Below are 576716 nucleotides of genomic sequence, written 5' to 3' on the forward strand. Positions count from 1 at the left end.
GGTGTAGAGCTCGTCGAAAGAACCAAAGACTTGTTGATCCAAACCAAGGCTTTTATTAGCAAAAGACCGGAGCTCTTCACAGGTGGCCGACCAGTCCGGAATGATCCGACCTGGCTAGGGACACAACCCTTTAAGGCCCAAACAATAGGTGTGGCTTAGCTCTCAGCCAATCGCTGTAAGCACAGTCTAGATACAGTAACTATATACACTATGTACATTGGTGATAGATCTGTACTATCACATTCACCCCTTCTTGGAGAATTGACCCGGGGAAAAAAAAAACAAAAACGAGGGAGAGAATGAAAAGGAAGGGGTAGGTCAAGGACTGTAGCGGTCAGGGGGTCTGACCATCCGGCGTGACCGCCGTGGTGCCGGGATTGGGGTCGCTGGAGTGGTGTCACCAGCGGGCTCATCGGGTGCGACTGCTCCGTCGCTCAATTCCCCAGTCGTTTTGTCGGCAGGGTGGCCCAAGTCATTGGGGTGCTGTTGGTCCTTCTGTTGCGGCACGGGGCCTGGAGCATAAGGAGTTGGGGGGTTTGCTGGGTCTACCGCGTCCTGAGCTAGGTCCCGCACCGAAACAGTGTCCTCCCGCCCGTCTGGGAACTCCACGTATGCGTAATGTGGGTTCGCGTGGAGTAGAGTCACTCGGTCGACCAAGGGGTCATTCTTTGAGTGCCGGACGTGGCGTCGCAAAAGGACGGGGCCAGGGACGGTGAGCCATGCCGGTACAGTGGTTCCCGATTCGGATTTCCTCGGGAAAAGGAACATCCTTTCGTGGGGGGTGGCATTTGTTGCAGTACATAGGAGGGAGCGGATGGAGTGTAAGGCACTAGTGAGAACCTCCTGCCAGTGAGAGGTGGGGAGACCTTTAGACCGGAGAGCCAGTGTAACCGCTCTCCATATGGTGGCATTCTCCCTCTCGACCTGGCCATTACCGCGTGGGTTATAGCTCGTGGTCCTGCTTGAAGCAATGCCACACTCCAGAAGGTACTGTTGCAGCTCTGAACTCATGAATGAGGACCCCCTATCACTGTGGATGGAATTGGGGTACCCGAAGATGGTGAAAATACTGTGAAGGGCCTGTATCACTGAGGTGGCAGTGGTGTCTGGGCAGGCCACAGCGAATGGGAAGCGGGAGTATTCGTCGATGGCCGTAAGGATGTAGGTATTACGGTTGGTCGACGGTAGGGGTCCCTTAAAGTCTACGCTAAGACGCTCGAAGGGGCGGGTGGCTTTGATGACGTGGGAGTTATCCGGACGGAAGAAGTGGGGCTTGCATTCGGCGCACACCGAACAGGCTCGGGTCATGGAGCGGATCTCCTCAATTGTGTAGGGTAAGTTGCGCGCCTTGACAAAGTGAGCAAACCTAGTGACCCCTGGATGACAGAGCGCCTCATGGAGTTTCCGTAGTCTGTCCATCTGTATGCTGGCGCACGTCCCCCTGGAGAGCGCGTCAGGCGGGTCGTTGAGCTTACCAGGCCGGTACAGGATGTCATAGTTAAAGGTGGAGAGTTCGATTCTCCATCTGGCGATTTTGTCGTTTTTTATCTTACCACGCTGGGTGTTGCTGAACATGAAGGAGACCGCGCGTTGATCAGTCAACAGTGTAAAGCGCCTCCCAGCGAGGTAATGTCTCCAACGACGTACCGCTTCAACTATGGCCTGGGCCTCCTTCTCGATCGAGGAGTGTCTACTCTCCGGACCCTGGAGGGTTCTGGAGAAGAAGGCTACAGGCCGACCGGCCTGGTTCAAGGTGGCTGCCAGGGCGAAGTCGGATGCATCGCTCTCGACTTGAAACGGGACAGACTCATCGATCGCGTGCAGCGTCGCAGCAGCGATGTCAGATTTGATTCGATCGAAAGCCGCTGTGGCTTCGGTCGAGAGGGGAAAAGAGGTGGTCTTGATAAGAGGACGTGCCTTGTCGGCGTAGTTTGGAACCCATTGTGCGTAATAAGAGAAAAGGCCCAGGCAGCGTTTGAGAGCTTTCTGGGTATGTGGGGGGGGTAAGTCCATTAAGGGACGCATGCGGTCAGGATCTGGCATGACTATCCCGTTTTCCACCACACAACCTAGAATAGCGAGTCGTGTGGTCCGGAAAACACACTTGTCCAAATTGTAAGTCAGGTTTAGCTGACGGGCAGTTTGAAGAAATTTGTCTAGGTTGGCGTCATGGTCCTGCATGTCGTGGCCGCAGATGGTGATATTGTCCAGATACGGGAAGGTAGCGGTTAGCCCGTTCTGGTCCACCATCCTGTCCATTTCCCGCTGGAAGACCGCGACACCATTTGTGACCCCGAATGGTACCCTGAGAAATTGATATAGCCGCCCATTCGCTTCAAAGGCCGTGAATGGTCGGTCCTCGCAGCGGATCGGGAGCTGGTGGTAGGCCGAACGTAGGTCAATAGTGGAGAAAATGCGGTACTGGGCGATCTGGTTCACCACATCCGTGATGCGTGGCAGGGGGTACGCATCCAGGAGTGTGAAGCGGTTAATGGTCTGGCTGTAGTCGACCACCATCCGTAGTTTTTCCCCATTCTTAACAACCACCACCTGGGCTCTCCAGGGGCTTGAACTGGGTTCGATGATGCCCTCATCCAGCAATCTACGCACCTCACTCCTAATGAATTGCCTGTTTTCGTAACTATATTGCCGACTTTTGGTGGCCACAGGCTTCCAGCCAGGGGTGAGGTTTGCGAAGAGTGCTGGCGGGGCAATCCGGAGTGTGGAAAGGCCGCAGGATTGGCCCCGGGGCACGGGGGCGGGTTGCTCGGGTGCTTCGGGAGTGGGGCGATGGCGATGGCAGACCGAGAGGGGGGCGTGGGGTCCCCCAAAGTGTAGGGACACCGTTTGGAACTGACACTGGAAGTCTAATCCCAGCAACACTGGGGCGCACAATTGGGGAAGGACGAATAATTTAAAGTGGGTGACCGTCACGCCCTGTACTTCCAGCGTGGCGATGCAATACCCCTTTATCCCAGTCGAGTGCGACCTCGTCGCTAATGAGATCCTCTGGGTAGTGGGGATAATGTCAAGTCCCCAACGGAGGGCCAGATCTGGCTGGATAAAACTGTCAGTTGACCCAGAGTCAAATAAGCAATTGGTGTAGTGTCCATGCACTTTAATCAGTTCCATTGCTCTGGTGAGGGGATGAGAGCATTGCTGGTTTAATGTTATTGAAGCAGTTGACAGGCGAGTTTTGCGCGATGACGTCACGCAACGGGATGACGTCACGCAACGGGATGACATAGTCAACGCTCGAGGAGCAGGTTGGAGAACCTCCCGGAAGTGCTGTTGTGGCGGGTGAATGGTAAGTAGTGGGGTTTGTAGTTGCTCGTGATCGGTGGTCGGGCCCTGGCGGTCGTCAGCGATGGACGCTAGGGTGAGCACCTGGTTGGCCGCGGGGGTGGCTGCGGCGGCGGTAGCGTCGGCCCCGGGGGTGTCTGTGGCGGCAGCAGCAGCGGCGGTAGCGTCGGCCCCGGGGGTGTCCGTGGCGGCGGCAGCAGCGGCTGTAGCGTCGGCCCCGGAGGTGTCCGTGGCGGCGGCAGCAGCGGCGGTAGCGTCGGCCCCGGGGGTGTCTGTGGCGGCGGCGGCAGCAGCGGTAGCGTCGGCCCCGGGGGTGTCTGTGGCGGCAGCAGCAGCGGCGGTAGCGTCGGCCCCGGAGGTGTCCGTGGCGGCGGCAGCAGCGGCGGTAGCGTCGGCCCCGGGGGTGTCCGTGGCGGCGGCAGCAGCGGCGGTAGCGTCGGCCCCGGGGGTGTCCGTGGCGGTGGCAGCAGCGGCGGTAGCGTCGGCCCCGGGGGTGACTGTGGCGGCGGCAGCAGCGGCGGGCGAGAGGCAGGCCATCACCATGGTTGCGACGGTGGGTTGCCCCTTCCGGGTTCGGCGTCTCCGTGACGTCAGGCGTTGCCGTGCAGGGGAGCCCTCGCTCTCATTGGACGAGAGCTCTGGGGAAGAAGAGTTTGAATGGGATAGTGGCGGTTGAGCTTCACACGAGGCACTGTGTTTGCTGGCGGCCATTTTAGACCTACAGACTGCAGCAAAGTGGCCGTTTTTAAGGCACTTCTGGCACCTGGCTTTTCTTGCTGGGCACTGGGACCTGCTGTGCTTGTTCCTCCCGCAGAAATAACATTTCGGGTTCGCACGGGGCAGGGTAGCAGCAGCCGACAGGCCGTCAGGGGTAGGGTAGAAGGGCACTTTACTCACATCAGAACGAGGGGTCCAGTCCCTAGAGAGCTCGGTGGACTTTAAGGCTGCATCCTCCATTGTGATTGCAATCCGGGCCACGTCCTCTAGTTTTTCTACCCCTTGCTCGAGCAAGCGCAGCCTCACTTCGTTCGATCGGAGCCCAGCCACATAGGCATCCCGGACGAGGTCGCTAGTGATCTCGGCAGCAGTTTTGTCCACACAGTTACAGTCCTTGCCCAATGCCTTTAGTACTTGTAAATATGCCCTGCTGGACTCACCGGGCTGTTGTTTCCTCGACGCAAGCATGAGCCGGGCATGAACTCTGTTCACCGGTTGATCATACAGTCCTTTCAGTACCTTTATGGCTGCGGTGTAAGTGGTCTCATCCTGGATGTTCTCGTAGACTCTCAAGGACACCATAGACAGCAATGCTGTTAGACGCTGGTTATCCTCCTCCACCTGAATGAATCTCAGGAAGTTTTCAAAGTTCAGCAGCCAGAAGTTAAAGGCTTTGAAGGCTGTAGCTGACTGTGGGTCGATATCAAGTTTTTCTGGCCGAGTTAAACGCTCCATCCCTTTCAAAAAAAATTCCTTTTGCTAATAAAATTGTAGAGCTCGTCGAAAGAACCAAAGACTTGTTGATCCAAACCAAGGCTTTTATTAGCAAAAGACCGGAGCTCTTCACAGGTGGCCGACCAGTCCGGAATGATCCGACCTGGCTAGGGACACAACCCTTTAAGGCCCAAACAATAGGTGTGGCTTAGCTCTCAGCCAATCGCTGTAAGCACAGTCTAGATACAGTAACTATATACACTATGTACATTGGTGATAGATCTGTACTATCACAACTGGGTTCGATGATGCCCTCATCCAGCAATCTACGCACCTCACTCCTAATGAATTGCCTGTTTTCGTAACTATATTGCCGACTTTTGGTGGCCACAGGCTTCCAGCCAGGGGTGAGGTTTGCGAAGAGTGCTGGCGGGGCAATCCGGAGTGTGGAAAGGCCGCAGGATTGGCCCCGGGGCACGGGGGCGGGTTGCTCGGGTGCTTCGGGAGTGGGGCGATGGCAGACCGAGAGGGGGGCGTGGGGTCCCCCAAAGTGTAGGGACACCGTTTGGAACTGACACTGGAAGTCTAATCCCAGCAACACTGGGGCGCACAATTGGGGAAGGACGAATAATTTAAAGTGGGTGACCGTCACGCCCTGTACTTCCAGCGTGGCGATGCAATACCCCTTTATCCCAGTCGAGTGCGACCTCGTTGCTAATGAGATCCTCTGGGTAGTGGGGATAATGTCAAGTCCCCAACGGAGGGCCAGATCTGGCTGGATAAAACTGTCAGTTGACCCAGAGTCAAATAAGCAATTGGTGTAGTGTCCATGCACTTTAATCAGTTCCATTGCTCTGGTGAGGGGATGAGAGCATTGCTGGTTTAATGTTATTGAAGCAGTTGACAGGCGAGTTTTGCGCGATGACGTCACGCAACGGGATGACGTCACGCAACGGGATGATGTAGTCAACGCTCGAGAAGCAGGTTGGAGAACCTCCCGGAAGTGCTGTTGTGGCGGGTGAATGGTAAGTAGTGGGGTTTGTAGTTGCTCGCGATCGGCGGTCGGGCCCTGGCGGTCGTCAGCGATGGACGCTAGGGTGAGCGCCTGGTTGGCCGCGGGGGTGGCTGCGGCGGCGGTAGCGTCGGCCCCGGGGGTGTCTGTGGCGGCGGCAGCAGCGGCGGTAGCATCGGCCCCGGGGGTGTCCGTGGTGGCGGCAGCAGCGGCTGTAGCGTCGGCCCCGGAGGTGTCCGTGGCGGCGGCAGCAGCGGCGGTAGCGTCGGCCCCGGGGGTGTCCGTGGCGGCGGCGGCAGCAGCGGCGGTAGCGTCGGCCCCGGGGGTGGCTGTGGCGGCGGCAGCAGCGGCGGTAGCGTCGGCCCCGGGGGTGTCCGTGGCGGCGGCAGCAGCGGCGGTAGCGTCGGCCCCGGGGGTGGCTGTGGCGGCGGCAGCAGCGGCGGTAGTGTCAAGTGTTCCGCACGGGGGCGAGAGGCAGGCCATCACCATGGTTGCGACGGTGGGTTGCCCCTTCCGGGTTCGGCGTCTCCGTGACGTCAGGCGTTGCCGTGCTGGGGAGCCCTCGCTCTCATTGGACGAGAGCTCTGGGGAAGAAGAGTTTGAATGGGATAGTGGCGGTTGAGCTTCACACGAGGCACTGTGTTTGCTGGCGGCCATTTTAGACCTACAGACTGCAGCAAAGTGGCCGTTTTTAAGGCACTTCTGGCACCTGGCTTTTCTTGCGGGGCACTGGGACCTGCTGTGCTTGTCCCTCCCGCAGAAATAACATTTCGGGTTCGCACGGGGCAGGGTAGCAGCAGCCGACGGACCGTCAGGGGTAGGGTAGAAGGGCACTCTACTCACATCAGAATGTGGGGTCCAGTCCCTAGAGAGCTCGGTGGACTTTAAGGCTGCATCCTCCATTGTGATTGCAATCCGGGCCACGTCCTCTAGTTTTTCTACCCCTTGTTCGAGCAAACGCAGCCTCACTTCATTCGATCGGAGCCCGGCCACATAGGCATCCCGGACGAGGTCGCTAGTGATCTCGGCAGCAGTTTTGTCCACACAGTTACAGTCCTTGCCCAATGCCTTTAATACTTGTAAATATGCCCTGCTGGACTCACCGGGCTGTTGCTTCCTCGACGCAAGCATGAGCCGGGCATGAACTCTGTTCACCGGTTGATCATACAGTTCCTTCAGTACCTTTATGGCTGCGGTGTAAGTGGTCTCATCCTGGATGTTCTCGTAGACTCTCAAGGACACCATAGACAGCAATGCTGTTAGACGCAGGTTATCCTCCTCTACCTGAATGAATCTCAGGAAGTTTTCAAAGTTCAGCAGCCAGAACTTAAAGGCTTTGAAGGCTGTAGCTGACTGTGGGTCGATATCAAGTTTTTCTGGCCGAGTTAAACGCTCCATCCCTTTCAAAAAAAAATTCTTTTTGCTAATAAAATTGTAGAGCTCGTCGAAAGAACCAAAGACTTGTTGATCCAAACCAAGGCTTTTATTAGCAAAAGACCGGAGCTCTTCACAGGTGGCCGACCAGTCCGGAATGATCCGACCTGGCTAGGGACACAACCCTTTAAGGCCCAAACAATAGGTGTGGCTTAGCTCTCAGCCAATCGCTGTAAGCACAGTCTAGATACAGTAACTATATACACTATGTACATTGGTGATAGATCTGTACTATCACAAACCTCCATCACTTCCTCTTCTATCACGTGTTCGCAAGTTAAAATGGGAAATCTTGATGGGATAAATTTTCATTCTCACTGTCTAAAAAAGCTTATTTGCTCTTCATAGAACTTTTTTTGTTTGATGAAATGCAATGCAGAGAGGGCATGTTTACCTCATAATGAGTCACAAGTAACACTCATATTTTGGAGGCATTGCATTTCATTGTAGGTTCTGATCAAATTTATCCCATGGTCACTATTTAAAACTAGCCTGGGAACATATCTTGTGGCTGGTCTACACGACGGCAATCAGTGGCAGATCAATACACCTTGGTAAAATGTGAACAATGGTGCAGCTTAGAATATCCTGTAGATATTGCATTGGGGAGCATTATTTACCCTCAAATACACACTGAAGAACAGAAAGAGCAGATCGCAGTATCCACACTAATTGTCTAAGTAGGGCAGAGCTCATCCAGAGGATTCTAGAGCACAGAGATATTGTTGAAGTATACCAACGGTAAAATCTATTTCAATGTAAACACAGTATGCATGATGAACACGTGTGGATTGCATCAGACAGAGTCATAAAGTCATACAGCACAGAAGCAGGCCTTTGGACCATTTAGTTTGCGCTGAACTATTTATTTTGCCTACATCGACTTGCACCTGGACCACATCCCTCCCATTCGATGTACATATCAAATCTTCTCTTGCATTTGTGCAGCATCTGTGAAACAAGAAATTGAGTTAATGAGCTGTATCATATTGGATGCAGCCTATGCCTTTTACCCTGCGATATTCATTATCATTTTATAGTTATGTACAACTGCAACTCTTTTGTTGTTCCGGAGGTTGAAATGAGTTGGATGCCTCACTGATGTGACCATCCTATAAAGATGGCCAGATTTCAGGGGCACCTTGATCCCAGGTGGCAGATCCTGATGCCCCCACTGTCCCACCCTGACAGTCTGTTGGCAGAGAGTGCTGTGAAAGGTTGCTTCAAGTTGGATGTGCCCTTTATGGATCAACGAATATGGAGAGCAAGCAATAATACGGTACTGAAGTTGCATGATCAGTCATGATTTTATTGAATGCTTTTTTTTTCTTTGGCTTGGCTTCGCGGATGAAGATTAATGGAGGGGTAATGTCCACGTCAGCTGCAGGCTCGTTTGTGGCTGACAAGTCCGATGCGGGACAGGCAGATACAGTTGCAGTGGTTGCAAGGAAAAATTGGTGGGTTGGGGTTGGGTGTTGGGTTTTTCCTCCTTTGTCTTGGGTTGGGGTTGGGTGTTGGGTTTTTCCTCCTTTGTCTTTTGTCAGTGAGGTGCGCTCTGCGGTCTTCTTCAAAGGAGGTTGCTGCCCGCCAAACTGTGAGGCGCCAAGATGCATGGTTTGAGGCGATATCAGCCCACTGGCGGTGGTCAATGTGGCAGGCACCAAGAGCAAGCTCAAAGGGCTGAATGGCCTAGAACTCCACCAGTTTTCTATGATAACTATTTCTAATTGTGTCTGATAATAGTTACTTTGAAAAACAATCAAATTAGATTTTCTAAAATATCATTTAAAACATTTCAACATGTATTTATAAAATACATTTAACTAATATATATAAATTCAAAACACTAATAAAAATAAAGGGGAGAAAAACCTTCACTTCCTTTTCCATCCAGGCCTTGTCAGTTGTTTGTGCAAAGATGAAGGGCCACATGGAGGTGTGCTCAGCCCCTCTATTCTGCACCAAGACTTGAAGTTAAGTCTAGTGGTCGAGCAAAAGGTTGGATGCAGCAATATGTCATGTTTTCAAGATTCAAAATTCAAGATTCTTTTATTGTTATGCAATAAAACAGAAATAATATTACAAAAAATTGTATTTAGTGTGCCATAAGGCAGTCAAAGATTCATCAGTAGCAGAAATAGCTTAGTGCGCCTCACAGTCAGAGAAAGAAAAGCAATAGAGTGTCCCTTAGGGGTCACTGAGTGTCCGTGGATTCACTTCCATCACTCCCGTTGCCTCTTCAGCCACACAGTCTAAACAAATGGAAACCCAATCTCCAGATCCAAACCTCTGACATGATCTGGAAGCCTTCATCACCCAAGGCCCCTCAGGAGCCCCTCGCCTGGCACCTCCTCACATCCCGGTACACATACCTGGTACCCCTTCAGCCAGCCTCGAGCTAGTCTCCAGCAGTCCGCACCCTAGTGTGAGTCCTTTGATTGCAAGTTGTCAGTAGCCAGTATCCTGCGTGGGCTCGTTGCCTTGAGTCACCAACAGACTGCTGCCTGTGTGTTCTTCAGCCGCCGAATCCCTCACTGGCCCCCACCATGGTCACCGACCCATAGGGATGTCTCCTCCTCAAAAAGGGTTGCTCTCCCCATTTTCTGGTGCCCTGTGGCAGTCCACTGCTTCTCCAGAGTCCGTAACCCCCTCAAGGTTACTAGCAGCACAGACACTGCCTGGCTTGACTCCAGACCCCAAGGTCACATGATTTTAAAATAGAACACCATTGGCTCCTTTAACCGGCCATTTAAAGCCTATTCAGTAGCAGTACAGGATGGTAGAATCCTGCAGAGGAGCTCAGTGTCTCCACTCTCTGCTCTCCCCAGGTCTGCACCAGCAGCAGTGACTTACAGTGAAATTCTGACTTCCACAGCGCAACGTGCATGTATAGATATCCAGAATTTATTGACTCACAGACTGATCCTCTGCTCTGGTGAAAGGTCAATGACCTGAAACACTAACACCATTTCCTTCTCTTCCAGTGCTGCCATTGTACCTGTGGTTTTTGGGGATTGGATCCATCCTTAAGGGTATTGTATCTACTTGCCATCCATTTTCATCTTTCAGCCAAAGTACCTTCCTCAGCCTGGCTCAGTTGTATCTGTTCTGTGGAGAAAGCTAAAGTTGTGTGATGGTGAAACTCAGCAGGTCCAGAGCACCCCATAGGAAGTAAAGAGTAACCAAAGTTTTGGGCCTGGCACTTTTGTCAGGAATAAGAAAAAAATCTGCTGACACCTAGGCCTGAAAGATTGGTTACCCTTTACATCCTATGGATGCTACGTGACCTGCTGAGTTTCTCCAGCACAATTGTGAATTGCACTTGTCCCCAGCATCAGCAGATTTTCTTGTTTAACCATGTTAAAGTTTCAGCTCATATTAATGCCTAGGCCACATATAAAATGCTATTTGTTATACTATACAGTCACCCTATTGTAAAGCATAAATAAAGATTTTGCTCTATATAGGATAAATAACACATTTATGCCGAATAACAGTTCATTGGTATTCATCAGCCCTTGGGTAAAATATAATTTGCAACATATGTTCAGAACATATGCCTTCTGGAAAAGGAACCCTTTATTATTCCCAGCACAAGCATTAGTGTCTACAATCCAGACAATCCCAAAGGTATGATGTTAAAATATTAAAACAGATGACAGAGGTACCAGGCACATTTTTATATTAGTGTTGGCTCCAGCATTACAGCAATGAACTTTGTCATAATTAAATGAACTAAGTTTCAACCCAGGATTGAAGGGTTAGGAATGAAACAGAAATCCTAGTTTTACATCAAATACATAACGATTCTCTTAACTTTGAGTTGTGTTGCAAATCAGCAGAATATGAGTGAAACACGAAAGCTTGCAGACATTGTAATTGCTCAGGTCTTGCATCGACCACAGGAGGTAAAGATATATAACTAACGTTTTGGCCTGAGCCCTTTATCAAGGTATGAGGTAAAGGAAAGCAGGTGCCTGAATAAAAAGCTGGGTCAATCTCAATCACTAAAGATTCAACAAAATTCAAGTAGAGCTGGTGATAATAAATGTCATGAGTGAATTGTCTTGACAATGTATTGTTTATACTTATATTTGAGAATATAATAAAAATTTCTGTGAACAGACTTTTGAAGAAAGAGAAAATAGAGCCATAGAACCAGAGGGACACTACAAAACTGGAACAGTCCCATTGGTCTATCTGCTCCATGCCAAATTATTTATACTGCCTCATCCTATCAACCTGCACCCAGATCATAGGCCTCCATCCCCCACCCATTCATATACTCTTAAATGTCAAAATAGAACAGCACCTCCGCAAGCACTTCGTTCCACGCTCGCCACCCTCTGAGTGAAGAAGATGCCCCTAATATTTCCGTTCATCATTTCACCTTTCATCCTTAACCCATGTCCTCTAATTATTATCTAATCCAGCCTGAGTGGAAAATTCCTGTTTGAATTGATCCTATCTATACCCTTCATAACTTTGAATATGTCTATCAAATCTCACCTCATTCTCATATAGTCTAGAGAATAAAGTCCTAACTTAGGCAATACCCAAACATGCTGGAGAAACTCAGCAGGTCATGCAGCATCCATAAGATGAAAGGGTAACCAACATTTTAGGCTTGGGCCCTTCACCAGGTACATACTTCCCTATACTGCCCTATCTAATGCCTTAATGGAAATCCAATATTTCACACTCTCTAGTTGGGACCTCTATATTTTGATTAAGAGAACTTTCCTGAACACATTTTACAAACTCTATTTCCACCCTCTTACAGTTTTGAGTCCCATTTAATATGTGGAATGGTAAAATCACCTCATATTACAAGATTATCCCTCTTAGAACTATCTGCTAACTCTACAAATTGTTGCTCCAATTCCTGCTATTGGGTGGACTATAATAAAATCCCATCATTCCCTCCATGCTCATCCTTTCTATTTTTGTCTTTGTCTGTGTGATGCGCGTCGAAAGAACCAAAGACTTGTTGATCCAAACCAAGGCTCTTATTAACTAAAAGACTGGAGCATATCACAAGTAGGTCGACCAGTCCAGAATGACCTGGTCTGGCTAGGAGCAATCCTTTAAGACCTGCCAGTAGGTGTGGCTCTCAGCCAATCACAGTCATCCTACACTACCATCTGTACATATGTACATATACACATTGGTGATAGAATCTGTACTATCACAGACTGCAGGTCTAAAAACATCTTTTTCCATAACCACTCCACTATCTGCTCAGGCAGGAGTGAAAATCAAAAGTGTGCAGAGGCTGAGATTGTTGTAAAAATGCAAAAAAAATGCTGGAGGGACTCAGCAGGCCTCACTGTGTCCTTCTACACTGGATTTCTCCACCCCCACGTGTAACAAAGGCAGGCTTCACATTGTCCTCACCTGCCATCTCACGAGCCTCTGCATCCAACATATTATCCTCCACCATTTCTACCACCTACTGTGTGAGTGAAACACAAAAGTCTGCAGATACTGTCATTGTAGTAAAAACACAGAGATGCTGGAGGAACTCAGCTGGTCTCACAGCATCCAAAGGAGGTAATGATATATTACTGACTTTTCAGGCCTGAGCCCTTCTTCAAGAAATGAATAAACAAAGAGACAGGCATCTGCATAGAAGACTGGGGTAAAAAGGGAAGAATGGGATGGGGAGGAGAACAGGAGAGGAAAGGTGAGAATTGATTTTGGCAATGTGAAAGGAGACAGAAGGAAAAAGAAAGAGAAAGAGAGAGAACACGAGCACTAGAGGAAAGGAGACATGGGGAAAGATGGGTAGAAGAATTCTAACAGAAACCACATCCAGTTAGAGGGTGCCCAGACAGAATATAAGGTGTTTTCCATCAATTTGCAGTTGATCTCGGACTGCAATGCATGATTCCATGGACAGAAATATCAGCAAGGGAATGGGGCATGGAATTGAAATTCCCACTAAGAGATTCACGTTCTTGCAGTGGACAGAGCCAAGGGGCTCAACAAATCAATCTCCCAGTTTGCGTCCAGTCTTTCTGATGTAGAGGAGACCACAATGGGAACACCAGATGCAGTGTATGACCACGGCAAATTTACAAGTGAAGTCTTGCATCACTTGGAAGGACTGTTTGGTGCCTCAAATGGTGGTGAGGGAGGCAAGGTGGCTGCAAATGGAGCACTTCCTGCAGTCACAGGGGTGATGACAAAGGGGTGATTGATGGGGAGGGAGAAGTGAATGAAGGAAACATAGAAGGATCAGTATCTGTAGATGGCAGAGAGGGGAGGCCGGTTCTCCTGTTGTGGTCTCATCTACATCAGAGAAACTGAATGCAGATGGAGAGATCACTTCATTGAGCACCTTTGCTCTGTCTGCTGCAAAAGCAGGGATCTCCTAATGGCAACACATTTCAATTCTCTATCCATTTCCATGCTGACATGTCTGTCCATGTTGTCATGCACTGCCAGACTGAGAGCACCCGCAAATTTAAAATTGGAGGAACAACATCTCCTATTCCATCTAGACACCCTCTGACCTGATGGCATTAACATCAACTTCTCTGGTTTCTGATAGCCCCTGCACCCCATTTCTTTGTCTTTCCCTGCCTCCTTGCCTCTAGCTCTATCTCTCTTTTTAATGATCATTAAAATTAAAAATTATAATTTAAGAATTATTACAGAGGGTATTCAGAGAGAAATATTTTCACATATGGAAGAATACAACTAGAGGCTAACATTATATAGTTGTCACAAATAAATTCAACAAGGAAATTCAGAGAAACACTTTCCCCAAAGTGAAGTTAAAAAATGTGGAACTCATTACCACAGGAAGTGAGCTCTAGTCTTGTAGTAAGTAGTGTTGATAGACTTAAGGACCAGCTGATCAAGTATAAGAAGAGAAGGGAATATTGCAAGATGGGGGAGGGTTGTGTGTCACCATAATCACTAACACGGGGTGAATATCATGTTGTTGTGGCATCTAGATCGGGTATCAGTACTCAGATGTTGTTACACACAAATGTTAGCCCATTCTTAATTAAATGAGTTGACACAGGTTATATAGTTCTGTTAACACAAACCAAAAGAGAGGATGATTTCTAGGGAGGCAGGGAATGGGAAGGATGGGATTTCTATCAAGAAGCATCATAGACTCAGTAGTTTGAATGGATTCTTTCAATGCCATGATAATTCTATGATTCTTAAGTTAAGTTCCGATTCTACAATTGAGGGGAAGGTGTATTGTTCAAGATGTTACCTCTCTAGTGAAACGTTGAACTGAAGCACTTCCTATCTATTTAGATGACTATAAACGACCACATGTCATTATCTAAAGTGCACCTATGAAGTCATTGGGAAAAAAAAACCTCACGGAATCCAGTCACAAAGGAAATTGATTAGCCGGTCAATGCACATAATAACACTCGTGGAATTTCAAAGCATTCCATTATTTTTAGCAATGGAAATGTGTGGTTTTAACTGCATTCATCTGTGTTTTACAAGTCTTGCCAGAGTTTACAAAAATACACAAAAGGTCCCTGTGAGGCCAGAAACACAGTAATTCACAACACTTGGTAGTTTCTGCCAGAGTATTCAATCCTCCTATGTTTACCTGTGAGGCGCATCCTACACAAGGCCCCACTGAACCTCTGTTATGTCAGGCCTAAATATCAACTCAAGTTTATTGTCATCTGACTGTAAAAGTACAACCCAACGAAACAGCGTTCTCCGGTCCTCGATGCACAACATGCAGACATACAACCAGACATAGCACACATACAGAAAAATAATACATGGGCAGGACAAGTGTTTTATCTATTAAAAAAAATAATAAATATTGTTTTGTACAACCGAGAGTCTCAGACGGTTAGTGGCAGCAGTTCCTTTGGTCGTTCAGTGTTCTTGCTGTCTATGGAAAGAAGCTGTTCCTCAGCTGATGGTACTGGCTCTGATGCTCCTGTATCTCTTCCCTGATGGGTGCAACTGAAAGATGCAGTGGACAGGATGGAAGGAGTCCTCAATGATTTTGCACACCCTCTTAAGACAACTATCGCAGAAGATTATGTTGATGGTGGGGGGGGGGGGGGGGATCCTCTCTGCCAGTCTTATGATCCTGTGGAATGATTTCCAATCTATTTCTCTGCAGCAACTGTACCACATTGTGATGCACCCAGCCAGGTCGCTCTTGATAGAGCTGCTATAAAAGGTTGACATAATGATGGCCAGTAGCCTTGCCCGCTTTTGCACCTATATGAATCTCAATCCAATTTCTATCATTTAGCCAGATTTCCAGGCTGGTGTTTTTTTTTAATAAGGTGATCATCCAAAGCGATTATGCTTGCAAGTGCCATACAAATTTCAGCACGTTCTATTGTTCCAGCCATTCTCCATGGGGGGCTCTATGACCCTCCTTGGGGACCATGCCACATTTAAGTAAAAGCTTCATTTTCATTTCCACCAATTGTCCCCTTTACCCTGTGACTGCAGGAAATCACTTACACAAACACCTCCTCCCTCACCATCACCATTCGGGGCCACAAACAGTTCTTCCAAGTGAAGCAACATTTCACTTGTGAATATTCAGAGGTCAACTACTGCACCTGGTGCTCTGGTTGTGGTCTCCTCCGCATCGGAGAGTTTGGGCACAGAATGGAAGCTCGCTTCATTGAACATCTTGGCTCTGACTACCCCAATAGCACAGATCTCCCAGTGGCCACCTATTTCAATTTCCCATTCCATTCCCTTGCTGATATGTCTGTCCATAGTCTCATGCTCTGCCAGACTGAAATCACCCGCAAAATGGAGGAACAACGCCTCATCTTCAGCCTGGGCACCCTCCAACTGGATGGCATTAACATTGACTTCTCCAGTTTCTGTTAAAATCCCTACTCACCCACCTCCCCCCCATCATCCTCTGTCTCCTTTCTTCTAGTGTTCTCTCTCTCACTCTTCCCTCTTCCCTCTGTCTCCTTTCACAGAACCAAACTCAATTCTCACCTTTTCCTCTTAACTCTTCCCCCTTTCTCTCCCCAGTCTTTATTCAGACACCTGCCCACTTTTAACTTATACCTTGAAGAAGTGCAAAGGCCCATAAAATTGGTAATATATTTTTGCCTCCTATGGATGCTGCAAACCTTCTGAGTTTCTCTAGCATTTCTGTGTGCTTTTACTACAATCACAGCATCTGCGGACTTCCATGTTTTACTCTCACAATTAATTGAGGCAAGTCTGAGGTGTAGATTTGAGCATCACAAATGTAAAAGGGAGTGACTGTAACATTTATTATGAATACAAAGATAAGTCTTACAACTACCAAAATGGAAATACAAAATAGATGCCCAGTGAAAAACAGATTATATTGGAAATCTTTGTGATGACCACTGTTCCAAGCCCAGAGGACCCCAAAACCCAACAGCAGTAGATATTCACCAAGACAAATGGTAACTTAAGCAAAAGTTTATTTTAATTATCTTTAAACATGAAAACAGAATTACACTTGAACTTATCACTATTAATTTACTTTACCTAACTTAACCCCTTTCTAATTCTAAGCGCACACGTGTGTAATGTGTGTGTAAATTCAGAAAAGTTCTTTAGTTTACAATCCAATCTCACTTCTCATTCCTCCAAGTTCACTGGCTGCAGGCAATTCTTATACTGTGCACAAAATTTAACATTGTATAAAGTTCACCAGGCTTTGGTGCTTGAAAGGTAAATGGTTACTGCTCAGGAAGGTTCTTGTTGGTTTTGAGACATCCACAACTGATGTACTTCCAACAGTCACCTCAGTATCTTGCTGATGAAACTTGTCCCATCAAGGTTCTCCAGATGCTAACCTCTTTCTTTCAGGTAACCACAGAGTTCCTTTCTGTTTCGCTTATTTCAAGTGAAACATTAGACAGCCAGTCCTCTCCTCTTGCATGAACCACAAGGTCTTTGGCCAGGCTATCTTCCAAAAGCTTACCAGCTTATCCTGTTTCAATCCCAGCAACTTCTGCTGGCTGACACTGTCAAGTGATCTCTGCTTTTCTCTCTCTCTCTTACTCGCAGAGACTGAGAGAAAGCCTGTTTTACTCTCTCTGCTTACAAAACCACATAACCCTCTTACAACAGGAAGTCTCCTGCAAACAATAGCAACTCCAGCCTGCTCTTTCATCTGTTGCCTTGATAAACAATAATCCATTAGTGACATCTTTTGAGTACTCTTCAAAGCTTTTGCAAAAAGGTGTGAGAAGTCACTATGTCTCCAGTATTTCAAATAAGATCTGTTTTGAAGTGTTTGCATGTGACCGACTCTAACAAACCTTTCCCAATTTATTTCCCCAAAACATTTCTATATATTCTGTCACATCACAAAGCATATTGAATGGATGCAGGTGCTTGTTTTAAGTGAATGACATTGTCAAAATAAGGGCCAATAGGAAAATATTCAGAATGAGGTCCTGTGTAAATGTCAGAAGATAATCCCATTGGTCATAACATGACCAGATATGGTATGTATTTCAGATTAGCAGATTTGTAGGATTATCATTGTAAAGTATGTCAAAAGTAGGAAGAGCCTTTCCTTGGTGGACAAGTGCAGTTGGATCAGCAAAATAGGAAATAAATCAACACTTTGTTGGGACAACAAGGAACAGGCTATAAACGCCAGTTTTCTCAATATACTCCATATTCTGGGAACATAAAACAAATAAATTGGCCCGACCAAGTGCTGATATGCTACTGTGCCTGATTTCCATTAAAGGGAAGAAATGCTAGCCACCCTGATATTTTTCATCTTTATCCATAACAAAAGGGGAGATCCAAGAATCACTTTTTCTCCGATTCTAAGCAAATAATTGAAAAAATGATTTACATGAGCAAGCACACCTGGCTGATCACTCAAATAAAATCATAGCTGATCTGACTTTCATTTCAACTCCATTTTCCTGCCTATCCTTTACTTTTCAAAAGTCGGTCTCCTTCTACTTTTAAAATACTTAAACACTTTTTTGACCATCATTTCAGTTCCAAAGATGCAAAGTAATTTGTCTCATCTCTGACCCCTATTTTCACACAGTGATCTTTCACAATCATTTCCACAGAAGTGAAAATATGCTTTTCACATTAACTATATGAAGACTACCACCTTTCACTTTTTTAAACTCAAGTAGATCCAAGCCCAACCTTGTCACCCTACTTCATGAGATAACTTTCCCACTCTAGTTATCTTCTCTGGACTGTTTCCAAATTGCCTCCATCCTTCCTTAAATAATAAAATCAATGCTGTAAAGAAAGCAGCCAGTACTTGCAGCGCTCACAATATCCACATATGCCAGATATTAAGTTGAATTAACACGCCAATCCATTCAATTTCCACAAAGAATTTCAAATCAGTAGGTAGTAGTAGCATTTATTGTCATTTAAAACCAGAGCACAGTACATAGTTAAAAACAAATTTACATCCTCCAGAAACCACAATGCTACCCACATAACCACGATTACACATCAGATAACACAAGACGCCATTTCTGCTCCAGATAAAACAAAAGATAAAAATTACTGTGCTGATATGTTTCCTCCATTGTATATAGCTATTCCGCAAAGCAGGACGTCAAGCGCTGAAGAGCTGGCTCTGAATGGGCAACTTTGCGGAAACTGCCAAAATGTTTGGCCTGGAAGTCAGCCTGAAGAAAACTGAGGTCCTCCATCAGCCAGCTCCCCACCATGACTACCAGCCCCTCCACATCTCCATCGGGCACACAAAACTCAAAACGGTCAACCAGTTTACCTATCTCGGCTGCACCATTTCATCAGATGCAAGGATCGACAATGAGATAGACAACAGACTCGCCAAGGCAAATAGCGCCTTTGGAAGACTACACAAAAGAGTCTGGAAAAACAACCAACTGAAAAACCTCACAAAGATAAGCGTATACAGAGCCGTTTTCATACCCACACTCCTGTTCGGCTCCGAATCATGGGTCCTCTACCGGCACCACCTACGGCTCCTAGAACGCTTCCACCAGCGTTGTCTCCGCTCCATCCTCAACATCCATTGGAGCGCTCACACCCCTAACGTCGAGGTACTCGAGATGGCAGAGGTCGACAGCATCGAGTCCACGCTGCTGAAGATCCAGCTGCGCTGGATGGGTCACGTCTCCAGAATGGAGGACCATCGCCTTCCCAAGATCGTATTATATGGCGAGCTCTCCACTGGCCACCGTGACAGAGGTGCACCAAAGAAAAGGTACAAGGACTGCCTAAAGAAATCTCTTGGTGCCTGCCACATTGACCACCGCCAGTGGGCTGATAACGCCTCAAACCGTGCATCTTGGCGCCTCACAGTTTGGCGGGCAGCAGCCTCCTTTGAAGAAGACCGCAGAGCCCACCTCACTGACAAAAGGCAAAGGAGGAAAAACCCAACACCCAACCCCAACCAACCAATTTTCCCTTGCAACCGCTGCAATCGTGTCTGCCTGTCCCGCATCGGACTGGTCAGCCACAAACGAGCCTGCAGCTGACGTGGACTTTTTACCCCCTCCATAAATCTTCGTCCGCGAAGCCAAGCCAAAGAGAAGATATAGCTATTATTGGTTAATGTATACATGGAGCTGGCCCGCCCACTGATGACTCATACCCTATGACTCCTCCCCCGTGGTCTTGGGTCATAAAAGTCGAGCCACCTCATCCTTCCCTCCATTCCTATACCTGGATCTGGGCCAGCAAGGTTCTTCTTAATATTAAAGCCTATCGTTCCCTCAGCCTAGTCTTGGTGGTTACTGATATTGCACTACAATATAATATACAGAAACTTATTCCTCCAGTAATGGAGAAGCTGCTGCGCCCCGATTGGTTTGAAGTGGACTCCCAATCTCCAAGAGCATCTGAACAGTATAAGCAGTGGATCAGCTTCGGCAATTTCCTCGAGGCCGCTGCCGAACTGGTCGACTCTAATGAAAAGAAGCTTAAAGTTCTACAAGCAAGAGTCAGCCATAGGGCTTTCCAAGCCATCAGGACCAGTGCTACTTACGCCAAGGCGATGGCTGAGCTTCAGGCCCTCTACGAACCAAGGGTCAACGATGTCTTCTCACGTTACCTCTTGGCCCCAGTGCATCGAAGACCTGGTCCGGGATGCCTGTGTGTCGGGGTTGAGATCCAACTACATAAGGCAGCGTCTGCTCAAGGAAGACCAGTTGCCACTGAAGCAGGCCATACTGCTGGTAAGGACTCTAGACTCAACCCAGCGTCATGTGGAATCGATCACAGGCAAAAGCTAGCCCTCCATGTGTGCGCCAAAAAATGCTGGCATCTTGGGATATGGCCTCGGGACAGCTGACCTGACCATGACAGCAGTGGCGATCGAACTCCAGAAGTGCTACTTCTGCGGGCAGATGGAACACCCGCAATGACTCTGCCCCGTGAGGGGTGTTAGCTGCTCCAGCAGAGGAAAGAGGGGACACTATCTGCAGGTATGTAAGGCCAGAACCCCACCACGAAGCAGTGCGGCGTGCGCAACTGATGAGTCCACACTTCTGGTGCCGATCGCGTGTGCGGTGAGAGGAGCGCCATCTTAGGTGTTGCTGCCCTCATCCTTGACATGGACTGCGCAGTCGCAGCCAGCTTGACATTATTTCTGCCTTCTTCCTCGACTCGACAGCCATGACTACGTGGTCAACATGAAGGCCGCCATCTTGTGCATCAGGCCACCCTGTTGACGACAAAGACAACAGGCCAGCCCTCATCTGATCGCCCACTCCATGATGCAGGTCAAGGTGCATGGACATAGGATTAACTGTTTCTTCAATAGTGGCAGTATGGAGAGCTTCATCCAGCCAGATGTGGTCTGCAGACTCTCGCTCCCAGTCTTGCCAAAGAGCAGCCCCATCTCATTGGCAGCAAAAGACAATAAAGCGGACATTAGTGGGTATTGTGTGGTGACTTGATGGTGGGGAGGAACGTTACAATAACTTCTCCTTACGGGTCATGCCTCAGCTCTGCGTGCTAATCTTCCAGGGCCTCGACTTCCAGAGTCAGTTTAGGAGTGTGACAATGGCGTTCAGAGGCCCTCAACCGCCCCTCATGGTAAACAACCCACAACTTACAGACCTCGGATCCCCCGACGGCAGCAGCGGAAATAGATATTGGACTCTCCAGTGGCAGCAGTGGATCTCAGCCCCCCCCCGGCGGTGGCAATAACGGACATCAGCCCACCTAGCAGCGGCGGTTGACATCGTACTGCCCCCAGCAGCAGCAGCAATGGACATCGGATGTCCCCCTGGTGGCAGCAACAACAGACATCAAGCCCCCCCGGTAGCGGCAGTGGATCCCGACCCCCACCTGGTGGCGACAGCAATGGACATCGGGATCCCCGGCGACAGCAGCAGCAGACATTGGGTGCCCCTGGCAGCAGCAATGGCCATTGGGCCATCCCCACCCCCAGCAGCAGTGGCAGACCTCGACCCTCCCAGCAGCGGAGGCAGAGTATTTTGGGAGGCAGACTTCAGTCCATGCCCCCCACCTAGTGGCACGGTGGCAACGTACATCGGGCCCCAGCACTCCGGTGGTGGCAGCGGTGGACCTCAGCCCCCTAGCAGGAGCAGAGCCTCGGTGACGAGAGGTCATTGATGGGGGACGAGCAGATCAACATGGCCGAACAGCAGTTGAACGCGGACGAAAGCAGCTTCGCAGGCGTGACAGCTGTAACTGGTGACATCTGTTGCAAATGCTTCTAAATCAGAGCAGGTACAGTCGGGAAGAGCCACACTGCGGAATGGAGGAGGTCCCCCCATAGACAAAGCCACACTGATTATGGTCCACACAGGTGACAGCATGGTGGGAACAAGAGGATTGAAAATGCCCAGTGTACCAATAACTCAAGGCCCACAGGCACCAGTAACTCCTCTGTCACCTGATCCTGACAAGGATGAAACTGAGTACAACTGGGATCCATCTGCGTATGGGGATGAGTCTCCAGTCTTTTGCCAAAATACGAGTGGATTTTTTTTCGAATACAGGCTGGAAGCAGAGAGCATTGCATAAAACAGGGAGAGAGCTGGTACACTCCCACTGAGTTGAAGGGATGGCAGGTCGTGCAAGTAAAAAAGGCTGGAAAAGAAGCATTCGCTATGCTGGCTGTCCCTTGCAGGGTCTGATTCAAGATGGCATTCTAGAATCCGCACTCAGCGTCCTGCACCTGTACTGCCTGCTCTGAAGGCATGTCCCTGACTGAACAGTCAGGCTCTTTATTCCGTGCAAAATACGCAATACAAAAATTGAATCATGTACTGTTCCAGAGAATAAGGAGTCTCTGAAGAATATCACTCTATGACCTGTTGCAAGTACACCTGTCCTTTAAATGACTCCAGGCAGGTAGATCACCTCTCTGGGACACTGGCCTTTGAGCGAACGCCTGCACCAAATGCCACAGTCATTGTTCCAGTTTCCGAGGCCTTCACCATTACCACAGGGGGTGGCACTCACCCGGCTCAGCTGTTCGGGACTGGTGGTGTTCGAAGAGGTACATCTCATTCATGGCGGACAGCCCAGAACTTATCCCATACACCCCTGATCACCCTGCATTTTCACAGACAGCACTCTCTCCAAGTAGTCAGTTGGTGGCCCCTCATCTAGACACCCATCCAGCAGAATAGCAGGCTATTCTTATCTCTGCTCCCCTGAATGTGGTGATATGTTTCCTCCATTGTATATAGTTATTGTTGGTTAATGTATATATGGAGCTGTCCTGCCCCCTGATGACTCATACCCTATGACTCCTCCCACATGGTCTTGGGCCATAAAGGTCGAGCCACCTCACCCTTCCCTCCATTTCTATACCTGGATCCGGGCCAACAAGGTTCTTCTATATATTAAAGCCCATCATTTCCTCAGCCTAGTCTTGGTGGTTACTGGTAGTGCACTACAATTACACAAGACTAAAACAGACCTACACAAAACTACATAATGTTAAAAAAAAGTGTTAACAATACAGTAAAAGATGAAAAACTAGACAATAGGCATAGTGAGGACAATCACATATCAGAGACTTAGATTTTAGAAAGTCCAGTGGCTTGAAAAGAAGAACCACCACACACTAGCTGAGAGGACTTATCTTCTCTCCCACTCTCTCTCTCTCCAACTGCCAACTGCCAGAGAGCCATGTGGCTCTCTCACTTGCAAAAAACATTGACAGTTTTTTGACAGTTGGAGAGAGAGAGTGGGAGAGAAGATAAGCCCTCTCAGCTAGTGTGTGTGTGTGACACTGAAAGAGACTGAACAGTCACGGCTGAAACAAGCCAGGAAGAGCTGGTTGGAATAGAAAGTTCCAGAGCAGTAGGTGGCTGGAAGTGCTATCTGTCTGATGTTTCTCTTGGAATCAGAGAAACAGAATGGAACTCTGTGACAGCCCAAAGAAAGAGGTTACCATCTGTAAAAACCTGATGGGGCAAGTTTCATCAGCGAGACCTTGAGGTGACTAATGGTGGTACCTCAGTTGTGGAAATCCTGGAACAACAAATCTCTCTCTGCAAACCCTACAAGAACCTTCCTGAGTGGTAAACATTTACCTTTCGAGCACCAAAGCCTGGTGAACTTTATACATGTTAAATTCTGTGCACAGTATGGTGATTGCCTGCAACCAGAGAACTTGGAAGAAGAGGTGAGATTGAACTGTGAACCAAAGAACTTTTTAAAATTTACACACAGGTGTAAATTTACATAAAGGTGCACTTAGAATTAGAAGGGGGTTAATTTGGGTTCGTTAAATATAGAGATAAGTTAAGGTTTGATTCTGTTTTCATGTTTAAAGTTGATTAAAGACAACTTTTGTTTTAAAAACCACTTTTCGTGGTGAATGTCTGTTGCTGCTGGATTGTGGGGTCCTTTGGGCTCGTAACAAAACCAAGTAAAACACAGTGCAGGATGCAGTATCACAGAAATAAATAATTTAGTACAGAGCAATGGCAACATTTTATTCATTTGAGGTCCATTTAGAGGCCCACTAATGGCAGGGAAAGAAACTTGAAACGAGCGGGGCATGATCTTACACTCGTCAATCTTCTTCCTGATGGGAAGAGAAGGTGAAGACAATTGGCCGGTAGGCTGAGTCTTTCAATATGGTTTCTTCTTTTCCAAGGCAGCAGCAGGTAGTCTAGATGGAGTCAATGGAGGGGAAGTGGTTTGTGTGATGGTCCGAGCTGCATTTACAATCCTCTGCAATTTCTTGCAATCTTGGATGCAGCAGTTCTCATATCCACTCTGGGAGGATACGTTCAGTAGTGCATCTGCATAAGTTGTTGAGTGACACAAGAGTCATGCCAAATTTCTGAGGAAGTAGTGGCGCTGGTGTGCTTTCTTGTCCATTGCATCAATATGGATGGACCAGGACAGGTCACGAGAGGTTCTTAATCTGAGGAATTTAAAGCTGTGTACTACCACCAACTGAGCACCTCAATGAGTCTAAATACAATGTGATCAAGTTATAATGAGTTAGATTTTGTCTCCAAAGGATAAATTGATGCATTTTTAAATTATGTGGAAGAATTCAGAAAATTAAGCCTGCAGACATTGACAGGTTTCCATCCCACCTTCCTCTTGGGAGAGCATCCAACAAAAGAAAAATACTTATTTTGTTCCAGTCCATTTCCCTGTCATAGTTCCATCTCTTGAGATAAATATTTCAAAAGGCCATTAATTAAGAGTCAATTAATGTACCTGCATAATTGAAGTGTAGTGTTAGTGTTTCTTATGGGCCAGAGCTTATTTGTTCAAAGCAAATCAAAATGATGAAATCCAGTGTCTCCATAAAAATGTATTACTGATAACATCCAGCACTGTAAAATTCAAAAACATTTATCTTGTTTTTTAAAAAATTTCTACATCTTTTAACTAAATTTGTCCAAGCTCCAATAATCAGCTGAGTTAGTGAACTATGAAAACTTTTGTATATTTATACAGATTAATTAAGACCTAAATGATGTTGAATTGAACATGGACCTTCCTTGGAGACAAAGAATTTAAGAATTTTTTTTTAAAGAAAACATATTTTATGCCAACATTAAATACCTTCAATACCATAGTCATACAAATACCTATGGCCTTCAATACTATTATTCCCTCAGTGCTAGTCAAGAAGCTACAAAATCTAGGCCACTGTACCCAGCTCTGCAACTGGATCCTTGGCTTCCCCTTATTGGAAGACCACAGTCAGTACTAATTGGAAAAAAACATCTCCTCCTCACTGATTACCAATACAGACGCACCCCAAGGATGCGTCTTAGCCCACTGCTCTACACATTATACACCCATGACTGTGTAGCCAGACACAATTCCAATGCTTCTACAAGTATGCCGATGACACCACAGTTGTCAGCAGAATCACAAATGGCAATGAGGAAGCGTCCAGGAGGGAGATGGATCACCTCATTGAATGGTTTATCGACAACAAACTTGTGCTCAATGTGAGCAAGACCAAGGAGATGATTGTGGACTTCAGGAGTAAGTCAGAGAAGACCACCCAGTCCTCATTGAGGGATCAGAGGTGGAGAGGATCAAGAACTTCAAATTCTTAGGTGTCAACATCTCTAAGGATTTGTTCTGGAGCCTCCATGTTGATACAATCTCAAAGAAGGCTCGCCGGCAGCTATATTTTGTGAGGTGTCTGAGGAAATTCAGCATGTCACCAAAGACTCTGGGAAACATCTACAGGTGTACCATGAAGAGCATTTTAGCTGGTTGCATCACTGCCCAGTATGGAGGTGCCAACTCTCAGGATGAGAATAAGCTCCTGAGGGTTGTTAACTCGGCCTTCAATATCACAGGCACCAGACTTCACTCCATCAAGGACATCAACATGAAATTGTGTCTTAAGAAAGCAGCCTCTATTCTCAAAGACCCCCACCACCCATGCCATGCCCTCTTCACTCTGCTACCATTGGGTAAAAGGTAAAGGAGCCTAAAGACGAGCACTCAGCGGCACAAGGACAGCTTCTTCCCCGCTGCCATCAGATTCCTGAATAATCTATGAACCAAAGACACTGCCTTACTTTTCATGCACTATTATTTTTTATGTGAATGTCGTAAGATGGTTATAATACGAATGTTTGCCCCATGACGCTGCTGCAAAACAACGAATTTCATGACTTGTTCACGACAATAAATCCTAATTCTGAATCTGATTCATGTTTTCTCGATCTCATTACCTTATGTAAAACCTGTACTTTTGCACAAGATGGCCCGGATCACATAGATTTCCAGCGTTTTTGCCAATATCTTCTTAAATTATTTGCTGGCCAACAGAACACCTATGGGAACACTGAATAAGAACATTAATCAAGGTTATTTTTAAATTTAAATTTGGCATCTCCTAGTTGTTTTGTTCTACATAGCTTCAGAGCATTTATGAACTTTAAATCCATGTTCCTACTAATTTGAAAGGCATCAATGTTTAAATGAACAATCTTAAAGTTTTGATTAGTTTTTAATCTGTCACCAAAGCCGCTTGCTCTGAATCATTTCCCAAACATTTAGTTCCATCGCATTCAATTACATAAACTGGACTCAGTTTTCAGAAAAGCCCTTTTTTTCTATTCTCACGGTAAGGTAAGCAGCCAACACATATGGTTGTAGGCAAGGTCAGCTGATACTTGTAAAACTTTTCCAGACTTCTTTAGCAGAATGATGGTTCAATACACCACAAGTCCTGACACACCTTTTCACATGAACTACAAACTTTCTTTCCAAAAGAGTTCTGTATTTTCTGAATTCTCACTGTGTCTGAGTAGCTTTTATTTTCCGAGAGATTGATAATAGATTAATATTCAATGTTTAAAATGGTAATAATCTACAGCAATAAAATTCAGACGAAGGATGCTCAACCTTGAACTTTAATCTGTGTCTCTACAAAAATGCTGCATATTTGCTGCATGTTTTCATCATGATCCGTTCCAATTATTTTTAAAAATTCAATTGACCTTTTAAGGAGTTTGGACCATTTCTTTGAAACAACCCGTTAAACCACCATGTTTCCATTTTTTAAATAATTAATGTATAATAGTTGTATAAGATTAAGCTGTATATTATAAGGATACATATTTTTTACATTACTCCATTTTGTCATGCATGTCATTGTAAAATTTGACTGCAGAATGAAACTCTCACTGCACTTCAAAGTACAATTCAAAGGCATGATCTAATTTATTAAAAACATTGTTGTCAGACTTTGAGAATGATAGACTATTTTTAAAATAGCGAGCAGTTCATGCCAATGCTCCGATTGGAAAACAAAAGTAGATTGGAGAAAGGAAAGAAAACAAAGTTAAGGAACTAAAGTTGGAAGACACCCTTGATTGAAAAAAAACCAAGTGAGATGGAAGGAGAGTTCACAGCTTTGACATTAACAGTAGAAAGAAACAGAGAAGGAGCCACAAAAGTTTTCAAATCCCACTGTTCATTGTGAATTTTTCTGAACTGGTCTTTCTGGAGAAGAGTATCACCCAGTTAGAGACAGAGCTTCATGTAATCCACTCTTTATTGGAGCAGCCAGTTTGTAAACCTGGTTCAATCAATGTCACAAGATATAACCATGTAATTTAGCCTACTAAGAAATCAGCATCTCATCAATTTTAAGGTCACAGTTACTCTCACATCTCATAGGTATATATCAGACCACTACTCCTTTAAAAGAGTCAAGTGTCATATGTCCAAGATTACCAATGTTGCACAGATAAGTGGCAGTGTGGGATGAGGAGGCAGCAGAGAGGTTTTGAGATGCAATCAAGTGAATGCAAAGACATGGCAGATGGTACATTCCCTTGCAAACATCTGAGTACAACAGGGAAAATAGCATACTGCAGTTAATCGCGACACTACACTTAGAATGTTGTGTAAAAATCCTACTGAAGAAAGGATATACTTATGACAGAGGAAGTGCAGCAATAATTTGTCATATTTGCTTCTGAGATAGAAGGCTTATTGTGTGAAAGATGATGACGAGGTTTAGCCATATAATCTTGAGCATAAGTGATGACAACACTTAACACTGGTTCTCTGCAAAGATGTGTGATCAGTCCCCTACTATACTTGTTCTACACCCACAAATGAACAGCTAAATGCCATTCCAACTCAATCTTCAACATTAGGAAGATGAAGGTGATGATTATTAACTTCATGAGACAGGACGGAATCTACAGCTCTGTCGACTTTAATGACACTGAATTAAATTGGGTAGATAGCTTCAAGTTCTTAGGAATAGGTACCTCCAATTACCTGACAAACACTTTTATGGAATCATCAAGAAAGTGTACCAACACTATTTTCTCAGAAGACTAAGGAAGTTCAGCATGCCCCTTTGGCCACCAACAAGTTCTACCAGTGCACAGTCAAAAGCATACTTGCTGGACTCATCACCGAGTGGTATGGGAGCTGCTCGGCTCAAATTCAGAAGAAGCTGCAGAAGATGAAGGTCAGAACACAACTGTAGCATGTTGAATGACTCAAAAACTTGATGACTCAAACCAAGGCTCTCAGCCAATCACTACTATTATATGTAAATATATACATTGGTGATAGTATCCTGTATGATCACATTCACCCCTTCTTTAGGAACTGACCCCGGGTGAGTAAAAAGAAATGAAAGAGAAAAAAAAGGGGGGTATAGCATGCAGTGTTCATGGGCTGTAACGGTCGGGAGGCCTGATTATCTGACATGATCGCCGTCGCGCTAAGATCGGGGTGGCTGGCGGAGTATCATCGCTGAGGTCTCCGGGTGTGGGCACAGTTTCGCTAGTCCACAGTGGTCGTTGGCCGTGGGCTGGTCCGATCTGCTGCCCTTGTCATCTGCGAGGTGCTGCTGGTCCCGTTGACCCGGCATGTAACCTAGGGGAGGATTGGGTGGAGGTTGGGGTTGGAATGTGACAATGTTAGACTGGCTTGAGCCAGGTCCCTTATTGAGACCGTGTCCTCCTGCCCATCCGGGTACTTGATATAGGCATAGTGCGGGTTCACGGGGTTAACAGCATTACCCGGTCGAGTATGGGGTCATTTTTTGAGTAGTGGACATGACTTCTCAGCAGGACAGGTCCAGGGACTGTCAGCCAAGCTGGTGTCGTCATTCCCAATTCCAACTTCCGTGGGGCAGCGTTGGTGGCAGTGCATAACAGGGACCTAATGGAGTGTAGGGTGTTTGGGAGGACGTCCTGCCAGCAAGTGGTGGGGAGGCCTTTGGACCAGAGGGAAAGCGTGAGCGCTTTCCAAACGGTGGCATTCTCCCTTTTGACCTGCCTGTTACCACACGGGTTGTAGCTAGTGGTCCTGCTCGAAGCAATACCGCGCTCCAGAAGGTACTGTTTCAGCTCTACACTCATAAACAAGGACTCCCAGTCACTATGGATTTAACTGGGGCACGTGAAAATGGTGAAGATGCTGTGCAGTGCATTTATGACTGAGGAGGCAATCATGTCCGAGCAGGGGATAGGGAAAGGGAAGCGAGAGTACTCGTCGATCACTGTGAGAATGTAGGTGTTATGGTTCGTCAATGGTAGGGGCCGTTGATGTCCACACTGAGACATTCAAAGGGCCGGGTGGCTTTAATGAGGTGGGTCCTCTCGGGCTGGAAGAAATTGGGCTTGCTCTCAGCACATACTGGGCAGGCTCGGGTCATGGAGCAGATATCTTCGACTGTATAAGGCAGGTTGTGGGCGAACTTGGTGACCCCCAGGTGACAGAGCTCCTCATGCAGTCTCTGCAGCCTGGCCAGTTGTACAATGGCACATGTCCCACGGGAAAGGGCATCGGGCAGGTCATTGAGTTTGCCAGGCTGGTACAGAATGTCATAGTTGAAGTTTGATTCTCCACCTGGCAATCTTGTCATTTTTGATCTTACCCCATTGGTTGCTGCTAAACATAAATGAGACCACACATTGGTCGGTCAGCAGTGTAAAGCACCTGCCAGCGAGGTAGTGTCTCCAAAAACGTATGGCCTCTATGATGGCCTAGGCCTCCTTCTCAACAGAGGAATGTCAGCTTTCTGGGCTCTGGAGGGTCCTAGAAAAGAAGGCAACAGACCTACCGGCCTGGTTTAAGGTGGCTGCCAGTGCAAAGTCGAATGTGTCGCTCTCCATCTGGAAGAGTATGGATTCATCGACGGCATGCAGAGTGGCCGTGGCGATGTCTAACTTGATGCGGTCGAAGGCCGCTCTGACTTTGGCTGACAAGGGGAAGGAGGTGGACTTAATTAGTGGCTGTGCCTTGTCAGCGTACTGTGGGACCCATTGGGCGTAATAGGGAAAAAAACCCAGTCAGTGTTTGAGTGCCTTCTTGGTTTGGGCCGGTGGAAGGTCCATGAGAGGGCGCATGCGGTCAGGGTCTGGCTTTACCACCCCGTTTTCCACCACACAACCTAGAATTGTGAAGCAAGTGGTCCGGAAGACACACTTCTCAAAATTGTAAGTCAGATTCAGCCGTTTCGCTGTTTGGAAGAATTTCTTAAGGTTGACGTCGTGGTCCAGATGATGACATTGTCCAGATATGGGAATGAAGCTGTTAGGCTGTTCTGGTCTACCATCCAGTCCATCTCTCGCTGAAAGACCGTGACACCATTTGTGACACCGAAGGGGACCCTGAAGAATTGATACAAACCCCCGTTCGCTTAGAAGGCCGTGAAAGGGCGGTCTTCTGTGCGGATCGGGAGCTGGCAGTAGGCTGATCAGAGGTCGATGGTGGAAAACACATGGTATTGGGCGATCTGATTCACCACATCCGTGATTTGCGGAAGCATCCAAGAGCATGAAGCAGTTGACCATTTGGCTGCACTGGTTGACCTCGATGTAATACGCTCCAGTCTTTTGCTAATAAAATTGTAGCGCGTCAAATGACTCAAAGACTTGTTGACTCGAACCAAGGCTCTCAGCCAATCACTACTACTATATGTAAATATAAACAAATATATATATTGGTGATAGTATCCTGTACTATCACAACAACACAAACTTCCCTCCCCTCCATGGACTCCATCTACTTCTCCCACTGCCAAGAAAATATAACCAAGCTGCTGAATGATCTATTACACTGTGGACGCACTCTTATTTTCCTCTTCCCATCAGGGAGAAAGCTTAAGAGTGTGAAAGCATGCACAAAAAGACTGAAAAATAATTTCTTCCCACAATCACCAGGTTCCTGAATGAACTCTATATGAGTGCTGAAACACTGCCCCTATTAAACCCTCCCTACCCTGTAACCCTTTATTTTTCTTCCATCCATGTGCCTAACAGTCTCTTAAATGCCCCTAATATTTCAGCCTGCACCACCATCCCTGGCATGGCATTCTAGACACCCACAACTCTCTGCGCAAAAAACCTACCCCTGATGTCTCCCCTAAACTTCCCTCCCTTCGCTTTGTACTCATGTCCTCTGGTGTTTGCTATTCTTGCTGTGGAAAAAGGTGCGGGCTGTCTACCCTATCTATGCTTCTTATTATCTTGTAGACCTCTATTGTCTCCTCTCATTCTTCTACACTCCAAAAAGAAGAGTCCCAGCTCTACTAAACTTGCCTCATAAGACTTATTTTCCAATCAAGGCAAAGTGAGGTAAGGCCAGGAAGTGACGAAGCTCAAACCATTGTCTACTAATTCACTTAATAAAACTATTTATAAAATTATAACACCAATCTTTTGTATATATGGAAACTAAATTCTCAAAAAAATGTTCATATTTATTCTTTAAATTATATGTAATCTTTTCCAAAGGTATACAACTTCACATTTGACCATAACACTAAATCCGTGTCCAATTTTCATGAAACTGCTACACATTATCTGGAAACAGCCAGCCCGATCTTTAAAAATTCCTTTGGAAACCAATCCAACTTTAAATCTGGATTAATCCATGAAATATCTCCCAAAAGAAATAGCTTAGGATTTCTTGGGAGTCTAACACCCATTACCTGTTGAAGAAAGTCTATTAAATTAGTCCAAAAAGAGTTCAATTTGGGACATGTCCATGTAGAATGTAAAAAAGAATGTAAACACTTATTCGATGTACACAGGATATAGGTAATTCCACATTCTTCCTATAATGACATGACCAGAACTGAACACAATACTCCAAATGTGGTCTCATTCGCGATTTGTACAGTTGCAGCATGACTTCTGAACTCAATCCTCCATTAATGAAGCCCAGCATCCCATAGGCTTTCTTGACTATCCTATCAACCTGCGCAGCAACCTTGAGGGATGGATGGATTTGGACCCCAAGGTCTCTCTATTCATCTGCACTCTTAAGTCACTAACCATTAACCGTGTATTCAGCCTTCTGGTTTGTCCTTCCAAATTACATCACCTCACACTTATCCAGATTGAATTCCATCTGCTACTTTTCCACTGTCTATTTCCTTTTGTAACCTATGACAACCTTCATCACCATCCATAACTCCTCAAACCTTTGTATCATCTGCAAACTTACTGACCCATCCTTCTGCTTCTTCATCCTGGTTGTTTATAAAAATCACAAAGAGCAAGATCCTTCTGGAACTCCAGTAGACATTGACCTCCAGACCAAATACTTACCTTCCACTATTATTCTCTGCTTTCTAAATGCAAGCCAATTTTTATCCGCACAGCCAAAGTTCCATGGATCCCATGCCTCATGATTTTCTGAACAAGTATCTCATGGGGGATCTTGTCAAATGCCTGACTAAAATTCATGTAGACCATATCTACCATTCTACTCTCATAAATTTCCTTTGTTACTTCCTCAAAAAAATCAATTAGACTCATGAGGCATGACCTTCCCTTCTCAAAGCCATGCTGACTATTCTTGAGTAGACTGTACAAAGTGACCAAAAAGGAGGCAGATGTCTGAATAAAATAGTGGGGGAGGGGGAAGGGAAGGAGAGGAGGGAGGAGGGGCAGGGGGCAGAACACAGGTGAACAGGTAAGAAGAGATCATGTGGGAGGGTAGAAGAGAATAAAAGCTGATGTGATGATGGAGAGGGCAGAGGGTAGGTCTCTGAATAGGGATGGAAGGGAAGGAGTCAGCGGGAAAGGGAAAGAGGGAGACTCATGAAGAGGTTTGATAGAAAATGGAGAAGTCGATGTTAATGCCATCTGGTTGGAGAGTGCCCAGACATAATATTAGGTGCTGTTCCGCCAATTTGTGGGTAGTCTCAGTTTGGCAGGGCACGAGGCCATGGATAGACACATCAGTGTGGGAATGGTGTGTGGATTTAAATTGTTGGCCACTAATAGATGTAATTCTCATTGCCAAAATGTAATGTCTTGGTAGATAAGGATTTTGGCCTTAGTATATCATCACATAACCCGCAGATTAATCTGTTCTCAGCATTGTGGTCCAGAATGACACTGTATAATGCTATTTTACTAATTTCCTCAAAATAACAATGTAATCTCCAAATGACATCTGTAACATACACAACTCTAAAATATTTTAAATTGTGCTGGTTTGAAGTGAGATATTAGCTTCATAAGGATCTTTTCAATGACATGTTTACTGAATCCAATGTTGCCAAAACATTTGCTTGAAACACATCAGTGTCAGAATTCACCTACACAAATAAATATTTTCCACTTTGGGAACACTGAATCATGCAAAAATGTCACCCATATCCTCAACAATGTTGCTCACCATAAATGAAAAGCATGCAATCTTTACAATCAATCTATTATATATAAAAAGGTAAGAACATAACAATTAAGAGCAATTGTAGACTATTTGGCCTGCTGATTTGCAAAATTCAATATTCATTTATTAACATGTAATAAAATCAGTTTAATATTACACAGAATTTGCTTTTGTCATTGGCTGAAATTGTCTGAAGCACCTCTTGCAATCAAAGAAAGAAAGCAAATGAGAGCCCCCCAGAGTCATCGAGTGCCAATGGATTTGCCACCAGCACTGCTGCAGCCCCCGCAGCCCCACAGTGCCAAGTCCAAACCAGAGAACAATAGAACAATTACACCACAGAAACAGGCCACTTTGGCCCCTCCTTTGCCTAGTCCCATTGATCTGCTCTCAGTCCATAACCCTATATACCTCTCCCATCCATATACCAGTCCAAATTTCCCTTAAGTGTTAAGATCGAACCCGCATCTACCACTTCAGCGGGAAGCTCATTCAACACACCCACCACTCTCTGAGTGAAGAAGTTCCCCTCATGTTCTCCCTAAACTTTTCCCCTTTCATCCTTTCAAACCATCAGCAGTCTGTCTGAGCTCCAGATCCGAACCTCTGACACAATCAGGAATCCTTCAATGCCCTTGGCATCCTGGTTCTAATACCTGGTACCTCTTCAGCCAGTTTCAAGCCAGTCTCCAGTCGTCATCTGCCTGGTGTGAATCCCTTAACTGCAATTGCCAGCAGACTGCAGCCTGTGTGGGTTCCTCGCTTCATCGCCAACAGCCCACAGAATCTTTCATCGGTCCGCCACCATGGTCACCATCCTATGGGTCGTCTCCTTTGCTTCTTCTGCTCAAAGGGAAGGTGCGGGGTGTTCCCCCATTTTCTAGTGCCCTCTGCCAGTCCTCTGTTTTGCTACAGTCTGCAACCCCTTGTGGCTATTGCCGATCATAGTTCACTGCCATCTTGGGCACAAACCCAGAGGTCAGAGAATTTTTAAATGAAATCACTGTCGGCTATAAAATAAATATGGACAAAAGTGAGATAAAGCCATTAACACATTTAGAATGTGAAAGGTATCAAAAAGGAAGTAAACTTAAATGGAAGACAGATGGAATAAAATATCTTGGACTAGCAACTGACAATAATCTACAGAATCTGTATAACGTGACAGATTAAAGATACATTTTAAAGAAGATAAATTGGGGAAGGTTTTTTTTAGTGTAGGTCACATACAAACACATCAAACATATCTCATTTAAAATACTGGTGCTCTGCTCAAGCCAGACAGTTCGGCTCCAAGAGCCTTTGCAAAAGCTTTGGAGATTGCCCAAGAGACTTCACAAATGGATTGTTGTTTTAAAAACCAGCAGATGAAAGAACTCGGAGGAGTAGGTTCAGAGCTGCAGGCTGTCTGGGAGAGCTGCTTGCTGTTCTAAGAGGAAGGTCATACGGTCATGTGGTTTTGCAAGCAGAGAGGGAGTCAAACAGGCTTTTCTCTGAGAGCGAGAGAGAGAGAGAGAGAGAGAGAGAGAGAGAGAGAGAGAGAGAGCGAGAGAGAGAGAGAGAGAAAGAGAGATCAGTCCTGCAGTTTTACAGTCAGCAACAACAGCTGGGACTGGAACAGGACAAGCTGGCAAGCTTATATCATTTTAAATTGCAGCCTATTCCATTACCTAAAAAAAAAATTATTTAAATTATTAAATAATTATATTAGACAGTTCCTATGGAATAACAAGGGTCCAAGAATTGCATTAGAAAAACTGACATGGGACTACGGGCTTGGAGGACTTTTACTTCTGGAATTTAAAAAAAATGCTACCTAGCTGCACAGGCTAGATTTCTTGCAGCCTTCTTTGTTGAATACATTCCCTGCCCCCCAACCTTGTTGGATTCAAATGGGAATGTATAAGATCTCCAAGATGGGAGTCAGACTTGGGTGTGGTAATCTCAAATAGAAGCTGATCAGATTGGTGTACGGACAGCATGGCATCAATTATAAATGCAACTGAATCCTTACCTTCCTCCTCAGAAGACCACAGTCAGTGTGAATTGGAAAAAAATGTCTCCTCCTTACTGACAATCAACACAGGTGCACCTCAAAGATGTGTGCTTAGCCCACTGCTCTATTCACTCTATACCCATGATTGTGTGGCCAGGCAAATTTCCAAAGCTATTTACAAATTTTACAATGACACCATGGCTGTCAGCAGAATCACATACGACAATGAGGACATGTATAGGAGGGAGTTGTTGTCACAACAACAACAATCTTGCATTCAATGTTAAAAAACAAGGAGATAATTGTGGACTTTAAGAGGAAATCAGGAGAGCATGAAGCAGTCCTCATCAAGGGGTCAGTAGTGAGGAGGGTCAAGAACTTTAAGTTCCTGGCAATCGTCGTCTACAAGGATCTGTCCTGGAGCCTCCATGATGATGCAATAATGAAGAAGGCCCGCCAGCAGCTATACTTTGTGAGGTGTTTGAGGAGATTTGGTAGGTCATCGAAGACTCTCAAAAGCTTCTACATGTGTACCATGGAGAGCATTCTGGATGGTTGCATCACTGTCTGGTTCAGAGGTGACAATGCTCAGGACAGGAAAAAACCCTAGAGAGTTGTTAACTCAGCCTGTGAAATCACAGGCTCCAGTCACTCCCTCGAGGACATCTGAAAAGATAACTTAAAAAAGCAGCCTCAAGGACCCCCACCACCCAGATTGCACCCTCTTCACTCTACTACCATTGGGAAAAAAATACAAGAGCATGAAGAAGGGAACTCAGCAGCACAAGGACAAGTTCTTCTCTGTTGCTGTCAGATTCCTGAATCATCGACCATAACAAAGATACTGCCTTACTTTGACTTTTCATGCAATGTTCTTAATTTATTTTTGTAAGAGGGTTTATATAAATGTTTACACTGTGATGCTGCTTCATGACCTGTTCGTGACAATCAATGGTAATTTGATCCTGATTCTGGAAACCCCTGAAATGTCTGCTATGCAATGCAGTTCATTCGATTCAAGTGCACTTTTTTTCTGTGCTCTCTACTTGGCTCGATTTACAAGGCAGCGAGTTTCTACATCACAATAATTGACAAGAAATTCACCACTACGAATCAAAACTGCACAAATAAAACATAACTATAAGATCTAAAATATTGCTAACTTTGTAAATGCATACATTGGATAGCAAACCAAAGATTAAAAATGGCAGACTTTAGAAATGACGTCAAATGATCATTTGTAACTATTTTCTTCAAAATAAAATTTTAAAACTGTATCATTTTAGACTTGAATAAAGTTTAGGCTTGATCATTTTGTAAAATTCTTGGATGATTGCTGAGTTGGGAAGGGCTACAGGCTCAGACCATTAATGCTAAGGGGCTACATCGGCATCATTTTTAGATATTTGTTCCTGCTGAGGTGCTACACACGGGTTGAATTTAGATAACATAATTTCAATTCACTTGCCTATAGCTGGATGAAAGAAAACTGTTTGCAATAAGTTTCACTTCTCGACACTAAAACTTGCATTATTTTCTCAATTTGGCGAATTGATTATCAGTCTAACCCCAGCTCTAATTTTACACTTTAATCGCTTAAAAAAAGAACCTTATGAACAGCTTTCTGAATGTACAAACACACCATATTCACTGATTCTCCACTGATGTAACTCTACCAGTTACAGCTTCACAACACTCCAGTAATTTGTTCAGAATGATTCTCTTTTGGAATAAAAAGACTCAGGAAGGTGGCAGCAGAGGGACAGTAGGTGGAACTTGGAGCTCCCCAGTGAAGAGAAAGTAAAAGATAGAAAATGGAAAATTCCCCTGAGAAAAAAAATCTAGAAATGAAGAAGAAATCGGCAAAACAAGAAAGAGAGGGGGGGGGAAAATTGGGCAGAAAGCGAAAGAGAGTGAATTCAGAAATGATGGAAAAGTTAGAGCATGGAAGAAGCTTGCTTCGTGGCAGCTGAGACAGAGAGGCTGACCTCGGACCTACACTGAAATTGGTGGCAGCTTGGCTTTCCCTCTACCACCATCAACTTGGCCCTCACCTAGAATTCCTCCATTACCCACACATCAGCCATGGTTGGCTCCATCCCACGCACAATAAGGACAGTATTCCCCTTGTCCGCCAGCCTCCATATTCAACATATCCTCCTCCACTATTTCCACTAGCTACAATGTGATCTCACTACTAGACACACATTCCTCTCCCCTGTTTCCCCAGGACCTGCTCCTTCCATGACTCCCTTGTCCACTTGTCCCTCCTCACCAACAGTCCCCTTGGCACCTACCCGTGACTGCAGGAGATGCTCCACTTGCACTCACACATCCTTCCTCACCATCATTCGGGGCCCCAAATAGACCTTTTAAGTTAAGCAACATTTCATCAGAGAGTCTGGGCTTTGTTGAGCACCTTGACTCTGTCCACCACAATAGCGTGGATCTCCCAGTGGCCATTCATTTCAATTCCCCATCCCATTCCCTTGCTATCCATGGCCTCATGCACTACTAGACTGAGATCAAATTGGAGAAGCAATACCTCAACATCCCTAATATTGACTGGCACCTCATGACTGCAAGAGGGATAGATGGGGCTAAGTTTGTCAGGTGCATTCTGGAAGGATTTCTGACACAGTATATGGACTGGACAATGAGAGGAAAGAAAAGAACTAGATGCTACTGAATCTAGTTCTGGGTAATGAACCTGGTCTGGTGATGGACCTCTCGGTTGGGGAGCATTTTGGTGAGACTGATCACAACTTCCTGAGCTTCACCATAGTATTGGAAAAAGATAAAAACAAAAAAAATGGGAAAGGCTAATTATGATGAGATGAGACAGGAACTAGCAAGAATAAACTGGAAACAGATGTTCAAATGTTAAAACACAGAAATAATGTGAAGAAAGTTTAGGGACCAACTCGTACTGTGTTCAGGGTAGGTTTTGTACCACTGGGACAAGAAAAAGATGGGAGAAAAAGAGAACCTTGGTTGACAAAATGGGTGAGGCAACTAATCAAAAGGAAGAAGGAAGCATATATTAGATATAGGAAGCAGAAAACAGGAAGGGCTCATGAGAAGTATATAGTCGCCAAGAAGGAGCTTAAGAAAGGACCTAGGAGAACTCGAAGGCCTTGGCATGTAGGATTAAAGAGAATCCCAAAGATATTCTACGCGCATGTGAAGAACAAAAGGATGGTGAGAATGAAGGTGGGGTCGCTAAAGGAGATTCCTTTTCCAGGACATCCGAAACTGATTGGGGAGATTGGGGAGGGGGTTCTAAATGAATACTAAATAAATGAATTCTTTGCTTCAGTATTCACAAGAGAAAAGGACTTTGATCAGGGTGAGATCGGAATAGAACAGGTCTGCATACTGGACACTGTGGAGAATAAGGAACAGGAAGTGTTGAATCTTCTTAAAAATATGAAGATTGATAAGTTCCTTGGGCTGGATGCGCTATACCCCAGCAAGTGAGAGAAGAGATACGTGGGGCAGTAGCTGTGATCTTTGAATCCTCTTTGGCCACAGGGGAGATGCCGGAGGATTGGAGAATGGCAAATGTAGTCCCCTTGTTTAAAAAAGGTAATAGGGAGACCAGAGTCTTATGTCAGTAGTGTCTTATGTCAGGATGCAGAGTTGGGCAGATGGAGTTCAATCTGGATAAATGTGAGGTGATGCAGTTTGGAAGGACAAACCAAAAGGCTGAGTACAGGGTTAATGGTTAATGACTTAAGTGTGTGGATGAACAGAGGAACCTTGGGTTTTAAATCCATCCATCCCTCAAGGTCACCGCAGAGGTTGATAGGATAGTTAAGAAGGTCTATAGAATGCTGGGCTTCATTAATAGGAGGGTTGAGTTCAAGAGTAGAGAGATCATGTTGAAACTCTACAAATCTCTGTTAAGACTTAGAGTATTTTGTTCAGTTTTGGACACCTCATTAGAGTGTGACAGAGTATTTAGAGGTGGCTTGGGAGGAATTGTTTGAGCAGTTTGCACACATTTTAAAACACAGAATCTTTGCAGGACTTATGCAGAATGCTTTTTGTAGAAAGCAACAAAGTTGCAAAATACAGCTTGCCTGGGAGAGCATGTGATTTTTGCAGGCAGGCAGAGAACAGTTTTTTTCTCAGAGAGGGAGAGAGTGAGAGTGAAGGAGTCACAGAAATCAGTTCCAGAGGGACAAAGCTGGCAAACTTTGGAAGGCTGTCTGGTCAAAGGAGAAGACTGGTGGTGTGAAAGGTGACAAGGACAATGTTCATCTGGAGAACCCGAAAGGGGGCAAGTTTCATCAGCAAGACTGATTGAGAAGGAATCAGTTGCCGATGTCCTGGAAAAGGAATCTCTCTCTGAAAGCCAGCAAGAACCCTCCTGAGTGGTAACCATTTGCTTGTTAAGCACCAAAGACTGGTGAACTTTGTTAATGCTAACTTCTGTACACAGAACAAGTGCCTGCAACTAGTGAGATTGGACTGTGATCCAAAGAATTTTTCTAATCTTAAATATTCATTACACACACACGCGCTTAGTATTAGAGGGGGAATTGAGTAAGTTAGGTAGGTTAAGTAAGAAGGTTAAGTAATAAGTTAAAGCTCAATTTTGTTTTCTTGTTCAAATATAATTAAAAACTACTTCTGTTTAAGTAAATCTCTGACGTAGTGCATATCTATTGTTGCTGGCTTTTGGGGTCCTCTGGACTCCGTAACAATAGGAAGGACATGGAAGCTACGGAGAGGGTGCAGAGGAGATTCACCAGATTAGAAAACAATTTTTTTGAGGCAAGTTTAGTAGAACTGGGTCTTTTCATTTTCTTCGTATCCAGGTTGTAGATTATCAGCCTCTGACAGAACCAATGAATGTGTTTTATTCTATTGCCACTTTATCATTCCCAACTGCTGGAGAAATTCAGTAGGTCATGGAGCACTTTTGTGTATCACTCAATCCCAGCGTCTGCAGAACTTCCTGTTTAAACCATTGTAATTTCCACAGTAAATGTCTAGAGAAACAATATTTATTTTCACTACCTATGTCGGTTCACATATTTATAGAAGCTCATATAAATTAATGTTATATTGTCTGTAACCTTTGTCTTTTACTCTGACTTCTGCTTCCTAATATATATTTTTGTCCCCTTTTGTGGAATTCTAAGATGCTCCCAAACCTCAGGTCTTCCATAATTTTATGTTTTTATAAGATCGTCTCTCATTCTTCTAATTTCCAGTAAATACAGTCCCAGATGACTCAGTCTCTCCTCATAGGCAACCCCCTCACCTCTGGAATCTCTTCTGCACTGCTTCCAAAGCCAGTACATCCTTTCTCAAGTAAGGAGACCAGAACTGCAGAACTCCAGATGCAGACTCACCAGTACATGGTACAGTTGCACCATAACCTCCTTGCTCCTAAACTCAATCCCTCCAGCAAAGAAGGCCAGCATTCTATTTGCCTTCTTGATAGCCTGCTGCATCTGCAAACCAACCTTTTGCGATTCATGCACAGGCACTCCCAGGTCCTTCTGCACAGCAGCATGCTGCAAGCTCTTGCCATTTAAATAATATGCTGATATTCCATTTTTTTCTTCCAAAGTAAATAACCTCACATTTACCAACATTGTTTTCCATCAGGCAGATCCTTGTCCACTCACGTTACCTCTCTATATCTCTCTGCAGACTCTCCATAACCTCTGCATAATATGCATTTCCTCTCAATATAGTAACATCAGGGACCTTAAATACACTACACTCTGTCCTCTCTTCCAGATTATTTATGCACCAGAACGTCTGCTTCAGGAGTCTGGTGTTAGGTATGCAAATAATGTGCTCAATCAATGTGGCAGAATGAGAGAGTTGGGTGTCAGTAAATGACATGTTAGCCCAGGAGATGGCAATGACATTGGTTTGCATATCCTTCCAGAGATTTTATGGAAATAGTGCGGGTGAACAAGTCCCATGCCTTAAAGGACCTTCTGCATGTCACAGTAGTATATAGGCTGGCAGGGATTACTGCTGCTGGCTAGACCATTGTCAAAAGGTTTTGATCTTCATGTACACTTTTTCTCAATCATCCAAAGTTGTGTTGATGCACAAAGATACTGGCACACTTCATTATCAATAGCTGCCATTGCTGAGTGTTAGCTCCTGAGATCTGGGAAGTGGTTCATGTTTTTGAGAGTTTTGTAATGAACTTTTATTGACTATTTTGAAAAGGCATAGCCAATTTATGCCTCACTCTTCTGGAATTTCCTTTTTGGAGGTTCAGAATTCCACTGATTCTATAATTTCATTCAGCTGTCATATCTTCACCTCCAGCTGAGCACAATGTTCTCTTCATTGTTAGAGCAAGATCACATGTTCCAAACATTGCCACAACAGTGCCTATCATAAGGTTAAGGAACATCTACTGTCCAAGTAGATGACAGGCCTCAGGGCTCAATATTTAGATACCTTTAGATAACCCACATAACATGAACTTCAACCCTGCCTTGCTCCAGTCCAACAACCCTTTGAGATTGTTATGTTTCTCCAATTCTCCCATACATCACTGATTTTATTTACCCCACCAAGGCTTTCAGGCTCCCAGTTTTAAACTCTGAAGATTCTAGCTTAACTTTTTAGCTGTTCTCTTTCACTTCATTTCAGGTCCAGATTACAATTAACTTCCCAATCCAAATTTTTATTTGGCAGTATTGGTATCTTTTTATAAACTCAGTAAAGCTTTGTTTGATAGTGAGATACTTTTAAATATTAGTGTGCTATTTAAATTCAGGTTGTTTTTGTGGTAACTGGTGAAAATGAATGTTGAAGTGCATATCTTACCAACAAGATATGAAACATTCTTCTGTATTATTTTATGAATTACCATTTTGTGGCCATTTCAGAGACTCGGCTCTGTGATTTTTATAAATGACCTAGAAGAAGAGGAGGAAGGATGGGTCACTAAGTTTTCTTTCTTTTTCAATATTTTTAGAATCACAGAAATTCCACATCGAAAAATATAGAGTACATATGTTAAAAGTCAAAAAGATACATTGCACTTAAATTATATCATTTCATCCAAGGTACCCCACATTCTCAATCAAACAAATTACATTGTATTAATATTTTATTATTTCATTATATAAAGAAAGATCTAAATCCACTACCAAACAAGAAGCGGTTTGGCAAAAAAAAAGACAGAATTCTTATCAGTATAATAAATTACCTTATTAGTCAACACTTCTACCTTCATATCAAATCAGAGATTATGAATGTATGTCAAGAAGAGTCCCCACAATGTTTGAACATTTGAATTCAAATCAGAAATTGAACATCCAATCTTCTTTAAATTTAAACACGACATGACGTCACATAACCATAGAGCGTGAATAGGCGGAGTAAAGTCTCTCCATCTGAGCAACACTGCCTGCCGAGCCATAATAGAAATAAAACATAATATATGCAAATCAGATGTTGTTAAAGTTATGCCATTCTCTCCAATACCAAATAAGGCAGTTAAAGGATTCAGTTTAAAATTAACTTTAAAAAGTACAGAGAAAGTTTTAAATAATTTGTTCTTCTATTCCTCAAGACTCTGACATGTCCAAAACATATGAATCCATTGTTGCTTTTACCACAATGAGCAGATGCATCCACATAAAAACAAGATAATTTGACTTTGGACATGTAAGCCCTATGAACTATTTTAAATTGTAGAAGGGAGTGGTGGGCACATAAAGATGAGGTATTAACCAATTTGAAAATTACATTCCAAGTTCCTACAGAAATTATAGATGTAGGTCCTGTTCCCAGGCTTTTTTAAATTTATCTGAGGAAGCCTCTTTTATTCTCAACAACATATCATAAATCTTAGATATTAAACCATTATAGAAAGGTTGTAAATTAAAAATTACATCAATTAAATTCTTATTAGTCCTCAAGAAATGTATGTAATTGAGATTGCAAAAAGTTCTGCAAGTTTTCAGATGACATTAAGGTTGGAGATGTTGTGGATAGTGTAGAAGGTTGTCAGAGGTTGCAAGAGAATAGAGACAGAATGCAGAGTTGGGTGGAGAAGTGGAAGATGGAGTTCAATTTGGATAAGTGTGAAATGATGTATTTTGGTTGGTTGAACTTGAAGGTGGAGTTAATGGCAAGATTGTGAGCAGTGTGAAAGAATTGAGGGTCCTTGGGGTTCAAATCCACAGATTTCTCAAGGCTGTCATGTAGGTTAATAAGGTAATGTTGCAACTCTGTAAAATTCTGATTAGACTACATTTGGAATATTGTGTTCAGTTCTGATTGCCTCTGTGGTGAAACCACTATTGTACATATTCCTTAAATGTAAATTACATGACCTTTCCTAGTTGACCCTGCTCTCACTGACAAACTCGTGACTCCTTCCCTTTCTTTCCCATAAATGTTGTTATTCCACAAGCCTGCCCCCAGTTCGAGTCAGGGTCAGTGTGAGAGACCAACACAGAGACGCAGTCCAGCTCTTGCAAATAAAAGCCTTCAGTTTCAGTAACTTCAGTCATTGTGCAATTGTGCAAGTTGGATTGCCTAGAAATCGATCCGAGAGAACCCAAGGCAGCTGACAAGTTCTCACTCTGGCACCACAGTTTCAAAAAGTTCCTCACAGCCTCTGCAGCAGCTATCTATGATTATGAGGACAAGCTCTACCTGCTATTCTCATACATCGGGCACTGAGTCTACCGGATGGTTTGAGATTGCCAGACATACGGAACTGCAATGGACACCCTAAAGGACCAGTATAAAGTCCAGGTGAATGAGGTCTATGCACAGCATGTACTCCACTCATGCAGGTAGAGACCCGGGAAACCTTCAATGACTTCAACAGGGGTCTGCAGGAGCTCGCAAGGGACTGCAATCTGCAAACTGTGAGTGCAGAACAGCACACACAACTGCTGATCAGAGATGCCTGCATAACAGGCGTCCGCTCTGAATCCGTGAGGCAGAGGCTACTTGAACAGAGATAACTGAGCCTACCTCAAACCATCGAACACTCTGGAGATAGCCATCCACAATGCAGAATGGTCCTCCAGTGAACATGCGGCCGCCTCGTGGGGAACACAGGCGCTGCCATCTTGGGAGGCAGGATCACAAGCCCTCTCCAATCCTGAGTTGACCACCACTGCTGTTAGTGACCACCTGATGTGCTACTTCTGCAGGCAGGCTAAAAACCCAAGGAAATGCTGCCCTGCCAGGGACACCATCTGCTCCACTGCGGGAAGAAAGGACACTTGGTGAAAGTCTATAAGTCCAAACAAACCCCAAAGTCCAGCAGTGCCACGTGTGATTGGGGGCAGCCATCTTCAATCCTATAATTGCCGCTGTCACTTTCAGAGACCTGGGTCAGCTGCACATGTGCACCACTAAGACTGTCGACCACAATGACGTTGCTTCCACCTTCTGCCCTTTCACTTCCAGCGATCAACAATGGGACTGCATGCATGCCATGTAGGCCACCATCTTGGCCGCCATATTATCGGACTGCCGGCAGCCAATGGAACTCCTCAGCTGATGAGCTGATGCTCACATCGGTAACCCTGGATCAGGATAGACCCCATCAACACTCCAGGTCCATGATGGACATTCAGGTAAATGTCCACCCCAGCGTTTGCCATTTGACAGAGGAAGCACTGAAAGCATCATTCACCCAGACACGACACAGCACTACTCGCTTAGGATGAATCCCATGAGCCACAGTATCTCTATGGTGTCCAATTCCTACCCAGCAAAGATTTGTGGCAGTTGCACAGTTACACTGACTGTCTGGGGCATGGCATATCTGGACTTTAAACTCCTTCCACTGCAACAGCTCTGTGATTAGACTTCCAGTGCTGCTGGAAGAGTGTACCATGGAGTACGATGGGCCCCACCCTCCTCTCATGGTCTGCAATGAGCAGTTTTTAAACCGTGTCTCCCCCCACCCCCCTACTGCATGGTCGACCATCAGCTCCAAATCAAATCACCGCATCAGATATGCAGCCTCTCCACACTCCAGATCTCTCCCCAGCCCCGTTCGCCAATCTCACCCCCTGACTGTAAGCCCGACACCACTAAAAATCAGTGATATAGCGCCGAGGACAGGGCATATATTAAGTCAGAGGTGAGATGCCTTCTCAATGAGGGGGTGATAGAACAGAGTATGAGCCCCTGGAGAGCCCAGGTATTGGTGAGAAGAGTGGAGAGAAACACCAGATGGGGTCATTAATTACTCTCAGACCATCAATGTTTACCCATATACCCCCTTGCCCTGCATAGTGAACCTGATTGCACAATAAAAGATACTCTCCTCCATAGAACTTAAATTTGCATAACACCAGCTCCCCATTCACCCCGAAGACTGCCAGTATAGAGCATTCAAGGCAGTTGACCAGCTTTACCATTTCCTGAGGGTCTCCTTTGAAGTCACGAATGAAGTCTCAGTCTTTCAGAGGGAGATGGATCGGATGGTGGACAAACACTGAGGGCTGCGAGCCACTTTCCCATACCTCGACAATGTCAACATCTAAGGCCATGATCAGTAGGACCATGATAGGAACCTCCAGAAATTCCACCACACCATGAAACACCTCAATTTGACATTTCAAACAGGGAAGTGTGTCTTGAGCGCAAGTCACCTGGCTGTACTAGGCTGCGTTGTGGAGAAAGGACTGCATGCACCCCCTGTTAGAACTCTCACTTCCCCACTGCCTCAAGATCCTAAAAAGGTGCCTGGGATTTTTTTCTCTTATTATGTTCAATGAGTTCCCAGCTATGTGGAGAAGGCATGACCCCTCATGCAGGGATTACCTGTTTTTTTAATTTAATCAAGGCCCGTAACCATCAAGGACATCAGGACACTAACCAAAAATTGCTGGGTCTGCACAGAGTGCAATCTGTGCTTCTACCAGCCTGACCAATCACACCTGATCAAGGCCACTCACCCCTTTGAATATCTAAACCTGGACTTCAAAGGATCCCTACCCTCCACAAACCACAATGTGTACTCACGGTTGCCCTTTGCCAAACCCTGCCTGGACATGACTGCAGCTCTGAATAATCTGTTCACCATTTTCGTATACCCCTGCTATGTCCACAGCGACAGGGGTTAATCCATCTTGAGCAATGAGCTGTGTTAATATTTGCTGTCCAAGGGCAGCGCCCCTAGCTGGACTACAATTCCCAAAGGGAATGGCCAGATACCGTGTCCTTGCGCCCATCTGGGAATGCCACGTAGATGTATTATGGGTTCGTGTAGAGCCACTGGACCATCTCAACCAGAAGGTCTGACTTGTGTGTCCTCATGTGCTTACACAGTCTCCCATAAGGTGTCTCATTAGTGGCCCTTGGACTTTAAGGCCAAGAGTACTGCCTTCCAGAACATGTCATTCTCCCACTCCACCTGGCCATTCCCTTTGGGGTTATAGCTGGTGGTCCAGCTAGGGGCAATGCCCTTGGGCAGCAAATATTGATGCAGCTCATCCAAGGGCCTCCCCATTCCCCACTGGCAAAAGGTCCTCCTAGAGGCACTCCATACTATCCGGTCCCTCCTGTGTACAGCCACCAATGAGACACCTTATGGGAGACTGTTTATATTCCCCAGGAAATCAACATCAGGAACCACCTTATCTACCTGGCTGACATTTCCTGGGCCGGTCGTACTCCGTATGCACATGAGGACACACAAGTCTGACCTTCTGGTTGAGAGGGTCCAGCGGCTCTACACTAAACCACAATGCATCTACATGGCATTCCCAGATGGGCGCAAGGTCATGGTATCTATCCAGGACCTGGCACGCATGGAAGCATCTGGACACCCCCCAACCAGCTGACAGGTACACCACCCCCAGCTCTCCAGGGCCCAACTTCCCAGCATCTACCACTCCTGCCAACCTGGCAGTCGACATACCCCCACCTCATCCCCCCCAGTCCAGCCAAGTATCCTCGCCGCACCAATTGGGATGGATCAGCTGAAACCAATGGAGATGCTAAGGATCCCCGGACGGGGAATCACTGGTCACAATGCCAAAGGAGACCATCAGACTGACTGAACTTATGAGAGCTGGCTAACCACACCACACACCTGGGACTTTCTTTTAAAAGATGGGTGAATGTGGTGAAACCACTATTTTACATATTTGTCATATGTAAATTACATAAACTTTCATGGTTGACCTTGGTCTCACTGGCCATCTTGTGACACCTCACCTTTCTTCCCCATAAAGGCTGTCATGCCAAAAGCCTGCCCCAGTTCGAATCTGGGTCAGTGTGAGTTACCAACATGGGGATGCTGTCCATCTCTTACAAATAAAAGCCTTCAGTTTCAGTAACTTCAGTCTTTGTGCAATTGATGGTGCATCAGCCTCATTACAGGAAGGATGTGGAAGCTTTGTCGAGGGTGCAGAGGAGCTTTACCAGGATGTTGCCTAGATTGGAGATGGTGTCCTATGAGGCAATGGTGACAGAGCTAGAGCTTTTCTCTTTGGAGTGAAGAAGGATGAGAAATGACTTAACAGAGGTCTACAAGTTTATGAGAGTTATAGATTTGGTGGACAGCCAGAACTTTCTTATTAGGGTAACAATAGCAAACACCAGAGAACATCTGTATCAGGTGAGGGGAGGAAGTTTAAACCAGAAGTCAGCAGTACATTTTTTTACACAGAGAGTAGTGAGTACCTGGAATGCATTACCAGGAGTGTTGGTGTAGGCATGTACAATAGGGATATTTAAAAGACTCTTAGACAAACACATGGTTCCAAGAAAAATAGAGGGTTATGGGTGTAAGTAGAGATGGTTTAGATCATTGAGTAGGTTTATTTAGATCACACAACATTGGGGGCCGAATGGCCTGTACAGTGCTGTAATGCTCTATGATACATTATGAAAGTTTAACATGGTTTGAAAGACTGTACCTATTGAAGCTATGGTCTTGTTTTGTTCCATAATACTAAACAGCATAACAAAGTTTTAAATTTACTACAAAATTTAAAAAAAACTTCATATTGAATTGAAATGCTCAAGTAAAATTGTGCTGATTCACTGAGAGTTTAAACATGACTCAGTGGGATTGCATTCCAAGTTCTGATAAAATAACAAATGTTTGATATCTCTCAAATAGACAAATTTCAAAACTGTGGTCATGCAAAGAAATATGCAGTAGGTATTTTGATAAGAGAAATACAGTAAAAAAAATGTTTTAAAGTATTTCCGTATTTGGCAGTACATCTGAAATATTAGTTTTACTTTTGGCATTGTACATAGCAAATGCTAATAACAACATTTCTGTGTAAACAGGAAACTCTGAGAGTCAGGAGACTTGCTATTGAAATGTTGAAAATCTAATTTTTAAATTAAATTTAAATTTAGACATGCAGCATGTTAACAGGCCATTTCGGCCCACGAACCTGTGCCGCCTAATTTATACCCCACTAAACCTACAGTCCTGGTACGTTTTGAACAGTGGAAGGAAACCAGTGCCCCCGGAGAAAACCTACGTAGATATGGGCAGAACGTTCAAACTTCTTATAGACAGCGTGGGATTTGAACCCTGGTCTGGTCCCAATTACTGGTGCCACCCTTCCAGATCTTCCAGATTCAAGATGGTTTCTTTCCTGTTCTTATCAGACTCTTGAATACATCTCCCATTAGTATAAGATGATGCCTTGCACTGTTTAACTGTACACTTTTTAATACTATACCTTGCATTTTTATTTTAATTCTTCTACTTCTTATTGTACTGTTTAAGGTTGACTTGCCTGGATATCTATCAGGCACAACAATTTTTTCACTGTAGTGTAACAAGACAATTCAAATGGCATTGTTGAATTAGGCAAGAATTTTCAGGAAGAACCACAGAAGTTTGTTTTGAAACCTTCATCATGATGTCCTGAGTTTGAAATGTGACCTTTGTAACACACTTTCTAACTTTTGGTTTAGATTTTATTTTACCTTCTCTTCAAAAAATTAAAGTAGCAGTTGCAATCTGTAATTTGATATAATTATAAAATTGTATGCATAATTCCATGTTCCTTCTTCTTCTTTGGCTTGGCTTCGCGGACGAAGATTTATGGAGGGGGTAAAAAGTCCACGTCAGCTGCAGGCTCGTTTGTGGCTGACCAGTCCGATGCGGGACAGGCAGACACGATTGCAGCGGTTGCAAGGGAAAATTGGTTGGTTGGGGTTGGGTGTTGGGTTTTTCCTCCTTTGCCTTTTGTCAGTGAGGTGGGCTCTGCGGTCTTCTTCAAAGGAGGCTGCTGCCCGCCAAACTGTGAGGCGCCAAGATGCACGGTTTGAGGCGTTATCAGCCCACTGGCGGTGGTCAATGTGGCAGGCACCAAGAGATTTCTTTAGGCAGTCCTTGTACCTTTTCTTTGGTGCACCTCTGTCACGGTGGCCAGTGGAGAGCTCGCCATATAATACGATCTTGGGAAGGCGATGGTCCTCCATTCTGGAGACGTGACCCATCCAGCGCAGCTGGATCTTCAGCAGCGTGGACTCGATGCTGTCGACCTCTGCCATCTCGAGTACCTCGACGTTAGGGGTGTGAGCGCTCCAATGGATGTTGAGGATGGAGCGGAGACAACGCTGGTGGAAGCGTTCTAGGAGCCGTAGGTGGTGCCGGTAGAGGACCCATGATTCGGAGCCGAACAGGAGTGTGGGTATGACAACGGCTCTGTATACGCTTATCTTTGTGAGGTTTTTCAGTTGGTTGTTTTTCCAGACTCTTTTGTGTAGTCTTCCAAAGGCGCTATTTGCCTTGGCGAGTCTGTTGTCTATCTCATTGTCGATCCTTGTATCTGATGAAATGGTGCAGCCGAGATAGGTAAACTGGTTGACCGTTTTGAGTTTTGTGTGCCCGATGGAGATGTGGGGGGGCTGGTAGTCATGGTGGGGAGCTGGCTGATGGAGGACCTCAGTTTTTTTCAGGCTGACTTCCAGGCCAAACATTTTGGCAGTTTCCGCAAAGCAGGACGTCAAGCGCTGAAGAGCTGGCTCTGAATGGGCAACTAAAGCGGCATCATCTGCAAAGAGTAGTTCACGGACAAGTTTCTCTTGTGTCTTGGTGTGAGCTTGCAGGCGCCTCAGATTGAAGAGACTGCCATCCGTGCGGTACCGGATGTAAACAGCGTCTTCATTGTTGGGGTCTTTCATGGCTTGGTTCAGCATCATGCTGAAGAAGATTGAAAAGAGGGTTGGTGCGAGAACACAGCCTTGCTTCACGCCATTGTTAATGGAGAAGGGTTCAGAGAGCTCATTGCTGTATCTGACCCGACCTTGTTGGTTTTCGTGCAGTTGGATAATCATGTTGAGGAACTTTGGGGGACATCCGATGCGCTCTAGTATTTGCCAAAGCCCTTTCCTGCTCACGGTGTCGAAGGCTTTGGTGAGGTCAACAAAGGTGATGTAGAGTCCTTTGTTTTGTTCTCTGCACTTTTCTTGGAGCTGTCTGAGGGCAAAGACCATGTCAGTGGTTCCTCTGTTTGCGCGAAAGCCGCACTGTGATTCTGGGAGAATATTCTCAGCGACACTAGGTATTATTCTATTTAGTAGAATCCTAGCGAAGATTTTGCCTGCAATGGAGAGCAACGTGATTCCCCTGTAGGGGAATCATGTTCCTGTTTAGACAGCTACTAAAGGATGAACTTTATTTTTTAAAACATGTCACCAGGGTATTCTGGTGACGCATGAAGCACTTAAAAATACCCACACCCAAAGTTACTTGGCAATGAAATTATTATATCCTACCAGCTAATATTTGTTCATGTAAACTGTTGCATCAACCTTAACAAATTAAAGAGTTGTGCAATTACAGAATTAGTCATTTGGTTCCTATCAGATCCATGATGGGCAATTCCCAGCTCTTAGTGTGCAGCCTTATAATTATGGTCAGTTGCACATCCAGGTTACAATTGCATGAAACAAGATTCTCCCAGTCTCATCCTCACATGCAGTGAGTTTCAGTATACAACCCCCCCCCCTTTCTCTCTTACAAGGATGTAATTAGTAATATTATCCTGTTTCTATGAGGAAACAATGAACTTGATAGGTATCTTCACTTTTTGAGTAAAGGTGGCCAAAAGATAACATAAAAGAGTTCTTTAAAATTGTACAAAGATTGATGGAGTAGATGCAGAGAAATCTTTCTGCGGGGGAAAGAGCATAATCAGAACCATCAAGATAAGTTTGTTACCAAGAAAATTTCAACTCACATATCTTGTGACAGATCCTGGATTAGTATCTGATGTGGACTAACTATCTAGATCAAATCCCTCCACAGCAATTCAGGAAGATTAATAAAGTCTGAATGAAAGAAATAAATGAGCAATGGTAATAATTGTCACATTTGTGGCCCGAAATGTGAAATTAATAACACCATCACCATATGCTTTACCAGTTGAACATCTCAGTGTCTTTATTTCATCATCCTGCACCTTTCACCTCCAGTGCATTCCATCTGACTTCCGGTCAGGTTCATACATATAATGCATATTCATTATCATGACAATAATGTCTATGAAATACAACATTTCCCTAATGTTCATTTCCAGTTTACTCCTAATCTTTTTGGGGTGGAAATCTCTCATCCTGTCTCATCACAAAGTCTGCACTGTATGCAAATCTAGACATACCAATATATTTCCTAACTTCCTTCTGAAATGACTCCTTAAATCGCTCAGTTCAGGGAAAATTTGAGAATGACAATAAAAGCTGGTCTTGCCAGTGACACTCATATCCTATGAATAAATAAGTTAAAATCACATTTTTGAATTCCTTCCATTAAGTGTATCTCCCCTTCCTTTAAGCTCCTTCTGAAGCATACTTCTTTTACCAAATGCATGTCAAGGTAGGCCCTTTTCAGCATCTATTTTTTGTTCTATTTTAACCTCTATTATAAACTTTGGTGTAATGTTCTATGAAAAAAATTCTTTATCGACATGGCTATTGTTGGTTTAACATACTGCAATTAGAAGACAGGAATGAATGACTGAAAATTTCCTGAGACTTAAAAGAGCCAGACAACCTGGCATTGTTCTTTGAACAGGAACACCAGGGAAAAGGATGTTGTCCAAGTCTTAAATATGCTTATCATGCAGTACTTAATGGGTTCATGGCGAGGTTTGCACGGATAAGAAAACCTTTTCAGCCTGTGGATAAATGAATTTACAAAACCAAATTGCATTTATATCGTACTGTTAATATTACAAAAGTCAAGAGCCGATGGTATCTTTAGACAATCAACAGTTCAACCAACACTACCTCACCATTATGTATGTCATAGAGGTCAAGCACATTACAACACAGTAAGAGTTAGGAGGCTTGTGTCATGTTTGTTTCTGGAAAAAAATAAAGTACTGCTACGTCGGCAGAGATCGTGGGAGAAGGATCATGGAATATTCGCCATTTGGCCAAACAAGTCCATCTGCAGAAACAGTCAAGAAGCTTAATACTTATTCAGAATAATGCCCTCAGCCTTAGAGCCCTGCCACGACCCAAAATACAACCCAATAAACATATCCAAAGCAATGACTCATTGTCTGCCTCATGGACTCCTCAAAGCTCCACAGCAATAATCAACAAGAAAGCTAAAAGCATCACAGAAATCATCATATTAATATTTTGCTCGTAGACATTTTGAAACCTTCCAGTTGCCTGTGTTGGATGACATTGTTAAATGTTCTCACTCCTCTTGTACAGACTCCATAGCCTCCATCACCCTTCACCTCAACTATTCTTGGTCCCTCAAACTTCCTTTTATTTTCAAATTCACCTCTGGTCTTGCATCAACTGTCTCAGTATATTAGCCTTAAAACTCTCTTGGATGATACTGATCCTCAAATTCCAATTGTGGATTTGTTCCCAAAATATTCAGAGTTTCTGATGCATCATCAATTACACAAAGAGAGGCTGAGAAACCAATAGGCTTTTGTTCACTAAAGAACAGAGGCATATCCACACTGTTGCCTTGTCCTGCACTGAGGAGGGGGCTGTGGAACAGTCACTTTTATCCAGGAGCTGTGGGAAGAGCCACAGGTACAGCCAGTCAATGGGATGCCTAATCAGACAAACATATACAACAGTGGTTTATCACATACACCCCTTGTTTTTAAAAAGAGTCTAGCAGGGTGAAGTGGTGCTTACAAAGTCACAAATTAATTCTCTCAAACAGTCTGGTCATTCGTTGGAACCATTGTAGTACAAGTTGTGACTGCGGTGTAGTAATGAGTTCCTGGTCGGACTCAGGCACCTATATGTGCTCATCGGTGCTGTGTCTATGGGTAAGCAACAAATCTTGTGTATCCTCTGTTGGGGAAGAGGCAGGGTACCATGGTTCAGGTACATCGTGTGTGGTCAGGGGTGAGGGGGGTGTGGAGATCTCCAGGGCCCCTGAAGGACCCAGATCCCTAACAGAGAGAGTGCCTCGTGTACATGGTGTCTGAAGGCTTCATTAAGTTTCCCCAGCCGGTACAAGGTATCATAATTGTAGGTGAACAGTTCAATTCTCCACCTCAGTATCTTGACGGTTTTGATTTTACCCCACTGCTAGTCGTTAAACATGAACGCAACTGCACATTGGTCAGTTAGCAGGGTAAATCGTTTATCAGCCAGGTAATGGCACTGTACTGCCTTGACAATGGCTTTGGCCTCTCTCTACCAAGAAGGGTTAAATTTCAGGGGCCTGTAGGGTATGGAAAAGGAATAAAAACTGGTCTGCTTGCCTGGTTGAGGGTTGCAGACAGGGTGAAGACTGACACATCGCTTTCCACAGCATGTATTGTGGCCTTTGCAATGTCTGCCTTGATGCGGTTGAAGACTGCATGAGCCTCTGCCGTCAGAGGTAAGGATGTGGATTTGTAAAGGGGGTGGACCTTGCCTGCATAATTAGGGACCCATTGGGCATAATAAGAGAAGAACCCAAGATACCTTTTCAGGGCCTTAAGACTGTGGGGGAGGGGAAGTTCCAGGAGCGGCTCCATGTGGTCAGTGTCTGGCCCAATGACTCTGTTCTCAATAACACAGCTAAGGATGGAAAGGCGGGTTGTGCAAAATACGCACTTGGCCTTATTATGTGTGAGGTTGAGGAGCATGGCCACTTTGAGAAGACCGAGGAGCTGTTGGTAACACCAAAGGGGACCCGTAGTAATTGGTACAGGTAGCCATCTGCCTTGAACCCAGTGTATTGGCAGTCCTCCAGATGGATAGAGAGCTGGTGATATGCCAACTTCAGATTGATGGTAGAAAAGACCCAATACTGCACAATTTGGTTCACTGTGTTGTCTATGCAGGGAAGGGGATACACATTTAATTGTGTGTGCCTGTTAATGGTCTGACTGTAGTCAATGACCATCTTGTTATTCTCCTCATTCCTTACTACCATTACCTGGACTTTCCAAGGGCTGGTGCTGGCTTTGTGACCCTTTCCTTAAGTAAACGCCGTACTGCCTGAATGAAAGTCCTGTCCCCAGCACTGTATCAGCTACTTTTAATAGTGACAGGTTTACAGTTGGGGAGGAGGTTGGTAAACAATGGTGGAGGGGTGATTTTAAGTGTGGAGAACCCACAGGTTGTGCGTGGTGGGCGACTGGGTTGTTGGCCATGTATGATGGGAGGGGGAGGCTAAGGGATGGGTGAATGGAGTGCAGTGGTCGGTTTGAAAATTCCCGGTTAGAGACAGTGAGGGATTGATGGGTCCCGTTGAACTCTATCGTCATGCTTTTAAGGTGACATTGAAGATCAAGTCCCAATACCACGGCAGCATAGAGCTGCAGCATTACCAAAAGTTTAAAGTCTTTATAGTCTGTACCTCACGTGGTTAGAGTCACTACACAGTAGACCCAGACATCCGCCGTATGTGATCTGGAGGCCAAGGAGACCATCTAGTTCACCGGCATTACTGCAAGGAAGAGGCACTACACCGTGTCAGGGTGTATAAAGCTGTCTATTCTCCCACTGTCCAATAGGAAACTCATCACATGGCTGTTCACCCTAATGTTCATCATTGACCTGACGAGCTGATGCAGGCTGTCCTGGTTGAGGCCAGTCACTGATTATCATTGCTATGGAGGCCAACGGTGTCCAGGATCGTGGCCCCCAGGGCCAACACACCACGCTGCTGGATCCCAAAGATGGCACGCAAGATGGCAGCATGCATGTGGTGCTGCTGGATCCCAAAGATGGTGCCCAAGATGGTGGCACCCCCATGGTTTGCACATGGCGACGCTGGCTTCCGGCGATGGCGGTGTCCAGCACGGCAGCCCCCACAATCCATAAGTGACGCTACTAGGAAGGGGTTTAGACTTACACACCTTGGTGTAGTGTCCCTTCAGCTGGAGCAAGTTGAATCCTCTGCTGGGCGGCGTTTCCACTGATACTTGCTGGAACTGCATTAGTAGCTCTTCAGGTGCTCTCAGAGCCACTGCGGCTGTAGTCAGGTAGCCGATGGAACCAGGCAAGAGTGGTGGGAGGTGTTCGCAGACCACTGCTGCTGTGGTCTACTTGTTAGCGGAGTGAAGGGGTGGTAGCATGCCCCAAGATGGCGGCACCTGTGGTAACCACAAGGTGGCCACATTATCTGTCAAGTAGGCCTCCATATCCTGGAGGGTCACATCCAGCATTCCTGCCTCCTCAACTGCTTTCCATAGACTGAGCACCCCTTGTTCCAAAAGTCTCTGGTGGATGTAGTTCGACCTGATCCCGGTGACATAGGCATCCTTTATCAGGTCCTCAGAGTTCTCAGCAGCAGTCACAGGCCCTTCCAAGGGTTCACAGGGCCCAAAGTTACTCGGCGTTCAACTCAGCTGGTCACCAGAAGGTGCCTGGTGTAGATAACATTGATATTCCGTAAGTACTAGCCTTTAAGAATGTCCATGGCCTCCTGGTACAATGTGACATCCTTGATCATGGAGTACACCAGGGTGCCAACTTGGGAGTGCAATCTGAATGCACGATGACTGAAGAAGCCTGCAGGAATGCTTCAAAGCAGTGTAGCCAAAGTTCGAAGTTGGTAGATGCCTCAGGTGATTGACAGTTGATTTGCAGCTCTTTTGGCTTCAGGATCTGCTCCATTGCAAAAAACTTCTAGTGAATAATATTGATGCACCATCAATTACTCAAAAACTGAGGTTGAGAAACCAATAGGCTTTTATTCAATAAAGAACAAAGGCATATCCATGCTGTTCAATTGTTCTGCACTGAGGAAGGGGCCGTGGGACAGTCACCTTTATTCAGGAGCCTGTGGGAGGAGTCACAGGTACAGTCAGCCAAGGGGAGTGACTGACCAGACAAATAAGTGCAACAGTGGTTTATCACAGGTTATAAGCCCTGAATTCCCCATCCTATCTTCTCTTGCCTTTAAGATACTCCCTAAGTCCGTACTGTATACAGTGTATGAAGGTCTCTGTAGTAAACACTCACTGCTCTTCAGATATAGAGTGCTTAATGGTGAAGTGCAGACAGTTCTATTTACCCAGGGAATTCACAGCCACTCTAATTAGAGCAATTTATGTTCCTGCTTCTTTAAATGATGGGGGAGCATTGAAATAACTTTTTAGGGCCATCTGTGAAGCCCAGGCAACTCACCCTGATGGTTGTATGATTGTGGCCAGTGACTTCAATCATGTCAACTTAAAATCGGTCCTGCATAAGATCCAGCAACATACCAACTTTGTAAGGAGAGGATATAATATTTTAGACCTGGTCAACACCAATGTCCTGCATGGGAAGCCCATAAGGCCTTCAAGGGCATTAAGGATGTGATTGTCAAGGTGGTGATGCACACTGTTGATGCCTCCAACTTCACCCAGGCTGCCACGCTGAACCAGCAGGTAGGTCCATGGCATTCTTTACCTGGACCCTCCAAGGCCATGAACTCAGGCACTCAGCCATTGAGAAGGAGGCATAGACTATAGTGGAGGCTCTGCATCACAGGCATTATCTGGCTGGCAGGCCATTCACCCTAATGACAGGCCAGAGAGCCATCACATTTATGTTTAACAATAAACAGCGTGGGAAGATTAGAAATGACAAGATTATAAAGTGGAGAATTGAACTGTCCACCTACAATTATGAGATATTGAACCGGCCTGGGAAGCTCAATGAGCCACTCAATGCCCTGTCCTGAGCACAGGTAGATCACCTCCAGGGCCTCCATGATACGATTTACCCTGCTAACTGACCAATGTGCAGTTGCGTTCATGTTTAACGACTAGCAGTGGGGTAAAATCAAAAACGTCAAGATACTGAGGTGGAGAATTGTTTTATATGGATAACTTCTAATTTTCAGATGATGACCCCTTGTTCTCGATTCACCCACCAAGGGAAGCATCTTACCTGCATCTACCCTATCTAAACCTTTCAAAATACGTAATGCCTCTATGAGATCTCCTATCATTCTCCTATACTCCAATGAATACAACCCAAGAGCTGCCAAATGCTCCTCGTATGTTAGCCCTTGCATTCTGGGAATCATCCTAGTAAATCTCTTCTGCACCCTCTCCAACAACATCACATCCTTCTAAGATAGGGGGCCCAAAACTGCACACAGTACTCCAAATGGGGTCTCACCAGTGCCCCATAGAGCCCCATCAACACCTCTTTACTCTTATACACTATTCCTCTTGAAATGAATGCCAACATAGTATTTGCTTTCTTCACTACCAATTTCATCTGGTCATTAACTTTTAGGTTTCCCTGCACTAGGACACCCAGGCCCTTTTGCACATCTGACGTCTGATTTTTCACCCCATCCAAATAGTATTCTGCCTGATTATTTCCACTTTCAAAATATACAACTGTACATTTCTCTATGTTAAATCTCATCTGCCATAATTTTGCCTCCTTCTGCAACTTTACGGTTTCTACTACACTTCCTACTCCACCATTTATCTTGATGTCATCCACAAATTTGACCTCAAAACCATTTATACCACAATCCAAATCATTAATATAAATAGTTAACAGCAGCGGCCCCAATACCGACCCCTGCGGAACACCACTAGTTACAGGCAGCCACCCAGAACGGGATCCCTTTATTTCAACCCTTTGCATCCTGCCTATCAGCCACTTTTCTCTCCAGTTTAATAACTTCCATGTAATTCCATGGGCTCTCATCTTATTTAGCAGCTTAATATGTGGCACCTTATCGAAAGCCTATCAGGCATCTCTAGATATTTTATCACCCTATCCTTGAGGATCAACTCTAATATCTTCCTGACCACCGACATCAGACTAATCGGCCTATAGTTTCCTTTTCTCTGTCTCCCACCTTTCTTAGATAGCGGACCACATTTGTGATCTTTTAATCCTCTGGAATCTCTCCAGAGTCTATCGATTTCTGGAAGTTCGTCGCCAATGGATCTACAATCTCCAAAGCCTCCTCTTTCAAAACTCGCAGATACACCTCATCCAGCCCAGGAGATTTATCAATCTTTAATCCATTTAGTTTGCCTAGCACAATTTCTCGAGTAACCCTAACTGTATCTAACTCTACTCCTTGAAGCCTCTGATTGTCCGGGATATTACTAATGTCTTCCACAGTGAGGACAGACGCAAAATATTGATTAAGTTCCTCTGCCATCTCTTTATAACCCATTACAATTTCCCCAGCGTCATTTTCTATCGGTCCTATGTCAACACGTGTCTCTCTTTTATTTCTTATATATTTGAAAAAAACTCAGTATTATTTTAAATATTGTTAGTTAATCTCCTTTCATAGCTCATCTTTCCATATGACTTTCTTTGTCTCTTTCTGTAAATGTCGAAAGGAATCCCAGTCCTCTGAATTCCCACTAATTTTAGCTTCCTTGTATGCCCTCACCTTTGCTTTTATCTTAGCCTTCACCTCTTGTTAGCTACAATGGTACCATCTTTCCTTGGACAAATTTCTTTTTCCTTGGAATAAATCTATCCTGAATGCCTTTTATTACTTCTTGCAGTCCTGTTCTGATTCTCCAATTAGTTTGCTTTCCCAGTTTACTTGAGCCAGTTCCTTTTTCATACCACAGTAATTTCTTTTATTCCACTGAAAAATTGATACATCCGATAAATTTTTTTCTTTTTCAAATTTTAAATTAAATTAAACCATGTTATGATTGCTGCTTCCTAGAGGTTCTATGACTTTTATCTCCCAAACGACCTCGGGTTCATTGTACATGACCCAATCCAGAATTGCATATCCCCTGGAGGGCTTCCCAACAAGCTGTTCAAAAAAGCTATCTCTTAGGTTTTCTACAAACTCTCTCTCTCCTGGCTTCTAGTATTTTCCTGTCTTTCCCAATCCCCTGTCATGTTAAAATCCCCCATAATTATTTTGATATTATCCTTGTGGCATGCCCTCTGTATTTCCTGCTGTATCCCATTATCCACTTCCTGGCTACTGTTTGGGTGCCTATATATAACTGCTAATATGGTCTTTTTACGCTTGATATTTCTTAATTCAGCCCATAATTATTCTATCTCTTTTGACCCTATGTCCCTTCTTTCTATTGATTTAATGTCATTACTTGTCATCAGAGCCACCCCTCCTGCCTATCTTTCCTATAGACTGTGTAACCTTGGATATTGAGCTCCCAATCACACCCCTCAATGAGCCACATTTCAGTAATGGCTACAATGTCATACTTATTCAGTTGAATCTGAGCAACCAGGTCATCCACTTTGTTTTTAATGCTACATGCATTTAAATATAGTGCCCTTAAACCCAATACCGATAGTTTGTTCCGTATTCTTTTAGTACAGCATTTTTTCCTGCCTGCTCACCTGTCTTTTCTTTCTCTTATTATTGAGTAACTCTTCACTATTTATTTCTCTCCCTGTTATAATTCCGTCTCCCTACTGTCCTATCCTCTGCACTCTCATTTTGAATTCCCTCCCCCTGCCAAACTAGTTTAAACTCTCCCAACAGCTCTAGCAAACCCTCCTGCCAGGATATTGGTCACCTTCCAATTTAAGTGCAGCCCATCCTTGTTATAGAGGCCTGTCCTTCCCCAGAACCGATCCCAATGATCTAAGAATTTAAAGCCCTGCCCCCTGCACCAACTCCTTAGCCATGTATTCATCAGCCATATCTTCCTATTAGTACACTGTCTAGCATGTGGCACAGGCAGTAATCTGAAGATTACCACCCTCGAGGTCCTATCTTTTAACGTTCTACCTGACTCCCTATATTCCCTATTTAGGACCTCATCTCTACCTCTTTCTATGTCATTGGTCCCCACATGGACCACGACATCGGGCTGCTCCCCTTCCCCTTTCAAGATGCTGGGAAGATGATTTGAGACATCCCTGACACTGGCACCTGGGAGGCAACACACCAACCTGGAGTCACGATGCTTTCCAGCAAACTTCCTGTCTGTCCTCCTAACCAATGAGTCCCCTATCACTAATGCTGTCCTCTCAGCCCTTCCCTTCTGAGCTGAGGCGCCATTCTCTCTGTGCCAGAGACTTGACCGCCTTGACTCGTCCCTGGTAGATAGTCCCCACAAGCAGTATCCAAAATGACATACCTATTGCTAGTGGGAATGTCCACAGGGGTGCTCTGCATCACTGGTCCCTTCCTTTTGCCCCTGATGTCTATTTGGGGGTGACTATATCCCTGTAGTTTCTCTCACTTACCTCCTCAGCCACCTGAATAACCCACAGTTCATCCATCTCCAGCTCCAGTTGCCAAACTCTGTCTGTAAGGAGCTGGAGCTGAGTGCACTTCCTGTAGGTGTGGTTATCTGGGACAAGCATATAATCCCAGATCTCCCACATCCCACAGTTGGAGCAATCTGCAGCCCTAGCTGACTGCATTAGCTTGTAGATTAACACCCTTGACTAGTCTTACTTTCTCTTCTTACCTTGGTTTCTGCAGCAGTTCTCCTCAGCCCTGCTCGATATAGGCGCTTTCTCCTCATCTGCTTTCTCCTCACCTGCTTTCTCCAAAGCCTGATGAGCCAAAGCCTGGAAGTCCCACTCCTTCGCTGCACCACTCTCTCGCCTGGGCAGCTCTCTCGCTGGCCGCTCCTTGTCCCTCTCCTCCTATTTATTGGCCTATTAACCAATTACCCAATTAATTAATTAACCTGCCCCCTGTAAATGCCCTTAGTAAACATTTCTTCTTACCTTTTGGCCTCTTCTTTCCTCTGCCGCCTCCTCTCCCATCTGTTTGACCAGGCCCCAGTAAGTGCCCTTTTATATGCCTTATCTACCTGACAGCCTCTCCTCCTCACTCTTTCAATGGTCACCTCTGATTCCTTTCCCCTCCCGATTTAATCAACAGGTAAGGGCCTTAAAAAAGACTCCTTACCTTATCTTCCCTCCTCTTTACTTCTCTCCCAACTTTTACACTAGGCCCCCATAAGTGCCCTTAGTAAACACTTCTTCTTACCTTTTGGCCTCTTCTTTTCTCTGCTGCCTCCTCTCCACCAAGAATCATTGTAACAAATAATTGTATGAAAAGTCAATATCAGTAAGGGTGTTGTAGGGGGTTATTAAATCTCGTGATGGAATAAAGAATAAATGAGCAAGATACATTGTGTCCTTAGTTGCAGTCCAAACTGCTTAAATCCCGCACCACGTCGCCCGTTGGCTGCAGCCCACATGTGACTCTGAAGCTGTCCCTGCTCTCGACCAGCTGGCCCACGCAGGCCAGTCTGGACTTCTGAGCACAGCTTCCATTGAGTCACCAGTGGAAATAGGCTCCACACAAAACACAAGTAGGTGTGGCCCACGACAGTAGCCCCACTAAGCCTCCAAATCATGTGAGATAGCGACTGTCTGTCTTTTTTCTGCCTCATATCAGCCTGAAGGGTTAATTGTTCAGCCTGATCTTGTTTAGTACTGAAATGTGGGTGGTTGTCAACAGGAAGGGCTAGGGACTTGTGACTTCTCTTGTTCAGTTGGTGGCCTAATCAGCTGGTCTTAAACAGTCAACAGATATGATGTCAGTCTTTCCATTCCGATTGATTACGGAACTTTTGAGTTGGCATTGGATGACTTAGTAAAGGCCATCAGTTGCTTTCTGGAGAGGTCGCTGAATGGTGTCATGTTGAACTGACACGTGTGCAGTGTTGTAAGTTAGCTGGCATGTAGTCCATTGTAGCTGCTTGCCACTACATTGTTTGCCATAGTTGGTCAGCGTAATTGGCAGAATCATGTGGTCTGGCCATAAGAGCCAGTTTGATAAATTCCCCGGAAGTGATAAAATGGTGGCATAGACCATTTCCACCACTGAACATCCTAGGTTTGCTTTTATCACTGTATGAATGCTGAGCATGACCATGGGCTCCACTGTGAGCATCTCCCCAGCTGTCAATGCTGAATTTAGTTGACACTGGAAACACTTGAAGGCCATTCTCTTGTGGTAAACCATCCTCCAAATCCAGTTGGTGCCCAAAAGGTCAGTAAGTGCTCAGAAGAGCATAGACTCAAATTGTGGTCCTCGGTCAGTTGTAATCGTACCTGGGACACTGATCCATCAGTCAATGAAATCACAGGCTACTATCTCCATTGAGATATTGGTGATTAGAAATGCATCTGGCTGTCTAGAAGTCTGATCTTTGCAGGTGAGCAAATAAGTGTAACCTCTCAATGGTGGGAATGGACGATCCAAATCAAGGTGGACATGTTCAAAGCGTGAATCTGAGAAAGGGAAATCTCCGAGTGAGGTATGATGTATCCGCAGACCTTGGAATGATGTGTGGCCAAGTGAAATGTTCAGTAACCAGCTTCATCACTGCTTCTTTGTCCAGATGGGAGAGATTGTGGAGTGTGCAGAAGACTTCTTGATGCATCGCTATGGGCACAAAGGCACTTGGCTTGTCACACACTATCGTCTCACATATGCCGCTGATGCACATATCTTCATGTTTGAGAGCTGTATCATTTTGGCAGTGCTGGATGAGTTCTAGGATCAAGCCATTGCATTAAAATTAATAGTTGTTACTGCACGAAGAACATCCATTTCTAGTCTTGATAGGGCATCGGCTATAGGATTTTCTTTTCTCTGGATGTGTTTGATGTCACTGGACAAAGTTCATTTGGCAGATTTCCTGTTGTGAATTGCCCTGCAAATTTTTGCAAGAGGTATACATGTCCTTGTAAATTGTGAAGAGGAGGCCTTCCAACAGGTAGTGGAAATGCTTGATAATGAGGTAGATAGCCAGCATTTATCATCCGAACATACTGAGCTTCATCTGAGTGAGTGATAATTTTGCTGATATAAAATACCAGAGGCTCCAATCTGCCATTGACTTGTTGCTCCAAAATGGCACCCACGGTATTGATGGAGACATCCAAGGTGAGTGAAAGTAAGGGATTGGGCTTCTGATGGACAAGCATATAGTATCAGTGAGAGTTTTCTTCATCGTGTGGAAGGTGTCAACCACATTCTTAGTTAAACATAATAGTTTCTTGGAAGTCAATTTGTCAGAAATTTTGAGTAGGTTGGTCAGTTGTAAGAGGGACCTAGCAGCATTCTGTAGGAAGCGGTGATAGAAATTCATCATCCTCAAATATGATCATAATTGGGCAAACAAAATTGGCATGGCATAGTTTCAAATTTCCTGCACCCTTTACTCTTTCAGCAAAAAGTCATTCTTCTCCACTCAATGTCCCAAAAAGGTGAGTTTGCTTGCCTCAAATATGCAATTGCTTGGGCTGATTCCAAGACACTGTAACAGCATCATGAAATGGTTCTTGTGCTCTGCTTCATTGCCACTCACTACTAGAACATCATTGATGTATGTAGAGATGAAATCGAGCTTTGAGCGATCATGGTCCATGAATTGCTGGAATGATTGGGCTGTGTTCCGGAAGCCAAACAGCAACCATAGAAATTCAATTGTACAGAACAGATTTATTACAACCTAAACCAGCAGCAATAGAAATTCACCAAGACAATTGGTATCTTCAAAACAATAATTTTTATTAGTAATATAAAATTGTACTTAACTCTAAACTTAACCCTACTATGCGCAAATGTGTGTGTGTGTGTGTGTGTGTGTTGGGGGGGGGGGGGGGCACAAAATCCATACCATCACAGTTCAGCCTTATTTCTGAAGAGATTATTTTAAAGTTCAATCTCAGAAATCTTTTGTGTTGAAAACTCAGAATCTTTAAAACTGTCATTCAAAAGTTTTCAAACTCATGATTTCTTTGTAGATATTTTTTCAGAGAAATGTTTATTTATATGAATGATTTTCCACAAATCCCCCCTCTCTTGCATGGATATTTTAGAATCTGCGTTTCACATAATAATTTCTCAAACCCAGGCAAGGGTTAAGTAAAATCACCATTACAAATAGACACAATAGACAAAGAGACAGTGAAGTGGCTCTTCTTCATTGCCACTGATTCTGTGTATCTCCCATGATAAGGAGAACACCACAACAGGACCTTTCTCATTGAAGGCTATGGCATTTCTCTGACTTCAGGTGAAACTGGTACAATAGTAAAGATGTCTCCCTGAAGTGTCTTTAATCATATGACATAACATAATTGCTGATTTTGTTTGAAGTTCCTCTCTTCCAAAAGTTAATGAGCAAATGCATCCAGGCTGCCTGCTCAGCTAACCAACAGATTTTTCTCTGTGTAAATGTCATTGTCTTTAGTTTCAATGGAGAATCACTTCAGTTTTATGGCTGTTTACACAGCTTCCATTGAACAATGGATTAGCAGACATTTTGACTTACAAAAAGGTGTTCTGTGTGTAAGTATCTTTATGTGTGCCCTTGTTTAACCCACAAAGCATTTCTAAGAAATATATATAATTTTCCCAAACATTAATAATAAAACAACTCCGTCACAGAGTAATCACAGCTGTTTTAGGAATATCTTCCAGCTCGACCGGGATTTGGTAATAAGCGTACACAGAGTCAATCTTTGCAAACACTCGATTGCTGTATTGGTTTGTCAAGAAATCCTGCAAATGCGGGATGCTGTATCAATCTGGGATAGTGACGTTATTTAGGGTGCAGTAATCTCCACAAGGTCTTCAATCTCCTGGAGAGTTCTTCAGGACCATATGTAGCACTGATGCCCAGCAGTTGTCAGATTGCCAAACTATCCCCAACACCTCTATGTGAAAAAACTCAGCTTTTGTATCTTCAGGCAATCCATAGGTAACCTATGCACTCGTGCCGAAAAAGGAGATTATAATGTGATGTGTCACTTTATATTTGACATCGTTGTGCCAGTATGAAGGAGTTATGAGGAAACAGAACTTTGGAGCAATTCCCAGCATGGGTAGGAGCTGGGCTGGAGGCTGGTTAAATGAATAACAGTCATTGTGAGGTGATGAATACAGCTCAACTGTGCACATGTGTGGCATTTTATTAAATGACAAATCTTTAAATATACAAGCAGATTATGTGTTTTGAAATGTTCACAATTGTGAAAATCCACTTAAAAAATTTCTGGAGGCTGAAATCAAGTAGAACTAACCTCTGGCTGAATGTCTAGTGCTTGAAATATTTGTTGCGGCAAGAACATGGCCAGGGTTAGGGATATGGCTTTCTTGGGGAGCGGGCAGAACAACAGATACCTCTGCAGCTGAATCAATGAGATATTGTTTATCAGAGAGATAATCATTAAGGAAAAGGCGATGGCTGGTTTGCCCATGGGCAGCAGTCGCCTCTACAGCCAGGCTTCGTTGTTTCCTGGGTGCTGTTTGTAGAAGGAGAAAGGAGGCTGGCATTACCAGTTTTCTGTGCCAAACTTACTGTGCTTCCAGCAAATGTGTTGGGTGCCACTTCTGCCCCGTCCCTGACCCACAGGATTTGCATTGAACTGGAAATGGGATTATTCTGTTGCACTGTCAAAACCTCAAGTTGCACAGTGAGCGCTGCAGTTTGTTGTTCCAGCTCTGTCTTCTCTGGCTTAATGATCGTTGCATTTACTTGCCATGCAAAAGTTGACTCATGACAAATATCAGCCTATTTTGTGAGTTTGTCAATGCTGGCCATTGAAAGATGCCTATCAGAGGCCCCTGAATCTGTATCGTCTTGCAGCGAAGGAACTTCTATTTCTTCTCCTATCGCTGAGGTTATCATCTCCCAGCAGCTCCACAATGCAGACTTGATTGAAGGGTTGTGTTCACTCGAAGATACTGCTTTAAGGATTAAGCAGCACGTCTTCTACTTCACAGGTGATATACTCTGGGAGACAAGCTGCAAGAAGGTTGAACTTCATTCTCTGGCTAGTGACATTGAGCAAATGGTTATAAAAAGGCTGGGGATGCCGAGTTTGACTTCATCAACTGCCAACGTGTCATTTTTATTGTCAGCCATTTCCATATGTGAAAGGAAGGTTTTGTGCAGTAACGAGGACACCAGATGTGGAGGTTACAAAATCTCGTAAAGGAATAAAGAACAAATGGTATTCAGCTGAGCAAGACATGCTGTGTGTCCTTAATTTATTAGGCACGGCTCTGTTACTGTCCAAACTGCTTAAATCTTGGCCCGCGTTGCCCGTTGGCTGCATATCGCACAGGACCCTGAAGCTGCCCTGTTCTCAACTGGCTGGCCCATGCAGGACTGTCTGGACCCCTGAGAGTAGCTTCCAGTGGGCATTTTCATACTGCAGGTAAGCAGTGACCCTACTTTATCGTGGAGAAATTCCAAGGAATTCAGGACCTCCCAGGCCTTTCACAGGAATTTGCCCTCCCCAGCAATTTAGGCGAGTCCCACCCCGAACCAGTGATGCATCACGCACTCACAGGAGTAAGAGTAAGTTCACCCCCTATCTGTTGATTGCCCGCCCGCTCCCTTTCTGCTAGTCTGTTGGTCACTCGCCCATCCACTCCCTCCCTCCCGGTCACTCACCCACCCGGTCCCTCCCAACCGTCGGTAGCTCACTCTCCCACTCTCTCTCTCTCCTAGCCGTCCGTCAGTCACTCGCTCGCTTTCCTGCCCGCTCCCTCACCCTCCCTCCCCCAGCTGACCATCAATTGCTCGCCTACTCGCTCCTTCCCTCCCGTTGCTCAGTCTGTAGCTCACCTGCCATTCGTCTGTCAGTTGCCCACCCACCCCACTACCGCACCCAGCCCCTACGATTCATGACAACTTTGACAAGTCACGACAATGGCACAATGCAGGGTGAATGGCCAACTTCGTTTTCCATAATCTCTTACACAGCTGGAACTGCTCTGGGAAATACAGCTGAGTGAGGGATTATGGATAACGAGGATGACTATTCACCGAACATTGTGTTGCCATCATGACGTGCTGAACAGGCCCACTGTTGTCAGGAGGTAAGTATATTTTCATTTTAATCACCTACATGATGCAGCAAACAAGCATTGATGTCACAAGGCTTCCCTTCTTGGCCATTTGGCTCTTCACTCCGCAGGGAGAGGGCGGTCTGGGAAAATTTCCCTGGCTGCGGCTCTAAGACCCATTTAAAATTCCGACCTTTTCACACCTCAGATTCACGGAAGGGTTCCCAGGGAAATTTCCAGGGAATTTCCATTTTACAATGCGATGTGAAAAGGCCTAAACTGAGTCACCAGCGGTGACAGACCCCACAATAAACATATCTAAGTGTGAGGCCATGACCAGGGGTGGCCAAATTTGCTTAACATAAGAGCCGCATACCATAAACTTCAGATGTTTGAGAGCCGTAGCAATCACGTGATCACAAGCCACACTCACTAACACTATCGTTAGCCCCTTTCAGGTGGCCATAATACCTGAATGTAAAGCTGCCCAAAATACCCAAATGCGGCTGTTGGGAGGCCACCTGAAAGCTGTCCCCAAGGTGTACTTAGTCAACTCACCTCGGGGAGGTAGGTATATTCTCCACTTCTGAGAGTTCCCCCTAGGCACCAGAAAGCAGCAGCCTGAAAGCAGCGGGCTGATGACAATCAGCCAGGACCCAACTCCCCATGCTTGATAGCCCACCTCCCCGCTGCCCAGCCACCAAACGCCCTGCTGCCTGACACTCCCCGGCACGAGACATCAGGGCTGGGACAGCCGATGCTGGCTGCCCCTGCCCCGACATCCTTCACCAGTCACCTCTGCCCTGACGTCTCCCACTGGCCGCCCCTGCCCTAATGACCTGCGCCAGCTACCCCAGCACCAGGAGCCGGAATTTGGTCCACAGCACCTCTCTGCTCTGCGGACCGTTCAGGTGGCAGAACAGCACCTTCAGCGCTGCCACCTGAAAGGTCCGCACCCACACCCGCAGCCAGCTCCGGAGCTGCATTTCACAGGCAGAATCACCTGAAAGGGGCTCTGTTCAATGGCATGTAAGGTTTTGGCGCGAGCCACACACGTCAAAGAGCCACATGTGGCTCACGAACCGTGGTTGGGCCATGACAGTGACAATGAAACTGAAAGAATGTTTAAAAATACTTAGTTACTGATGTTGTTTGGGAAAATAAATTTGCTATACTTACTAGGTCTGACTTTAGAACCACCAATGAGGATTACTTTAAGTTCAGTGGTTAAAAAAAACAGATAAATGTTAAATATTTATATAGTCAGTTACAAATACGGTTGGTGAATTAAAATGTGCTGGGAACATTTAGCAGACATGTTAGAGTCTGCAGTCAAAGCTAATGTTTCCAATTTGGTGATATTTCATCATAAGGCAAAATCGTTACACGTAACATATTTAAGAAAGTGTTGATCCTGGAAAACAGAGCAAGTTAGAACAAAAGGGAATGTGAGAGGATAAAAGGCACAGGAGAGTAAATGACAGAAGAAATTATAGTGACAGGCAAAGGGAATGGTTGTGGTACAAGGAAAGACATGAGATGTGGAACTAGAGTAGTCTAGTCTGAAATTATTGCGAGTAATGAATCAGAATCAGGATTTATTGTCATGAACAAGTCATGAAATTCGATGTTTTGCTGCAGCATTCATAGGGCAAACATACATATTATAACCATCTTACAACAATTAATTTAAATAACAGTGCATGAAAAGTAAGGCAGTGTCTTTGGTTCATTGATTATTCAGGAATCTGATGGCAGCAGGGAAGAAGCTGTCCTTGTGTCTTGAATGCTCGTCTTTAGGCTCCTGTACCTTTTTCTTGATGGTAGCAGAGTGAAGAGGGCATGGCCTGAGTGGTGGGGGTCTTTGAGTTTAGAGGCTGCTTTTTTTAAGACACCGCCCGTTGCAGATGTCCTCGATGGAGTGAAGTCTGGTGCCTGTGATGTCACAGTCTGAATTAACAACCCTCTGGAGTTTATTCTTTTCCTGAGCATTGGCACCTCCATACCAGACAGAGATGCAACTGGCCAGAATGCTCTCCACAGTACACCTGCAGAAGTTTACGAGAGTCTTCGGTGACATATAAAATCTCCTCAAACACCTCACAAAGTATAGCCGCTGGCAAGCCTTCTTCATGATTGCATTCATATGGAGGCTCCAGGACAGATTGACACTCGGGAATTTGAAGTTCTTGACCCTCTCCACTATGGAGCCCTCAATGAGGACTGGGTTGTGTTCTCCTAACTTCCTCCTGAAGTCCACAATCATCTCCTTGGTTTTACTAACGTTGAGCACAAGGTTGTTGTCGTTACACCATTCAAGGAGCTGATGTATTTTCCTCCTGTATGCTTCCTTATTGCCATTTTTGATTCTGCTGACAACTGTGGTGTCATCGGCAAACTTGTAGATAGCATTGGAATTGTGCCTGTTATGGGCGTATAATAATGATAGGAATCATTTGTAGTTTGGACAGCAACTGTGAGGAGCATAATTCTTATCTCTTCCACTTTTATTTCATGCTCTTAAGGAGGAACATGAAGTGTTCAAGGAACATGGAATTTCTGTGCCCACAAAGCAAACATCAAAATGTAACAGTGGCACAAACTAGGCTATTAGAAGTATTTGATATGTCAGCAGAACAATGACAAGTTCCAGAATTTGAATGATCAGAATTGTTGAGTAGGCTGCAAGTTAATGGACAGCAAGAAAGTAATCACTATACTTGATGTAATATTGGTATTTACAAGCAAGGTCTAAGTCCTACAGGAATGATGCTTATTCATCTGCCACGTAGACAGTAAACAAATGGCTCATATTTTCTAACATTATGGAACAAAATATGATCTGGGAATTACCTCACAACTGGTACCTGTTTTCAACTGTAACCTCACCTGAACAGGGCAGCACTACCATCAGGCCAATCAGGCAACTGCCTATGGTACAGACCTAGGAGGGGCGCTGTTGAAGCGAGCAAATTGTGCTACACAGTTCAGGTAGGCCGAAGGAGGGTTTGCAGTCAGTGTTGAGAGATCCAGTGTGCGCGTGTTAGCTGACTGCCAAGGGGAGTCTTATGTAAACATAAATATGTATTTGGCTGTTTGAATAAGTGATATATTTTCATTTACTGTTTCAATAATTCTAACATTGGTTTGAGCAATTTATTAACACTTCATCAAGGAAAGTCGGTCGCTCCATGACCAGCCCCTTTTTAGAGGATAATAATTGATGAGAAGAGGAACCAAGCAGATTTGAGACCAGGATAACTTGTTAAGGATGGCTCAAGATAGGTACCAGCTGGTATTTAAAAGCAGAATAACTATCAATAATCATAGATGAGAAATAAAAATATATAAATTCTTAAAAGAAATCTCTCATCCTGCAAATTTTTGTCATTATATTAATGATTTTGTTTATCCTAATTGTCAAAGTTTTATAAAACATGAGAACTTCAAAAGGCAGACAAACAGAAAAGCATTCTTTAAATTCTGTGTGTAGAGGCATGCTGAAATTATATATTTATATTTTGCTCAGGGTTCTCTCTCAATGTATTGCAAGTTCGCACAGTTGTATAATATGGAGGTACTGTGGTGACCCACTTGCCAACTAGCCAACTGGCTTCCAAAATGGCGCAAGTGCTGTGCAAAACGTGGGAAATTGACCTACATCCACAACATGGGTTTTTATCTGGACTGTAACATCACTGATGACATCACTTCCTGTCCATGTGATAGAAGTAGTGATGTATATAACCCAGCGTGCAAGCCTGCAGATGTCAATCTTGCATTAGACTCCATAGTGTGTACATTGACTTCCCTACATATACATCAAGTCAATAACGTGTACAGCAGTTCCACAATGTGTACACTAATGTCTATAGTAGCTCAGTATAGAAATTTTTGTCACATTGGTGACCCTGATGGTCTAAATGATATTTGGACCCCAACATGGAAAATTTTTCTTAGATGCTTGCTGTGGCTCTGAAACTGCCAACTGTCTGATTCTGGCTAACAGAATCAGACACACACAAGGTAAAGACTGTACAACAGGCTTTAATCCACAAAGACTTTCATGGAGCCAGGCTGCCTGTCACTGCAGTAACTCTGAGTGAGGCTTCGGGAGGCCGTCGCAGGCTTATATCGCGGAGGGTGATTGACACCCGACCGGGTGGGGCTTGATCCCTTCAGGCCAACTGATTGACAGCCGGCCAGATGTTGTCCTGTCCCCTTACACTCCTGCAGGTACAGATGTTGCCCCCTGTAGTAGGCCGGTGGTGTACCATGACATTCACCCCCTTCTTTAAAATTGTCCCGGGGTTGGCAGGGGGCAGTAACAAGGAATCGTATCCAGTATACAACATATAATATTTACAGATTGAGACACTCTGGTGGCCACCGGGGTCTCTGTGATCGTCATAGGACTGGCTCTTGGTCACTGGTTGGAGGGGAAGTGGGGGGGCTGGCGGCAGGGGTCTGTGTGACTGGTGTGGTGCCGCGCAGAGGAGTGGCTGAGGGGGCAAGCTCGATGTATTAGAGTCGTATTGGATGGTTGGGGGGGCAAGTTCGTCCCCCAGGGCTGAAGCATGCCCTTGGTGTACAAGGAGGTCCTGCTCGCCCCATAGCTGCCTGGGGACGGGGATGTATGCCCGGTCGGCGTCGTCCTGGGCTGAAGGATGTCGTGGGGTGCTCCTGCTGGTAACAGGTCCCTAGTTGAGACGGTGTCCTCCCTGCCACTGCCAAACCTAAAGTAGGCGTAGTTGTGGTTCGCAGTAGGAGAAAGACCTGCTTGACCAGGGCGTTGGCCTTGTGTGTCCATATGTGCTTACGCAGGTGCACCAGTCCTGGGAACGTGAGCCATGCTGGGAGGGATATTCCAGTCGCCGACTTACTGGGGAATGAGAACAAACATTCATGAAGGGTCTCGTTGGTAGCTGTACACAGCAGCGACCGAATGGCATGGAGCACCTCGGGCAGGGTATCCTGCCAGTACTCAAAGGCCCACCCTTTCGATTTGAGAGCCAGGAAGACTGCTTTCCAAACCACCAGGTTTTCATGTTCTACTTGCCCATTGCCTCTTGGGTTATAACTCGTCGTGCAACTGGTCGCGATGCCCCTCGCTGTCAGGTACTGGCACAGCTCATCACTCATGAAACTAGACCCCCGGACATTGTGGATGAAAGCTGGGTAGCCAAACATGGTGAAGATGTTCCCCAGGGCCCTGATGACGGTGGCTGTGGAGTTGTCCGGGCAAGGGATGGCAAAAGGGAAGCGTGAGTATTCGTCCACTACCGTGAGGAAGTAGATGTTTTGGTTCATGGAAGGCAGGGGCCCTTTGAAATCCATGCCAAGACGCATAAAGGGCCGGGTGGCATTTACGACATGGACCTGGGACGGGCGGAAGAAACAGGGTTTACACTCTGCGCAGACCCGTCAGGCCTTGGTTTTGTCCCTGACATTCCTGATGGTATACGGCAGATTCCAGGACTTAATGAAGTGGTACAAGGTACAACCTGATTACACCCTGATTGCAGAGGGACTCATGCAATGCCTGCATCCTGTTGTCGTGTATAGACACGCAGGTCTGAGAGAGGGCATCGGGAGAGTCATTAAACTTCCCAGGCGGTACTGGATGTTGTAGCTGTAGGTTGCCAGCTCGACTCTCCAGAGCAGGATCTTGTCGTTCTTGATCTTGCTCTTGTGGGTAGTGTTAAACATGAATGCCATGGCCCGCTGGTCCGTGAGGAGGGTGAATCTCCTGCCGGCCAGGTAGTGGCTCCAGTGGCGGACTGCTTCCACAATTGCCTGGGCCTCCTTTTCAAAGGCGGAATGCCCTAGCTCGGAGCCGTGGAGGGTCCTAGAGAAGAAAGTGACAGGGCGCCCCCTTTGGTTGAGGATAGTGGTGAAGGCCACCTCAGAGGCATTGCTCTCCACCTGGAAGGGGGAGTCTTCATCCACGGCCTGCATCGTGGCATCCGCAATGTCCTGCCTGATGCGGATGAAGCCTGCCTGTGCCTCGGGTGGGAGGGAAAAAGTTGTAGCTTGGGCCAGTGGGCGGACCTTTTCTGAGAACCGAGGGACCCACTGCGTGTAATAGGAGAATAGGCCAAGGCACCTGCGGAGGGCCTTTAGTGTGTGGGGGGGGGGGGGGGGGGGGAGAGGTAGCTGCATGGAAGCATGGGCTCATCCTTTCTGGATCTGGGCTGACGACCTCATGGGCCAAGATGTACCCCAGGATGGCGAGGCGGGTAGTGCTAAACACAGACTTCTCCTTGTTGTAAGTGAGGTTCAGCTCCACAGCCGTCTGGAGGATTTTTTTCAGGTTAGCATCATGGTCCTGTTGGTCACGGCTGCAGATAGTGACGTTATCCAGATACGGGAACGTCGCCTTTAGCTTCTGCCGCTCTACCATGCGATCCATCTCCAAAGTTCCAAAGGGAACTCGGCGGAACTGGTACAGACGCCCGTCTGCCTCGAAGACGGTGTAGGGCTTGTCCTTCGGGTGGATGGGGATTTGGTGATACACCAACTTCAGGTCAATCATGGAGAAAACCCAGTAGCGGGCTATCTCATTGACCATGTCGGCGATCCTCGGCAGGGGGTAGGCGTCCAGTTGGGTGTACCGGTTAATGGTCTGGCAGTAATCCATGACCATCCTCAACTTACTTCCCCCTTTGACCACCAGGACTTGGGCTCTCCAAGGGCTGTTACTGGGCTCTATGACACCTTCCGCCAGGAGTCACTGCACCTCTGCCTTAATGAAGTCTCTGTCTGTGGCGCAATAACACCTACTTCTGGTGGTGATCGGCTTGCAACCAGCATAAGATGTGGGAAGAGCGCCGGTGGGGTGATGCGTAATGTGGAGAGACCGCAAGTTGGCCGGGGTTGGTAGGTTGGCGTGCTGTGTAACGTGAATGGAGGTTGGCCCCCCCCCCCACCCGAAGGCAAGGGTGACACTCTGCAGTGGCACTGGAAATCTAGACCCAGGAGGACTGGGGCGCAGAGTTTGGGCATAACCAGGAGCCTGAACCCTGTGTATGTCTCCCCTCCCACAGTTATATCGGTCGAGCTGTGCCCGAGGGTACCAACAGTCTTATCCTTGGTGGTAAGGGCGATGGAGCATGTGGTGGGCTGGACTTTTAATCTCAGGGAGTGGGCCACGCTGGGGTGAATGAAGCTCTTGGTGCTGCCACTGTTGAACAGGCACTTTGTTACCTGCCCATTGACTTGCATGTCCATCATAGAGCACCCAAAGTTGTGAGGGATGTCCCTGGTCAGTGTAGTGGCAGCCAGGACCGTATCGAGGTTGGAGTCGTTCCTCTCCAGTTGTGGGTGGTGATTTATGGCATATGGAGATGTGGGGAGTGGCGTTGGTAGGGCGGCCTGGTCATCGCCCGTGTTGACCACATCGACGTCGGTTGTGGGATCTGGCGTGTGGCAGCCAAAGGCATCTGGAGGCATGCGGAGCATCAGTAGGGCAGCCTGGTCATCGCCCGTGTTGACTACATCATTCTCATCATCATCGGGGGCCCTCCATGTCAGCCGCTGCCTGGGCCAAGATGGCGGCAGCACGTGGGGGCCCGCTGCATGGCTGGCCTCCTTCCCCAGCCGTGTTCATTGTGCCGGTAGAAGTGATATCATCGCGGCTGATGGCAGTGATGTCAATACTTCAGCCGGAAGTGATGTCACGCTGTGAGCCGGAAGTGATGTTGCTGTAGTTCTCAGCAAGCGGCGCTGATCCAGGTGCTCGGGCCACACTCTGCGATCGTCGCTGGCAGAGCCAGATGCTGCACCATCGGAGTCAGGGAAGGCGGAAATCATCACAGAGACAATGGCGCCGCCCGGCACACGCACATGGAGGGGTCTGCGGGGGAGGAGGGAAGGTCATAGAGGGCTGCTGAGCTGCCAACTATTTTAAGAGACACACTAGCAAAGTGGCCTTTCTTGCCACATTGTAAACAGTACTGATTCCCAGCCAAGCAGTTTCAGCGCAATCGTCGGTCTGACCCACACCAGGACCCACAGTACTTACAGGGATGCTGGGCACCTGCCGCAGCGACATTCTCCTCCACAGCTCGGCCTGGGGCTGCAGCTGTAGTGTGAGAGGGCCATGAGGGAGCGTACAGGGCTTCAGCCTCCAGGGTTCGGACCACTTCCACTGTCTTGGTCAGGTCGTAGATATTATCTTCCAGCAACTTCTACCGGATGGCCTTCAAGTGTAGCCCTCGGAAGAAGGTGTCCCGGATCAGCCTCTCGACCTCAGCCAGACACGGTCGGGCCAACTCTTGCAGGTGTCCCAGCTAAGACTCAGCCATCTCCCCAGGTTGCTGGGCTTGGGTGTTGAGGAGGTACCTTGCACAGACCGCATTCATGGGGGGGTTTGTACAACTTCTCAAGAGTGTCCATTGCACTCTTGTATGTGGAGCAGCCTTTGGTTGCCTGGAAGGCATGGGGACCCAGCTTTGACCGGAGTCGGACCAACCTCTTCCGATCTGAGTCCAGGATTCTGCCTGCATGCCCCTCGATAATTGCCTCAACTGCGTGCTGCCAGATCTCAAAGCGTATCTGGGCTTCCGGGTGGCATGTGTCGACTTTGAGACTCCCTGCGCTCAGGAATTTTTCCATGGCAGCCGAGGGAAAAAATGTGTGGATTAAATTGTCATGCGCTGTTAGCCAGAATCAGACACACACAAGGTAAGGACTGTACAACAGGCTTTAATCCACAAAGACTTCTACAGAGCCAGGCTGGCTGTAGCTGCAGTAACTCTGTGTGAGGCTTCGGGAGGCCGGCGCAGGCTTATATCTTGGAGAGTGATTGACACCCGATCGGGTGAGGCTTGATCCCTTCAGGCCGACTGATTGACAGCTGGCCAGGTGTTGTCCTGTCCCCTTACACTCATGCAGGTACAGATGTTTGCCCCCTGCAGTAGGCCGGTGGTATACCACCACAGCCAACATTTTAGACTTCACAACCATGTGTATGGTTTGACCAAACAGAAGCCCAATTCCATTTGAGACAGATAACATATGATTCCTCATGATACTACTATGTAATAAGTGCCCTGGATCAAGAGACGGCATGCAGAGTTTCCAATTTTTGCAGCAGGCTCTGGAGGAGGGCAAGTACATAGCACTCAAGAGTCTGCTCATCCATACCTTTGGCCTCTCACGATGTGAGCAAGCGGCCCGCTTACTTTACTTAGATGTCTTGGGAGACAAGACCCCTTCTGTGCTCATGAATGAAATACTGGCACTAGTGGAAGGACATAGGCCCTGCCTCATGTTTGAGCAGGCTTTCTTGGAGCAGTTGCCATAAGTCATGCATGTGCTGCTGGTCGATGAGGATTTCAGTGACCCATGGAGAGTTGTGGCCCATGATGAGATTCTTTGGGGGGGGGCGAAACAAGAAAGGGTGACATCCTAGGTTAGGTTACCAGATCCCATTCACAACAGCTGGACTGTACAACTCCAACATTAGACTGGCAGCAGGATCGATCAAATTCATTCAGACTGCCAGTCAGCCAGGAGACATTGCGATGAAGATGGCACCCATCAACAATGGGGCACAGAAACTCGCCTCTGCCAACCTCCCTGTGCATTTTAGGGAAAAAACTGGGTCAACTGGCGCTAATGGCTGCGGCGATTGGCCATCCAGACAGCTTTTTATATGTCTAAGATAGACATTTCTGCCAGCGTTTCTTGGTGGATTTAGGGGCTGAGATCAGCGTGCTTCCCCCTTAGGGTTGTGACACATGTAACAGAAAACCCAGACCATAATTGAAAGACATAACCTGCAGTACTATCCAGACATTTGGCACACATAGGGTCCCGCTTCTGTTTGGCGATACTAAATTCACATGGATGTTCACATTCACCATGGTCACACAACTGCTACTGGGAGCTGATTTTCTCAGAGCACATGACCTGTTGATTGATCCAAAGGGACGAAGGCTCGGTCATATAAGCCCAGCATACAAGCCTGGAGGTGTCAATCTCACACTAGACTCCTCAACGTGAACATCAACTTCCCCGTGTATACATCAACTCAATCACGTGTACAGCGATTCCACAACATGTACACCAACATCTATAGTAGCTCAGTATAGAATACTTCACTACAGAACTTCCAAGCAGTTCTTAAAGAGACATGTTATCAGCTTTATTATGCTATAGTTGGCACTGTCTCAATGGTGCAATTACTAGAGGTACTACCTCACAACTCCAGCTCTACCCTGAATGCTGACATTGTCTGTAGAGAATGTACATTCTCCCTGTTACCACTTGAGCTTCCTCTGGATGCTTCAATTTCCTTTCGCATCTCAAAGATGTAGGCAGGTAGATTATTGGCCATTGCTATAGTGTGTCAGTGAGTTGTAGAATCTGGGGGGGGGGGGGGTGGTGGGGGGGGGAAATGTAGGAACATAAAAAAGGGAATAGCATAGGTTTGTAAAAATAGTTTCAGGTAAGTCAGAGCAAACTTGATGGACCTAAGGGGCATTTTCATACTGCATTCTTGTGGAAAAAAATGGACATTGGAAGGTATATAGACTTAAAGGTGTGTGAGGTATTGCTGTGTTGCCCTTGGTGGAGGTATGTATTCTACTGAGTGCCCTTTAATTCAAAATGATTTGTGTGCCAAAATATTTTCTTTTGTATTTGAAAAAGATGATCAAAGATTGATGTATTGCTTATTCTTGCAATTTAAGTTTCAAGTTTTAAGCTTTTCATTTTTTCCACAAAATATCTGTTTTTGAAAATCAAAGTTGGCAATTTCTTTTGCGGCCTTGCCTAGGGTGCAAAATAGTCTGTTACTGGCCCTGCACCTGAATGAGATATCTAATGTTTTTTTCCAGTATAATATGTTATGAGCTAACTAACCTAAGAAAGGAGCAGAAATGGTAAATTCACCAGGCAATGGTAAATTCAAAATAATACTTTTTATTAAACTATTAATAACATAACATTTCTTACTTATCTCTAAATTTAACCCCACTATGCTCAAATGTAAATGAGTATGTGTGTTGAAGTCCAAAACTATTTTAGGTTAAACTTGAGTCTGAAAAGCTCATTTTAAAATCCAGTTTCAAACTTCTTGTTGAGCTTCAGGATTTTTTAAAATTGTGGTTCAGAATTAATTATAAAGCATTTTTAAATATTATATCTTCAGATCTCTTGATGAGCTGTCTTTCAGAGAGATTTTTTTCACGAGTGTTTTCATAAGTTTTCCCCAATCTTATTAAGGTTGTGGAACTGTGATCTTCATGATGAGATATTTCTTAAACAGGAGTGACCATCTTCGGGGCACACGAGGCTGCCTCTCTTTTCAAAAGAGCAGTCAGAAGTGGTCTTACTTATTTAAAAGCCATTTATGTTGTGTATCTCTGATGATAAGGATAGTACAATAGTCCAGTCTTTCCAGGATGTCAAATGTTTCTTCAGTCTTCTTCTGATTCAAAATGTCTCTCTGTATATAGTTCTCCGACATTATGTGATGTGACATCACCACAATTGTAGTTTCATTTCTGCAAAAACTCTTTGCCTTTTCCAAACCAATTACATCTATAACAACATTTGACCTCACCCCTTTTTGAAGAGGCTTAAGTAGTTTTATGATTCCACAAAGTCTAGCATGTCATCCAAATGTTACATATACCAACAAAAAAATGCTTTTAAGAAACCACACAGAGTCCCTGAGTTTCAATTAGAACACTTCAGTTCCATTATGGCTCTGCTTTCCAGACGCGTTGACTCTGGGAACAATGGTTTACAGAGTACAACGTTTCTCTGTAAATGTTTTGTGACCTGAATGACCCAGCTCACAACTAACTTGATAAAAATATATAAACAATATTTTAACTCTATAACTTACTTTACTAAGAAATATATATTTTATAACTAAAGATTTTAACTTTAAAGATTAGCACAAATCCGTTACAAGTTATAGTAGCAGAACAAAGGAACTTCCCCCTAAAGGATCACTGTAATTGTTCGAAAACTCTTTGGTGTGATGTCAAAGTAATGGATAAGGAAGTGTCTTCAAACCAATTTTCAGTCACCACAGGGGAGAAATAAAAGCTGTGTGCTTGCCCTCACACTGTTGTGTGATGTTCTCTCCAATACTGTCTGGTGTTTACCTTGTTAGAGAAAATCAGCAGTTGAAACAGGGAAACAACTAACTAAATTGTAAAGTTTTGAAAATTATAAATAGTAAATCATCTATACCTGTATTTTAAAAATCAATATCATAGCAGACCTCCTTTCTGCAGGAAAGTGCAAGAAAGGGCGGCACGGTTACCATAGCAGTTAGCACAAAGCTATTACAACACCAACAACTTGGTTTTGAAACCAGCACTATCTGTAAGGAGTTTGCATGTTTCTCGGATGCTCGAAAGATGTACGGGTTTATAGATTAATTGGTCATATGGATGTATTTGAGCGCATAGGGACATGGGCCAGAAAGGCCTGTTTTCATGCAGTATCTCTACAATGGGTTTGCCAGAATTGGAAGTCCCTCATTTAAGACAATGTCTCGTTACCCTGCCTTGAGAAGTAGATAAAAAATTGTAAATTTTATTTCAGATTGTCACATTTAGTTTTATTTTCATTGCTCTGTTTATATTTTTCATCATGGGTTATTATGTTGTTTTACCAAAAATAATATATTTTAACAGCATAGCTAAAATTAAAATAAGAAATAACAGCAATACAATATTTTTCAAATTTATCTTAGGATATTGTAGCTTTATGTTTCAGCAAAGTTAGATAAAGTATTTCCACAAAGTTCTACAGTAAATATTTAAGAAATGGAGATTAACGATGAAAAAGAAACTAAATCATTGTTATGCACTCAATTCAATACAAGTGGTCAATTCTCTTCACTAACTGTCAAAAAAAAACAAACACAGAGTAAACTCAATAAACAAATTAGTCATCAATATCAATGTGAAACTGTGCACGTTAGTAAGAGATAAATATTAGTTTTATTGTTTTGTGGCTACTAGCTCAAAAAATCAATCACTTCTTGTCCAAAAACACATTTATCTGGATAGATTGTCAGTCCAAATTCTTGAAGTCAGATAAAAAGTGCACAAAGATCTTCTAAATGTTCCTCCTTGGTCCCACTGGCCACTAAAATGTCATCAAGGAAAATGAAGATATTGGTCATACCACATCCTAATGTGTCCATCACCCATTGAAATGATTGAGCAGCATTCTTTAATCCAAAGGGCATTCTAAAAAATTAGAATAAACCAAACAGGTAATTATTGCTGTTTTTGGAATGTCTTCTGTCTCCACTAGTACTTGGTGATAGCCATGCACCAAGTCTTTCTTGGAAAAGATTTTTGCTCCATGCAAATTAGCCAAGAAATCGTGAATATGAGGTATTGGATAACAATCCAGAATTGTGGCTACATTAAGCCACCTGTAATCTCCACATGGTCGCCAACCTCCTTTGTGTTTAGGGACCATATATAATGGGGATGACTAGGGGCTGTCAGACCTACAAATTATGCCTAGTTCCTCCATCTTGGCAAACTCGTCCTTAGCTAAACACAGTTTCTCTGGCGGCAAGCACTTTCACATGGATAGGTGGGCCCTTAATAAAAATGCGTGAGTAACCCTATGCTTTGCAGTAGAGGTGGAAAATTGTAGAGTAGTATTTTCAGGGAAATCTTCCAACAGCTTGGAGAATTCATCCACTGTGTGACAGAGTATATAGATAAGTTTTGGGGAGATAAATTGGGAAAGGTTTGTTAGAATAAGTCACATACAAACACTTTAAAATAGATCTTATTTAAAATACTGGAGCTCTGCTAATGCTAGACATATCAGCTCCACAGCTTTTGCAAGAGCTTTGAAGAGTGCTCAAGAGACTTCACTAATGGACTGTTATTTACAAAAGGCATGAGATGAAAGATCTTGTTGGAGCCGCAGATTGTCTCAAAGATAACTTATTGTTCTAAGAGGGTCATGTGGTTTTGCAAGCAGAGAAAGTCAAACAGGTTTTCTCTCTAAGAGAGAAAGAGAGACAGAGAGACAGAGACCATTCTACAGTGTTACAGCCAGCAGACAGCAGCTGGGACTGGAACAGGACAAACTGGCAAGCTTATGGAAAGCCTTTTTGGAAGACAGCCTGGTCAAAACCCTTGTGGATCATTCAAGAGGAGAGGACTGGCTGCCTAATGTTTCACTTGAAATAAGAGAAACAAGAAGGAACTCTATGGTGACCTGAAAGAAAGAAGTTATCATCTGGAGAACCTTGAGTTTCTTTGGCAAGACACTGAAGTGGCTGATGGAAGTAAAAGGAACAACAAATCTCTCTTCAAAAACCAACCAGAACCTTCCTGAATGGTAACCATTTACCTTTGAAGCACCACAACCTGGTGAACTTCATAAATTCTGTGCACAGTATAAGAATTGCCTGCAAACAGTGAACTTGGAGGAATGAAAAGTGAGATTGGGCTGTGAATTAAAGAACTTTTCTGAACTTACACACACATTACATACATATGCATTTAGAATTAGAAGGGGGGGCTAAGTTAGGTTAAGTAAGTTAATAATGATAAGTTAAAGTTTGATTCTATTTTCATGTTTAAAGATAATTAAAAGCAACTTTTGTTTAAGTAACTATTTGTCTTGGTGAATATCTGTTGCTGCTGGGTTTTTGGGGTTAGGGTTATGGTTAGGGACTAGGCTCATAACAACTAGTCGACTTAATGTTTGGAGGCACAGAGCAGGGTTATAGGCATCTGCCTGAGGAATGGTCTGAAAAGTAGTTCCGTCTATTAGCCGACACCCTTTTAAGTTGATGAGGAATGAATGAGCCCGAAGAAAACCTGCACCAAGCAAAGATTGGGATACTGCTGCTACGATGAATGGCCAAGTGTAAAGATGATTCTTGAATTTTACATTCATCTTCCTGGTTCCGAAGGTTGGAATGTTGGAATTGTTAACTGCTTGTAGTTGCAGGTCTGGGTTAGGATGCCGTGTGTCAAAACTGGTGGGTGGAAGTACACTAACTTCTGAACCCATGTCCACCAGAAATTTTTGCTGGGACAGTTGTCCCATACATACAATAGGCTTGCAGGTTTTTCACTAACCGCTGCAGTCCTTATTGGCAGTTGACCTGAGCATTTCCTTCAAACGAGCAGAGTGGAAGGCACTTGTGGGTATTTACTCCCCAATGCCTGTGATAATAACACCAAAACGAGGTGTCCACAGGCTGCTTGCCCATTTTGGGGTGTTGTTTGTTTGTAGGGAGTGCTGTGTTAAGAGCACAAGATTGTGACACAGAGTCAAGAGTGGAGGGGTTGGTTGCACAGATTTGTTTTTCCTTGCTGTCTTTTTTAGCCTGTCATAGAATGTCTGCCTCTACTGCTACATCTCTTGGGTCTTCAAATGAACACTTGGATAACAAGAGCCTAATATCATCTGGCATTCATTCTAAAAGGAGCTGCTCGAACAACAGATTGGAACATTTGCCAGATGCCAGGAAAATCCATTTGCTCTGAAGGGGTGTGTTCTCCCACCCCATCAAGGTGTAGTAGTTTGGCTGCTCTTTCCCTACGGGACATATCATATACCCAAAATAAAAGAGCTTTTAAAGCATCATACTTGCTGGAACATGGTGGATCCCTTAAGAAGTCGCTGACCCTCTTAGCGACGGCCTGGTCCAGGGCACTGACAGGATATTAATTATGAATGGTGTCCAACTCGACTTTGTGAAAGTGAAATTGTGCTTCAGCCTGTTGGAACCACAGTTAAAGCTCAGCTGTCCAGAAGGGTGACAGCTTCACAGTGATGGCTGCAGAGTCCATGTTTGTCCAAAATATGTTTTTGGACTCATCGGGGTAACCAATTATGGCCACTGGAATTGTAGTGGACATGATGAAATAACCACACAATTTGTTTCTTCAGTGAATCAAATGGATTTGCTGTTCAGAACGTGTGTAACATTTTAAAAGCCCGAATCACGTGCCCAACACGCGATGATGTCATCATGCACTGATGTCACATAGCCAGTTTGATGCCTTCTGGGAGTTGTAGTGCCGCAATAGCACTGCTACAGTTTCACATTTTAATGGTATTTTCTATTTAGACAATTGTGTTTCTGGTAATGGTGTGAGATAAAGAATGAATTTATAATTGAATGCTGCCGATGGATAGAAATCAATGAACAGTGGCACGGTTAGTGTCGGGGCAGCCCAGTTATTGTAGTGGTGACCACAATGCTATTAGAGTGCCAGTGACCCTGTTCAAATCTGGCATGGTCTGTAAGGAGTTTGTACTTTCTCCCCACGTCTGTGTGGGTTGTAGGTTAACTCTGATATTTGGGTGACATGAACTCATGGACAGGAAGGGCCTGTTACTGTGCTGTATGTCTAAATTTTTTAAAAATTAAATCTAAATATGACAGCTGATTTTGCATATGGACTGCAGAATAACACTTGTGCACGTGCTTTAAATTTCTATGAGCTTTTCAGCTGGTTAGAAGTATACTAACATTTTAGAAGAATGACTAACTGGAAATTTGAAATCAAAGAAGAAAATGCTGTAAAGGTTTAGCTAGTCTGGCAGCATATGTGGAAAGAGAAATAGTGAACATTTAGATCACTTTCTCATGATTGAAATAAATGATTCTATAGTTAAGGTGAAGGATCCTGGACCTGAAAATTTATCTTTTTCTCCTTCCACAGACGGTGACAATTTTTCTGCTTTTATTTCAGATTTCCAACATGTGTTAGTTCGAGTTCCAGTTTTATTTTCATAGAGTATCTAGGAAGTCTTCTACAAGAAAGGTGTGGGATCAGAATGGCGTTGGGAATCAGGTGAGATAGGCAATGAGGAACTATTGGAACAATTTAACAATCTGCATGGACATAACAATGAAAATTGCTGGTAAAACCAATGCAAATGCTTATCCTGACACCCTAGAATGATAAGCAAACAATAAGATCCTGGAGGGTATCAGCAAATCAGGCAGCATCCTTTTAAATATTGCTATTATATCCGTTTTGTGGCAGAGTATTTAGAGATGGTTTGGGAGGAATTGCTAGAGAAGATTGCACACAAACATTTTAAAACACAGAATTTTTGCAGGACTTTTGCAGGATGCTTTTTTGCAGAGGAGCAACAAAGTAGCAACATTCAGCAGCTTACCTGGGAGAGCATGTGATCTTTGCAGGCAGGCCAGAAGAGTTTTGATCTCAGAGAAGGAGGGTGTGAAACAGAGAGACAGAAGGAGGCACAGAAATCAGTTCCAGAAGGACAAACTGACAGACTCTGGAAGGCTGCCTGGTCAAAGGAGAAGACTGGTGATCTGAAAGGTGACCTGAAAGAAAGAGGATCATCTGGAGAATCCTGAAGGGGACATGTTTCGTCGGCAAGACTGATTGAGAAGGAATCAGTTGCAGATGTCCTGGAAAAGGAATCTCTCTCTGAAAACCAGCAAGAACCCACCTGAGTGGTAACCATTTGCCTGTTAAGCACCAAAGACAGGTGAACTTTGTTAATGCTAATGTCTGTGCACAGTATAAGAATTGCCTGAAACCAGTGAAATTGGACTGTGATGCAAATAATTTTTCTAATCTTAAATATACATTACACACACCTGCACTTAGTATTAGAGAGTGGATTAAGTAGGTTAGGTAGATTAAGTAAGTAGGTTAAGAAATAAGTTAAAGTTCAATTTTGTTTTCTTGTTCAAATATAATTAAAAACTACTTTTGTTTAAATAACCCGATGTTGTGGTACATATCTATTGCTGTGGGTTTTTGGGGTCCTCTGGACTCTATAACATTTTATTGGGGGGGGCTTGTCCTTTAGGATATGAACATTGATTTATTAATTGATGGGTTTTTTTTTGCAAGCTATTGTGTCTGGAATTTTTGCAAGCTAAATTAAAGCTGGTGCCTGGATAAACAGCAGCAATGGATGTTGATACATTTTTTGTTACAACCATCACCTGCAGAGCTGCAGAACATGAGAAAAGAGGAACTGATAGTTATTTCTAAGGCATTAAAGCTGACTGAAGTTAAACATTGAATGAGGAAAGTACAAATTCAGAGGATTATAGTGAAATATCATATAGGTGAGAGTAAATTTGTTCAGAAGGACTTAGAAGATTTTCCAGAGGATAGATTGCTTGAGTTGCAATTGGAATTGGAGAAATTGAGGGTGCAAGAGGAAAGAGAGAGACATAATTATGAGTTGCAAAGACAACAATATGAGGCTGACCAAGCTGAAAGGCAAAAAGAGGCTGAGAAACAGAGGAAATTTCAGGCTGAGGAAACTAAAAAACAGAGGAGATATGAGTTACAGTTGGCTGAAAGACAGGTTGAAAATTGAGATGGAGCAAAGTAAGAGAGCTGAGGCTGTAACTCGTGGGGAGAGGTTTTTGGCTAGTAGAGAGGTAAATCTAGTGCCTCCTTTTGATGAGGGAGATATAGATACCTATTTGCAGCCTTTTGAAAAGGTTGATGAGCTCAAAATGACGAAAAGAAAAATGTTCTTTAATGCTCCAAAGTGTATTGAAGGGAAAAGCAGAAATTGCATACTCTAGCTTGACTGGACAGCAGGTGGCAAATTATGATACTGTTAAACAAGCAGTATTGAAAGCTTATGAGTTGGTTCCAGAAGCATATAGACAAAAATTTAGGAATTTGGTGAAAACATGGAATTAATCTTATATGGATTTTGCTCTGAAGAAATCTGTGTGTTTTGACCATTGGTGTGCCTCAAAAGGAATAAAGAATGATTTTGATAGATTGAGAGAATTAATGTTAATGGAGGAAATTAAAAGGTGTGTCCCAAAGGAGATTAAATTATACCTAGAGGAGAGAGATGTGGCAACAGGTGGCTAGATTAGCAAGCGAATTTGCTCTGATTCACAAAAGTACATTTCAGAATAGTACACATTTTTAGAGAAAATGAACATATTAATAAACCTGTTCATAAGATTAGTATGGAGTAAGATAGTAGGACTGAAATAAAGACTGGAGAAAATGTTAAAAGATGAAGGAAAGGTAGGAAGGGACAGAACTTCTGGATTTGTATGTCATTTTTGTAAGAAATCTGGTCATGTGATTACAAAATGTCTAGTCTTGGAAAAAAAGAGAAAAACAGGTTTTACCAGAAGCATGTATTCAAACAGTGGAATTTAAGGAGAGCAGAGGTGCCAAACCTGGTAAGGAGATCATGGATGTTTTCAAGCTTTTTGTGTCAGAGGGCTTTGTCTCAATAAAGGAGGGAGAGCCACAGATTCCAGTTAAAATTCTTAGAGATACTGGGACTGCTCAGTCATTGTTGTTAGAGTATTTTAATTGTAGATCAAAGGACTGACACAGGGGAGACAACTTTGATTAAAGGTGTTGGAGGTGAGGTAGAGTCAATATCGCTTCACAAGGTTGTGCTGAATTCAGAATTAGTCAAAGGACCTGTTGTAGTAGGAGTAATTCCAAAGTTACCCATGCAGGATGTCTCATTTTTGTTGGGGAATGATTTGGCAGAGGATAAAGTTGGGTCAGTTTTAAGACTGACAAATCAGCCTAGTAAGGATGTGATTAGAGAGGATGGTGAGATATATCCTGCATGTGTGGTAACTAGGTCTGTGACTAAGAAAATGATGACAGCTGAAAAAAATCCAGTTGATAGACTTGCCCAGTATTTCTGAAGTACTTTTGAAAGAACTGGGTCATTGTGAGAGTGAGGATTTCTCTTTGTCAAGGAAAGAGTTAATTCAACAACAGAAAATAGATGCAGATCTTGTTAGCTGAAGGGAGAAAACAGTTACTGAACAGAAGAGTAAAGAAATGGCTTGTGGATATTACTTAAAATGTGAAATGTTGATGAGAAAATGGAGACCTCTTGATATTCCTGCTAATGAGGAGTGGGGAGTGATTCATCCTAGAAAATACCGGAAGGAAATATTCGATCTCACCCACACTACACCTTTGGGTGGTCATCGTGGAGTAAAGAAAACCATGAATAAGATTTTGAAACAATTTTTCTGGCCTGGTTTGAGGAAGGATGTTGTAAATTGGTGCCAGACATGTCATGTTTGTTAGGTTGTGGGGAAACCTAAACAGGGTCCTCCAGTGGCTCCATTACAACCTATTCCTGTAGTTGGGGAACCTTTCACTAGGGTTATTTGTAGATTATGTAGGACAAAAACTAAGTCTGGTAACCAGTACTTATTAACAATTATGTGTGCAGCGTTGAGATTTCCAGAGGCTAAACCACTGAGAAATATTAAAGCCAAAACAGTGGTAAAAGATCTGTTTGGACTACCTAAAGAGATCCAGAGTGATCAAGGATCTAACTTTATGTCTGGATTGCTTCAACAGTTAGTTTATGAGTTGGGAATAAAACAGATCACTTTATCTGTGTACCATCCTGAAACTCAGGGAGCTTTTGAAAGATTTCATTCTACTCTTAAAACTATGATGAGAGTTTACTGTACAGAAAATGGAAAAGATTGGGATGAAGGTATTCATTTACTGTTATTTGCAGCAAGGGAGGCTGTGCAGGAGTCATTAGGTTTCAGCCCTTTTGAAATTGTGTTTGGACATCAAGTTAGAGGACCTTTAATGTTGATAAAAGAACAGTGGGTTAATGAGGATGTACAGTTGAATTTGCTAGATTATGTTTCTAAAGTTAAGGATAGGCTATATATATATATAAAGTGCAGACTTTGGTTCAAGAGAATTTAGAAATGGCTCAGGGTAAAAATGAAGCATTTATTTGACAGGAAAGCTCAGGTGAGAAATTTTAAGACAGGAAGTAAAGTTTTGATTTTGTTTCCAACACTTGAAAATCCTTTGAAAGCTAGATTTTCTGGACCATACACAGTTAAATCAAAACTAAATGATGTTAACTATGTTGTTAACACTCCAGACAGAAGGAATAAAACTAAGGTTTGTCACATAAATATGTTGAAACCTTATTAGGAGAATAAAGGTAGTGGAGAACAATCTGTATGTGTTAGTTGTTGACAGGGTTGAGGAAGTTATGGATCATAAGATTATAGAAACAGAATCTTGTGAGGGTAACCTTAAAGAAACCATGGTTCCTGTGTGCCTGTCTAACTCAGCAATTTTGGAAAATTTGGAAGAAAAGTTAGGCCATCTTAAGTTTCAAGAGCAGATGCAGTTGAAAAAATTACTTTTGAAATACACAAATTTGTTCCCTGATGTTCCAAAAAGACATCAGTGATTTACCATGATGTAGATGTTGGAGAAGCAAATCCCATAAAACAGCACCTATATAGAATAAACATTCAGAAGAGTAAAATTATGGATTAGGAGGTGGAATATATGTTGAGAAATGACATTATTAGACCTTCAAACTCAGATTGAAGTTCTTCTGATATTCTGGTACCAAAACCAGATGGAACTGTTAGGTTCTGTACAGGTTATAGGAAAGTTAATTCAGTAACTAAAACAGATGCTTATCCTATTACAAGAATAGATGACTTTATTGATAAAGTTGGAAAAGCTAAATTTCTCACTAAGTTGGATTTTTTGAAGGGTTACTTGTGTGTCCCTTTAACTGAGAGAGGAAAGAATATTTTGGCTTTTGTAACTCCATGTGGTTTATACGAGTATAATTTGTTAACTTTTGGCATGAAAAATGCCCCTGCAACATTCCAAAGGATGATTAATTCTGTTATCCAAGGGTTAACACATACAGATGCTTATATTGACGACTTGGTCACAAAAAGTGGCACATGGGAAGAACATCTAAGGGAATTGGACAAATTGTTTGCAAGATTATCCAAAGCAAACTTAACTGTTGATTTAGCAAAAAGTCACCACAGTATCATACTTGGGTTATGTAGTTGGCCACAGCGAAGTTGCACCTATTCAAGCTAAGGTGAATGTAATTTCTGCATTTCCTATTCCCAATGGCAAGAAAGCAGTGAGAAGGTTTTTAGGAATGGCAGGATATTATAGGAAGTTTTGCTGAGGTTACTCTTCATTTAACCAACCTTTTGAAGTAAGGGGAGAAATTTGTGTGGACTAAAGTTTGTCAGACAGCTTTAGAAAATTTAATGGAGATGCTATACCATTGCCCTGTGTTAAAATCTCCTGATTTTGACAGACAATTTTCTGTAGCAGTGGATGCCAGAGAGGGAGCAGCAGGTGCAGTTTTATTGCAAAAACATAATGAAATTGATCATCCAATTGCCAACTTTTCAAAAAAAATTCAATGTTCATCAAAAGAACTATTTCACTATGGAAAAAGAATTGTTGGCTATCATATTTGCTCTGCAGAATTTTGAGGTATATCTTGGTGCCTCTCATGAACCAATTGTTACTTTCACTGACACAATCCTCTGGTGTTTTTGAATAAAATGAATAATAAAAACAGGAGATTGTTAAACTGGAGTTTGATATTACAAGAATATGATCTGCAAATTAACCATATCAGAGGTATAAATAATGTGATTGTCAATTGTTTGTCAGGATGTTAAAATTGATTGTGTATAAAAATTACTCTATTATAACATGTTATATTGTGTATTATTATCTCTTTAGTAATTTTAAGACAGTTTAGTTATAACTGAATTTTATCTCAAGAATTAAAATTCCTTTTAAAGGGGGAAGGTGTGACCGAGTATTTTGAGGTGGCTTGGGAGGAATTGCTAGAGCAGCTTGCACACACACATTTAAGAATTTCTGCAGGATGCTTTTTGCAGAGGAGCAACAAAGTAGCAACATTCAGCAGCTTACCTGGGAGAGCATGTGATCTTTGCAGGCAGGCCAGAAGAGTTTTGATCTCAGAGAAGGAGGGTGTGAAACAGAGAGACAGAAGGAGGCACAGAAATCAGTTCCAGAAGAACAAGCTGGCAAACTTTGGAAAGCTGCCTGGTCAAAAGAGAAGGCTGGTGGTCTGAAAGGTGACCTGAAAGAAAGAGGATCATCTGGAGAATCCTGAAGGGGACATGTTTCGTCGGCAAGACTGATTGAGAAGGAATCAGTTGCAGATGTCCTGGAAAAGGAATCTCTCTCTGAAAACCAGCAAGAACCCACCTGAGTGGTAACCATTTGCCTGTTAAGCACCAAAGACAGGTGAACTTTGTTAATGCTAATGTCTGTGCACAGTACAAGAATTACCTCAAACCAGTGAGATTGGACTGTGATCCAAATAACTTTTCTAATCTTAAATATACATTATACACACCTGCACTTAGTATTAGAGGGTGGATTAAGTAGGTTAGGTAGGTTAAGTAAGCAGGTTAAGAAATAAGTTAAAGTTCAATTTTGTTTTCTTGTTCAAATATAATTAAAAACTACTTTTGTTTAAGTAACCCTGTGTTGTGGTGCAGATCTATTGCTGCTGGTTTTGACTCCGTAACAGTTTCCACCACCTCTCCTGTCAGTCTATTCCAGGCACCTACCACATTCTGTGTAAAATATTTCCCCTGCATATCTCCCTTAAACTACCCCCCCCCCACCTTAAACTCATGTCTTCTAGTGTGTGAGACTTTTACCCTGGGAAAAAGATTCTGACTCCCACCCTATGAATGCCTCTCATGATGTATAAATTTCTATCAGGCCTCGCCTTAGCACCGGAGAAAACAACCTAAATTTCTTCAACCTCTAGTACCCTCTATTCTGGACAATGGCCTGGCAACCCTCTTCTGTACCCTATCCAAAGCCTCCACATCTTCCTGTAAAAGGCTAACCAGAATTGCACCCAGTATTCCATAACAAAGTTTTATGTAGCACAACATGACTTCTTCACTTTTATACTCAATGCCCCCTTCTCCCCATGAAGCCAAGTATATCATTCAAATATACCACATGCATAAACTATACCATACCAAATGATACTTGACTGGCAGAATTCTTTTAATGACAATGAATTTATTGCTATATACTTTGCATATTGTACACATGAACCACAATCCTTACTTGCTGAAGCCGAAGATATTTTGTTTAAAAAAAATCAAACTAAAATTAACGACATGCTAGCTAAATAATTAATTGAATGACAGGGACTAATAAATAAACAAAAAGTTAGATAATAAATATTCACAATTATCACAGTGGAAACAAAAACTAGCATTACAGCTTTTATTACAGATTTGGCTCCTTGTAACTCAAGGCAGCACTTCTGTTCCATATTTCCATCCTCCCTGCCTTCATTCTTTCTACCCCAACCATCTCATTTCCTCTCTTCTATCTCCACCCCCTCTCACAAGACTGCTCCATTAGAAATATTGTGCCCTATTGCTGTTGAATAATGTGATTATAACCATAATCCCAGTATTTAAGATTTTCTGGGATAAATTTTGGAGTTTTGCTTGTGTAGAGGTTGCTACTGCTGGAGAGGTCATGCTCTAGGAAGAGACACACACAACCGGTGTGAATTCAACACTGATTTAATGCGCTGGCAGCTCTGCTTATAAAGGGCTCAGAAGTCCATCTCTTGACATTATTATGCCACTCAACTGGTGGCATTACAATCTGCTTCCTGGGATTGGTCGTTTAGTGTTACCCGGGGAGCAGCCAATCGGTGAGCCCCTCTCATCTCTGGGTATGGCTGTTTCCCTAGCTCCATCCAATTGGCTGCCATTGGCCAGCCCATCAGAGTGGGGCGCTGCAGCCATGTGCTGCTGAGTCGAGTGCCGACTTCAAAGTATGTAGCCCGTCTAGGCCGGCTTTGTAGGCCGCGGGCTCCTGGCGTTGGGTCGCTGCTTCAGGCATGGTGTGTTTGGCGGCCCACTACACTAGAAAGAAATACTCTGCTTTTTTTACATGACACACATATAAGGAATAAAATTAAAGAAAAATAAGTTTTAACATGCATTGTTTTAAATGTGCTATATAAATAAACTACTGTTACTACTTCTCAATTCATTGTTGAGGTAGCATCGTCGCCATTACAAAGACATGTCTTCTGAATGATGAAATAGCAATGGAAGACATCAAGGCAGTATCATTAAATGTGACATATCTCTTCCAGATGAGTCAATGTCTGCAACGTTCACTTTGAATAGGAAAACAATGAAACCCCTCACAAGCCATCGCAGCTGCAAGTGACTCCTTGAAAAGCATCCACTATACACAGTGTACTTAACTGTGTCCTGAAAACCTGTGTGAACCAATTGGCTAGAGTTTTTGTGGACATTTTTGACTTCCTGCTACAATCATCAGATATCCTCACCTGCTTCAAAAGGTTATCTATTATTTTGGTGCTCAAGAAGAGCGGGGCGACCTGCCTCAATGACTATTGGCAAGTGGCACTTACATTTATTTTGATGAAGTGTGTTGAGAGATTGGTTATAGAGCAGATCAACTCCTACCTGGTCCCACTTCAATTTGCCTATCGCAAGTGGTCAATAGCAGACACAATCTTTCTGCTCTTCACTGTGCATGAGATCTCGTAGACCACAAGAACACCTAGATCAGGCTGTTGTTCATTGACTGTACCATCATACCAGCCAAATAACCAAACTAAGGGATCTGGGATCTGTTCATTCCTTTGTACTGTAACTGTATCCTCGACTTTCTCATCAGTAGTCCCTAATCAGTGTGGATCAGCAACATCACCTTCTCATGTCTGAACATCAATACAGGGGCATCCCACAGTGATGTCCTCGGTCCCCTATGTTCACTGTACACTCATGACTGCATAGCTAAGTTTGGCTCCAATATAATCTACAAATTCGCTGACAACACGACAGTTGTTGGCCAAAAACTGGAAATGATGCAGCAGAATACAAAAAGGATATTGAAAATCTGGTTTGGTTGTAGTGTTACCTGTGTTACAAACCCAGAGGACCCTAAAACATAGCAGCAATAGAAATTCACCAAGACAAATGGTTACTTAAATAAAAGTTGATTTTAATTTTCTTTAAACATAAAACAAGATCAAACTTTAACTTAATACTATTAACTTAACCTAACTTAAACCTTTCTAATTTTAAGCACACGTGTATGTAATGTATATATGGCCTGGAAGTCAGCCTGAAGAAAACGGAGGTCCTCCATCAGCCAGCTCCCCACCATGACTACCAGCCCCCCCACATCTCCATCGGGCACACAAAACTCAAAACGGTCAACCAGTTTACCTATCTCGGCTGCACCATTTCATCAGATGTAAGGATCGACAACGAGATAGACAACAGATTCGCCAAGGCAAAGAGCGCCTTTGGAAGACTACACAAAAGAGTCTGGAAAAACAACCAACTGAAAAACCTCACAAAGATAAGTGTATACAGAGCCGTTGTCATACCCACACTCCTGTTCGGCTCCGAATCATGGGTCCTTTACCGGCATCACTTACGGCTCCTAGAACGCTTCCACCAGCGTTGTCTCCGCTCCATCCTCAACATTCATTGGAGCGCTTTCATCCCTAACGTCGAAATACTCGAGATGGCAGAGGTCGACAGCATCGAGTCCATGCTGCTGAAGATCCAGCTGCGCTGGGTGGGTCACATCTCCAGAATGGAGGACCATCGCCTTCCCAAGATCGTGTTATATGGCGAGCTCTCCACTGGCCACCGTGACAGAGGTGCACCAAAGAAAAGGTACAAGGACTGCCTAAAGAAATCTCTTGGTGCCTGCCACATTGACCACCGCCAGTGGGCTGATAACGCCTCAAACCGTGCATCTTGGCGCCTCACAGTTTGGCGGGCAGCAACCTCCTTTGAAGAAGACTGCAGAGCCCACCTCACTGACAAAAGGCAAAGGAGGAAAAACCCAACACCCAACCCCAACCAACCAATTTTCCCCTGCAACCGCTGCAACCGTGTCTGCCTGTCCCGCATCGGACTTGTCAGCCACAAACGAGCCTGCAGCTGATGTGGACATTTAGCCCCTCCATAAATCTTCGTCCGCGAAGCCAAGCCAAAGAAGATGTTCATGAAAGTTCTTTGCTTTAATAGTCCAAGTTCACCGGTATCAGGGAATTCTTATACTGTGCACGAAATTTAACATTTATGAATTTTCACCAGGCTTTGGTACTTAAAGGTAAATGGTTACTGCTCAGGAAGGTTCTCATTGATTTCAGGGAGAGATTTATTGCTCGTTGGATACACACACACAAACTGATTCCCTCCGATCAGCCACTTCAGTGTCTTGCTAAAGAAACTTGTCCCATCATGAGTTTTCCAATTGATAACCTCTTCTTCCAGGTCACCACAGAGTTCCAGCCAGACATTTCCTCTTGTAACAGGCTGAACTCAGAACTCACAGACCATCTTCAAAATGGGATTTTCAACAAACCTTCCAGCTTGCCATGTGGTAATGTCAAAAAGTAACTGCAGAACTCTTGTCTCTCTGTCCCTCTGAGAGAAGAATCTTTATTATTTTTTCCTCTCTCTGTTTGTAAAAACAGAACTCTTCTCAAGGCTCCAAACCCAATCCTTGAAAGATCTTTATCAGCACTTGAGCCCGGATTTTCTATTTGCACCTGCTTTCCAAAGTAGTTCCATTGTCTCTACAAAATCACTGGTGACACAATGTCTCACTTCAGCAAAGCTCTTGCATTTTAAGTGAGAGGTGAAGTGTAGGTATCTGTTTGTGAAGTGAAGTGAACCCCCACAATCTATCACTTTTAAAGACATATTTATATATCAAATATAATATAACCTGTACACCTCTAAGATGTGTGTCCATGCACAAAACAGACTGTGTGCGTGCAAATGTGCACACACACAAACACACTCAGCTTAGAGAGTACACTGTTGGGTGGTGTGAGAACACAATTTTTCTCTCAACCTTACCAAGACCAAGAAGCTTATTTATGATTTTGGAGGAGAGGCCAAGGGACCATGCAACTGTCTACAGTGATGGAAAGTAAGTGGCGAGAGCTCGTACCTTCAAGTTTCTGTGGGACAATATTTCAGAAAACCTATCCTAGAGCCAGCACATCATGGCAGCGATGAAGAAGCTACACAAACCCAGCAATGAGAACAGTGCTGTGTGGTATGGACCCTTGATAATTGCTGCTACTCTCCAATAGCAGATTTCTACATGGATCTTCTCGATGATGGGGAGAGTTTTGCCTGTGATTTACTGGTCTGCGTCCACATTTTACAGAGCTTTCCACGCAGTTGGTCCACAAACACATCTGTAGAAGTCTGCCAAGGTTTTTTTAAAATTCCCCACTTTTCACACCATAAACCACACCAACAATGATACACACTTCTTCCTTTTCAAACATATATAGTGCCATTTTCTCCCCCCCCCCCCTCCCATCCCACCCTCCCTACCTCCCCCCTCCCGTCCATTTAAAGTACAAAATCTAGGACACATTAAACCAGTCAAACAATGTTGTCATTCAACAAAAATAAACAAGAAATTCCACTGAGTCAATTCTTTTCATTTCCTTCTCCTTTCGTTAATTTAGGTAGTGAATGTCCCCGGTAGGTTTTCGCTGTTATGTTTCATGTAAGGCTCCCATATTTGTTCAAATATTTCAATATTATTTCTTAAACTATATGTTGTTTTTTCTAATGGAATACATTTATTCATTTCTATATACCATTGTTGTATTTTCAAATTATCTTCCGATTTCCAGGTTGGCATAATACATTTTTTTGCTACGGCTAGAGCTATCTTAACAAATCTTTTTTGTGCATCATCCAAATCAATTCCAAATTCTTTGTTTTTTATGTTACTTAGGAGGAAGAGCTCTGGATTCTTTGGTATATTGTTTTCTGTAATTTTATTTAATATTTGGTTTAGATCTTCCCAAAATTTTTCTACTTTCTCACATGTCCAGATTGCATGAATTGTTGTTCCCATTTCTTTTTTACATCGAAAACATCTATCAGATACTGTTGGGTCCCATTTATTTAACTTTTGAGGTGTAATGTATAGCCTGTGTATCCAGTTATATTGTATCATACGTAACCTCGTATTTATTGTATTTCTCATCGTTCCAGAACATAACTTCTCCCATGTTTCCTTTTTTATCTTTATATTTAAATCTTGTTCCCATTTTTGTTTAGTTTTACCATTTGTTTCCTCATTCTCCTTTTCTTGCAGTTTAATATACATATTTGTTATAAATCTTTTGATTATCATTGTATCTGTAATCACATATTCAAAGTTACTTCCCTCTGGTAAACCAAGACTGCTTCCTAATTTGTCCTTCAAGTAGGATCTCAATTGGTAATATGCCAGCACTGTATCTTGAGTTATATTGTATTTATCTTACATTTGTTCAAAGGATAATAATCTATTTCCTGAAAAACAATTTTCTATTCTTTTGATCCCTTTTTTCTCCCATTCTCTAAAGGAAAGGTTATCTATTGTAAAAGGGAGTAACTTATTTTGCGTCAATATTAGTTTTGGTAATTGATAATTTGTTTTATTTTTTTCTACATGAATCTTCTTCCAAATATTGAGTAGATGATGTAATACTGGAGAACTTCTATGTTGTACCAATTTTTCATCCCATTTATATAATATGTGTTCAGGTATCTTTTCCCCTATTTTATCTAATTCTAATCTAGTCCAATCTGGCTTTTCCCTTGTTTGATAAAAATCTGATAGGTACCTTAATTGTGCGGCTCTATAATAATTTTTAAAGTTTGGCAGTTGTAAGCCTCCTTGTTTATACCATTCTGTTAATTTATCTAGTGCTATCCTCGGTTTCCCCCCTTTCCATAAAAATTTCCTTATTATTTTCTTTAACTCCTTGAAGAATTTCTCTGTCAGGTGTATTGGCAATGCCTGAAATAGGTATAATATCCTTGGAAAAATGTTCATTTTAATACAGTTTATCCTTCCTATTAGTGTTAGTGGTAAATCTTTCCAATGCTCTAAATCGTCCTGTAATTTTTTCATTAGTGGATAATAATTGAGTTTATATAGTTGGCCGAGATTTTTATTTATTTGTATACCTAGGTATCTTATTGCTTGCATTTGCCATCTGAATGGTGATTCCTTCTTAAATTTTGAGAAATCCGCATTATTCACAGGCATTGCTTCACTTTTATTTACGTTAATCTTGTAACCCGACACTTCTCCATATTCCTTCAATTTCTTATATAATTCTTTTATTGATAGTTCTGGTTCTGTTAAGTATACTATAACATCATCCGCAAATAAACTGATTTTATATTCCTTGTCTTTTATTTTTATCCCTTTTATATTATTTTCTGTTCTTATCAATTCTGCTAGTGGTTCTATAGCTAATGCGAACAATAAAGGTGATAGTGGGCATCCCTGCCGTGTTGACCTGCTTAAGTTAAATTGCTTTGATATATATCCATTTACTGTCACTGTCGCCAATGGTCCCTTATATAATGCTTTAATCCAATTAATATTCTTCTCTGGTAAACTGAATTTTTGCAATACTTTGAATAAATAATTCCATTCTACTCTGTCAAAGGCCTTCTCTGCGTCTAAAGCAACTGCTACTGTTGGCGCTTTACTCCCTTCTACTGCATGAATTAAGTTAATAAATTTACAAATATTGTCTGTTGTGCGTCTTTTTTTAATAAATCCAGTTTGGTCTAGATTTACCATTTTTGGTACATACTCTGCTAATCTGTTTGCTAATAGTTTAGCTATTATCTTATAATCTGTGTAAGTAAAGATATTGGTCTATATGACGCTAGTGCGAGTGGATCTTTCCCTTGCTTTAGTATTACTGTAATTATTGCTGTTTTACATGAATCTGGTAAGCTTTGTGTTTTATCAATCTGGTTGATTACTTCCAGGAGGGGAGGAATTAATAAATCTTTAAATGTTTTATAGAATTCTATTGGGAATCCATCCTCTCCTGGTGTTTTATTATTTGGTAATTTTTTTATTATCTCTTGTATTTCTACTATTCCAAATGGTTCTGTTAATTTATTTTGTTCCTATATTTGTAGTTTTGGTAGTTCAATTTTAGTTAGAAATTCATCTATTTTCCCTTCTTTCCCTTTGTTTTCAGTTTGGTATAATTGTTCATAGAATTCTCTAAAGTTTTCCTTGATCTCCTTTGGATTATATGTGATTTGTTTGTCTTTTTTCCTTGATGCCAATGCCATTTTCTTAGCTTGTTCTGTCTTAAGCTTCCATGCTAGAATTTTGTGCGTTTTTCCCCCTAGTTCATAATATTTCTGTTTTGTCTTCATTATATTCTTCTCCACCTTATATGTTTGTAGTGTTTCATATTTTATTTTTTTTATCTGCCAATTCTCTTCTTTTAGTTGTATCTTCCTTCATTACTAATTCTTTTTCTATATTTACTATTTCCCTTTCCAACTGCTCTGTTTCCTGATTATAGTCCTTCTTCATCTTGGTTACATAACTTATTATTTGCCCTCTAATGAATGCTTTCATTGCATAGTATAAACTTATCTTTCACTGATTCCGTATTTATTTCAAAATACATTTTAATTTGTCTTTCAATAAATTCTCTAAAATCCTGCCTTTTGAGTAACATGGAGTTTAATCTCCATCTATACATTCTTGGAGGGATGTCCTCTAACTTTATTGTCAATATTAAGGGTGAATGGTCCGATAATATTCTAGCTTTATATTCTGTTTTTCTTACTCTATCTTGCATACGAGCTGATAACAAAAATAGGTCTATTCTTGAGTATGTTTTATGTCTAGCCGAGTAATATAAATATTCCTTTTCCTTTGGGTGTTGTTTCCTCCATATATCCAAAAGTTGCATTTCTTCCACGATTTAATTATAAATTTGGTTACTTTGTTCTTTCTGTTAATTTTTTTCCCAGTTTTGTCCATATTTGAATCCAAATTCAGGTTGAAATCCCCTCCTATTAATATGTTCCCTTATATCTTCAAAAAAATATCTTGCATAAACTTTTGATCTTCTTCGTTAGGTGAATATACATTGAGTAGATTCCAAAACTCCGAATATATCTGACATTTTATCATTACATATCTCCCTGCTGGATCTATTATTTCCTCTTCTATTTTAATTGGCACATTTTTACTAATTAATATAGCTACTCCTCTTGCTTTTGAATTATACGACGCTGCTGTTACGTGTCCTACCCAATCTCTCTTTAATTTCTTGTGCTCCAATTCAGTTAAATGTGTTTCTTGCACAATTTTTTATTTTTTCAGTAAATTTAGCAGTTTCTTCCTTTTAATTTGGTTATGTATTCCGTTAATATTTAAAGTCATATAGTTCAGCGTAGCCATTTATACTTTGTTTATCTTCCCTTTCCGTTTCTCCATCATTATCTTTCCTTCTTATCCATTTCTGCTTTCTTGTTTTGAACACTTTATAAGACAACATTTCTAAAACATCAAACATTTTCCCTATTCTCCTATTTAAAACTTCTTTAACCCCATTCTCCCCTCCCCCTCCTGAGTTGTCCTTTATCCCTTGTCGGACAACCACATCCCCCCTCTCCATTTGGATTTGTGAATTCACTCGTAAACGTCAGCTGATTTTGCAGTGACCGTAACTCCTCCCCACCCAGCCCCCCCCAGAAAAGATTTCAATTTTCATATGTAACAAAGGTCACTCTTTTAATTCCCTCCTTATTCCCTCTATTCCATTTCCCTCCCTTATTAATTCTTGTCTATACTCTATATATTTTCCTCTAAATACGGATACATTCATGTATGCACACTATATATATATACACACACATATACCCCTTTACACACATACATATAGATCGTGGTCATTTTTACTCTTATTACATGTCTTCATCTCTCTGCTTGTTTTGTAGTTGTTCTGCAAATTTCCTTGCTTCCTCTGGATCCGAGAATAGTCTGTTTTGTTGCCCTGGAATAATTATTTTAAGTACCGCTGGGTACCTTAACATAAATTTATATCCTTTTTTCCATAAGATCGTTTTCGCTGTATTGAACTCCTTCCTCTTCTTCAGGAGTTCAAAACTTATGTCTGGATAGAAAAAAAAATTTTGACCTTTATATTCCAGTGGCTTTTTGTCCTCTCTTACTTTCTTCATTGCTTTCTCCAATATATTTTCTCTTGTTGTATATCTTAAGAATTTTACTAAAATGGATCTTGGTTTTTGGTGCGGTTGTGGTTTCGGGGCTAAAGTTCTATGTGCCCTCTCTATTTCCATTTCTTCCTGTAATTCTGGTCTTCCCAGGACCCTGGGGATCCAATCTTTTATAAATTCTCTCATATTCTTGCCTTCTTCATCTTCCTTAAGGCCCACTATCTTTATATTATTTTTTCTATTATAGTTTTCTATTATATCTATCTTCTGAGCTAACAGCTCCTGTGCTTCTTTAGCTTTTTTATTAGATTCTTCTACTTTCTCTTTTAAGTCTTTTACTTCCATATCTACAAATGTTTCTTGTTTTTCCATATTTTCCACTCTTTTTGCCAATTCTGATATGGCCACTTCCATTTTATTCATTCTTTCTTCTGCATTCTTAATTCTTCTTTTTATCTCATCAAATTCTTGTAATTGCCATTCTTTCACTGATTCCATATATTCTTAAAAAAAGATACATCCATTGTCTTCTTCCACTTCTTTCTGTTCTTCTTCTTCCTCTGGATTGACCATCTGTTGTTTCCTTGTTTTCTTTTTACCCTCTTCTTTCTTGTTGTCGTTATTGTCTGTGTTCTGCACCTGCTGCTGTGCTGCAGGTGTCTCTCTCAGCTGTGGAGATCGACTCCGCAGCTGTTCCCCCCCTCCCGTCAGTGTGTTTTTTTTCATGCGCATGCGCGGTTGCGCACTTTTACTCGGCTCTGCAAGCCATTTTTGTAGTCCCAAGCCCGGGACCTCCACTGACCTGTGGGAGCGGGCCTCTCTCTCCGCGGCGGGCCTCTTCGGACAGGTAAGGCCTTCACCTTCTTCTTCCGATGTCTTTCCTTCTTCTTTTCTTCCTGTTGTTTTTGGTTTTTCTTTCTTCGCTGCCATTTTCTTCACACTTTTACTTCCACTTTGTTTTGGTTTTTAAGTTTGTGCCTTTGCTTTTTCTGTATCTTTTTTAAACTTTTCTGGAGAGGGCTGGAGTTCCCCTACCGGCCACTACTCCATCACGTGACTCCTTTTCTGCCAAGGTTTTTGATGTCATATTAAACATCCACAATCTCTTGAGAAAGTAGAGGTGTTGTTTGTGTGTTGGGTCCAGGACAGACCCTCTGAAATAATGACTACCAGGATCTTATATTTCCTCACCCTCTCTACCTCTGATCTCCCAATGATCACTGGATTGTACACCTCTGGTTTTCCCTTCTGAAAGTCCGCAATGGTCTTGGTGACATTGAGTGCGAGTTTATTGTTAGTACACCATTCAACCAAGTTTGCAATCTCCCTCGTGAATGCTGACTCATTGCCCCATCGATTCAAGTAAAAACACAATGCTGGAGAAACTCAGCAGGTCAAACAGTGTACTTTATACATTTCGGGCTAGAGCCCTTCGTCAAGGTGTCGTTTGGCCTGCTGAGTTTCTTCAACCACGGTGTTTGCAGACTTTCATGTTTTGCCCCACTGATTCAAGCCTCCCAGTCCTTGTAACAGTGTTGCTCTGTCCTATTTTCCTATTCAGGGTGATCAGGACTTATGCACCATACGCTGAGGCTGGGTCTCATCAGTGCCTTGTCCAGTTGCCAAGCTTCTATACTTAATGCTCTGACCCATGAAGGCAAGCATGTCCAGCATTTATCAAGCAAATTAAAATATTGCTTGCTCACAACTGCTGTGCCCAACAGATTCATGACAGATTCCCAAACCTGACAGCTTTTGCATTTCCTATTCAATTGTCGTTAGTGTCAATCAAGTCAGCCCTCAAAAAAAAGAAGCGAACTTCCCTAACTTTGTGGAAGTTTTATTGTTAAAAAGAGTGCAAGAGAACTGCAAAAATAAGGAATTTGCTGGGTGATCCTTTCGTCCTTTCAAAGAGTTGCCCTTCCTGCTGGGGACCAAATACCCTGTATTGACATGATTGTAGAAATTCCATGGAATCTGCCCAATGGCCAGAAACAGGGACGCGGGATGGGTTTGACCGTCGCTTAACCCGATTCGACAGCCATAAATAACCGCAACGGAGAGAAAGGGACGAGAAGTGCATCCAAAACATGCCCCCCCGCCCCTCCCCTCACCTCCCAAGTAACTTTGCAAGCGACGTCCCCGCAAGCGATCCCGAAAGTGCCGCCAAAGTGACCAGCGCCGCTCCAACCACTTGGTCACGTCAGCAACAAAGGCGGTGGAACGCGGCGCCCGCCTCTCGCCAGTGCGCGTTCGGGACGAATGACGTGAACACGCTGGGGGAGTGGGGGGCGGGGGCGAGACAATGGCACGCGCTGCCGTCGCCTTTTCCGCCGCGAGGCACTCGGAGCGGCGTTCCAGGCGGCACTGGCAGCAGGGGGTGGGAAAGTGCGTGCGACTCGGTCCGGTGCAACTCCACACGGATTCCGTTCCCGCGCCGGGATGGGGTGAGTTCCCTTCGCCAATTCACGAACGAGGCGAGGAAGAACTTTTTTTTGTTTGGGGGGGTGGGGGGCATGTTTCGGATGCACTTCTCGTCCCTTTCTCTCCGCTCGTCAATAGAGCGGGCGAGCGAATGAATGGGTTTATTGTTTGGAGCGGCGAAAGTTTCAGTGTCTGCATCGGAGGGGGGTGGGCTGGAGACAGATGGGAGGGGGGATTGGGCTGGAGACAGATGGGAGGGGGGGTGGGCTGGAGACAGATGGAGGGGGGGTGGGCTGGAGACAGATGGAGGGGGGGTGGGCTGGAGACAGATGGAGGGGGGGTGGGCTGGAGACAGATGGAGGGGGGGTGGGCTGGAGACAGATGGGAGGGGGGATTGGGCTGGAGACAGATGGGAGGGGGGGTGTGGGCTGGAGACAGATGGGAGGGGGGATTGGACTGGAGACAGATGGGAGGGGGGGTGGGCTGGAGACAGATGGGAAGGGGGGGTGGGCTGGAGACAGATGGAGGGGGGGTGGGCTGGAGACAGATGGGAGGGGGGGTGGGCTGGAGACAGATGGAGGGGGGGTGGGCTGGAGACAGATGGAGGGGGGGTGGGCTGGAGACAGATGGGAGGGGGGATTGGGCTGGAGACAGATGGGAGGGGGGATTGGGCTGGAGACAGATGGGGGGGTGGGCTGGAGACAGATGGGGGGGTGGGCTGGAGACAGATGGGAAGGGGGGGTGGGCTGGAGACAGATGGGAGGGGGGGTGGGCTGGAGACCGATGGGAGGGGTGTTGAGGACGAGAGAATGAATGGGAGAACTGCACTCCGACTTGCCCGGGACGGGACTTAGTGAAAACTTTATGAACACGGGCCAAAAGTTGCTGGATGAAAAGTTTGAACAAGAAGCGTAAATATGAGCATCTCCACTTGCTTCTTACACGCTGCTTTCTCCTAATGATGTGGATTAATGAGCATCCAAACACCGGTGGGGACAGGAGTCCCTTCTCGAGCAGCGCTGGCCGTCAGAGTGACGGGCATGAGTAGAGAACATCTCTGGGTTGCGGGCGACTTGTGGAAACAAGCGGCATGTTGAAGTTCACTGCCCGATACTGTTGTTCTTTGTATTTGCTTAGACTGGGCTGAGACTTGATTGCTCTGCCGTGACATCGGACGAAAATGAAAAGCTTAAAAGCCAAGTTCAGAAAAAGTGATGTGAGTACTTCTGGGCATCTCCATGACCTCTCTCAAAAAGAACAATAGTTTTGAATTTGTTCAGAAATCTGGGGGAGTTTGACTCCTGAATCCTCTAAGTGAAAACATGCGTTTGCTTCAAATTATTTTTCAGTTATTAACTGAATATATTAAAAGGGGCAAATACAGAAAATGCTCCAGTCGTATCAGTGGGGAGAGAAGCCTTAAGAATTTTGACATGGAGAAAAAATAACTTCTAGTTGGGGGGGGGTCATTGATTCAACTCTTCTCCCTGCTGATCTGCTCTGCACTTCTGGTTTTGTTTCACATTTCCAAGTTTCTTCCATTCTACACCAAAACATTTTATTTTAAAGCTTTTTTTGCACCTTTCTCATCCCTGCAGAACCAAGCCAGTTTTGGGTTTCATACTCCTTCCAGCCATGAAATGGCAGTACCAATCAGATAAGATGTTTCCTCCTCACTGGCCACCCACGCAGGTTGCTTGCACAGCCCACTGCTCCACGTGCTCTACGCCTGTGAGTTAAATGCCATCTACAAATTTGCTGATGACGCTATTGTCGCCAGAATCGTAGATGGCAACAAGGAAGGGCACAGGCTTGAGATAGAGCAGTTGGTTGAGTGGTGTCACAATAAGAACCTTCCATTCAAGGTTAGCAGAACTGATTGTGGACTTCAAGAGGGGGAAATCGGGAGAACACAAACTAGTCTTCATTGAGGGAGTAGTGGAAAGGGTTAAGATCTTCAAATTCTTGGATGTCAACAGTTCTGAAGATCTACCCTGGGGCATTCACGTCGATGCAATCATGAAGGCTCCCCAGCAGCTCTACTTTATTAAGAGTTTGGGGAGGTTTGGTATGTCACCAAAGACTCTTACAACTTTCCACAGATGCACTGTGGAGAGCATCATGCTTAATGTAGAGATGCAGGAAAAGATGACATAGTTGTGAACTCAGCCAGTGGCATCATGGCCATTGGTCTTCACACTATCTAGGACATCTACAAAAGGCAGTGTCTTAAGAAAGCTGCCTCTATCATCAAGGACTCTCCCACAGGCCATGCCTTCTCACTGTTACCATCAGGAAGGAGGTACACAAACCTGAAGATGAACACCCAATGGTACAATAACAGCTTCTTCCCCTCTGCCATCAGGTTTATGAATGGACAATCAACCACAGACCCTACCTCACTTTTCTTTTGTACCTATTTATTTCTATAAAAATGTAATTTATGGCAACTTTGCATCTGTAATGCTGCTGTACAGCAACTTATTTTGTGACAAATGTTTATGATAAATTCTGATTCCGATGGTTTGGGGCACTTAAATTGACTGAGTCTCTCATGTAACTGACTTGTTACTAGCTTGCACAAAGCTATTGATGTAAAAGTTTTCTGTCTCCATATAAATGTCCTTGGCATCTTTATTTTCACCACACTTCAATATTTATTACACTTTTTTATTGTTTTAGAAGTATTGGATCCAATTAACAAGACAATTTGTTGGAGTTGCAGTTAAGAAGCAAGAAATCCTCTTCACTGATTTAAAACTGCCTCAACTTGGGGAATATTTTAGAGGATTAATACATTTCTTAAAATAAAGAATTCTGAGAAAAACATTTTGTCTTGCATAATCTTGCACTTTTTTTTAATGAACGATTATCTGCTTTTTTTTTGCATCTTATTGAAATATTGCCTTTGATACAAATTATTTTCTTGTTATGATTAGCTTAATGGATGTTTTCCTGAGAATCAAAAAATTGTACCTTAGCTTTGTGGTAGAAACTCCTGTCATTGGGGGGGGAAAAAAACAACTCATGCTAACATGATCGAAGCAGAGTTCCTTGTGTATAACAGTTTAAAAACAAATTATTTATCATATTGTCATGACCATTTTGTCACCTTTCCAAAATCTGTTGTGGCTTATTTTAAATGAAAGGGGACAAATCAGAATTCTAAATCCCAAAGTAATTACTGACTCTTGCATGTTACTTCCAGTCCTTGAAAATTGTTGGGCTGAGATTGCACATATGGTCATTCTGATTTCATTTTCCAAAGCAATGTCAATATTTTATATTACTTCATATCCGTTATAAAAGCCGAACCAGAATTTGTCTCGATCTAGAGTTTGTTTTGAATATGTTCACTTTTGTTCTGTTCAAAATAGGCAAGAAATTTGTATTTTTAAATGGTGGGAAGAATGAGGTGGGGAGACTTATTTCACTCAAATAAAGCAAAACTTTGTGTTCTCCACCTGACAGAGGATGACCTCAGTCCTCCACTAGGATGGTCCCTGACTGACTTCACCTCCCTATTGTTATATCAGTGCAGGTGATTGAAAGTTGGCTTAACCCAGAGCATAGCAATCTTGTGCACATTGAACATCTTGCAGGAAATCTAACTCCTGACTTTTTGGCAGGATTTTCATCACAATAGCTTGCACTAAGTATAAAGCTTCCCCAAAAGACTTTTTCAGTAGAGCAGTGGGTTCATTCTGGCTGCTGCTCTTGTTTTCTACTACTTTCATTGCTAACTGCTCATTGCTCTATTGAGGTGGTCCTCCAAAGTGCATACTTGATTAACATTTCTCTTAGCTCATAAAACAGGCATGGGGAATTGATGCATTGCAAGCTGCTTCAATGCAGCCACCCGCTGGCTGTACTAGTGCTGTATTACTCCTTGCAAAGACAGCCTGCCAGGGGTACCTGGCTGCACTTCTGCTGCGTCTCAGTGGTCTTTGGCCCCTATAATATGTGGGGACATCCTCCAGATCCTCTTGGTGTCTTTTGACCCCTGTGATCATCATTCCAACCCCCCCGCCGGCTTCATTGCAGCAAAAACATTCTACTCTCTCTGGAAGTCTATCCTTTAAATATCATGGTTGCAGCTGCTGGAACTTGCAATAGAACAAAATACATCCACTGACCTACTAGGGTGTAATACAGTGAAGGCCAACAAAGCTATAAAGGGACACTTGCAATTGAAGTTCGTGATATTTAGGAGACGGTGACAGATCAGCACCATGTCAATGTTGTCAAATTTTGAAGCTTTCCTGAATATTACAATAGATGGGTTTGTAGTTGATTACTCATTGTTTCTGTATTTTTGAGCCCTTTCAAAGGAAATACAAGTTTTAAATCAAGATGTAAAATTTTTTTTTGTTTACATCATTTTAATTTCTAGATTCATATTTTATTAAAATTATACAATTTGTAAGTGAATTTATACACTGTAGTCCTGTGCATGGCCGCACTTGGGAGTTATTATCTCTGTTCCAATTTATTTGGTATGAAAACAAAGATTGGCAATAGGACAGAGAAATTCAAAGCTTGGCATACACAAATGTAGATCCTTGAATATAGCCAACAGGTAGAGTGGAGTTTTTTCCAAACCTTGAAGAATTGAAAGGGCATACTACAATTTGAGAAAAAGCAAGTTACTCTACAGATTAATGTGCACAATTCTCACCATGTTAAAGCAAGAGCCCTAGTATTACAGAGAGCATAGAGGACATTTAAGGGACTGGGATAGTTTATTTTACCAATGAAGAAAGATTAGAATAACCTGGGATTGCTTTTTTTTAAATGGAGATGGCCAAGTGGAAAATTTTTGTTGAGGTCTTTACAATTGAGAAGTCTAAATAGATGATGTACAAGAGGTATAGTTTAGAAAAGTCAATAGCCAAAGGATAATTTTAAAAAAAAAGATAGAATGATTAAAAATAGGATCTGGTATTCACTGGCTATAAAGTTGGTAAAAGCAGAAACTTTGTATCATCTTTAGAGAGAACCTAACCGACAAGGCTACAGGCAAAGAGTTGCAAGGTGGAAGTAGGCGATAACACTTCAGTCTGTATGTCCACATTTGGGTTAAAAGGTTAACAAAGGCTCCCAAGTTGACTGACCATTCCTCACTGATGCTGCCTGAGCCACTGAGTCCCTCCAGCTTGTATAGAAGGCTGTGGATCAAGTGGTATACTTGATCGATCATGTGGACAAAGACCACAATGGTTGTTTTTGTGTTCTATGGCTGTATGCATTTAGAGGTAAGTGCCATTCAGGAAACAAACATTTTGATTTAGCTGACTTGCTTTTTGTGCCTAACCTTTATGCCTAATTTTTTTAAATTCTGGTTTGGTATTTTTTGGTAATATTTCTTATCCTTTTAACTGGACATCCTCTCACAAATGAAAACTGTTTTATGCCCCATTGCTTAGTGAGTATTTACCCTTTATACCATAATTGCACACACACTAGCCTCCATAGAATAGTTGGCATTTAGTGGCATGTTTACATGTTTCAGTAAAATGTATGGGAAAAGCGAACCCTACATAATGCACTTGTGCAACATGATGAATTTATTCCTTATTAAAATTTGGTTAATTTTCTTGTGAAAGAAAGTATTCACTGGCCATTGATTATGTGTATTGTGCTATTTATTTAATTTACTGAAATATATCTTTGGAATCTTGAGTTGATTTTAAATTTAAAAAATTGAACTATTATCTTTGGACATCGCTAGAACAGGTACAGCTATTTATTTTAGAGTATTAATAATTGTTTGGCAAACTGGGACACATCTGGAGTGGATGATGAAGGAAAAAAAAATTGTGATCCAAGCTGCTACATTGCTTTAATTGTTTTTTTAAATATATAATTGGCAAAGTGATGTTTTGATGCTTTTTCTCCTTTATAAGAAACCAATTTGACTGTTCTGCATCCTTTTATAGTATTTGTGGAGATGATTCCTGTGGCTGGAATATCCAGAACTGGAAAATGATGATAAGGGTTCAGCCATTTATGGCAGAAGTGAGCTTCACCCAGAGGGTAGTGAACCTTTGGAATTTTCCACCCAGGATGGCGATGGAAATTAACTGTTCATTTTGGGGGACTGATAGCTTTAAAGATATTCAGGGAGGTGAGGGATAGTGAGAAAGATAGCACTTGGGGAAAATCAGCCACAGACCTCCAATGGAGCAGTTACGGTGGGAATGACAGAATGGCCTACTCTTGTTTTTACTTGAACTCTGATTTTTCTGACTGGAAGTTAATTTTTTTCGTTGCAGTGATGAGAATAGTTTGCAACCGTCATAGGATCGACGTGAAATAATGCTAGCGATGGTGTGTAAATGAAGCAGGATGACATTGTTTAATAATTTCTATCATTTTTCACTCCCCGATTGACTTGGCTACAGTGACGTAATATTAGTGGTAGAATTAGTCCATTATATTGTTCCATGACCAGATCGCATGTTCAAATCAGCTAAACTTGTGATATTGTTTTGCAACTCTTCCCTTCTTCCTATGGCCTTGCACGCTTGCAGATGTAGCATTTTCTGTGTGAACTCCACCTGGCAGGTCACATGTGGATCAATAAAAGTTGGAGAATGCTTAGATCAGCCTTTCTTCCTTATCACTCCAGCATGTTGGCTCACTCACACAAAGATTTTACTTATTTATTTACCACAATGGCTCCAGCAGTACAATCCTATTTGTCTTCAGTTTATTATATCTGCACATGAACTCCAAAATAAAGCTCTTTAGTTTATTTGCCACTTCACTACACAAAGAAGTTTAGAGTTCATTTAACCTAACACCACATCTCTGGTGCAGCTCCCAGTGAAAACTTGCAAAGACATTTTTGCAAAATGAACAGACAGCACTTGAGGTGCAGTCTGAATCCAAGTTTCTTGAACTGTCAGGCAGCAAAACTAACAGCTGCACTTCTGCTATCCTTTTGATATTCAAACCATAACAGAAGAAGGTTGGCTTTTGGGTTCAATAAAAGTACCCAGGAATGATTTCCATCCAATTACCATATTTATTATAATGCTCTTATTATTATTGGTGCTGCCTCTTCTGTATTTTTCTCCAGCACCATTAAACATTTAATTTGCCTCTGTTCTCTCTCTCTTAAAATCTTGTTGCTTAAACACAATGTTAATCTCTTCAAAGTGACATCCTGACTTCCTCTTCCCTTCTGCACTTTGACTTGTAATCCACTGATTGCACTTGCATCTCAACCTCCCGAAGTGAAGTAGATCATTGATAAGAGACTGCGCAGACCAAATGGAACAATCCCACAATATTGGTGGGGTGGGGGGTGGGGGGGGGGGGGGGGGTAGGCATAAGAGAACATTGGTTATGTATCTTTATCTTTGCTATATAAAGTACACAGTTTGACCTGAGTTTCTCCAGCAGTTTTTAGTCCCACAATACTGTTTCGTTTTAAAACTTGTGCTTGATATTTACCCATGCTCCATGATTGTCATGGGGTGTGGGTCAAAATGACTGATGTTAAACTGTTAATATTGAGGAATGATCTTTGGTTAATGAATAAACTGCTGCACTTTAAAATATGGTTGGAGAATTTAGCCGTGTGTGGCATAAGTAAAACTTGAGTAAATTTGGATAAAGTTATCTGATTGCTTTACCATTGTGTTTTCGATTATTGTATGATAAGGCAGCAATATAAAACTGAGATTTTTGGCATTGCCTAACTTTGTTCTCATTATTCTGTGCATATCTGAGTAATTTTCTTGTGAAGTTGTATTTTCTAAAATTATATGGACAAGGAAATTTGATTTTTTTTCTTGCATATCTAACTTTGCTTCCAAGAGTGATGCTTTTTTGCTGTTTACAACATTCACACCAAATTAATCTTGTTTTAATTACAGGTAGCTTTTCTCTCAACTTGCTTATCTGATTGTGACAGATTGATTATTTTGTGCTGTGTCATTTAATTTAAACATTATTGCTTTAAATTAAAGCCATGGATTTCAAATCAAGAACATTAGAAATGGGTTCTGAGGGAGGTCATCTGGCTCTGTTGAGACTGCCCTCTCTCTTATCAAGATTCTGGCTATCTTTTACTTGAGTGCCATTTTCCCGAACTATTCCAGCACTGCACTCTTCGCTTAATCTTTGCAGATTCAGGATCTTCATCTCATTCCTAACCTGGCTCAACCCTAGTCTCATTTTCTTGCCATTTTATTGCAGGTTTTTAAAATTCCATTCTGAATGTTTTTTGCTGTCCTTGAAGTTTTACTAAATGCGTCATTAGCCCCTTTTACACAGAGATCCTGCTGTAAAGAAGACCTATTATTAAGACTGCTTTGCTTTTTTTTTTAAATACACGGAACCAAACAATTCCGGCATAATGCTGCCCCGGTGTGTCATTTTATGAAGCATGCCAGCATTCTGGAAGCAAAAGAGGCACGACGAGTAGCACAATAAGCATCGGTGTCTAGTGTGACAGTTTGCCCTTTTTACACAGACGTTGATTCAGCGCTGTGACTACCTCCACTGCCGGCTTAAAAGCGGGACTACAATGACACCCCCCCCCCCTCGCCATTCCGTGTTTGTACTTTTTACACAGAAAGGTGTGGCGCAGTATTCTTACCTTGAATAGGCTGTGTAAAAGGGGCTATAATCTCTTGTTCATCACCCAAATCTTTGCAACTGCCTAAAGTATTCAGTAGCAAAATTATTTCATTTTTAGAAGTGCTTGATGTTTACCCACTCAGTGGCACTAAAATTTGCAAAGCAAACATAAAAAGAGGCAAAACCATGAATGATCAGTTTTCTCTGTCCATGGATGCTACATGACTGACTGAGCTTCTCAAGCACTTTTGTGTCATACCTGCTGCAGGATTTTTGTCTTTGACCTGCTATTGTGGACATAATGTGTGTACGGCTACTCTAATTTAGTCACATTCCCAGGCTATTGATAATAGCATTGAATGTCTTGGGGTAATAACTGGGTTTTATCTTGTTGGATATGGCTATTGCCTGGCACTTGAGTGATCCAAACATTACTTGACATCTCTCAGACCAGGCCTGGATATTGTCAAGGTTGTGAACTGCTTCACTATCTCAGGAATCCCAAATAGTGTCAAGCATTGGGCAATCATCAGAAAACATTACTACTTCTCACCTTGCAATTGAAAGAAGGCTGTGGATGAAGTGGCTGAGGATGGTTAGGTCTGGGACATTTTCCTGAGGAAACTTTCCAGAGATGTCTTTTCGTTGAGATGATTAGTCTCTAACCTCCACAATCATTTTTCTTTTTGTCAAGCATGATTCGAACCAGTCAGTGGTTTTTTTTCTTTTATTCTCCTGACTCCAGTTTATTTGGGGTTCCTTGATGGTCTACTTGATCAAATGCTGCCTTAATGTCAAAGGCAATTATTCTCACTTCATCTCTAGAATTCAACTCTTTTGTCTATGTTTGGACCAAGGCTTTATTGAGGTCAGAAAATAATTGATTTTTGGCAGAACCCAAACTGAACTTTTGTGAACAGGTTGTACACATCTAGACTGAGAACCAACCAAAAATGGATCTTTACTATCTGTAGTGTATCACATGGCACAACTTGGTTATCTTTGCCTTTAGTTGGCTGCATGCTTTTTAAATTTTTTAAAAATTAGACATGCAGCACGGTGACAGGCCCTTTCGGCCCTCATGTCCCTGCTGCCTAATTATGCCCAATTAACCTACAACCCCCTGTACGTTTTGAGAGGTGGGTGGAAACTGGAGCCCCTGGGGAAAACCCATGCAGATACAGGGAGAACATACAAACACCTTGCAGTGCGGAAATCAAGATTCGCTCCCGATTGCTCAAGCTATAACAGTTTTGCATTAACTGGGCTACCCCATATAGAAACATGGAATATGAGCCAAAAATTAATTTAACCAGGCAATGAATGTGGAAAGCAGTACTTGCAATCTTTGCCTCAGACCTTGCTTTTGTGGTGGCAGGTTTTGTTGGCTTTTATTTTTTGTGATCCTAGTTACCTACAAAGAGCAAGTTTTGCTAGGCTGACATATTTCTCTACAGTACTGAGCCCAAAATGAGATTTGCTGTGTTGTTGGATGTGGGCTTCATGTGTATAGCAATATTATGTTTATTACTGACTGTTTCTTCCTATTTTGAGAAAGTTAAGTCCTTAACCTAAGGTGATTTTTTTTTTTAATCCCCCTGGCATTAATTTTCCAATGTAATGTACTCCAACATGCAAAATTTATCTCAGTCTTGATTTTCAACCTCTTATCTAAAAAAAAATAACAGTATGTGGAAATTGGACCCTGTTGTGTTTGAGTTCATTGTGGAGTTTGCATGTGAATACCATTTTGGGTAAGTTAGATCATGTTAGCTATCACTTCTCGGTTGATTAATGAGCATTGCAAAATTGGCCTGGGTACTTCTTGGCAAGATTCATCTTGGTATAGCTGACTTGTAATGGAGCCAATAACCTGACAGGATTGTGCAGCACATTCCCTTCACTGCCAGTTTGAAAATGAAACTTTTAGAGCAATCTTTTGACTATTGCCAATAGCTTATTATAAACATCCAAAAGTAGATCACACTAATAAAGATTCCACTCATACTGATAGCCTGCACACAGCATGCTCACTTTTCAATGGCTGGCTCCCTTCACTATGCCTTTTTCTTTAAAATAATTTGTGAATGGGATTGTGTGACATTGTTTTCTGGGAGTACTTTGCCACACACATTTGGAATGTTATCAGACACCATGGGCTTCTCCTTGCCACCATGGTAGCCTTGAATGCTCTTGCACTATGGAAAATTATAATTTGAGAGCTAAATCATTTACCAGCAGTCAGCATGACAGTTCCAAGGCAGCTTATGTTGAGATATGCACAAGTAATATTTTCGACATAAAAAATACAAAGGCACCTTTTTAAATTGGCACCTTCACTGTATTTGAACTTTTTTCATGGTTGCCTATTTGGTTGCAGGGCTTGGAGGCCTGATGTATGAAAGAAGAGTGAACTTTAGTTTTTTGGTAAAAGTCTTTTGTAACCTGATTCCTCTTAAAAATGATACTGTGCAGCTAACACTCAGGCCATCCTCGCCTTGTGACCTGTGATCTCAAAGACAGCTTTGTATTCCTGAACTACTCTGGATGTGAAGGTTTAGGTATTTGGGACCATTCAAGGCTATGGATGCTGCCCAACTTTGTCACAATTGAAGTACTTCTTTTGACTGCACTAAGGAAGATAAAGTCTAGACAAAAACAGGAAATATTTAAAAAAAAAACATTAGATGTACTGCACAGTAACAGGCCCTTCCATCCCAAGAGCCTGTGCAGCCCAAATTCCCCAATTAACTTACACTGTACGTTTTGAAAGGTGGGAAGAAACTGAAGCATCAAGGAAACCCAAGCAGATACAGGGAGAACCTACAGTCTGTGCTGGATTCTAATCTGGGTCACTGAAGCTTAAATAGCATTGCACTAACCACTATCTTGTGGCCCATTGCTGTTCCAATGGGCTACCAGGCAGAATAGGTAATATCAATTGCCTGCAATTCAGGTTTTCCGAAAGTGCAAGAGTTTATTTCTTGTAGCGACCTCCCTGAAAATCACCAGCTAGCACTGGAGTGCTTCTGTGCCCTTTGTACTAAGAACATGCCTTCCACAGACGACCTTCTTTCTTGTACTCATCCAAATCTCTCTGACACTTGGGAACATGCTTGATTTACCTCACAGTATTAGTGCACATTCATGTATTAAGTAGCAACATTTTCCTACAACTGAAAGAGTGATGCTCGTTCTGTGGTATGTAATATTAACTGCAGAGATGAGCCTTTTGCAAAGCTAAATTCCAGTAGTTGTCAGAACTTGCAGCAGATCAAAACAATAGTATATCCTGTTGAGGTTTCATACAGAAGTCCTGACCATGGAAAACTTGTATTATCATATCCCATAGTGGAAAGCAGTTTGATTACTTCTAAGTTTAGGGTTTTCTGTTAATTTTATCATCAACAAGAATTTAATTCCTGTAAGATTCTTTAGATTGCTGAAAGATTTGGAATGATGAAGGAAGTACGTGATTTAAAAAAAAAATTTCAAAGTTGTAATTAATATTGTGGGGCACATTTGTGGCATTAGGGAGAATAAGATAAGGTGACAGAAATTAGATACTTGGGTGTTTTTTGTGTGACTATAGTTTAGGATAAATAAAGCTGCATGTATTATGCTCGTGCTTCATTGCTATTCTGATCTGTCAAAATGTGTGTTGTAAGAAGAGAGTCTAAGGAAGCTGGAATTTTCTGGTTCATTCTCTAGTGTAAGAATTAAATGTATTAATCCAGCTAAATAACAGAGCAAATGCTCATCATTTACCAATACAGCACAGGTAAATCTTTCTACTTTGTAAATGGTTTTGGAGACAAATAATAAGGATTAGGTGTTTGAATTTTGAAAGTTGGGAAGGTAACTTAGTTTTAATTCATTTTGGGGATCTGAAAATTGTTGAAAGACCAACATTTATTTTCCATCCTGAATTGACCTTCATAAGGAGGTGGTGGTGAGGCATCTTCTTGAATGGCTTGCAGCCCTTCAAGTGAAGATACTTCCATAAAGCAGTTGGATATGTAGTTCCAGAATTTAAACCAAGCAACAATGGTTAAAAAAAAACAAAACGATATTTCTAAATTAGGATGCTGTGACTTTAAAGGAACATAAAACTGATGAGGTTCTCAGCTGCCACCTTTCTTTGTGGTAGGTTGTGGGTTTAGGTGGTGCTTATTTTGTAAATGGTGTAGCAATTTATTTGGTTGTGAAAGGAATCATTGTTATGGGCTTTGGATGGAGTACCATTTGAATGTGCTACTTTGTCCTGGTTGATGTGGAACTTGAGTGTTGTTGGAGCTGGATCATCGAAGCAAAATGGAAAGTATTCCATTATTTCCCCCACATACTTTGCAAAGATGTTGAAAGGCTTTGGGTTGGTAGGAGGGAAGTTGCTCACTTTAAGATTCTGTATTGAAATTGCTTTTGTGGCCATGGTATAAATGTCACTAACTCATTTGTTTTTGGTCATTGATGATTGAGGTTTGGTTCTGGGGACTTGTGATGGTAATGATATTGTATGTCAGGGATAGGTGGTGAAACACATTTACTTCCACTTGTCAGCCTATGGCTGAATATTTTCCTGGTCTTGGTGCACGCAGGTGCGAACTGCTTCATCTGCTGAGGGACTGTGAATAGTACTGAATAGTCTTCAGGGTCATCGAATATCGACATTGCTGACTTTTGGTTGGAAGGTAATTGAGGCAGCTGGAGAACGCTGAGCCTAGGCCACTGCTCTTGTAGTTATGTTTCTGAGTAGGATGATTAACCTCGAATAAACAATGTCAAAAGATATTTCTGATCATAAAATGCATCTTCTTTCTGGCTTTTTGTTGTATACTGTCCAAACTAGTTCCCAGAAGACGTCCCATTAGTTCTACCACCCCTCCTCCTTTCTTGGCTGTATCCCTGGAACTTAAACAAAGCAGTTCTCTTAAACATGCTTCTCAACTTCCCATTCATTCTTTTTGTTTTTGCTGTACTCCTAGGGGTAATTTATAGAATGGAATTAATGTACGTCTTTGGGATATGGGAGGAAATCAATGTAGGCTCTTATCATCACAAAGGCAGCACTTCAGCTCAAAATTAAAACTGAGTCCCTGGAGCAGGCAGTAACATTAATTACTGCTGTTTAAAAAAAAATCGATTTTATTATGCCATAGTTGCATTTGACTTCAAAACCTTCTAAATTGCTGGTTAATGAACTCACCCTGACAATATTTTATAATTTTGATGATAGATTGCACTTCATTTTAGGAGCTACTATTTTGTGTATAGTTTAGTCATTTTGGGCATATTTAGTACAAACCTCAGCGCTTGACGTCCTGTTTTGCGGAAACTGCCAAAATGTTTAGCCTGGAAGTCAGCCTGAAGAAAACGGAGGTCCTCCATCAGCCAGCTCCCCCACCATGACTACCAGACCCCCACATCTCCATCGGGGACACAAAACTCAAAACGGTCAACCAGTTTACCTATCTTGGCTGCACCATTTCATCGGATGCAAGGATCGACAACGAGATAGACAACAGACTCGCCAAGGCAAATAGCGCCTTTGGAAGACTACACAAAAGAGTCTGGAAAAACAACCAACTGAAAAACCTCACAAAGATAAGCGTATACAGAGCCGTTGTCATACCCACACTCCTGTTTGGCTCCGAATCATGGGTCCTCTACCGGCATCACCTACGGCTCCTAGAACGCTTCCACCAGCGTTGTCTCCGCTCCATCCTCAACATCCATTGGAGCGCCTTCATCCCTAACATCGAAGTACTCGATGGCAGAGGCCGACAGCATCGAGTCCACACTGCTGAAGATCCAGCTGCGCTGGATGGGTCACGTATCCAGAATGGAGGACCATCGCCTTCCCAAGATCGTGTTATATGGCGAGCTCTCCACTGGCCACCGTGACAGAGGTGCACCAAAGAAGAGGTACAAGGTCTGCGTAAAGAAATCTCTTGGTGCCTGCCACCTCGACCACCGCCGGTGGGCTGATATCGCCTCAAACCGTACATCTTGGCGCCTCACAGTTCGGCGGACAGCAACCTCCTTTGAAGAAGACCACAGAGCCCACCTCACTGACAAAAGACAAAGGATGAAAAACCCAACACCCAACCCCAACCAACCAATTTTCCGCTGCAACCGTGTCTGCCTGTCCCGCATCGGACTTGTCAGCCACAAACGAGCCTGCAGCTGATGTGGACATTTACCTCTCCATAAATCTTCGTCCGCGAAGCCAAGCCAAAGAAGAGTACAAACCTATAAGTGAAGCATAGAAGGTAAACTTGGATAGGGTGGTGTATGATTTTTTTTTTTCTTCTACTCTTCATTTTTCAACATTTGGTCAGGTCCTGATGAGATTCTGACTACATTTGTATTATTCAGTGCACAAGAATACTGTAGATAATCAGCCCTTCGAGACTGTTCTGACCTTTAGTATGATCGATGCTGCCCCAGTACCTCTCCTCTTCTATGTAAACTTGTTGGGGTGGATTTTATCATAACTCTAAAATGGAAATTGAGTTAATGTTGGTTACATAAGCAGATTGAGTTGTCTTCTGTCATGAATGTTGTTATGAGCGCAGAGGACCCCAAATCTTCATCAAGACAAATGGCTACTTAAACAAAAGTTGCTTTTAATTATCTTTAAACATGAAAACAGGTTGAAACTCTAGCTTATTACTATTAACTTAACTGACCTAACTTAACCCCCTTCTAATTCTAAGTCCACGTGTATGTAATGTGCATATAAGTTCAAAAATGTTCTTTGATTCACAGTCCAATCTCACTTCTCACTCCTCCAAGTTCACTGGTTGTAGGCAATTCTTATACTGTGTGCAGAATTTAACATTTATGAAGTTGACCAGGCTTTGTTGCTTGAAAGGTAAATGGTTACCACTCAGGAAGGTTCTTGTTGGTTTTCACAGAGAAATTTTTTGTTTGCTGGACACCCACAACTGATTCTTTTTTAATCAGCCACTTCAGTGTCTTGCCAAAGAAAATTGCCCCATCAAGGTTTTTCAGATGATAACCTCTTTCTTTCAAGTCACCACAGAGATCCGTTTTGTTTCTCTTATTTCAAGTGAAACAATAGGCAGCTAAGTCCTCTCCTCTTGTATGAACCACAAGGGCTTTGACCAGGCTGAACTAAGCATAAGACAACCTGTCTTCCAAATGGGGTTTTCCACAAGCTTCCCAGCTTGTCCTGTTCCAGACCGAGCTGCTGCTGCTGACTTCAAAACTGAATTCTCTCTCCTCTCTCTCAGAGAAAGCCTGTTATACTCTCTCTGCTTGCAAAACCACCTGACCCTGTTAGAACAGCAAGTTCCACTCCAGACAGCCTGCGGCTCTGAGTTCTTTCATCTGTTGCCTTTTTGTAAACAACAATCCATTAGTGAAGTCTCTTGGGCACTCTCCAAAGCTTTTGCAAAGACTCTTGGAGCCAGACTGTCTAGTACAGGGGTGTCAAACTCAAATTCACAGAGGGCCAAAATTTAAAAACTTGGACTAAGTCGAGGGCCGAACTAAATATTTATTGAAAATTTTCAACAACATCTGCATGTTTTCTCTTCTTTCAACATATGTAATGTTAAACTTTTTCTTATTAAAATAAATGTTTAATAATAGTTTTGGATAAACTCTTTCCAGAAGCATTAACAAATGAGAAATAAAATATTCAATAAATAATATTTCTCTATAGAGGATTTGTCAAATGTTGCTAGTGTGCTGTCGAATAGTAAAAATCTGAGGGCTATTGAGAATGTGAGATAATAACATGATTCCTGAAACAATCAAATGGGTGACTGATTGTGGGCATGAAGTCTAGCAGGGTTATTTGCCATGCCCTTTTTCCATTGGTACAGATATCCTTTGATTGACACACTTTTCAAGTTTTATGCCCAATGAGCTTGTATCCAGGTGCAGGACCATTTTTAACCAGGAATATATTTATCACTGTGACATGAAACTATTGGAAGATCGTTTTATCCTGAGATTAAAGTTCATAATACTTACTCAGGTCTGTGTGCGGGAGGGCGGGGTTTGCGGGCGATCGGGTTGGACAACGACAGTGCGGGGGCATCGGCTCTCACTGCAGGGCAGCATCTCGGCGGATCAGCGGCTCCGTCACCGTGAGTCGTGGGTCGGCCTGCGGCAGGGAGGGGGAGTGGGCAACGGTCCTGGCGAGGTCAGGCCCCCCCTGAGTTTCTGCCAGACCCCCCTTGACCTGCTGAGTTTCTGCCGGACCCCCCTTGACCTGCTGAGTTTCTCCCGGATCCCCCTTGACCTGCTGAGTTTCTTCCGGACCCCCCTTGACCTGCTGAGTTTCTCCCGGACCCCCCTTGACCTGCTGAGTTTCTCCCGGACCTCCCTTGACCTGCTGAGTTTCTCCCAGATCCCCCTTTGACCTGCTGAGTTTCTCCCGGACCCCCTTTGACCTGCTGAGTTTCTCCCTTCTGGTGTTTTTACAAGAACCACAGACTTTCGCTCATACATTGATGAGGGGGATCAAGGGCCAAACATTGTCAGGTACCTCTCTGCTGGATAAAGGATACAGTTTAACCCGCTGAGTTTCTCCAGTGTTGGGTTTTCACGAGGTAGAGTCAAAGGGCCGAAGGGCCTGTTTCTGATCTGTAATGTTCTACGGACCCTGCTCTTTCCGTACCAGTGTCCCAGGACCTTTCCAGGGCAGTCTCCGCGCTCAGGACCGCGCTGGGATCCCGGTCAGTGGTGGAGGAGCAGGTGAACGCGGCTAATCCCAATCCAGCCCACGCCACTCCCGAGATTGGCGGGGGGTTCCACCCTACCTGCCCGACCAGCCTCGTTCTCCACGTGTACTTCGGGCACCCGCCGCTGGTCTGGTGGGAAGGCGCAGGGCGGCCGGCGCCCCCATCGCCTGGCGGGGATCCCCAATCTTCCCTCTGGCGTCCCGACTCCATCTGCAGCTCCAAGAAACGCTGTGCCACTGGGGTTGCGGGCGCTGTGAAGCGGCCTTGGCTTCCCCTGATACCGGCCATGCTGCGCTGCGGTGGTGGGGTGGGCGGGGGGACACAACAGCGTGTTTATAAAACCACCCACCACTACTTTTCAAGGACCAGGATTTTTCTCTCTCTCTCTCACCCTGGGACACAGCGGTTACTGTTCATGCGCTATACTGGCACGGCAGCCAGCGGGCCACCTCTAATACATTTTTGATATGATCTTGCGGGCCAAATATAATTATATCGCGGGCCAAATTTGGCCCGCAGGCCAGAGTTTGACATGTGTGGTCTAGTATGAACAGAGCTCCAGCACTCCAAATAAGATCCATTTTAAAGTGTCTGTATGTGACGCACACCAAAAAACCTGTCCCAATTCATCTAAAATACACATCCATAATCTGTCACAGTTGTATGAAATTTGCATCAAGTTTTGATACTTTAATTACAGGTCAACATTAACAAATTAGCAGTATTTTAAGGATTTGATTTCTTCCTTCCCAGAAGTAGTTCTGTATTTATGTAACATTAACCCTTTTGTAAGACTAGTGAAATTATTTTTATTTTGACGATCTTCTCTGACTAGTGGGATTGCCAAAAACAATAATGGATCAAATGCTATCGTTCTGCCTATTCTGGTAGTCAGTTTTCTTGACAGTTGATTATTAAAAAGTTAGGCCATTGGCCTTTTAATTTTGCTCTTTAAATGAAAATATTCTTGCCTTTTGTAATGGAAAATTGGATTTTATTGGCTAGCTTGAGTAATTAAAAAAAAATCTTTGTTCATATGCCCACATCTGTTCACCATGTTGATACTTTGCATATAAAGAGAAACCTTTAAATATTTTGGAAATTTAGAATTAGTTATTAAAAGAAACTTGAAATTTTTAGCAGTTGGGCAGGAAATTTATCGCTTACAAATTTGTCCTCTTGCGTTGATAACCGTGGTTATCAAAGTATTAAGAAAGTGGCATTCATTACCTGTGTTCAGTGTTTCATTGCCATTTGTCACTTCCTGCTTTTGATTTGTGAATCTATTTACTATTTGTATAGATCTTGATGAATATTCTGAAATGGGAGCACTTGGAATGTAAATACATTGAATATTTTATAAAATTAAACATTTGGTGGAAAATTAATCTGTTGTAGACACTGATTTTAAACGATGACCGTTGCTTTAATAAAGTCTAGAATGTACTAGTGACAAGTTTATTCTTAGCCTGCTCTTTGAGGTTATTAGTGCTTGCAAATCGTAGAGAGAGACAAAGAAATGCAGTGCAGCCATGATGTGGCTCGGTCTCTGACCTCATCCCATGAGGAATAAAAATGTCTCAAAAGAATGGAAATGAAATTATCATCGAGTCAAAAAGGAAACAGAAATGTGTGGGGCCTTCAATTTATGGTTATTTATAATGACATTCCTTTCGATTTATTCATAACATCATTCCATTTGATACTCTTAAATATATAATTGTCTTTCAGTATCTGATGCAATCTACAGGGGGTTGGTTGGAAATTGACCAACTGCCAAATATCCGTGTCTAGATTTTAGCCAACTTCAGTATATGACTATGCCTCAATATTACCTCGTATGCATTTTTTGGCAGTCTGGTATTTTGCAGCAGCTGAAGTTTTAAATAACTTTTGATCAAGAAAGGAGTTGGTTCTATTTTGGACATCTTGTGTGTATTTTTTTTTCCTGGTGAAGGTCATAAATGAACTGAAATTTCTGAGTGGAAAAATATGAAAACAAAATGGGAAATCCATTTTGTTGTAGAAAATACAAACTTCTAATTCTATTACTGCTGTTAAATTACTATGCAGTTCCAGTATTGCTAGGTTTACAAATAAGGAGACAAATGCCAAGTTTATGGGGCTGGGGATAATTGATGGCCTGTCAGTTGAAGGAATTGCTCAAGTTAACTTTGACTTATACTCCCTTTTCTCAACATATGAGGAGTCAATTTCACATGTAAAACTGTGGCATTCCCTTTGTACAGCACTGAGTTGGAGTATACATCCAGTGTGGCACATGGGAACATGTTCATCAAATTAACCATGCCAGGGAATGCTATCGAGCGGTCCAAGCTATCTGAGTTCACTCCTGATCTCCAATAGTGTCTCTGAGAAGTTTGCACATTCTTCCTACAAAGGTGTGGGTATCCCTTGGGTCCTTTAATTTCTTCCCACATTCAAATTGTGTGCTGGTTGATAGATTAACTATTGTAAATTACCCCAGGCTGATGGATGGTGAGAGAGAAGCAGGGTGAGTTAATGAGTAAGTGGGAGTGAATTGGGAAACAAGTGGGGGAATGGGATTGATGAAATTGCTATGATTTAACAGGTGGAATGGCAACCGACATCACAAGAAAAATAGAAAGAAAGTGTGACTGAAGCAAGAATATTCAAATTGGCTCAAATAGGCACAAAAGCCAATGTCTGCTTTTATGTGACAATATAAGAATATGAAGAGAAATAATTTTCAGAATTCAGCCTAATGCACACTATGTAGAGCATGGATCTGTCAAAATCTTGATGTTATAATATACTTAGTCAAAACTTGTCCTTTCGTATTTTGTGTTCACTTGTAAGAACATAAGGAAGTGCATCCATTTCTGCTATTTTTACAGTGGGAGAGCAGAGGAACTAGGCAATTACTGTTCCTGTTTCTTTCTACAGGCAAGAACTTTCCTTCATAATATTCAAACAGTTCACTCTAAATTTCTTATCTAACCAAGTGAGATTTTACCTGCCCTCAGTTTGTGTTTGTGGCAGGTTGTAGCGCATGGTAAATTTTTGCCTTTAATTAAACCTATATGCATTAAGGAGAAAAACGAGATAGCTTGATGCCTCAAGTAACCATTTGCTTATCACTTTGTATTTCGTATTCATTTCTGAGTGTAATGATTCAGTAAGAATTAAACTATTAATTACATAATAGCAGCATACACCTTAAAGCAATAAGGTGATTATATTCACAGTCACATCTGAATGGGCTGAGTCTTGTTTGGACAGTGAGAATATTTACCTGACTGTCCCACATTAATGTATGATTTTTATCATGTGTATATTGTTTTCTGTATTTCCACTCATTTGGGGTAAAGATGTTATTTTTGCATAAACCTTTGCCATTTATTAGTTGCTAAATAAAGCAGATGGGAAACTTCCATTGCAAAGAAAATACTGACAGATGGTGTTACGGAATGGGTTAATAAAATTATGATAAAAATATATATCTTTAAAAGCTATAGATTGTGGGGGTTTAGTTTAGATTATAGGTACACGTCACAAAAAGACATAAACATTTCATAAAAAGACATCTCATTTGAAATGCAAAAGCTCTACCTTAGTAGAGACTGCACATCTACAGTGACTTTGAAGAATGCCTATGACAACTTCACAAGTAGGTGTTAATTGAACTGATGGTGTGGAATCAAAATGAACTGTTGTCTTTTAAGGATCAGATGTCCAGGTCCAGAAACTAATTCATCTTTTGCCAGTGATCTAAAACTGGTTAATTAAAAGCTGATCTAAGAAGGGTCATATGGTTTTGCAAACAGAGGGAAAAAAAACATGCTATTCTCTTTGAAAAGAGACAGACAGTCAATTTACAGCAGGAGCTGGTGTTGGAAACTGCAAGTTTTGCAGACCTGCTATAAGACTCCCATTTGAAGATGGGTTTTAAGTTTGCAGTTCAGCCTATTCTAAACCTTTGCAGTCAATTACAAGAGGATGTGGCTAGTTAAGGTGTTTCTCCTGAAATAGGGGAAAAAGAACTCTCTGTGGTAACCTGGAAGAAGAGGTTATCTTTTGGAAAATGCATGAGGGGGGGAGTTTATTTGGCAAGACACTGAAGTGGCTGATTGGAGGAGATCAGTTTGTGTGTGTGTATGTGTGTCCAATGAACAATGATTATCTCTCTCTGAAACCAACAAAGGCCTTTTGGAGTAACAACTTAAGTTAAAGCACCAGAGGCTGGTGATGATCCAAAAAGTTAAATTCTGTACAAAGTATGGAAATTGTCTGATGCCAGTGAACTTGGAGAAATGAAAAGTGTTGTGGCGACCCACTTACCAGCAAGTGAACCAGCTCCCAAAATGGCTGACTTGATGTGGAAAACGCGTGAAATTAACCTGCATCCAACACAGGTTTTTATCTGAGCTGATGACATCACTGATGTTACTTCCTGTCCATGTGACAGAAGCAGAGATGTATATAAGCCTAGCATGCAAGCCTGGAGGTATCAGTCTCGTACTAGACTCCACAGCGTGTACATCAACTTCCCTGCATATCCATCAACTCCACAACGTGTACACCGTCTATAGTAGCTCAGTAAAGAATACTTCGCTACATAGGTGACCCTGACAGTCCAAATGATATTTGGACCCCAACATGGAAAATATTTCCTCAATCCATACCTTGACTCTGAAACTGCCAACATTTTGGACTTCACAACCATGTGTATGGTTTGACCAAGCAGAAGCCCAATTTCACTTGGGGCAAATAACATATGATTCTACGCATTACTACTATGTAGAAAGTGTCCTGGATCAAGAGACGGCATGCCAAGTTTCTGTTTTTTCTTTTGCAGCAGCCTTTGGAGGAGGGCAAGTATATGGATCTCAGAGTCTGCTCATCCATACCTTTGGCCTCTCATGACGTGTGAGTGGCCCGTTTACTTCACTTGGATGGCTTGGGAGACAGGACCACTTCTGTGCTAATGAATGAAATGCTGGCATGAATGGAAGGACATAGGCCCTGCCTCATGTTCGAGTAGACTTTCTTGCAGCAGTTGCCAGAAGTCATGCATGTGCTGCTGGCCGATGAGGATTTCAGTGACCCATGGAGAGTTGTGGCCTGTGCTGACATTCTATGGTAGGCTAAGCAAGAAATGGTGACATCAGTAGGACAGGTCGCCAGATCCTGCTCACAGCGCAGGACCATGCAACTCCAATTTTAGTCCGGCAGAAGGGTTGATCAAATCTGCAGTCAATCAGCCAGCAGATGATAGGATGAAGATGGCACTCATTGGTGTTTCTACCATCAACAATGGGGCACAGAAACTCACCTCTGCCAACCTCCCTGTGCATTTCAGGGAAAAACTGGGTCAACTGTCGCTAATGGCTGCGGCGATTGGCCATCCAGACAGCCTTTTATAGGTCTAGGATAGACATTCCTGCCAGCGTTTCTTGGTGGATTTAGGGGCTGAGATCAGCGTGCTTCCCGAGGCCAGCTGTCACTATCAAGATGGTCTTTTATATGTCTGGGTTAGACATTCCAGTCATTGTTTCTTGGTGGATACAGGGCATGACATATAAAACAGGAAAATGGGTTATAATTGAAAGCCACAAATTGGAGTACCATCCAGATATTTGGCACGCACAAGATCCTGCTTCAGTATGGCAATACTAAGTTTATGTGGAAGTTCACATTGGCCACAGTCACACAACTACTGGGAGCTCATTTTCTCAGAGCACGTGGCCTGCTTTTTGATCTGGAGGGATGAAAGCTTAATCATACCAACACTTTCCAGACCTTGCCCTAGGTGAGGTCAAGCTGACAGCCCCGCAATTAGACTCCCATACTCTTTCAGAGAATGAATTTGTCAAGTTCTTGGCAGAATTCCCCGCAATAAATATGCTGTAATTCACCTCAACGATGCCAAAACATGGGGTGCAGCACTTTTTTCTTTGGCTTGGGTTCGCGGACGAAGATTTATGGAGGGGGTAAAAAGTCCACGTCAGCTGCAGGCTCGTTTGTGGCTGACAAGTCCGATGCGGGACAGGCAGACACGGTTGCAGCGGTTGCAGGGGAAAATTGGTTGGTTGGGGTTGGGTGTTGGGTTTTTCCTCCTTTGCCTTTTGTCAGTGAGGTGGGCTCTGCGGTCTTCTTCAAAGGAGGTTGCTGCCCGCCAAACTGTGAGGCGCCAAGATGCACGGTTTGAGGCGTTATCAGCCCACTGGCGGTGGTCAATGTGGCAGGCACCAAGAGATTTCTTTAGGCAGTCCTTGTAAGGTAACAGACCTCCAAAATGGCAGACATGCAGTAGAATATGTGGGAAATTGACCTCCATCCAACACAGGTTTTTGTCTGAGCTGATGACATCACTGATGTCACTTCCTGTCCATGTGACAGAGCAGTGATGCTGATGACATCACTGATGTCACTTCCTGTCCATGTGACAGAGCAGTGATGTATATAATCCCAACACTCAAGCCTGGAGATGTCAGTCTTGCACTAGACTCCACAGTGTGTTCGTCGACATCCCCGCGTGTGCACCCATGTCTGTAGTAGCTCAGTATAGAATACTTTGCTACAAGTGAATGTTGGACGGTGGTGGGGGGGGGAGAAGAACTTTCCTGAACACATGCATATTACATACACATGTGCTTAGAATTTGAAGGGCGTTAAGTTGATAGTAATAAGTTAAATATTGATCTTATTATTATATTTGAAGAATATTAAAACATTTTTTAAGTAACTATCACCTTGATGAAGTTCTGTTGCTGTTGGTTTCTCGAGTTGACTGGGCTCGTAACAATGGATGCAAAGGTTGGATGTTATGCAGTTTCCAATGTCGCAGAGGGTGAACTAGAAAAAAGATGTTGGTGGGTGTGAGTTCCGTCGCACATTTTTGCAGACATGAGTGAGAGATTCAGGCTTAATTTTTCAGAACTTGCATCCTGTTCTTTGCATCACAAAAGAATAAAGGTGTGGTAAACAACTGTATATTTAACTGTCAGGCACACTCATTGGCTGACTGTACCTGTGGCTCCTCCCACAGACTCCTGAATAAAGGTGACTATTCCACAGCCCCCCTCCCCAGTTCAGGACAGTTGACCAGCATGGACGTGACTCCATTCTATTGTGAATAAAAGCCTGTCAGTTTTACATAACTTCCAGTCTTTTGGAGTTATTGACAGTGCATCAGAGGGCATTTCCAATTTGTCCTTTATGTGAGGATAGATTCAACCAGTTTACATTATATTTTGCTGGATTCTTTATGCCACCTAAAGAACATTATGCAAGGACTGGAATGGGGAGTTAAGGAACAATCCAGTTTAGCAGAGAAAAAGCTGTTTATGAATTTGTAGCATGGATAAGAATAATTCAACTAATGAAACATCCTTTTAATTTTGACTGCACTTGAAATTAAAATTGGATGGATGAATATCAGGCAGCTGGATCAATATTGCACATTTTGCGCTTTTATTTACTGTACAAATTCTCCTAATTGTGTCAAAATACTTGCTGTATTGTACTATTAGTGCACTGAATGGGTGAGTGGTACTATTTAATCTTTTAAAAATCTACACTGCTCAATAACATTACATTATTTCTCTTTTTTTCATTTCCATGCAAGTGTAATACTGTATTCATTTTCCATTGCTAGTTATCCTATGAGGTTCTGACGACCAGTTTTTATTTTAAATTTAACTGCTAAATGTACTCCAACAGTTCTGTTATATGGGAGTTCTAGGCCTGGTGTTTTGATTCTTTAACAATGACAAGGATAGCTATATCTTCAAATTAGGAATAGTACTCCAATAAGTCTACTGTCATTAATGTCTGTTAGATGGCTGGGCTTAAAATGTGACAAGAAAGTTGTTGTAATACAATTGAAAATTGTATTTTTTAAAATCATAATATCCAAATGGATAAAGTTGAAGTTTATTTGTCGCATTATACCTGGTATGGTGAGACGGCCTCTTCTGCAAACGGTTGAAAATTGACTTTAATTCTGCTGTATAAAGTAAAAGAACAAAAGTGCAATTACAGTGTATAGAGTGATAATGGAAAAAAAATAATTGAATACAAAGCAAGAGTAGCATGAGATCACTGTTGTGGGGTTCATTCAGGAGCTTGATGGCTGCAGGGAAAAAAATAGTCTTGAAGCCAGAGGGTGTGCAATTTCCCACTTTATTTTCCCTGATGGGAGGAGAGAGAAGAGTGCGTATTTTGGACGTGATGGCTCCCTTGGCTTGTTAGCTCCGTTTTCTAGGCAGCAAAAAATGGAGTCCATGAAGGAGTGCAATTTGTGTGATGTTCTGAGTTGCTTTCTCTTCCGTAGTTTCTTCTGATCTTTAATCGAGCAGCTACCGTGCCATATTGTTATGCATCCAGCAAGTATGCTTTCGATGGTCAATCTGTGGAAATTGAGGGGCATGTCAAATATACTTTATCTTCTTAGTCCAAATAAGTTATTGGAACTTTTTACTCCCAAGAGCTTAAAGCTATCTATAGTTTTCTCTCCACTTGGGTGACTTGGTTGCATTATCTTGCTTGATTGTTGGATGTGTAACTAACATGCTCTGAGCTTCAGCAGAAATCGTTTTCTTAAGGTCCTTTCAGGTGGACTCTCCGCCTTGAGACGGGTGACAAGAGTGGATTTAAAAATGCAAACTCACCTTTCAGGTGGCAGCCTAAAAGGCTGCTGCAGTTTTAACTGGTCCACCTGAAAGGGCCTATTCATATCCAGAGATGCCTCGCAGCGCCTCTGAATCTGATGGAGGCGGGGCGACTGGTGCTGCAGTGCTACTCATTATAAATATGCGGCATAGCAATGGCTGTCTTCCCTACCCATAATCCCCCATGCAGGTGGAACCGCTCTGTTTCCCACAACAGTTCCATTTGCATGGGAGATTACAGGTAGGGAAGACAGCCATTGCTAAGCCGCGTTTTGAGCGATAGAGAGTGGCCCTGATGCGGGAGCGGCCAGCTGGGCTGTCACAGCCCCTGCCGGCCCCGACGGCCCCTGCCGACCTCCCATACCCATTGGAGCAAGGGGCTGTCAGGCAGTGGGGAGTTGGGTTGTGGGCTGATGGAGTCATCAGCCTGCCCCTCAGCACCCGTTTAAAGTGGCTGCACATTCAGGTGTGTTGGTGGAGCGTCGCGCTCCGCCGATTATTTCTCCCTGAGGAGGGTTAGCATTGGCACCTTGGAGGCACTTATGAAGGTATTATAATGGATAAGGGACAGAAAGTAACATTTCAAAAAAATTCAACCCAGCTGAAATAAAACTGAAAGTAATTTTAGAAAGAATTTGGATTACAAAGTTGCATTTGCAACCAAACTGGAGAGTAAATTTTGGGCTAGGGTAAAATAACATTTGATGGAGAGATGCATTAATAATGCTGAATCATTTGGAGGTTTGGAACTTATTATCTTGTCAATTAGAAGAATTGATTTTTGGGTCTCATTTCAAGCCATCTAGGGAATCTATGACCTATATCCAGTTCAGTCTGATATCCAGAGAGCCAAAAAGTCCTTTACTGATTCAAATCAAGTATAACTGTCATTTATTGAAAATGTGCATTTAGCATCTTCAAAAGGAAGCATTTACTATTTCTTTCTGTCAATTTAATTTTTGACCCAAACTTGTTTAGATAGGAAGAGGTAATCTGTAAAAGTGTAAACTGCTATTATTATGAATGTACACAGGATGTTGATCCTCGATTTACTTTCACCCATTTAGATTTGTTGCTATTCAGAAGTGAGGGAAGGGGCCCAAATTTTCAGTTCTGGAGTCAGGAGACTAATTATGATATCCTTATGGCTTTCTTAGCTATTATTAACTAACATATGTTATGAATCTCTGCAGGCTGGAGGAACATTCCATGTCATAGTTTAACTAATATCTTCCAGAGTAGTTATTTTTACTTGTAACGCAGAGGTTTTTTTGTTTGCTGTGATGTTCCTTTTAATTAATGAATCAATTATTTTTATACAATATTTACAGCTGTGAAACTGACTATCATTTGAAAGCTTCTGATTATCCTCCAAACACCTTAAGTTACAGATGCAAACTTGAGTCCAAATATTTCTGTTATTAGATTATTTCTACAGTGAATGCCTGTAAATGTTCAGTCTTATTCATGGGGTGAATAATTTCAAAAATTAAACCCATTAGTACTGGACTAAGGAGACCGTTAAACACTAATACCAGAAAAATTATTTCTTAACAACCTTAATTAAAATCATGTTAGCAGTCTGCATTAGAGCACTTTAACATGGATGAAGACAAAAGAAGCTGCAGATGCAGGAAGTTGGAACAAAAATAACTGAAGGCTGAACAACCCATTAGGCATTTTTATGGTGCAACACCGCCTTGAAGGCGGATCCAGAGTTGTTTTCTTACTGAGCAGCGTAGGGAGTCGTCTTCCAAAGCCGAGGAAGGTGGGGCGAATGATGCATTTGCACTATGATGTCATCCATTAGTGCTGGTAAGTTTACCGAAAAATTAGTATAGACATTCCCTCCCACCCAAAAGAGAAAAAAATTCTTATTTACTGCTGTCAAACAGGTACTTTTTTTTTAAGCAAAAAATAAATCTACAATAACATACATTAAATTTAGTATCTAACTACACTGAGTGCTTTAAAATTCACGCTCCTGGGTTGTGAGCTGACAGTGTCATCAGCCTGCCCCCCTTCACAGCCACTTTCAGTGGAGAGAGTCGCTACCCCCACTAGGCGGGTCAGAGATCGCCTCCTGAATCTGCCCTTGGAGCTTTCAACAAGGTAAATGAAGTGATACAAAGACAGAGAATATCCATCTTTACATTAGTCTTTTTTCACTATAAAAAGGCCTAGTTAGTCAGGTAGTGCTTGTGGAGGCAAAAGGTTTCGGTTGACGTTTCAGGTCCAGGCCCTGCATCAAAATGAAGAGGAAAGATTGTCATCTGAAAATTACAGCGTTTTAAAGTATTCTGGAATAATTTGGTTCCAATATTATCTCTGGGCTTGTATTTCTGTTCATTGGTTTCACTAATGAAGAGGAGGCTACCATGAGCACTGAATCCAGGAGACCAGGTTGGAAAAAATGGGACCAAATGAGGTGAATCTTTGTTTGACATGTGCTGTTGAGATATCTGGTTGGTAGCGAGTGAGGTGGTGAAGGACAGATGTTTCATCTCCTATAGTTTCAGGGGAAAGTGTAAAGGAATGGGGTGAATGGGAGGGCTTGAGCAAACCAGGGAGTTACAAAAAGGGTGGTCCCTATGAAAAGCAGAAAGGAGTCAGGGATCATGAGGGAGAGATGGTGGTTGAGTCAGTAGTTGGGCTGCAAATATTAACCTGCCACTTTTTAAATGAAGAATTAATATCCATGACTTACTGGATATAGGTTCAGAGTCTTTTGAGGAGTTGTGAATGGAACTTTATGCAATCATCAAGGAGCATTCCCACTTCCTAGTTCATGATAGATGCAAGTTCATTGAAGGGTCATTGAAGGGTCATTGAATTGATATTCCAAGGCTCGGGTGAATCAAAATAATTCATTGTTTTGAAGGTGTCCTATGGCGTCACTTTAATTGAATTAGTTCTAAAATCTAAGGTTTCTTCTGATTACCCTGAATGGTTTAGCGTTAATAAACTGAATCACAAAATAGAGTTCAAGGATGGCAGGAGAGAATTGATTGCACATTTTAAGACGGGCACAATGGAGGTCAGATTAATAAATAACTATAAGAAAATCTTATCATGAAGTGGAGCATGGGAACAGAAGTATGTCATTGGAATGGGAGGACACATGCTCACATAGTAAAGCCTCCTACATCCACCAAGTCAACGTTTGTGCAATCTAATATGAAATACAAAATGTGTAAATAGATTTAAATAAACTAGTTGTTAGTGCTGTGATGAATGTTGGCTTTTTTCCTTGAATCCAAACACCCAATGGCAAGATCGCAGAGTACAAACTAAAGGCTTTTTGTTTAAACAAAATGTCAGAATCAAAGTTCCTCCTCGGGCATCTTTATAGAAAAAGAGTTTTGTAATATCAGAATTTTCTAAGAACATTGGTGCAAAATTTGTACTTCAAGAGGAAACTGGTCCACTTGTGAATATTGGATATGGTCCACTTGTGATATTGGATATTATTATAGCTTTGGTCATGAGCGGTTTATATCCCGATCCAAGGACTACATTCATTCACAGGCTCCAGCCAAACATGAAGCACCTGTTATTTTCTGTTGACAAGTACTTTTATTTTTAGTTTGAATTTCTGAAACTTCCAGAAAATTGTTATCAGATTTTGATGTATGAGGTGGTTATCAAATGGTTTCTTTGAGAATAAATTTTTCAAAGGTGCTTAATATTTATAAGATCAATAGCCCATGTTAATTGTTGTATGTATATCAGACTCCGAGATGGCAATACGTGATGTTTATTGTAGTTGACTAACTTGATTTATTATCAGGTTTGTATAAATTAAAAGTTGTTAGTTGTGTAATTTATGTGCAGTTTGTGTTGCTTTTGCAAGTATTTTTTGAAAATTTTATTTATAATTTTAGACTCGTACTTTACAAACATTATAGAGGAATCAATCCTCCCCTTTTACAAATCATTTTAAATTGTCCTTTTTTTTTCCCTCATTTCTCCCCTCACCCTTCATCCTCTCTCCCACCCCAACATTAACAAAGACAAATGTATATCAATTCTATGAATAACACGACAAATACGTTTTTTTTAATAAAAGGTCTGATTGGGGGGGGATGTGTCTGCTAGGCCTCCAAATTTCTCAACATTTCAGGAGTTGTGTGAGCCTGTTGTCCACTGTTTCCTTTTGAGAAAGGCCTTGGGAAAGTTAATCACACTTGCATTTCAATGTATTGCAAGTATGGCTGTCACACCTTAACAAACGTGTTGTATCTCCCTCTTAAATTATGTAATTTTCTTCAGGGGAACTCAGCTCTGCATCTCCTTATTCCATATTGCTCTACTTAGCTGGGAGTCATATTTCTAGGTAACCGTTAGACATTTCCTGGCCATCGCCAAGGCAACTTTTAAAAATTGAATTTGGTATTTGGACATCCTCTGACTTGTCTATAATATCCTTCAATAGGAACAGTGCTGGATTCTGTGGATATTCCACCCCTGTAATTTGGTCCAAAATGACCCCTAACTCTACCAGAAGGGTTTCACCTTGGTGCATAGCCAGGTTGAGTACATAAAGGTTCCTGTCTCTGTCGCCTCTAAAACACAATTTTGAGATTTCTGATTTTATCTTGTTTAATTTTTGTGGGGCAAGATACAGCTGGTGGAAGAAATATCTGGCATTAATAACTGCTTTCATGCTGTCCCGACATAGGTTGGACCAGGATCATTCTTGAATTTTTGATCCAAAGTCTAATCCCCATACTTGCCTCGATTTATGGAGACTTTGTTTTGGACATTCATTTTGGAACAGGAGATGCATAGTAGAGATGAATTTATGTGTGATCCCCTTTCGGTCTAGAGCCTCCATGTCATTACACAGCGGCAGGACCATAGCTGGGCCTAATTTATCCCTCAAAAAAAGATCTTAATTGAAGATAGCAGAAGAAGGTCTTGATAAATCAATTTTTAAAAAATCACTCGAATGATGTGAACTGCCCCTTCTCATAACAGTCCTCGAAACAGCTGTTCCCGTTCTGGCACTCAGGTGTCCAGGATCTTGTTACCTATGGTCATAGGAATTCATTTATATTGGGTTAAGGGTTTTGGAGGACAACCCTACTTTTGACCCAATAATCTAGTTTATCTTATGCCACATTTGAATGATGTGCTTTAGTATAGGACTATCTGCTTTTTGGATTATTGATTTAGTATCCCATTTATCCTGCTATCTTTGCTACTGTGTTTAGATTAACTTATGTCCAGGTCGGTATACCATCCCCTCAAATAATGAGGTGATAAACCTCGATTGGGCCATGCATTAGTATTTTTTTTAAAGTCTGGGAGCCTCAAGTCAATTTCTCCATGGAGACTCTGGCTACCTTTTTTCTCCAAAGAAAATGGCTGACACATCTGTTTAAGTGTCTTTTTAAAAAAAAACTCTGGGGCAATGGCATGGGCAAAGATAGAAAAAGATAGTGTAGCCTTGGCATCACATCCATTTTAATGCAGTTAACCCTGCCCATCAATGTTATGGGCAGGTTTGTCTATCTGTGTAGGTTTCCCTAAGCAGGGGGAGATAATTCAGTTTGTATAAATTTTCTAGGTTCTTGTCCACCCTTAACCCTTTTGTGGCCACCTAAACTTACTTTCTTGTTGATATTCCTCATAATCCACTTTTGTTAGTGGTATTATTTCACTCTTACCATAATTGATTTTGTATCATGAGATTTTACCATAGTCCTCCAATATAGTCAATGACCCTTCTGGTTCTGCAGTAGCTAATATGAATAGAGTGGGGGATAACAGACAACCCTATCTACTAGATCTGGTCAGTGGAAAGGCTGAAGATATTTGCCCATTAATGACAATTTTGGCCCAGGGTTTATGGTATAATGCCTTGACCTAATTTCTGAATGATTGTCCAAACTCAAATTTTTCTAGCACTTTAACCAAGAAATCCCACTCCAAGCTTTTTCAGTGTCCAGTACCACAGTTATGCTTAGGTCCACCCTTGACTGTGCCAGGTGTATTATATTAAATAGCCTACTTGTGTTGTTTGTTGATTGCCTTTTTTTTGCATGATCCTTACCTGATCTGGATTTGTTAATTTTTGTAAATACCGAGCCAATCTGTTTGCTAGAGGTTTGGCTATTATTTCATAATCTGTGTTCAGAAGTGAAATTGGTCTGTAGGAAGATGGCTGTAGTGGATCCTTATCCTTTTTGGGAATTACTGTAATTATTGCCATTGAGGAAGTCTCTAGGAGAGTACAAGTCCCAGTCGCCTGTTGCACCATTTCCGTGAACAGTGGTATAAAAAGGTCCTTGAATTCTGCGTAAGACCTGTTAGTTTGCAGTGAGTTCAGTGCTATAACTATTTCTTACTCTGATAAGGGAGTATCTAATCTTTCCTGCTCCTCGGGCTCTAATTTGATAATTCCAAATTAGACAAGAATTTCTCCATTTTGTCGAAGTCTTCTGTTGATCAGATTTATTTAATTGCTTATAAAACTGCCTAAATGTTTTGTTTGTTTCTGTTGGTTTATAAGAAATTCTCTCTGCCTCTTTTTGGATTGCATTAATTGTCCTTGAGGTTTTCTCTGCCCTCATCTCCCACGACAGTACCTTATGGGCACTTTCTCCCAGCTTGTAGTACCTTTGTTAGGATCTTAATACTGCTTTTCCGTCTTGTATGTTTGCATGGTAATTGTATTTTAGCTTTTTATTTATTAACATTCTATATTTTTCCTCAGAGCCTGTTTTTCTTTTTGGTCGTCCTTTTCCAATTGAATTATCTCTTGTTCCAGTTTGTTGATCTTCCTCATGTATTTTTTAAATGTCTTTAGTATATCCAATTATTTGATATCTCAGAGTGGCAGTAGATGTACCGTTTGTCTCGCAAAAAAAGTTCTAATTGAGCTCTAATGTAAGTACAAAATTCGATTTTTCAAGAGTGATAGGTTAAGGCACCACCTGTAAGCCGTAGCTTGTTTGGCGTGACAATGGATAAAGTCAAAAGCGAATGATCTGATAATAGCCTTGCCATGTACTCAGTTTCTACAATTCTGCCCACTTGCTGGGCTGAGGCTAGAAACAAGTTAATTCTGATGTAAGAATCATGTTTCAAGTAGAAGGAGTAATCTTCTCCCTTGGATGCCATCATCTCCAAGCATCCACCAAATTTAACTCTTTCACGAGGGCAAGAGTTGTTTTTGCTGCCCTGGCTCTCGTCACTTTCTTTGCTGATTTATCCAATACCGGATCCAGGCAAAAGTTAAAATCTTGTCCATTTAAGACATTTTCCCTTTTGACTCTGCTAAACATACTCAAAATAAATTCTGGAAAACTAAAACAAGAAGCAAGAAACAAACAAATAACATATAACCTTTACACTTTTCCCCCCAACACCTCTTCTTCCCTTTCCCCAGCGCCAGCTCCAGAACTTTTGGTGCCACCTTCCTTCTTGTCCTGGAGCGTGCTCATTGCACCCATCTTCCCATCTTGCCACCTTCTCAGTCACTCCAGAGTTCACAACAAACATTTTCTTTATTTTAACATTTTTAATTTTTTTAAAAAGTGTAATACTTATTACTTTTATATATACATTATTTACAACCAATTATTTACAACCAATTATTTACAACCAATTATTTACAACCAATTATTTACAACCAATTATTTACAACCAATTATTTACAACCAATTATTTACAACCAATTATTTACAACCAATTATTTACAACCAATTATTTACAACCAATTATTTACAACCAATTATTTACAAGGTCTTTTGCCTTTAATCCTTTCTCTCCCTTAGAGATTTTTTGGGGCGGCAACCAGAGTATTTGCATATTTTAGTACTTCTTTGTCCTCCGTAAAGAATTTCCTTCCACCCCTGGATAAAAATACCTTCAGGGTTGCTGGATACAATAAAGTAGATCCAATTCCCTTATTTCTTAAGATTTTTTAAAAACTGGGTCAAACTCTGCTTTTTTCTTAAAGAGCACCGTGCTTTTATCTGGGTAAAAGAGGATTTTTCCCCCTTCAAATTCTGCAGGGCCACCCCTCTCTCTTTCCCCCAAAGCTGCTGCATGTAGGATTTTTTTCCCTATCCTGTTACTTCATGAGTCTAATCAAGACAGCAAGGTCTCTGTCCCAGACCTGGCTTTGGAAGGGGAGATAGACGAGCCCTTTCTATCTGAAGGTCCCCACCCCCTATTCTTTCTTTCCCCAATTCACCTGATTCATTCCCTGAAGAATGTTATTGGGTCTCTCCCTTCTACCTCCTCTTTTACCCTTATAAAAAAATATTTCTTTTACTTAGATTTTCAAGTATGTCCAGTTTTTCCCCTTTTTTTTTCTATCTCCATTACACAGGTGTCCCTGTCACTTTCCAATCTTTCCATATTGTCTTCTATCCTTTCAATCCTTCCTTTTACCATAGTCATCCTCCCTGACAATTCTCCTACAGGTTTCCTGACTTCTCCCATTTCCATTAATAGGTCTTTTAAAACTATTTATTCTGCTTTCTGAAGCCTTCACCAGTCTCCATTTCTTCAGTCGTCCACACTACTGCTGCACCATCACTGCTGTTTATGGGATTTGCCCCATTTTTACAGGTAGGGTCACTTCTGTGGTGCTGCCTGCACCTTTTCTCTGCTCCCTTTGGTCTTTCAGTGCAGGGCCATTGTCTTCCTTTGCTCCTGGTGCTGCCTTTGGCCTTCTTTTCCTTCACACATAGGGCTCATCTTGCAGTGCAGATATAATTTCCTCTCTGGCTCTTTCCTGGGCCTGTCAGTCTGCATAACCCAGCACCTTCGGGATTTTGGGCAGATGATCTAGGTGGCCCGTTTGCTTGCGGGTGTGTTGCGACTCTGTCCTTTTCTTCTCCAGCCCCAGTTAAGTTGGGTGGGCTCCGTCATCTTCACTGCCATGTACCTTCTCCCTGTGTTTGCGTGGGTTTCCTCTGGGTGCTCTGGCTTTTTCTACCCTTCAAAACGTACTAGAGGTGTAGGTTATTTGGGTGGCTTGGGCTGAAAGGGCCTGTTACTACCACGCTGTATGTCTAATTTTTAAAATTTTTAAAAAAGTGTTTGTTTATTTCCTACCATTATGCGTCACCTGGAATTTATCTTCATTTGTCACTTATCTGGTGAGTCAAAGTTTTCTCATATCCTGTTTGGGAGTGTAACTTGTGATGTTTCAGCACATAACCTTTTTGGAATTTTGCTTCCTATCTTCCTCTGAATCATTATCGGTTGTCTGTTTTTTTAGCAAACTTGTTATTAGATTCAGAATCAGAATTTACTGTCTTGAACAAGTCATGAAATTTGGTGTGTTGTGGAGCATCATAATGCAAACATTCCTATAACCACTTTTACAACAATAAATATAAAAGCAAAATAGTGCATGAAATAGTATGGCAATGTCTTTGGTTCATTGATTAGTCAGGATTCTGATAGGAGTGGGGAAGAAGCTGTCCTTGTGCTGTTGAGTACTTGTTTTTAGGCACCTGTACCTTTTTCCCAATGGTACAGTGAAGAGGACCTGGCCTGGGTTGTGAGGGTCTTTGAGGATAGAGGCAGCTATTTTAAGATACTGCCTTGTAGATGTCCTGGATGAAGTGAAGTCTGGTGCCTGTGATGTTGCAGGCCACGTTACCAAACCTCTGGAATTTTTTCTTGTCCTGAGAGTTGGCGCCTCCATTACCAGACAGTGATGCAGCTAGGCAGAATGCTCTCCATGGTACATCTATGGAAGTTTCCGAGAGTCTTCAGTGACATACTGAATCTCCTCAAGCACCTCACCAAGTATAGTTGCTGGCAAGTCTTCATGGTGATTGCATCAACATGGAGGCTCCAGGACAGATCCTCGGAAATGTTAACACCCAGGAATTTGAAGTTCTTGATCCTCTCTACTACTGAGTCCTCATTGAGGACTGGGTTGCGTTTATTTGGTTATTCCAGCTATTGGCGTACACATGGCTGCCATTTTTAGGAAGACATACAAAATTAAGCATTTTTACACCATACAAAACTCAAGTCCGAGGGTAATTGAAAAATCATGCATGGCCTTAAATGTGTTGCTATAAAAGCCAAGGAATAGACTAGCATTATGATCTAAATTTAAAAAAAGTCAGAATTTTACATTAACCATGGAACTTTTTATTGTGCTTTCTTCGCTGTGTTTCCTGCTTATATAAACCCAAATAGTCTGGAAATATTGACTTCTAGACAATATTTGAATTTGACTAATTTCCTTTAGACTTTACTTTAGTGTTATTTCCTTTTCTGATATCTTGTACAATATACTTTCTGAATTTCTCTGCAAAATTTCCTGTTACCTGCAGGAAATAGATAAACTGCTTGCTCTTTCCTGTATAATCAAAAATAATAGAACTCCATCTCACAGCAGATGGGCATTGAGGAAAATTGTATTAAGTTGCACATTAAAGCTCCAAGTGCAAATGTCAAACCATCGTCGTAGTTCTTCCTTGAGTCAGCGGATTGGACGGTGTTCAAGGACTTTGCTGAAGATCTGAATGATTACACCAGGGCTGTCAGACTTTGTCAAAACAGCTGTGGACGGGTGTATCCCCACCAAGAAGCTCTGGATGAAGAATGAAATCGGGAAACTGCTGAGAACCAGATCACAGCCACTTAAGTCCAGAGGTCCAGATCAACGAAGAAGGGACAGTTATGACCTTTGGAAAACCATCTCCCAGGTGAAGTAGAATTTCTAGATGAAAATGGAAACAGCTGTGACAGGGCCTAGATGATTTAACCTACTACAAAACTAAATCTGGTGCAGTAAGAGAACATGAAGCTTCACTCCCAAATTAACTCAGTGCCTTTCATGTCTGATTCAACCACCAAAATAAGAAAGAACCACCACTGTATACCCCCATACCCCTGATGGTCCTCTCCTTTCTGTATGTGAAGATGACTCTTGGGCTTTTTTTAGGAGAGTGAATCTGAGGAAAACATCAGGTCTGGACAGAGTATTAAAAATCTGGTGACCAATTTATTCATGGATATCTCAATATTTCATTCTGACAGGGTGTGGTACTCGTCTCTTTTAAAGAGGTGTCAATCATACTGGTGACCAAGAAGAGCATAATAACCTGCCTAAATGACTATCCATTCAACAGTGAATGGCTGGTGTTAAAGCATATCAGCTCCTATCTGAGCGGTGATATTCCAATTCGGCTATTGTACCAATAGGTCTATGGTGGATGCCATCTCACTAGCTCTACACAAAGCCCTGGAACCAGAAAGCGATGCTCTTTATTGACTACAATTTAGCATTTAACACCATCTGCTCAGAATTGATCAGTAAACTCCCAAGGATGTTGTAATTGGACCCTGGAGGAGTGGAAAGAACGTGTCCTCCTCAATCTCCATCAGAACCGGAGCACCATAGGGCTGCATTCTTAGCCCAGAGCTCTACTCACTGTGCACCTATGACTGTGGCTTGGCGTAATGGCAATACCATCTACAAATTTGCCGATGATACTAGGTTGATATAAAAAAGGCAATGAGTCTGCATATAGAGAAGGGAGATTGAAAACCTGGTTGAATCGTGCACCAACAACAACCTTGCACTCAATGCAGTTCAGTTTGGTAAGTAAATAACTGGGAAATGTATTTGCAATCTTTCATCCATTAAAAAAAAACTGGAAAGAGGGCAAGAAACATTGGCAGAAATCTGCAGTAGTGTAGAGTAGATTTGTAGTTTTTAACTAATGCCCCATGTATTAGCCAAGTATTTTCAAAGAATTACCAAGTTATTCTTGGTGGTCATGGTTATGAAGGTGACATGATCCTTCTCCAATTCATCTGATGGCTATGAAACAGAGGAAGATGATTCCTTGTCCTCAATATTGCACTGGTGGCCAATTTGAACCAGGACAGGAACATTAAGTTTGTAAGACTACTGACTTGCGACTTGATTCTCTTTGCATCAAAGGTGGTTTGCAAGAGGTTATTTAAAATGAAAATGTGGGGAAATGAGATTGTGGAAGAGATCAGCAATGCTGAGTAGTAGTGGATTGGTTCAACAAGCTGAATTGCTACCATGGAAATTATTTGGAATTTATGCTCAAGTATTTTATTCCAATAAGATGGTGGTTTTTGTAATTTAAAATTGCAAAGCTACAAAGGTGAAAATGGAATTTCTCTGGTCCTAATTTCAGCAGTAATTTAGCTTTTAGGCTTGATTTATATTAAATAGTTAACCTCTATACAGTTTTGTCTTGCTGGGTGTTGGTGCTTACATTCAGTGGGGATATTTTAGGGAGAAATAACTTGGTTTCAGTAAAAAGTACTTTGGGCATATTTTCCACATAGAAGAAAACTTCCAGTACAAAATTTCTAACTTATTATTTTTTTGTTTCACAGTATAGCCATTCTTCAAATGAAGGAATCTCTTTTAAAAAAAAAATGCAAGTTTTTGTTATCTTTCAACTTTTAGTGCCGAACATGGGGATTAAAAAAAAACCCAAAACCTCAGGAATGAAATGGATTTATTTTTGAACTGTTAGTATAGAAACTGGAGTTTGCCAACTAAAACATTTTAACATCTTCTGCGATGTTTTACCATTCAGAAGAGAACTAAAATTTTTTTATTTCATTTAACCAACCTATAGATGATGCATTTAATTATCATGGAGTATAGCAATGTAGTAGAAAATTGTAAACTATAAAAATAAAAAGCTCATCTTGGTAATTGGCTAACATTCTTTGCATTACAGATATCCCAAAAATGTGAAACCTTTGAACTTTTGACATTGGTTCAAATTAGGACATTCTTGTATACATCTTATTTGAGTTTTCTACACTGAAATGTTTGAAAGGTTTGTTTTTTCAATTTGCTAATCAGGAATCTAGTCTCTATACTTGACATTCATTTAGTGTACTGGATGTTTAGTGTTGTTTGAATGCAGATATGGTACAAATATGAAATGCAGTTATAATTAAAATTAATGCTTTTTAGTGCATGATATGTGCATGTTGGGGCTAAGGGTACATGTGAACACAAGGTACACAAAATTTTGGAAGTATTTGCAGATTTAATAAGATTGTACAAAATAGGGTTATTTTTAACATGGGCTGCTCAGTCTTTAGAAGCATAGAAATGATTTAAAAAAAAACAAATAGTAGACTATTCAAGCCCCTCTGCCTTTCAATACATGCTTGGCCAATCATCTATTTCAGAGCCACACTCCTGCTCTCATCCTACGACTTTTGATCCCTTGTGCATCTAGAAATATCCTGTTAAATCTGTTCAATGACGTTATCAATGTGCACCAACAACAACCTTTATTGACCTCCACTCTGTGAACGAAGAAACTGCTTATATCAAGCCTCATATAACTATGACCCCCATATTTTAGACCCTCCAGGACAAAACATCCTAGATCCTGTCACCTTACTAAAATCCATAAACCCACATCCATTGATTTCCTTCATCAGTCAGTTTTGCCACCTCCTCAAAAAAAATTGGTGAGGTTTGTTAGGCTCGACCTAGCTCTCCCAAAGCCAGGCTGACTATCCCTGGAAAGATGATGTTTCTCCAAATACTCAAATCCTATCCCAAAGAATTTTCTTCAACAGTAAGACTCAGTGATCTGTATTTCCCAGATTCTCCCTATTACCTTTCTTGTACAATGAAATTATATTTGACATCCTCTAATTCAGTTGTAACCAGCCACATTGATGGCATAACCACTGTATTTTGAAACTTAATAATGGTGTTCATCCTCTGAACTGCAGTGCTTTTTGCCCATTACTTTGTTGAGGATGAAATTTGAATTTTCAAAGATTTATCTCTCAATTTCCAATGACTAATCTGAGAGTTTTTCATGATCTGGTGTAATTTGCATTATTTTAGTGCCTCAGTCATTAGGGTCACTATGATCTGAAGCTAATACACATTCCCAAAGTCCCACTCTACATATAATTGTCAGTAGTAGTATGGAATAATATTTCTGAATTAAAATGTATAAACTGTACATGACTAACGAGAAAATGAGGTAAATTATCATTTGCAGTTTTAGTAACAATAATCTCTTGTAGATAGAAAAGTAATTGGAGGTTGGGTGTATTCTCTGATATCAGATTTGTTGTCAGAGTATATACATGATATCACATACAGCCCTATTTTTTTTTTAGGCAGAATTACCTCTTATTAGCACTGCAAACAAAAACTGACTCCATGTATACCTGTAAACAAACAAAGAAATGTAAGCAAACTACAATACATAAATAGAAAATAATAAAGTGGAAAGTAAGAGTCCTTAAAATAAGTCCAATTGAGTTTGTTGTTGAGGCGTTTGATGCAGGGGTAGCAGTTGTTCCTGAACCTGGTGGTATATTCTTGTGGCACCTACACCTCTTTCCTGATGGTAGAGAGAATAGAGCACGTGCTGGGTGGTGTGGATCCTTGAAGATTGCTATTCTCTCTGATGGCAGTGTTCCCTGTCGATCTTCTTGATAGTGGGGAGGGTTTTTACCCATTACCTTTTGCAAGACTTTATGCCATACCATACCATGATGCAGTTGGTCAGCACACTTTCCTCCACGAATCTGTAGAAATTTGCCAGGGTTCCAATGTCATGCCAAACCTCCAAACTCCTGAGGAATTAGAGGCACTGACGTACTTTCTTCATTTGTGTGTAGGGTCCAGGAAAGATCTTCTGAGATATTGACTCCCAAGAACTTAAAGTTGATCACCCTCTTCACCTCTGATCCCACAATAATCACTGGATCTAGCTTTCCCTTCCTGAAGTCAACATTTAGCTCCTTGGTTTTGGTGACATTGAAAATTTAGCTGAATGATACACTAACAACAACTTTGCATTCAATCTCTCTACTATATGCTGGCTCTGCCCCTTTAATTTTCAACCCATTACCGTGTTATCATCAGCTAATATGTAGATGGTGTTGTTGTACCGAGCCACACGGTCATGGGTGTAAACCGAGTAGAGCAAGGGACTATGAACATAGCCCTGTGGTACTCTGGTACTGATGGAGATTGTGAAAGGGATGTTCTTGCCAATCCTCATTGTGGTCTGGAGGTGAGGAAATCCAGGATCCAGTTACACAGCAGGGTGTGGAAACCCAGATTTTGGAGTTTGCTGATCAGTTTTGAAGGGTTGATGGTGTTAAATGCCAAATTGTAGTTGGTAGAGCATTCTGATATACGCATCTTTGGAGTCCAGTTGTTCCAGGGCCAGTGAGATGGCATCTGCCATAGACCTGTAGCTATGATAGGCAGATTGGAATGGATCCATGTCGCTGCTCAGACTGGAGCTGGTATGCTTCAACACCAGCCTTTCAAAATCACTGTTGATGTAAGTGTCATTTTGCCAGGTTACTTCATTCTCTGTGGGCACCTATATGATTGATGACTGATTGAAACAGGTAGGTACCATGCCCTGATGGAGTGAGATGTTGAAGATGCCTGTGAATACATTAACATTGAATAATCTCCTTGATAAAGTAATTAACTTTTAAATGTCCTGCACAAGGATACATGTTTCCATGTGTGTGAAATATCTCCAATATCAATGTTTGGATGGAGGTAAATCTCAAGGCTGAGAACTTTAAGGTGAAATGGTTACTGGTACTTAAAATCATTGAATTTGATGCTCTTAATTTCCTGAAGTGCAATAAGAGTTAAAACAGTTTTTCAGTTTTAAAATCCTTGCATTCCAAAAGTTCCAATCTGCCTTCACGATGATGGAGTACTGATTGATTGTTTTCTAAATCTTGTACTCAAACAAGTTCTAATGTGTTTATTTTTGAAGCTGATTTATTCTCCTAATCTTGAGGAAGGAAATGCTTATCCATCTAAGATGTTAACAATAAACCATGTACAGTTATAAAACTAAATCCAAAGCTTTGGATAAAATAGTCAATGTATAAACAGGAGTTTTAGTAATGGAAGCATAGTTAACTTGGTATGCAATTCTTTTTCTGAACTGTCACTTAACTATGTTGTGATGATCATAAATCACAGACTCCAGTCTGGCTGAAATTTAAGGTTCCAGATTTGACCAAACTTTTGATACATTGAAAAAAATATTTTTAAAAGCTCAGGATAATCTAATTGTAATGATAGATGTGCTTATTATTCATTAATTTTTATCCTAATTAACTATAGGCATTAAGATGTGCATGCTCTAAATTTCAGAATAAATTGTATATAATGCAAGCAATAGCTGTTTTACACACAGCTTGTGTGTTGCTGTATAATGATCTTCAGCTCACTTACACTACAAAATACAACGAGTGATGTCCAGAATACATAGTCAAAGGTAGTGAGAGAATTGGAAGATTATTTTCCAAGTTGAAAGGGTTCTGATCCACAGTTTCAGATTAACTTTTGTTCTTCCAGTTTTTATTATCGTAACTAAATTTTCTCTGTTGCTCTCTGAAATTTTCTAAATCAATCCTATTAACTTTTGCTTTCTTTGGAACAGACTTTTTTTAATTGGAACCAGTGACAATGTATAGAGATAAATCTGTGCGCAGGGGCTCATGTGCTGGGTTACTGAAGTTATGTTCCCTCTTTTCTAGCAGTTACTAAGAAATAAAGGACTCTTGCTTGACAAGGGATTAAGTTATGTGATAATTTATTTGACTTTGAACTTTTGAAGTAACAGATTAAAAAAAACAAAAGATTTTTCTCCATGACTATAAAAAAAAGACTTCTATTTCTTAACAATTGCTGTTCAATTGGATAAGTTGATAGTAGATCAAATTTACCTTTAGGTTCAACTCTTTTATTTAAAAAAAATAGGACTTTTGTTTTGAGCTAATTGTAGGTCAATTTGTCTAATCTGATTAATTAAATCTAGCCTTAAATGTCTTTATTATAGTCATGGGGAAAATAATCTAATAAGTTGCTAGCTGGTCAATTAAAAGGAATAATTGCTAATAAACAAGATTCGTATGAGTGATAGTCCAATGTCATATCGCCAATCTAAAATTACTGAGACCTTCAGAGAATTTTATGCTAACCTTTATACTTCTGAATTTATGAATGATTGTTTCAATGTCAGATTTCTTGGATTGATTGAATTTGCCTACAACTTTTCCAAGAGCAATGGGCTAGTTTGGAGAAACCTATTTCACAGGAGGATATAGCTGTGGTCATTTCCTCACTTCAATCAGATAAAACTCCTGGACCAGATGGATTTTCTGCAGAATTGTATAAATCCTTCTCTTAAACAGCTTGTTCCTCAATTTTCCTTGGCACTGGATGACTCGTTTAAAGAAGAGAAATTATTTTTATAACTTAATGAGGCATGTATTCCTCTTATTTTTAAAAAAGGGAAAGAGCCAACAGAATGTACTACTTAATGTTGATATAAAGATTTCATCAAATATTTTAGCACATAGATTTGAAAAAAAAGTGCCAACTATTGTAGATTTAGACCTATATATTATTTAAAATAATTACTCTTATTATAAATATACATTAATTATTGAAGTAACAGATCCATTTAAAATGCATTTCAGAAGATTTTCCAGAAAGGAGCTCAAATTTTAAATAGAACCTTGTATTATTGGGCTGCACATAGGGAAGGGTTGGTTATGGGAGTCAGTGGACTTTTGTAAAAAAAAATAAACAAATCAATTCAGACTATTTATTTTGCTTCAGAAGCTTCATTTTATGATGTAGTAGTTTGAGCAGGAAAGGGCTTTGGCAAATACTAGAGCGCATCGGATGTCCCCCAAAGTTCCTCAACATGATTATCCAACTGCACGAAAACCAACAAGGTCGGGTCAGATACAGCAATGAGCTCTCTGAACCCTTCTCCATTAACAATGGCGTGAAGCAAGGCTGTGTTCTCGCACCAACCCTCTTTTCAATCTTCTTCAGCATGATGCTGAACCAAGCCATGAAAGACCCCAACAATGAAGACGCTGTTTACATCCGGTACCGCACGGATGGCAGTCTCTTCAATCTGAGGCGCCTGCAAGCTCACACCAAGACACAAGAGAAACTTGTCCGTGAACTACTCTTTGCAGATGATGCCGCTTTAGTTGCCCATTCAGAGCCAGCTCTTCAGCGCTTGACGTCCTGCTTTGCGGAAACTGCCAAAATGTTTGGCCTGGAAGTCAGCCTGAAGAAAACTGAGGTCCTCCATCAGCCAGCTCCCCACCATGACTACCAGCCCCCCCACATCTCCATCGGGCACACAAAACTCAAAACGGTCAACCAGTTTACCTATCTCGGCTGCACCATTTCATCAGATGCAAGGATCGACAATGAGATAGACAACAGACTCGCCAAGGCAAATAGCGCCTTTGGAAGATTACACAAAAGAGTCTGGAAAAACAACCAACTGAAAAACCTCACAAAGATAAGCGTATACAGAGCCGTTGTCATACCCACACTCCTGTTCGGCTCCGAATCATGGGTCCTCTACCGGCACCACCTACGGCTCCTAGAACGCTTCCACCAGCGTTGTCTCCGCTCCATCCTCAACATCCATTGGAGCGCTCACACCCCTAACGTCGAGGTACTCGAGATGGCAGAGGTCGACAGCATCGAGTCCACGCTGCTGAAGATCCAGCTGCGCTGGATGGGTCACGTCTCCAGAATGGAGGACCATCGCCTTCCCAAGATCGTATTATATGGCGAGCTCTCCACTGGCCACCGTGACAGAGGTGCACCAAAGAAAAGGTACAAGGACTGCCTAAAGAAATCTCTTGGTGCCTGCCACATTGACCACCGCCAGTGGGCTGATAACGCCTCAAACCGTGCATCTTGGCGCCTCACAGTTTGGCGGGCAGCAGCCTCCTTTGAAGAAGACCGCAGAGCCCACCTCACTGACAAAAGGCAAAGGAGGAAAAACCCAACACCCAACCCCAACCAACCAATTTTCCCTTGCAACCGCTGCAATCGTGTCTGCCTGTCCCGCATCGGACTGGTCAGCCACAAACGAGCCTGCAGCTGACGTGGACTTTTTACCCCCTCCATAAATCTTCGTCCGCGAAGCCAAGCCAAAGAAGAGTTTAAGATGATTTATGGTGGCACCAATTACTGTATAAGTCGACCCCTACTTTTTCAATATAATTTTAAGGGTTTTATCATACATCGGGCATATAAGTCTACCCCCAAAAATCACATTGCCTGGGATGTTGGGCATTAATTGCCATACAGGCCGACCCCCAAAAACCACAGTGATTGATCTGCATGAAGTGATTGTTATCATGGAGGTCCTATCAAAATGACAAAAATATGAAGTGAGTTTTACAGTAAAAGTGATAGAAATGACCAAGAAAACCAACAAATACTGCTGCAAGAAAATCTGATATGAGAATTTGGTAAGAGATTGGAGGAAGAAAGAAGAGACTTTAAGAAAAATACCAAAAAGGCAATGTTCGATGAGGAATTATTTATTGGCCAGAGTTGAAAAATCACATTGCAGAATGGGTACGTGAACAGAGGCAAGATTGCTACATAGTCACCCAAAAAAAAATAAGAACATTTGCACTGCAGTGGGCCAAGTCACACCCAGACCTCAGTGATGATTTTGAGTCTATAGTAGGTGGTGCAATCATTTCATGAACAGGAAAAATCTGGTATTATGAAAAAAACAAGTTTCACAGAAACTACCAAAAGATCTTGATCATAAAGTTATAAATTTTCACCAGTTTATTATAAGTAACTGACAAAAACAAGTTTGCATTGGCAAATATTGGAAACATGGAAGAAAGCCCCATGATTTTTGACATGATAGGCAATAGAACAGTGGAATGGAAACGTGCTAAAACTGCAAACCAGAAGTACAGGCCATGAATGGACCAGGTTTTCCATGGTGTTATTGAGCAGAGCTGACTGGATGAAGTAGACTTGTGGTCATTTTCAAACATAAAATAAAACCTAAAATAAAATTCCCTGCAGGTATTTTTATAGATTTTCATGAAAAAGGATGGATGGATGAAAATGGCATAGAACTATGAATAGAAAATGTGTGGAACAGGTGGCCAGGGGTTTACGTAAAGAACGGAGTATGCTGGTATGGGATATGTTTTGTAGCCACTTAACTGAGAAAACCAAAAGTAGATTAGCACTGATAATACCTACAATGGCACCTTTCAATGTCTCCTTGAACAAACCATTCAAAGACCATGTGCATGAAGAATAGAATACATGGACGTCAAGTGCAGAAAAATCGTTCACAAATGATGGGGTAATGTTTGCTGTATCGCTTGATGTGCTGTGTGTCTTTGTAATCGGGGCATGGGATAAAGTTGGAGACTATAATAAAATCATGTAAAAAGTATGGTATCTCTTGTGCAATTGATGATACGGAAGATGATTTATTGTGCAACACTGAAGACGAAACTGAAGCTGCCTCACCAGACACAGACTGGGACCCATATGATGACTGTTTAAGCAGCGAGAGAATGGATGTGCTGGCCTTGATCTTTGCCTCAGATGATGACAGTGATTTTGAAGGATTTCAAATGTGTTATGCACATGAAAATCTGTTGTAGTTGGTGGTTTTTTGTACACAGAATTGGTTTTTCAAGGGTCGACTTGCATGCCAATTGGCGTGGGGCAGTTTTTAAAAAAAATATTTTTAATGATTTGATAGAGAGAAAAGTTGCATGTTATATATTGTCTACATATTAGTTACGTAAGTTGTGTAATGCAATACAGAATATGAGTCATAAGTGATTATTGTCTTGTACACAATGCTTGAATAAAGTAGAGATTCCCTTATAAAAACTTCACCTCAATGAATCTCTTCTACTTAAAATGAAAAAAAATGTATGATGCCCCTCCCACTAAGCACGGCCAGCAGCAAATAATATGTAGAGAACTGAGTCTCGGACATCGGACAGGAAACCCCCAGAGAAGCAGTTTTTGAGCTGATTTTAAGATGTCAAAAGTATATCTGGCATAAAGTCGATCCCCACCCCCCCCCCCTCCTTTTTGAGAGTTTTTTTTAGGGTTTTATGACTAGACTTGTTATGGTAACTGCGTCCAACCTTGTTTGACCAGTTTTAGGTGAACCTCTACTTTTTGGTGTTTAACAGTTGTAGTAGAAAAAAAAATGGAATGCACTTTCCAAGTTTCTCTATAGCTGATTCTCCAAGTAAATCTTGGTGTTGCAGAGGGAAAGATGTATGACTTGCATCAATTATCTTTACAAAGGATATTATTTACCAAAGAACACGTGCTTCAAATATGGTGAGGTTAACTCAGAACAGAGAGTGAACATTTGGAAAGAGAGTGAAGAGGAAACCGAAGACGTTATGGAAGACATTTGAGAAAAGAACATCTTTGGAAAATAATTTGTGATGCTGAGTTGCAAGTAAAACAAAATGACGATAAGTGTGACGGAGAAGCTGAAGATGCAGACTGCCTCTGCCTGGACAAGCTTTCCCAATTAGAGTAGAAAGGATCCTGAACTTGGGAAAATTATTGGTGCTTAAGCCAGTGGCTGTATGTGCTTTGGATGAGCTGAAACTTTTAAATTGTAGTGCAGGGCAGTTAATGGGAGTATACTTGAAAAATCTATTTTCATAAGGTACTAATTGAAGGTACAATAAGGTACAATGAAGAAGTCAGAATTCATTTAAATGCAACATTTTGTTGAGGGTGTAAGTATCTCTGGCTATCATCTGCAAAGAAATAGCTACATTAAAACATCAAGACAATCTCATAATGAACTATTTATTAATCCTAGAACTTGATCTCTGTTGGTTAGTGTACTGTTGACTCAAACATTATGCAGGATGGAAGTGGTATGCTGCTATGAGAACTGCAGATGTCTTGGGATTCTCCTTGACAAGGATATTTCATGATTGTTAAATAAATAAATGTCCATTGAAAATAAAGAAAAATTGAAAATGCTCAGAAGGCCAGCCTGGGTTTGTGAGAAGAGAAACAGAGTTAAAATTATAGGCTGAAGATCCCTCGTCAAATCTGGCAAGGAGGCAAAGCTGCTAGAAAGAGAGTGGGGGAGGTAGGATGTCCCTGATACGATGAAATCAAGGTTACAATGGTGGGGGATGGGGGTGAAGTAAGAGTAAGATGAGCTGTAACAAGGTGTGTGCTGTTAGACAGAATCAGACACACACAAGGTAAAGACTGAACAACGGGCTTTACCACAAAAACCTACACAGAGCCAGGCTGGCTGTGGCTGCAGCAACTTGGGGTAAGGCCTCGGGAGGCCGGCCAGGTGTTCTCCTGTCCCCTACACTCCTGCAGGTACAGAGGTTCCCACCTGCAGTAGGCCGGTGGTGTACCACCACACAAGGTCATCTGATTAATGAAAAAATGGTGATAGTTGGTAAGTGACAATATACAGTAGATAAAAGATTATTGGAGCTTCAACTTACAAAACAGACATGTTTATCAGGCTAGGCCGAGCATGTCCTCCTTTTTCAGACAAACAGAGAAGGGACACAAAATGAGCTGACCCAATATCACAGGCGAGGAACTGATAAAGACAGGTTATAGAATTCAATGGAGGGTCTAGTGGACAGTAACATGCTCAAGTGGAAAATGAGATGCTGCTTTTCCAGTTCTTGGTGCAGGAGGCCACAGACCAATAGTTCAGAGTGGGAGGGAGAATTAGTGTCAGATAGCTTGGAGTCACCCTCTTAGACTAAATATAAATGTTTCACAAAATGGCACAAGGTCTGTTCCCATTCATTTGTTGACGAGGTAAACATGTTCTGTTTTGTCCCCATGGTCAACTCAGTTTAACCCAATTTGTGGCATCCATCCTTCCCAACTCTCCAATAGTTCAGAGTGGGAGGGAGAATTAGTGTCAGATAGCTTGGAGTCACCCTCTTAGACTAAATATAAATGTTTCACAAAATGGCACTCAGTCTGTTCCCATTCATTTGTTGACGAGGTAAACATGTTCTGTTTTGTCCCCATGGTCAACTCAGTTTAACCCAATCTGTGGCATCCATCCTTCCCAACTCTCCTTGCAATTAACAAACATTTTTTCCTTCCCAGCTGGCCATCAAATGTATTTAGTTCAGTGCTTGAATTTGAATGCACTTTCCAAAGTTTAACAAACTTGCATTATACTGCTTGCCACTGCATTCCACAAATAATCCAATTTCTGATGGACTTATTATTCAAACTACAAAATTGCAATTATCTATTGATTACTTGAGCCCCAAAAAAATCAAAGGATTTTCTCTGCCCCTCATGTATAAGTCAACTATTTCATTTTCAGGTTGATTACAATGTACTTGTAAATGCTTTAGAGATGGTACAGTTTTCTCGTAATGAAAAATTTGAAATAGTATTTGAAATGTACTTGACAACAGCACCATTTACAAATTTGCTTTATAAAAAGGGGAGATGAGTCGTCATACCAGAGAGAGATTGAAAACATTAGCTGAAAGGTGTACTAACAACAACCTTTTATTCAATCTCACAAATACCAAATAGCTGATTGTAGGCTTTACAATGGAACAAAACAAGATGGTGTATGGTACAGTGATAATTGGGGTAATTAGAAGTGGAGGAGGTGAGCAGATTTAAATTCCCAGGATTCTCTATTTCAGAGGAGTTTTTCTGATCCCAAAGCACAAATGTCAACATGAAGAAAGCACGTCAGCGCCTCTACTTTCTCAGGAATTTAGAGATTTGGTATGACAGAAAATCTTGGCAAAGTTGTAGAGTTCTATAGTGTAAAATGTGCTGACTGGCTGCATCATGGCTTGGTATGGGGGTTACCAATACCTCTGAGCAGAAAGCCCTGCAAAAGTAGTGGACATAGCCCAGTATATCACAGGCAAATCTCTACCCACCATTGAGAAAATCTACATGGAACACTACCATTGGAGAGCAGCAGCAATTAAAAGGATCCACACCACATACTACTAAATGCTACCATTCTAGACTTCAGCAGTTTGTGGATCTTGATTCATCCCTGGCTTCTGACTTGGATAGAGGTAGATAGTCTTGGTAGGAACACACTAATTCATGCATATTCTGATAAAGTTGTTTACTTCTGTAGCATATTCATTCCGATCTGCCACTGATTCCATATGATCGTGAAGCCGCTCTTCTGACTCTCCAAGTCATCTATTTACAGTCTTCACTGCTGGTTCTTCTGTCTGTATTCAGGATGGAGGACCACATCCAGGTGGTTCAACTTTCCAAAGTGTGGCCGTGGAATGGAACAGTTAAGTGGAGCAGTAACTGGTGTTCCAGGAAACTTAATGATTGTAGTAGGGAGAACCTGCTTTAAGTTGGCTCGGTGTAATCCCCAACAACAAGAGGGCATTGGGATACACAGTATGATGTTCATCACTAGTGTGTAGACCTGTAGTGCTAGTTTAACATTTGCTTGTGGATGGGTGTAGACAGCAGTCAAGAGCAAGGGTGGCTTCCCTTAGAATGTACCAGATTACGGGAGGACAGAATTGTCACATCTGAGCATCGCAAAGAATTAATCATGAAGTAGGTACTGGCTCCTCTTCCTTACCCAAAGACAGGGACCTTTCCATGTGACGTGGGGAGAAACCTTTGACCTACAGAGCCAAGTCCAGAGAGTTGAGAGTGAGCCATGTCTCTGTGAAGCAAAGATTGCAGCAATCTTTACCCTCAGAGCCTCAGTTTTATTCTCCAGAGACTATATTGGCTAAAAGTATTCAAGGAAAGATTTTTTGGGTTGGGGGGGCGGGTGGGTGTGAGGTGTGGAGGAGAGGAGAAGCTCAGCTCCCTCCTTTTTTAATCTTGGAGCCGATTGCAGCAACTTTTCTGAAACTTCCTGCTGCTGTGTTTACTGGCCTTTTATGATGGAAGCTGAATTACTTATTCCTACTCCAGGTTTCGATGTTTTTAATTCTGATTTATTTGTCCACTAACATCTTCGTCATTAATGTTGCAGCTCGTTTATTTTAACTGGTTTATCGACTTATTTTTTCATTCATGTCTTCCAACTTTGCTCATCTAATTCCATATGTTTTTTAAATATTACATAACTGAAGAAACATTTCTTGGGATATAAATAGAGTAGAAAAGGCTTGTGTCTCATTAACATTGTAGTGAATAGACTTCTGACAGAAGCACATAGTACGGGGACTTTTGGAATGTGCTACGAGGATATTGTTATCCCTGCCAATGCAAATGTTGAAACATTGAAAACTTCTGGCGAAACTTCACGCACAGACAAACTTGTTTTAAGTATTGCATGGAATTTTTTTCAGAATCAGAATTTATTGTCGTGGACAAGTCATGAAATTTGTTTTGCGGCAGCACTGCAGTGCAAACATTCATATAAACAACTTTGCAAAATAATAAAAAGTGATTGAAAAGTCAAAGAAAGGTTCATTGATCATTCAGGAATCTGATGGCAACGGGGAAGAAGTGGTCCTTGTGCTGTTGAGTGCTCGACTTTAGGGTCCTGTACCTTTTTCCCCAATGGTAGCAGAGTGAAGAGGGCATGGCCTGGGTGGTGGGGGTCCTTGAGGATAGAGGCTGCTTTCTTAGGACTCCGTCTCTTGTAGATATTCTCGATGAAGTGGTCTGCTGCCCATGATGTTGCAGGCTGCATTAACATCCTTCTGGAAGTAAATCACAAATCTGTAGACACCATAGTTGAAGTAAAAACACAATGCTGGAGAAACTCATCTGGTCAAACAGTGTCCTTTATGTAGTAAAGTTTAAAAATACATAGCTGATGTTTTGGGCTTGAGCCCTTCATCAAGGTATGGAATAATGTCAGCAGATGTCTGAACAATAGGGTGGGCAAAGGCAGGAGATGATAGGTGGAGAAGGGAGGAGGGGATAACAGCTATCAGTGGGGGGGTGGAATGGAAGGGGAATGGAAAGAGGAGAACTGGAAAGGAAGTTGGGGGGGGGGGGATGGGAAAGCGAGCAGCTTAGCAGAAACCAGAGAAGTTGATGTTAATGCCATCTGGTTAGTGAGTGCCCAGACGAAAAACAACCAACTGAAAAACCTCACAAAGATAAGCGTATACAGAGCCGTTGTCATACCCACACTCCTGTTCGGCTCCGAATCATGGGTCCTCTACCGGCACCACCTACGGCTCCTAGAACGCTTCCACCAGCGTTGTCTCCGCTCCATCCTCAACATCCATTGGAGCGCTCACACCCCTAACGTCGAGGTACTCGAGATGGCAGAGGTCGACAGCATCGAGTCCACGCTGCTGAAGATCCAGCTGCGCTGGATGGGTCACGTCTCCAGAATGGAGGACCATCGCCTTCCCAAGATCGTATTATATGGCGAGCTCTCCACTGGCCACCGTGACAGAGGTGCACCAAAGAAAAGGTACAAGGACTGCCTAAAGAAATCTCTTGGTGCCTGCCACATTGACCACCGCCAGTGGGCTGATAACGCCTCAAACCGTGCATCTTGGCGCCTCACAGTTTGGCGGGCAGCAGCCTCCTTTGAAGAAGACCGCAGAGCCCACCTCACTGACAAAAGGCAAAGGAGGAAAAACCCAACACCCAACCCCAACCAACCAATTTTCCCTTGCAACCGCTGCAATCGTGTCTGCCTGTCCCGCATCGGACTGGTCAGCCACAAACGAGCCTGCAGCTGACGTGGACTTTTTACCCCCTCCATAAATCTTCGTCCGCGAAGCCAAGCCAAAGAAAGAGACGAAAAATAAGGTGTTATTCCTCCAATCTGTGGGTGTTTTGGGTGAGATAGTACATAAGGCCATCCACAGACATGAGCGTGGAAGTATGACCCAGAATTGAAATGGTTGGCTACTTGTTGGGGGGGGGGGGGAGTTTGGGTGGGGGTCTCTGCTACTGGAGTGGAGGTGCTCAGCGAAGTGATCTCCCAATTTGCGACTGGTCTCTCTGATGTAGAGAAGGCCACAAAGGGAGCACCCTTCTGGAGTTTTATTTCTTGTCTTAAATTTTTGTACTCCTTCCCAGATAGTAATGCAACCAGCCAGAATGCTCTCCACAGGACACCAGTAGAAGTTTTCAAGAGTCTTGGGTGAATCTTCTCAAACACCACAAAGTATCACTGCTGGTAATCTTTCCTCATGACTGCATCGACATTGAGGCTCCAGGACAAATCCTCTGAGAGGTTGACACCAGGAATTTGAAGTTCTTGATCCTATCCACAACTGAGTCCTTGATTAGGACTGGATCATGTTCTCCTGAAGTCCACAATCAGCTCCTTGGTTTTGCTAATGTTGAGTGTAAGGTTGTTGTGACACCACTCAAAGAGCTGATCTGCCTCCCTCCTGGACGCTTCCTCATTACCATTTGCGATTCTGCCGACAACCGTGGTGTCATCAACAAACTTGTAGATAGCATTGAAATTGTACCTGGCCACACAGGTCATGTGTGTAGAGTGAGTAGAGCACTGAGCAAAGCACTCATCCTTGAGGTGTGCCTGTGTTGATGGTCAGTGAGGAGGAGATGTTTCCAATTCGTATTTACTGTAGTTTTCCAATGAGCATGTCAGGGATCCAGTTACAGCGGCCCAGGGGTTGGAGCTTGTTAACTAGCACTAAGGGAATAATGTGTTGATGTCTGAGCTGTAATCTCCGAAGAGCTGCCATATTGTATGAGTTGTTATTTTCGAGGTGATCCAGAGCTGAGTGGGGAGCCAGTGATATTGCATCTGCTGTGGAGCGATTGTGATGATAGGTGAATTGTAGTGGGTCCAGACCTTTGCTTAGGTGCGTGTTAATTCTGGCCATGACCAAACTCTCAAAGCATTTTCTCATGGTAGTGCTACTGGGGCCGCTCACTCTGGTCTTGGCCACCAGAATGATTGATGCACTGGGATGATTGATGTATCATTACTTGTAAATAACAGGAAAAAAAATCACAATGAATTATTTAAATACAAAAGGAATGAGATATGATGTATACAAAAGAAATTAATCTCTGTTTGACAGCAATTAACAATATTTCTAAATCAGCACATTGTACTCTGCTTTGAAATTGATTCTGTTTAAGTAGTCCTAAGGTTTAGCAGATGGGATAAATTGTTTAGCATTTGAAGCTTTACAATACAAACATCAAACGTCTAGGTATATATGAGTATGGGTGGGACTTCTAGGCCTTTAAGTCTACCTGTAATTTTAATACAATCTTGATAAATTAAGGAAGAGGGATCTTAAGAACGTATAACTGAAATCAAGCCAGTTGGTTACAACATTAACATAAGTGGCTGTCAGTAAAATGTTTGTTTAAAAATAACTATTTCTTCTTGATATTACTTTAATCACTTTTCCTTGATTAAACTCTTGCTCTACATATTTCAAATTTTCTGTAGAAACCAAGTTCAAAGTGACATGATCAGTGGTGTCACCCAGTGCAATAACTCTTGGTGTCACCCACCTCTCTCCTCACCACCCACCCCCCCCCCCACCCCTTCCATACCAGACCATACAGAATCCTTGGTAAAGTTTTTTGTACGAATGTTACTCGTAACTCCCCTATACATAACAACAGTAATGGCAATAGTAGTGAGCTAAAAAATGAGCAAAATTAAAATTACACCTTTAAATTACAATATCATACACACAGCCTAAATGTATTTGCATGTACATATTTTCACTTTAACCACATGAAATTTAGGTAAGGAAACATTAGAATTCAAAATAATGTTATGTTATATATATATATGTTAAATAAAAACATATAAGAACTACATCAAAATTATGATGATTTTAATGCTAAACTTTATTGTTACATGAGATAAATTAATGGATTAGGTTTGCTTAATCAATAATAGCCCAAATAATGTAGAACTTGTTGACAAATTCATATGGAAATATACTCATAAATGAAATAATAGCATAAAGCATTATTTTGATTTTTCTCCTTCTTTTCCTTTTAAATACTACTTCATTCTCAAAATGTTATTGATAGTGTAGCTAAAATACCAGAAATATTTGACAAAAACAGTGACTATAAAAACACCAGAAGCAACTAAAACAGCAGCGTGTGCTTGTAGTGAATGCAGATAAAATCATGCGATTCAAAACGTTGTTGTTGGGTAATATTGACAGCTCTGACTGAGTCGCATTGGAAGGTTCAAAATGTATATCAGCATAGAGTTTTACCCTTGTAGTTACAGTATATTGTTACATGTAAGATGGGTTTACAAAAAATGTTAGTTGTTATAACTAACTACAGGGATTTTTTATATTAAAAAATGTTCTGCTGAAATACCGCAAAAAAAAAATGTTATAGACAGTCATTTGGTGTCACCCAGTGTAGTCTGCACCCCTCCTGTGGGCATGATTTAATCTGATGATTCTTACTTAATATAAACTTTGGCAGAGCACAGAAGATTATCTGTGTTCTGCTGATTGCCATGGTTCTTGTTTTCTCTGTGTGGCAAATACGAGGAGTAAATTTGGGAAAAAAAAGAGACATTTGTGAACAAAAAGTGAGTTGCTGAAGAAACTCAGCGGGTCAGATGGCCATCTATGGAGGGAACTAGAGAGTCAGTGTTACAGGTTAACACCCTTCATCAAGACTGACTGTTGCAAGGGAAGATGGTCACTAGAAAGAGGGAGAGATGTGAAGCAGAAGAATGATGGACAGAAAGATTATTGACCCATATTTTGTCAAAATCCATAGTGGATGTTGCCTGATCTGGTGCATATTTCCAGCATTATACAGAAGTAATAAATTGCCTTTAAATGAATTGTTCTTTATTGACACAAATCAATCCGCTGTTGACTCCAACTTCTTTGCTGATGAACCTGATACACTAATTTTTCCACCTTCTGATGAAAAGTATGTCATTTAGAACATTTGCTTCCTTGTGTTTGGGTACAAGTGATTTGCTGTTGCTACTGGGCTGCTTTTTGTTAGAAAAAAAATGACCAGTTCTCTGAAAAAAAGGTTATCCAACATAGGCCCGGTCTCGACCATTTCGGATAATTGGAGTTGTACTAATCTTGTACCTCAGTTAAGTAAGATTGATGAAATATGGGCAGCTGATTTTAAATGATATGCAATCAGACCATTTTTTATTTTTATTTTTCACACTATGAACCATACTGACCAAAATACATACAGACATTTTTTCTCTTGAATATATAGTGTCATTTTCTCCCCTTCCCCCCCCTCCCTTCCCTCCTTCCCTCACCCCCCTCCCATTTATTTAAAGTTCAATCTATAAGATACATTAAACCCGTTAAACAATGTCATCACTTAATAAAAATAAACAAGAAATTTTTGTCTTTTACTTTTATATACTGAGTCAGTTCATTTCCAAGCATTATTTTTGCATCCAATAGTTCATGAAGATGCCAGTGGGTGCTGTTTTCTCCAGAATAGTTGTATCCTTTCATTTAAAAAAACCCATCTATTTAGTAATGTCATGTCGTTAGCATTGATGTGGTTGTGTGCCAAATATTTTTAATGTGATTGGAACTGTCATCAGCACAGTTGCCTTACTCTTGTCTGGCCCAGTCAGATATGAGCATTCAAGGCTTCCATTTGATTTACTTTGATAAATGATAAATGACCATAACAATGATTAATTTCACTGTCACTTAAAAACAGCTGCACATATTTCATCAATCTTACTTAATTGAGGTACGAGAACAGTACAACTCCGATTATCCAAAAGGGTCGGGACTGGGCCTATGTTGGATAAGCATTTTTTTTCAGAGAACTGGTCATTTAAAAAGAAAATCCCAGTAGCAACTGTAAGTCACTTGTATCAATTGTTACGAGCCCAGAGGACCCCAAAACCCAAAAGCAAATGGTTACTTAAACAAAAGTTGCTTTTAATTATCTTTAAACATGAAAACAAAATCACACTTTAACTTATCACTATTGACTTAACTAACCTAACTTAAACCCTTTCTAATTCTAAGCAAACGTGTATGTAATGTTTGTGTAACTTCAGAAAGGATTTTTGATTCACAGTCCAAGTTCACTGGTTGCAGGCAATTCTTATACTGTGAACAGAATTTAACATTTTTAAAGTTCACCAGGCCTTGGTGCCTGAAAGGCAAATGGTTACCACTCAGGAAAGGTCTTGTTGGTTTTCAGAGAGAGATTTGTTGTTCCAGGACACCCACAACTGATTTAATTTTAATAGCCACTTCAGTGTCTTGCTGACGAAAACTGGCCCCTCAGGGTTCTCTTTCTTTCAGGTCACCACAGAGTGCCTTTTAGTTTCTCCTATTTCAAGTGAAACATTAGACAACTGGTCCTCTCCTCTTGCATGAACCACAAGGTCTTTGACCAGGCTGAACTAAATGATGTAATAGTCAGAGACCATCTGGGAAATAGCGATCATAGTATGATTGAATTTCTCATTCAGATGGAAGGGGAAATAGTTAGATCTAAAACTAAAATATTATGCTTAAACAGGGGTGACTACCATAGGATGAGGGAGGAATTGGGCAGAGTGGACTGGGAGCACAGGCTAATTGATGAAACAGTTGAGGAACAGTGGAAGATTTTCAAAGAAATATTTTGTAATGCTCAACAAAAATATATTCCGGTCAGGAAAAAGGGCAGCAAGGGAGGGAAAAATCAACTGTGGTTAACAAAGGAAATAAAGGAGAGTATAAAATTGAAGGCGCAGGTGTACAAAGCTGCAAAGAGCAGTGGGAAACTGGAAGAGTGGGAAAACTTTAAGAGACAACAAGGGGTTATAAAGCGGGTAATAAGAAATGGGAAAAAGGATTATGAAAGTAAATTGGCACAAAATATAAAAACAGAAAGCAAAAAATTTTGTAAATATATAAAACGGAAGAGGTTGGCCAGAGTTAACATAGGACCCTTGGAGGATGAGAAAGGAAAACTGGTAGCAAAAAAAGAGGAAATGGCCGAGGCATTAAACAAATATTTTATGTCAGTCTTCACGGTGGAAGACACATCCAGCATGCCCAGGTGCAGAGTTAAGGATGCGAATGTTGGGGAGGGCCTTGATAAAATAGTTTCTCCATCACTACTTCCTTTGTAACAACTAATGGGACTAAAGCCAGAGAAATCACCTGGTCCTGATGATATACATCCAAGGGTTCTGAAGGAAATGGCAGAAGTTATAGTTGATGCATTGGTGGTCATATACCAAAATTTCTTGGATTCTGGACAGGTCCCGGCAGACTGGAAGACAGCAAATGTCACGCCACTTTTTAAGAAGGGATGTAGGCAGAAGACTGGAAATTATCGGCCAATTAGCTTGACGTCTGTAGTTGGAAAAATGCTTGAAGCCTTCATTAAAGATGAAATAGTGAAACTTTTGGAACATAAGGGTTCAATCAGGCAGACGCAGCATGGTTTTAGAAAGGGAAGATCTTGTTTGACAAACTTGTTAGGATTCTTTGAGGATATAATGGGTGCGGTGGATAGAGGGGAACAGGTTGATGTTGTATATTTGGATTTCCAGAAAGCGTTTGATAAGGTGCCGCACAAGAGACTTATCAGTAAGTTACAGGAAAGTGGAGTCCAGGGAAGTATATTGGCTTGGATTGAAAATTGGTTGTCTGACAGGAGGCAGAGAGTCGGAATAAATGGGAGTTTTTCAGGTTGGCAGAGAGTGGTAAGTGGGGTGCCGCAGGGGTCAGTGTTAGGCCCACAACTGTTCATCATTTACATTGATGACTTGGAGGAGGGGACAAAATGTGGTGTAGCCAAGTTTGCGGATGACACCAAATTGAGTGGAAGAGCAAATTGTAATGAGGATGTGGAGAGTCTGCAGTCTGGATGAATGGGCAAAGGTCTGACAGATGGAGTACAATGTTAGTAAGTGTGAGGTTATCCACTTTGGCAAGAAAAATAAAAGAGCTGAATATTATTTAAAGGGTGGAAAACTACAGCATGCTGTTGTGCAGAGGGACTTGGGAGTGCTTGTGCATGAATCGCAAAAAGTTAGGTTGCAGGTGCAGCAGGTTATTAAGAAGGCAAATGGAATGTTGGCCTTCATCGCTAGAGGAATTGAATTCAGGAGTAGGGAGGTAATGTTGCAACTGTATAAGGTACTGGTGAGGCCACACCTGGAGTACTGTGTCCAGTTCTGGTCTCCATATTTGAGGAAGGATATACTGGCTTTGGAGACGGTCCAGAGGAGGTTTACTAGGTTGATCCCTGGGATAAAGAGGTTGACTTATGAGGAAAGATTAAATCATCTAGGATTGTATTTGCTCGAGTTCAGAAGAATGAGAGGAGATCTTATAGAAACATATAGGATTATGAAGGGTATGGATAGGATAGATGTAGGAAGGTTTTTTGAGCTGGCCGAGGAAACTAAAATGAGAGGACAATCTCAAGATTCGGGGGAGTAGATTTAGGACAGAGATGAGGAAAAATAGTTTTTCCTAGAGAGTAGTGAATGTTTGGAATTCTCTAACGAGGGAAGTGGTTGAGGCTGCCTCATTAAACATATTTAAAATTCGGTTAGATAAATTTTTACATGATAGAGGAATTAAGGGATGTGGGGAGAAGGCAGGTAGGTGGAGTTAGGTCATAAATTAGATCAGCCATGATCGTATTGAATGGTGGAGCAGGCTCGATGGGCCATTTTTGGCTCACTCCTGTTCCTACTTCCTATGTTCCTATGAACTAAGCACTCACAACCCATCTTCCAAATGGGGGTTTTCCACAAACTTGCCAGCTTGTCTTGTTCCAGTCCAAGTTGCTGCTGCTGGTTGTAAAACTGTAGAACTGGTCTGTTTGTGTATGTGTGTGTCTCTCTCTTGCTCGCTCTCTCGCACACACAGAGAGAAAGCCTGTTTTACTCTCTCTGCTTGAAAAACCACGACTCTCCTAGAACTGCAAGTTCCCCTCAAGAATATCTGCAGCTGGGGGGCATGGCAAGATGGCGTAAGGATCAGACGTGCCTTCCAGTCCTCTCCTGACTCTATCTTATTGTTTTGTCTAGAAATGCCCGTTAAAATTCTTTAAAAGTTTAGATAATTTCAGTGCTGTTAATTTAACTTATGATGGTACAATTGGTGAAAAAGAGCAAAAAAAAACGACAACAGATCATCAAAAAACTACATTTTCCAAAAGTTCAAGTTCTGGAGCCTACCTGCAGGAAAGACACCGGGACTCAGCGTGAAATGGATCCCAGGAGAGAGGTACAGTGTTCGGATATAGAGCTCTATGTTACATCGGTAGAGCCCCCTAAAGAGGGCGCCAAACAGTCTTTAGAACAAAGAGTTACTCAAAGGCATTTGTCAACTGTAGAGGTGGCGCTGCAAACTTCACCTCTTGAGATAGAAGAACCTATACAACTTGATGTACTGGGAGAACTTAATACATTATGGACTGGGGAAAACCCCGGCCAGTGTCCTCCAGTCACTGCTGGAGAGGCTGTGGCTGGAGTTTCCACATGCAGTCATACTACAAGGAAGGCAACCAGAATGAAGGAAGGAACAGAAGATCCTTTGGTTATGCAGAAGAAGCAGGAATCTGTTGAGCCAAAATCTCTTCCAATTGAAAAGATTTTTGTCAATCTTGAATCTAAATTATCTTATACAATGCAGGGATTATCCAAGATTATGACTGAACTTGGTACTAGGTTTAATACTCTGGTGAAAATACATTCTCAACAGATGGCTGAGTTTGGAGCTTTTAAGCTTGAAGTGAGAAATAAATTTAATTCGTGTGAAGAAGATGTAGACGAAATACGGGATCAAGTTTTTGATGTGACCAAAATGGTCGAAGACTTACAAATTAAAAAAAAATTGGTGAAAAAGATTGATTATTTGGAAAACCAATCCAGACGGAACAATATAAAGATTATTGGTTTGCCGGAAGGTATGGAGGGACCAGACCCAAGAAAATTTTTTACTGAATGGATTCCGCAGGTGCTAGGTCAAGAACATTTCCCGGAAGGTATAATACTGGAACGTGCTCACAGAGCCTGACGTAGAAGACCTATTTCAGGTCAAAGTCCAAGACCTGTTTTGGTTCGTTGCTTGAATTATTACGACAGAGAAATAATTTTACGAGTGGCTATTAGAAATGCACAACAGAGAAAATCACCCTTGATGATTCAAAATAATCCAGTTTTCTTCTATGTGGATTTGAGTCAAGAAGTTATGTTCCAATGACGGGAATTCAATCCTGCTAAAGAGTTGTTGTGGAAGAAAGGTTACAAGGCAACCTTTAGATATCCAGCTGTTTTGAAGGTTTTTCAAGATGGTTACCAACCAAAGTTCTTTGATTCTCCAAAGGAATCTATAGTATTTGCTCAAGAGCTGCCAATTACTCAGTTTCAACAGAGACATAGTCCGCCGCGATCTCTAAGGAGACAAGAGATGGAAGAAAAGAGCCATGCTCCAAGAAGGAATGGTTGTAATGGTGACTCGGCAGTTGGAGCTGATTAAAAGAAGAGTTGTCCTTTTTTTTTCTAATGTTTTTTTTTAAAAAGGGATATTAAATAATGATGATGTTAGTTTAAGATGAAGTGAGAGTTGGGGGAGAGAACTGGATAGGCACTATTTCCTGAAAGTCATCTGCTACGTGTGAGTTATCTCACACCCATTTTTTTTTGGGAGTTACCGCATTGCGCGGTTTAGACGGGAGGGGGTATTTTTAACCTCCTACCCGTTTTTTTTCCCTTTTTTTTGTATTATTAGATTAAAGGGTGAAGGGTTCTTTTTTTGTTTAAATATAAAAAAAAGCATAAGAAAGTATTTGATTGCTTAAAAAACTAAAAATTGATGTGGTTTTTTTTGTCAAGTTTATTCAGTAGATAAGAAATATCTGAAATTTATATGTGAATGGGATGGATAAGTTTTTTTTTAATTTTTTTCTTTAACTTTAAGGTGAAAGGAGTGGTAATTCTGGTGTATATTATTTTGCTATTTTAGTTATAGAACGAAGGGAATAATGGTGAAAGTTATAAATTGAATTGTACAATTCTTAATGAGGCTTGAATTTTATTTGTGGTTTATGCTCCATTTGTTGAAGATATAGATTTCGTTGTAGATGTGTTTTTATTATTTGGATATCTGAATTTTAACGTAATGGTTGGGGATATTAAAATGTGGTATTGGAGCTTTTATTGGATAACTATTCAAGAGTAAAAGGGAAAAATGGTGGTAGAGTACTAAAATTGAATTGTACAATGCTTAATGAGGTTTGAATTTTGTTTTAAGATGGTGGTTTATATGACTAATATGATGATAGATGTGAAGTTAGTTGATATTTGGTGAAGGTTTATCTCTATAGAGAAAGTTTTTTTTTCATTTTTTTTCATGCTACAATTTTTTTAAGAATTGATTATTGTTTAAGAATTTTTGATAGATAATGTTACTAACTTTACTAATTTTTTATATTAAGTTTAAGTTAAATATATGTTTCATCTTAACTCCGTTTGTTAAATATATGCATTTAAGTTTGATTTAAAAATGTTTTTTTAAGTCTGATATCTTAGTATTAATTACTTTTCTTTTTGTTAGTATTTTAATCGGTTATGTTTTTGTTTTTTTTGTAAGTGGGTTTTTTTTCTCATATATTATTAACTTTATTAATTTTTCACTCTTTATTTTGGAGGGGGAAGGGGGGGTTGGACTAATTTGAGTTGGGTTATTAATGTGTAATAATTATTGGGGAGGGTATAGTTTATTTAGATTACTGATACTGTATTGTAATTTTATTATTTCATTCTTAATTTTTTTTAAATGTAATCCTATATGTTATTCATGTTATAAAATCTTAAATAAAGTTTAAAAAAAAGAATATCTGCAGCTCTGACAAGCTCTTTCATCTGTTGCCTTTTTGTAAACAACAATCACTTGGGCACTCTCCAAAGCTTTTGCATCTGTTGGCCCCAACATATCTAGCACGAGCAGAGCTCAGTTTTAAATAAGATCTGTTTTCAAGTGTTTGTATGTGACCCACACTAACAAACCTGCCCAATTTCCCAAAAACATATCTATATTCTGTCACACAAAATGTTTAAACAACAACAAGCAAGAAGGAAAGGCTTTTTTAGTATTAAAACAATGTTTAATTCTCACTTTAAAAAAAATTGCTGGCCGCTTCCGATCACCAATAACCTCCCAACTGCAGCCAATCCCTGACACATATGCACTGCTGCCGCTGATCCCTGGGGAGGCTTCCCAGGCTGGTGGAACACTCACTGGTGAGTTAGTGGGCTCCTGTCTCCCCGATCACTGGAGCTCCTGACTAGATACCTGATCTGATTCCCAACTCTGAATACTCTTTCCTCCCGCCCCCCCCGCCCCCCATGCCTACTGCACACTGGAGAGTCTGGAGTGCTGTAGTAGGCCAAGGGGAGGGTATGGAGTTGGGGAGCTCTGCAGTGTCAAGGAGGGGAGGGAAGGCCACTAAGCCCGACGTCTCTGCACCCGCCAGGGAGGCTGCTCATCTTGATGATTCCTGGACAAGGGATTATACCAACTGCTTGCAGCTCGGAGACAGTGGCACGTAGTTTGAGAGGGAGAATTGGAGAGAAAAGTCGATAGGGGAGGTAAAAAGAAATGGAATGGGGGAGGGAGTTAACTGAAACAAGGACAATCGTCATTCTGCTTTCATGTTGGGTGAATTTTTTTTATCAACCTTTGAGGTCAGTTTGGTTCTGAAAAATTTTCAGATAAATGAGAATTTCTGACTTGCAGAAGTTAGGTTTTTAAATTGGATAAATGATGATTTTGAGGAATCCGGTTTTAGATAATCGGCATTGTACAGTACTGGGTTCCCATTAAGATTAATGGTGTACAAATGAAATTTTCATTCAGTGCTTACCTGAAAAGTTTTGGAGGGGAAAAGATTGGCCATTTAATTCTTTTGAATTAAACACGAGAACCTATTGTACTGTGTAACTTGTAGGTACTGGGAGTAATTATAAGCAATAAATTAATTATTGAAGTTATTGCAACTTGTTTTATTGTCACCAATACACCAAACCAATTTGCTATGCAGCGAGTCTGGGTAGAGCCCTGAAACACTTTGAGAAGCATATTAGACACATCTATCCTTGATGTGTTTCATAATTATTGTATGCTTCCACTGTGAGTCATGAATGCTGATTTTTAAAATATCAGATGAGGGGGTTGTGGAGGGAAGTGTAGCAGGGTGAAAACAGGTTAAATTTCAGAAGTTTTATCCTCCAGGCTGATGTTTTTTTTCGCTGAATGAAAGTTCTTTCTCCTGCTGAAATCACTTCAGGCCTACATGATTGACTCTCTTACAGAATGAGAGAAATTCTTGTTCCCAACAGCATTTGAGAAACAGTTCAATCAAAATTATTTTTAAGCTGAACAGGAAATGGGAAAGCTATTCAGACAACACTGCTTTATGCCTATCACTTGGACTAGATGGTTGATTCAGGAACCAAGATTAAGCCTATCACTTGGACTACATGGTTGATTCAGGAACCAAGATTAATATTAACCAGAAATGAAGCCAAATCCTTGAAGCAGAAGTTTATCTCCAAGAAGAAATGACACATCAAGCAAAGGTACTCTGGAAATAAAGACATGGCTATAGTAATCATATGATGGAAATGTTACTAGTCCCGAGGACCCCAAAACCCAGCAGCAATGGATATGTACCATGACAAAGGGTTACTTAAACACCTCTATAGACTCTGTCACACAAATATCAGATGAACATTTGAAGCTGAAGATGCTTGTGATAGCTGGAAAGAGGAAGCAAGAGTGACTGAAAATCTAAACAAAAACATTGACATTATTAATGGGAACAATTTACTCAAGATGATAAAGTATAGTGGACAAATTGATCTCATCTTCAAATAATTAATTTCTGAAAAACTGTGCACTTTGGTGAGTAGCTAATAAACGGATTATATTTGGATGTCTTCTCCATCAAAGGATGGGAAGTGTCGGTCATGGCATTAATTTACAAAAATTAACACAAAACCCAAGCATCATTAGCGAGTTTTGCTTTGTCCTGACCATTGAAGGCAGATGGGCTTTTACATCTGTTCCCTGATAATGTATCTCCCAGCATGTTCTCCTGAGACACAGGAGACTTCAAATATACATGCCAGGAGTGCCTCTTATTGAGATGGGCTGTAATGGCATCATTTGAATGAACTTATTCAATAGTCTTTTGCATGATATATTGACATGAATATTTATTTCCATTAATAATAATTTTGTAACAGTGATCATTTCTGTAAGTTTCAAATATTGTTTTAGATATAGTTAAATTTAAATTTATTTCATAAATTAATACCATAAAAAGATCAGAGGAATAACAGTGGAAAATAATGGTACATACTATATTTATAGCTTTTTGCGACAAATGCATTTATGTGTGGTTTTAATAATACAGAATTGATAAACATTAGTGAGCAATTGTTTTAAGAAAATATTATTACGAACTGGGAATTTACTGGTTTAAAAAAAAAGGAAAGAATGTTTGCATCTGCAACATCCTGTGTAATTAGGTGAATTATATATGATAGTAAATCTGATGCAGAATGGGACCCAAAGAAATGAAGATACTTCTGTAAAATTCTATTCCAGAAGCATTCTTTATATATTGTTAGATGCTAAGGAAAGAACAGGACACATGAATCAACTGCATTGCCATTAATATTTCATTGGATTGCCATTTTACAGCTCAAGGTCACATCTGTGTCAGCTTTCTCCCTTCCACCCTCCCCATTCTTATTTCTACACTAAATGCAGCATTTACACAAATTTTAGGGATTAGGGATCACTACAAAAGAAATCATGCTTACAAACCTAATTTGTCAGTGTTTCTTTGAATTAAATATGGATTTTATTGAAGTTTTGTTTACCATTGATTAAGGAAAGTAACCTCGAGATTGAATATGAATTGGTGTTTCGAACATGTACTTTAACATTTGTACTTGTTTTAATTTTAGAAATTTTCATCTTGTAGCTGCTTGGGTATTTTTAAAAAAAACATTGTGTGTCTAACTTTTTTTTGATTTTGATCTTTGATTAATCGTATGTCAGTAGAAATTACCTATCCTTTCCTTAGGTCTACCTATTTCACTAATCTCTTCAATATTATCAGAGTAAATATAAGCTTTTCTGAGTTTTTCAGAATCTTAGGATCTCCAATGGAGTATTATTTGAGAATTCCTTCTGAAGATGGATTTGTCTCTCAACTAGGCAGGTCAAGGAATCTGGGTGTATCCTGGTGAATGTCATACATTCAAATGATAGGTTGCAAAGACATCAAAACGACTTAATATTCCATCTTGGCACTCTCCAACTGGATGGAATTAACATGACCTTCTCCAGTTTCAGAAAGGCCCTTTCCCTGATGTGTGCTCTCTTCCTCCCACATCCCATTCCCCCATCTGCTTTGCCCTTCCCATCACCTGAGCTTTTTCGTTCATCTGCCTTCCACCCATATCCACCTCTGACCTCTTGCCTGTTGGCCTGTGCTCGTCCCCTACCCCTTATTTCTTCTTCTCCTCTCCTCATGCCCATCTTTTTATTGCCTGCCTGTTCTTTGCTTATACCCGTCTCTGACAAAGGGCTCAGGCCTGAAATATTAGTTATATCTCTTTGGTTCCTATAGATCTTGCCTGATCTGCTGAGTTGCCCAGGCACTTTGTGTCTTGCACTACAATCACAGTGACTGCAAACTTTCCTGTTTTACTAACATCAGATGTCACATTGTGAGCATTCCTTCGTAGCATTAATTTATCATTTGTAGAGTTACTAGTTCGGTCTTATTTAAAACACTAACAATATGAAGGGGAGATAGTTTTAAAGGAGAATACAAACCAAAGTTGAGAAAGCAGTGAAGGAGAATGATTATGAACAAACCGACTTCAATAATATGTACACAAAGTAATTAAATAAAGCTATTTGAGACCCAAGTAAAGATAAAGGTATTAAAGACATGAATGTATTGAAGACCCTTTCCAGAATGGATTTAGGATGAACATTTGATGACCTGAATATACCAAAGAATCAATAGTTTCTTTTGCCACAGAGCAGACAGAGGTGTTAAACCACTGAAGGTTTAAAGTCAAATGAAGCTACAAAGGCTGACAGGTCAGTAAAGAGAGCAAATTTAATTGGCAGAGAGATGATATTTGGTACGTATTAATGCAGCATTTTGGATTTGAAACCTAGCCAGAATGTGAGACAAATACAGATTTGATACCACCTTTAAAGGGAAATGGATAAATGCTATTGCAGAATAAACTTGAATGATTAGAAGGAATAGGCAGAGTTGCTAGATTGCTCTTTGAAAGAATCAGTGCATGGTCCATTGACCAAATGTCCTTGCATTTTGAACTGTTCTTGAATGTTTTTCCAATATATGACTGTCAGCAAAATAAGTAGGGCCTATTTCCCTGTAGTACTGAGGTAGAGTTAGTGGACAGCTTTAAGTCAATAAATAACATTAATGAATTTGTCAAATACAATGTACTTGTGCATTAAAATTCTGGCTGCAGCTGAACAGGTACATTGTTTTGTAGTTGCTTTTTTTTAAGCAATTTAAAAAAAACTACATATGTTCTACTTAGTTCAATTTTTAAAAAAATATTCAGTTATCCCAGCGCAAAAACAAACTGGCATTTGTGCATACAGTCTTTTGTAGCATGTTAGTGTAACAAGGGAAAGTTTAAGAATCTGATAACTATTGGAAAGAAACTGGTCTTGAATGTCGAGATGCAAGTCTTCAGGTTTCTGTACCTTCTGCCTGAGGGTAGCTGTGGCAAGAGGTTGTGACCAGGGTGATGGGAGTCCTTTATGATTTTGGCTGCCCTCAATTACATAGATGCATTTAGTGAATGGGAAGACAAGGCCTATGATTGTGTGTTCTGGAGCCCTTGAGTTTATTTTCCACAGTGAACCTGTAGAAGTTTGATAGTATCCAGTGTCATGCTCAATCTCCTCAGACTCCGATTTTTAAAAAAAAGAGAGACATTGGTGTACCTTCTTCACAGTGCCTCAATGTACTGGCTCCAGGAAAGGTGTTCAGAAATATGTACTCAGGAACTTCCACCCCATGAATGTCCATGGTCCCTCAGCTTCTCCTTCCCAAAATCAATAATAAGCTCCTTGGTCTTGATGAAACCGAAACAAAGGTTACAGTTCCAGCACCACTGAACCAGATTCCCAATCTCCATCCTGTATTCTGACTCATTTCCACTTATTCAGCCAACAACAGACTTGCAGATACTCCTAATCTGGCCACACCATGTGTACACTGGGAGTTGAGTAGTTCAGAGTAAATCAAGATCCCTTTATCATGTAATCAAATGCTCAAAATTTGTCAACTTTTGATTGCAATAAAAGCAAAAAGGTACCACCTACCCAACACCCCCACCAATAAGGGAGAGAAACAAATGAGAGTCCCTTCAGACATTGAGTGTCTGTGAATTCACCTCCTGTGCTCCCACAACCTCTGCAGCTTCATGGCCTCCGGTGTTTTCTAGTGGTTAAACTAAGCTCTTAAGTCAGAACCTCCAGTGCAATCATGAAGCTGCTAACGCCAGAAGCCCTTTTCGCCATTGGTGCCCTCACAAATAATGATCCTGATACCTGGTTCTCTCAAGCCACTTTCCTAGTGTGAGTCCTTGAACCACAAAGCTGGTCTGTTACCATAGTCACCGTCTAATCTCTAATATTACGTCCAGGACCAAACACACTGATGTGATGGCCAAGGAGGCGCATCAAACACTTTTACTTTATCAGTAGCCTGAGGAAATGTAGCATGTGTCCATCTTTTCACAACTTCTACACATACACTATGGATAGTATCCTCCTGTCAGGGTGCATCACTCTATGGTTTGGGAGCTATAGAGAATTTTGAACAAACTTCCATTGAGCTATCTCCACCTTGTGATACCCCTAAAAGCAGCCAGAGTATCCCACCCAGTCCTCATTTTAGGAAGAAGATTCAAGAGTGTGAAATTGATTAAAGGACAAATTTTTACCTGCTCCTATCGGACTACCGAACAAACTTCACGAGTAAAGTAACATTGCCCTAACTTCAAACAGATCTTTCACTGTAACTCTATTCTGCACTTTTTTCTGCATGGATAGACTTGCTGGAAATCATTTCACTGTTCAGTACATGGACAATAAACACGAACTTGAAGAAACCTAAAGGATGTCTGAATAGTGGCCAATATTTGAGCTTCCAATGTGCATGTTATAACTCTTGGTATTTCCAAATTAGTTCTGTGAAAATGTTATGATAGTAACTCAATGATTCCTTTTCATTCGAATACAAACAATGGAACATAACACTTTTAGGGATATTTTCCATCTTGTTTACGTTTAATACTAGATTTGGATTAGATATAAAGTTTAAAGCTATAATGAGTAAATATTGCCTCTTCTCTGATAATGATACATAAATGTGTTATACAAAAAATATTGTGACTATTCTGAGAGTTTAGGATGGCTGAAAAATAAAGCATTTCTAGCATTTTGAGGGAGAGAGAAATTGCAGTAGCCCATTTGCAGTAACCCATTTCAGTGTCTATATTTGTCACAGTTATGATTGAAGGAAAAAATGAATGCTAACTATGTGCAATTTAAGATTTAAAAATGGAATTGACATTTCATCATATAAATTTGTGTTGTCCCATTATGTGAATCTAGAGGAGTAAAAAAATTACAATAGACGATTGTTGGAAATTAATCAAAATCCTTATTTTGGTCTGTTTCTGTACACCGTTCATTAAAAAATTGGTAGTTGCCATGTACAATTTATGACAAATAAAGATTAGTCGTGTCGTTTCGACAAATGGGAGAAAGATAACTTTTAAAACTTGCACATGCCATTCAATATAATAATGCATGCAATATAATAATGAGCAGATGCTCTGTTTTTCTGATGTTAACAGGGAAGAAAATTTTCCCTGCTGCCCTTTACAGCAAAGAAAGAAGTCAAGTATCTCACAAGCTTTGTCAAGGGCCTTGTGTTTGAAAAATGTTGGAAAACTCACATGTGGGTATAGAGGTGTGTCGGATCATGGCTTTGAGGTGGGAAAGGACTGCAATCTTCAAAACTGCAAGACAGCAGTCATGGGGCAGGTGATCGCTGTGCAGTGAGCCTGGCCAATTTATCTCACTTGAGTAGTATTTTTAACTTGCAGGCTGTGAGTCTTGTTATATAGAGATGTTAGAATAGTAAATCAAAAATTAGGTTGTTACTAGTTGGCTGTATGCTTAAATAATCTGAGTGCTAATTAAGATCAAGTTGGTTTAAACTTAGTTCTAAAGTATTTTATTTGACATGTCAGTTAATAGCCTCTGGAGGTAGAGTCCACAGCAATCAAAGTCATTCTTGGGATCTTTTGCATTCATTTGAGAGAGCTAGATTTAATATCCCATCTGAAGCTGAAATTTTCCCTCAAGAGTGCTACTCACTCCAAGGTTATTTGGAATGGTGGTTTCACCTGCATTGGTAAAATGAGGGCTGCTTCATAGGAAAATAACAATCCCATTCTCAAGTAGTCCCCAAGTCATTTAATGATTCAGTGATTCACCACTTCTAATGGTCTGTCCCACTGTAGGTACATAGAAACCCCTACTATGGGCAGTGGTTGCTCAATCTGCCTGTAAGATTGAAGAATATCACAGTTGTATTCTGTAAAATGTGACTGTCTTTGTGATACAAAGTTGCTCTTTAATATTCACCACAAAAGACATAGTTATTACAAATGTATATACCCTCTTCCGTTATTGTGTTTTAAATTTTACAAGAGTGGGAGAGGATTGTTGAAAATGTTTGTCAGCCTGTGATTGTAAATTAGATCTAAGCTTGCTCCAGGGCTAATCTTATAAGTTTTTTTTTAAATGCAGACATGGGAGTTTGCTTGTATATATTTAATGTAAATGTTCAAATTTTGTAGATATATTTTGCATTAAAATCAAAAATCATGATTTGGGGGGAAAAAAAAGAGTGCTACTCGATTGGCAGTTGACAGTGTAAAGCCACTGTACTGATGCTTATTTGATAGAGGAGAGGAGACTATTTTCTTGTGATATTGAGTTTTCTAAAACTCAAATGTGAGAAATGAAGTAAATTGGGAAGATATGCAACAATCAGTAATATGTAGATTATCTTTTAGTTTCAGATTTATTGTCAGAGTACATACATGACATCATATACAACCCTAAGATTCTTTTTTCATGCAGTCAAGGCAGAATTACCACTTATTGGCAGTACAAAAAAAACCTGATCAACGAATACATTAAAACAAACTGAAATGCAGAGAGAGAAAAAAAAATCCATAAACTGCAAAAGTAAGAGTCCTTAAATAACTCCTTGATTGAGTTTGTCGTTGAGGAGTCTGATGGTGGAGGGTAGCAACTTTTCCTGAATCTTAGCAGTGTTGCCTGTAGATGATGTTAATTGTGGGGAGAAGTTTACCTGTGATGTCCTGGGCTGTGTCCACTACCCTTTGTAGGGCTTCACACTCAGGGGCATTAGTATACCCATACCAGACCATGATGCAGCCGGTCACACTTTCCACCACGCACCTGTAGAAATTTGCCAGGGTTACTGATGTAATGTCAAACCTCTGCAAACTCTTGAGGAAGTAGAGGTGCCGGCGGGCTTTCTTCATAATGCTATTTGTGTGTTGGGTCCAGGAATGCTCCTTTGAGATGGTGACTTCCAAGAACTTAAATTTGTTCACCCTCTCCACCTCTGATCCCCAATGATCATTGGATTATACACTCTAATATTCCCTTCCTCAAGCCAACAATCAGCTCCGTGGTTTTGGTGACTTTGAGTGAATCTTGGTGCACCATTCAGCCAAGTTTTCAATCTCCCTTGTGTATGCTGACTCATTGTCCCTTTTTATCCAATTCACTACCATGGTTAGACATGTTGCCTACAGTTGAAAAATTATAGTTATTTGTATACTGTATTGTTAATATGGTACATAAGTATTCATTGATTATGCACAAATATTCAAGAACCAAAAATTAATTTCATTCTGACCACCACATGGGAATAATTTATTTTATTAAAAAAAATCTTTGCATTATCTTTAATTTTGTATACTCTGCCGAGTGTAGCACCATGAAGATTCTAATTTGACAGGGGGATGCATTTAAATTTATTTCTAGAATATTTTGCACTCCAAATTGAGGGTCCAAAACCAGGATTACTCTGGTCGAGGGAGAAATAGGAGTCAGACTTGGGTACAATGATTAATGAAAATTGGTGGGAAGACTTGTGTCCATTCTGTCATTTAAGAGAAGGTTGGATGTGTATGTGGAGGTGAGGGGTTGGAGGGTTATTAGCAGAGAGCGGGAGATTTGAGCTAGTGGAGTTGTTCTAGTGAACCAGTGCAGACTCGAAAGACCAACATGGCCTGTTTCCACTCCGAAAATGGTTATATGGAATGCATTTATTTAGGACAACTAGTTCCAAATCCTTGCTTTTCTGCCCCAGTCTACTTTAAAGTGTTCTGGGGCATGATAGTTGGTTGTCAAAATATGTGTATATATGGTGTCCTAATGCAGTCTTGTCTATGCTACCTTTCCTCATTGATGATGTGGATAATGAGTGGAAGTTTGGTAAGTCTAAATTAAACTTCTTCTCCGTTACTCTTCTGTTGAGTGGTAATGCTTTGATGCTTGGTTTTGCTTCTTAATTTTTTAAAAAATTAATTGAATATCTAAGTTTTTAGGTGTTGATTTAATGGCCTAAATAACTGTCACAATGTTATTTAATCAAGGCTTTCAAATACAGTGCAGTTTGACCCTTTTCCAACATTTTGAAATTTAAAATAAAAATTTGCCTCCAGTCTTCCTTGGTTCTTGTAGGCAGCTAATATGCTTAATAGAGGTATTTGAGCCCTGTTGAACCCTGATTTCTGATTATTCCAGGCCATCAATTTCAGTTTTCTTTTTGGCAGAGATTTTGCTTTCTTAAAGATTTTTATATTTGCACTTTAAAAGTGCACTATCATGTAAAAGTTTGAATATAGTGATCATTTTTTTTAACCATTGGCTGAAGTGTAGAAAATTGTTGAAGTTCTAATCGATAAAATTGGTTATTGGTTAGTATTTGATTAAAATTCAACAAAATTAATTAATTATTTGTATCTTTACACATTCTTGTGCATTATATTTTTGTTTCAACAAGAGACTGGTACCAATTTGTGTTTTTTTTGGAAAGTTATGTGTTTAAAAATTGCACAATTGTTGCTGAAGTTACTGTGGTCCATTTGAGAAATTCCAAATTCAACTTGCATTGATTTTGGGAAGAAGAATAGTTTAAATTTCTCTTTCATCCATTTTTGGTGAGACAATTTCATCTGTGGCTAGGCAGGCTTTATTGTAAAGGTTAAACCTAATATTGCATTATTTTAACAAATTTGATGTTGGATGATAATTTCCATAAAAAGAATGCTGTAATTGAATGCTGAGCAACATATGATGCAATCCCTTGTTTTATTAGAACACTATTATGGGAAGACTCAATATAACAGATTAACGGGAGAACGCTAAAGTCAATGAATGTAATAAACACAGAGGCCGTTAGGTCTCTTGTATCTACACTTGCCCCCATTGGAGTTGTCCAACAAGCTTATTCATTTGCTCTCTTTGAGACCTGCTATTTTTATTTCCCTTTAGATATTTATCCATTTATTTTAAAATGCAACTAATACATTTGCTTCCACTACCCTGTTGAGCAGACATTGTCAAAATATTCTTGATTTTAGAAACTTTAGGGTACAAAATCAACGGAAATAAAAGTGAAGTGATGCCAATGAGTAATGCGGATTATACAGAATTTAAAAAAGAATCACCATTTAAATGGCAAACACAAGCAATTCGATACCTATGTATTAGGTTAGATAATAATTTAAGGAACATAGGAAGTAGGAGCAGGACTAGGCCAAAAATGGCCCATCGAGCCAGCTCCACCGTTCAATACGATTATGGCTGATCTAATTTATGACCTAACTCCATCTACCTGCCTTCTCCCCATATCCCTTATTAACCTTACTTTGCAAAAATCTAAACAAACCTTGTCTGAAATATATTCACTGAGGAAGCCTCCAATGGAACATAGGAACATAGGAAGTAGGAACAGGAGTAGGCCAAAAATGGCCCATCGAGCCTGCTCCGCCATTCAATACGATCATGGCTGATCTAATTTATGACCTAACTCCATCTACCTGCCTTCTCCCCATATCCCCTAATTCCTTTATCATGTAAAAATTTATCTAACCAAATTTTAAATATGTTTAATGAGGCAGCCTCAACCACTTCCCTCGTTAGAGAATTCCAAACATTCACTACTCTCTGGGAAAAACTATTTTTCCTCATCTCTGTCCTAAATCTACTCCCCCGAATCTTGAGACTGTGTCCTCTCGTTTTAGTTTCCCCGGCCAGCTCAAAAAACCTTCCTACATCTATGTTATACAAATTAAAATTTGTCCTGTACAAATTAAATTATCAGCCACTAATAGAGAAATTGCAGGAAGACTTAGAACATTGGAAAAAATTACCGCTAATGTTGATAGGGAGGGTAAATTGCATTAAAATGAATGTCTTCCCAAGGATACAGTACTTTATTTCAATCGTTACCAATTCCCTTAACAGAGAAATTCTTTAATGGACTAAAAAGAATAATAAGGAAATTCTGGTGGAAAAGGGGGAAACCGAGGATAGCGTTAGACAAATTGACAGAGAGGTACGACCAAGGTGGTTTGCAGTTACCAAACTTTAAAAATTATTATAGAGCAGCACAATTAAGATATTTATCAGATTTTTACCAGACAAGGGGAAAACCAGACTGGATTAAGATAGAGCTAGATAAAATAGGGGAGAAGGTACCGGAACATATACTTTATAAGTGAGATGAAAAGCTGGTACAATATAAAAGTTCACCAGTACTGCATCATTTACTCAATATATGGAAGAAGATTTACTTAGGAAAAAAAACAAATGACCAAATACCAAAATTACTATTGACGATAAATCAATAGATAACCTTTCCTTTAGAGAATGGGAGAGAAAAGGAATTAAAAGAATAGAAAATTGTTTTTTGGGAAATAATTTATTAACATTTGAACAATTGAAGTACAAATAAGGAATAACTCGTGGTACAATGTTTGCATATCATCAACTGAAAGCTTATTTAAAGGATAAATTGGGAAACAGACTGAGATTACCAGAAGGAAGCGACTTTGAATATGTGATTACAGACACAATGATAATTAAAAGATTTATAACGAACATGTACATCAAGATGCAAGATAAGGAAAATGATGAAATAAGCTATAAACCCAAACAAAAGTGGGAAAAGGGTTTAAACATAAAGATAAAAAATGAAACATGGGAAAAGTTATGTTCTGGAACTATGAAGAATATAATAAACATCAGGTTACGCATGATGCAATATAATTGGTTACACATGTTATATATCACACCCCAAAAGTTTAAATAAAAATGGGATCCAACATTATCAGATAGATGTTTTCACTGTAAGAAGGAAATGGGAACAACAGTACATGCAATTTGGGCATGTGAGAAAGTGAAAAAGTTTTGGGAAGATCTAAATCAGATATTAAATAAAATCACAAAAAATAACATACCAACAAATCCAGAGATCTTTCTTCTAAGTAATATAAAAAGTAAAGAATTAGGCCTCAAATTGGATAAAGCGCAAAAAAGATTTATTATGATAGCCTTTGCTGTAGCAAAAAAATGTATAATGTCAACTTGGAAAATGGAAGATTGCCTGAGAATACAGAAATGGTACATGGAAATGAATAAATGTATTCCATTGGAAAGAATAATATATAATTTTTAAAAAAGTCACATTATTTGAACAAATTTGGGAACCGTACATGGAACATAACAGAAAGGGCCTACTGCGGACCTCCACCCCCTAAAATGATAAGAAGACAAAATGACTTGATCCAGTGTGTAAAAGTAGATGACACATTTTTCTTGTTTATTTTTCATTGTGTGATGACATTGTTTAATGGTTTTATTGTATTGTATATGTTGAATGTTTATTGGTTTTGGAGGGGGGAGGGAAGGTGGTGGGGGGGGGGAAGGGAGAAAATGCCACTGTGTATATTTAAAAGAGAAATGTTTGTATATGTTTTGGTTGATAGGGTTCACAGTATGAAAAATAAAAAAAAATTATAAAAAAGATGTGCAATTAACTGCCTTTCCTCAATCATTGATTGAAATGCCATTGTTACTGTTATCGTTATAACAAAGCCATTGATGTCACAAATAGGTTTCTATCTTATTATGGCCCTCAATATTAAACAGATAATGATTTTGCCAATGTGTATCAGTCACCTTAGTGGGACACTTATTTTTCAAGTTGTAATTAAAAAAATACTGATTTTTATCTCTCGCTGACTGTTATAAAACCAGGATCCACAAAAAAAGACAAGGGTTTATTGGTTAGCTGATTAAGAGCCTCAACAGTTTATTTTACAGTTAATCAGGTTCACAGCATACAACTTTGATGTTTGATGGATTGTTATATTTTATATTGTAAATGGATATGTTTTAAAGGAGATAAATTGTGGGGTTTTTTTTAGTGTAGGTCACAAACAAACACTTCACAACACAGATCTCATTTAAAGTGCCAGAGCTCTGCTCAACCCAGACAGTCTAGGCTCTGGGGCTCTTTGGAAAAAGGTTGAAGAATACCTATAGAGACTTCAGAAGTAGGTGTTAATTGGACATGCTGTCCAGTAATGGATTATTGTTTTGGAAAGCAATAGATGAACGGACTCGGAAGATTGGGTCTGGTGCCGCAGTCTGTGTGAATGCCGTTTGCTGTTCTAAGAATGTCATGTGGTTTTCTCAGTGAGAGAGAGAGGGAGAATTCAGTTCTACAGTTCAGCAGTACCAGTTGTGAGCTCTTAGATCAGTCTGTTCAAAGCGCTTGTGGTCCATACAAGAGGTGAGGACTGGCTGTATAATGTTTCAGCTGAGATAAGGGAAACAGAAAAGGAACTCTGTAGTGACCTGAAAGAAAGAGGTTATCATCTGGAAAATCCTGATGGGGCAAGGTCCTTTGGCAAGACACTGAAGTGGCTGATTGGAAGGAATCAGTTTGTGTCCAATGAGCAACAAATCTCTCTCTGAAAACCGACAAGAACCTTCCTGAGTGGTAACTATTTACCTTTAAAGCACCAAGACTGGTGAAGATTCATAAATGTTAAATTCTGTGCACAGTATAAGAATTGCCTAAAACCAGTGAATTTGGAGGAGTGTGAAGATAGTGAATCAAAGAACTTTTCCGAACTTACACATTACATACACATGCACTTAGAATTAGAACCAGGTTGTTAGATTGAGTTAATAGTGATAAGTTAAAGTTTGATCATGTTTTCATGTTTAAAGATAATTAAAAGCAACTTTTGTTTAAGTAACTATTTGTCTTGGTGAATTTCTATTGCTGCTGGGTTTTGAGGTCCTCTGGGGCCCATAACAGATGTCATTGCAAGCAAGGGTTCAATGCTTGAAATAATTCATGCAATAAGGTGCCAAAAACAGCAGGTATAGTGAAACATGTTTTAATAAGACCACAGGTTAATTGTAAAGGTCAGACCAATGCAGAAGCAGTTGTTGTGAAGTTTGGACACTTTTTTGTTCTGTCTTTTCATATTCTTCTTGTGATTCTGTGGATTTTCTCCAAGTGCTTGTTTCCTCACACAACCCAAAAACGTGTGGAATGGTAGGTTAATGACCACAGTAAATGACCCCTGCTATAAATTATTATGGTGGAATTTGTGATTGAAGGGTTGGGAGTTGCTGAGGAAGTGGGGAGAATAAAAATGGGATTTGTGTAAATATGTGGCAGATGGTTGGTAGGGATTTAGTGAGCCACAGTGCTGGTTTTCATGCTTTATTTCTTTCCGGCTCTATTGTGGAAAAGTGTGAGGTTATGCACTTCAATAAGTGAAATCTAAATTGAAAAAGATTACAAGTAAGTGAAGAGCAGAGGAATCTAAATGTTGCATATGAATTGCAAAATTTTGCAAGAAGATGGGAAGTAATATGACATTGGCACTTCTTGCCAAGATAATTGGAACAGAGAAATCAGGAAATATTGTTACAATTGCGCAATGTACTGGTGTAACCATTCGTGGATTACCGTGCATAATCTTCGACCCATATTTCAAAAGATAAGGTCTTTGGTTGCAGTCCAAAAGAGATTCATTGGGGTAATTCGAGGGATCAGAGGATTATTGTACAAGGAGCTAATAAAATTAAATTTGTGTTCTTTGGAGTTTAAAAGAATGAAGGGAGATCCATTGAAAAATGCAAGATGCTTGAAAGACATAACAGGATGGATGGCAGGCTGGTTTCACAAGTGGGCCAATATCAAATGAGGAGACATAGTTAGAAATTTAATAAAATAATATTTAAAACTGAGGTATGTGGGAACAATATCTTAGTGAGTAGTGAATCTCTGCTATTCTCTATCCAATAGGTTGTGGAGGCTATGTATTTAGAGGTATGTAAATAGATACATTTTTGAAAGAATGAGGGCTATGCAGAAATGCTGAAAAAGAGTAGAAGCCTTGGATAGATCAACCATGATCATATTAATGCCAAGTCAGGCCCAAGGAACTCTGGCTTACTCCAATTTACTCATGTTCTTGTATTGAATGCACCACCCTCATTGACATGCATTATTACCTGCTGCCCCTCATTTGTTCAGTCATATGTAAATAGTTAATTACTCCTCTGATGAAAGGACTGGTATTAAAAGTAAACTCTGACTGCAAGGCCTGGTTCAATTAATTTTTACTGTCACAACAGTTCTATCTGAAGTGCAACGCACAACACACAGCAGCTTTAGGTAGTGGAGAGAGCAATGTAGGTACTGGAAATCCTTGTGGTTCCAAACTGGGAGGCCTGGAAAGAGCTAGAACCCATGTGGCACTCACAAGGATCTCGGATAACTATGCTGCATTAGCTGTTGCTCTCTTCAAAGTGTACAGATGCTGTGTGACCTGCTGAGTTTTTCTAGCAGTTCTGTCTATTGTACTACTGTGGTGCGCTGTTAGCCAGAATCAGACACACACAAGGTAAAGACTGTACAACAGGCTTTAATCCACAAAGACTTCCAGAGAGCCAGGCTGGCTGTAGCTGCAGCAACTCAGAGTGAGGCTTCGGGAGGCCGGCGCAGGCTTATATCCCGGAGGGTGATTGACACCCGACCGGGTGGGGCTTGATTCCTTCAGGCTAACTGATTGACAGCCGGCCAGGTGTTGCCCTGTCCTCTTACACTCCTGCAGGTACAGAGGTTGTCCCCTGCAGTAGGCTGATGGTGTACCACCACCACAACTACAAACCAAGAATCTGCAGGCATTCCTGTTTAACAGTTTCATTTGAATTAGTCCTTGGTCTTATTCTCAATTTGAAACAATTCAACATGTTGACTATTACAATGGGAGTCTTCAAATTTATCACTACATGATGACTTTTGTATGATGCATTTGTGTTAACATGGAAGTCATAACCTAACATTTATTATGGGAAGATCCTGTGTTGATCTTTGCTGGTCATGCATTAATTGTTTCTTGTCAATTGCTGGATCTGCCCTTCACTCAGCCATTTTGGGCTGCCCAGCCTCAGCAGTGTTTATTTCTCTTGGCATTCTTCATTTGTTGGAATAATGTACGATTCCTGCTGCATTACACCTGATTTCTGGTGCTCCTATCCAACATAAAATATTATAGCTCAGTACAGGCCTTTCAGTCCATGATGTTGTGTCGACCTATCTAGACCTACTCTATAATAATCTAAAGTTTCCCCATCTTGCACCCATAGCTCTGTATTTTTCTTGCATCCATTTGCCTATAAAGCCTTTTGAATGCCCATGTTGTACCAGCATCCAGCCATGCATTCTAGGCACCCACCACTCTCTGTGTGGAGGGGGTGGGGGGGGAAATACTTAACTCTGATATCTCCCCTAAACTTTCCTCCATTCACCAAAAGCAGATGTCCTCTGGGATTTGTTGTTGTCTCCCCAGGGAAAAAAGGTATTCATTTTACATCCTATCCAAGACTCTCATAATCTTATATATCTCTACATTAATTCTTGTCCTTTGTTGCTCTAAAGAGAAACACCCCAGCTCCGTCAACCATGCTTCATAAAACATGTTCTCCAATGCAGATAACTCCTGATAAATCACCTCTGCACCCTCTCTAAAGCATCTACATCTTGCAACAAAAGCTTGTAACTTTGATCCACTCCCGATATCACAGCCAATTTAACTTATTATGGGGATGTGAATTTTGCCCGTGCTTTCTGCTTTTTTTTAAAAAATCTTCTCTTCAAAAACCCCTTTGCACAGCTTAAGTTTCATAAAATCTCTTAAATCTAGATTTCAAAAATTTCAGCAGGTAGTTGAGGGCAAGCTCTAAGAAAAGAAAGGTCTTCGAACAAGGAAAGGATGGTAATACTGTGGATTAAGTCATTGATGTATTCTGTTGAAGAGAATGAGTTGAGTCCTTCTCTCTAACCCAAGATTAAGAGTTAGGCAAGGAGATAATCATAGGGATGGAAATTATGGATAAAACATGCCATGGTTTGAAGAAAATAAATCATATAAAATGCATCTTTGAAGGTATGGAGGCTTGCGTTTATCCAGTTTATCTGACTGAAGTTGCATCTTGCTGTCCTTCACACAAACAGCACATTTGCCATCAAGCAAGATGGTTTAGCAGATGTCTCTGAAGCTTGATAATGTTCTGAAGCATTTTAGAGAATAGGGAGATGGAACAGCACAAATGTCCAGGTAAAGAGTTGTGGGCAATAGTTCTCAGGTTGCTGAAGGCCTCAATGCCAGGAGTATAATTGGGAAACAAAGATGTGTTAAAGGTATACTGAGGTATACTAAAGGATTGGGTTGATGAAAAAGGAGGATGCTCAGATTTTGCATACATATACATGTAAATAACTGTTCAGGGGACACCTGTTCCAAAGGGAGTGGGTGGATTAAAGGAGTGTTGGATTCTTAGAAAATAATCTGTATCACAATTTTCCGTAATGTGAGACCACATCATTTATGAACATGTCAAGAAATGTGTCAGGGGAAAGTGCTTTTACTTTTTTTCCACTAATTTTGTGAGTGAATGTTAGTATTTTTGGGTAGTGTTTTGTGAATTTTCAATACCAGATCAGCTACAACATGAGTAAAATATGAAAGTCTGCAGACACCGTGGTTGAAGTAAAAACACAATGCTGGAAAAGCTTGGTAAGTCAAACAGTGTACTTTATATAGCAAAGATAAAGATACATAACCAATGTTTCAGGCTTGAGCCCTTCATCAGGGTATGAAAAAATGTAGACAGGCACCCGAACAGAATGGTTGGGGAGGGGGAAAGAGCACGGTCCCAAAGTTGGGAAGTAATTGATTGATGGATCAGGGAGGGAGGGCACACTAGCAAGCAAAAGGAGGAGGGATGGAGAGCAAGAGTAAAGGGAAGGGAGTGAGGCTAGCAGAAACCCAGAGAAGTCGATGTTAATGCTATCCAGTTGGAGATTGCCCAGACAGAAAATCAAGTGTTATTCCTCCAGTTTACAGGTGGTCTTAGTGGGATAGTACATTAGGCCATGGACAGACATGCTTGTATTTCATTCATATTGTCGTCATTTCAGTGTATTCAACATTGTCCTTTAATAAATGTGCTATACTTTCAATGCTTTGCAGAATTGGAGTTGATGTGAGGGAATATTTTTTGATTTAACATTAATGTGAGCCAAATTTGCCATCAGCTTTAATTATTATGATGCTCGAGAATATATCTACCAATGTCTGTGCACGTGCACATAAACTTTGGAGAATGCTGATGTTAACTTTCCTAATGTGTGTAGAATAACGAAATGAGTATTTTACTTTATAAAGTAATAGTCAAGTGCTGACCAGTTGGTGTGGAAAAATGCACCTTTTTGGCAAGAAAGGTCACAAGCAAGAAAAAATGGACATATTTCTTTGGCTCCAAGCGGACCAGAATTCAGAAAATACTTCAGCTTTTCAATATTTATTGCTCCAGTGCTGCATTATATGGAGCAAACAAAGTGTACATTTGCTCATGAAATACATATAAATCAAAAATGTTTGAAAACTTTATAATCACAGCATGTCCTTTTTTTTAAAATCCTCATGGAGTTCTAGGCATGACTTTGGTTTTCAAAACGTAGCTTTTACTATTATCCTACTGTAACCTCTAGTTGCATGTGCTCTACAAATAAACATGAAGCTAATGTGTATCTTGAACATTTTCCCAACTGTATTTATTGGTCTAGCTGGCTGATAAAACTAATCCATTTTTTTTTAGTTTTTGAATTATTTCCTGTCCTTGGGTGGAGGCTTTAAGGGCAATCTGCTAAAAATATTATGTAGAGTTATCAAAGATTGCCTAAAAATTGTTGCAGTTTCTTCATTGCTGGAAATAGGGTGAACAAACACCACATTTCAGAACTCTGATGGAGAATAAGTGCTGACTTTGCTATTGACATAATAATCTTGAAAATTAAACAAACAAAAAAAAATTACTGCGATATTAAAAATATCAGGAGTGTGAAACTAAAGGAGATGATAAATCCTTTAATCCATTTCCATGGCTTGCCCTGTTATGACAACTGTTCTCTGAATGTTCCTCCATGAACATGGACATTCTTTGACCAACCTTGTGCCTATAATTCTGCGATACCACCTTCTATGTTGGACCTGGAACAGACTCGTGGCAGATCTCTGCCTTTAGCATTATTGACTTCCTATTGTATGTTAAAATAAACAAATGGCTTTTTTCATGCATCATTTAATGTCATGTTCCGAAATGCACAAAATTTGTTGACTTTCATTTGTTCATAAAGAGGTACCACGAGTCCAGTGCCCCTACCAAAAAGGAAATCAGAACAAAGGAACCCCTGCAGAGATGTCCATGAATCCCGCCACCACTTCTGATACCACCACCTCCTGCACTCGGTTCCCCTCCGTAGCTGCACAGCAGTGAATCTGAGCTCCAGGTATCCAAACCACACTCTGGGCCAAGCTCCTGGATTAGGAATTGTAATGTATTTACAAAATTATTCACCTATATCCTTTCCACTATCTATTGGCTTATAGAGTGAATCTACTAGTATCATAGTAATTGTGCTGTTACTAGCCAAGTCAAACATATTCTGACCTTGAACCTAATGTTTAGTTCTGCAACATTCTCTGAACAATTCTGTTCCTTTGTTTGCTTTCATGAACACCTTGGCTTTCAAATTAATCTACAATTTTTCTACTGTTAAAACAACCTGAACAAATACCTGGAATTTGTTTCAAAAACACTTTTAAAAGTTAAATGTCTAATTCCTTGGCACCAGTTCCAAAATAACAATACTCTGAGGAACAGCAGATGAAGGGTTATTTTCTGCTTTAATAACACCCTTCTTCACAGCTCTTAATTTGGGATGATGCCATTAAAATAAAAATCATGCCACATGTTCTTTTTAAACTACTCGGAGATAGGTAAGGGGTGAGTGAATACTGCAATGATGGGAAAGCTGACATTTTTTTCCAGGAACTCCAGCAGGCTTTTTAAAAACAATGCATGAAGGAGGCATCTTCCTTATACCAAGACACTTGTGGCATCAAGTTTCCAAGGACTTGTGGTAAGGACATGATTATCCTTTATAAGTGCTTACACTTCTGGGATCTTTGCTCTTCCTATAATGGGTGTGAATACATTTATCAAAAAATTTTGCTGGAATACTTTTTCTTGACTTTTGCAATGTAGCAGTGTGTCATATCTCAGCAGAAGAAACTACCAGGATCCTGAGACAAGTTTTCTGATGTTGAGGTTGACCTAGCCTTTTGTGTTGAGAGCACTGCAATGAATTTTGTGCTGAAGAATCCTCAAATGGTAAATAAACTTGAGTACCTGCACTGCTGCATTCAAGAAAGCTCATCTTGAAGCAGTACTGGACTAGATTGCAGAGTTCCCAAAAGTGCAAGCATTTATTGATGACAATCACATGCTTGCTGTCACCTCAGTGCAATATCCTAACCATCTTGGGTCAGCCTACTTGAGTTTTGTTTGGCAAAGGCTGTGTAGCTAATCTACCTCTAACCATAGACAAAGTGTCCAAACCTTTTAAATAATATACTTTTTGAGTCACATTGTTAATTAAAGCTGTTTCTGCTGTTTATACAGCACCAGTTACAATTTAATATATGGTTAAAACTCTCTTCAGAAGTAATTTTGAGTAAAAAATAGAAAACACTGAGCAGATCGGACAGCATTTGTAGAAGGAGAAGCATAATTCGGGTTCAGGTACAAGACCCTTCAGAGCTTGATCTGCCTTTTATTGGCATTTCTATGGGAATTTACCAGTGTTATTGTTATTTGATGCACATATTTTTTCCCAATGCTTTTTCACCCATCTTTATCTGTAAGACTCTGTTCTTCACACCTTCTTTGTCCCATTATGTTTTGACATGACTCAGTGATTTCTTTGACAATTTTCATACTTGTGTGGTTGTTCAGTATTAAAAGACTCAGCAAAACCTCACTGCCAAACCAATGAGGAACAAAGTAACTTCATAGTAAGAAGAATATGCAGTGTCAAACTTAAATGGAAATGTTAGACATTTATTCACTGACTGGCAGAATTGATTTTAAATAAAGTGGGATATAATTGATATTTAATGAGGAAAATATTCTGATAACATGTAATAGGCACCCTAGCATGTAATAAAGTGCATCCCATCAACTGTTTTTCTTCATTGCGTTTTATTTTCCCCCAAAAGTCATTAGTTCTTAGAACAAGAAAGTGTGCATCCCCTTAAAAATGCAAGAACAAGTCTGGCATTTCAATGCTGTGTTGTTATAACTTGATCATTGTGGGTGGAAAAGTTCTGTCAATAGTAAGGGTGAGGTAGATGCAGGTTTAACTGCACATACTTAGCAGCTTTACTGGAAATGTTCCAAGCTGTGAAATGTGCCCTTTTAGTGTGTTTGTTTTAAATTGCAACAAGACGTGCATGGCATCAGTACTCAAGGTCATGATTTAAAATGCATAACATTTTATTTTCATGATTAATATCTGTGGATAAAACCACTCTTGAAGGATGGATGGAATATGGATAATAACCTGAGTATTATCTTGTATTGCTTAAATATTGCATGCTTTTGTAAAACTATTAACATTCAATATTTTAAGAGATTTTTTTTTAACCAGCATGTTTTTTTTTTGGTTTAACATTCAGTTTCTTCAAATGATGCCACCACTGAAAATAAACTTATACAAACATAATCTGATAGCCACTGATCTTCATTTTTAAGAAGTTTTATTAAAATCCACATTTTAACCATGTCGTTTAAAATAGCCAATATATAACTGCACCATTCAGGCTGTTATGATTTACACAATGGAGTAAAGCTGTTTTTCTTTTCTAACTGTGCCAACATGATGTCGTCGTTCTCCTTGTCTTGTTTGCTCAATATGAATAGTCTGTCATTACAGTTTGGTATCTCAGTAACGCACAAATGGCTGGCTTTAGATATCCTCTTGTACCATTAGACAATAGAAATTCTGTATTGTGTGAAATTGAATGGCATTGGCCTCTGAAACATAGCAGAGGTCTGTTGAATAGGGTCTAGTGTGCACATCCTCAATGGATGCTTTGATTTGACAGTATAGAGAAAATTTGTTTCTGTAGAAATTTTAAAACAACATATACTTTTTAGCAGATTTTGATCAGTGACAAGGAGAAAAGCAGCTCAGATCCACAGCAATATGATGAAACGTATGTTTCTCTGCTCGTTTCTATCTCCAGGTGTAAGTACTCCAGATGAAATTGGAGTTGATCTTTTTGTATTTTGATGGTAATATTAGTAATTTCATCTGATTCCAAATTGCATGTGTGATTGGGTAACATGGTCTTACATTTCTGAAGTGTGGTAAAATGTAGAGTTGAGAAATGTGGATGGCCTTCAAAAGGCATGGAAAGAACGTGAAATGTTTAAAATGTATATCATAGCTATTTTTAGTGCATCTGAAATAATTTTATGGTTAGACTTTCTAGAATTTTAAACGTTTCTTACATTTCTTATATTTGCAATGCAGCAGATTGTTAGACCAGTGCAACAGTCAGACTCAAAATTTCAATGATGTAAATAATTATTGTGAAATTTGGAGAGGGGATGATGAAAGTTTGAAATTCAGACACAAGGGGTTTTTGAAATTCAGACACTAGGGTCTTTTGAAATTCAGACACAAGGGGTTTTTGAAATTCAGACACTAGGGTTTTTTTTACTGAAAGATGAAAGTAAATGGCTCATTATAATCCATTCTAGCTAAAGATTTTAGATAGAGGAGAGGAATATCAATGATGAGCTCAGTGAAATGTGCAGTATATAATAAAGGCAGAACTTAATTGATATGCTCATGTTTTAAAGTACTTAATCATAAGATTACAATCCAAGAGATCAAAATTGTTCCAAATCTAAGTATTTTCAGCAAAATGGTCTGTCAAACTGATACCTGAGAAGTGAGACACACTGAATGAAGTTTAAAAAGGAATATTTGAGGTGAAAATAAAGTGTAATTAAATTTGAACAACTAATTGAAAGTATTAATTTTAGTGCATGGAATTTGTGTACATTTTTTTTTCAGGTGACTATCTGGAGAATTGTTTTCATTTGAATTGTTTATTGTTGCATGTACAGAGGTATTAGCCCTTCTCAAACTGACTGCCACCCTATCTTAGTAATTAGTTAAAGGCCAATATACCAGTTAAAGGGCTAGTGTGAATCTTCACGAATTGGCACTCAGGCATCAAATCACTCCAGGGATGGATGGCCGAGGTTGGGTGTATCATCCCCAGGGACATCTGATGCCTGCATGATGAATAGCCTAGTGTGAAAGGGACGGGGACTATCCAGGGACAAACATCGATTACGTTTTTGTTTGAGTGCAGGAACGTGAAGGAAACAAAAGATTAAAAAGAAGGTATAAACTTTGTATTCAATTTACTAAATTCTGATATTGTATTTAAACAAAATTAATCATGTCTAATTATAACATAATTAAGCATTATGCACATCACAGTAACCCCTTCAGCCCCTGTTGCTGTGCTGACCTCTCTAAACATTTATAAATTTAAAAAAAGATGTGGGAAACTGGTAGCAGAAATAAAACATGTAGGCAGACAATTTATGAAGACTGTGGGAACATTTCAGAGAGAGAGGAGTGGTGTCCTCCCAGAATTCTTGTGTCAGAGAAATGGCTGTATGCATGGAGCACTCGTGGAGGGGTTTCTCTGCTATACAGAATTCTGGGAGGGCAGGTCCGCCATCGCTCAATGTGCACTCAGATGTCACCAGTGGAGAACAGGAACCCCTCTCCCTGGGGATGCCTGGTAGTGAGTTTGAAAGGACAAAGAGAACTGGTTAACATTGGTCTAGTGTGAACAGCAAAAATGGCTTCTTTAACTGGTTCATTTACAGGTTAGCCAGTGTGAAAAAGGCTAAACTGAAACACTTAGTGTGTGTGCCATACAGGCAGCTCTCAAAAAATGTCCCCACTCTCAACCTTTCTTGCTCTGAACCCTCGAGCAATAAATCTACTCCCCTGAACCTTGAGGCAATATCCCAAGTCCAGTCTCACCTTCGAGTCGAAAGAGCTTTCCTTCTTTTATCTTGTCTGTCCGGTTCATAATTTTATGTTTATATAAGATTTCCACTTCATTCTGAATTTTTTTTAAATTTAGAGATACAGCAGAGTAAAAGGCCTTTCCAGTCTACAAGCTGTGCCACCCAATTAACTTACTAATCATGTATGTCTTTTGAATTGGGAGGGAAGTCAGAGCAAAAATTGGAAAACCACACAGACACTGGCAGAATGTATCAACTCCTTGCAGACAGTGGCAGATTCAAACCCAGGTTGTTGGTGCTGTGATAAAAGTTACTGTGCCACACAGACAGTATTGTCAGAGTAGACTCAATCTCTCCTCAAAAGCCAATGTTCCTGTCGAGCCTCCTCTGCATTGTCTTGAAAGAGATTACATGTGGATCCATTCCAGTTCTTCTATTGTCACAACAGGTGTAACATCATCTAGACTACTGGAACACCTACATCAGGCTGTTATTCATTGACTACAGCTCAGTGTTAAACACTATCACATCAGGAAGCTAAAGCACTTGCGAATTTGTCTGCAACTGGATTCTCGATTTCCTCATCAACAGACACCATCTCCTTCTCTCTGACCATCAAACTGGACACCCCAAGACTAGGTGCTTTGTCCCCTATTCTATTTCTTGTATACCCGTGACTGAGCAGCCAAGTTCAGTTCCGAAAATCTACAAATCTGATGACGACCTCACCATTGTTGGCTGATGAGTCAGAATACAGGATGGAGATCGAGAAGCTGGTGGGATGGTGCTAGAACAACAATCTTGCTCTCAGTCACCAAAACAGTGGAGCTTATTGTTGATTTTTGGAAGGAGAGGCTGAGGGACCATTCATCTGTCTGCATGGGCAATTTGGTTGACATAGCAGTTGGTGCAACACTGATACAATGCCAGCGACCAGAGTTCAAATCTGGCACTGTCTGTAAGGAATTTAAGTTTTCCCTGTGTCTGCGTGGATTTTCTGTGAGTGCTTTGGTTTCCTCCCACCCTTCAAAACATGCTGGGTTGTAGGTCATTTTGGTGTAATTGGGCAGCGTGGGCTCGAGGGCTGAAAGAGCCCATTACTGTGCTGAATGTCTAAATGTAAAATTTAAAAATTGATGGGAAAGAGGTGGAGAGACGGAATCTTCTATGACATTTTCCTCAAGACTACCTCGATCAATTTGATTTACCCAATCTACATGCAAGTTGAAATCCCCCATGACAACTGCTATTCCATTCTTGCAGGCATCAGATATTTCTTTGTTGCTAATATCACTATTGTGTCATTATTTGGTAACCTATAGATAACTCCCACCAATTATCTTTTCCCTTTACTCTTTCTAATTTCTATCCTGATGGATTCAACATTCTGCTCTTTAGATCTTATCACTCACTATTGTCCTGATCAGATCTTTAAATGAGAGCACTACCCACCTTCCTTCCTATCCTTTTGTATTACCTGATATCCTTGGATATTTAATTTCCAATGACCTCCACCCTACTAACATGCTTCTATAATGGCCACTCAACCATACCGCTGAGAGGTCGGGAGAGTCCACATTTTCTAGAAATTTTATTGTTTCTAATTTTAACATTCAAATCTCAAGTCATCATGCTTTGAAGGTAGATTCAAGAATTGTCATTTGTGAGGCTGATGGTATATTGGACTATTTCACTACAGTAGTAAGATTTCAGTAGTAACCCTTTGGCTGTAGCTTACACATTCTGAGGATGTGAAAAGCGCTTGATAAATGTAAGCTGGAATGATTAACATTTGTGCCTTTCCAAAAACAGCCCGAGTTGAATGGCTTGTCAGGTAAAAAGAATTTTAAAGTTTCAACCATGTTGGTGATCTGGAGTTGATGAATGGAGGACCATCGCCTTCCCAAGATCGTGTTATATGGCGAGCTCTCCACTGGCCACCGTGACAGAGGTGCACCAAAGAAAAGGTACAAGGACTGCCTAAAGAAATCTCTTGGTGCCTGCCACATTGACCACCGCCAGTGGGCTGATAACGCCTCAAACCGTGCATCTTGGCGCCTCACAGTTTGGCGGGCAGCAACCTCCTTTGAAGAAGACCGCAGAGCCCATCTCACTGACAAAAGGCAAAGGAGGAAAAACCCAACACCCAACCCCAACCAACCAATCTTCCCCTGCAGCCGCTGCAACCGTGTCTGCCTGTCCCGCATCGGACTTGTCAGCCACAAACGAGCCTGCAGCTGACGTGGACTTTTACCCCCTCCATAAATCTTCGTCCGCGAAGCCAAGCCAAAGAAGAAGAAAGAAAGATGGCAGATTTCTCCAATCCATGTATCAGATGAGGTTTTGCAGCAAACTACAACTACTTATTAATTATTCCTATATGTTATTGAAATTCCATAAAACACTACAAACAGGAAATAAACAGGCACTTTTGCCCATCTCGTCAGCCTAGTCCCATTGATCTGCATCTGGAACATAGCTCTCCATACCCCCTTCAACCACTTACTGATCCAAATTTTTCTTGAATGTCAAATTTTATGCTGAGTTCACCACTGTGATTGGCAGCTTCTGCCAAGAAGTTTCCCTTTAAATGCTACAATTTTCACCCTTAACCCATGTACTCTTTTTCTTGTCTCACCTAACCTCAGTAGAAAAAGCCTACTTGAAATTGCTCTATTTATGACTCACGTATACTTTTTTTTCCAAATCTCCCCTCATTCTCCAAAGTTCTAACCTGTTTAACCTTTCCCTGTAATTTGACTCCTCAAGTCCTGGCAATGTCCTTGTAAATTTTCTTTGCACTCTCTTAATCTTGTTGATATCTTTTCTGTAGTTAGGTGACCAAAACTACACACAGTACTTCAAATCTGGTGTCACCAATGCCTTGTGCAACTTGGTCACAACATCCCAACTCCTGTACTTCATTTTATGAAGACCAGCGTGCCAAAAGCTGAGGTCTGTTAATAACGGAGTTTTTACTTCTATAGCTACTATAGTAGGAAATAACTACAGTATCTGGTTGTTAATCCAGAATTTTGGATTAGTAATACACTAAACCACTTTCCTTCCATTTTATAATTGGAAAGTATAGATAAGTTATTAAGTAATGTGGAATGGTTGATATTGCACCATATGAAAATTTGATTTCTTGATGAATTATAATTATAAATTCTGTTAAGTTAAATACACCATACTTTTATAGATTGTTACTTCAGTTGTGGTGTCTATGTCCCACTTGCAATGTTAGGTTATGTTGAAAACATCCTAATATAGTAGTAATACTCCTCGATGCTATAAATACTGTGGCTCTTCATTTTGAAAACTAATCCCTTTCTCTGTGCCAACTTGGCTCGTTGATAGCATTCTCTGCTCTAAATGGATAGTTTAACATTCAGGCTCCTTGAACACATTCTAAGCTGACTTTCCAGCACATCAAAGAGAGTGGTACGATGTTGATTGCACGACTTTTCAGCTTCAAATATTTAACCAAATTTTGGTCAGGCTGTTCTGTGGACTTAAAATATAAATGGATTTAATCAAAGAGGAGGGAAAACTCTAGTTCTCTGGCCAGAAATTCAGCAGCGTTTAACACCATTGTTTTTAATTTAAAAAAAACCTAGTTTTTGGTCCCATTTGAAATTAAAAAAAACATTTTGGTGGGGGTGGGAGGGAGTGGAGAAGGAGGAGCATCAGATTGTTTTACCTGTATTTCTTTCTAAATCAATTAATTATGCCTGGAACCACTGTGGTATGCTTCTGTGGATTTCGGCAACCTTTGGTATTTGTTTTAGAATTTACTTATGTAATCTTAGCAGTTGAATGGAGAAGGGTAGGTGATGAGCACAGGAAGCACTCATTACAATTTAAAACAAAACAAAAATCTGAGAAAATTAAATATAATTTGATCCCCACATTTGCTGCAAATTTTCATTTTGCTGCTTGCAGTTTTTTTTGTCCAGAATAGATTAATGTTCTGCCATTTCCTAACAAGTAAATCTGTTATGTACAGTCCTGAACAGTTTCATATTTCTTGGTTCAAGTCAACTCCTCTTTACCATGAATTTTCAATGTTTTTATTCCCCCAATCCTGCTGGCATTCTGTTTCTTCCTTGAGCAGAGGCCCAACCATTTTCCACCTCCAACAAACTAATTTGTATTGCAGAACTTGTTTTTGAAATGAACAGCTTCAACTCCGGTTGCTTTAAATTTAGACACACAGCACGGTAACAGGCCATTTCAGCCCATGAGTCCATGCTGCCCAATTTATACCCAATTAGCCTACACCCCTGATGTGTTTCGAATGGTGGGAGGAAACCGGAGCCCCTGGGGAAAACTCACTCAGACACAGGGAGAACGTATGAACTCCTTACAGCGCATAATTTGAACCTCGGTCTGGATTGCTGGAGCTAACTGCTGAACCAACTGTGCCTTTCCTCCAGATCTAATATGTAACCACACATACGTACGTGCATGAGCCCAGGCTGTGCCTACCTTTTTTGTAGAGTACATGGGAAGATACTTTACCCTGCAATGTCAAGAGGTGCAATTCTTGCCCTTGCACTTCCTCCCTCACCACCATTCAAGGACTTAAACAGCCCATCTACGTGAGGCAAATCTTGGCGTGCACTTTTTTCAACTTCATCCACTACATTTGGTGCTCCCAATGTGGCTCCCTCTATATTTGATGCCAAGAACAGACTTTGGGACCATTTTACAGAGCATTTGCACTCTGCTATATAGCCACCTGAGATTAAAACAAAAAATGTAAAAACACAATGCTGAAGAAACTCAGCAGGTCAAACAGTGTCAAAAAGGTAAAAATACACAACATATGTTTCGGGCTTGAGCCCTTTATCAAGGTAGCCATCCTAAGTTCTTGGTTGTATGCCATTTCAACTCCCTTTTCATCCTTGGTCTGCTTCACTGCCAGAGAGAGACCCAACATAAACTAGAGGAACAAAATATTGTATTCCACATGAATTTTCCAATCTCAGGTAACCTATCCTCTCTCTTTTTTGAGTGACTTCTGTTATTCTGCCTCCCTTGCTTACTTTGTCTCTTTCTGGTTCTATGCACATTGACCCACAGGATTCCCTCCACCCTCTTTCAGTTCCATCTGGTCCAATTTGTATTTTGCCTCTCCCTTAATAGCTTCCAGTATTACTGTCTCCACTTATCAGCCATCTTCAACCCCATCTTGTGTGACTCTTGTATCTCCAGCTGACCCCCGTTTTTAAAAATCTCATCTCTCTCCTTGTCTGGTACTTGGCAATCAACTGCCTCTGCCTCCCTATCTCTCTGTCATCCTTCACTCCTACCTGATTCACTAATCTCCAACTGGCCACTGTTAAAACCCTCCCAATCTTTCCTCATTATACTGGTTGTCTCCCCTCCACAGTCTTGATGAAGGGACATGCCTGAAACTTTGACAATTCTTTTTCTCCCTCTCAGCTTGACCTGCTGAGTTCATCCAGCAGCTTGATTTATGCTCTAGGTTCTAGAGTCTGCAGACTTTCATGTGTCTCCATGAAGTTTTGAGAATTCTTCATTGGAATTGTGTTTAAACTTTCTTTTCTGTTCCATGTTTTTTCAATGACATTAATCTATTTATAAACTCAGCAAACAGGGCTATTGGATCAAAATTTTGTCTGATTGTTCACAGACCTTTTTTTATTAATGATTCTACTGTTGCATAGTCCTCGACCCATCCCAACAGTACCAAAGTCCTTCTCAACAATTCTCAATGGAACATGAGCTAAAAGTTATAGAGTTCTTCTTTGGCTATGATTGTGTTAATGAATGTCAGATAATATGATCAGAGCTAATTTGCACCCTGTCCTTCCAAAATGCTTTTACTTGGATGCCATTGAATAATGGAAGAAGACACCCTGGTGCCTCTTCTTCATATCCTCATAGCTCAGCATCTCGTGGTTAATTACAGTGGGCCATATTACATTTGTTCTTTGAACGTGTTTATTGCAAGCAGTGGAATTATCTGAATCCTTATTTGATGTTAGAATGTCATTGTACTATTAATGAGGAATAGAAAAAATCAACAGATAAAAAAGAAAATATATTTTGATTGACTGGAAATCTTTCACTAATCTGCCAGGATTGGTTGAGGAGAAAAGATAACCTGTAGTTTGGATGACCCTGTTAGTAGTCCAAAGATGATGCCATATATAAAGGCTGATCAACCTGAAATTAACATGGTCAGAAAATGCTTACAAATATAATGATTTTTTTGAAATCTCAACTTACAAGCGTGTAGTTCTCTCTTGGGTGCAGCACAGTCACAAGTCCTTTTAACCTACCACCTTAGTACATTTTTTTAATGGTAGGAGGAAACTGGAGTACCTAGAGGAAATCCATGCCGATGTGGGGAGAACATACAAACTCCTTATAGACTGCACCAGATTCAAACCCCTATTCTAACCTACCAATGTCATATTATATCATGTATATTGTTGTACAGGAATTGAATAATGCATTTCACAAAATACAAAGTGTTTGGCACAAATCACAAGAGGAAATTGTGTTGAAAATAACTCTGTTATCTGCCTTTGTGTTTTATGAGTCCCCTTATGTAAAAATTCATAATGCTACTCCCACAGGATTAGTTTGGGCAAAGAGCCAGTCAGTTGCTTAGGTAGCTGATGTCAGCAGTTTTCAGTGGCATTCGTGGTGCAGTATATGCAACCTGATGGATCTCTGAATCCAGCAGCTAAATGTTGTTATGGAGAATGCTTTGCAAGAACTGAAATTCTTTTGTCTAGATATGTGTGCCAACTGTAAGGTCTTTTCATTCAGCTTCCTTTTCAGATATTTGGGGCCTGGGAGGGAAAATCTATCATAGATGAGCATCAGTCTTCAAATTGGGTTTCTGTTTAATGTGTTGCTTGTGTCAAAGCAGTTTAAGTGCCTGTACACACAATCCTATAGCTCCGTGCTCATTTTGTTTCTCTTTCTGCATTGCAGGCACATGAGTGGAACAAAAATGACGAACGACTACTGCAAGCTGTGGAGCATGGCGACGCAGAGAAAGTGGCAGCTCTCTTGGGCAAAAAAGGGATCAGTCCCATCAAACTGGACAACGAGGGGAAATCTGCGTAAGTGAATCGAATCCTTGACTCTTGCTATTAAACAGCTGTTTGTGGGGGGGGGGGGGAGATATATTTTTATAATTATTAACTAGCTTTGTGAAAATTCCTCTCAAAATTCTTCCATCTATTTTTAATGGTTCCTTTTTTTTGTTGGAATCTTGTAGATATTAGTACAAATTTTAAAGTAGAAAACAAGCCTAGAGTTGCTACATTGAATGCTGTCTAAAATGTACTGTTTTTTACTTTGCAGTTAAATATTTATTAGATTCAATAAATATGTGGCTTCTATCATTCCTTGTCTTAGAAATCCAACCTAATTTACCCTAATCTTCAGACTTTGGAAAAAGCTATGTTAGTGCTACATTATTATGATAAATTGTTTTAATCATATATTGAAATTATTGATTTCAACACAAATTCTATTGACGTTGATGGCTGGCATGCTATTTTAATGCAGAATAGGAATTGACCAGAATGTCAGTAATAATGTAACAATGTGCAGCATTTTGCAAAATAATAATGTTGAATTTTGTATATTTTGCAGAAGCCTCACTTTAAACTTAATACGTCTTTATAATGTGATTTATTGCAGTGACCATTAAATATTAAATTCATTGTGGTTGATATGCCCCTATCCTATCTTTTTAGAATAAATTGGCAGCTTTAGATAAAGAGCAGCTGCCTTTTAATAAAAAGACTTCACTTTGTGACTGGTACTGCACAGTCTCAAGTTATAAAAATGACATTTCAGGTCAGGGTTCAATCTCGTGTTTGCATCTTGATTTTTTTTGCAGAAATTAGTTAATCTTGTTTGGTTCTCTGGAGATCACCACTTCAATGTCGGTCTTAAAATGTAATGAATACATACAATGTTTGGAACATTCCCATCATCAATGAGATCACATTAAATTTGAAATGTAGTGATAGGCCATTTGAAAGAGTGAAAAAGAATGGTTTGATTAAAGCTATGCCATTGAAAATAGATACCATACCTCACCTTGGATTTAATGGGATTTTGTTAAAGTAGCCAGTTCTACCGTGTTAAAGACCATACTTAACAAGGGCCAGCTGGCATATGTAACTTGGTGATGGTATTTTAATTCGATTAAGGGTGTAGGTGAAAGAACATTTGCTCTGTTAAGTATCATCCAGTATTTCCTGCTAAAAAATATGTTCATATAGATATCAATTAGAGAGGTAGAAGTGTATCCCAGGAGCAGAACCAGCATAACATAAATTCAAGATGCCAACTTGTGAAGCTGCACCATAGGGATTACCTGAGTGTTGCAGATGGAGGTCACAATGATTCTGGATCTAATTGAACTAATTGAAACTCAGTCCAACATGACCTGGTCCTGAACAGTTGAGGAGAATTAAACAGACAATGGGAGGAAAAAGCTTCAAGATTAGTCCCATCTACAGAAATGGCAGAGGCCAGTATGTGAATTTTATTGACAAGACTGAACGTTCAGTCAGAATGCCAAATTACCGTACTTGGACTGGATATCCCCATCATCTTCTAAGCTAGGATCCAGCTAATATGATTTTTTTTTTCTGTGATACCAGGAATAGGTGAGTGCAAAGGACAAGGGGCCAGATGATTTATCAGCTGTAGAATTAAAGATGTGTATTTCAGAACGAGCTGTGTTGCTAGTCAGGCTGTCCAGTGTATTTACAGCACTGGGATCTGCCGAATAAAGTGGAGTTAGGGGAGGGGGGGGGGAAGGGGTGTGGGGGGAGAAGCATTTTTGGTTGAAGTCGCAAAGGAAGCTGTTTTTGTATGTTTTTACCAGCTGTGGGACATCAGTGCAGGATTTGAGGTCCAACCATCTTCAACTATTTCAGCAATGACTTTCTGTCCATTTTAAAAAAAAAAACATAAATGCAAATTTTTGAAAATTGCATGATTTTCAATTCCATTTGCAGCTGTTCAGCAAAGGTTGCTTGCTTGCAATGTCCTAAATGGGATTCAGGTGTTGGCGCTAAATGGCCAGTAAACATTGTGTCACAAAAGTGCTTTGTATTGACCATCAACAGTCCAACGACTCATCCTGGTCAGTTTAATGGTGTGGCTACTGTTGAGTCTCTACTATTAACATCTGGTCACCAATGATTGAAAACATAACCTGATCATCTACAGAAATGACGTAGCTGTATGTGCAGGTGAGACAGGGAATCCTGCAGTAAGGAATTCGCCCTAATGCTTTTTCACCATCTGCAAGGTTCAAGAACAGGATGGAATTCTCTTTGCCTGTAAGAATGCAAGTTGAACATTGTTCTAGAAGACCATTGTCATGAAGACTAAATATTCTAAACAATTGTTAATTAAAAGTGAAATCCAGCTTTTGTGTACTGGAGAAACTAAGTATAGTTTGAAGTTACAGTAGTTAACATACACAGTCAAAAGAACAGAGACAAGGCATGGATGACTTGATAGAGTGAGATCTAAAACACAGTGCTTTATTTACATAGCACATGGACTAAGAGGTGGTCAAGTCACATTCCAAGGCAGTACAGTCATAGTTGTAGAGCTTACATTTTTACCATAAATGGATATAGTGGACATTTCTAATTATGCAACAGATTATTGACAGATAACAAAGAGGTTAATGACTTAGCATAATTGCTTAGCCACTAGATGGCTCACCAAAGCCTTCGACACTGTGAGCAGGAAAGAGCTTTGGCAAATACTAGAGGGCATCGGATGTCCCCCAAAGTTCCTCAACATGATTATCCAACTGCACGAAAACCAACAAGGTCGGGTCGGATACAGCAATGAGCTCTCTGAACCCTTCTCCATTAACAATGGCGTGAAGCAAGGCTGTGTTCTCGCACCAACCCTCTTTTCAATCTTCTTCAGCATGATGCTGAACCAAGCCATGAAAGACCTCAACAATGAAGACGCTGTTTACATCCGGTACCGCACGGATGGCAGTCTCTTCAATCTGAGGCGCCTGCAAGCTCACACCAAGACACAAGAGAAACTTGTCCGTGAACTACTCTTTGCAGACGATGCCGCTTTAGTTGCCCATTCAGAGCCAGCTCTTCAGCGCTTGACGTCCTGCTTTGCAGAAACTGCCAAAATATTTGGCCTGGAAGTCAGCCTGAAGAAAACTGAGGTCCTCCATCAGCCAGCTCCCCACCATGACTACCAGCCCCCCCACATCTCCATCGGGCACACAAAACTCAAAACGGTCAACCAGTTTACCTATCTCGGCTGCACCATTTCATCAGATGCAAGGATCGACAATGAGATAGACAACAGACTCGCCAAGGCAAATAGCGCCTTTGGAAGACTACACAAAAGAGTCTGGAAAAACAACCAACTGAAAAACCTCACAAAGATAAGCGTATACAGAGCCGTTGTCATACCCACACTTCTGTTCGGCTCCGAATCATGGGTCCTCTACTGGCACCACCTACGGCTCCTAGAATGCTTCCACCAGCGTTGTCTCCGCTCCATCCTCAACATCCATTGGAGCGCTTTCATCCCTAGCGTCGAGGTGCTCGAGATGGCAGAGGTCGACAGCATCGAGTCCACGCTGCTGAAGATCCAGCTGCGCTGGATGGGTCACGTCTCCAGAATGGAGGACCATCGCCTTCCCAAGATTGTGTTATATGGCGAGCTCTCCACTGGCCACCGTGACAGAGGTGCACCAAAGAAAAGGTACAAGGACTGCCTAAAGAAATCTCTTGGTGCCTGCCACATTGACCACCGCCAGTGGGCTGATAACGCCTCAAACCGTGCATCTTGGCGCCTCACAGTTTGGCGGGCAGCAACCTCCTTTGAAGAAGACCGCAGAGCCCACCTCACTGACAAAAGGCAAAGGAGGAAAAACCCAACACCCAACCCCAACCAACCAATTTTCCCCTGCAACCGCTGCAACCGTGTCTGCCTGTCCCGCATCGGACTTGTCAGCCACAAACGAGCCTGCAGCTGACGTGGACTTTTTACCCCCTCCATAAATCTTCGTCCGCGAAGCCAAGCCAAAGAGATGGCTATAATATATCAGCATGAATCCTGACTTATAGGATACACATTTCTCCCTTTGAGATCATGACTTCTATAAATTCTTAAGTCATGCATCTTCAAGAAAACATGTGATCTAATTTTTCAACTTGGTACAAGTGCCCACAATAGATCGTGTACCTTATCCTTTTAACAATATCAAAGATTTAGTTTCAATTGTAAATCAATTATTCAATGATCATGTATTATTATTACAGTACATTTTTATTTTATGAGGGAATGTATCAGATCATTTCAGATCTTACTTTAATCTAAAATTATGACATAACAGAACATGCATAAGCCAATCATTACACAGATTTGTACAATACCATAAACTTAATGTTCATAATCTTTTGGAGGTCGGATGACTCTGCCTGTTGTGTAACTATGAGAGGTATTTCTTTGTCGATTTGAGCTGGGAGTGATTGGTCACTAAGATCAGAGTTAGGAGTTGAGTGTGAACCGATTGACGAGACTGCATCATCATCCATTCCAACTCAACAAGTGTGTATGGTTCAGATGGTCATCTACAGATTCATTACTCCTAGAGTCATTGGGATCTGATGATCTGCATGAACAACTCTTCTGTTGTTTCCTGGTACTCCAACCAAACAGGTGAGCAGCCCCTTTATTGATGCTATAGTACCCGGTAGCCATTCCTTCCATTGCCTCATGTTTCTGACTGATTGATAAAGATCAATTGATCCTCTATTTGTTTGAGACTGGGCTTCACTAAAGAAAGTCGAGCTCACGGAGCACACTTGAGGAATAACTCCGGTGGTTGTGTGAGGTGTATTTCTGTAATAAAACAATGTGTTTTCTACCTTGTATTGGATGGGTAGTTTCTTGTCAAATTTTTCAAGCAGGAACATGCCTTTTGCTAAACCATTTGGTATGGTGGGAAAAGGGTGTGTTGATGCCATTACCTTTGAGGAATGATGCAAACTGCAGGCCATTATCACTTACTACCTGTAAGGGCGATCCAAAACGGGCAAATGGGGATTGCAGTGCAGTGATGGTTGCAGCTGATGTAGTGCTTCCACCCACTTCAAATGGCTGTCTACGACAAGTAGAAATTGCTGACCCTTGACTTTGGCAAAGTCATTGTGAATTCTCTGCCATGGATCTGTGCCCCAAGGCAAGAGTAGCAATGGAATGTTATAACTTCAACACACAAAGAACAAGTGCGCTCTGTGTCTTCGATATCCTGGTTGATACCAGACCACTAAATGAATGATTGTGCGAGGGCCTTCATTCAGACTAACATTCATGTTTGAAACCAGAAAAAATGAAGGTATCAGTATTCTGGACAACTCAGCGACTAGTATGTTTTCAGCAGGAAATGGCCCAATTCTGGATCAGGAACATTCTTGCAGATGAATCCAAGTATTACTATGTGGTGGCTGCGCTCGACCAAGAATCTGGACCGAATGGTCGATTTTTCTACAGCAGCCTCCAGAAAACAGCAGGTATGAAGCACTTAAGGTGGCCAACAGCGTCACCATCCAGTCCTATGGTACACGAACCATCCTGTTACAATTCAGGGCCAGCCATTTCAAATGGACATTTACCATGGCTGTGGTATTGTAACCATGTTGAGCACAATGTGTGAGTTTCATGAACAAATCTTGCGCGTTGGGCAGCTCATAGCCATCATCCTCGATGACCCCTTGTAGTCAGTGCAAACATGAATATTCCCTTGGGTCTTGGGAACATGAACTCCACTCATTGTGTATAACAGGGGTCAGTCAGTATGTCATCATTTATGAGCTGCTCATACTCTTTATTTATGGTTTCCACCAGTGCATAGGACACGGGTCGCGATTTCTGAAACGTCGGTTTTGCACCTGGCTTGTGTTTAATTGAAGCAGTAAACCCTTTTATGCCTGAATCTTCATTCCCGAACAATTTGTCGTGCTTTCTTAGAACTGAGTCTAACTCCGACTGGGCAGAAGATGTGGCAACCAGTTTATGGTATGATTTAGGGGTTGGCTTGGAGTGAGATTGGTCTCATTACTCCAATCCCTAATCTGTAAAAGTTCTCCCAATTCAATCTGATTTCGGTAAGCCAGTCTCTCCCAAAGAGAGCTGAGCTATTCCCTTTCACAATCAACATTTCCACCATGAATGTTTCATAATTTTCATACCGTACTAGGACAGTTATCTTACCAAGGAGTGGTACTATCTCCCTACAGTAGCTCCTATGGATGATATTTGCTTTCTCTAATGGAAAATCTGCATAGTACACAGAGTCCTGCATCTATCTCCATCTCAGTACATGCATTGCCTACATTTATGTTAACCTTGTATGGTAAAAATGTATGGTAGCACTCACTCTCAAGCTGAAACAAACCAAATGTTTTATCCTTTTGTACACTCTCAGTCTTAGTCATTATCAGAATCAGTTTCAACAAATTTTGTCTTCTCATTGCATACTTTGAGGAGAAACACACTGAGCAAGTATGTCCTTGCTTCTTGCATCTTGCAGACACACATAGTGTCTTTGAATCAGCAGGTGTCAGCCCGATGTTTTCCTCCACAGCACTTGCACTGCATCCCGTTGTTGAATGAGCTAAAAGGTCCGCGTTCACCATGTAGTCTTGGTTTAGCACCCCACTGTCTCACCAGCGATGTCTTTAGCCCTTGCTTTGTCGAACGTCAAATCACGATCCGAAAGATGTTGCTGAATATGGGACATTTTGGGATGTAGTCCCAAAACAAATCTGGCTCATAGCGCCTCCTGCAAAAAGGAGCCAAAGGAGCAAGTTGAAGCCAACTGCGTCAGTCTGATGACAAAGTGTGCCACGGACTCTCTATCTTCCTGTCGTGCCATCCAAAACTTGTTCCTCTCTGCAATGACTATAGGTGCTAGCTTAAAATGTTCCATAAGCAGGTTCTTCAAGTGTGAATATTCCTTTCTGCTGGGCTGATCCAGACTGCACAGATTTTTCAGCAACTTGTATGCCACTGGCTCCGCATTTGCAAGAAATAAACTCATTTTCTTGCCCTTAGCAATGGTATCAGCATTGAAAAAGACATCCATGCAATCAGCATAGTCCTCAAAAGACTCTACAGTCTCCTCAAAATAGTATGTATTTTGATTGATATGGTTCACAATGTGAAAAATAAATAAAAAAAACGCCAACGTTACCAAAAGCTGACATCGTGTGTACTTTAAAAGTCCTCGTCTCCAATTTTGTGTTCTGGGGTAACTGAGTACAGTTTGACGTTCCAGTAGTTAACGCACACAGTCAAAAGAACAGAGACAAGGCATGGATAACTTGATAGAGTGAGATCTAAAGCTCAAGTACTTTATTCACATAGCATGTGGACCAAGCAGTGATCATGTCACATTCCAAGGCAGTTCAGTCATAACTGTACAGAGCTTACATTTTACCATAGAGGACATTCCTTCGGAACTAATTAATGCAACAGATCATTGGCAGGTAACAAAGATATTAATGACTTGGCATAATTGCTTAGTCACGAGATAGTTATATATCAGCATGGATCCTGACTTATAGGATACTACACCTGGAAACACCCAGCAGAGTAGAAGTATCTATGGAAAGAGAGAGCAGGTGAGCGAGAATTAATTCATCATGTTGAGAAATTCTGTTCTTAGACTTCTGGCATCTGTTGTCTTTTGATTTTTCATTTGCATTTTTTTTTTTGGTAATCCATCAATTACTCTGCATGTTCACCTTTTCCATTACCAGCACACAAGGGCTGAAGTGTACCATAGAAAACACAAAGGTTCTTTTTATTTTCACATAATAATACATTAAAAATGTAATATATATGATGCATTTCAAACACTGGTTTGGTGTTTAACAAAGTCATTATGAGCATTGTTAACAGTAGGAGGAAGAAGCAAAAGAGAGTCCCTTCAGAGACACTGAGTGTCGGTGGATTCACCATCAGCGCTTACGCAGCCTCTGCAGCTTCATGGACTGTTCAAGCTATCAGCAACTCAAGCTTCAGATCCAAACTTCTATTATGATCAGGAAGCCTTCAATGCCCAAAACCCTTCAGGAACTCTTGTCCTCAGCACCCTCTCAAATTCAGGTTCCAATACCTGGCTCCCATGAGCCAGTCTCCCACAGCCTGCTGCCTGGGTGAGTCCTTCAACTGCAAGTGGTCAAAAGCCTGCTGCCTGTATGTCCGTCACCTGCTGAGCCCCTCATTACTGTTATGCACGGTTATCTCCTTCTCAGTGGTGGGGGGGTGGGCCGCTATGTTCTCCCCGTTTCTGGTGCCCTGAGCTGGTCTGCTGCTCCTCCAGTGTCTGCAGTCCCTCATAGAACTCTCCCCAACACAGGCGCCATGTTGGGCACATACCCCGAGGTTGTAGGATTTAAAAAAAAATGCCTATGGTGCTGTCGGGCATCGTGAATGGAAGTAGGACCCTGTGCTATCCCAGGTCTGAACCAGCAGTAGCACTGCCGATATAGCGGCTCTGGCAGTGCTATTATTAGTTTTTCAAAGCCTGCACTAGTGTACTTATCTGCACTAATTTGACAGCAGTTTCTGAATCTGCAACTTTTACCACCAGGAGGGACATGGGCAGTAGGAGCACACCACCAGCAAGTCGCGCACCATCTTGTCTTTGGAAATGTATTGCTAATCTATCATTTTTTTATGAGTTTAAAATCCTGGAATGACTGATCTAGCATCACCATGTGATTCACCTTAAAGACAGCAATAATTCACAAAGGTAGGCATCTTTACATGGGCATTTAGAGATGTGCTATAGATAGTGGTCTTTCTGTGATACCCAGTTCCCAGAAAATTAATAAATAAATCTAGCATTGAAATTCTTCAGGACAGCACAGTTCCTCAGGCACTGTGATGGTAGTGTAATACACAAAAGTGCTGGAGAAATTCAGTAGGTCACGCAGCATGTATTGAAAGTAAAGGTATGACCAAGAAGCAGGCAGCTGAATAAAAAGTGGGGGGGGGAGGAGAGGATGGGAAAGGGGGAGGATAATGGGTAACAGGTGGAACCAGGTAGGAGGGAAGAAGAGAAAAGCTGAGATGAGAGCAGAGGGGTCGTTCTTTGAATGGAGAGGGAAAGAGGAAGGAGCTGGAACACAGGAGACAAGAATGGAGAACTAGAGAGATGGGGAAGGGGTTTAACAGAAATTGAAGAAGACTGTTTTAATACTATCTGGTGGGAAAGAGCCCAGAAGGAATATTAGGTGTTGTTCCTCAGTCTGGCAGTGCATGAGATGTGGATAAACAGGTCGTATAAAATTAAAATGGTTGGCCTCTGGAGGAGTCACAATTAGCTTCATCTGTCATCAAGAACCCTCAACACCAAGGCCATGCTCTCCTTTCACTGCTACCATCTAGGAAGTGGAACAGGAGCCTGAAGACTAACACCCCACATTACAAAAACCACTTCTTCCCTTCTGCTTTTAGCTTTCTGAATTGTCAATGAACCACAGAATTTTTATCTATTCTTTTGAACTAATTATTTATTTTTAAATGTAATTTATAGAAATTTTTACATCTGTAATACACAATGCTACCGCAAAACAGATTTCATGATGATACATCTGATTCTGATTATTGCAGTGGGCAGAGCGAAGGTGCTCAGTGAAACTCTCTCTCAATGTAGAGGAGGCCAGAACGGGAGTACAGTTTGCAGTGGATGACCCCTGAAGATTCACGTGAAGTGTTGCGTTACTTAGAAGGATTGTTTGGGTGCCCAAATGGTGGTGAGGGAGGAGATATGGGTGCAAGTGTAGCAATTCTTGTGGAAACAGGAGTAGGAACCAATGGTCAGTAGTGGTAAGGGAAAAATGGATAAGGGAATCCTGGAGGGAGCAATCCCTGCAGAAAGTGGAGAGGAGTTGATATGTCTGGTGATGGAAATTGCAGAGAAAAAAATACCGAGGCTGATGGTGTGGTAGGTGAAGACAAGGGGCCAGGGCAGATGTGGGTAAATGGCAGTAGAGGGGAAATCGCATTTTTTTTTGTTGAGGAAGGAACTCTCTGATAATTTGGAATGCAAGACCTAATCCTGGGAATAGATGTGAGCAAGCTGGAAGAATAGAATCTTTGCAGGGACTATTACTGTGAGAAAGGTGCAGTTGCGGTGACTGTAGGAGACGTTCTGATCCAAGCTTTTTACTCTGTCTACTACTGGAACATTATGGTTGCAATGTGTACTGACAATAAAATGTCATTTTGCCAAGGTTTCTTTAATATTCACATATCAAAATTATATCATCCATCATCTAGAAAGGCAACACAGACTTGGAAATGTCACTTCTCAATATTTGTTCAAGCTGCATTCTGCCCTAATTTGGAAATCCATTATCACTGCATCCATCTTGTAGGATCCAAATCACAAATCCAGTTTTCAAAAGCACAATAGAAGTATTTTTTAGCCAGATATATTCTGGGCAATCAAGAAAAGGACTTGTATTGTCTGAAGGGTAATTAAAAAGGAGAAATAATTGATTGCTCTGAATAGTGTTTTCTATATCACATTAATGTACAACTTTGGACTATTGATACCTGCAAGAACAACAAGAATAACTTGGTCAAGGACTAAACAGATTAAGACTTGTGCAGAGCCAGTGCTGCAGCTGCCATACAGGCTTGGTCCTGAAATAGACTAGTTCTGAAATGGGTGTAGGCATGGGGCTGAGCCAGTGATAGAACCACAATAAGCCCTTGGTCAAGAATTAAGCAGATTAAGACATTACAGAGCCAGTGCTACAGTCACAATTCGGACTTGATCTTGAACCAGGAAGAGGAGGGCCTGAGTCATTGGCATGGATGCAAGATGAGCAAGATCCCAAATTAACAAAGTGGCTACAAGGAGTCCGAGATCAAACCCCAATGATGGCCATATTGGACAAAGATGGGAGCCAATTGACATCTCTTATAGGGTCATACCAGGCACTCCTGGTTAGAAGCAGAAATCTGGGTGAACAAAGTAATGTAAACCTAGCATGACAAGACAGAATGAAATGGCTTCATTGTTAATTCAGTTACAGACACTCTTCTCTACCCAAGGTAAAAAAAAAATCAATTTTTGACAGTGACCCACTTCAATTTCAAGAGTTTATGAAAAGTTTTGAATGTAGTATTGAAATTGAAAGTTACAGCTCAGAGGATTGTTTTGAGTATTTGCTTCAGTTCATGAATGGACGACCAAGAGTTACCAGCATATGGCTGCGATTCAAGGATTCACAATAGCTTTAGAGAAATATTTTGCTGACAAGCATAGAATTTCTAGAGCTTATATAAATAAGGCTCTTTTATGGTCCTCATTAAGACCAGAGGACACGAGTGGTTTACAAACTTACACTCTCTTTCTAAGAGGATGTTGCAATGTTATGACGAATATTGGATATTGTCAAGAGGACGACATAGCTCAGAATATGGTAAACATTGTAGATAAATTACCTAACTGAATGAGAGAATTATGGAGAAGACAGGTAATTGAATATCAAAGAACACATAATGTGGCAGCTACTTTTAAGGATTTGATGGATTTCATTGAAAGACAAGTGGATGTTGTTACAGATCCAGTGTACGGAATTAAGGATATTCAAACCATGGGTAAAGAAATTGAAAAATCCAAATCCTATCCTCAACCAAAATTGAATAAAGCACATTTGCCAACTCTCTGACAGTGGTGGATAAAGAAACTAAGGAAAATGAAAGTTCGCCTGATAAGGAAAAAAAATGTTAGTTATGTAATGATAAACATGACTTGGAAAAATCTGCACAGATGGAAAAAAATAATGCATTGTGAGAGAATTGCTTTCTTGAAGGAAAATGGAGTGTGTTTTGGCTGCCTGTGTGAAGGAGACATCAGCAAAGACTGTAAGAAGCGACACAGCTGTGATGTATGTAATCAAAATCCCCCCAAAATGCTACACGTCTTCAAGGAAAAGAAGGATACAGAAAAGGAAACCGCACTGAAGCTTCGGTATCGACAAGTGGGCTTACTAGGGCTGTTGCAAGTAACTGCAAACTCTCAATAGTACCTGTACAAGGATGGAAATGCAACCGTTTATACTTATCCATTTCTAGACCCACGAGGCACTGCATAATTCTGCACTGTAGGGCTTATGGAAAGCCTTACTCTTGAAGGAAAAAAGACAAAGATTCTATTGAAAGCCATGGGACAAAGAAAGGTCATTGAAACTAACATGGTTTCAGGATTAGACATTGCTGGAAAATGCAGTGATTTTTGAGATCTTCCAGGAGTATATACACAGAGGACTCTGTCTGTGCATAAAGATAACATCCCACGTCAAAGCGATGAGTATCAGTGGAAATATCTGAGAAACTTTTTTATACTGGGAGCTCATAACTCTGACATAGAAATGCTAATTGGTTTGAATGTACCAAAGGCTCTGGAACCAATAGAAATAATCTCTGTGAGGAAGATGGACATTATGCTATTAAAACTATTCTTGGGTGGACAATCAATGGACTATTAAGAAGGAAAGAATAATATTGCTCAGAAGCAATCAGCAACAAAAGTCAATAAAATATCTGTTCTGAAACTCAAGGAACCTTCAGAAGAAAACAGACAGTTCTTAAAATCTTACTCGTGAAAATAAATCAAGAGCAGGGACGAAACAAATATCTGGAAGCAAATCTGACAATATGGTGCAACGAACGTCACTGTGCAAAATGGTCCAGAAAACAGTGACCAAAAGTATTTGGAAGCAAAACTGAATCTGATGATTCTTCAGTTTTGAAAGTAACCAAAAGAGAAGCTCAGAGAGCAGTTGACAAAAATGGAGAAGTAAGTGGACATAGAATTTGTAAAACCAAGAGGAAGAGAAGAATAACTGCTAAAGAAAGGAATTCAGCATTATCAAGATGCATAAGGTTGGAGGAGATTCATTTCTTGAAAGAGAACAAGTCATTGTTTAATGACGCCAGACAACTGACACTGGAAAACAGTGATAACCAGTTTAAGATGCAAAAGGAAAGAAATATTACATTCTTGAAGACCCAGTTGATAAATAAAGAGAGAATCTGATTTTAAAAAAACTTTAAGATAAATATCAATAAATGAGACTGAATTGAAGGTTGTAAAATTGAATCTGGAATTACAGGAAAAGACAATAAAAGCTAGAGTGGCTATTAATGAGTTTGAGGGACCAATGTTGTTTGAGTCCTACTCTTTCGATAAGAGAAGAAAAAGAGAAAAGACTTATGACATCAAGAAAGTGAATACCTTGGAAATTGAAATTGACTTTCAATACAGAACAAATTCTAAAATCTGACTTTTACAAGAAGCAGAAAGCTTTGATAATTGACTTTCATTTTCTTTTGAATATTTACCCTATGTATTATTATATTTGATTTGCTTGGAAGTAGTAATTATTATTGGTAGATATAATAATTAGGGGCCAGTATTGTAGGGGTTAAAATCACTTGTATAACCAAGGGCTGCCAGACTGGAGCAAGCTGCAGTTTGTCCTGCATTCCTTTGAGGTTGTAGCCAGTGAGACTAAAGTCTTTTTTCTGTGTGTTTTTGGGATAAAAGAGCCAGTTCTGAATTGTTCTGAGTTCTGTGAAGGTGGAGGTTCTTGAAATAGACCTGAAACTCTATTGATCATATTAAGTATTGCTTCAAATAACATTTCAAGTAATGTGTTAAGTATCTATTAAGCATCATGTTAATTGTGTATCAAAGTTGATGAGTAACCTACATAAGGTCTAATAAACTTTGGAAAACTGTATTTGACTTTATCATGGATCTTTTATGAAAAGTGAGTCATAAACAAGGAAATTCCAGGATCTTCAGGCGACTATATAGGAAGATAGTCGCTACATTCATCAAGTTAAACCTAAAGACTGTCCTATTACACAATTGTAATGCCTTCCTTTCAGTACCATTGGCAGTGCAGAAGCCCACGATAACATGGAACTGTAATTAAAACATATACAGTGTAAGTACTACTGGAGCATCTGGGCTGATCTAAAAGTATTCGCTCTGCTAGTAGGAAAGCAATTCAGATATGCCAAATACTTTGTTTCATTTGTGAATGGGATAGCCGTGCTAAAGAGTCACATTATGTTAAAAAGAACTGGCTGCTCTGGAACCATTTGCTTCCAGGTCAGAAAAGTGTGGGACGTATACCACTGTTGGCCCAACAAAGATGCTTCTTCCTCAGATTAATGAAAAATTTTGTAAAAGCAATGAACAAGTAGGGTGATGGATTTTGCCATTTGAGACAGATGTTTCCAAGAATAACTGATGCCAAGATTAAGGAAGGCATATTTGTTAGTCCACAAATCAGACATATTATCAATGATGGGCAGTTCGAAGATCTGCTAGTGAGGCCGGAGAAAATAGCATGGAAAGCACAAGAATGAACTATTTCCCCCAAAAGGTATCCTAATTTCCTGTTCAAAATAGTGGAAGACCAATTCCAATATCTGGGAATTACAATTACGAAAAGTTATAAAGAAACATATTGAAAGAAAAGTTATTGGTAATAAATTAAAATGAACATTTTACCTAAATTTCTGTACATTTTTTTCAAGCCTTAACAATTTTCAATCCTAAATCTTTCTTTTTGACTCATTAGATTTGGTTATTTCTTCATACAAATGGCAGGAAAAAAAACCACACAAAAATAAAGACCATCTTCAAAAGACTGAATGGAATGGGGGATTATCACTTCCAAATTTTTGATTTTATTATTGGGCAATTAAGATACCTTATCTACCTTTATTATTACACTTTGGATAAATTAGTAAATCACCCTTTTTGCATAGAAATGGAACTGAAGTTTTCTTAATAAAAAAGCATCTATGTTGGTAATTTTAGATTCCTTCTTACTCTTTTCCTTTTCTCTTGCTAGTCCCATTATAGATAACCATTTTTTTTAGCTATGTTAGACGCAGGCTTTAAGAAATGGTACATATTAGGTATCAAAAATTATAAAGATCTTTTTATTCGACATAACTTTGCCTCTTTTGAACAATTGTCAGCTAATTCAATCTTTCTAATACATTTTCTTAGATATTTAAAAGTTAGCCATTTTGTTAAGTCCAAACTTTGATTTTCCTTGAATCTCAAATTCAAATATTCTTGATTTTTAATTGATAGTTTGTTCATGGTTGATTAATATCATGTATTTATAACAAGTTACTGGATTTCAGATCAGCCTCAATGTCTGGGATTAAGGACAATTGGGAGCAAGATTCGAATATAGCATTTTCAGATGAAGATTGGTACTCATAGCTTAATTAAGCATTTTGTGCAAGGTATTGTTTATTACAATTTAAGATGGTCCATAGAATACACGTCCAAACTCAAATTATCTCATTTTTTTGCAGATATTGATCCATTATGTGAGAAGTGTAAAATTTTTGAAGCGTGGCAGTACGCCATTAGGCAGGTGAACCGGCCCCGCTTGTCACGCACGTGGCAGGGCAGCCGGCCAAAATGGCGTCGACGGGGGTTTCCTCCCGACCTTGGCACCAGGCTCTGAAGCCTGCGCTGGGGGACCCACGTGATGCCCCGGTGATCTCGGGGTCCCCCAGCACGGTTTTCAGCCAGGTCTGGGCTGGGAGTATAAGACCAGCCAGGCAGCCTGCAATATATCAGTTTTTGCTCACTGAACTCAACCCGTCTGGTTGTGCGATCCTTCAGTTAGCAGTGTAGCCCCCACTACAATTGGTGACCCCGACAAGTTCAAATGTCTTTGAATCCAACATGAATGACCATTCGATCAACGCTATAGCCATCAAGCTTCTTGACTTCTGGGTTCAGGAGCCGGAGACCTGGTTCAGCCACGCAGAGGCTCAGTTTCACCTCTGCCGGATTTCATCGGATTCGACCAAGTTTTACCATGTGGTTGCCACCTTGAACCAGGCCACCGCCAAACGAGTGCTGCACCTCGTTCTGCACCCACCCGCGGAAGATAAGTATGGGACCATCAAGTGGATGCTCACCAGCTCCCTTGGTCTCTCCAGGCACCAGCATGCCACTCAGATGCTGCCCCTCGACGCCCTAGGGGACAGAACTCCAATCGAGTTGATGGATGAGATGCTCGTGCTCATGTGCGATCACACCAACTGCCCACTCTTTGAGCGCATCTTCCTCGACCATCTGCTTGAAGACATCTGGCCGTTACTGTCCCAGGAGAGCTTTGTCGACCCTAGGAAGGTCGCTCAAAAGGCTCAGGAGCTATGGCTCGAATGATTCCCGGAGGGCTCAGCAGTCCAGCAGGTTACGAGTCATGGGCATGACCTCGCCAAACCTTCCCCTAGCACTGTGGTGGAACATCCGGTCCCTTCAGAGGCCTCAGAGCATAGCCAGAAGCAAGTTATCCATTTCAGGCCTCTGCTTCTTCCACCAGTGCTGGGGAGCCAAGGGTCGGAAATGTCATCAGGCCTGCTCGTTTCCCTGGAACATCCTCTACCTGTGGGATTCGGTCAGTGGCTGACACTTCCTCGTCGACACCGGGGCCCAGATCAGCGTCGTCCCGGAACTGGCCTCGAGGACCTCCCCGCCGTGCAGCCAATTCGACAGAGATCCAGACGTATGGAGACAAGACCGTCCACTTCTAGATAGGCCAGTGGAAGTTCTCGTGGAGCTTCACCATTTCGTCCCTTCCAACCGCCATCCTGGGTGCCAATTTCCTCCTCGCCCACGGATTCCTGGTCAACATTTGAAGTAGGCAACTGGTAGATACCCATACCGTACCCAATCCGTTCGCCTCAACGCCTCCCTCACAGAACAGCCGCAGATGGCCACGGTCAGCACGCCCAAGGATGAGTTTCAGAGTATCCTGTATGAGTTCCCGTCCCTCTTCAAGTCGTTGTTCTCCACCGCCTCACCACGCAACGGTGTATCATTACATACCCACCCAAGGCCCGCCGGTCCACGCCAAGGCACGTCGGCTCCCGCTGGACAAGCTCCAGATAGCAAAGGAAGAGTTCTCGCATCTGCAGGAGCTGGGGATCATTCGATGCTCTGACAGTCCTTGGGCCTCACCACTCCACCTGGTCCTGAAAGCCTCCGGCGGCTGGTGCCCCTGTGGAGATTATCGACGGCTTAATGACATGACGGTACCTGACCATTACCTGATCCCTCACATCCAGGACTTTACGGCCAACCTGCATGGTGCGAGGGTATTCTCCAAGGTTGACCAGGTGCACGGGTATTACCAAATCCCGGTGCAGCCCGAGGACATACCCAAAACAGCCATCATCAGCCCCTTCGGCTTGTTTGCATTTCTACGCATGCCGTTCAGGCTCAAGAACACTGCCCAGACCTTCCAGCGCCTTATGGACACAGTGGGCAGGGATTTGAATTTCGTATTCATTTACCTGGACGACATCCGTGTCGCCAGCAGAAACCGGGCACAACACAAGTCTCACCTGCACACCCTCTTCTCCCGACGGGCCGACTTCGGCCTAACAATCAAGCCGGCCAAGTGCCAGTTCGGGAAAGAGTCCATGTAGTTCCAGGGCCATACCATCATGGCCGAAGGAGCCACACCTGCCTCTATGAAGGTCGCTGCAATCAGGGAGTTCCCACACCTGGCAACCTCCAGGGGCTTCAGGAGTTTGCGGGTATGGTCAATTTCTATAACTTCTTTATTCCAGGCACTGTGTGCATTATGCAGCTCCTCTTTGCCCTCATCGTGACCAAAGACAAGACACTTGCCTGGACTCCAGAGGCCAGCAGGGCATTCGAAGCCACAAAAGATGCCCTCGCGAAGGCTACCCTGCTCGCCCACCCACGCACCAACCTGTATATGTCGCTCTCCATTGATGCCTCTGCCACAGCCGTTGGTGCTGTCCTGGAGCAGCAGGTGAACGGATAGTGGTAGTGGCAACTACTGGCATTCTTTAGCCAACTTCTTCGCCCGCTAGAGCACAAGTATAGCGCTTTCGATTGTGAGTTGCTGGGCATGTTCCTGGCAGTGCTTCATTTCTGCTATTTCTTGGAGGTGGGGGCCTTTCACCATTTTTACTGACCACAAACCCCTCACTCAGGCGCTCGCTATGCCAAGAGATCCCTGATTGGCCCGTCAACAGCACCACGTCTCCTTCGTGTCGGAGTTTACTACTGATATTCAGCAGAAGGTGGGGAAAGAGAACGTGGTCGCTGACACAATCTCACGACCGACCATTTGCGTGCTGACACCCGGCCTCGACTTCGACCAGCTCTTCCGGGGCCAGAAGTCTGACGAGGAGACGCGGGCCTTCAGGACTGCTATCACGGGCCTGCGGTTCCAAGACTTCCCTACTCCTCACGGTGAGGGCACCGTCCTGTGCGATGTCTCCATGGGCACCCCGCAACCAGTGGTTCCCCAGCAGTGGCGCAGGCAAGTCTTCCACCATATCCATGACCTTTCCCACCCTTCCATCAGGTCCACAGTCCGTATGGTGGCAGAACGTTTTGTTTGGCACGGGCTTTGGAAGCAGATTGTGGACTGGGCCAGAACCTGCAACCATTGCCAGCTTTCCAAGGTACACACCCACACCAGAGCACCCGTACAAGATTTCGAACACGTCTGGGAATGGTTCAGCCACGTACATATGGACATCATCGGACCCTTGCCTGTTTCCCGAGGTAATCGTTACCTTTTAACAGTGGTAGGCCGCACCATTCATTGGCCTGAGGCAATCCAGATGCCTCCACGGACACCTGCTCCCGAGCACTTTTGAACGGATGGGTTGCCCGGTTCGGCGTCCCGAACCACCTCACCAGTGATCGGGGCGCCCATTTCACCTCTGTGCTCTGGGCACAACTCGCCAACAGGCTTGGGATCAAACTACATCACACCATGGCCTATCACTCACAAGCCAAAGGGGTAGTCGAGTGATTGCACCGCCACCTTAAGTCGGCCCTTATGACTGGGTGGACAAGCTGCCTTAGTTGCTCCTGGGCATCTGCTCGACACCGAAAGAACTGCAGGCGTCATCAGACGAGCTGGTCTACGGTTCACCACTAGCCCCTATCCAGTTAGTTAATGCACCTCACAACCCCCAGCAGTCACCGCACGGTCTGCTTCCCTGCCTCCGGGCCCAGTTGGACACCTTCACACCCCCACCGCCGCCCAGACATGGCACACAGGCCTCTTATGTCCCCAGCGAGCTGTACTTCGCAGAGTATGTTTTTGTCAGGTGTGGCCCATCCACAGCACCTCTACAAAGTCCATACGAAGGGCCGTACAAAGTCATCCAGCATTCAGGATCCACTTTCACACTGGACATTGGTGGTAAGAGGGAACTATTTATGGTGGACAGGTTAAAGCCAGCCCACGTCGACCCCACCGAACCAGTAGTTGTGGCCAAACCAAGAAGCAAGGCCGCCCAGCAAAAAAGGACATTGGTACCGGTTCTGGGGGGGGGGGGGGGTGGTGGGGCTGTGTGGCGGTACCCCATTAGGCAGGCGAACCAGCCCCGCTTGTCATGCACGCGGTGGGACAGCTGGCCAAAATAGTGCCATCGGGGTTTTCCTCCCAACCTCGGCACCGGGCTTAGAAGTGTGCGCTTGGGGACCCATGTGACACCCCGGTGACGTCGGGGCCCTCCAGCGCGGTTCTCAGCCAGGTCCAGGCTGAGAGTATAAGACCAGCCAGGCAGCCTGCAATAAATCAGTTTTTGCTCACTGAACTCAACCCGTCTGGTTGTGCGATTCCTCAGTTAGTGGTGTAACGCCACTACAGAAGTATCATTGATTCGAATGTTTTGGGAGTGCCACAATTTAGGAAGTCTTTGGGAAAACATTTTTCAAACATTATTAACAGTTTTTAAGATCATAATAGAAATGTGCTCTTTAAGAGCCTTGTGTCGTTTTTTTTTTGAACTGGATATACCTCTGTCTGTATCCCAGAATAAAGTTTTAGCTTTTATTATGTTGAAAACCAGATGAACAATTTTAATGTAATGGAAAGATGACTCTTCACCAACTCATACACAGTGGTTACATGATGCAATGTCCTATTTAAGCTTAGAGAAAATTAGATACAACATTAGAGATAGAAAGTTTCCATTTGAAAAGATGTGAGGCCCATTCATACAATACTATAATGATTGGAAGATTTAAGAAGTGTGGATGGTCCGGTGATTTTTGGTCTAGTTTCTGAAGGTCACTATTTGATCCATCCATGTCTTTGCATCCTTTACTACAAGGTAAACCTTGAATAGAGTGTGGGGATAGATTAGATTTAGTTTTTTTTAGATTAACTTGTTAATATATGTTTAATTATGTTTGTCATAGATCATATCATTAAATTAGATAGAATTTATCCTTTGTTTTGACCAAGGGATTGAAATGTTGCTTTTTTGGTTTCTATCCAGAATTATTTTTAAGAAATATTGTTAAATAAACAAATATGGTTTTTTTTTGATTTACATTTATATTAATGTGTTATGTATATGATATGATGTGATATTTGTTATATTAGGAGACTTTGTATATAGGATTTTTATGTTAAACTCTAAAAATATTGTGACAACGATGTGACACAGCCTTGGGTGAAGTGCTTTGGAGGATATCTAATGTGGTGCTGTTATTTACAAAAGTGAAGGACAGGCCAGTGAGCTTGATGGCAGAAGTGGGAAAATTGCTGGAGGGAATTCTGAAGGACGGGATCTACATTTGGATAGGAGAAACAGATTGAGGTAGTCAGCATGGATTCATGCATGGCAGATGGTGTCTCACAAGAACTGACCAAGAGGTATGATGAGGGCAGTGCAGTAGACATTGTATATATGGACTTCAGAAATGTCTTTGACAAGGACGTGCATGGCAGGTTAGTCTGGAAAAGGTTAAATTACATGGGATCAAAGGTTAGCTACTTCATTGAATTTAAAATGGTTCAATGGGTGGAAAGAGTCAGAGAGATGATCTTATAGAGGTTTACAAAATTATGAGGGACATGGCTGAATTGAATGCTCAGTCTTTTTCTCATAGATGATTCCAGAACTAGAGGACATAGGTTTAAGATGAGAGGAGAAAGATTTTGGTGGGAATTTTAGCCCCCCATTGTGTGGTCCATATCTGGGCTGAGCTGCCAGAGGAAACTGTGGAACCAGACATAACAACATTCAAAAGACATTTAGACAAATTTATGGATAAGAGGGTCTTGGAGGAATACTAACCAAATGCATGCAAATAAGATATAGTTGGAATACCAATGGTTAGCAAAGCCTAGTTAGGCTGAAGGGCCTGTTCTAAGATGTATGACTTAGTGTACTCATTTCAGGAGAAGGACAGAGAAGTTGGAGAATTCAGTGAGGGGAAACAGTGAACTTTTAAGCAAGCTGTTATTAAAATGAAAGGTATTAGATATTTTTGTGGGCTTAAAGATGGATAAATCCCTGGGGCTTGTTGAGATCTATCCCATGCTGCTTTAGGAGGCAGGGGAGGAGATTGGAGGGGCCCTGACAGATTTTTAATTGGAATATGGTAAACTGCCTCAAAATTGAGGTTGAAGTTGAAATATTTTTTTCACTTAAATTGTGAAGATTAAGAAACCTAATGATGATTATAAAAGAGTATAAAAGGTTGTGATTGTTTTCACTGACAGACAACATGGTACATTAAGGTGATCCTGTTAATCCTCGGGTAATGCAGAATTCCATGGTATGATCAACTATAGTTCACAAGTTTTAAATTAATATTTCTTTTTAAGGAAGAAGAACCTTAAAAGGAATGATGAATGTCTGAGTTGACCTAGATGTGTTGAAATAGGGGAAAAAATCTGGAGTTACTTAAGAGACCAAATGATCTATTTGCTGTAATATTCTGTGTACAGATGAGCAATGCAACACTTTCTGTACTTGAATTGTGCTAAATTAAAACATCTGCCAGTAATATAATGATTGTTAAAACAGCCAATGTTTTGTAAACCAGAAAAATAGATATCATAATTTAAATAAAATGATAACAGCAATGTTTCCAGCTAAATAATATTTGTTTTTTTTTAAATGTATATTTCCATGGGAAATGTGGGAGCTTACAGAAGTATTTAAAATATTTAAAAAAATACAAAATGGCAGCCATGAAGTATTACTTATAGATAGTCAAAAATGTTTACCATTGTAATATTAATTTGGACAAATGATGAAAACTTGTTATATAAAGAAAAATTGATGTTTGTATTTGAGAATATTGCAATAAAATGTGTAGAATATCTATGCTTTCCATTTGTAATATTCAATTTACTGTCAGAATCTTTTTCCCGAGATAAAAATGTCACAAACTGGAGTATATGCATTTAAGGTGGGGTTATGAGGCGAGGGGGGGGCGGGGGGAGGGGGTTGAGTTGAAAGCAGATGTGCTAAGCAAGTGATTTTTTTTAAAGATAGCAATGAGAATTTGCTATTTATGATTTAACTGCCACATTTCCTACATTGCAAAAGTTATCACACTTAGAAAGTACTTCAGTGGCTGTAAATAACTTTTAACTTCATAAGGTCAGAAATGCTACTATATTAATAGTTGTCTTTTTCCTTTTCAAGAATGCTTTCAGATATTGTGTTTTTTTTTTAAAAAAGGTAGGTCAGTGTAATTATGGGCATGCATTCCAGATTTGTTCAAAGTATGCCCTGGATTTCTTGAACTTCTCAAAAATATAATCCTGTTCATTTAATTCGTTTTGTGAATGCCATGCAACTGAAAACTTTTCAAATGGCACTCAGTGCTGTGCAACATCAGTGCAAGATGACACTTCACATATTTAGAAGATCTCATAATTTGCATTTTGTGTTCCTATACAAATATAGTGCTATTTTTATAAAGTGCATTTGTATCTAATAGTACAGTTTTTTAATATTGGTGAATAAGTGCAAGCAGTGAACACGAAGTTCCATTTTCAAGAGTTCTAAATAGGTTTCTCCATAGATATTGGGGATTTCAATTTGTAATCAGGAGTGACTTTTTGTACCCAAATAATCCAAGGGATTACGTCACTGCAAATTTAATTATACTCAAGCAAAACGTGCCTCCAAGCACTTCATAATTTGACCAGAGAGAGAGGGAGAAAGAGAAAACCTGGAACATGTTAGAGTGGAGAATTGTTGCTTTGAAAACTGGAGGTACTTGGACATTAAATGATCTTGAGAAGGATAAGTGATGGAGAGATAGAGCACTGATATAGGTCCATCAGTTTACCACATGCACACCGGCCATAAAGTATCCAAATTTTTTTTTAGACTAATCCATTTTATTCGCCCACTTATCTATCAATTTTCCTTCCAGATTCTACCACTCATTGACACACTAGAGGCAATTTATAATGGTGCTCTAATCTACTAACCTTCACATTTTGGGGGAAGAAACTGGGGTACCTGAATGAATTCCATGTGTTCACAGGGAAAAGAAATTCTACACAGACGGGATCAGAGGCGGGTATTTACGCTGGTTTTCTCAAGCTGTCAGGCACCATTACTTTATTAGAGCCACATAGTGACACAGCAAAGAAAGTAGATTGGAGACTTGCAATGTAGAAGGGACAGGAACTGTCCCAGCAAGATAAAATTGGAAAGAAGGGTAATAATTGAGATAACAATTCATTCAAAGTCTGTTGAGAAAAGAAAAAATGGTACTGAAACAAAAAAAAACATGTTTTGAAAATGCATCTGAGAAGATTTTAAAAAAGTCAATATTTCAGATCAATTAATTTATTTAACTTTATTTTTAATCAATGCTAATTAGTACCTTAAGATGCATCTTCAGTGAGTGGGCAATGGATAGTGTGGACAAAATCTTCAGCACTGTTCTTTTTGATAAGAGCAGTAAAGGTGATTTTCCTCAATACCTGACAGTGGGATCCATAGTTGGGATTAGGATGAGAAGAAAAATTAGGTAGTTAGAAATATAATGAGATGGATAAAGAAATATTGAGTTAAATTAGCTCAGGATAAAATTTCACACTTGTACTGGAAAGTGAATTCAAGCAAAATTAATTTCACACTTGTACTGGAAAGTGAATTTAAGCAAAATTAAAGCACCTGTCATTTTGTTTGAATGTGGGCTGAGAGTCTAGCCAACAGTGTGGTGTTGAGGAGAGATGTAAAAACAGCTGAAACAATGTCTGGGAGTTGAACCAGAAAGAAAATGGGCAGCCTATAATCAATAACTGTCCAAAAATATTTTAAAAGGATTAAACTATTTTATGCATACTTGCGAAGAAACGCTTGTCTGCGCCTTCAACCAAAGTAACATTCAAATTATATTTTCCTTCACTTTTAATGTTTTTACAGAAGGATCACAATGTTAAACATGACTAAATTTGGTCATGAGAACTTTAAATGTCTCAAGAGCAAAATAAAATTAAAATTAAATGTAAAAATGTGGGAACATTTCATTTATTCTTTCTTTTTTAGTTTTCACTTGGCTGCCATCAAGGGACAGGTGGACTGTTTGGGAGCGATGCTCACTCACGGTATTGATCTAACTGTACTGGATGGCTCAGGTAATCGGTTTACTACTAACATTGTACATGTTTTGGAAAACATTTATTGGATTATGTATTTTTTATAATCTTAAGAAATTATAACACTAAACCAATTGTTTTCTTGATTAAAATCAATGTCTCTCCTTTTCACCTTTAATCTCTGATATTTCATTGACCTGATTACTCCTTATCTGCATACAACTGTTTCATGACTACTGTTCCCTTTATCAGAACAAACTAGTATAACTCCAGTAATGGCTCTTTATTAAGCCACCATTGGATCAATTCATGAGATAAAGCCTTTGGATCTATGTTCTTTCCTTGTCTACATTCAGAGCCTGAATGTTATCTCCCTTATCCACGATTTCGCTTTCCATGGTTTCAGCTACCCATGGTCAACCACGGTCCGAAACTGATCTGATTGCCCTGTGCTCTGCCCACAGCCCCATGTTGGATCCCCCACTGATCCCTACTTACAAACAAAATGTTTACAGGTACACTACAGTATCCCATATATGTTTGCTAAGTATATAATGAGTTTCTCTTATAATATAATGAGAAATATAATGAGAAACTTGTCCGTGAACTACTCTTTGCAGACGATGCCGCTTTAGTTGCCCATTCAGAGCCAGCTCTTCAGCGCTTGACGTCCTGCTTTGCGGAAACTGCCAAAATGTTTGGCCTGGAAGTCAGCCTGAAGAAAACTGAGCTCCTCCATCAGCCAGCTCCCCACCATGATTACCAGCCCCCCCACATCTCCATCGGGCACACAAAACTCAAAACGGTCAACCAGTTTACCTATCTCGGCTGCACCATTTCATCAGATGCAAGGATCGACAATGAGATAGACAACAGACTCGCCAAGGCAAATAGCGCCTTTGGAAGACTACACAAAAGAGTCTGGAAAAACAACCAACTGAAAAACCTCACAAAGATAAGCGTATACAGAGCCGTTGTCATACCCACACTCCTGTTCGGCTCCGAATCATGGGTCCTCTACCGGCACCACCTACGGCTCCTAGAACGCTTCCACCAGCGTTGTCTCCGCTCCATCCTCAACATCCATTGGAGCGCTTACATCCCTAACGTCGAAGTACTCGAGATGGCAGAGGTCGACAGCATCGAGTCCACGCTGCTGAAGATCCAGCTGTGCTGGATGGGTCACGTCTCCAGAATGGAGGACCACCGCCTTCCCAAGATCGTGTTATATGGCGAGCTCTCCACTGGCCACCGTGACAGAAGTGCACCAAAGAAAAGGTACAAGGACTGCCTAAAGAAATCTCTTGGTGCCTGCCACATTGACCACCGCCAGTGGGCTGATAACGCCTCAAACCGTGCATCTTGGCGCCTCACAGTTTGGCGGGCAGCAACCTCCTTTGAAGAAGACCGCAGAGCCCACCTCACTGACAAAAGGCAAAGGAGGAAAAACCCAACACCCAACCCCAACCAACCAACTTTCCCCTGCAACCGCTGCAATCGTGTCTGCCTGTCCCGCATCGGACTTGTCAGCCACAAACGAGCCTGCAGCTGACGTGGACTTTTTACCCCCTCCATAAATCTTCGTCCGCGAAGCCAAGCCAAAGAAGATATAATGAGTTCACGCAATGTCCACATCGCATAACGCCCAATTTCACAGAGCGTATCTTGGATGTTAAGCAGCGCATACCCTGTATAGGGTTCAATACTATCTGCAATTTTAAGCATCCACTGGGTGTCTTGGAAGATACCCCCGGGGATAAGGGTGGACTATTGTATTTATCATTTCTGTATGCAAACTGACAAAATGAATCTGCTACTTCAATTTGGAGATCTAATAAATGAAAGCTATATTTATTACAGTTATTGTCCCTTGGGGAGGGTAGAAAAGACTACAGTTTCCATTGATTCCAAGACCCTGAACTGGCTTCCAATAATGATTGAAAATGATTGATGAAAGGGTGGTCAAAGTGGATTTAACCATTGAACTTGAGCATCAAAGCAGACGTTTGGGTTGAAGGGCCTGTTCCTGCATTGTACTGTTTTATGAAGGAAAATCTATTGCTAAGCTGTGGGAAAAGAATTGGGAAAGAAATTGATAAGATTGTTCTTGCCGAGAAGTGGCATTCTTTGTTGTAATGCTTAAGTGAAGACCTTTGAGAAGTAAAAGATTTTTTTTTATATAAGGCCATAGAAGTTGATTTTTTTTTTAAAAAGGCCAAGTTGAGTTGTGAAAAAGGGGAATGAGGAAGGAAATGGATCAAAGTGGAACACTTATCCAAGATGTTTGCTGGGGGAGCACAGCCCCATTTTATGCCGTTTGAGTTAATAATCTAATCTCTCCATTCTGCTTGACGGAGATTAGATCAAACTCCGAGCCATGTCCTCAATTAAGGTCACCGTTTAAAACATAAGAAATAAATGCAGAACTCTGTCATTTGAAAAGCCCTCTGCCTTTTTAAATCTCCAGGCCACATTCCTGTACTCATTACGTGTCTGTTAATTCTCTTGATATCTCAAGATCTCTCCCTTAATATATTTTAATAGTTGTCTGTAGGGGAGAGAATTCCAAAGATTCATGAAACTCTGGGTAAAGAATATTTCAATGGAATTTTTAATGGCTGACCCCACTTTTAAAATTGTTACATTTGGTTCTACATGTAACAGAGAACCCGTGAATTCTCGTTAGGATTTTGTACACTTTAATGTGATCACCTCACATTCTTCTAATCTCGGGGATAAAGGCCTAGTCTGTTTAATCTCTCCTCACTCTTCCTGCATCTACCTGCCATTTTTCCACCTAGTTTTGTATCATCATCAAAATTAGATACATTATACTTGATCCACTCATTCAAATCTTTGAACCATGGAGCACAGAAACAGGCCCTTTATGCCCATATAACAGTTTGCAGCGCGGAAACAGGCCATATCGGCCCTTCGAGTCCGCGCCGGATCACTTGAACAACTCCACTAGTTCCCCCCTCCCAGTCTCCACCCATAACCCTCACATCCTGTTCCCCTATCACCTCCGTTTTTTTTTCTCATGCCCTCCCACTCATATCCACTTATGGCCTGTGGCCCTCCCCTTCCCCTTACCATTTTGTTCATGCACCTGCCCCCATTTTCTTCATACCTTGATGAAGGGCTCAAGCCCGAATTGTTGGCTATGTTATCTTTATCTTTACTACCTAAAGAACACTGCAGGACCTTCTGAGTTTCTCCAGCACTTCTGTGTGAACTTAAACTCTCTTAAAACATTTGATATGTGACAAACTAATTTCACTTAATTGAATTGTCTCATCACATGTACTGAGATACAGTGATCTTGACCAAAAGTCGAATAAATTAACAACTGGATCCAGAGCTCCATTTACAGTTGCATTCCAGTAGTCACATTTTCCTTGTCAAAAAAAAAATTGTTTCAACTCTGTTCACTATCTAAACCAATCCCTAATCCATGCCAGGACACAACTCCAATACTCTGTTAATTTTTGTGTGACACATTATTGAAGTCCCTCTGAAAGTCCAAATATACTACATCAAATCCTAATGAAAGGGGAATATTAGGGGGATTTCTTCACACAGAGAGTAGTGGGAGTGTTGAACGAGCTGCCAGCTGAAGTGGTAAGTGCAAACTCAATTTAAAAAAAAAGTTGGACAGGTACATGGATGGGAGAGGGATGGACTGGATGTAAATCAGAATGAAATAGTTTGGCAAAAAACTAGAAGGGCCTTTTTTCAGTGCTGAAATGCTCTATGGTCTAAATCATTTGCCCTTATGTTTTCAAAAATGATTTCCTAAGTTTTGTCATACATGACCTTCCTTTAATAAATTTGGTAACTTGGCTCAGTCCAGTTACTGATGTCTTGTTGTCCCTTCTCTTTGTGTTAAGCTGAAATCCAGGTGCCATTGTTACCTCAATGCTTCCAAAGTTCCTATTTAATCTCCTCTCACTTAAATATAGGATTTATGCGATTTTCCATTTCTGTAACAGTTTCTGCATCTAAAAGATTTTGAAAAATAAAAATCTCCAATATTTGATTTAAAAAAAATATTTTGAATGAGTTTATCTAAATCCCCATTATTAAAGCCTTGCTTTTTTCATTTAATATTAAGCAATCTGAATAAAGTTAGAACCATCAAGTAAATTTTGGCTTTTTTACACTTCCTTCTCTGTAGAAATGGATGCTGAGCAATCATCATTAACTACCTGACCAGCACCGCACATTTCCTTTATGTACATCTCATTACTTGATTTGTATTATTTTATTTCTTTCAATAACTTAACTAATTTACAACAACATTTTCTTTTTTCCTTCTGTTCATGAAAATAAAATGATTTTCCACTCAAGCCATATTGCTCTTAGGGAGTCGGTTCAATTAATTTCTGAACTCTTCAGTGTTTCCCTTTAAATTTAAAACATGGTTCTGAAATCCATGTATTTCTTTTCACCTAAACTGCAATTCAGTCATCAATATAATCCATATTTATTGGATGATGGTTTATTTATTCCTATAATGTGATGTACTGTGGTGTCACACCGATCGAGCCAGAACTCTGGGCAACAAGCACAACCACCAAGGTCTGCAGCCTGCGCAGCAGCGCTGGCCCCAACAAGTGAACCGACGGGTGAACGACAAGGGCAGCTTAAATTTTGGACCCCCAAAATGGCGCTGGCCATTCGACAAGGAGAGCGCATGGGAAAGAAGGGTATTGTTATGCAGGAAAGTACCTGCACGCAGGAAACCCGCTTTTGTTATACATGTTGCGACATCAGCCAAGCGAGAGACATGGCAGGAGCAGTGCAAGTATAAAAGTCAGGCCTGAGTCCTGTTAAAACTCAGACCTTATCCTGACTACACTACACGTGTGTGTGTGTGTGTGTGTGTGTGTGTGTGTGTGTGTGTGTGTGTGTGTGTGTGTGTGTTCTTTCAAGTAGCACGTGGCTACAATTGGTGACCCTGATGGTTTAGACGGCATCTAAACCCAGTGATGAGTGAACAGGCAGCAGTCAACGTGGTCGCTCTCAAGCTGCTGATCTTCTGGATTCGACCATGCGCGTGGTTTGACCAGGCTGAGGCACAGTTTCAAATCTGGCAGATCACAGTAAAATCCACCCGGTACTACCACATGGTGAGCGCCCTGGACCAGGACACAGCAGGTCGGGTGGCCAATTTCATCCGGGAGCCCCCATCGGAAGGCGTGTACAAGGCCAAGGATGTGCAGATCAAGACCTTGGGGCTCTCACGGTGTGAAAGAGGGGCATATCTGCTCCACCTGGATGGGCTAGGGGACAGGCCCTCCTCAGCCCCCATGAACGAGATGCTGGGCCTCCTGGGTAATCGCGAGCCCTGCATCGTGTTTGAGGAGGCATTCCTGGAGCATCTGCCCGAGGACATCCAGCTGCTCCTGGTTAATGCGCATTTCAGTGACCCCTCCCTGGAAAGTTGCAGCATGAGTGGACATTCTGTGGAAACATAAGAGAAAGTGCTCAGTGTTCGTGGAGCTCGTCACTAACCCCCATAGCCAGACTCGTGCAGAGCCACTGAGAGAGCAGCAGCGCCCCAGAGGAGGTGATCCAGATGACCAGTGGTGTTTCTACCACCAGAGATGTGGCGCCGGAGCCCGCACATTTCAGGGAAACACCAAGGGCCAGCCATTGCTAATGGCCACAATGGCTAGCTACCAAGATAGCTTCCTGTATGTTTGGGACTGCTAGTCCAAATGGCGCTTCCTTGTGGACACAGGAGCAGAGGTCAGCAGGACACCAGGAACAGACAGTCAAGCCCCACGCTGAGGGCTGCCAACAACAGTATAATTCAGATCTACGATACCTACAAGATCCAACTGCAATTGGGAGGTAGCCTATTCTCATGGATGTTCACCCTGGCTGCAGTGGAACAGCAGCTCCTCGGGGCAGACTTGCTGTGCACCCACAGCCTGATAGTGGACCTCAAGGAAAGGAGATTAGTCCATGTCAAGACTTTTCAAATCTTCCCACTCAAAGACACGAGGCTCCCAGCACTCCACCTGGACTCTGTACAGAGATTGAACAACAAGTATGCCAGGGTCCTGGCAGAGTTCCCTGCAGGGCTTACCCCCCCAATTCACCATGGAGATACAACCACATGCTAACACAGGGCCTACTGCTTTACGCAAGGGCAAGACACCTTCCTCTGGAGAAGCTCCAACTGGCAAAGGAGGAATTCAGGAAGCTGGAGGAGCTCAGTATCATATGGCGGTCGGACAGCCCATGGGCTTCTCCCTGCACATGGTACCCAAAGCAACTGGGGGCTGGAGACCATGTGATGACTACTGTCAGCTCAATGAGGCTACAACACCGGATCAGTACCCTGTGCCAGACATCCAGGACTTTGCGGCTAACCTGCAAGGATCTTCTCCAAGGTGGACCTCATGCGGGGATATTATCAGATCCCGATCCATCCAGAAGATATCCCCAAGACTACCATCATCACCATGTTCAGCCTCTTCGATTTCCTCCAAATGCCATTTGGGCTAAAGAATGCCGCACAAACTTTCCAGCAATTCATGGACGCAGTGGGCCAAGACCTGGATGGCACCTTCGTGTACTTGGACGACATCCTGGTAGTGAGCAGGAACCAACAGAAGCATATGGTGCACTTCTGCAACCTCTACACCTGACTGAACGAGTTCGGCCTGATGATCAACCCAACCAAATGCCAGTTTAGATTGGAGGCCATTGACTTCTGGGCCACAGGATAACCAGGGAAGGAGCCAGACCGCTATCCAGTAAAGTGGAGGCCATCCAGAAGTTCCCCAGACTCAACATGACCAAAGGACCACAGGAATTTGTGGGGATGATCAATTTCTATCACAGGTTCATCCTCTCAGCTGCCCGGATCATGCAGCCCTTGTTCACTCGGATGGCAGGCAAGGCGAAGGACATCACCTGGGTCAAGTTGTCATCAGAAGCCTTTGTGAAAACCAAGGAAGCCCTGGCAGATGCCGCTCTCCTGGCACATCCCAGGTCAAATGCTCCAAAGGCCCTGACAATGGATGCCTCTAGAACTCTGGAGTTCTAGAGCAGCAGATCAAAGGAAGTTGGCAGCCACTGGTTTTCTTCAGCAAATGTCTACAGCCTCTAGAACTGAAGTACTGCAATTTCAATAGAAAGCTATAGGCGCTATACTTAGCCATCCGCCACTTCAGGTACTTCCTAGAGGGAAGGTCTTTCACTGATCACAAGCCCCTAACTTTCACCTTGGCTAAGATATCTGACCCCTGGTTGGCCCACCAGCAATGATACCTGTCTTCCATCTTGGAGTACACCACAGTTGTAAGCCACATATCCAGCAAGGACAACTTGGTGGCTGACACACTGTCCAGGCGAAGTATCCACGCTCAATCAAGGGGAGTGGACTTTGTGGCACTGGCAGAAGCGCAGCAGAAAGATGGCGAGATGGCCCAATACACAATTTTCATATAGGGACTGCAGCTCCAGGACATCCCAGTCGCCACAGGTAACACCACCCTCCTGTGCGTCGTGGCTACCAGTCAGGTCAGACTCATCATCCCGGCAGCTTGGAGACCACCAGCTTTTGACTCGATCCACGGACTGGCTCACAGACCGGCTGGTGGCCAACAAATACGTGTGGCATGGATTGTAGAAACAGGTTAGTGAGTGGGTGAAGGCATGCATGCAATGCCAAGCAACCAAGGTAGAGCAGTACGCCAAGACCCCACCTCAGCATGAGTCCACAGAACGAAGGTTCAACCACATCCATTTGGACATAGTAGGACACTTGGCGGTATCCCAGGGTTTCCGATCTTTGTTCACGATGATCGATTGCTTCACGAGGTGGCCAGAAGCAGTTCCACTAGAAGACCGTCCACAACCGCGTGTGCCAGGGCCCTCAACTTGTCCTGGGTGGCATGGTTTGGGTTACCATCCCACATCACATCCAACAGAGGGGCCCAGTTCATCTCCAGTCTGTGATCTGACCTGCTGTGGGGTGCCCAGCTGCATCAGAAAACATTTTACCACCCACAGTCCAATGGGTTGGTGGAGCTCTTCTACAGGCACCTCTAAACTATGCTTATGACCAGACTCCAAGGACCTAACTGGGTAGACAAGCTACCATGGGCGCTGTTGGGCATCTGCATGGCACCCAAGGAGGACTTCAATATCTCTTCAGCCGAACTCATCTAGGGAGCTTCACTGGTGGTCCTGGGAGAATTCCCAGGACCATGAGAAGACAGCAGGATGACTCTGCAGCGTTCTGCAGTAGGCTAAAGGAAAAGGTCAGCAACCTGGCCCCTTTCCACCTTCCAGGCATGGACATGCGAGGTTCAACATATCAAAATATCTGCAGGACTCTGAGTATGTTTTCATTTGCAGGGCCCACATCGTCCACCACTTCAGAAGCCATACGAGGATCCATTCCAGGTCATCTGCAGTGATGGGGCCATGTTTGAGTTGGAGGCAAGATGGAGGTCTTCACCACAGACTGGCTGAAGCAGGCATACCTGGACCCGGTGCAACCAGTTGAGACACCAGCATCACACAGAAGAGGCAGGCCACATAAGGCTGCAGAGACTTTGCCTCCAGGGACCAAGGACAATAACAAAGACAATACCACCAGTTCTAGCGGGGGAGTGGGGGGTTCATGTGGTGGCCCGCCACAGTGGTGATTGAGCCTGCGCTCCGGGCAGTGAGCACAACCAAAGACCAGCAGCCCGCGCAGCAGCACTGACCCCAACAAGCAAACCGGCGAGTGAATGGCAAGGGCAGCCTAAAGGCCAACAACCCTAACATGGCACTGACCTTGCTGCGCAGCCAGAAGACGGGGACAGCGCGTGGGGAAGGAGGGCATTGTTATGTAGGAAAGTAACCGCTGGCGGGAAACCCACTTTTGTTAATGCATGTTGTGACATCAGCTAAGGGGGGCCATGGTGGGAACAGTGCAAGTATAAAAGTTGGACCTGAACCCTAATAAAACTCAGAGCTTAACCTGACTACACTACATGTGTGTGTCTGCTTTCAAGTAGCACACAGCTACAATACCATCAAGATCAAGACTAAGATGAACAAGCTTTGGGTACCATGTGTGACCTTAACAAGCAGCTCATCAAATAACTTTTAATTTTCCTTGGAGAATCTATTTGCTTTTCTCTTGATACCAGCCCGTAGCAAGGTGATAAATGTTGAGAGTTCTATCACCTGGGGTAAGTGTCAGTGCAATCTCCAAGATTTTTGTATTCCAACACCAGTTGGTTTAATTTTATTTTAAAAGATCTAGATATTGTTATGTCTGAGGGGAAGCAACTCATTATTAATCAGGTTAAGTTGAAAAAGTTGATCATCGGATTACTGGAGGAAAATGGCTGGGTTACACAATTTTCAAGGTTGACTGTATCAGAACTGGGAAAATTAAATGGTTAGCCTCAGGCCTGGGTATTTCCTGATTTTACTGGCAGTTCAAAAGGGAATATTTGTAACAAGCATGATTTTTATCTCAGCTGAATATTTTGATAAAGCTTTGATAAGCTTTTTTACACTAAATCTGCCTTTGTATTTCTGTTGTTGGTGATGCACAAGTTTCCAGTTTTCTCACTTTCACTGAATTTCTATTCCAGCAGTACTATTTAATCACAGTAGTAAATCCCATTTAGGTTAAAAGTTACATTGCAAGAACTTTTTTCTGTTACTGATCATATTGCTGAAAGTTGGTTAATCGGAGAAAAAAAATGTTGTCTTTTAGATTTCTTTACTGTTCCAATGATTTATTACCGTATTTCCGATAAAAATGATTCTTTGGAGTGTAAATCTAACTCGAACTTGTGCATTTAAAGTTCAGAAACTAATAGTTTATTGGCATTTTTATATTCTGCAGTTTCAAATATGGCCATGGGTTTAAAGATGCTAACTTTTCTTGCTCGTGTTTGAATTACAGGCTGCAATGCATTACATCTTGCCTCAAAATACAGTCATCAAGAATGTGTGAAAAAGATCCTTCAGGTAATGAATACTTGAATATTTGTTGTCAATAATTTATTCTTAGACCTATCATTCTAATTTCATGTGGCCCAGAGTATAGAATACCAGCATGAGAGAACAAGCTTGCAAAATGCATTAGAATACATCATGGAAACAGGCTTCCTCTACTGGGTTCATATCACAGGGCAAATTTCTCATCATATCTTATTGGAGCCATCAACTAGTTACTTTAAATTCTTGTCCTCTGTACTAGCATTGTAGCTGAGGAAATTCTGCCCTCCCCACTCTTTTTTTAAAAAAAATCTTCCCTAGCCTTCTATGCCACCCAAATGGTCATGGGGGGGGGGGGGGGGGGGGGGTGGAAACAGCACATTTAAGGCCATGGACTGAAATCATAAAATATTTTGATGCAACTAACTAAACAGCTGCTCTAGAAGGAAGGGAGCCCCAGACCAGAGTCCTAAGGGGAGAATGGCAGCTCAATACCCAAGAAAATAAATATAGTCCAGCCATCAGTGATTGAACAATGCAAAACATTAGTTCCAATTCTCTTTCAACAAATCTTGCCTGACATTGAGTTTCTTGAGGACTTTGTTTTTATTAGAGTCCAATTCTCAATTCCCTGCAACATTCTCCTGTACCTTCTCTCCAGCCCCTCTGGTTTTAAAAGGTGGCGGATGGACTGAACCTTACTTTTGAGATGTGACATGATAATTGCTTCAACTTCAACCTCCAGTCTCCATCAGATGGCATTAACATTGACCTCCAGTTTCTGTTAACCCCTCCCCCTTGCCTCTCTCTTTTCATATCCCTCAGTCTCCTTTCCTCGACCTCCTCACCCCATTTCCTTCCTTCTCCTCTCACAGAACTGCCCTCTTCCTCTTATCACCTACCCTTCCACCTGTATCTACCTATTACCTCTTACCTGTTAGCCTATGCTCTCTTTCCTCCCCACCTTTCTACTCAAGCATCTTTGGCAGCTTATTCCATACAGCCCTTACCCTTTGTGGGTAAAACCTGCCCCTCAGGTCTCCTCTCATCTTAAACATCTGCTCTTGTATACTTGCATACAAACCAGTAATATAAAAGAATATAGGATCAAAAGGAAAGAGGCATATTGGATGGAAAATTAGTTTAGTGGCAGGAAGGAAAATCAAAGGCCCTTGAGAGTTCTGAAAATATGCTGAAAAACCTCTGCAGGTCATGCAACATCCATAGGAAGTAAAGGGTATCCAAAATTTCAACCTCGGTCTTTCTTCAGGTATGTTGAAAATCAGGCAGTTAGCCAGATAAGAAGGCGGGTGTGGGCGGGTGGAGAGAAAGAGAGAGGAGCACTGGCTAGCAGGTGATGGGTGGATAGAGGTGGGAGGGGGAAGAAAAAAAAGGAGTTGAGGTGATGGGGAGGTAGAAAAAGGCTGAGAAAGATGTGCTCTGATTGGGAAAGGAAGGGTAGGGGCTGGGAATCATAAAAAAGGGAGAGGGTGTAATGGCACTGATTTACTATAGCTTACAAACAAATAAAGAATACGCTCACTTGTTTCTTCCAGCACACCATGAAGTCGACTTTCTTTATTCTCCTTAAGACACAACATTGCATTCTCACCAAACACCACCCAGCCAAACCCCTCTGACCTTCTCATTGGCTCACTGCTACACCTGTATATTGATGATGAACACACCAACGCATGCGCGCTATTACTTCCGTGCTTCACTTACATCATTAGCGCCTCTCCCGATGCAGATAAATGTTTGACTGCAACAGCCCCGCTTCCATTCTCCCCTCTCCAGCCTCCACGCCATGCAAGGAAGCGAGTGATTGGAACTGTCTCGCTACATAGGGCTGACAGATCGGCCCAACCTTGTACAATACTGCAAGATTGCAAGACCGGTGATCTGCGGTCCAACACGATCCTCTGATTCTGGCCTCCAATGCAGAACATAGACCATTGATATGCACCAGCTTCAACCTGTCAATGAAAACCTTGTCAACTTTTCCATTCCTGTCAATCGGGTATTGTCGTAAAAAGGACCACGGTAAAAAGGCTGATGAGGTTTGAGAACTGAAGGAACACATGAGAACAGCATTGTAAATCATTTGGTTCATACGCTGCAGGTGATGCCTGTTGCATAAGAGTAGGTCGGAATAATGTCAGGTTTCCTGAAGATGATCAACGTAACTAACCGTTAGACTTGGATTCACAAACTCGCCTGCAAGGTTAATGTAGTGCCGTATCCTAGCTCTGCCAGTGAATGTCCAAGATCTGCCTGAACAGCAGTGCGCACTCCAAGGAGAACCATGGATAAATGTCCAGTTAACGTAGATACATCACCACCTGCTGTCAATCCTGCCTTAAATTGTCAATGGAAACACTCAATGAAGCAGTTGGCCTGTGGATGGTAAGCCGTAGCGAGAATATGGGTAGTGCCCAGAAGATCAGTGAGAGCCTACCCAGACTTAAACCATTGATCCATTGTAATAGTGACCAGAACATTGAAAGATGGAATCCACTGATCCACAAAAGCCCGAGCGACAGTCTCCGCAGAGATGTCAATGACAGGAATGGCCTCCTCCTACCTGGTAATCCGGTCTTTATACAAATAAGAATATCCCTGAGGTTGCAGAAGTGGGCCTACCAAGTCTGGAGACTTTAGACATTGACATGGCAAGCAGATCCTAGCCCATTATCTAACATGCCATTTAACGTGAGACCAGGTAAAATGTTCTGTAATTAGTTTGACTGATGCTCTTACGCTAGAATGCAATAGACTGTGAGAGGCTCAAAAATCTCCCACCTTGTAACTGCTGGTGCAAAAGGCCTCGATCTTCCTGTTGAAAAATCGCAAACTAATATTTCACCTGATTCATCCGGGGCCACAACTTGAAAATGGAGTCTAGAGTTGATCCGGCGATACCAGATTAGGATCGGTGCGCTGTACACAGTGGCATATCTAGGTAAAGTGGTTCTCTAGGGCAAGCACTGACATTGTGGCCACCCCCGGCTTTTAAAAAAAAAACCAACTACACACCAACCATGCTGCCTGACATATGATATGAGTCGATCAGGTACTGCCACAGGGTGGCCATCAGGGGCCGGCTGGCGGGGCTGTTGGAGCAACCAGCAGGGCCGTCAGAGCGCACCTGGGGCGAGCTGTGACAGACCCGCTGACTGAGTCACTTGTTGGCGCCAGCGGCTCAATGCGGGATCAATGGGAAAAATGGCCTTCTTCCCTACCCATAATCCCCCATGCAGCTGGAACCGCTCTGCGTTTCCCTGGCTGGCACTGGCAGAGTGATTCCTGCTGCATAGGGGATTACGGCTATTTGGTTTATTGATCCCGCATTAAGCCCCCGCCAAGTGCTGCTTGCATTCTGGAACTGCCCCAAAGCAGCCTGATGAGATTCCAGCCAGGAGCGCTGCTCTAGGTCGCTCAAGTAAGAGGGATGGAATCTGATTTGGGGTAGCCTGGCTAGGGACTCAGATATTGGGCAGGCAAGCCAAGGACAGTGGCGCCCCCTGCAAGTGGCACCCAGGGTATGTGCCCTAGTTGCCATACCCTAGATACGCCTAAGGCTGTGCACTAGCAATGGCAATGAAATCGATGGAGGTATTCAGTTGCTGCAACTTTATTTACTCCTGCTGCCGAGGGGAAATAGCCAATCCTTTCATCTTCAATGCAGAGGTTGTGGGCGTAACAAGGTCATCGTGATCCACCAACAATATTGAGGGTGGACATTCGAAAGCACTCACCAAATGCACTTGAACATGACGAGGTAAATGTCGAAGGAACCTCCGTTTCCAAAAATGGCCATAGTTAGGGTCAGTTCCAGCTAGCCTGTCCCATCTCCTCAACCTTTGATGGTTGCCTATCACCTTGGTTTCCATCAGTTAATAATTGGGCAATATGAACATCCCTAGATGCCTGAGTGCACTGCAGAATAGTCACCTTAAGCATGTCGTATGGGAGATTACCATCCGAATTCACTAACACAACCTCCACTTCACAGGCAATCTGCTCTGGAAGACACACCAGAAGTAAACGCTATTTCATCTTCTGACTTGTCACACTGAGGGCAGAGAAGCATGCTTCAAGGATCGTGAGCCACACTGGTGCATTATTAATTTTTAAAAAGGGGAGGAATCTCGAGTTTGACCTCCTCAACTGCTCCCTGTAAGGGGTTTATCCTCATCCCTCTCCATTTTAAATTAGATGGTACTGTGAACTCACAGGGTCACCACTTGTAACAACATTGTTTTACCCCATCTTACAAACAAAGAGTACACATTCGTTTCTTCCAGCATACCATGAAGTTGACTTTCTTTATTTTCCTGCAGACACAACATTGCATTCCTCACCAAACTCCACCCAGCCAACCCCTCTGATTTTCTCATTGGCTCACTGCCACACAGGTGATCCTGATGCTCTCACTCTCCTCCTCCTGCATCAGAGATCCATCACCGCTTAACAAACCTGCACATGCGAGCTATTACTCCATTTTGCTTGCGTCCTCAGCGTCGGCAGGCACCACTCCTGTATGTGACCGCAATGAGGGATGAAGGAAAGTGAACGAAGGGTTAACAGAAATCGGTGAAGTTAATATTTTTGATCTTGCCTGTTTGGAGACTGCTAAGATAGAATACAAGGCATTGTTCATCTAATTTATGACTGGCCTCAACCTGGCAGTACACAAGGCAATGGGCTGTCAGGTACAATTGTAACATTTTTAGGTACTTGTACAGATTAGTGGATAGAAAAGGTTGAGGGATAAGTGTTCAATGCAGGTAAATGGGATTAGCTCAGAAAGGCCTCTAGATCAGCATGGACAAGTTGGGCTGATGGGTCTGTTTCTGTGTTGTATGACTAATTGACTCTGTGATCATGCCAAATGCCTTTCTAACATGCACATAGAGCACACCACATGTGCAAACCCAAACTCTCTTTTGGATTACCATGTATATATGTCATTTGTGAGTAGGATGTTCTGTGTGTTTGGGTGTGTGCAGCATGATCCAGAGATCTGCTGTTATGTTGAGTTGTATATGTACAATCAGATGACAATACACTTGAACTTTAAAATAGTCAAGCCACTAATTCCAATTTATGAAAAGTTGGGTCTGCTTTTAAGTTAACATTTTGTTAGTAGTGCATTGACTTCAGCAAACTTGTAATCCTAACCATAACATTGTGTGTGATGAAATGCTTTGAGAGGCTGGTCAGAATTAACATGTACCTAAGTAAAGGTCTGGACCTTCTGCAATTCGTCTATCAACACAATCGTTTCCAAGAGACACAATATCGCTGGCTCTGCACTCAGCTCTGGATCACCTCGAAAAAGGCAACTCATGCATATGACTGCTCTTCATCAACAACAGCTCGGCCTTCAACACCATTATTCCCTGAGTGCTGGTCAAGAAGCTACAAACTCTGGACCTCTGCATCCCCCTCTGCAACTGGATCCTTGACTTCCTCATCGGAATACCACTATACAAATTGGAAACAGCATCTCCTCACTGATTATCAATACAGGCACACCTCAAAGATGCATGCTTACCCACTGCTCTACTCATTATATATCCATGACTGTGGCCAGGCACAATCCCAATGCAATCTACAAGTTTGCCAATGGCACCACAGTTGTAGGCAAAATCATAAACTGCATCGAGGAAGTTACAGGAGGGAGATAGATCAGCTTGTTGAGTCGTGTCACGCCAACAACCTTGTGCTCAACATAAGCAAAACCAAGGAGTTGATTGTGGACTTCAGGAAGAAGTCAGGGGAACATGACCCAGTCCTCATTGAGGCCTGAGTAGTAGAAAGGGTCAAGAACTTCAAATTTTTGGATGTCAATGTCTCTGAGGATCTGCCCTGGAACCTCCATGTTGATGCAAGCACAAAGAAGGCTCACCAGCTGCTATACTCTGTGAGGTGTTTGAGGAGATTCAGTATGCCACCTACGGCTCTCAAAAATTTCTACAAGTGAAGAGAGAGAGCATTCTGGCTGGTTGCATCACTGTCTGGCTTGGAGGTCCTAACTCTCAGGACGAGAATAAACTCCAGAGGGTTGTTAACTTGGCCTGCGACATCACAAGCATCAGACTTTACTCCATCGAGGACATCTACAAGAGGCGGTGTCTTAAAAAAGCAGCCTCTATCCACAAGGACCCCCAGCATCATTGGAAAAATATACTTGAGCACTCAGCAGCACAAGGACAGGTTCTTCCCCGCTGCCATCAAATTATTAGTATTTTTAAATTTATTGTAGTAAGGTGGTTTGTATGAATATTGGACTATGATTGCTGCCGCAAAACATTGTGACTTGTTCATGACAACAAATTATGATTATGAAATTGTCCAGGACCACAAAAGTATCTTTCTGCACTCTTAAAATGTTATTTTGTTTCTTATACTAGCTGTATGAGTGCATATTTATCAATCTATCCTTTTGTATTAACCACTTTTTTTGTCTTGGCTCATTGTGGTAATTTAATGAATGCTATTATAGCTGGAGTATTTTATGAACCTGTTTAGCTGCAGAAAGTAACCACTTTGGTGCATCTGTACATTGTACATGACAATAAACTTTAATTACTCATTCATTCTCAATCCAGCCATCACAGATTAGTGTATAATGGAAGTTTAGAATGTACAATATATGTCTTCTTGTTTTAATAAAAATTCTCAGACATTGACCCATACCAGTATTTGTATAGTATATTCATAGAGCCATACTAATACAGATAGACTCCTTCTTGTGATGTCCCAACACACGATATTTCAAAGTTATGATGGTTCTGTTCTCAAGTTTTTTGGCAAAAGCTCATGTTTTTTTTTCTCTGTGAAATCTCATGTTCTTTCTTCAGTGAAATCTTGCACTTTTTGCCGTGATCTCACGTTTTTCGGCAAATCTTGTGTTTTATTGCCTGATTTCAATTTACGATAATTTTGACGTACGATGTCAGTTCTGGACACTAATCCCATTGTGTCAGGGTCTACTGTATAGTAAATTTCATCCCCTTTTTTTTTTAATCAAAAATCCACTTTGCTCTTTTTTTAAAAATCTGTATTCGATGATTGTTTTGAGGAAGAGATTTCCAAAGACTCACTATCTTCTGAGAGGAAAAAAAAATCACCTCATAAATTTATTTTTCACGGTAGTGCATGGTTCTACATTCTCCTATAGTTTGAAACATCCTCCCCACATCCTGTCAAGGAACTTGTGTTTGGGTCAATTCTCTTCTCTTTTGGTTCTAACAGATAAAAGATCAATGTGTCAAACCTTTCCTCATAATGCAGCTGCCCATTCTCAGGCATTCACCTAACTTGAAACTGCATTCACATTTTTTCATGGATACAGAATACACAGATCTCCAGTCAGAGTCAAACCAAATGCTGGTTTGATTGCACCATTATCTGAAATTATCCATTTACCTGTCCCAAAATGACTACATTTACCTATCTGTAGAAGAGTCTGTTGTTCCCTCATCAACCCCTCAACTGCCATCTCAGAATCAAAAAAAAAACACAAACGAGGCTTATTTTCCTTGATTCTCAGTGAATGGTTAACCAAAACCAAAAGATACAAGCTAAGCAAAGACTCCCCACTGTGAATGATCTCACCTTGCTCCCTGACCTTCTTTCCCCCCTCACCTTGGACAAAAGAGGTAGATTTCTCTTGGTTCTTGCCTTTCACCAGCCTTTGCATTCAGCACATTCAATGTTTTAGCTGGCGATAATGCAATCCCATTACTGGTCACATCTTCCCCTCCCCACTCCTTTCTGCTTTACCCAGAGACCAGTCTATAACAGTGACTTCCACATCCACTTAGCTCTCCCCCCTTCCCCAGACACTTTCTCCTGGAACAACAGCTGTCCCAACACCGTCCCCACATAATCTTCCCTCTGTCAGTTCTTTGCTCTCTCCTAATTTCCCCAGGTCCTCTCATAAACATTTTTTTTCCAAACCCAGCCTTGTCACCCAGTTTCCCTACCTCCTTCCATTTGCTGATCACCCACACACTCCTCCCACTTGTTCCCTTATTCCCTCCCACTTCAGTTCCCACCATCCTTCCCCTATCTGGTTCCACTTATCACCCTTTCTTATTAGGTTCCATGATTTGCAGCCTTTGTTTTCTCCACTTAGCACTTTCTGGCATTTGTCTCTATCTCCATCCTTCCCTCTCCCATCTGACTCCATCTTATCTCCTCACCTGGATTCACTCATCACTTGGCAGCTTCTGTGAAAAATACTCCCCCCCCCCCCCCCCCCCCTCCACATATCTATACTCTGCCTCCCCTTTACACTCTGTCTTGGGTCACAATCTGAAATGTCAACCATCTGATGCTGACTGACCTACCAAACTCCTTCAGCAGTTTGTTTCGCTAGAGATTCTAGCATCTGCTTTCTCTTGTATCTCCCTTTGTATTTGGTTCCCTTTTGTAATTAATGATTGTTAGCCTTCTTAATGTCATCATGTATCCCTTTGCTTTCTGCTCCAGTCCTCCCCTTGCTTCTTGCTGCTCCTTTCTGCCCACCTCCAGTTCCACACTTTCTTTGATTTAATCCTTGTCAGAGGCAATCCATCCCTTATTGAAAAACCTCTGTGCCTTAAATGTTGTCACTGGTTGGAAGTGTTTTCAACCTGAAATTCTGTTGCTTTAACTTTAGAGAATGAACTTTAGAATAGAGTACTGCCTTCCATTATTTCTGTATGTTCCCTTCAGTACTGAAGGATGAATTTCTTGGTCGGTGGTCTTGATGCAGAGACTCCACCTGATAAGTTGACAATCTGTTTCCCTGAATGGAAGCTATCTGACTTGCTGAATTTCTCCAGCAGTTTTTTGAAACTCTAGGTATTCATCTTTTTACTTTAGTCCCATTCTTTTTATCATTAGATGAATCTCGAAGAATAAGACCAAAGCAGATGTCAATGGAACTTAGCATCTATATTATAAGTAAAACTGTCATTGGAATCAAAGCTCTTTCTAGTATAGATGCTTTGTGATGAACCCCTCTTTCATCATTATTAATATACATAAATTGAAGTAAACATTGAAAATGTGATCAAACTTAAAAGGCCAGTGCTGAATAAATTTTAAACATGTTAAATTATTTCTGACAAGATTTTCTTATCCTGCATAAGGCAAGAAAACTGAAAATGTTACTTTATAATTGTGCATAATTAGAATTGTGAAAATGAATCTCTGTAGTTTGTTCTTTCAAAATGGATTGTTACTATTCAAAACTATTGGTAACTTGATAAATGTGAGTTGATTGACCAAAGTGTAATAATATTTGCACGAATACCCATTGAAATGTTTTGTTTTTGATGTGTAGTTTCACCATCCCTCACATCTGTGGTATAAAAGCATCAGAATATTCATTATAAGGACATTCCTATAGTGTACGTCAGACTGATATTGACAGGAATTTCTGTTATGGATACAACTACAGAGTAGTAACTAAATGTTGTCTTTTTACTTTCTCTTGTTAATAGTACAAATGTCCAGTGGAAAGTACTGATAATAATGGGAAGACAGCATTGCACCATGCAGGTAATATCATTTGTCTAATCTTTTAAACATGTAATTAGTCATTTACAGCATTGAATGAAAGTGGCAGTTGGCCAGCAGTGATGATGGATAAATATTGTAATGGCCTCCTGGTTTACAAGAGAAAGGAAAGGCAGCAATAATTCATTTTCCTTTGCAGAGAGAGGAGGTGCTTTCATCAGTTGTGTTTTTTTCTCAAAACTTTATGGAACTTCAGCCTAGTAACAGTTTACCTAAGTCTTGGACCAGGTGCCAATGTCAGACAGGATGATGCTAATGGAATTTAATTAGCTTCCTGCTTCATTGATGATGAGCTTCTTGCTTCATTTTAAGTGCTCTTTTGCTCTATTTGCATTGTCCTGAAAATGTTATAATTATTTTCCTCAAAGAGTACATTTGATTACAGCAATGATATTCAAAATAGCATATTGCTCCATGTACATGTGTCTGCGTAAATGGTTATTAAATGCTAAGTTAAAATCAGATTTAAATAAATTCAAAGTAGTTATTAACAAACCCTTTAGACCAATTTATTAATCTGCCTAAAAAATTGTGCAGATGAAAATCCAAGAAGTCTCAAGTTTAAATTCTACCAATGTAAATTGTATAAATACTGAAGTAAAATTAATCATCATGTTTGAGCCTGCTGAAAGCAACCTCATACAAAACAGATCACTAATATATGACTAGTTATTCCCATACCATAAAACTGACTTTATGAGCTCTTATGGAAAAACCCAACACCCAACCCCAACCCACCAATTTTCCCCTGCAACCGCTGCAACCGTGTCTGCCTGTCCCGCATCGGACTTGTCAGCCACAAACGAGCCTGCAGCTGACGTGGACTTTTACCCCCTCCATAAATCTTCGTCTGCGAAGCCAAGCCAAAGAATAGCTAGGAATGGGATCAAGTGTTGTTTTACAAACAACTCCATATCTCAAAAATAATTAATTAGATAAAAACATTCAAATTTAAGAGATAGCTGATAAATTTACAAGAAGTCCAGCAAGGATGGGGGGATTTTTCTTTGTGTGTAGAATGTTATTGCTAAAGGTAGTAGGGAAACTGAAAATGGAACAAAGGCCCCATGGAGCAAAAAATGAAAATAAACCAACTTGCTGGAAGATTTCAACAGGCCAAGCAGCATTTATGGAGTTAAAGGGATGGTTGATTAACCCGGTCAAGACCTAGCATGTGGTCTGAGTGTGTAAAGCAGGGGTCCCCAAAGTTTAATTGACCTCCTGGCTTTTATCAACCCCCTTGGATAGTCCTATTGACCCCCAGGGGTAAATATCGACCATTTTGGAGACTCCAGCATAAAGGGAAGATGGCCAGTATGTAGATGCACGAGGAGGGGTTACCTTCAAGGACTCCTCTATCCCCAAAGATCAGAGCGGAAAAACCTATTCAAAAATTTTGGAATGAATCTAGCTTGAATGTTAATTTTATAATCTTTTGTGCTGAAAAACTGAAATAACTGGGTTAAAATCATTTTCTGATGTTGGAGTGAATTATTCTAAATGTGGTAATTTTTCAGTTAAGAATTTATCTTTTTAATTTTATAGTGCACTACAAAAAAATTGATTTTTAAATGCAAATTATGTACATATGAAAATATGAATTAATTATGCTTATTTCTAGCTGCAAGTGGCTCTATTTTTATTGTTCAACTGCTGTGTGAACACAAGTGCCCTATCAATGGAAAAGACACCGTATGTATCTTTTTTCAAAGGCCAATAGAAATATAGAATCCATCTCTTCAGTTTTTGAATACTTAATCTTGCAACAGTAAAATTTAATCTATGTCTATGTAATATCAAAAGTTGTGTAAAATTGTGCCCTTGCTTCAACTTTCATCCCAATTAGATATGCTTTTTATGGTTTGCTGAAGGGCATTCATTTCACTTATCTCTGCAGCTTTGGTTTGTGAGGAATATACTGAAGAATCCTAACTTGTATCAACTCAGTGGGTGGTTCGATGTGGGTGTACTCTAATCTCAAAAGCTAAGCAGGCTTGGGCTGGTCAGTACTTGGAAGGGAGACTGCTTAGGAATACCAGGTGCTGTAGGTTTCTGTGAGGGGTGCTGGTCAAAGTGGCGATTCTCTGTCTGCCTTACAGTAGACAAAAGTCGAAGAATTTCATGCATGTTACATTCTAAGTATAGTATTACGCGACAACAATGGAACCTTTACCTTTACTCTCAGTACTGATTGACTCATTGACTCCCCTGAATGTACAAATACAAATTGGCTTCTGGACTTTTATATTCGATCCTCCAACTGAAAAAAGAAATCATGTTTCTCATCTTATCACCCTGTCCACTTAGGTTGCCACTTTCAGGGAGCAATGAACTTACACACAATGATCCCCCTACACATCAATGCTCCTAAGTGTTCTGCTATTTACTGTATAATTTTGTCTTTCATTTGGCTTCCCAAAGTGCACCAGCTCTCATTTGTCTGAATTAGACTCCATCTGCCATTTCTTCACCCGAATTTTCAATAGATTACTTTGGCTTGGCTTCGCGGACGAAGATTTATGGAGGGGGTAAAAAGTCCACGTCAGCTGCAGGCTCGTTTGTGGCTGACAAGTCCGATGCGGGACAGGCAGACACGGTTGCAGCGGTTGCAGGGGAAAATTGGTTGGTTGGGGTTGGGTGTTGGGTTTTTCCTCCTTTGCCTTTTGTCAGTGAGGTGGGCTCTGCGGTCTTTTTCAAAGGAGGTTGCTGCCCGCCAAACTGTGAGGCGCCAAGATGCACGGTTTGAGGCGTTATCAGCCCACTGGCGGTGGTCAATGTGGCAGGCACCAAGAGATTTCTTTAGGCAGTCCTTGTACCTTTTCTTTGGTGCACCTCTGTCACGGTGGCCAGTGGAGAGCTCGCCATATAACACGATCTTGGCAAAGCGATGGTCCTCCATTCTGGAGACGTGACCCATCCAGCGCAGCTGGATCTTCAGCAGCGTGGACTCAATGCTGTCAACCTCTGCCATCTCGAGTACTTCGACGTTAGGGATGAAAGCGCTCCAATGGATGTTGAGGATGGAGCGGAGACAACACTGGTGGAAGCGTTCTAGGAGCCGTAGGTGGTGCCGGTAGAGGACCCATGATTCGGAGCCGAACAGGAGTGTGGGTATGACAACGGCTCTGTATACGCTTATCTTTGTGAGGTTTTTCAGTTGGTTGTTTTTCCAGACTCTTTTGTGTAGTCTTCCAAAGGCGCTATTTGCCTTGGCGAGTCTGTTGTCTATCTCATTGTCGATCCTTGCATCTGATGAATTGGTGCAGCCAACTGAGGTCATCAGCCAGCTCCCCACCATGACTACCAGCCCCCCCACATCTCCATCGGGCACACAAAACTCAAAACGGTCAACCAGTTTACCTATCTCGGCTGCACCAATAGATTAGTATCCTGTTCTTAAATCTCCTTCATTATCCAGAACTCCACCAATTTTTGTGTTACCTGGAAAATTACTAGTTAGACCACTGTATTAATGTATATTACAAACAAGAGATACCAGCACTAATTGTTATAGAACACCACTGGTGTTCATACCCCTCTTTCACTATGCTCCATCTTCTATCACCAGCCCAATTTTGGATCTAATGTATCAACTCACCATGAATCCCATGCAAATTAATCATTTGGACCAGATATCATGAGGGACTGTGTCAAATACTCTGCCAAAATTAATGTAGGAACAGCCAGAACCTTACCCTCACCAATCATCAGCTTTGTTTTGTGAAAAAACCTCAAATTTGTGAGAAATTTCCTGTATCATCAAATCCTAATAAATCCAAATGTAAGTAAATCTGGTCCCTTAGAATATTCTCCAATAACTTCACAAGCACTAATGTAAGGCTCTGTGGCATAAAATGTCCTGATCTGTTCCTGTTGTGATTTATTACTCCCCAGTCTTCTGGCACCTCACCCATGGCTACAAAGGATACAATGCTCTCAGCAAGACAGCAGTTTCCTTCCTTACTTCACTTAGTATCCTAGGATGGGGGACATTAACCACTGTGATGTTCATCAAGGCACCCACCCCATCTCCTCAATATTGATGATCCTACAGTTTATCAACATTCCCCTCCCTATTCTCGCCATCATCCCTGTCTTTGGTTAATACCAATGCACTCAAAGGACCTCACCAATTTCCTCTGGCTCTACATGTTAATGTCATCCCTTGTCCTTGAGTGAATCTACTCTTCCTCTTCCTTTTCCATCTAATAGACATACAAAATGTCTTTATCCTTCTTGCCAAATACATTTCATGGCCCCTTTTAGTCCCTAATTTCGTGCTTCCTTTGTATTTCTCATGGGCCATGTCCGATTTCAGCTTCCTAAACCTGGCATTTGTTCTTTTTCTTTTTGACAAAACTTATAATAATCTCTTCCAAACCTTGCCATCCATATTTTTTCATCTTCACACGAACATGCTGGTCCTGAACCAGTTGCCCTTTAAAAGACTTGTACGTGTCAGATATGGATTTACCATCAAGAACCTGCTCCCAATCTAATTTCTTGAGTCCGTGCCTAATATTTTTAAATTAACTTAATGCCAATTAGGCACTTTCACTTTCATCCTTGTCCATATCCATCTTAAAACTCGGTGAGTTATGGTTACTGTTCCCAAAATTCTTCCCACTGGGCAGACCATTACAAGGTCTGGGATTAGGTGCATGTTGTTTCATAAAACAGGCCCTATCCCCAACTCATCTCTGCAAACTCTCTAAATCTTTCCTATCCAGGTACTCGTCTAAATTACTTTTAAACATAGTAATTGTATTTGCCTTTACCACTCATTCTGGTAGCTCCTTCCTGAAATCCACCACCCTCTGTGTGGGAAAAATAATCACCTTTCAGATCCCCTTCTTCTCTCACCTTAATCCTGTGCTCTTTAGTTTTAGAATCCTTTACCCTTGAAAAAAGACTGAATACCATTTCAATCCAATTTGTAATTTTTACCCTTCAGTGTGCTTTACTCCAGGGAAAACACCAGCAGCCTATCCAAACTCTGTGTCATTTGTGACTTCAGACCAAGCAACGTACTTGTGAATTTTTTTCTGCACCCTCTTTATTTTAATTATCTCCTTTCTGTTTGTACGGTGACCAGAACTACACACAGTACTCAACTGCAGCCTGACCAATGATTTCTAACATGGCATTCCATCTCCTGAATGCAATGGCTCAGCTCATGAAGGCAAATGTACCAACTGCCTTCTTAACCACTCTATTTTCCCATGTCACTGCTTTAGGGAACTATTTATTTGTACCTGTAAGATTTCACCATTTAGTAACACTCCCCATGATCCTACAATTCTGTGTTTAATTTCCTCCCCGGTTTAATTTCCCACAATATATCAATTTGCACTTGTCTGAGATAAATTCCATTTTCCATTCCCTTGTGCACTTCCCTGGTTGCTCTAGCTTCTGTTGTCCTCAGTTGAGATACAGTTTGGCTCACTGAGCTCTATATTTCACAGGGCAGTCATCAGGTCTCAGACAGTTCTTCATACCTAACCCTAGACCAAGAACTTGCTAGAGATATAATCTCTCAGACTAACATGGACCACATTGCTTCAGGTGAGCCCACCACTAACCTGATCATTCCCCAACCCACACTGCCCACTTCTATCTCCTGCTGCTGTCCCACTGAACCTATCTTTTCATATCTCGGCAACATCCTGTTTCTCCTCTTATCCAGTCTTTTCCCACCTACATCAGGAACATAATTCACTGCTTCCACCTCTTTGAATTCTTTAGTCCTCACTGCCTCATCTTCACCATGGATGTGGAATCCCTTTCCATATCTATTCCTCAATAGGAAGGCCTCATGCCTCTGTTTTCCTGAACACAGAGGCATACAGTCCCCATCTATTATTTACTCTCCTTGGTGGAACGTGCCCTTCCCTTTAATAAATTTTCCTTTGACTCCTCCCATTTTGTCTAAATACATGAATGGACCCCCAGCTATGCCTGCCTATTTGTTGGGTGTGTGAAAAAGTCCTTGATCTAATTGGGTATCACTGCCTCTGCTCCATCCTTGACTGTTTTGGCCTGCCTGTTGTACCTATTCAGAACTCAACAATTTCATAAACTTCACTTTTAGTTTCCACCCTGCCCTTAAATTTACCTGGACACATCTGTCCCCTTCCTGCACCCTCTGTCTCCTTTTCAGGAGATAAACTATTACAAACTCATGGACTCCTGCAGCTACCCAGATTATTGTAAGAATGCAACTTCTTTATCCACTTCCTCCACTGCATATGTTCCCAGGAAGAGGCCTTGCATTTCAGGACATCTGAAATATTTTATTTCTATACCAAATCTGAACATCTCCTTGCTGATAGTGATAAAGTCCATGCACCTATCTCCTCAATTTCTCGTATTACTGCCAGATCTGCCTCAATATTTGGCATATGCCAACTTCAGCATGATCCTACCACTGGGCACATCTTCCCCTCTCCACCTGCATTAGCTTTTTCCGGGAATCAGTTTTTCTGAGACTCTTGGATCTGTACTTCCCTCCTCACTGACACAACTTGTAAGTTTACCTTTAGAGTATCAAGCATGAGGTCACCCAGATCCCTTTGCATCTGGTATTTTCAACTTTTTTTCCATTTTAAAAAGTAGTCTGCTCATTTATTTTTTTCTACCGAAGTGCATATCTGTACACTTTCTGATATTGTATTTCATTTTCCACTCCTCTACCCATTCTCCTCATCTAAGTCCTACTGCAGCCTCCCTGTTTCCTCAATACTACCTGCTCCTCAGAAGTTCAGGAGAAATATGATGTTGTTCCTCAAGTTTACATTTAGCCTCACCCTGGCAATGGATGAAGCCAAATTCAGATATTTCAATAGAGAAATCATGAAGGGAATTGAAAGTGGAAAGGCGAGGCAGAGCTTTACATGCCCATCATGTAACCTACTCTACATCATTCAGTGTACTCAATGTGGCCTCCTCTACAACAGTGAGACCAAATGCAGATTGTGTTAATGCTTCACCAAATGTCTACACACTGTCTGTAGGTCTGTGCTTTAACTCTCAGTAGCCAACCATTTCAATTCCCTTCATGATTTCTCTATTGAAATATCTGAATTTGGCCTCATCTATTGCCAGGGTGAGGCTAAATGTAAACCTGAGGAACAACATCATATTTCTCCTGAACTTCTGAGGAGCAGGTAGTATTGAGGAAACAGGGAGGCTGCAGTAGGACTTAGATGAGGAGAATGGGCAGAGGAGAGGAAAATGAAATACAATATCAGAAAGTGTACAGACATGCACTTCGGTAGAAAAAAAATAAATGAGCAGACTACTTTTTAAATGGGAAAAAAAATTGAAAGTACCAGATGCAAAGGGATCTGGGAGACCTCATGCATGGTACTCTGAAGGTAAACTTGCATGTTGAGTCGGTGGTGAAGAAGCCAAATGTAATGCTGGCATTCATTTCTAGATGAATGTAATACAAGAGCAGGAATGTGACATTGAGGCTTTATAAGGCACTCGTGAGACCTCACTTGGAGTACTGTGAGCAGTTTTGGGTTCTAATTTAAGAAAGGATATGCTGATATTGGAGAGGATTCAGATGAGGTTTACAAGGATGATTCTGGGAATGAAAGGGTTATCATATGAGGTGCATTTGTCAGCTCTTTGCCTGTACTCATTGGAATTAGAATGAGGGGGGCTCTCATTGAAACATTTTGATTGTTGAAAGGTGTGGACAGAGTGGATGTTGAAGGGTTGTTTCTCATGGTGGGAGAGTCTAGGACAAGAGAGCACAACTTCAGGACTGAAGGTCGTCCACTTAAAACATGCATAGGAATTTCTTCAGCCAAAGGGTGGTAAACTTGTGGAGCTCAGTGGGAAAATAGATCAGCTCATGATTAAATGGCAGGGCAGTCTCGATGGGTTGAACAGTCTATTCCTGCTCCTATGTCTTATAGTCTAAACTCAATAGCATGAACACTGTCCTAGTTGTACAATTAGTGTTGTGGTTAGTGCAATGCTGTTACAGCGCCAGCTACCTAAGTTCGAAACCTGTGCTGTCTATAAGGAATTTGTACATTCTCCCTATGTCTACAAGGATTTTCTTCAGGCACTCCAGTTTCCTTCCACCCTTCAAAGCGTACAGGGATTGTAGATTAACTGGGTGTATTTGGCTGGCCACGGGCTTGCAGGCGAGAAGAGCCTGCTACAGTGCTGTCTGTCTCAAATTAGATTCTGTCCAATACCCTTTTAGCACATCCCCAGCTTCTTCCATCCCTTCTCACTTGGGTCTCAATAAAGAGTCTTGTTTTGAAATGTTGACTAACTATTTCTACTCAGAGATGATGCCTCACCTCCTGAGTTCCTTTTGCAGTATGTTGTTTGCTAAATACATACAAGATATTTATTTTAGACCTATCCCATCTCTTGTGGAGTTGCACACAAATTACCACACTGATCCTTAAGGGGACCTATTATCTCCCTGGTTGTCCTTTTGCTTTCAACATATAATACTTAAAATATTTTCGGAAACTCTCATGGATGCACCTAGACAAAATTCTCGCCATCTAAGCAGGACAAGTTAATATTGGGGAAGTTAAAATCTTCCTATTGTTTTTGTGTCTTTCCATGATCTGCATGCAAATCTGTACTTCTTGCTCCTGTTGGCTATTGGGAGACCTATATTATATTCCCATCATAGTGATTGACCCTTTCATATACCTGAGGTCCAGAAGGAAGAGCCCCCAAGATATGTTCTCTTAGTGCAGCCATGACATTCTCCCCAATCAGTAATTCACCTGTGTTAAACCCCTCCCCCGAGACTTTCACTTTCCTCCAGCTTCCCATCCCCTTCCATCACCATTCAGAGAGCTACCTCTTCACTTTTCATCTTTTTCCTCTTCTATCCTCCCATCTATATCCACCTAAGACCTCCTACCTATTAGCCTGAGGTCCTGCCCTTCCTCACTCCTCTCTTCCCCTTCTTCCCCCTCCCAACTTTTTTTCCTTTGTTTTTGAGGCACCTGCCTGCTTGTTGTTCATGTCATAACAAAAGACTCAGGCCGAAAACTTTGGTTTCCACCCAGTTAGACTATGAGCAATCTTCCTATAGATGCTGCATGACCTGCTGAGTTTTTCCAATGCTTTGGTGTACTACACAACATTCACAGCATCTGCAGAGTTTCCTGTTTAACTCCAGACAACTCCCCCACCTCTTTTACAGCCACTGTTATGTCTAAAATATCCCCTGGGAAGTTGAGCTGCCAGTCTTGCCTTCTCACAACCAAGTTTTCATAGTGGCTTCACTATCCATGTCCTAAATGAGGCTCTAAGCTCATCTGCCTTTCCCATTATCGTCCTTGCATTAAAATAAAAAACTCTACACCATAATCCCTGCTGTTCTCGTTATCCTGACCCAGAATGTTTTTGCTATTAGACTTATATGAATTGATCCATGGTCAGCAAGTCTAGTCCTATGCTGTTTCCATTGATGTAAGATAAAGTCAAAATTCTTTTATAGTATTTTCCAAAGCTTATTTAGACTTTATTAGTCAAAAGTTGTGACTAAAATATTCTACTTGTATAATACATAGAACTGATTAATAATTGAACATTTACTCTTCTGGTACTGTCAGACTAAATAACTGAGACCTATTTGCAAAAATGCCACATATGTTTATGTAAAGATTCCAAAAAATCCACAAAACCCATGGAATGTTCAAATGAAAGGGAATTTCTCTTCAGCTTAAAGGTTTTTTTTATCCCTGTGGCTAGAATGAGAATTTTGTTCTTTTCAGTCTCTGCTTCCTGTTCAGGAATAATGTGGGAATTCATGGAACTATATTTTTTAGCTGGATTATTCAAGACTTCTATTTCAGATCCTTTGAAAACCAATATCAGACAATTTTTAAATCCCTAATTACCCTTGAAAAAGTGGTTGTGAGCTGCTTTCCTGAAATGTAGACCTTGTAATGTACATACACCTTGCTTTTATGGAGAGAGTTTTGAATTTTGATCCAGTAATGGCAAAAAAACATTGCAGTTGATTGTTTATTGATAGACAATATCATATTTTAAAATCATGTAAGCAAAATATTCTTGTCTGTAATGCACATGTTTTAATTTGAAGTTGGCAGAATTGTTTTGATTTTTTCCAATTAAAAGTTTACTTTTGTTGCCATTCAAACGTAAATGCTAATCATGTTTTTCAATGGAAGTGGGTAAGACTGTGCCAAATGTGACTAAATATTCTAAACATGTGTTTAAACAAGGATCAACTTTTAATTCTTTAGTAAAACTTCCATTCCGTAGAAACCTTTTGTAACTTCTATAACTTTTCAACATTGAACTGATGATTTCATAATCAAGTGAAGCTTTATACTTCTCAAACAGAACTCGGGACCCTGAATTTAAATCATCAATGGAGTGAATATGTAAGCTTTCATATTAGCATAGGCAATTAGAACAATTCAAAATTGAGATTGATGAATTCTTGGTCTCGATTTGCCCTTATTTCAAATGGTTAATTGCCGTGTAGTTGCTTTGTTTTTTTTGGGGTTTTTTAAAAAATTGCCATGTAGTTGCTTCGTTTATAAAAATAACACCGTGCTCATGGATATGATTGAAACTTTAAGGTGAAATAAACTGTTTTATAGCCCTTTAAACCAAATTCTTAATGCCAGAAGACCATTGAGAATAGTTGCCTTTGAATCTAACTTGCATTTTTTTGACTGAACAAGTGCTGCACAAAGTCCTAGAAAATCATCCAGCTAAATAAACCTGGTATATCCAAACCATTAGGGTTCAATGACTGACACAAGGTCGCATTAAATTGTAAATCAATTTTTTAATTAAAGCATTGGAATTTCTTAAATTTCAGTTCCATTTTAGAGACAGATTCATTTGCTCTGAGGTGGAAAGTTGTGAGTGCAAAATCTTAGCTGTGCAATATTGATATGCAAAGTTTTTTTATTCTGAAATCGTGCATTTATTTGGAATTTTAGGAAGGTTTTACACCACTGATCCAGGCTGCACAGAACAACCATGGCGAGGTGTGTCTTTACCTCGTAGATCAAGGAGCGGACATTGATGCACGAGACAAGAATGGGAGGTAAAAGTGGTGCTATCTCAAGATTTAAATCATAGTTGCATTGTATTGGAGATTGAATAATTTTATTGTATCATTTCTACTTTCCTCCATGACCTCCTCTTCAAACTAGTTAATTATATCTTTGTAGCAGGTTAAAATTGTAACTTAAAGCAATGTGAGAATGACTACACGAAAACGGAGTTGAATACAATCTGCGATAAATGTGTTAGAGTGTTTGTAATAAAAAAAGTGAATGTTGTGATAATGATCATTTGTTTATTGTCATACACAAAGGACAATGTACATATGCAATGAAATTCTTTCATGCTGCAGCCAAGTACTTTATTAAAAATAGAACTCCAATAGTATACACCAATACAGAAAGATATTATAAGTATAAAGCATAGATAATAAATATTCAGTAGTGCAAAAAAAAGTGGAATTTTAATACTGGAGAAAGGCTTTCTTCAAGTTCAAGGTTATTATCATCTGACTGTATGTAACCAGATGAAAGTGTTTCTCCAAACCATTGTGCACATACATGCACACATAATACACAGGAAATTATATTTTTATGCATAAATCTGATTATAATATAAAATAAATGTTTTTAAATATTTTGGAATAATTTACTCATTTCATTTATAAGAGACCCAAGGTTATAGGATATTGTTCATCAATCTAATTAAATCAATGTTCCTGGTGAATGTCATCAATAGAGGAAAGGGAAACCCCAGGGATGTTTTGTGGTGCTGGACAGGGTTGGTGCCAGAACAAATGCTGGAGGGGGTCATTAGCGTATTACAGTGGAAGCGGGGGGACGGTTTGCTATTGGATGCTGGGACCTACCTGTTGACGGGGGGGCGGGGAAGGGGTTTGCTACCTGGAACCTACCTGCCAACGAATGTTAGACTTAAGGTTTCTGTACCTTTTGCTGGAAGATAGCAGTGACAGGGGCCCTTTATGATGTTGGCTGCATTGAACCAGTGCCTCACATAGATGTCTTCAATGCATAGGAGGTTAACGTGAGGCTCTTCAGTTGGGAACAATCTATTCAAAAGTTGGCTGTAGCAGATTGAAACAGAATACTGTATTACTTCATTATGTAATGCTAGCTTCATTAAAAGTATCAACTATCCCACTATTTAGCAAAATTCAGCAAACTATTTGCCCTTGTAGTATACTGTAATTGTTTTAATACTTTGAAATATTCCCTTGAAACAAGTTATTTCAAAGAAATATATAATGGTTTTAAAGTTAACTCTACCCATTTGATCCCTGTTCTAAGATGTTATCTCTTGTAATGTATTTCTGATTTACTCTCTGCCTTGATCTGTTTGCTCTATAGTTTATCATCTACCAAAGGAATATGATACATGTCTAAAATAGACTATTATGTTTCTTTTCATTAATGCTGAAATTATAGCAGAGAGGAAGCAAAGAGAATGTAAACTAGCTACTATGAAATTACAATCAATGTTTTGCATAAAAATATAACCAAAAATAGCCACAATCAGGAAAGACACAAAGGAGTCTGCAGATGAAGGAACCCAAAGCTAAGGACAATCTGCTGGAGGAACTCGTTGGGTCAAACAACATCAGTGAGAGATTTTTTTAAAAAGTTGACATTTCGAGCCAAAACCCTTCCTAGATTCTGGTTAAATGTACTAGAAGAGCCAGTAGTGAAGAGGACAGGCTGGGAGGGGTGGGCCAGGGTTTGGAAAAGCATGACAGTCATAGGCAGAGGATTGGTAGATGCCATCCAAAGGAAGAGAGAGGCAAGAAAAACCAAGGGGTCAGGTGGAGAAAGAAGAACTACAGGAGTAGGTGATCAGAAAACAAAGGCTGATCGTGTGGAATCTGTTAAGAGAAGGTAAGAATGGTGGTATAAAAAGAGACCAGATGGATTCAAAATGCAGGGGAAGAGGAGCAAGTGGAGGAATCCAGTGGGGAGTGGGGTGGAGAGGGATGGAACCAGAGGAGGGAGGACGAAAATGGATGGGAAAGGGGCCAAATAAGGTGAAGGATTAGTATAGAAAAGTGGAGAGGGGAATTCGTTACCTGAAATGAGACAATTTTATGTTCATATCATTGAGCTGTAGACTGCCCAGGTGGAATACGAAGTGTTATTTCTCTAGTATACATTGGACATGACTCTGGAAGTGGAGAAAGTCCAGGACAGAGAGGATGGTTGAAGAAGGGCTGTTTTGCTCTCTGTATGGTAGAGAGCATGAAAGTGTGAGAACAAGTGTTACACTTCTGCAGTTATTGGAAAAGGTTCCAGGGATAATGGAGAGGGGGTGGGGAAGGATGAGGGGACAAGAGGATCACAGAGAGCACAATCTGTATAGAAGGTAATAAAGATGTGTCTGGTGGTGGGGTCTAGTTGCAGCTGGTGAAAATGATGGAGGATGATGTAGTGAATCCAGAGGCTAATGGGGTGAGAGGTGAGAATGAGGGGACCCTATCAGATTGTGTTTGAACCTGTTTAAGGTTAACACCAATTAGATTCAAGATATAAAATGTAGCTATATTTATTCCAGTGGATGTTGAAGGTAGGAAGCAGAGTGAGAAAGTGAATATTTTGAGAGGTGGATCTATACTCAGAACATTAAATATCCCACCTTGTTTCATATAATGTATTAGAATCATTTTGACTGGACTCCAGTTTGTCTTCCATCATAAAGTTATGAACAGATGCTTTTAACATCATACAGACCTGCTGATTTTTTTTTGTACACTTTATCTTGTTTCCAGGTGGCATATAAAAAATTTATTCTGGAAATTTGGACACAATATGGTGCACCATCATAAAAATCAGCTTCTATTGTAATTTCTACTAACTTTATCAAAGGCATACTTTTTTTTAACCTTCTTTCTTCTTTGGCTTGGCTTCGCGGACGAAGATTTATGGAGGGGGGTAAAAGTCCACGTCAGCTGCAGGCTCGTTTGTGGCTGACAAGTCCGATGTGGGACAGGCAGACACGGTTGCAGCGGCTGCAGGGGAAAAATGGTTGGTTGGGGTTGGGTGTTGGGTTTTTAACCTTAACTACAGCATAACAGCAGAAGCATTGACACGTGATAATCATTTACTGATTTTTTAAAAATATCGTGCATAGGACTTCATAATGAAAGAGGGGCCAATCACACAAACAAAACTTTGACTAATTAAGTTGCAGGGTCATTAGTAACGTAGCGTGTGATGTAAAAAAAACTTTCAAATGAGCATTCCCTTTGAAACAATCTGGCATATTATCAGTGTCGAGGAATAGAATGCTGCATTTAGCTGCTTCTCTGTCCAGTTACAATTCAGTTTAGTCTTTAGCAGATAACAAATGCAGCAAATGCAATGTTGACATTAGGTAACTTTTTGTACTGAATTTCCTGAGCTTAGTTTGCTAAGAGAGTTTGGAACATGATTATACAAGTTTCTTTACTTTATCATCGGTAAGTATTTCTGTTTCAAGAATAACATAAATTTTAAATTGGTTTTTCGTTACCATATAAACATCACAAATTGCTCAAATAAATCTTGGTGATCTAATTTTAATTGTATTCACCAAATACAAAGCTATGTTCTGGGCAGGCTTTTTCAAACCTTCCAGAATGCTCACAATAAAAACAAATAGGTCAGTTTCTTGGAATTCAAGAATTTAAGCCACCATTAAGTTTTAACCATGTTTTTGTATAGCAATGCTAGTTAAAGGTGGGTGCCATGGAAACAGCACTGCAAATAGCATAATAAAGCAAGTTTATAGCAGCCCAGAAGGTTAATCATGGGATATTGTTGAATGTATTGGATGTCTCTTGTTAATTGATTTGGGGACATGAATTGGAATCTCACTACAGCAGGTTAGTGCTTTAAATTCAATTACATTACCTTGGAATTAGTAATGCTGAAGGGTTTGCTGTTTGCACCCATCTGGTTCACTAATGTCTCTTAGATGATACCTGGTCTGACATTTATAGATTCCAGATCTCCCAATGTGGGTGACTAACCTCTGGTCCAGCAAGCCAGTCAGCTGTAGGGGCAACAAGGGATGAACATTGAACCCTGGCTTTGGCTGCAGTGTCTGCATCTTGTGAATTAATTTTTTTTTTTAAATGAATGGAATGTTATGATGTGATTTTTAAAAACTTGGATAGTTGCTGATGAAGTTCTTGAACATAAATGATGTCATGCATACAAAGTGAAGGGAGCAAAGTTCAGGGGAGACATCAGGATTTTTTTACACAAGAATTGTGGGAGCCTGGAATGCCTTGCCAGGGGTGGTGGTGGAGTCTGAAACATTAGGGGCATTTAAGAGACTCTTAGACAAGCACATGAATGAAAGAAAAGTCAAAGGTTATGAGGTAGAAAGGGATTTTTACTTTTTGTATTGTGCTGACCACTGCATTAGTTCAATTGAAGGCTGTGTTGTAATGTTTTATGTAAGAAAGGTTACATTGAAATCAGAGAGGGTTGAATGATTGTGCAAAAGGTTTGGCAAGAGAAAAGTAACCACAGGTTTAAACAAGAAGGAGTTGATTACTTTAAAACCAGTTTTTGCATCCCCAAAACTTTCCATTGCTTGGGCTTGAAAGAAAGGAGCTGGAGTGGAAAGGTGCACAACCAGGATGCAGGATGAAAAGTAAACAGGAGTTAGAGAAGGCATGTAAAAAAAGGTAATTTTACAGAGGTCATGTTGGCCTTCAATATGCATGTAGACTGGGAAAATCAGGTTGGTATTAGACCTCAAGAGAAATAATTTGTGGAATGCTTTCAAGATGGCTTTTTAAAGCCGTTTGTGGTTGAGGGAAAAGTCATTTCTAAGCAATGAACCAGATTTGATGGAGACGTTGAGGTAAAAGAAACATTAAGAGTTAGTGATCACAATATAATAGAATTCACTTTGTCATTTGAGAGGGAAAAGCTAAAATCGGATGTGTCAGTGCAATAGTGAAGTAAAGATAACAACAAAGGCATAAGGATGAAATATGATTTTGTGATGTGTATATTTCTGAATTTTAACAAATATTCATATGTACTCTGTATTTTTGGATGTGAAATTTTAATGTTAAAAATATTGAGAAAAAGTTGTATGAAAGTGAAAGAGAGGCGAGAGAGGACATCAATCTGACTGCTGGAAAATGATGCTGGAGAACTAGTAATGGGGAACTGTAGCAGCTCACTGGAAGCTTGATTGGAGTTAATAACATGGTGGCACTGGCAGATGGCCATAGGCCTTGCTTGCTCTTTGAACAATTGTTTTTGAAGCATATGCCAGAAGATAATTGCCTCATGTTGGCTGACAAGGACTTTGATAACCCTCAAACAGTGATTGCCCATGTAGACATTCTGTGGCACGTGAGAAAGCAAGGCGCAAGGCCCACAATAACTAGTGCTGCATCACACCAAAAGGCCCAGGCTCCACGAATACTAGCGACAAGGGCACACGTTCCCTCAGACAAACATTACTCCATGACAATGGCTAAGGTGGCTGGCCACCGTAACAACTTACTCTACGTCCTGGATGAACTCTCCTACCTTTGACACAGGTGTGGAGGTTATTGTCCTTCCTCCTTTGTGCTTTGACACCTGTACCAGGAGTGCAGGTCCGGCGCTCACTGTGGTAAATAACAGTTCGATTCATACGTACGACTAATTTTCATGGGGCCAGGATATTTTCTAAAATTGACTTGATGTGTGGGTACTACCAAATACCTATAAACCCAGAGGATGTGGCCAAAACTGACATCATAACACCATTTGGCCTCTTCGAATTTTTGAGAATCCCTTTTGGGCTCAAAAATGCTGCACAAACATTCCAACGACTGATAAACGTAGTGGAGCGTGGTATGGACTTCCTTTTTGTATACTTGGACGACATACTCGTCACCAGCCACTCCCACAAAAAGCACCTGTAGCATCTGCATTTACTCTGCCGCTGCCTACAGGAGTTCAGGCTAACTGTGAACCCTGCCATGTGCAAATTCGGGCAGTCCTCTGTTGCATTTTTGGGACATCAGATCAGTAGCCGGGGTGTCATTCCATTGCCTAGCAAGGTAGAAGTCATCCTAATTTGTGAGACCTGATACCATCAAAGAACTCCAGGAATTCGTGGGGATGGTCAATTTCTATTGTTGCTTTCTACCCTCTGCAGCTCATGTTATGAAACCTCTCTTCAACCTCATGTCCAGTGATGCCAAAGAACTTGAGTGGACAAAGGAGATGTCTTTGGTAGCATTCCAGCAGACCAAAGACGTGCTAGTGAAAGCAACATTGCTGGTCCATCCATAAATGGGTGCACCAACTGCCTTGACGACAGATGTGTCTAACAGGGTAGAAGGCAGATTCTTGGAACAGTACACCAAAGGACAATGGAAACCTCTAGCGTTTTTTAGTAGGCGCTTCTACCCTCTGGAAATGAAATACAGCACATTCGATGGGGAACTGCTGGTGCTGTACCTAGCGGTCAAACACTTTTGCTATTTTTTGGAAAGCAGGGACTTCACAGTTATTTTAGTGACCACAAACTGCTAATGTTTGCCTTCATGAAGGCATCAGATCCCTGGTCAGCCCGCCAGTAATGCCACCTACCTTGCATATCTGAATTTTCAACCAGGATTAAAAATATCTCCAGTAAGAGTAATGTGGTGGCTGACGCCCTGTCCCACTCCTTCATTCAACCAGTAAGTGCCCTCTCTCCAGGTGTCGACTGCATGGTGCTTGCCAAAGCTCAGTGCCAGGACAACAAACTCCCAGCTTATAGAACTGCTGTCACGAGCCTGCAACTTGAGGATGTAGCCTTTGGGCTGCAAGGTACCACTCTCCTGTGTGACATTTCCATAGGTCAGCCTTGCCCTATCTTACGTGCTGATGCCATTCACAGACTGTCCCGCCCCCTGATTCGAGCGATGGTCCGCCTGAGAGCCGACAAGTTTGTATGGCATGGACTCATAAAGCAGGTCACATAGTGGGCAAAGACATGCATGGACTGCCAATCTGCAAAAGTGCAAAGGCACGCGAAGGTGCTGCTTTAGCTTTACCGTAGTGCAGATTCGACCATGCGCATGTCATGCACAAGGGTCTAGATACTTGTTAACTCTCATATATGGATTCATTAGGTGGACAGAGGCTGTTCCTATGATGGACTCATCGACCGATTCATCTGTCAGAGCTTTTATTTCTGCCTGGGTATCTCGGTTCAGCCTACCCACACATATTATCTCCGACAGAGGCCCACAGTTTACCTCCAGGCATTTTGTCATGATTGCTGGTAATGCAGCTTCACCACCCAACAGCCTACCACCGGCAGTCGAATGGCCTGGTGGAGCATTTCCTTAGGCACATGAAGGCTGCACTGATGGCCCACTTCCAGGGTCCCAGGATCCTCCTGGGAATAAGAACGGCACCCAAGGAGGATCTCAATTCCTCATTGGCAGAGTTAGTTTATGGAGCCCTGCTCATTGTACCTGGGGAGTTCATGCCCTCAGCACAAGGACAGGAAGTGCCACCAACTGAAATCTTATGTAGATTGTGGGAGTAGCTTGGAAAATTGGCCCCAGTTCCCCATTGCTAGGCAATGGAACAACGAGACCCTTCATCCCAAAGGAACTCCAGGACTGTGAGTTTGTTGTGTGCATAAAGGTGCACACGGGCCACCTTTACAAAGGCCGTATGAGGGCCCCTTCATAGTGCTACAAAATAATTGTACAACTTGTGAACTGGACATTGGGGAGCATCCAGAGACATTTACGATTGACCAACTAAAGCCCGTTCATCTCAACCTTGATCAGCCCTTACCACGGCACCCGATGCAAAGGCACGGACAACTGCACAAGAGTGGTGGACAGTAATGGCATCAGAGGTTTAGCCTCCTATTGCCAGCTCTTGGGGTGGTGGGGAGGTGGGCATGTAGCAACTCACTGGAGGCTTAATTGACCTGGCTCGGGAGGTTCCAAGTGATGCCATGATGACACAATGTGATGACATCATTTGGAACGCATGGGGTTTTCAAAAGTTACGTGTGACTGTTTGATTAAATGACTTTTACTGAACTTCAACTCGACTACATCTGATCATTTTCTCGTTCTTCATTTTGCACTGCAACACAGTTGCTACAGAACAAAGAAATTGGAGTAGTAAATCTGTTGATAGATGGTTGACTTCTGTTGAGGAGAAATTTTACCTCATACTTGTCAGACCACATTTGGAAAATGCAGTAGTTACATGGGACACATACACAAACAAAAACACTACCATCATCGAACAAGTCCAGAGACGGGCAGCCCGATTTGTCAGTTTAGTGGATGGCAGAAATCTCGAATCCATTAGGGCAGCACAGTTAGTGGAGCAGTTAGCGCAACTCTTTTACAGTGCCAGTAATAAGGACCAGGATTCAAATGCTGCCCCATCTGTAAGGAATTTGTATGTTCTTCCCGTGCCTGCTTGGGTTTTCCCCAGGGGCTCCAATTTCCTCCCACCTTTCAAAACTTATTGGGGTACACAAAAGAGTCTGGAAAAACAACCACCTAAAGAAACACACAAAGATCAGCGTGTACAAAGCCGTTGTCATACCCACGCTCCTGTTCGGCTCCAAATCATGGGTTCTCTACTGGCATCACCTACGGCTCCTAGAACGCTTCCATCAGTGCTGTCTCCGCTCCATCCTCAACATTTATTGGAATGACTTCATCACCAACATCGAAGTACTCGAGCTGGCAGAGTCCGCAAGTATCGAATCCATGCTGCTGAAGACCCAACTGCGCTGGGTGGGTCACATCTCCAGAATGGAGGACCATCGCCTTCTCAAGATCGTGTTCTATGGCGAGCTCTCCACTGGCCACCGAGACAGAGTTGCACCAAAGAAGAGGTACAAGGACTGCTTAAAGAAATCTCTTGGTGCCTGCCACATTGACCACCGCCAGTGGGCTGATATCGCCTCCAACCGTGCATCTTGGCACCTCACAGTTCGGCGGGCAGCAACTTCCTTTGAAGAAGACCGCAGAGCCAACCTCACTGACAAAAGACAAAGGAGGAAAAACTCAACACCCAACCCACCAATTTTCCCTTGCAACCGTGCCTGCCTGTCCCGCATCGGACTTGTCAGTCACCAACGAGCCTGCAGCAGACATGGACATACCCCTCCATAAATCTTCGTCCGCGAAGCCAAGCCAAAGAAAGAAAAGAAAGAAGAAATTGGGAGGCATGGGCCGAAATGGCCTGTTACCTTGCTGTATGTCTAAAATAAATAAAAAATGTTAAGAATGAGGTTTCAGAGTACTTGAAAGTTCAAGATAAAATAGACTGAAATTAGCATGGATTCCTTCAAGGGAGATCTTGCCTGACTAATCTGTTGGAGTTACTTGAGGAGTAACAAGTAGGGCAGACAAAGAGTTGTTCATTTGGATTTTCAGAAGGCATTTGACAAGGTGCCATACATGAGGCTGCTAAACGACATAGTAGCCCATAGTGTTATGAGAAAGGTGCTGGTGAGAATAAAAGATCAGCTGACTGGTAGAAGGCAAAAAGTGGGAATAAAGGTGGCCTTTTCTGGCTGGCTGCCAGTGACTACTGGTGTTTTGCAGGGGTTGGGCTGGCTGTTAGTGACCAGTAGTGATCTGCAGGGGTTGGTGTTGGGTCTGCTATTTTTTATGCTGTATGTGAATGATTTGGATTCATGGAATCTTGGCTTTGTAGCCAAGATTTCAAATAATATGAAGAAAGGAGAATGGGTGGGTAGCATTGAGGAAGGAAGTAGGGTGTCTGGAGAGGTTAGGATAATTGCAAAGTGGCAGATGCATGAGAGCATCAGGAAGTTTATGTGCAGTGTTCTCCATAATATTTGGAACAAATACACTCTTCCTTTATTTTGAACCAAACAATTCAAATGTCATTAAAATGAACATTTCCATTTTTATTCAAGGTTATTTGTATACGTTTTGGTTTGACTATGTAGAAATGACATTATTTTGTATACATAGTTCCCCCATTTCAGGGCACTATAATGCTTGGGACATTTGGCTTCACAGGTGTTTGAGTACTTTGGTATATTTAATTACTTCATTGGTGCAGGTTTCAGAGAGCTAGGCTTGCTTACAAGTTTTTGATCACCTTGGGAGTCTGTAGTTGCCATTTTTCAACAGGAACACCGGAGTTGTACCAAAGAAGGTCAAAGAAGCCATTATGAAGCTGAAAAACAAGACTAAAGCAGTGAGGGATATCACCCAAACCTTAGGATTACTAAAGTCAATTGTTTGGAACATCATTAAGAAGAAAGAGCAAACTGGTGAGCTCAGTAATTGCCAAAGAACTGATAGGCCAAGAAACCCCTCCCCACTGATGACAAAAGAATTCTCGTCATAATGAAGAGAAATCCCCAAGCGCCTGTCCGATGGATCAGAAACATTCTTCAGGAGGCAGATGCGGACGTGTCAATGACTACTGTCTACAGACAACTTCATGAACAGGAATACAGAGGCGACACTGCAAGATGCAAGCCACTAGTTAGCCACAGAAACAGGATGGCCAGATTACAGTTTGCCAAGAAGCATTCAAGAGCTTGCAGAATTATGGAAAAAGGTCTTGTGGACAGATGAGACCAAAATTATCAGAGTGATGGCAAGAGAAAAGTGTGCAGGCATAAAGTAACTCCCCAAGATTCAAAGCGTACAACCTCATCTGTGAATTGTGGTGGTGGGGCTGCCATGGCCTGGGCATATATAGCTGCCAAAGGTACGAGTGTACTGGAGGTATATAGAAAAATCTTACCTACTCAATTTCTAGCAAATGCCTCCAATCTCATTGGATTGTGCTTCATCCTTCAGCAAAACAATGATCCCTAATATACTGCTCAATCAACAAAGGAGATTTTAAAGCTAAAAACTGGAAAATTCTTGAATGGCCAAGTCAGTCACCCAATCTAAATCCAATTAAGAATGCTTTCCATATGTTGAAGAGAAATCTTAAGGGGACAAGCCCCTGAAACAAACAGGAACTAAAGATGGCTGCAGCAGAGGCCTGGCAGAGCATAATCAGAAAAGATATGCAATACCTGGTGGTCTGTGAATCACAAACTTCAAGCGGTCATTGCGTACGAGGGATATGAAACAAAGTACGAAACATGACTGCTTTAATATATATACCATTGCTATGTCCCAAATAATATGGTCCCCTGAAATGAGGGGACAAAATATAAAAAGTGCTGTAATTTCTAAAATGTCAAACCAAAATGTATACAAATAACCTTGAATTTGGAATGTGCACTTTAATCACACTTCACCATTATGTCAGCCTTCTATAGGAGTTTTATCAAGACCGTCCTGGCCGTCTGTATCTCAGTGTGGTACAGTTGCTGCAGAGAAATGGCTCGGAGGTAAATCCATAGGTTGATAAGAATGGCAGAGAGGATCACTGGAGTCTCCCTCACCCCCCCCCCCCCCCCCCCACCATTGATGTGATCTACTGGGATCATTGTCTGAAGAAGGCATGCAAAACCATTGAGGACCCCTTCCACCCTGCACAACATCTCTCAGCAACTCCTGTTGGGGAAGAGAAACAGGAATATCAGAGCCAGCACTAGATTCAAAACTATAAAGGAAGGCACCAAAACCAATGATAACAGCTAGATTTTTATCATTGCTTCTGCTGTAAAAATATTGTCATTATCTTTTGCATAAACCTGCAGTTTTCCATCATTCTTATTGCAAAGGCAGCATTACAACACCCTGATAGTCACAGAACTAATTTATCCAGTTCTTTGCTCCACTCCTTTTAGCCTGTAGTCTCCCAATTTTATCTACTCAAGAGGCACAAGAACTTCCATTCAATGCATCTCGACCTACCATAGTCAAGTCCAAGTTCAACTTTACTGTCATCTGATTGGACATGTACACAAACAACCGTCAGGAAATAGCACATCTCCAGACCATAGTGCACACATGTAGTACACTGTGGACACAGACTGCATATATACATACCAATCTAAAATAAATATACAAAGTAACTTCTGGAGCCTGGATGACGAGCCCAGAGGTAGTAGAGTATAGAAGGTGTGAGAGGTGGAGAGAATGATGGGGGGAGAGGCTGGAAAGAAGAATTAGAGAAGGAAATTAGAAAATTCTAAAGGCATAGAATTTGGTAAATAAGACTAGGAAAGAGTGAAATCCGATGTGTGGGCATTACCTAAATGTAGAATAAATTATGTTCATGCCATTAGGTTTAAGGCCTCACCCCTAATAATGGATGGAACTGAGGACAGACCATCACTGTATGAATGATTTGAAAGAGTTGAAATGGTTGCTTCTAAATTGTCTTCCCAAAATCATATATATTCCCTATATCTCTTTTTCCCATAATTTTGCTCTCATTCATTTTCCTGTTGGATAAAGTAAGGATAAGATTCTACTGGTCCTTATTTTCCACCTAAACAGCTTCTACCATTGAATCTTCACAATTTATTCCAGCTTCAGCAGGATCCCACCAAACACAATCCCCCACCTCTTTCTTTTTCATAATTTGAGCTATTCTCTTTCAAATTCCCTGATCCCTTCTGTCACCAGAGCCTCTAACAATTTTCCAAGCAACAAGAGATGAAACACTCACCCTCTCACCAATTCCTTTCTCAATATCCAGAGAACCAGTCTATCCAGGTGAAGTAGTGATTTATTAGCATCTTGTGTACTGTAGTTGATGATAACATTGTAGACAGAGCACTTTGAGGAAGCCAAATGAAGACCAAGTGACTGTTTTAACAGAGCACCTGCCTTCTCTGTCCTTTGCCTGTTACTTTGCATTTTAATTCCCCATCTCACCTCCTGCAATGAACCAATCTGTCTGTAGCTTCCTGAACAATAAGAATGAAAGCCCAAGGCAAGGTTGAGGACAACACCCAAACTTCTGTCTGTTCAAGTCACTAATTTTCTACTGCAAGTGATCCACTGATATTGGGTCAGTGCAGTGTTCATCTTTTCATTGGTACAGTCTGACCTGCTGGGCATTATCCTTGACCTGGTATCACTCATGTTTTTTTTATCAATTCTCTTTGTCTTCCCTGCACCACCCCCACTTTTCTTTCCCTCTCTGCCTCTCTCCTATAAGACTCAGGAGCAGAATTTGGCCATTCAGCCCCTCAGTATTTGGCCATTCAGCTCTGTCATTTAAATCATGGCTGATATATTTCTCTTTTCAATCACATTCTCCTGCCTTCTCCCTATAGCCTTTCAAGCCTTGACAAAACTAGAATCTATCAACTTCTGCTTTAATCATATCCAGTGACCTGGTCTCTCCATCCATCTGCAACAAATTCCACATATTCACCACCCTCTGGCTGAAGAAACCTCATCTCTATCCTAAAGGGAAGTCATTTTATTCTGAAACTGTACTTGCTGGTCCTAGACTTTCCCACAACTATCACATTTTCTTCATGTCCATTCTATCCAGCCCTTTAATTTTTTGATATGTTTCAATGAGACTTTCCTTTGTTCTTTCATACTATAGCAATCTAAGGCCCAGAGCCATCAAACGCTGCTCAATTATTAACCCTCTCATCCCTGGGATCATTCTCATAAATATCATCTGGGCCCTCTCTTAACACCAGCCCATCCTTCCTTCGATATGGTAGATATGCAATAATCCAAATGTGGTCTGACCAATGCCTTGAAAATCCTCAGCATTACATCTTTATCTTTATATTCTTGTCCTCTCAAAATGAATTTGCATTTGCCTTCCTTACTACTGACTCAACCTGCAAGTTAACATTGAGGGAATCCTGCACTGGGACTCCTAGGACCCCTGCCTTCTAAAATCTCTCCCTATTTTAGTCTAGTTTCTTTATAATGTTTGAGACAACAATTTCCTTTATTTGCCACTGTGCTCCAGTTTTAAATCCGTAATCAAATAATTCACATCCAATCAAGTTTACAACTTGATGAAACAGTGTTCTCTGGTCCTTGGTGTAAAACTCGCAGACACCCAACCAGACCTAATTCACATACAAACAATAGATCTGTACAAATAAATGTTGTTTCATGAATATGAGAGTCTCGGATAGTCACTGTGAGCATTCTTTTGTCATTCAGCATTCTCACTGCTCGTGGGAAGAAGCTGTTCCTCAGCTTGGCCAAAATTTTGGTGTTGCAGCAGTGCACTGATGTTGTTCACACACAAGACCAGAAGGATACAAGATGGAATGGGAGTAGAAATACTCATCCAGTGTTGTGTTGGAAAGATTTTGTCACCCCAGAATTGATTAACAAACTTTGAACTCAAACCAAATTGGTCTAGATCTCTTAGTGGTGCTCCAAATGGAATAACCCCTAAAGTTGTGTCAGCTTCCAAGGGTGTCTCATTCCAGGAAATTTCTGGTACATTTCTGGAGGGTTCTAAATCTGGAAAAGGACCATTTTGTGTTTCATTCTAGGATAAGCTGGAAAGTTGAAGTGGGGGAGAGGGAGGAGAAATTTGACACGTACAGTGCTAGAAAGGTAAACCTATTTCTCAGCCACTGTCCTTGAAATGTGTTTCAATTGCACTGTAGCTGAATGTACCAATGAAACTGCAGTTAGGGTCCTTTAGCAGCTGTTTATGTGATACAGTTGGTTGTTTTTCCAGATTCTTTTGTGTAGTCTTCCAAAGGCGCTATTTGCGTATACAGAGCCGTTGTCATACCCACACTCCTGTTCGGCTCTGAATCATGGGTCCTCTACCGGCATCACCTATGGCTCCTAGAATGCTTCCACCAGCGTTATCTCCGCTCCATCCTCAACATTCACTGGAGCGACTTCATCCCTAACATCGAAGTACTCGAGATGGCAGAGGCCGACAGCATCGAATCCACGCTGCTGAAGATCCAACTGTGCTGGGTAGGTCACATCTCCAGAATGGAGGACCATCACCTTCCCAAGATCGTGTTATATGGCGAGCTCTCCACTGGCCACCTTGACAGAGGTGCACCAAAGAAGAGGTACAAGGACTGCTTAAAGAAATCTCTTGGTGCCTGCCAGATTGACCACCGCCGGTGGGCTGATATCGCCTCAAACCGTGCATCTTGGTTCCTCACAATTTGGCGGGCAGCAACCTCCTTTGAAGAAGACCACAGAGCCCACCTCACTGACAAAAGACAAAGGAGGAAAAACCGAACACCCAACCCCAACCAACCAATTTTCCCTTGCAACCGCTGCAACCGTGTCTGCCTGTCCCGCATTGGACTTATCAGCCACAAACGAGCCTGCAGCTGACGTGGACATTACCCCTTCATAAATCTTCGTCCGCCAAGCCAAGCCAAAGAAAGAGAATGTGATACAGATGCCATTTACTTCAGATTACTTCCACTGTGTGTTTGCATATTTCAGCCATGATTTGTACTGTTAGTATTCAGACTCAAAACAAATGTATATCAACAATCCTCATCAGACAGTACTGATTTGACTATGTAGCTGAATTTTACTGCAGCCATCCAGCTAAAGCTAAATGTTGAATTGTTTTTGTTACATTTACTGAAAAACAATAAGAAGATTAGTTTTGCATACTATTCAGGAAACCCAACTCCTACAGCAGGCATTGAAATTATAACAAATCAATAAATAGACAAACAAGTATAGATGGGGAGTGCTGTAATAATAGCCAAATAGTGAAGGGGAAAGAGAAATTTAGTTATAAATGACTGGAAGAACATCATCTTTTTCTAGTGTGGAAAGAGCAGGAGGAACTGCTTTTTAATGGATTTTCAGTTATTTATGCTTCTAGTGTCTGCAATGATTTATTTTTGAGGCTTTCAAAACTGGGGAATGGAATCAGTGTTTAATTACATCCAGATTTACCTTGTCTGCACTTGCATCATTTCACTTCCCTGTTTCAGTAACAACTGTGTAATGTACAGGAATCATGTTGAATATATGCAAGAGATTTGAGTGAATCACGTTTTGTTCCTCTTACCCCCTTAGGACTGCTGTAATGTTGGCCTGTGAGCACGGCAGTGGAAACGCTGCCGAAATCTTCGTCAAGAAGGGTGCCAGCTTGAAGTTGGTGGATGCATTGGGTCATGATGCACTTCATTACTGCAAGCTCTCAGGAAATGCTGCTATCCTAAAGTTTCTGCAAGCTACACTTAAAAAGGTCTCTGAGGATCCTGGTACGTGCCCTATCTGTTTATAATTGAGGAAGTCTTTGAAATTAGTTTAAAGCTATTCAGTTGCAGATCAATTTTCGAGAAATATGAAGCACCAATTTGGATATCCAGCTTCCTGCACTTAACATAATTGCCTGTCATTAAAAAATTCTTATTGTGAGTGTAAGTTGAGCAGATTTTTGAAGGAAAACACACATCTGTATATGTCTAGCCACTTTATTATGTTCTAGATTTCACAAATAATTTACAGCCTATGAAGCACTTCTGTAGTTACTACTGTACTGAAAGCAAACATGGACTGGATTTGCATGCAATGAGATCCCAAAAATGACAGGTTTATAAGTTACTAACAACTGCCACAGCCACCTATTCTTGCTTCAGGTCACAAGGCATTAGGACTCCCCTTTCCCCATGCCACTCCTCAGTTTCTGATACTGACGAAAAGATCTGAGGCCACCATATGAAGTTGGGGCTGAGCTCAAAAATTGGGGCGTTTTTAAAAATATTTTACAGGTACATGATCCTTTATCCAGACATCTAAAATCCGGAAAGCTCCAAAATCCAGCAAGTGGGGAGAGAGGCGGCAGCGCAAGTCGAGCAGAGGAGAGACCAGCAGGGAGAGACCGATGGCACGAGTTGGGCAGGCGAGAGACTGGCGGTGCGAGAAGGGCAGGCGAGAGACTGGCGGTGCGAGAAGGGCAGGCGAGAGACCGGCAGCGCGACTTGGGCAGGCGAGAGACCGGCAGTGCGAGTCGGGCGGGCAAGAGATCTACGAGTTGGGCGGGCGAGGCGGGAGATCAGCAACGTGAGTTGGGAAGGGGGGAGACCGGCAGCGCGAGTCGGGCAGGTGAGGGTGGGAGACCGGCAGCTCGAGTCGGGCAGGTGAGAGGGGGAGACCGACAGCGCGAGTCGAGCGGGCGGGAGACCAGCAAAGCAAGTCGGGCAGGCGAGGGGGGTGTTTGGGGGAGACGGCAGAGCAACTGGAAGGGGGTGGATACGGCAGCAGGTGGGCTTTCCGAAATCTGGAAAAATCTGAAATTCGGAACACAATGTCTCCCAAGAGTTCTGGATAAAGGATTGCATATTTATAATAAACACATGCAAAAATACAGTTTTCATATATCACAATGTTATAAAATTAATTAGATACGTGTTAATATAGAGAGAAAAGGAGAAGAAAAAAAAACAAGCTAACACCCTCCCAACTCCCTACCCCTCGAAACCACCCTCCATCAGCCCAAAAATCTAAACTAAAACTACAAGAATGTGGGTGGGTGGGGGGGGGGGGGGGGGACTAAAAATACTAAAGAAAAAAAAATATATATATATATATATATAATGAGTTGGATTAAGTTGGATTGCTTTTGGAAACACCCGAAGATCAAAAAACATTTTCACAAAAATACCCATAATTTATTGAGGGAAAACTTCATGGAACCGAAGGAATCAAAGGAATTATTCATAATTTCAATCCTAATGTTTGAGCATACAAGCTCTAAATCTGCAAAAAAAAAAGGATATTTGCCTCTCAAATTATGTGATTTTTTTTTCTCTCTTTCGTGGAATACAGCTTTGAATTTCTGTTTGCCACATTCCTAATATTAAAGAAACATCTGACTTCCAAGTAATAGCAATACACTTCCTTGCTATCACCAGGGCTAATTTAACAAATTTCAATTGGGAATCTGATAAATATAATTTAGGAATTATATTCTCAAAATTTCCCATCAAAAATAGGGGATTGCTATGAGAGTGGTGGATTGATGTCATTTGATCAATTGAGAACTAAATATGATATTCCGTGTAATACTCTTTTTTTTGTTATTTTCGATTGAGAGCCTATTTGAGAGATAAATTAGGACCAGGAATAGTATTAATAAATTGTACTGATTGGTTACTGATGGAATTGTTAAGAAATTTATTTCATTGGTATATTTGAAATTACAGGAAAAAATGCCTAAATTAGGTGAGTTTACGTCTAAGGAACGATGGAAAAATGATTTAAATATATCAATAGATCAGCAGATTTGGGAAAACTTGTGTAAGGATGCAATGGCTAATACAATTAATATAAGATATAGATTATTTCAGTATAATTTTTTTTACATCAATTATAGCTTGCTCCTCAAAGATTGAACGGATGGAAATTGGATAGATCAGATCAATATTTTAGATATGGTGAAGAAATTGGAACTTTCCTTCATTCTACTCGGTCTTGTTTAACAGTTGAACCTTTTTGGATTTCTATTAGTAAATTTTTGCAACAAGTAACAGGTGTTGTTTTTCCATTGAATTCTGAGCTATAATTGGGGTGTTTTAAGCCTTGCCATTCATGAACTCCATAATTAGCACAACGCCTTTTCACACAACCCATGATGGGGACCAGGGTTTGAATCCCACGCTGTCTGTAAGGAGTTTGTACATTCTCCGTGTGTCTGTGGGTTTTCTCCTGGGGTTCTGGTTTCCTCCACCATTCAAAACGTACCAGGAGTGGAGGTTTAATGGGGTGTAAATTGGGCAGCATGAACTCATGGGCCAAAATTGCTTCTAATCATCTTTTAAAGGTGAGTTGCATACAATTCTAACTTTATTGTAACAACATCCAAATTTTGATAACAGAAGTCCCTTACTTTTAAATTAGAAACTTTTGTATTTTAAAATTTGTAAAGGAATTAATTATTGAAATTAAATTTGTGCTTTGCTGCCATCTGGTGATGAGAGTTTGTATATTAGCTTTTTTGTGTGGTTGTAAACATCCATAGAAAATAATATTGTCCCCATCAACAGAGAAAAGGTAGTTGTATCCATTTATAAATTATTTTTAAGTACATTCTCAGATAATGGTCTTTGCTGTTTAGATCGGCCTTGCAATTGTGATTAGCCATCTTTTTTAGTTTGTGACAAAAGTGGGTCAGATCAGAATCAGAATTTATTGTCATGAACATGTCATGGAATTTGTTGTCTGGTGGCAGCATTACGGGTGCAAATATTGCTATAAATTATATTTTAAAATAAATAAATCAGTCTAAAATGCTATAAGTAGAGGGGAATCAGACTTCCAAGTGATCGTGATGCATTTTTTCACTACCACCAGTGCCATTTTTATAAATGAAATTTGATATTAGATCTATTTGTGGTTATTTCCATGAAATTACCTAATAGATACAGCTCCAGGTCACCCGTGATTCCACTCTTGTTATCTTGGTTAATTTTTCTGCAATTTCTTGCTGAAATGGCCTCACTTTCACACAAGACCATGTGTCATGTGAAAAAGTTTCTGTCTCAGTCCCACATCTGAAACACATCTCTGAAATTTCGGCTTTTGTTCTGTGTAACTTTGGTGAGGTAAGAAATAATTGGCATTTTAAAAATAATATATACTGAACCAGCCCATATCTAGCATTTATAATTGACATCATGCTGTCCTTACACCAATCTGACCAGCTTCTTTTGGAAATCACTACACCCAAATCCGACTCCCATCTTTCCCTTGACCTCGGCAACCCTAGTTTTGCACTTTCGCTCTTTTGTTGTAACATTTTTGTTATAAATTTGGATGTATTCCCCATCAAAACTGTTTGTTCATTTTCACTAATTTAGTTGGGGTCATTGTTGGTCCCCATCTTTCTCTGAAAAATTATCTAAGCTGGAGAAAATTGAAGGTCCCATTGGACATTCCATATTTGTGTTTTAATTGTTCAAAGGACATAAGATTCTGTCCGTGTAACAGCCCTTAATATATCTTTGTCATACCACAAATTTAATATTCTATTGCCCATGTTCATAGAGAATAACACATTTTAACAATGGTGCTCTTATTTTATCACTCCTTTTTTTCCTATACATTCATTAATTTCTTGCCACATTCAGTTATCAGTCTTATTCTTTAGTGATTTGAAACTCCATTTATAGATAAAATCTTTTGCTTCCCCTTCCTCTATTGAGTACATTCCAATTTGAACCCAAGAAGGGGGTTGGGGGTTTGGGGGGGGGGGGGGGGTTGTCTTCAGTGAAGAAGGCTGCAAGAAATCTAGCATGTGCAGCTAGGTAATTTTTTTTTTTGAAATTTGGAAGTCTAAGTCCTCACAGGCATGTCAGTTTTTCCATTGAAATTCTTGGTCCCTTATTATACATAGGAACTATGTAATGTAGTTATTTAGTTGTTTAAAAAAAAAGTTTCTAAGGTAACGGAATAGACAATGATTGAAAAAGGTATTGCAGTCTTGGCATCACTTTCATTTTGAAGCAGTTAACCCTTCCCACCAAAGTAATCGGAAAGTCTCTCCATTTCTGTCGGCCTCTTTCTATCTTCTCAAGAAGAGGAAGATAATTTAGTTTGTACAGATTTTGCAAGTTGTTGTCAGTTGCTATTCCACAATATTTTATTGCATCCATCTTCCCTTTAAATTTGCTTACTTTTTGGTATTTTTCATATTCAAAATGTGTAAATGACATTATCTCACTTTTAGCCATATTTATTTTGTAGACTGATGTTCTTCCACATTTTTCTCGTGTTACTTTAAATTTTTCCAAAAGATTTAACGGGTTCTGATAAGTACAATAGCATATCATCGCCAAATGGATTGATTTTGTGTTCTTCTTGTCTGACTTTGAATCCCTTTATATCTGGATCCCTACTTATTATCTCTGCCAGTGGTTCAATCACTAAAATAAAAAGCGATGGGGATAGGGGGCATCCTTGTCTACTCAATCTAATCAAGGAGAACACCGCCAACATCTGATTATTTGTTATTATTTTAGCTTGTGATTTATGGTATAATGTTCTGCCTATACCAAATTTTTGCAGGGTTTTAAATAAAAAGGGCCATTCCAAACAGTTGAATGCATTTTTTGCATCTAAGGAGACTGTAATACTTGGATTTTATTCACATTTAGGCATGTGTATTATATTAAATAATCTTCCGAGACTATTTGAGAAATGCCTTCCTTTAACAAATCCTACTCTGTCTGTATGTATCAATTTTGGCAAGAATTGTCCTAAACTATTAGCTAATGCTTTCACTTGTATCTTATAATCAGCATTTAACAGGGATATTGGTCTGTATGACAATTGTTTTTTTGTGGGTCACTATTTTTTGGTAACACTAATAATCATGGTTGAGAATGGCTTGGTCCAGGATATCCATTAAAAGAGGCATTAATAATTCTTTGAATTGTCTATAAAACTTGGGTGGAAATCCATCCTCTATTGGTGATTTATTAGCCTGCAGGGTGCCCAGGGCCTTTTCTATTTCTTCCCTTGTGAAGGGAATATCTAATTCTATCCTTTCGCTCTCTTCCAGCCTTGGAAATTCAACATTTAGCAAAAATTCTTCCATTTTGTTCTCATCTACTAGTAATTCTGATTTGTATGGTTTTGTGTAATATTGTTTAAAAGTGTCGTTAATTTCTTTTTGCTTATATACTTGAGGTCTTTAACGCTTCCACCAGCGTTGTCTCCGCTCCATCCTCAACATTCATTGGAGCGCTTTCATCCCTAACGTCGAAGTACTCGAGATGGCAGAGGTCGACAGCATCAAGTCCACGCTGCTGAAGATCCAGCTGCGCTGGGTGGGTCACGTCTCCAGAATGGAGGACCATCGCCTTCCCAAGATCGTGTTATATGGCGAGCTCTCCACTGGCCACCGTGACAGAGGTGCACCAAAGAAAAGGTACAAGGACTGCCTAAAGAAATCTCTTGGTGCCTGCCACATTGACCACCGCCAGTGGGCTGATATCGCCTCAAACCGTGCATCTTGGCGCCTCACAGTTTGGCGGGCAGCAACCTCCTTTGAAGAAGACCGCAGAGCCCACCTCACTGACAAAAGGCAAAGGAGGAAAAACCCAACACCCAACCCCAACCAACCAATTTTCCCCTGCAACCGCTGCAACCGTGTCTGCCTGTCCCGCATCGGACTTGTCAGCCACAAACGAGCCTGCAGCTGACGTGGACATTTACCCCCTCCATAAATCTTCGTCTGCGAAGCCAAGCCAAAGAAGAAAAGAAAAGAAGATATACTTGAGTGTCTGTTTCTGTTTTTATAGCATTTATCATTCTTGATGACTCCTCTGTTTTAATCTGCTAAGCTAAAACTTTGTGTGCCCATTCACCCAACTCATAGTATTGCTTAGTTTTTAATATAGCTTTTTTGTCCTATATGTTTGTATTTTATTATATCTTAGCTTTTTATTCTCCAGTAATCTGTATTCTTCTTGTAGTCCTGTTCTTTGATTTTTTTTCTAATTCTTTAATATCCTCCTCCAAACTGTTTACATCTGCCATATGATCCCTTTTAAGATTCTTCATATAGGATGTAATTTGTCCGTTTAAATATGCTTTAAGTGTGTTCGGCTCCGAATCATGGGTCCTCTACCGGCATCACCTACGGCTCCTAGAACGCTTCCACCAGCATTGTCTCCGCTCCATCCTCAACATTCATTGGAGCGACTTCATCCCTAACATTGAAGTACTCGAGATAGCAGAGGCCGACAGCATCGAATCCACGCTGCTGAAGATCCAACTGCGCTGGGTAGGTCACGTCTCCAGAATGGAGGACCATCGCCTTCCCAAGATCGTGTTATATGCCGAGCTCTCCACTGGCCACCGTGACAGAGGTGAACCAAAGAAGAGGTACAAGGACTACCTAAAGAAATCTCTTGGTGCCTGCCACATTGACCACCGCCAGTGGGCTGATATCGCCTCAAACCGTGCATCTTGGCGCCTCACAGTTCGGCGTGCAGCAACCTCCTTTGAAGAAGACCGCAGAGCCCACCTCACTGACAAAAGACAAAGGAGGAAAAACCCAACACCCAACCCCAACCAACCAATTTTCCCTTGCAACCGCTGCAACCGTGTCTGCCTGTCCCGCATCGAACTTGTCAGCCACAAACGAGCCTGCAGTTGACATGGACATTACCCCTCCATAAATCTTCGTCCGCGAAGCCAAGCCAAAGAAAGAAAGAAAGAAGCTGTCCCATATCAGAAAACTGATTAGTAGATGGCAGATTTATTTCACAAAATATTTCTATCTGTCTCTTTATAAATTTGCAGAAGTCTACTCTTTTAAGCAGTGTGGCATTGAGACACCATCTGTATACATTATCTTGCTTTTCCATTGTTGCTATACCTAATATTAATGGTGAGTGGTCTGACTAGATATTCTGTTTTTAATCACTCTACTTTTTAACTGGGCAGACATTAAAAATAAGTCAATCCTTGTGTGTGAGTGGTGCACCCTTGAGTAAAAAGCGTAGTCTCTATGGGATTTAATTCCCTCCATACATTAATAAGATCTTTTGTACATGAAATTGTGGTTTTTGCTGCTTTCTCCCTTGTTATTGCTGATTTATCTAGGATTGGGTCCAAACAGAAATTGAAGTCTCCTCCAACCAATATATTTTGTCTTCCCTCTGCTGTTTTTAAAAAGATATTCTTCATAAAGGTTTCATCGTCGTAATTTGGGGCATAAATATTCATAAATGTCCATGCTTCTCCATAAATTTTACGGAGTGCCATTACATACCTTCTGGCTTGATCAATCGAGGCATCTTCTATTAACACTGGTGAATTTTTATTTATTAGAATAGCCACCCTCTTGACTTTGAACTAAAGGAAGACAATATTATTTGTCCCACCCATCCTCTTTTTAATTTATAATGTTCCAATTTGGTAAGATGTGTTTCCTGGGAAAAGATTATATCCATTTTTAACTTCTTTAAGAATGCCAAGACCCTCTTCCTCTTCACCCTTCCATTTCTCCTATTAATATTAAGACTAATAAACTAATAATAAAACACTAATAATAGTGTTTTATCTCTACTATTTTTCACACAAATATTGTATAGCACTATCTTCCCAATTTTCTAAATACTGTCGTAACATTTCCCTATTAAAAGACATTTCCAACACATACATTTCCCCTTTAAGAAATACAGAAACATCCCTACTTCTGACAGTGACATTGACAATAGTACCCGGAAGCCCGCAAAAAATGCCTGCGGGTTCTTCCAAAGAAGAAACCCTCCCTTTGGCGCCATCTTTTAAAATCGCTCTTCCCCAACCCCCACAAATCGGAGTTCCCACCTTGCTGCTTTCCTTACCACCTTAGTCTTTTCAGAGCATGTTTTGTTTCTTTTAACAGTGAAAACAAGACAGCTCAGTACTATTAGTATAAATAAAAAGATAAATCTTTCAGTTAGTCCTGTTTTGAAATGGTCTTTTAAGTCCTTTCAGCTGCCAACTTTAATCTTTTCATAACTTTCTTTAAAATCCTTCCACTTCTTTATTCTTGAAAATTCGTCTATTACCTTCTGAGACATCCACCCTTCGCATTGCTGGATATATCATTAAATATTTAAAGTTTTTAGATTTCAGTTGTCTCTCCACCTCATCAAATTCCTTTCTTTGTTTGACCAAGGCAAGGCTGAAGTCCTGGAAAAACATTACTTTTGCAATGTCCACCACTAATGGGCCATTATTATTTTTTGGATATTCATATGCTGCTCCCACGATTCCATCTCTTTCCCAGTAACTTAAAAAGTCTTACCAGGAATGGACTGGTTGTGGTCACTATTCGCCAGTTCTTGTGGGTTGGAGGTTCCAGTGTGCACTTTCACTTCGCAGCTTTGCATTGAACTTATTTTGTTCCAGCATTTGTGGGATTCTTGTTTCAAAGAAACTCACCCTCTAATCCTTCTCTCAGTCCAATAATTCTTACATTGTTACGTCTGCTAAATTTTTCCAAATGGTCAATCTTGTCCATCAAGTCCTTTCTTTTCTGGGTCCCAATTTTGCTTTATCCTGTCTTGTTTTGTCCAGCTCAGCCTCTGAATGAGTCATTCATTCACTTATGTCTTCCACAACTTTTTAAATTTCCATTACCTTCTCTGATGTATCTCTCATCGCTGATTCCATATTTGTAAAATAACTGCATTAAGTTTCCAACATGTTCAGGGTGGAGGGCCAACTCTCCAGCTCTGCTGGCTTCAGCTGGTCCCAAGACCCCTGCTGGTTCACTCCTCATCAGGCTTTCATTCGATGTTCCTGGCTGAGCTGTCATTTCAGTTTTTGTTCTCGGTCGGTCATTTAATACTTACTTTATCCATTTTTGACAATAAAATTCTGGTTTTTGAGCTTTTAAACTGTCTTTTTAATACTTTTTTGTGGAGAGCTCTTTCAAAACACCTACTCAGCTCAATAACATGGCCACACCCCAGTCTGTTTCCTTATCTGACTAGTAATTAGACATAATACATGCTGCTGGAGATGACATGAAGATTTGATGACTTGCTCTGTAAACTATGGATCCTATAGGTAACAGACTTGATATGCAGATGGTGGTGTAAGATGGGGATGGATTGCTGATTTGTCTGATTGTTTTGGCCTTGATGGTATTGAGCTTCATAATTATTTTTCCACTTGCAGTGATAGAGCAAGTAGAGAGCAGTCCACTGTGTCTTGCAAATGCTGGAAAGACTTTGCAGAGCTACTTGCCACAGATGCCCAGACTTTGATCTAGCCTAGTGGCCATAACATTTTTTGAGGCAGGCCTAGCTGAGTTTCCTGACAAAAACATAAGAGTATGAACATTTATGGAGTGTGGGATTTAACAATACAGCCAAGAAGTGATTAGGATAAGCAATCTCCACTGTATTTGGACCACTATGATGTTTTGTGAGGTTATGAAGGAAATTAAAGTGGACAAGAGGATCCAAGAATGGTCATCTGCTCAACACTGGGCTGAAGATTACAAACACTGCCCTTTGTTTTTTTTAAATCACTGTCATTGGCCTCATTTTTGAGGATGGGAATGTTTATGAAGCCCTTGTTTATTATTTTGTTGTCCACCATCACTAATTATTATGCCTAAGTGTTTGATCTCACAATAAAGAGATCAGATCACTTAGTTTCCACCATACCATGATGGTTCCCCAGTTTACCAAGCACAAAATCCTTTGTTGTAATTTCTTCAGAACATTGGTCAAAAGTCCCCATCTCCACCTGCATCTCTGGGATCTAAAATTGCCATTGTTTAATTTCTTCATCTTCTTTCCCCACAATGTCTTCTTTGGTGCCACAAATATTAAATAATCAAAGTTCTTATTTTGTCCATGGAGAGATTAAATTCTGCTCTTTTCCTCTTTGTTCTGTTGTCTATTCCCTGCCATTCCCATCCCTTAGAAAATGTTCATATCCCCTTTCATGCTCTCTGCCTGGCTTAATAATTTGTTCTCAATCTAAAACTCCCTTCCTCTAAAAATTCGCCAATTCAGTTCCAAAGCATAGATCTTAGGTGGGCAATCCTAATGATCTTTGAGGAGATGACGAACCATTACCTAGAAAAAGGTTCAATATAGGGATGATACTTCTGTGTAATGTGCGCCACAGAGAGGCCCTGATGGGTGATAATGTTCTGGACATACCTGTACTTGTGAATGGTGGAGATCATGGGTTTGGAAGACCCTGGTAAGTTGTTTCCAATGAGCACTACAGGAATAATCTTGTGATCATGGAGAAAGGCAGAGGATGAGGTGATTATTATTATTATTAAACAAACAATGGTGCTGCCAGAGCTACAATAATGATAGAGCTGGTGCAGGCTCAGGAGCGCAAGGGGCATAAGACGCAGCACAGCTCAGCAGGGACCTACTACCTAGACCTGAAGCCAACAGCTCCATACAGATTTTAAATGGCCTGTTAATGTACCTGCCAGAGTTTGTTTAAAATCCTTCAACCATGGAGGAGTTTGCCCAAGACACTGGTGCCAGTTTTGGGCAGCCTACTTCAAATGGTTGCAGACTCTAAGGGAGCAGCAGACCAGAGCAGGGCACTAGAAATAGAAAGAACATCCCCTGTGGAGAAGGAGAAGCACTTTCAGAGAAGGCAACCATGGCAGTGGACCAGTGAGGGGCTCAGCGGCTGCAGAACCCTCACGGGATGCGGGCTTTTGGCAAACTTGTGGTCGAACGGTTCACACAGGCTGAGAGCTGCTGACGACGTGTGCTTGAAGTATCCACACCGACTGTGGGCTGCTGGAGATTAGCTTATGGAACCAGGACTTGAGAGAGTACTTGGGGCAAGAAGGGCTCCTGAAGGGCCTCGAGTGCTCAAGGCTTCCAGATTATGTGGACCTGAACCTCTGGTTACCAATGGTTAGAAATGGAGTCTGTGTGGCTGCAGGAGTGCTGGAGATGAATTCATGAACGTTCAGTGTCTCTCTTTTTCTCCTATTGTTAGGGGCACAGGGTAATGCTCATTGTGACTCTTTGTTTGCCTACGGTAGACAAAAGAAGTACATCATGCATATTACATTTTTAAGTATTATTACATTACGAAGGAACCTTGAACCTTGATTATTAAACAAGCATCTACGATGGATGGTATTAACTTGCTGGTTGTACTTGTCTGTCAAATAGAAAATAGAACATCATCTTGCTGATGGTGCACAGGTAAAATAATCTTCAAATCTGCTATTGTGATCCTAATATGGTGGATGGTGGTTATCTGGCAATGGTAATTTCATTAACTGTCCGGCGAGATGGTTAGATCTTCCTTTTTGGCCATGACTATTGTCTAGTATGTCTGTGGGGTGACGGCTACTTCCACTTGCCTGTCATAGACTGAATGTTTTGTGGACCTTGCTACAGGCAAATGGATGGACTGCTTTGCTATCTGAGGTGACAAGGCTGGAGCTGTGTCATTATACACAAACTTTCTCATTCCTGACATTTGATGCAGTGAAGATTATTGAAATAGTTAGGGCAGAGATACTGCTTGCTGATAGACCTTCAGCAAAAGCATTTTCTTCATTTGTTTCCTTTTCCTTTTTTTGGGTAGAGGCATTAAAGTATAAATGGAAAGGAAGATTAACCCAAGTCTGTGAGTGAATTGAATGCTAAGTTCGTCATGATATTTAGCAGAATGATCAGAAATGAATGAGTGCCATTGTCAGGATGGGGTGGATGGAGATATTGAACAAACTGTTGTAATTGTGCTGACTGCAATAATACAAATAGCTCAATGATGAAAAAGAAAACTATACTTAGGAATTTAACACAAAATCACTGACCACATTTGTTTGATCAGACATCCATTTAGCATCTATTGCTGAATAGAAACATGTTTATTTTTTGACCTATTGATTTGCAGTGCCCTCCATAATGTTTGGGACAAAAACACTCTTGTACTTTTTTTAAATTTGTAATCAATCAATTCACATGTGATTAAAGTGGACATTCCAGATTTTATTCAAAGGTATTTGTATACATTTTGGTTTGACTATGTAAAAACAACAGCACTTTTTATACATAGACCCCTCATTTCAGGGCACCGTAATGTTTGGGACATTTGGTTTCACGGGAGGTTTGTGATTACTCTCGTATGTTTAATTGCTTCAGATTTCAGAGAGTTAAGCTTGCTTCTAAACTTCTGATCACCTTTGGAGTGTGTTGTTGCCATTTTTCAACATCAGGACCAGAGTTGTGCCAAACAAAATCAAAGAAGCCATTGCAAGGCTGATAAACAAGAATAAAACAGTAAGAGGTATCGCCCAAACCTTAGGATTACCAAAATCAACTGTTTGGAACATCACTAAGAAGAGAGCATATACTGGTGAGCTCAGTAATTACAAAGGGACGAGTAGGCCAAGGAAGGCCTCCACTGCCGATGACAGAAGAATTCTCATCATAATGAAGAGAAAAAAAATCCCCAAACATCAGTCTGACCGATCAGAAACATTCATCAGTAGGCAGGTGTGGATGTGTCAATGACTACTGCCCATTGAAGACTTCATGAACGGAAATAGAGGCTATACTGCAAGATGCAAACCATTAATTAGCCACAGAAGCAGGATGGCCAAATTGCAGTTTGCCAAGAAGTATTTAAAAGAGCCTGCAGAATTCTGGAAAAAGGTCCTGTGGAAAGATGAGATCAAGGTTAACCTGTATCAGAGTGATGGCAAGAATAAAGAATGGAGATGCAAAGGAACTGGCCAAGATCCAAAGCATCCTACCTCATCTGTGAAACATGGAGGTGGGGATGTCATGGCCTGGCTATGCATGGCTGCCACAGGTACTGGCACATTTGTCTTCATTGATGAGGTAACTGCAGGTGGCAGTAGCAAAATGAATTTTGAGGTGTACGGAAATATCTACTCAAGTTCAATCAAATGCCTCCAAAATTATTGGATGGCGCTTCATGTTACAGAAAATACTGCTAAGCAACAAAGGAGTTTTTCAATGCTTAAACCTGGAAAATTCTTGAATGGCCAAGTCAGTCACCTGATCTAAATCCAATTGAGCATTCCTTCCCTGTGCTGAAAAGAAAACCTAAGGGGACAGGCCCTCAAAACAAGCAGGAGCTGAAGATGACTGCAATAGAGGCCTGGTAGACCATCATCAGAAAAAGAACTCAACAGCTGGTGATATGTATGAATCACAGACTTCAAACAGTCATTGCATGTAAGGGATGTGCAGCAAAGTATTAAACGTGACTACCATACTGAATATGCTTTTGTATTGGATGATCCCTAAAACTTAAAAATTTCACCTTAAAAAGACGTTGTATCCATAATCCAGCCCTTGATGGCAAGTTTCAACATTGCTGATATCTTCCTGCCATCTTCAAAGCAATCTCACACATGACCTCAGTCTCAGCAATCCTCCTCAGGGTCCATGTACAGCTCTGTACAGGCTTTGGATGGCCTGTCACAAGAGCCCACAGTAGTTTAGTTTAAAAGTTCCAATTAAATTTGGAACTTTTACATAGTAATTTGTTATTAAAATATTGTGATTTGCTTTTAACAGCATCCATTGGTCGGTGGTTAGTGCCAGAATTGGGTCACCTTATACAAAGGGTATTGCTCAAAACCAACATTTTAGGTGGAAATTCCTAGGTCGTCCTCTACGACAGCATATATGATACTTTAATATACATACTATTGCTATGTCCTAAATATTATAATGCCCTGAAATGAGGGGACTGCGTGTATGTATAAAAAATGCTGCAATTTCTACATGGTCAAACCAAAATATATCTAAATAACCTTAAATAATACCTGGAATGTGTTCTTTAATCACATGTGAAGTGTTTGATTACAAATTTAAAACTGTAGAGCACAGGCAAATAAAGGAAACAAAATCTCTGTCCCAAACATTATGGAGGGCACTGTAGACCATTATTTCCTTTTGATCACTTTGTCCTTTTAATTATTTTTCTCGATCTACTGTTTTTGGTCGATGGTAATTCTTACTTATCAAAAAATAATGCATAGCACCATATTTTGTCTCTTCATTTATACTACAGATTTGCATCATATTTGTTGAAAGAGACATTGTTTCAATTTAAAACCTAATGAATTAATATCCCAAGGTAGGTTTAATCTTGCACGATTGCAAAGATGAAATCATATTTTGAACTTGATTTGTATATCTTCATTGCACCCTGTGATATTGTTCAAAGACTTCAAACCAGAAAAATCCCTTTAATTTGTACTCCAGGAAAGATTTCACAGCATCAGAACCATAAGAAATAAATGCAACTTCAGTAGTTGTCATGCAAAAGAACTTAAAATTAAACTTATTCACTACAGTTTCTCTGATGTGTTAGGCACAACAGTCGATGTTGATGTGCAAACCTTTATTGCATTCCCATTTAGATAGCTTGTGATACAAGAACACATGAAAATAGGAGCAGGAGTAGGCTGCCAGGTCCCTCAAGACTACCCTGTCATTTGATTTGATCACGACTAATCAATACTGGCCTCACCTCCTCGTCTTGCCAGTTCCCCATAACCATCAATCCCACAGTCTTTCAAAAATTTATCTTTCTCTATGTCATTGGTACCTAATAATCTGTCCTCACCATCCTCAGAGGCAATGAATACCAGAGGTTTGCCACCCTCTGAGACAAAAAATACCAATGATTTGCCTCCTCTGAGGTGGAAAATACGAGAGATTTCCACTCCCCCCCACCCCCCTCCCGGCCCTTCCCCCACCACTAGGGCAGAGAATGTTAGAAATTACCACTCCACCACCCCTCTCCCCAGAAAAGTCAGACTTGAATCGGCACATTTAGAAAGGACCCTGCAGCATTCCTGCAAGTACTCCACTTGCCTGCACAGAAAAACCAAGTTTACCTCGGACCCAACAATGGAGATTGTGTGGAATAGGTGGAGATTGTAGTGATTGGCTGCTCTCGTTTGAATTCTCGCTTGGTCACTTACTCGGCGGAAGAACCTGAAAAGATGACAGCACTACTGCAGCTGTTGTAGCGGCAGTGTTGTGGCTGGTGCAGACCCCAGGAGGAGTGGGGAGCAGGGAGAACAGTCTTCCCGACCATCTAGTCCTGTGGTTTTCAAACTTTTTCTTTCCACTCACATTCCACTTTAAGCAATCCCTATGCAATAGGTGCTCTGTGATTAGTAAAGGATTACTTAAGGCGGTATGTGAGTGGAAAGAAAATGTTTGAAAACCACTGGTCTAGCCCCATGCAGGTTTTAACTGCCTGTTGATCAGCAGAGATCTACAAGGTAAGAAGCTGTATGTTGTCTGTGTGTGCTTTTAACACATAATTTGGTCAACCTGGTAGGTGGACAGTGGAACAAATAGTGCTTGAAATATAAATCAGTTTATTTCCATGGCAACACAAGAGTCTAGTATGACACGTATAGAGTAACAATGGGTCATACAGGGTTAACTGGAAATGATCATCATTCAAAACTAAGGTAAGAATTAAATCTATAGTTGCTCAGATGACTTAAAATCATCATTTATGGACTGGAAAAATAATTACTAACTTGCTTTGATTGTATTGGATTTGGTTACAATGCATTCATTTTATTTTTTCTTGTCTTTTTTAAACCAGATATGAAATCTGCACAAATATCCAAACAGGTAAAACTTTTAATGTCTGATCTAACACAAAAGCTTGTTTAAAAGTGACAATAACAATCGCAAAACTGTATTGTTTCAAGATTTATTCCTTTATAAGTGATCTTTTGTGCCATTTTTATTCTAATCATAATTCTGAATTTTTAACATTTTAATACTTGTGTCGTGGGCTGTTTAAAATAATAATTCTGGTACTCAGTTCTTTAATTTGGTGTTGATCAAGGCTATAAATTAATTTTCAAACTAATTCTTGCAGTGAATTAAGCTTTGCACATTTTGCTAAAAATCCAATTGATTAAACCATTTCTATTCAAAGTTAAATATGATTTTTTTCTGTGCATGATTCTGATCCACATTGTCTTTTGGTCTCCTGGGAGTAACAAAACAAATAATTCAAACCTTTCTAGACTTAGGGTTCAGGCTTGTAACTTTAACTGTCTTTTACTTCCTGTGGATGTTGTGTAACCTGCTAAGTTTCTCCAGCAATTTTTGTGTACTGGAAATAAAACCTAATTACGCGTTGAGCTGAATTGAGTTTTTGAGGAGGTAACAAATTAAAATGATGGAGATAGGCATGGTGCATATGGATTTCAGTAAGGGATTTGACATGAGAGACTCGTTCAGAAAGTTCTGCGGCACAGGATGCATGGAACCTTGGCTGTGCGGATTTAGAATTGGCTTGCCTGTAAAAAGCAGAAAGTAGTAGTGGATGGAAAGTATTCTGCCTGGAGGTCAGTGACTACTGGAGTTCCTAAAGAAATGGAGAGATGGGTCAGTAAGTTTGCAGATGATTCAGAGGTTGGAGGAGTTGTGGATAATGTTGAAGGTTATTGTAGGATACAGCTAGATATAGGCAGGATACATAGTTGGGTGGAAAAGTGGCAGATGGAATTCAATCTGGGTAAGTGTGAGGTGATGCATTTTGGAAGATCAAACCTGAAGGCTGAGTACAGGGTTAATGGTCAGATACTTAACAATGTGGAAGAACAGAGGGACCTTGGGATCCAAATCTATACATCTTTCAAGATTTCTGTGCAGGTTGATAGGATAGTTAAGAAGCCCTACGGGATGCTGGGCTTCATTAATAGGGGGATTGAGTTGCAGCTCTGCAAATCTCTGGTGAGACCACACTTAGAATATTGTGTTCAATTCTGATCACTTCATTATTAGGAAAGATGTGGAAGCTATGCAGAGGGTGCTAAAGAGATTTACCAGGATGTTGCCAGGATTGGAAAGTATATCTTGTACGGTAAAGTTACCAGACCTTGAGCTTTTGTCGTTGGGAGTGCAGAAGGATGAGAGTTGATTTAATAGAGGTCTACAAGATTCTGAGAGGCAGAGATAAGATAGATAGCCAGCACCTTTCTCCCAGGGCGGGAATATCGCTACCCCATTCTTCCACTAAGTTTCCACCAAAATTGTACACAATATTTCAAATTCAGTCTAACATGATTTGTACAATTGCAACATGCCATCTGAATTCTATATTCAATGCCTTGGGTATAAAAGCAAGCATTTCAAATGTTTTTTAATTGCCCTATCCACATGTTCACTATTTTTGAGGGAACTATGGATTTGAATCCCAAGGTTGCTCAGTACATCAGTGTCAGATTCCTTCCCATTACTCCATATGTTCCATCAGAATTTTACTTCCTAAAATGCATTAACTCACCTGTTTAAATTCCATCTGCTCCTATTCCACCCAACTTTCCAGATAATCAATGTAACACTGTATCCTCAGGCAACCTTCTTCGCTACCTATAATTCTAATATTTGTGAAGTCTGCAGACTTATTAATGATATTGTGCCCATGCACACACTTTGACAACACACGTACTTTAGAAACAACAAAGATTTCCAGTTCCAGTCCCTGCAATATATCACACATTACAGATTTCAAGTCAGGAAATACCCATCCATCATTATCCTCTGTACCCTCTCACCACACTGCAGTTTTGTCATGTAGGTCCTTCTGTGCTCTGTAGGTACAATTGTGCCCTTCATTAGAAAGAAGTGTGAGGAGATGTTCAACTCCAGAACCTTGATGGCAACAATCTGAACTCTAGCAGAAGTTCTTTGAATTCTTGTTGTGAACTCTCCACTTATAGACTTGTCCATTTCCTCTCCTGACTGCATTGCATTAACATCCTGCAGAAACTGGAGTTGGACTCCATTATGTACTGCAGCACTGGACTCAACCACTGGTTTGGATGGAAATGAGATTTCCATATACATGAACAAAGAATTTAAGATAGTGCAGTTTAACAAATTGGAATATCCAAAAGTAATTCACAGCCAATTGACCAGTTTTGGAGCAAAATTATTTTGCTTAAACATAGGAAATGTAGTATAGAAATACAAGACAATGAGTTTTAGAATTTGGACTATAAAATAAACTGTTGGAAGTACTCAGCAGGTCAAACAGCATCCGTGGAGGTAAAGGAGTGATGACATTTTAGATTAACACTCTGCATCAGGACTGAGGTATAAAGGGAGGAAAGCCCGTTTATAGAAGTGAGATTGCAAGATGCAATAGAGGCTAGAAGGTAATGGGTGAAACCAAATGAAGAGAGGATGATAGTCAGGTAGGGAAGTGTTGAGAAGGCTTATGGGTAGTATGTGGTACCACCTATCATCTACCAGTTTCTGTCTCAGCATATCCCCCCCTTCCTATTCAAGGTCAATGTTTTAAAATAATAATTCCCAAATGTCACCTGAAATAAGAAATGAATAAAGTGCTACAATGCTTATCCATCCCGCTAAACTTCTTTGCATCCCAGCTTTGTCTAATATTTCAACTACAAACTTAAACTCTTGATCCTTCTGATTCTTAAGTCCAGATTTCTTTTGCAACTACAATAATTTGGATTTTTCTATTTATTAAAGATCACAGAATAGTCATCTCAAATGATAAGACAAGCTAAGCATGACTCTCTCACAGTCAAGCTTATCAGTCCAGAGAAGCTCTCTCATCTGGTTGTACAATCAGATGATAATAAACTAACCAAAAAAAACACTTCATTTTAAAGTTTAAGCAGATATAGTGTATATAAAGCACGTACATCCATCATTTTAGTACAGATTGCAACTGACTACAAAACCAAAATATATACCCCCTCCCCTTAAAAACTAAATCCCCACAATCATTACCTATGCATGTTAATAACATACTAAAGAAAAGAAGAGAAAGAATGATTAAAAATTCTGGATTGAACTAAGGCAGGTCAGGGAACACAGAGGACTCAACTATCAAAAATTGTCTGTGCCATCTGGCGAGGTCATAGGGAATGAGAAAAGAATAAAACTAACCCACAGTACCTATCGTGTGTGTGTGTGTGTGTGTGTGTGTGTATATATATATCTCTTATATGAGCTCCATATTTGTAGGTATGTATTATATTTATTTCTCAAATTATAAGTAACTTTTTCCAATGGAAAAGATTTTTGTATTTCCCCATGCAATCTGTCTATGCCCAAATAAGAATCCAACTTCTAAGTCAGTGCAATACATTTTCTTGCCACTGCCAATACTATTTTCACAAACTTTTGTTGAGTAGGTGTAAGAACCAATTTAGGATTGGTTCCCTTGTAGCGTTCATGCTACGTGGGCATGGAGAAGAACAACACGCACAACAAAACCTTGAAGTTGAGACTGATTTATTGCACTGCCGTCACGTTTATATGGGCCCCAGGCGCTGACATCGGGGCCTTGCCTCGTCAGATCGCCGGCCTGGAATTGGCCGATGCTCCAGCTATGGTTCCTGTCTTCCTGCCATGTTGAAGGTCACCTGGGATGATGGCCGGTGTCACCCCCAGATCTGCGCAGTTGCCACATTCGTCGGCCATTGTGGGCCGCTCTGCATCTCCCTGTGCAGGCCGCTATATGACCCTCCCCCTCCAGAACCTGCGATCGGGCTGTTGTCCATTGACTTAGGCGGTCTGCCCTTGTGTCGCAGGGGAGCAGTGGAGACCGGCTGGACACAGTCCAGATATACTGATTTCAGGCAGTTGATTGTAAAAGTCTCCTCCTTACCACCTATGTCGAGGATGAAAGTGGAGCCGTTGTCCCTCATGACCCTGTAGGGTGCCTTATAGGGTTGTCGTTGCGGCGACCGGTGTGTGCCTCTTCTCATGAACACATAGTGACAAATTTAAGTCCCTGTGGATGTTACGTTGGGGCTGGCTGTGTGGTGGGGTTGTTGCGGGACCAGGGACCCCAGTTTTCACTGCAAGTTCTCAAGGGTAGCCGTGCGGTCTTCTGGGTGTTTACCGGGAGCCAGAAACTCCCCCATAAAGTTTAAGGGTGCACCGTAGACTACCTCCGCTGCTGAGGCATTGAAGTCTTCCTTCATTCCGTGCGAAACCCCAGAAGGGCCCAAGGCAGTTCATCCACCCAGTTGGGACCCTTGAGCCAGGCCATCAAGGCTGCCTTCAGATGCCTATGAAACCATTCCACCAACCCATTGGCCTGAGGATGGCATGTTGTGGTGTGGTGGAGCTGTGTCCCCAGAAGTTAGCCATTGCTGCCCAGAGATAAACTGTGCCCATCTGTCTGAGGTTAGGTGTTCTGGGACCCCAAATCTGGACATCCATGAGTCGAAAAATGCCCTGGTGTAGTTTTCTGTGGTGGAATCAGCCAGAGGGGCTGCCTCAGGTCACTTTGTGGAGCGACAACCATGTTCACCAGGTATCTTGCTCCATGGGTAACTGGTAGTGGTCCCACTATGTCAATGTATGCATGGCTGAACCTGAGCTGTACTGGTTTAACAGTCTGTGTGGGCACCATGAGTGTGTCTGCATTTTTAAGGACTGGCAGTTTGTGCAGGTCTTGGCCCACTAGCTGACCTACTTATGGAGGCCATGCCAAACAAACCTGTTAGCCACCATCTTGACCGAGTCCTGGATTGCAGGATGCACCAGGTTGCATATGGCTTTGAAAACCTGGCACCTCCGTGTGGCCGGGATGAACAGGGCAAGTGCTGCCGGTGGAGATGTGGCACAGCAGTGTGAGGGGACATCTTCCCCCCGAGACTGGAGGTGGCTGTCCTATATGCGGGGATCTCAGGGACTTGTTTTTGTGCTTTTATGAGGACCACGTGGACAGAGCGTGTACTGACTCGATCGTGTGGTGTGATAGAGCATTGGATACCATATTGCATACCCACGATGTGCTGTATGTTCATGGTAAATTGGGACATGTAGAACAAATGTCTTGATTGTTGGTCCGACCACGGGTCCAATAACTTTTTAAAAAAACTTTATTTATTCGTTCAAAAAACAAATAATATGACATATACAGCAATTAAACATGAACATATTTTTTATATATATAAAAAAAAAGAAAAAGAAAAGAAAAGATCCCCCCTTCAGCCAACTCTCCTAAGGAGAGCCATAAAAAAGAAAAAAGAATATTGAAAAAAAGTTAAATATACATATTAAAATCTAATCAATATAAATTGAAATGTAAATATTCTGAGTATAACAACCACTTATTAATAAAAAAATATAATTATCATGCGAAACATATGTAATTTTTCCATTATTAAACAATATTTCATCTCATTATGCCATCTATTAATATCAATCATATTTGTATCTTTCCACATACTAGCAATACATTTTTTCGCTATGGATAAAGCTAAATATACAAAACCAAGCTGAAACTTGTCTAATGCCAACCCTTTCAGAGGTTGCAAACTACCCAATAAAAATACTGTTGGATCTAAAACTATTTAAATCTTATACAGATATTTTAAAAACTATTGAATTTTCTTCCAAAAAGATTGCATATGTATACATGACCAAACAGCATGAAAAAAAGTTCCAACCATATCACTACATCTAAAACACAAATCTAATTCATTAAAACCATATTTTTTTATTTTTTCAGGTGTCAAATATAATTGATGTTAAAAATTGTAATTAATCATTGCATAACGTGCATTTATCAATCTAATTACACTATCATTAACAAATATCTAACCAATCCTCTTCAGAAAAAGTAAAACCAATATCCGCTTCCCATTTAATTTTAGATCTATCCCAACCCTTTTTATCCATACCATCCTGTAATATTTGCTGTTTCTTGTAAAAAGGCAATATCAATTTTCATTTTCTTAATATGCACCCAGACTCGCTTACGTTTAATCGGACTATTTAATCCTTGAACATTAAAAGTAGCAAACCTCAACTTCGACATATCTACTATTATTACTAAATACCAATAATATCTTTATATAAAAACTCAAGTATATAGCCCTCCAATTAAAAAAAATCACAAATTAAAAACTAAGAAAAAGTTAAATAAATAAATAAATAGATAGATCCCTCCCCAAAAAAAACTACCAAAAGGTAGTAATCCCCAAAACAAAAATTAGGTGTGGATCACCCACCAGTGGCTGATCTCTAGTAAAGAACTTAGTGCAAATCTCCCCCTCCCCAGCCAAACAATCAGTAACATCCGAGTATCATAATAACAAAAGAAAAAATAAAATAAGAAAATTCTTCTTTTCACTTTGAGACTCCAGTCTCAAAGATCCCATTTCTGAAGGAGATGGACTCTTTCCATTTCCATTTTTCCCATTTCTGTCATTTCTTCCGTTTCCAGAACTACCAAATTTTTCTTTAGGAGATAATGGTGAGCTACGTCTTTGTCCTCTTATATCCGGCAATGAGTCAGCAAAAATCATTGTTTCACAATCAGTTTCAAAAACCGAAATTGATAGTCTCCGTAAAAAACCTTCAACACTGCAGGGTAACGAAAAGTAGACTTATAACCTTTACGCCACAAAACTTCTTTAACTGGATTAAATCGTCGTCGACGTTCAATGACATCTTGACTCAGATCAGGATAATAAAAGACTCTACTATTCTGAATCCATAATGGGGTTTGTCGTTGTCTCGCATTTTGTACTCCAAGTCGAAGTATTGCTTCTCTATCCAAATAACTCAGACATCGAACGAAGAGGATCTTGTCCTTCTATACCTTCTGGCAAACCAACAATTTTCACATTATTCCTTCTGCTTTGATTTTCCAAATAATCTATTTTTCTTTCTAGCTCCTTCTCACGATCTCCTAATTCTATGACTGATTTTTCCACCATCAACATTTTTTCTGTGTTAGAAGTCACTTGTTGTTTAGAGTCCAAAAAAGCAGTCAGATTTTTTTTAAATTCTTCAAAAGATGCATCCACACGTGTCTTAACCATATTTAATTCTGAACTTATACCAGCTTTCATTTGAACCATCTCATTCATTAGAGATGTCAACATAGGTTGAATAACTGCATTCAATTGCATACATTATGAATCCGTAAATCTCAGCTCTGTTCTCTCTGACATGGTGGCAGAACAAGGTAACTGCAGCTCCTGCTGCAATTCAACAAAAGGCATTTTAAAAGATTTACTGCGGGTCTGGACTCCCAGCGACGGCATCCCAACTCCTTCAAGGTCTTCCCTCACATCTTGTTGTCTTCTCATCCATTCGCGAAGAAAAATGACTTCTTCAGATTGTAATGCTATCTGATGCATTTCCTTTTCAGCCTCCACAGGCGATCCTTGTGATCTAGGCAATGAAGAATTTGAGCCTGGCGCTGCTTTCAAGTCGTCTAGGCCCCAAATCTTCAGCACTTCAAAAATGTATTTTCTTTTGAACTTGAGATTTAGTCTTTTTACCATTAGTGGCATAATAATTCCTTAATACTTTAAACTAAAATTTAAAAAATTTAAACTTGGGTATTTAAAAGTCTGGCCAGAGAGGTCGAGATTGCACATCTAGACTCTACGTCATCTTGCCACGCCCCAATAACTTGTAGAGGGTGAAGACCTTGAATTACTGACCCTCCAAAATGTAACGGAAATGTCTTACTGCCAGATACAGCGCCAATAGCTCTCAGTTGAAAGCGCTGTATTTGAGCTCTGGGATGGAGATGCCTGCTGAAAAAGGCCAGGGGTTTCTATAGGCCTTCAGTGAGCTGTTCCAATACGCCTCCTACCACTGTGGTAGAGGTGTTGACTGTCAGAGCGGTAGGTGGACATGATTATCCAACTGCACGAAAACCAAGAAGGTCGGGTCAGATACAGCAATGAGCTCTCTGAACCCTTCTCCATTAACAATGGCGTGAAGCAAGGCTGTGTTCTCGCACCAACAATCTTTTCAATCTTCTTCAGCATGATGCTGAACCAAGCCACGAAAGACCTCAACAATGAAGTCGCTGTTTACATCCGGCACCACACGGATGGCAGTCTCTTCAATCTCACACCAAGACACAAGAGAAACTTGTCCGTGAACTACTCTTTGCAGACGATGCCGCTTTAGTTGCCCATTCAGAGCCAGCTCTTCAGCGCTTGACGTCCTGTTTTGCGGAAACTGCCAAAATGTTTGGCCTGGAAGTCAGCCTGAAGAAAACTGAGGTCCTCCATCAGCCAGCTCCCCACCATGACTACCAGCCCCCCCACATCTCCATCGGGCACACAAAACTCAAAACGGTCAACCAGTTTACCTATCTCGGCTGCACCATTTCATCAGATGCAAGGATCGACAACGAGATAGACAACAGACTCGCCAAGGCAAATAGCGCCTTTGGAAGACTACACAAAAGAGTCTGAAAAAACAACCAACTGAAAAACCTCACAAAGATAAGCGTATATAGAGCCGTTGTCATACCCACACTCCTGTTCGGCTCCGAATCATGGGTCCTCTACCGGCATCACCTACGGCTCCTAGAACGCTTCCACCAGCGTTGTCTCCGCTCCATCCTCAACATTCATTGGAGCGCTTTCATCCCTAACGTCGAAGTACTAGAGATGGCAGAGGTCGACAGCATCGAGTCCACGCTGCTGAAGATCCAGCTGCGCTGGGTGGGTCACGTCTCCAGAATGGAGGACCATCGCCTTCCCAAGATAGTGTTATATGGCGAGCTCTCCACTGGCCACCGTGACAGAGGTGCACCAAAGAAAAGGTACAAGGACTGCCTAAAGAAATCTCTTGGTGCCTGCCACATTGACCACCGCCAGTGGGCTGATATCGCCTCAAACCGTGCATCTTGGCGCCTCACAGTTTGGCGGACAGCAACCTCCTTTGAAGAAGACCACAGAGCCCACTTCACTGACAAAAGGCAAAGGAGGAAAAACCCAACACCCAACCCCAACCAACCAAATTTCCCCTGCAACCGCTGCAACTGTGTCTGCCTGTCCCGCATCGGACTTGTCAGCCACAAACGAGCCTGCAGCTGACGTGGACATTTACTCCCTCCATAAATCTTCGTCCGCGAAGCCAAGCCAAAGAGGTGCCTCTGGTCTGGGGTGTACCAGGACAGTGGCGTTGACCAACATGTCTTTGGCATTTTGGAACGCCCTCTAAGACTCATCATCCCAGGTAATGTCATTTGACTTTCCTGCCATCAGCGCTAAGAGGGGACGCATGTGGGTTGCTGTGGTATGAATCTGTGGTAAAACTTTATCATACCGGTGAATTCCTGTAGCCCTTTCCTACATGGCTTGGTGAAGTGCCAGATCATCTTGACCTTTTTGGGAAAGGGTGTTGCCCCGTGTTTGTTTATTTTGTGCCCCAGGAAGTCAATAGTGTCCAGGATGAATTGGCACTTCACGGGGTTAATTGTCAGCTTGAACTCACTCAACCCCGTGTGCACAGTTATCTCAGGTGGGGGGTGTGGTCTTTGTGGCTGGTGATGAGGATATCGCCCAATTAGATGAATACAAATGGGAAGTCCCAGCCCACTGTGTTCATCAGCCGCTGGAAAGTTTGTGCCGCGTTTTTCAGACTGAACGGTATGTGGAGGAATTTGAATAAGCAAAAGGGGGTTATAATCACATTCTTGGGACATCCTGGGGATGAACTGGGATTTGTTGGTACCCCCAGATGAGGTCCACCTTGAAAAACACCCATGCATGTTGGCAGCGAATAGTGAAGACTTGGATTTGGCGTACGGGATATCTGTTGGGTGTGGTAGCCTCCTTGAGGTGGCGGTAGTCGCCATATGGTCTCCACCCCCCCCCACTGTTTTTGGCATTATATGGAGGGGGGAGGTCCAGGACTCTCAGAGCACCACACAATCCCTAGCTCCTTTATTTTCTTGAACTCCTCCTTTGCTAGGCTGAGCTTATAGGGAGCGAGTCGGAATGCCCTGGCGTGGAACGGGGGTGGGGGGGGGGCCCTTGGTCTGAATGTGGTGCTTTACTCCATGCTTTTGCTCAGCTGCGCAAACTGTGGTGCCACCATTGAGAGGAACTCCGCCAGGATGTGCGCAAATTCATTATCTGAAAGCATTATAGAGTCAAGGTGGGAGCAGGTCGTTTAAATTCCCCCAGGGGTAGAGTCGGAAAAGTGCTGGCATGCACCAAGCACCATCCCTTGAGGTCTACAAGCAGGCAGTGGGCATGAAAGAAGTTGGCTCCTTGGACCAGTTGCACCAGTGCCGTGAAAGTAAAGGTCCATGTAAATCAGCTGTTGCTTAATTGGAGGCAGTTGGTACGAGCACCAAGAGTCCGGATGGAGGAGCTGTTAACTGCCCTCAGAGCTGGGCCATGCTTGCCATTGTGGGTGTCGAGGCCTGCAGGGAGTAGGATGGTTATCTCAGCACCAGTGTTGACCAGGAAATACATGCCTGATAAGGAGTCCCAAACATAGTGGAGGCTATCATATAGGCCAACCGCCACCGCCATCAATGAAGGTTGGCCAGGGCATTTCCCACACCCCATCACTGATGTTAGTAGTAGAATTGTCCCAGGGTATTAACTTGCCTCTCCGCTGATCTTGGTCTTACAGTTAGCTGTTCATGGAGCTTGCTGATGTGGTCTATAATGGCACAGGTATCCTTCACTCTCCAGAGCGTGTCTGACTGGGCTGTGACCTTCCAAGGTTTGCTGAAGTCCTCGTCCATTATCAAGAGTGTGATATCCTCGGGCAGCTGCTCCAGAAAGATCTGGTCAAAGAGCAGGCAAGGCTTGTAGGCTTCAGTTAAAACGAGCATCTTACTCATTATGGCGGACAGGCAGCACGCTCACGCCAGGAGAGCCTGAAAGTGTGGATTAACAGCTCTTTGAGGGCCTTGCTCCGAAGGCTGCCGTAGGAAGTCTACGACCCTCGTAGCTGTGTCTTAAATGAGTGCGCTCACGATGTAGCAGTAGCGGGTGTCGTTGATGGCTGGAACTGAGCCTCAGCCTGCTTGAATCGTGTGTGGCTGTGACATCCAAAACGTTGCGAGTCTGAGTGAGATTACATGGATGGTTGCTGGCTCTGCCTGGTCTGTCATTTTCGGATCTAACTGCCAGTTGGACCTGTTGGGTTCACCACTGTAGTGTTTGCACTACGCGGGTGTGGAGAAGAACAGCATGCACACTAAAGCCTTCAAGTCGAGACTTGTTTATTGCACTGGCTGTCGCATTTATATGGGCCCCAGGTGCTGATGTCAGGGTCCCACATCATCAGAGCTTCATCTTGGGATTTGCTGTCGTTCCTGCCACAGTTCCCATCTTTCTGTCATGTGGGAGGTCACCTGGGACGATGGCACCCCCCAAGGTCTGCGCAGTTGCCGCATTTGTCGGCCATTTCGTGGGCTGGTTACACCCTCAATGTTCCCTAACAAAAATAAATCAGGATTTTGTGGATATGAAATATTAGCAATTTTTTTCCAATAATTCCCCTGCTTTTACTCAAAATAGTCTTGCTTTTGCATACATCCATGTGGAATGCAAAGAGGTACCGTCCTCTGTACCACACCTAAAACACTTATTTGATAAGTCTGATTTTATTTTATGCAACTTACACAGTGTGATATATAATTGATGTAAAAAATTATACTATACTAATCTGTATCACACATTGATCGTGTTCTACATAGAATCTCTACACAAATCCATCCATAATTGCTTATCAATTATAATAGTCAGATCCTGTTCCCATTCCTGTTTTGATTTATACAGTCCAGATTAACATGTTGCTTTCTGTAGTTCGATACATTGCTGAGGAAAATTTCAGTTTAAACTTTATTTTGATGTTCCAATGGATAATGGATCTGGAGTGCCCAAATCCCTTCCAAACCAATTCATCTTTGGGATGTGGGAGGAAACTAGAGCAGCCTGGGAAATCCCCGGTCATGGGGAGAATTTGAAAACTTCCCACAAGCCGTACTAGAGATAAGGATTAGAGATGTGAGGCAGCATTGTTAAATGCTGAATCATTATGCTCCCATTGCATCTAAATCTACAAAATTACTTGAAACTTCAACTTTATATTGAGTATCAAAACTACATCTATTGTTGAAGACCAACCCCTGCTGAGGGATTTGAGAAATAATTTCTGTTGATTCTGCCACTGAACTCCATTTGAAGTTATGAGGTTCTCTTGCAGTGTTCTGGGAATTGCCTCTCCAGCTGCTCTCCATTCCATTCAACTTGGGAGTCTTCGATCGTGGGGCATGTGGAATTTGTCTCTATTCTTGCCAGCTGCTTCAGCAAATCAGAAGCCTATTCACAGCAGCAATCTTGGAGCCTTGTAAATGATCTTCATATTGTGACTTTTTCAACTCTGTTCGAAGGGGTATTTAAGAAGCCCCTTTTCCACTGGCACCCTGTCCCAGGAATTAACTGGGAATTTACGCGGACAAGGTCCAGTGGAAAAGGAACACTGTCCAAACGTCAGCGTCAAAATATGTCATTTCACGCTGGGGATTAACCACCCCCTCAACCCCGACTCACATCCTCAGCATTTGCTGACGCTGGTGGGCTGATAAAACCAGTGGAAAAGGGACAGCAGAAAGTCATCCATTTCCAGTTGAAGATGGAACACTTCCACTCAGTGGAAAAGCAATTAGTGTCCCAGTTAAGGGTGGCCCAGTGGAAGCGGCACAAAGGACTTCCTATCCCGGGACACTGCACAGCCAATTAATTGATGCCAGTGGAAAAGAGGCTACATATAGGTGCTTCAAATTTGTATGAATTCGGGTCTATTGCCAATTTTAAATTTAGATTTTTCTAATGCATGATAAACTTGCAACTGAATGAACACTCACAAGACTGAATAAATAACAGAAGAAGGCGTGTATTAACTCATCATTTCATTTTAACATTCACAATCTTTACTAACAGAATTAATTCCTCTACATTTCTGATGTGTAAAATTTTCAGCTGGATCCTGGCATTAAATTCAATGCAGATAGAAGTGGAACCCCCAAAAAAAGAAAAGCACCACCACCACCACCCAGTAATACACAGGTAAAAGAAAAGCATCAAACTGATGGACTTCTGCTTAACAATAAAAAAAATAATTACAGAAAGAAAATCAGTTTACATGAAGTCTATGAAAAATGGTTTGTTACTAACTTTGTCAAAGTTCTTATCAATGCACAAAGATTTGATTTTTCAGTTACTGATTAGGTCTTATTTCTGCAATCAATTATCAATAATTGTGATATTTTTAATTTTAGGGTCTCCTGTCTAATGAAGTATCTTCTCCAGAGATCTATAATTCTCGTTCGTTAAAACCTGAGCCATCTGAAGAGGGAAAAACATATGCTAAAGTGGGTTTTTGTTAGAACTAATGTACAATATTATTTCTGTAATCCAAAGGAAAATTATGTACTTCTCCACAGAGATTTGTGTTACAGGATCCTGAAATAGACTGCATGGAGGGGTGGTGAAAGCAAATACAGTCGCAGTAGACAATAGCATTTAAGAGGCTTTAGGTAGACATGCTTACGAAGGGTGTGAGGGGAATGGATCATGTTCCAGCAGAAGAAATTTGGTTTACCTTGACGTTAATCCTAACGTTATTCAAGTTTATCATCCTCTGACTATAGATATGCAAGCAGATGAAACAGCATTTCTCCGGGCCATGATGCACACACTTTACGCAGCCTAAAATAATCATATACCGATATAATAAAAAATAAATATATCTAAAAATTTTTGAATTGTGGGCTTGTATCTGAGCTGTACTGTTCTGTTCTACATTTTAATTTGTTCCAATAATCAGTGTATCATTTGGAAGAAAAAAAAACTATTATGGACATTATATTTATGAAAAATTGCCACCTAGTATATTTGACTGTTTATTACTGATGCTGAACTTAGTTCAGATGACAGCTAATGTATCTTGCTGCACTTTTAAAATCATATTTGAAGGAAGAAGATTTTGATTTGAGTTTAAAAATTATTTGTATGGAAGGGGAAGAAGATTTGTAGTGCTTGAATCTTATTCAAAATATGTTTTTTTCTGCTTTACCTAGAGTTTAAAGAAATATATCTAATATAATCTTTGTAAAGCAGTAAGTAACATGATCTAATAGGGATCCAAGGAATGGTCAATATATTGTTTGAAACAAATAAAATTAGTTAGAAAATTAGTTAGAAAACTACAGCACTTAGAAAATAATGCATGAAACAAAACTGTTCATGACAAGCAAGCACTGCCTTTGGTAGTGACCAAATGTCACCTAATGCCATTGAACATGTACCACAGGTACCTAACCTTTTATTTGGGATCATCAGGATTGGACACTTGCCATTGTTCAGAATCTTCCAGATTTCAGAATCATTTTTAAATGATGGTCCCTTTAAGCAAATACAATGTTTCAAAATTGCACAAAACTTTGTGGGGGGGGGGGGTGCACGTGGTGTGTTAAATTAACTTAGATTTTAAAAAAACATAAAAGACCATAATATCACTAGCTTATTTTCTTTATTTTTTTAAAAAAAAGTAAAGCTGGCTCCGGCCCACTGACCCCATCCCCACCCTCCAAATTTCACTTGTGGAGACAGCTGGCTTAATGCGGGAGCAATGACTGTCTTCCTTACCCATAATCCTAGCAGAGTGATGTCAGCTGTGTGGGGAATTGTGGGTAATAAGGACATCCATTGCTCCCACATTGAGGCATCACCAGCCGCCACCATGAGTGAACTCCGTGCTTGGCAGCACTGCACCCTTACTGCCGTGTCAAAAGTTAGATGGGAGGTTGGGTGACGGACGGACAGACGGCAGGGGGGAGAGATGGATAGACATTTGGGGGCGAAGGACCGACGGACGGCTGGGGGTGACCGATATGCGGGCAATGGGCAACTGAAGGACAGTTGGGGACAGGGGTGCTAGGAGCGAAGTGGTCAGGCGTTTTCATTACTGAAAAAGTGCCTGTTTTTGGAGGTTGCTGATGTTCGGAATCCTGGATAAAAGGTTAGGAACCTGTACTTAGAAACAATATAACATTTTGTTCCCATCCTGAGATGTCTTTGCTCATTCTGATTGTGGTATAGGAAGAAGAAAATAGTAATGAAATGAAAAAACTTCAAGCAGAGAAGGCAAATCTATTGGAGGTGATACAAAACTTAAATCAACAACTACAGAAAAAAAACCTGCAAGAGGTAATTATGTTTTAATATTAGGAGCCTTAGAGCCTGCTCTGCAATTTAATATGTTTGTGGCTGATCTAAGCTCGGCCTATGCTCCACTGTCCTGCCAGTTTCCCATAACCCTTAGTACCTGCAAACCTTTCGTCAAATATGTATTTATCTCGGTCTTGAATATATTAATTTCCTAGGGTTCTCTAAGGTAGGTTCATGATCAATTGGGAAGAACTTGTCCTTCTCTCTTTCTTAAACTTGGAAACTACGCATGTAGTTCTAAATTCCCCACAGGGAAAACCTCCTTTTAGCATCTACACAATCAAATTTCCTTTGAATCTTGAGTTTCAATAGAATTCTGTTTCATTCATCATAACTGCAATGAGCAGATATTCAACTTTTCCTCTTAAGACAACTTCTTCATTTTCAGATATCAACTAAGTGTATCTTCTCTAAATTTCCTTCAATTTAGAGTCATAGAACACAACAAAATAGAAGCACGACCTTCTAGTCCATGCAGAACAATTATTCAGCCTTGTTCCACTTACCTGCATCCAAACCATATCTCTCCATACCCCCTCTCTATCTATGTACCTGTCCAAAGTTTTATTAAATAAAGGTAAAGGTTCCATTATTGTCACGATTTACTACATTTAGAATGTAGTAACATGGCATGAAATTCTTTAACTTTTGTCTACCGTAAGGTAGACATAGTGTCACCACTCTGTCTAGCAGCCCACTCCAAATAGGACCAGACCTGAGCCTGCTTAGCTTTTGAGATCAGACAATTTTAGGTGTATTCAGTCTATTAGGTGCTGTAATCTCATGTGTATTCAGCCTTAAATGTCAGAATTGAGCCTGCATTTACCAATTTGGCTAGCAACTTGTTCATACTCCCACCACTCTCTGCATGAAGTTCCCAATAATGTTTCCTATCACCCTCAACCCTTCATCCTTTAATTTTTATCATAACCTAATTTCAAAAAGCTTTGTATTTACTCCATCAAATCCAATAAAGTCCAAACCTGTTTAACCTTTCCCTGTAAATCAGTTCTAAAAGTTCAGGCAACATCTCTATAAATCTCCTCTGTGTTCTATTAAACTTCCTATAGTTTGGTGACCAAAATTGTACATAATACCCCAAATTTGGCCTCACCAATATTTCGTACAACTTCAACATAGCACTCTGATACTCAATACTTTAATTTCTGCAGGCCAATGTGCCAAAATCTCTCTTTACACCCTATCTACCTGTATTCCTAGATCCCTCTTTCTACTGCACTCCTCAGTGCCCAACTATTTATCATGCATATCCTACCTGCCAAAATGCAACATCTAACATTTGTCTGCATAAATTCCACCTGCCATTTTTCAGCCCATTTTCTGGCTGATAAGCTGGAAGCTTTGAAACCCTTTCTTACTGTCCACAATACCTTCAATCTTTGTGTCATCTGCAAACTTGACGTTTCAATTTACCACATTATCATCCAGAGCATTGATATACATGTCAAACAACAATGGACCCCTCACCGATCCTTGTGGCACATCACTAGTCACTGGCCTCCAGTCAGAGAGGCAATCATTCATTACTACTCTGGCTTCTGTAAAGTCAATGTCTAATCAAGTTTTCTACCTCATCATGAATATCTAGACTCTGAACCTTTCTGATTAACCTCCCATGTGGGACCTTGTCAAAGGCCTTACTAAAGGCCATGTAGACAACATTCCTGGTAACCTCATCAAAAATTTATAAGATTTGTTATAAGTCCAGAGGACCCCAAAACCCAGCAGCAATAGAAATTCAGCAAGACAAAGGTTAAACAAAAGTTGCTTTTAATTATGTATTAAAATACATGTATTACATGTATGTAATGTGTGTCTGTGAGTTCAGAAAAGTACTTTGATTCACAGTCCAATCTCATTTCTCACTCCTCCAAGTTCACTGGTTGCAGGCGCAAATCTTATACTGTGCACAGAATTTAACATTTATGAAGTTCACCAGGCTTTGGTGCTTGAAAGGCAAAATGATTACTGCTCAGGAAGGTTCTTGTTGGTTTTCAGAGAGAGATTTGTTGCTTATTGGACACCCACAACTGACTCCTTCTGAAAAGCCATTTGAGTGTCTTGACGAAGAAACTTGCTCCATCAGGGTTTTCAAGATGATACCTCTTTCTTTCAGATCACCACAGAGTTCCTTTTTGTTTCCATCATTTCAAGTGAAACATTATGCAGCCAGTCCTCTCCTCTTGTATGGACCACAAAGGCTTTGACCAGGCTGGAACTAAGGACTCACAACCCATCTTCAAAATGGTTTTTTTCCACAAGCTTGCCAGCTTGTCCTGTTCCAGTCCCAGCTGCTCCTGCTGAACTAGAATGGAATTCTCTCTCTCTCTCTCTCTCTCTCTCTCTCTCTCTCTCTCTCTCTCTCTCTCTCTCTCCCCCTCTCTCTCTCTCCCTCTGAGAGAGAAAAACCACTGACCTTCTTGGAACAGACAACTACACTCAAACAGACTGCGGCTCCAGACCTCATCTTCTGAGTTTGTTCATCTGTTGCTTTCCAAAACAATAATCTATTACTCCACAGCATGTCCAATTAACACCTTCTTGTGAAGTCCTTATAGGCATTATTCAAAGGTTATGGAAATGCACTCGAGCTTGGACTGTCAGGCTTGACCAGAGCTCTGGTATTTTAAATGAGATCTGTTTTGAAGTGTTAGTATGTGACCTACACTAAAAACCCTGCCACAATTTATCTCCTTTTAAAACATATCTATATACTGTTGCCCAAAGGACCCCAAAACCTAGCAGCAATAGCCATTCACCAAGACAAGTATTTACTTAAACAAAAATTGTTTTTAATCAACTTTAAACATGAAAACAGAATCAAACCTTAACTTATCTCTATACTTAACTAACCCAAATTAACCCCCTTCTAATTCTAAGCGCACGTGTATGTAATGTGTGTGTAAATTTAAGAAAAGTTCTCTGGTTCGCAGTTCAATCTCACTTCTCCTTCTTCCAAGTCCTCTGGATGCAGGCAATTCTCATACTGTGCACAGAATTTAACATGTATAAAGTTCACCAGGCTTTGGTGCTCGAAAGATAAATGTTTACCGCTTTGTAGCGTTTGCAGAGAGAGATTTGTTGTTCCAGGATTTCCACAACTGAGATACCACCATTAGTTACCTCAGTGTCTCACTGATTAAACTTGCCCCATCAGGGTTCTCCAGATGGTAACCTCTTTCTTTCAGATTATCACAGAGTTCCTTTCCGTTCCACTTATTCCAAGAGAATCTGTCAATAGCACTTCTAGCCATCTGCCGCTCTGGAACTTTTCTTCAGTTTCAACCAGCTTCCTGGCTTGCCCTGTTCAGCTGCTTTCAGTGTCACACACACTAGCTGAGAGAGCTTGTTGAACTTGTCTTATTTCGCTCTCTTTCCAACTGAGACTGCCAGAAAGCCCATGTGACACTCTCTCTTGCAAAACCTCCCACCTTCTTCAGCAAACAACAGGAGTTCTCTCCCTTGGTCAAGCTGTTGTCATAGGTAAACAAAACCAGGAGTGACCTTTCTGTGAGCACTTTGCAGAAAGGTCAGAATCCTTGGAGATATCCAACCATCCAGCCTGTCTCCAATTCCAAACAATGGTCTATTCATTTCATGACGTCATTTCAATTAGCACCTACTTGTGAAATTAAAAGTCTCCAAAGATCCTGCAATGTTACTGAATATGAATTCTTCAGTCTTTCAAATAAGTTCTGTTTTAAAATGTGTGTATGTTTGTAACCTACTCTAATTTCACCAAATTCCTCCCAATATTTATCCATTAAAATACAATATAAAATATAACATAAACTGTCACAGATTGGTTAAACAGGAAAATAGCCATGTTGACTATCCCTAATCAGTGTCTGTCTATTCAAATACTTGTATATCAGATCTCTTACCCATTATTGATGTTAATTTCACTGGCCTATAATTTCCCAGATTATTTTTGAAGCCTTTTTTATACAACAAAACAATCTGAGGAATCTCCAGCATATCACCCGTGGGTAAGAACATTTTAAATATGTCTGCCAGGGCCCCTGCAATTTTGACACTAATTTGTCTCAAGTTTCAAAGGAATACCTTGTCATGCCCTGGGTATTTACCCACCCTCATTTGCCATAAGACAGCAAGCACCCCCTCCTCTTTAATCTGTAAAGGTTCGCTGCTTGTTTGTCTCACTTCCATAAATTCTGTGCCAGTATCCTGAGTAAATATAGATGCAAAAGCACCATTTACGATCTTCCCCATCTCATTTGTCTCCATACATAACTAACTACTCTCATTTTCAAGAGGACCAATATTCTCTCTTACTAATCATTTACAATTAATTTACCTGTAGAAGCCCCTAAGGTTTTTTCTTGCATTTTTTATGCTCAAATACTGCATTTGCTCCTTGTTGCCTAAACCTGCCATACACCTCCCTATTCTTCTTATCCAGATCCCCAATATCCCTTGAAAATCAAGATTCCCTATGCCTGTTAACTTTTCTGTCACCCTGACAGGGACATACAAACTCAGCACTCTTAAAATTTCACCTTTGATGCTCTCACACTTACCAAGTACATCCTTGCCAGAGAACAACCTATCCCATTCCACACTTTCTAGATCATTTCTTGTTCATTCAAATTTGGCTTTATTTCAATTTAGAATCTCAACCCAAGGACCAGATCTATCCTTATCCATAATTATCTTGAATCTAATGGCATTATGATCACTGGACCCCGACACACACTTTAACCATATCCCTTTAACATACGCTGAGAATTTTACTGATTTCAAGATTTCTTCATTTCAGACCTTGGGAAAAACATTTTTTTAAGAAATGCATTTTTGTCTGAGTCATTAAGCACTGTCCTCGGGCCTTTGAAATGGGCCTGTGGAATCAATTGCCACTTTCTTGCCAGTTCCCTATAACATGACTCTGTCTATCATCCTTTCGTGTCCATAACCCTTTCCTTTATGAACGTGAGTGGCAAAAATAATGGGGGCATATTGACATCCCAGATGTCCAACTTCAGAATATCTCTGCCATGGAGCCTTTTCTCACTGACTTTGTACTATTTAATGTTTTCCTTAAAAGGTTCAGATAGACTAAAGGGTTCATGTGATGTAGTGGATACTGTGGAAGTTGGTGAGTCCATACTTGTATGTGATTCTGGTTTTACAGCTATGGGAAGGATGTCAATGAGTTGGAAAGGGTGCAGACTTGTAAAGCTTGATTTGGAGAGGTTTTATGCAGGTAAAGGGACACTTAGTAAGTGGGGGTATTTAAAAAAAAGAGAAATGCAGAAAGTTCAGGAACAGCACATTTCGTGTTAGAGTGAAGGGCAAGGCTTACAACATTGTGGAATCCTGGATGACCAGAGGTATGAAGCTCTGATCAAGACAAGAAAAAGGAGCTGGCATACTTCAGTCAGTGAACATTGAGATCAAGTGAGGATGTTGGTTTCACTTAAGCAGGTAATAAGGACGGCAAAGAGATTTGACAAGGATATTAAAGGCAAAAGGGTTTATCAGGGTGAGGTGGAGCCACAGCAATTGTGTGAGGTCCTAAATGAGTTGCTCTCATCTGTATTTTCTCTGGAGAAAGACAAAGTCTAGGGAACATGAAAGGAAATAGTGATCTCTTGAGGAAAGTCCACATATTAAAGAGCAATTGCTGGAGGTCTTCAAACACAAAGGTATATAAATCTCTGATTAAGTGTATCCTGAGACATTATGGGAAGTTAAAGAAAAGAATTATAGGAGACTTGGCAAGAATAGTTGCACCATCAATGGTGCAGGTAAACTGGAGGGTGGCTAATGTTTATTTCAAGAAGGCTGTAGGAGCAAACCATGTCAGTTTTGCATCAGTTATGGATAAGTTAGTGGAGGAAATTCTAACAGTATTTACAAGTATTTGGAAAGGCTAGGACTGATTTGGGATAGGTAGCATGGCTTCATGCATGGGAAATTGTGTATCCAAAATTTTATTTTATTTTATAGTGACCAAGAAGATTGATGAGGGCAGGACACAAGATATTGTCTGCATTAAGCTTAGCAAGGATTTTGTCAAAGTCACACATGGAAGTCTGGTCTGGAAGGTCAGATGGCATGATCTGGCCAATTGGCTACGGAATTGGCTTGATTGGAGGGGATGGAAACGTTGGTGAAGGGTTGCCACTCCAACTGTAGGTGTGGGACCAATATTGCATCACAGGACTTGGTGATGGGTCCACTTGTTTGTCATATGTATTCATGACTTGGATGACTTGGTTGTTAAGTTGGCAGATGACACTAATTTATGTCATGATTGACAGTAAATAAGGTAATTGAAGGTAACAAGAGGATGTAGATGAACTGGCAAAGTGGGCAAAGCAATGGCAAATGGAAATTTAGCCTGGACAAGTGTAAGGTGTTGCACTTTGGTAGATTAAATAAGGCCAGGACTTGCACAGTGAATGGTAAGGCCCTGTTGAGTGTTGCAGAACAGAAACTTGAAGGCACAGGTGCATTGTTCCATGTAAGTGGCAATACCGATAAATGATAGTAAAAGTGTTGAACATACTGCCATTCATCAGTCATGGCACTGAGTATCGGAGCATAAACATCATGTGACAACTGCACAAGACGTTAATGAAACCACACTAGGAGTATTGTTCACAATTTTGGTCATCCAATTGGAGGAAAGATATCATTAAGCTGGATAGGGTGCAGAAAAGATTCATGAAAATGATATTGGGGTGGAGGCTTGAATTTTAAGGAAAAGCTGAAGATTCTTTGCTACTCTTGAATGGTTTGGGCCCAAAACATTGACGATCTCTTGCTTTCCATAGTTGCTGCCTGACCCCATGAGTTCCTCCAGCATTTTGTGTGTTGCTCAGGTTTACCAGTATTGCAGTCTTGTTTACCTGCTTTTGAAGACTTCTTGTACTCATCTTATCACTCATGTTAATGTTTTTTCTTCATTTTTAGCAAAATGACCTCAAAGAAAAAGTGTGTAGGAATAATGAAGACATGCCAGTTGATATAATAGGTATGATGAGTTTTGTTAACATATTTAAAGAGTTGCTAATCTGATTATTTGTGTGTAAGGGGCCATTCCCAACTCAGCTCTGTTATAGAAACAGGTCAATTTCAGCAAAACTTTTTAACTTCAAATATAATATATAAATTCAGTAAAAGATCTGTTTCTAAAGAAGTTGAGCTGGACTTTATTACTCCTGGCAATGTTGGATAGATTTATGAAAAACAAAGTGGAATTGTTGAAGGTAACATTGGCGTCTTTTATAAAATACGTATTCTGCCACTGTATACTTCGGACAATATTTCTCCAAGTCTTCTTTCAAACTCTGAAGACCCATCAACAGTTGTTAACCTAACTGTTTTAAATAAAAAAAGGCCTATTTTTATCAAATCATCTGAGAGGTTGCTCGATTTAAATACTGCAGATGAGGGGAAACTGCAGAAGGGTATCTGCAGCATACAGTTTTTCAGTGTTATACTGTGATCTGCAAAGCATACAACTGTTTCTGACTTTTGGAAGTACTTGAATTTTACAGCATGATATTCAGTCTATTGGACTTCAGGAGTTCTGTAAGTTACCAAATAGTCCTTTCTCTTCCATTTCTTTATAATTCACATCCCTGTTAAAATGTATGATAAATTCTGCGTTGACTACTATATGCGAATGGATGCATGATCTAGAAATATTCTTCTTAAGTTAAAGACCAATTACTCCTTTAAAAAAAATCTAGACCCTCTGGCTACTAGCTCATTAATCACAAGATCACACACAAGATACAAGAGCAGAAGTAGGCCCATCAGGTCTGCTCTGCCATTTAATCATGAGGTGAATCTTATCACTCAGCCCCACTTCCCTGCCTTCTCTCTGTAACCCTTGATGCCCTGACTAATCAAATACCTGTCAATTTTTGTCTTAAGTAAATCCAGTGACCTTTCTTCCACTGCTACCTATGGCAACAAGTTCCACAGACTCACAGTCCTCTGGCAAAAGAAATTTCTCTGCATTGACACTCTTTTATCCTGATATTGTGGCCTCTTGTCCTGGACTCCCCTACCATGGATTAGAACTTTATCATATCTATTCTGTCCAGGACTCAGCATTTAAAACGTCTCCATGAGGTTCCCCCTCATTGTTCTGTACTCCAAGGAGTACAGTCCAAGAGCCAACAATCATTCTTCATATGCTAACCCTTTCATTCCTGGTATTCTAGTAAATCTTCTTTGAACCTTCTCCAATGCTAGCACATCCTTTCTCAAATAAGGCACCCAAAACTGTACACAGTACTCCAAGAGAGGCCTCACCAGTGCCCTATAGATTCTAATCATTATATCCCTGTTCTTGCATGCTATTCCTCTAGAAATGAATACCAACATTGCATTTGCTTTCTTCACTGTCAACTCAACCTGGGATTAACCTTTGGGGCATCCTTCATGAGGACTCCCAAGTCCCTTTGTATCTCCAAAGTTTGAATTTTCTCCCAATCTAAATAATAGTCTGGCTGTCTAATTTTGTACCAAAGTGTATGACTTACACTTCCCAACATTGTATTTCATCTGCCATCTGCTAATCTATCCAAGTCTCTCTGCATCCTTTCCGTGTCCTCAGCATCATCAGCTCTACCACCTATTTTGGCATCATCTACAAATTTAGCCATAAAGCTATCAATTCCTTTATCCAAATTATATACAAAGTAAAAATAAGTGGTCCCAACAGTGACCCCGCATAACAGGCAACCAACTTGAATAGAATCACTTATTCCCACTCTCTGTTTCCTGCCTAATAACCAATGCTGTACCCATGCGAGTATCCTTACTGTAGTTCATTGAACTCTCATCTTGTTAAGCAGCCTCATGTCTGACACTTTGTTGAAGGCAATTTGAAAGTCCAAGTACACACCATCCACTGCTTCTCCCTTGTCTTTCCTGTTTGTTATTTGCTCAAAAAATTGCAGAAGGTTTGTCAGGCACAATTTTCCTTTAAGGAGACCATGATGACTTGGACTTGTGATGCTCTTCTAGATGCTCCATAACCTCATCTTTAACAATTGATTCCAAGATCTTCCTAACTACTGACATCAGACTAATAGGTGTATAATTTCCTTTCTGCTGCCTCCTTCCCTTCTTAAACAGTGGAGTGACACTTGCAATTGATTCCTGAAAGATAATTAGCATGCCTCCACAATCTCTACAGCAACTTCATTCAGAACTCAAGGATGCATTCCATTTGGTCCGGGAGACTTAATCTACCCTTGCACCATTTAACTTCACAAGTACTTTCTTTCTTGTGATATTGACGGCACTCACTTCACTTCCCAGAGACCCTTGAGAGTCCAGTAAGTTACTAATATCCAAAATATTCATTCATTTTCTCTGCCAGCACCTTGTCTCCTATTACAATCTCTCCAGCGTAATTTTCTAATGGTCCTATATCTACTCTTGTCTCTTTTGCTCTTTATATACTTAAAAAAAAGCTTTTAGTAACCTCTTTGACATTACAGTACAACTCCGATTATCTGAAATGGTCAGGACCTGACCTATTTCGGATGACTGAATTTTTTGGATAACCAGTCACTTTTTTAAAAATTGGTCAGTAGCAACAGAAAATCACTTGTATTGGTGCTTAAACAGCAACAAACAAAAAGGGAAGGTTTTTAAGCATTAAAATGTTTAATTCTCACCAAAATAAATGCTGGCTGCCACCGATCCCTGACACGTCCTCATGCTGCTGCTGATCACCGAGACCCCTCCCAACCGCCATCGGTGGGCTCCTGTCTCCCCATGGGCTTGTTCTGGCAGGGGCTGTTCCGCTTTACATCCTGGTTCTTGATGTTGGAACCTGACACAGACCCAGTCTTCACCTCCACACACTCCCCCTCCCAACCGCCGCTGATAATCAACGGCACCTCCCCACCAAGGTTGCCATCCTGCCTGGGGCGGCCACTCTCCTTGATGATGCTGGGACAAGGGATTCTTCTGACTACTTGTGGCTGGGAGACAGTGGCATGCAATTTGAGAGGGAGAGATGGAGAGAAAAGTCAATAGAAAAAATGGAAAATGAGAGGAGAGGGAGTTAACTGAAACGAGGACAATTGTTCTAATTTCATGTCAGGTAGAATTATTTTTTCACCCTATTTGGTCAGATCAGCTGCATAAAAAATTTTGGGTAACTGAGGATTTCTGATTCCTTCAGATATCCTCAATTATCTAAAATTTGTTGGAGGCAAACAGACGTTACTTCCAGGTCCAAAGATTTTCAGATAAATGCGGATTTTGGATAATCTGATTTCAGATAATCAAAGTTGTATTGTATTTACTAATTTCCTTTCATAATTTCTCTTTTCCTTCCTAATCACCTTAGTTGCCTTCTCCAAGTTTTTGTTTCCCAGTCCTCTCTCTTCCCACTATATTTTGCTCTCTCTTTTGCTTTTACTTTGGCTTTAACTTCCCTCGTCAGCCATAATTGTCTCATTTTTCCATTCACAACTTCCTTTTCTTTTGGTATGTTACTTTCCTCATTTTTTTGTAGAAACTCCAGCCATTGCTTATCTGCTGTCTTCCCTAATATTGCACTTTTTCAGTTGACTTTGGACAGATCCTCTCTCCTGCAACTGTAATTTCCTCTAGTCTACTGAAATAAAGACACATTGGACTTGGGCCTTCCTTTTCAAATTTTGCAGTGAATTCAATCATGTTGTGATCACTGCCTCCTCAGGGGCCTTTTACTTTAAGCTCACTAATCATCTCTGGTTTATTTGATAGCACCCAATCCAAAACAGCCAATCCCCTGGTGGGATCATCAATGAGCTGCTCCAAAAAGCTATCTCATAGGCATTCCACAAACTCTCCCTTCTGGGATCCTGTATCAACCTGACTTTCCCTATCTCATCTCATACTAAATCCCCTATGATTATTGTAATGTTGTTCTTCTGACGTGGCTTTTTTAAAAATAATTTCCTGTTGTGTTTTGTAGTCCACATCCTGGCAGTTGTTTGGAGGCCTGTATATTTACCTTTACCATTCCTGAACTCAGCCCATAAGGATTCTACCTCTTCTGATCCTACATCCCTTCTTTCCAATGATTTGATATTGTCTGCTAGCAGAGCCACACCACCCCAAATGCCTTCCTGCCTATCCTTCTGGTACACAGTGTATCTTTGGATGTTAGCTCCCAAATGACACCCATCCTTTATCCATGACTCAGTGATAGCCACATTGTATCCTCCAATCTGTAACTGTACTGCAAGATCATCCACCTTGTTTCTAATGTGTGCATTTAAGTATAATACCTTTAGACCAGTTTTCGTATGTACTATGTTTCTGTCATATCTCTAGTTGCAATTTTGTCCCATCACTTTCTTGTTATCCTTCTGCATACGAACCTTGATTTATTTCTATCTCATCTGTCATCAGCCCTGACCCTCTGGTTCCTATCTCCCTGCAAAATTAGTTTAAATCTTCCTTAATAGCCAAATTAAACCTGCCAGGATACTGGACCCCTTTGGATGTATTCCATCCTTTTTGAATAGGTTGTACCTTCCCCAAAAAAGATCCCAGTGATCCAAGAATCTAAAACCCTGCCCCCTGCACCAGTTTCTCAGTGATGCATTTATTTGCCTGATCTCGCTGCTTTTATCCTCACCAGCACGTGGCTCAGGCAGTAATCCTGAGATTACCATTTTGGGAAGTCCTGCTTCTCAGCTTCCTCCCTAATTCCTTGTATTCCCTCTTACGGACATCTACATTTCTTTCCTATGTCATTGGTACCAAGACTTCTGGCTGGTCACCCTCTCGCCTCAGAATGTTTTGGAGTCAAGTGGAGACATCCTGTACCTTGGCACCTGGGAGCGAACACACCATCTGGGTGCCTTTTATCAGACCTGCAGAATCTCTTTCCTGTTCTCCTCACTATAGAATTGCCAAGCACAACTGCATGCTTCTTACCTTCTGCATCTCAGTGCTAAATTTGTTGTTGGAGATCTGGTCCTCTGTCAGGTCATCCTCAGCAGTACTATTGAGGATGATATACCATTTGCTCAGGAAGATGGCCACAGAGGTGCTCTCTACTAACTCCAGGTAGCTTCTCTCTATTATCCCTTCATTCTTCATAATGAGCAGTAAGTAGGTCATCAAGCCGCAGCTCCAGTTCCTTAACATATTCCCTAAGAAGATGTGTCTCGGTGTACCTGGGACAGATGTAGAGATTGGGGATGCTTGGAGTTTCCCAGGGACCCCACATCTGACACTCATCACAGAGCACTAGCCCTACAGACATACTGCCCAGTCTATGAACAGTTTAATAAGTAATACACAATTAATTTATCCACACTATAACCCTAATCTCTTGCCTGTTCCTGCCTAAACCTGTTGAGTCAGACCACTTCCATGCTGAAGGCTCTCTTGATGACCAATGTACCTCAAGAATTATTTTTTACCTTAAAACTATTCATAATTTGAAACACCTGTATTAGATCATTTCCCTCTAATTAATTTATTTTGTATCTTAAATCTATGCCACCTGTTTGAACAGTAATGAGCGGAGACTTTATTGATGTATAAATAAATACATTGTACACATGCACTGAAATTCTTATTTGGTGCAGCTAAACAAGTATCTGAGATACATCAACAATAGTGTACATTAAGTTGCCAAAATATACTAAGACAAAAAAAATGATAACTATGAAATAGACAGATAGTATTCATAGGTGACATGTGGAAGAGAAAAATGAGCATTTGGAGAAGTACAATCTATTGAAGGATAGTTAGCATGGCTTTGTGAAGGGAAGGTTGTGCCTCATGAGTCTAATTAAATTTTTTGAGGGGGAAACAAAATAAATTGATGAGGGTAGAATGGTAGATGTGATCTACATGGATTTTAGCAAGGCATTTGACAAGGTCCCTCATGAAGAGCCTCATCCAGAAAGTCATGAGGCGCGGGATCCATGGAACTTAAGCTGTGGGTATTTTTTTTTAAATGGTTTGCATTTAGAAAGCAGAGAATAGTAGTGGAAGAAAAGTATTCTGCCAGGAGGTCGGTGACTAGTGAATCTGTTCTGGGACCCCTGTTCTTTAGAATTTTTATAAATGATGTGGATGAAGAGGCAGAAGGATATGTCAGTAAGTTTGCGGATGACATGAAGGTTGGAGGAGTTGTGGATGGAGCTGAAGGTTGTCGAAGGTTACAAGAGGATATGGACAGGATGCAGAGTTGGGCAAAAAGTGGCAGATAGAGTTCAATCCAGATAAGTGGGAGTTGATGCATTTGGGAAGGACAAACCAGAAGCTGCGTACAGGGTTAATGGTCAGTTACTTAAGAGTGTGGATGAACAAAGGGACCTTGGGTTCAAATCCATACATCTCTCAAGGTCACTGCACAGATTGACAGGATAGTTAAGAAGCCTATGAGATGCTGGGCTTCATTAATAGGGGAATTGAGTTCAGGAGTAGAGAGGTCATGTTGCAACTCTACAAATCATTGGTAAGTCCACACTTGTGTTCTGTTCTGGTCACCTCATTATAGGAAGGATGTGGAAGCTATGAAGCAGGTACAGAGAAGATTTACCAGGATGTGGTCTGGATTGGGAAATAAGTCTTATGAGGCAAGGTTAGCAGAGATAGGACTTTTCTCTTTGGAGCATAGAAAGATGAGAGGAGACTTAATAGAAGTCTCCAAGATTATGAGAGACATAGATAGAGAGCACAGCCAGCATCTGTTTCCCAGGGCAGGAGCAGCAAACACCAGAGGACACATGTACAAAGTTAAGGGAAGGAAGTTCAGGGGAGACATCTGGGGTAAATTTTTTTTACACCGAGTCGTGGAATGTCTTGCCAGGAATGGTAGTGGAGGCTGAAACATTAGGGGCATTTAAGAGACTCTTAGGTAGGCACATGGATGAAACAAAAATAGAAGGTTACGGGGTAGGGAGGGTTTAGTACTTAAAGGAATATACGAGTTGGCACAATATCAAGGGTCAAAGGCCCTGTACTGTGCTGTAGTTTTCAATGTTTTTAATGGATGGGAGGTCAGTGCCCATGATGGATTTTGCTAGGTTTGCCACTTTCTGCAGTTCCTAGGCACTCAAGATATCAAATCACACTGTAATGCAACCCATTTTAATGCTACCACAGTATATCTGGAGAAGTTTTATAGAGTTTCAAAGGCATGTGAATTCTCCTTTGACTTCTTTAAGATAGAGGCATTGATGTGCCTTTTTCACAGTTGCTCCATGTGCTGGGTCCAGAAGTCATTGAATACGTGGACTCAAGAACTTGAAGGAATTATCCCAATTCACTCCCTTCCAATCAACAAAGACAGGTGCATGGTCCCTTAACTTCCCCTTCCGAAAGCTCCCATATAAGATACTTTATTGGCAAGAGAAAGGAGTCCTTTGTTTACCCTATCTCATTTTTAGCACTGCAATTAAATGTCCCCTGTCTCCATTATGTCAAAAGGAAATAAACCCAGCCTGTACAGTCACTCTTTGTAACTATAATTCTCCAGCCTTTGCCACATTCTTGTTAATCTCAAATCCTCCTCTTCCCTTTGTAGTGCCATCATGACTCTCTTGCAGTGAGCTAAACAGAACAATACCAAAGTTTCAGCCCCAACAAATGTTGGAGGAGGGGAGGAAATAGAGCCTAGTCTTCCTGGTTTTGTAGTTTTGAGTTGGCCAATAAAAACAAGTAAATCATGTTTATCTCTTCAATTGGCTGACCTATTAACTTTCAGGAAAAATTCCTCTGCACTCCTACATGACTCTGGAATCATCGCTTGTCATCCTTCTTCAAGTATGCAAAATTGACATTTTAGCTACAGTCTACTAATCTTAGGGGCGACACAGTTAGCGCAGTGCTGTTACAGCGCCAGCAATTGGGACCAGGGTTCGAATCCCATGCTGTCTGTAATGAGTTTGTACGTTCTCTCAGTGTCTGCGTGGGTTTCCTCTGGGAACTCTGCTTTCATACCAGCATTCAAAAGTTCTGGGGGGGGGGGGGGGGTCTTGGTCAATTGGGTGTGGCTCAAAAGGGCCTGTTGCCATGCTGTATGTCCTAATTTAGCAATGGGTAGACCATGGTCTTTTACACATTGAGGGTTGGATTGCTTTGCAAAGGAGGGTAACAGAGACAGATGTTCAAAAGGGAATTGGATACATAGCTACGAGGAAATAATTGCAGGGATACAGGAACACAGCAGGAAAGTGGGATTAACCAGATTTTCCTAACATGGAATTTGTTACAGACTTGATGAGTTATTGGTGTTTTTTTATGTTGTAATTTTCTAGCAGTTGATTGTGAATCATTCCTGGTTTAATTTAATATGACCTTTTCCACATCCCTAACTATCTCTGTATAGTAGAGTTCCATCAGTCTCCCATTTAAAATTAACTTGGTCTTACTCCAAAAACTGAGTATAAAAATATAGGCAGACAATGCACAGTAGTACTCTTTTCTCCTCCTTCAAGTGGACATAAAAGTTATCTTGTTACATCTCTGGTGTCCTGACAATTATTTACCAATCAAGCATGTTGCAGAAATACATGATTTAGTTAATTTTTATATTGCTTTTGACTGGAGCTTGTGCATAGAAACTGATCACAGTTTAAGATGTTGACTTCACTGCCACCTTCTTAAGGTGATGAGAGATGGACAATATATGTCAGCCCATGTCCCAGAAATTAATGGGGAGATGTTTACTTTTCAGATGGTGTCTTCTCGGTTTTTTTGTTGTGCTGTTTTAAGTTCATAAGTCAATTTGCATGAAAATGTCTTGTAATTGCCAACAGCTTTTTGTATCTATGAATAAATGTTAAGTATTTAACTTGACATTCAATTGAAATATATATTTCTAAACCGTTCTCATTTAATTGCCTTCAGGTAGTGGAAGTGAAGAAGTGGTCAAATCTGGTAGAGAAGGACCTGACCAGATAATGGCATTGCAATCACAAATTGCTTCTCTGGCAGTACAAAATAAAGAGCTATGGGATATACTGCAGGTATTTTAGCTTTTTCTCAATAATTTACCTCCATTTATTGTACTTGACAAACTTGAAAAGATGCTTTTACATGATAAAAATATTTGTTTAATGTATGAATATCACAATTTTTATGCTACACAGTATGAACATCTCTCTTGGTTCTGTGTATGGCCAAGGATAATCCCAAGAATTTTGTAAATATAGAGGCTTTGGAGCAAAGGAATGTAGCAATAATTCTAGGGATGATGTGATTGCCAGTTGAGGGAAGACCAAGTTAACAGGAACAAATCTTTAAAAAAAAATTTAGAAGAAAGCGATCTCATCAAAACATACAAAATTCTGAAAGGGCTTGACAGGCTGATTGAGTGATGTTTCTTGTGCAGACAAGGACTAGGGGACACTGCTCTAGTTTGAGATGGTGAGAACTTTGTTCACTCAGCATTTGGTGAACCTTTAAAATTCTAATTAACACCTTTTGATGGTCTGGACCACAAGGCAATGGAAATTTGGTCTTTGTTCAATGAAAGCACATCAAAAGATTTCAGGAGTGGAAAGAAGATCATGGGATATTGCACTGTGTCAGAACAGCCATGATTTTTTTGAATACTTTATTTAAAATATTCTATCTAGATAATTATATATTATACAGAGTCAATACTTAGTTAAATTTAAAATTGCAATGATTACATGATATTACCCCATTTCCCCCCCCCACCCCCCCCAATCAATCACTGATCTTGATGCCTCGTATATGAAACAGGCCCAAAGAAACAAATGACTTTTTCCTGCTGCTATTTCTTGAAATTTTTAATAGCAGTAGTGGTGTCTCGAGGGAAAATAGCACCTATGACAAGCACTGAGATTGTGCGCCCCCTGTTAAAACTTACTTACTTCAACCCTGCAACCATCCCTCGCTGCTGCCACATCATCACTTCGCCTTCCCTACCTGTTCTTGTCGCTGTAATACCCTAAAATAGTCAAATCCAATGTTGTGTTGGATATACTGAGATATTGGAAAATAGGGCCAGAGCAGAGCGGCCAAAGTTAAAGGTATTGAGAGGTTGTCACTGTTCCTGCAGGTGTCCTCTCTTAGCTTTGGTGGAAAGTGACTCTCGGCACCGAGCACCCAGTGGAAGAGAAGCAGAAAGTGCCGAAGCCCATGCTCAAACTCATCCTTAAGCGCACACCCTCCTTAGCCCTGGCTCCAACAAAGGACTGGAGCACCCGATGCCTGATTCCGAACCCTCCCCTCCGCCTACCACACACCGGAGCTCCCGACATCCAACTCCAAACCCTCCCCTCAGCTTATCACACACCAGAGCTCCTGAAGCCTGACTCTGAACCCTCCCCTTGGCAGTTGACCTGCAGGCTCACACTAGAGCTCCTGATGCCCCGACTCCAAACTCTCCCCTCGGCAGTTGGCCTCCAGGTGCACACCTGAGCTCCCGACGCTAATTCTGAACCCTCCCCTCAGCCTACTATCGCACGCACACACTGGACGTCAATGTAAACCAACGCTCGCTCATCAAATAAACATGATAAAAGACACGTAGTGACAACATTTATATTTTCATTGTGCTCTGAACTGTCTGTCACCTATCAGGAGTTGAGGGTGAGCTTTCACTAACAATGCAAACAGCTGGTATTTCTGATCTGCAAACCAATTCAAACCAATGCTGCACATCCACCTCTGCCACTTTGAAAATTAGATGGGGGGGTGGTGGTGATGGACGGACGGCCAGGACTAGAAGCAAGGTGGTCAGGTGAGGACTATGGCAACCCCCTTCAAGTGGCACTCAGGGCATGTACCTCCGTACCCTGGATATTCCTTGGAATAGCAGCAATTTGATTTATATAAACTAATGTCAGGTAAAATTGGCCACCATTCCAAGAATTTTTTTTCATAACTAGAACAACTGATGCATTAAAACCATGGGGGGAAAAAACTTCACGTGTTAGAATCTGTTCCAATCGTCAAGCTCAGTATCACTAGAAACTAAAACTTAAATAGCTGGTGAAAATACATAACTTTGATGAAAGGCTCTGGCCCAAAATGCCAGCTATGTTTTTTTACCTTTGCTATATAAAGGACACAGCTTGACCTGCTGAATTTATCCAGCTTTGTGTTTTTACTTGAACCATGGTGTTTGCAGATTTTTGTATTTTCCACTTGAATGCCTGGTATATTTCCATAGAAAATAATTGATTCAATTTTCCCACTTGATAAAAATGGATGTTCCTTTATGGGAGTGTGAGGAAGGATGGGGAGAAGAAGGTGGATAGCATTCCCACTACCACTATAGTTGTTACTTCCTTTCCCCACTGTACACTTATAATAACTGCTTCCTTTCAAAGAATTCCTGTGGTTATCACTCGAGTCTAACTACGTACATACAGATCTATAAATTGAAGCCCCATTTATAAATGGCAGTTGATCACCACTTTTAGTTTTCCAAAATCCTACATTGAGAATGCTACCAGTGCTACTTGTAGAGTGATTGAGTTACATAGCATGGAAGAGGCTCATTGGTCTAACTTATCCATGCTGATTTTAACTAGATTCAGTCCATATCCCTTAAAACCAACAATGCTCAATTTATTTTTTTGGCTATGGCCCCTTTAGGACTCTGCTCAAACTTTATGGGCCCCCTTCCCCGTGAAGAAATCAAGTTTTGATTTCTGCCATTCTTCTCTCCTACCAATTACATTAAAAATATGGAAAAAAATATCTGTTATGCAAGGTGAAAAGAAAACCAGGCTTTTACTTAAACGTGCTCTGGCCCTCATTGACAATGGGTGCTCTAAACTTTTGTATTCATGGCCCTGTCTGTGTTTTAAAATCATTATAATTGTTCTGCCTCTACCACTTGCTGTGGCAGCTCATTCCATATTCCCTCTGCCTTCTGTATGGGAGAAGGTACCCCTGGGATTCCTCTCACCTTGTGTCCTCCAGTTTTAGAATTTCCTCCCTGGGAAAAAGACTATGACTGTTTATCTTATCTATGCCCCTCATGATTTTATAAATCACTGTAATGTCCCCCTCAACCTCCTTTGCTCCAGGGAGATGTCTCAGCCTCTCCTTACAATTTAAGACCACCAGTCCTGGTAACATTCTCGTAAATCTTTTCTGCACACTTTTCAGCTCAATGTTATCTTTCCTAACTGCGTGACCAATATTGTGTGATTAATCACACAATATCACAGCAACCTCCTTTGAAGAAGACCGCAGAGCCCACCTCACTGACAAAAGGCAAAGGAGGAAAAACCCAACACCCAACCCCAACCAACCAATTTTCCCCTGCAACCGTGTCTGCCTGTCCCGCATCGGACTTGTCAGCCACAAACGAGCCTGCAGCTGACGTGGACTTTTTACCCCCTCCATAAATCTTCGTCCACGAAGCCAAGCCAACGAAAGAAAGAAAGTCTCACTAATGCCTTGTGCATCATGTAACAATGCCCTAAACCAATAAAGTAATTAATTTTCTTGCCACGTTCCACCTTCTATTTTGCTTCCAGGAATTATTTTTTTAACATTTGAATCAAAAGTCTAATATTTCTTCTTACACAACTATAAATTTGATATTCCTTTTTTGTTCTTTTATTCATATTTATTCCAGAAACCTTCCACTGCCTGGTTGCTGCCTCCTAACCAATACATTTTAATTTTGAATCTTTACAAAGGAAAGTATGAGAATGTGTAATCAGTAATGTGGTTTTTTTTAATTTAGACATACAACACAGTAACAGGCCATTTCAGCTCACAAGTCCGTGCCACCCAATTTACCTACATCGCCCAGTAAATTTTGAATGATGGGAGGAAACTTGAGCCCCCAGGGAAAACCCACACAGACATGGGGAGAACGTACAAACATTCTTACTGACAGCACAAGATTCGAATCCCGCTCCCAAATGCTAGTGCTGTAAAGGTGTTGTGCCCATACGGTTGTTTGAGTTTTGGGGGTAAAAACTGGGTGAGATTCTCGGAAGAAGAGTGAATGAGAAAGAACAGATGTTGTAATCACTAATGGAAAAAAAAATGAATACAGCAGAATAAACTGGAAAACAGAAGTTAATTTTGGAAACTGATCATAACTTCACGCATTTTTAGATAAGGATATGACTGGATGACGTGCAAGGGTGGGGGCGGGGGTGAATAGTTATATTGGGGAATGCTCATTGGAACAGTATGAGGCAGGAACTGGGAAGAATAGATTGGGAGCAGCTGTTATTGGGCAAGTTCAGGTCTGATGTTTGCAAGTCATGCAAAGGCCTATTGGGCAGAATTTGGGACCAACATCCTCCAGTAAAGAAAGACAAGGTTTTGAGAACTTGGGATAATGAGAGGTGTATTAAATTTAGTTAAAAGGGAAAAGGAAGCATATGTAAGGTTTAGAAAGCTAAAATAAATCAAACTTTGAGGAATATAAAGGAAATAGAGGAGAACTTGAATAGGAAATTGGAAGTTAAAATAAAAAAGCCTTGAAATGTCATTGGTGAGTAAGATTAAAGAGAATCCTAAGGCAATTTTATACATTTAAAAACAAGAGGGTGGAACAACTCAAGGGCAAAGGAGGGAATTTGTGCCTGGCACCAGATGATGTGGTCAAGGTATTAATTGAGTACCTTACTTTGGTATTTACCAAGGAGAAGGACATGGAGGATGGTGAGATCAGGGAGGAATGTGCTGATATTCTAGGGAATGCCAACATCAAAGAGGAGGGGGTGGAGGTGCTCTTGAGGTACATGAAGGAGGAAAGTCCCCAAAGCTTGATAGGATTAATCCCAGGTTATTGGGAGAGGCAAGAGGAAATTGCTGGGGCCTTGACAGGTCCTTGTATTCTTTCTCACCACAGGTGCAGTCCCAGAGGCTTGGAAAAGAGCCAATATGTTCTTCTTTTTAAGAAGACAATAGAGGCAAACCAATAAATTACAGACTAGTGAACTTTACATCAGTGGTAGAGAAATTATTGGAGATTATTTGCAATAGAATCTACTCGCAAGAATAGCCTTGATGAGGATAGTCAGTATGGTTTGTGTGGGGGAGATCATGTTTTACAAACTTGATTCAACACTTTCAGGAGGTGGCAAAGATGATTGAGAGAGGGCAGTGGATTCTATTTCTGTAGATTTAGTAAAACTTTGGACAAAGGTTCCTCTTGGTTTACTGGTCCAGAAGTTGGAGGTGTATGATATCCATGGATGCTCCGTAGAATGGATTCAAAATTTGCTTGGTCATTAAACACGGAGGGTAGTAATGAGTGTCTCAAACAATTACCAACATGAAGTTTGTTAAAGAAACTTTAATGAAATGGTGGCTTTTTAAAATCTGAATATTGTGCTTTCAATGTGAATTTGATTTCCTTTATAGGGTAAGGAAAAAGTAACAGACATGCCGTCTCAGTATGAACAATTGAGACCGAATCCAGAAATCCCATTTGACCAAAATCTAAATTCACCAGATGCCCATTGTATTCTTGACACTAATTACATCCAATTAAAAGAATTGTATAAACATTCTGAAGCTGAAATTACTAACTTTAAAGCAGAGATGCTTCCAAACAGGTCTAATCCTCCAGTAAATACTGAGATTTATAAAAATAGTAGCTCAAATACAGAGGTGAAAGATTTGGATGAACAAGAATCTCAGCATGCGTTGGCAATGGAATTGTTGGCTGAATTATCAGAGGACAGGATGCAAACATTGGGAGAAATTAATGAAAATGGTTATTGCCTTGAACAAAAGCTCCAAGAAACGCAAAATAAACATGAAGAGACATTGAAGGAACTTTCAAATCTGCGGGCACAGGTACAAGACTTGCACCTTAGGGAAGAGCATTTATCGTTCCCAAATTTAGAAGATTTAACACAGTCCTATGAAGATGAACTAGAGGAAATGAAGCAAAAACTTAAAAGGGCTCTGGAAAATGAAGAAAGAGCAAATAATAACGCGAGAGAAATCGAGGAGCTCCTGGAGATAAAAGATAAAATGTTATCTAATTGCATCTCTCTGGAAGAGTATGAGGAGATAAAAAAGTCTCATGCCCTACTTATTGAGAACATCAATCAAGAGAAAGCATTGCTAATTGAGAAATATAAGGAATCACAAGAAGAAATTAAAAAGTTACAAGAAAAGCTGAACCATCAGGCCCACTCTCAAGCAAAGGAAAGGGGCTTTGAAGAAATGCTGACTACATTGAACAAGAAAAGAGATGAACTGAATAATCAATTAACTGCAGTGACTCAACAGTACTGTGCAGCAGTAAGTGAATTAAAAGAGCTGAAAAATAAAAAGGCTGAAGTGGCATTTGATCATGTTAATTCAAACTATATCCACAGAGAGCAACATGAACAATTAGTTCAAGTTTTGAATGAGTCCATTGATGAACTGAAAGAAAAGTTATCTAACTTGGAGATAAAGCTTAAGGGATCTGAACAAGACAATGTTAAAATGCAGAGGGACCTTGAAATTCATAAACAGACTTCGGTGCCACTGTCAGAGCATACAGAAATAATGATGTCTCTGGAAAATACAATGAAGAATTTTGAAGGCAAGATAGAGCAGATAGAGCATGAGCTTGAACAGAAGGAAATACAACTGAATGTGTTAAAAGGAAATTTGGCCACAGAGAAGGCTGCTGTTCAAGAGGCCATGGTTCCAAGATCAGAGTGCGAGAAGATAAAAGCTTTACTAGAAATGGAATCGAAACGATTGACTAGTAAAGTAAATGATTTATTAAAAGAGCAAGAAAAACTATCTGTAGAAACTGCACAGGCCAAAAAGGAGAATCTGATAGCAAAAAATGAGCGAGATGCAGCTCAGGCTCAGCTTCTGAGCAAGGAACAAGAAATCAAGAGGCTTCGCATCAGGAGCCATGATATGCAGCAAGCTATGGATGAATTGCAAAGGCGGGTTAAAGATTCCTTGAAAGTAGAAGAAGATAAAGACAGGAAGGTAAGAATTGTCTATCAATTTAAACTGAAATCTAGAGTTTCAGACTGAATTTTCCAGCTGAAAAATGTAACTTTGGAAAGTTGATTTGTGAAATATTGGGCATAATACCAAAAGTTCCTGAAATAAAACTCAGTGTCCTTCTAAATTTAAAATGGCTACATTTTTCTGCATTTCAACCCTGCAAAGCCTTTTGTTCCCAAAGTCAAGCAATTCCCAAGTCAAGAAAAGCCTGCTTTCTTAGGAGAAAAAAAAATGAAAAATTAAATCTCTGTTCAAGATGAAATTAAGAAGTAAAAAATACAAGGAAACAATCAGTAGAGGAAGGATGTTCATCAATTGTAGAAGTATTTGAAGAAGTATCACAAAGTTAATCAGACCTTAGCCTCTGGGGATTTTATGCATTGAGATAAAAAGTTAGGAACCCATTAATCCTTGTAATTTTTCTCTGCATTCTTTCATTCTTGTTTCTTTCCTATGGGTAGGTCAGTGGTTCTCAATATTTTTTTTCCCATTCACATACCGCCTTAATGAATCCCTTACCTACCACAAGGCACCTATTGGCATCCTTTGCCATAGGTCCTCTGTGATTAGTAAGGGATTACTGTTAGTGTTTGGTAAGAGTTTGTGAGTGGGGTTAAAAAAAGGTTGAGAACGCCTGAGATAGGTAATCAAAACTGCACGCAATACTCCAAATTTAGCCTAACCAATGTCTTATACAACTTCAACATAATATTCAAGCTCCTGTATTCAATATTTTGATTTCTGAAGTCCAATGTAATAAAAGTTCTCTTTATGGTCTTGTACAACTGTGATACTGCCTCTTTCTGTATTCCCAGATCCCTCTGTTCTAACTCAGTGCCCATTTATCATTCAAGTTCTGTCTGGTTTATCATCACAATGTGCAACACCTCACACTTGCCTGCATTAAATTTTACCTGCTATTTTGCAGCCTATTTTTCTACATGGTCCAAATTCCACTGCAAGCTTGAAAGCCTTCCTCACTGACCACTAACCCCAAATCTTCATGTCATCTGCAAATTTGCCGATCCAACTTACAACATTATCATCAAAATCATTGATATTGATTAAAAAAACAATAATAGATCCAGCAGTGATCTCTAAGGTACACCATTTGTCACAGGCCTCCATTTCAAGAGGCAATCATCTACTACAACTCTTTGGCTTCTTTTACTACCTTATCTTCAATGCCGAATGAATGAACTTTGTTGGCCAATCTCCTAAGTAAAATATCTTACTAAAGTCCATGTGAACAGCAGCCATTACCTTTCCTTCATCAACTTTCCTGGTAACCTCAATATTCTAAGATTGGTTAGACATGACTTACCATGCAAAAAGCCATGTTAATTCTCCCTATTAAGTATTATATCTATCTATATATATATATATATTGTTACAAGATCAAACCAGCAACCACAAAGAAGGCATATCACACAGGGGTCAAGATGAACAATTACTTTATTAACAAAAAAAATTCATCATCAAACTTTAATTCAAAATCCCCCCTTTGTAACAATGCCCACTGGTTACAATGCAAATTTCTATAACAGTGTAAAACTAATAAATTTCCCAGCCTAAATATAATATATGTAATTAAAGTCTAAGTTATATTTCCAACCAGTCTACAGAAAAACACACAAGACTCACAAAACTTCGATCTTAACTGAAGCAAAGATCATAAACAAAATTCAGTTTGTTTGGTAAACTGAAGCCGAAAGATCTTTGAGAGAGAGAAAGAGAGCACAAAATTATAATTTGTCTTGTGTTGCTTGCAGAGAGAGGAACTACTGGCTTAGTCCGGATCCTTCTGGCTACTTTCAGAATGTTCATCCTTTTTGAAATCCCAACATTCTAAACTGTCCTCCAGACCATGACTCATGCTATGGGGTTTCTTCCACTCCACAGCACCCGCAGTGGTGGTTTATTGTCCAAGTCCAGAAATCTTTCGATCACTTTCTGGACATGCTCAGTCCGTCTCCCACTCTCTCAGCAGTCCACCTTCACCTTGGCTCTCTAAGGAAAATTGTCACTTTTTAAACATAAAACCACGCAACACATAGGCCATTACACAACACAGCAACTCTGTAACACCTCCACTGCTAAAAAAAATTTGGTCCTTAAGAACAAATTTTTAACAATTAATGGAATTATTACATAAATAAAATAAACACTCCATTTCTTTACAATAAGTATGTGATTAGATTCATATCTACCCAGCTTAACATCTTGACAAACAATCTGCTATTACATTACCCATACCCTTTATGTGTGTAATAATTAAATCATAGTAAGCTCCAATTCAATAACCGTCATCTTATTTTTCATTTTAGACAGAAAAACTAATGGATTATGATCAGTATATATTATTAATTGTTTTTGAGCAGTACAAATATACACATCAAAATGTTGCAATGCTAAAGCCAGGGCTAATAACTCCTTCTCAATGGTCGAGTAATTTCGTTGATGGTTGTTAAACGTTTTTGAGAAGAATGGAAGAGGATGTTCTGCTCCATCACCATCCTTCTTCTGTAACAGTACAGCACCAACTGCTTCATCACTGGCGTCCATAGCTAAAAAGAATGGATTTTCAAAGTTAGGGGACAAAAGTACAGGCTGATGGCATAAAATGGTCTTTAACTTCAGAAACACTTTCTGGCATGCATCTGACCAGATAAATTTTTCTTTCCAAGTAGTTTTGTTAATGGGAGTGAAATTTCTGCAAAGTTTTTACAAAATCTAAGATAGTAGCCAATCATACCTAGAAATCTCCGAAGAGCTTTCTTATTACCAGGGAGAGGGATAGCCGATACTTTTGCTCCAACTGGTGCCATTTGTCCCTGTCCTACCACATGACCCAGATAAATTACAGTGGCATGTCCAAACTCACTCTTGTGCAAATTCACTGTGAGATGTGCTTCTACCAGTTTCTGAAATAACTGCTCTAATTCAAGCATGTGTTCTTCCCATGTATCCATACTAATTTACTAAATCATCGATATAGGCTCCTGTGGGCTCTAAACCTGAATTACTGCATTAATCATTCTCTGAAATGTGCCAGGTGCATTTTTCATCCCGAAAGGCATAACATTATACTCATACAATCCCGAAGGTGTAACAAATGCAGAAATCTCCCTGCCTCTCTCTGTCAAAGGAACACACCAGTATCCTTTTAAGGGATCAATCTTTGTAAGAAACTTAGTCTTCCCCACCTTATCTATACAATCATCTATTCTGGAAATAGGGAATGCATCAGTCTTTGTCACCATGTTTACCTTTAGATAATCTGTACAAAACCTAATTGAGCCATCTGTCTTAGGCTCAGAACACAGGGTGAACTCCAATTTGAACTTGATTTTTGGATGATGTCATTTTTGAGCATATAATCCACCTCTTGATCCAACAATTTCCTTTTTTCCTGATAAGCTTGGTAAGGATGCTGCTTAATAGGCTTAGCATCACTGACCTCCACATCATGACAAGCCATAGTAGTTCATCTGGGAATATATCCTTAAATTTCATAAGTAATGTCTTCATTTCTTCCCTTTCTGATTTAGGCAAATGTATTAACTTGGTGTCTAAGTTTTGCAAAACTATAGAATTTTCCAGCCTGAGGAAAATTCACACACTTCTCCTTCCATGAAACTTATATCTTCCTTACTTTCCTCTATAACTAGCATCTTGGTTGGAATTCTAGTTATTTTCTCAAAGTAAGTTTTAAGCATGTTCACGTGACAGACCTGTGTCTTTCTTCGATGATAAAGCGTCTCAATGACATAGGTGACCTGGTTAATTTTTGGTTTCACCTTGTATGGTCCTGAAAACTGAGCTCTCAAAGGGTTTGACTGCATTGGAAACAAAACCAATAATTTGTCGCCAGGTTTAATGTCCCTAATTTTTGCTTTTTGATCATACCAAATTTTCATTTTTCCCTGAGCAGTTTTTAGATTTTTTCTTGCCATCTCGCAAGCCAGATGTAATCTGCTTTTAAGTTTGAAAACATAATCCAACAGATTTGATTGTATATCATTATGTATCCACTGTTCCTTCAACAGTAGTAATGGACCCTGACTTCATGACCAAACACCAACTCAAATGGACTAAAGCCAAGAGACTCCTGAGTTGCCTCTCTTTAACAGCAAATAATAAGAAATGGATTCCTTCATCCCAATCCTTATTATTTTCCACGCATTAAGCCCTCATCATATTTTTCACAGTTAAACGGAACCTTTCCAAGGCCCCTTGACTTTCAGGATGATAGGCAGACGACCCAATTTGATGGGCTCCCAATTCATACACCACCTATTGAAATATACCAGACATAAAATTACTCCCTTGGTCCAAATGAATTTCCCTTCGTAGGCCAAATGGTGTGAAAAATTTTAGCATAGCCTTCACAATCATCTTCACTTTAATGTTTCTCACTGGAATAGCCTCTGGAAGCCTTGAAGCAGTGCACGAGTGTTAAAAAATATTCATTTCCTGCTTTAGTTTTTTGGAATGGCCAACATAATCCACTATCAAATTTGAGAAGGGCTCCCCAAAAGCAGGGATGGGTTGTAAATGTGCCACTGGTGGTCTTTGATTAGGCTTGCCCACCAGTTGACAAATGTGACAGGTTCTACAAAAGTTCACAACATCCTTTCTTAATTTCGGCCAATAAAACTGTTTCCTTATCTTTTCTACCATCTTCTTCACTCCAAGATGACCTCCTAAAGGTGTACTATGAGCCAACTTTGATATTTCATTTCTGTAAGTTTTGGGAATTACAGCTTGCCTTATTACCAACCAGTTTTCACTGGCAGGTATCACTTGTGGTCTCCACTTTCTCATCAATATTCCATCCTGAACGAAGTAACCTACTGGCACAGTTTAAATTTCCTGGTTAGACAGAATCTTATCTCTTATCCCAGCAAGATCAGGATCATCCTTTTGTCTCGCTATTAATTCTTCTCTTGACAACAGCAAAGCTGGATCCTTAGGTTTGTCCTCAATGCTTGCCTCCACTACAAGATCATCACAGACTTTCTCTACCTCTACCTTTTTTTCTAGACATGAATCTAGTAATGGCACACACAGGGTAGATTTCCAAATCCTTTTCAGACTCATAAACCAATGGCTTACTTGTGAGTTTCACCGCAGGTATGACTTTACCCTCTGCTATATCACTTCCTAACAAAACAGAAACTCCATCCACCGGCAGACTTGATCTTATCCCTATCGTAACCAGGCCATTAACTAAGTCTGATTTCATCACTACTCTATGCAAAAGTATAGGCTCTGCTTCATCACCAATGCCTTTAATTAAATTCTCATCTCCAGTATCGGTCTCCTCACCAAAATTCAAAGCGTTGCTTAATACAAGCAAATGGGCTGCTCCAGTATCCCGCAGTATTTTAACTGGCACTTGATTGGATCCTTCTTTAACCGAAATGAAACCTTCAGTTATGAATGGTTTAAAAATATCCCTAACTTTCTCACTCTGAACACAGGCAGTTGATACCACCCTTTTCTCTTTCTTCCTTACCAAATACAATTTGGTATTATGTGCACTGACTTCTTGCAATAGTGGGAAATAACACTCAAAAATTGTTCCTTCACCCATTTCTCTTCCTCTCTTCCTTTAACCTCACTTCTAGATTTTCTTTCTACTATACTTGGATTATCTGCAGTATTCCTTTGAAAGGTTTTCCCTGGTGTTCACTTAGGCTTGTGGATTGTAGCATATTCCCCTGCGAATTTAGCCAATTCTTGCCAAGTTTTTATATTTTTCTCTGCCAAATACACTTGAATATCATCAGGAACACAATTTTTAATCTCCTTAATCAGAATGATTTCCCTCAATAAATCAAAGTTATTTTCTACTTTCATTGTGGCACACCACCAATCAAAACACACAACCTTCCTTTAAGCAGAATCCAGGTAAGTTTGGGTTGCTACTTTTTTTAAACTCCTGAACTTTTGTCTATAAGTCTCTGGGACGAGTTCATAAGATCGGAATATAGACTGCTTTACAAATTCATAATCAGCTGCTTGTTGTACAGTGAGACACAAGTGCACCTGTTGGGCTTTCCCTTTAAAAACACTTTGTAGCAGGAGTGACCACTGGCCTGGTGGCCATTTTAAATTTACAGCTACTTTCTCAAATGCTGAAAATACTGGTCTATTTCAGCTTCCTCAAATGGAGGAACTAACCTCACTTCTCTACTGTTCAGAAACCTCTCCTCCTGACCAGCATGTGGATTTTGGGATTCTCCCTCTCCTTGCATTAGGGTCAGCTTTAATTTAGCTTGTTGTAACTCATGCATCCATTCTTTTTCTCTCTCTCTCTCTCCTCCATTTCTGCTGGCCTTACTGCTTCCCGTTTGGCTTTCCTTTCTGCCTCTTTTTTTCCACTCTCTTCCATTTCTGCCTGCCTTATTGCTTCCCGTTCAGATTTCCTTTCTGCCTCCATTATTTCCTCTAACTCTAGTTTTCTCAAAGCCAACTTTACTTCCTCTGAAGTTTTCTCCTTTGGAAACTGATCTAATGCAGCTTCTTCAAATACCCCCTTTCCTACATAGTGCTTAACAATCTTTCGGGCAATTTCCTTTTTTTTCATTCCAGTTCTTACTGTAAGAAATTTTAACTTGCCAACTAGTATTGACTTTTTAGCCATTTTTTAATTAACCACTGAAGGGTTCGCTATGAACTGGTCAATATCCATAGTTGCTGGTTTTTCTGCTGGTGATTTATAAACTCACTGTTTATTTTTAACTTCAGGCTGGAGGTTGAGTCAAACTCAGATGATTGATAACTAAGCACAAGTCAATTGCCCCTAAAGCTTCCAAATTGGTTTGATCCTGGATGAATCCCCCAAATTATGTTACAAGATCAAACCAGCAACCACAAAGAAGGCAGATCACACAGAGGTAAAGATGAACAATTACTCTATTAACAAAAAATTCACCTTCAAACTTTAATTCAAAAATTCCCCCTCTTTTATAACAATGCCCACTGGTTACTATGCAAATTTCTATAACAGTGTAGATCTAATAAATTCCCCAGCCTAAATATAACATATGTAATTAAAGTCTAAGTTATATTTCCAACTTGCCCACAGAAAAACTTAGACACAAAACAAACACAAAACACACAAGACTCACAAAACTTTGATCTCAACTTAAGCAAAGATCATAACCAAAATTCAGTTTGTTTGGTAAATTGAAGCCAAAAATTCTCTGTGTGAGAGAGAGAGAGAGAGTGCGAGCACAAAATTCGAAGTAGTCTTGTGTTGCTTGCAGAGAGAGGAACTACCGGCTTAGTCCGGATCCTTCTTGCTGCCTTTGGAATGTTCATCCTTTTTGAGATCCCAACATTCTAAACTGTCCTCCAGACCATGACTCATGCTCTGGGCCTTCTTCCACTCCACAGCACCACCCAGTGGTGGTTTATCGTCCAAGTCCTGAATTTTTTTAAATTTTCTGCACATGTTCAGTCTGTCTCCCACACTCTCAGCAGTCCACCTTCACCTTGGCTCTCTTAGGTAAACTGTCACTTTTTAACATAAAATCACACAACACTTAGGCCAATACACAACACAGAACTCTGTAACAATATCTATCTATTTGTCTCTATCTCTCTATATCTCTATATCTATCTATCTAATCTCTTCAGATACCTTCCAATAACTTGCCCATAATGATGCCAGGCTCACCAACCTACAAATTACATGGATTATTTTTAACTTTCATCACTCAATCACATCTCAAACAAAGGAACCCCAGAATACAGAGCTGCCAATCCTGTCCTCCTGCAACCAAGTCTCACAAATAGGTTACAATGACATAATTTCAGGTGTTGATCCATTCGTCAAGCTCATCTACCTTGCTTTAAAATAGAGCAACTCAGAACATTATTTTCACCATGCTCAACCTATTCTGTCATTGTCCTCAGGTTTCACAACCACTATCTGCTCAGGCAATCTGTGTGAAAGAAAAATCAGTTTTTATGAATGTTAGTTTTGGTTGTTTTGCAAGTTACCTTCATTCAATGTTTCCTTGTTCTTGATCCTTCTCCCAATAGGAACAGAGAACACTACAGCACAGTACAGGCCATTCGGCCCTCAATGTGGTGCTGACCCATATATTCCTTTTTTAACCCATCCTACCAGTAACTCTCTATGGTTCTTCCATCCATGTCCCTGTCTAAGAGTCTCTCAAATGTCCCTAATGTTTCAGCCTTCATCACCATCCCTGGCAAGGCATTCCAGGCACCCACAACTATCTGCATTTTTTTTTTTTAAAACACCCCTGATGTCTCCCCTTCACTTTGTACATATGATCTCTGATGTTTGCTGATCCTGCCCTGCTGGCTGACCACCAAATCTATGCCTCTTATAATCTTGTAGACCTCTATCAAGTCTCCTCTCATCCTTCTGCGCTCCAAAAGGTGTCAGTTCTACTGACCTTGCTTCATAAGACTTGTTTTCCACATCCAGGCCACATCCTGGTAAATCCCCTCTCCACCCTCTTCATAGCTTCCACATCCTTCCTATGATGAGGTGAACAAAACTGAAGACAATACTCTAAGTGTGGTCTTAGCAGAAATATTTGGATTTGCAACGTGACCTCTCCCAAACTCAATACCACTATGAATGAATCCCAGCATCCCATTGGCCTTCTTAACTATCCAATCAATCTGTGGTAACCTTGAGGGATGCATGGATTATAACCCCAAGGTCTCTCTGTTCATTCACACTCGTAAGTAACTGACCATTAACCATGTGCTCAGCCTTCTGATTTGTCCTTCCAAAATGCATCACCTCACACTTATCCGGATTGAACTCCATCTGCCACTTTTCGGCCCAACTATGCATCCTGTCTATATTCTCTTGCAACCTTCAGCAACTTTCAGTTCCATCTACAACTCCTCCAACCTTACTGACCCATCCTTTCACCTCTTCATCCAGGTCATTTATGAAAATCACAAAGAGCAGGGGTCCCAGAACAGATCCCTGCAGCCCTCCTCTAGGTACTGACCTCCAGGCAGAATACTTTCCTTCCATTACTACTCTCTGCTTTCTTCTTGCAAGCCAATTTTTTTAAATCCACACAGCCAAGGTTGCACTGATGCCTCATGACTTTCTGGATGAGTCTCTCATGGGAAACCTTGTCAAATGTCTTGATAAAATCCATGTAGACATAGAAACATAGAAAATAGGAGCAGGAGTAAGTCATTCGGCCCTTTGTGCCTGCTCCGCCATTCAGGCTGATCTTAAAGTTCAGTACCCCGTCCCCGCCTTCTCTCCGTAACCCCTAATTCCCTTATACTGAAGAAATGTATCTAATTCCCTCTTAAATATATTCAATGAGCCTGCCTCTACTGCTCTCTGTGGCAATGAATTCCACAGATTCACCACCCTCTGGGTAAAGAAATTCCTCCTCATCTTGGTCCTAAAGGGTTTGCCTATTATCTTCGAACCATGGCCCCGGGTTCTGGACTCCCCCGCCATTGGAAACGTCCCTTCCGCATCCATTCTGTCCAGTCCTGCCAGAATTTTATGTCTCTATGAAATCCCCTCTCGATCTTCTAAACTCCAGCGAGTACAATCCCAAATTGTGCAATCTTTCCTCATAAGTTATTCCTGCCATTCCAGGTATCAGCCTGGTGAATCGCCTTTGCACTCCCTCCATTGCAAGAACATCCTTCCTCAGATAAGGCGACCAAAACTGTACACAATACTCCAGGTGTGGTCTCACCAAGGGTCGTACAGCTGCAGTAAGGTATCCTTATTCCTATACTCAAACCCTCTTGATATGAAGGCCAACATACCATTTGCCTTTTTAACCACCTGCTGTACCTGCATGGTTGCCTTCAGTGACTGGTGCACAAGAACCCCTAGGTCTCTCTGCACTTCCCCATCTCCCAATCTATTGCCATTCAAATAGTAATCTGCCCTCCGGTTTGTATTACCAAAGTGGATAACCTCACATTTATCCACATTGTAGTGCATTTGCCAAGTATCTGCCCAGTCCCCCAATTTATCCAAATCACACTGGAGCTCCCTGACCCCCTCTTCAGTGCACACAACCCCTCCTAGCTAAGTGTTGTCTGCAAATTTGGAGATATTACATCCAATCCCCCTCATCTAGATCATTAATGTAAATTGTGAACAGCTGGGATCCCAGTACAGATCCCTGTGGCACCCCACTGGTCACCGCCTGCCACTCAAAAAACGAGCCGTTTATCCCAACTCTCTGTCTTCTATCTGCCAGCCAGTTCTCAATCCACATCAATACCTTGCCCCCAATCCCATGAGCCTTGATTTTGCATGCCAGTCGTTTATGTAGGACCTTATTGAAGGCCTTTTGGAAATCCAGGTACACCACATCCACTGGCTCTCCCCCATCTATTTTACCTGTCACCATCTCAAAGAATTCCAATAGATTTGTCAAACACGATTTATCTTTTGTAAATCCATGTTGACTCTGTCCGATCCCTTCTCTGCTAGTCATATGCTCCGCTATTACATCCTTAATAAGGGATTCCATCATTTTGCCCACTACTGATGTAAGGCTCACCGGCCTATAATTCCCTGCTTTTTCTCTACCCCCCTTTTTAAATAGTGGGGTAACATTAGCTACCCTCCAATCCATGGGTACTGATCCTGAGTCTATCGAGTTCTGGAAAATAATTCTTAAAGCATCTGCTATCTGAATGGCCACTTCTTTAAGTACCCTAGGTTGTAGATTATCAGGCCCTTGGGATTTATCGGCCTTCAATCCCTTCAATTTCCCCAAGACCATGTCCTTAGAGACACTGATTTCTTTTAGCTCCTCCCTTGCATTAGTCTCTATGTTTCCCAACATCTTTGGGAGGTTATTTGTATCTTCTCTTGTGAAAACAGAACTAAAGTAAGAATTTAATTGGTCTGCCATTTCTTTATTCCCCATTATATATTCCCCTGATTCTGACTGCAAGGGTCCTACTCTGGATTTCACCAATCTTTTCCTCTTGACATATCTATAAAAGCTTTTGCAGTTGGTTTTTATGTTTGCCGGAAGCTTACTTTCGTAATTTATTTTTTCCCTCTTGATTAATCCCTTTGTCCTCCTTTGCTGCATCTTGAACTGTTCCCAGTCTTCGGATTTGGTACTTTTTTTGTCAAATTGATATGCTCTCTCTTTGGACCTAATGCTGTCTCTAACTTCCCTTGTTATCCACGGTTGAGTCACCTTTTTTGGTTTATTTTTATGCCAAACTTGTATAAATGATTTCTGCAATTCTTCCATTAGATCTTTGAATGCTTTCCATTGTCTATCCACCGTCAACCCCCCCATAAACACCACCCAATCAATCTTACTCAACTCCTGTCTCATACCATCATAATTCCCTTTATTTAAATTCAGGACCTTAGTCTCGGTTTTAATTTCTTCACTTTCCATGTCGAGTGAGAATTCAATCATATTGTGATCGCTCCTACCCAAAGGACCTCGTACAACAAGATTGCTGATTAGCCACTTTTCATTGCATAATACCCAGTCTAAAATAGCCTGCTCCCAAGTTGGTTCCTCAACATATTGGTCTTGGTAACCGTCCCGTAAACATTCAAGGAATTCCTCCTCCTCAGTATTTTTACTAATTTGGCTAGTCCAATCTATATGTAAATTAAAGTCTCCCTTATTGCACGCTTCTCTAATTTCTCTTTTTATGCCTTCCCTCACCTCTACATTACTATTTGGAGGCCTATATACCACCCCCACTAGCGTTTTCCGCCCCTTGCTATTCCTCAGTTCTACCCATATAGATTCCACATCTTCTGAGTTAATATCCTTCCTGTCAATCGTGTTGGTCCCTTCTCTCACCATCAATGCTACCCCACCCCCTTTTCTTCCTTGCCGATCCCTCCTCAATATTGTATACCCTGGGATGTTAAGTTCCCAGGCTTGCCCCACCTTGCAGCCATGTTTCTGTAATCCCAATCAAATCGTATTTGTTTGTCTCAATTTCCACAGCCAATTCATCTACCTTGTTCCGAATGCTTCTTGCATTAAGATACAAAGCCTTTAGATTTGTTTTTTTCACCCTCCTTGCTCTTTCTGATTTTTTAAACTTTTGCTGCCTAACCTAACTTTTCCTATTTTATCTTTCCTGTCCTTTGCCCTATCATACAGGTTCCCATCCCCCTGCTAAATTAGTTTAAACTGCATCTGACGACTATACCAAACCTAGCTGCCAATATATTGACCCCTTTTGGGTTTAGGTGTAACCCATCCTTCTTGTAAAGGTCATGCCTTCCCCAAAAGAGATCCCAATGGTCCAAGAAGCCAAAACGCTGTCCTTTACACCAGCCCCTCAGCCACACATTCATTTGTCTTAACCTTCCATTTTTGTCCTCAGTTGCACTTGACACAGGTAGCAATCCAGAGATCACCACCCTGGCGGTCCTGTTTCTTAGCTTCTGTCCTAGCTCGCTGTAATCCTCTTTTAGTACCTCCTCCCTCTTTTTATCTATGTCATTGGTACCCACATGTACCAAGACATCAGGCTGCTCGCCCTCTCCTTTCAGAATACTCTGGACCCGATTTGAGATATTCCTTACCCTTGCACTGGGGAAGCAGCACACCATGCGGGTATACCTATCTGGCTCACAGAATCTCTTGTCTGTACCTCTGACAATGGAGTCCCCAATGACCACTGCATTCCTCCTTACCTTTTGTACCACCGTGCCAGGCTCAGTGCCAGCGACCTGATCACTGCGGCCAGCTTCTGTCAGGTCATCTCCCTCAACAGCATCCATCACAATATACCTGTTGGTGAGAGGTGTAGTCACAGGTGTGCTCTCCATTTTCCAGGCATTTTTCTACCCTCCCCTGACAATTATCCACTTACCTGACACATCTGGTCTCGGGGTAACTATCTCCCTGAAAGTTTAACTTTTAAGTTTAACTATTAAACTTAAGTTAAACTTTAAGTTTAACTATTAACTCCTCACTCTCCCTTTCCAGCCACAGGTCCTCAAGCTGCAGCTCCAGATCCCCAACTCGCTCCTTAAGGAACTGCATCTCGGTGCACCTGACGCAGATATGGCTATCTGGAAGGGTGGAACTCACCCATGGTTCCCACATCTGACACCCAGTACAAAGCACTAAGCCCATAGGCATGACTGAGTTAAAATAATGCCGTTTACCTTTCTCCTCGCCTGCTTTCACCTAAGCCTGTTGAGCCAAAGCCTGAAAGTCCCACTCCTTCGCCGCGTCGCTCGCCGGGCCGCTCACCTCTACCATCTACCATCCTACTCTCATCAATTTCTTTTGTTACCTCCTCAAAAAACTCAATTAGGCTCATAGATCTTATCCTTAAGAATCCTCTCCAATAGTTTTCGCACCACTGATGCAAGACTCATTGGTCTATAATTTCCAGGACTCTCTCTATTACCTTTTATAAACAAGGGGATTATGTCTGCCATTTTCCAATCCTCCGGCACCTCCCCTGAGGCCAAAGAGGATTCAAAGATCATAGCTACTGCCTCAGCTATCTCTTCTCTCACTTCTCACAGCAACCTGGGGTATATGATGTCCGTCCTTGGGAACTTATCAATCTTGATGTTTTTAAGAAAATCCAACACTTTCACTTCCGTAATCACCACATTGTCCAGTACACAGACTGGTTCGTTTTTGACCTTACCATGATCAAGGTCTTTTTCTGTTGTGAATACTGACACAAAGTATTCATTTAGGACCTCCCCAACCTCCTCTGCCTCCAGGCACTTATTGCCTCCTTTATCTTTTTGTGGCCCCGCTTTCATTCTCATAATCTTTTTGTTCTTAACATACTCATAGAACACCTTGGGGTTCTCCTTCTACATGTCAAGGCCTTCTCATGTCCGCTTTGAGCTCTACTCAGTCCTTTCTTAAGCTCCTTCCTGGCTACCATATATTTCTCAGGAGCCTTTTCTATTTTATGCTTCCTGTATCTAGCATGTGCTTCCTTCTTCCTCTTGACTAGTTGCCTCACCTGTTTCGTCAGCCACAGTTCTCTTTTCCTTGTCAAAGTGGGCCAAACCTATCCTGAACCCAGTATAAGTGGTTCCTAATCTTCCTCCACATAACCTCTGTGCTTTCACCCTTGAACATCTCTTTCCAATTTATTCTCGCTTGTTCCTGCCTCATTCCTTCATAATTTGCCCTTCACCAGTTAAGCACTTTCCCATTTTGTATGTTTTAATCCTTTTTCTTAGCTATATTGAAGTTAAGGGAGTTGTCACTCTCACCAAAATGCTCCCACACCAAGAGGTCCGCCACCTGATCAGGTTCAGTACCTAGAACTAGATCCAGTATGGCCTCTCCTCTCGTCAGCAGGTCCACATACTGTGCCAGGAATTCCTCCTGAACTCACCTGACCATCTCAGCCCTATCCATCCTTCTTGCATTCATGAGGTGCGAGTCAATATTAAGGAACTTGAAGTCACCTATAACTACAACGCTGTATTTTCTGCACTGTTCCAAAATCTGCCTGCTTATCTGCTCTTCAGTGTCCCATGGACTATATTCCCAGTACAGTGATAGCTCCTTCCTTATTCTGACTTCCACCCACACTGATTTATTGGGCACTCCCTCTGCAGCGTCCTCCCTTTCTACAGCTGTGTTACTGTCCCTGACCAGTAATGCTACTCCCCTATCCCACCACCTCTTTTCTACCTCCCATCTAAACTTTGGTACCTTCATCAGCCAATCCTGCCCTTGTTCCACTCAGGTTTCTGTAACAGCCACTACATCATAGTTCCACATACTGATCCATGCTCTAAGATCATCCCTTTTATACCTAATACTCCTGAAATAGACACATTTCAACCCCGCTAACTAGCTACATTTATGTGTTGTCCCCTGCCTATTCTTCCTCACCAACTTAGAACACATACTATGAGCCCAGAGGAACCCAAACCCCAGCAGCAATAGAAATTCACCAAGACAAATGGTTATTTAAACAAAAGTTGCTTTTAATTTTCTTTAAACATAAAAAAAGATCAAACTTTAACTTATTACTATTAACTTAACTTGACCACCTTCTAATTCTAAGTGCACATGTATGTAATGATATAAGTTCAGGAAAGTTCTTTGATTCACTGTCCAATCATTCATTTCTCACTTCTCCAAGTTCACCAGTATCGAGCAATTCTTATATTGTGCATAGGATTTAACATTTATGAATTTTCACCAGGCTCTGGTGGTTAAAGGTAAATGGTTTCCACTCAGGAAGGTTTTTGTTGGTTTCAGAAAGAGATTTGTTGCTCGTTGGACACACACAAACTGATTCCCTCTGATCAGCCACTTCAGTGTCTTGCTGAAGAAACTTGCCCCATCATGGGTTTCTCCAATGATGACCTCTTCTTCCAGGTCACCACAGAGTTCTTCTTGTTTCCCTTATTTCAAGAGAAACACTGTAACCAGTCATTTCCTCTTTTAAAGACTCCAAGGGTTTTAAACAGGATGAACTCAGAACTCACAACCCGTATTCAAAATGGGGTTTTCAACAAGCTTGCCATGTTGCTGCCTCAAAAGGGACTGTAGAACTGACTTCTCACTCAAAAGAGAAATGCCCTGTTTGTTTTTTTTCCCTCTCTCTGCTTGTAAAAAACAATTCCTCCCAAGGCTCCAAATCCAATCCTTGAAAGATCTCTATCAGCACTTAAGCCTGAATTTTGTTCCATTTGCAACAGTTTTTGAAATTCTTTCCAAACCAGTTCCATTGTCTCTGCAAAGTCACGAAGACTGAACATTTAGCTTCAGCAAAGCTCTTGCATTTTAAATGAGATGTGAAGTGTATCTGTTTGTGAAGTGACCTACACTAAACCCCCCACAATCTATCCCTTTTAAAAATATATTTATAAATAATATAACCCATAATACATAGCATTGTGCTTTTGTCCTTCTACTCTAATCTCTACACTCACATTCTGATTCCCTCCCCCCTGCCAAACTAGTTTAAGCCCACCCAACAACTCTAGCAAACCTGCCTGCCAAGATATTTTTCCATTTCCAGATTAGGTGCAGCATAGCCTTTTTGCATAGGTCAGACCTTCCCATATGACCATATATCAATTACAGCTCAGAAACAGGCCAGTTCAGCCCTTTTGGATCCATGTCGAACACCTTCTCCCACCTAGTCCCAATGACCCGCACCCACCCATAACCTCCCTCTCGTCCATATACCTATCCAACCTTTCCTTAAATATTAAAATCGAGCCCACATCTACCACTTTGGCTGGAAGCTCATACCTCTGGAGAAATTACCCCTCATGTTTCCCCTATACTTTTCCCCCTTCAATCTCAATCCATGTCCTCTTGTTTGAATCTCCTCCACTCTCAATGGAAACAGCCTATCCATATTTACTCTATCTGACCACCTCGTAATTTGAAATACTTCTTTCATATCACCCCTCAACTTTCCACGCTCAAGGGAGTAAAATCCTAGCCTGTTTAACCTTTCCCTGTAACTCAAACCTTGAAACCCAGGTAACATTCTTGTAAATCTCCTCTGCATTCTCTCCATTTTGTTGATATCCTTCCTATAATTTGGCAACCAAAACTGCACACAATATTCCAAATTTGACCTTACCAATGACTTATGAACTTTAACATGACATCCCAACTCCTGTCCTCAATACTCTGATTTATGAAGCGCAAAATACCAAAGGCTTTCTTCACCACCCAATGTGATTCCACTTTCAGGGAATTATGTACCAGAATTCCTAAATCCCTTTAACTCCTCAATTTTCTACCATTCAACATATTTCACCTTTGCTGACTATTCCCACCAAAATGTAGCATCATACACTTATCAGTATTAAACTCTATGTAATTTTTCACCCGACTCTTCTAACTAGCCTATATCCCAGTGCAAGCTTTGAAAACTTTCCTCTGTCAACAACACTCCTAATCTTAGTATCATCTGCATACTTACTAATCCAAATTACAACACTATTATCTAGATCATTAATATATATGACAAACAACAATGGACCCAGTACTGATCCTGAGGCACTCCACTGGTCACCAGCCTAAACAATTTTCCACCACTACTCTCTGGCTTCCATTTCACTACTTCAACATTAATACCTAATGATTGAACCTTCCTAACTAACTTCTTATGTGGAACCTTGTCAAAGGTCTTACTAAAGTCCATATAGAGAACTCCACAGCCTTCCCTTCATTGAACTTCTTCGTAATCTAAAAAAAATTTGATAAGATTTGTTAAATATGATCTACCATGCACAGAACCATGTTGACTACTCCTTATCAGTCCCTGGTTATCCAAATAATTGTATATTCCATCCCTAAGAACACTCTCCATTAATTTACCTACTACCAACATAAAACTCACAGGCCTATAATTACCAAGTTTACTTTTGGAACCCTTTTTAAACAGTGGAACAACATGAGCTACCTTCCAATCCTCCGGCACCTCCCCCATGGATAATGACATTTTAAATATTTCTGTCAGATCCCCCCCCACCGGCCCCTCCCCCACCCCCGCAATTTCACACTAACCTCAATGTCCTAGGGAATATCTTGTCAGGACCCAGAGATTTCTTCAGCTTGATTCTCTTTAAAATAGCCAACCTCCTCATTAATCTGTACATTATCCATGACATCACTACTAACTTTTCTTATTTCACCTGACTCAATATTCCTTTCCTTAGAGAATACTGAAGAAATCATTTAAAATTTCCCCCATTTCTTCTGACTCCTCCACATAACCTTGAAATTGGCCTTGTTCCAATCAAGAATCTCAACCTTAGACCTAGCCTTATCTTTCTCCATTATTAACCTAAAACTAAGTTTTATGATCACTAGACCCAAAGTGTTCCCCAACACAGACCTCTATCACCTGACCTATCTCATTCCTTAATAGGAGTTCTAACGCTGGTCCCTCTCTAGTTGGTTCTTCTATGTACTGATTTAGAAAACTTTCCTGAACACATTTGACAAACTCCAACCCATCCACCCCTTTTACAATATGGGTGTCCCAGTCAATGTGTGGAAAGTTAAAATCTCCTACAATCACCACCGTATGTTTACTACACATATATGCTATCTCCTTACAGATTTTCTAATTTAATTTGTCAATAATACACCCCCATTAGTGTTCTCATTGCCTTTCCCATTCCTCACTTCCACCCAAATAACCTCACTGGACGAATCCTCCAATCTATCTTGCCATAGCACCGCTGTAATATTTTCTCCAATAAGCACTCCTTTTCTTCTTTGGCTTGGCTTCGCGGACGAAGATTTATGGAGGGGGTAAAAAGTCCACGTCAGCTGCAGGCTCGTTTGTGGCTGACAAGTCCGATGCGGGACAGGCAGACACGATTGCAGCGGTTGCAAGGGAAAATTGGTTGGTTGGGGTTGGGTGTTGGGTTTTTCCTCCTTTGCCTTTTGTCAGTGAGGTGGGCTCTGCGGTCTTCTTCAAAGGAGGTTGCTGCCCGCCAAACTGTGAGGCGCCAAGATGCACGGTTTGAGGCGTTATCAGCCCACTGGCGGTGGTCAATGTGGCAGGCACCAAGAGATTTCTTTAGGCAGTCCTTGTACCTTTTCTTTGGTGCACCTCTGTCACGGTGGCCAGTGGAGAGCTCGCCATATAACACGATCTTGGGAAGGCGATGGTCCTCCATTCTGGAGACGTGACCCATCCAGCGCAGCTGGATCTTCAGCAGCGTGGACTCGATGCTGTCGACCTCTGCCATCTCGAGTACTTCGACGTTAGGGGTGTAAGCGCTCCAATGGATGTTGAGGATGGAGCGGAGACAACGCTGGTGGAAGCGTTCTAGGAGCCGTAGGTGGTGCCAGTAGAGGACCCATGATTCGGAGCCGAACAGGAGTGTGGGTATGACAACGGCTCTGTATACGCTTATCTTTGTGAGGTTTTTCAGTTGGTTGTTTTTCCAAACTCTTTTGTGTAGTCTTCCAAAGGCGCTATTTGCCTTGGCGAGTCTGTTGTCTATCTCATTGTCGATCCTTGCATCTGATGAAATGGTGCAGCCGAGATAGGTAAACTGGTTGACCGTTTTGAGTTTTGTGTGCCCGATGGAGATGTGGGGGGGCTGGTAGACATGGTGGGGAGCTGGCTGATGGAGGACCTCAGTTTTCTTCAGGCTGACTTCCTCCTTTTATGCACCTTTTATTCCTCCCTGTTCTATCATGCCTAAAACAACAGAATCCTGGAATACCTAGCTGCCAATCATGCCTCTCCTGCAACCAAGTTTCACCTCAGGCAACAATATCATATTTTCATGTTTCAATCCATGCTCTAAGCTCATCCATCTTTCTTACCATAATCCTTGCATTGAAATATACACATTTGAGAGAATGTACACCACATTCCCTCCCTTAATTGCCATCTACTTTTACCACCCCCCCCTCCTTCATTAATTTTAAATTAATTTTAACGATCTCCATAGTTTAAGGATAAGGGGGAATTTTTTTAGGACTGAGATGAGGAAAAATTTCTTCTCTCAGAGAGTGGTAAATGTGTGGAATTCTTTGCCACAGGAAGTAGTTGAGGTCAGTTCCCTGTCAATATTTAAGTGTAGGTTAGATTTGGCCCTTGTAGCCAAGGGGATTAGGGGGTATGGGGAGAAGGCAGGAACTGGGTGCTGATCAGCCATGATCATAATGAATGGTGGTGTAGGCTTGAAAGGCCAAATGGCCTACTCCTACACCTATTTTCCATGTTTCTGTGTTTCATTCCTATCTCCCTTCAAATCTAGTTGTCCTTCTACCCTAATCTCTGCTCTCTCATTGTGATTCCCACCCACACTGCCAAACTAGTTTAAACCTTCTCCAAGAGATCTAGCAAATCTGCCTGCCTGGATATTGGTCCCCCTCCAGTTCATGTGCAGGCCATCACTTTTGTAGAGGTCAGACCTTCCCCAGAAGAGTTCCCAATGATCAACAAATCTGAACCCCTGCACCAACTCTTTAGCCACTCAATCATCCACCACATCTTCGTATTCCTACCCTCTCTAGCGTGTGGCACAAACAGAATCACAAGATTACCATCCTTGAGGTCCTGCTTTTTAATATCTTCCATAATTCACTATATTCTTCCTTCAGGACTTCATCCCCACTTCTGTTTATATCATTGGTCCCCACATGGACCACGACCTCTGGCTGGTCACACTCCCCCGCCAGAATGCTGTGTGCTCAGAGACGTCTCTGATCCTGGGACCTGGGAGGCAACGTAACACCCAGGAGCCTCTATCTCATCCAGCAAACCTCCTATCCACTCATCTAACCAATGAGTCCCCAGTCACTATTGTTCTCCTCTTCTCCCCCCTTCCTTTCTCCACTGGAGGCATTACCACCTCAACATTCCTTGTAGGTCTCTACAAACAGTATCTAAAACAGTATACCTGTTGTTGATGGAGACAGCCACAGGGTACTCTGCACTGACTGCATCTTACCCTTCCCTCTCCTGACAGTCACCCAGCTACCTGCTTAAATTATAGGGGTGACCGTCTCCCTGACACTCCTATCTACCACAACCTCTGCCTCCCTCAAGATTCGCAATTCATCCAACTCTTGCTCCATTTTCCTAATGCATATTGTAAGGAGCTGCAGCTGAATGCGCCTTTTGCAGATGTAGCCATCAGGGACAAGCATGCTGTCCAAAATTTCTCACATGCCACAACCGGAGCAACCCACTGCCATAGGTGAATTCATTATCTAACTTTAATTAAAGAAGAGATCCCAATGATCCAGAAACCTGAACCCCTGCACCAACTCTTTAGCCACGCATTCACTGCCACAGCTTTCCGTTCCCATCCTCTCTGGTGCGTGGCACAGGCAAAGATCCTGAGATTACCATCCTTAAGATCCTGCTTTTTAATTTCCCTAACTCCCATAGTCCTCTTCAGGACCTCATTCCTACTCCTATCAATGTCTTTGGTCCCCACATGGACGACGGCATCTGACTGATCACCCTCCTCTTCCAGAATGCTAGGAACCTGATCAGAGACATCCCTGACCTTGGCACCTGGACGGCAACATACCAAACCTCCTATCTGCCCTCCTAATTGATGAGTCCACAATTACCATAGCTCTCCTCTTCTATCCAAAACAGTATATTTGTTGAGGGGAATGGCCACAGGGGTGCTCTGCTCTATCTGCCTCTTCCCCTTCCCTCTCCTAACAGTCACCCAGTTACCGGTTTCCTGACTTTTGGGGGTGATTCTCTCTGAAGCTCCTCTCCTCTGCCTCCCAAATGATCTGGAGTTCATCCAGCTCCAGTTCCTTAACATGGTCCTCCCAGGATGCAGGTGTAGTCATCAGGGGTTTCCTGCATCCTGCAATCAGAGTATTTGACTGGCCTAGCTGCTAATTCCATTAAATCTTCCTAATTAAATTCAAAGATCTTGTCACTACCCCTTATCTTAATTACTCCTCCCACCAATCACTGTTCCATTTAACACTAACTTGTGCCTTCTGGCTCCCAACAGTCCCAACTCTCTAGAGTCCCACACTCCTCATAATGGTCCCGAGATGTCTATCAACAGTTTCTCTCTATATATTTTACAATTTTTAAACACTTTTGCCAAATCCTCTCTCACTCTCTGACAACCATCCCAACTTCTTCAATCTGTCAACACAAACTAAAGTCCTTCATCACTGGCATAATTAATAAATCTTTACCCTTCTAAAACCTATTCTAAAGTGTAATCCATCTGAAATTTCTGTATTCACACTGATTACAACTTGTGTTTTGTCAGGATCTATATTTTTTTCTGTTTTATTTCACTTTGTATCTTTTTGGTCATCCAGAGAACTTGGATTTTAATTTGCCTTTCCATCTATGTGCATTACTGCAAATGTACTTCGACTGAATTATCTCTTACCATTGACAGCCTCCTTTTCAAATTGTAGATTTGTCTGTAAGCTTCGATTCCAGGCCAAATCTATTCATATTTCATTGAAATTTACCTTTTCCGAACACACCATCTTTAATTTGGAGTGCTCAATACCAATTTTCCATAGCTATTCTAAACCTTGTATTACAGGCAGTCCCCAGGTTAGAAACGTCCGATTTACAAATAACTCATACTTGCAAACCAACAAGCCGGTTCAAGTGTGGATGAGTCAACATCACAAGAGAGAATGTTGTACGATACTCTCACATGATGCTGCCATCACCCAGCATCGCAAGAGTAGCGTACCGCAAATCGCAAGCAGGGGAACAGATGCGAAATTAAAAAGTACAAATTTGAATATCACACATGTAGAGTACTGTATACTCTTATTTCATCTGGTTTACAAGTGACTTGTGAACCAACAGTTTGGTGATTCTTTACTGCCTCCTTTGGTTAAAGGCAGCTCAAAATGAACAAATGTTTTTTTTTGCAGCTGATTCCACCTCCAAATTTCTTGTGGCAAAAATCCTAGTAGACTTGTACTGTATATGTACTGTACCAAATCTACCAGGGGATTTAAGGCCATTTATGATGAAAAAAAGAAAACCTCTGTTTAAACTTCCCTTGATGTCTACTTCAAAAAATTGACTCCAGTTGTAAGCCCTACCCCCTCCAGCGGCAGAATCAAATCCTGGCTCTCCAGAATCAGGTCCATCCTCTCCAAAATAGCCATCTCTTCACCTTCTCCTACATCATCCAATTATGTACTGTATTATTATGTTTAAGATGTTCTTGTGTATTTGGAAGTGTTTCTTGTGTTTTACATGCATAGAAAAATATATACTAAGATAAACATTTGAATAACTGACGCTAAATAAGCACCATATGTACTTGTTCTGACTTAAATACAAATTTGAGTTAAAGACAGACCTAGGTAATGGAACTCGTTTTTAATCCGGGGATTGCCTGTATTACAATTTGTCATTTGGACGCTTCATGACTTACATTTGATCTACATGGTCTGATATATTTCCCAGAATCAAGTCTACCAATGTTATCTTCTCCTGGGCTAGAAACAAAGAGATGTATATTTTTTACATAATATTTTGCATGATTTTTCCATTCTGAAGTGCGTCCCTACTTTCCGGGAATGGCCATTCATACGTGATCGACCAAATCTCCAAATATGCATAATCACATCACGAATTTAGACAGAATACCTGAAGTGCGATATTTAAGGAAGGTGGATGTCCTATTCATTAGCCAGTTGTTAGCGGATCACCTGTAGTTTAGTTTAGATTGCAGATGATCCGTGAAAATAACCAAGGGTTGAAGAGGTAAATGTTGGAAAGGAAATGAGTCCATATTCCCATTCCGATCTTATTACACAGACTGCATTCTGGGAAATTGGGAATAATTTCCTGGAACACAGCAACTATATTAAAAAAATAACTGAGGATACATTTCAGGGTTTCCTCCACCTCTTAATCTTTCAGTTATTACTATCCATCTCTCTCTTTGGGATGCCCCTACCTGGCAATTTTTACAATCTGTCTCTCAAACATAAAATTAAGAAAATTGAAGGAAAAAAGGAATGTTTTGGGGAATGCAGGAGAGATTGCAAGTCAAAATTAATTGGTAATAGAATTTAAAAAAAAAACAAAAGCTGTGTTGATTAATGCAGATTGGCCTGAGGTCATAATCTGTTTGTTATTACTAATTTAGGAGAGATGCATCATGAATTGAAAGAAGCTAGAATAATTTGATATTTCACTGGGAAATATGGGGATTTTGATGGAGAAGACAACAGGGCATGGATTTAAGGCAAGGGTTATTGGTAATAATTAAGAGTACAGGGAACATAAAATGGCAGGGGTTCCTGAGTGCTTTGAGGGGTGGTCAGAAAAATCTTGACAGAAATGGTTAAGGATGTTCGAATAACATGTAAGATGGTGGGAAAGATTGTAAGATTAGGTAAAGGAGAGAGATGGAAAGTTCTGAGAATGTTTGCAAGAAATTGTGGTGAGCTGCAGTGCAAACAAACAGGCACAAACAACAAAAGGCTGTACTACAGACTTTAATTAGCTTAAAACTTAAAGGTTCTGTATCCTTTCTTGCTCTGTGTGCTCTGCTCCTGCCCAGGGGGTGGTGTGAGCCTTTATGTGGGGCCAATAATTGGCAGGGAGTAGGTGGAGCCAGTCTCCCAGGTTACCTCTCTGCAGGTACAATGGGTTGTCCCCTGCAGTAGGCTGTGCAGGAGTGCAGACAGGCACAGGCAGTCACCAACAGTCCGATTTTGTTTTTACACAGCCGCTGCGTTCCAGGAAATTATTGCCATTTTCCCAGAACACATGCTGTGTAAGATGGTCTGAACGGGATTGAAGTTAACTGCAGGTATTCTGTGAACAACAGGCTAATGAATAGCACGTATCAATGAAGTGTGTTGGAAGTCCACACTCTTTAATTCCCGCACTTCCAGTATGCTGTCTAAAATCACGTAAGGAAATGAAGATTTTGAGTTTTGGTCGTGAGTGAAACAACCAATGCCAAGACTTCGGACATTCTTCAAATCAGTAAAATCACGCAAATTCTATCTTAAACAAAAACATAAGTGAGGGTTGACGAGTGGAATCTTTAATTCAGCATAAGACATCAGAAAGAACTTGAGTAGAGCATAGCATAGAATAAAAATGGTGGGGGGGGGAGGGAACTGGAAGAGAATTCTTACAGAAAACGGTCTAGACCAGCCAACCTCTGGCCCCTTAGGACTCTCCAAAGTTTACAGGCCCTCTTCCCTGAGAAGTCGTCACATTTTGGTTTCTTCCATACCTCTCTCCTACTGACTACATTTTTTTAAAAATTATGTAATGTGAGGTGAAAAAAAACATTTTATATAAATGTGCTGTAACTCAGGGCCCCTATTGAGAATGGCTGATCTAGACTACTTTGAATAATAATTCAAGTATTGTGTGTATTTCTGGTCTACATATTGTGAAGAGGCTGGGAGCATTGAAAAAAGTTGTAGAATAACTTAGGTTTATTATTAGAACTATGTTTTAACTTTTAATTTTGACCTCAGGGACTCAACAAAGAGATCTTTAAAATATAATGCGCAAATTTCTGGAATTGATGCAGAAATAGCGTCTTTGATGTAGTTTCAGTTAAAGCACTTCACAGGAATATTATCAAAGAAAATTTAACATGGAGCTTTAAAGGGGCAGGTGAGGAAATTCTTATTGGAACAAGACAAATATGCATGCTGGAAATTTGAAATACATACAAAATTCTGAGAGCATTTAGTAGGTGAAGCAGTAATAGTCAGAAATAACAGTGACATTTTGGATTAAGGATCTTATGTTGCAAAGAGAAAGGGTTGAGGGAAAAGATGGATGTCTGTGATGGGTCACAAATAATTACTTTAAAAACAAGCAGTTAGAAAATTTAAAAAAAAATGCAGACACAGTCGTATCTGGAGAGAGGAAGAGAGAGAAACTGGAAAGCAAGTAGTTATGTGGGATTATTAAACTTGATATTTAAATTCTGAACACTGCAAATTGCTGTTCCTTGATCTTTCATTGGGCCTCAATGGAGCTGCGAAATGTAGCTGGTAGAGATGGAAGAATGTAAATTTTAAAATTTAAATTTTGACACAGTAACAGGCACCTCTGGTCCACAAGCCTGTGCCCCCCCCCCCCAACAAAAAAAACAAAACACCAATTAACTGCAGCTTCCATATGTTTTGAAGGGTGGGAGGAAACCTACACAGACACGGGGAGATCATAGAAACTCCTTACAGCACCGATTTGAACCCAGGTCGCTGGCACAATAATAGTGTTGTGCCAACTGCTAGGCTAACTGTGGCACCCAATTGTGGAGAAAACAGTCCCTTGGAATACTGAAGTGGAGAAAATTATAGTGGATAACCTGTGGTGAGGACAAGGGAAATGTATGCTTGTTCTGGTTGGAAATGGGTAAGAAGAGGTACAAGAAATTGAGTTGAGAACCTCGTCCACTATTACAGAGGATTACCCTGAGTTAAGAGGAAAACATCTTAAAGGAGATGGTGTGGAAAACCTTGTGGGCAAAAATGAAAGAAATGGGAGAATAGAAAGGGGTCCTTGAATGTAGCATGGTAGGACTATGTGTAGTTGAGTAGGAGTCTGGGCTTTTCATGGATATCAGTATCTAACCAGTGCTCCTGGAATTTTGAGAGATCTCTAAAATGGGAAGTGCCAGATATGGGCTATGTGAGAGTGAGAGCAGGATGGAAATTGGCAGAAAAGGAAATGAGGTTTTCAAGTTCTTTGTGATTGCAGAAGGCAGCAGCAGTGTAATGCTTACATTTGTGAGTGTGGCGTGAACAAGGCTGAAATAACAATTGTTTCAACCATCCAAGAAGTGATGGGTATATCTTGGGCCTGTGTGAGTTTTAACAGTTACACATTTGACCTGGAGAAAGTGAGTAGATTTCAGTATAGGAATTCAGCTCAATCAGGTAAGAAAAGAGTGGGGGCTGAAAGAAACAAGTTAAGCCTTCATTGAAAGAAGAAGTGAAGGTCCCTCAAACAATCCCAGTTGTGGGATGATGTAGGATCGCACACCAATGGTAAAGATGAGCCAGATGGGACAAAAAAACTGGAAACTGATAAAAATGACATAGATGATAATGGGAAGGGACTTAAAAGAAAGAATTGGCAAAAGTGTTTAGGAAGGAAAATCTTGGTTGTTATGTGTCATTGTTTTTCTCTCTACTGATGTTACTTCAATCATTTTTCACAATTTGTTTGTGACCAAAATCTTTATATAAAGAAGTAGGTTTAATGGAAAGAGAAATCGAGAGGGCTTTGAGAGATATAGAACTTGGGTCCAAGGCAAAGTGAAGGCAGGACAGTCACTTGAGGCAGTGATTAACCCAAAAAAGGTCACAGGCCAAGTGTCCAACTGAAAATGATTCTCTCTGGACCTTTTTTGCTCCACAGCTGAGTATTTCCAGCATGTGCAATTTTCTTCTGCTTGTTTTCTAAACCATATTCATCTGTGTCAGTTTTATACTGTACTAAGCTACTAAATTCTGAAAAGAGCTTCATTTTATCTATTCACATTTTTGTGATCTGGATGTGGATGATAAACTTACAATTATTGTGCATCTTGAATTGCATTTGATAAGATGGTACTGAGCCACCTTGAAATGCTTAGTCCTTCTGGTGTAAGTATTCCCTAAGTGCCAATGAATGGGAAATCCTAGGATTTCAACCGAACAAAGATGGAGCAGTGATATACTTTCCAGTCAGGATGGAGGGGAGCCTGTGGGTTGTGGTGTTCTATGCTGCCCTTAGTAATGGATGTTGCAAGTTTGGGTAGTTCATTTGGAGTCACTAACCTGCTGAGTGTGAGATTCTTTTCTGTTATTTTTGTTCTTTGATGGACCATTGAGATTTTTTCCCCCTCAAAGATGTTCTCGCTAATTTTTTTTAAAAAACCAGATCCAAATATTTAATTTTAAATTCTCGTCCTCATTTTCATTTCTCTCCATGGACTTAGAACTCTAACCTCTTGCAGGCACAGGCTATTCTTTTTCTGGCTCTAAATTTTAATTAATAAATCTGCTGCCTCATCTGTAATTATCTTTTATTCTTCAACAGAACAACGAATTATCCAAGGAAGTAAGCAAATTGAAGGAGGCACTGAACAGTCTTTCTCAGCTTTCTTATACTGCAAACACTGTCAAAAGACAAAACCAGCATCTTGAGATCCTTCAGCAGCAAGTGAAGCAGTTACAGCACCAGCTATCCGTAAGTACATAAATTTCTCTCATATTCCAGTTTATTGGTCAATTATAGAGTTTGAAAAGGTAAATTCTGTCACTTGCCTAAGACAACCAAATATAAATTTAAAAAATTCAATTACAACTCAAGCTATTTTTTTTTAAATATTAACAGCTTGCATTTATTTATAAAATAATTTCAAGACAGTAAAAGCTCCTAAGCTGCTTCACAGGATGATTATCAAACAAAATCTGACATCAATGGATATTGGAAAATGTTGGAGCAGATGAATATCTTAATTAAGAGTAACCTTGATGAAATTCTTTTCAGAAACTTTTTTCAGTCAATGTGTTTCGAGTAGTTCTAATTGCTTCAATTACTGAGATGTAATATTTTATTCATAGGAAGTGAATCAACGACACCATGAAGTGGTATCAGTGTACCGAATGCATCTTCTGTATGCTGTCCAGGTAAGTTTCCTTGTATACTTTAAAAGGCTGTAGAAGGTGAATTCTGAAATGGCTGGTTACTTTATTTCTCAATTGTTTTTACATTTTATATTATTTAAATCAAACTGCTCTCCAAACTCACATTCTACTTCAAGTAATCCCTATGCCATCAGTGCTCAGTGATTAGTAAGGGATTGCTTAAGGTGGTATGTGAGTGGGAAAGGAAGATTGAGAATCACTGCTCTAGGCCCAAATGTTACTGAAATAATTTGCTTGAGAAAAATTGTCATTTGGCCCATTTCCTTTGGAGTTCACGAGTCAATTCAGTACAATTAAAACAGTGGTTTTCAAACTTTTTTCTTTCCATTCACATACCACCTTACTAATCACAGAGCACATGGCATAGGGATTGCTTAACATGATATGGGAGTTTGGGGGGCGATTTGAAAACCACTGATTTAAATGTTACATATTTAAATTTGAACAGAAGGAGGTCCACTGATGCCAGTCCCCATTTATTCTCCTGGAACTTGTTCTCTCACACATAAATTTAATTTTGTTTACAATTTAATTTTTTTTAAATTTTGACATCAGCACGGCCCACGCCACCCAATTTACCTACACCACCAATACGTTTTGACGTGGGAGGAAAACGGATCACCCAGAGGAAGCCCACATAGACATAGGGAGAATGTACAAACTCCTTACAGGCAGCCCAGGATTCAAACCCTATCGCTGAAAGTGTTACACTAACCTTACCATACCATCTCCATTAACAGCATTATGATTCTACCATTATTCATTTAGAGCCCAAATAACTTAGCAACTAGCAAATTTCTGTAATGTGTGAGGAAACCCACAGCGTAACAGGAAGAACATGCATCTAGTATCTGTGTTGATGGAGATGTGATACAGCCTTAGCGTCATTGCACCATGCACTTCTAAAATACAAACTTCTGCCCATCTTAATAAAATGTGCTATGCAGAATAAGAATGTTTTTAGACACAAATATGCAACAGAAAATGTGACTCATATGTAGCTGTCAAGACCAAGCATTATCAGAAGCTTATAATGTTTCCAGACAGAGAATTGTAAACATTTTAGAACTTAATGAAGAATTAGAAGTTGATAAAATAAGCAAAATTAAATGACAAAAAACTGGTGCAAAGCCTAAAAAATAGATGATAAACATTTTATAAAACACAAAAAATACACGATAAATGTAATGATCATAATACAGCATTTAATCAAGCAGAAAATGCAATGATATAATCTATAATATACAAAGAAACATAAGTGCGTTTTATAAATAGGTAAAAGCCAAAAATGGCTGAAGTGCATTAGTCATTTTGTTAAGCAGGTTCTTGATTAGCCAGGGCATCAAAGGTTATGGGGAGAAGGCTAGGCAGTGGGGCTGATTGGGGAAAATGGATCGGCTCATGATTAAATGGCTATTTCTGCCCCAATGTTTTATAGTCTTATTATTGCTAATGTACTAAGTGGTAATGTAGTGTGTCACAAATTTCAGTGATCTGGAGCCCTGCTTGACAGTCATTAGGGAATCAAGGAGGAATTTTCCAAAGTTTGCTAATTGGCCAAAAGAGGTTTTTTTTTCCTTTGGTTTCTCCCCCAGGAGCAACACCACCAGTATATTAGGGCAGAGAGTCGTAGAAAATTTGTAAGGAACAGTTGTGTCAGAGAGAAATAGAGATAGAAGGAGATGGAGAGTGTATGTTAATGAGAGAGCAAGTTAGAGTTGGATAGGGCAACCAAGACAGGGGAATGCTCCTCTTGCAGGATGAGGGTTGTGAGGGAAACCAGCAGTATCCCTGATGACTTCATCTGTGAGAAATGCATCCAGCTGCAGCTCCTGAAGAACCAAATTAAGGAATTAGAGCTGGAATTGGTTAAAATTCAGAACTTTTGGAAGGCAGAGGGAGTGATTGATAGAGGTTATAGTGACATTATCATACCTGTTCGGCAGGAGGATGGTAGATGGGTAACAGTAAGGAGAGGGAAAGGGAACAGTCTGGCAGTACAAGAACCCTTGTGGTGTTCCCCTGAAAAACAAGTAAACCATTTTGGATACTGTTGAGGGGGAAACGACCTACCAGGGACAAGCTACGGCGATCAGGCCTCTGACACCAAGTCTGGTTTTGTGGCTAAGAAGGGAAGGGAATGAGCAAAGGTGAGCTGTAGTGATAGGGGATTCCATGGTTAGGGGGATAGATGAGAGGTTCTGGGGAAGAGATTGATTATCCCAAATGGTATGTTGGCTCCCTGGTGCCAGAGTTCAAGATATCTCAGATAGAGTTCGCGGCATTCTCAGAAAGGAGAGTGAGCAGCCAGATGTCATAGTCCATATAGGGATCAACAATGTGGGTAGGAAAGGTGAGGAGGTCCTGAAAGGAGAGTTCAGGGAGTTAGGCACAAGGTTGAAGGAGAGGACCTCCACGGTAGTGATCTCAAGACTGCTTCCTGTGCCAAGTGCTAGTGAGTTTAGAAATAGGAGGATAATGCAGTTGAACACGTGGCTAGAAACGTGGTGTAAGTGGGAGGGGTTCAGGCTTCCAGATCATTGGACTCTCTTCCAGGGAAGTTGGGACCTGTTTCAATGGGACAGTTTCCATCTGAACTGGAGGTGGTCAAATATCCTTGCAGGCAGGTTTGCTAATGCTGCTCTGGTGGGTACTAGATTTGCAGGGGGAGGGAAACCAAAGTTAGTCTAGAGAGTGAGGTGGAAAAGGATAAAGGTCATGTGAAAACTTCATGTATAGACAGAAATCAAAGTTTTGTGAGTGACAGAAATATTCTCAGCTGTATTTATTTCAAGGCAAGGAATTTTGTAGGAAAGGCAGACAAGTTTAGGGCGTGGATTAGAATGAGGGATTATGACATTATTCCTACTGGTGAATTTTGGGTGCAGGAGGGGCAGGATTGGCAGCTCAATGTTCTGGGTTCCACTGTTTCAGATGAGATAGAGGGGAAGGGATGAAAGGTGGAAGAGTGGCATTGCTAGTCAGGGAATATATCACAGATGTGCTTAGGGAGGATAGCACAGAGGGCCTGTCTACAGAGGCCATATGGGTAGAGATGAGAAATGGGAAAGGTGTGACCACACTTATAGAGGTGTATTATAGAACACCCAATAGAGAGAATTGGAGTAGCAAATCTATAAAGAAATAGCACACCGATGTAAGAACCAGAAAGTTGTGATAGTCGGAGCTTTTAATTTTCCATATATTGACCAAGCCTCCCATACTGTAAAAGGGCTGGATGGCTTGGAGTTTGTGAAATGTGATCAAGAAATATTTCTAAATCAATTTATTAGAGGTACCAACGAGAGAGGGTGCAATACTTGATCTCTTATTAGGGAACCAAATAGGTCAGGTGACAGAAGATGTGTGTGGGGTGGGGGGGGGGGTCGTAGCCATGTGACAAGACTGAGCAGATGAGCTTTGCTTTGGCTGAGTTCTCCGTGAAGAGTTTTTTAAAAGATGGCTCAGAAGTACTTTTTTGAGTTTTTCTTTTACCAAAGTTTACTTACATTGATAACTAACAAAGATGACTGGAGCCAAAATCAAAACCAAAGTCAGAAAAAGCTCCGAGTTTGCCTGTGACATCAACTGATAGTCTGAAAGGAGTTGCCTCAACTTCCATAACTTCAGGAACTTCTGCTTAAGAATTACAGGCAACCCTATCAGAGATTGAAGCCTTAGGTATGTGGTTTGCAAAATTTGAAGGATGAAAAAGTTAGTGGACTCGATCAAAACCATAGGTGAGTCAGTCACCGATTTAATGGAACGAATGAACAGTGCTGAAAGAAACTTAAGAAAGCATGATCAGAAAATGGAAGAACTGAATGACCAAGCAAAACAGTGGGCGATTGATAAACAAATATTCCTTGATAAGATTGGTCATATGGAGAACTTGAGCAGATGAAATAATGTACGAATAATTGGTTTAAAAGAAGGTGCAGAAAGAAGAGATGCGGTTAAATTCTTTGAATCCTGGATTCCTGATGTACTTCATGCTGAGTCACTTGGCAGAGAAGTATGGATTGATAGAGCCCATCAAATCTTCCGACCTAGAAGAAATGAGGATATGCATCCTCAGTCGGTCCTTGTGAGGCTGTTGAACTTCAAAGATCGGAAAGCAATCTTAAGAGCAGCATTTGAATACTCTAAAATGAATAATGCCCCACTGAAATGGGTTGGACAAGAGGTCATCTTTTTCGTTATGAAAAAAAGAATTCGAGGTCAAATGGCAGCTCCAGGTGAAGAATCTCAGGTACTCCAAGTTTACCTGGTGATTTTATGGGTGGAGGAGTCGGAAGGCAACTGGTGGTTTTTCAAGTCAAAGCAAGAGGCAAAAGAATTTGTGGACTTTAAGAAGAAAAAATATCTTTGGAAGAGAAGTTTATTAAGATTGTACTTTTGTGGACCAAGTTTTTTTTTTAAACTTGTCCGATATTTATTAGGAAAAGTGAATCTTATTGATACTTCATAGGGAAATGTTGACTGTTGAATAAAGTAATCGCAAAATGTGGACTCGGGGGGGGGAGGGGAAGAGAGGGGTAATGGCATCAGGAGCAAAATCTGTTTCAAAGATGGCGCTTTAGGGTGGGTTTCTTCTTCGTCCCTGGAGGATTCCATGAGCATTTTTCCCGGGATTTCTTGTTTACATCACTGTCAGACCAGGGGCTTTGCACTTTTTTCAAAAGGGAAGAGATCACGAGATTGTTTAATTATTTACTGCGACTGTATTACTGTGGAATATTTGTCTAAAAGTCAATATGGATAAGACGTCAAAGTTTATCAGTTTTAACGATAATGGTTTAAATGGGTTGATCAAGACAAAGAAGGTTTTGGCTCACTTGAAAAAGTTAAAGGCAGATGTGGTCTTTTTACAGGAAACTTACTAAGATGGAACATGACAAGTTAAAAAGAGGATGGGTCGGGCAAATTTTCTCTTCGTTGTTCAATTCTAAGGCAAGAGGGGATGCGATTTTAATAAATAAAGATGTTCTGGTTATTGTAGAAAATATATCAAAAGGCCAAGCAGGTAGAAATTTGATGGTAAATTTTAAAAAATTATTCAGAATCATGGACATTTATGAATATTTATGCATCAAACTAAGATGATGAAGCCTTTATTAAGGATATATTTTTGAAAATTGCTGAGGGGAGTGCGACAGAATATATTGTGGTTTATATTATATATAGATACGATTTTGGGAGATAAATTGGAGCAGGCTTTTTAGTGTAGGTCACATACAAACACTTCAAAACAGATCTCATTTAAAATACTGGTGCTCTGCTCAAGCTAGACAGGGCAGCTCCAAGGGCCTTTGCAAAACTTTTAGGGAGGGCATATAGAGACTTCACTTATGGATTGTTGTTTTGAAATGCAACAGATGAAAGAACTCGTTGGAGCTGCGGGCTGTCTGAGTGCTGCTTGCTGTTCTAAGGGGGTCATGTGGTTTTGCAAGCAGAGAGTCAAACAGGCTTTTCTGATTGAGAGAGAGAGAGAGAGAGAATTCAGTTCTGCAATTTTACCGTTCGACAGCAGCAGCTGGGACTGAAAAGGACAAGCTAGCAAGCTTGTGGAAAAACCCCATTTTGAAGATGAGTTGTGAGTGCTTAGTTCAGCCTGGTCAAAGCCCTTGTGGTCCATACAAGAGGAGAGAACTTGGTGATCTTAAAGAGGTTATCATCTGGAAAATCCTGATGGAGCAAGTTTCTTCGGCAAGACACTGACGTGGCTGATTAAAAGGGATAATTTTGTGTCCAGGAACAACAAGAACCAACGGCACCGATGGCTTTGTTTCAGTATCTAGAATTCACTAACCCTGTTAAAGATAATGAATATGGAGATCGCTGGGAACCAACCATTTACATGTGCCAAGAGCCAGGCTAACAGTTCTGTGCTGTCTTAAAGCACCCTTTTGAACTACTGTTATCAAGGTTGCCACGAATCCTCATCTTTTAATTATGTCATGTACATATAGAAAGCCAACCATTTACCTGCCTTTAGAAATGATCAATGACTGTAACACCTCAGCTTGTAACAATACCTTCAAAGGAATGGTTACTTAACCATATGCAGCAAAAATGCCTTAAATATTGTACTCTGTAACCTTGTACTTTGAATGAGGTTCAACAGTATTAGGGAGGTGACCTTGTCTTCCCAACCCTAATTACTGCTCATTTCCGCTAGCGTGACTCTAATAAATTCTCTGTGTGTTGTACTTTGTGGTTTGGTTGTACTTCTTGTACCTTGACAGGGCTAAACTATTACAGGTGCAGGTCAATGGGACTAGTGGTATGATGTTTTCAGCACAGACTAGAAGGGCTGAATGGCCTGTTTCCTATGTTGTAGTGTTCTATGATTACTTTGTATTTGTCTTCACAAAAGAAAAGAATGTTGTTCCATATTAAAATAGAAATAGGAAAAAAAAAGAGGCACTTATATAATTGGCATCTCTGAGTGGAGAAGTATTGTCATGTAGATTGCTGAGGAAAATGTGTGCAAATTCATGCTCTGACCATGATTTTGTAACCCTCCTTGGACATCAGAAGATGTCTGGGCTCCTCCAAATGCTAATCTCTTTTTTTTTAAAACAGACAGCAAAAGACTAGAGGTCTTTAAAATTTTAACTTCCCATCTGACTAAAACCTGCAGTTTTGAGGGGGTGGGAAAGGGATGGTTAGAATTATCCCCATAAAATTATAATTGACCTTTTGTGATTTGTTACTTGGCCTCAGCTAGGATATTATCTGATTCTGGAAAGCATATCTTTAGAAATTTTAAAGGCTTAAAAATTTATAGGGTTTTTGGAGATTTTTCTGAACAATGTTTTCCTAAGGAGAGAAAATCCAGAATCATTCAAAAGAATTCAAAATTATTTTGGGTTTTGATAATGAACGGTTTCCCCTCTTAACGTTTATGCAAGATGCTTCCTTCTCTGTTTCTCCAGTTACAACTTTTCTCCAATACCTTGCTCGTTCTCTACTGCATAGCAAATGGCATCAAGCCTTTTGGGTAAGATCAAGTGTAGTATCTGTTCTTATCAGTTTAATATCTGATACGTCTCTTATCTAGGGACCATATATTAAATTGATTTTTGGAACAGGGAGATGGAATAGGGGCTTGCTCTGTCCACTCCACACATCGATCCAGTATTGCAGTGCCTCTGGGAATGGTGCACTAAAAAAAATAAAAATTAAAAAAAAAAGTAGTGTCTTAAGACTTCTACTCTTGCGATTCTTAAACCTGAAGAATCTCCATTCTATTTTGGGGTAAAAGTTTTAATATCGGCACATAGTTTCAAGGCTGTTCTAATGTTATTTTCAATATATTTACAGGGTCAAATGGATGAAGATGTTCAGAAAGCTCTGAAACAGATTTTGACAATGTGCAAATCTCCAACACAAATGAAGTGAAATATTTAACATTATCTAAATGTACTACTTGTCTAATCTTCATTTGTCACTACTGTTAAAACAATTATTGTGGGATAATGGACCATTAAAATTGCAAAGAAAAGGAATTTTCTGATGCTTTCTTTGTTCTACATACTAATTGTGTGTTCCTTATTATCCTATGCCAAAGTATATAGTCAGTTTCTTCAAATATGGCCATGCTATGTTTGATTTGTTAGATTTGTTCATGCTTATTTAGTTTGTTAAACATGTCATTGGGAATGTAAAATCATGGTATTTCAGGTTAGGATAATAATAACAACCAGTAGCAAAAAAACATTTAGGATCAAATATTTACCAGTCCAGTTGGATGATAAATGAATGCATGTGCTATTTTGAGATTCATAGCAGACACTGAATACAGTGAAGAACCATATGGCCATATTATCAACCCAAACACTGCCTCTAGTTCAAGAAAACAGTGCCAAATGATGAGAAAAACATAGAAATTAGTTGAAAGATTTGAATTGGAGTTATTGACCGAGGTTGGAGTGCAAGGGAAGTATGAAGATGGGTCACATGAAAATCTCTGCTATTATAAAATTCTGTATATGCATTTTTGATTAGTGCTACCCCAGGCATCATCTCAACATTCAGCAATTTGTCTTTGTCAGCTTAGTTTGTGGAATCGTGTTATTCTCCTATACCAAGTAGCATTCCAGTTAAAAATTGACTGTTTTGCCAGATTTATATTCCCCAAGGAATAATGTATTTGTTGCTGTTTGCCTCTACTCTCCACCCTGTTACCTCAACATGATTAGAACCTAAAATACAATTTCTTTTGCTGTTTTTTTGTAAAACTTTATTTATTTGGTTTAAGTAAATTAAATATTACCTTGCATTTAACCAATAAGACTACTTTATATAATTTGACAAATAGTTAGTTGATACTAATCACTTTTCAGTAGTTAATAGCTTAGCTGCCTTGCCTAAGTTTGAGAAAATTGAATGGTAGACCTGTTGAAGGTTTGAAACCAAGTACCTGAAGTCCAGCATAATTCAGATAATTATGTAATACAATTTGCTGCAATAAGGGTGTACAGTAAATTTTGGTAGATCTTGGCAAAACTGCAATTGTAACTTGTTAATTATACAATTTGTATAGTTAATTAATGGTTTTGTAAATTAAATGATTATTGACAAGACTTTACTTCCATAATGTCTTGTGTGGTGATCTACTCAAGCCTGTAACAACTAACAAATTACAGTAGTTTTAACAAAATGGTCTCACTCTTCACAGCATTTATAATTCTTCATAAAACATTTGATCTGACAGTACCTATATCGGTAATCTAAACATTGAACAGATGTATATGTATGTCAGATTAATGTCTTTAACTAAATTTTCACATCTTGATATTGAGAAAATAAAATCACGTCTGAATTTAAAAAAAAATACAAATTTGAATCTCAATATTATGAAGGATTTACAAAATAAAATGAAATATTACATGAATTGCATTTTACTACGTAAAGTGATCACCCAGTCTCTGCCTGTTAAAATTACTCGTTACTACAATCCTTTCAGTTCAAATTCTAGATGTACCTGTATCTCATTAAAATTTACAAGATTGAAAATTTAGAAGATCAATCTTGGAAGAACACTTGTTTTGTATGTAATTAAAATTAGGGAAAACAACTGAATTTGGGTTTATTGAAGGTTTCTTGGCAGATAGGATCCCTGATTAATGAAAAGCTAAATACAAAATGATCTTTGAATAATCGTGTAATGACAAGAAAGTGCATTTGAAGTTGTCAACTCGCCTAGTAGTTTATATTAAGATGATGTTTATTTAAATTAATTATTCCAAATTAAAGCATTGGAAAACTAGTGGTCTGCATTTATATTATACATTTCCCAATGGAATTGTTTGAAGATCAATTTCAAAGTATTTATGAACTAATGTTTGTTTTGAAGAATGATTTAATCTATTCCTCTAAAATAGATGGAATTTGCAGTTTAAAAAGAAATTGGCTAGTTAAGGATTTTTTAAACAATTTACAGTGGATTTTTTTTGTTATATTAAACTGCTACAAAACATATTCACGCCACACCTTGCATAATATTTAAGGTACAAATTAACATAAAATTTAGATTTATTGCAGTGCACTATAGATTTTTCTTCATGAGTGTTTTATTTGATATTCTTGAAGTTCAATGTATAATGGATAATATGAATATTCAAGATAACGCAACAATTGAATTGAATGCTGTGATTATTTGGGATACAATGTTCACAACATTGTGAAGCTAAATGAAAATGACAAACATTAGATGGAAAAGAGCTATAGTTTTAGATCAAACAATAAAAAGTCTGGAGGGGCTCAGCAAGTCAGACAGCAATCATGGGTAGCAATGGTCAGTCAATTATCCTGGTTGAAGTCAGACAGGGTCATAACAAGTATATCAAGGAGAGGGAAAAAGGTGGGGAGTGGCTAAAGAGAAAGGGTATTGGACAGTTGAGAGAAACCACTGGGATAGGAGGCAAAGTTGATAGAAAAGTAAGTATAATAGGTAAGAGGAAGGGATTTTAAAGGGCATTTTTTTAACATGGAAAATGGTTAATATCAAGAAAGTGCTGACAGATAAGGTGATGGGATCAGATATGGTTTCCACATTTTGGGTGTTCAGACAGACGATCAGGAAAAACGTGGAAGGGTCAGTCTTGATGTGGGCAAATTGGATTAGTTATGATAGGGAAAAAGGACTGATTTATACGCTTTAAAAGATTATCAACCTTCAATATTGGCTCTTTTTTCTTTCCCTCTCTCTGCCTATGCCACCAAACCTAATGAGTATTATTTTATTTCAGATCCACAGGATCTGCAATATTCCGCTTTTTGGTTCTTTTTTGTAAATTCATCTGCTCTTGTTTCCAGCTGTGAATGCCTTCAGCACAGTCTTACTTCTGGAACCACTTTCACTTGTGTTGTTTGGTCTCCCTCCACTGGACATTTCTGGTCTCTCTATCACTTCCCCTTCTCTTCAAACTAAAGTTTAGAAATCATTTTTTCTCTCAGTTCTCATACCACAGTACTTCATCGACATGAAACATTAACCCCATTTCTCTCTTCAGAGATGCTTCCTTATTCACTGATTATTTCTAACATTTTATTAAAAAGTCATGTGAATATCTATCTAATGCAGTAGTTTTCAAACTTTTTCCTTCCACCTTAAATAATCTATGCCATGGGTGCTCTGTGAAAAGTAAGGGATTACTTGTGGTATGTGAATGGAAAGAAAAAGTTTGAATAACACTGATTTAATGGTTGCCACAGCTAAAGTTTTAATTTTTTAAATGATGAGGATTAAAACACACTTAGGCTGATTGATGATTGATTGCATTCTCAGGGCTTCTTCACCTATTAACCAAATTAAATGTTTATCTGAATTTTAAAGTTTTTCAGTTTGCAAGCCATCTTCCTGCACTTGTTTTTTTTTAAAGTAAAGCCGATAGTTTTTTTTGTGCAGAACATACTACTGGAACCTTTGAATTTTGCCACCTCTAATAGAAACACATTCAAAATGATTAGAGTATACATAATGCCCACTATTACACCAGGAACAGCCAGACATCCAAAATGTTGTATAATGCCTAATTAGGACAAGTTGCCCTGAATTGGGACACATCTCTATAGTCTGCCAAATATTGGCTTGTAAATTCTGGTCCTGAAATTATAAAATATGGCACTTCAGAAATAAAGTTTTATGACAATCTTGACACAGTAAAAGCAATAAGCCATGACTTTGAAGATATTTATTGTTGCTGTCTGAATTACAAAAAAAAATGAAATCAGTATTGTGTATTTTTTTGGAAAAATAAATAGTTTTTGTTATTCACTGTTGCTTGGTTGTGTCCTAATTTTTCATATTTTAGCAACTAAGCAGTGGGTCAGCCTAAACTAAAATTACAACTGCTATTTATTTTTAGTCAAAAAAGGCTTATTGGCCCTTGATACAGAAGTGTTGATTTCTCTCCTGTATATGTATTTTTTTTGAGACCAAGCCAATCATCCTCCAGGCACTTTCAATCAATCAACCACACTGCTTTAGATAGGTTCAAGGTTGTGTTTGAACAGCAGTTTGAAATTATTCCAGTGATTGGGAAGTTTAGATCCATGTAGAAGCTGAGGTTCTGCTTAAACAGAGATTGCAAGTGAATCTGATGTAGGCCCTTGAAGTCCTCGAGTGGATAGAGACCAGACCAGAACTGTGCATCTTGGCAGAAGAGTCCACAACTATGGGACATGGAATGAAGGTCTTGGGCAAAAGACAGAGGCGAGGAGTATAGTTTACACATGGTCTTTGGGATTCCTCTCATTTGCAGGGACTTCCCAGGAGCCAACTATTTCAATTATGCGCCTGTCGGACTCTGGCTTTACCCTACCCTCAATTTAGTCTATGTGTCGTCTGAGTCCAGCGAGCTCGTTGAATGAAGTGATAGGAGAAGGTATTCGGTTCAACAATCAGTTTATTACTGTTAGGTCTGCTTTGTTCGCGAACGAGTGAGTCAGACACCAGACTGAGTCGAAATCAAGGTTCTTTATTACCAGATTGTAACACTTGCAACTAACAGTGTTAGTTGGAGAAGGCGCATTCTAACGATATCAGCAAGTGGTGTTTTTTTTTATACCCCAGGACATGCACTTAGTAAATTATCATACCATTACATTGTCCAATGAATAAGCTGTTGCTACCCTTCTCTGTTAGTCTGCTGCACATCATTCTTGTTATTGCCACACTTATCTTGAGCGTACAAGGTCACACCTGCATCCTGTTACTCCTTAGTACTGGGTGACTCCTTCTCCGGTCCCAACTCATGATGTTTTTACCTTACATTACACAGCACAAGAATAAAGCTTAACAGAGCTCAGGTTCAGTCGTTAGTTCATAGGTCACCTGCTCAGTGAGCTATTCCCCAAGACTGACTCCTACTGTCCAGTCTCTTCTGTTTATATAGATCAACATTATTACACTTTCTTTACTAGATTCCTTGCATAAGATTTATCTCAAGCAATTTCCTGCTCTGCAGTTATCTAGGGTGTAGACCTCCCATCTTAATCCCCAAGGCCAGAACATCCTGTTGGCTTGGATCAGAAATCAATTCATACCCCATATATTTCTAATTATTTCTTTGTACTCATCTGTTCTACTCAACACCTCCTTATGCCTTAACCTTCCTACTGAATTGGTCTATACATTTTCTTTGTCTCCGACATTCTCAGTCTGGCCATAGTCTACTCAACACCTCCTCATGTGTTAGCATTCCTCCTAGATTGGTTCATACACTCTCTCTTTTGGGTTTGGAGACTCAGCCAACTTTGCTGTTCCTTAATTGCATTCCTATTTCCCTTAAAGAGTACAATTGACGTAAATTGTTACACAGTACTGGATTAATGAATACATAATCATATTTTCTATGATTACTTCACCCCTTGGTTCCAACACGCCCCACGCCAACCGGTCTGTCCATTGCTTGATGCACTGTCATGTTCTGGGCAACCCCCAACCAGGTGGCATGAACAACCCCTCCTCTCCATTCTCTGACCGTCTCCTCCAGCTCCCCACGCCATCGCATCCCTTCTGCCCTCCCACCCATAGCCACCTGTGGGAGGCCTTTGCTCTGCCCATCCCCCCCCCCCCCCCACCTCTTCCGTTCGGCGGCTGCCCGGTTAGTCCTGTGCCTTTGCCCGAAGTTTGGGCGCTCGCGGGCCGACACTGCGCAGGCTCGCGCGTACACGTGATTGACCCAATCGAGTCAAGGCCGTCTACCAATCAGCTTCGAGCTGAGTCAAGGGGGCGGGTGTCATGATGCCCGCCGTGACGCCGAGCGGTGGAGTCGGTTTGGGTGAGTGCCATTGTGAGGAGCTGGAGCGAAGCTCGCTGCCGTGGCCCGGGGGCCCTTTCATTGAGTGGAACCGTGCCTGCGACTCACTTCAGGTCAGTCGTGTCTGGGGTTTTCGGTGAGGATGGGAAGATGCTGTGGAAACGGGGGGTTGGCGGGGGGCCATCCTTCGCAAAGCCTTTTCCCACTGGAGCTTCCCAACTCCTCGCTGAGTTTTATGCCTTCACGAACGGATTCGAGGCACCATTATGTGGGGGATAAAAAGGTGCAGTGGCTGTACAAAGGCCGGATTCAATCAATGCATTTCCATCATCGACTTGGAGGTGAGCTGCAAAAGCAATACAGCCTTGGTACTCGCATCAGTAATATTAATTGGAAAGGGGAGTCGTGTGCTCTCCTATTTATAGGGCGTGGAAACAGACCCTTTGGCCCCACTCGCCTAGGCTCAATACTACAACCTTCTCTACTTCTCAGTCCATGAGGACTGCTCCCTCTAGCAGTTGGGCCAATAAGGAAATGCCCATTGGTGTCTAACTCCTTTTTTTCCTCCCACCTTAAATCTGTGTCCTCTAGTTTGAGACTCCCCTTGCCTTGGAAAACACTGTTTACCTTCATGATTTTGAATACCTGTATAAGATCCCTCTCAGCCTCCTGGGCTCCAGAGAGAAAAGTTCCCAGTCTCGATATTGAAGCCTGCTACTCATGATAATATTCTCATGACTTCACTGCATTCTTTCCCCTTCACTGGTATTTTTACCCACAAGAATGGTCCAATGTCTTGAGCAGTTGTCACATTACAACTTGTAGCATCAGAGGGAGATTAAGAAGGGGCAAAAATATTTTTTTTATCGAGACTGAGGATATGAAGAAGAGAAGCTGGTGTGAAAAAGACACTGTGGGAGGAGTAGGACGGGGGGTGGGGGGGGACCTATGTGAGATTGGTGAACCGGGAAGAGGCAAAGCATGACTGAGCCTGTAGATTGGCAGATCTCAGACAGAGGGGGAGAGAGAGGCCAGAAAAAAAAGTGGAGAAAGATGAGTTGCACAGGATGAAGTGATTTCAAGATTCCTTCATTATTTTGTAATATTACATGTAATGTTCAATGAAATTGCCTTCTGCCTTCCGTAAGGCAAAAAAAAGAGTCACCGTTAAAGTAGTTTGGCACTCCTCACAATTCAAGAGGAAGTGAAACACAAGAGATTCCCTTCAGAGTCACTGAGTGTCCATGGATTCACCTCCAGTGCTCCTGTCAGCCTCGGCAGATGCACAGACTCCTGTTTGATCCATTGGCAACCTGAGATACAGATGCCAACCTCAAACATGATTAAGCAGCCTCCAGGAGCCCTTCTTGCCCTCAGCGTCTCTCAAATCCTGGCTCCGTTAACTCGCTCCCATAAGCCATTGTCGAGCAGCCAGCATTGCGTGCTGGTCTCCCGACCGTAAGTCGTCTGCAGTTTAGTGGGTCCCTCAGCCTCCAAGCCCCTCACCAATCCACCACCATGAACACCTCCCTGTAGGGTTATTTTCTCTGCTTCTCCTTCTCACTGGGGGTTGTTCTCCAATTTCTAGTCCCCTGCACCTATCCACTGCTCCCCAAAGTCTGCAACCCCTCATGGCTGCTGCCAAGTACAGGTGCTGCCATCTTAGGCACAGACCCTGCTGTTGCAGGATTTTAGTTTAAAATCACAGTCAGCTCCTCTAACAGACAGTTTAACATCTCTACGGAGCAGCTGGCATTGGGACCAGTCGATTGAACGCTGTGTTTTTGCTCTCCACTCTTGGGACCACACCAGCAATAGATGAAGGCTAACAGTTCTGGAATCTAATAAGGGAAACTCAGAATGCTAACCAATCCCACACGGCTTTACATCTCCCTGATTCACCAATCCCAAATGGCCCCTGTACTCCTCTCCGACATAGTGGACTCTGTTAAATGGCATACAAAGAATGTCTTCTGTTCTGTCCTTGTCAATCTTATTGGTCTCTGCCTCAAATAAAAGTCATGAGTCAATTTCCCATGCATAAAGCTGTGCTGACCAACCAAATCGGCCTTTGCCTTTCCAAATGCATATGCATCTCCCTCAAAATCCCGTCACTTACCTCCACTGACATTTAGCTCACTTTCCTTCATCCCTGGCTTGATGTTGCACCCTTTTTTAAAGCCAAACTCTAGTCTTCTGACACCTCATGGGTGCCAAATGATGCTTCTGCAATGCTTTTCCAGATTTATTGTCAGAGTACATGACATCACATACAACCCTGAGATTCTTTTTCCTGCAGTTAAGGCAGAATTGCTACTTACTGGTGGTGGGGAAAAAAACCTGTACTCAACGTACACATGCAAGTAAATAAATATAAGGAAACTGTGTACTACAGAGAGAAAAGAAAAGCGAAGTCCAAATGTAAGAGTCCTTAAATGAGTCCCTAATTGAGTTTGTTGTTGACTAGTCCGATGGTGAAGGGGTAGCAGCTATTCCTGAACTTGGTGTTGCGAGTCTTATGGCATCTATACCTCTTTCCTGATAGTAGCAGCGAGTACAGAACGTACGCTGGGTGGTGTGTATGCTTGATGATTGCTGCTGCTCTCCAACAGCAGCATTCCCTGTAGGTGTGGGGAGGGTTTTACCTGTGATGTGCTGTGTCCACTACCTTTTGCAGGGCTTGAAGCTCAGGTTTATTGATGTCCTCATACCAGTCCGTGATGCAGCTGGTCAGCACACTTTACACCACTATAGAAATTTTTCAAGGTTTTCGCAAACTCTCAGGGAAGTTGAGGCACTGCCATGTTTTCTTCATGACACCATTAGTGTTGGATCCAGGAAAGATCCTCCAAGATAGTGATTCCCAAGAACTTAAATATGCTCACCCTCTCCACCTCTGATTCTAATGATCACTGGATCATACACCTCTGGTTTTCCCTTCCTGGTTAGACTTTGATGATTTATCCACCTTTATGTATTTTAAGACATCCAGGACCTGTACTTCTGTAATGCAAATTCTCCTCAAGACTTGACTATTACAGAGGGAGTCACGTGATGGAGTAGTGGCTGGTCAGGTGGAACCAGCCCTCTCCAGAGAAAAGAAAAGTGTGAAAAAACAGAGCTCAATAAACATAAAACACAGGAAGCGAAAGATAAAGTTACAGAGAAGAGACAGAAGATGGCACCCAAAAGAGAAAAAGTAAGAATAACAGTGGAAAGGGAAGAAGGAAAATTACTGGAGAAGAAAGAAGAAGGTCTTCCCTGCATGTCGGAGCAGAGAGCCACCGTGGAGAGGAGCGGCCGATCTCTGGTGTTGGAGAGTTCCCAGAGGAGCGGTGTCCTCCTGACCGGCGGACTTCAAAAATACTCTCAGAGCCAAGAAAAGGTGCACAACTGCGCATGTGCAGAGAGTTGCGCATGCACAGTGCGCAAGTAAAAGAAAAGGTTAATGCCGCCGGTGGGAGGGGGACTCCTCTGCGGAGCGGCCAGCTGAGAGACGCCCAGTATCAGGGCGTTCAGCTGGGGAAAGTAAGCAAGAAAGAAGAAAAGAAAAGTGGTGAGAAAGAGAATGAAGGGCTGGAAGAGGGTGAGCGGCAATGGGGCGACCAGCAGGGGGACAACCTGCGGCGGGAGGCCCAGCGGCGGGTCGGCCAACCTGCGGCGGGAGGCCCAGCGGCTGGTCGGCCAACCTGCGGCGGGAGGCCCAGCGGCGGGTCGGCCAACCTGCGGCGGGAGGCCCAGCGGCGGGTCGGCCAACCTGCGGCGGGAGGCCCAGCGGCGGGACGGCCAACCTGCGGCGGGAGGCCCAGCGGCGGGTCGGCCAACCTGCGGCGGGAGGCCCAGCGGCGGGTCGGCCAACCTGCGGCGGGAGGCCCAGCGGCGGGTCGGCCAACCTGCGGCGGGAGGCCCAGCGGCGGGTCGGCCAACCTGCGGCGGGAGGCCCAGCGGCGGGTCGGCCAACCTGCGGCGGGAGGCCCAGCGGCGGGTCGGCCAACCTGCGGCGGGAGGCCCAGCGGCGGGTCGGCCAACCTGCGGCGGGAGGCCCAGCGGCGGGTCGGCCAACCTGCGGCGGGAGGCCCAGCGGCGGGTCGGCCAACCTGCGGCGGGAGGCCCAGCGGCGGGTCGGCCAACCTGCGGCGGGAGGCCCAGCGGCGGGAGGCCCAGCGGCGGGTCGGCCAACCTGCGGCGGGAGGCCCAGCGGCGGGAGGCCCAGCGGCGGGTCGGCCAACCTGCGGCGGGAGGCCCAGCGGCGGGAGGCCCAGCGGCGGGTCGGCCAACCTGCGGCGGGAGGCCCAGCGGCGGGTCGGCCAACCTGCGGCGGGAGGCCCAGCGGCGGGTCGGCCAACCTGCGGCGGGAGGCCCAGCGGCGGGTCGGCCAACCTGCGGCCGGAGGCCCAGCGGCGGGTCGGCCAACCTGCGGCGGGAGGCCCAGCGGCGGGTCGGCCAACCTGCGGCGGGAGGCCCAGCGGCGGGTCGGCCAACCTGCGGCGGGAGGCCCAGCGGCGGGTCGGCCAACCTGCGGCGGGAGGCCCAGCGGCGGGTCGGCCAACCTGCGGCGGGAGGCCCAGCGGCGGGTCGGCCAACCTGCGGCGGGAGGCCCAGCGGCGGGTCGGCCAACCTGCGGCGGGAGGCCCAGCGGCGGGTCGGCCAACCTGCGGCGGGAGGCCCAGCGGCGGGTCGGCCAACCTGCGGCGGGAGGCCCAGCGGCGGGTCGGCCAACCTGCGGCGGGAGGCCCAGCGGCGGGTCGGCCAACCTGCGGCGGGAGGCCCAGCGGCGGGTCGGCCAACCTGCGGCGGGAGGCCCAGCGGCGGGTCGGCCAACCTGCGGCGGGAGGCCCAGCGGCGGGTCGGCCAACCTGCGGCGGGAGGCCCAGCGGCGGGTCGGCCAACCTGCGGCGGGAGGCCCAGCGGCGGGTCGGCCAACCTGCGGCGGGAGGCCCAGCGGCGGGTCGGCCAACCTGCGGCGGGAGGCCCAGCGGCGGGTCGGCCAACCTGCGGCGGGAGGCCCAGCGGCGGGTCGGCCAACCTGCGGCGGGAGGCCCAGCGGCGGGTCGGCCAACCTGCGGCGGGAGGCCCAGCGGCGGGTCGGCCAACCTGCGGCGGGAGGCCCAGCGGCGGGTCGGCCAACCTGCGGCGGGTGGCCCAGCGGCGGGTCGGCCAACCTGCGGCGGGTCGGCCAACCTGCGGCGGGTCGGCCAACCTGCGGCGGGAGGCCCAGCGGCGGGTCGGCCAACCTGCGGCGGGAGGCCCAGCGGCGGGTCGGCCAACCTGCGGCGGGAGGCCCAGCGGCGGGTCGGCCAACCTGCGGCGGGAGGCCCAGCGGCGGGTCGGCCAACCTGCGGCGGGAGGCCCAGCGGCGGGTCGGCCAACCTGCGGCGGGAGGCCCAGCGGCGGGTCGGCCAACCTGCGGCGGGAGGCCCAGCGGCGGGTCGGCCAACCTGCGGCGGGAGGCCCAGCGGCGGGTCGGCCAACCTGCGGCGGGAGGCCCAACCACAGGAGATACAGCAGCTCACCAGAGAAGGATGAAGATACACAGATACAGAGAAGAAGGTGACACAGACATAGATACAGATACAGAAGAAGAGGAAGAAGAAGACCAAGAATTTCAAAGGAAAGAAGAAGGTAAAATAGAAGGACAAAGTTTAGATCAAGCCTTTTTCAAAGAACAAATGAGGTCAATAAAAGAATGGCTATCATTAGAATTTAGTTCAATCAAAAGATAAATGAAAAGAGCTGAAGACAGAATGCAAAGCTTAGAGTTGGTCATGACTGAAATAGGGAAAAGAGTAGAAGAGGTGGAGGATCGAGAAACTGCTGTAGAAATGGAGATAAATTATTTAAGAGGGAAGTTAGAAGAGAGCAAAAAACAATTAAAGAGACACAAGATTTATTGTCACAAAAAAATGACGTATTGGAAAACTACAGTAGGCAAAACAACATAAAAATAGTGGGCCTGAAAGAAGGCAAAGAAGGGTCAGATATGAAGGAATTTATAAAAAGGATGGATCCCGAAGGTGCTGGGAATGACAGATTCACATGAAGAAATAGAAATCGAAAGGACGCATAGAGCGCTAGTACCGAAACTGCCACCACATCAAAAATCAGATCCATATTGGTAAAATTTCTAAGAGAAAACCTACTGGAACAGGCAAGAAAGAAGGTTTAGAGAAGACAATAAGCCATTGGAATATAAGGGACAAAAAATATTTTTTTACCCGGACATAAGCTTCGAATTTTTAAAGAGGAAGGAATTCAACATGGCGAAAACAATCTTATGGAAGAAAGGGTATAACTTTATATTAAGACATCCAGCAGTACTCAAAGTATTTATTCCTGGGGAATGGAATAGACTGTTCTTGGACCCAAAGAATGCCCAAGAATTTGCTGAACATTTGCAGGACAGAAGAGAGGAGGTGGAGTGACAAGAAGGATGACCGGCAAGAAAATATACAAAAATATGTAAAAATGTAAAGATAATGTATATATAAAGATTTAAAGATGGATAAAAGAAAGGGGGAAAAAAAGAGAGAGCTTTGTTATAAGTATCGGAAAATAGTGTTCTCTAGGGTGGGGGGGGGAGAATAATAGTCATTGTGAAATTGGTTGACGCTTGCGAGTAAGTTTGCAAACCAAATGGAAAGGGGAGTTGTAGTTTCCGTCAAGGGGCAATCCAAGGAGGGGAGGTTCATTTGGGGTTAAAGGCTTATTGCTTATGGGGATTGTTGGGGTATTTCATGTCTTTGCGTTGTCATATATTGAGATTAAAAAGAAAAACTTAAAAGGCAGTAATAGGAAAAAAGGGATGGAGGTGGTGAAGAGGTGGAAAAGAAGTGAAAATAAAGACATAAGATGGCCATGTTGGACTATATGACTATAAACATTAACGGAATATCTTTCTTCTTTGGCTTGGCTTCGCGGACGAAGATTTATGGAGGGGGTAAAAAGTCCACGTCAGCTGCAGGCTCGTTTGTGGCTGACAAGTCCGATGCGGGACAGGCAGACACGATTGCAGCGGTTGCAGGGGAAAATTGGTTGGTTGGGGTTGGGTGTTGGGTTTTTCCTCCTTTGCCTTTTGTCAGTGAGGTGGGCTCTGCGGTCTTCTTCAAAGGAGGTTGCTGCCCGCCAAACTGTGAGGCGCCAAGATGCACGGTTTGAGGCGATATCAGCCCACTGGCGGTGGTCAATGTGGCAGGCACCAAGAGATTTCTTTAGGCAGTCCTTGTACCTTTTCTTTGGTGCACCTCTGTCACGGTGGCCAGTGGAGAGCTCGCCATATAACGGAATATATAACCAAGTTTAACTGTATCCCATTGGGGAAAAAAAAGACATAATTTAAAAGACAAAGTTACAATCTTTGAAAAAACCTGGGAACCATATATGGAACATAACAGAAAGAGCAGGCTTCGGACCACCACCACTTAAAATTATAAGAAGATAAACACGATCAGATTTAATGTGAATAAGTAGAAGATACGTCTTTTTTGTTTGTATTCCTTTTGTATAAAGATGTTGTTGTATTGTTTTTATATGTTCAATATTTACTGTTTTGGAGGGGGTGGGAAGGGAAAAAAGAGAAAATGTCACTGAATATTTAAAGAGATGCATCTGTAAATATATTGGTGGATATGGTTCATAGTGTGCTAAATAAAGAATTACAAAAGACTTGACTATTACCTTCTGAGTTCCTTCGACTTGATGTCTTTCTCTAGTGGTAACTATGGCGTGAAGCAAGGCTGTGTTCTGGCACCAACCCTCTTTTCAATCTTCTTCAGCATGATGCTGAACCAAGCCATGAAAGACCCCAACAATGAAGACGCTGTTTACATCCGGTACCGCACGGATGGCAGTCTCTTCAATCTGAGGCGCCTGCAAGCTCACACCAAGACACAAGAGAAACTTGTCCGTGAACTACTCTTTGCAGACGATGCCGCTTTAGTTGCCCATTCAGAGCCAGCTCTTCAGCGCTTGACGTCCTGCTTTGCGGAAACTGCCAAAATGTTTGGCCTGGAAGTCAGCCTGAAGAAAACTGAGGTCCTCCATCAGCCAGCTCCCCACCATGATTACCAGCCCCCCCACATCTCCATCGGGCACACAAAACTCAAAACGGTCAACCAGTTTACCTATCTCGGCTGCACCATTTCATCAGATGCAAGGATCGACAATGAGATAGACAACAGACTCGCCAAGGCAAATAGCGCCTTTGGAAGACTACACAAAAGAGTCTGGAAAAACAACCAACTGAAAAACCTCACAAAGATAAGCGTATACAGAGCCGTTGTCATACCCACACTCCTGTTCGGCTCCGAATCATGGGTCCTCTACCGGCACCACCTACGGCTCCTAGAACGCTTCCACCAGCGTTGTCTCCGCTCCATCCTCAACATCCATTGGAGCGCTTACATCCCTAACGTCGAAGTACTCGAGATGGCAGAGGTCGACAGCATCGAGTCCACGCTGCTGAAGATCCAGCTGCGCTGGATGGGTCACGTCTCCAGAATGGAGGACCATCGCCTTCCCAAGATCGAGTTATATGGCGAGCTCTCCACTGGCCACCGTGACAGAGGTGCACCAAAGAAAAGGTACAAGGACTGCCTAAAGAAATCTCTTGGTGCCTGCCACATTGACCACCGCCAGTGGGCTGATAACGCCTCAAACCGTGCATCTTGGCGCCTCACAGTTTGGCGGGCAGCAACCTCCTTTGAAGAAGACCGCAGAGCCTACCTCACTGACAAAAGGCAAAGGAGGAAAAACCCAACACCCATCCCCAACCAACCAATTTTCCCCTGCAACCGCTGCAATCGTGTCTGCCTGTCCCGCATCGGACTTGTCAGCCACAAACGAGTCTGCAGCTGACGTGGACTTTTTACCCCCTCCATAAATCTTCGTCCGTGAAGCCAAGCCAAAGAAAAAGAGACTATAAGATGAGAAATATTTGCTTAGGACCTCATCCATCTCTTCCAGTGCACATAGATGGCCTTATCGATACTTAAGGAACCCTATTCTCTCCCTTGAATATACACATCAAGCTTTTTTTGAATTCTCCTTGCCTTCCAGAACGATCTTCTACCCCCTCCTTGTCCTCCTGATTTCCCTTTTATGTGAGCTCCTACATCCTCTGTAGTCTTCAAGGAATCACTTGATCCCTCTGGACCTGACATACACCTTTTTTGTGAGGAATTTCTGGCAATCAGGATTTCATAATCTTTCCACTGTTGCTCTTCACTTGATTCTAGCTTTGTATTTCTTTCCATTTCTTGTCATTTTACCTCTTTAAGTTTGTGTTAACTTGGAAATCTGCAGGTGGAATTCCAACAGTTGATAATGAAAATGTTCAAATAGATAGAGAAAATAAATAAATAATGCAAACTCCTGTCTCTCATTTGATATTTTTCCCCAGAATCAACAGCATGAATTAGAAGAAAAATGTAATTTTTTTTTTTAACTGGCCTAATAGGTACATTCTATATTATTTTCTCAGACCTCTTATTTACAATTTGAAGGTAACTTGTTAATTTCTCTGCATGGATGAAAATGTCATTGTGCTGCAACCTATCTGAAATAATTTCCTTTTGCATGATAAGATCTCTGATAAACTAAAATGTCTGCAAAAACAGCTCCACTGCTATTGATATTTTAGATAAACAATGTTAATAAATATTTAACATATCAAGAGGAGTTTACTTTTGTAATGTACACATCAGTTATGCTTCCTTGTCCAGGCAAAAGTACAATGGAAGATCAGTACAGCAACCAAGGTATGATCCTCTGACAACTTGCACATTTCTTGCATTGATGTGGGGTTCTCTGGATCCTCTGGTTTCCACCCAAAGATATGCTGGTAGGTGAACTAGTCACTGTATAATTGCCCCTTCATCTGGGCAAGGCAAAGGAGAATAGATCATAAGGAAATAAGAGGGGTGATGGAACATGGCTATGCTCTGCTAGTAATGACCTGGACACAATAAGCTGCATGACCTCTCTTTGTGACATAATAGGCAAGTAATTAAGAAGGGGCCACTTTTTCACTAAGATCAAGGGAACAGTCATCTCCAGAGTGGACCAAGTCAGAATGGTAAGGATTTTGCTCAACAGACTACGGCAAGAACAGGTAAGAGGTGAGGGATAGTAGGAGTTGAAGTAAGAAACACTATTCGAGGAACTAAAAAGATTCAGCCAGTAGGCCCAGGTAAGGGGAGTTATAGATATTTTTTTCCAATAGTCTAACAGTGGAAATGGCAGACAAGGCAGGGGAAGGCTCCTCTCGCAGAATGTAGGTTGACATGGGAGCCAGCAGTATCCCTGACAACTTCATCTGTGTGAAGTGCATCCAGCGGCAGCTCCTGACAAACTGATTAAAGAATTGGAGCTGGAGTTGAATGAACTCCAGATCATTCAGGAGGCAGAGGGAGTGCTAGACAGGAGTTACAGGAACAATATCACAGCTAGGAGACCGGAGGAGAGTAGATGGGTGACAGTCGGGAGAGGAAAAGGGAACAAGCAGGGAAAGCAGGGCATCCCTATGGCTGTTCCCTCAATAATAAGTATGGGGGGGGGGGGGGGGTGGAGACCTACCAGGGACAAATCATGGTGATCAGGGCTCTGGCATAGTCTGGTCCTGTGGCTAAGAAGGGAAGAGAGAAGAGGTGAGCTGTAGTGATAGGGGATTCCATAGATGGGGGATTGATAAAAGCTTCCTTTGGTGCCAGGATCTGAGATATCTCAGATTGAGTTTATGGCATTTTCTGGAGAGAGGGTGAGCAGCCAGATGTTGTGGTCTATATACAGACCAATTGCATGGGTAGAAAAGATGAGGAGGTCCTACAAGGAGAGTTCAGGGAATTAGGAGGACAGGACCTCAGGATTTCTACCTGTGCATGCGCTAGTGTGGTTATAAATAGGAGGATAATGCATGGCTAAAGACATGGTACAGGAGGGAGGGCTTCAGGTGTCTGGGTCATTGGGCTCTCTTCCAGGGAAGTTGGGACCTGTTTTGAGAGGACAGTTTGCATCTGAACTGGAGGGGAACTAATATTCCTTGTGGGAATTTGCAGGGAACCAGAGTGCCAGAGCAGGTGGAGGAGTGGAAGAGGGAAAAGATGATGTGAAAATTGCATGCACCATTAGAAGTCAATGGGTTGTACATGGTGGAAATTTTCTAAAGTGCATCTATTTCAATGCAAGGTGTATTGTAGGAAAGGCAGATCAGCTTAGAATTATAACATTATGGCAATTAGTGAAACTTGGTTGCAGGAGGGGCAGGAATGTTCCAGGCTTTTGTTGCTTTTGACGTGATAGAATGGGAGGGAGAGGAGTGGATTGTTTGTCAGGGAAAATATCACAGCTGTCCTCAGGCAGGACCGACCATGGGGTTTGACTACTGAGGTTATATGGGTGGAGCTGAGGAAAGGGAAAGGTATGACCACACTATGATTCACAATGTGCAGATGCCCATAGAGTAACTGAGCTAATCTCAAATAAAGTCTAAAGGCCTTCCATTTACCAGAGCATTGGATGCAAGAAGACATTCAACTCTGGACACATCATGGAGCTTGCTTACATTTCCAAGCTCTCATTTAAGGAAAACCACCAGCCAAATCCTCACAAGATTAGTTTGACAGGTTATGCAAGCCTGATTAAATGAGTGAGAGAAATTGGCTGTTGAGAGTAAAATAAATTAAAAGGCAATTGACATTTCAGGCCTGAAACCTTCTTCAGAAGTGCCCAGAATCAGTCTGACTCCTGAATTATAAAGTGGGGTTGGTGGAGGAGGGCAAGGGGCAGCAACACAGGTAAGACATAATAGGTGAATACAGGTGGGAGGGTAAAGAGAAAGAAACTGAGAAGTGAAAAGGGGAGAGGGCAGTGAATTTAAGAAAGATAGTTCTCTGATAAGAAACTGAAGGGAAGGAAATGGTGAGTTTGAGGAATGGAGAGGGATGAGAGAGAAAGAGACGGGGAAGGGGGGAGGTGGAGGCAAGGAGAATTGGTGAAATCTGTTGAGGTTCTCTGGTTGGAACCTGCCGAGATGGGAAAAAGGTGTTGTTCCTCCAATTGGTGCATGACCTCAAATTGGCAGTACGAGGCTATGGACCTACATGTTGGCGTGGTAATGGTGTGTGGAATTGAAATGGTTGACCACTGAGAGGTCCTTGCTGTTGTACTGGACAGAGGGAAGATGCTCAATGAAGCGATTTCCTAATCTGCTATCAGTCTCCCTGATGTCAAGGAGGCCACATGAGGAGCACAGGATGCAGTAAATGACACCTGCAAATTCACAACTGAGCCATTGCTTCACTTGAAAGGATTATTTGAGGCTTTGAGTAGTGGTGAGGGAGATATATGATTAATGGAAAGGGATGTGTGGTTGAGGGAATTGCAGAGATAAAGATCCCTATGGAAAGTGGAGAGGGGAAGTGTGTCTGGTTATGGACCCCATAATGAATGTCAGAAATTGTGGAGAATAATATGTTGGATATAAAGCCTGGTGGGATGTTGCATCTGGGGATTTGTGGGGAGGAAAGGGTCAGGGCATACGATATGTACAGGGAATAAAGGAGATGCAGGTGAGGGCTGAGTTAATGGCAGTAGAGGGAAAGCCACTTTTTCTGAGGAGGGAAGACATCAGATATTTTGGAATGGGAAGCCTCATCCTGAGAGCAGATGCAGTTGAGATAGAGGAAATGAGAGAAATGAATAGAATCCTTACAGGAGACAGTGAGAAGAGATGTAGTCAAGGTAACTGTGGGAGTTAGTGAATTTCTAAAAAGATATCTGTTGATCATTTGTCTCCTGAAATGGAGACTTAGAGACTGAAAGGGGAGAGAGCTTCCAGAGATGCTCAAAGAGAATTTGATGCAGGGGTGGAAGCTGGCAGCAAAGCGGATAAAATTGATGAGTTCATTTTGGGTTCAGAAAGCAGCACCATCGTGGTTATCTATGTAATGGAGAAAGAGTTGAGGAACTTTATGTATCTTGTGGCATGGATCTGATACACACACATGATGAATAGACAGGTATAGTTGGGCCCATGTAAATACCCATGGCTACACATTGATTTGGAAATGTTTCTGGTGGTATAGTTAAGAGTATAGGTTTCCCCCAGTATCTGAAAGTAGAGCATTTCTATGAAACCTTTCATCAGCCAAAATGGTGTAAAGCAAAGAAGCAATTACCAGCAGCAATAGATATTCACCAAGACAAATGGTTACTTAAGCAAAGTTGCTTTTAATTATCTTTAAACATGAAAACAGAATCACACTTTAACTTACCACTATTGACTGAACAAAAAAAACCTAACTTAACCCCCTTCTAATTCTAAGTGCATGTGTATGTAATGTGTATGTAAATTCAGAAAAGTTCTTTGATTCATAGTCCAATCTCACTTCTCATACGGTTTTCAGAGAGAGATTTGTTGTTCACTGGACTCCCACAACTGATTCCTTTTAATCAGCCACTTCAGTGTCTTGCCAAAGGAACTTGCCCCTCGGTTCTCCAGATGATGACTTTTTTTTAGGTCACCACAGAGTTCCTTTGTTTCTCTTATTTCAAGTGAAACATTAGGCAGCCAGTCCTCTCCTCTTCCATGAACCACAAGGGCTTTGACCAGGCTGAACTAACCACTCACAACCCATCTTCCTCTTGGCGCCAGACTGTGTAGCATGATAAGGCTCCAGTATTTTAAATGAGATATGTTTTGAAGTGTTTGTATGTGACCTACATTAAAAAAAAACCTGCCCCAATTTATCTCCCAAAAACATATCTATATACAAAACAAACACAACATAAATCTAGACCCAAAAAAAAACCTACCAAATAATACAAAGTTCAATGCACGCGCATTGTCTTTATTTCATTCACCACAATCAAAACATTTAATTACGTCCAGTTTTACACTAAGCATAAAACCCTTACAAGCTCTCTTAGGCTTTTATGATACCTTAGGATGCATCTTGCGGAAGGATACACAAAATAAATCGAGATAAAGCACAGATGCTCTCAGACACAGTTCAAAGCTATGGCAGCTTGATGCTGAGTGTAGTTCCCAGGGAAGGAGCTTGGCGGCTCCGCTCTCACTGCTTGGGTTATGCACTGCCTCTATAACAGCTCATTGCAAAACAAACGTTGAATGCTATTTTCGCTTTTTGCCTTTTTTCGTAAAAGCGAAATCCTCTTCGGATTCTTTCAGTTAGCGAAAACAGGTAGTAATGTAGGTCTTTCATAAAAGCAAAGTGGCATAAAACAAACTTTGGAAAAAGTGGGGGATACCTCTATTTATTTGTATCACATGATATTAAATGCAACTTTCAAAAATAGAAATAATTTAGACTTGCTCAAGCATATTTGTTTTATCAGTAGTAGTTATCACATTGAAATCTGTAACAACTTCACTATATTCTCTGGTGCTTAACTGAGAAAAAGCAAATTTTATGGATTGTAAGGTATGTTGCTGTTCACTAATCAAAATTTTGCTAAGACCTAGGCAACACAACTGTCTCACAGCACCAGTGCCTCTGGATTCAATTCTGACCTTGAGTACTATCTATCTAGAGTTTGCATGTCATCCTCTTGACTTAGTAGGTTTCATTTTGATGCTCTATTTTCCTCCTGAACCCTCAAAATGTGCTGGTGTTAATTTAAGTTAGTTGACTGATGAATATTACCTCAACTGTGGAAGTGGTGGGAGAATCGGTGTACACCAATGAGGATGAGTGAGAGAACCACTTGCCAAGCAAATGTTCTGAGAGTTGGTATAGAGGTATTGGATCAAATGGCCTCCTCTGCTGTGAGGAAATATACAAATTAATGTATGAAAATGTATAACATTTGAAAAATACACCACAATCAAATTTTCTTTTGGAAATTTTTCAGTAGACTGTGGTGATGTCTACAAGACCTGGGTCCAAGCATTTTCGTCCAACGATCTCCAGAAGATAACCAATCATAGTAAGTTCGGGTGACCCCATCCAAAAGCCAGATAACATAAGAGAAAGCCTTTATGGATCCAAATCAACTGCTTCTATGAAGCATAAAACACAATGTTTTCTGCATAATAAATTCTTAAAGAAATCTATGTAATTTGTATCTTCACAAATCAGTGTGAAACATTTTGTAAATATATTGCACAGATTAGGCCATCGATCTGTTAGATTTTGAAATGCCAACTTCAATAGTTACTTCATGCTTCAGTGTTCCTATAATGTGATTGGTTCAGATTGGGCTTTTTTTTTTAATTGCTGCTATACCTAGAATTAAAATAAAATATTAGTAGCTAGTCACAAAGCTGAGTATTTGAAAATCAGAGGAAATTCCTAACTCGTGTATAAAATAACAATAGAAAACCATGGAACTTCATTTTTGAGAAATGATCTTGAAACTAAAATGTTAACTGTTTCTGAATTTTTTCTGTTTTTATTTCAAATTTCCAGCATAGAACCATAGAACATTACAGCATAGAAACAGAATTGCTGTATGTCCAAATATGATTTTTTTAAAATGACCTGCACCCTGTCCATAGCCTTCCATTCCTCTCCCATTCATGTACCTGTCCAAAGTCATCTTAAATGTTAAAATTAACCATGCATTCACCACCTCAGCTGGCAGCTCATTCCACACTCCCACCACTCTCTATATGAAGAAGTTCCCCCTCACATTCCCCCTAAATTTTTCCCCTTTCACTCTTAACCCATGTCCTCTTGTTTGTATCTCACCTACCCTCATTGGAAAAAGCCTATCTATCTATATTTACTCTGTCTATCCCCTCATAATTTTAAATACCTCTATCAAATCTCCCCTCATTCTTCTACAATCCAGGGAGTAAAGTCCGAACCTGTTTAACCTTTCCCTGCAACTCAGTTCCTGAAGTCCGGACAACATCATAGTAAATCTCTGCATTCTATCTTACTGATATCTTTCTTCCAGATAGGTGACTAAAACTGCACACAAAACTCCATATTTGGCCTCACCAATGTCTTAAACAACTTTACCATAACATCCCAGCTCTTATACTCAATACTTTAATTTATGAAGGCCAATATGCCAAAAGCTCTCTTTACAACCCTATCTACCTGTGATGACACTTGCATGGAATTATGCATGTGAGTTCCCAGGTCTCTCTGTTCTATCACACTCCTCAGTGTATGTCCCTTATTGGTTTGTCCCTACAAAATGCAATACCTCACACTTGTCTGTTGGTCAATATCCCTCTGCAAGCTTTGAAAACCTTATTTGCTGTCCTCAACACCACCAGTCTTAGTGTCATCTGAAAACTTGCTGATCCAATTTACCACATTATCATCCAGATCATTGATATAGATGGTCCCAGCACCGATCCCTGAGGCACACCCATCAGTCACAGGCCTCCAGTCTGAGAAGCAATCATCCACCACTACTCTCGGGCTTCTCCCATTCAGCCATTGTCGAATCCAGATTGGTTAAACATAACCTACCATTCACAAAGCCATAATCTGTTTCTGGCTATCCAAATAATTTTGTATCCGATCTCTTAGAACATATTCCAATAATTACCTGCAATCATGCATTGCATAACATCTGTTTGGACAATTTCCAACCGCATACATGTCAGTCCAGAAATCCCGATCAGAGAATGGGATGTTGTGGATGTATCTCTCATAAAAGAACCTGCTCAGTTCACTCAGTGACCCTCTCTGTCACAGCCACTGTTTGTCATTACTGCAAAATGCCTCTTGTCACATACACTGACAGAACTGCTGTCACAAGACTGAAGTACTCTGGGCATCCAGCAGAACAATTGCAGAAAATGAGCGCAAGTCCATTTCTCCAGGCACCATGTTCCAGTACAAAATGAATGATGATTGAAGCTGTGGCCGAGCAGGTGAAAATGCCCTGCAAGAATACCACATTTTAAATATTTCTGCCAGAGCTCCTGCAAATTTTTACACTAGCCTCCCTCAAGCTCCGAGGGAATACCTCGTCAGGCCTTGGGAATTTACCTGCCCTTATTTGCTTTAAGGCAGCAAGCACTTCCTCCTCTTTAATCTGTATAGGTTCCATGACCTTACTGCTTGTGTTCCTTACTTCCCACAATTCTGTGCCTGTTTCCTGAGTGAATACTGATGGGGGGGATAAAAAAGCATTTGAGATCTCCCCCATCTCTTTTGGCTCCATACAAAGCCAACCACTCTTATCTTCAAGGGGGCCAATTTTGTCCCATCTAATCCTTTTGCTCTTAATATACCTGTTGAAACCCTAAGGATTTTCCTTCACATTTTCTGCCAAAGCAACCTCATGTCCTTTTTTTTTTGCCTTCTTGATTTATTTCTTGAGGTTTTTCTTGCATTTTTGTATGCTCCTCCGTACCTCATTTGATTCATGTTGCCTATTCCTGCTATACGCCTCTCTCTTCATCTGAACTAGATCCCTAATATTGCTCAAACCCCAAGGTTCTCTGTGCCTGCTAACCTTGCCTTTAATCCTGACAGGAACATACAGACGCTGTACTCTCAAAATTTTACCTTTGAAGGTCTTTCACTTGCCTTGCACATCCTTGCCCCAAAAAAACTCCCAATCCACCCATTCTAGATCCTTTCTCATTTCCTCAAAATTGGCCTTACTCCAATTAGAATCTCAACCTGAGATCCAAGCCTATCCTTCTCCAAAATCAACTTGAAGCTAACGACATCATGATCGCTGGATCCAGTGTCTTCCCCTGCATATCCAGTGCCTTCCCCTGCATATCCGGCGCCTTCCCCTGCATATCCGGCGCCTTCCCCTGCATATCCGGCGCCTTCCCCTGCATATCCGGCGCCTTCCCCTGCATATCCGGCGCCTTCCCCTGCATATCCGGCGCCTTCCCCTGCATATCCGGCGCCTTCCCCTGCATATCCGGCGCCTTCCCCTGCATATCCGGCGCCTTCCCCTGCATATCCGGCGCCTTCCCCTGCATATCCGGCGCCTTCCCCTGCATATCCGGCGCCTTCCCCTGCATATCCGGCGCCTTCCCCTGCATATCCGGCGCCTTCCCCTGCATATCCGGCGCCTTCCCCTGCATATCCGGCGCCTTCCCCTGCATATCCGGCGCCTTCCCCTGCATATCCGGCGCCTTCCCCTGCATATCCGGCGCCTTCCCCTGCATATCCGGCGCCTTCCCCTGCATATCCGGCGCCTTCCCCTGCATATCCGGCGCCTTCCCCTGCATATCCGGCGCCTTCCCCTGCATATCCGGCGCCTTCCCCTGCATATCCGGCGCCTTCCCCTGCATATCCGGCGCCTTCCCCTGCATATCCGGCGCCTTCCCCTGCATATCCGGCGCCTTCCCCTGCATATCCGGCGCCTTCCCCTGCATATCCGGCGCCTTCCCCTGCATATCCGGCGCCTTCCCCTGCATATCCGGCGCCTTCCCCTGCATATCCGGCGCCTTCCCCTGCATATCCGGCGCCTTCCCCTGCATATCCGGCGCCTTCCCCTGCATATCCGGCGCCTTCCCCTGCATATACTTATGTCATCTGTTCTGTTCCCTAATAGGAGATTAGTATTGCACTCTCTCTAGTTGGTACATCTATATTGTTTAGAAAACTTTCCTATTTTGGAATATTTTTTCAAAAAATATACATAGTAACATTTTAAGAATACACCAAAATATTAAACTTTTTCTCACAAGCACAATAAACAAAAACAAAACAGTTCCTCCCTCTCTCCCCCCTTTCCATATATACAGATCCATTCACTGTCAGTGCTTACATATATTTTAAGTATATAGAGTATAGTTGGGGAAACTACAATTTAGTATATATAATAGTTACTGTTACACCCTTTATTCCTTTTTATTACTGTATCTGGGCCCTATTTGGTCCAGGTATGGTTGCCAGATCTTTACAAAAGTGTCATATTTGTTCTTTAAGTTGTATGTGATTTTTGTTTAGAAAACATTCCTGAACATATTTGACAAACTCTAAGCCATCAGCCCTTTCAGAGTATGGGAGTCCCAGACAATAAGTCTAAAGTTAAAATCTCTTATCATTACAGCTATCTCTGCAGATTTTCTCTTCCAATTCTCTCTGAATATTGGGTGGTCTATAATACAACCCCAATAATGTGGTAATACCTTTCCCATTTGCTAAAAAGCAATGCCACTCCTCTTCATTCCCTACTCCTCACCCTCCCAGTTCTATCACATCTGAAGCAACAGAACTTCGAATTGCCAGCCCCGCCCCTCCTGCAACCAAATTTCACTAATGGCCACAATAACATAATTCCATGTGCCAATGCACACTCTAAGATTATCTGCCTTTCTTACAATACACCTTGTGTTGAAATAGATGCACCTGGAGAATATCATTTCCACCAGTCACAACCTTTTGATTTCTGTCTTTATATGCAGTCTTAATCTCATCATCTTTTGCCTCCTCTTCTCCAGTATCTACTCTGGCACTCTTGTTCTCATTCCCCTGTAAATCTATTTTAAACTCCATGGAGCAAAACTAGCAAATTTTCCCTCGTGGATATTAATCCCCCTTCAGTTCAGATCCCACTGTTACAGATCCCAGCTTCCCTGGAAGAGAGTCCAATGATCCAGAAATCTGAAGCCCTCCTTCCTGCACCATCTCTTGAGCCATGTATTAAGCTGCATTATCCTCCTATCTCTAACCTCACTAGCATGTGGCTCAGGCAGCAACCTTAAGATGACCACCCTGGAGGTCCTGACCTTCTTTGCACTTAACTCCCTGAACTCTCCTTGCAGGACCTCCACAGAGTCCTGACCGCTGTGGCGTGTTCCTGGTTGGTTGTTCCCCTCAACAGACTCAACAATGGTTATTGAGGGGAACAACCACAGGGGTGGCCTGTATTGACTGCCTATTTTCTTTCTTCCACCTGCCTCTTTGGGGTGATTGCATCCCTTTAACTTCTATCTCCTATCTATCACCCCCTCAGCCTCCTGAATGATCTGGAGTTCATCGAACTCCAGCTCCAATTCCCTAACACAGTTTGTAAGGAGCTACAGCTGGATTCATTTTCTCAGATGACATCATCAGGGATACTGTTGGCTTTCTTAACTTTCCACATTCTGTTTTGGCTTCCATTCCCACTGTCTATGAAATAGAAAAACAGAAAAAAAAATGCTATTAGCTGTGCCTTCTTGTGAATCCTTTTTGTTTCTCAATAGAGTTCTCCTTGTCTTACCTCAACTCCCACACAACTGCCTCTGCTGGCCAAAGACTTAAAGTCCAGCTCCCTCACTCACTGCTCCCTCACTCGCAGAATTGGCTACAGCTAATTCGCTAATGAATTAGTGCTTTTTAAACACTCATCATCTCATTGAAGGTCCTGTTCTCACAGCTCCTAAGGGGAAAATAACAAGCACCTATCTTTCCTGTGCTTTTTAAACACTCATCTTGTTCAGTCCCACTTTCTCAGTTCTCTCAATAATTTGGATTTAAATTGATTTTCCCCTCCCCTCAAATAAATATTGTTGACGATCTCCATGGTTAATTAACATAGTTATTTAGGCAAATGTCTGAGATATTTATAGAATCATAACAATATAGGAAAAAGGCCTTTCAGCCCAACACCCATGCCAACCAACATGTCCCATCTTCACGCATCCCACCTGCCTGCATTTGGCCTATATCCCACAAAGCACATCCTATCCATGTAACTATTATTTTTCCTTAAATATTGCAATTTTACCTGCCTCAACTACTTCCTCCAGCAGCCCAGTCCATAAACCCACCGTACTTTGTTGTTTAAAAAAGACCCTCAGGTACCTGTAAATCTCTCACCCTTGTTACTGATTACCCCACTTGTCCCGGCAACATTTTCATAAATCTTCTCTGCTCCCTCTCCAGCTTGATGACGTATTTCCTGCAGCGCGGTAACCAAAGCTGAACACAATATTGAAGAATGATATTTTGAATATTCTTTCCAGGTACTTTACTGAAGAAATCACTTATAAGGTTGGTTACAAAGAGTTTCCCTCTCTGATCTACAGTTACAGAATATTCACTGCACTCAAATAAATCTCACTCAACCAATAGAATAAATGTGTTTTAATTGAATTTTGAGGTTGGCAATAACAAGATCTCTTGCTTTCTTGGTTTAGAATGAGGATCATGGATGTAAAATATGGATGACACATTGTACGATGTTCAAGTCAAAACAGTCAACGATTGCAATGGCAACAGAGACAGAAAATGCACAAGCATTATTGAAAACGTTCAGCACAGCATCAGTCATTTCAAGCATTGGATTAGGGGTTTTCTGCTTTCTCTCTGATCAGTGTTTACAATTTTCATTAATACAGAGCAACTACTGGCTTAGGGCTCTTTCAGACAATGCACTACATGGTGCCATTGGACTGTGGTCTTGGGCTATTGTGATTGGATTGAGAAAGAAGAGTGATTTTTATGAAGTAATTTTAGCTGGGCTTCTATCTTCTGTCATTGATGCTGACCACTTTCTTGCAGCTGGATCATTTTCTCTGAAGGTAAGGACAACATAAAATTAGATCAATTGACTTAAATTAGTTAATGTCTAATTTACTACAAGCTTTGCCACAAATTACCATAAATATTTGTATATAATGCGAAAAATTTTGTTCCGAAATTCAAGCTCAAATTGGGGGGCGTTTGCATTATACGCAAGGTTATTATTTTAACAATTTTTTCTGCCAGGTTTAACAATAAGTAAGATTATCAGCAGCTGCCTACGTTGACGGCAGTGTGACTAGGTTGGGCAGCGGGGAGAGACGACAGCGCAACTCGGGCGGGCGAGGGGGGAGAGAGACGGCAGCGCAACTCGGGCGGGCGAGGGGGGAGAGAGACGGCAGCGCAACTCGGGCGGGCGAGGGGGGAGAGAGACGGCAGCGCAACTCGGGCGGGCGAGGGGGAGAGAGACGGCAGCGCAACTTGGACGGGCGAGGGGGAGAGAGACGGCAGCGCAACTTGGACGGGCGAGGGGGGAGAGACATCAGCGCAACTCGGGTGGGCGAGAAGGGAGAGAGATGGCAGCGCAACTCGGGTGGGCAAGAGACAGCGCAACTCGGGCGGGCGAGGGGTGAATGAGACGGCAGCGCAACTCGGGCGGGCGAGGGGTGAATGAGACGGCAGCGCAACTCGGGCGGGCGAGGGGTGAATGAGACGGCAGCGCAACTCGGGCGGGCGAGGGGTGAATGAGACGGCAGCGCAACTCGGGCGGGCGAAGGGGGAGAGAGATGGCAGCGTGAATCGGGCCCTTTAGCCTGCTTCACCATTCAATAAAATCTGATCAATAACTCAGCTCCACTTACCCATCTTTTCCTCAGAAACTGCAATTTCCCCTACTATACAAAAAAGGGGGCATTTGTTATTCTATTTCTAGACTTGGTAGAAAATCTCACATTTTGAACAAAACTGTATGTATGTGCATTACAATGGTAACTATTTGCCTTAAATAATAAAATAGATTAAGTGCATCACATTCCAGTCAAACTTCATTGTAAGTGTAGGTAGAGATTTTATAAAATGTTAAGTTTAAAACAGGAAACATTGACAATAGCTCTAACATTCTGAAGCCTCAACAATGTTTTAAATTAAACCAAATGCTCCAGTCCTACAATATTATGCATCATTCATATGTTCTTCATGGTTAAAAAAAAATCAGAAAACAAATGTGTTCTCTTGCATATTCTCATAACTGCTTCCATGTGCCCTATCCATTTGGGCATATTAAGAACAAGATACATAGACCTAGGTAGCAGGAGATGTAGATGGATACAATGGAGAAATAGTTTTCATTGCATTCATTATCTCTGAAGCTTCTTTCAATCTTGAACCGAGCAGCTCCCATATACAGTGCATCCAGCAAGAATGCTTTCTTGGTCAGCGCGTCGATGTGCTTGTCCTAGAATCAAGATGCAAGATTCCTTTATTGTCGTGCCAAACAAGTAATATTACACGAAATTGCCTTCTGCCTGCCGTAAGTCAGACAAAGAGTTGCTAATTGTGTCGCCTAATGCCCCTTTCAGTATGAAAGACAGAGAAGCAAAAGAGACTCCCTTCAGAGTCATCGAGAGTCTGTGGATTCACCCCCAGCAAACCCGCAGCCTCTGCAGCCACACAGACTCATGTTCGATCTATTGGCAACCCAAACTCCTGATACAATTCAGAAGCCTTCAGTGCCCGAGGCCCTTTGGAAGCCCTTCTTGCCCTCAGCATCCTCATGAATTCCAGTTCAGATAATTTTCCCTTGAGCCAGTCCCCAATAGCCTTGGTCGGCAACGGCTTGTGTGTTTACTCAGCCACTGAGCCCATCGCTGGTCTGCCACCTTGGTCACCGTCCTGTTGAGTCTTCAGTTCTGCTTCTCCTTCTCAATGTGTGTGTGGGGGGAGGGGGGTGTTCTCCCCATTTCTGGTGCTCTGCAACCCCTCATAGCCACTGCCTAGCACTGCTGCCATCTTGCGCACAGAACTGTGATTGCAGTATTTTATTTCAAAACACCATCGGCTCCTTAACAGGCCATTTAACACCTGTATGGAGCTACCAAGCATTGGGTCTGGGCTGTTGAATCCTTTAGAACGGTGCTGCATCTCCATTCTCCCAGGTCTACACCAGTGGCAGTGCTGCCATTACAGCAACTCCAGCAGCAGTACCATTTTTCTTGTCATTGAAGATATTTATTCCTAAGAACTTGAGGCTATCTACTCTTTGACTTCAACACCATTTATGTGGACAGAGATCTGGACTATGCCCTCTCTCCTGAAGTCATTAATCATCTTATTTGTCAAATTGATGTTGAGCGAGATGTTGTTAACTTGGTGCAGTGCCAATACTTTCATGCTCTCCTTTATTCCATCTCATCGTTATTTGATACCCACCCCGTTACTGTAGTGTTGTCAACAAATTTTTAGCTATACAGTCATGTATGGAGCGATTATAATTGAGAGCAGAGTACACATTCTTGAGGAGAAGCGATCGTGGAGGAAATCATTACAGTCTGTTAGACAGGAAGTCAAGAATCCAATTGCAGAGGAGTGAAGGGGGAGGCATACCGGGACCTAGATCCTGAAGTTTGGCATTGAGTTGCTAGGGAGCTGTGATTTATAAACTGTAGTCTAATATTCATATCCTTGGCCTCCAGGTATGAAAGGCTGGGTGGAAAGCTAGGGAGATGGCATCAGCTGTGCATCTGTTTGGCTGGTAGGCAGAGTGAAGTGGGTCAAGGTTGATTGGTAGGCCAGTGTTGAAGTGAATCACGACCAGCCTCTCAAAGCTCTGGTCAGTCGTCACTTTTACCTGTTGTTATGATTTTATTTGGTACTGGTATGATGGTGGCCTTGAAGCAAATGGAACTTTGGCCTATTGTAGGGAAAAATTAAAGATGCCTGTATATGCATCAGCCAGTTGATCTGCACAGGCTGTAAGAACACAACCCAGATCCTCACCTGGGCTAGTCACTTTCTGCTGGAATGCTGTCCTGACTTTAGCAACAATGACTTTGGGTGCAACATAGATTGTTAACATAGTTGGTATAGATGTCACCTCCTTGCTGGCTCCCTGTTGAACTCATCAGGAAGTGTTAAGGTATTGCATTCTGTGCTGCTGGCTTTTGCTTTGTATCATAATGGCATGCATCCCTGCTGTAGTTGCCTTGGGACTGGAATTTGGTGCAGTCCTGGCATTTTGGAGCTTCTACTTGGATTTCTTGTAGAGTCCTGACTTGAATATCACTAATGTGGCCTTCAGCAGAGAGTTGACTTCCTGACTCATTCATGGTTTCTGATTGGGGAATATCTTTATCATCTTCCTGATTGATCACAGTCTTTGACATACTTGAAACAAGTGATTGTGGTGGTGTGGGTGTGCATATCAAGGCTGTTTGCTGAATACAGAACTGTCTAATGAACCAAAGCAGTCCATAGGATGTAATTTTTATTCTTGGACCATTGCTGAATGGTTTCCATCACTGGGCCCTTCCTCCCTCAGCTTCTTTTTGTAAATTGGAAGCATCAGCACATTCCGATGATCTGACTTGCCAAAGTGAATGTATGGGATAGCAGTCATTGTGGATACGTTGCAGTAGTCTAGGGCGTTGGGACCTCTGGGAGGACAGGAGATGTGCTTGTGTAGATTAGGGAGGAGGTTGAAGTACCCAACAATTATGAATGTGGTTTCTGAAACATTGCCAAGCATCATGCGGTATTAATGAGAAAGCATTAAATACTTTCACCCCTTGCTTTTGCTGAGGTCACTGTGCAGTCCATCAAGAGAGTGGAGAAGCCCTCGAGTTGTACTGTGCAATCAGGATTGAGGGTGTAAGTTGTGCCTCTGTGAAGCAGAACACACAGCAATCTCTCAACTCTCTTAAAAATAATTGTAGCTTTATGTTTATCCAGGTTATTCGTTTGGCTTGGACATTTGCAAAGAGAAGGTGGGGTGGGGGGTGTGTGAGGTCTTTGTAAGAACCTAAAAATGGAGCAGAAGTAGACTATTCGGCTCTTCTAATCTGCCCTGTCATTCATTCTTTCTTTGGCTTGGCTTCGCGGACGAAGATTTATGGAGGGGTAATGTCCACATCAGCTGCAGGCTCGTTTGTGGCTGACAAGTCCGATGCGGGTCAGGCAGACACGGTTGCAGCTGTTGCAAGAGAAAATTGGTTGGTTGGGTGTTGGGTTTTTCCTCCTTTGTCTTTTGACAGTGAGGTGGGCTCTGCGGTCTTTTTCAAAGGAGGTTGCTGCCCACCGAACTGTGAGGCGCCAAGATGCACGGTTTGAGGCGATATCAGCCCACTGGCGATGGTCAATGTGGCATTAAGAGTGAGCCAAACCTCTGCTCCATTTTACAGACTCATCTCTGCACGGTTTGCTTGATTTGAGAATCCAAAGTCCATGGAAAGACTTGAAAATACTCAGCAAATTATACCTGCAGCACTCCAAAGAATCATAACATTCTGTACGATGAAAACCTTCCCCTCGTTATATAAATAGGCCACTCTTTTCCTGAGGATTTGCTTTCTAATCTTGACTTACCAGTCTGGGAAAACATCCTCTAAGGATCTATCATTTCAGTATATCATGTTATTTATATATTATACTATAAATATATATTTGATTATCCACTTGTCTAAATTCTTGGTGTCAGATATGCCTTTAGCTGGGCAACCAGAACTTCACACAAGCACAGTCTCACCAACACTTTACCCCAGCTCAATCATGAGGCTCCAACTTTTGAGTTTTATGAACTGGTGCACCTGTAACCCTCAGTCTCTCTGTTATAACACTCTCCAGAACTCTTTCCGAGTTTGACAGACCAAAATGCAATACTTCTTGATCCTACTTTGATTTTTACTCATTGGGTTCCCCTCCCGCATCCCAGGACTCATTGGTATCCTCTTCTGTTGTATGCAAGATTTAATTAGTCAAACAGGAAAGCCTGCAGACTCCATGATTGTGGTGAAATACATACAAGTGTCGGAGAAACTCAGCAGGTCATGCAGCATCTATTGGAAGAAAAGGGATATTAGCAATGTTTCGGGCCAGAGCCCTTCGGATTATAATTCATTTTGGTGTACAAAATGGAAATTAGCTTCAACAATATAATTTTTCAAATAGTTTCTAGTGATGGACCTGTCAAACTTCTTAAGTTGTGGACATTTTGTTCAAATCAAATTCTGATGGAATATTGCAAAGATTTATTTTGCTTTTCCATAATTGCACTTTTCTGTCTCTTAGGCTGCACTGCATCTCCCACAAAGGCCTCCTCTACATTGTTCAACAGTGATACCTGTAGTTGCGTTTTCAGTGAAACTTGCCATGTGGATATTTAAACTCAAAGATTCTTGGTGTTTTCTCCCATGGATGGTTACCATTTCTTGGGTTTCACATCATATCCGTGATGGTGTCCGCCATGGTCTTTGGTTCTGTCCCTTTGGAAGTACAGCTGCTGTGCCATATTGGACCTACATAGCAACTACAGCCTCATTCCCACACCTTTGTTCTGTACTTATGTATGTGACTGGTACTAGAGAAACAATGTCTATGTCCCATGGAATTGCAATTGATGTATAACATGTAATGGTTTCCTTTTTAAGGTAAAACTCTGAACTGAACTTTGTTCATTTGGAAAAGCCAATGAGTGGCATCGTTTTTGTGAAACTTCTGTAGAATGGGGAAATGCATTCTCAGACAGCCTCATTCCAATCACTGAAGTTGCTTAAAGTTTGAGTATTCCAGTAGCTGTAACATTTTAAATTTGTATTCTCTGTTGCTTCTATTGTGAATGTGGTCAAATCTTCACACCTTGTTTTCAATTGATCAAATTTAAATGTACTGTGATTTAGTTGTTATTTATATAAAGATGTTAGTTTGTTGAAAATAGTTGCTATGTTGTAATAGAATTGGGATTATCTAATGTAATATAAATGTTGTGGTAATTTATGATTAACAATCTTTTGTAAGCAGTGAACAACTTTGTTTATATTGACCTGAAATGTCTAATAATTTCAAATTAAAGTAGTCTGTATTCAGTTATGTTATAACCGCCGCCTTGTTTTAAAAATGTGCATTTACTTTATTCTACATTTATTGTTTAAATTTTAAAAATAACAAACTTTTGCTTGACAGGAAATATCGACCATAGTTGGGGGGGGGGTGGTGGTGCCAGAACAACAATTTTGCTTTCACCGTCACCAAGACCAGGAACTTGCTGTTGATTTTAGGAAAGTGTGGCTGAGGACCTCACATCTGTCTGCATTGATGGGAAAGCAGTGTAGAGAGTCACAGCCTTCAACTTCCTGGGAATCCATATTTCAGAAAGTCTTTCCTAGTGCCAGTCCATTCATGGCCACTGTTCATTTTTTTTAAAAAAGGCACACCAGTGCCTCAAATTTCTAAGGTGTCTGAAGAGATCTAGCATCATTTCTGCTGGTGCCCTGTGGAAAGCTATCTTACATGGATATATAAAGGGTCACTCTGGTCACAACCTCTTCTCGTTACTATTTTTGAGCACTCCAGGTTCATGAACAGTTTCCAACAGCTATCAGACTCTTGCAATTCTATTTGGTGGACTGATCATAAAGTGTTCTGACAGAAAAAAAAGGACTGCACTATTAGAATCATTCCACATTGTTCCATTGACCTTCACCCAGATTCTACCTCTCCCATCCATATACTTATAAAAATTTTTTATTAAATATCAAAATCAAACCTGCACCCACAATGTTCACTGGTAGCTCATTCCACACTCACTACCCTCCGAATGAAGAAGTTCCCCTTAATGTTTACCTTAAACATTTTACCTTTCACTTTCAACCATCCCTTTTTTTTGAAAATTTTATTGATCATAATAAATCATACAACAAAAGTATGAGTAAATACATAGTATTTTACCCCATATAACCGCTCAAACACCCTTTAAACTACCCCAAAAGAATAAAAAAGGAGATCAAATAACATAACAGCCTTAAATTATTGCCATAGTTTAGGGCAACACCATCAATTATGGGGGAAAAAACTATTACAAATTGAACCTTATATATTTCATATACGGGCTCCAGGCCACAGCTAAGGCCAATCTCAAAAAAGCAATTTGAAACATCTAATTTTATATCATCCAACCATCCTGAGAAATAGATACGGACAGATCTTTCTCCAATTTTAATTTAGATTTATAAACATCTGTCTTAAGCATTTGAGTCTGCAGATATAAATCCTTTCTTACCACCATCAGTAAGTAAAATTTCAAATTTAGATCACCTAGGTAACTAACGTACCTAGGTAATTAACTTGATAATAAAACAAAGTATTCAAAAATATTTCCTATTTCTCTTTCATTCTTTGAAACAAAATATCAAGCTTTATAACAATCTTCTATCAATCTAATTCCTTTCTGTTCCCACAGTTTCAAAAGTCGATCATTAAATGTAAAAGGAAAAAGCTTATTTTGAAACAAAGGAACTTTAGCCTAAAGTTTACTTTCAGCACCGATAATTTCATTCTTCTTAGTCCATAATTCCATTAAATGTTTCAACACTGGAAAATTATAACTGTAATAGCTGAGAATTCCATTTATAAATAAGATGAACCATCCTCTTCTCATCAATCTGAGATAATTCAATATTAGCCCACATCAAAGATTTATCCACTTCAAACATCCTATTAATAAATTTCAACTGCACTGATTCATAATAAATCTGAAAATGATGAAGTTGCAATCCTCCTAAAGCATATTTCGAAGTTAATTTCTCTAATGACACCCTCACCATTTTACCTTTCCATAAAAATGTCCTCATCGAAGCATTCAAATCTTTTAATTTTTTTTGAAGAATCTTACAAGGAATAGACTGGAAGAGGTATTGAAGACATGGAAAGATATTCATTTTAACACAATTAACACGGCCTATTAACATTATAGGTAAACCCACCGATTTAAATCATGTTTAATTTTAGACAACAAAGGTAAGTAGTTAAATTCATATAAATAAATGGTTTTAATTTCTATATTATCATACCTAAATATTAATCAACTTCACAATATTATCTGCTGAATACCAATTTTAATAAAATCTGTCTGATATTCATGAATCAAATCTGGTAAATAGCTAATCTATTAGCCAGAACCTTGGCATCAGTCTAATGATCTACATTTAATGGAGAAATAGGTCTATAATAAGATCCTACTATTAATGGGTCTCTATCCTTCTTAAGAATAACTAATAATTGCTCTAGAAAAAGAATCTGGGAAAGAACCAATCTCTGTCGCCTGTTTCAATACATTTGTCAATAAAGGAATTAATAAATCCTGAAATTCTTTGTGAAATCCTCTCCTGGAGACTTCCCACTAGACATAGATTGAAGTGCTTCCCTCACTTCTGTAACAGTAAAGAAAGCATCTAAATCGTTAATATCTGTATTCTTCAAAGGTAAAGCTAAATCGGGCAAAAAATTATCAATTTTAGCTTTATCTTCTAATACTTCAGAAGTATCATTAATTTCCTGAGGTTTATAGGTAATCATTGAATCATGACTATTGTTCTAAAAGCCATGCTAACACTTTATTGGCTCTGACACCTAACTCATAATAATGCTGTTTAGTTCTCTGCAATAATTTCTCAAATTTATAAGTTTGTAGTGAATTATACCGTAATTTTAATTTAGTTAAACGAGCTTTCTTAACTTTCGTAGAACCTCACTGCAAATCTTTTTCCAAAATCTCTGTCTCCAATTTACTATTCTCAACTGTATGTTGTGTTTTTTTTAATTTTAGCTGTGTAACTAATCTGTCCCCGCAAATAAGCTTTCAAAGCATCCCATAAAACAAATTTACTATCAACTGAATCTACATTTATTTTCAAAAACAACTATTTGATCCCTCATAAATTTAATAAATTCAGGATTTCTCAACAACATCTCCAACGATAATCATTCTCAACTCTCTCTGAACCAGTACAGGTAATTAACAACAAAGAATGATCAGACAAAATCCTACTCTTATATTCAGCTTTAAAAACTCGCCCTTGTAATTGTGCTGATACTAAAAATAATCTATTCTAGAATAAGAATCAAGTTGAAATGAGTAAAATGAAAAATCTTTCTCCGTAAGATTTAAATTCCTCCAAATCTCTAATAAATTCATATCTTTCATTAATATCATTAACTGTTTAGCCATTTTTGTTCTAGGTATTGATTTTGGATATTTTTCTAACAATGGATCTAAGTAACAATTAAAATCAGCCCCTACCAAAATTTTATCATAAATTAAATTTAAAAAGAGTCTACCATAAATTGCTCATCATCTATATTAGGGGCATAAACATTCATTAAAGACCAAGATTCAGAAAATTTTTTACAATTAACAATCAAAAGCCTATCAACTGCTTCAAAACATGAATCCAATTTAAAAGATAACTTCTTATGAATTAAAATAGCAACACCTCTTGCTTTAGAATTAAAAGAAGATGCTATAACTTATCCAACCCAATCTCTTTAATTTCTGATGTTCCTTTTCAGTCAAATGTTTATTTTGTAAAAAAACAATATCAACTTGCAACTTTTTAATATACCCTCTTTCTCTTAATTGAGTTATTAAGCCTGTTAACATTAAAATTAGCAAAATTTAAATTAACCATAAAACATCACATATATATCCCACATAAGTAGCAAAGTGCCTCATGGCTCTATTACAAACAAGTTTAAGGGCGTGGCGTAATGGAGTAGGGAGAAGATGCAAGATGACACCCCCCCGGCAGAACTATTCAAAACCTGTTTAAAAGTTTTTAATTTTAAAAAAAACTATTGTAGAAGTTCTCTACAAATAGCTATGAGGAAGACTAAAGCTCAAACAGCAAAGAAAACAGCTACTAAATAGTTAACAATTACTGAAGAAACTCGGCCTACCTCGCAAACGGAGCCTCCAGAGTCAATTTCAACTCAGCCCCAACAGCAGCGTCAATCTACTGGTAAAGTCTATACTACACTGGCGCCAACTTTGTGTACCGCTACCGTACCGCCGGTTGCGCATGCGTGAAACTTCACGTATGTGTGCTACATTTGAAATGGCCCAGGCTGCAGGGGGGACCCGACCTCCCTCAGTCCAGTGACTAAACTGATGGGAGTGGGGGTCCGCACCCGTAGTCGACCTTCGTATCGACGGAGGAGGATGAGGACATAGCTGGATTGGAAGAAGAAGAGCAAATTATGGAAGAAGAAACAGTGATATTTAAGGGTAGGCCTGTGATGAGGCAGACTTTTAAATTTAAGTCTGATCCTCATCATTCAGATTCAACCTTATGTGATTTATGTAAACAAATGGAGAAATTGGCTATCCAAGTGAGCCAAGGGTTTTCAGTTGTGAAGGAACAATTGGCTGAAATGAAGGGAGAAATGTCTTCTATTAAAATGGATGTGGCAAAGTGCCACATCAGTGGATAAGGTTCAATATAAATTTAAGATTGTAAAGATGATGTGGACCAATGTAAAAAAAAGGATGGGACAGATGGAGGATTTGTTTACTGGTTGGGAGATTCAGATAAGTGATTTGTTAAAGATGATTGATATTTTGAAAAATCAGAGTTGGAATAATGTTAAAATGGTTGGAAGGTCTTTGAAGGTCTGGATCCGATTCAGTTTTATCAGAAGTGGATTCCTGAAGTCTTGGGAACAGTTTACTTCCTGAATGGTTTGGAATTAGATAGAGCTCATTGAGCAATAAGAAGGAAGCCACTTCCTGGTCAAGCTCCATATTCTGTTCTGATTCGATGTTTGCGCTACCATGATAGAGAACTGATTTTAAGACTTGCTGTACAGAATGCCAGAAATGTAGCAGCGCCATGTGCGGACAGTCGCTGTTCCAGGCAGCGCAATCAGTGGCAACTTCCCTGCACTCCAGCGACACCATGTGCAAATCATATAGGCCGCCATTTTGGACTGCACACCAAACGCCATCCTCCCAGGCATACGATACTACTACTGTTTCTTCTTCCATAATTTGCTCTTCTTCTTCCAATCCAGCGATGTCCTCATCCTAATCATGGCCCTTTACTTGTTAAGAATAATAGAGTATTGTTCTATGCTGATTTGAGTCAAGCTGTAATAAAGAATTTCATTCAGCTAAAGCTGTTCTGTGGAAGAAGGGTTATAAGTTTGCTTTTCCTTATCCTGCTGTGCTCAAAGTTTGTTTTTAGGGGGATTACCAAACTCAGTTTTTTAATGATGATGTCGAAGCTCTCACTTTTGCTAATTCTCTACCTGATGATAAGCAGGGGCAAGATCAAAAGAAGTTCCCTCACCAGCTTGTTCTGGTTCTGAAAGAGAAGAATGGGAAGCGAGAGATGGAAACTCAACAGTTGATTGATATTGGAATTGATGATGATCAGGTTCATCGAGATTTGGAAGAAGCTTACCATTCTTGAATTGATTATGTTTTATTTTTGATTGTTCTGTTCAGGGGGGGGGAGGGTGGTTCGACTACCAATCCTTCTGAAGTTGTCAGCCACTTTGTGGCATTTGTCACTTCCATACAATTGAGGGGGGTGAAACTCGTCTATTGCATGCATGGTTGGTTGGCGATGTCGTCTTTGATATTGCTGAAAGCAGCTTGGGCTTCTGCTCACAGGGGAAACATGGTAGCTTTGACTAATGGGTGAATCTTTTCCATATAGTTGGAGACCCATTGAGCGTAGTACAAGAAGAACCCGAGGCATCTCTATAGAGTTTTGAGGGTATATGAGAGGGGTAGCTCCATCAGCGGATGCATGCAGTCCAAGCAAGGGCTAATGATGCCATTCTTGATGAAGCAGCCAAAAATGGCTAGCCATGCTGTCCAGAATACATATTTATCCTCATTATAAGCAAGTTTCATGCATTTTGCTGTCCGGAGGAACTTGTGGAGGTTCATATCATGTTCCTACAGGTCATGGCAGTAGATAGTAATGTTATCCAGATATGGGAAGGTGGCCTGTAGATCAGGAGGTCTATCTCCCGCTGGAAGACAGAGACCCCATTTATAACGCTAAAAGAGATGCAGTGATAACTCCTTCCCTTGTGACCCTGGAATAAATCGGGCCAGCTACGTCTAAAGTATAAAAAAACCTATAATTCCTCACACTACGGCTTTGGAGGTATTGATTGAACCTATCACGACTTCAGGTCTATCATAGAGAATATCCGATATTGTGCAATCTGGTTGACCATATCGGATATGCGGGGAAGGGGGTAAACATCGAGTGGCATATACCAGTGATGGTCTGGTTGTAGTGTATGAGCATCCTATTCTTATTCCCATTCTTTACCATGACCACCTGGGCCCTGCAAGAGTTGTTACTGGCCTCAATGATGCCCTCACCCAATAAGCTTTGAACCTCCGCCTTAATGAACACCCTGTCAGTTGCACAGTACCGTTTACTTCTGGTGGCCACTAGCTTGCAATTGGGGGTGAGGTTGGCAAACAGTGGAGGGGGGGTTGACTCTATGTCGCCTGCAGGGGGGCATCTGTGAACTGTTCTTTGTAGACGGTGCGGGGAGGGGAAGGGGCCCATCAAAGTGCAGAGTTGGCACTGGAACTCCATCCCCAGTAGCGAGTGGACGGTCTGAAGTGCTTGTACACTATACCTTCAAATTTGAGGGTCACTATGCAGGACCCCAGGGTGACTGCCAAATATGATTTCAACACGAGTGATATTCTGTGTTTGGCAGGCTGTACTTTAAGGGACAGTCATTTAGCGGTATCAGGGTGGATAAAGCTTTCTGTACTCCCAATATCGAATAAACAGTTGATATTGTGCCTATTTACCTGGCTGTCCATCACAGGCCTGGCGAATTTGTGCAGGGCCATCTGGATCAGGGTGATGGAGGCCAGTATGGATTCATTGTCCAGTCTGATAGCTGCCTTCAGCCCCCAGATGGCTGGCCTCGACCCCTCGTAGCATCGTATGCCTGGGAAGATGGCGTTTGGTGTACAGTCCAAAATGGCGGCCTATATGATTTGCACATGGTGTCGCTGGAGTGCAAGGAAGTTGCCACTGATTGCGCTGCCTGGAGCGGCGACTGTCCGCACATGGCGCTGCTACATTTCGCGGATTGTTTGGACAGGCAAACTTTGGTGTAATTACTTTTTTACAGCACCTGGAGCACACTGTATCCTTGGCAGGGTAGTGTTTCCTCAGATGCTGACCCCTACCTGCAAAAGTAGCACTTAGAAAGATCTCCCACAATGGCTGCCAAGGTCAGATCACTAGGGTAGTGGGATAGAGTAGAAGACCAGCCTCTCATGGGGTGGGACAATGCCCTGTCCCAGGATAATGGCACCCGGAGTGCCCTAGTGGCCGAGTAGTCATCTGAGTTCTTGAGGGTCACCTCCAGTGTCTCTGTAAGTTCAACTGCCCTTTGCAGATTGAGAACTCTTTACTCCAATAGCCACTGACATATGTATCCAGAGCAGATACTTGCCTTGTACACATCTCTGATGAGATCCTCTGCGTTCTGGGTGGCCGACACAGCTTTACAGTTGCACGCTCTACACAGGATCCAGAGGGCCTGCATGTACTCGGCACTCGGTGCACCAGGTCATTATTTTCTGGTGGCCAGGAGATGCCTGGCTTAGACCTCATTAACCTTCCTGTGATACTGGGCCTTGAGGATCTCCATAGCTGCTTGCTACGAGCTGGCGTCACTGATCATCAGGAACACTTGGGGCCTGACACATGAGAGGAGTTAGCATCTGTGGGGATGGCATCTGCGGCCGCCACGAGGAAGCATAGCCAAAGTTCGAACATGTTCGTGGCATCAGGTGGTCGATGTCAAGCTTCTCAGGTTTGTGGTCACATGATGGAGTAGCGACTGGTCAGGTGATACCAGCGCTCTGCCGAGAATAACTTAAAAAATGGAAAAAAAAGCCAAAGTCATAACAAAAAAATATAGTACATAAACATTGGAAGAAAATGGCTCCGAAGAAGGAAAGAGTCGCAACGAACAGCAAAGAAGAACCGAAGAATTCACCAGAAAAAAAGAAAGCTTTACCTACCAAGGAGCTCTCCTAGGTAGCATAGCCTGTGCTGCAAAGCTGGCAGGTGAGCAGCGATGGGGCAAGAGGGTGTAGGGCGGCTTTCGGCGATGGCTGACTGAAAAAGAAAGGGAAATGCTGATGTCGCGCATGTGCAGAACGCATTCCAGTCAAGACACTGATGTCATCAGCAGCAAGTACCTGAAAGCTCAAGGACAAGCAAAGCAGGAAAAATGGCCTTGGAAACAGACTCTATATCAAGTGAAGATACGGAGCATGAGATGGAAGATTTGCAAGTGACAAGGAAGATACAGAAGAAAATTAAAGGTAAAAGCCAAAAAACAAACAGTAGAGTAATGATCGAAACATTAATGTCGGAAATCAGAGTTAATAAAGAATGTGTGCTAGAAGCAGATTTTAAAATTCACCATATGGAAAATGTAATAAGGGATATGAAAAAGCAATGTGAAGAAGTAAAAGAGAGAGTAGAGTGAAAGGTGTGGAAATGGACATGACTATTTTAAATGAAAAAAAAGCAGAAGGAGTAAATGAAGAAGTAAAAGAGAGAGTAGAGTGAAAGATGTGGAAATGGACATGACTATTTTAAAGGAAAAAAAAAAGCAGAAGGAGTAAATGAAGAAGTAAAAGAGAGAGTAGAGTGAAAGGTGTCGAAATGGACATGACTATTTTAAAGGGAAAAAAAAGCAGAAGGAGTAAATGAAGAAGTAAAAGAGAGAGTAGAGTGAAAGGTGTTGAAATGGACATGACTATTTTAAAGGAAAAAAAAAGCAGAAGGAGTAAATGAAGAAGTAAAAGAGAGACTAGAGTGAAAGGTGTGGAAATGGACATGACTATTTTAAAGGAAAAAAAAAGCAGGAGGAGTAAATAGGTCGCAAATACAGGATTTATTGGCTCAGAAAATTGACATTCTTGAAAATGTTAGTAGGCTTAATAACATTAAAATAGTGGACCTGAAAGAAGGTGTGGAAGGTACGGACATAAAAGGATTTCTAAAACAATGGATTCCACAAATTCTGGAGATGAAAGAACTCCAGGAAGAAATAGAAATTGAAAGAGCTCACAGAGCTTTGGCACAGAAGCCGCAGGCGCAGCAAAGGCTTATGTTCCATCCTGATCAAGTCAATAAGGTATCCGACAAGGGAAAAAATGTTAGGGCTGGCAGCCTGAAGAACAAAAGAAATTAAAGGTCCATTGGAACATAGTGTGAATAAGATATTTTTCTACCTCGATATAAGTTTTGAACTTTTAAAGAAATGCAAGGAATTTAAACTAATAAAAGATACATTATGGAGAAAATGTTATAATATTGTCTTGCGACACCCAGCAATATTAAAAAAATATTTATCCCGTGTGGACCAAACAGACTGTTTGATGACCCAAGAAATGCTTAAGACTTCACTGAACAACTGACAAATATTCACAAGGAAGAGAATGATCGACAGAAATAAGAGACAGTTAAAGACAATACATATATATATATTTAAATATGTTTGGAGGTTAACCGGTTAATTAATAGTTGGATTATATAATAACTTTTTAAAGTCTTTAGAAAATATACTATAAATTCTCTGGGGGGGCGGCTGGGTCGGGGGGGCGGCTGGGTCGGGGGGAGGCTGGGTCGGGGGGCGGCTGGGTCGGGGGGCGGCTGGGTCGGGGGCGGCTGGGTCGGGGGGCGGCTGGGTCGGGGGGCGGCTGGGTCGGGGGGCGGCTGGGTCGGGGGGCGGCTGGGTCGGGGGGCGGCTGGGTCGGGGGGCGGCTGGGTCGGGGGGCGGCTGGGTCGGTCTGCTGCAAAATCAGTTCATAATTGTGGTTTATTCCGCAGCCCATAATGTTAAGGGTGGGTTTTCTCTATGTTTTCTTTTTTTGCAGTTTCTTAGTCTTTTTTTTGGTTTTTAACTTTTTCAGGGTGTTTGTGTCAACATGTATAGAAAGATGTGTTTAATTTCAAAATGTGGTGAGAGAAAAGGAGTTGGAAAGTCTGAGAGGGCGGTATGTAAAAACGTGGGCTAACAGGAGGAAAACATTGAAGTTTATGACTATTAATATTAATGAAATGCATAACCAAATCAAGAGAAAAAGGTTATTGACATCATTAAGAAAAGAAAAAAAAAATAGATATTGCATTTGTACAGGAAATTCATTTAACAGAAGAAGAACATCTTAAATTGAAGAAAGATTGGGTGGGTCAGATGGTAATGTCATCTTACAACTCAAAGACTAGGGGGGTGGCTATCTTAGTTAATATAAAAAGTACTTACACACCCAGCTGGCAGGTATGTTGATAGTATGCCAGATCTACTCGGAATCCTGGAATTTATTCAATCTATATGCACCTAATGAGGACGATCAGAAATTTATGCAGGATATTTTTTTACAATTAGCAGATACATGAGGACATATCTTATTGGGGAGAATTTAATTTTAGATAAAACTAGGAAGAAAAACCAAAAAAAATTAAAGCAGCTGAATTTACATCAAGTTCCATGCAAGACATGAAGATAATAGGCACATGGAGAAAACAACACCCAAAAGATAGAGATTACTCATATTATTCTAACAGACATAAGACTTACTCTAGGATTGATATGTTTTTACTTTTTGCCCAAATACAAGATGTTCAATATGAAGCAAGATTGTTACCAGATCACACACCCTTACGGCTAACAAGTGCTCTGGGGGATACTCCAAGTAAAGGATGTAGATGGTGACTTAACCCCATCTTGCTAAAAAAAACCAAGATTTTAGGCAATTTATAGAACAACAAATTAAAATATATTTTGATACGAATACAAATACTGAAACAGATAAATTTATATTATGGAATGCAATGAAAGCCTTTATTAGAGGAGAAATAATAAGTTATACAACTAAAATAAAAAAAAATTACCAAGAAATAGAAAAAGATATATTAAGTGTAGAGAAAGATTTAATGAAAGGAGAAGATAGAGAAAAAAAGACAATTAACTGAGAAAAAACTGAAGTATATGTTACAAACATACCAAGTAAAAAAAAATAATGAAAACAAAACAAAGATTAGGAGAGAAAACCCACAAAATTTGGATTGGCAGTTGAAGACAGCAAGTAACAAGAAATATTATAGCAACAAGGAAAGGAAATAATCAGATTTCATTTAAACCACAAGAGATTAATGAAAATTTCAGGAGATTTTAAGCAATTATACCAATCTGAGGTCCTAGAGAAGAATAAGGAAATAAATAAATTTTTGATAAATATGGTGTTACCCCAGTTAGATACAGAAGAACAAGGTAAATTAACAAATCACCCGACAGTTACAGAAGAATGCAATACATTAATGAATATACCAAATAATAAAGCAGCAGGTAAGGATGGATTCCCTACGGAATTTTACAAAATATTTAAAAACTTATTAATTCCACCCTTTTTAGATGTAAGAAAACAGGTGGAAGAAACTCAGAATTTACCTGAATCTTGTAAGATGGCAATAGTCACAGTAATTCTGAAAACAGGGAAAGACCCGTTGTCACCATCTTCATACAGACCAATTTCCTTATTAAATATTGGATTATAAATTAATCACAAAATTATTAGCAAATTGTTTACCTCAGTTGGTGAAATCAGATCAATCAGTATTATGAATCAAAGGGCAACAGATAATTAATGTAAATTCATCAATCTGATATACATGGCACAAGAAAGTAAAGAGCCAACAGAGGCAGTAGCTCTAGATGAGGAGAAGGACTTTGATAGGCTGGAATGGAGCTTTCCCTTTAAAGTACTACAGAAATTTAAATTACCAGAAAAAATGTATTAATTGGAACAAAGCCCTATATAATAGTCCTAAAGCAAGACTGCATACTAATGGTTATATTCAGATTATTTTAAATTGAGTAGGTCAACAAGACAGGGATGGCCATTATCACCTTCCCTTTTTGCTTTGGCAATAGAACCATTGGCAGAAATGAGAAGAACAGATAGAATAATAAAGGGAATATGAATTAAAGAGGAAGAATTTAAAATTGGTTCATTTGCAGATGACATTATAGTACTTTTAAAACATCCTGAAGAACCAATAAAAAGGTTACATATCAAATTGAAAGAATATGGGGCAATTTCAGGGTACAAAGTTAACACTGATGAATACAGCAAACTATCTTCTTGGCTTGGCTTCGCGGACGAAGATTTATGGAGGGGGTAAATGTCCACGTCAGCTGCAGGCTCGTTTGTGGCTGACAAGTGCGATGCGGGACAGGCAGACACGGTTGCAGCGGTTGCAGGGGAAAATTGGTTGGTTGGGGTTGGGTGTTGGGTTTTTCCTCCTTTGCCTTTTGTCAGTGAGGTGGGCTCTGCGGTCTTCTTCAAAGGAGGTTGCTGCCCGCCAAACTGTGAGGCGCCAAGATGCACGGTTTGAGGCGATATCAGCCCACTGGCGGTGGTCAATGTGGCAGGCACCAAGAGATTTCTTTAGGCAGTCCTTGTACCTTTTCTTTGGTGCACCTCTGTCACAGTGGCCAGTGGAGAGCTCACCATATAACACGATCTTGGGAAGGCGATGGTCCTCCATTCTGGAGACGTGACCCACCCAGCGCAGCTGGATCTTCAGCAGCGTGGATTCGATGCTGTCGGCCTCTGCCATCTCGAGTACTTCGACGTTAGGGATGAAAGCGCTCCAATGAATGTTGAAGATGAAGCGGAGACAATGCTGGTGGAAGTGTTCTAGGAGCCGTAGGTGATGCCGGTAGAGGACCCATGATTCGGAGCCGAACAGGAGTGTGGGTATGACAACGGCTCTGTATACGCTTATCTTTGTGAGGTTTTTCAGTTGGTTGTTTTTCCAGACTCTTTTGTGTAGTCTTCCAAAGGCGCTATTTGCCTTGGCGAGTCTGTTGTCTATCTCATTGTCGATCCTTGCATCTGATGAAATGATGCAGCCGAGATAGGTAAACTGGTTGACCGTTTTGAGTTTTGTGTGCCCGATGGAGATGTGGGGGGGGGGCTGGTAGTCATGGTGGGGAGCTGGCTGATGAAGGATTTCAGTTTTCTTCAGGCTGACTTCCAGGCCAAACATTTTGGCAGTTTCCGCAAAACAGGACGTCAAGCGCTGAAGAGCTGGCTCTGAATGGGCAACTAAAGCAGCATCGTCTGCAAAGAGTAGTTCACGGACAAGTTTCTCTTGTGTCTTGTGTCACAACAGCAAACTATACACAATGTAAAAAAGTATCCCCTTTTAAATGGCAGGTACAGGCAATACATTATTTAGGTATCAGAATAAATAACAATTTAAATAATTTGTTTAAATTAAACTATCATCCGTTAATGAAAAAGATGCAAGAGGACTTAGAGAAAATGGAAAGTCTTGCCAATAAATCTAATAGGGAGAATAAGCTGTATCAAAATGAATATATTTCCATGGTTGCAATATTTATTTCAATCGCTACCTATTCCTGTAACAGGGGAATTTTTAAAAAAATTGAATAAATTGATAAGAACATTTCTGTGGAAAGGTAAGAAACCAAGAATAGCCTTGAAAAAACTGATAGGGGCATATAAACAAGGGGGATTGCAGATGCCAAATTTTAAAAGCTACTGTAGGGCTGCCCAATTAAGATTCTTGTCAGATTTTTATAAGGTTGGAGAAAAGCCAGCCTGACTTAGGATGGAACTATATAAACCAGGGGAAAATATTTCAGAACATGTACTTTATAAGTGGAATGAGAAGTTAATGCAACATAACAGTCTGCCAATACTACACTATATATTAAAAATAAGGAGTAGGATACATTTAGAGCGAAAGTTAATAAACTATCAAATACCAAATATGTTGCTAAAACAAAACCAATTAATACCTTTTACAAATCAATAACATATTTTAAGGAATGGTCAAGAAAAGGAATTACAAGAATAAAAATCTGTTTTCCGGGTAATAACCTACTGACATTTGAACAGCTAAAATATAAATGTGGTTCAATATATTCATACTATCAATTAAAAACATATTTAAAAGAAAAGCTGGGGAATGATCTAAGGTTGCCAGAGGGAAGTAGCTTTGAATATATAATCACAGACAGTATGATAGTTTAAAAATTTATTACAAATATGTATATTAAATTACAAGACAAAGGAAAAGATGAGGCAATGTACGGACCCAAACGTCGTTGGGAAAATGATTTAAATATACAAATAAATACTGAAACTTGGAAGGAATTGTGTATGGGCGCCATGGCAAAGGAATGATACAATATAAATGGCTTCACAGACTATAGGTTATACCTCAAAAATTAAAAGAATGGAACCCGACATTATCTGACAAATGTTTTCAACTTGGACATGTACAAAAGTGAAACCATTTTGGGAGGATTTAAATTCAATACTAGATCAGATCACAAAAAAACAAGATACCAAAAGACCCAGAAATTTTTCTGTTAAGCAATATAAAAGACAAAGTGTAACAATTACATTTAAACAGATGCCAATTTATCAAGATTGCATTACTGGCAGCTAAACAATGCATAATTATAACTTGGAAAATGGAAACGACGCTGAAAATAGAGCGGTGACTCACAAAAATGAACATATATTCCATTAGATAAAATTACTTATAATTTAAGAGACAATTATGCATAGTATGAACAAATCTGGGACACATACATAAGCTTTAATGGTAACCTTAACCTCAGGCCTCCAGCTCTTAACAAGAAATAGTGTACATAAGGAAAAAGTTGTTTTTTTCTTTTCTTTTCTTTTTTGGTTCTGTTTTTTCTTCTCTATAGCTATTGAAGGGGTGGACGGAAGGGGGGTTCGGGAGAAAATGGAAAAAGTCACTATGTATATATGAACAAAGTTTGTGTAAATATTGTTAGAGATTGGTTATATTGTGATGTATTAAATATTTTTTTTACAAAATGCTTCTCAGGTTTCAGGTACTGTTCCATGTGTCACAGAGTATGTTTTGGGGATATAAATTGGGAAAGGCTTGTTAGAGTAGGTCACATACAAACACTTTAAAATAGATCTAATTTGAAATACTGGAGCTCTGCTAATGCTAGACATATCAGCACACAGCCTTTGCAAGAGCTTTGGAAAGTGCCCAAGAGACTCCACCAATGAATTGTTATTTACAAAAAGGCAACAGATGAAAGATCTTGGAGGAGCCGCAGATTATCTTGACCTGTTCTAAGAGGGTCATGTGGTTTGGCAAGCAATGAGTCAAACAGGCTTTTTCTCTGTATGTGTGTGTGTGTGTGTGAGAGAGAGAGAGAGACAGACAGACAGACAGACAAACAGACAGACAGACAGACAGAGACACACACACAGATCAGTTCTACAGTGTTACAGCTAGCAACAGCAGCTGAGACTGGAACAGGCCAAGCTGGCAAACTTATGGAAAACCCCATTTGGAAGACAGGTTGTAAGTGCTTTTGTTCAGCCTGGTCAAAGCCCTTGTGGTTCATGCAAAAGAAGAGGACTGGCTGTCTAATGTTTCACTTGAAATAAGAGAAACAAAAAGGAATTCTGTGGTGACCTGAAAGAAAGAGGTTATCATCTGGAGAACCCTGATGGCGGATGTTTCATCAGCAAGACACTGAAGTGGCTGATAGAAGTAAATCAGTCGTGGATGTCCTGGAACAACAAATCTCTCTGAAGACTGACAAGAATCTTCCTGAATGGTAACTGTCACATTTGTGGCCCGAAATGTGAAGTTAATAAAACATTAAACACAAGTTTTATCAGGTAAACTTCGGTAAACTTCTCAGTGGCTTTATTTTCCCGTTTTCTTTGTTCTCCTGCTTGTGTTCTTATCTCTCTCTCATACCATGTGACTTCCAGTATATATCATACATATTCATTATCATGACATCCCTCCTTTAATCAAAATAAACTTTACCTTCACTTACCAATATCTCTCGGAAACATACAAACATCGTAACTAATGGTAATACTATAACTCAACTACATAAAATTTACTTCCTACAGCACTCATACATGCGCTTTATGATATGATTAAAATACTGTCCCAAAGTTCTTATTAAAACTATGACACAAAGTCTTTGTATCGTTTGGGCACTTTCCGGTTTCGTTTCGGCCTGCCTGCGATATTGTCGTCGCTTCTCAGTTGTTCACTTTCAGCGTCGAACATACTGCTTGCCACGGCTTCGGGTGTTTCTGGCGCTCTAGTCACTTCATCAGGAGTGCTGGTAACTGCCTCTGGAACATCAGCAGGTCTCTCAGTTTCAGCATCTCGTATTGGCCTTTCAACCTCTTCGCTCGATGTATCTCTGGACTGGTACCTTTTTACACCTGATACATTTCTCTTATACAGGACTCCAGTCGGAGACTTGACTGTCACCATACTGCCACTTCTGGATAAGACAGTATAGGGTTGATGGTAATAAGGTGTGTCTAGCTTACCACCAGTTTCATGCCTCACTAGAACATTATCTCCTGGCATGATGTCTGAGTACTTGGCTCCATATTTCGAATCTGTGTACAGCTTTGCTGCGCCTTTCTTTCCAGGATACTTTCCTTTTCCCCAGGCTTTGCCTTTGGAAGTTGTACTCTTCCTCTTCTGGTCTGCATTGGACTTGCTTTTGCACTTCTTTGCAAAGTGGTCTGTGTACAGCTTTGCTGCACCTTTCTTTTCAGCATCGTGGTCCCTCATCTCCTGGTCGTCTCGGATTTCCTTTATTTCTGGCATTTTTGTGCAGATTTTTCTCCCAAAAAATGCTTCTGCAGGACTTTTTCCAGTGGTTGCATGAGGCGTTGCTCGATAGACAGCCACATAAGATAGCAATGCTTCTCGCCAATTTTGTCCTTCAGCATGTGCAATCCTCAATCGTATTTCAATGGACTGATTTTGTCTCTCTACTTCTCCGTTGGCTTGCGGCCATTTCGGGGTTACTTTATGATGGTGGATACCTGTGGTCCTCATGTATTCCGCAAATGTCTCTGAAATGAATTGTGGACCATTGTCAGTGTATAATGCAACAGGTAATCCATATCTTGCTAACGCTTGTATTGTTTTTTCAGTGGTTGTGGACTTCAACACCACGTACTCATAGTATCTGCTGTAGTAATCTATCACTACCATAATTGATTCACCCGTCGGTAAAGGTCCAAGGAAATCAACAGCTATGTTGATCCATGGTCCTGTCGGAAGTTGCGTACTCCGGATCGGTTCTGGCGGATTACTCCTACTTGTGATTTGACATCCGTGACAAGTTTTAACAAATTTCTCTGCGTCTTTATCACAACCTGGCCACCATACCTTGGTCCTGAGGTTTTGCTTGGTACCAACAATACCTAGGTGTCCTTCATGCGCTAAGGATACGATCTTCGGTCTCAATCTTTGTGGTATCACCAATCTGCAACCTCTCAATACACACTGTCCGATGCAACAAAGTTCGTCTCTAATGGGAATGTAAGCCTTGTGAGTACACTTGTCCCATTGTCCACTCTGTATGCATTCTCTTACTTCCATGAGTTCTGGATCACGTTCGGATTCTCTCTCGACTTCCTTCGTAGTCACAGCTTTCAGTGTCGACTGAATAGCTACGAAGCGTACAAAGCTCTCTGTTTCTGTTCCCAATTCTGACTTGGATTGTGGACCTCCATCCTTCACCAATCTGGACAGCGGATCAGCAATGTTTGCTTTCCCTGCAATGTGGATTACTTTATATTTGTAGGGTTGTAGTCTGAGTACCCATCTCTCTATTCTGGCACATGGTTTGTATCTAGGTGCATAGATCATCTCTAATGGCTTATGATCTGTGATGAGTTCAAATTCAATGCCATATAGATATGCATGGAACCTCTCACAGGCCCATACAAGTCCGAGTGCTTCTTTCTCTGTCTGAGAGTATCTTCTTTCCACATCTGATAACGATCTGCTGGCATAGGCAATGATTCTTGGTCCTCCATCATGCATCTGGACCAACACGGCTCCTAAACCAACCGGGCTGGCATCTGCTATGACTTTGGTTGATGCCGCGGGATCGTAATATCCAAGAGTTTTTGCATCTGTCAGGCTTTGCTTCAGCGCTGTGAACGCTTTCTTCTGCTCAGATCCAAAATGAAATGGTACACCTTTCCTGGTTAGTTTCCTTAGTGGTTCTGCCACTGTAGCAAAATTAGGAATGAACTTTGCACAAAAATTAACCAATCCCAGGAAACTCCTCACCTCTGTTGCGTTCTGAGGTGCACGTGCCTCTGCAATAGCTTTCACCTTGGCCTCTGCAGGGTTTAGTCCTTTCCGTGTAAGTCTGTGTCCCATGAAGTCCATTTCTGACACACCGAACTGGCACTTGTTTCCATTCACGGTAAGGCCTGCCTCCTGTAGTCTAGATAGTACACGCCTCAACCGTTTGTCATGCTCTTCCTTCGTTGGTGCATGGACTATGATGTCGTCAGAAATGTTGGCAACTCCAGGAATGCCTTGAATCACTCGATGGATTTCATACTGGTAGATTTCTGAAGCTGCATTAATTCCAAATGATAGTCTCTTGTAACGATACAATCCACAGTGAGTCACAAATGTTGTTACATCTCGGGAACCTGGATCCAGCTCTAATTGATGATAGCCCCATTTCAGATCAATTTTTGAGAATACCTTACTGGCAGTTAGTTCTTGAACTATTTCCTCCACTGTTGGTATAGGGTGTCGTTCTCTAATTATAGCTTCATTGGCCATTCTCATGTCAACACATAGTCTTATGTCACCCTTTGGTTTGGGCACAATCACTACGGGACTGACCCATTGTGTCGAATGTTCCACCGGTTCAATAATGTCTTGTTTGATCAATTCTTTAATTTTGGCTTCGACTTTCCCACGAAGTCCAAACGGAGTTCGGCGCATTGGTTGTGCTTTGGGTTTGACCGTTTCATCTACCGCTAGCTTCAATTGTCGATCTTTCAGCTTTCCTACTCCTTGGAAGACTGCGGGGAATTCTTGCTTCATATCCTCGTATGACTGAATTGAATTGACACAAGCTCCAATATGAAGTATTGCCAGGTCTTGCGCTGTGCTTCTACTCAGCAATGGTTCTCCCCTCTCTTCTATGACCATAAACTCTGCTTCGGTGTACTTATCTCCAGCTTCAACAGTTGCAGTAAAACATCCAATGGTCTGCAATGGCTTGGTTGCTGTGTATGGATACAGTTTCTTGGAACACTTCTTTGAGGTACAGATGATCTTTTTCCTTTTCAACTTCTCCCATAAATGTCGATCAATCACATTACTGTAACTGCCTGAGTCTACAATGACCTGCACAGTCACTCCACCAATGATCACTGGGACCTTCTCATGATGTACTTCGTTCAACGTAAATTGGTAACAACTCTGTTCCTCCTGGGTATCATCACCGTCACCGTCTATCTGGCGAATGGTATCTTTCTTTCCAGGATACTTTCCCTTCCCCCAGGCTTTGCCTTTGGAAGTTGTACTCTTCCTCTTCTGGTCTGCATTGGACTTGCTTTTGCACTTCTTTGCAAAGTGGTCCTTACCTCCACACTTTCTGCAAACTTTGCCTTTGGCCGGGCAATATGGGTCTTTTCCAAAGTGACCTCGGTTTCCACATCGATAACACTCCACGTCCTGTGTCGGCGTATATCTTGGCTGTTTATGGCGATGTGAGAGCCTCTTAATTTGCTGGCTTGAGTTGTCTTTCAGGGTCATGGTATGAAATTGCCCTTCAACAGCCTCTAATGCAGCAGCAATGGTTAAAGCATCGGTGAGTTCCAACTCACTCCCTCTTTCCAGTAGACGTCTTCTGAGTTTATCTGATCTACAGTGCTGTACGACTTGATCCAATAATTGGTTGTCCAAATCAGCTGGCATGTAATTGCATCCAACAGCTAGCTGGCGTAGTCTCGTCACGTACTGAGCAATTGTCTGGCCATCTTCTTGTCTCGTTCTCCAAAACAAATGGCGTTGAAATGTAGCATTCGGTGTCACTACATAGTGTGCATTTAATGCATCTACCGCTTTCTGGTACTCATCCAGTATTCAAAAGTGTCTTAAATGTTTCTCGAACTGAGGGTCCTGCAGTGAAAAGAAGTAACGCCTTTCTCTGCGCTTTTTGGTCAACTGTACCGGTATCTAGAAATAGGTCACGACTGTCGGCATAGGATTCAAATTCTTCCAGCCATGCCTTCCACTTCACACTTACAGTGCTTGCATCACCCGTTGGGTCAAAATGAGCAATTCCACTATGTGTTAGAAAGTCACCGTCTGCCCCAGCCATGAGGAAATATTCCAGCCCCAAAAGTACTGAGACAAAGAGAAAATTCTTATCACCTTGAAGTTGTCTGTAATCCTCTGTAATCTTGTTTAGTCTTTAATTTTCTTCAAGCTTCTTTCATCCTCGTCGCCAATGTCACATTTGTGGCCCGAAATGTGAAGTTAATAAAACATTAAACACAAGTTTTATCAGGTAAACTTCGGTAAACTTCTCAGTGGCTTTATTTTCCCGTTTTCTTTGTTCTCCTGCTTGTGTTCTTATCTCTCTCTCATACCACGTGACTTCCGATATATCTCATACATATTCATGATCATGACAGTAACCATTTACCTTTCAAGCACAAAAGCCTGGTGAACTTTATAAATGTTAAATTCTGTGCAGAGTATAAGAATTGCCTGCAACCAGTAAACTTGGAGGAATGAGAAGTGAGATTGGACTGTGAACCAAATAACTTTTTCTGAACTTACACACACATTACATACACGTGCGCTTAGAATTAGAAGGGGGTTAAGTTAGGTTAGTTAAGTCAATAGTGATAAGTTAAAGTAAGATTCTGTTTTCATGTTTAAAGATAATTAAAAGCAACTTTTGTTTAAGTAACCATTTGTCTTGGTGAATATCTATTGCTGCTGGGTTTGGGGGTCCTCTGGGCTCATAATACATGCTTTTTTATTTTTTAGTTAATAAAATTGAAGTACCATCAATAATCACAAAAGGCTGATATCGTGAAACTATCAGGTTTTTACTAACTAAAGACTGGAACAGAGAAAGGCGAACATGGTAGGATCAGTCTCAGGAGGCGTGTCCAGCTGGCAGCAGCCAATCATGGCATAACAGTGGTTTACCACAATCTGTATCTCAATTTGCATTTGGTTTCCCCAATAGGGAAGAGGCAAATAACACTGACTACGATTGGAAGATTGCAAATGAGCTGCTTCATGTGAGAGAACTGTTCAGATCTCTGGATGGTGAGAGGGAATGACGTAAAACAGCATATGTGGTCTCTCCCACAGTTGCTTTCGGAAATTGCTTGAGAAGACTAGAGATGGTGGAAGAATGAACCATGGAGCCAGAAGGGCAGAGTTCCCTTCACGGATAAAGCGCTCACTTGCATCTTCTGCATTTCCCCTAGTTCCCTCTCACTCCACCTCTAACCACACCTACCTTTCCTCCGAGACAGTTCCCTTTGTCCTCACCTTTCACATCACCGGCCTCTGCATCAAGCACACCATTCTTTGACACTTCCACTAGCCACAAAGTCCCCTCCTCGCCCCTTTCAGCAATGCACTTCTATTTACGTTATTTTAAACCCGTCAGAATCTCGAACATATCTTCCAACTCTCTTTGCTTTAGCCCTTTGAACTTCAGCCATTTTTTTTAACCTTTTATAATATACTGTTTACTCCACACTAGGCCCATGGCTAAACTACAGTACAAACGAGCTGTTGGTTAGGGATAAAACCAGTCCCAGAAAACAGAGACAGGAAATATATGTGTATGTTGGTAGTCCCTGAAAAAGGACATGAGGACCAAAGGATTAAAGAAATTAACATCCCTTTTTCATATTTAGCCTTGTAATTTCAATATCAGCCTTAGAACCTATTTTCTGTCAAATGTTTAATTTGTTTGTTAATTATTATACCCATTTTAACACTACTTGTTTGGACATTTGACAAATAAACAATCTCAAATATTTATAATATACTCCACTTCTGATGGAAAAAACAGTAACAAGTTGAAATGGAGAATGGGAATTTCAGGAGTTGGATTGAAATGCTAGTACTGAATTGACTTACTTCGCACTTGGTGAACTTAAAAATCAATGCAGCAGCACCCTATCAAGGACCGTCAGGGATGGGCAATAAATGCTAGCCTTGTCAATGATAGTTGTGCCCTGGACAAGAGCAAGGGGTTTTCTCCATGGAGCGACAAAGTTTGAGAGGTGATTTAATAGAACACGAGGGGTCGGCAGCTCGCACCTTTTTCCTAAGGCAACAACAGCAAACACCTGTTTAAGGTGAGTAGAGGAAAATCAGAGGCAGGTATTTAAAAAAAAAGCCTGGAATGCGTGGCCACGAGTGTTGGTGGAGGCTGGTATAATAGGGGGATTTAAAAGACTATTTTAAGGGAACAAGCTATGAGCTTGTTATGGAATAGATTTAAATCGATCGGCGCAACCTTGTTGTGGGCGGCACAGTGACCGCAACACTCACTTGAAGAGCGCCAGCAACAAGGGTTCCAATCCGGCGCTGTCAGTCAGGAGTTTGCATGTCTCCCCATATTTGAGAGGGTTTCCTCCCACGTTCACAAGGTTAGGGGGCTGTAAGTGGAGTGGCCCGGGTTTTGTGGGCAGGAAGGGCCTGTTACTGTCTCATTTTTTTTTAAATGTAATATCACTTGGGGCTGCAAGCCTGTTGTGGTGAAACCATGATGGGACAGATTTGTGATATGTCAATAACATGACCTTTTATGGTTGACCCTGCTCTCACTTGGCTGGCTCGTCACTCCTCCTCTTTCTTCCCCAGCAAGGTTGTCATGCCACAAGCCCAGTTTGAGTCCAGGTCAGTGTGAGTGAGTAACGCCAGGTTCTGGAGTCCGGGTCAGTGTGAGAGAGTAACTCCAGGTACTGGAGTCCGGGTCAGTGTGAGTGAGTAACTCCAGGTACTGGAGTCCGGGTCAGTGTGAGTGAGTAACTCCAGGTACTGGAGTCCGGGTCAGTGTGAGTGAGTAACTCTGGGTACTGGAGTCCGGGTGAGTGTGAATGAGTAACTCCAGGTACTGGAGTCCGGGTGAGTGTGAGTGAGTAACTCCAGGTACTGGAGTCCGGGTGAGTGTGAGTGAGTAACTCCAGGTACTGGAGTCCGGGTGAGTGTGAGTGAGTAACTCCAGGTACTGGAGTCCGGGTGAGTGTGAGTGAGTAACTCCTGGTACTGGAGTCCGGGTCAGTGTGAGTGAGTAACTCCAGGTACTGGAGTCCGGGTGAGTGTGAGTGAGTAACTCCGGGTACTGGAGTCTGGGTCAGTGTGAGTGAGTAACTGCGGGTACTGGAGTCCGGGTCAGTGTGAGTGAGTAACTGCAGGTACTGGAGTCCGGGTCAGTGTGAGTGAGTAACTCCGGGTACTGGAGTCCGGGTCAGTGTGAGTGAGTAACTGCAGGTACTGGAGTCCGGGTCAGTGTGAGTGAGTAACTCCAGGTACTGGAGTCCGGGTCAGTGTGAGTGAGTAACTCCAGGTACTGGAGTCCGGGTGAGTGTGAGTGAGTAACTCCAGGTACTGGAGTCCGGGTGAGTGTGAGTGAGTAACTCCAGGTACTGGAGTCCGGGTGAGTGTGAGTGAGTAACTCCAGGTACTGGAGTCCGGGTGAGTGTGAGTGAGTAACTCCAGGTACTGGAGTCCGGGTGAGTGTGAGTGAGTAACTCCTGGTACTGGAGTCCGGGTCAGTGTGAGTGAGTAACTCCAGGTACTGGAGTCCGGGTGAGTGTGAGTGAGTAACTCCAGGTACTGGAGTCCGGGTCAGTGTGAGTGAGTAACTCCAGGTACTGGAGTCCGTGTCAGTGTGAGTGAGTAACTCCGGGTACTGGAGTCCAGGTCAGTGTGAGTGAGTAACTGCGGGTACTGGAGTCCGGGTCAGTGTGAGTAAGTAACTGCGGGTACTGGAGTCCGGGTCAGTGTGAGTGAGCAACTGCAGGTACTGGAGTCCGGGTCAGTGTGAGTGAGTAACTCCAGGTACTGGAGTCCGGGTCAATGTGAGTGAGTAACTCCGGGTACTGGAGTCCGGGTCAGTGTGAGTGAGTAACTCCAGGTACTGGAGTCCGGGTCAGTGTGAGTGAGTAACTCCAGGTACTGGAGTCCAGGTCAGTGTGAGTGAGTAACTCCAGGTACTGGAGTCCGGGTCAGTGTGAGTGAGTAACTCCAGGTACTGGAGTCCGGGTGAGTGTGAGTGAGTAACTCCAGGTACTGGAGTCCGGGTGAGTGTGAGTGAGTAACTCCAGGTACTGGAGTCCGGGTGAGTGTGAGTGAGTAACTCCAGGTACTGGAGTCCGGGTGAGTGTGAGTGAGTAACTCCAGGTACTGGAGTCCGGGTCAGTGTGAGTGAGTAACTGTGGGTACTGGAGTCCGGGTGAGTGTGAGTGAATGTCAGGTCTGGTGAGTACGAGCTCATTTCTCATTGCAAAAGGAAAACTCACAGCTCCTTTCCGAGAACATGGACTGGTCGCGAGGATTTACCCTGTACGTTCCATGAGGGGGGGGGAGGGTCTCGGCCTTGACGGCGTTACTACTTTTGACCGCGGAAGTAGCCTGCGACGTTCGTGGCGTCGGGGTGCGGGCGGACGGGCGGACGACCGGAACTAGATGCTAAGTCCGCGTCCGAGGCGACGGGAGCTCGAATGGGCGGCCGTGAGGCCGGCCGGGAGCGGGAGGTAAGTCTGCGTTCCGGGCCTGGGGAGCTCCGGCGGGTGGGCGGCAGTTCCACTGGGAGAGCGGCCGGGGCCTAGGTCGAGGCGTCGGGTGTTTTCGATGGGCGGGCGGGCGGAGTTTCCGACAGATACTGAAAGCCATGGTATTCTTGAACGAGTTGAGCCTCCTGCTCCATTGTGTTGTCAGGATCAGTCCTCGCCAATGGTTCCAGTTCATTAAACGTATCGGTGTTTCCATTTTTCCTGCTCGATGTCAATTATCCACAGCAAGTGTTGGTTGGGGTGGGATAGGGGGTGGGGGGGGGATTAGGGGGTGGGGGGGATTAGGGGGTGGGGGGGATAGGGGTGGAGGGGGATAGAGGGTGGGGGGGATAGAGGGTGGGGGGGATAGAGGGTGGGGGGGATAGGGGGTGGAGGGGGATAGAGGGTGGGGGGGATAGGGGGTGGGGGGGGATTAGGGGGTGGGGGGATAGAGGGTGGGGGGGATAGGGGGTGGGGGGAAGGTTTGCAAGGGGCATCAGAGGTTCACACAACATTTAGGACTCGATGGAAAATCCGTTTTGTTTCCTCGCACTGAAAAAAAATCCCATTTATTATCAGTTGGAATTGGTTATTGTCAGCTCTTAATAAAACTGTTAATTATTAAGTACTCAAGCCAGATTTGTTTGAAGTGTCTGGATGATGTTGCATGCCATATGGTGCTTCTGTTTCAATGAATCGAATTTGGAAGAGTAACCAACATTTTAGGATTATTTTCCAACGACCTTTGACCTGAAACTTTTCCTTTAGGGTTTAAAAAAAACTGCAGATGCTGGAAATCTGCAATAAAATGCCAGAGGCAATCAGCAGATCAAATATCGCCTCTGGAAGGAGAAACCGGTGGTGCTCTGGTTGCTGGTCAGAAGACCGGTTCTCCTACCTCAGATGCTGCCTGAGCTGCTGAGTATTTTCCAAACATTTTCTGTTTTATTTCACGTTGAATTGTTGACCTGCTGAGCTTTTCCAGCATTTTCTGCTTTTTAAAGATACATTTTTAAAATAAAGCTGACTTTAAAGATGGTAAAGAAAGGCCTTACCATCAATGGAAGGAAACCACAGTACGATCTGTTAGAAGATAGAATAATATGGCACAGAAGATCATTGCAATTAATGGTAGCCCCTTATATTTTGTCAAATCTTTATAGTTTTCTTTAAAATATTACTATTGAATTTGTTTAATCCCCTCCCCCCCCCCAAGTGAAGCAGATCAGATAGAATTATCCATTGCACTTTCAAAGGTGCTACAAATCACTCTTTCTGCTTTGCATCTTAAATTTGTGTTCTATTTTAGCTTCTAATGTTGGATAGGATTTCTCTCACTTTACATTAAAGCTTTTCAAGAAAATGTACATCAGTATCAAGTCTCTTTTTAACCTTTCCTGTGCCAAGGAAAACATGGAGTTTCTCCATTCTCACAAGATATGAAAACCCTCTTACCATTCTAGCAAATCCGCTGCAACCTCCTACCCAAAGCATTATGCCGATGACCATGTGCCAAATTCCAGGAGAGGCTTAACCAGCTTTATATAAAAGTTGGAATAAATTTGCATCTGTTGAGTTATGTTGCACCAAAACCAGCTCCATCACATAGCACATCTGTACTACTCAAGTCCCTGTCTACAAGTTCCATGCAGAACTTGGCTAACAGCTTTTTATGCCTTGGCAGTTCCAATTTGATATTATGCATGGGGGCAATGCATCATAAATGCTGAGCATACCCGACTCAACCACCCATTCAGGCAGTGTGTGTCAGATTTCAGCAATCCTCTGTGTGATAAAGGTCTTCAAATCCTCTCTAACCCCTTCCTTGACTTTTGGTTATGGACACCTCCACTGCAAGGAAAGTGTTTCCAACCATCTGTCATATTTTTCAATTTTGTATCTTTCAAGTTACACTCACCTTCCTCTAATCCATTTAAAACTAGTGTCTCCAGTCTTTCCCGACATCTAAAACACCATCCCACATTATATGCAAAATATTTTCTGCCCCTCGAGTGCATATTCTTCATGCATAGAATCATACAGACCCTTTGACCCAACTCGTCCATGCTAAATAGCCTATCTGAGCTAGTCTTATTTTCCTGCATTTGTCCCAGATCCTTTTAAACCTTTCTAATCCATTTGCCAGTCAAAATGTCTTCCAAATGTTGTATCCATATGTACCACTTTGGGATCTTGGTCTTTGCATCAACCACGCAGCTTTGGAAAAGCTTGACCTTCAGGTCTCCTTTAAATCTTTCCCCTCTCATTTATGTCCTCTCATTTTGGACTTTCCTGCCCTAGGGGAAGGACTGCCACCATCTATCTTAACCTTTTCCCTATGCAAATGCTCCTGGTATTGATTACCTTTATGCACCAAGGGGGAAAAAATATCCTAGTTTGTCCAGTCTCTCATTGTAAGGCAAGCATTCCAGTCCTTAAAATCCTTTTGAATCTTGACTGCACTATTTCTAGCTTCATGACAACCTTTCTATTGGTAGTCAAGGAGAACTATACACAGTACTAGAAATGCAATCTCACCAATGTCATGTACAGTCAGTGATTTCTCAACTCCTGAACATAGTGCCCTAAACACCTTCATGGTCCTGGTCACCAGTATTGTCATTTTCAGGAAACTATAAGGGAGGCAGAGACAGTGATAGATAGGAGTTATGGGGAGGCAGTCACCCCCAACATTCAGGAAAATGAGTGACTGAGGAAAGGGAAAAGGGGAGACAGGCAGTGCAGAGTACCCCTATGGCGTATACTGCTTTGGATACTGTTGGAGGTTGGGGGGGGGGTGGAACAATCAAAAGTGGTCAAGTCATGAAGGTCGGGTCTCTGGCACAGGGGCTGGACTCTTAGCTCAGAAGGGAAGTGGGGGGGGGAAGAGTAGGGCTCGTAGTTGGGGACTCGCTGGTTAGGGGAGCAGATAGAAGGTTTGCTGGATGAGATCGGGGATTCCAGTTGGTATGTTGCCTCCCAGGTGCCAGGGTCAGGGATGTCTCTGATTGAGTCCACAGCATTCTGGAGAGGGAGGGGAAGCAGCCAGAAGTCATGGTCCACGTGGAAACCAATGACAGTTAGAAGTGGGGATAAGGTCCTGAAAAGGGATTACTTAGAGTTAGGGAAGAATTTTAAAAGCAGGACCTCAAGGGTGGCAATCTCAGGATTGCTGCCTGTGCCACGCGCTACTGAGGGTAGAAATAGGAAGTTGTGAAGGATGGTTCAGGAGCTGGTGCAGGAGGCAGGGGTATAGATTTATGGATCATTGGGATCTCTTCTAGGGCAAGTCTGACCTGTACAAAAGGGGTGGGCTGCACTTGAACTGGAGGAAGGCCAATATCCTGGCAGGCAGGTTTGCTAGAGATGTTGGGTAGGGTTTAAGCTAGTTTGTCAGGGGGGTGGGTATCAGAATGAGTGTACAGAGAGTATGGAAGAAGAACACCTAGATTGGAAGGAATGGAGGGAACAGAACATAAAAATAAATGAAGGAGAGAGGAAGGTAAAGGTGGTTGGCAACAAAAAGAGTTCATGTGGAGGACAGTCTCTCAACTGCATATATTTTAATGTAAGGAACATTGTAAATAAGGAGGATGAGCTTAAGGCCTGAATGGCCACATGGAAATGTGATATTGTGGCCATCAGTCAAGCTTGGTTGCAGGAAGGGCGTTTTTGGCAATTAAATATTCCAGGATTCTGTTTTAGGCATGATAGAATGGAGGGGGGAGGGGTGGTTAAAAGGTGGAGGAGTTGCATTGCTTATTAGAGAGAACATTACAGCACTGGTGTGGCAGGATGGTTTGGTGGGATCATCCAGCGAGGCTATTTGGGTAGAATTGAGGAATGGCAGAGCCATGAATACATTAATGGGAGTGTATTATAGACCACCAAATGGGCTGAGGGAATTAGAGGAGCAAATTTGTAAGGAGATTGCGTATATGTGTAATAAACACAAGATGGTAGTTGTGGGACATTTCAACTTTCCAAACATTCAACTTCCAAACATTAACTTGGACACCCATACAGTAAGAGGGCTGGATGCGGTCGAGTTTGTTAAGTGTGTTCAAGAAAATTTTCTTAATCCATACATAGAAGAACCAACTCAAGATGAGGCAGTATTGGATCTCCTATGAAGGAACGAGATAGGTCAGGTAACAGAGGTTTGTGTTGGGGAACACTGGGTCTAGTGATCACAATACTATTAGTTTTAGGCTAGGTATGGAAAAGAAAGGTTGAGATTCTTGATTGGAAGAAAACAAATTTCGAGGGGAGGAGAAAAGATTTGGAGGGTGTGGATTGGGATAAGATATTTTCAGGGAAGAATGTACCAGATAAATGGAGGATATTCAAAGGAGAAGTTCTGAGAGTGCAGAGTTGGTCTGTCCCCATGAGGATAAAAGGAAAGGTTAGAAACTGTAGGGAGCTTGGTATTGGGAACTTGGTTCAGAGGAAGTGGGATGTGTACAACAGGTATAAACAGCAGGGAATGGATGAACTGCTTGAGGAATACAAGGAGTGTAAAAAAAATCTTAAGGAAGAAATTAGAAAGGCTAAAAGGAGATATAAAGCTGCTTTGGCAGGCAAAGTAAAAATAAATCCAAAGGGTTTCTATAGGTACATTAAAAGTAAAAGAATAGTGAGGGATTAAATTAGACCCCTTGAAGATGGGGGAGGGGGTGTTGGTAGGCTTCGTGAGAAGCCAGAGGAGATGGAAGCATTAGGTATTAATGATGAAGTAGTGAAATGGATTCAACAATGGTTGGATGGGAGATACCAGAGAATAGTGGTGGAAATGTGTTTGTCGAATTGGAGGCCAGTGACAATTGGAGTGCCTAGAGAACGGTACTGAGTCTGCGGCTGTTTGTCATATATATTAAAGATCTAGATGATAGGGTGGCAAATTAGTAAATTTGCAGATGATGCAAAGGTTGGCGGTGTTGTGGACAATGAGGAAAATTATCAAATCTTACAGGGTGATACAGGACAGTTAGAAGAGTGGGCTGGAAGACGGGAGAAGTTTAATACTGGTAAATGTGAGGTGCTACATTTTGGTAGGACTAATCAAAATAGGACATACATGTTAAATGGTAGCCAATTGAGAAGTGGAGTTGAACAAAGGGATTTATTAATCTGTTCCACATTTGCTCTCTGAAAATGCCTTCTATTCTGGAATGTACTTTTGTGAATCAGAGCAAATTCGTCTGCTAAACTAGCTGCCTATTGCCATGTCTCCACATTTCTCTCATCCAGGTATAATTTAATCTCCTTTGGGACACACCTTTTAATATTAATTCTCTCAATCTGTCAAAATCATTGTTTATTCCTTTTGAGATGCACCAATGGTCAAAACATACAGATTTCTTCAGAGCAAAATCCATATAAGATTGATTCCATGTTTTCATAATTCTTTTAGTTTTAAGTAGTTTTAAGGAAGAGCAAGGAGGGGCCTAAAGTTGAGGTTCTGGATTGGAAAAGAGCAAATTTCGAAGGAATAAGAAGGGATTTGGGGAGTATTGAGTGGGACAGGATATTTTCAGGTAAGGATGTTAATGAAAAATGGAGGATATTCAAAAAAGAAATTTTGAGGGTACAGAGTAGTTATGTCCCAGTCTGGATCAAAGGAAAGGCTGGAAGTCATAGGGAGGCTTGGTTTTCGAGGAATATTGGAAATTTGGTTAGGAGAAAAAGGGAGGTGTACAAGAGGTATAAAGAGCAGGGAGCTGAGAAGTTGAAGGAGGACTACAAGGAGTGTAGAAGGAATCTTAAGAAAGAAATTAGAAAGGCCAAAAAAAGGCATGAAGAGGCTTTGGCTGACAGAGTAAAAATAAATCCAAAGGGTTTCTATAAGTACATTAAAAGTAAAAGATTAGTGAGAGATAAAATTGGACCCCTTGTAGATAGCGAGGGTAGGCTGAGTGAGAAGTCTGAGGAAATGGGGGAAATTTTGAATGATTTCTTTGCCTCGGTATTCACTAGGGAAAAAAATGTTGAACCAGTTGAAGTAAAGAAAAATAGTGGGGAGGTCATGAAGCATATAAGGATAACCGAGGAGGTAGTGATGGCTGTGTTAAAAAAGATAAAGGTGGATAAATCTCCCGGACTGGACAAAATATTCCCTAGGACACTCAGGGAGGCTAGTGGACAGTTAGTGGGGCCATTAACAGAGATATTTAGGATGTCATTGGCCACGGGAGTGGTACCAAGGATTGGAGGGTGGCGCATGTGGTTCCTCTGTTTAAGAAAGGGTCCAAATGCAAACCTGGGAATTATAGGCCTTTAAGTCTGACGTCTGTGGTGGGCAAGTTGATGGAAAGTGTTCTGAGGGATGGTATTTACAAATTTTTGGAGGTACAGGGATTGATAGGGAGTAATCAGCATGGTTTTGTCAGGGGTAGATCATGCTTGACAAACCTGATTGAGTTCTTCGAGGGGGTTACAAAAAGGTTGATGAAGGGAAAGCTGTGGATGTTGTCTATTTGGACTTTAGTTAAGCTTTTGACAAAGTTCCCCACAGGAGGTTAGGAAAAAAGGTGGAGGCATTAGGTATAAATAAGGAGGTAGTGAAATGCATTCAGCAGTGGTTGGATGGGAGGTGTCAGAGAGAAGTGGTAGAAAATTGTTTGTCCAATTGGAGGCCGGTGACTAGTGGAGTTCCTCAGGGTTCGGTCCTGGGTCCACTATTATTTGTTATATATATTAACGATCTGGATGTAGGGGTAGAGAATTGGATAAGCAAGTTTGCGGATGACACAAAGATTGGTGGTGTTGTGGACAGTGAGGTAGATTACCGTAGATTAAAAGGTGATTTAGGAAGGCTGGAGGTGTGGGCTGAGAAATGGCTGATGGAATTTAATACAGATAAATGTGAGGTGCTACATTTTGGAAAGGCAAATTTAAATGGGTCATATACATTGAATGGTAGACAATTGAGGAGTGCAGAGCAACAAAGGGATTTAGGAGTTATGGTAAATAGTACCCTCAAGGCTGATACTCAGGTAGATGGTGTGGTGAAGAAGGCATTTGGAATGTTGGCCTTCATAAATCGGAGTATTGAATTCAAGAGTAGGGAGGTTATGATGAAATTGTACAAGGCATCGGTGAGGTCAAATTTGGAGTACTGTGTACAGTTTTGGTCACCAAATTATAGGAAAGATATAAACAAAATAGAGAGAGTGCAGAGAAGGTTCACGAGAATGTTGACAGGATTTCAGGGTCTGAGTTACAGGGAAAGGTTGTGCAGACTGGGTCTTTTTTCTCTGGAGCGTAGAAGATTGAGAGGGGACTTGATAGAGGTGTTTAAGATTTTAAAAGGGACAGACAGAGTAAATGTGGATAGGCTTTTTCAATTAAGAAAGGGGGAGATTCAAACTAGAGGACATGGTTTAAGATTGAAGGGGGGAAATTATAAGGGGAACGTGAGGGGAAATTTCTTTATGCAGAGGGTGGTGGGGATGTGGAATGAGCTTCCGGCAGACGTGGTCGAGGCGGGATCATTGGTTACATTTAAGGAAAGACTGGATCGTTACATGGATAGGAGGGGACTAGAGGGGTATGGACCAGGTGCTGGTCAGTGGGACTAGGAGGGTGGGGATTTGCTACGGCATGGACTAGTAGGGCCGAACTGGCCTGTTCTGTGCTGTAACTGGTTATATGGTTATGTTTTCACTAAATTAAATTTTTGCTTTTATGTCTCCAGGACCAACTCAAAAGTTTTCAATACTGCTTGTTTAACAGTATAATAATCTGCCACTTGCTCTGCAGTCAAGCTACAGTATGCAATTTGTGCTTTTCCCTTCAATACATTTTGAAGCATAAGAGGCCACTTTTCTGTCGGCCATCTTGAGCTCTCAGCAACCTGTTCAAAAAGCTGAAAATATGTATCTATATCTCCCTCATCAAAAGGAGGCACTAGATTTACCTCTCTACCTCTCCCTAGGAGTTACAGCCTCAATCCTCTTACTTCTCTCCACCTCACCTACCTCTAACTCATATTTCCTCTGTTTTTCTGCTTCATCTGCCTCATATATCCTGTCTCTCAGCCTCTGCTCTTTACTTTTTGGCTTCATATTGTTGACTCTACAACTCAAAATTACTTTTCTCCCTTTCTTCTTGCACCCTCAATTTCTCCAATTCCAATTGCAATTCAAAAGATCTTTTCTCTAGAAATTTTTCAAAGGCTTTCTCAACAAATTTTCCCTTACTTATATAATATTTCACTATAATCCTCTGTATTTTTACTTTTCTCCTCCAGTGTTTAACTTCAATTTTCAATGCCTTAGAAATAGCCATCAGTTTCCCTTTTCTCATGTTCTGCAGCTCTGCAGGTGATGGTTGTAACAAAAATGTATCAACATCCATTGCTGCTGTTTTTCCAGGCACCAGCTTTAATTTAGCTTGCAAAAATTCCAGACACAATAGCTTGCAAAAAAAAACTCAATCAACTAATAAAATCGTAAAACAGCAATGTTCAAATCCTAAAGGACGATCCCCCATAAAATGTTACGGAGTCCAGAGGACCCCCAAAACCCGCAGCAATAGATATGCACCACAACATAGGGTTACTTAAACAAAAGTAGTTTTTAATTATATTTGAACAAGAAAACAGAATAAACTTTAACTTATTACTTAACCTACTTACTAACCTACCTAACCTAATTAATCCCCCCTCTAATAAGAAGTGCAGGTGTGTGTGTAATGCATATTTAAGATTAGAAAAGTTCTTTGGATCATAGTCCAATCTCACTAGTTGCAGGCAATTCTTGTACTGTGCACAGAAGTTAGCATTAACAAAGTTCACCAGGCTTTGGTGTTTAACAGACAAATGGCTGCCACTCAGGAGGGTTCTTGCTGGTTTTCAGAGAGAGATTTCTTTTCCAGGACATCGGCAACTGATTCCTTCTCAATCAGTCTTGCTGACGAACCTTGTCCCCTTCAGGGTTCTCCAGATGATCCTCTTTCTTTCAGGTCACCTTTCAGACAGCTAGTCTTCTCCTTTGACCAGGCCATCTTCCAAAATTTGCCAGCTTTGTCCTTCTGGAACTGATTTCTGTCTCCTTTCTCTCTGTTTCACACCTGAGAGCAAAACTGTTCTGTCTCTGTCTGGAAAAATCACAAGGCACTTTCAGGTGACCAATTGCCCCACATGTTTAGGCAATATGTGGCTGTTTTGAGGCCACCTGAATGTGCAGGAGGTGCTCTTGAGACGAGCTACATAACCCTCCTCTGAGAGGGATAATCAGCTCAGCTCAGTGGCTCCACCAGCCATCTGAATTCAGCTGGCTGAAAGCAGATGTTAAAGGGTCAGGCTGCTGATCACAGCTGACACTGGGCAGGAGCCGGAGTGTGCTCAGAGGCGCATCCTGTGGAGCTGTCCTGCAGGTGGCCAGCGTTGCGCTTTAAACGCTGCCACCTGAACACCAATTTAAAGGGCCGCTTCCGCTTCTTCAGGCGCATTCTTAGCGTAGAATGGACCTGAAAAAGCCTACATGCTCTCCCAGGCCAGCTGGATTCTGCAACGTTGTTGCTCTTTCTGTAAAAAGCACCCTGTAAAAGTCCTGCAAATATTCTGTGTTTTAAAATGTGTGTGTGCAAGCTGCTCTAGCAATTCCCCCCAAGCCACCTCGAAATACTCTGTCACAGGAGTCAAGGTACATAATTCTCTGAAAGTAGGATCCCATGGATAGGGTGGTGAAGAAGGCATTTGGTACGTTGGCTTTCATAAATATAGAATACAGGAGTTGGGATGTTGAAATTATATAAGGCATTGGTGAGGCCAAATTTGGAATATTATGTGCAGTTTTGGTCGCCGAATTACAGGAAGGATTTAAACAGTATAGAGTGAGTGCAGAGGAGGTTTACGAGAATGTTGCCTGGGTTTCAGGGTTTGAGTTACAGGGAAAGGTTGAGCAGGCTGGGACTTTATTCCCTGCAGTGTGGAAGGTTGAGGGATGATTTGATAGAGTTATTCAAAATTATAAGGGGGATGGATAGAGTCAATGTGGATCGGCTTTTTCCACTGAGAATGGGGGAGATGCAAACAAGAGGGCATGGATTGAGAGTAAAAGGGGATAAGTTTAAGGGAAACATAAAGGGGTATGGAATGAACTTGCGGCAGTGGTGGTAAAAAGCGACATCGATGTTAATATTCAAGGAAAGGTATATGAATGGGAAAGGTGTAAGGTTATGGACCAAATGCAGGTCAGTGGGACTAGGTGGGAGAAAACGTTCAGCACTGGCCTGTTTCTGTACTGTAAATGGTTATATGTACCCGCACCCCTACGTTTCTCTCTTTTCAATACACTCCTGGGCCCAATCTTTTGCAATCAAGTTCTGCCCTGATTTAACGTTCCAAATGTGATCATGGCCCAAAACCTGAAGTATGTGATTGTGTTTCTCTCTCACTCCAATCCCCAATTTCCTCTTATCCAACTCCTACTTCCCCCTGCCTTGAATCCCTTTCCTACATGACCTCACTTCCAGAATCCTGGGAAAAGCCTTGAGCCTTATGCATAATGGAACTGCAGCTTCATCGCTTGTATAGTGTGGAGGAACAGCAGTACGTGAGTCCCAAATCCATACATCCCTCCAGGTTACCGCACAGGATAGTTAAGAAGCCCGATGGGATGCTGGGCTTCATTAGTCGAGCAATTGAGTTCAAGAGTTGAGAGGTTGCATTGCAATTGTACAAATCTCTGGTGAGACCACACTTAGAGTTTTCAGTTTTAGTCATCTTATTGTACAAAGGATGTTGAACCTATGGAGAGGGTGCAGAGGAGATTTACTAGGATATTGCCTGAATTGGAAAATAAGGCTTCTGAATCAATGTTAGCAGAGCTAGGACTTTTCGCTTTGGAGCAAAGAAGGATGAGGGATGACTTAATAGAGGTCCACAAGATTCAAAGAGGCATAGATAAGGTCAACAGTCAGTACCTTTTTCCCAAGGTGGGAATAACAAACACCAGAAGATATCTGTACAAAGTGAAGGGAGGAAAATTTAGGGGAGACATCAGGGATTTCTTTTTTAAACCACAGAGTTTTGGGTGCCTGGAATGCCTGGCAGGGATGGTGGAGGAGGCTGAAATATTAGGGGCATTTAAGAGCCTCTTAGGCACAAGGATGAAAGAAAAATAGAGGGTTACGAGATAAAAAGGATTTAGTTTTTTTTTGGAAGGAATATATAGATCGGCACAACTTTGACGGCTGAAGGGCCTGTATTTTCATAATTCTATGAAAATGCAACACTTTGCAGAGTTATCTTGTACCTGTCATTCCTTGGCCCATTTTCCTGTTACAATCTCAGATAAACACCACAAATTTTGGAGAATTCAGCAAATTTACTAACAAATATATCTCATCCGAATTATTAATAAGCATTAGTATTTGGGTGTACTAAACTGTTTGCTTGGCTGCTATTATTTTCTTGAATGCCAGTGGTAACCCCCATGTATATAAATCATCAATATGCATGGCTAATCCAATACACACACATAAGAGTGTCAGGTTTTGGGAAGGTTATATTCCCAGAGTGGAAGTTGCAGCACCATCTAATGGTACATGCAAGGGAGCATGTCAAATATTTAAGTAATTACGGAAAAAAATCTAAACTCAGTAATACTTGTTTATTTTAAAAAGACAGTAGTTATGAGGTAATTCAAATGACATTGTGACTAAAATAGATATTTTGACAGTTTAAGTAAAATTGCAACTACAATTAAACCAGTCATATTTTCCATAATGAACAATTTGAAAAGTTTTTCCTCAAATCAGATGCTAAAAAATATACTCTGCATTTTTTCCATTATTGAAAATCACATTTAATAAACAGAAAATAGATTTCTGGAGCCAACAAAATTTATTAAAATTTTAGATTTAACAAAGCATTCAATAAATTGTGCACTAATTTTGATGGGTGAATTAATATATTTTACCATCAAAATTAATTTTTCTTACATAAGAAAAAACAACCTCCAGAACTCACCAAAACTTTGATGCAAAAAAATTGTTTATTTATTGTTTAAAATTGAATTACAAACTCTTCTCAGAAGGTAGCTAGAGAAATGTTTTTGAATGAAATCAAATTCTATTTTACTCTCTGAAAATGATTTTTTTTCTCTTATTTACCAAATAATTTGAGGAATCCAACATTGGTACTTTATATTCTGTGCATTAAAATTTCAATTCTCAAATAGTTCAAATCCCAGATTATCCTTTGCCAGTTTATTTTACAGATACAATGGTGCAGTCACCCAACTATGAAAAATTAACAGTGATACATCCAGAAGAAAGCTCAGTTGACAGTTAAACATGATACTGAAATGGCAAGTACAGTATTGTTCACATTACAAAAAAAGTTTAACACTGAAAAAGTAAATTATATTAATATACATGGAGGAACTTGTGCATTTTCCTAATCAACATCAAAATATTTTATCATAAACTTTACCTCATTTGCATGGCTAAAGCTGGATACTCCTGCATGTAGCTTGACATGCTAAATCTACTTGAGTGGGATCTACCTGTAATCCAGTGACTCAGAATCAGTTTGTCAACATTCAACATACCCATAAATCTTCAGTGCATCTCAAACAGAAATTATTAATCCTCCTACAATTTTCCATCAAAGCACAATTTTACCAATACAATTCTACCACATACCACCAAAATTCTTTCCATGATACTTAAATGATAGTAAAAACACATTCACCACAGGGAGAAATTCAACCATTAAAATCCATAAGTAGAAAGAAAATGCCTCAACACCTGACATCAGATTGAAAATTTCTCTAAGCTTCCCAATTTTATTTCCCTTTTTTCAGTTGACATTTGTTTAAACAAATTAAGATGGGGAAAAAGGCTTTCTGGTTAATTAAAACATATCCAACTTGTTCTCCACTTCCTCCATAGAGGATTCAGCGATACATCTATAATAAGCATTTCACAATCAGCAAAACCTTGTTTTGAGAACCTCTAGTTTTCACTCTGCAGATTATTGCTCAAGGAGACCCTAAATCCCCTTTATTTCAGTATAGTTGGGCCATGTTTTAATGCACAATTTTTAAAAATTTTAAGCAATTCTATAGTGAACTTCAGAACCTTCCATGAACTGCGAAGAAGAATTTTAAATAGAGAAATCAAATTATGTAGAAGCAAATATAAAAGATTGACAAATAAACAAATCCAAACTTTTGAAAATATTGATACTCTTGTGTGCAGGGGAGCTTGTTTAAATTTAAGCTGCTTGAAAGGACCTGTGAAATAAGTGGAAACTCCCAAACTATATTTACGCAACTGAAAAACTTGGCCACCTTAATGGGTGGATCCATCTAATTGAACTGTGTATTTTTGTTTTCCAAGTAGCACAAAAGCTTGTGTAAAGTGGGCTTACACTGAGGGCTCCAGATTCTTTTGCATAAGTTACAACTATTTTGGATGATTGACTCAATAAAATAATGTGCAGAGTGGAAAGTCTATTCCTAAATACTTACAGGTGTATTCTTTCCTAGATTATTTTTTCTGAAAGGTAAACTTCCAATAATAAATTTCTAATACAGCACACAAAAAAGTTGGTGGACAGTCCAAGGGTAAAAGCAACTGTATAATATTACTCCCATAGAACCATAATACATTACAACACAAACAGGCCCTTCTGCCCTTCTAACATTGCCATACTATTCAGCTACATCCCACTGACCTGCACCCAGTCCACAGCCCTCCCATCTAAGTACCTGTTCAAATTCTTCTTAATTATTAAGATCGAGCCCACATTTATCACTTCAGCTGGCAACTCATTCCACATTCCCACCTCTTTATGTGTGAAGAAGTCTCCCCCCCACTAAAAAAAAATTCACCTTTAGCCCACGTCCTCTGGCTTGTATCTCCTAACATTTACCCTATCTCTACCCCTCATTCTTCTGCACTCCAGGGAATAAAATCCGAACCTGTTTAACATTTCCCTGTAACTCAGTTCCTATGTAGTAGTAATTCATAATTCAAATAATGGGTAGTATTGGGCATCACGATTGAAGGATTAAAGAGGAGGCAGACAGAGTTCTGGTAGTTCATGCTGGGCTAAACAAGAAAGTAAAGAGTAGGCATGAGGTCCTGGTTGAATAATAACTAGAGCACATTACTAAGAGTAAAGAACAGAATCCCCAAATTACCATCAAGTTGGCTGCTGAAACCACATCATCACCCTCTTCTTCAAACAGAAGGGGTAGGAGGAGGATATCAGGAATTGGAGACCCATCTGATTGTTAAATGTTGACTATGAGATCCTGTCCAAAACCAGTGCCAAATGGGTCACATCTGCTCTGGAACAGGTGATCCACACACACCAAAGCTGTACTGTTCCAGGCAGGAAAATCACTGACAGCTTCGCGCTGCTTAGAGATACCATAGCCAATGTGCAGGGGTTGGGGGGTGGGCGGGGGGATTGCACACCTGTCCTGTCAGCTTGGGCCAGGATAAAGCTTTCAATATACATAGTAATGGGTCCTTCCAGTCCACAGGCCAATGCCACCCAAATACCACAATTAACCCTTATGTATTTGAAAGGTGGGAGGAAACGAGAACCAGAGGAAACCCATGCAGACATTGGGAGAACACAGACACCCCAAGACTCAAACCCAGGTCACTGGGACCATAATAGAATAATGCTAACCAAGTTGCTCTCCGAAATGGGCTTTGGGGATGGAATCAGTAATTGAATTAAACTACTCTAAACAGGCATCCATAGTACAGCTCAAAACAATGAATGGGAAACAGATAACTTCCTCATCAATCTGGACTCAGGTAGGTTGCTTTCTTTCTCTTGTCTTGTTTGCGTGCTGCACAGCACCCTATTCTGAATCCATCAAGAAGTGCACACGCATAAGAGGCAGTGGAGGCATCCAGGTTCATTCCGCAGACTGATCAGCATCTACAGTCGTTTTGAGTCTGCGTCGGGCACCAGTATAAACTGAAGAAAGAGGCAATGCTCTTTGATAACTGGTCTGACCAGTTCACCATCCCCTTCACAGTCAGATCTGTCTACCTGAAGGTGCTGGGGATCTGGTTTGGAGGAGCTGAGGCATACAACAAAAAACAGTGAAAATTGGGTGATTAGGCCCTCTCAATAATGGGGAAGTATTTGGTCATCAAGAGTGAGGAGTTTTCTCTACTGTTGTGCAGGTTGCAGGTATGGTACATCCCCGCACCTTTGCCCTAGTGGTCACCAGAGCAGTTTTCCGGTTCACATGAGGATCTGAAGGGTCACCATGTACAAGTTGCCAGACAGCAGAGGCAAGGGCATTCCCAATGCCGCCCACATCCTGATGACTACCTTCATGTTTAGCTGCATCAGGCTGTGCACTGAACTAAAGTACAAGGGCACCGTACCACTGTGTGTTGAGGTTCTACCTGTCCTAGGTGTTGCAAAGGATGGGCCTGGGCCCGTTGCTGTGTAATATCCTTTGTGGAAAAAAATTTCCAGATACCTTTGACCACAAGTCAATTAGGCAGTGGTCAGCAGTGAATATCCTCCAGATCAGGATACTATGGACTGTCCATGTCATCTGGCAGAATGCTTAACCATCAGTGCTCACGAACAAGCACCAGGACTCCGACTGGTCGACGATGAGAGCCCTGCTGGTCAGATCCTTCCTATGTGACAGAAATATCACCCACAACTCACATTGACCCCGAAACAACTGCGGTGGCATAGAGACAGTCACCCACCTCTTTGCAAAATGCAGATTTGCTAAGAGTGTGTGGAAAAGGATGCAAGGTTACAGTTCACCCCAGCAGCATTGTGACAAAGGACTCTCTGGTTTATGGGGTGGATGCAGAGACAGACATCCAGAGCTGCTGGAAGATAGCCAACCCACCCTTTAGTCTGCTCGAAACTTATTAGTGTCCCACCACAACGACTGGCACATTCCAGGCTGCCACGAGTATGTCTGAAGGACACACTGAGGCAGTTAATGCATGGGCATTGTGGGGAAGGACCACAGTCTAGAGTCTATATATTACCAACCATTGAGGTGCTGAGATCGGGGTGACTCCCCTCAAACAACAGAAAGAGGAATAAAGACAAGGTATCACAGTGGTCTATGGTGCTAAGCAGAGAGTTAATGTAACTGTACATTGATGGAAATATATGGATATGACTCTAACGATGTGAAAAGACATTAAACCGTTTTCTATTTTGCGGGAAGGGAATGTCTGCTGAAACCAACTCAAACTATGTGCTGGGACGAGGGCTCTCACAGAAGAATGAAAATGTAGGGAGGGATTAATGAAAAAAGTAAAATTGCAACTGGATTTTTTTCATTGGAATTAACAAGTTACACGGTGATTTTTATAAATGAACATTTTTAGCATTCAAGGATATTGTAACAGGTTTCGTACGCACAAAAGGAACATCAGCCACAGCACCTTGTATGCTACAAATCAAGGCAAAGAGTGAATTTTTAAATATTGAATATTTTTCAGATACAGTGTCCTGGCTCAGGAAGAAGAGGTTGATGAATGTTCATATATAGAGCCTTTGAACATCACAGCCCTTCTAGTCTGTGCTGAACCATTTTTTTCTGCCTAGTCCCACTGACCTGCACCCAGTCCATTGCCCTCCATATTGCTCCCATCCATGTACCTGTCCAAATTCTTCTTATAAGATTTTTTTTGAATATTTTTGATTTTTAAAGACTCATACCAACAATCTCATTCAACAATAGTACATAATATTCAGAATCTATTTTTTCCCCTACCCCTCTCCCATCCCTCCCATACCCTAACACAACAAAGAAAAGAATTATATAAATTAAATGAATTATCACTAAAGCCACAAACCCTTAAGGGAACTTAAGAAAAACCCAAAGAAACCTAAAATAAAAAAGATACGCAACAAAATACAAGAGCATGTCATCTGTGCCACAATCCACCTCATTGATCTCAATTATTTCACTACTGGCACAGATTGTTGAACTTCCTTTATTCAGAAGGGGTATAATTATATTTGCATACCAATGTATTGCAGATAGGGTTGCCACACCCTAACAAATGTGCCATATTTCCTCCTTAAATTGTATGTGATTTCCTCCAGGGGAATACAGATCTGCATTTCCGTATTCCATTGTGTAAATATTTAGTTGGGAGTCGAACTTCCACATGACTGTTATACACTTGTTGGCTACCGACAAGGCAATCTTCACAAACTGAATTTGGTATCTGGACAGTTTAAAACTCATGTCCATAATGTTTCCCAGAAGGTACAATTCCAGATCCTGTGGAAAATCCACCTTTGTAATTTTTTTTCAGAATGTCCTCCAGGTCCTCACAGACGAATCTCACCTTTGTATACAGGCAGGTTGAATGGATAATGGTTCCAATCTCTACACCACATTTTTCCAAAATTTCTGATTTAGATTTATGTAATTTTTGTGGTGTGAGGTATAGTTGATTCAGGAAATTGTATTGCAGCAATCTGTGCCTGGCATTGATCATGCTGGCCAAAGTCAGACCAGTGCCCATGTTTGTTACCCATCTTTCCCTAAACTTTAAGTCTGGCTTCGGACCCTCACTTTGGAATAGGAGATACAAATTAGAGATCAATTTGCGCATATTCCCCTTTTGAATTAGAATCTCCATGTCACTACACACGGGCAAGGCCATAGACGGTCCCAAATTATCCCTTAAGAAAGATCTTAGCTGAAGATAGCAGAATAAAGTTTTATTAGACAAATTATATTTATTCCTTAGCTGTTCGAGTGATATAAGATGCCCTTGGTCTTAACAATGCTCAATGTATCTGATCACCTTCCGCCCCAGGATCTTATTATCCAGAGTCAGGGGTATTAATTTGTTCTGAGTCAGGGGTGCTTTAGGAAATATCTCCACCTTTATTAGATGCATTGATTTATTTTTTTGCTATGACTGAATTACATGTTTTAATATGGGGTTATCTGTTTTCTTTGATATCAATTTAGTGTCCCATTTATATACCATTCCTGGTATCTTCTCCACTGTGTGTCGTCCAATTTGTGCCCAGGAGAGGGTACAACCTCCCTCAAAGGTTGAGGTGATAAACCTTCACTGGGCCACCCATAATATTTTTTTTAATTGGCAAGTTCAGACCTCTCAATTTATAATCCCAAATCAACTTTTCCATGGAGACTCTAGCCACTTTAACATTCCACAAAAACTTTCTGACACATTCATTGAGCATCTTAAAGAAGCCCTGGGGCAACAGAAAGGGCAAGGACTGAAATAAATATTGTAGTCTTGGCATCACCTTCATTTTAATGCAATTAACTCTGCCCACTAAAGTTATGGGCAGGGTTCTCCATCTACCAAGTTCCCCCTCAATTCTTCTTAAATGTTAAAATTGAGCTCTCTTTCACCACTTCAGCTGGCAGCTCATTCCACTCTCTGTGAAGACCTTCTCCCTCAAGTTCCCCCTAAACTTTTCCCCTTTCATCCTTAACCCCCTGTCCTCTGATTTGTATCTCACCTACCCTCAGTGGAAAAAGCTTATCTACATTTACTCTGTATCTCCCTCATAATTTTAACTATCACATCATCCCAGGGAATAAAGTCCTAACCTGTTTAACCTTTCCCTGTAACTCAGTTCCTGAAGTCTGGGCAACATTTAAGTAAATATTCTCTGCACTCTTTCTATCTTATTGATATTGTTCCTGTAGTTAGGTGACCAAAACTGCACTCCAAATTTAGCCTCACCGACATCTTATACAACTTTTCCTTAACATCCCAACTCCTGTACTCAATACTTTGAAGAAGGCCATTATGCCAAAAGCTCTTTACAAGTGACACACTTTCAGGGAATTATGTATCTGTATTCCCAGATTCCTCTGTACCTTCGCACTCCTCAGTGCCCTACCATTTACCGTGAATGTCCTTTTTTTTTTGTTGTCCTTCAAAAATCAACACCTCATACTTGTCTGCATTAAATTCCATCGCCATTTTTTCCAGCTGATCCCTCTGCAAGGTAATTTTTAAAAATTAAATTTAGACATACAGGCCCTTCTAGCCCACAAGCCTGCGTCACCCAATTGGCCTACAGCACCTGTACATTTTGAAGGGTGGGAGGAAACTCGCGCAGACATGGGGAGTACATACAAACTCTTTACAGACAGGGCTGACTTTAAACCCCCGGTCGCCGCACTGTAAGAGCAGTGCACTAACCATGATGTTTATCGAGCATAAATCTTTACTGAAAATTAAGAATAGTGTCTACTGATATTTAAAAGTTATTTTATCCTTGGGGATCTATATTTTTCAAATCTCTCAATAGAATTAAACAGGTTATTTGTAAGGGATTCACAACATGGTAATGAGAACTGCTCAATATCTTCCAAGAAGATGGAGGGTTATGGGCATTGTGCAGGGAGGTGGGACTAGAAAGGGGTGTTTGGTTCGGTGCGGACTCGAAGGGCCTAATGGCCTGTTTCCGTGCTGTAATTGTTATGTTATGTTATGTTATATCAAAGGTAGCATTTTTTTAAATAATATTTGATAGTAAAACAAATCTCTTTGTTACCAAGTGTAAAGCTGTCAGTGTTTGCCATGTTTCTGGTGTCCATTGTGAAACAAGGAAGAAGACTGTAGAGCTACTAGAGAACATAAGTAGACAGCATTGAAGCATAAATCCAATCTGTTCCTAATTGCACTGCAGATTAGGCACTGACTAGGCTGGGAGATGGTTACAGATATACTTTTGAGCATCAGGACTTGGATCCTGATTAAAACAGAGCTAAATACTTGTAGGTGTCTGCATTTACCACTCTGCTGGAGACCTTGGCTTCAAAGTGAGCAAATGCATTATTATGCATAGCGGATCACCTATGAACAGGCCATTTCGCCCATTATGTCCATTTCAATCCTGGTGCCAGTTCAAATTAATCCTATCTTACAAGTGCATAGTCCAAATACTGCCACCCCACTCCACCCATGCCTACTTGTGCCTATTTAAATGCCTCAAACTTTGCTATTATATTGGCTTCCACCACATCACCTTTAAGCACACTCCAGGTACCTTCCTCCCAAAAAAAACCTAGACTTCTAAATCTGCTTTCAGCCTTCTGCCTTGCAGCTAAGTCAGTGCTGTCTAGGATTTATTTGACACTTCCATTCTTTGAAAAAGTCATGGCTCCCACAATTTTATACATCATCAGGTCACCCCTTGGCCTCCGACACTCCAGAGAAAACAATCTAGGATTATCCAAAACTCTTTATAGTTAATACTCTCTAATCTCAGCCACATCTTCTGCACCTTTGCCAAATTGTCCACATTTTTTGACAATATGGTAATGAGAACTGCTCAATATCTTCCAAATGTGGCCTAACCGAGTTTTATATAGCCCTAGCAGAGGCAACCAATTACCGATTTATCTCAACAGTACAATGCTAGAAGAAATTTTGCAAAACTGCCAGCTTTTTCCAGCCTACAAATTTACATTCGGTACTAATTCTCTCTAATACCACGACTATTTCATTTTAAAAATCATGTCATCATTTCAAATCCTGTTCAAATCACTACCATTTGGGCTTTTATATCATAATCTTCAAAATAGCGGTTTCCTTATTCTGAGTTTTTGCAGTACTTTTTTAATCAGTAACAAATGTTCAACGATAACATCTACAGTACAACTTAAATTATCGAAAATGGTCAGGTCAGATAAACATTTTTTTCAGATAACTGGTCATTTTTTAAAAAACAGCCCAGTAGCAACAGCAAATCACTTATATCAAAGTTGAAACAACAACAAACAACAAGGGAAGGCTTTATAAGCATTATAATAATGTTTAATTCTCACCAAAAATTGTTGGCCACAATGCCACCGCCAATCCTTGACAAGTCCCCACCACTGCTGCTGAATGCCAGGGAGGCTTCCCGGGCCAGTGGAACATTCACTGGTGAGTCAGCAGGCTCCTGCCTCCCCAGTCACTGGAGCTCCCAACTCAACAGTGTGCCCAGTGTTCATGTGTGGTAGTAGGCCCAGGGAAGGGTTTGAAGTCAGTATTGGGAGTTCTGGTGTGTTGAGGGGAGATGGGAGGGAATGCCACTGAGCCTGAGGTCCCATTCCTGCCCAGGAGGCTGCTCTCCTTGATGATCCCAGGACGAGGGATTCTTCCGACAGCTTGCGGCTGGGCAATAGTGGCACACAGTTTGAGATGGAGAGAAAGGTCAATAGGGGAAGGGAAAGAAGAAATGGAGAGGGAAGGAAGTTACCTGAAACGAGGACACTAGTTTGAATTTCATGTTGAGTGAATTTTTTTTCAATGTGTGAGGTTAGTTCGGCTCCAAAAAATTTCGTATAAATGAGGATTTCTGATTTGTTTCAGATATCCTTATTTACTTGAAATTTGTTTTAAAAATTGGATAAATGAGGAATTTGGAGAATCCAATTTCAGATAATCAAAGTTCTACTGTATATCAGTAATTTCTGAAAAGGACAGAGAAATAGAATTGTGGATAACTCTTCCGGAAAATCGGTTCCACTTCCATGTTCAAATTGAATGACAATTATCTTTGTAGCACAAAGCATTCACTCCTACTGTTTCAAACCAAACCATTCTTGTGATTATACTTCTGGCAGAAGTATGCTGACTACTTGGTAAATACAACAATTTAATTGAACCTGCTTTTACAGATAGAATCCTGCTCTTCATCCAATCAAATCTGTAATTGGTGTAGTTGACAAAAGGCCTTTTCATGGGAATCCTCCTGTGAACCAGCGGTGTGAAAATCTTGGCCCGGGAAAATTACCCCGGTCCAGGGCCGCGGACCGAGGTAATTCCCCCACGCCGTCCTCTTTCTGCAATCTGAATAGGCAAATGGCCGAGCAGGGGAAGCATTATGATGTCAGCGCTTGTGTGCTGCGTCACTGTGTCGTCATTTCAGTAGGAACTGATAGTGCAGAGAGAGGGGAAGAAGTGCAGGTCTGTGTAATAATGAATCCCAGCAAATGCACAATTAATTGTTAAAGGCTGTGGAGATGCAATTATAAGGAACAAGTAGTATATGGGAGAGGTTTTTGTGCAATGGGATTGTGGATTGAATTAATCAGTTTACTTAAGCATATAGGCATTAATTTTATTGATTTTTGGAAAAGCCTAGTCTGCCATTACTGTGCAATCTGACTTCCAGAAGGACTTCCTGTGAGTGCGTAATGCTACATGATTACTGGGGGTGGAACACACCCCCCCCCCCCCACCATTGCTGGGAAAACAAATTACAGGGAATTTGGATTGTGGAGTGAAAGGCCCGGGAGGTCTTGCCTTCCTGCGAATTTAACCTGGGTCCAAGTATGGTCAATGCTGGCCTGCAGTGTAAAAAGGCCGAGGTGTTAACCAATTTAAATTACATTCTTCCATACAAGTTGCTTCACAATGGAAGGACTGGTTGTAAATCTTAATCTGTTCTTAGAGAAGCATCTTTTCTCCTTGCACCAACTGCTCAGCAGCAGTTTCTTTCTTTTTGTACATCAGTGTTAAGTGATTGGTAGCTGAGACAATGTGCATTGTGTTGCTTTCTTCTGGAAACTGCTTTTCTTGGCTGATATCCCGGACTTTACATTTACATTCTCCTTCCAGTAGTAAATCCTCCTATTATGGGAAGACTGAAACCACCATCTTTGATTTCCCCATCATTCTGATCCATACTTTTGATAACTCTGGACTATTCCAATTCACATCTAGTTTCCCTTGCTTTCTCAAACTTGAAATCACTGAATAATGTCTCCACTGCAGGCAGCTGTAACTTCTGTTGTTAAGGTTTCCCACTCTTAATATTTCTATGTGACACTCCTCCAAACACAACTCTTAGATTAAGAGTAAGGTTAACATCAGAGGTTTCCAAACTTTTTTCTTTCCACTCACATACCACCTCAAATAATCCCTTTGCCATAGGTGCTCTGTGATTAGGAAGGGATTATTCAAGGTGGTGTGTGAGTGGAAGGAAAAGTTGGAAAACCACTGGGTTAGATTAAGGTTTTGAACATGAACCTTCCATTTAATTATGACTTGACATTTTTTTGGTTTATCACCATCGTGCCGTTTGCTAAAACAAAGATACCATATAAATGTTTGTCTCAAGTTACAAAGAGTGGAGAGTGTCTGGAATACATTCCTAGGACTGGTGGAGGAGGCTGGTACGATTGGGGCCTTTTAAAGATTCTTGGATAGGCACATGGATGAAAGAAAAAGAAAGATTGTTATGGACAGTGAGGGAGAAAATGATCTAATTGTGGAGTAGGTTTAGATAGGTAAGCACAACATCATGGTTTAAGGCCCTGCACTGTGATGTTCTATACAAGTGAGATTTCACATTTTTGGATTATAATCAGAATCAGAAGATGGGAGAAAGCGGAGCATCTGAAGCAGTTTTCAAAGCTTTGATACAGTACAACCAGGCTGTACGTCAATCAATGTTTTTTTTCAGAGAACTGGTCATTTTTAAAAAAAACTGCCTAGTAGCAACAGCAAATCACTTGTATCAATGTTTAAACAACAAGAGAAGGCTTTTCAAGCATTAATTCACACCGACACCTCCCCACCGAGGCTCCTGCTAGGAGCCCGAGGTCCCCGCTGCTGAAGGCCATTCTCCTTTGATGATGCAGGGCCAAGGGATCTTCCGACCATTTGTGAGACAGTGGCACATGGTTTGAGAGGGAGAGCTAGAGTGAAAAGTCAATAGAGGAAGGTTTAAAAAAAAGAAATGGAAAGAGTGAATGGAGGGAATTACCTGAAACGAGGACAATCGTCGTTCTAATTTCATGTCGAGTGATTTTTTTTTTTAACCTGTGAGATCAGTTCGGCTCCGGAAAAAATTTGGATAAATGAGGATTTCTGATGTTTCAGATATTCTCATTTATCCAAATTTTTTTAAAAAAATCAGATAAATGAGGATTTTGGAGAATCCAATTTTGGATAATTAAAGTTGTACTGTACATAAAGCCCATTCACGCCAATAACTACCATTCTCTGCAAATTTAATTTTGCTTACTATAACACTCTTCTTACAACTTTGTGTATCAGTGAAACTTCCCACCTCTAATAAATACAAAAAGACAAATAAAGACAGATGTGGATGCATGAACAAAATTGCAATTCTACTATAACAGCTGGTATCACTTAAATACAACATTAACCATGCTTGATTTTTTTTTAATTCAATGCAAGAATGAATGTCATGCATTACATAAAATGATTAATACTTTAGGACTCAGCAAGCCACTTTACCCATTTGTTCTGCTCAATATTTTCTACTCATAAATGCATTAACTAAAAATATGAAACATGTATCTGATCTATTGTAATTAAACTTAGTGTGCAGAAGTAAAACATTTTCCCTACATTTAGTCCAGCATCAGTACAGTATCAATAAGAACTAATGTATTTTCCATCAGATAAAGTTCTCAGATTTCAAATACCTGACCGTAACATGCTGAAATGCAGTGACAACTGTTGTAGTCTTGCCAGAAGCATCAGAGCAAGCTTTTGTACAAGGACAAACAAAAAAATTTCCCACGATAAAATCTGATTCTTCAGTAGTCAGTGTTGAAGCAAGAACTGTTAACAGATCTCCATATTCCTCAGAAAAATCAAAACAAACCACAAATAGCAACCTCAAACCACTGAACTTACCAGAGACCAGAATTATTTTGCTGAAGTTAGTATTCCAGGATAAATTTTAATTCAATGTATGGACTCCCATGTTGACTGATAATTCCATTGAACTTTTATTCTTCCAGGAGATCCAAAAGCAGGCTCAGCTTTTACATTTGAGAGAGGATCAAGCTGAACTGAAACAACTCAAAGCAGAAAATAATGACTGAACTGTCAGAAATGTTGTAACAGAGACATAGAACAATACAGCACAGTACTGGCCCTTTGGCCCCCATATATTCCTTGCTTAAAAAAAAACTACACAGTCCCTACCCTATATCCCTCTATTTTTCTTTCATCCATGTGTCTGTCTCAGAGTGTCTTAAATTCTCCCAATGTTTCAGCCCACACCATCCCCAGCAAGGCATTCCAGGCACCCACAACTCTATGGGTAAAAAAAAACTTGCCCATGATGTCTCCCCTAAACTTCCCTCCCTTAACTTTGTACATATGTCCTCTGTGGTGTTTGCTGATCCTGCCCGGGGAAACGGGTGCTGGGTCTCCACCCTGTCTATGCCCCTCATCCTTCTATAATCCAAAGATAAAAGTCCCAGATCTGCTAACCTTGCTTGCTTCCCAATCCAGGCAACATCCTGGTAAATCTCTTCTATACCCTCTCCATAGCTTCCATACCCTTCCTATAATGAGGTGACCAGAACGGAACACAATAACTCCAAGTGTGGTCTTATCCTAGATTTGTAGAGTTGCAACATGACGTCTCCTGAACTCAATCCCCCTATTAATGAAGCCCAGCATCCCATAGGCCTTCTTAAATATCTGATGACCTTGAGGGATGTATGGATTTGAACCCCAAGGTCCCTCTGTTCATCTGCTGATAATACAGTAGGCTTTTATGCTGACAGTAGATCTGTAGAGAGCTCTAGATAATGTTCTTTTTCTCATTAAAAAAACACCAACTTTTAGAAATCCATATCCATTTAAAAAGTACCTAGGTGCATATTAAATATCCCTTAATCTTCAAGGATTTGGACCAGAAGATGAAAATTGGGATTAACCCAGAGGGTTTTTTTTTCATTAGATAGTATGGGCTGTTTGGCCTTCCTTTCTTGTCAGAAACCAATAATCTATCATCATGAGTGTGGGTTTTGGACAAATAGAAAATAATATTTCCCCACCACACTGCAGGAGGTTACTTGACCCACTGTGTATGTCAGCTCACAGAACAATTCCATTCCCCCCACAAATTTTCCCTGTATTTCATTCTCCTGCATTTCCTTTAATTCTTCAATCCACATAACAGTGGCTAATTAACATATCAACCTGCATGCAAGTACCTGAAGGAAACCCACGTGGAAGAACACACAAACTCCAAACCCGCCCTTCCATTATGTCTTTAAGATAACTACTAGCTGTTCCACTGTACTGCTCCATAATTAACTCAATGTCTGAAAATGAAAGTCAAACTAACCCCCATCCAGATCTGGATTAAACAGAGATGGCAGATGAACCGCCTAACCAACGCACTCCCAAGGTGGAGAAGCCTGCTCTTTAGAGCAGTTCAACAGTTAACTAACATTTACTAGAAAACAAAATTGTTTTACTTTTATACTTCACCCATTTCAAATGAAACACTATCAGCCTGATACATTAACACTCTCCACAAATGCTTCCAGACCCATTCAGTATCACTTGTTTACTACTTTCATTTTTGAATTTTAAAAATCTTTTTAAGTATTCTAAATCAATGTGCAGTGGATGTTAGTATACTGAAGCTTTAAAATTAAAACATCTAATGGTGTCAAAGTGCCATTCTTGGGAATTCCTCTCCTCACAAATGATAGCAACCAATAATAATATTCACTCTCATTTCTTTCTGCATGGTTTAACAAATAGTTTGAAATGTAATTTACAAAGGTTCTATTTTAATATTACTGTATGATTGTATTCGCATTAGCCGACCAGCCACTTTGTTGGACATTGAATTATTTTAACAATTTAAGCATCCATTTCACATTTCAGCTAAACGAATAAAAATACAGTACTCACCAATGTCTGGTGCAACAATTTCTAATGGCGTAGTTCTGTGGCCAACTGGATTGCCAGCTGTTATATTTATTACCTACGGCATGGGTGATTACCAGGTAATTGTGTACTGTAGTACAATTCCAAACTTTGTTTCTTTGATCCCTAAAAGCAGAACAATATAATTCTGAACTCAAATTCCTCAAAAATTGAAAATGAAAATTTTTAAGCAAGGGGATGGTTTTTATTTGAATAGTGCAGTGAATAATGCCTACATTTTCCCATTTGGTTTATGGCAGGCCTTACGAATTCAAGAAAAATAAATTCTACAACATCTGAAAAAGAATAATAAATGTTGCAATATTGGAATCACACAAATAATGCAAAGAACTGGATCTAAAAGGGATCAGCAACAAGCAATTCATAGACTGCAATACAAATAACGGAACAAACATAATGAGAACTGACACAAAGTACTTTGCACAATCACCAAATTTAGAAAGTAAAGATGAAAAAATACAAAATAAAGACAGACAGTGCGACAGAGATATGTATGCAGTCTTGATAGAAGCTAAGGTCTAAACACTAGATTCAAATTGCCTTTACACTATAATGTACACAGAAATTATTTCAGTCCGATATTACATGGATGTAATGATGGACCTTTAAATGCATTTCTCAATACTTCACCCTGGAATAGAACCATAGAATGATACAGTACAGAAAACAGTCCATTTGGCCCTTCGAGTCTGTACCAACCATCATTCCATTAGTTCCATTGACCTGCACCTATTCCATAACCCTCCAGACCTCTCCCATCCATGTATTTATCCAATCCATTCTTAAAACTGAAGATTGAGTCTGCATTCACCATATCAGATGGCAGCTCATTCCGCACTCCCACCACTCTTGGAGTGAAGAACTTACCCCTACCTTTCCCCTTTCAGCTTAAAACTATGATCTCTCTTATTCATCTCTCCCAATTTAACTGGAAAAAGCTTACTTTCATGAACTCTGTTGATACCTCTCATAATCTTGTAAACCTCTATCAAATCTCCCCTCATTCTTCTTTGCTCCAAGGAATAAAGTCCTAAAGACTTTATTCTTTTCGTGTAACTCAAACGAAGACCTGGAAACACCCTAGTAAATCTTCTCTGCACTCTTTCAATCTTATTCATGTCCTTCCTGTAGTTAGGCAACTAGAAATGCACACAATTTTCCAAATTTGGCCTCACCAATGTCTTAGGCAACTTCAACATAACATCCCAACTTCTATATTCAATATGATTTATAAAGTTAAGATGCCAAAAGCTTTCTTTATAACCCTATTCACCTCTGATGCCACCTTCGGGAAATTATGTATCTGTATTCCCAGATCGCTTTGCTCCTCCGCACTCTTCAGTGTCCTCCCATTTACTGTGTATGCCCTACCATAGTTTGCCCTTCCAAAATGCAACATCTAACACTTGTCTACATTAAACTCCATCTGCCATTTTTTGGCCCATTCTGCCAGTTGGTCCAGATCCTTCTGCAAACTTTAAAAATCTTCCTCACTGTCCATAACGCCTCCTGTCTTTGTGTCATCAGCAAACTTGCTGATCCAATTTACCACATTATCATCCAGAATATTGATATAAATGACAAACAACAATGGTCCCATCGCAGATCCCTGAGGCACACCACAGGGCTCCAGTCTGAGAAGCAGTCATCCACGACCATTCTCTGTTTTCTCCCACACAGCCAATTTCAAATCCAGCTTACAACCTTCCTTGGATACCTGATGCCTTAACCTTCTGATCTCATCTGCCATGTGGGACCTTGTCAAAGGGTTTACTAAAGTTCATGTAGACAACATTCACAGCCTTTGCTTCAACTGCCTTCTTGGTAAGCTCCTCCAAAAACTTTACAAGATTCGTTAAGCGTGACCTACCACGTACAAAGCCATGCTGACTGTCCTTAATCAGCATGTTGATGTCCAAATATCTGTATATCCTATCTCTAAGAACTTCTTCCATTAATTTACTTACTACTGACGACAGGCTCACTGGCCTATAATTTCCTGGTTTAATTTTGGATCTTTTTTTAAACAATGGGACAACATGAGCTATCCTCCAGTCCTCTGGCACCTTACCCTAAAGACATTTTGAATGTATCTGCCAGGGCCCCTGTAATTTCTACACTAGGAGAAGGTCTGAGGGAATATCATATCTGGCCTGCAGGATTTATCTACTTGTATTCGCTGTAAGGCAGCAAGCACCTCTTCCTCTTTAATCTCCATATGTTCCATGACCCTTGTTTGTTTCCCTTTCTTCTTTATGTACTCTGCCAGTTTCCTGAGTATATACTGACACAAAAAAACTGTTTAAGATCTTCCCCCATTACGTGAGGCTCCTCACATTGGTAACCACTCTGATCCTCTGGGGACCAATTTTATCCCTTACTATCCTTTTACTCTTAATATACTTATAGAAATCCTTTGGATTTGCCTCACATTATCTGCCAAAGCAACCTCATGTCTTATGTTTGTCTTCCTTATTTCCTTCTTGAATTTTCTTGCATTTTCTGTACTCTTCAAGTACCTCATTAGCTCCTTGTTGCCTATTCTTGCTATACACCTCCCTCTTCTTCTTAACCAGATCGCCAATATCCCTTGAAAACCATGGTTCCCTGTGTCTGTTAACTTAGCAATCCTAACAGGAACATGCATACTCTGCACTTTTAAAATTTTGCTTAAATTTCTCAAAATCTTGCCAGAAAACAACATATCCCAATCCACTCTTCCTAGATCCTTTCTCATTTCCACAAAATTTGTCTTCCTCCAATTTAGAATCACAACTTAAGGAACAGACTTATCCTTTTCCATAATTAACTTGAAGCTAATGACATCTTGGTCACTGGTTGCAAAATGTTCGTCTACACATACATCTGTCACCTGACCTGTTTGGTTCCTTAATAGAAGATCAAGTATTGCATCTTCTCTCATTGGTACCTCAACATATTGATTTAGAAAACTTTCCTGAACACTTTTCACAAACTCCAAGCCATCCAGCCCTTTCACAGTATGGGAGTCGCAGTCAGTATTTGGAAAGTTAAAATCTCCTATTATCACAATGTTCTGCTTCTTGCATTGTTCCCCCATTCCTTTCTCGCAATTCCTTTATCTCCATCGCATCTTCCCCCAGGACTACGGTTTCCATGCAAGATCATCTGAGATAACCTCCATCAAAAAAAAACTTGGCTTTCCCTCTATCACCATCAACTCTGCCTTCACTCATTTATGCTCCATTACCCACACATCTGACCTGGCCCTCTCAGCCCCTGCATGCAACAAAGACAGAATTCCCCTTGTCCTCATCTGCCACCCAATTAGCATCCACATCCAAAATGTCAACCTTTGCAATTTCTGCAACCTACTATATATGATCCCACCACCAGATACATCTTCTGCTCTCCAGGTTCCGCAGAAACTGCTCCCTCTGTGATGCCCTCGCCCATTCCTCTCTTACCAATCACCTCCTTGGCACCTATCCTGTGACTGCATTCATGATCCTGTGTGGTCTCTACATCAAGGAGACTGGATACAGACTGGGAGATCGCTTAGTTCAGCACCTTCCCTCTGTCTGCATCAAGAGCAAAGATCTCCCATTTCAATTCCCAGCCCTATTCCCATGCCCAGATATTCCAGTCTTGAGTCCTCCTGCATATTGGACTGGACGTCCTCCAACCAGATGACAGTAACATTGACTTATTTCTCCATTTTCTGTTAGCCTCCACCCCCCAGTCTCTCTTTGTTCCCCATCCCTCTGTCGCCTTTCCTCCATTCACAGAGCCACCCCCTCCACGATCAATTCTCACCTTTCCTCTTCTGTCCAATTATCACCTTTTGTCTGTTGACCTGTGGTAACCCCCCCCTTCCCCCCAACTGCTGTTTACTCCCTTCTCCCCCAGTCTTTTTATTCAGATGCTTGCCTACTTTTTACTCATATTTTGAAAAACCAAACTGTAATTTATATACAGTTACTTTACCTCCAATGGACGCTGCAGGACCTGCTGAGTTCCTCCAGCATTTCTGCGTTTTTACTTCCAATACATAAACTGATCTTTTTTCAGTTTTTCTCCAAATATTTCTTGGTGTCCAATCTGCAAATTAAGCTTCATTAGAATATGCTGGCACTCTAGTATCTCATCTCTGTATCCATTTGCTCATGGTTTGTAGGGTAAAAGTTATTCTTTTCTTTAATTAGCAAAATAAACTTGCTCCAGAAATATTTCACCTTTTTAAAACTGTATTTACACCTCCAAAAAAAAAGTTTGCTGAGATAAACCAATGAGAATAAAAACAGAGCAGTATAAATCTTATCTCAAAGTTTATCTCAAATGCAGATTCTTGTACTAACATTTTGGCAAGCTTTCTAGTTTTCTCCAAAATTTCATTATTGGTATCCGAAACAGGCAATGGGCTTTGATTGACTCATTTGGTCAGCACTCATCTTGAGTGGGTTGGAAACATAATATAAAACTCATACACTGACAAGTGCTCTTTTAACATTCTTCCTCCATATGCTGACAGAAGAAGTGTTTTTGAATTGCTATAATTCTTGAGGTGATGCTTCTCACAAAGATGGTTTTAGCAGCCAATTCTGGAAGTGGCACCTAAATAATGACTTAAACATGTAGATAGATGTCAAACATTTCACACAATACAAAGTGCAAGTCCGTGAAGGTATCTTACCTGTAGGTTGCAATGTAATGGGTTGGATAGGATTCCACAAAGTTCCTTTCCCAAAAACAGTAAATTCTTACATGGAGGATCTGCTATGAAAATCTGCCATTCACATTTTTTCCAAAATCCCGAGTGAAGCAGTTACAGAAGTCTGGATTTATGAAAGCAATACATGATCATCTGAAATGTAATATTTTAAATTATGCCCCTGAAATAATTTTATTTTTAATTTAAATGAACTGACCCTTCCTGCACCTCCCAAATATATTCATGTGACCAATTAACCTTCTAACTATAGAATGTAATTACAGTATATAAAAAAAAATGAAGTGAGTTTTGACAAGGTTTCAATTATATTAATGCTTAAAATACTAAGAAATAATTTTAAAAAACTGTATACCAAGTTGATATACAGTTGTAGATTCCTCTCAGCTCTTAATCCTTTATCACCGGAAAACAGGGATATGCTATCAAGTTCTTCATAAAGTCAAACTAGACTACTACCAGACAGATAATGAACAATGTTCCAATTTTCTGAAGCAGAACCCATGCACTGGGTTCTGCTGGACATCTCGCTTGCTTTAATAGGAATGTATGCATTTACAATCACTGGAATTCTCCAGTATGTGTCAACATATCATTATTTTGTTATTTGAGTTTAAGTACTTGGTTTATTTGTATCAACCATTAAAAGAATTGAAATGAAACTCGCAAGGTGTGAAAGTGTCATGCCACACCACAAGGGTTGCAAAATCATCTCTTGGCACTCTTGCTCAGATTTAAATTACTCAAAATCTCTCTATATTAAAGAATTGTCACTAATTGATTCCTCACATTCATCACCTGCCTCTTTCTGGCTGATAGCATTAATTGTGGGCCGCAGATCAAGTAATGAGGCAGAATACAGAAGAGATTGAAAGTCTAGTGGCATGGTGCTAAACTAGCAACCCTCTCTCAACATCAATAAGACCAGGTACATGATCATGACTTCAGTAAAGAGGACAAGACCACATTCCTGACCATGTCAATGGTGCTGAACTGCAAAGAATAAATAGCTTCAAGTTCATTGGAATAAATGTCACAAATAACCTGACCTGTGACAAGCACATTGATACAAGGGTTAAGAAAGTGCACCAAGGACTCCATTTTGTCAGAAGACTGAGGAAGTTTGGCATGCCCCCCCCACCCCCGTCTCTCAACAATTTCTACAGGTACACCTTTGAAAGCATACCTGCTGGGTGCATCACAGTGTGATATTAGAAGCTACTAAGATTAGAATTTATATTCTTCCTCACCTCCCCATCATGATCTCCCACTGCCTCTACTGAAAAGGCACCCAACATACTAAACATACCATCACGCTTTGGATACTCTTTCTCCCACCGTGTCCTTTCTTTACTGCAATCATTGGACTTTGAAATGAACCCCACAGCAGTACTCTCCTGCTGCTCTTGCTTGCGACTGGCCTTTTAATTGAAACTATGTAAATTGTGCTCAAAGGTTGCATGAATTTTAGAGATAACCTGTTAAGACTGATCACAGAAAAACTTCTCAGTACACTTGGTGTAATGTAACCGATAAACTTAAACATTAGTCTATTTTTGACAAGATCAAAATTTCTCAATACATGTCGTTTAGGTAAACACGCATTTCAGACCAGTAATTAGTACCCTATAGCTTGAGCCAATTTCCATTCATTCTTAAACACTTCAGTATTCTGCATTTGATAATACTAGCATGTCTATATTCAAGAACATTGGTGCAAAAACTGATTTTTCCTATTTCAGGCAAAAGAATGGATTGTGAAACAAAATTTAAAAAAAATACATTTATTTGAGACCAGAGATTGCAGATGCTGGAATGCGAAGCATAAAGCAAACTGATAGAGGTACTCAACGGGTCTCAGCATTTGTGGGGGCAAAGGGACATTTGTTATTTTGGGTGGATGCCCTGCAATAATAGCAGATATGTCAACTTTCCTTTTGCCTACAACCCCCCTCCTCCCCAAATGAAGCTAAAGGAGGAAAACTGCAGAGGATAGGGTGTACTGTATTTTCAAAATAATTCTAAATGAAATTCAAATTTCAATTTCAATTACAGAGATCAATCCTGATAGAGCTGTTTTATCGTGCCTTTAGGAGTGAAAGAAGAAAATCTGCAGATGCTATAATTGTCATTAATACACAAAAGTGTTAGAGAAACTCCCGCAGCGTCCACAGGAGGCAAAGATATACAGTATCCAATATCCAGAATTCAAGCAACAGACAAAAAAAAATTGAGGAAATAAATAAATAAAATCCCTCGTACGCCAGGCAACACCTGCAACCAGTTCCTGCCTTGTGGCAATTATTTTGGCCAACCGTTACCATGCCGAAAGAAAAACAACCTGGCAGGCGTAAGCGCGTGGTGCTTACCCTTAAGCAGAAGATGGAGATATGCAAGAGACTGGAAAAAGGTGAAAGACGTACAGTCCTTATGGAGGAATTTAACGTGGGCTCATCAACCATTTACGAAATTAAGGCCCAGTCTCAGAAAATTAAGCAGTTTTACATGAAGTCCGACACTGAAGAAAGTGTAGAGCGACGTCACACTCTTCATAGATCCAGGCTGGACTTACTAGACCAGGCTCTTTTTGAATGGTTTAGTTTGAAAAGGTCAGAAGGTGGTTGCATATCAGGACCCATGTTGCAAGAAAAAGGAAAGGAGTTCTATGAGAAGATGAACATTGATGCACACTGTTCTTTTTCAAGTGGCTGGCTTAGCAGATTCAAGATTCGTCACGGTATCCGTACATTAGGCTTGTCTAGTGAGCAGAAATCAGTGGATCATGAGGCAGCGGATAAGTTTTGTGGTGTTTTTAGTGAGCTAGTTGCTGAAAATGGCTTAACCCCAGACCAAATTTACAATGCTGCCGAGACAGGGTTAATGTGGAAGTGTCTGCCTAACACTACTCTGGGTAGCACCGATGAAAAAGTTGCTCGAGCGTTAAAGCAGAATAAAGAAAGAATAACTGTGCTTGTTTGTGCAAATGCTTCTGGCAGCCACAGAGTGAAACTGACTGTGGTTGGAAAATATGCTAAACCAAGGTGCTTTAAAGGCATCACTCACCTTCCTGTTCGTTATCAGTCACAGACCAATGCTTTGATGGATGCTGACATCTTTACCAGGTGGTTTCATAACATCTTTGTCCCCAGTGTCAAAGGGAATTTACGCAAAAAGGGGATGTCCGAAAACAGTGACGTTATATTGCTTTTAGATCACAGCCGTGCTCATCCTCCTGCTGAGAAACTTAGGAATGGTAACATTTTTGTATGCTACCTCCCTCCAAATGTGACAAGCCTGATTCAACCCATGAATCAAGGGGTTATCCAAAATGTGAAAATATTGTACAGACGTGATTTCATGTGGAGAATGACAAACTTTGATGGCACAATACTGGAATTTCAGAAGAAATATTCACTCAAGGATGCTATTTACAATGTTAGTTGTGCTTGGAATTCTGTGAAGAGCGAAACATTAAGGAGATGCTGGCAAAAGTTGTGGCCAATTATAATATTTGAAGAAGGATCTGATGAGGAAGATGAGATTAAGGGGTTTTCAACTTACGGAATGAGCAAGAAAGTTTATGATGAAGTGTCTGAGTTGGTTAACTCTGCTCGTGAAAAGATGCCTTTGTCACAAATTGACCTTGATGAATGGCTTAATGTGGATCAAGATGCTCCCGTTACTCACACATTGAATACAGAAGAGATAATACAAGCTGTTAAGAATCGTGGAAAAGAAAATCAAGCAGAGGAGGAAAGTGATGAAGAAGTGGAAGAGGTTGAAGAAGTCTCCTGGAAAAGTGCTATTGCAGCATTTGAGACTGTCATTGCCTTTGCAGAACAGCAGTCTTTCTTAACTTCCCAACACGTTATGCAGCTGTATGTCATGCAAAACCTGACTCTGCATGAAAGGAGAAGGGCCTTCAAACAAGCTAATGTTCGTACAGTATTCAAGAAAGCAGCCCAAAAGGCACCCAGTACATCCACTGCTCTAGAACCACAGCCATCCATACCAACTGCTCCAGAACCACGGCCATCCACATCAACTGCTCCAGAACCACGGCCATCCGCACCAACTGCTCCAGAACCACGGCCATCCGCACCAACTGCTCCAGAACCACGGCCATCTGCACCAACTGCTCCAGAACCACAGCCACCCTCACCAATCGCTCCAGAACCACGGCCATCCACACCAACTGCTCCAGAACCACAGCCATCCACATCGTCAGCTTACCTTGCTGATCTTTTGCTTCATGATCCTGATGAAATCTCAGGAACACTCTGCCCTAGTATAACCTTGATTTTAAGTTAACTTTTGAAAAGAAGTTCAAGTAGCAAGTGAAGTTTGTTCAGTGTAAACTGAAAATGGCCCATGTAGTTTATTTTGAAAAAAAAAGTTCCCTAAATTACGGGAATCACCTGATTAAAGTGAACTTTACCTAATTAAAGACCACAATACTGAATTTTTTAGTTACTTTACATTTTGCACTGACTTTTGTCTTTTAAACTGTTTATTTTTGATGCTGGTGTATTAGTTAGGCATTGTAGGAGTAGTCAAGTTTATTGTCATCTGATTGCACAAGTGCAAACCAACAAAACAACGTTCTCCCATCTTTGGTGCAAAACAGGCAAAAATAAAACAACCAACTAGATATAACACACATACAGACAAACAATAGACATACAGGACAAGTATTCATACTATGCACTCCATAATGTTTGGGACAAAGACACATTTTCCTTCATCTGACCCTATGCTCCATAGTTTTTGTAATCAAACAATTCACATGCAATTAAAGTGTACATTCCAGAATTTATTCGAGGAAATTTATATACATTTTGGTTTGACCAAGTAGAAACTACAGCACCTTTTTTTATATATGATATGTATATTATATGGTCCCCTCATTTCAGGGCACCATAATATATGGGACATTTGACTTCACAGGTGCATGTAAGTACTTAGGTATGTTTAATTGCTTCCTTGGTGCAAGTATAAGAGACCGTGGCTTGCTTCAAAGCTTTTGAAAGCTTAGGCATCTGTAGTTGCCATTTTTCAACATCAGGACCATAGTTACGCCAATGAAAGTCAAAGAAGCCATGATGAAGCTGAAAAACAAGAATAAAATACTAAGAGATATCACCCAAACCTTAGGATTACCAAAACCAACAGTTTTTAAACATCATTAAGAAGAAAGAGCTGACTGATGACCTCAGTAATCGCAAAGGGTCTGGTATTCCAAGGAAGATTTCTGGTGTTGACTGAAGAATTTTCGTCATCATGAAGACAAATCTCCAAACGTACGTCTGACAGATCACAAACACTCTTCCGGAGGCAGGTGTGGACGTGTCAATGACTACTGTCCGCAGAAGACTTCATGAAAAGAAATACAAAGGCCACAATGCAAGATGCAAACCACTAGTTAGCCCCAGAAAGGCTGGTCAGCTTATATTTTGCTACAAAATATTTAAAAGAGTCTTCAGAATTCTGGAAAAAGGTCTTGTGGACAGATGAGACCAAGATGAACCTGTATCAGAGTGATGGCAAGAGCAAAGTGTGGAACTGCCCAAGATCCAAAGCATACCACCTTTGCCATCATCTGCATCTTGTAGTGTCGCCTCTCTATTTCTATTCATGAAGTCTTCTACAGTCATCGCTTGCCTCCTGAAGAATGTCGGACATAGAGTTGAGGATTTTTCTATGTTATGATGAGAACTCTTCTGTCATCAGCAAGTGGGGGTCTTCAGATTTATTGTCAGAGTACATACATGATGGGTGTGGCAGAATTGGTAGTGCAACTAAAAACTACATGTAAACAAAGAACTCTATAAACAGATTACAAAGGCAAACAACTGACTGTGCAATACAGAGAGAACAAGAAAATCAACAAAAGGAATTCTCTTCCTTGAAATCCCAGTTCCATTGAGATTACTGATCTCACCACTACACTCTTTCTTCTTAATGATGTTCCAGACTTGATTGTGGTCATCCTGAGGATTGGGCAAAGTCTCTTACTGTTTTATTCCTGTTTTCCAACTGCATAATGACTTCTTTGACTTTCATTGGCACAACTCTGATCCTCGTGTTGAAAAATGGCAAGTACGGACTTCAGAGGTGATCAAAAGATTAAAAGCAAGCCTAGCTCTCTTATACCTGCACCAATGAAGCAATTAAACATACCTGAGTAGTCACAAACACCTGTGAAGCCAAATGTCCCATCATTATGGTGCTCTGAAATGTATTAAAAAAAATGTAATTTCTAAATGGTCAAACCAAAATGTGTACAGTACAAATAACCTTGAATACAATCTGGAATGTGCACTTTAATTACATGTGGATTATTTGATTACAAATTTAAAACTGTGGAGTACAGGGGAAAATAAAGGGAAAAAAGTGTCTTTGTCCTAAACATTATGGAGGGCACTGTATATATATAAATAAATATTGTTTCAAGAATGTGAGAGTCTTGGATGGTTAATGTGAGTAGTAACTCTGAAGTAACCACAAATTGCATATATCCAGCATCTACCAATCCCCACTGGTGCCAAATACTGAGGGTTTTACTGTACAACCAACTTTAAAGAATGGAGTCAAGGTTTGGGCAAAAACTAGACAGGTGCATAAATAATAAGGTGGTGTAAGCAGGGAAGAAGGGAGAGAGGCACAGGCCAAAGATGGGCAAGGATAGGAAGATGAGGGAAAAGCTGAGAAATTTTAGGGGCAGGGAAGAAAACTGAAGTCAATGTTAATGCCATTTGGTTGGAGAGTGCCCAGACAGAATTCGGGGTATAGTTCCTCCAATTTATGGGTGGTCTCAATTTGACAATGAACAAGAGAGACAATGGACAGACTTGTCGGCATGGGAATAGGGAGAGGAATTGAAACAAGTTGCTGCTGGGAGATCGCTGCTATTACAGCAGACAGAGCAAAGGTACCCATCTAAGCAATTTCACAGACTGCTTCCAGTCTCTCCAGTGCTGAGAAGGCCACAATGGGAGCACTGGATACAGTTGATTACCCCTGTAGATTCATGTGTTGCTCCACTTGGAAGGCCTCTTTAAGGCCTGAAATGACAGTGAGGGAAGAGTTGTGGGCACGTGTAGCATTTCCTGCATTCACAAGAGTAGGTACTTATGGGGTGATTGGTGGGAAGGAAGGAGTGGATGAGGGAGTCACGGAAGGTGCAGTCCCTGCAGAAGGCAGAGAGGGGAAGATGTGTGGCAGGATCGTGTAGGTGGCAGAAATTGCAGAGGATAATATGTTCAATATGGAGGCTGGTGGGGGGAGGGGTTGATGAGGACAAGGGGAAATCCTGTCATTGCATCTGGGGCAGAGGGGCTAGGGCAGATGTGTGGGAAATGGAGGCCCAAGTGGATGGTACTGGAGGGGAAACCATGTTTTTTGAAGGAGTACATCTCTGATAATTTCACATGAAAGATTTCTTCCTGAGAGATGGACAAATTTCAAGAAAGGAATGGAATTCACAAAGGGCTCAGAAAGTGAAGAGTGGGAGTCGGTGGATTTGTAGAAAATGTTGGTCAAGTGTTTGTTTCCAGAAATGGAAACAGATCGAGAAAGGGGAGAGGGAATTTGAGGTCAGGTTGGAAGATGGCAGGCTTTACATTGTAATGTGATCATTTTGATTTTTCAAGAAGCCTTCAAATAATCATTTCAGTTTGAAAATTCTGAGATTCAACTTGGAAATTTTACTACTCCGAAAATTTTCAAAACAACTTAGAAATTTTTTTTAATTACCAGTAAAATCAAAACCAAGTTATTCTTGAACTTAAATTACTGCAGAAACTGATGGAAAATCTAAAGCTAAAGGAAATTCAATATACACACAGACGTTAAAGGTAAAGGTTCAATTGTTGTCACAAAATACTAAATTTAGAAGGTAACATACATGAATTTTTAAAAAAAAACTTGTCTCCTGTAAGGCAGACATTTGTCCATTTGTCCAGCACCCCTCACAGAAACCTACAGCACCTGGTGTTCCTAGGTGGTCTCCCCTCCAAGTACTGACTATGCCTGAGCCTGCTTAGCTTCTGAGATTAGACAATCTCAGGCGTATTCAGGCTATTAGGCTTCTTAAGTGAAACTTTGTGAATTCAATAGTATTATCCATAATTCAAAAGGTTATCACCTGCAGATAAAAATTAACGTGCATTTTCTAGTCAACAAATTAATTTTAATATGTACTCCAAGTTACTGATGTCATCAACTCTTATAGACATTGGTGAAATTAGAAACTTGATTTACAACCAAGTTTTAATTGAGTGCGCTGCAACATTTCTCCAGTATCATCTTGACAATTATGGTTTCCTTCTATGGACAATCCTGTCATTAACAGCACAAGGTTTCCATTTTGTACTTTGGTATTGATTGCTTGGGCCACTAGGGATCCATTAACTTTGCACTGAATGATCCTTTTGATGAAGTTACAAACTGTAAGAGTAATTTAGAACATACAATAAAATCTCAAGAAAGGAGCTAATCATAATATTAAGGGTGTTGTTAAAGTTTGCAATTTAACTTGCTTCAATGGTTGAGTTTCTACTGAATATAGATACAGTATTTACCTTGAACTTTTGTCAACTGTAAACATTTCTTCCTTTTCCTTTATCTTTACAAACATTTATCCCATGTTAATATTTACCCATGTGGTCAATGGTTGTCTACCAATTTTATTTATTTGAGTAATTTTAGATTTTGGATTATCATCAATCTCTAACTTTTGAAATTTTTTTTGCTGCTTTTATCTACTTTTCATTATATTTGCCCCTCCTACCTTTGCAGGTGAAAAGATGAAAGGTTTATATATCTGCTGTAGCACTGATGATGAAGAACTGCTCATTCTGAGACTATATCTAAAGGCTATCCATTTTCTCATGAAGGAGTAATGGGATAAATAAAGTCAAGAGACAAATGTGGTTACTTGCAATCCAACGGAATTTGGTATATAACAAGCAACCAGAGGGAAATCTGGAAATTTAATGGTATTATTTCCAGAGGAAACCAAGTAGAGATTGAATAATTGTGGTCCAACCAATGCCTGAGAATATTCTTAATATCACGTTCTTGCTTTTATATTTATTAAACATGTATAAACTTAAAATCTTACTGTCTACAAAAGGTCTGACATTCTTCAGTTAAAAAAACAAAAAAAAATGGCATGTTTACTGTTTTTATATCTTGAAACTGATGCCTTGTTTTTTGAAGACCAAAACAAGCCACCACTAGGACCTCGAGCAAATTCAAATGCACAATATCCATATTCATCAAATTCACTTTAGCTGCAAGCTGAATTCATGAAAATAAATATGATTTATTGTTACATCGCGAAAATGATGCTTTGTTTCTTGAAGACCCATTTATCCACAAATTTATCCCACCATTTAACATAACGGGGTTGTAGGTCAATTGCATCCAATTGGGCAGCTTGGGCTGTATGTCTACATTTAAATTTCAATTACAGTGTTTATAGGCAAGAGGGCAATGTTGGCAATACACTGGATTTTAACTTGGAAGAGGTGGAGGAATGGTGCGTTAAATATTGGGGCCATCATCAACCATCTCATCCTCTTAGTACTCTTTTCCCATTTCAATATTTTTATAGAATAATACATACAGAAAAAAGATAGATGCATATCACTGATACGGCTGAAACAAAGTAAGCAAATTCCTTAAGTTTTTTTTTAACCTATAAAACATTATTAATTCAATGATATTGTAGTTTGTGAGTTGTACAAACACTAAATTTAATTGTTTAACAGTTCGGTACAAACACTAAATTTAATAACTCGACAGTTCAGTTCAGAAGTCGTCGCCAGTCAAAATAACTGCCGCCCAGCCTTGCTTTCATTCTCCCTTCTCAATGATGTCTTAAGCACTGAAATCCAGCTCGTCGGTGTTCCGGCTCTTCCCTCACAAGAGCCTGAACCTCAGAACAATAGTGTGAGAACTAAGTGGCACAATCTTCCACATAACATGCCCCCTCCCCTGAACCGGAGTATTGGAGGTGGTTAGGTTGTTGAGGTGAGGATGGGTTTGTTCATAGAGCTGGGAGCCTTCTGCAGCAGGGTTGTGCTACCTGCACTGGTTGGTCAATGTTCAAGAGTGCCAACTAGAGACGGTCCATAGATTCAGTCATGTCTGAAAACTAAGGCATCATTTTGTAGTACTCTGAAGGTCTCCTCGTATGGCTTTTGCAGAGGTGTACGGTAGGAATCTTGGCGAAGGAAAATGTACTGGCAGTCCTGGAGGAGGGGTGGGATATACATGGTTGTGAGACCGTGTTGGGACTGGAGAAAGTGTTCCCACCTTTTCACAGAGGCACATCAGCATGGTGGTGGGTGATTCTTGATTTCCATGCACTGCTGGGATGAAGTCCCCTGGGACCATAAGCGGGGTGCCGTACATCAGCTTTGCTGAGGAAGTTGTCAGGTCCTCCTTTGGGGCAGTGCATACTGTCTAGGATGACCCACAGCAATTCATCCATCCGGTCTGGGCCTGTGAGCCATGCCTTAAGGAATGCCTTCATGTGCCAGTGAAAACGTTCCAACATGCTTGAGGGTGGTAGGCCATTGTGTGGTGCAGCTTTGTGCCAAGCAGCTAGGCTATTGTTCATCACAACCCAGAGGTGAACTGCACACCTCTGTTGGAAGAGATATCTGCCAGCAAGCCAAAACAGGCTATCCAGTGGGTGTTGAGGGCACATGCACAGGTCACAGTGGAGGTGTCTGAGAGTGGAACGGCTTCTGGACATCTCGTGAATCTGTCCACGATGGTGAAAAGGTGGGTGACGCCTCTGGATGCAGGCAGTAGTCCCACAATGTTGATGTGAATGTGGTCGAAACATCAGTGTGTCAGGGCAAAGTTCTGAAGCAGTGCCTTGATGTGACACTGGATCTTGGAGCTTTGACAGAGGATGCATGCTCTGGCCCAGTGGCCGACCTGTTTGCGGAACCCATGCCACATAAATTTGGCTGCAATAAGTTCTTTTATTACCTGAATGGAAAGGTGAACTAGGCTGTGAACCATATCGAAGATCCAGCAGTGGTGATGATGGGTCTTGGCTGTCCAGTAGACACATCGCAGAGGAGTGTAGTGTCAGTGGGCCCAAATCTCACATTCTCTAACTAGGTTTGAGATAGCAGTGTGGTAGATGAGCATCTCCTCATCCTCTCACTGGGTGGCTGCCACAGCCATGTAGTCGACACCTGGGGCCAAAACATGGATGGCATTGATGGCCATGCAGGATAATGCATCTGCGACCTGGTTACTCTTGCCTGCAATGTGCTGGACAGAAGTCCTGCCTTCCGAGATGTAGGTCAGGTGGTGCTGCTGTTGGGCTGACCAAGAATCAGACACCAGCAAAAGCAAACATGAGTGGTTTGTGGACCGTGAAAGCCATGAAATTCCTACCTTTGAGAAAGTAGCGGAAATGCTGGATGGAGAGGTAGAGAGTGAGGAGCTCCCGGTCGAAAGCACTGTATTTCTAGGGAGTCTCAGGTGATGACTGAAAAAGGCAAGGGGCTGCTAGCTACCATTGATCAGTTGCTCTAGCATTCTGTCCACGGCCGTGCCAGATGCATCAACTTTAAGAGCAGTCGGTGCATTGGCCCATGGATGTACCAGCATTGTTGCCTTTGCCAGCGTTTCCTTGGCATTGCTGAAAGCGATCATGGCTGTATCACCACAAATTAGCTCTTTTGGCTTGTTGGCCAGGGCCTTGAAAAGCACTTGCATTATCCTGGCACGAAACGGAGATAGAAGTTGACCATGCCAACAAAATCTTAGAACCCCTTGACAGTAGAAGGTTTGGGAAACTTGTGAGTTGCCTTGACCTTGGACGGGAGTGGGACTGCTCCATGCTGGTCGATGTAGCGGCCGAGGGAGTTGATGGAATTGAGGCTAAACTGACAGTTGGCAAGTTTGATCGCCAAGCTATGCTCTTCGAGCCTCCAGCAGAGCTGTCGGAGGTGTGCGTGGTGTACCTGGCCAGAGCTGCTGGAGATGAAGATGTCATTGAGGTAGATGAACATGAAGTTGAGGCTGCGGCCTACCGTGTCCATAGCCTTTAGAAAGCTTGGGCAGCATTCTTGAGGCCGAATGGCATGTGCAGGGACTCAAAGAGCCCGAATGGGATGATGAGAGCTGCTTTGGGGATGTCATCTAAGTGAACCAGAATCTGATGGTAACCAAATACCAGGTTAATTTTAGAAAATACCTTGGCACTGTCCAAGTTTGCAGTGAAGTTCTGGATGTGAGGGTCAAGGTACTGGTCGGCTGTTGTGACCTCATTAAGTTGGCAGTGGTCCCCACAGGGTCTCCAACTCTGACATTTTGGGTACCATGTGAAGTAGGGATGCCCATGGGCTGTCTGAGTGGAGCACTATGCCCATTTTCTCCATCCTGCAGAACTCATCTTTGGCTAGATGGAGCTTGTCAGGGGAGGGGGCAGCCTGCGTGCACGTGCATGGAATGGTGGTCCAATGGTGGGGATATGGTGCTGCACCCCATGCTTGAGGTTGGCAGTTATGAACTGGGGAGTTATGATGTCCGGGAAATTGGCTAGGATCCTGGCATACTCGTCGGAGAAGGTCACTGAGCCGAGATGCAGTGTAGTCAATTCAGTCGGGTGCAAGGTAATCAATTCAAATGTCTTGGAATTGATGAGACATTGATTTTTCAAATCGACCAGCAGTGAATGACCCCAGAGCAAGTCAGTGCCTAGCAACGGTTGTGCGACATTAGTAGTTGTAAAGGTTCACTTAAAATGGCAGAAGTTGAAATTGAGGGGGGATCCCATTTGTTCTGATGCTGCTGCTATTGGCGATAGTCAATGGAGACCCCTTCTTTCCGGAACGAGTGTCAATGCTCGAGGGGGGCAACACACTGACCTCCGCACCCATGTCAATGAGAAAGCAACCCCCCCCCCCCCCTCCAAATGACGATCTCAGGTGTAGAGGAGATGATCTTTTTAGGCAGCCCTCGTTGCCACTACCGATGGCTTGCTGGGGCATTTCCCCGGATGCACGAAGGGTGGTCGGAATTGGTGGGCCGTGGAGCTCCATCTTGTCCTTACTGGCACTGTTTGGAGCTGACGTCGCTGTTGCCCTTTCCATGGAGGCTGGGGCTATCTATCGCCTGGCAAGGCACTGCGGCCACCCGGTCGATGGTTGTTTCCCCCTGCTGTTTGGCTTGCCATATTATATCCGCACGGGCTGCCAGCCATCGGGGATTGGTGAAATCATCGTCCAAGAGGAGCAGCAGACGTCCTTAGGTATTTGATCAAGGAAAACCTGTTCATACCTGTCCTATCAGGTTGAGCATTTTGTTCATGAGCATGGACAGATTGCAGTCCACTAGGCTATCCATGTGCTGTAGTTTTGCCACCATGTCATGGCAGGAGAGATCAAATGTATGCTTGAGGAATGTTTTGATGCCTTCATACTTGTTGTCGGCTGGTGCTAGGTGAAAGTAATTAATGAAGTGCCTGGTGGTTTCCTTGTCCAGCACACTGACCACGTGGTAGTATTTTGTGGTGTCAGCAGTTAACCTGACGCGTGTGGAATTGGGCTTCAACTTGTTCAAACCATACTTGCAGTTGTGATGTCCAGAAGGTGGGAGGTTTGAGTGAAACTGTTCTGTAGATTTGAATGATCTCCTTCCAGCATTTTGCAATCCAAAACAGGCCATTTTGGATCATCAGGGTCACCACTGCAGTCGTTTCTGAGTTGTACAAACACTACATTTAATTGTTTAACAGTTGGTATAAACATTATATTTAATAAACTGAAAGTTCAGTTCAGAAGTCGTCATCAGCCAAAATAACTGCTGCCCCGCCTCGGTTTCATCTCCCTTCTCAATAATGTCAGAAACGCTGGTGTCCAACTCGTCAGTGTTCTGGCTCCCCTCTCGCAAGAGCCTGAACCTCTGAATGACGGTTCGAGAACTAAGAGGCACGATATGGAAAAAAAGGGGGGAAAATGAAAAAGAGAGAAAAAGGATTAAAATATGATTATATAATCCAAGCCCTAAACCATTCCAAAGTACACTGCTAGTATAAATAAGAAGAAACTCAAATCTACGAGAATCGCAAGTTACCTAATTATCAATCCAATTAAAGGTTATGAAAGTAATTCAAAAAGGAGCCCAAAAGATTAGAAAAATTTAAATCTAAAATATCTGCTGAACATCTCATTTTTCTCCAAAGTTAGATATGACATGATATCATGTAATCATTGATTATGAGTGGGCAGGACAGCATCTTTCCATCTGATCAAAATTACTTGTCTTGCAGTAGAAGTGAAAGCTAATACATGAGGTGAAGACAATTACACCACCTTTTGTTCAGCCATCCTGAATAAGACTATTAACAGATCTGGTGTTAAGTTTGAATTAGTTATTATTGATAAAAGTATGGAAAACTTTTTCCCAATATTTGATAGGGTCAGCCAAGACTAGACCATATGAATTAGTGAACAGTCCTCAATCTTAAATCTGTCACAAAGAGAGCTTATATTAGGGTAAGTACAGCTAATTTAACTTTTGACATACAAGCTCTATACACAACTTTAAATTGTAGCAGTGAATGATGTATTAATCAACTTAAAAATGGAATTCCAAGAATTTTTAGAAATTGAAATATTGTGGTCTTGCTTCCATGTCTTATTAATTTTATCCAATGATGTTAGCCTTTATGTCAACAAAGTGTCATATATAGCAGATATTAACCTTTTCTGAGACGGTTGAAGATTGTTACTTGTTTCTATCAAATTCATAATAGGAGCCTGGGAAAGGTTTGATAATTGAGAATAAAGAAAGTCCCTAATTTGCAAATATCTAAAAAAATGAAGATTTGGTAAATTAAATGTAGTAGAAAGTTGCTCAAATGTAGCAAGATTATTATCAAAAACTAAATAAAAAATGTTTAATACCTAATCTAAACCATTCCTGAAAAGGAGAGTCCATCAAAGAAGGTTGAAAAGTAGTTTGATAGAATAGGGGTAACCTATAGATGAAACCTATGGAGTCCAAAATGTTTTCGAAGCTAAAACCAAATCCAAATTGTGTGTTTGACCATTGGATTATCAATCGTTTTAACAGTAGGAAAAGGCATGACTGTTCCAAGTAAAAGAAAATAGAAAATTTCTTAGTCAAATTCCACTCCAAATCTACCCGTTTTGTTATCTAAATTGGGTAGAGCCAATCCTCCATTCTTTTGGAGATTTTGGAGATTAATTTTATTTAAATGAGGACATTTATTTTTTCAAAATATGTGCTTATATTATGCAATCAAGTGAGTCAAAAAAATTTAGAAACAAAAATTGGAATAGCTTGAAAAATATATAGAAAACTGGGTAAAATATTCATCTTAATAACATTAATTCATCCATTTAGGGACATTGAAAGAGACCACTGAGATAAAGATTTATTCACTTGATTTAATAGAGCAAGAAAATTTTCCATAAATATACCAAGGTATGTAAATCGACTGAGCAGTCTTGAAAGGAAAAGCGGTGTGTAAAAGTTCTAAAGTGTTAAAAAAAAAGCTCTTTAGTAAATTTAATTTGAGTCCAGAAAACTGATCAAATTGATGGAGCAATATTAATACAGCAGGAAGTGAAGAGAAACTTTGTGGACCAAAATCCTCCCATAATAATTCCAGAAATATCCTGAGATTCTCTATGGGCTATTGCCAAGGATTCGAAAATGAAATTAAACAACAAAGGGCTAAGAAGGCAACCCTGTCTGGTCCATCATTAAAGTTTAAAAGGTTTAGATTGCAAAGAGTTAGTAAAAATAGAAGCAAGAGGAGATAAGTATAGCAACTTAATCCACAAAATAAATGTGGGACCAAAATTAAACCTTTCTAATATTGCAAATAAATATTCCATTCAACTCTATCAAAGGACTTTTCAACATCTAAAGAGATAACATTCTGAGGAAGAGATGGAGGGGAATATATAATATTCCATAACCAGCATATATTAAAATGTGAATAACTTTTTAATAAAGCTCATCTGGTCCTCTGAAATAATAAGGGACAAAATATCTTCCAATGTACTGGCCAAGATTTTAGATATTTTTTAAAAAATCAACATTTAGAAGAGAAATTGGCCTGTAGGCGGCTCAACAGATAAATCTTTATTCTTTTTCGTGAAATTGTTGCATCATAAAAAATGATTAGCAAGTTCCTGTATTTAAAAGAGTCAGAAAATAGGGTACCAGCAGGTGGGAAAAAGTTTTATAAAACTTGACAGGAAAGCCGTCAGGGCCTAGTGCTTTGCCAACTTGTAATGATTTGATAATCATTGTTAACTCTTGTCAAACAGGCTTTTCTTTTTAAAAAAATCTTTATTTATAGGATATAAAATACAGATAAAAAATAAAACTAAAACCCTACAAAATACATAATATTCCCCCCCTTCTACTTACCCCCCTCCCACTCTCCCCCTACATCTCACCCCTAACTACCTCTACAAAAAGAGCAAAAACGTATATTGTTTAATTATCGATCGCTGTTGAGTGTGTCAAACCCTTAACATCTTTTAAAAAAAAACTTCAAAGATTTATCCAAACACATACATTTCAAATATGGAGTCCACATTTTAATAAAAAAAGGATTAATTATTATGTAAATTATATGTTATCTTTTAAAAATAAATACAAGATCTCAACTCATTGTGCCATCTATGTACATTCAATTCAATATCATTCTTCCATGTAATAGCAATACATTTCCGAGCTACAGCCAAAGCCAGGCGAATAAATGCAATTTGAAATTTGTCCAATCTTAAATCTGCTATTAAGGTTGTAGTATGACCCATTAAAAAAAGTTATGGATCAAGTGTTAATTCGAACTTGAATAAATCTTCCAAAAACACCATAATTCTTCCCCAAGAGGGTTTAACTTTTTCACAGGTCCAAATTGAATGTAGAAAAGTACCGATCTGTTTTCCATAATGAAAGCACAAATCTGAAGAACTAAAGCCATATCTTTTGAACTTCTCAGGAGATAAATACAACTGATGTAAGAAATTATAATTGACTAAACTATATCTCACATTAATCAATTTAGTTTCACTATCTTCACACAAAGTCATCCATTCTTCCTGAGAGAATAAAATAGATAAATCCTCCCATTTACTCTTTGTTTTATATGAATCTGGCTTAATTATCTTCTCTTGTAACAAAGCATACATTTCAGAGATAAACCATTCTTTTTACACCATCAACAATTAAAATTTCAAATTTAGTGTGTCTAGGTAATATCAAATCATGTCCAAAATTATCCATTAATAAAGGATAATATGCAAATAAAGAATTTGACAATATCCCAAATGTTTCCTTAAGTCCATTAAAAGAAAGAAACATACCCGCCTCAAAACAATCCTCCATAAGTTTAATACCCTTCAGGTCCCATGTTTTCAAATAGTAATTATTCACTGAAAAAGGAATGGAGTCTTAGCTGAAATTTTACCTTTAGTTCCTATAATTTAATCTCTTTTATATCAAATCTCCATCAAACGTCTTAGTACTCATAACTTATAATTTTGTAAAAGATGGGGATTCCATTTATATATAAATTGATGTACATTAGATTCAGAAATCTGTGCTAATTCAACTTTAGCCCATATAGGTTGATTAATATCAAACATCCTATTAATAAATTTTAATTGAGCAGCTTCATAATAATTCTGGAAATGTGGTAATTGGAATCCTCCTAATGCATATTTCCATGTCAGTTTTTGTAATGATACTCTAGATAATTTACTTTTCCATAAAAATAGCCACACTGACACATTTAAATCTTTAAAAAAAAACTATTTTGAAGTAAACAAGGAATAGATTGAAAAAGTTATTGAATACGTGGAAAAATATTCATTTTAATACAACTCACTCGTCCTATTAAAGTTAAAGGTAAATACTTCCATCTATTCAGATCAAATTTTATTTTATTTAGTACATAGTTTAATTTTTGTAAGCTTTGATAATCAACATTGACAATTACACCTAAATATTTAATTTTTATTAGACCACTGGAATTGAATAGTCCTCACCTAAAATTGGTAATATTTCACTTTTATCCCAATTAACTTTATAACCTGACATTTCTCCGTAATGTTCCAAATGATTTTTGAAGTTTCCCCAAAGATTCTTTAGGATGTGTTAGATATATTAACATATAATCTGCAAACTTATAAATATGAGAAATTAATACAAAGGTCTAAGCAATATTATTATGAATTAGGGGAACGAGCTTATAAAGTATTTGCATGGCATTTGAAGGCTGAACAAGTCTCTAGGACAATAAATGCAATAAGGAAAAATTTGGTGGTTACCTATAAACCCTAAGAGATTAATGATGAATTTTGTTCATTTTATCAAGAATTATATACTTCTGGGGTGCTTCAGGATAATAATCGGATTGAGTCTTTTTTGGCTAATTTAGATTTACTGTTTTTGAATGAAAGGGATATGAAGGAATTAGATTTTTTTTTAACCGATTTAGAAATTAAAGCATTACAAACTATGTCAAGTGGGAAATTGCCAGGAGAAGATGGATTTACTCTAGAGTTTTATAAAGAATTTCATAATTTATTGCTCCCTATATTTATGGATGAACTGAAGCAAGCCATAGAAACAGGTTCGTTAATTACAGGAACATTAATTACTATTATTCCAAAAACGACAGAGATCCTTTGAAAGTGGCTTCTTATAGACCGATTTCTTTATTAAATGTAGATTACAAAATAGTATCTAAGGATTTAGCTAATAGACTTGCTAAATGTTTACAACAATTAATACATGTGGATTATGTATTAAGAATAGATATTCTGCTGATAATATTGTTAAATTATTACATTAATCAATGCATCAAGAAAGCAACCCAACCAAACAATGATACTGAAAAAGCCTTTGATCAAATGGAGTGGAATTTTTTTTTATTTAAAGTGCTGGAGAGATTTAAATTTGGACCAGTCTTTACTGGTTGGGTGAAGGCTTTATATAAAAAAATGTTAGCTAGGGTGGTGACAAATGGACAAATATCATCTTCATTTAATTTGACTAGATCAACTAGACAAGGTTGTCCTCTGTCACCAGCCTTATTTGCATTGGAACCATTGGCTCAAGCTATTAGACAAGATGTTAATATTAAAGTAGGTGAGGATGAATATAAAATTAATTTGTTTGCAGATGAAATATTTTTTTTTTAAACGCAATTGTGCTCCTAAAGAGTAGGTATTGTCAAATGGTCCCGAAAATTTATCATAGGAGTTCTATCAATGGGAAAATCAGATTAATAAAGATTAATATTAAAAATATTAATATTTTTTGAATATTTTATTTAACAATTTTAACCATATATGCATTCAAATATATTTCATAATACAGATGTAATAAAGTATTTAATAGAAAATATATAATGATAATACCAACACCCCCATCCCTCCAACTCCCTACTGTCCCAAGAAAAGACAGAAGAAAAAAAGTATAGAATTAAGTGTTTAGAGAAAAAAAAGAATAAGAATGAAAATGAGAATGGACTCCTGAAAGTTAAATTTGATCTGGTCTAAAATTCATATCTATTTCATCGATAATGGGGTTTCATGCAGGTCTTAAATACTAATAATAAAATTTATTAATTTTAAAACTTACTAGTTTAATCCTTTTTTTGTAGATATGGGTACCAAATTTGTAAAATATATTTTTCCTTAAATTATATATTATTTTAGTATTAGTATAATATTGTCTGAATGTATCATTAATTTCTACATGGTCTGTGATAACACTACCATCTTACTTTTTGAATCTTTGTAATAAGATGTTTAGCAGCCAAGTCTTTTAGTTGATTTGCCAAAATTTTACCCGACTTTTCACCATGAATATAAAATTGACTCTTACTTTTCAAAAATTGTGTTTCGATAGGATAAGTAAAAAACAAATCATATTTTATGCTCAACGTGTTCTTTAAATATATCAAATTTTGGAGTAAGGGCAATCCTCGCAGCATTAGCCTCTTTTTTTTTTCATTTTTGCTGTATACAGTTTTTTTTTCCTTTAATATAAGCTTTAAAAGAATCCCATATAATTAAGCTAGAACGCTCCAAAGAATTGTTATCAAAGAAAAATGCAATCTGTTCCTTCATAAATTTCAAAAACTCTGAATCGGAAAGTAAAATTAAATTAAAGCACCAGTGTCTAACAGATTGAGATAAATCAGGAAAGTTCAGTGATAAAACCACCAGATCATGGTCTGAAATTACAATAGACTGATACTTACATGCACTAATTAATGGAATCAGTTATATATCAGTAAAAAAGTAATCAATCCATGAATACATATGATGGACACTAGCAAAAAGTAGTATTCCTTATCATGAGGTTGGAGAAAATGCCGTACATCTAAAGTGCCACATTTTAGCAAGAAAGAATGAACATGGTAGACTTGTTTAGCTGTTTTAGAAGATGAATGGTCTAAGACAGGGTCTAACCAACAGTTGAATTCTCCACCCATTACTAGAGAATAAAAGTTTAAGGAACAAAAGAAACATAAAATAAACCCCTGGACCATCAACGTTAGGACCATAAGCATCAGCAAAAGAAATCCTTCTATTATAGAGTTTTATATAAGTAATAAGAAAATGACCATTAGTGTCAGAGGCAACGTTATGATGAACAAAAGGAATAAAGTGGTCAATTAAATTCAAAACCCCTTTGACATTGAAGATGCATGAAAGTGCTGCCACTTCCACCATCGAAAAAGACATGATGTCATTCAAATGAATATGCATTTTTTGTAAAAATATAATGTCAGCCTTTAATTTTTTAACGTGCATAAATATTTTCTTCAACTTAATAGATGATTTAAACCACGGGTATTCCAATTCACAATGTTAGTAACTTTACTCGTATTAACTAAACTAAAAGCAAAGATATTTGAAAAGAAAATTCATAAACCAAATAACTATTTGGCCATGAAATTGGAAAAGATCGACACAAGAAAGAATGAAAGCAATCGTAAATCACCATAGCGACTTCGAAAAGGAATCCAAAAGCAAATTCTCCCTCCCCTCTCCCTTAAAACTACCCCAAGAGATCGCAAACTAAAAACAATCCATCCCCTCCCCCCAAATTCTTCTTTGAAGGCAACACTCCTTATTTAAATGTAAACTTCATTAAATCTTCCAGCTAAACTGAACTTGTGACTATTGTCTAAATAGCAAGGTCAGATTTAGACAGCTCAACAGAAAATGGCCATTAGATGTAACAGGCCAATTAAATTTAAAATATCTTAAAAATAATTGCAGAAGAGCAAGTCAAAGTACTAAATAATTTTTTTTAAAATCAAACTCATGTAAGAATATCAAACCTTAACACTAAGAGAGATTAAAAAAAACATAAAAAAGCAAAATATATAGATTTTAAAAATAACTGGGACAACCTTATTATTCATACACAGTAGCCTTAAGTAATCAGAGTCTCATACATTTTGTAAGTTCAAAAAACACACAGAATCAAATAAGTCATTACTGATACAAAGAAGTAGTAGAAGGGAGTTCATCGAAAAATTTTGACCATCCAATGGTGAACATTGCCAATGTTTCAAATTGTTCGGGAATATAATCTGAAGATGTGTCGGGAAATGAAGGGAGGGTTTGTAGCTTCCCTTATACAGCTGGACATAACTTTTTACATTCTGCATATTCTTTCATCACCACCATGGGATAATCTTCAACTATTCTAATTTTCTATTGATGGCATGTTCACATGCCTCTTCAGTGAGATTCATGTATTAGTAAGTCTTTTACTGGGGGTGGTGTGGTGGAGTAGTGGGTGGTTAGGGAAAACCAGCCCTCCACAGAGAAAGTTGAAAAAAAAGTAGAAAAACAAGGCAGAGAAGTAAAACATAAAAAAGTTGCAAGTATAAAAATAACCTGAGGATGGCTCAAAAGAAGGAAAAGACTACAATGTCAAGCAAAGAGATGAAGAAATCATCGGGGGAAAAAAAGAGGAAGGCCTTACTGACTGGAGTCCATGAGCAGGGATTGCCCAAGCTATGAAACCGGTTAGCGGGCAGCTTGGCGGCGATGTCCTCCAGGGCGGTCTTGAACACTGGCTTGTGGAGCCAGTAAAAGAAAAAGAAGGCGCTGAAGGAAATGGACACCGACAGCAAGACGTTGACTCGGTAACGGGAGAATCCATGGAGAAGACACCTATAGAAGCAGGATCAACACAGAGCCAAGAAATACTTTGACAGTCAAATAACGATTCTAATGGAAACAATAATGGCTGAGTTCAGTACTATTAAAAAAAAACCATGCAAGAGACAGATGTAAAAATACAAAGAATGGAGAATGCAATGGCAGACATTAGAAAGCGAAGTGATGAAGTGGAAGACAGAGTGATAGGTGTGGAAATGGAGGTGAATGAGTTAAGAGAAAAATTGGAAGATAGAGATAAGGAGATTAAGAAGGCACATGACTTATTAGCCAAAAAAATTGACATTTTAGAGAATTTAAGCAGATGTAATATTACAAAAATAGTGGGCCTGAAAGAAGGTGAAGAAGGGGAGGATATAAAAGGATTTATAAAAAGATGGATCCCACATATCTTGGGAGTAGAAGAATTCCAAGAAGAAATAGAAATTGAAAGATCCCACAGAGCATTGGCGCCAAAGCTGCACCCACAGCAGAAACCGCGATCCATACTAATAAAACTACTTTGATATACAAGAGAGAAAATATTGGAACTGGCAATGAAAAGAGTGAAAGAGAATAAGGAACCATTGGAGTACAATTGGAAAAAATATTTTTTTATCCAGATATAAGCTTTGAATTTTTAAAGAAGTGAAAGGAGTTTAATTTAACAAAAACTGTACTATGGAAAAAGGTTATAACTTTGTGTTATGGCATCCAGCAGTGTTGAAGATACTCATCTCTGGTGGGCAAAATGGACTGTTTTCAGATCCAGAAGAAGCTTGTCGCTTTGCCGATCAATTACCAAATAAGCAACAAGAAGAGGAGTGAAAGGACTGTTAAGATATGTATATAAGTTGGAATATTAATTGTTTGATTGCAGACATTTAAGAAAAAAATAGGTTTTTTTTAAAAAAAAGGCTTTGTTATATTTTTAAGAATAATATATAGTGATTCTCTGGAGGGGGTGGGGGGAGTTGTCCTCTGTGAAATCTGTTGACATTTGTGGTTATTTTCCTACTAGCTGTGTTGTCACATATAATAAAGAGTAAGAACAATCCAAAGAGTGATTTTGGAAGAAGGGAGATGGAAGGGTTGAAGAGGTGGTATAGAAGGGAAAATGGATGGGTAAAATGAATACATTGAACTAAATGACTATTAATATTAATGGAATTCACAATCAAATTAAGAGAAAAAAGTTACTGACTCTACTTAAAAAGGCGAAAATAGACATAGCATTTATACAAGAAACACATTTAACTGAGTTAGAACATTGCAAACTGAAGAGAGACTGGGTAGGTCACGTAGTGGCATCATTGTACAATTCAAAAGCCAGGGGAGTTGCTATATTAGTTAATAAGAATCTGCCAATTAAGATAAAGAAAGTAATAACAGACCCAGTGGGTAGATACGTAATGATGATGTTCCAGATTTATGCACCTAATGAAGATGTCCAGGAATTTATGCAGGACATTTTTTTTTAAAAACATAGCAGATACACAGGGACACATTTTTACTAGAGGGCGATTTTAATTTTAACTTTGACCCATCAATAGATAAAACCAAGAAGACTGTTATAAAAACCAAAGCAGCTAAATTTACAATGAACTCAGTGCATGATATGAAGATAGTTGATATATGGATTTAAATAATCCAAAAGAAAGAGATTATTCATGTTATTCAAACAGAGATAAAACTTATTCAAGGATTGATATGTTCTTGTTGTCAGCTAAGATTCAAGGGAGAGTTTGAAAGACCGAATATAAGGCAAGACTTTTATCAGACCACTCACCCTTGTCATTGACAATTGCTTAAGAGGATATTCCACTGAAAACATATAGATGGAGGCTAAACCCGATACTGTTAAAACGGCAAGACTTTCAGGAATACAAATTAAAATATATTTCAAGACAAACACAAATTCGGTAAAAGACAAATTGATATTATGGGAAACAAGGCTTTTATTAGGGGACAAATAATTAGTTACACGATCAAGATAAAAAAAATATGATCGGGAAATATAACTGTTAGAAAAAGAGATAGTAACTATAGAGAAAAATTTAATGAGAAGGGAAGATATAGAGAAAAAGAGAGAATTGACAGAGAAAAAAAATTAAAATATGATACATTGCAAACATACAAAGTGGAGAAAAACATGAAAACAAAGCAAAGATATTATGAATTAGGAGAGAAAACCCACAAAATATTGGCTTGGCAACTCAAAACACCAAGCAGCAAGAACTATCATAGCAACAAGGAAGGAGGATAAACAGATCTCATATAGCCCATTAGAGATTAATGGAAATTTTTAAAAAATTTATAAGCAATTGTATCAAACTGCAAACCCAGGGAAGAATGACAAAATAGATGAGTTTTTGTCAAACATTGAATTGCCCCAATTACAAATGGAAGATCAAAATAAATTACTAAACCCCCCTGACAAGAACAAAAATATATGATACACTAAAGACATTACTAAATAATAAAGTGCCAGGCAAAGATGGATTCCCTACAGAGTTTTATAAGATAGTCAATAATCTATTAATGCTGCCCTTCTTAGAGTTAATGAAACATGTGGAAGAGACCTAGAATTTGCCTGACTCATGTAAAACAGCAATAATTATATCAATTCCAAAAATGGGAAAAGACCCATTGTCACCTACTTCATATAGACCAATATCTTTACTAAATACAGATTACAAATTAATAGCAAAATTACTAGTGAACAGATTAACAGACTGTGTACTGAAATTAGTGACGCTAGATCAGACAGGATTTGTTAAAAAATAGAAGAGCGGCAGATAATATCTGTAAATTTATTAATTTAATCCATACAGCACAAATAAATAAAACACCAGCTGTGGCAGTAGCTCTAGATGCAGAGAAAGCTTTTGATAAGGTGGAATAGAATTATCTGTTATAAAGTACTACAGAAATTGAAATTACCAGAAAAATTTATTAATTGGATTAGAATACTGTCCTTTGTCAAAAGTGGTAACAAATGGATTTGTTTCAGACCACTGTAAATTGAGTAGGTCAACAAGACAGGGATACCCATAATCACCATCCCTGCTTGATTTGGCTATAGAACCATTGGCAGAGCTGATAAGGAAAGAACCTACGATAAAGGGAATAAAAGTAAGAGGAAGAATTTAAAATTATTTATTAGCTTATTTGGGGATGATATTATAGTATATTTAATGGACACAGATAAATCAATAAAAAGATTATATACAAAATTGAAAGAATATGGGGCGATGTCAGGATACAAGGTTAATATTGATAAAAGTGAAGTGATATCACTGAACAAAGTCGATTATACAAAATGTAAAAGGGAATCCCCTTTTAACTGGCAATCACAGGCCATATGTTACCTAGGTATCAGGATAGATAATAATTCGGGTCATTTGTAGAAGTTAAATTACCAACTGTTAATGGGAAAAATACAGGAAGACTTAGAGAAATGGAAAGATTTACCATTAACTTTAATAGGGAGAGTAAACTGCATCAAGATTAATGTATTTCCATGGCTACAATATCTGTTCCAAACGCTACTGATTCCCTTGACGGGAATTTTTTAATGAAATTAAATAAATTAATAAGAATGTTTTTAATGGAAGGGTAAAAAATCAAGAGTGGCTTTGGAAAAGTTAACATGGGTGTATAAACAAGGAGGATTGCAGCTACCAAATTTCAAAAACTATTACGGGGCAGCACAGTTAAGATATCTATCAGATTTTTATCAGACGGACAAAAAATCGGATTGGCTCAAGATAGAACTGTATAAATTAGGAGAAAAATGTCCCTCTATAAATAGGATGAGAAACTGGTGCAACATAACAATCTACCAAGACTACATCATATACTAAAAATATGGAAGAGAATACATCTGGAGCGAAAGATGATAAATTATCAAATACCAAAAGTGTTACTAACGCAAAATCCATTAATTTCTTTTACAATAGACCATTTATTTTTTAAAGAATGGACAAGAAAAGGAATTAAAAGAATAAAAGATTGCTTTTTTGGAAATAATTTATTGACATTCGAATAGTTTAAAAAAATAAATATGGAATATCACATGGTACAATATTTTCATACTGTCGGTTGAAAACTTGTTTAAAAGAAAAGTTGGGAACTAGTCTAAGATTACCTGAGAGTAGCTGCTATGAATACTTAATTAACAGACTCTGAGAGTAAAGAAAAATCATTAGAAACGTGTACAACAAATTGCAATACAAGGAAAATGATGAAGCAATATATAAACCCAAACCAGGATGGGAAAAAGATTTAAATATATGAATAATGAATGAAACATGGAAGGAAATATGTGCATGAACCATGATTAATATAATAAATACTCAGTTTTGTATAATACAATATAATTGACTACATCGACTTTATGTTACACCTCAAAAGTTAAAAGAATGGAATCCAACACTATCGGACAAATGCTTCCATTGTAAACAAGAAATTGGAACAACAGTACATGCAATTTGGACATGTACAAAAGTGAAAACCTTTTGAGAGGATTTAAACCTAATATTAAATAGAATTACAAAATGTAGGATACAAAAGACCCAAAAATCTTCCAGTCAAACAACATAAAAGATAAAAAATTAGATCTAAAATTAGACAACGTCCAAAAATGATTTATTATGATTGAACTTGCAGTAGCAAAAAATGCATAATGATAACTTGGAAAATGGAAGAGCCCTTAAAAATACAACAGTGGTACATAGAAATGAAAAGGTGTATTCCATTACAAAAAAATTACCTACAATCTAAAAGACAAATGTGCTTTATTTGAACAAATTTGAGAACCATTACATAGAGTATATTAGAAACAGCCAATTTCCGACCTCCATCTCTTGACATGGATGTTACAATTATGAAAATAGTTAAATGTGAAATATTCGACAAAACTTTATTTTTCTTTTCTTTCTCTTTTTTTTCTATTCTTCTATTGTTTCTTTATTTCTTACTTTTTTTCTTTCATTTCTTGCTTTGTTATAGGGGTTGTGGAAGGAAGGGGAAAAAAGGAAAATGTCATTTTGTATATTTTAATGCTGAATATTTGTACTAACATGGTTCACAGTGAAGTATTAAATAAAAATTTATAATAATAGTAAGTCTTTTACTTGGAAATAATGTAAATGGAGAATCACTGAACGAGTGAGATTGGCTACTTTCTCTTTGCCCTCCAATCCCACTCCACCACAGCCACCACCAATGACAATTTTGTTCCCAGAGTACAGATTTCATCTCACTACCTTGCCACTTTTAGACTGGATGTGATCTATAGCACCACCCTTGGTCACAGCTTGTCAAATTCCAGTTCAACAAGAAAGTTTTAATTTCTGGCTGCTTATCCAGTCCCTTGCAAACCCCATTACTTCTTCTGCATCACCATACATTGTAACTGATCCAGACCTAATGACCCTGAAATCATGGTACCTCGTTTTTCATCTCCACATTTGCATCTATCACACTCCTCAATGCCAAGATATAAATCTATAAGCTCCTTTCACACTTGCATTCAACTAAATTGGCCGTTCATTGTCCCGGGATAGGAATGGGGATTTGGCCTTTCATACTAGATCACTCCTAACTGGGACACTGAATGCTTTCACACTTGCAAGGGTTTATCCCTGGGATTTGGTCTGTTCTACCTTTAATCGGAAGTTACTGCATGATGTGGCACGCAAAAAACTGAATTGATGTCATCTCAGACAGATCGTCTCGGATGTCCAGAAGATACATCACCACACAATCAGGTCTTACCAGCCTCCTTATCTGCAAGTTGGTGCAAAGAGCAACTGGTCTTAAAGGCCAATGAACTCCTGATCTCATGTGGCATAATTTCAATAATCTCTTGCGTATAACCCTGAAGTGTTTGAGGAGGAAAGATTGGATGAGCTGAGAGTCTGCCATAAAAAGTGCTTGTATCTTGAATGGGTGCATAATAGCAGAAGGATGTGGAAGAGGGAGAGACCTCAGGGACCTGTATTCTTGGATCAAGTTTTTGAAAAATATGATGATGCCCAGTGGTGTAAGAATCCACAAATGTCTTGTGCTACATTTGATTTCACGGTTGGGATACTGGGGCCACACCTGAAGTGCAAGAACAAAACGTTGAAGCCCTCTCTGGATCCTCGGGTCAGACTTGCCCTGGCATTGTGGTGGCATGCCACTCCTGGAAAGTATCATTCCATCAGTGTGCTTTTTGGTGTTGGTATCTCCACTGTATTCATGGTGGTGGTGAGGCAGGTAACCGCAGCGGTGAAAACGTACCTCATGCCACGTTTCATAGGGCTGCCGACTGGGGAGCATCTTCCATACACTATTGAGGCATTTGAAAGAAGGGGTGGTTATCCAATGTGTGCTGGAGCCATAGATGGCACACATATTTCCAGCATTACCCCACAAGATGATCCAGCATCCTACTACAATTGAAGAGGATGGCACTCCATTGTTCTGCAAGCCGTTGTTGATCACAACTCCTGGTAAGGTTGATCTTTCTAGTATTAGCATTTATGTTCACTTGAAAATATAACCATTAGTTGGTTTGAGCTGGCACCCTCTGTGTTTGCAGCTTCACAGATGTCTACGCGAGCTGGCCAGGTTACACCCATGATTCTTGCATTCTTGTCCGATTTACATAATTGCTGAAGATGCTGGTGGTCAGATATTCCCCAGTGACGTAAGTGATTCTGACAGTGCCTTATGATGCCTTAACAAGTGTATGCGACCCTGTGAAGTTCATAATAAACCTCAGCTTTGCCACTGTTCCCTTCTGCTCCTTCTCACCCACACACTCTATTTGATTGTATCACAGATCTCCAGAAATGTGAATGGTGTGGAAATACCTGCACATTTGATTGGGGATCCTGCCTACCCACTGCGAAAATGGCTGATGAAGGGGTTCACGCAACATCACATCATTGATCACCACAAGAGCACATTCTACTTCAGATTAAGCTCTGCTAGAATGGTTGTAGAGAATGAGTTTGGTTGTCTCAAAGGTCACTGGGGGTACCTGTCCAAACAAATAGATATTAATACCGCCTTTGTGTCAGATGTAGCTGTTGCCTGCTGTGTCTTGCATAATATCTGAGCTTAACAAGGAGCACTTCCTGGGAGAGTGGAGGGCTGAAGTCTCCAATTTCCCTCCTCCAGGTCGTGGTTCACAAGCCATATGTGAGGCTATAATGTCAGTCCTGTGAGGAAATGAGGGTAATGACTGAGTTTAATCCTATAGAAGTCTATAAAACTTTATTGCTCATCCTTGAACATAGTGCAACTGTTCAATCTGAACTTTAAAATAAAAACTGTATACCTGTAATAACCATTGGTATTTTATGTACAACATCAATGTAAATATGTACAATAATTTTCAATAAAGACAGTGCAAAAACTTTCTTGAATAAAACATTAAGATCTTTAAAACACATATTTGGCAACTTTTCATTCATGTTGACCTTCAACTTGACTTCAACATACTACAGAATTGTAAACTTTGACTTTGGTGAACAACAAAGGATGTAAACTGATAATTCGACATTCTCATCCTCATCCTCCAGCAGGTGAATGTAGGAGCCTCGATAATGGCCAATAAGGACTTGATCAGCTGAACCCTCAACACCTACCAGTGACAAGTGTGTCCCACCCGAGGGGTTGATAAGGGTTGGGATGTAGGCTGGGTGCACCACTGGAGACAGATGGCCATGGGAAGGGGAAGGCTGTTTAGGTTGGCAAGAGGGAGGAGAATGGAATTGTGGGGGCTTGATGGCGGTGCATGGCTGGAGAGGTATGCAACGAGGCACATAGCATCGTGGGGGTAGAGATTGGTTGGAATGATCAGGAGGTTGGTGGGAAGGGGGCTGAAGGAGGCTAGCCAAGGGTGGAAGGAAACTGAATGATTGAGGGCCAAGGTTGGACCCGCCCAATCACATCAATTGATGAGGTCAGTCTGCTTATCACTGCTGTCTAGGCCTGCATCTCCTATCAAATCTCAGTTCTCAGGCGTGCCAATCCTTCATTTTCAGCTTGGCATGCCAGTTGCAGTGCCATCTGTTGCTCTTGCATCAGCCTCTGCAATGTCTCAGCCTGCCTCTCCCTTTTGTCTCGTTCTCTTTCATGGTCCATCTGGTCTATTTTGGCTAAGAGCACACACATCTCATTTGTTGCCTCCGGCCCCTTCATGGGCTTCTTATGTCTCAGCCCCCTTCTCGCACCTACATAATCAGTGAGACAAGTATGTGAATTAAATGCCACGCCATCACCTTTAATTCAAATAACTCATTTCTTTGAACAGATTAATTACAAATCTCCCAGCTCCTAGTACAGGAGGAGGTGTAATCTCTGTATTATCACCAGTTGCCATCTGCTGCTCAGCCAAGGTTGTGACAGGAGATGAGGCAGTGGTAGAGGTCAAGCCTTCCGTCGCGCATGCAGCCATCTTCAGCGCAAACTCCGGGAGATCCAAAATGAGTGGTGGACTAGCCTCGCCAAGCGAACCCAGCTCAGCACGGACATTGGCGACTTCAGGGGTTTCTACGAGGCTCTAAAGGCTGTGTACGGCCCCTCACCCCAAGTCCAAAGCCCGCTGCGCAGCTCAGACGGCAAAGTCCTCCTCAGCGACAAGATCTCCATCCTCAATCGATGGTCAGAACACTTCCAATCTCTTTTCAGTGCCAACCGCTCAGTCCAAGATTCCGCCCTGCTCCAGCTCCCTCAACAGCCCCTAAGGCTAGAGCTGGATGAGGTCCTCACCCTGGATGAGACATATAAGGCAATCGAACAACTGAAAAGTGGCAAAGCAGCAGGTATGGATGGAATCCCCCCAGAGGTCTGGAAGGCTGGCGGCAAAACTCTGCATGTCAAACTGCATGAGTTTTTCAAGCTTTGTTGGGACCAAGGAAAACTGCCTCAGGACCTTCGTGATGCTACCATCATCACCCTGTACAAAAACAAAGGCGAGAAATCAGACTGCTCAAACTACAGGTGAATCACGCTGCTCTCCATTGCAGGCAAAATCTTCGCTAGGATCCTCCTAAATAGAATAATACCTAGTGTCGCCGAGAATATTCTCCCAGAATCACAGTGTGGCTTTCGCGCAAACAGAGGAACTACTGACATGGTCTTTGCCCTCAGACAGCAGTGAACAAAACAAAGGACTCTACATCACCTTTGTTGACCTCACCAAAGCCTTTGACACCGTGAGCAGGAAAGGGCTTTGGCAAATACTAGAGTGCATCAGATGCCCCCCAAAGTTCCTCAACATGATTATGCAACTGCACAAAAACCAACAAGGTCGGGTCAGATACAGCAATGAGCTCTCTGAACCCTTCTCCATTAACAATGGCGTGAAGCAAGGCTGTCTTCTCGCACCAACCCTCTTTTCAATCTTCTTCAGCATGATGCTGAAACAAGCCATGAAAGACCTCAACAATGAAGACGCTGTTTACATCCGGTACCGCACGGATGGCAGTCTCTTCAATCTGAGGCGCCTGCAAGCTCACACCAAGACACAAGAGAAACTTGTCCGTGAACTACTCTTTGCAGATGATGCCGCTTTAGTTGCCCATTCAGAGCCAGCTCTTCATCGCTTGACGTCCTGTTTTGCGGAAACTGCCAAAATGTTTGGCCTGGAAGTCAGCCTGAAGAAAACTGAGGTCCTCCATCAGCCAGCTCCCCACCATGACTACCAGCCCCCCCACATCTCCATCGGGCACACAAAACTCAAAACGGTCAACCAGTTTACCTATCTCGGCTGCACCATTTCATCAGATGCAAGGATCGACAACGAGATAGTCAACAGACTCGCCAAGGCAAATAGCGCCTTTGGAAGACTACACAAAAGAGTCTGGAAAAACAACCAACCGAAAAACCTCACAAAGATAAGCATATACAGAGCCGTTGTCATACCCACACTCCTGTTCGGCTCCGAATCATGGGTCCTCTACCGGCATCACCTACGGCTCCTAGAACGCTTCCACCAGCGTTGTCTCCACTCCATCCTCAACATTCATTGGAGCGCTTTCATCCCTAACGTCGAAATACTCGAGATGGCAGAGGTCGACAGCATCGAGTCCACGCTGCTGAAGATCCAGCTGCGCTGGGTGGGTCACGTCTCCAGAATGGAGGACCATCGCTTTCCCAAGATCGTGTTATATGGCGAGCTCTCCACTGGCCACCATGACAGAGGTGCACCAAAGAAAAGGTACAAGGACTGCCTAAAGAAATCTCTTGGTGCCTGCCACATTGACCACTGCCAGTGGTCTGATATCGCCTCAAACCGTGCATCTTGGCGCCTCACAGTTTGGCGGGCAGCAACCTCCTTGGAAGAAGACCGCAGAGCCCACCTCACTGACAAAAGGCAAAGGAGGAAAAACCCAACACCCAACCCCAACCCACCAATTTTCCCCTGCAACCGCTGCAATCGTGTCTGCCTGTCCCGCATCGGACTTGTCAGCCACAAACGAGCCTGCAGCTGACGTGGACATTTACCCCCTCCATAAATCTTCGTCCGCGAAGCCAAGCCAAAGAAGAAAGAAGAGGTCAACGTACTGTGGGAGGGGGAAGGCACCAGAAGCAGATGAGGGACCGGGCGTGGTTGATGGGTCTGTTGGAGATGAGGCACAGGGGCATACTGATTGTGCACCTCACCCTCCTCAGGTTGCAAACTGGGTTGAGGGGATTGTTCATCAGCCCTACCCCTCTCCCAAGCCTGAAGGTTGCCCACAAGTGTGAGTGGTGTCGCCTGCCTGCTTGAACCCCAGATGTCATAAGCAAGATTAAAATAAGGCCAGTCCCAGCGGTCTGTGCCACTCCTCCCATTATTGTCCATGACATGGTGCAGCCGCGAGAGTTTTTAATTTGTTGATAACCCTTCTCTTGTCCCTTTTATACCCAAGTTTCCCTGAGCTTTACTGCAATTCCCTCATAAAATCAGCCATCCTTAATTGTGGCCACCAACTCATAAACTGATGGCTCCTTCAACCTTCGTGTTAGAAGCTGCTGCACCTCCCTGTCACCCCAGTTTGCATAAGCCATTATTTTTGTTCTATTTTAATTTTTTTTTTGCTGATTTGAACTTCTTTAAAGTCAAGCCAAATAAACTCTGATCTTGTGAATCACAGCACTTAACAAGCTCAGCCAATGTGCCTGCTAACTTCAGAGGAGAGATGGAGGAGGAGGGTCTGGATTATCTTCACTCCAGCACGTCGGCAGCACACTCTCAATCCCCATCTGACACTGGCGTTGAGCTGATTTTGCTTTCACATTTGCCACTTTAAAGGCAAATTGGCATTTGATTCCTGGGATCACTTGCAAGTGTGAAAGGGACTTGTGGGAAATGCAGCTCTCCCACAATAAGACTCTTTAGTGTGACAGATTATGTTATATTTTATATTGTATATAGATATGTTTTTGGAAGATAAATTGTGGGGTTATCACACACAGATACAAACACCTCAACACAGATCTCATTTAAAATGCCAGAGCTCTGCTCAGGCCAGACAGTCCAGGCTCCGGATACCTTTGCAAAAACTTTGAAGAATGCCTACAAGGACTTCACAAGTAGGTGTTAATTAGACATGCTGTGGAGTAATAGATTATAGTTTTGAGAGTAACAGATGAATGAACTCAGAAGAGTGGGTCTGGTGCCACAGTCTGAGTGCAGTTTGCTGTTCTAAGAGGGTCATATGGTTTTCTCAGAGAGAGAGAGAATTCAGTTCTACAGTCAGCAGCAGCAGCTGGGATTGGAACAAGACAAGTTGGCAAGCTTGTGAAAAAAACCCATTTTGAAGACGGGTTGTGAGTTCTTAGTTCAGCCTGTTCAACGCCCTTGTGGTCCATACGGGAAGAGATGGCTGGCTGTATAAATTTTCACTTGCAATAAGGGAAACAAAAAGGAACTCTGTGATGACCTGAAAGAAAAAGAGACCCAGCGTTTCCTAGGGTTATTGGGATACTGGCGACGCCATATTCCACACTTGGCGTTGCTTTTACGTCCTCTATACAAGGTTACCCGAAAAAAAACAGACTTATTATGGGGTAACAATCAGGAAAGGCATTCCAGTCCGCCAAGCAGGCTATTCTTCAGGCCCTGCCCATTTCTCCCCGCATTGCAAATACCCACTATGAACTACAGGTCTCCGTTACTGATTATGTGGCCTCCTGGAGCCTCTGGCAGAAACAAGAGGGCCGCCAAGTCCCGCTGGGATTCTGGTCATGAACCATGCCTGAAGCTGCCACTCATTATTCTGCTTTTGAACAACAAGTTACTGGCCTGTTACTGGGCTCTGCTGGAGACAGAAAGAATGACAGGCAATGCAGATGTTCAGTTGTGACCTGCACTTCCAATAATGAACTGGGTCCTGGCTAATGACACTAATCTAAAGATGGGGCCGGCTCAGCAGTCTTCTATTGTTAAATGGAAGTGGTATATTCAGAGTCGCGCGACCAAAGGGTCTGAAGGGGTGGGCCACATACACGAACAGGTGGCTGATCTTCCATCTCGTCATGAGGAAGTTGAACCCGCCTTGTCCCCTCCCCTACCCCTTTCACCAGTTCAGTGGGTTAAACCATATGTTTCGCTCACTCCAGCAGAACAAGAGGACACCTGGTTTATTGATGGTAGCAGCCAGTAGGTGCAAGGAAAGCAGAAGTGGAAGGAGGTGGCTTACCATCCCAGGTCGGGAACTCATTTATTGGAGGAGGGGGATGGAGGCTCCAGCTAGTATGCTGAGTTGAGGGCGGTCACTTTACCACTAGACCCCCATGATCACCCTCTTCGCCTGTTTACCGATTCCTGGGGTGTGGCTAATGGACTAGTGGTATGGATGCCTGATTGGCAAAAGAACGACTGGCTGATACATGACTGCCCAGTATGGGGGAAACAGTTGTGGCAGCTGTTGTGGGATGCTTCCTACCATTATGAGATAACCATATATGACGTTTCCGCCCGTACCAATGCGATGACGAACATGGCACAATATTATGCAGTAGCAGATTAGCTTGCCACTATCAGCTGCGCCGATACTGCCCCCTGGCTCGATGGGCACATGAATAGAGTGGCCATTTGGGGGAGAAGGGATCAGCTATGTGGGCCTGTACACATGCCTTACCCGTCCATCAGGATGATGTCCGCATGGTCGTGCATACATGCCCAGCATGCCAGCTTGTGAACTCCTGCACCATTCCTCCTGGTCCTCATGGCGGTATAAGATGGGGAGCTCGCGGCTGCGGTCTGGCAAATTGATTACATAGGTCCCATGCCATTATGTCCTAGTAATGGTTGACACCTTTTCGGGCCTGGTTTTTGCTTTTCCCACCATGATGGCTGACCAAGCTAGCACTATCCAAGGACTAAACCATTTAATTTCTTGTTATGATGTACCAGAGGAAATTCAGTCTGGTAATGGCTCTCACTTCTCCGGAAAGGCAATCTGTGATGGGTAACTGACAACAGTATCTTGTGTGTCCATCATATTCCTTATTACCCGCAGGCTGCCGGGTTAGTTGAACGATTGAAAGGCTTACTGAAGGAACAAATTCATTTATTAACACCACTAGGGACCCTGAAGGGGTGGTGCCATGTGCTGCAGCAGGCAGTCGACAATTTGAATCATCGCCCTTTAAAGGGAGGTACACCTTTCCACCGACTTCTTCACGCTTCTGAACTACAGCCTATTCCAGAGGGAAGACAGTCATTGCCCCCCATTCCCGAGTTAGAGAATGCCAGACAAAAGGAATGGGTGGCACCACCAGGTAGTGGCCCTCTTGTAAAAGGCGAAATAGTGACACCTGCCCAGGGTAACACTCAGTGGGTAGCTATTGAGGGACAGGATGGTTTAGTTTGTTTAAATACTGAACGCTTACGGCATCGTGAGTGACATATGTCAGGCTTCTTTGTTCCAGGTCCTCCGTCTTGCACTCATGCTGATCTGGCTTCAGCTGCTTTGGTGCCAGCAATTGGATTTGTAATGTCGAGGACTTTCCGAGGGAACCTCGGCATGTTCAGCATGTTTCAAAATCTGTTCGTGAGCTTCAGAGTCTGGGTATTGTGGCCCAGAAGGATAGTTTGAGCCTTGGTTGGAATCCTTTTTCATGGTTAACTGGTACATTTGGGGGATTGGGCCACACTATTCTCAATTGGTTGCTCACATTATTGCTCATTTTTGTGATTATTGTAGTTTTGGTTTCTCTTTTTCACTCCTGTACTTGGATGCTTGTTAGGTCTCACAAGTGACAGACTGCGACCAAGGGGTGGAATGTAATGGAGGATTTAGACCATGTGTTTGCTTATGCAAGGCTGAGTATCAGTAACCTACTTTGAGAATAATGTATGCATAATCTAAATTTCACCATGGGGCCCAGAGATGCAGTTATCTGACAAAAAAGACATCTGGTACCAAGAACGATTAATCTTCCTGTTTGTTAGCCGGTTGCTGTTTGAGATTGATGGGAATGTTGGTCGCAGACTGTCAGGCGAGGCCTTGAAGCTAAGTAAACCATTGTATTCAAAGTGATAAGCTAGAATGGGTAATATAAGCCGTGGTACCACTGCTGAAGTTTGAGACTCACTGAGGGGTGGTAACATCTCTCAGCAAGAAGAACTTCTAGAGTCCAAGCAACGTCCTGGTCGGGGGAGGTGGAGAAGCTGCTACCGGCGCCCCGGCAACCTACTACAAGTGTGCAGTTGTTGTCTCGCTTTGGTAGTTGAGACCAGTCCAGGCATTGATAAGTATAATTGGGAAGGGCTTGCATATTGTAGTTTGAAATCAGCCTAAGATTTTGTAATAAAGATTTGTATAAATTGAAGTGCTCTCGGCGTGTGTGTCTGTTTTCTTTCGGTAGCTCAAACACTGTGACCAATTTAAAACGAACAAAGTGAGAGGTATAAGTTTACCCAGGGCAATCCCCAGGAAAATTATTTTCTGCATTTACAGCATGAAGACCACAACAATACTGGCTTGCCCTCAGTTTTTCTTCGGCATTGTTTCCTTATCCAAAATTTAATCTAAATTTTAACATACAAATTTGATTGATTGTCTTTACTCAAAAGACACATCACATAGAATTTTTGCAAATACTAGTCTACATTAAATTACTCCAGTGACTTTAACAGAAAATGAAGTTACTTAAGATATGAACATGGAAGACTTAAATGCCACATAATTAGACAAAGCAATGGCAATAATAATGTTTTTTATAATAATGGGCCAGATCACGTTGATGTTAAACTTGCAGTTCTGACCACAGTGGAAGTGCAGAACACATTGGAAGGTAACATGGGCATATCTGACCCCTTGCTTGTTCACTTAACCTCTCCTAGTCCAGTCACAAGTTAGTTGAATACAATTTACATCTGCCCTACCCCTTCCCACCTCAAATTTGAACTAAGCTCAAAAGATTAAAAAAATCATAATTCCTATGGCACATCAAAACCCAATGACACTTTTTCCAACCAATCTATTGTAGATCACCAAATAAGAATCAAAAACTTTCAGGTTTATTCTGCAATATTCTGCCTTAATAAATGGTGACACCTTTACTGTTCTAGTCCTGAATGTTGCCTGATTTGATGACTTGTTTATTACCTGATAAAGGGTAGAGGTTCCATTATTTTCATGTAATACTACATTTAGAATATAACATACATGAAATTCTTTAACTTTGTCTACCGTAAGGCAGAGAGAGAGAGTCGCCACTTTGTCCAGCGCCCCTCATAGAAACCTGTTCCTAGGCCATCTTCCCTCCAAGTACTGACCAGTCCTGTGCCTGCTTAGCTTCTGAGATCAGACCATCCCAGGTGCATTCAAGCGATTAGGTGCTGTAATTAGATTATTCGACATTATCAGTTTGCTGCCTTGAATATGTCATGCCACAGATTTGATTTTACCCATTTTTTTTCCCAAAAAAGGAAGCTGCAGTACAATATGGCTAGAAGTGAACAATTATTATTTCTGGATTGGAAGGTAGCAAGAGACTCCATTGTTTTAAGAAAGGAGTAAGATAGAATGTTGGAAACTATGGTCCTATTACCCAACATTGATATTTGAGAAAATAATAAACACACTTGGAATGAAAGGCAAATAATATTGTTAGAAATGGAAAAAAACGAAGAACCAAAAAAAATTAAATGTTTTTTTTTAAGTCAACCAGCTCAATCAATGAGGGTTTATTGCCATAGATAACAGTACAATCTATAGATCCAATGAAAATCTTACTTTGAAAGCAAAATAAAAATAATATGTTCACACATGGTTTGCATACTAATTAAGTGCACTTACAAGGCATGCAAACACTGGAATTCATCTCATGTGTTGCATGTTAAAGTTGAGATGAGATTCAGTCTCAGGTTGAGATGGGTCCAGGATTAATACAGATCAAATGCACACAGAGAACACAGGAAAGAGGAAAAAAGGGAAATAAAAAGTGGGAACAACAAAAACCAGTCGCTAAAATATAGAAATGAAGCACCTTGTGCAGCAACAAAAACAACAAACAATTTCTTTATAAATAGAAAAAAAAGTCAATTTAAACTACTGAATATAATTGGAAGTAAAGAAAGAATTGCTGTAGGAACTCAGCAGGTCAGACAGCATACACAAGTACAAATCATCAATAAATACTTCGGGTGTGAAGCCTTTACTGACATTTTCTACATTTGGATACTGACTGACCTGCTGAGTTCCTCCATTTTATTTTAGATTTGCTCAAGATCACGTCTGCAGATTTTGTGTACTTCTGAAATATAACTGGAATGCAGGTTTATACAGTAGAACTCTTAATGCAACTTGCTTGCATTTTTTCAGATCTTTTTTTTGTCATGTAATAAAGCAGAAAAGTAATATTACATGAAATTGCCATTCGTCTGCAAATATTTGCCATTAAAATCAGCATTTTCCTGTGCCCTTTACAGTCAGAGAAAGAGAAGCAAAAGAGATTCCTAAGAGTTACAGTGTGTCCATGGATTGACCTCCAGTGCTCCCGAGCCTCTGCAGCTGCACAAGACTCCAGTTCAGTTCAAATTAACAGCAACCTGAGCCTAGATGCAAATCTCCGACATGATGAGGAAGCCTTCACCACCCAAGAGCTCTCCTTGCCTTCAGCATCTTCTCGAATCCCAGTTCCGATACCCGGTTCCCAGGAGCCAGTCTCCAGCAGCCCGCAGCCCGTGTGAATCCTTTTACCTCCAGAAGCTCGAATACTGTGCAAGTTCCTCACCCATAATTTGCCAATAGCTCACTGCCTGTGTGTATCCTTCAGTGACAGAGCCCCTTACTGGTCTGCCACCATGGACATTGTCTTCAGGGCCGTATCCTCTACTTCTCATTTCATCAGTGTGTGTTCTCCTCGTTACTGGTGCCCTGCACCAATCCCCTGCTTCCCCTGGAATCTGTAACCCCTTGAGACCGCTGCCGAACACAGGCAACACCATCATGTACCAAACCATTGGATTCGCAGGATTTTAAATAAAATTCCATAGGATTCTTTAACAGACTGTTTAAACCCTCCACTGAGTTGTCTGCAGTCAGACTGGGTGGTAGGACCCCACTGGGGACCACTGTATCTCTACTTCCCAGAGCACAGTTGAATTAGAAGGGAGTAGAGCAACTAGAGTCCTGATAACCTGGATGCTGAAAGTACTGGGATTTCTGACAAATGGTGGACATCTAATTATTCCGATTGTCTGGAAACAAGTAAATAATTCAGTAAAATGCTTGGACTATGTGGAGCAATTGAATAGAATATATGAAAATAACTTTAAAAATCATTTGGAACACTATATGAAAAAAAGCAAAGCTCTAAAGGCAGACAATCTAACACTGCAGAAGGGGAAAAAGAAATGACAAGCTTGTGAACACCCTTAAATATGGAAGTTACACCAGAGAACTGGAACATTTCCAAGACTGTTCTAAGATTTTTAAAAAATCTTACAAAGAAAACGCAGAATTTCAATTTTTCCCAGGGAATTGACCACATAGCTACATCGCACGAGATTTGTTGGAGAGTGGAATGGCAAGGCCGACACAGGTATCAAGCACCAAAGTGCCTCTTTCTGTGCTATATTGTCCCACAATTCAAACATTGTTGGTGAATCCATACTTTCACCTCCCCAGTTATAAAAACAATCCTACAGAAATGCTGCTAGATTTGTCACTGCTACCCAGATTACCAGGTTGCCCATCAATGATCACAGATAGAATTGCCTTGACCATGAAAATGGCTTGGCACCTGTTTGGTCTTTCAAACATTCTGCCGCAAAAACAAAAAAAAAAATCCAGAAGAAACAAGATCTGTAACAGTTACCAAAACAAGAAAATACAAGGACATTTTTCCCTCTGCTAGAAAAGGGGATGTGGTTATCAAGAGCATGGCAATTTTATGAAGAAGGAGACTGAGGGGACTCCTTCAATGCTACAAACTCTAGAAGCCTTTGTGATATGTTATTGTTGCTGTTCATGACTCCATTGTTAGCCACATCATTCCAACAAAACTTAATTTAAACGCTGCTGTGAAAAATCAGAATTACAAAATTAATTGACCTCCCCCTGCACCAACCAGCCCACCCACCAAAAACTTCATTAAAAAAAATTACATTAAAAGAATTTGGTACTATCCCAGTACCTTATCGACTGTTTTTGGAAATCCAAGTAAATAACTGCTATCCTCTATCTACCTTGCTCATTATATCCTCTAAGAATTCCAGGAAATTTATCTAATAGGACCTGCCCTTGCTGAATCCCTGCCACATTTGCCCGATGGATCCATTTCACTTCTTTAATGATAGCTTCATGCATTTTTCAAACTATAGATGTTGAACTAACTGGTATCCCTCCCTGTTGCCTACATCCTTTTATGAATAGTGGGATGAGATTCACCATCTTCAAACCCGCCGGGACCTGTCCAGAGAATTCAGGTAAATTATCAAAGCCTCAACTATAACATCTGCCATTTCTTTCAGTAACCTGGAATGCATTCCCTCAGGACCAGAGGTCTTATCTATCTTTAAACCCACAAGTTTGCTCAGTACCACCTCTTTAATGATAGCTATTTCATCCAAGTCCTCACCTCACATCATATTCATAACATCTGTCTTTGGCATGTTAGGTGTGTCCTCCACTGTGAAGACTGACAAAATAGTTATTCAAAGCCTCATTGAGGCCCCGAGAAGCAGGCGGAGGCCAACAGGTTGGATTGTGACCAGGTATGGTCCGACCTAGGAGGGGAGGGGAGGTAGGCCCCTCCAGCCCTGGTAAGAAAACTGCATAGGAGAAGGCCACTCTGATATAAAACCTACGACCCAAGGACCTCGCTGCCACGTCCCAGTTTGCTCGGCCACTGCACACGAACCATGGGTGTAAAGGGTGGGGCCAGTACTGTGCACACTGCACTCCACCTAAAAGCTTCTTTGCGCAGGCCCAAGGACAGGTCCATGTCCTCCCCCTCCACGTCCTCCCCCTCAAAAGATGCTCACAAAATCAAGCTAGCATGCTGGAACATCAGAACCATGCTAGACAAGGCTGACAGCCACCGACCTGAACGTCGGTCTGCCCTCATAGCACATGAACTCCTCAGACTTGACATCGACATAGCTGCTCTCAGTGAAGACTGCCTTGCAGATGTAGGCAGCCTCCAAGAACACGGTGCAGGCTACACACTCTACTGGTCTGGCAAGCCTATGGATGAATGACGCCTATCTGGTGTAGGCTTCATGGTCAAGAACTCCATTGCCACCAAACTCGAAAACCTCCCGACAGGCCGCTCGGACCGGATCATGTCCATGCGACTCCCCCTTCAAAACAAGCATCGCATCACCCTCATCAGTGTCTATGCTCCAACCATCCAGGCGGAACCAGCAAAAAAGGACAAGTTCTACACTGATCTGCACAATCTCATTCAACGCACCCCTACAGCTGACAAGGTTGTCATCCTTGGCAACTTCAACGCTTGCGTCGGCAAAGACTCAGAAATCTGGAAAGGAATCCTGGGCAAGCATGGTGTCGGCAAGTGCAATGACGACGGGCGCCTCCTGTTGGAGCTCTGCGCAGAACAGCGGCTTGTCATTACAAACACACTTTCTCAGCAGAGGGACAGCCTGAAGACTACCTGGATGCACCTCCTGTACTACGTCCTGGTGCGAGAAAGAGACAAACGAGATGTGCTCCACACCAGGGTCATGCCTAGCGTGGAATGCCACACTGACCGCTGCAAGCTCAACCTTCACTTCAAGCCAAAGTCCAGGAACAGTAAAGCCCCCAGAAAGAGGTTCAATGTTAGAAACTTGCAGTCAGACGAAGTGAGAGGAAACTTCCAGGCAAACCTCAAAGCAAAGCTCGAGGATGCAATCCGCCTCACGGACTCGGCCCCTGAAACCCTCTGGGATCAGCTGAAGACTGCCATACTGCAATCCACTGAAGAGGTACTGGGTTTCTCCTCCAGGAAAAACAAGGACTGGTTCGACGAAAACAACCAGGAAATCCAAGAGCTGCTGGCAAAGAAGCGAGCTGCCCACCAGGCTCACCTTGCAAAGCCGTCTTGGCCAGAGAAGAAACGAGCCTTCCGTCGCGCATGCAGCCATCTTCAGCGCAAACTCCGGGAGATCCAAAATGAGTGGTGGACTAGCCTCACCAAATGAACCCAGCTCAGCGCAGACATTGGCAACTTCAGGGGTTTTTACGAGGCTCTAAAGGCTGTGTATGGCCCCTCACCCCAAGTCCAAAGCCAGCTGCGCAGCTCAGACGGCAAAGTCCTCCTCAGCGACAAGATCTCCATCCTCAACCGATGGTCAGAACACTTCCAATCTCTTTTCAGTGCCAACCTCTCAGTCCAAGAATCCGCCCTGCTCCAGCTCCCTCAGCAACCCTTGAGTCTAGAGCTGGATGAGGTCCTCACCCGGGAAGAGACATATAAGGCAATTGAACAACTGAAAAGTGGCAAAGCAGCAGGTATGGATGGAATCCCCCCAGAGGACTGGAAGGCTGACGGCAAAACTCTGCATGCCAAACTGCATGAGTTTTTCAAGCTCCGCTGGGACCAAGGAAAGCTGCCTCAGGACCTTTGTGATGCCATCATCATCACCTTGTACAAAAACAAAGGCGAGAAATCAGACTGCTCAAACTACAGGTGAATCACGCTGCTCTCCATTGCAGGCAAAATCTTCGCTAGGATTCTCCTAAATAGAATAATACCTAGTGTCGCCGAAAATGTTCTCCCAGAATCACAGTGCGGCTTTCACGCAAACAGAGGAACTACTGACATGGTCTTTGCCCTCAGACAGCTCCAAGAAAAGTGCAGTGAACAAAACAAAGGACTCTACATCACCTTTGTTGACCTCACCAAAGCCTTCGACACCCTGAGTAGGAAAGGGCTTTGGCAAATACTAGAGCACCTCGGATGCCCCCCAAAGTTCCTCAACGTGGTTATCCAACTGCACGAAAACCAACAAGGTCGGGTCAGATACAGCAATGAACTCTCTGAACCCTTCTCCATTAACAATGGCGTGAAGCAAGGCTGCGTTCTCGCACCAACCCTCTTTTCAATCTTCTTCAGCATGATGCTGAAACAAGCCATGAAAGACCTCAACAATGAAGACGCTGTTTACATCCGGTACCGCACGGATGGCTGTCTCTTCAATCTGAGGCGCCTGCAAGCTCACACCAAGACACAAGAGCAACTTGTCCGTGAACTACTCTTTGCAGACGATGCTGCCTTAGTTGCCCATTCAGAGCCAGCTCTTTAGCGCTTGATGTCCTGTTTTGCGGAAACTGCCAAAATGTTTGGCCTGGAAGTCAGCCTGAAGAAAACTGAGGTCCTCCATCAGCCAGCTCCCCACCATGACCACCAGCCCTTCCACATCCCCATCGGGCACACTGAACTCAAAACGGTCAACCAGTTTACCTATCTCGGCTGCACCATTTCATCAGATGTAAGGATCGGCAACAAGATAGACAACAGACTCGCCAAGGCAAATAGCGCCTTTGGAAGACTACACAAATAAGTCTGGAAAAACAACCAATTGAAAAACCTCACAAAGATTAGCGTATACAGAGCCGTTGTCATACCCACACTCCTGTTCAGCTCCGAATCATGGGTCCTCTACCGGCATCACCTACGGCTCCTAGAATGCTTCTACCAATGTTGTCTCCGCTCCATCCTCAACATTCATTGGAGCGACTTCATCACCAACTTCAAAGTACTCAAGATGGCAGAGGCCGACAGCATTGAATCCATGCTGTGGAAGATCCAACTGCGCTGGGTAGATCACGTCTCCAGAATGGAGGACCATCGCCTTCCCAAGATCGTGTTATATGGCGAGCTCTCCACTGGCCACCGAGACAGAGGTGCACCAAAGAAGTACAAGGACTGCCTAAAGAAATCTCTTGGTGCCTGCCACATTGACCACCGCCAGTGGGCTGATATCTCCTCAAACCGTGCATCTTGGAGCCTCACAGTTTGGCGGGCAGCAACCTCCTTGGAAGAAGACCGCAGAGCCCATCTCACTGACAAAAGACAAAGGAGTAAAAACCCAACACCCAACCTCAACCAACCAATTTTCCCTTGCAACCACTGCAACCGAGTCTGCCTGTCCTGCATCGGACTTGTCAACCACAAACGAGCCTGCAGCTGACATGGACATTACCCCTCCATTAATCTTCGTCCGTGAAGCCAAGCCAAAGATTGCTCAATATCAGTTCACCCTTTTCATCCTCTAAGGGACCAACCTTCACTTTAGGTGCCCTTTTTCACTTTATATAATTATAAAATATTTTACAGTCAGTTTTTACCTTTTGTGGTAATCTTTTTTTCAATATCTACCTTCACTCTATTGCTCGCTTCATGGTTCCTTGTTGCTTTATAAATTTTTCTCAATCTTCCATTCCCCACTGCTCTTGACAACTTTGGGATTTTAGTTTGATGCCTTCCTCTATTTTCTTAGTTAACCACATAACCGTTTACGACACAGAAACAGGCCATGTCGGCCCTTCGAGTCCGCACCAGTTCACAAGAACAAATCCATTAGCTCAACTCCCGCTCTCTACCCATAACCCTCCAAACCCCTCACCTCCACGTACACATCCAACCTTGTCTTAAATGACAACTATCTCATTTGAAAGATCATTCCATTCTGCCACTACTCACTGAGTGAAAAAGCATCCACTAATATTTCTCCTAAAGTTTTGCCCCTTTACCCTTAATTCATACCCTCTTGTTCCAACCTCCCCTGTCCTCAGGGGAAAGATTCCATTTATGTCTAGTTTATCTATTTCTTTCATAATTTTAAATACCTCTATCAAGTCCCCTCTCTGTTCCAATGAATAAAATCCCAGGCTCCTTAATCACTCCCTGTAATCCAGATGCTGTAAACCAGGCAACATCCTTGTAAATCTTCTCTGCACCCTCTCCACCTTATCTATATCCTATCTATAATTTGGAGACCAGAACTGAGCACAGTACTCCAAACCAGGCATCACCAATGTTTTAAACAGCCACAGCATCACTTCCCAGTTCCTATAATCTATACTAATGATTTATGAAGGCCAATATACCATATGCCTGCTTAACCACCCTGTCTCCATGGGAATCCACCTTCAGTGAACTCTTTACCATAACCCCCAGGTCCCTCTGCTCCTCTGTGTGCCTCAATGCCCTCTCCTTAACTGTTTATGTCCTATTCTGGTTATTTTTACCTAAATGCAGCACCTCGCACTTGTCTACATTGAATTCCATCTGCCATCTTTCAGCCCACTCCCCCACCCTTACTGTCCTTGCTTTTAACTGGAATATATTTTTATTGAGGACCGTGAAAAATCCCTTAACAGTCTTCCACTGTTCTTCAACCATTCCTCCATAAAACCTGTGTTCCCAGTCAATGCTGGCCAAATTCTCTCTCATTCCCCAGTAGTTTCCCTTGTTTATACATAATACACTAGTTTTAGACCAAACTATTGTACCCCCCTATAAAAACAGACAGTAAACATTTTTTTATGTTCATATAAAATCAATCATATTCTGATCACTCTTTCCAAGTGGATCCCTAACTATCAGATTGTTAATTTTACCTGTCTCATTGCACAGGACCAGATAGATCTAAGGTAGCATGTTCCCTTGTAAGTTCAGTAATATGCTGTTCAAGAAAGCTATCACGGATGCATTCTGTGAAATCCTCTTCAAGGTTGCCTCGACAAACCCAATTCACCCAGTCTATGTTAAAGTCTCCATTGATAACCACTGGTCCATTCTTGCATGTCTCCGATATTCTTGGTTTATTGCCAGTGCCAGTGACCTATAGATAATCCCCATCAGTGATTTTTTTTCTTCCCTTTACTATTGCTACCCAGATGGATTCAACGTTTTGCTCCTTAGATCTTACATAATCTCTCACTATTTCCCTGATCTCACCCTCAACTAAGAGCACTATCCACTTCCCTTACCATCCTTCCTGTCCTGTATAACCCGATATCCTTGGATATTTAATTCCCAATCCTCTTCAACCTGTGTGGTGGTACACCACCAGCCTACTGCAGGGGGCAATATCTGTACCTGCAAGAGTGTAAGGGGACAGGACAACACCTTGTTGTCTGTCAATCAGTCGGCCTGAAGGGATCAAGCCCCTCCTGGTCGGGTGTTAATCACCCTCCGGGATATAAGCCTGCGCCGGCCTCCCAAGGCCTCACTCAGAGTTACTGCAGCTACAGCCAGCCAGGCTCTGTGGAAGTCTTTGTGGATTAAAGCCTGTTGTACAGTCTTTATCTTGGGTGTGTCTGATTCTGGCTAACAGTGCACCACACCCTGCAACCCTGTTTCTGTTATAGCCACTAAATGATACCACTTTGTACTAATTTGTGCCACTAGTTTACTGACCTATTTTCAAATGCTATGGGCATTCAGTTAAAGTGCCCCTTATACTCATTGTGCTTTTAAATCTGGTAATCTTTTCCCCCTTTGTATTTTACTTTTATACACTCAACTCTTACTTTTCTCTTTCTTAACTTCTGCTTTAACTTTTCTCCTACTCCACACTTTTCTCTTTTACTTTATCCACTTCCCTACTGTTTAGTTTAAAGCCCTGTCCCACTTATGCGATTTGCCAGAATCCAGGTCCCATCACGGTTCAGATGGAACCTTTTTGATCATTTCCTTCCTTCCCTAGTAACACTGCCAATTTCCATGAATTGGAACCCCCTTGTCCCACCCCAATCCTTGAGCTACACATTTAACCCTAATCTGTGCCAATTTGCACGTGGCTTAGAGGTTACCATCTTTTGGGGTTCAGCTTTTTTAGTTCCTGGGTTCCCAAATTCCCTTTGCAGAACCTTTTTCCTTGTTCTAGCTATGTGGTTGGCACCAACATCAGGCAGGCTTCAGGACACTCTATCCCTGCGACAGAGAACCTTGGTCCACTCCCTCAATGTTTCTATCCCCCGATTACCACTACTTTTCTTTCTCTCCACCCTCTTGAATGGTTTCCTGAGCCACAGTCAGGTGGCTCATCCTTCCTACAGACCCCACTCTTATCCACACAAGGAGCAAGAATATCGAACTCGTGAGACAAGATCAAGGCGCTCCTCCAGCACTGTCTCTTCGATCCAACTCACTGTCTCACTCACAGTCACACCCTCTTGTCCCTGACCACAGGCCGAATTTGAGGCAGTTATTCTAAAGGGTATGACTGCCACCTGAAACAGTGTCCAGGTATGGCTCCCCCCTCCCTATTGTGTCGCAGTGTCTTCAACTCAGATTCTAGGTCAAGCATTCTTCTCCAAATGTGCAGCTATTACATCTTTCATAATCACTCCAGCATTTGATCAGCCTGTTATGCCACAAAGTTCTCTGAAAATGGCGCCACAGGCAGATAGGGGTCAATAAAGAGCTTTTGGCACATTGGACTTCATAAATCAAAGTATTAAATATGGGAGTTGGGGTGTTATGCTGAAGTTGGTTAAGACATGGGGTGAGGCCAAATTTGAAATAATGTGAGGAGTTTTGGTCACCAAACTACAGGAAAGATATCAATAAGATTGAAAAAGTGCAGGGAAGATTTACAAGGATGCTGCTGGGACTTGAAGAACTGAGTTACAAGGAAAGGTTAAACAAGTTAAAACTTTACCCCCTGGAGGTAGAAGAATGAGGGGAGATTTAATAAAGGTATACAAAATTATGTGTATATAGAGTAAAAGCAAGTAGGCTTTTTCCACTGATGTTAGAACATACAGCACTGTACAGGCCCTTCAGCCCATGATGTTGTGCTGACCTTTATCGACCTACTTAACAATCTAAAGCTTCCTTACCTCACAATTATAACCCTCTATTTTTCTTGCATCCATGTGCCCTTTGGTTGAAACAAGAATGAGAGAACATGGGTTAAGTATGAAAGGGAAAGTCTTTGAAGGGAACATTAGGGAGAACTTCTTTACGCAGAATGGGTGTGAGTGTTGGATGAGCTGCCAGAATGTGGACTTGATTTTCTCAGTTAAGAAAAATTTGGAAAGGTACATGGATGGGAGGGGCATGAAGGGGAATGGACCAGGTTTAGGTCATTGGGACGAGGCAGAATAATGGTTTAGCACAGACTAGATGGGCCAAAGAGTTTGTTTCTGTGTAGTAGTAAAAACACACCAAAATGCTGGAGGAACTCAGCTGGTCATTCAGCATCCATAGGAGGTAAAGTTACATTACTGACATTTCAGGCCTAAGCCCTTTTTCAAGGAATAAACAGAATGAGGCAAAAGCTCTTTCATACAATCAAAATACCCGAGTGTAAAGGCAGAGATTCTCCACCCTTGCATCAGGAGACTTAACTCCATGACTGCGCCTTGGCTGACTCCAAGTCGCCGACTGCAATCCCTCTCAGGGGAAGGGTAAGTGATGGTGCGCTGCACTCCACCACCATGCATGAATATGATGCAGCTGCAAGCAGATGGTTGATGATTTTGTGGTAACGTCGTCAGCCCGCGACCCACCTCACTCACCCCTCTACTTCCATGATTCCGAGGGCAGGGGGAGCTGGTGGAAAATGTCAGGATGGGGCGGCTGCCGGGGGCCATCAGGGGGTGGCCGGTGCATGCTGTGACTCTATCGCTTCACAGGTACACATCAGCCTTCGTGCCGCTCGTCAGTGCCAGCGGCTTAATACACGGCAGAGCAATGGCTGTCTCATGCAACTGGAACCACTCTGCATTTCCCAGAATGATTCCATCTGCGCGGGGGACTATGGGTAGGGAAGACAGCCATTTTGCTCTTCTGCTTATTTATGATGGGCAGAGCCATGGCAACAGTCACCCCACTTACGGCGGCTCCAGACGATGTACCAAGGTGCCACTCTGCATAAAAGCAGTAATGGGGCAGGAGGTCCATTGAAACTTGGTTGCATGGATTCAGATTGATTTCCCACAGAAGGCATCTTTGGCTTGGCTTCGCGGACGAAGATTTATGGAGGGGGTAAATGTCCACGTCAGCTGCAGGCTCGTTTGTGGCTGACAAGTCCGATGCGGGACAGGCAGACACGGTTGCAGCGTTTGCAGGGGAAAATTGGTGGGTTGGGGTTGGGTGTTGGGTTTTTCCTCCTTTGCCTTTTGTCAGTGAGGTGGGCTCTGTGGTCTTCTTCAAAGGAGGTTGCTGCCCGCCGAACTGTGAGGCGCCAAGATGCACGGTTTGAGGCGATATCAGCCCACTGGCGGTGGTCAATGTGGCAGGCACCAAGAGATTTCTTTAGGCAGTCCTTGTACCTTTTCTTTGGTGCACCTCTGTCATGGTGGCCAGTGGAGAGCTCGCCATATAACACGATCTTTGGAAGGCGATGGTCCTCCATTCTGGAGACGTGACCCACCCAGCGCAGCTGGATCTTCAGCAGCGTGGACTCGATGCTGTCGACCACAGAAGGCATAGGTTAGGATAGCAGCAAAAGGAGGTGTTCTAAAGCAATCTATTCTGGGATCCCTGGTCAGATTTTTAAAAGTGGCTTGGATGGGAGGGGTTGGTTAGCAAGCTTGCAGATGACACATAAGTTGAAGGTGTGGATAGTTTAGAGGATTCACATATTCTACAACAGAACAGACAAATTGATGAGTTTTTTTTTTAAATTTTAGTACAGCACGGTAGAAAGCCCTTCCAGCCAATGAAACATGTTCCACTCAATTACACCCAATTCACTGACCAATCCCATACATTTTTAAGCCCATAAGACATAGGAGAAGAATTAGGGTATCCAACATAATCAAGTCTGTGCTGCCATTTAATCATGAGCTGATCCATTTTCCCACTCAGTCCCACTGTTGCGCCTTCTCCCCACAACCTTTTAATGCCCTGGCTAATCAAGAACCTATCAATCTCTGTCTTCAATACACCCCACGCCCTGATCTACAAAACTGCTGGCATTGTAATGGAGTTGTGCTATCTGCACTGCCCTGGTAGAATTGGCAGATGGAATTCAAACCAGAAAGGTGTGAAGTGATATACTTTGGAAGATTGAATCTGAAGGCAGTGATTACAGAATTCTTAGCATTGTGGAGGAACATGGAGATCTTGGGACCAAATCCATAAATCTTTTAAAGTTGCCATGCAAGTTGAGAATGAGTATGGTATGAAACAGGAAAGTTTTTAGATTCTGCTATTGTAGTGCAATGCACAAAAGTGCGGGAGAACCACAGCAGGTTCAGAAGCATCTATAGCAAGCAGAGGGATATAGCCAATGTTTCAGGCCTGGCCCCTTCATCGAGGTATGAGCATAAGGCAAGCATATGTCTGAATTTAAATATAGTGGGGGGTGAGGAAGAGGGGTGGTGGATGCCTGTGCCCATTCACTTTAACCCTTTTTTTATTCAGGCGTCTGCCTGCTTTCTGCTCAGACCTCAAAGGATTCAGGCCCAAAACATTGATTACATCCCTTTGCTTCCAAAACATGCTGTATGAACTGCTGAGGTTCTTCAGCCCTTTTGTGTATTTGCCATTCATTCTTCAGGGAAACGAGTTCAAGACCTTCGAGGTACTGTTGCAGCTCTATAAAACTGTGGTTAGACCACATTTGGAGTATTGTGTTCTGTTGTCCAATTAAAGGAAGGATGCAGAAAATTTAGTGAGTTTGCAAAGACTGAGTGAATGAAAAGTTTTCTCTATGGATCGATGAAAGATGAGTGTTGACAGAGCTCTACGAGATTATCAGGGACATGGATACAATGGACATCCACCATCTTTTTTTCTAATGCACCAATAGCCAATACCAGAGGGGATTGGTTTAAGTCTTTGGAGGAATGTTTGGATGAAAGATCAGAGGTAGCATTTTTAAATGCTAATGGTTCTCCCATTGCACTGAAGAAGAGCAGCAAAGACTTCAACGGGTGGTGAGGGCAGCAGAAAAGATCATTGGATGTCCCCTACCCTCCCTGAAGGATCTCAACACCTCTTGTTGCCTCAGTAGAGCACAAGCAATAATAAAGGATCCCACCCACCCTGCCCTGCATCTGTTTGACCTACTACCCTTTGACAGACACTACAGGTCAATCAAGACAAGAACAAACAGACTCAGAAACAGCTTTTCCCCCCAGGCTGTCACTACACTGAACACACATATCCACAAATTCCCATCTCTGTCCTCCACATCTATTATACATACAGCCGACCCCCGCACCCCCCCCCCACTCCATTCACATAAAGGACATATACGGCACTGTAAATTAAATTTTTTATTTAACTTCTGTGGTACTGCCTGTGGTTGCGTCGCTGCATTGGTAACCTTGTACTGCTGTCATAAATCTCGTCGTATAACTTGTACAATGACAATAAAAAGCTATTTGATTTGATTTGATTTGATTAAAAAAAAACAGAAAGTGGGTACCAGTAGTGGTTGAGGCCAATACAATAGGGGCATATAAATAAATCTTCGAGAGACATATGGATGAAAGTAGAAATGAGGTTGTGGACTGTGAGGGAGGGAAGGAATAGATTGATCCTGGAGTGAGTTATAGAGTTAGTACAACATTGTGGTCCAAAGAGCCTATATTGTTTGGTAACTTTATGACCTGTCTGCTTTCATTAGTTTCCCAGACTCATCTCCAGGTCCTCACATTTAATGTAGTTTTCCTTATTGATTTATTTTTAAAATATCAGTAGTAGTTCCTGTCATTTATTTTGATATTACTTGACAATTTTCTCAAACTATTTTTCCCTTATTAGCTTTTTAGTTCGACTGGTTTAGTTGCTGAAATATTCGGAGTCTTCAAGTCTATCACTAGTTTTCAATTTGGCGCATTCTTTGATCTCTTTTGTTTATCATGAATGATTCATCTTGAATCAGGCAGCGACAATTTCTAATTGGGATATAGATACTGACTGGCCTGCTAATGCCTCAAATTACAGACAACATTTCATTGGAGAACAATGAAAATCCTGAAGGGACATTTTAATTTGGCACGGTCAAAGATTTTCAAGCATTACATTTGTAATGTGCAACCAGTGACCACAGAAATATGTTGGCAAACACATGATCAACTTGAAGACAAGAGGAACTATTTCCAACTTTATAAATTAGGCAACATCGGACTGTTGTGTGTAGTACAGCAAATGGAAGTATTGCGGTGAAAATATACAAAAAGCCCAATAAAAAGTGGGCACAATTTCAAATGCAGTATAAACAGGGTGCAATCTCTTAGAAACCAAATACTTCTTTGCAACTGAGTCGTGTAAACTGGATTCAGCAGTAAACCAGCAGATGAAAAGACTACAATTTAAGAGGGTACAAAAGGTGGAAAGCCTGAAAACTCCATTCAAGTAGGTCCACTGCTGTTGTCACAAGGCAGGGCATATTTCATAAGGGTACATATCTGTGGAGAACACAGTCTATCTGCCTTTGACTCCAGGGCACAAGCAATGTGCATTAGTATCAAATAATGATGATGGAAACTTAGTGTAGATGGTGCTTAAAGGTTGCCAAGACTACAACAGGCAAAGCCTGTTCATGTGCTACATGACGCTATGAATGTTACCTGCCCACTTATTGACCTATGCCTGTCTTGGTCCCATTACATGCAGGATTGGATGTTTCATTTACTAAGGATTGCAAATTAAATGGAACCTTTTGATATAATCATCAGAAAGCATACCCATGCCCCGCCTTATGATGGAAGGAAAATGGCTGAAGCCAAGACATGCCCTGAAGAACTGCTGCAGCGATACCCTGAAGCTGGAATGTCTTTTCTCCAGTGACCAAACCCATATTAAATACAAGATAGGCTTAGAAACAAGTGGAAAATATGGAAAGACTTGAAATAATGTTATATCAAATGGTGTTGTTTATCAACAGTTTGCTGCTTTCTTTAAAGGATTACTTTTGATAGCAAAGAGCAACATTAAAGGGACTACTAACTCTATAACATCAATATCCATATCTTCTTAAAACATACCGTGTGCTTTCCTAGGATATAAAATTAACTCGCACTCACTGATGTTGAAAGAAATGTTGAAACCATTAATATTTCTGCAATAACATCACAGCATACATTCAGGAACTTTACCCCATTTGGACGGCTGAAGCCAGATGCTCCAGCATGTAGGCCTACATGCTCAACCTGCACAAGTAGGTGATCTGTAATCCAGTGCCTCGTACAATCAATTTGTCAACATTCAATATTAACCTTCAGCACAAGTGCAACAGAAACTACTAATCCTCCTATAATTTTTCATCAAGGCATAATTTTAAGAAAAGCTCCATCCGCTTCTACCACATTGTGGAGATATTTATGTATGACTGTGTATGGGTAGCTGGCCCACCCACTGATGACTTGCTCCCTAGTAACTCCTCCCCTTGTGACCTGGCCATAAAGGCCGACCTTCCTCCCCCTGTCCTCCTTTCTTGCACATGGAATCGGGCCAGCTACAATTTAAAGTGTATTAAAGCCTATCATTTCTCACTCACAGTTTTTGGAGTTATTGATAGAGTGTATCAATTTAATACACTTTAATTACCACATGGGATGGACATCAATCCACAGACTCCTGGAGCTGCAGAACAGTACGAGCAGTGGATCGAATGCTTCTTGAACTTTCTGGAAGTCGTAGTGGACCTCGTGGACTCAGATGAGAAGAGGCTCAAGGTCCTGCGAGTGAGAGTCAGCCACCGAGGATACCAGGCGATTAGAAGCTGCACGACCCACCCAGCTGCAATGACTAAACTCTCCTCTATTGAACCCTGGCGAACAAAGTTTACTCACGATATCTCCTGGCCTCGAGAAAACAGCTGCACGATGAGTCCATGGACGAGTTCTTTCAAGCCCTGGATGACCTGGGGAGAGACTGCAGGGGCAATATCTTGACCCCAGTCTTTGCAGACCAATGTGTGGAGGAGTTGATTTGGGATGTCTCATGTCTGGGGTGAGGTCCGACTACATCTATCAGTGACTGCTTGAGGATAGGCTGCCTCTGAAGAGAGCCCTCCAGCTTGCTAAGACACTCGATTCAGCCCAATGCAATTCCTAGTCAATCGGTGCTGGTAAAAATGGGTCCTCCACGTGCGGGCCATGGGTGCCGCCATTTTGGGATTTGGCGTCACATACTGCCTCCATGCAAGGAGGCCTTAACCCCACCACTGCCATGATCGAGCACTCGAAGTGCTACTTCTGTGGCCAGCTAAAGCACCCCCAATGAATCTGTCTGGCAAAGGAGGCCACCTGCTCGGAGTGCAGGAAGAGAGGACATTATCAGCCAGTTTATAAGACCAAACCCTCTTGATTGACCAGTGCCACTGCCAGTTCTGAATGGCTCAACTGTGTACATGACTGGGAGTCACCATCTTACCGAACTTCTGCCTTCTTTCTCCTCCTCACCCAATACAACCGTGTGGTCAACATGGGGACTGCCATCTTACCGATCGGCCTCTCTCTCCGACAGTGATGACGATCCAGTTCTGGCATCCATCATACTGAACCAAGGCAGCCCTCACCTGATCGCCCAATCGATGATGGAGATAGAGATAAACGGGAAAAGAAGTAACTGCCTGTTTGACAGTGGGAGCACTGACAGCTTCATCCATCCAAACACTGCCAACAAACACTCTCTCTCTCTCTCTCTCTCTCTCTCTCTGTTGAACCAATGAGTGGCACGATCTCAAGAGTCGCAAAGGACCAATCTGCTGAGATCTGCAGGCATAGTATTGCATCGTTAATGGTGGGTGGGGGGGGGGGCCGCAAACGTTATGATAATGTACATTTACTTGTAATGCCACAGCTCTGCGTGCTGATCCTCCTGGGCCTTGATTTCCAAAGTCAGTTCAGGAGTGTGATGATGGTGTTCAAAGGACCACAACCACCGATAACTGCATACAATCCCCAACTTACAGAGCTCCCCCATCCCGGGAACCAGCCCCACCTGCGACTTCTCCATCCTCCGCATGCTCCCTCCGTCATTATTTGAGAACTTGAGCCCGGACTGCAAGCTCATTGTGACAAAGAGCAGGTGCTATAGCACTGAGGACAGGGCATTTATAAAGTTCGAGGTGCAGCAACTCCTGGGGGAGGGAGTCATAGCCCACAGTTCCAGGCCATAGACGGTTGTCACCACCGTCGTGGTGGTCAGGGGTGGGAATAAACCCCATATGGTGATTGACAACAGCCAGATGATCAACCGCTTCACCCCTTCCCCGGATCGCCGACATTGCCAATGAGATCGCACAGTATAGGGTGTTCCCCACCATTGACCTAAAGTCAGCGTATCACCAATACCCCCTTCACCCGGAAGACCACCAGTATACCACATTCGAAGCGGATGGCAGGCTTTTCCACTTCCTCCGGGAACCCTTTGAGGTCACTAATGTCGAAAAGGGAAATGGATCAGATGGTAGTCAAATACAAACTGACAGCCACTTTCTCCTACCTAGACAATGTCACCATCTGCAGCCATGACCAGCAGGACCACGACATGAACCTTGCAAAATTCCTCTTTTCTGCTAAGTCTCTCAATTTGACATAATAAGGAGAAGTGTGTGTTTAGCACACCTTGTCTGGCCCTCCTCAGATGCATTGTGGCACATAGTGTCATTGCCCCCATTCCCGACCACATGCATCCCCTCATGGAGCTCCCGATCCCACACAACCTCAAGGCACTTGGGGTTTTTTTCTTTCTAACTATGCCAATAAAGCCTACACACAGTAAGATCCACAACTTTCCCCCTATCGGCAGAAACCCGGGCTGCATTTACTCAGATCAAAGGAGACGTCGCCAAAGCCATGATACATGCTGTGGATGAATCCACCCCATTCCAGATGGAAAGCGATGCCTCCGACTTTACACTGTCCACCACTCTCAATCAGGCGGGCAGGCCAGTGGCATCTTTTTCCTGCACTCTTCACTTCCTTGAGACATGACACTCCACTGTTGAGAAGAAGGCACAGGCAATCATTGAGGTAGTACACCACTGGTGTCATTAACTGGCCGGAAAAAGATTTACACTGCTAATGGACCAGTAGTAGCCTTTATGTTCGGGTCTGTTCAGAATATAAACCGCAGTTCTTCCGGCCTGACAAGTCACACTTAATCTAAGCCATGTGCCCCTTTGAATGACTCTGTATAGACTTCATGGAACCCTGCCCTCGCCCAACAGAAATGTCTATTTCCTCAGTGTTGTTGACAAGTATTTCAGATTCCCATTTGCTATTGTTACAGAGTTCTGTGTTGTGTATTGGCCGATGTACTGTGTAGTTTTATGTTAAAAAGTGACAGTTTGCCTAAGAGACCCAAGGTGAAGGTGGACTGCTGAGACGGTGGGAGACGGACTGAGCATGTGCAGAAAATGATCTAAAAATTTCTGGACTTGGACGATAAACCACCACTGGGAGGTGCTGTGGAGTGGAAGAAGGCCCAGAGCATGAATCATGATCCGAAGGATAGTTTAGAATGTTGGGATTTCAAAAAGGATGAACATTCCAAAGGCAGCCAGAAGGATCCGGACCAAGCTGGTGGTTCCTCTCTGTGCAAGCAACACAAGACAACTTTGAATTTTGTGCTATCTCTCTCTCTCTCTCTCTCTCTCTCTCTCTCTCTCTCTCACAGATTTTTTGGCTTCAGTTTACCAAACAAACTGAATTTTGGTTATGATCTTTGCTTCAGTTGAGATCGAAGTTTTGTGAGTCTTGTGTGTTTTGTGTCTAAGTTTTTTCTGTGGGCTGGTTGGAAATATAACTTAGACTTTAATTACATATGTTATATTTAGTTTGGAGAATTTATTAGTTTTACACTGTTATACAAATTTACATAGTAACCATTGGGCATTGTTATAAAGGGGGGGGGATTTTGAATTAGTGTTTGAAAGTGAATTTTTTGTTAATAGAGTAATTGTTCATCTTTACCTCTGTGTGATCTGCCTTCTTTGTGGTTGCTGGTTTGATCTTATAACATAATTTGGGGGTATCATCTGGGATCAAACCAATTTGGAAGCTTTAGGGGCAATTGACTTGTGCTTAGTTATCAGTCATCTGAGTTTGACTCAACTTCCAGCTTGAAGTTAAAAATAAACGGTGAGTTTATAAATCACCAGCAGAAAAACCTGCAACTATGGATATTGACCAGTTTATAGCGAACCCTTCAGTGGTTAATTAAAAAATGGCTAAAAAGTCAATACTAGTTGGCAAGTTAAAATTTCTTACAGTAAGAACTGGAATGAAAAAAAAGGAAATTGCCCGAAAGATTGTTAAGCACTATATAGCAAAGGGGGTATTTGAAGAAGCTGCATTAGATCAGTTTCCAAAGGAGAAAACTTCAGAGGAAGTAAAGTTGGCTTTGAGAAAACTAGAGTTAGAGGAAATAAGGGAGGCAGAAAGGAAATCTGAACGGGAAGCAATAAGGCAGGCAGAAATGGAGGAGAGAGAGAGACAAAGAATGGATGCATGAGTTACAACTAGCTAAATTAAAGCTGACCCTAATGCAAGGAGAGGAAGAATCCCAAAATCCACATGCTGGTCAGGAGGAGAGGTTTCTGGACAGTAGAGAAGTGAGGTTAGTTCCTCCATTTGAGGAAGCTGAAATAGACCAGTATTTTCAGCATTTGAGAAAGTAGCTGTAAATTTAAAATGGCCACCAGGCCAGTGGTCACTCCTGCTACAAAGTGTTCTTAAAGGGAAAGCCCAACAGGTGTACTTGTGTCTCACTGTACAACAAGCAGCTGATTATGAATTTGTAAAGCAGGCTATATTCCGATCTTATGAACTCGTCCCAGAGACTTATAGACAAAAGTTCAGGAGTTTAAAAAAAGTAGCAACCCAAACTTACCTGGATTTTGCTTATAGGAAGGTTGTGTGTTTTGATTGGTGGTGTGCCACAATGAAAGTAGAAAATAACTTTGATTTATTGAGGGAAATCATTCTGATTAAGGAGATTAAAAATTGTGTTCCTGATGATATTCAAGTGTACTTGGCAGAGAAAAATATAAAAAATTGGCAAGAATTGGCTAAATTCACAGAGGAATATGCTTCAATCCACAAGCCTAAGTGGACACCAGGGAAAACCTTTCAAAGGAATACTGCTGATAATCCAAGTATAGTAGAAAGAAAATCTAGAAGTGAGGTTAAAGGAAGAGAGGAAGAGAAATGTGTGAAGGAACAATTTTCAAGTGTTATTTGCCACTATTGCAAGAAGTCAGTGCACATAATACCAAATTGTCCTTTACTGAAAAGGAAGAAAGAGAAAGGGGTGGTATCAACTGCTTGTGTTCAGAGTGAGAAAGTTAGGGATATTTTTAAACCATTTATGACTGAAGGTTCATTTTGGTTAAAGAAGGATCCAATCAAGTGCCAGTTAAAATCCTGTGGGATTCTGGAGCAGCCGAATCGCTTGTATTAAGCAACGCTTTGAATTTTGGTGAGGAGACCGATACTGGAGATGAGAATTTAATTAAAGGCATTGGTGGTGAAGCAGAGCCTATACCTTTGCATAGAATAGTGATGAAATCAGACTTAGTTAATGGCCTGGTTATGATAGGGATAAGATCAAGTCTGCTGGTGGATGGAGTTTCTCTTTTGTTAGGAAATGATTTAGCAGAGGGTAAAGTCATACCTGCGGTGAAACTCACAAGTAAGCCATTGGTTTATGAGTCTGAAAAGGATTTGGAAATCTACCCTGTGTGTGCCATTACTAGATCCATGTCTAGAAAAAAGATAGAAGTAGAGAAAGTCTGTGATGATCCAATAGTGGAGGCAAGCATTGAGGACAAACCTAAGGATCCAGCTTTGCTGTTGTCAAGAGAAGAATTAATAGCAAGACAAAAGCATGATCCTGATCTTGCTGGGATAAGAGATAAGATTCTGTCTAACCAGGAAATTGAAACTGTGCCAGTAGGTTACTTCGTTCAGGATGGAATATTGATGAGAAAGTGGAGACCACAAGTGATACCTGCCAGTGAAAAATGGGTGGTAATAAGGCAAGCTGTAATTCCCAAAACTTACAGGAATTAAATATTAAGTTGGCTCATAGTACACCTTTAGGAGGTCATCTTGGAGTGAAGAAGATGGTAGAAAAGATAAGGAAACAGTTTTATTGGCCGAAATTAAGAAAGAATGTTGTGAACTTTTGTAGAACCCGTCACACTTGCCAACTGGTGGGCAACTCTAATCAAAGACCACCAGTGGCACATTTACAACCCATCCCTGCTTTCGGGGAGCCCTTCTCAAAAGTGATAGTGGATTGTGTTGGCCCATTACCAAAAACCAAATCAGGAAATTAATATTTGTTAACACTCATGTGCACGGCTTCAAGGTTTCCAGAGGCTATTCCCCTGAGAAATGTTAAAGCGAAGACGATTATGAAGGCTATGCTAATTTTTTTCACACTGTTTGGCCTACCAAGGGAAATTCATTTGGACCAAGGGAGTAATTTTATGTCTGGAATATTTCAACAGGTGGTGTATGAATTGGGAGCCCATCAAATCGTTTCGTCTGCTATCATCCTGAAAGTCAAGGGGCCTTGGAAAGGTTCCATTTAACTGTGAAAAATATGATGAGGGCTTATTGCGTGGAAAATAAAAAGGATTGGGATGAAGGAATCCATTTGTTATTGTTTGCTGTTAGAGAGGCAACTCAGGAGTCTCTTGGCTTTAGTCCATTTAAATTGGTTTTTGGTCATGAAGACAGGGGTCCATTACTATTGTTGAAGGAACAATGGATACATGATGATATACAATCAAATCTGTTGGATTATATTTTCAAATTTAAAAACAGATTACATCAGCCTTGCAAGATGGCAAGGAAAAAGTTAAAAACAGCTCAGGGAAAAATGAAAATTCGGTATGATCAAAAAGCAAAAATTAGGGACATTAAACCTGGTGACAAAGTATTGGTTTTGTTTCCAATGCAGTCAAATCCTTTGAGAGCTCAGTTTTCAGGACCATATAAGGTGAAATAAAAAATTAACCACGTCACCTATGTCATTGAGATGCTTTATCATCGAAGAGAGACATGGGTCTGTCACGTGAACATGCTTAAAACTTACTTTGAGAAAATGACTGAGGAGGAGACTAGAATTCCAACCAAGGTGCTAGTTATAGAGGAAAATAAGGAGGATATAAGTTTTATTGGAAGGAGAAGTGTGTGAATTTTCCTCAGGCTGGAAAATTCTATAGTTTTGCAAAACTTAGATACCAAGTTAATGCATTTGACTAAATCAGAAAGGGAAGAAATGAAGACATTACTTATGAAATTTAAGGATATATTCCCAGATGTTCCAAGAAGAACCCACTGTGGCTTTTCATGATGTGGAAATCAGTGATGCTAAGCCTATTAAGCAGCATCCTTACCAAGTTAATGAGTAAAAGAGCAGATTGTTGGATCAAGAGGTGGATTATATGCTCAAAAATGACATCATCCAAAAGTCAAGTTCAAATTGGAGTTCACCCTGTGGTCTGGTGCCTAAACCAGATGGCTCAATTAGGTTTAGTACAGATTATCAAAAGGTAAACATGGTGACAGAGACTGATGCGTTCCCCATTCCCAGAATAGATGATTGTATAGATAAGGTGGGAAAGGCTAAGTTTCTTACAAAGATTGATCTCTTAAAGGGATACTGGTATGTTCCTTTGACAGAGAGACGCAAGGAGATTTCTGCATTTGTTACACCTTCGGGAATGTATGAGTATAATGTTATGCCTTTCGGGATGAAAAATGCACCTGGCACATTTCAGAGAATGATTAATGCAGTAATTCAGGATTTAGAGCACACAGGAGCCTATATCGATGATTTAGTAAATTAGTACGGATACATGGGAAGAATACATGCAGTTATTTCAGAAACTGGTGGAAGCACGCCTCACAGTGAATTTGCACAAGAGTGAGTTTGGACATGCCACTTTAATTTATCTGGGTTATGTGATAGGACAGGAACAGGTGGTACTGGTTGGAGAGAAAGTATTGGCTATCACTGCATTCCCTAATTCCCTATCCCTGGTAATAAGATGCTCTTTGGAGATTTCTAGGTATGATTGGCTACTATCATAGATTTTGTAAAACTTTGCAGAAATTGCACTCCCATTAACAAAACTACTTGGAAAGAAAGAAAAATTTATCTGGTCAGATGCATGCCAGGAAGCGTTTCTGAAATTAAAGGCCATTTTATGCCATCAGCCTGTACTTTTGTCCCCTAATTTTGAAAAGTCATTCTTTTTAGCTATGGACACCAGTGATGAAGCGGTTGGTCCTTTACTGTTACAGAAGAAAGATGGTGATGAAGCAGAACATCGTATTTCGTACTTCTCAAAAAAGTTTACCAACCATCAATGAAATTACTCGACCATTGAGAAGGAGTTATTAGTGCTTGTTTTAGCATTGCAACATTTTGATGTGTACATTTGTACTGCTCAAAAACAATTAATAATATATACTGATCATAATCCATTAGTTTCTCTGTCTAAAAAATAAGAACAGATGGTTATTGAATTGGAGCTTACTGTTACAAGAGTATGAGTTAATTATTACACACATAAAGGGGATGAATAATGTAATAGCCGATTGTCAAGATGTTAATCTGGGTAGATATGAATCTAATCACATACTTATTGTAAAAAAATGAAGTGTTTATTTTATTTTATTTATGTAATATTTCCATTAATTGTTAAAAATTTGTTCTTGTTGACCAAATTCTTTTTAGCAGGGTGGGGGGTGGGAGTTACAGAGTTCTGTGTTGTGTAACTATGTGCTGTGTGGTTTTATATTGAAAAGTGACAGTTTGCCTTAGAGAGTCAAGGTGAAGGTGGACTGCTGAGAGAATGGGAGATGGACTGAGCATGTGCAGAAAATGATCCAAACATTTCTGGACTTGGACGATAAACCACCACTGTGAGGTGCTATGGAGTGGAAGAAGGCCCAGAGCATGAGTCATGGTCTAGAGGACAGTTTAGAATGTTGGGATTTCAAAAAGGATGAACATTCCAAAGGCAGCCAGAAGGATCCGGACCAAATCCTCTCTCTGTAAGCAACACAAGACAACTTCGAATTTTGTGTTCTCTCTCTCTCTCTCTCTCTCAAAGATTTTTTGGCTTCAGTTTACCAAACAAACTGAATTTTGTTTATGATCTTTGCTTCAGTTGAGATCAAAGTTTTGTGAGTCTTGTGTGTTTTGTGTTTGTTTTGTCTCTAAGTTTTTCTGTGAGCTGGTTGGAAATATAACAGACTTTAATTACATTTGTTACATTTAGGCTGGGGAATTTATTAGTTTTACACTGTTATAGACAAACACATTGGTCAATACACAACACAGAACTCTGTAACACCATCCCCTGCCCTGATATGACCTCCGCTACTGTCATCAAGGCGCCTCGCACCATATTCACCCTTTATGGGTGAATATATCCTCAGTGATCGGGGGTCCTTGTTCCTGAGCGATGAGCTGCAGCAGTACCCGTTGGCAAGAGGCATAGCCACTAGTAGGATCACAAGCTTCAACCCCAGGGGGAACAGCCTGGAAAAGAGAGAAAACGCCATCATGTGGAAGACTGTCCTCCTGGCCTTTAAGTCAGTAGTCCAGCCAGAAGCACTCCATGCCATCCAATCCTGCCTATCCACCGTTACCAATATGACCCCACATGAACACATATTTTCTTTCCCAAGAAGTCAGCGACTAGAACCACACTGCCTCCCTGCTTCTCATCTCCAGGGCCTGCCTGCTGAGGAAATACACAAGAGGTCATAAGACCAATCCATTGTTCGAAGAGGTGCAGCAAGTGCACACCAAGCTTCAGTACGCCTACCTGGCGCATGCTGGAGACCACTACCCACTCCCTACACCATTCAACCTAGATCCTACCTACACCCTCATTGGCCCACTCAGGGACAGGTTAGCGACACACTCCGGGCCTCCATGCCACACGCACCAGACCCCCTTCCAGCTGCTCTGACCACCATGATTGCTCCCACATACAACTAAGCCCCACCTCCTACAGAGAAAGCCCTCCCTCCCCAGCCTTAGGACACATGACCGACAATGGACCAATCAGTACACCACTGGCAGAACTGTGCAGGTCAGATAGGCAGAGGAGACCACCCAACTGGCTGAGCCTCTAGAATTTTAACCCAGCAGGGTTTTTGTTTTAAAAGAGGGGGTATATGTGGTGATTATGTATGTATGATTTTATATGAGTAGCTGTCCCGCCCACTGATGACTCGCTCCCTAGTAATTCCTCCCCTTGTGACCCAGCCATAAAGGTCGATCCTCCTCCCCCTGTCCTCCAGTCGAGCACCTGGAAGTGGGCCAGCTACAATCTAAAGTGTATAAAAGCCTATCATGTTTCACTCACTGTTTTTGGAGTTATTGATAGAGCGAATCATACATACCACCAAAATTATTTCCTTGATACATAAATAATAGTAAAAACTTGTTCACATAAGGCAGCAATTCATCAGAAGGTATGAGAAAATTCAAAATACATCGCGACTAAAATAGTGCATTCAATAAACAAGATATTTTAGTATTTTAAATAAAATTACAATTGAATTTACACCACATTTTCTATAATGAACAATTTGTAAAAAGTTTTTCCTTAGATGCTAATAAAAATACTCTCCTTTTTATCCCCATTTAAAATCTCATTTAATATATAGAAAACAGATTTATGGAACCAACAGAACATAGCTTATTAAAAATACTACATATATAACAAAGTATTGAATAAATGATGCACAAATGTAGATGAATGAATTAATATATTTTACTATCAAAATTAGTTGTTTTTTTTCATATGTGAACACAACCACGTAGAATTCACCCTAACTTTGATGTTATAAATTAATTTACTTACTGTTTTAAATGAATTAAACTCTTTTCAGAAGGTAGCGAGAGAAATGTTTCAGAATTATATCAAATTCTATTTCACTCTCTCATGTGAAAATGAAATCTTTTCTCGATTTAAAAAATAATTTGAGGAATCCAACATTGGTACTTTATATTCTACATAAAGTTTTAAGTTCTCAAATATTTCAAATCCGGGGAGGCGTGGAAAGATGGCGTAGAGGACAGACGTGCAATCCCACTTTTCCTCAGCTAGTTTTTTTAAAGTACTCATTTTTAAAGTTTATAAAAGTGATTAAAAATTGTATTTTTATATTTTGGAACATTAGTGGGTTACAATAGCTAATAATTTAAAAAAAAACAAAAACTCAATTGCAGAATAAACTACCTTTTAAAAGTGCTGAAGAATTGAGGCCTACCTGCTTAACTGAAGCCATGGAGTCGATTTCAGGAGTTCCTAAGGCACAGAGGAACCTTGCCCCGCTGAGTATGACGCCGGCGCCGATCCTGCCTCCACAAGATGCCGTCGGCTTGACGACGAGCTCAGTTGGTGCCGAACTGCGCACCCACGCTGCCATCGGATGGGCCGGGGACGTGCAGAGTGGCTTTGGAAGCTGCACCTGCGCAGTCCCTGGCCTTACTGGGCACGCACAGTGCCTCTAGGGTTCGGGATTTGCTGGATCAGGTGTGGGTTTGGGTGTTCAGACCTGCAGCCGAACCAGAAAGGGACCGACGACATCTGAAGAGGAAGAAGACTTACCTTTACTGGGCAGCACGCAGGAGAAACTGGAAGTGGTGACTAGAGAAGGTAGGCCTCAAAAAGAGGCACTGGAATCTGGAATAGAGTCTATGTGTGCTGTTTTGGAAGGGATTGCTTATCAAATAGATAATATGTTTAAACAAATGACTCAAGGATTTTTGGAAGTGACAACTAAAATGAATACTATGTCTGAAGATATGAATGCAGTCAAGAGTGATGTTAATAAATGTATCAAATCAGTGGATGCAGTGCAAGAACATTTTTTATAAATTGAAACAGCTTTTCTTGAATGTAAAAATCAGGTTGAACGTGATAAGGAAAAAATGGGGAAAGTGGAAGATTCTTTGGTGGATTGTGAATTCAGAAGAAGGAATTATTTTTAAAAATTGATTCACTGGAAAATCAAAGTCAGAGAAATAATGTGAAGATTGTGGGTCTTCCAGAAGATATTGAAGACATTTTTTTAAGAAATGGATTCCTGAGATGTTGGGCAAGGAGTTTTGAAGGTCTAGAGTTGGACCGGGCACATAGAGGGTTGCGGAAGAAACCATTTCTGGGACAACCACCAAGAGCGGTTTTAATCCGTTGTCTGAAATAGCAGGACACAGAAATGATACTACGGTCGACGGTGCAGACGGCCCGACCAAGTCAATCTCCAATGATGACTCAAAATAACAGAGTTTTTAAAGCAAATCTTATTAGGCGACGTCGGGAATTCAATTCGGCTAAAGAAGTGTTGTGGCGGAAGGGTTACAAATTTACTTTTCGTTATCCTGCAGTGTTAAAAGTCTTTTATGGTCATTTTCAATCTCAATTTTTTGAAAATGACCACGATGCATTAATCTTTGCTAATTCACTGTGAGGAAATGGTCGATTTTTGCCACCGTTGCCTATAAGGAAGACAAATGGAAATGGCAATGGGAAGAATGGGAGAAATGGGAAGAATGGAAAGAAAGAAGTGTTAACTCAAAGTCTCATTGACATTGAAGACCCAGAACAATAATTGGGATTGGAGTCAATGGGCTGAATATATTTGATTATGTTGATGTGAATAATGTATTTCTGACTGGGGTGGGGGGGTGGATGGCACTGAAATCTTTGATAGTTATCTGTCACTAGTGGGGTTCACCACACCCAGTTTTATTTTGTATTTTTTTTTTAGCGTTACTACCTTTGGGTAGTTTTTGTTTGGTTAATAAAAATTGTGTTTTGGAATTTTTAAAAATTAAAAAAAAAATTTATGGGAGGGATAATGATTTTAAGATATTATAAGGGGAGCGATTTGTAGTGAATGATTATATTATTAATTTGTGGGGATGTCTAATCTGAAATTTGCTACTTTTAATGTTCAGGGGTTAAATAACCCAATTAAGGAAAAACTAGTTTTGGCTTGTATTAAGAAAATGAAAATTGATATTGCTTTTTGCAAGAAACACATTTGACCGAAGAAGAACATCTCAAATTGAAGAGAGATTGGTTTGGTCATGTGTTTTCTTCTTCATTTAATTCCAAGGCAAGAGGTGTAGCGATTGTAATTCATAAGAACTTGCCTTTTGAATTACAATCTATGGAAGGAAATGCTGGGAGGGTTTTAAGGGTGAATTGTAAAATTTTTGCTGAATCTTGGACTTTGCTTAATGTTTATGCACCTAACGTAGATGATGAGTGTTTTATTTCTGATGCTTTTTTGTTGTTAAATCAGACTAATGAAAATATTTTAGTTGGGGGAGATTTCAATTGTGTTTTGGATCCATTATTAAATAGCTCTCCAAAAAGTATAAAGAAATCACAGATGGAGATACAAATTGGGGCCTTGATGAAAGACTTAAATTTTGTGGAGATTTGAAGAAGGGTCAATCTTATGGAGAAGGATTTTTCCTTTTTTTCGTCTCGACATGGTACATTCATCTTATAGATGGAGATTTAACATAATGTTGTTGAAAAAACCCCAGAGTTTGTTACCTTTATTAAAGAACAGATCACTTTGTTCTTGACTGGGAATGATAATTCTGTAGATAGTCATTTTGTGTTATGGGATGCACTAAAAGCTTATTTAAGAGGGCAGATTATTAGTTATACTACTAAAGTTAAGAAACAGTATATGGGAGAGTTTAGAACTAGAGAAGAAAATTGATGAATTGGAGAAGGAATTTCAGAAAAATGTGACATGATAAAAAAAAGTGGTTTTGGCTAATTTGGAACTACGTTATAACACACTCCAAACTTATGAATTTGAGCGTTTAATTAATCAATCTGAGCAGTGTTATGACGAGTTGGGTGATAGAGCACATAAGGTACTTGCATGGCAGTTAAAGATGGAACAGGTTTCATGGATTATTAATGCTAGTAAAAAGAATTCAATAATTACCTATAAACCTCAGGAAACTAATGACCAGTTTTATTCATTTTATCAAAAATTATATACTTCTGAGGGGAAACAGAATAGTGGTGTTATTGAATCTTATTTATCTAAATTAACATTACCAGCATTAAAGGAGGAAGATGTTGTGGGATTGAAAACTCCGTTTACAGAATTTGAGATTAAGGAAGCTATACAGGAGATGCCAAATGGAAAGTTACTGGGGGATGATGGATTTTCTGCGGAATTTTAATTTTTTTTTTAATGAAGATTTATCCTCTGTGTTTGAGGATGTATTACAACAAGTAACTGAAGAGCATGAGCTGCCAGAATCTTGATCCAGTGCTTTAATTACTGTAATTCCAAAAAAAGATTGAGTATGTTGCAAGTGTCTTCATGTAGACCTATTTCTCTACTGAATGTAGACTATAAAATTATAGCAAAAGTGTTAGCAAATCGACTTGCTAAGTAGTTACCTAAATTGATACATATTAACTGAACAGGTTTTATTAAGAATAGAAACACATCAGATAATATTCTTCAATTGATTTCTTTGGTCAATGCCTATTGACAGCAGCCTAACCATCCAATGGTGGTTGCGCTTGATGTGGAAAAAGCCCTTGATAGGGTTGAATGGGATTTTTTATTTAAGGTGTTGGAGAAGTTTAAATTTGGCCCTCTTTTTAATTGGTTGGGCTAAAGCTTCATATACAAACCAGATTGTCAGGGTGGTGACAAATGGTCAAGTTTCATTACCATTCAAATTGATGCATTTGACTCAACAAGGGTGTCCATTGTCACCAGCCTTGTTTGCATTGGCTATTGAACTGTTAACTCAAACAATAAGACAGAATGAACAGATAAGAGGGATGAAGAATATAAGATTAACTTATATGCAGATGATGTTTTGATACATTTCACAGACCCAGAACGATCATTGCCGCATCTGCAGGAATGTTTATTGCAATATGGAACATTATCTGGATACAAGGTTAATTGGGATAAGAGTGAAATTTTGCCAGTTGGAGGAGAATTATTTAGAATATAAAGATATTATAAAATTGAAATGGTCTGATAAAATTAAATATTTAGGAATAATTTTAAATGCTGATCATCAATCTTTATACAAGATAAATTATTTTCCTTTACTAAAAAAGATTAAAGCAGATTTAATTAAATGGAAAGATCTCCCATTAACTTTAATCGGTCAAGTTAATTGTATTAAGATGAATATTTTTCCTCAAATTCAATATTTATTCCAATCAATACCATGTCCTCTTTTAAAGGGATTTTTCAGGATTTAAATAAAGCTGTGAGAGAATTTTTATGGAAAGGTAAATTATCGCAGGTAGCATTATACAAACTTACTTGGAAGTATGCATTAGGTGGGCTACAATTACCTAATTTTCAAAATTATTATGAAGCAGCCCAGTTGAAATTTATTACTGAGATTGATGGATTTGGACAACCCCCAAGTTGGGTGAAAGTTGAGAAGGCTTGCATTTCTGAAATTGAGGTACATCGATATATATATCGATGGAATATAAATTTGTTGCAGGAATATAATATGCTAATATTAAAGCATTTATTAAAGATGTGGACTAAAAGAACAAATATTTTAGATTCAAAAGGTAAAAATTGTCAATTTTAACCCCATTATATAATAATCAGCTTATTCCTTTTCAATATTTAATAATTATTTAAAGAGTTGGGATTTTAAGGGTATAAAGACATTGCAGGATTGTTTTGTAGGACAGTTTCTTTCCTTTAATCAATCGAGGGAATGTTTTGATATTGCTGAAAATTCTTTGTTTACTATCAACTTCGAGCTGTGGTGAAAGACATGTATGGTAGAGAGATACCTGTATTGACGGAATTTCAGTCTTTGATTTCTTCTATACCAAAAAAGGGATAAATTTCTGTTATCTATCAAGTTTTACAAGACAATATCAATAAACTGGAATGGGAGAAGTCTAAGCTTAAGTGGGAAATGATTTAGCTTTTGTTTTTTCCTGAAGATTATTGGGCAGATATGTGCTATGACAGTGTAGCTAAATTGACAAATGTATGGTATGGAATGGTTAATTATAATTTTTTACAACAGTTATATTTAACTCCAGAGAAATTGAAAAAAAAAATGGTTTTAATAACTTGGATTCTTGTTTTAGATGTGGTGTATGTAGTGGTACTTTTTTAAAATGCTGTTTGGTCTTGTGTTTATGTACAACTATTTTGGGAAGAAATTAGGTTAATTTTTGAAAAATTATATAACATTAAGTTACCATTAGATCCATCTATTTTTTAATTGGTTACATGGTTCCTTTAAAGAGATTAGGGCTGGATAAATTTCAAATTGCATTTGTACGTCTGTAGCTCGTAAATGTGTAGCAAATACATGGAAAGATAACAGTGATTAATATAATGCGTTGGCATAATGAATTGAAAGCTTGTATTGTTATGGAAAAAATTACATATAATTTGCATAATTATTTTGTTTTGTCAATAAGTGGAATATCTGCATTTAGATGTACTTTGATGTATTATATATTTTTCCTTTTTTTTAAAGCTCTCCTTAAGAGAGCTGGCTGATGGGGTGGGAGGGTTATAATCTTTTTTCTTTGCGTTTATGTTTTTATTTTTAATATATATATATATATATATATATAATTATATAAAGTTACTTGTACTCAATTGTATATTGTTTTTCTATTAATGATTTTCTTAAATAAATAAAGTTTTCAAAAAAATTTCAAATCCCCAGAACCAGATTATCCTTTGTCAGTTTATTTTACAGTTATAATGGTGCAATCACTTAACAAAAAATTAACAGTGATACACCCAAAAGATACCTCAGTTGAATTAAACATGGTACTTACAGTATTGTTCACATTAAACAAGGCATTATGGATTCAACAGTGTCCAGAAAATAGGTGCCAGAGAGTCATGGTGTCTGTCAGAAATGGAGGCCAGTGATGAGCGGTATGCCTCAGGGACTGGTGTTGGGTCCTTTGTTGTTCATCATTTATATTAATGATTTGGATGATGGGGAGGTAAATTGGGTGAGTAAATATGTGGACGATACAAAAATAGGGGGAACTGTGGAGCTGGGAGATGATGTTGAGACTTTTCAAGGCATTGGTGAGGCCAAATTTGGAAAACAGTATGCAGTTCTGGTCCCCAAATGAAAGGAAGGATATCAATAAGGTAGAGAGGGTGCAGAGAAGATTTACTAAAATGTTGCCTGGATTGCAGTATCTCAAATACAAAGAAAGATTGAGTAGACTGGATCTTTATTCATTGGAGAGTAGAAAGTTAAGGGGTGGGGGAAACAGATTTAAAATTATGAGGGGGATAGAGTAATGTGAATAGGCTCTTCCCCTTGAGGGTAGGAGAGATTGGAATGAGAGGTCATAAGTTAAGAGTTAGGGGGGCAAAACTTTAGAAGTAACATAAGAGGAAGCTTCTTCACTCAGAGAGTGGTGGCTGAGTGGAATGACCTTCCAGAAGATGTGGTTGCAGCAGGGTCAATTTTGTCATTTAAGAGAAGGTTGGATGAGCACATGGATGTGAGGGGATTGGAGGGTTATGGGCAGGGAGGTGGTACAAGTGGAGTTCACTTAAATCGGTGGGGACGAGAAGGGCCAAGATGGCCTGTTTCTGTACTGTAATTGTTATATGGAAAAAATATTAATATACATGGAGAAACATGGATTTTTAAAGAATCAACATCAGAATATTATATTGTATACTTCACCCTATTTGCATGGCTAAAGCCGGATGCTCCTGCATGTAGCTTGACATGCTAAATCTACACAAGTGGGATCTACCTGTAATCCAGTGACTTGTACAATCAAATTGTCAATTTCCCAGTTGATATTTGATTAAACACTTTAAGATGGGGGAAAAGGCTTTCTGGTTAATTAAAACATATCAAACTTGTTCTCCACTTCCTCCATAGAGGATTCAGTAATACATCTATAATAAGGGCTTCATGATCAACAAAACCTTGCTCTGAGTAATATTCCTCCAGTTTTCCTTCTGCAGATTGTTGCTCAAGGTTACTTGCACATCCCGAATGCAAAATATCATTCAGTACATTTGGGCCACATTTTAATGCACACTTTTAAAGAAGTTTAAACAAACTTCTGGTAATTTCGATGACCAATAACGTAAATAGATGCAACAAAATCCAGATGTCAGCAACTACCCATAAAAATAAGAATTTTAAAATGCGAGAGATCAAAATATGTAGAAGCAGCAAATCAGTTTCACAAATAAACAAGTCCAAACTTTGGAAAATATTGATACTTTTGTGTTTCAGAGGAACCTATTTAAATTTTTAAGCTGCCTTCAAAGGTCCGTGATACAAGTGGAAACTCCCAAACAAATTTACTCAACCAAAAAAAACTTGGCCAGCTTAATGGGTGGACCCATCTAATTAGACTGTGTTTTTTTGTTTTCAAGTAGCACAAAAGCTTGTGTAAAGTGGACTTACACTGAGGGCTCTAAAATCTTCTGCATAAGCTACAATTATCTTGGGTGACTGACTCAATAAAATAATGTGCAGAGTGGAAAGTCCATCCTTACATATTTACAGGTGTATTCTTGCCTGGATTATTTATTTCAATACTGAATTTCTAACATACAAAATAGGTTGTGTGAATAATGGGTGCAAGGGTAAAAACAACCCTCTATTACAATAATAGTTTCTCATTCTAATAGGTAGCATTAGGCATCACAACTAAAGGACTGGAGAGAATTCTGGTGGTTCATGCTGGGGTAAACAAGAGAGTTTACATTAAGTCCTGGTTGAAGAATAACTGGGGCACGTTTCCAAGGTTAAATCACCAACAGGATGGATGCTGAAACTGCATCATCGCCTTCAACATCAAAAAGAAAGGATCAGAAGAGACGATCAGGAATCGGAGACCCATATTATTGTTGAACGTTGACAAGCAGATCCTGTTCAAGGCCATTGTCAATTGGGTCGCCTACTCTGGGACAGGTGATCCACCCACAGCAAATCTGTACTGTTCTGGGCAGGAAAATCTGTTGACAGCTTCAAGCAGCTCAGAGGTACGTTAGCCAATGTGCAGGACAGGAAGATAAACACAAGCCTTATCAGCTTTGACCAAAAAGCTTTTGACATACATTGTAACATGTCCTTCTAGCCCACAAGCCCGTGCCGTGCAAATACTCCAATTAACCAACCATCCCTGTGTTTTTGAAAGGTGGATGGAAACCGGAGCACCAAGAGGAAATTCACGCACACACTGGGAGAGCATATAAACAACATCTGATTCCTTACAAACAACACCTGATTCAAACCTGGCTTGCTGGTGGTCTAATAGTGTTAAGCTAATCAAGAGGTTCTCCAAAATGGGCTTCGGGGATTGAATCAGTAATTGGATTAAACTCTTTCTTTGGCTTGGCTTCGCGGACGAAGATTTATGGAGGGGGTAAAAAGTCCACGTCAGCTGCAGGCTCGTTTGTGGCTGACCAGTCCGATGCGGGACAGGCAGACACGATTGCAGCGGTTGCAAGGGAAAATTGGTTGGTTGGGGTTGGGTGTTGGGTTTTTCCTCCTTTGCCTTTTGTCAGTGAGGTGGGCTCTGCGGTCTTCTTCAAAGGAGGCTGCTGCCCGCCAAACTGTGAGGCGCCAAGATGCACGGTTTGAGGCGTTATCAGCCCACTGGCGGTGGTCAATGTGGCAGGCACCAAGAGATTTCTTTAGGCAGTCCTTGTACCTTTTCTTTGGTGCACCTCTGTCACGGTGGCCAGTGGAGAGCTCGCCATATAATACGATCTTGGGAAGGCGATGGTCCTCCATTCTGGAGACGTGACCCATCCAGCGCAGCTGGATCTTCAGCAGCGTGGACTCGATGCTGTCGACCTCTGCCATCTCGAGTACCTCGACGTTAGGGGTGTGAGCGCTCCAATGGATGTTGATTAAACTACTCTACACAAATATCCATATCCAAGCAATGGGTTGGAAAGAGATAGGCAGGCCAATTGCTCTCTTCTGTTTGTGTAATTCTCAATCCATCATGAAGTATGAGGGCATAAGAGGAGTGAAGTTGCTAGGCAGCAGAGGCATCCAGATCAAAGCCTCCTCCTGTACATGAATAATCCACAGACTGATCAGCATTCTGATTTAGTCTGCATTGGGCAATAGTGTAAACCGAAGAGCGAGGCAATGCTCTGCGGTAACTGGTCTGATCAGCCATCAATCCCCTTCACAGTCAGATCTGTCTACCTGAAGATGCTGGCAATCTGGTTTTGAGGGGCTGAGGCATGCAACAAAAAAAAGGCCCTGCAGAAATGGAGTCTGTGGGCACAATGTGCTCCCTCAATAATGAAAGAAGCTGGACATTGGATGCAAGGTGTTCTCTGTACATGGTGCAGGTGTGGCTCATTTGGTCACCAGAGCAGTCTTCCATCTCATATGGGCATTCAAAATAGAAAGGATCCAAAGGGTCACTATGTATGTCACCAGACAATGGAGGCAAGGCCACCCTTAATGCTGCCCTCATCCTAATGACCACCTTCATGTGCAACTGCATCAGTCTGTGCATTAAACCAAAGTACAAGGGCACCGTGCCACAATCTGTTGGAAGTTCTACTTCTACTAGGTATTGCAAAGGATGGGCCTGGCTCTGGTGCCACACTATGTCCCAGTCAGTTGGACATTGTCACACTGCCTATCCTTTGTGGGAATGTTTTTCCAGACACCTTTGACCACAAATCCATCAAGCAGCAGTCAGCAATGAACATCATGCAGTCAAGAACTCTCTGGATACTGTGGGGTGGCTCCCTGATCAGACTGTCCAGGTCATCTGGCAGAATGCCCAACCACCTTGTGCTCACAAACAAGCAGCAGGACCCAGCCTGGCTGGCAGTGAGAGCCCTGCTGGTCAGATCCTTCCTGTATGATAGAAATATCACCCACAACTCACATTGTCCCTGAGATGACTGCAGCAGAACTCTTTGCAGAACGCAGATTTGCCGAGTGTGGAGAAGGCCCTTGTTACACTTCACCCAAGCAGCAGCATGACAGAGGACTCTCTGGTTTATGAAATGTTCCCAGACACAAATGCAGACAGACATCCAGAGATGCTGGAAGATCATTAACTCAAATTTATTGGTATCTCAGCGCACATTCCAGGCTGCAGGAGTATGTGCTGAGGGACACACAGAGGCTTGATGCAGTCAACACAAGGGCAGTGTGGGGAAGGACCAAAGTCTAGAGTTCTTCCGTTACCAGGTATTGAGGTGCCGAGACCGAGGGGAAGCCCCTCAAACAACAGAGGGGGGGGGGGGGAATAATGACAAGATGTCACAGTGGTGGCCATGGTGCTAAACAGATAAACGGAGAATGAATGTAATATAACATGATGGAAATATAACGACACTGAGGGTGCTAAAAGACTTTGAACAGTTTTTTTTGCAAATAATTTATTATGAATAAAGTTCATTTTTTGGGGGAAAATTACTGCAGAAACCAAGTCAAACAAAATGGTCTTGGACGAGGGCTCTTGCAGAAGTATTGAAATGTCAGGAGGGCTCAATGAAAAAAGTAAAATTACAGCAAGGAACTTATTTTTTTTGTTGGAATTTTATAACTACACATTTTCAACATTTAAGGATATTGTTGCAGGTTTATTCCATGTAAAAAAAACATCAGCCACAGCATCTTGTATGTTGGAAATCAAGGCAATGAGTGAATTTTTAAATACTGCATGTTTCAGATACAAGATCCTGGCTCAGGCAGAAGAGGTTTATAAATGTTCATTGATGATTAAAAATGTTTAAATTTATATATATAGCACAGTAACCGACCCTTCCAGCCCAAGAGCCCGTCCCTCCAATTACTCTCAATTGACTACAACTCCCAGATGTTTTGAAGGGTGGGAGGAAACTGAAGCACGTGGAGGAAGCCCATGCACACTTGGAGAGAACCCTGGTTGCTGGCATTGCAACAGTGCTGCACTAACTGCTAGGCTAACCGTGCCACCCAGAAAGTATCATCAATCCTTACTGAAAACTGGGAATAGTGTATAATGCTATTTTAAAAGTTATTTTATTCTTGGGGATCTATATTTTTCAAATATCTCAATAGAATTAAACAGGTTGTTTTGTGTATTTTGCAGCAGATTCATAACATGCTCCATTATATCAAGAGCAGCATTTTTAAAATAATGTGATAGTAAAACCAGTCTCCATTACCAAGTGTAAAGCATATGCCATATTTCTACAAGGAAGGAGACAGAAGGTTACTAGAGAGCATTAGTACACAGCAATACAGCATAAATCCAATCTGTTCTCAATTACACTACAGATTAGGCACTGGCAGGGATGGGGGACAGTTACAAATATACTTTCCTATTACATGTGACTATCTAAATGCCTCAAATTTTGCTACTGTATTGGCTTCCACCACATCACCTTCAAGCACACTCTAGGCACTTTCCTCTCAGAAAAAAACTGAGACTTCCAAATCGGCTTTCAACCTTCTGCCTTGCAGCTAAAACAATGCTGTCTAGGATTTATTTGTCACTTCCACCCTATGAAAAAGGCTCCCACAATTTTATACACCATCAGGTCACCCTTCAGCCTCTGACACTTCAGAGGATTATCTAAAACTCTTTATAGTTAATACTCTCTAATCTCAGCATCATCCTATGAATCTCTTCTGCACCTTTGCCCAAATGTCCACATTTTTTGACAATGTGATGACCAAAATGTACAACATCTTCCAAATGTGGCCTAACCACGTTTTAGATAGCCCAGGCAGTGGCAACCGGTTACATTGCTGATCAATTGCAACATTACAATGTTGCAAGTTGTTGAGCAAAACTACAGGCTTTCTCCAGCCTACAAATGTATCCAGTACTAATTCTCTCTAATGCCACACGACATCATTTAAAAAATCCTGTCACCATGTCATATCCTGTTAAAATCACTACCATTTGGACTTGTATCTATCTTCAAAGTAGCAGTTATCCTGCGCTTTTAGGTTTTTAAAAATCAGTAACAAATGTTCAATGGTCAATGATGCTATTAAGATAACGGAAAAGGACAGAGGAATGGGATAGTGGATAATTCATCCAGAAAACTGGCCCCCTTCCATGTTCAAATTGAATGACAATCATCTTTGTAACACAAAGCAATTAAACCATTTCAAACCTAACCATTCATACATTTTCCTTCTGACGGAAGTATGCTGACTACTTGGTTAATACAAGAGTTTAATTGAACTTGTTTTAACAGTTAGAATCCTGCTCTTAATTCAACCAAATCTGCAATTGCAGTAGTTGATAGATGTTGACCAATTTCAATTACATTCTCCCATACAAGATTCAAAATGGAAGGACTGGTTGTAAATTTTAAATCAATTCTTAGAGGAGCATCTTTTCTCCTTGCACCAACTGCTCAGCAACAGTTTCTCTCCCTTTTTTTTTATACACACACCAGTCTTCAGTTGGAGATTCCCACTCTTAACGATTCTTCTGCGACATTCCTCAAAAAGCAACTCTTAGATCAAGGTTTTGCAAATGACCGACCACCTAATTATGTTTGTCAGTTTGATTTGGTTTATCAGGCTGTTTGCTACAATAAATATACCACGTAACTGTTGCAGGTTGATGCACTTTTGCAAAATTATAAATAGAAAGTGGAAACCAGTTTCAATATCTCCAAAGCCTTCAGTAGCAATTTCTAGATCCTCTATTAAAAATTATAAATTACCTCAAAACATTGACAAGATTTTAAATGGACAATATTAAAGTCAGACAAAGAAGATATGAAATATTTCACATTTTGGAATAACTGGCAAATTTTAGTGAAGGATCAATACTTGATTATTTTTTCCATATTTTTGAGATAGCGTATTTTCATTCATCCAAAGTACATCTGCTTTGGTGGATTAAGGTAACAATGGTGCTGTAGCCAATTTTTAAATTCACATTTTCGATTTGCATTTCGACCTGGATAACATGCCTCGATTAATGTGTCAGCAATGTCAAAGATTTAAAAACATTTTCCTTGAAGTATTTTGCTCAAACATTCCACAGACTACACATGGTACGTTATGTGGATGCGGATATACATGTGTCTAAAAGAATGAACGTGTGGCAGAGAAGCAAGTTTCAATTTACACAGAATAAGAACGTGGGAATATCTGGATTTAATGGGCATTTCAACAATTTCTTGATTAATATAGTCATGATTTGACAAGCTCTTCTTTTGATTGAAGATGAGCAGCAGTAAATTGATGCAATTTGACATTTCAATAGTGAACACAAAAAGCTCACCATTATGACCAATAAGCTATCCTTGCACTTATTTTGCTATTTTTCCCCAAAATATAATTGCTCTTACACAATTTTTGCAAAAATATTTAAAATAATTCCCTCTGCACACTAAGGGGAGATTTGTGCTCCAAAAAGACAAATAAAGCTGCAATATATGAAATCCAATGTCTATCATGTACACCAATACTCGAAGGGCAGATAGGTCATTCCTTGATAGCATTTGCTTCTTATCAAAAAGTCCCAGCAAAATATTCATTTATCAGCAAAAACTCCCTGCAAAAAAATATGCAGATGAGATTCCAGGCTCACAATGGTCAAATGCTTCAATATAAGCCAAGACCACAACAGGCTCAGATGTCTTTACATAATAGTCACCAAGTGCGCTCACCACTTAGCTTCAGCTTGCTGCTGTATAATCATGCAAGATACCTTATGGTTGCAGGTTTATGAGGCAGCTAAATTAAAGTGGTTATATCTTCTGTAGACTGCGGTCACTTTGTGACACTTAATGCAGACCTGCTGGTTTGCCACATGCTTTCCAAAGCTGTCCTTGGCAGGTTTTTCAAAAATTGCCAACATTTTTCTATTGAGAAAACTCAGAATTTTTTTTAGTTACAAGAGAGCATGTTGGGTTCTTCATGTTTAAATGCTGCTTTTCAAAAAACAAACAATGGCAGGAACCATGCTGCATCATACAATTTGAGACGCCAGGCTATGACAACATAGCCAAATTTTGGGGAAAAATGTAATTGAACTTTAAAGTTCATTGTCAAAGAAACTCAACAACCACAATTAAAGCAATTCATCTTCCATTTCACTCAAACAGTAGTGTAAAGAATTTCCAATGCCATGTGCTGATGAGAAGATGAACCAATTCAATGTGACAACTGGCTGGAAACATCTGGGCTTTTATTTTCCAGTTTAAAAGCCTTTTTTTTGTGTGCTTTTCTTCGTAGCTGTAAACTCTCCATAAAATATTGTAGCTGGAATCCTCTTATTTTCTTGTTGTAAATCCCAGGTCAAGATGGAGCTGAGCTATGTAGAAAGCACAATGATAAATACATAGGTGTGCTAAAATGGGAGATTTAGGTTAATATCCTCTATGCATCTTGAATTAAGTTTTACTTTCATTTAAAAAGTACAAGACAGTCAATCATTTGAGGCTGTCCTTTCTGGAAACAGTGTAAGCACATCCTGTGTCAAAGACCCAGCACCAACATGCTCATACAATTTCTATAGAAGAGAAAAAGAAATCCAATCAAGGACAACTAAGGAAATAGTTTTGAAACTCTTCTTTAGTCTCCAGGGGCAATCAACCAATTTGTAACAGTATTATGGATGAAGAGGTACCAAGAGGAAGTACTCTAATTTTCAGAAGGCATTTGACAAGGTACTGCCTCAAATAATAAATTGAAATATGAAAGTTCATGATACAGAAGGTTACCTAGTAGTTACCTAGGATGGAAGATTGGCCACCAACAAAATACAAGTAGATAAAAATGGATCTTTTACTGGTTGTCTAGGCATAACAAATGATATGCACAAGGGATGACACTGGAGCCTGACATTTTACAATTTGTGTAAATTACTTGGATGAAAGCAAGAGTCAGGGTGTTAAACAAAGATAGACTAAGTGAGTAAAAGATCTGGCAAATATAGCATAAAGTGGGGAAAAAAATAATCATCTATTTTGGCAAAAAAATTAAAAACATAATTTCAATAACAATAGATGACTGAGCTCCAAGATGCTTTAGGATCTGGTTATTCCAACACATGATTGGCTAAAGGCTTATGTGCCAGGTGAATTACAAAAGCTAACAGAATATTGTTGTTTAATAAAGGACAAAATTAAATTTTAACAAAGGGAGAGTAATTGCTTCAGTAACATAGGGCACTGGTGAAATCGCATCCGAGATTTTGTGCTGAGTCTGGGTCTCCTTATTTAAGGGAGGGCATAATGATGTTTGAAGCTGTTCAGCAAAGTTTTAATGGTTATATTGCTGGAATGGGTAGGTTGTCACAATAGAAAATGGTTAGTCTTGAATCTGTTGAAATTTTACGGGGAGGGGATGGTGCAAAGTCTTAAGGAAACATGACCAGATGAACGTGGAGAGGATATTTCCCCTTAGGGAAGAATCCTGTACTTGGAATCATTTTACAAATAAGGGATCATCTGGCAAAGACAGACGTTGCATCATTATATTTCTCAGGGGACAGTGTAAGCAGAGATACTAATTGTTTTAGGTTTTTGATATGCCAAGAATCAAAGAGGACATAAATGCAAACTTAAGAAGACCATTCCTAATTTGGATGTTCAAACATTGATTATGGGAATGTAGACACTTCTTTTCTCTCACGTGCCAATTGATAACTTTAAGTGATGCGGTTTTCTTTTGGAGCAGTAGAAAGTATGAGAGAGAAAAGCTCCAAGCTATTTAATACCAGATCAAACTTATTGAATTTACACCAGACCTAATGATATTGCAATCCTTATTGTAAACAAGCAACTTTTAACACAGTACAGTGAAACCTCATCATAATGCTATAGTTGCGGTCCATAAAATCTCATCGCGATAAAAGTGGGGTCAAGCTAAATCAGGGTTTCATTGTATTTCCCTGTTTAATTTGCATACCTAGATCATTTCCATTTCTCCTTTATTTGGAACATCCCAGTTATTCAGTATGCATTTTAAAATCAATCCGGGAGCCCCACGTCTCCATTCATGCCGGCAGCCCGAGACGCAAATCATCTCGTAATATTCAAATTCACGTTACATTGGGGCTGTAAAATTGGGATTTCACTGTCACTAAGGCTTCACAGCCTTAGTGAAGGGATAGTTAACAGGTGGCCAACCCATAACAAATAATCTCTGCATTACAGCAATTTGGGCAAAAATGACCCTTGTAGAATTAACAAATCACAACAAAAAATGAGATTCTTGCAGAATTTTTGAAATTTAAAAAAAAATTTTTCCAATTTGCATTTGTTGACCTGGCTTGAAATCACTATACAGATAGCCTTTTCTAGAATGCAATCCCCTGCAACATGGGGGCTGTATCAGAGTAATGTGTTCCAACTCAAATGCAAAGCAAATAACTCCCCAAATGATTGACGATAAGAAACCAGAGATATGTACATACAATTAACAATAAGGTAGTGCCTTCTTCATCAGAATGTCAGCCTTGTGTGGTTCTTGCCTTTTCTTTCTGACCCTGGAAAGAAAATATTACAGTAACATCTGATTCATTTTCTGAAAGCAATTTAGGATTTATAAACCAATACATTCATGATTTTTTTTATTGTGCAAATATATTTTGGATGAAACTGAACAGACAATTGAACAATAATGGAGTAATCTACTAGCTATTCTCAAATATTGATGAATAAAGTTGCATCTTTATTTTTTTCCAGCTCAAAACATTCCTTTGTGGAACTGAAAGAGGGTAAATAATCTTTCAGATAGCACCATGAACGACGTGCTGAATATTTTTCTATTTTTTCATTGTTCAGGATTTGGGCATTGCTGGCAGGGTCAGCATTTATTTGTCCAAACCTAACTGACCTGGGGGTGATTTGCCTTTCTGAATAGCTCTAATCCTTCTGGTGAATTTTTGTTAGGGAGGGAATTCCAGGATTTAGACCCTTTAGCAATGAAGGGTTTGCAATACATTTTCAAATCAGGATGGTGCATGACATCGAAGGGAACCTTCAGGTGTTGTTCAGATGCACTTGCCCATCTTAGTGATAGAGCTCACAGATTTGAGAGACAGTGGAGTAGCCTACGAGTGCCTTTAAGAAATGGTATATACTGCAACCACTAAACATCCACAGAGGAGGGGACACATGGTGAAGAAGCTACCAAAGAAGATGGAGTCCATTTTAAAGACTCCATGGATTCCTTTTTCCCAATTTGTTGACTACTAAGTCATAAATTTGGGAGGTGTTGATCCTGCCAGTGGGACAGGATGTAGCCTGCAACTGTGATGGAGGCAGGCGCATGGATGGAATCACTGAATCATACCATTTCAACCATGTTAGGTTGCTGCTTCACTTGTGTATGGAACAGCTCTCTCAGTTCAGACCCGAGACTCCAGATGTTTATAATTGAACCTTTGAAGAGTTGAGCTCAGCTAGAAGTGACATTACTACATTTGAATTTGGTGCTATGGGTGACATTAAATAGCTGGTTTGGTTTCAGCATTTCTCTTTTTTAATATTGTGGCTAGCACACACCTGAGTGATCTGCAGGTCATTCCAGGAAGCATAGGCCAAAAAAACCCCAAATTAAAGCAGAAGCTGGAATTGGAAACAAAACAAAATTGCTGCAAGAAACTCAGCCAGTCAAACTGCATCTGTGGAGAGAAACCAGTTAATGATTTATGCCAAAGACCCTTAAGATGTAGGCATTAACTAGTTTCTCTTTACACAGTGCTGCTTGACTGGCTGAGTTCTTCCAGTATTCCTGTCTTGTTTCAAGTATAGGCCGGACCAGGTGAGGACAGCAGCTCTGTTCCTCTGAAAGATATTAGTGAGCCAGATGCACTTTTAAAAATCAATCTGGTAGGTTTTTTGGTCTTCAGTACTGCTTGTTCTTCCAAATTATTAACCAGATTTAAATTTCATGGTTGCAGAGCTGGGATTTGAACTCAAATCTCTGGATAACAAACCTTGCATCTTATATTTAAAATAATTAAATGTGGTCAATCTACTCGTTCTCCATAATAAATGACATTAAATTAGGAGCAAGTTACATGTAAACAAGATCAAAAATAATCAAAAATTCTTTTTTATATATACCATATTACAAATGCAGCAGTTATTGTGAATAGTCCAGCCGAGATGGCAATGAAGATCAATATGATAATATCCTTATCGAGCACATCAGAACCTGTGGTCAAATCAGTAGAAACAAGTGTCAGATTTTAATGCTACAAGAATGGTAAGAAAAACCTGTCTCACAATCAGGAATTTATTGAAGGCAGAACTTTCAATTTATTAAATTAACTTCCTTGCTAATATGTTTTCATATTTGAGTCATGTATAAATGCAAACTGTGTAAATGTTGCTTTCACCTCAAAAATATTAATATGCATTGGATAATGTGGACAAAATGAATATTCAACTGTTATTATAATCATCTTATCAGTCATTTCGATGCATTGATAATTTTCCGCAATTTATTTAAAACAGAAACTTCGAGAACTGCAGAATATGTCCTGATTTAAGGGAAACTGCTGAATCATGTTTAAATGCACTAATTATTCTTCCGCAAAATTACTTAAAAACATGTCAGAGTTCTCTTCCCTCACTCATGATTTATGGGGATTTTCACACTTGCGTTATTCTCCTCCCCTGACTTGGACCTGCTTCCACGGTGTTCATCACACAGTCACATTATAAACTGATTCTTGACTAAGAACCAAGAGTAACATTGAATACCAAACTTACTTGAAGCTATTGAATTTGGAGAAGAGGATGTCTCTGTTTGTTGACCGTGAGTATCCTGATAGTCCATTGTTAACATGGCAACAGTAGTTTGGATACTTTCTGAAGTAGTTTCTACAAAGCAATAATGTTAATTTACACCAGTGAAAACAAATATCGGAGAAACTTATATCACATAGGTCTGTGTACAAAAGGTTTTGATACAGCAGCTTTGTAGAAAATTAATCTCTCTCTATTCACAAAATGGTCTGTTAATCCACCACACTGCTGTCTGACAATAAAGTTCAAAGTTCATATGTATTGTCAGAGTACAGATTATGACATCACATCCAACACTGAGATTTTTTTCCTGTGGGCCAGGCAGTATTTTTACACATCAGCTGTACTCAAGAAAAGATCCATACACAGAAGAGAAATAAAAACAAAGAAAACAAATTGACTGCAGTACAGAAAATAAATATTCAACAATAAATAATGTGTAAATTCAGACTCCTTAAATGAGTCTGAGTTTGTTGTTTAAGAGTGATGATTCCAAGTTCTGTCTTGGGGAGACAAAGGGGTAGCAACTGTACTGAACCTGGTGATACAAATCTTGTGGCTGGCCACAAGCCCTTTTGTTTTTGATGGCAGCAGCAAGAATAGACCATGCTCTGGGTGGAGTGGATCCTTGATGATTGTTGCTGTTGCTCCCTGGCAGCAGCATTCCATTCTGATTTTCTCCATGGTGGGGAAAGCTTTGTGAAGCCCTGGGCTTTTCTCATGCCTTTCAGCTCAGTGGTATTTGTGCCCCCATACCAGGTTGGGACACAACCCATCAGCGCACTTTCCCCTAAAGTTCCAATAAAGTTTCATGGTGAGCACCGAGAAAAGGTGGGCCACTTTCCACACCTTTCTTGCCATCTCTCAGTGAAGGCAGCCATAGATTATGAAATTCACCATCACCTTTAGTGGGACAGCACAGCCTATGGGTCAAATGAGGAAAGGGGTGCTTGGAAACCCTTAGAGGTGAGCACAAATTTTATGATCTGGGCAGCTGCAATCAGTGCTTTCTTGTATTCTTCAGAAGGCATTTCAGGGGCCTTGGAAGATACCACCAGTATCATTGGGCACAGATAAGCAAGGTAACAATTTTGACAAATCATACAAACTTTATGCTCAGTAGCCACAAAACAATGATTTATTTGTTTCTCGGAGTCCTCCCATTTCTCAATTGTAAGCTCGACACCAGAATCCCAAAATAAGTACTCTATTCCAAGTGTTGTCATGGGAAGGCACAGGCCTCCCTGAAAAACTGCAACATTGCCACCGATTGTGGAATCCAAGCATCACAAGCATACAGGAGGCCCATGAAAACTACAGGGGAACAAAGCACCTTATCCAGCAGTTATCTTGGACAGCCACCATCATCCTGATACCAAAGAGGGTGACAGGAACAGGCTTCAATGACGGGTGCAATGCTAATTTTTTTAGATGCCGGATCTCAACAAAACAGCAACAAGGCCTCGTGAGACCTGGCTTTTGGTGGTGGCCATGTTGTATTTGGCACTGTATAATTGATAGCAAACTGTAGGACTACAAAGTAGGAGACTGGTCATGGAAGTCACAGGTATGTTCAGAATAGAAAGTAGCACTCAGCAGGTGCAGGGTTGGGTGGGGGGGGGGGGGTGGTGTGCTGCCGCCGCCCTGAGCAGGCCATTGAGATTCAGGAGCGACCCCAAAGAGGCACTCTGATGAGCTCCAGCAGCACTGCTTTCCTGCTTCCACTCTGTAACTGGTGGAGATGCCGTCCTCAATGGAATTCAACACCCCTCTCTTTAAGTAGTATCTGGACTTCCTCACAGAAAGACCACTGACTGTCTGAGTCCACAGCAGAATGGTGAGCATCGTCACGCTGAGCTCTACCACACTTCGGGGCTGTGTGCTCAGCCCGCTCCTGTTCACACTACTAACCCATGACTCCACTTCTAACAGAACCATCAAGTTTACAGATGACGCAGGAATAGCTGGCCTCATTGGCAACAACAATAAGTCGCACTATAGAGAAGAGGTGGAAAATCTCTCGTAATAGCGTGAGAAATAACAACCTGAGTCTCAATGTGGATAAGACAAAGGAGATGATTGTGGATTTCAGGAGGACTAGGGATGACCACCCTCCACTACACATCAATAACTCTGGAGTGGAGAGAGTAGAGAGCACCAAGTTCTTTGGAGTCCACTTAAGTAGTGACCTATCCTGGACACACATCTCCTCACTTGTCAGGAAGGCCCAAAGCCATTGCACTTTTTGAGAAGACTGAGGCGGGCAAGGCTACCAGCCACCATCCTGTCAACTTTCTATTGGAGCTCTATTGAGAGCGTTCTGGCTGACTGCATCACAGTGTGGTATAGTGACTGGAGAGTATTGGATTGGAGGTCAATCCACAGGACCATAAGAGCAGCAGAGAAGATTATTGGGGTCTACCTCCCCACATCGACGTGATTTACGGGATCATTAACTGAGGAAGGCTCACAAAATCATTAAGGACACCTACTGCCCCGTATATAGCATCTTCCAGCTATTCCCATTGGGAAAAAGATACAGGAGTCACAGAGCCAGAACCACCAGGCTGAAAAACAGCTTATTCCCATGGTCTCATACAATCCCTCTGAGATTCTACTATTATTTAACAATACTGATTTATTTTTATATATGTACTGCATATAAATCACATAAATATGTGCTATGTCTATGTGCTTGCATGTTTTTACACGGAGGATAGAAGGATGCCATTTCATCCAGTTGTACTTTACAATTATATGATCATAATAAACTTGAACTCTTACCAGAGCTGTGGAAGATTCTATTGTTCCCACAATGACATCTTGTAACATCTCAGAATCCACAGAATGGAAGCAAGACTTCAAGTTTATGTTTATTGTCACACATGCTATGGTACAGCAAAAAGATTTGTTTTGCCTGTTATCCAGCCAGTGATAGCTTCTGCCATGGGTGAAATAGAAGGTGAATTGCACTGGATCAAGGTTGTCTGGAACACTGGAGATGACGTGAGCCTTGCGAATGAGAGATGCAGGAAAATCTAGGGCTTGATGGTGAAGGGGAGGGTGGGTCGGACAGGGTTGTTGTTTAAAATTAAGGGATTTTCTATGCTAAAGGTTAAATATGATTTTATTTTGGAAGTTCATGAGACTTTGGAACTTCTCCCTCAAAATACAGTAGTAATTGGACTTTGCAAATATGCAAGGTAGGGGTAGATACACAATGGAATGCAAAATTTCCCACGTGGAACGGAAACATGGTCGAGATTAAAAATCGAAGAAGCTATGAGCTTTTTAAATGGTAGAGCAGGATTATGGAGTCGAGAACCCATATTTTGTTCTTACAATTCAAGTTCTTCTGATGCCCTTGGATGATATTTTACCTTCTGAAGGGACTGACTTTATTTCTGTCCTTCAGAAAATAAAAATCCATCTCATTAGATTTCAAGGTATTCTTTCCTACAACTAAAGGTCAGATGCATTAAGAGTATCTTATCCCTCTGGTGAGATTTTTAATTTTCTTTTATTCCCACATCAATTTGGTCATTGATTTATTTTATCCTTTGAACATCTTTGTACACCTCATACAAACAACTGCAGTTTGTAACTGTGCTTTCCCCATGATGTCGATTTTTGTAAGTGCTGTGGAGTTTATCCTAAATAATTGGATCAAATTCAATCAATTTTACAAAACTAAAATTAATTTCATTTCGCAATTCTGAAATAAAATATTTTGACAATTCTGCATTTTTCAGATCGACTTTGCTTACCACTCCACGTAGCGACAAGTACTTCAGAACTCCAGTCACTCCACTTTCCATAGTCAAGGAAATCTTTTGCTTTAACACGAATCACATAAAGTTGAGCAGCAATGGCATCAGTAATTGTTTCTTCTTTCTTGTTCGTCTCTACCTGAAGATAAAGTGTGTCAAGAAAAAGGATTTAAAATGCTCAGATTATTATTCTGCAGTAAATAATTATTCTAGCGGGTGAATTACTATTACAACAGCAGTGTTCTTCACAAGTTAATGCTTTATTTTGAAAATAATGGCAATATCTCTTCCTGGAACTTTAAATAGCATTACCCATCCTGGGAGATCCCTACATACTTTTCCTGTTGGCATATTGTGCACACTTCGGAACAATGCCATCCTTCCCTTCTCACTGTGCGTACCCCTCCTTCAGAAAATAAGCTCCACAGCTGAATGATTGTTTGATAAGCTACAGATTTAGCAAACAAGAGTATTTTTATTTCTATTAGTACCCCAACTTGCATTTTGTTACATTGTATTAGAATAAATTTTTCATGGACCCCAGTCAGTTGGAAGGGAGAACAAACAATATCACCATAAGGATTTTAAAATAGGCAGATTACAGTTATTGGAGCTTGTTATATTGGCCTAAGAAAAGTGAACACAGACTCAGTAATTATCAGTGCAGAAGACCTCATTTGGTGGTATAGGATATTTTGAGGGCGAGCTGAACTTCCAATTCACATTTCACATGAAAGAATACATTTGATCCTGACCTTTGAAAGGGCAGAGAAAATTCAGGAAATGAAGTACACCATTTTATTGTAAAAAAATGGCATCATACTATTTCTGTGGAAATTCAACTTTTCTGCCCAAGTAGTGCTCAAACCACCAGATTCAGACTCAGATTAGATTGCACCCTTGTGGAATCAAAAGTCCACTCCATTCCCACAGACAACCACAAAATATATAGAGACTCAAATTAAACAAGGACATGTTGATCTTTTGCACAACAGTTCATTCATGTGCATTCATGGCTATTCAAATTGGTTCAAAGGAACAGCAAAATCGACATACAGTAATGAAAACTACATTTGTATTCAGGTTTGGAAAATATGGAAAAATAATTAAGTTGCTTCTGGCTTGAAAAGGCAAAATAACCAAAACACTGAACTTGGTTGTATGTAATGCTGAAATATAGCAAGAGCATTCACTCAGCTTGCAATATTTCTGGATGCCTTCAAGAAGACGTCATGAACAGAAATACAGAGGCTACTCTGCAAGATGCAAACATGGCAAAGGTGGTCTGCTTTGGATCTTGGGCAGTTCCTTTTTGACTCCACAGTTTGCTTTTGCCTTGCCTCTGTAATCCGCATATTTTAAAATCCTGATGGTGATGTTATTTATTCTCCCTTTCAACCAACTGGAGTGCATTATTATAATACAGTGTAACATCTTTAAAAAAAATTAAATTCAAGTTCAAGTACTCTGGGATGCATTCCATCAGGACCGGGGACTTATCTATCTTTAGATCTACAAGTTTGCCTCGTACTATATCTTTAGAGATAGCTATTGAACCTTGGACCTTGCCTCACATCACATCCAGAACATGTCTTTGGCATGGTAGATATATCCTCCACTGTGAAGACTGACACAATTTGTAGCTAAACAAATACCAACTTCCACAAGCAGTACAAAAAAACCCCGTGACTATCTTTCAGAAACTCTTATTCAGACTGATGTCACAAGAATATTTTTTTTAGGCAAGCTGGGTAGATAATGAAGGCAAAATAATTAATTATGCCCATTAATTTATTGATGTGTAAGTTTGTGAAATGCCTCAAAGGGAATTAGAAGTTTATTTGTGGCAGATTTTAAGTACATTTATTGATATATTGTCCTGTGCTTGTCACCCAAAATGAGAATTCAGAAGAGAATATATTTTCAGATTTATTGTTAGAGTACATACACGACATTACATGCAACCCTGAGATTCTTTTTCCTATGGGAGAGGCAGAATTACTACTTATTGGTAGTACAAAAAAAACTGTACACAACGTTCAGATGTAAACAAATAAAGAACTGTGAACAGATAACAAATGTAAACAAACTGCAACGCAGAGAGAAAGAAAAGTGTACAAATATGAGTCCGTAAATGAGTCCCTTTTTGTGTTTGTTGTTGAGGAAACTGATGGGGAGGGGTTGCTGCTGTTCCTGAACCTGGTGGCGTGAGTCTTGTGGTACCTATTCCTTTTTCCTGATGGCGGCAGGAAGAACAGAGCATATACTGGTGGTGTGGATCCTTGAACACAGCAGTGTTCCCTATAGACATCCTCAATAGAGGGAAAGGTTTTGCCTGTGATGTCCTGGGCTATGTCCACTAGCTTTTGGAGGCCTTTACGTTCATGGGTATTGGTGTCTCTACACCAGACTGCGATGCAACCGGTCAGCACACATTCCACCACACATTTGTAGACATTTGCCAGGGTTTCTGGTGTGATACCTAACGTCTGCAAACTCCTGAGGAATCAGAAGCACTAATGGACTTTCTTTATGATGTTATTAATGTGTTGCTTCCAGGAAGGATCCTCCAAGATAGTGACTCCCAAGAACCTAAATTTGTTCACTCTCTCCACCTCTGATCCCCCAACGATCACTGGATCGTACACCTCTGGTTTTCCTTTCCTGAGGTCAACAATCAGTTCCTTGGTTTTGGTGACATTGAATGCAAGATTGCCAAGTTTTCATTCTCCCTCCTGTACGCTGACTCATCATCTTTCTTTACACAACCCACTACTGTGGTATCGTCAGCAAATTTGTAGATGATGTTATTATCATACCAAGCCACACAGTCGTAGGTGTAAAGTGAGTAGAGCAGGGGACTAAAAGTGCAGCCCTACAGTACTGATGGAGATTGTGGAGGAAATATTCTTCCCAATCCTCACTGATTGTGGTCTGCAGGTGATGAAATCCATGATCCAATTACACAGTGGGGTGTTGAGTCCCAGGTCTTGGAGTTTGTTGATCAGTTTTGAGGAGATGTTGATGTTAAATGCTGAGCTGTAGTCGATCAAGAGCATCCTGATGAAAGTATGCTTGCTGTCCAGGTGTTGCAGGGCTTTGTGTGGAGCCAGTGAGATGGACAGACAGGCTGAATGGTAAATGACAATCATGGTGCAGCTCCCGCTCTTTCATAAAGTGTAGATTTTCTTTTTTTGTTAGCTACCTTCAAAAGATAATGAATGTACCCCAAGTAGTATTACATATTAAAATGAATTTATGATTCTGTGTCATAAACTCAATGAATCTATTTTGGCATTGGACAGATCAAAATACAGAAATTAAATTCTATGTTCCAGAAAGCTATTTAATTCTGAGAATAGTTAAATCTAAAATTGCTGTAGGTTTTGGTGCAGGAATACACACTCACCATTTTACTATTCAGCAACTTGATCTGGCAGTTCAATACTCAAATTTCACTTTTGTAACCAAAGGTTCAACCTTCCTAAAAAGATATCCACACACTAAACATATCACGCTCTGGGGTATCATGTTGCTTATCCAATTATTGCCCAATTTTATGGCACACAGAGTGGGACAGAGAGAAAACCAAAACGAAGGGGAATTTATTTTGCACAAATGTAAAAACATTTCCCAAGTAAATCCACAGAATCCCATCAATATTACATTTCCCTCCTACTTTGATGTAGCTCTGTACTGTGCTGTAATGTTCGATAAAAATGAAATTTTGCATTTTTGGTTAGTAGTAGGCTTGGAATCAGAAGATTGGAGAAAGCAGAGCATCTTAACCAGATCTCAAAGATTTGAAACAAATACTTACGTAATGCCCATTGATACCATTACTACTATTCTCAGCAAATTTAATTCTGATCACTCTAGTAATCATCTTACAACTTTTAATAAAAACAAAAAGATGCATGAACAAAATTGCATTTCAACTAAAATAGCTAGCATCACTCAAATACATTAACCATGCTCGAAAAAATTCAATGAAAGAATGAATGTCAAGCATTATATAAAATCATAATGCTTTAGGACTCAGTGGAAGGCCATTTAGCCCATTTGATCTGATAAATATTTTCTACTTTCCTTAGAAATGCATAAGTATAAAACATGTATCTGATCTATTGCAATTAAAATTTGTGTCCAGAGGTAAAATGTACTTCCCTACATTTAGTCTTGCATCAATATTAATAAGAACTAATGTATTTTCCATCAGATAAAGTTCTCAGATTTCAAATACCTGACCGTAACATGCTGAAATGCAGTGACAACAGTCGTAGCCTTGCCAGAAGCATCAGAGTGGAGCTAACTCTTGTACAAGGGCATACAAAAATTCCACAATAAAATCCGATTCTTCAGAAATCAGTGGTACAGCAAGAAATCTTAACAAATCTCCATATCCCTCAGAAAAGTTAACACAAACTACAAATAGTAACCTCAAACCACTGCTGAACTTACCCGAGACCAGAAATTATTTTGCTGAAGTTTGTATTCCAGGATAAATTTTAATTCAAAACGTGAACTCCATGTTGACGGATAATTCCATTGAACTTTTATTCTTCTGGGAGATCCAAAAACAGGCTCAGCTTTTACATTTGAGGGAGGATCAGGCTGAACTGAAACAAAAACAAATAAAGCAGAAAATAACGACTGAAGTGTCAGAAATACTGCAACAGAAACATCTGCTGATTACACATTCGGCTTGGATGCTGAGAGTCGTGGAGAGTTCTAGATAAAATTCTTTACTCAGAAAAAACACTATCTTTTAGGATTCCATGTTCCATTTATAAAATACCCTGATGAGTATTAAATATCCCATTATCTTCAAGGATATGGACCAGAAGATGGGAATTGGGATTAACCCAGAGGGTTATTTTTTCATTAGATGGTATGGGATGTTTGGCCTTCCTTTCATGTCAGAAACTGACAAATCTATCATAGTGAGTGTGGGTTTTAGACAAATAGTCGCAAATATTTCCCTACCACACCGCAGGAGGTTATTTGACCCACTATATATCCTAGCTTAAAGAACAATTAATTTCCTCCCATGTGTTTTCCCTGTAATTCATTTTCCTGCATTCCCCTCAATTCTCCAACCCACGTGCATTAGCCAAGTCAAGTTTATTCTCATCTCATTGCACAAGTACAACCTGATGAAACAGCGCTCTCCAGTCCTCAGTACAAAATGTGTAGGCACACAACCAGATACAACACAAATACAGACAAATACATATGGAAGTATTTCATTAATACCAATAAATAAATCTTTTGTACATGAGAGTCTCGGATGGTTAGTGTGAGCAGTTCCTCTGGTTGTTAGCATTCTCACTGCCGGTGAGAAGATACTGTTCCTCAGCTTGGTGGTGCTGGCTCTGATACCCCTTTATCTCTTCCCCGACAGGAGCAGCTGAAAGATGTGTGCAGGGTGGAATGGGGTCCTCAATAATTTTGCACGTCCTCTTTGGATGATCCCAGTAGATCACATTGATGGTGGGGGAGGGAGACTCCCCTGACTCTCTCTGCCATTCTTACTGTGCCTTCCTGACAAGTGAGGAGAGGTTGAGTGTCCACAATAGGCCACTAGACAAGTGAACTCCAAGGAACTTGGTGCTCTCCATTCTCCCAAATACAAAATTGTTGATGTGTAGTGGAGGGTGGTCATTCCTGGTCCTCCCGGAACCCAACATTAACTGTGGCCAATTAACCAACCAACCTGCATGCAAAGTTTTTGTCCTTGTGGAAGAACATACAAACTCCAAACCTGACATTCCATCCTGCCTGAGAGACAACTACTTTACTAGCTGTGCCACTCAATATTTAAAAATGAATCTGAAACTAAATCCCACCCAGTTGTGGATTTAACAGAGATGGAAGATGATCTGTCTAACCAACCCTCTCCCAAGGCGGAGAAGCCTGCTGTTTAGAACGGCTCAACACTTATCTAACATTTACTAGAAAACTAAACTGTTTTACTTTTAAACTTTTCTCAATTTAAATGAAACACCATCAGCCTGAAACATTAACTCTCTCCACAAATGCTTCATTTTGCTCTACTGAAACTGAATGGACATCAGTGCATTAAAAGAAATCAAATGGTGTCAAAGTACCATTCTTGGGCATACCTCTCCTCCTCACAAATGATAGATTCAGGATCAGATTTATTGTCAGAGTACATACAACATCACATACAGCCCTGAGCTTCTTTTTCCTGCAGGCCAGGCAGAATTTCCACTAATTGGTAGTCCAAAAAAAAAAATACAGTGCAACCCCTTCAAAATGCGATTGTTGGGGTCCTAAAATCTCATTCCGGACAAAAGCAGGGTCATGCTAAATTGGGGGTTCAATAAATCGTTGTGTTGCTAGAGTTGAAATGAGAACACAAATTCATTTTTAGTAAACCATTATGATCCAATACTTGCATTTGAAGTATCAGAGCCTCTGAGTATAAACCCATGTGCATCAGTGTTTGCAAATGCCATGTCTTTCCCAAGGTCCCCATTCCTGCCTGGGGGCCCGACATCCCTGCTCCTGCCCGGGGGTCCAACACTCAAGTCCAATGACTCATCGCATTATATCCAAATTAGCATTAAATCGGAGCATGTTAAATTAGAATTTCACTGTACACACAATGTACACATGTAAACAAATGTAAACAGCCGACTGTGCAATAGAAAAAAAAACCAATAAAGTGTAAAACTAAGAGTCCTTAATTGAGTCAGTCACTGATTGAATTGTTGAAAAGTCTGATGGGGGAGAGGTAGCAGCTGGTGGTGAGAGTCTTGTGGCACCTATACCTTCTCCTGATGGTAGCATCGAGAACAGAGTGTGTGCTGGGTGGTGTGGATCCTTGTTGATTGTTGCTGCTCTCCGACGGCAGCTATCCTCGTAGATGTTCTCGATTGTGTGGAGGTGGTTTGCCAGTGATGTCCTGGGCTGTGTCCACTACCTTTTACAGGGCTTTATGCTTGGGGGAATTGGTGTCTCCATACAAGACCATGATGCAGCTGGTCAGCACACTTTCCACTACATATCTGTAGAAATTTGCCAGGGTTTCCAATGTTATACCAAACCTCCACAAACTCCTGAGGAAGTAGAGGCCCAGATGTACTTTCTTCACAGTGCCATTAGTGTGTTAGGTCCAGGAAAGATCCCCCGAGATAATGACTCCCAAGAACCCTCTCCACCTCTGATCTCCCGATGATCACTGGATCGTACACATCCGTTTTTCCCTTCCTGAAGACAACAATTATCTCCTTGATTTTGGTGACATTGGTTATTGTTGGTGCACCATTTGGTCAATTTTTTTAATCTCCCACCTGTATACTGACTCATCACCTCTTTTTATACAATACACTACCGTGGATTCATCAGCGAATTTGTAGATGGTGGTGTTATTATACCGAGCCACATAAGAATAATATTATTCACTCATATTTCTTTTTGCATGGTTTAATAGTTTGAAATGTAACAAACAAAAGTTCAGTTTTAAGATTACTGTGTGATTATATTCATATTATTCGACCAGCCACATTGTTAAAAATTGAATTTTTTTTTGGAACAATTTAAGCATCCATTTTACCTTTCAGCTAAATTAATAAAATTACTTACCAATGTCTGGTGCTACAATTTCTAACAGCGTAGTTCTATGTCCAACTGGATTAACAGCTGTTATATTTATTACATACGGAAGGGGTGAAAATATTTGAGGATCGTCTATTTGACAGATGTTACTGGGTAATTGTGTAGTGCAATTCCAAACTTTATTTCTTGGATCCCTAAAACCACAAAAAAAATAATTTTAAACACCATTGTCTCAAAGATTGAAAAATGCAAATGCTAAGCAAGGACATGGTTTCTATCTGAGGAGTGCAGTAAATAATGTCTACATTTTGCTACTTGGTTCATGACAGGCCATTTGAATTCAAGAAAAAAAAATAGTTACATCTGAAAAAGAACAATAAATGTTGCAAAATTTGAACCACAATAAGTATTGAGAACTGGATCTAAAAAGGAGAAGCACCAAGCAGTTCATAGTGTGTGCAACCCAAATGAGGGAGCAAACACAAGGCACTTTGCACAAGCACCAAACTTAGAAAGTAAAGATGTAAAAACACAAAATAAAGACAGACAGTGTTACAGATACAAAATTGTTTAGATCTGAAGTACATTGCATTTTCCATTGTAAATGACTATCATAAAAATACAGTACATCCTTATTCCCTGATTTAAAAAAAAAATTCCTCCCCCTCTTTCCACACATGAACACACCTACACTCTTCTAGGTTACTGATCCTCTGGCAAATGGAAACTTCTTCTCTGCTTTTCCTCTATCAAATCTCCTTGTTTAAATTTAAAGTAAAAGAGGAGGGGGAGCTTGAAACAGTCTGTGTAACAGTAAATGGGATACAAAAGACTGAAGATGCTGGAAGGCAGAACAAAAAAAATACTGCGGGAGAAAATCATGGGTTAGGTAGCACAGGTAGCACCTCTGGAGGGAAATGAACAGCAGACATTTCGGGTCAAAATCTTTCATGACCCGAGATTACAATAATAAAACTAATGCTAGCTAAAAGAAATGTATGAAGTATGATTTTAATAAACTATATAGCTTTTAAAAGTATGCAAAAGATGTGAGCAAGCCCACCACATTAAGGTCTGCTTATCTTTTCTATTTCCCTAATTTACCTTTTTTGATTAAGTTGCCCCAGGTGCACAAGTACAACTAAAATAAAATAGGATCATGTGAACACCTCTCCACATTTGTTGTTCACTCTTTTATTTCCTCTGCAGGTGCCAAGTATGGTTAGTTTATCAGGTTTCTGACACAATGCCATCAATTGAAATTATTCCAAACAGGATGTTTCTCACGGCCAGAAGCAGGTAGACCAGAATAACCAAAGGGAACTTTTCTACTTCCATAAGTTGGTGAGGGAGGAATGCCATGAAAGGAGGTTTTTATTGAAAAAAAAAACCCTTTTCTTTTGGCTACTTAGAGATATGAAAGTCTGCAGATGCTGTGATGGTAGTAAAAACACAGAAATGCTGAAGGAACTCAGCAGGTCTCACAGTGTCCATGCGAGGTAAAGATATAACTGATGTTTTGTGCCTGATCCCCTCTTCGAGGAACGAGTGAAAAGCAGGCAGGCACCCGAATTAACAGGCTGGGGAGAAGGGAAGAATGAGAGGTGGAGTAGTACAGACCAACAGCCAAAAAGCATAAATTAGATATGGCTGGGACACAGGAGAGAGGAAAGGTGAGAAATGGATGGAAGCCCAGCTCTGTTTTCAAAGAGCCAAACACCCCACTATCCCAGGAAATTCTCAGCTTTCTTCTTTCCTATGTCCCATCCATATCCAATTAACTACTTTTGTCTGTTGCTCAGTATTCCTCCCCCTGCCTATTCTTCTCTTCTCCCCCAGAAGGACAAGGACAGATGTGTGAGTAGTGGAGGGTATGTGGATGAAGGCTGAGTTGATGGTGGTAGAGGGAAATCCATGTCTTTTGAAGGAGGAAACATCTTGGATGATTTTGCATGGAAGACACTGCCCTGGGAGCAGATGTGACCGAGACGGACAAATTGAGAGAAAGGATCATGGCCCTATAAGGATTTCATTCCTTCCTCACAATCTTCTCTGCCTCTATTGCATCTGCTTCCAGAACGATGTCTTCCATGCCTGATCATTGAGATGTCCTCCTTCTGCAAAAAACATGGCTTCCCCTCTACAACATCAATTCAGCCCTCACCCACATGCCCTCCATTACCCACCATTCTGCCTTGCCTCCTCCCACATCACAACTACCACCCCACTACCCTATGCATCCAACATATCTGCCATATACGAAGTGATCCCAACACCATACAAATCTTACCCTCAAGTTCCCCCCACTGCATTCTACAAGGACCACTCACTCAGTGACTCCCATGAATTGCCACCTACCCCTGTGAACTTGTGTCCACACTTTCTCCTTCACCATTCAGGTCCCCAAACAGTCCTTCCAAGTGAAGCAACACTTCACTTGTGAATCTGCAGGTATAATCTATTGTATTCGGTGCTCCCGTTGTGGTCTCTTCTACGTTGGAAAATGAATGTAGACTGAGAGATCGCTTAGTTCAGCACCTTTGTTTTGCCCACCGTAAGAGCAGGGAATTCTCAGTAGCAAGCCATTTCAACTCCCTGCTCCATTTCCATGTCCAGTCCATGGTTTCATGCTCTAGTAGACCGAGACCTCCTGCAAATTGGTGGAACAAGACCTCAGAGTCGGGGCACTCTCCACCCAGATGGCATCAACATAAGACTTCTCCAGTTTTCATTAGCCCCCACCTTCCAGTCTCTCTCATCTCCTCTCTCTGTCTCCTTTTCTCCATTTCTTCATTCACAAAGCCACCCTTCCCCCATCAATTCTCAACTTTCCTCTTCTGTCCTCCTATCCTGGTCCAATGATCACCTTTTATGAGTTGGCCTCTCTCTCCCCACTTTCCCCTTTGTCTTTTCCTCCCTTCTCCCCAACCTTTTTATTCAGATGCCTGCCTGCTTTTTACTCATACTTTGACAAAGAGCACATGCTCAAAATGTAAATTATATAACTTTACATCCTATGGATGCTGCAGACCTTGCCGAATTCCTCCAGCCTTTGTGTTTTTACTTTCAATGCATAAACTGATCTTTTTCCATTTATTTTGTCCATCACATTTTCTCCTATTATTTCTTCGAGCCTGATCTGCACATTAAGCTTCATTAGAACTTGCTGGTACTCTACTATCTCATCTATGGGGTCAGACTCTAAATCCATGATCCTCAGTAAATAATTTCATTTGATGATGTTGTTAAGGATTAAAATAAAACTTTTCTTTCCCTGGTGAAATAAACTTGCTCCAGAAATATTTCAAGTTTTAAAAATTTATTTACTCCTCTCTCAAAAAAAAGTTTGCTGAGACAAGGGTTACCATTCTGGATGGCTGCCTGTCACTAGTGGTGTTCCGCAGGGGTTGGTATTGGGGCCGCTGCTGTTTACAATTTATATTAATGATTTGGATTGTGGTATGAATGGTTTTGCGGCCAAATTTGTGGATGACACCAAGATAAATGGTGGAGTAGGAAGTGTAGTAGAAACCGTAAAGTTGCAGAAGGATAGAGACAGATTTGGAGACTGGGCAAAATTATGCCAGATGAGATTTAACATAGAGAAATGTACAGTTGTAGATTTTGGCAGTGGAAGTAAACAAGCAGAATACTATTTGGATAGGGTGAAAAATCAGACGTCAGATGTGCAAAGTGTCCTGGGTGTCCTTGTGCAGGGAAACTTAAAAGTTAATGACCAGGTGGTTATTGGTAGTGAAGAAAGCAAATGCTATGTTGGCATTCATTTCAAGAGGAACAGTGTATAAAAGTAAAGAGGTGTTGATGAGGCTCTGTGGGGCACTGGTGAGACCCCATTTGGAGTACTGTGTGCAGTTTTGGGCCCCCTATCTTAGAAAGGATGTGATGTTGTTGGAGAGGAGATTTACTACGATGATTCCTTGAATGCAAGGGCTAATGTACAAGGAGCATTTGCAGCTCTTGAGTTGTATTCATTGGAGTATAGGAGAATGAGAGGAGATCTCATAGAGGCATTTCGTATTTTGAAAGGTTTAGATTGGGTGGATGTGGGTAAGATGTTTCCCTTGGTGGGTGAATGGAGGACAAGGGGTCATAGTCTGAAAATTAGAGGTTATCCATATAAAATAGAAATTAGGACTTTAGCCAGATCACAGAGAGAGAGAGAGAGAGAGAGAGAGATCAGTAGCAGCAGCTGGGACACAACTTGGCAGCACAATTTGGGTGGGCTTAAATCTGGGGCAGCTGGCGTTTATTCTGAAATCCAGAAAAATCCAGAATTTGGAACACACTGTCCCCCAAGCGTTTTGGATAAAGGATTGTGTACCTGTACTCGCTTATACTCCATGTCTCAAATGTGTGATTCTGCACATTCAGGAATGGACTTTGTTGGAGGTTAGCAACCAGGAGCGCACACAGGGTACACTGGCAAAGTAGATAATAATGAATTAACTATTAACCTCAATGTTAGTAAGCCTCAGATTTATCTATTAATTGCCACATGCCTGAGGTCAAACTCAAACAAAGAAAATGTGTAAAAATAGCACATGCAAAACTGAGTGCCGATAAAATAAGCCTAGAAATTGTTAAAATATTAGACAAACTGACAGTCCAGACACACTAATATATCAAAAACATTGAGCAGGATAGAAGACAATTTTAGAGGCAGTTTCCGTCAATAAATAATTTCAGCAGGTACAGGACATTAACGTCAGTGCAACAAACAGACCACCACAGAAGAAATTGTGGGGATTCCTATGTCAAGTCCCAGTCACGAGAAAGCAAGCAGTACATAAAGCAGGTCTGGTAGAGTACTCTACTGCTGTTACTATGGGAATTATTCAGCATATCTAAACAGTGGCAGTCAAAGAGTGCTCCCAGTAGAAGGGAAGCATTTAAATAAATAAAGGCGATGGCAACAGTTTTTGTTTATTGAAGCAGTGTTGAGAAAGATAAACAACCTGTAGATTTATCATGCATCGAGATTTCAGATGGCAACCTCTGCAAGCACCACTGTATGCAAGGAAGGGAGGTGACTAGACCCTTCCAACACCACAATATAAAATCAACATTTTGGCATTAATTTCCATTACAAATGGCTGGAAGTATACCAGATCACATGCTAAAATCCACGTTTACTGCAGACAGACTTCCAAAGGCAGCGGCATCGGTTAAAGGTTCACAAGATTAATCTTGTGAATGTTTTACAGAGCAACAGAATGGTAGGATTTAGTGTTTATACTAAAGTAGGATTTGATGAACATTCATGAGATTCTGTGGCTGCAGCGGGGTGGACAGGAAGTTGTGGGTGTGGAAGAAATGCCTGGATCTGTGTTGACTCCTGGGAGTCTGGGTCAAGGAGGTCACTGAGCATTTGGAGGGCATTCTCAATGGGAAAGTCAAAGCGTGAGAGATTTAGATGGGGTGGAATTTATCAAATGTGTCCGGGAAAGTTTACCTCGGCAATGTGTTGAGAATCCCACAAGGTAGAAGGCAATGCTTGATCCAGTCTTAGGAAAATGGGAAGAACAAATGGACGAATTGCTTGTGGATGAGCCTTTGAGGATCAGTGACCATTGTTCTATCACATTTAAGATAGTTATGGAGAGAGACACGGCAAGATCAGGAGTTAAAATCTGGAAAGGGGGCAAAGCTGACTTTGAAGGTACAACTCAAGAATGATCTCAAGTTAGTTTGAATAGGCTGTTTGAAGGAAGTGGAGCATAAGGAAAATGAGATGTCTTTAAAAAGTTTGTTGACAAGTTCCCAGGCCATGCACATTCCTATTCAAATGAAGAATTGGACATGCAAGTACAGGGAAGTTTGGAATGCAAAGGAAATTTAAGCTCTCTTCAAGAGCAAGGAGGAAACTTGGGGCAGGTCATCGCAGCTGGGATCATGTGTACACTTGGACGTGAACTCAGGAGCAAGTTTAACAAAATCTGGATGGCACCGGGAAGAGGGGTGCTGGCTCTGGTAGATAACATTGGAGATAATCTCAAGATACAAGAATAAACACATAAAGGGTAAAAAGGTAATCAGAGGAAAAAAAAATGGGACAAGGCCAACTCTGTGTGGAGCTACAGGGGAAGGCCAAGGTCCCCTACGCATGCTTCTCTGGTTTTATTGTGGAGAAAGTCAAAAGGACTAGGAACTTTAGACAGTCAATAGCAGTGTCTTGAGAACAGTCAGTATTATAGTTGAGGAGGTGCTTAAGGTCCTGATGTGTATGAAGGTTGACAAATCTCCTGAGCCTGATCAGATGTATCCCAGGACACTGTGGGAAGTACAAAAATTGCAGGTACCCGAGTTGAGATTTCCTGAGTCGTTATCAAGTATAGGTGAGGTGCCAGAAGACAGGAAGATGGGAAATGTTCAGGGTCTATTCAAGAAAGACTGTAGGGAAAAGCCTAGGATCTAAGGCCAGTGAGCCTAACATCTATAGCTAGTAAGTTACTGGAGAGTTTTCTGATGGAGAAGATATTCATGCACTTGGATGGACAAGGGCTGGCTAGGGGAAGTCAGCACTATTTTGTAAATGGGAGGTCATGTCTCACAAATCCAAGAGTGTTTGAAGATGTAACATAAAAAAGTTTGACAAGGGCAGAGCTATAGATATTGTGTACAAGGATTTCAGCAAAGCATTCAACAAGGTTTGCATAGAAGGCTGTTCGGGAAGGTTTAAGGTGAGATGGCAAAATGGTTAGAAAATTGGCTTCAAGGAAGAAAGCAAAGGATGATAGTGGAAAGTTATTTGTCAGACTGAAGGCCCATGACTATTGGTGTGTCACAGGGATCGGTGTTTGTCATTTCTATCACTGAGTTAGATGAAAATGTAAATGGCATGGTTAGTAAGTTTGCAAGTGACACAAAAGAGTATGGCATTGCAGACTTGCCAAAGTTTGCAGCAGGATTTTAATCAGCTGAGAAGGTGGGTAGAGGATTAGTTGATGGAATTTAATACAGAGAAATATGAGGTGTTGAATTTTGGGAGATATGACATTCAGAGTGAATGATAGGGATCTGGGGAATATAGTGGAGCAGAGGGATTTAGGAGCACAGGTTCATAGTGACATCACAGGTAGATAAGGTGTTCAAAATTGTCAACTCTGCCTCACTGGACCCATGTGCAGAAATACAGTGTGGATGCAGTGTATCCCACTTCATGAACACTGGTGCTGATCCTTTTATCTGAGATCCTTGGGACTCTTGGATTTTGGATTATGGAATTAAAATGGTGGCAGACCAGATTCGCGCAAAACACAAGTCCTTTTTATGGAACCATGCCGCATTGAAGATGGCTTAACGAGCAATGGCTGCTTTCGTTACCCATAATCCCCCGCAGAGCTGGAACCGCTCTGGGTAACAAAGACAGCCATTGATCCCGCATTAAAAAAAAAAGAGGCTCCCCCAGCTGGGATCTGCTGCACCCTTGTCTGCCTCCTAGCCTGCCTCAGCTGCTCTCTCCCCAGTTTCCACCCGAGAAGTGTTCTCTACTCGCTCGCCCACCTGAGTCTCGCTGATGCTCTCTCCCCGATTGCTGCCCGAGCCGCGTTCCTTTCTCATTTTCTCCCATCTTGTCCAAGGCGCGCTGTAGCTCTCCCCCCTCTTGCTGCCTGAGCCGCATTCTCTCCTCGCTCTCTCGAGAATAGTGATTCACAAAGTGGGTGCTACTGACCCTGAGGGTGGTGGAAAGATCCAAGGGGGCGGTGAGTGAAAAGGGAGCATTCTGATCCTTCAGCCTTGTTATTATTCAGTCTGCAGCAAAATTTGATGAAGAAGCTGGTGCAGTAACTTTCTGGCCGGACTTGGGGTGGCTGTGGTGAGCAAAACGAACGGTGACAAGGGATTCTCGCGAAGGCTAGACTTGGTGGCCGCCATGTTGTACTGGTGTGACCACCACCTCCCTTTCAGCGCCGCCATTACCCCTTCTCAGTACCGCCACAACAGCACCACCACTAAACCCCTCCTCTCAGCGCAACCACTACCCACTCCCAGTGCTGCCACCGCCTCCCAGTCAGCGCTGCCACTGCCTCCTCCTCAGTGCCGCCATTGCCCACCCCACTAAGCTCATCCACTAACCCCACCACCACATTCAGCGCATCCACTAACCCCCACCCCATTCAGTGCATCCACTAACCTCCCCCACCCCACTCAGCGCATCCACTAACCCCCCACCCCACTCAGCGCATCCACTAACCCCCCACCCCAGTCAGCACATCCACTAACCCCCCCCACCCCACTCAGCACTGCCATTAACTCCCCTTCCCCAGCATGTTGGATGGGGGGTGCTTGGGATGTGGGCTGGAGGCCAAGGGGGCAGCAGAACAAAAAAGTTTGGGAACCACTGCTCTTGAACACCTCAAAATATACTGTCCATGCTGTGAAAAAATGTTTGGTTTTTGGAGGATTTCAAAATCACGGATAAAGGGATAAGGACCTGTGCTCGAATTACAAAAATTCATTTTTGTGAAGAGACTTGTAACCATATAACCATTACAGTATAGAAATAGGCCACATCAGCCCTTCTAGTCCGCACCGATTTACGTGAAACTTCACTAGTTCAACCTACCTGCTCCCTGTCCATAACCCTCAAACCCCCTCACATCTATGCACTCATCCAACCTCCTCTTAAATGACAAAAATGACCCTGCTGCAATCACATCTTCTGGAAGTTCATTCCACTCAACCACCACTCTTTGAGTGAAGAAGCTTCCTCTTATGTTATTTCTAAAGTTTTGACCCCTAACCCTTAACATGACCCCTCATTCCAATCTCTCCTACTCTCAAGGGGAAGAGCCTATTCACACCTACTCTATCTATTCCCCTCATAATTTTAAATACCTCGATCAAATCCCCTCTCAATCTCCTATGCTCCAATGAATAAAGACCCAGTCTTCTCAATCTTTCTCCGTATTCTAGATACTGCAACCCAAGCAACATTCTAGTAAATCTTCTCTGTGCCCTCTCTACCAATTTATTGATATCCTTCCTATAATTTGGAGACCAGAACTGCACACAATATTCCAAACTTGGCCTCATCAATGCCTTGAACAAATCTCAACATCACCTTCTAGCTCCTATATTCTAAATTATGATTTATAAAGGCCAGCCCACCAAAAGCCTTCTTCACCCCACCCCCCCATCTACATGAGAATCCATCTTCAAAGAATGATAAACCATTATTCCAAGATCTCTCTGTTCGCTTTTACAAAAATAGCCTCAAAAAGTAGTGAAATGGTCTTCACTTTATGCCATTTCGGCTTACAAAAAGTTTCACAGGAGAGGCGGTACAATAGTAAACAATTACTACACATAAAAGCAAGCAAATTGATTGAATAGATGGGCAAAAAGATCAGTATTGATTGTTGGGCTGGAGGGGGGTCTTTCTGTGCTATGTCTCTCTGTAAACAATAGTACCCAAAAAGAAGTACAATATAACATTCAGTAATGATTCAACAAGGCTGAACTGAGTTTTTCTCTAGTTATGAATCATACTCTTATTAAAACATGAAATTAATTCATTGAATAAAACTAATTTCAAAACAGTGTTAACATGTTGACAGGAGGCAGTCAAAGAATTACAATTTTTGAAGTGAACAGTACCAGTGCATTTGGTCAAGCATCCTTCAAACATTTACCCTCTCAACAGACAACAGTGAATTAGAACTGCAAGATTTTCATTAGTGTCTCAAATTCTACAGCAAAGGTAAGAATCTTTAAAATATAAAATGACAATTCTTGGTTGGTTATCCATAACAAAGCCCTAGTTGTTACAAAGAAAGCCCTTTTTTGTATCATCTGCACTTTAGAGTCGAAGGTAAAAGCACACTAGCCAAGAAGTTGGTCACAACTTGAAGTTGGAAATCATGCAAAAAAGAACACCAAATCTGAATTCCAAGACTATTGGAAATTAGGCCTTGCAAGCTGCAACCACCAATTTTGATTCAACACATTAATGACATCAATTTATGCATCATTTCTGATGGAAGGGATGGGTCCCAGGTCATTTAGACTACCCGTAGGAAAATTCTGAGGGATCTTGGGGTGAAAGAGGGTTTGTTTGACACTAAGAAATAGAAGCAGAAGTTGACCATTCAGTCCTTTGTACCTGCACCATGGCTGATCATTTACCTCAGCAGTACATTCTTATACTAACACTATTACCCTTGATTTCCTTCACACTTTGTTTTGTTCCCCCAAATTCTGTATTGGTATCCAAAACAGGCAATAGGCTTTGATCGATCCATTTGGTCAGCACACATCTTGAGTGGATTGGAAACATAATATAAAACTCATACACTGATCTGTGCAATTTAAATTTTCAACACAGGCCAATTCATCACCAACATTTCTTAGGATGTAATTGGCTTTGACAAGAGCTCCTTTAAAATTCTTCCTCCATATGCTAACGTGAAAAGTGTTTTTGAAATGCTTTAATTCTTGTAGCGATGCTTCTCACAAAGAAGGTTTTAGCAGCCAATTCTGGAGTGGCGCCCAAATAATTACTTAAACATGTAGAAGAACGTCAAACATTTCACACAATACAAAGTGCAAATCCGTGAAGGTATCTTACCTGTAGGTTGCAATGTAATGGGTTGGAAAGGATTCCACATGGTTCCTTTCCCAAAAACAGTAAATTCTATAAAAATTTAGAGCCTTGCAGTGCACCACTGGCTTATATGGAGGATCTGTCATGAAAAATAAATAGAACACCATTGACACTTTTTCCAAAATCCTGAGTGAAGCAGTTACAGTATTCTGGATTTATGAAAGCAATACATGATCAGCTGAAATGTAATATTTTAAATTATGTCCCTGAAATAACTTTCTTTTTAAATTTAGAGATATAGCAAGGTAACAGACCCTTCCTGCCCCTCCCAGATATACCTATGTGACCAATTAACCTTCTAACTCTATGGAATGTAATTATAGTAAAAAAAATGAAGCCAAAGGTTTTGACAAGGTGTTTCAATTATATTAGCACTTAAAATGCTAATAACATTAATATGAAAGTTTAATAAAAACACTCATCTACTGAGTTGATGGAGTAGACTCAGCTCAGATTCCTTTTTCACCAGAAGGCTGATGAAGATGGGGATATTGTGATGGATTATGTCGTGTTTTATATTGTACATAGATATATTTCAAAGGAGATAAATCGTGGCAGGTTTTTTTAGTGTAGGTCACATACAATCACTTCAAAACATATCTCATTTAAAATGCCAGAGCTCTGCTCAAGCCTGACAGTTCAGGCTCCAAGTGCTTTCCAAAAACTTTGAAAAATGCCTATAAGGACTTCACAAGTAGGTGTTAATTGGACATGCTGTGGAGTAATGGATTATTGTTTTGGAAAGCAACAGATTAACAGACTCAGAAGATTGGGTCCAGTTCCGCAGTCTGAGTGCAATTTGCTCTTCTAAGAGAGAAAATTCAGTTATTCAGCAACTGGGATTGGAACACGACAAGCTGGCAAGCTTGTGGAAAAACCCCATTTTTAAGATGGTTTGTGAATTCTTAGTTCAGCCTGGTCAAAGCCCTTGTGGTCCATACAAGAGATGGCTGCTGTATAATGTTTCCCTTGAAATAAGGGAAACAGAAAAGGAACTCTGTGGTGATCTGAAAGGAAGAGGTCATCATCTGGAGCAACAAATCTCTCTGAAAACCAACAAGAATCTTCCTAAGTGGTAACCATTTACCTTTCAAGCACCAAAGCCTGGTAAACTTCATAAATGTTAAATTCTGTGCACAGTGTAAAAATTGACTGATAACGGTGAACTTGGGAGAATTGAGATTGGACTGTGAATCAAAGAACTTTTCTGAACTTACACACACATTTCATACAAGTGCGCTTAGAATTAGAAGGGGGTTATGTTAAGTTAATAGCAATAAGATAAAGTTTATCCTGTTTTCATGTTTAAAGATAATTAAAAGCAACTTTTGTTTAAGTAACCATTTGTCTTGGTGAATTTCTATTGCTGCTGGGTTTTGGGGTCTTCCAGGCTCATAACATTATGCTTTCATTGTGGGAAGTGTCAGTACTTTATAACACTAAATCAAAATGAGGACTACTACCAGACAGATGATGAACAATGTTCCAATTTTCTGAAGCAGAACCCATGCACTGGGTTCTGCTGGACATCTCGCTTGCTTTAATAGGAATGTATGCATTTACAATCACTGGAATTCTCCAGTATGTATCATCATATCATTATTTTGTTATTTGAGTTTAAGTATTTGGTTTATTTATATTAACCATTAAAAGAATTGAAATGAAACTCGCAAGGTGTGAAAGTGTCATGCCACACCACAAGGGTTGCAAAATCATCTCTTGGTACTCTTGCTCAGATTTAAAGTTACCCAAAATCTCTCTAAATTAAAGAACTGTCACTAATTGATTCCTCACATTCATCAGCACCCTCTGTGGATGGTAAATTTGCCCCTTCCCATCTCCTGGAAAAATGTTATTACAGCATTTGAAGCTGTCATTGCCTTTGCAAAACTGCATTCTTTCTTCTCAACTTTTTTTTTGCAGCTATACTCATGCAAAATCTGACTTTGCATGAGAGAAGTATTCAAAGAGTATTCGTACAGTATTCAACAAAGCAGCCCAAAAGCCTGCCCGTATATCCATACCAATTGCTCCAGAACCACAGCCATCCACATCATCAGCTTACCTTGCTCACCTTTTGGTTCATGATCCTAAAATCTCAGGGACACTGCCCTAGTATAACCTTGATTTTAAGTTATTTTTTTATTCAAGAGGATGCTTTTGTAAAAAGTTTATTAAATTCAAGTTGCAAATGAAGTTTGTTCAGTGTATTCTGAAAATGGTCAATGTACCTGTAGTTGTTTTTTTAAAAAGAAATTATGTTTTCTAAGCTACGGTAAAGTGAATTTTACATAATCAAGGACTACAAGACTGATTTTTAAAAAAAATTACTTCAGATTCTGCTCTGACTTTTGTCATCTAAACTGCTTATTTTTAATGCTGGTGTATTAGTTAGGTATTGACAGAATAAGTCTCAAGTAACTGTAAATTAGACTTGTATGGCATCTACCAATTCCCATAGGTGCCAGATACTAGCGGTTTTACTGTGCAAATCGTTTTGGAATGGAGCCAAGGTTCGAGCAAAAAGCAGGCAGGTGCCTGAATATAAAGGCGGTACAAGAAAGAAAGAAGGGGCAAGGAGAGAAGCACAAGTCAACATCCAAGAGGTCATTGGTGAACATGGATAGGAAGGCAAGAGGGAAGTAGCTCTGTGAATGCAGAGGATAGGGAAAGAGAGAGAGAGAGAGACAAGGGGAAGGGAGCTGGAGGAAAAGAGACACAGACATAGGGAACAAGAGAAGCTGGGATGGGGGAAGGGCAAACGGAATTCAGAGGTCGATGTTATGCCAAATGGTTGGAGGACGCCCAGACTGAATGAGGTGTTGTTTCTCCAATTTATGGGTGGCCTCAGTTTGACAGTGCACAAGACCATGGCCAGATATGTTGGCATGGAAATAGGGAAGGAATTAAAATGGATTACCACAGGAAGATCCCCGATATTATAGCAGACATAGCGAAGGTGCTCAGTAAAGCAATCTCCCAGTCTGCATCGAGGCCACAACAGGAGCACTGGATGCAGCATATTGACCTTGCAGATTCGCAAGTATTGCTACACTTGGAAGGGCTGTTTGAGGCCCCAAATGGCAGTGAGGGAGAAGTTGTGGGCACGTGTAGCATTTCCTGCGGTTTCAGGGGTAGGTACCAAGAAGGCAATTGGTGGGAAGGAAGGTGTGGAGGAGGGAGTTATATAGGGTGCAGTCTCTGCGGAAGGTGGAGAAGGGAAGAGGTGTCTGGTGGTGGAAATTGCAGAGAATAATATGTTGGATGTGAAAACTAGTGGGGTGGTTGGTGAGGACAAGGGGAATCCTGCCCTTGTTGCAAATGGGGACAGAGGGGGCCAGGGCACATTGCAGGAAATGGAGGAGGGCCAAGAGGGTGGTTGTGAAGGGGAAGCCACACTTTTTTAGGGAGGAGGATATCTCACATGGGAGATCACATCCTGGGAGCAGATGCAACTGAGACAGAGAAACTGAGAAAAGGGAATGGAATCCTTACAAGGGACGGGGTGTGAAGAGGTGTGGTGAAGTTGTGGGAAACTGCAGGAGTCAGTGGATTTTTAGAAGATATCTGTAGAGAGTTTGTCTCCCAAGAATGATATAGAGACTGAAAAATGGGAGAGTATTGCTAACAATGGACCAAATGAATTTGAGGTCCAGTTGGAAGTGAGCAACAAAGTGGCTTTACATTGTAATGTAATAATTTTGATTTTTCAATAGCACCTTCAAACAGAAGCATTCCAGTTTGAAACTTCCAGGATCTAACCTGGCAAATTAAAAAAAACATAAATCAAAACAATTTTACTGTAAAAATCAAAACAAATCTATTCTATAACAGTCCTTGCATCCAGTTTGAACTGACAACATTACTCCAGAAACTGATGGGAAATCCAAAGCTAAAGGAATTCAATATATGCAGTAATTAAGTTACATTAAAACTTTCTATGCGATTCTGGTTGCATTATCCATAATTTAAAAGGTTATCAACTACAGATAAAAATTCATGTAGTGCATTTTCCAGTCAACAAATTAATTTTAACATGCACTCCAAGTTTGTGATGTTATCAACTCTGATAGATGTTTGTTAAATTAGAAGCTTGACTTACATCCAAGTTTTAATCGAGTGCACTGCAACATTTCTCCGGTGTCGTCATGACAACTGTAGTTTCCTTCCACAGGCAATCCTGCCATTAACAGCACAAGATTTCCATTTTGTACTTTGGTATTGTTTGCTTGGCCCACTAGGGATCCATTAACTTTCCACTGAATGATCCTGATGAAGTTACAAACTCTATTTAGTAATTTAGAACATACAATAACATCTCAAGAAAGAAGCAAATCATAATGTTGCAGGTGTTAAAGGCTGTCGTTAAAGTTTGCACTGTAACTTGCTTAAGTGGTTGAGTTTTCAGTGAATTTCTACACAAATATTTATCTTGTACCGTTGACAACTGCAACCATTTCTTCCTTTCCCGTGATCTTTTGAAACACATATCCCATGTTAACTTCTACCCATATGGTCAATGATGTCTAGCAATTTTATTTATTTGAGAAAATTTAGTTTTTGGATTATCAGGCATCTCTAACTTTTGAAAAATATTTGGCTGTTTTTCTTGAGAATTTTACATTTCTGCCCTACACTGATGAGGATGGAGTGCTCATTCTGAGACTACATAAGGCTATCTGATTTCTCACCGGAGGAATGTGATCAATAAATCAACAGATAAAACATGATTATTTGCAATCCTATGGAACTTGGCATACAACAAATAACTACAGGGAAATCTGGAAATTTAATGGTACTACTTCAGAGGAACCAAATAGAGAATGAATAATCGTGGTCCTGTGGCGGCTCACCACTAGGCAGGCGAACCAGCCCCACTTGCAAGGCACACGGCGGGGCAGCCGGCCAAAATGGCGCTGTCGTGGGTGTTCCTTTCCTCCCAGCACGGGGCTCAGAGGCCCGCACTGAAGGACCATATGACACCCAGGTGACGCCAGCGCCCTCCAGCACAGTTCTCAGCCAGGTCTGGGCTGGGAGTACAAGTAAAGCACAACAGCCTGCAATAAACTAGTCTGCTCACTGAGCTGAACCCGTCTGGTTGTGTGTGTGTTATTGCAGGAGCAGAGTAGCTGCCACTACAATTGGTGACCCCGACTGGTTCAAACGCCTTTGAACCCATCATGAGCGAGCCTGGGATCAGCGCTATAGCTGTGAAACTGCCTGAATTCTGGGTTCAGGAGCCGGAGACCTGGTTCGGCCATGCGGAGGCTCAGTTTCACCTCCACCAGATTTCGTCCGACACGACCAAATTCTACCATTTGGTCGCTGCCCTGGACCAGGCCACTGCCAGATGCATGTTGCACCTTGTTCAACACCCATCCGCCGAGGACAAATAAGAGACCATCAAGGGATTGCTTACTGGGTCCCTTGGACTATCCAGACACCAGCGTGCCGCTCGGATGCTGCGCCTCGATGCCCTAGGGGACAGGTCCCCGATGGAGTTGATGGACAAGATGCTCGCGCTCTTGGTGAGCGCACCAACTGCCCACTTTTCAACCGCATCTTCCTCGACCATATGCCCCGGGCCATCCGGCCGCTGCTAATCCAGGACAGCTTCACCAACCCGAGGAAGGTCACCCAGAAGGCCCAAGAGCTATGGCTCATACGATTCCAGGAGGGTTCAGTGGTCCAGCAGGTCACGAGGCACGGGCATGACCACGCCAAGCCCACCCCTAGTGCTGCGGAAGAGCACCCGGCCCCTGCAAGGGCCCCCAAGATCATAACCAAGGCCACAGCATCCGCTCCAGCACCAGCGCTGGGAAACCAAGGCTCAGAAGTGTCATCAGCCCTGCTCGTTCCAGGGAAACGATGCCGGACGCTGTTAATGGCTGCCGCAGCTAGCCAAGGACACAGCCTCCTCTACCTCCCGGACTCAGTCAACGGCCGGCGGTTCCTCAATGATACTGGAGCCCAGATCAGCATTATCCCGGCCACGGCCGTCAGGAACCGACCTCGTGGACCTCCCCTCCGTGCGGCCAACGCAACGACAATCCAGATGTATGGAGACAAGATGGTCCATTTCCAGATCAGCCAATGGAATTTCGCGTGGAGGTTCACCATCTCATCCCTCCCAACATGCATTCTGGGTGCAGACTTCCTCCTCGCACACAGATTTCTGGTGTACATTCGAGGTAATTGCCTGGTGTCGACCGTATATTCCAGGCCGTTTTCCTCAAGGCCTCCTGCTTGGAGCAACCGTAGATGGCCACGATCAGCACGCCCAGAGACGAGGTCCAGTCAATCCTGGATGAATTCCCAACACTCCTCAAGCCACAGTTCTCCGCTGCCTTGCCGCATCACGGGGTGTTCCACCACATCCCCACCCAGGGCCCACCAGTTCACACCAAAGCACGCCGGCTCCTGCCTGACAAGCTCCAGGCAGTAAAAGGAGGAGTTTTCGCACGTGTTGGAGATGGGGATCATTCCGCGGTCCGACTCCCCGTGGGCCTCGCCGCTCCACCTGGCCCTGAAAGCCTCTGGCAGCTGGCATCCCTGCGGAGACTATCGATGGCTCAACGAGGCAATCGTTCCTAACCGTTTCCCCATTCCTCACATCCAAGACTTTATGGCCAACCTGCACAGTGCGAGGGTTTTCTCCAAGGTTGACCTGGTACGCAGATATCACCAGATCCCTGTGCACCCTGAGGACATATCCAAGACGGCCATCATCACCCCCTTTGGCTTGTTCGAATTCCTGCGCATGCCGTTTGGGCTCAAGAACGCCGCTCAGACCTTCCAGCGCCTTGTGGACTCTGTGGCCAGGGACTTGGATTTCGTCTTTATTTATTTGGACGACATCATCGTCGCCAGCAAGGATGGGGTGCAACACAAGGCCCACCTACATGCCCTTTTCTCCCAGCTGGCCGACTTCGCCCTTACCATCAATCCAGCCAAGTGTCAGCTCAGAAAAGAGTCCATGTAGTTCCTGGGCCATACCATCACAGCTGAAGGAGCCATGCCCGCCGCTACGAAGGTCGCTGCTATCAGGGAGTTCCCACGCCCGAACAGCCTCAAAGGGCTGCAGGAGTTCACGGGTGTGGTCAACTTTTACAACCACTTCATCCCGGGAGCTGCACGCATCATGCAGCTGCTATTCGCCCTCATTGTGGCCAAACACAGGACACTCGCTTGGAACCCAGAAGCCTGCGCCATATTCGAGGCCATCAAAGACGCTCTCACGATGGCCACCATGCTCGCCCACCGACCTGCATATGGCACTCTCTGTCGATGCCTCTGCCACAGCCGTTGGTGCCGTCCTGGAACAGCAGGTGAATGGACATTAGAAGTTGCTGGCATTCTTCAGCCGCCTGCTCTGCCCACCAGAATGCAAGTATAGTGCCTTCGACCGCGAGTTACTGGGCATGTACCTGGCGGTGTGGTATTTCTGCTATGTTTTGGAGGGAAGGACTTTTACCATCTTCACCGACCACAAACCCCTCACCCAGGCGCTCACGATGGCAAAAGATCCCTCGCCAGCAGCATCACCTCTCCTTCCTGTTGGAGTTTACTACTGACCTTCGGCACAAGGTAGGGATGGACAATGTGGTTGCCGATGTATTCTCGCGACCGGCCATCTGCGTGCTGACGCCTGGCCTCAAATTCGACCAGCTCATCCGGGACCAGGAATCTGATGAGGAGACGAGGGCCTTCAAGACCGCCATCAAGGGCCTGCAGTTCCGAAACCTCCCGACTCCGAGCAGCGAAGGCACCATCCTCTGCGATATCTCCTTGGGCACCCCGCAGCAAGTGGTTCCCCACCAGTGGCGCAGGCAGGTCTTCTGTCACATCCACGACCTTTTGCATCCGTCTATCAGGTCAACGGTCTGGATGGTGGCAGAACGGTTTGTATGGCATGGGCTGCGGAACGGATCGCGGGCTGGGCCAGAACATGCACCCATTGCTAGATGTCCAAGATACACAGGCACACCAGGGCACCTGTACAGGAGTTCGAGCACGTCCGGAAATGGTTCAGCCACATTCACGTGGACATCGTCAGGCCCTTACCCGTTTCCCAGGGCAACCATTACCTGTTTACGGTGGTGGACTGCACCACTTGCTGGCCTGAGGCGATCCTGATGCCAGATGCCTCCACCGACTCCTGCTCCCAAGCACTGTGGCGTGGTTGAGTCACCCAGTTCTGCATTCCGGGTCACCTCACCAGCGATCGGGGCGCCCAGTTCACATCTGCGCACTGGGCACAGCTCGCCAACAGGTTGGGGATCTAGCTACACAGCACCACGGCCTACCACCCGCAGGCCAATGGACTGGTCGAATGTCTGCACCGCCACCTTAAGTCGGCACTCATGGCCCGCCTCACTGGTCCCAACAGGGCGGACGAACTGCCTTGGGTGCTCCTGGGTATCCGCTCCACTCCCAAGGAAGATCTGCAGGCATCATCTGCTGAGCTGGTCTATGGTATGCCGCTGGCACTACCTTGTGAGTTCATCAACGCACCTCACAATCCACAGCGGTCACCGCACGAACGACTTCCTCACCTCAGGGCATGTTTGGACTCCTTCAAACCCCTACCGCCGCCCAGGCACGGCACCCGCCCATCTCACATTTCCAGCGAACTGCTTTCCACAGAGTATGTTTTCGTTCAACGGGGCCCGACCGCGTCACTTCTGCAGCGTTCGTACGAGGGGTTGTACAGGGTTGCAGCTCCACGTTCACGCTGGATATTGGCGACAAGTGTGAGCTGTTTACCGTGGACAGGCTGAAGTCAGCGCACCTCGATCCCACTGAGCCAGTGGTCGTAGCCCAGACCAAGAAGCGAGGCTGCCCGGCAAAAAAGGACATTGGCGCCAGTTCTGGGGGGGGGGGGGTGGGGGGTGGCCTGTGTGGCAGCTCACCACAAGGCAGGCGAACTGGCCCTGCCTGTAAGCCACGCAGTGGGGCAGCCAGCCAAAATGGCGCCGTCGGGTTGTTCCCTTCTTCCCAGCACGGGGCTCAGAAGCCCACGCTGAGGGACCACATGACGCCTGGGTGACGCCATCGCCCTCCAGCGCAGTTATCAGCCAGGTCAGGGCTGGGAGTATAAGTACTGCCCAGCAGCCTGCAATAAAATAGTCTGCTCACTGAGCTCAACCCGTCTGGTTGTGTGTGTGTTATTGCTGCCGCTACAGTCCAACCAATGCCTGCGAATATTCAATATCAGGCTCTTGTTTTATATTTATTACACACATGAACTAAAATCTTACTGTTTACAAAAGATCTGGCATTCTTCAGTTAAAATAACAAAAGCATTTTACTGTTGTTACATCTTTAACATGAAGCTTTGTTTTTTGAAGACTTATTTATGGACAAATTTTCAAAACAAGCCACCACTCAGACCTTGAGCAAATTCAAACTCAAAAAGTATACATATTTACCAAATTCACTTTAACTGCAGGATGAATTCATGAAAATAAATATAATTGGTGGCAAGATTAGTGTAGTGGTTGGCACAATGCTGTGTTAGTGGCAGTGACCAGGGTTCGAATCCGGACTCTACAGAGTTTGTGCATTCTTTCTGTGTCTGTGTGGGCTTCCGCCGGGTGCTCCAGTTTCATCCTACTGTTCTAAAGGTACCAGGGTTGAAAATAATTGTGTGGCATGGGCTTGTGGCACTTACGTTCACCATTATGAAATGCTTTGAGCATCTGATGATACAATGCATCAAAGGACACTTCCTGGAGATGCTGGACCTATTTCAATTTGCTTATCGAAGAAATAATTCCATGGGCAATGCTATTGCCTTGTCGTTTCACTTCATCCTGGCCTAACTGGAGAATGACACCTCATGCCAGGATGCTGTTCAAGGACTTCAGCTTGCCATTTAATATGATCAATGCCCAGAAGCTGGTAGAGAAGCTGGCCTCCCTGGGACTCAACATCCCACTCTGTAACTGGATTATGGACTTCTTAACAGAAACATTACAGACCATCTGGGTCTGCAGTAGAACACAGTCATGCACTGGTGAACCTCAGGGCTGTCTGCTCAGCCCATTCCTGTTCACATTACTGACCCACAACTGCATCGACAGATCCAGCTCCTATAGTGACATCAAGTTTGCAGATAACACCACAGTAGTCTGCCTCATGAGCAACAACGACAAATCACACCAGAGAAGAGGTGGAAAATCTCGTGAAATTATGTGAGACGAACAACGTGAGTCTCAACATGGACAAGACGAAAAAGATGATCGTGGACTTCAGGAGGACCAGGAATGACTACTACACATCAACAACTCTCTGGTAGAGGGTGTGGAAAGCACCAAGTTCCTTGGAGTTCACTTAACTAGTGACCTATCGTGAACACTCAACATCTCCTCACTTGTCAGAAAGGCGCAACAGTGACTGCACTTCCTGAGAAGACTGAAGCAGGCAAGGCAACCGGCCACCATTATGTCAACTTTTAATAGGAGCTTTATCAAAAGTGTCCTGGCCAACTACATCACAGTGTGGTACGGATGCTGCAGAGAAATGGAGTGGTGGTCAATCCACAGGACCACGAGAGTGGCAGAGATTACGGGAGTCTCCCTCCCTACATCAGTGTAATCTACCAGGATCGTTGTCTAAGGAGGGCACACAAAATCATTGAAGACCCCTTCCACCCTGCACACAGCAGCTATCAGCGGCTCCCATCAGGGAAGACATACAGGAGTTTCAGAGCCAGCGCCACTAGGCTGAGAAACAGCTTCTTCCTACAGTCAGGGAGAATGCTGAATGACAAAATGAACTGTTTACATTAACCATCTGAGACAAAGAATTTTTATTTGTACAGACAAAATGTTTGTCCTGCATATGCATTTTTTGTCTGTACGTGTGTTATGTCTGGTTGTGTGTCTGCATGTTTTGTACAGAGGACTGGAGAATGCTGTTTTGTCAGGTTGTACTTGTACAATCAGATGGCCAGAAAACGACTTGACAAGAAGAAATTGGGACAGGTTACTGAAAAGCGGTGATACAAAAATTAAGAGGAGGAATCGGTGATAGGTGGGAATCCCAATTTAGGAATGCCTATGTGGTGCAATTAGAACCAGGATGTGCAAGAACCCAGAAGTTAGAATTTGTAACGAGGGCACAACAAGGATGTCGGCTTGTACAACTGCTCAGTTGCATCATGCAGGTGGGAGCCTGTCAAATAGGAAATAAAGAATCCTTTGTGCAAAGCTTCCAGGAAAGGGTGATGATACCCTGTTTTTCAACAATTCTGTTCTGCCATCAGTTTTACTTTAAATCTGCATTTGAATTGCTTGATCACCATTTTACAATAGTCCGTTCTGTCCCAATTCATTTCACCAAACCATGTCTCACAAGCCCAGGAAAGTCTATGTTGTTCATGAACAATGTTCCTCAACCATATTGTTAAACAATGAAAGAGCAAGAAAAGAAGTAGTAATGAGGTCTTGATCTTGAAATCCCTCTCTCAGCATTTGACATTTTATCCCATTCTATTTTGAGCAAGATAGTCAGAGATTTATTGCCAGCACTTTACCACACAACTCTTATAAATGCCAATCTTTAGAAACTGACTTACACAGCAGAAATCACAAAAGATGCAGGTTGCTTTTAATATGTGGTCAAAACATTACTTCACTCTTAAACCATCACTTCATTATTGTTCTTAAAACATTCACAGGCCTTCTGACCTTATTTCTCCTTCTCCAAAGTCATCACTTTTCAAATATTTTCACTTCACTCCCAATTCTTTATTTGAATTCTTGCTTCTCTGAGGACAATGTAATAGCCTCAGTTAAAACAAACAAAATCATCTTGGAACCTGTGCACACAGATTTGATGCACTACTCATCCAAGTCGTCATCTTTATTTGTCGTTCATACCATGCTTCCACAGTAAAAGATGAGATAGCATTTCTCCAGAACCACAAGAGCATAAATATAGGTTAGAATAGATGTTAAACACATTTAAAATATTTAAAGCTTTTGCATTAACATTCCACGGTACCCAGTCCCCAAATGTTCTGGGAGTTCAGGAGTCTGATGGCCTGGGGGAAAAAATCTCTCACCCAATCTGGATGCATGGGTCCGAGTGCTGCAGTACCTCCTACCAGATGGCAGAAGGGGGTGTAATGGGCCGGGTCAACCCTGCACATGACAGGCTGAATCACTGTAGCAAACAGCCAGCAAGGCAGGGCACAGGGGCTCCCCCCACGCAGAAGTTTCAGGCTGCAGGAGCACATTTCCAGGGGAATGGCACAGCCTCGCAGCATTATGACATTACTCCCATGACCCTGTCGCCTCCCCTAAAAAGGAATGCGCGTGGTTCGAATAAACAGCCGTTACTGTTTTACTTGCTTGGTGTGGACAGAATTTATTTCAGTAGTTCTGCCTTTAGCGGTGCTGCAGGAGAACATTTTACTTGAGGGGTATGTGGAGTCCTTCACAATGTTTATTGTCTTTCATCTGCATCGAGTGTTGTAGATGTCCTTCATGGTAGGAAGAGAGGCTCCAATGATCTTTTCCACTGACTTCAATATCCTTTGCAGGGTCTTGCAGACTGAGGAGGTACAGCTTCCAAACCAGGTGGTGATGCAGTTGCACAGGATGCTCTCGATACATCCTCTGTAGAATGTAGTGAGGATGGAGGATGGGAGATGAACTTTCCTCAGCCTTTTCAGGAAGAAGAGGTGCTGCTGGGCTTTCTTAGCTATGGAGCTTGTATTAAGGGACCATGTGAGGTTCTACGCTAAGTGTACTCCAAGGAACTTAATACTCTTGATGACCCCAATAGTGGAACAGTCAATGATCAGTGGACCGTGGACCCCCTGAGCCCTCCTGAAATCGACAATCATCTCTTGTTTTTTTGACGTTCAGAAACAGGTTGTTGGCTGTTCACCAGTCCGTTAGTGACTGCACTTCATCTCTGTACTCTAACTCGTCATTCTTACTGATCAGGCCCACCACAGTTGTATTGTCAGCAAACTTGATGATGTGGTTCAAGGTGTGTTAAGCTGCACAGTCATGGGTCAGTAGTGTGAACAGCATTGGACTGCGCACACAAACCTTGGGGCGGGGGGGGGGGGGGGGGGGGGAAGGCTGTGCTCGGTATGATGGTCTTCGAGGAGCTCTTACCAATCCAGATTGCCTGATGTCTCCATGACAGGGAGTCAAAAATTCAATTGCAGAGGGAGGTGTTTAAACCCAGCAGGCTCAACTTCTTTATCAGGTACTGTGGTGTGATTGTGTTGAATGCTGAGTTGAAGTCAATAAACAGCATTTGAACATACAAACCCAGGTGGGTGAAGGCTAGATGGAGGGCAGTGGTGAAGGCATCATCCACAGAGCAGTTGGGTCTGTATGTGAAATGCTGGGGGTCTAGTGACGGGGGCAGCAGGAGCTCGATGTAAACCATGATGAGCCTCTTGAAGCACTTCATGACGATGGGCAATAGGGTGGTAGTCATTGAAGCAGGACACAGCCGACTTCTTTGGCACGGGGACAATGGTGAAGGCTTTGAGGCACGGCGCTGCTCAAGGAGATGTTAAAGGTGGCGGAGAGAACATCCACTAGCTGAGCCATACATCCCCTGAGCACTCTGCTGGGAACGTTAACCAGTCCAGAAGCTTTCCACAGGTTGATCTTTTCACGTCAGCCACTGCAAGACACAGCACCTGGTCATTTGGAGGAGAGGTGGTCTTCTTTGCCGCAACATCATTTTTTTGCCTCAAAGGGCTTGTAGAAATTGTTCAGAGCATTTGGGAGGAAGGCATCACCAGCACAGGCAGATGGTGTAATCCTGTGTTTGCTAATGTCTTGGATGCCCTTCCAATGTGTTCACTCTAAAGGCCACATGCAGCATCCAAACCTCCATTGGAGCGAGTTATCATGGTCTTGGACACAGTGACATTTGCCAAACACTTACTGACGTAGCCAGTCACTGATGTTATATACTCCTCCAGATTGAAGCAGTCACTACTGGTTGCTGCTTCCTTGAAACATGTTCCAGTCAGTGCGCTCAAAGCAGTCTTGAAGTGCATAAGTGCCCCCCACTGGCCAGGTTTTAGCCTACTTCTGGACTGGTCTGGAGTGTCTTATGAGTGGTCTGAATGCTGGGATCAACATTACAGAGATGTGGTTTGAGAATCTGAGGTGGATCCAGGGTTCGGAGTATGCGAGGTGGGTTCAGGGCATCAGAAATGTTTGTATACACAAGGTCCAATGTGTTTGCCCCTCTCGTAGTGAAGTCCACATATTGACGGAATTTAGGTTCACCTGGTTGAAATCCCCAGTGATAATAATCAGTCCACCAGGGTATGTGGTCTGCAGTTTATTTATAGCCTCACAGTTCCCAGATTGCCTCTTTGGCGATGGCGCCGGGGGGTGGGGACATACTGCAACTATGAGGACTGTGGTGAATTCCTGCAGTATACAAAAATGGTCTACAACTGACTGTCACAAATTCCACCAGCTTTGAGCAGTGTCTGGAGGCTCATTTTGAGTCCTTGCACTATTTCGTGTTGATGTAGACGCGCAGGCCACTGCCATAGACTTTACCACACAAAGCAGCATCTCTGAGCCCGAAATAATGTGATGCCGTCCAGCTGGATGGCGGCCTTCAACTCTCTCCAACGTTTGATGCAGACGACCATATCCAATTCTTCAGTACTTATCCTCTGTGCAACTCTCCCCACCTCTTCCTTCATTTTTTACAGGCTCCATTCCTTTAGTTATACAGGTATTTATGCAGGTTCCAATCATTCCCAATGTTTACTACATTGCCAAATTGCTTTCCCAATTTCATATTTTGGAAATGTTACTTCCTTCAGATGAACAATGACAAGATTGGCTTTACCCTCCACACAGCACCCCCCCCCACCACCATAAATTCTGTTCACAGAGTGGAGAATTCATCCCATTACCTTGCAACTTTTAGCCTAGATGTGATCTGTTGCACCATCCTTGGTCACAGCATGTTAAATAAGAAAATTTGAATTTTTGACTATTTATCCAGTCCCTTGCAAATCCATTACTTCTTCCTCTGCAACACCACACATTGTAACTGTGCAACAACTAATAAAATCTTATTAGTACTAACAAAGAAACATCAATGGAAGATTCAGCAGACAATGGTAAATTCAAAATAATAGATTTTATTAAACTATTAATTACATAATATTTCTTATGTCTAAACTTTAAATTTAACCTCTATGTGCAAATGTTAATGTGTGTGTATTAGAGACAAAACTATTTTAGTTTACACTTGAATCTGAAAAGTCAAATTTAATATCCAGTTTAAAGCTTCTTGTTGAACTTTAAGATCTTTCTAAATTGTGGTTCAGAAGTAATTATAAAGCCAGAGTGAAGTATCCAATTTCTATAAATAGTTGCTCAAAGGCAACTATTTGTTAACTTCAAGTTCTTAGATTTTTCCAAACTCATGAATCTTTTTGAGCCATTTTCTAGGAAGAGATTTCTTCTTAATCTCTCAAACTAGTAATCTTCAACTCCCCCTTATCTTCTTAAGAGTCACCGAGTTTCCTTCCACGATGAAGCTGTACTCTTTATTTTCAAAAGAAAAGCAGTTGGAAAGTGGTTCCCTTTTTGAAATTCACATTTCTGTATTCTCCTTTTATTAGGAGTTACACATCATGGTTGCCAAAATGTTTGGCCTGGAAGTCAGCCTGAAGAAAACTGAGGTCCTCCATCAGCCACCTCCCCACCATGACCACCAGCCCCCCCACATCTCCATCGGGCACACTGAACTCAAAACGGTTAAACAGTTTACCTATCTCGGCTGCACCATTTCTTTTGATGTAAGGATCGACGAAGAGATAGACAACAAACTTGCCAAGGCAAATAGCACCTTTGGAAGACTACACAAAAGAGTCTGGAAAAACAACCACCTGAATAAACACACAAAGATCAGCATGTACAGAGCCGTTGTCATACCCACGCTCCTGTTCGGCTCCGAATCCTGGGTCCTCTACCGGCATCACCTACGGCTCCTAGAACGCTTCCATCAGCGCTGTCTCTGCTCCATCCTCAACATTCATTGGAATGACTTCATCACCAACATTGAAGTACTCGAGCTGGCAGAGTCCGCAAGCATCGAATCCATGCTGCTGAAGACCCAACTGCGCTGGGTGGGTCACGTCTCCAGAATGGAGGACCATCGCCTTCCCAAGATCGTGTTCTATGGTGAGCTCTCCACTGGCCACCGAGACAGAGGTGCACCAAAGAAGAGGTACAAGGACTGCTTAAAGAAATCTCTTGGTGCCTGCCACATTGACCACCGCCAGTGGGCTGATATCGCCTCCAACCGTGCATCTTGGCGCCTCACAATTCGGCGGGCAGCAACCTCCTTTGAAGAAGACCGCAGAGCCCACATCAATGACAAAAGACAAAGGAGAAAAACCCAACACCCAATCCCAATCAACCAATTTTCCCTTGCAACCGCTGCAACCATGCCTGCCTGTCCTGCATCGGACTTGTCAGTCACCAACGAGCCTGCAGCAGACGTGGACATACCCCTCCATAAATCTTTGTCCGCGAAGCCAAGCCAAAGGCATTATGGTTACTGCACTTATTATGGTTACTGCAATTCAACCCTATCTTTCACAAAGGTCCAACTCCTGTGTGTTGCACAGGGTCTTGACTTCTGAACTGCCTCAAAATATATGAATTTGCCAACATAGTTCTCAAAATCATGCGACATTACCTCATCAATGACATCAATCTCAATTCTTGGAAACCATGTGACCATTTACTAGAATTTTTAACAGTTGCCAGCTCCAGTTTCTTGGAAACCATGTGACCTTCATAACGCTGGCTTGCAAATGTCACGACTTTGAAAGATGACCTCACTTCTGAATGTATTGTATGGGTGTATATAGCCCTGTTGCAAACCCACTTCATTACCTAAGACATATTTATAAGAAACATAGTTTAACAGTAACCTGAATATTAATATTAACACAGATCTATTACACTGATCCAGATCTAATGACCCTGAAATCATGGTATCTCTTTTGCTATCTCCATATTTGCATTTATCACTCTCCATCAATTCCAAGATTTCAGTCTATGTGAAATGTAGCTGTCCCACAATAAGCCTCTTTAGCAAAAAACCCATCTTTAATTATCTATATCAATCTTTCAAATTCAATAATTAAATCCCTTTTTAATCTCATCTCACCATTTCTTCACATTTTCCTCCAGTTCCATTTGCCTCAACATCTCTAGTTCCATTCATGCATCCTTCTTTACTGACCCTATCACTGGCAGTGCAACTATAAAGTATCTAGTTTTAAGAGTTTGAAGACTTATTCCCCAAGACATCCCATCTAAAACCCATGTTATCTGGAATTCAAACAATTGGCAACCTCAAGCAACCGGCAAAAAAAAAACTAAATAAATCAATGAAATTACTATAAATAAGAATAAATTAAAAAATTAAATAACAGTTTAAAATTGTAAAAGTAAATTTTCTCTGAAGTAACACATGAACATTTGGTGAAGATGGGAGCTAGCAGAGTGCCTTAGTCGTGCTTCATTCATAGCTACTGTTTGAATAAAATGACATCACCCAGGATTAAAAAGCTGGTTGATGCTACTCGCCATTGGCTGCCTAATTAGTTAGAGTCTTTATCTTTATTAAGTACCAGCATATTAGTAGGGCTTTATCTGTAAACTTGGGGGGAGGGAAGGTTAATTATCTATAATGTTATTGTCCGTCTTTCAGACAGTTCCAGGGAGATGCAGGGGTGATTAAATGTTTTCAAAGAATGTGACTGAAAATAAAGTAAAAATCTTTAAGGTGGATATATTCATGGATGTGAAGTTTGTTCAGTCTAGGTACAGTGTAATCTTTTTGTCTTTAAAATGTTTATTCTTCATGCAAGTGTATTAGTTAGGCATTGTAAGACTGAGTATCAAGCACCCGGAGAACTCACTATCTGGCGTCTACCATTCCCTGTAGGTGCCATACACTCAGGGTTTTATAATATTTTTTTTAAAAAGTAACTCTTAAAATCCATCTCTTTGACCAATCTTACATTGTTAATTTAAAAAAGTGTTCAAATTTTACAGCTGTTGTGAAATGCAATTGTGACTTATAATATGTTGAGGATTTACTGATCTTGGCCAAAAGATTAAAGAATGCAATATTTCTCGATGCCAGCCAAATGAAGTGACGTAGTGAATGCACACAATCACAAGCCATAAATGCATTAAAAAAGGTATCAAACAAGCCACTTGCCACAGGCATCCATAATTGAACAAAATGCAAGCGTACCTGTCATTTGTAGCATTGCACATCAAGGTAATATCTGTTCCAATTCTTCCATACAAGAAATCTAGGACAGAACAAAAATACTCCAGATGGTTATTTCTCAATCTCCTGATCTATCAAAATGACAATTGCAAATCATTCTTTAAAAGTACATATTTAAACACAAGTTCAGGGTATTTAACAACAGCAAAATCTAAGCAGGCCACCTTAACATATGGCCCTTACACAAAAATGTGTTTTCAAAATTACCAGAGCATTACATTGACCTGAGAGGCTCTTCAGATTAAAGAACAGATTGAACTGCAGACTAAGGATCTAATTACTGGCAAAAAAACCCTCTCAAATTTCTGCATTACAACAGCTATTACCTGAAGATCACTTTTGTGCATTGCATTAGACCACAGCATCTGCAGATTTCTTCTTTCTAACCAACATTTTAAATGGCCTATGTGCCAATGTTTATTTATTATAAAAAAAACTGTATATTTACAAACATTATAAGAAGCCTTGCAAGAATTACCATGAAATAATAAACATGATCAATAAGCAAGAATCTTTAGCCATTCAATAAAAGATTACATTCCATAAAATTGGAAGGACTTAAACAAATTAATTTACTTAGCATACTATGGGATTTTTCTCAGAGTGTTTCTATTGCTGCTTTTGTAATCTCCCAACAAACCATTTTTCTGTCAATCAGGTACTTAACCATATAACCACTTACAGCACAGAACAGGCCAGTTCGGCCCTACTAGTCCATGCCATAACAAATCCTCACCCTCCTAGTCCCATTGACCAGCACCCGGTCCATACCCCTCCAGTCCTCTCCTATCATTGTAACTATCCAGTCTTTCCTTAAATGTTACCAATGATCCCGCCTCGACCACATCTGCCGGAAGCTCATTCCACATCCCTACCACCCTTTGCGTAAAGAAATTTCCCCTCATGTTCCTCTTATAATTTTACCCCTTCAATCTTAAACCATGTCCTCTAGTTTCAATCTCCCCCACTCTTAATTGAATTCCACGTTTACTCTGTCTGTCCCTTTTAAAATCTTAAACACCTCTATCAAGTCCCCTCTCAATCTTCTACGCTCCAGAGAAAAAAGCCCCAGTCTGCACAACCTTTCCCTGTAACTCAAACCTTGAAATCCTGTCAACATTCTCATGAACCTTCTTTGCACTCTCTCTATTTTGTTTATATATTTCCTATAATTTGGTGACCAAAACTGTACACAGTACTCCAAATTTGGCCTCACCAATGCCTTGTACAATTTCATCATAACCTCCCTACTCTTGAATTCAATACTCCGATTTATGAAGGCCAACATTCCAAATGCCTTCTTCACCACACCATCTACCTGAGTATCAGCCTTGAGGGTACTATTTACCACAACTCCTAAATCCCTTTGTTGCACATCTCAATAGCCTACTATTTAATGCATATGACCTATTTAGATTTGCCTTTCCAAAATGTAAAGTAATTTACAAAATGCAAAGTCATTTTGCATTCCTTTCATCCTAATTTTTCTGCGGCAAGGACAGTCATGTTGTTACGGAGACCAGAGGATCCCAAAAACCAACAGCAATAGATATACACTACAACACAGGGTTACTTAAACAAAAGTAGTTTTAAATTATATTTGAACAAGAAAACAGAATTAAACTAACTTATTACTATCAACTTTCTTAACATATTTAACCTACTTAATTCCTCCTCTAATACTAAGCGCAGGTGTGTGTAATGTAATTATAAGCTTAGAAAAGTTCTTTGGATCACAGTCCAATCTTACTGGTTGCAGGCAATTCTTGTACTGTGCAGACATTAGCATTAACAAAGTTCACCAGACTTTAGTGCCTAACAGGCAAATAGTTACTACTCAGGAGGGTTCTTGCTGATTTTCAGAGAGAGATTCCTTTTCAGGACATCCACAACTGATACCTTCTCAATCAGTCTTGCTGACAAAACTTGCCCCCTTCAGGGTTGTCCAGATGATCCTCTTTCTTTCAGGTCACCTTTCAGAATGCCAGTCTTCTCTGCTGACCAGGCAGCCTTCAAAGGTTTGCCAGCTTGTCCTTCAGGAACTGATTTCTGTGTAGGCACTTTCAGGTGGCCAATTGCCCCGCATGTAAAGTCACATATTTTGGCAATAAGCAGTTGTGGGGAGGCCACATGAATGTGCAGGAGGTGCCTTTGAGGTGAGCCTGGTAACTCTCCTCCGAGAGGGCTAATCAGCGCAGTACAGTGGCTCCCCCAGCCACCTGAATGGAGCTGACTGAAAGCGGCTGTCAAAAGGGCGGGCTGCTGACGTGGCAGTGACGTCGTCAGCCGGAGAGGCCTGGTGCAAATCTTGAAGTACATTGTGTAGGCAGGCTAGTGCAGATTCAGTCGATTTGTTTTAGCAGTGCAGGAAAACAGTTGATTTGAACAATGGCTCCAAGAAAGGCTTGACGAAGAGGTAAGACTGCTTCTAGACCATCTGACTCAGGAATCCCAGGAAAGGGAACTCACTGGGACAGTGAGGGATAATCCTACATTTAAGTAGCTGTCTGGAGTGCTCACAGCACAAGCGCAGTAAAAACTGGGTGGTCACGAAGCTGAACAGCATGAGGAAGAAATTCTCGCAGTCCTGGACCACAACAGGAGGAGTGGCAATGGGTGCAAGGAGTGGCAGTACTTCTACCAGTGCCACACTCTCTGGGGGGGTGAGCTGCTCAGCTACTCCTTTGAATGCAGCCAACGCTCTGGAGAGCCCTGATACCCCAGAGCTCATCCCTGAGGGATCTCAGAGTTCACCCAGTGGCAATGGAGGTGGCATGCTGGTCCAGGAGGAGGAGGCCACCGCTGAGGACCAGGCAGCCATGGATTTGGATGCCCCCAGTGACAGAGGTCACTGTCCCTGGAAGTGGCAAGGCGGCACTCTCAACAGAGAACACAGGTACAGTAGCATCTGAGGTTATGTTTATGGAGAAGCACCCAAGTCCAATGCTGATGCATTTTTCCTGTTTCCACCCACAGCCTTTGGTTCCAGACACAAGCGCCAGTGACTTACCAAGGGTCAGGTTCTTTCGAAGGAGCTGCAGGCGATGTTGGCATTTGACAGGGAGGACAGTGAGAGAGACCACCAGCGTGAGAGGAGGCGCTGGATCACGAGAGTCATGCTCACCGACCGGAGGGAGGACGAGGAAGCAACGCGCCGTTCTGAAGCAAGCCCAATTGGTGTTTGAGTTTGCAGCTTCCCTGCGGGGACTGAGCACCGCAACGGACAGGCAGTCAGTCAGTCATCAATAGATTGGTCACGTGAATGGAGGCCTCCCCATCCCCATAGTCATACAGTCAGCCTCATTCCATGTACCTGGCCCCTCCACCCACCATGCCATTTCATTCCACACCAGTGCATCACAGTAGTGGACGCTTTGGCATGACTGAGATGCTGGGGTCCGGGACAGGTACCTCATTTCACCCCCCCACCCCCCCAACTCATTCCTCTCAATGCTGGAATGAGGTTTGTGTTGGACTAAACATCCTTAATGCTGCCAACTCACTGTTCACTTTTGTTGTTCATGAAGCCCCTCATAAGTGCAATGTATGTACGACAATTTAAGGATGTAAACACTCAGCAGTGAGATGCTATGGTGCCGGGTGGCGGTGTTTGTTGTGTTTACTGTTTTTGTGTTTGTCTGTGGTGTTCAAGTGCGGAGTGGATTTGCACCGTTATTTGTCCATTCCATGGTTTACTTCAAGTTTAAGCATGATGTGAAACATTAACGTTGCGATATCTACCTCAGATATTTATGAAGCAGTGTGATTTCTCAAAGAACATCTTTTATTAAATTTTTGACAAGCACACAAGTCACATGTTTCATTTATATGCACCCATTCATTCGTGAGAGCACATGCCAGGCAGCAGGCTCATGTCACCGCATTGGGTGGGGAGGGTGGAACAAGTTGTGGAAAATGGGGAGCTGGTTAACAGGGACATACCCTTACAGGATGGACATAATGGCTGAACATATGACCTGGTGCCCATGGGCCTGCTGATCAAGACAATCTGCACTATTGGGTGCAGGACCATCTGCTTCAACCAATGTCCACTCTGAAGGGAAGTCTTCCTTGTTAATCTCACATATATTGTGCAGTACATAGCAGGCAAACACAACATCTGGGACTAAGGCAGTAGAGCTATCTAGAAGCTTGGACAGGCACCGCCAGCAGCTTTTTAGACAGCCAAACATATGTTCCACCACTATCCTGGCTGAATTAAGGGCCTTGTTAAATCTTCACTGATCCGGGTCCAGTACTCGGTGCTGTGTGAACCCCTTCATCAGCCAGCTTCGTAGGGGGTATGCCGCATCACCCACAAGATGTGCTGGAACATTCGCTCTTCAACATCCTTGGACACCTGAAGGCACAACAATGCAGAAATGTAGTTAATTCATGTACCTGAACATTGACACAGCAAGCAAGCATAACATATTGAAACACGGAGCTTTGAAGGGTGAACACTCACGTCACGTGGGAAGAGGTATCTGCCTTGGTCCTCTGCTTTTCTATACAGAGGAGAGTTGGCAAGCACTCGGGCATCATGCATGCAGCCCACCCACCCCACAAACACAGCTGAGAAGCTGTAACATGAATGGAAATTACAGTGAAGTTATAGTCATTTGAAATGTGACGTGATAAAGATCAATAGAGGCTTAACTCACCAGAATCTGTGGTTGACCACCGCTTGCAGGACCACCAAATGCCACCCTTTGCGATTGTAGTAGGCTGCAGCATACACGCTGGGTGCAATAATGGGAATGTGTGACCCATCAATGGCACCAGCACACATTGGGTATCCCCTTTGCGCAAAGCTGTCAATGGTCTCCTGGAGACGTGTTCCACTTGGC

General features: G+C 41.5%; 4 protein-coding genes, 3 long non-coding RNA genes and 1 other non-coding gene across 46 annotated transcripts in view; 5 read left to right on the plus strand and 3 right to left on the minus strand.

Annotated features, from left to right (window-relative positions):
- Nucleotides 1–8027: 8027 nt before the first annotated feature.
- LOC138757162 (uncharacterized) lies at nt 8028–103088 on the minus strand. Its single transcript, XR_011353383.1, has 3 exons — nt 102961–103088; nt 26338–26450; nt 8028–8131 (listed from the first exon to the last, which is right to left on the minus strand). It is a non-coding gene; the product is annotated as an uncharacterized lncRNA (long non-coding RNA).
- On the plus strand, nt 9054–26313 carry LOC138757163 (uncharacterized). Its single transcript, XR_011353384.1, has 2 exons — nt 9054–10212; nt 25094–26313. It is a non-coding gene; the product is annotated as an uncharacterized lncRNA (long non-coding RNA).
- Nucleotides 103089–103186: 98 nt separating the features above from the next.
- rai14 (retinoic acid induced 14) lies at nt 103187–358861 on the plus strand. Of its 4 annotated transcripts, XM_069924041.1 has the most exons (19): nt 103187–103293; nt 104408–104486; nt 197718–197848; nt 222204–222292; nt 232188–232252; nt 241726–241783; nt 243423–243493; nt 252775–252881; nt 268785–268972; nt 284832–284860; nt 298003–298089; nt 298302–298394; nt 300124–300231; nt 307213–307273; nt 316138–316256; nt 321607–323190; nt 350737–350886; nt 351264–351329; nt 358677–358861. In XM_069924041.1, exons 2-19 carry the CDS (start codon nt 104451–104453, stop codon nt 358752–358754), a joined length of 3120 nt encoding a protein of 1039 aa, XP_069780142.1. In that variant the 5' UTR covers nt 103187–103293; nt 104408–104450; the 3' UTR covers nt 358755–358861. The 4 variants fall into 4 exon arrangements, with proteins under 4 accessions (XP_069780142.1, XP_069780143.1, XP_069780145.1 ...); XM_069924042.1 differs by lacking the exon at nt 298003–298089; XM_069924044.1 differs by lacking the exons at nt 298003–298089; nt 298302–298394.
- Nucleotides 358335–358524, plus strand: LOC138759655 (U2 spliceosomal RNA). Its single transcript, XR_011355007.1, has one exon. It is a non-coding gene; the product is annotated as a U2 spliceosomal RNA (small nuclear RNA).
- A 5714-nt stretch (nt 358862–364575) lies between the features above and the next one.
- tmem267 (transmembrane protein 267) lies at nt 364576–392079 on the plus strand. Of its 15 annotated transcripts, none has more exons than XM_069924068.1 (6): nt 364576–364734; nt 374341–374459; nt 379490–379564; nt 385444–385551; nt 385698–386081; nt 391303–392079. In XM_069924068.1, exons 5-6 carry the CDS (start codon nt 385725–385727, stop codon nt 391636–391638), a joined length of 693 nt encoding a protein of 230 aa, XP_069780169.1. In that variant the 5' UTR covers nt 364576–364734; nt 374341–374459; nt 379490–379564; nt 385444–385551; nt 385698–385724; the 3' UTR covers nt 391639–392079. The 15 variants fall into 15 exon arrangements, with proteins under 15 accessions (XP_069780169.1, XP_069780175.1, XP_069780177.1 ...); XM_069924074.1 differs by having other exon boundaries at nt 385444–385523; XM_069924076.1 differs by having other exon boundaries at nt 385524–385551.
- On the minus strand, nt 385645–416622 carry LOC138757169 (uncharacterized). 2 transcript variants are annotated; one of them, XR_011353386.1, is made up of 6 exons: nt 416489–416622; nt 403531–403565; nt 402346–402420; nt 391037–391070; nt 386883–386915; nt 385645–386075 (listed from the first exon to the last, which is right to left on the minus strand). It is a non-coding gene; the product is annotated as an uncharacterized lncRNA (long non-coding RNA). The 2 variants fall into 2 exon arrangements; XR_011353387.1 differs by lacking the exons at nt 402346–402420; nt 403531–403565.
- Nucleotides 416578–457272, plus strand: LOC138757165 (jerky protein homolog). 21 transcript variants are annotated; one of them, XM_069924049.1, is made up of 7 exons: nt 416607–416722; nt 427220–427295; nt 428956–429057; nt 431465–431530; nt 443384–443505; nt 449897–449997; nt 450210–457272. In XM_069924049.1, exon 7 carries the CDS (start codon nt 450477–450479, stop codon nt 452463–452465), a length of 1989 nt encoding a protein of 662 aa, XP_069780150.1. In that variant the 5' UTR covers nt 416607–416722; nt 427220–427295; nt 428956–429057; nt 431465–431530; nt 443384–443505; nt 449897–449997; nt 450210–450476; the 3' UTR covers nt 452466–457272. The 21 variants fall into 21 exon arrangements, 20 of the variants coding, with proteins under 20 accessions (XP_069780150.1, XP_069780157.1, XP_069780148.1 ...); XM_069924056.1 differs by lacking the exon at nt 431465–431530 and adding an exon at nt 445127–445270; XR_011353385.1 differs by lacking the exon at nt 431465–431530 and having other exon boundaries at nt 416578–416722; nt 456954–457272.
- Nucleotides 457273–525918: 68646 nt separating this feature from the next.
- The window catches only part of LOC138757170 (interleukin-11 receptor subunit alpha-1-like), a 101377-nt gene continuing 50579 nt past the window's right edge, over nt 525919–576716 (minus strand). Inside the window, exons 4-13 of the mRNA XM_069924084.1 lie at nt 571828–571888; nt 557633–557799; nt 553495–553609; nt 542931–543097; nt 539781–539938; nt 535317–535458; nt 531514–531624; nt 530863–530953; nt 529206–529277; nt 525919–527099 (exon numbers count right to left, since the gene is read on the minus strand). Coding sequence (XP_069780185.1) covers nt 529208–529277; nt 530863–530953; nt 531514–531624; nt 535317–535458; nt 539781–539938; nt 542931–543097; nt 553495–553609; nt 557633–557799; nt 571828–571888 — 1082 coding nt within the window. The 3' untranslated portion in view covers nt 525919–527099; nt 529206–529207. The remainder of the gene's footprint in view (nt 527100–529205; nt 529278–530862; nt 530954–531513; nt 531625–535316; nt 535459–539780; nt 539939–542930; nt 543098–553494; nt 553610–557632; nt 557800–571827; nt 571889–576716) is intronic.

The sequence above is a fragment of the Narcine bancroftii genome, chromosome 3, assembly GCF_036971445.1.
Source record: "Narcine bancroftii isolate sNarBan1 chromosome 3, sNarBan1.hap1, whole genome shotgun sequence".
Classification (NCBI taxonomy): domain Eukaryota; kingdom Metazoa; phylum Chordata; class Chondrichthyes; order Torpediniformes; family Narcinidae; genus Narcine; species Narcine bancroftii.

Coding starts and splice junctions, on each gene's coding strand:
- rai14 (XM_069924041.1), top strand. CDS start 104,451: ATGAAAAGCTTAAAAGCCAAGTTCAGAAAAAGTGAT. Junction 243,494..252,774: donor CTATCAATGGAAAAGACACC/GTATGTATCTTT, acceptor TTGGAATTTTAG/GAAGGTTTTACACCACTGAT. Junction 252,882..268,784: donor GCACGAGACAAGAATGGGAG/GTAAAAGTGGTG, acceptor TTACCCCCTTAG/GACTGCTGTAATGTTGGCCT.
- tmem267 (XM_069924068.1), top strand. CDS start 385,725: ATGACACATTGTACGATGTTCAAGTCAAAACAGTCAACGATTGCAATG. Junction 386,082..391,302: donor CTGGATCATTTTCTCTGAAG/GTAAGGACAACA, acceptor TCTGTCTCTTAG/GCTGCACTGCATCTCCCACA.
- LOC138757165 (XM_069924047.1), top strand. CDS start 450,477: ATGCCGAAAGAAAAACAACCTGGCAGGCGTAAGCGCGTGGTGCTTACC.